Genomic DNA, 495,302 nt, shown 5'->3' with positions numbered 1-495,302 from the left:
CTCACTTACCACTGTAGGTAGGTTCTTGAAAACTACAACTTGAAGCAAACCAATGTAGAACGAAACCAATCTTACCTAGACTAGTTGATATAAACCAAAATTAAATTCCTAGGCATATTTCTGGTCACAGAAGACATCACCAAACTTCTAAATAAAGACCCAAAACACTTCTAATATTAAGCATTGAAATGAATGTGAGCTCCACATATATTTAAGAACAATTAATAAAAACAGGTAAGACTGTTAGTTTCCAGCCCACTCATCCCCTCTTCAATGTTGCAGGGGGCTGGAGTCTGTCCCTAAAGCTCGGGGCCCAGGGCAAGAACTCCCTTGGACAGGACACCTTTCCCTCACAGGGGGGACTTGCACTCGCACACACACTCACTCAGATAGGATAATGTGGACACACCCATGCACCTCATAGCCACATCTTTGGGATGTGGGAGGAAACCGGAGTCCCCAGAGAGGATGCACACCTGGAAGAACATGCAAACCCTGCATAGACAGTGGCCCTAGCTGGGAATACATATATATATTTCTCATCAACTTTTGTAATGAAATGATGTTGTTCAAGGACCTGCTGTATTTCATCTCCAACCACCTCACTGTGGGGGCAACTTTCCTCACAAGTCCCCCCATGTGCCATGGATAAGAGTAAACATGACTGAGACAGGATGTGATCTGCTTGGGAAAGAGAGGTGGCCAGTTTCCCAGAGGAAAAAGGCCTTGAGCAGTGGCCAGTTTCTCAGGGGAAAAAGGCCTTGAGCCCCCTCCTTTAAGGGCTTTTCTTGGGTTGTAATACACAGGAATACAGAGCAGCAAGGATCAAACAGTAGATAACATTTCAAAGAAATCTGAGGGCTTAGTATGAGTCAGAGTCTGACAGGAACAGAGTTTTAGGGTTTCCTGCTCGAACCCTTAACATATGAATGAATGCACTTAGCAAAGAAGATTTCATAGGTTTATCAGGAAGTCTTTGTGATGCCAGAATTTTCCCCAGGACACGTTCTAGTAAGGCAAGGAGCTGCCCCTCCCCAAGCCCGAATATGGCTTAAGGGGATTAGAGCCAGGAAGTGCTTCTCCCAGAGGTGATGGGGACTTGGGCTATGTCACATAGCCGGGGGGCAAGGGTCCATTGCTTGCTCTTTGTTGCAGCCCCCAAGTCCTTCCATGATGGCCTCCCAAGTGGTCAGGTCTGGCCTAGGTTGCCCCTCCTCTGGGGCAACCTCTGAGAGGTCTTACTCATCAAGGACTTCTGACCACGCTTTGGGGGCAGGGAGGAAACTGAGGCAGCATTTGCTACCAGAGACAAGCTTCGTCTCCTGTGGCTCAAATTCCAGAGGTCACTGACTCCTCCTTAGCCACAGGGGGTAGAGTTACAAAACCTAGAACCAGGCAGAGCGGTCCATAACACCTCATGTTGTACGTGAGAGACGAGGGGACAAAGCAGCAACCTGCCCTGAGCCCCTCAAGGGGTTAATGGTGCCCTCCTTTTCTTCTTCAGTCTGCCCATGACAGGCCTGGGCAGAGGGAGAATTGAGTCAATCACTTCTAATTTGTCTCCACAGTGGGCAAGTTTTCTTTATGGTTTGTGGTCTGTGACTGTCCTCCAGTTGAAACAACTACTTTTGGAGTGCTTCTTCTGTGCCCAAACCACTCTAACCTCTGGGATTCAGGAAAGAGCAAACCAGGTAAGAGTCCCTGCCCTCGGGAATTTGCAGTCCATTGGGGCAAGAGACAGACAATAAGCAGAAAAGTAAAACATGGCATATGTCAAACAGTGGTAAATGCTAGGGAGAAAGATGCTGCAGGGAAGGGATATGATAGAGAGTCTGTGTCTGTGGGAATGTGTGAGAGTGTGAGTTCCTATTTTAGATCAGGTGGTTAGAGAAGAATTCAGTGAGGTGACATATGAGGAACCAGCTGAAGGAGTGGGGGAGCACGTGCATGAGAATCTAGAGGAGCAATGCAAAAGCCCTGGGTGGAGCCAGCATACGTTTAAGGAACCACAAGGAGGTGGGTGTCACTGAAACAGAGTAAGACAGCAATAGTAGTAGACGGTATCAGTGCCATAGGAGTGGGACAGTGGATCCCAAGGTATAATTAGTAAACCAGCAGCATCAGCTTTACCTGTTAGAAATGTAAATTCTGGGGTCTACCTAGACCTACTGACCCAGAAACGCTAGGGGTGGCACCTAGCATGCTCCAGCCTGAGAACCACTACTGCAGAGCCTTGGAGGTCACTGTAGAGCATTTTGGCCCATGTTTTAAAATCACAGCCAAAAATACATCAGCGAGGGCCCCAACCCATAAAAATAGATTTGAGCCTGCAGCTGTGTTTAAAACTGTACTGAAGGTCATTCTAGGTACCGTGGACGGGACAAAAGAGTCACCATTACTTCATCCCCTGCATTATTCAAAAGCAAATTATTAAGGATTTCCTATCTGAAAGACACTGTGGCCCATATTATGCTGGTTGCCAGCTGGTACACATTACAATTAGTATCCTTGACAAAGTTCAGATTTTAAAGGGAAGATTTAAATTTTAAAGGGGAGTTTAAAGCTTAACATACAAAGCAATTAAGAAAAAATAAAACAGAGCAACATCAAATGTTAAAATGTTCAAGGTAGACCTTAGGTACTGAAAAAGTGACATAGCAGTGTGGGTAGGAATCATCAGGAAAAGATTCTTGGAGGAAGGGGGATTTATGTCCCCAAGCATGAGAAGGACCAGGTGAGAATGACGGTGTGGGCAAGGCCATCAAACACACCCAGGCAGCATTGAGAAGAACCAAACGCCTACTGAGAGGAGAGGCTGAAAACAGAATTTTGTTTGTGGGCAAATAGTGGCATCTAAGTTTGTTTAAGTACATGAAGACAGAAAAGGAAGGGGTTTCGATGCCAGTAGAACGAGTCCCACACAGTCTAAGACTGGAACTTCAGTCCGGGGCAGGTCTTGCACGTGTGCACCAAAGACAGACTCTTTCGCTTGGTCATTACCACCCTGAAAACCAATATGAGTTGTGAAAAGCCAGATTGACGTAATACAATTGAGTGTATTTTGTGACAGAAACAAAATGTCTAAATTGAAGCTTCCTTGGAGAGTTCTGTGTTTTTAAAGCAAGATGTGTGCAAGGATACAATTTCTGAAGTTCAGCTCACTTCAGAGGGAGGTAGAACGGTACAATGAGAAGAGCCCCAAACCCCATTTGCTCAGTGTACAGACTGCCCCAGCCCTATGCCATGTGTAGCCTTGGCTCCTGGAACCCCACCAAGCCCCACTGGCTTAGCTATTTAGAGTAAAACACGTGACACAGACAACACTTCATTGCGATCTTTAGAGCATGCTTCCTTTAAGATGATCACGGACACAAAAGTTAAGAGTAGTGAGCTGAGTACCCTCAATGTATATATATGTTAGATGTTTATGCTTCCTCTATAGAATTGACAACAGCAAATAAGGCCATTTAATCACACTCTTGTCATGTTGTAACTTACAATTATCTAAATGAAATACATATATTCATCTCCACAGTTATTTATCTTCTTCAGCACTCAATACTTGGTGAGAATTTTTGGCTCTGTTTACCTCTTCAGTGAGGGAAATTGACACAAAATACAGGCTTTGCTCATAAGCAAATGTCTTCTCATTTTTTTTAGTGTAGTAGTTCTTGTCTGTTTCTAAATGCGCATTCCAGTGCACATATCATGCAAATACTAAAAATAAATATGAAGGAACATCAATAATTGTAGAAGGGAGATAAATGGGTGCAATAAATAAAAAAGAACAAAATAAAGTTCATTAAGAAGTGGTTGTACCTATAGTGTCAAACAGACGTTTGACCTGTTGAATGAACGCATTTTTCAGTGGAGAGGGGCAAGGTTGTCTGAACCTTTGGATGGATTGGGTTTTCATGTCCCAGCTTCACTCAGGACACCTCCCTTCTTAAAGGGATGCATCAGTCTTGGAAACTATTTTTTTGTTGGGGTGGAAGAGGTGCACAGTAAGAAGTGGGTGGTTATTAACACTTAAGCATAGGTCATGGTGATCTATGCTGACTGGTTATACTTACGAGGTGTGAGTGGTACCTATTACTCCCTAGCCTAGAGCAAGACAATTTGTTCTTAATACAACAAACTTTGCAACAAGGAACCAGTTTTACCGAATTAGTCAATTGTGTTTTTGAACAACAATTTGATAGGCTCATAAATCCAAAGTCCAGTTCTCTTTGTAAGCCTTTCGATCCAGGTGGATGTTGGTAAACTCATATTTTTAGCTTTGAGGGGAAAAATGAAGGCAGCCACATTATCTGTACTGCTATGTTGCCAATGGCTATTCGGAACACCCCACTAGCACTCTTGTTAGCTCTGGGTGAGTCCTTAATACATCAGGACACATAGCTTGTGAAACACAACAGCAGTCGGCTATCTAGACCTGACTCACTCATTCATTGCTTCTCAATGACACATGGCTAGGCACACACTTGAGAATGTCACAACTTTTAATAGCAATGATTAAGAGTGATTAACTAGGGTGCCCTAGTCTTGTGCATCAAACCTCAAACTAAGGTAGAATAAAATAAAGGTCTGGCATCCAGATTCAACTTGCATCCAACTCTGATAAAGATGCCCAGGTGGCTGCCATTAAACCAGGGAATCTTTCCCAGGCCAGGCCACACTGACTATGCTCAGGATGCAGTCAGGTATCTTCACCCTTAGACCACAGCCCATCTCACATGAGCTGATCTGCCACATACTTACTTCCTTATTGAGTGTGGAAGTTGCCAGCATTCTCAGGAATTCACTTCAGACCTTCACATGTAACTTAGAGACATATATACTAGTGATAGTCGCTAGTTTTTGTTTTATTTTTCTTCGGAGCTCTTGTCTATGTCTTTATTTTTAGTAGAAATGAATGTGTGTAGGTGGCGTATGCATGTGCCATGCAGAAGCAAATGTGCCATGTATCATATTCTAAGTTATAGTATTTCCCTCTCAGTCAGAATTTAAGGGATTATGTCTGGTGACTGTGAGGTGACACACTAAAAAACAAATAGCCACACACCGAGGACAGCAGGGTAGAGAGACGGAAAGAGCCTCTGGCTCTGATGACACGGTTGAGCCACTGAACCAACCCTGAAACTAGATGCCTCCAGATTTCAGCCCTGACCAGTGTGGCTCAACTAGTTGGGCATCATTCAGCCAATCGGAAAGTCACTTGTTCAATTGCTGGTCAGGGCACATGCCTGGGTTGCAGGCCTGCTCAGCTGAGGTGTGTACGAGAGGCAGCCAATTGATGTTTCTCACATTGGTGTTTCTCTCCCTCTCTTTCTCCCTTCCTTCCCTTCTCTCTAAAAATAAATAAACAAATAAAATTTTAAGTGCTTCCACATTCCATATAATATGAAATAATTGCTTTTGTTACTTAAGCCACTTTGCAGGATATTCTTTCCTATGCAGCTAGATATATGCTAACCAGATATTGCTTAAGCATCCTAAATAGCTCCAGAAACTAAATTGCATCTTTTCTTTTTGAGGAGGTATAGGAAAGTAAATACACACATGCACACATAGTTTTACATGTGTGTGCAATTTTAAAGACAATTTCATATCTTTAATTATGAAGATATGATTATAAAGAATCTAGAAAAAACACAAGACAGTAAGTAAGAAAAAGAAAGAGGAAGAAACAGTTTAACTAAGCAATTCTTTAATGATTCATCTCAAATATTTATTGCAATGACTTCTCATGGCCTCTCTGAATGTCCCCCAACTAAGTAGCTATTGACTTCCCTCTTCCCCCTCATCCTGAGTCCTGATGTGTCACTGCCCATTCAAATCTACTGTGAAACACGAAGTTTTTCTTTCCTCCACCTCTCTACTTCCCAGAACCCTTTCTTATAAAATATCCATCGTTAATTCAGTCAGCCATTCTGAGTAACAAACTTTCTTTTTTTTTTCTTTTAAGATTTTATTTATTTATTTTTACAGAAAGGGGAAGGGAAAGAGAAAAAGAAAGAAACATTAATGTGTGGCTGCCTCTCACTCGACCTCTGTTGGGGAACTGACCCACAACCCAGGTATGTGCTCTGACTGGGAATCAAACAAGCAACCCTTTGGTTTGCAGGCAGGCATTCAGTCCATTGAGCCACACCAGCCATGTGGATAACAAACTTTCCATCCTAGAACTGTGGTCAATCACTGAGAAGGCTCTGGCGTGATAAACGTTACTATGACTTACTCAAAGCCTGCATTTGCCACATTTTAGCATAACGTTCAGGTTGAGCAGGTTTCTCCAACCCCTGCTGAGATTCTTACAGCTATTTAGAGCCTGAAGAAAAAATTAATCAAGAGTGCTCAAACCAGTAGCTGCAAACAACTCACAGTTGAGGAAGCTGTGCTGAATGGCTTGGTGGCCACTGAGGTGTGGGTGAAATAATAGACAAGTGTGGCATCATTGGCTATCGTGCTTGAGGACCAGTCTTTAAATCTGATTATATTGGCTTATTATGTGACTTTTCTTGGAATGTGTGTAATCAGACTTGTATCTGAACAAGAGAAGATAATATATAATAAAAAATACCTGTACTTTCTTCATTCATGAGCCCTATTTGTTACTTCCTTTTAAAAAGATTTTATTTATTTATTTTTAGAGAGAGGGGAAGGGAGGAAGAAGGAAACATCAATATGTGGCTGCCCCTTGAGCAGCCACTAGCAGGGACCTGGCCCGAAACCCAGGCATGTGCCCTGACTGGGAATTGATCCAAAGACCCTTTGGTTCACAAGCCAGAACTCAATCCACTGAGTCACACCAGCCAGGGCTATTTGCTACTTCTGATATCTTCTACCATATCCTAAACTCCAAAACATTGACATTTAAATTTTATAATAGGGATAACACTTACAGCAATGTTAAGTGTGTACATCCTCATAACTTCCAATATTGCTTCTCAAATGTCACCTTTAAATCTCTAGCCCCAAACTACTTACAACTCCCAGCTCTGAGAAACAACTTCCTCTTTTCTTCATATTTCCGCTGCATTCATGTTTTTCCCGTTGTGAAGCCATAGCTGTAGTTTCTGACGCAGCTGTTGGATTTTATTTTAACTACAATGGCCTTTGCTCTCATTTTCTTTCATTCACACCCTCATAACACTTCTGGTAAATCCCTCTCATAAACCCATGGCCGTTTGAACTTATTAAGCAATCCAATGGGGCTAGCTTCTCTCCTTTTTTGTTGGTAATTCCTGATTCATTGTGAACACAAAGAAGTGTCCTCTCTTTCCCTTGGCTCGTCTTGGCTTTCAGTTTCTCCATCCCAGAGCAGTGTTTGAACAAAGCAAACCGCATTCCTGACACATATAAGGGGGAGAAGAACAAGCAAAGGTAGGGGTTCCCTCTTATTGCTGGAATGTGGGCAGAGGCCCAGGAAACACTTCATGCTTGTTACTCCTTGGGAAGAACCAGAATAAAACTGTTTCTGACACCTAATCCACTCCTTTTTTCATTTACTCATTTAATAAATTTTTATTTATCAAGGACTATTAGCTTGGCATCTTGATAGACACTGTAAATAAAGAAGATGAGCAAAACAGACATGGTTTCATGAAGCATATTGTCTGATAGAGAACCAATAATAAAGAATTAATCATAAAAATAATCATAAAAATGATGATAAACGTCATAGGATCAATTAAGGAAAAGTTCCAGATGCTATGGGAGAGATCAGCAGAGGAATTTAACTTAGAATGAAGATTTGGAGAAGGCTGGCCCTGAGGAAGGTATGCCTGAACAGATCATCCAAGAAAAGGGTGGGAGGAAGAGAACAATAGCTAAGGGAAAATAGCTCATACAAAACCCTAAAGCAGGAGAGAATGCACAGATTAGAGCACCTAAAAACGGCCACCATGGCTGGAGAATGGTGAGCAAGGGAGCTTGTGGTGTGACGTCACTGGACAAGATGGGAAAGGCCGCTCATGCAGGATTGGGAGCCACGTTAATGAGTTATGAGTCAGCAGACAAGTATTGTAACTTGATTTGCATTTTCAAACATTAATTCTAAGCAAAGGGTGACTTGAGGGGGCAATCTTGGAAGCAGGGAAACAGGTAGAAGAGGACTGGAATGCTACAGTCAAAACACAGTATGGCAGCTTATCTTACGGTGCTGGTAATGGAGTTGTCCAGAACTGGCTAGTTTTAAGAAATATATGGAAGATTAATTTTTATTTCTTGATTATTAAAATTAATAGATCAGTGAGTCAGCAGGAGTGGAGAGATAGGTGTGACTCCAACATTCTTAGAATAAATGACCAGACAAATAGAAGTGTTATCTAGTAAAATGGGTAAGAACTGGGGAGAAAAAAATTACAAGAGTAAGAACTGCGTGTTCAGTTCTGGGGGCGACTTTCCTTGCAAGTCCCCCCATGTGCCACGGATGAGAGTAAACATGACTGAGACATGATGTGATCTGCTTGGGGAGGAGAGGTGGCCAGTTTCTCAGGGGAAAACAGCCTGGAGCAGTGACCAGTTTCTCAGGGGAAAAAGGCGTTGAGCCCCCTCCTCCAAGGGCTTTTATTGTCTTGTAATACACAGGAATACAAGACAGCAAGGATCAAATGGTAGATAGTCTGAGTCAGAGTCTGTCAGGCGGAGAGTTTTAGAGTTTCCTGCTGGAATCCTTACCATGTGAATGAAAGCACTCTTAGCAGAGCAGATTTCACAGGTTTACCAGGAAGTCTTTGTGATGCCAGATTTTTCCCCAGGACATGCTCTAGCAAGGCAAGGAGCTGCACCCCTCCCCATCAGGTATTCAGGCTTAAGGGGATTAGAGCCAGGAAGTGCTTCTCCCAGAGAACATGGGGACTTGGGCTTTGTCAAAGCTGGGGGGCGAGAGTCCATTGCTCTTTGTTGCAGCCCCCCCGAGTCCTTCCATAATGGCCTCCCAAGTGGTTGAGTCTGGCTTAGGTTGACCCCTGCTGTGAAGTCTTACCCCTAATTGAATTCTGATCAAGCTTTGGGGGCTGGGAGAGGAAACTGAGGCAATGTTTGCTACCAGAGACAAGCTTTGTCTCCTGCTGCTCGGATTCCAAAGGTCATAGCTTGCCCTTAGCCACAGGAGGCCGAATTACAATTCCTGAAACCAGGCAGAGCGGTCCACAACATTCAGTTTTTAACATATTTATTTTGAGATACTGTGAGATAGTAAGGAGAAATGTTGAATGGCAATTGGGTCTAGAATTCAGAGAGTAACTCTAAACTGGAGACATTAATTCTGGATTTGTTGTGGTCTCTGGTATTCACAGGATTAGAACAATATAAAATCCCATAGGAGACTGAGAAATGAAAACAAATTCTACAGTTGATTCCTAAAGGACTCTATCATTTAGGATTGGGCCAAAAGATCTGGTTTTCAAAATTTAGAATTAGAAACCAGAAGAGTTCCTAGTAGTGGATTCTGGAAACTAAGTTTTTCAGATAGTCTATGTTTTCAGCATTTTAGAGAGTCAGGCATTAAGCTGGAAAAAATAATATTGTCATTATCTTCTATAATAATCATAGAAAGTATGGTAGGCTATAGAAGTTGTTAGTAGTATTTGGATCAATCTGTTGTCCAATTGGAAATACACAAAAGGGTTTCAAACATTACTCAAGCTGATTGGTGACATCAGTGAAGAAGGCGGTGTAGGGACCTCAGGGGGCTTCTTCCTCCCCAGGAACACCAAAAAATATGGCAAAACTGTAAGAATCAATGTTATTGGAACTCTTGAAGATAGACAAAGGCTTACAGCAACTAAGTGAATGTTGAACCAAGAGAAAAGCCACTAGAACATAGTAAGAACTCTGACATTTTTAACCCCATCTCCATCTCCCTCCCCAGCACAATGTAGGTCTTCAGGAGAGCAGCTTGAATCCCCAGTATGAACACACGATACTGAAGGGAGTAGAAAACACCTTGTTTCTAATTCTTTATTATCACATTTGTTTTGACCTGATTGTGGGTTCCTGGGAGAACTAACACAGGCTGCCATTGTTTCACCTGACTTGAAAGTCTCTCATGGTAGAGGATGTTCCTTAAGAATACTGACAGCTAAATGAACAAGCGTCTGCCCGCTGGGGCAAAAATCAACAGTTGAAGCAAACACTAACCATGACAAAAGCCAGGAAGAAAAAGCTGGGGAATGTTACTCTGGGGAATAAGGGCTTCAAAGATCTCCTGAGTATACCAGGCAGTCCAGAAAGCCATCGCATGTTCATGGCATCATGCATACTCAGTAAATAGCACAGAAGACTGAAGGCTGATCTATAGGCTCAGCATAAGAAGGAAGCGAAGGCAAACTCAGAGTTGTAAGTGGCCTGGCTTAGCATTGAGGAGTAGCCCAACAGAGAGCCAATCTTCCAAGACCTGGAGACAATTTTCTTTTCTTTTCCTTTTTCCTGGCTCTTGCCATTAAAAAAAAACAATATCTATCAAACAATTGGCTGACTACAAAGCTAAAAAAATAGAAACTTCAGGGGTCAACAAAAAAAAATACATTCTGTTAGAAAAGTCATTCAGCAAACAACTCCAACCCACAGCAAGGAGCAACAGATTCCAGAAAGAGTAGAATTTGAATTTCAGAGTTTTCAGTGGAGAAGGAATAGTCTTTTTAACAAAGGGTGCTGGAACAACTGAACACTCACCTCGTTTTTCTACTTAAACTTCTACTTGACTTTCAGAGCTCCTCCTATGTCTGCTGTCTCTTAAAAATAACCAGCCCACAATACTCCCACACCAGAGAGACACATTTTGGGATGGCAAATCCCCCTACACTCACATGCTTGGTGGTTTGGTGCTGGCAGGTGGCTGTGCCACAGGATTCTAGCCCAGACTATATATAGTGGCAACATTATAAAAGGGCAGGTGCCAATGCACTGTTTTCTAATCTTTTTATTTATTAATCTTTGAGAGAGAGGAGAAGGGAGGGAGAAAGAGAGGGAGAGAAACATCAATTGGTTTCCTCTCATCCCCCAACTGGCCACCTGGCCCGCAACCCAGGCATGTGCCCTGACCAGGAATCCAGCTGGTGACCTTTCAGTTTTGTGGGACCACGCCCAACTACTGAGCCGCACCAGTCAGGGCAGCACTCCTTTCGAAAGCCTGCCCTTGCCTCACTTCTGCTGATGTCCCACTGTCTGAAACAAGCCATGTGGCCAAACCCAGACTCTGGGTGGGAAGTGACCACACACAAGGAAGTGGTTAGGGAAGAGGCTCACCCATTCCTGAAATAGTCTAGCACAAATACCAGCCATGCGAAGGGGCTTAAATGGTACAGATTTTAGGGATTTATTCTATGTAAACAATCAGGTGTATACAAAGATATTCATTTAAACATGCTCTTTGAAATATTACTCATGATAATGAAAAATTAGAAGCAGTCTAAATGATCAGTTATTGGGAGTTAGCCAATCAAACACATATGGAATATAAACAACTTTTTAAAAATTCACTGAGCAAAAGTTTATTTATTAATATCAGAAAATGTTTGTAATAAGTTTATGGTAAACTTTTTAGAAAGCTGCAAGCCAGAAAGTACTCTGGTACAGTGTAAATATAAGGAACAAAGTGCATTTGGGACATTTCCCTAACAAATGTTTGGCTCTGCATTGGACGGCCACTGAGAGCTGGGAAGTGAACCTGCATTAGGCCAGACCTACTTCACCACGAGACATTTTCTCTGCCTACAGCCAGTCGGCATCAACAGGGTTACAACAACACGTCCCTTATTTTTGGTAGGTTTCATTAACAGCATGGCCATTCCCAGGGTAGGGTGTTTTGCACTCAAATTATCGACTTGGCAAAAAACCCATATTTTTTTTCATAAAAGAAAAGACACATTTTTCATTTTCACCAATAACTTCACTGATGTGGATATTTTGAGTATGTTGGCATCTCCCACATGGTATAATATTGAATGTTTTCATTTAAAATATGCATTTGATCACTATGAACTTCAACTGATCTACCTGACTATGGACCATTGTCCAGCAAGAAATCTCCAGCGCGAAACTTCACAAACCACTTTTGACACGTTCAGTCAGTCACAGCACCTTCTCCATACACTGCACAAATCTTTTTTGCATTTCAGTTGTGTTTCTACCTTTCTTAAAATAATAAAGCATAATATGCCAGAAATGTATATTTTTTCTATCTTCAGCATTAAAATAGCTACACAAAGGTTCACCAATCTTGATTTTTCTTTTAATGAATGCTGATAAGACAGCTGTCACAATACAATAGTACAAAATTGCTTTGAATGAAGTTGAAGACAACTAAGTGCCATCTTATGGAAAAAACCTAATGAACTTTTTGGCCAACCCAATGGCTTACAGGCAGTTTGCTTTTGAACTAATGATTCACAATTTATACATAAATAACAAAGTATATTTACATCATGTTTTTAAATTTTTATAAGAGTATTTCAAACATATATAAAAGTAGATTTGTCCCTTGAATTCCCATGCGCCCTCCACCAGCCCCGCCACAGGCCCCAACGAATCCTGGCCCAGCCACATCGGCTTCCACTCCTCCCTCACCTGTAGTATTTTATAACAATCCCAGCCATCATATTATGCTATACGTTAATATTCCAGTGATTAATCTAAACAATAAGGATCCCTTTATAATAATCATAATACTGTCCTCACATCTGGAAAATAATTGATATAATCATCTATCCATTATTTACATTTCTAATTGTCTCAGAAATTACGGTAAATGAATTGTTATTTAAAGCATGTTCCTTTGAATCAGGGTTCAAATAAGGTTTGTTTATTGACTCAATTACTATATCTTCTAAGTCACCTTTAGTCAAATAGATTGCCTTTGAATTTTTTGTGTGTGTGATTTATTTTTATTAAGTAAATCAAGTTGTTTGTCCTCACCAATCCAAAAGAACCTATGCACCCCAATGTTCACAGCAACACAATTTACAATAGCCAAGAGTTGGAAGCAACATAGATGCCCATCAGTAAATGAATCATCCAAAAACTATGGTACATTTACACAATGAAATTCTATGCAGCAGAAAGAAAGGAGCTCCTACCCTTTGCAACAGCATGCATGGAACTGGAAAGCATTGTGCTGAGTGAAATAAGCCAGGCAGTGAAAAACAAATACCATACGATTTCACCTTTAACAGGAAACTAAACGACAAAACAAAGAAGCGAGCAAAATATAACCAAAGACACTGAAATAGAGAATAGGCTGATCGGAACCAGAGGGGAGAGGGGAGGGAATTTCAGGGGAAAAGAGGAAGGATTCATTCACAGGAACAAGTATAAAGGACACATGGACAAAAACTAACAGGGGTGGAAACGGCAGGGAGGTGAGGAGCACTAGGGGGGTGGACTGGGATGGGAGTAAAAGACAGAAAACTGTACTTGAACAATAATTAAATAATTTTTTTAAAAGTTGTTTGTCTTTAGAATTCCCCCTTGGTTTGTTAATTAGACTCTCAGAATATAGCTTAACCTATTTCCTCTATTCTCTGTATTTCCTATAAACTGGTATTGGATGTAAAGAGCCTATTAAATTCACAGTTTTTCTTTGTGATGTTTCTTGGTGGGGAGAGAGAAGAAGTGGGACTTGTTTCTGGCTGGCATTGTGTTGGATCATCATTTTCAGTGCAGTTTTTAAAAAATATTCATTCTTTTTTCTCTTATTTCATCTTCTTATTTTACTTACACCACCTATTAACAATCCAGTACATAGCCCTCCACATTTTCTCCATGTCCACTTAAATATCATCATACACATGCACACAAATGATTCTCTGCTTTACAAAAATGAGGTGATGGAAAGCCTTCCAAGACAAGTTGTAGAGCTCAAATTTGTTTTATTTAATGGCTGCAACATAATATTTATTTGTACATCTACCATGATTTACTTCGACATCCCACTTCTAAGGGCAATAACTCTGTTCCTGGTTCTTGTTGACACATCTTGTTCATATATACACACATACTGACTTTTGTCTCTATAAGATGGATTTGCAGGGGTAGAATTGCTGGATGAAAAAGTAATATGTATTTTTTATTTTCATAGCTTCCAATAGCTTTTCAAAACGGCAGTAGAAGTTTACAGTGAAGGATGAGTCACACTTTCCCACATAATCTAACAGTCTCAAGGGACAGAAAAAGAGTTATAGTGACAATCACATGTTGGAAGCCAGCAAGGAGTGGGAGTCACTCAAGGAGAGGAACAACTCCACGAGGTTCCTTAGTGAGTGATCCCTCAACAGAAATGTCCCTGTCTATTAATCTTTGTCCCTCAGGAGCCTAACACAGGCCTGGCACAGAACGATTCAGAGTACCCACAAACAGGGTCTGAAGACAGTTATTTAAACTGCTGAGTCATCTCTAACTGCTCTCCATTCTATGGATCCCAGTGAGTTCTCTGCCTACTGTGCTGTACTTGCATATCACACAAAAGGAGATAGCTAACATCTTCCCTGGATTTCATTTGATTATTTATTTTTCTCAGCTAAGAATCATTGGAAAAAGTTGTTTTGGATTAGAAGAAACCAGGAAATTTAGCAAAAGAATCATTCTTAAGCCAGAGAAGTTGTTGTTTTTTAATGCGGTACATGTAATGGCCACATCAGAAAGAGTACCCACTTCCTCTTCTCTGTGAGAGCCACATTTTTCTTATTGAGTCTCCAGTCTTATGTCTTACAAGTCCCCCTGTTGCCAGGAATCCCTAGTGTTTCTGACCTTCTACCTCCATTCTCACCCATCTACCTTCTTGTTCCATTTGCCTTTTCAGGACAATGCTCCCCAATGTAATACACCCCACCCCATCTTTCAAACTAAGACCTCTTGTTTGAGTAAGCTGAAAGGATATGTGTTCTGCAAATTATAAAAATGTTTCATCAAAGGATCTTCGAAAAGTTCCCATGACTCAGTCTCTAATAGTATATTCAAGGATGTTACAGTGTAGAAGAACACAAGATTAGAGCAGCTTCATTTTACACCTGGGACACTCGGGAAATACCAAATGAGTAACAAAGCTCCTAGTTTTGACCAAGCCTACCTGTGCACTCATGGGCATCATTTGTAATTAAACTGCTCGAATGTCAAACACATTGTTGGTGCAGCAAGGGGGACCTTTACAGTGGAAATGAGAAAGCTGTCTATTGTCAAAGGGAAGGGGTAGAAATTACAAATATGCTTTTAAATATATAGTCAAATGCCACATGATTTCACTTATATGTAATCTAAAAAAACAATATAAATAAAAACAAAACAAAAGAAAACAGAAACAGACTTATAGATACAGAGAACAGAATGATGATTGCCAGAGAGGAGGGTGGGGCAGAGGATTGGGTGAAAAAAATGAAGGGATTGAGATGTGAAGACTGGAAGTTATAAAATAATAGTGGGGACACAAAGTACAGCCTAGGAAATACAGTCACTGTTACGGTGATAATGATGTGTGGTGCCGGTTGAGTATTGGAACTACCAGGGGACATACTCTGTCAAGTACACGAGTGGCTAGCCACTGTGTTATATATACAACTGAAACTAACCAAAATAATACTGAATGTAAACTCTAGTTTAACATTTTTAACTAAAAATATTTTAAAGTAAAATATAACAAGATAATAAAATACATAGTTATAATGCTAATTCATAGTTACTAAGAGAAATGCTCTCCACTTGTTATCAAACCACTGCCTGTGCTGTTCTGAAACAGCTATGGGGTCCAATTGCCCTCCACCAAGAAGCTCGCTCCCAGTGCAAGACTTTGGGGAAAAGGAAAGGGATCATTTATTTAAAAGTTATACAGATTTAGAGTAATGGTGGAATTCTGCCAGTGAGTTTCACTCCCTCCAAAAACACCCCAAACCACACAGTCTTTCCTTCCTTTGCCAAACCAGGCGAGTTTCAGGATATGCCAGTCAGAGTTACCATCTTTCAGAAAAACAGAAGTCTATGGCTCAGCATTCCTGGTCACAGTTCAGCGTTCCAGGCATCTCCCGTGAATCTGTGCTGGGTTAGGCAGGTGCCCGCAGTTCCAGCCTTATCATCTATGCTGCTGGGTTCTCCAGGAAGGTTTCCCAGTGGGTCCACTCTTTTTTACTTCAGTTCTTAATCCAAAATCACGTGGCACCTCCTCACACACCAAACCTCATGGCAGGCTGGTGGTGGCCCTGCTACACACCTTTAAACCATGTGACCACCCTATCCTGGCTGGTCATCCTAATTTTAAATGCTGACCCAGGGTTTCCTATGTGACCTCATATCAGGCACTATACGTCCTGAAGGTCAGGTAGACCTTCACCCAGGTAAAGGGTGAAGGTGCTTTACGGTTCTTCCTAGCTCTCTTTCAGGAAAGCAACCTTCATTTCTTCCCTGGAAAGACTGCCATGAACCACAAAACCAACCATGCTACCAGGTTTTTCCTTTGGGGCTTTGACTAGCTTCAAAAGTCAACTCAAATTCCTCCAGGCTTTCTGGTAACAAGCAGAGCCCAGGCATGCCTCCTTCAGGCATAACATTCTAGTCAAAGTCTTAGTTGACAAAACCACCATTAGCAACTGGTCTTACTGGTTTTATGCAAAGAAACCTTTCGTCATCACTCACTCCTTCAGAATGCCATTTCCAGAGGGACCAGATAGAGGGGAAAAAAACAAAGTGTGAAGAAAAGTCCTTGTTCTTCTAAAAGTCACAGAATTGCATCTTCCTGCCTTATACCTTCTATTACTAAAACCATACAACTTCTTCCCAAAACTTTCATAAATTTCTACAACTTTTATACACCTTTTATAAACCTTCTTCATTTCTATGCCTCATTCTTCAAGTCCAAAACTTTCACAAACTTTCCATTTATCTTTACAGCTCCCCCAAAGACCTTCCACAACATTCACAAACTTTCTATATACACTTAGTCCTTCACATTTAACCATGAACCACTTTCAACCCTTATTCTTTCCATGCTAGGAAGGACCATACTCAAACTAGGTATCTGGAAGCTAAAGGTGAAGGTGCTTTATGGTTCCCGACTTTGGGGAAAAGGAAAGGGATCATTTATTTGAAAGTTACACAGATTTAGAGTAATGGTGGAATTCTGCCAGTGAGTTTCACTGGCAGAATCTAAGTCCCTAGATTTAGGGGCACATGAATAAAGTAAAAGAAATATTGCCACCCTCTGTTTGGGTTCACTATCCTTTTCTGGAAGAGGAATTTCAAATCTTTTGGAGGTCAGGTCTGGCTTTCCTTTTCGACATCAATCATGGCAGCAGGGCCTGCATCCTCCTCAGGTGGTGCCCATTCTACCCACGTGTGGTGGATCCAGGTCTCGATTCCCATCGGCTTCAAGGAAGAATCCACATTGTCAACAGGACGTCATAGAAACCAGTCAACTCACTGTTCAGCCAGCTGCTCTTCAGGGTCTTCAGACTCCCAGGTCTGCAGTAAGACTTGGTCCCCTGGCCAGAATGGGTGCAGGAACTTGTCAAATGGATAGACAAATTTGCAATGAGCAAATGTATGCAAAATGTTTATAGTGTTTGCCCTGAATAGTGTACATATTGCTTAATTCTTGCCTCGTATTCCAAATCTAGAGGGGACATTCCCAAACAGGAGATTTGGAGGGGCCTCCCATTAAACATTTAAAAGGGGCTCAATTTAAGCCCACTTCTGGGTGCCACTCTCATTTGGGCAGTGCCTGACCCTGTTTTAAATGTTTCCGGGTATACTTTTACCAACGTCTTCTTTATCGTGTGATTCATTTTCCTAGTCTTCCTCACAGATTGAAGTCTCCAAGGAGCATGCAATTTTTATAGTATTTGCTGTGCCTGCCCAACCTTCTGGGAGATCTCCAAAGTGAACGATGGTGCATTGTCACTTGAATGCTCTGAGGAAGTCCAAACCTAAGAATTATTTCTTTTTTTTTCTTAACATGGTAGTGATTTCTTTTGTTATTTTAAAGATTTTATTTATTTATTCTTAGAGAGAGGGAAAGGGAGGGAGAAAGAGGGGGAGAGGCACATCAATGTGTGGCTGCCTCTCAAGTGCCCCCTGCTGGGGACCTGTCCTGCACCCCAGGCATGTGCCCTGACTGGGAATCAAACCAACAACCCTTCAGTTTACAGACTGGCACTCAATCCACTGAGCCACACCAGCCAGGGCAGAATTATTTCTTTAAGTAACAGTTTTGCCACCTCAGTTGCCCTCTCAGTTCTAGTGGGATATGCCTCTACCCATCCAGAAAATGTGTCCACAGAGACCAACAAAAATTTGAAATTCCCCTTGGTTTTAGATAGTAGTGTGAAGTCTACTTGCCAGTCCTCAAATGGACACAACCCCTTACATTGTACTCCCTTTTCTGTTGAGATATGCTCACTCTTAGAATTGCTCTTGGAACATAATTGACAGGCTTCAGCGACCCTCTGAACAGTCCTTTGCAAATAAGGGCCTTTCAAATGTGGCCTAATGAAGTCCATTAAAGCATCCCTTCTATACTGCGTCCCTTCATGTGGGTGTTTGAAGATGGACACACTAGAGCCTCAGGGAGTAAAATCATACCACAGGCGTTGATCTTCCACACAGTATTGGGATCAGTGTTAGTGAATCCCCATTCACGGGCCCATTCCTCATTCTGTTCTGTGTAATGAGATTTAAACTCTGACAATTTCAAACAGGGGACCAGAGCCCCTATGTGTGGTGGCTCTCTGGCTGCCTGTCTTGCTGCTTTATCACCTGTTTGGTTTCCCTGACTTGTTTGGGAGCCATCCCTCTGGTGACCTGGGCAATAAGTACATTATGGCAACCTGGCCCGGTAGATTCACTGCCTCTAGCAACTGTAAAATCTCCTCTGCATGTTTAATATCCTTCTTCCCCAAGGTTAAGAGTCCTCTGTACCTCCATATTGTTCCATGGTCATTGACTACCATGAAGGCATATTGGAGTCTATATATATGTCAACCATCTTTCCTTGGGACAGCATTAAGGCTCTCCTGAGGGCTATTGGTTCAGCCTTTTGTGCTGAGGTTCCTGGTGCAAAGGCTTGGGATTCTATTACCTTGTCTGTGGTAACTAACACATACCCAGCTCATCGCGGGTCATGTCCACAAAGCTGCCCCTGTCTGTATACAGTTCTCAGTCTGGTGCTGCCAGCAACTCTGGTCTAGGAGATCTGGACTGCTAGAATAAACTTGATCAACAATCTCCAAGCACTTATGCTCAAGGGCTGAGTCCTCCTCCAACTCTGGGAGTAGGGTGGCCAGGTTCAGGGTTGTGGTGGTCTGCAAAGGTAACATTTGGGTTGTCCTGCAGAATGGCCTGGTGTTTCCCCATAGACCCTGCTGTCAGCCAATACCCTTGTTTTTGTTCCAAGAAAGTCAGGACCTGGTGTGGTACCAACATTAGCAGACTGTCCCAAACTGAACTTCTCAGCTTTCGTTAAGATGTCACAGGTGGCTGCTACTGTTTGGAGGTATGGTGGCCATACATCTGCCATATGATCCAACTTCCTTGAGAGATAGGCTATGGGTTGGGGTATATTTCCCAGAGCCTGGGTCGGTACCTTCAGTCCAATCCCCTGCCTTTCATGAACATATAATTCAAAAGGCTTCTATGAATCAGTCCTAGTGCAGGAGACAAAACCACCTTTTCCTTCAAGATATCAAATGCTACCTGACAAGCCTCTGTTCATTGGAAGGGTTCAGAGTGCAGTCCTTTTAAAAAATTGAACACTGGTTTTGCTATGAGTCCAAAGTTTGGGATCTAAATTTGACAACATCCTGTAAGTCCTGAGAACCCATGAAGCTGCCTTAGCTTTCTGGGATTTTTAACATAGCAGTGGCTTGCTTTCTATCTGCCGTAGGCTCCAGTTGAAGTCCCAGGTACACAACATCCTGTTGGCAAATCTGAGCCTGACATTTTATCTCCTCTTCTTGCCAAATGATTTAGGACTGTGATAGTGTTGTATAAACAGTCCTCCTGGTTGCTGCTGGCTATCAATATGTCATCTACATATTGCAAAAGAACTCCCAATTTCAACTGAACATCCCTTAAGTCTTCTGCCAGCACTTCCCCAAATATACTTGGGGAGTTCTTCAATCCTTGTGGCAGCACAATCCTCCAGTATTGGAGCATGACTTCAGTTTCTGGGTTCTGCCATTCAAAGACACACAGTCGCTGAGCCTGTTGCAGAAAAGGGCATCCTTCAAGACTAGGACTGAAAATCATTTGCTATCCCCAGGCACTACAGTCAACAGGGTGTAGGAATTGAGCACTATAGGATTAATGTCTTGAACAATGTTATTTATGGCCCTGAGATCCTGTATGAACCAATATTCATCAGAGTGGGGCTTTTTGACTGGCAGAATGGGGGTGTTGTAGAGCGACTGGCATGGATGAATTAATCCTGATTTTAAAAACTTTTGCAACACTCTCTGGACCCCATTTGAAGCCTCCTTGAGGGGGTAATGCTTCTTTCATGGGACCCATGCCTCTTCTTTTAGATTAACCTTTATGGGTTGCACATTAACCACTTTACCTGGAGTTACACCAGCCCAAAGATTTCAAATGACATGTTTATAAATCTCAGGTGGGAAGGGTTCAGCTGAGGTATGGTCTGAACAAGTCAGGAATGCCTGTAGCTGGAGGGCATGTTCCAGCCACACATCCACATGTAATGGCTGTTTCTCAAGAGAAATGGTTATTGTGCTTGCCCTTTACAAAGTACATCTTGGCCCAGCAATGGATGGAACGAGACAATCTGGCAGACAGAGAGAACTATGCGTGAGTTTTTGATCCCCAAGCTGGCATTTCAGAGGTTGCAGAAATGCCTGGTTTTGCAACTGACCAGTCACTCCAATAACTGTTTGTTCATTAGAACTTTTCTTGGTTAATTTTGTATTCAACACCAAGTATGACTTCCATATATCCAAGGAAATCAATTGTCTTGTTCCTCACAGTCAACTGTGAGGAACAAGTCTCCCATGGGGAAATGGTAATAGGTTGGGAGATGTCCAGTGGAGCCCCTGGGTCTCCTCGTTCATCGTCAGCCTCCCTTCTCCTTCTCAGCACTGCTCAGCGAGGATTCTCATTTCTATTTTCCCTTTTGCATTTTGGGCACTGATCCCTCCAATGGCCCTCCTCCTTGCAACAGGCCCATTGACTGATGCCTAATAAGTCTCTCCTTCTCTCTTTAGGGTCCTGCCTCTTCCTTTGGCCTCCCCAGCCTGTTCCAAAAAACACTGAGGACTATTTCGTCTTCCCTGTTTCCCGGGCATTACTTTAAATGCTATGTCCACCAGCTGAGAGGGACTCAGTCCCAGTATTCTGTCCACATGCTGGAGTTTCCTTCTAATATCTGGGGCACTCTGCCCCATAAAAGTCATGTTCACCATCTATACATTCTCCAGGGCCTGTGGATCAGCATCAGTGAGCTTTCTATAGAGCTGATAGATCCTCTCTAAAAATTCAGAAGGCTCCTCATTGGGCCTTTGCTGAAGGGTTTGTACCAAGTTCAGGCTCTTCTGCTTGGGTACCACTTTCTAAGCCCTTCCAGTATACACCTTCTGTAATGTTTCAGAAAGGCTAGGCCCCCACCATTTGGGTTCCCGTTTGGCTCTGTCAGGGGAATCACCTCAGCTGGGTTGTTAGTCCCATCAGGATCCTCATGGTGGAGGTGCTGGGCCTCTTCATTAGCCCTACTCATAACCAGCCATTTCTCATCTGCAGTTAGCAAAATATCTAGGGAAGCCCTTGCATCTGCCCAGTTTGGGTAATGAGTGGCAAAGACGGAGGTGACAAGATCTGCCATTTTCCAAGGATTGTCCCAAATAAGGGATTGTAATTCTCCCAACCCAGTAAGTCTGAAGTGGAGAACAGAGTATGGGCCTAATAGCAGCCAGCGGGCTGGCCTTCTTGATTTACTCCGCCTATAGGACATTGCCTTAAAGGGCATTGGCTTGCTCCAAATTGGGAGGCCCCTTGGCCACATTGGGTATCCTGATGGGTCTTTGTAGGGGAAGCCTATTCCTTGTCATACAGGGGTGGAGCCATTGGTCTCCACTTCAGGGGCAGTTTGTCAGAGGGGTGGTGGCAAGAAAGCCCCTCCTGCCTGCAGAGGGGAAGGTGGCACAGAAGCCCCTAACACTTCCCTGCCTCTGTCCCCTGGGCTCAGAGATTTGAGATTTATCTCCTTATTCTCCCTTTCTCCCTGTGTCTACCATCGGGAAGAGGTTTTGAGGCCGCTTCCCTTCTCTGTACTATCAAATGATTCTCTGTCCCTGGCAAAACCCTATTATACAATGATGTCAATGAACTGACATAATGGATCTCCTCCCATTTCCCATTTCTCCTCCCAACCATTGGCAATACTGTTCCAACTGCTTAATGATACAGTAACTCAGAGAACTATCCACAGCCCACCTTTCCCCACACTCCAAAACACACATACGCCAAACAGTGTTACAGTAGTAAATCAGCACCTCCTTAGAGATAGGATAACAGCAGTACCCATTCCAGTCCTCCAAAATTCTATCCAGTGGGCTCCCCCTAGTGCTCAACTCAGAACTGCCCTCACTGTACCAATAGTAGTACTCGCAAAAGGCTGCAAGTAGGAAAGTACAGTCCCCCATTAATCCGTGCTTGGTTGGGCAGGTGTCCGCAATTTCCAGTTCCATCAGCTGTGCTGCCTTCTTCTTCCAGGCAGGTTTCCCAGCAGGTCCCCTCTTTCTTCCTCTAGCTCTTAATGCAAAACTGTGTGGTACCTCCTTACACACCAGACCTCATGGGGGGCTGGTGGGGACCTGCTACACCCTCTCAAACCACATGGCCACCCCATCAGGGCTGGCTGCCCAAATTTTAAATGCTGACCCAGGGCTTTCTATGTGACCTCATATTCAGCACTATACATCCTGAAGGCCACGTAGACCTTTACCTGGGTGGTAGCACAGCTTCCCTTCAAGAAGGACATGGCCATTGCCTTGCCATCATTATGAAAAGTCTCAGGCCATATCATCAGCTTCTCCCCTTCCCTCAACCGTGGGCTGTGAGGGAAAATGTTCTACATCAGGGTCCTTTCTCTTTGCACCCTGTTTCACACTGAGGGTGACCTGAGAGAGAGGATTATTTTATTATACCAGTAAGGAGGAGGTCAGTATGCACATGCCATAAACAACGTTGCCCCTCCCCTTCCCCTGGCCGCCCTTGCAAGTGTGACAGCAGCCTGCTCTAGGAGTGGATCCAGCACAGCCTCCAGTGCTGGAGGTGCTTTTCTCCACTCGGCTCCCATTTCAGGACTATCGGCGACTTGGCCCACCTCCCACGCTGCACAGTTACTGAGAATGGGGTCTGAGACAGCCATGATGCTGTATATTCTTCTTGTGTCTGGAAAGGGGTGGAGAAGCCACCCTTGGGCAGAAATTGGAGGGAAACCTGGGAACCTATGATTTAGAAGACAAAGGAAAGTCGTACATTTAGTGCTTTGTCTGTGGCAGCATCTAGCCTTACCCCTATATAATTACAGTCCAATTGTCAACATTGACATTTACATTTGAATGAAATCCACAGTGCAATTTTCTATCTTTAAAAGGAATTTAAAAAATAGAATGGCAATTTGGTTCTGGATTTTTTACATCACCTTGGATGACCAGAAGCCTAATGTAACAGAGTTTTGAACAGAGTAGCACTTTCACAGGGTGCCTTATTAAGGAATGGAATAAAAGAAAATTTAGCACTTAAGATGTGCATTTGAATGCAGATATGATTACAGTCTGGATAAACTGCTGCTGACAAACTACGCATTAACCAAACACCGAAATGGGAACTAAATGGGACCACTGGACAAGGAGAGCAAATGCTCCAATCCTGGTGCCAGGGCCACTGAAACTGAACTCTTAACAACTGGGTCCCCTGGGATTGAGAGAGCCAGACCCTGCAGGAACCTAGTTCTCGATATATGACTCAGGTTTTCAAAAAGTCTGTTTGGTGTAGACATAAGAAATGTCCAAGCCTACACAGAACTTTTTTAATTCTCATCTGTTTTCATTGCTCTTAGAGAGGAAGGGAGAGAGGAAGGGAGAGAAACATCATTCTAGAGAGAAGCCTTGATTGGTTGCCTCCTGTATTCACCCAGACTTGGGACCAAAACTGCAACCTAGGTACATGCCCTGACTGGGAATCAAACGCGCAACCTTTTGTTTACGGGGATGACTCTCAACCAACTGAACCACACAGGCCAGGGGAAACCTGAATTTTTATAAGTTTATTTGAGGCAAAATGATGATAATTTCCAGGAAGCAAAATCTCAACGGATTGAGAAAATGCTCCAGAGAATGGCAGTTTTGCAGCTTATTCTATATGTTAAACTCAAAGGGAGGAAGTGTAAGGAGGGTTACATGAAATCCATTGGTGGCCGATTTAGGGGGCAGGAGAAATAAAATTGGAGGAAATCTCTGGGCTTGCATAAAAAATTAAACAAAGAGACACATACTTCTTTCACATTGGTCAGCAGCAGATAGGAGTTAATTGACCCTTAGGAGATGGAATGCATGGAACTTGTGGGCCAGCTGTGTCCCGAGGGGACTGGAAAAGGTTATCGCTCTGACGTGTCCCTGATATGTTATCTTAGATGCAAAAGGATAACAGACAGGCTCACTCCAGGCAGAGACAGGCCTTCGTTAAGCAAGTGTTGGGCCTCGGATGTGACTACACACCACAACCTGCCCGTAGGTAGGAATTCTTATGTTCAGAGGATCCTATGGGATTACTTTTGGTCTCTGAACTTGTAGTGCCCCCCACGATGCTGACCTCCCCTGAGCTTGTCAGGTTTAGTATGTGGCCCCTTTTGTATCCATATTGGGAAGTGTTTAAAAATGGGCTGCATTAGGGAGTAACAGACAGAAAACTGTACTTGAAAAATAATTAAATAAAAAAAGGGAAAAAAATGGGCTGCATTAGACAAGAATAATGAATCAACAAAACTTACTAATATTGTAGCCTTTTCTTCATCCTTTTCTCTTCTCTATTCCATGACCAACCAGGTGTTGTCAACTCTCTCCACCTCTCAGTGGCAATAACTTGCCCACAAAAAAGGGTCCAATATTTATCCTTCATACTTTTCTTCATATGGATTTAAGTCAACATATTATTTCTCTAAGAGGTTTTCTCTTTAAGTTTTACTCGAACTTGTAGGATGTTAAAGGGGAAAAAGTATGTCTGGCACATTTTCTGGTGCCCTAAATCTTCACCTTAAAAAAGTTCAGTTTTGTGTTGTTCTTTTGAAGTCAATTATTTTACAGGGTGAGAGCATTGTCTGGACTCAGCCAAGACAGATGTGTTCATCCATCCACTCACCCCAATGAAACCACAGAAAACTGCATTTTTAAAAGAAGGAGCACAGAAGCAGCCTAGGAAATCTGAGATGTATAACAATACATTGGTATGTAAGAGAACTGAAACTACATAGTCAGATGATGGAGTTTGTACCTGTCCATTAGCCTTTGTGCCTAAGGAGGTGGCAGTTGGTGGAGGTGGTGCCCATCAGCACCGTGTCTTCCCCCTCATCACCTGTAGCCTCAGTACTTCCCACCACCGTCCCAGGATGTGCCGGGTCAGTTGTGATGCAGTCGGAAACAGACCAGATCTCGGAAGGGAAGGCCACCTTTTCCTATTCTCAGTGATCACGGCTCCAGTAACCACTTCAGTAAGATCTTGTCATACCTTAAAACACTCATAAATTAAGACTCACAAATAAGTCCGAAACTTTATTTCATTAAATTGGTTTGGTCTTCTTGCTCACCAATTTTTTTAAAAAGTGGTCAAAAGAATCATCAGACACTAACTTCCAGTACCGACTCCCTTAGGACTGAAGGAGAACTAAATCAGTAAAGGGGCAGTAACATGAAGAAAGAAAAAAAAACCCAGAGATCATGAACAGTAATCACAATTTAACCCTGGTGCCAGGCAGTTTACGAGATGCTCCCATGCTCTAGTATTTCAGCTGCTAAATTTGGTTAAGAGATTATACTCACAGTCACAGGAATGTTGACCATTTTTAGGTCCCTTCTGAAAGTTCCTCAATTTAATTTACTAAAGATACTGTTCTTTGGAAACCCTTGACCCACAACTTCTTGGCTTCCTTCATTCACAAAAGAAAGATTGCGTCACCGCCCCGTGTCACAACAAGGGTGACTCAGAGTGAGGAGGGAACCTGAGGCTTCCTTATATATACAGGTACTCAGACCTTGCCAGGAGCCTGCATCTCAAGAGGATTGGCGAGGTCAGAGGGAGACACAGCACTTCCTTCCCCGGCACAGAGGACAGGCCCCAGTCAGCCCAGCAAGGCCACAGCAGTGTCTAGGTCCCAACTCATCTGTGAAAAAATAACAGGTAACTCAGCTTGTCGTTTATTTCTCCATTGCTCTTGTCAATCTCCAAACTGCCTTTGATTTTCTTCACTTTTACAGAATTAATCAAGTTGTCTTTCATGCTGTGGTCAACTGTAGCTGTAAAAAAAGATGTTAGAAGGCAGTGATGGGCAGTGAGTCCATCTCATGATAGAAGTGGTCTCAGAGTCACGAGCGACTTTGCCTTGAGCTGCCCGGGTCTTTTTTTTTTTAACATTCTCTAGTACCCTAGGGTTACAATTGGATTTATGTCTACTTACGCTCTCTGTGACTATTTAACACCATCGGTGAATCTTATAATTATTGATCATTGGCAACTGGAGTGAGAGAGGCTCCCAAAAGAGTAGGATTCTCAGCTGAGTTTCTTACTGGAACAACAAATTCGCTTCTAGCTGCAGGGCTGATCTGTGTCCCCCACTTTACCGATATTATCAGATGTCACCTTAGGCAGACGCACATCTGCACACTGAACTGGGTGAGAGCGCCTGCTGGGTCCAAAGGACACGGGGTCATTCCTGTGCATAGTTGACTCCTGGGCCACTGGGATGACAGCAATGAAGCTGCTTCAGATTCCACTCCCCATTCCGTGGTCCCGTGGTTGGCATTTTACCCGAAACACACTGGTCTGGGGTCCCACTCCAAGTCTGCTTTCACTTGGCCTTCTTTTAAGGGAGAAGGCCAGTTTGCTGGCTGTGTTGGCACATAATCCTGTCAGCCCTTGTTTAAGACTTTATGATTCAGATGGTCTTGCGATGCCTTCTCTCAACAGGCTTGCCTTTAGCAGTTGGGGGGCAAGTTTAAATGAAATGCAAGTTTAAATTGAAAGCCAGTTTAGGGTGGTAGAAATTGTTCTGAAATGCCCCTCTACACTATTCGCTCCAGGGTAAGGGGTGCCCTTTATTTGTCCTAGTATCCTTTGGCATATCTCAGGGGCTCCAAAAATTCTCCTTGACTAGATAAGGCACAAAGCGGTTGAAACCTCATGTCATCGTTGCGCTGCACTTTGGAGATCTGAAAACTGTGTCCGGTGTTTGAAACAACCCTCGAGGTTTAAATACAAGAAAAAACTAGAGCATACATTTCAAACAGGAATTGGTCTTAAAACCCTTAGAACAAATTTCACCGTTTTCAAGCGCCATCTTTCAAAGCTCAGATCTTTTCTTCTGTTCAAAGATAACTGCAATTTTTAAAAAGATGCTGAATATTTGAACGCACTTTCTGCATCTGTATATAGCATTCTCTCTGTATTCTAAGCTTTCTTTGAAGCCTTGTAACTATAAGCTACAATAAAATACAACATGTAATCTCTTCTAGTTGGCAATTTTTATCTAGTGACCATAATTAAAGTAACCGTGGCTTTGACAATATTTCTTAACCCGCCAATTCTGTCAAGAGACATATGGGCAAAGTAATAAACCCAGGAGGGACTGGGACTAATTAATTAATAATTATGGATGTTATGGTGAATTATGATTTTAAAGTTTTCAGAAGAGGCAAAAGAAAATCAAAGATACTTTTATCCTTAGGACAAAAATGCCAGCCGTAGCCCTACCAGGTCCTCCCTACACTAAGCGCGGCTGGCTCCCCTCTGTGGAGACTCAGGCGATCTGCAGAGGAAGCGCGCAGATCCACACCTCACTTCTCCACACCTCACTGTCCCCCTGCTCAGAGGGCACTCTGGGCACCGAGAGCCTCCTCTCTCCTGCAGGAAGCAGGGTTCCAGGGAAGTGCACTTGGTGAAGGAGCGTCTCCATCCCACTGAGCGCGGGAGCTTGGTGTTCCATGGTGAGGAGCAGCATTCCAACTCTACCATCAGCGGCGTCCTAATTACTATTACTGTCATTTTGATCAGACCCCCAAAGCAGTGTTTCTTAATGTAAGCATATTCCATGTGGAATCCCTTTGGCTCCATCTTAAAATTTCATTAGATTTCTAGGTACCTAACTTAAAACTTTTTTTTTAATGTAACTTATTAGTCATTAGTTAGTTTGTGTCGTTAAGCCCAAATGTTTGTTTTTATTAAATAAAAGTACAGCAGAAATCTATGAAAGGTCACTTGGGTTGGAAAAAAAACAGTTTCTTACCTCAATGAGAAGATCAACATAAAAATGAATTCAGTGTAAGTTAGCCAGGTTTCCAATACTGAGGTGTTCAAGTGACTTACGTGTCTAGAACGCTGTCGGTACTGAGAGAGCCTGTGCAAGAAAAGCTCAAAGAAAGAATAGTTCAGAAAGCTATCGCTAAACGCTCTCTACTTCATGTAGATGAATAACTTAGTGGTCAATTCCCCTTAGACCACAAGTACAACAACTTAAAAGTAAAAAATATTCTACAAATTCTCATCTGTGGTGACTGACTTTAGTATTGTTTTCTAAAACAAAGCCCTTTGTGGAGTTGTAAGGACATAAAATCAAGTGGTGTACAAAGAACTCTATGTTTCTTTTTTAAAAAAGTGTACTTCATAATGACACTGAGATGTTAGTTTCTTGTGTTCTTTCTTTTTCTGTGAGACATTATAGTCTTTTTTTAAAAAAAAACTGTGTCATTTATTTTTAAAGGGCAGAGGAAGACGTCTAAAAGAAGTGAAATCAAAGTATCTTATTTTAGGTTTTTTACCAGGGGAAAAAAACCACAAAGAGAAAGTTAAAAGAAGCAGAAGTTAGTAAGGACAGCAGTGTAGTTGCAATATTTTCCTGTAGCCGAAGTCCTCTGGTTACTCTTAGGGGCAGATGAAATACAAAATCAGTTCTCCTTTCCTCATTTCTTTTGAGTCTTCGTGGCATGGTAGAGAATTTTGACAGAGTATTTTCACTCTCTTATTGACTGATCACGTGCCCACCTCTTCGCAGTTTCTCCTCACTTCACAGTTTAGGAGTTCGGAGACCAGAGTTACAGTTCTGTAGGGCCTGACGAACGACCTTATGTGTGAGGCCTAACCTACTGGGCTCACAGAAGGACTTTAATCATTAAATGAGATCAATACTACTTGGACACTTCTAAAAATTTTTTGAAATTATCTAATTGGAAGCGTGATGGTGATGCTGATTTTGCCCTGATATTTAGGAGGGCCCCAAGACTAAGCCAATTACCACCAGGCATCTGGGGTTGGAGTGGAACCTTCCTTCTCCTGGGGCGGAGGACTAAAGCTGCAGAGTGGGGCGGGGCGGCCTAGGCACCGGTCCCAGAAGCAGCACTAACTCTGTCTTGAGCCACTTACCCTGCGTTTCTGAATTTGTTTCCTCACCCATAAAATGGATACAATTATGTCCTAAGGTTTAAACGAGATAAATATTTACCAATCTGAACAGGGGGCTTAGGACAAGGTGAGCACTCAATAAATCACAGCCATTACTGTCATCTCTATCTGACTTGGTCACCTGGAAATCCTAAGGACCATGGTTTTCTAGGGCATTCTCTGAATTTCGTAGAGTCAACAGGCTACCCACCTGCAGGGCACCCCCGAGGAGTCCACAGCGGCCCAAACGCAAAGGGCCCAGCCAGAATTCAGGCCTCTTACAGCAGCAGGATATGAGTAATATTTGTAAGTAACAAAGTTTTTCTGGTAAGGCCATAAAAAAATAAACTCTCGTCAGTATGTCATTTCCAAGGAATCGATGACTGAATTTCCAGAAAAGTAGTTCTGGGTGCTGTGACATCCTAGACCCCCAAAACGAGGAAGCCCTAAACCAGTGGTTCTCAACTGGGGGTGATTTGGGCCCCAAGGGACACTAGGCAGTGTCTGGGAACACTTTTGGTTGTCACAGCTGGGGAGAGAGTGACACTGGCATCTCGTGAGTAGAGGCCAAGGGTGCTGGTAAACCACCCTGCCATACACAGGACAAATCACTTCCCGGCCGCAATATCGAAAATGCTGAAGTTGAGAAACCGATGCCTAGAGACTGGCAGTGCATCAGCCTGCAGCCCTTCACAAGGTGAAAAGCACGGATGCTGCTTTCGTGATACAGCTCCTCCAGTGCAGAGGGCATTTAACCGCTTTATTTCATCAGGTACTCTCCAAGGTAGCTATTTCTCTCTTTTACAGATACAAAACTAGAGGCCAAGAAATAATATGTAATTTGCCCAGTGACCTTCTGATGATAGAGGAACTGGGACTGGATCTCCACTGCCTGATTCTGAGGCCTGAGCTCCTGACCCTGCTCTACACTGTGCGTGTGCGTGTGGTCTCAGCCCTTATGCCAAGATGTTTACTGGCAAAGTGGCTAGTGTTTATTTTGGTTTAAGAAAAATTTCTGAGAGAACAGGCTGACAGTGTCCAGAGGGAAGAGGGGAGGGAATTTCAGGGGGAAAGAGGAAGGGTTTACAGGAACAGGTATAAAGGACACAGGCAAAAACTAAGGGGGGTGGAAATGGGAGGGAGGTGGGGAGCACTGGGGGGAGGGGCTGGGATGGAGTAAAAGACAGAAAACTGTACTCGAACAACAATTAAAATAAATAAATTTTAAAACATAGTAAAAGAAAACATTCTATGGCCAGTTCGTCAGAGACTGACTGTTGAGTGCTGCGCCCGTCCACCCGCACTGCGGCCTTGGGGCTGCAGATCTGCCCTCCTGCACTCCGTTCTCAACCCAGGCACCTAAGGCCAGTGCCCTGAGTCTCCGAATTGCTGGGATTAGGGAGCCATGTGGAGGTGACCACAGGAACAGAGTGTGGCCAAGGCAGCCCTGTTTGTTGCTGTTACTTATTTACTTCTCAGTGATCGATGAACCAATGGGCCATCATTCAACTTCTGTGTACATAAGTCATGTTCCCAATAACTCTGACAAGGGCTCTGATCATAGCTAAAATATAATTAGAGGTCAAAGGTATGTGTTGGTTTGTGGCTGACTTGGTCCAATGACCTAGAGGAAAGTGAACCTTAGAGACTGAGAAGAACCAGAATTTTTGGAACAGTATTTGAGGTAAGAACAGGTTTTGCAAAACTGTAGGTCAAGGCTGGCAGTCCATTGGCTTCAGGCTTTAGGCTGCTATACCTGCATCTGAAATGACTCTTAGCCCAGAGGTAAAACTCATGAGGACTGCAGGATTTAATGTGAGTCCATCCTTAACAACTAAACAGCTCCTCTCTGTTAGCTTGTGAGCAGGTAAAAAAAAATGGTTTCACCAGAGGAGTAGATTGACAGGGAGATGGGGAGGGGGGGGAGGGGGAGGGGAGGGAGGGGGGAGGGGAGGGGAGCATTTGACTGCTTTGGCTTGCCCTTGTGTTTTTGTCCAGTAGTTATGGAGGTGAACTCACCAAAGAGTAGAACGCAGAAAACTTGGTGCCCAAAGTCACTAGATTCTTACCTATTTTGTGCATGGGACTCAAAGCAATCCAATGAAGCTTTTCTTAGGAAAAAGTTTTTATTTTCACTTGCCAAATTTTCAACATTTTACTTTGAAATAATTTACAACTTACGGAAAAGTTCAAAGAGTAGTACAACTGAGATTTCCTAAATATTAACATAAAACCATATTTTTATTTTCATTATCATATATATGTGTGTGTGTTAAAATGTTTATCTATTTATATACATATTTGTAATATTTTCTGAACAAATTGAGTTTAAGTTAAAGATACAGTGCTACTTCATCTTTAAATATTTCAGTGTGTATTTCTTAAAAAGAAGGACATTTCAACATAATCAGAGTAAATCATCAAAGTTGAAAAATATATTAATGCAACATTTTTTTTCAGATCTGAATCAAATTTTACTAGTTGACCTAATAATGTTCTTTCTGGCAAAAGAAAAAACTATTTTCTGGTCCAAGATCACAAGTTACATGATCATATCTCTTTAGTCTCCATTTATCTGGAATGGCCCTCAGTCTTTCTTTTCCTTCATGACTTTGACATTTGTGAAGACTGCAGGCCAGGCGCAGTGTGGAATGGAGAGGTGTGTGCGACCAGCTGCTGCTCGTGCACAGGGGCACTCTGCATCCTCCCCAGCGTGGTGCCCGGCAGGTCCTCAGTGTTTCTTTTCCTTCGTGACCTTGAGGTTTGTGAAAAGTGTACCATGCCAGGAGCCACGTGACCTTGGTTTGTCCCATACCTACTGGTATTAATTTCCATTCCATATGTACATATTTTAAAGAAAAATTTTAAAATATTTTATTTATTTATTTTTAGAGAGAGGGGAAGGAAAGGGGAAAGCAAGGGAGAGAAACATCATTGTGTGGTTGCCTCTCATGTGTCCCCTACGGGGGACCTGGCCCACAACCCAGGCATGTGCCCCAACTGGGAATCAAACCAGCGACCCTTTGCTTCACAAACAAAGGTGTAGTGTTTTGCTTGAGTCTGGCCTTGATAAATAATGATTTTTTTAAATGTTCTCAAAATTGGTTTTTGATGTGTATATGCAAGGCCAGTAACATCATCCAACCCACTTAGCAGTGATTAATTAAGAGCACTGTCAGTGAAAAACAACTTACATTATATTTAACTCCCATAAAGTCAACTCAAATTTTAATTTTCTTCTGGCTTAGCTGTCTGTCTTGCCTATCTTCCTTGTACTTTCATCATCTGTGGTCTTTGCACTCACTTTTTCATTGCTCCAATATTTTCATATATTCTTAAACTTGATGCCCTTAACTCATTGGCTCAAATTAAAAAAACAAAAAAACCTCACTTCCAGTGACCCCTCTCTCTGAAGCCTTTCTAGAAGAGCATAGACCCACTATGGAACGAATTCCCTGCGGAGAGTCTGTAGGCTTCATTTCAATTCAAACCCCAGGGAAGTTCTTTCAAAAAGGCAAATACTCACCGGCTTCGGTGTGCTCTAGAGCAGGAGTGGAGACTTGCCGCGTCGTGGTGTTTTGGCGGAGGGAGCAGAAAGGGAGTGGCGGAAAAACACTGGCTTGCCTTTGTGAAGCCTTCACAGATAAGTTGATTCAGGTGGTTATTTGTTGGATTTCTCCACAGTCAAATTACTATTGCTTTTTTTAAAAAAAGTTAGTATGCATCTTCTAGGGAGATTGTTCGAGATTCTATAATTATTGTTTCTCATCTGAGTTCCACCCACTAGTATTAGCACCCTTTGATCATTCTTGATTAAAAATATTGATTCTATGTCAGATGCCAAGTAGTGGTTTTCTAATTCCATCATTTTCTTTTACATTTATTACTTGGAATATTAGTTTTTCTGTAAGATGAGGCAAATGCTGTGCCCTGTCTAATTCACAAGGTTATCGAGGGGATCAAATGTGTCCCAAGACACATTAAATCCCTTGAGTATTTGCCTTTTTCAAATAATGTCCATGGATTTGAATTGCAATGAAGCCTACAGAATCCATTCAGGGAATATATTTAATATTTAGTTATTCAGTAATAATTTAACAAGGCCAGGCTTCAGCAAACACTATGCTAGTTGAATTTGTAAATATTAACTTTCCTTAGAATGTCTACATATGTAATTTTGTGAGAGTTACTTACATCCTCCCAACTCATACATTTTAATGTGTTTACACATTTGTGAAGGGGAAATCCTGCTGCAAGGACATTGATTTTCAACAAATCAGTCACCCCTCATGGGAAAGATCTGGGGAAACTACCCAGTTGTGAAGCCAGGAGAGTCTAAGAAGCTGGACTGCTTTAGAAGCAACCCCAGCCACACCCCGAGAATCAGCCAGTGGGTGCCAACCTACCGTGTTCCAGCATTTACCTCCGACTCCTCTTTATCAATCGACAATTCTTTTACCCTTTGTTTCTTTAGCTATAGATCTTTTATCAGGAAAAAAATGAAAGCAGAATCTAAATTTTCCTTGAGAAGTGAAGAAATATATTACATCAAGTTTTTTTTTTTTATCTCAAATGACCTGTTCTTTATAAAGCAGTCAAAATAAAATTGTGTATGAGGGCGCATGTGTGTATGTGCAATTCTGTCTATGTGCTTATATTCCTTATTAGGGGAAAATATTTATATACACAAGAAGAAAAACTAGAAAAAATTGCCAAAATACTAAGAAGCAAATGTAATAATCATTACTTTCTTTTATTTTTTCTCTATGTGCTAAATATTTTGTACCATGAGCACAAGTCACTTCTGCAAGCAGAAAAAACAATGATCAATTTTTGTAAATGATGAAAAAGAAAAGCCAGAAAATCATTATAAAAAAAAAGAAAGAACAAACAAAGTTTATAAAATTTCTTGACCTTGCAAGTACTTTTTGAACACAGGGTCTATAAACAGCCATAATTCCAGAAGCATTCGTGGTCCTATCTATCCGTTGTTCTCTATCTATGTAGCACCCAGGGAATCTCTTGATTCTAAGCGTGCATCTAGATCAAGAGTAAAGATTTTAAATAAAATCTTAAAAAAAAAAGCCCTGGCTGGTGTAGCTCGGTGGATTGAGCACGGGCCTGTGAACCAGACGATCATGGTTCGATTCCCAGTCAGGGCACATGCCTGGGCTGTGGGACAGTTCCCAGCAGGGGACCCACGAGAGGCAACCATACATTGATGTTTCTCTCCCTTTCTCCTTCTCTTCTCCTCTTAAGATAAATAAATAAAATCTTAAAAAAATAGTGAAGATTTGTAGACCTAGGGCAATGCGAGGAAACTTTCTGGGGTGTGGGGAAAGGAAACAAGGTCTCTCTCACATGTGTTGTTCTCTGTGGCCTCTCTTCCTTCCACAGGCAGAGAAAGCCAATACAGGCCCAGCAGAGGCTGCTTCTCTGTGGGGTGGGCCCTGATAACGTCCTCCTCTGGAGCTGTCCTGCCCCTGTGAGTCAGGGGGCCTGTGCTGCCTTGATTTGCAGACCTGAGGCAGCAGGAAAATACCCTCCAGTTCTTGCTGATTTCCTCCAGCCAGATTAAACTATCTCAAAGTCATCCATCCTGAGTTATAATTAATGTTCTGATGGTTCTAATTTGAATTTCCTTTCTAATTTTGCCCACCCAGGACAACGTCTTATTCTGTTGTTCAAGAAAGAAGTGACCTTGTCACATACAGGAAAACAATGCTCCTTTGGGTGTTAGCCCTTCTAATCTTTTGTGGTTTCCTATGGAACTATAAAAGGCAACTAAAGATTGCAGACATCACTGATAAGTATATTTTCATTACTGGGTGTGACAAGGGCTTTGGAAACTTGGCAGCCAGAACTTTTGATCAAAAAGGATTTCGTGTACTTGCTGCCTGTCTGACTGAATCAGGAGCAACAGCTTTAAAGGCAGAAACCTCCAAGAGGCTTCACACGGTGCTTCTGGATGTCACTGACCCAGAGAATGTCAAGCGGACTGCCCAGTGGGTGAAACAGCAAGTTGGGGAAAAAGGTAAAGGGCATGGGGATGGGGGTCATGGAAGGGGTATTGTGAAGTACCTAAAGCTAAGTAAAATGCATTTGGGTATTAATTAGCCTTTCAAGAAAATGCCTCTTACTAAATACCAGCTACACACTAGAGAAGACTAGAGAAATCTTAGGATAGCCCCTGAGTAGTTCTTAGTTGCAAACTCTTCATGTGCATGAGAGACACAGCCCAAGTCATCCTCAGTCTCAAGTCCCAGTGGGTGAGTTCAGAAGGGAAATGGAGGTTTGACTTTCCCTGGTCTTCTCTGGTGAAGTGCTGCTGTAGCCCCATGCACAGCAAAGAAACTAGGGGCTAAAATCTACAGGAGAACATGGGAACCATCCCTAAATTGCCATCTGGATACCTGAGACCTCTTTCTCCCCACAAAATGGTTCTAGAGCTTGTACATTTTCAGTGGGAAAGATAGAAAATGGCCTGAGAATTTGAGTATAGGTGTCTTAGATAGTCATGACGGGGCAATGAGCAACTGAATCCCATTCTGCATGAGATTCTGCTACAATGGCAGCATTCTGGACTAGAAGGCTTTTATAAGCCAAGCAAATGATGGGATTTTTTACCAAAAATAAATGCGAAGTAGATTGATGTTGCTCTTTGTCCATACAGAACAGTTTATCAATATTCTTTGGCCTTGCCACCTCGCAATGTAAGAAAAATAGACTAATGTACCTTACATCTGAGATTAAAAAGCAAAAATTCTCACTGAATTCAGCATTTGACATTCAGAACCAGAAAAGAGAATAATTCAATTACTTCAGTTGAACCTCCCACCCTTTCTGCTATCACTTCCCAAAACTGCAGAGTATTTAAACGCAGGGGTATGACTAGGGGAGGGGATGGCACCATTGTGTAAAGCTGTATTTACACAAAGGATGCCTGTACCATGCTTCCTTTCTTTGCTCTCTGCCCTAGGTCTCTGGGGTCTGATCAATAATGCTGGTATCCTGGGCATGCTGGCTCCCACAGACTGGCTGACAGTGGAGCACTACAGAGAACCTGTAGAGGTGAACCTGTTTGGACTCATCAATGTGACATTAAATATGCTTCCCTTGCTCAAAAAAGCTCGAGGGAGGGTTGTCAATGTCTCCAGCATTGGGGGCCGCCTTGCATTTGGTGGAGGAGGCTATAGTCCATCCAAATACGCAGTAGAAGGCTTCAACGACTGCTTAAGGTAAAGCACACATCGATGCATTACGGTGCAATAGCTGCTAACATTCACTGAATGTTTACTGTACCAAACACTCTATTTAGTGCTTTAAATTATTCCCAATTTGTAGATAGATGATCACATCATTTTGCTCTGTGCTATCAGAGAACCCCAGAACCCAAAATGAAGAACCAATTTGGCAAATAAGCACCTCGTCTCAGTGCCCCCAAGCATGGATTTCTTTGGGTTTATGTTTGAGGTTTACTGGGCTTCTTGAATCTGTATGTTTATGTCTTTTGCCAGATTTGGGGAGTTCTCAGCCATTATTTCTTCAATTTGGAGGGGGGTTGGTTTGTTTTGTTTTATTTTGCAATCCACTCTCTTCTCCTTTTGAGATTCTGTAACACAAATGTTAGAACTTTTGGTTTTGCCCCCCATATCCCTAAGGTTCTTTTTACTTAGCCAAGAATTTTTCTTTCCACTGTTCAGATTATATCATTTCTAATGATCTATCTTCAAATGCACTCATTTCCCTTTATTTTTATTCACTATTGAGTCCAACCAATGCATATTTTATTTTGAGTATTGAATTTTTCTAGTGGTTTAGTGGTACTGTAAAATAAGGGTGTTCTTCTCTATCTCACCTACTCACATATGCCTTGTAGAGTTCTTAAATAGCTATCTCAGGCATTCAGTCCAGGTTCTGTAGCCATGTCCAATGAGAGAGGCAGGGGAAGGAGGGATGGTTAATCTAGCATACCTAGAACCAGAAGATATCACTATCAGTGAAAATCCCCTAAATTGCAACAGGCTGTATCAGTCAAGGTTCTGGTGAGAAATGGTGACACATTAAAGTTGGGTAAATGGAGTAGGGATTGTGTAAAGGACGACTGCAAACATGGGAGTCGAGTAGGGAAATCCCAAAGGACAGTGTAGTGTCTAGGGACAGTGGGGCATCTCCATCCACAGGACTGAAGGGAGAAGACAGGGCACTTTCCAGAGCCTGGGTGCATAGAGACTGTCACTCTAAGTTGAGGAATGAAATTCACTAGTGTCAATGTTACAGGAGGAGTAACTAGTCCAATCCCTTCCCATCACTCCCTCTGAGTTCCCTCCAGTACTTCCAATTGACTATACCCAACAAAAGCCCAAACATAGTTAACATAGGCGGGCCTCCCAGGATGGAGGTCAGGCAGAAGGGTGGTGGAAACTGGAGGAGCAAATGGAAAAGATGAGTATGCTCTGATAAGCAAGAGAAAAGACAAAATTACACGTAGTCTTTTCATCAATTCATCCATTTATTTATTCAACTAGTATTTGTTGAATGTGCACACATGTTAGAGTTCTGACTTATACCCTGGGTCTAAGTTTAGCTTACTAATAAAAGGTTAGATTATTCTACTGTGATTAATAGAGACAGAGTAAATCCATTTTGTCATTTGATCACGTTGCCAGGTTTGATTCTTCCAGAAGATAAACATGATAATGTCAGAACAATGCTTCTTCAATGTTAATGTGCTTATGAATCACCTTGATCTTTTCACACCACAGACTCTGGCTCAGTGGGCCTGGGGAAGGTCCTGCACTTCTACATGTATAACAAGCAACCAAGTGCTGCCCGTGGTTCAGGGATTACGCTTTGAGTTGCAAGGTCATGGAGAACTGCCAGTTGGTCTCCTTGTTTGCCCTTTGCTTCCACTGTTGCAGCCACAGCATCCTAATAAAAGTCTAGATGTTGTAGGACTGCAGTGCAGCTGTGCCGTGCCGGAAATTAGCCTGCAGAGAGTGCTTACACATTTCCAAATCACGGAACTACTAGCATTGGAGATGGGGCTGTGATGCAGGGCACGGTGCAGTGGCAGCTCCCAGAAGGAGGCAGGGCAGTCCTGTTGGGAGAGGTTTGGGGCTCTTTAAAGTTGTATTTGCCCAGCAAGCATACTGGTTCCATCCTGGTTTTATTCACCTGGTAAGGTTAGTTGGGTGACCTAAAGCCACTTGTCCATAGAGCATGTCATTTTCACGAGTGGGTGAGGGGAAAAGCCTATTGCTTTCCAAATCCAAAGGAGATCAGAAGATACGTGAGGAAAATACAATTAAGTTGAAAAACAACATTTTTATTTAAATACAAGCAACATACCTTTCCAAATATTTCAGGGTCAAGCTAATTTGCACTTGTATAAAGTATACTTCAAACTGAACAAAAGGTAAGTTTCTAGAAAGTGGAACCTAAGATAAATTAAATCATATTTTAAGGTTACTGGTAGAGTTCTTAAAAGGTCTTACGGTACAGTCATCTGTAAAATGAATAATTACTTCCTTATATATTCCCGGTAGAAACATAAATTAAATATAGGAAATAATGATTCATATAATGATTTGCCATACATTGGATTATTTTTTAAAAAGGGGATCATGATCTCTCCAAAGCCCTGTTGCCTGTAAATGCATAGTCATTTGGTTTTCTGCAGTGATGTGATGAAAGAGCTTGTTGACCTGCGTAGAGAACAAGTTAGTCAAATCAGGGACTGTCACATTATGTCCCTGAGGACATCCTCACTAGTGCTGCAGTCTCCTCATGTTCCTGGAATGGAGGTAAACTTGTCCATCCAGGCCAATCATCAGCCCATTTCACCATAAGGTACCCAAAGTGCTGAAAAGAAGCCTGTCCTCAGCCCTAATGCTTGTCAATTCAATGAGACGAGGGGCACTGGGCTCTGGGTGGGTCTACCCAGACCTCTTTTCTGTTCTGTCACTAAACCAGCCCTCACTTCACCACCTGACCTTCAGGTCTGCAAACTGACAGGGTAGCACAAGATGCTACTTTCCAATGCACCCAATTCTGTGATTCCCAAAAAAGATTTACAACAGTCACAAATGTTCTCCAAATAAATTTTGTTTTTTGGCTTTTTCCACAGACGGGACATGAAAGCTTTTGGTGTGCATGTCTCTTGCATCGAACCAGGATGGTTCAAAACAGAATTAGCAGATCCAGTAAAGATAGCTGAAAAAAAACTTGCCATTTGGAAGCATCTGTCTCCAGATATCAAACAACAATATGGAGAAGGCTACATTGAAAAAAGTGAGTTCTGGGATAGACCCAGGGTCCTCTGGGATTGAGTGTCCTAGGCAGCACAAAGGAGAACCAAATATAAGTGAAAAAAATAAGGTTCTTATAATAGCAGGGATCTTAAATATGGTTCCTATTAATTTCAGTGTTATCTCTTTCTCCTCTGAGCATTTACTCAGCACCAAGTTCTAGGCTAAGCACTTTATAAATTATGCATATATGTCATTTACCCCTAAAAAAACTATAGGAAATAGTGAGCAGGGGCTTGGAAAGGTGAAATGCCCCACCCAAGGCAATGCAACTCCCCCTGGTCATGCTGGAACGGAGCCCTTCGTCTTCCCCTCCATACTAAACTCCTCTTTTTTGTAAGCACCAGTCAATCACTCAGGATTTACAGAGGTTACAAAATATAAAGCCTGTAACCCTTAACTAGCTTATAATCTAGTTGACAATGGAAAGTAATCAAGTGAGACTATACAGCACAAAGAAAATTAACCTTTCGTTCTTAGACATAACCCAACAGCCCAGAAGGGTGCTGGATGGTGTGGTCTCTAATTGCCCAAGGAATTCAGACCAGGAAGAAAAGTTACTGGTTAAGAAGCCTTTCTGGGACAGGTCAGGTTTGAATAAAGCCTACAGGACAGGAAGGGATTATTTGGGTAAAAACTTTCTGGGGCAGGAATGCATGGGGAGTAGAGATGGAAGAAGTAACATGAGTCCAGAGATTGAGATGGGATGGAGGAGTAATAATAAAGATTAGACTATGATGACTAATGTGCAGCAAACATTTAGTAGGTACCTGTCACCATTCTAAGAGCTCTCCACGATTTTTTTCATTTAAGATGCTTAAATAAGAAAATAAATGCAATGGCCAAATAAACCCTATGAAGTAGATGCCACCTTAGCTTTATGGAAACTTGCCCAAAGTTGCACAGCTGGCAAGTGGGAGCTCCAGATCTGAAACCAGGTAGCCTGATTTTGCCATTTATTCTTGGGCACCCCACTAATGTCAACAGGCATTAAAGAGCCAGTCAACTTCCTGTATCAGGGCTCCACCTGCACCTCAAACTTCCTGGCCCTGTTAAGGTGGACTTGATATTCCTCAAACACTTACTGAGCTCCTGCTTGGAGCTGAACAGGACCCCACCTAACTCTGTGTCACTCCTTCCCCTCTAAACCCTAACCTTGCCTCTTCATCAGCGGGCTTGGTAAAATAGCCAGCCACCTGTGGCTAAGGTTCAAGGCCAGCAGTTCACAAGGTAGAGCTGTGACCAAGTCAGATCCACCTGGGGAGGTTGTTAGAAGACTGACCGCCCCCTCAACCACACCACCCACTACACACAGAGAAAGAAGGAGACAGAGAGACACACATGGGCATCAGCTGGAACACCTGGCCTGACACAGTTCCCAGTGCTGATGTGTCACTGCAGGTTTACAAAGCACCGCCGTTCAATGCTGTTCCTCACCCACCAACTCTAAGGTTCCAAGTAGACTCAGGAAACAAAAGGCTCATTTAAAAGAGCTTCCCCTATTTGATATGAACATTGGTACTTTTTAAATGCCTATAAATTCATCATCAACTTTCATGTCAAAATAATTTTTGCATTGGGGTCTGGTTCAAACGCCCTGTCTCAGATGTACCGCACCACCTGGCTCTGAGCCCAATTGTACACTGGTTATTCTTTTCAGAGTTTTCCAAGTCAGGATTTGGAGATCAGCCAGACTCACAGTTCCAAAGGAGACTGCAAATTTAAGCTCACCTTTCTTCGTTTCCCAGGCTAGAAACAGGAGTTTAATATAGCCACTCAGACTTATTACATAACCTCCGTTAGGCTCTTTGAACAACGTGTGGCTACTGTGGCCTGAAGTTGAAAGGAAGATTTAAAATAATAGATTTCCCTTGAAAAGACACAACTTGGGTGTGTTTTAAGAGTGCAGGAGTGATGCTCCAAGTCATTCCCAATCCCTGGATAAAACTCCTGCCTCTTTAAGAGTATCTTAGCTCATGACTCAAACATTTCATTTGCCTGAGAACCAGGGTATCTTTAACTTTCTGAGCCAGGGCTTTTGGGTGATGCTTCTCTCTTTCTTCACTGGATTATGGAGGCATGAGCACAGGAGCAACCCCACATTTCCTATCAACATTGTCTTCCTTCAAAACAGATTTGAAATCAAACCCCTAACTTTCCAGGCTCAGGAGCCTAACAGACTTTATGAAGTATCTTTTCCTCCTTGCTTTCAAGGGACACCTCAAAGTTTGGTCTCTGGACTGGTGCCATCAATATCACCTGGAAACTTCACAGCAATGCAAATTCTTGGGCCCCACTTCACACCCACTGGAGGAGGGACCCAGCAATCTGGGCTTTAACTAGCCCACTGGGAAATACTACTGCCCACTCAAGTTTGAGAACCAGCACCGCCCCATCCTCTTCTGAGAAATAGGAACTCATCACAACAGGCCTCAGTTATAATGGCAGATCCAAAATTCCCACATGTGCATCTTCCTCTTTATACCCTAACATTCACATACTCCCCTTCCCCTTCTGCCAAAGAGTAAATATACTTTCTTCTCCTTCTGCAGGTCTAGACAAACAGAAGAGCAGATTATTTGAGAACAAGGACCTCTCCCTGGTGGTGGAGTGCATGGACCACGCCCTCACCAGTCTCTTCCCTAAGACCCGTTACACTGCTGGAAAAGATGCCAAGACTTTCTGGATACCTCTGTCTCATATGCCGACAGTTTTGCAAGACTTTCTGTTGTTGAAACAGAAAGTAGAGCTGGCTAATCCCAAGGCAGTATGACTCAGCTGACCACAAATGTCTGCCATGGGCTATGGGTTTGACTGATATGAAGGACACATTTCCTTTTCTATCTCATTCCTTACCTGCTCCAACCTGGACTCATTTAGATCATGTTTCTTTTGATTAAGGAAGAGATCTCACCCTTCCTGGCAATACCCCAGGGAAGGGCAGGGATGACATATCACAAAGAAGGGCAGGCATTATGCCTGCCCAGTATTTAGGCTTTGGGTGCCTAGTGTGATATAACGGAAATTGAAAGATTTTCCCGCCCCAAATGACCTTCTCTACAGCTTATCCCATGCTTCCCCCCATTCCTGAATGTTAAATATTTGTTCCTTATTAAAATGTTCAGAGATGAGTAGAATACTTTCATAAGTGGATTAGACAGGTTCTGTTACCTTGCTGAGAATCTGACTCTGAAGGATTGAACTTGAGTTCTGTAAGCTCGGATGGGAGTGGGAGAAGGAAAAAATAATGAAGCATTATGGGACTGGTACTATAAGCTGAGGGACAGCAGAAAAACACTAGGTAGGAGGGAAGAAAAAGCACTAGAGGACTGAGAAAAAGAAATGAGGATAAAAGGGGCAGTGGGGAAGCTCCAGGACAAGCCTGCCTGACCTAGAGGGAGGAGGGAGAAGAACGAAGAGCCCGTTCAAGGCCACTGGGAACTCTGATGCACACATGGCCATCTGGTAGAAAGTGGCAACAGCGGAGTAGCCAGCCATTCCAAAAGAGGAAACCCGTAGGGACTATTTATGCTTATTCTGGTGATTGTAAATATAACAGGAATAAAAACAGCTGACACAACTTACACCTGAGATGGTTGGAAATCCTGTGTTTCGGGTGTCTCTGAAGCCCCATGGAGAGACAGAACTCGATAAAAGACTCTATTAGCCTATAGCTACAGTGTTTGCAGCCCTGCTCCTTGTCTGTATTCATGGTTCCAAATTGGACTGACCCTGGACCCGCACGCCATCCAAGGGAATAGTTCTCTAAAAGGATGCTTCCCCAGATCCCAGGACCCAGTATCACTCACCACGTTCTGTTAAATGTTTACAGGGGGAAGCCTGACCTGTCAGAATTCAACATTTGTTGTGGAACTACATAGGGTGAAAGAGCCAGAGAAATTATCTAGTGCCTGTGCACCCCCCACCCACACCCCATGCTTATTGTGAAGAAAATATTTAAATCTGCTGCTTAAAACCATGTCTATTTAAATACAGCAGTAATCCTATCTATTTTCATTCACCTCTACAAAAACATCTGCTTAGGAAGGAGTTTCCTCCTTTAAAATGTACAACATACTGATAATTTTGGAAAATCAAACTGCCAGTGCTGTCAGTCCACCTGGACTCACTGTCATCACTCAAGGGAAGGTGTACTCATCCTCTCTACATGAAAATGAAGGAAATGGCAGCGAGAGTCGGGGAAAAAGAATTTCCAGGCACAGTTAGCTAAATCATTGTCACTGCCTCTGTAAAGTCCCAGCTTGGCCCCTGGCCCTACAGATAGTTCATCTGTTTATCTCTGATTTCTTCTGGTTACAATTAACCCCCTATGGGTTAGGTGACCCTCCTCAACTTGTCCTTGGAGCTGAAGTTCATCAACGTTGTTTTCTGGGGCCCCTTCTCACCCTGAATTCCCAGATCTTGGCTTCACCTTACTGCTTTAAAAATGTCTGGCCTGCTGCTTCCTGACCTTCCAGCCTTCAGGGCTGCTGTAGAATCTGCAAGAACCTCCTTCACTGAACTTCAACCATTCCACTCCTGTTGGGGGGCCTACCTAATGGTGTTATTTCCTTCGTTTTGCCTAGTAAAAGCTGTATTTAAATGAAAGTTTCCAAATATGGTAGCACCTCAAGAATAAAACCAAATACACTCACCCAACAACTTTCAAGGCTTTTAAAACTAAATAAAAATGTGGGAAGTTTGGAGTCTAAAGGCATAAGTTGCAATAAAAGCCCAAGGACAAAAGCAAGGTGGGCGGGACGTCAGAAGGTCACTGCACCAGGCATCTGAGGCACGAGTTCTTAGACTTTGCTCCATCTTGACCTTGCTTGTGTTCTCCTTTGTGCTCTTGGGGTAATTATTTTTATCTATAATATTTGGGGACACACACGTGCTGGGAACTTTCTAAGTACTGGCCTATAGTATGAACAAAATGAGTATGGTGCCTTCCTTCACCAAGCTTAATATAATCCTAAGACTGAGGCCACTACTCAGGATGCCTCGGGGAGCTTCTGCAGGAATCTGTGACCAAGATGAATAGAGATGTTGTCTTCTACCACTTCTAGCTTGGGGAGTCCTTCTTCATTCAGTTCAGGACCAGGAGAATCTCCCCGACTTTCCCTCTGATCTGGTCTCAAAATCTGACTATTTCCTAAGGAGCTGTGTCTGGACACCCACGATGCACTCAGATCTGGAATTTCTGTCTCCCTCGCCCCACACACCCTTTCCCAGCTAAGCACCAACTACTGGACACTGGGTCTACTAAGGAGGTCTCAAGTCCCTCTACTTCCCTTCACCTTCAGTGAAATCATCTGTTCGCACTACCAACATCTCCTATCTCAGCTACCGCATGTTCACCCCTGTGCCCCTTCAGTGATTTTCCCTCAAAGAATGGCTCAAAATTTAAATCGGATCATCCTACTCCTCTCAAACCTTCTGTGTGCTCCTGCTGCACTTCGGATAAAGACTAAAGTGCGTAAGGTAAACTACAGTGCCCCAGCACTCCTCATCAGCCTCATTTTAGGCTTCTGTCCTTCTTCCTCAATTGCCGCCTCGGGGTCTTTGCCCACACTGCTCCCTGGAAGGTTCCCATTTTACCTACTTGTCTCGTTTCTTCACCCTACATCTCTCATCCTCTTTTTCGGGGGATCCCATACAATTCCAAATTCCAACCACTACATTTTCATCCCAATTATTGTAGGTTCCCATCTTATACGTTCTGCCCTGTAATTTATATCAGGACACTTACCACATTCTTTAATCATACATTTCTGTGGTTACTTAGTTAATCTTGGTCTCCCCTACCAGATTTCAGATTCTGTGAAATCAGGAATCACGATTATTTGCTTATCTTTGTATTCCCTTGCCCGCTGCATGGGCAGCACATAGACCAATGTTCAATACATATTTGCTTAATGAACTCAGAAATCAGTGTACATCAACTTTTCTGACCAAGGGGCAACCTATCACTTAAGATCAAGCTTGTGGCATCAATGTGTCAGTTCATTTCAAATCCTGTGACTTCCTTAAGCCTTTGAGTGCTTCTCCAAGGGCTTCTCACCTCTGGTTCCACTGTCAGCCTCCCCCAGAGACTCGTCAGAGTTGCCAGAGTGACCTCTTGTGACCTCTTCATCCAGAAACGCAGTCAGGCAGCCTCCGTCCACATGGAACCATCTGGGGCCCAGGGGTCACAGAAAAGACCATCAGGGATCATTTTCTCCATTTCTCTGCCTGTAGACAGGACATGTCTAAGCCATCCAGGCTGAAGAGAACCTCTTCAATTTAAAATCTTTCCAGAAACTCCATAACTTCCGGGGGCAACCAGCCCATATTTAATGAGAAAAAATTCTAGGAGCTTCTAAGAAAAATGATCAATTTAGGCTCTTCCCCGTACTATGAATCCCAATAATTCTCAAGGACCTGAGAGATTAGAGTCCCATCCGTGCAGGGAATGGCTAAACATTCTCAAAACGAAAAGCTTTTTAATGTCTAGAAATTATCTAGGACAACATAAGCTCAGCTGCAGCTTACAAAGATGATGCTGGTCAACATATCATGAATTTTCACATGTTGAAAATAAGATAATTCTGTTGATATTCATAACATTGACATTATTCCTCAAGTCCATGATTCATTTTTTTTAAACGAGTAATTCTCTTCCTAGTATATGAAGCAGGGGCGGCAATGCAGATTCTGCCTGAGTGGAGTTTCCAGCTCCTTTTAGCACCCAGTACCCGCCCAAGAAAGAACCAGATCATAGCTCTTGCCGGCGAGTCCCTGGGAACACACAGCACACAGCCTGCACACAGCACACAAATGTCCTGTCTACAGGCAGCACATAGGTCGGGCCGGGCAGCATAGCATTCTGTCACAGCCCGCAACCATCAGACACCCCGAACTGTTCCATTTCAGCGCCTTTTGACAAACTGAGATGGAAATGATTCTAGGGTAAAAACCACTCAGTCCTCTGCCTAAGTGACATGTTTACTCTCTGCCCTCTGGGTCTGTTTTTTCCTCCTAGATATGACAACTAGAATTGAATAGGATGTCACATAAGAAATGGTGGTGCTCAAGTTATGGAACAGTTAATCCAGGCAATGTGGCTTCCCACAGGCATAATAAGAAAAAATAATAATGGTTATTTTATACTTAGTACACATCATATTCTTCATGCATTTGTATATTCCATAAGTGGTTTCACCACCCTAACCATATATCAGGCATTTTTGTTTTGTTTTGTTTTGTGGTTTGTGGTGTGGGCACTCACCATGAGACCCACCCTGTTCACGAGTGAAGTGTGCATTACAGTATTGTCAGTTGGAGGCACGATGTTGCACGGCAGGTCTCCAGAACTTAGTCATCTCGTGTGAGTGAAATGTTATACCCTGTCCTCGGTAACCACCACTCCACTCTCTGCTTTTATGAGTTTGACCGTTTTACATATTTCACATAAGTGGTATCGTTCAGTGTTTGTCCTTCTGTGACGCTTATTTTACCCAGCATAATGTCCTCCAGGTCCATCCATATTGTTGTGTATGAAAGATCTCCTGCTTTTTTAAAGTTAAATAATATTCCTTGAATGTGTATACCACACTTTCCTTATGCTTTCATTGGTTGATGGACGTTTCAATTGCTTCTGTATCTATTACGTATAACACTACAGTGAACACGGGAGTGCAAATACCTCTTGGAGATTCTGGTGTCAATTCTTCTGTGTATGTACCCAGAAGAGGAGTTGCTGGATCACATGGCACTTCTATTTTTAACTTTCTGAGGACCCCCATGATGTTTTTCAAAGCATCTGCACTGTTTTACATTCCCGCCAGCAGTTCATGGGGTTTCTGCTTCTTCATAACAGAAACATTCACCAACATTCATCTTTTGTTGTCTTGACAATAGCAATTCTAACAGGGGCAGGGTGATACCTCACTGTGGTTTTGATTTGCATGGTTTTATGATTAATAATTAGTGCTGTGAAGGATCTTTTCATATATTCGTTGGCCATTTCTATGTCTTCTTTGAAGAAATGTCCACTCAAGTCCTTTGCTCATTTTTTAAATTGAGTTTTTTTTGTGTTTTGTTTTGTATTGTATTGCTACTGAGTTAAAGGAGTTTCTCATATATTTTGGTAATAGGTATGTTTTTTAGAGATGGGGAAATGAAGTCACAGAGAAGTGAACAATTTGCCAAAGCTCATATTGCTAATAAGCATGGGCCAGGGTCCATACCCAAACAGTCTGATGTCAATGCGCTTAGAACCACCGAGTGGTACCATGTAGAAACTAAACTTCATAGCACGCTTTTCTAAACCGCAGTAAAACCAAGGCCTCTATTAAAGTCATCTAACATGAACCTTGCCTAGGCAATAATGATTAAGCATTAGGGTGATGTACCATTTTGACCATATATAATTTCATAGTTTTTCTTGTTTTTCTGTATTCTATTTTTACATTTTTCTCACTTATGATAAAATGACAAAAGCACTTATTCATCTTTTCTCAGGTCCTTGAAGTTTTCTAACTAGATTTCTAGATTTTCCTTCTGTCTTTTTGTTGTTGTTGTTGTTGTTGATGTTGATTTTATTTATTTGTTGTTAATATGGTTGTTAGATGTTTCAGGAATGTGTATGTAATTACATCATGCTAATCTCAATGAAGGCCTTACATCACCTGTCATGACCCAAGTCCAACTCTTTGAATCTTCTGACTTTCAAGATCAGAGAGAGGAAAAATGACAGAAGACCACAATCCTATAAATGCTGTTTCCCTGTAGCTGCATCTTTTCCAATGTGGAAAAGTGATGCTGTAAGGACCCCTGGGAGGTCAGGGGGCAGACAGTCCCAGTGACTGTGGCCCACTAGCCCTGGCAACACTAATGAGAGAAACGAGGGCATCTCAGCTAGACCCAGGTCAGGGCCTCCTGGTACCAATGCATTGCAATTGGAGACCACGCTAGTAGATAGCTAGACACTGACTTGGCCGGCAGAGCACACGTACCCTAGTACAGCTCACAGAGATGTTTTCCAGTGACAACACTCCCAGTGTGACAAGCTTCTGCTCGAATATCACTGAAGAAGGGGAAGGTCACCACCTTCTAATTGATTAGCTCTAGTTAATAGAATGTTCTTTAATTGTTTTTAAGCCGAAATCTGTCTGTAGCAGAGAGAGGGGGAAGAAAGGGCTACTGTTTCTGCAAACGTCATGATAATACTAGTTTGTGTCCACTGGACCTTTAAAATGAGCCTGGGTCCACCCAGAGAACTGCTCGTGTGTTTTCCTGTGTCAACATTTGTACAACAGGTACTTTTATTGTCCCATTTTACAAATGAGGGGACTCATATGCAAGATTCTTTTATCTCTAATAATCTATGATTTCTAAATTCCTCCTTAATAAAATGCAAGTTGAAGGAAAGAAGGAAGGAAGGAAGGAAGGAAGGAAAAAATTAGTGAGTTTTAAAACCCAAAGTGTTTTCTTAAAGTTCATTCTGGGATTGTGGGTCCATCCTAAATAAATAAATAAATAAATAAATTTTTAAAACCCTCTAGAATTCTGAGTGTTGAAAGCATAAGACAAGCCTCCCAGCCCGTGCCTTCCCTGTGCCCTTGGACCCTGAGAGAAGTAAGGATGAGGGCTTGCAGGCACTTCTCAATTTCCTGCTCACTTTCTACCCACTGCTGCTAACAGCTTTCTAAGAAACAGGACTGTTCTTCATGAGCACAAATGCAAACAGACATCTTCACACTTTACAAATTCCAATGCATGTTCTGAACTAAATAAATAAAGTGTCTGGACAGGAAACTCTCTATGTGCTCCAGTCTTCCTTGGCACCTCTGCCTCCACCAGCCATTTCTCCTCCAAAGTGGCCTGGAATCGGACCTGAGTTCTGTCCTTGAGTGGAGTACTTCTATCGGACCTGAGTTCTGTCCTTGAGTGGAGTACTTCTATCGTTGAGTTAAATGAAGACACAGAGGCAGGTTTGAAGACTCACAGGGGAATACATGAGAAGACAGAATCTGTGCGTTCTAACCATGGATTAACAATATGAAATTATACAGGGGAAGAGCCAGGACTTTGCTGTGGTTCCCAAAAAAGCAAGCTTGGGACTCAAAGCCACAAAACAGAAGTGACTGAGAATATTGTGCAATAGCCTATTGAAGTGAGTCAACAGTGTGATGCAATGGTATAGTGTAACAGCCTCCCCCCCATCCTGTCCCTGCTAGGAAAAGAAAAAGAGGTAAATGATTCTTTGACTTCGGTTTAAATTTTACACTAACAACATATAGTGCAAGGTTGGTTGTGGTTATGTGTTCTTGCAGCTGCCCAGAGCATGGGTAAAATTTTGCCATCACCACTGGGAACCTCACTCTCAGGTAGCCACAGACATTCCACACAGGCTGGCCAGGAGACCAGAGTTATCTGAAGACCATGTTAGCAGCAAGAGAGCTGAAGACTTTGGAGCCATTTACTTGGAAGAAGAGACTGATGGGAGACAGGGCAGCCCGCTCAAAGGGGCCTCCCTCTGAAGCAGGAATTCACCTCATTCAGGTGGCTTAGAATGGTTGGGCCAGGGTCGTGGGTGGAAGTTCCACAGGGTACAAGTTTAGCGCCATGTAAGAGGAGTTCTTTTGCCAGTGAGAACTTGACTCAATGGCAAGCACAGCTGCTGGGAGGGCACAGGTAGGACAGCCCTTGGGGTAGAGATGCTAGGAAGGGATTCAAGCAACATGGGGTCAGGATGGTGGCTTGAGTGACATTTGTAGATTCTCCCAAACCTAAAATTCTATGATTGGAGCAGGAGGCTCTCCTCAAACATGGCTTGTACCAGTGTCGAGATGGCTAAGAATTTACAGTCTCCAAAGCCTGGAAGAGATAAGCCAAATGTCCCTCACCCACTTCTCACAAGGCCTAAATTTTTATTTCCTCAAGCCTTGAAAGCTTACCATTGCCTATGACATGGAGAAAGGAGAGAATGAATGGTCAATGGGTAGCTAACAGACTTCAAGATGAACTTTAGCTGAACTTCTGTCTGTGCGCAGAGGTAGCCCCAGGGTCAGCACAGGGAAGGGGAAGCTAATAGGATTCTTCAAGCCTCTGAGGATCTTGCAACCTGCCTATCTTTGGCCAGTTTAGTTGTATCTGTGCAGTTACTCAAAACATGTGCTTACATTTTTAAATAATTATGGTTTAAATAAATAAAACTATGCAAAGTGCATACAGTGAAAACCTAGTTTTCTTCCAGTCCCTACGTAGGAGGTGTTGTGTGTCCTTCCTGAGATGTATAGACAGATGTCGATGTACAGATATCCTCCTCACATCGGTTGTCACACAAACAGTAGCAGTGCTAGACTCTACACGCTTTTCTCCATAATGTGCAAATTTAGTGAACAAAAGAATAGAAACTTTTAAAACAAATGTCCAAAATTTCCTTTGTAAATCTGGCCTAGCCTTAGGCAATAGACAGCTATGAGTCCTTTTTCTTCTACAATCCTTTCCTTTTACATCCTTTTACTTCTTCAGCTCCTGAATTGAACAAACACACAAGGGCATATAATCACAGTGATGCTGCTCCTTCATTAAACACGTATTACAGTGTGCCTTCCCTACACCCTGGCTCCGCTCTGACTTGGGGCAGCAGCGGTCCTTCCCCTGGACAAAACGATAGAGATGGCTGTGCAGATTGTAAGCAGTTCTTCAGACTGTAATGCTATTTACCCGTTACAAGTGACATCACCAAAGCATTAATGCAGGATCATGAAAATAAGTTGTTCTTCCATGAGAGAGGTTAGTCAACCATTTCTAGGAAACCAGTTAGAAAACACTGCATTTTCTTTTTGGGAATCTAATTCCTGAATAGGGTCTGATTCACTGAGGGTCCATTATATGTCATTACCAGTCAAGGATTTCTGGAAGTTAGACACTGACTAAAACCCTCCTTTCTTTTCTTTATTTTTTAAACTGGTTCTTTCTACTTTGGGAGATGAATTCCCAGAGATCTGCTTACTTGCCAAGAGTAGCAAATGAGGCATTAACAAAGTTGCCCTGTTTGAGTCCCGAAGCTAACCCTCTTAGGCAACTCCCCATAAGTAAACCACTTCCCTGCTGTGAGGAAATGGAGCCACCGTGCTGACTGGCACTTTGAAGTGAGAGAAGGGAGCTGTTATGGGATAAAGTGTGTGTCTCTGCAATTCCCTGCAAAAAAAAAAAAAAAAAGATGCATTAGATTCCTAACCCTCAGTAACTCAAAATGTGATCTCGTTTGGAGACAGGGTCTTGACAGAGAAATCAAGTGAAAGTAAGGTCATTAGGGAAGGCCCTAACCCAGTAGGACTGGTGTCCTTATGGAAATGGAAATTTGGACACAGGCAAATACAGAGGGAACACGATGTGAATGTGAAGAGAAGGGAGGACACAACCGTCTACAAGCCAAGGAGAGGAGCTGGAGACAGATCCCTCCCTCACAGCCTTTGGGAAGAGGCGACCCTGCCGACAGCTCGATTTCTGACTTCCGGCCTCTGACAACACACTTCCATGTTTAAGCCACACGGTGTGTGGTACCATGACAGAGTTGTGTGGAGGTGCTAACGTGGCACTGGATCGGCAGAATTGTGGAGTAAAAGCAAGCCTTAGGAGCGTGTCTAGTCCACCTTCTTACCTGTTAGCATCTTTCCCAGATGACTATCATTTAAAATTTGTGATGAATCTGTCTAGAACTGCCTCAGTGAGTGGTTAAGAATATAGACTCTTGAATCGGGCTGCTGGAGTCAAAACCCACCTCTCCTTCCCTTGGCCTCGGCTTCCCCGTGGGCAGGTTACTTAATTCCTGTAAATCTTACTTTCCTCGTCAGGGATAAGAGCACCCACCTGAGACAGTTATAAGAACAACATTAATGAGTTCACATCAAACCTTAGCATAGTGCTCAATAAATGTTACTATTGTTATTTTCATTTTGTTTGCACCTGTTTAAACTATCTTAGGTTCATGGCAGAACTCAGCTGACGATCAGCCCTGGGGCTCAGATGGATTGGCCAAAGACAAGAACAAGAGCAACTTTAGTTCTTGTCTTGTAAGTTAAGTGTGATAAGACGCTGTTGGACCTACGACAGAGCACTCAGTGATGAAAGGGAGGACAGCCACACAAAACACCCACTGGCCACCAATTCCTCAGCCTCCACTCTGTGGAGGGTCCCACTTGGTGTGCTGTCCCTACACAGGACTGAGTCTGAGGGTGGAGGGCTGGCTTGAGAGGCCCTTCCGTCGCCTGAAGGGTGTTGGGATTGGAAGTGGCAGAGCTGCAAGGCCCTTCAGATCTTTGACCCATTTCTCATTTTAAAGAGAAGGGAATAGAGGCCCTGAAAGGTGGGGGAACTTGAACAAGATTATCTGTCAGATTACAACGGAGCAAGGAAATAGGCTTCCTCTGATGTGAGAAACATATGAGAGCTCTGTTGTACAGATGGAAGACTGACCCCAGAGAGGGACTACGTACAAATCTCAGAGCCCGATATGACTGTCCTGGAAGAACTGCAGAAAAGACGATAGTGATGATGACAATGACAACAATGATGACAGCATTAGCAAATACTGAGCCCCTACCACATGTGCGGCCCTGGGCTTCTTGTTGTGTACACACAATTACCTCATTTAATTTTAATTTTCAACCTTGCAAACTGGTTACAAAGAAGATTAGAGGTCAGGTAGGGCACTCAGCTTGCCCGGCGCCCAGAGCTGGTGGGTAGCAGCGAGGACCACCAGCGCCTACTGAGGACAGCCTTTTAGAGGCAGCCACCAGCAACAGATGCTGCCCAGGGCCCACCTTGCCCTGTGAGTGTTTGGAACACCCAAGTCTCAGCCATGAGCAGTTGTGTGTGTCATCAGCGAAGCAGATCCTCTTCGTCTTCCACACAGAGTCTTGAACTGTGGAAACTATCATTCTGGAAAGTAACCACCACAACCACCTTGATGTAAGAACGGGTTCCTCATACAAAATCTTGGGTGACATTTGTGTGTGGTGTTGCTTGCTTTTGTGCCTCCATAAACTTGCGAAAATCTTTACTTTTCACCAAGATAATGACATAGCAGTATTTCCTCTTGGACTTTTTTTTGTATGGTGCAATGAAGTGCGGTAGAAACCACAGGAAATGCTGTGGTTGGGTGTTGACCTTGAGCCATCCCATGCACTTGAACACTGTGAAATAAATAAAAGGAGCAACATAACTAGAGGTCCTGGTTCTTTGTTAGGTGACAAAGCAGCACCTGGGGATGACAAGAGAAGCATCACTTGGAGGACCCGACTTATGGCTGTTAGTGACAAATGTCTCCATTTGAACCCACACTAAGAGCAAATAAGGGGGCCCCGCATGGGACACCCCTCAGCTCCCAGAAGCAGTGTGCTGGCAGGAGAGGGCATGGGAGGACACCTGCATGTGGGAGGACTGGCGTGTTGCCTGACGGCCTCGTGTTTGGCTCCAAGGGAGGTGACAAGCATTTTCTCCGCACCTGCTGCTTTCAGAGCCAAGCACAGGGCAGGCTGAGTGCCCCGCTGCAAGATTGCACAAGGTCTCCCTCTGCATCTCGTCCCTAGACGGTTGAGGGAGCAACTGCTCTTCAGTTCTGGCAGGAAGTGAAGTAAGACCACCTGTACTTCGGAAAAGGGCAAGGAAGCTTGCAAAAGGTACACTATGAACCCAAAATAAGTTGACGCAGAAAGCGGGAATGAATAGTGGTAGACACCATTTCTTGAACACTTTTAATGTAAATGCATGCCATAAGGCATCATGAGATACAATTTTCTCAGCAACTTTATGGTGGATGCTACCATGATGGCTCATCTTATAGAAGAGAAAACGGGATTTGGGAGAGGTTGAGTGTCGTGCCCAAAGAAACACACACACACACACACACACACACACACACCCCTGACTGATTTGGAGCTTAGTCCTGTTGCATCGGACACTAGTGGGTGCCCTGCTGTGGGGGTGACTTTGCCCTCAGTCCCCCCGTCTGCCACAGATGAAAGTAAACACTACCAAGACATGATCTGCTGGGGGAGGAGAAGTGGCCAGTTTCTCAGAGGAAAAAGGCCTCGAGCCCCCTCCTCCAGGGGCTTTTATTGGGTTGTAATACACAGGAATGCAGGCGGCAAGGACCAAACAGTAGACAACATTTCAAAGAAGTCTGAGGGCTTAGTCCGAGTCAGTGTCTGTCAGGAAAGGTAGTTGCAGAAGCTTTGGGAGACATACTCATTTCATGCTCAGACCCTTATCATATGAATGAAAGCACTTAGCAAAGCAGGCTTCATAGGACTTTTAGGAATTCTTTTTTATGCCTGATTACCCCAGGGAACTCGCCATTCCCAGCACAGGGCTGCACCGCCCTTTGTCATTGTTTTCAGGCTTAAGTCAGGCAGAGGAGGCAGATAGCCAAAGAATTCTCAGAGGCTTCTCACAGACAGACTGAGGACTCAGGCTTTGTTAAAGCCAGGGGGTGAGGGTCCATCACCCCCTTTCTCCATAGCCCCCCAAGTCCTACCCTGGGGCCTCCATGTGATCATCCCTGTCTTAGGTGGTTCCCCCCTTGGGGAATCTTACCCATTATTGGCTAACTGATCAAGTATCGGAGGCCAGTTATGGGAAAAGGAGCAGAAGTGACAACTTCTGCCAGGGAGATAAGCTTTGACTCCTTAGTGGCTTGTGGTCCGAAGGTCGCTCACTCAGCCTTAGCCCTGGGGGTTTCAGCTCCTGAAACCAGGCAGGGCGGTCCCCAACACCCTGCTTCCCCTTCTCCCACACGCAAGGCAAGTTTTCTGAGTGATCTATACACGTGCCCTAATTTTTTCCCCTTTTCTTTTACGTAGTTAAGGCTGTGAAAGAGAAGTCAGTAAAATATTTCCACGTTTACTTTATCACCAAGGCTACCACTGATTCCACTTTTCTCCCTCTACAGTAAAAATGGAAGGCAGGAACTCTTCTGTGATAGAAAACTACCCCAAATAAAAATAAGAGAAAAACAGAAACTAAAAAGATTTGAAATTTGTTGGAAAAATATGTTGATATTACATTGGCATGGGTCACTAAAAAAAAATCCATTTATAATGTTCAGTGAAGCCAGAAGCACTATATCAGCAAGAAGAGAGCTGTCACTTGGGTGGGGGGCTGTGCTGGCAACTCCGGGGCACCCCATCAGGGAAGGGGTCACCTCATTTGACCGCAGACAACGCAGGTTTGAAAGCTCAGCAGTTTCTCATCATTGTCAAAGAGCGAATGGCCACATCTCAGCTGGAAATGGTGGCATGAGCTATTTTCAGGTCAAGCTTGAGAGAGATTTGCTTTCTAAAATCGATTAAACCAGCAAAAGAAAAATCCCACAAAACCCCACAAACCTTTCTAGTAATTTTATAGACAGAAACAGCACATTTGTGAAGCCAGCTCATGTAGTTGCACGTCAAGTGAATTCAATCAAGGAAGCTGTTTCAAACTTGGGATGAGGGACAGGCAAGAGCCAAAGGGAGCTAGGATTTACTGAGAGGCACTTCCGGTGGAGTGTCATTGTCATGGTAACATGGAAATACACTTACTCTCACTGCTGTTGTGAAGGGGGCGCTATCAAAAAGATTGTTTAGTTCAAAGTCCCACTGTCTATCAGTGCTAGTATTTTTAGTTGCCAAATCCAGCCTCTTTGCACTGTGTGGGCCTGGCCTCCTGGCGGTGACACGCGGTGAGTAAAGCAGCCCTGGGCACTGCTGGCTTTCACTTCTCGTGGTCTGGGGGCAGGCCACTGCGGCTTCCAGGGGACTAGGCGAGCCACATCCTGACACTGGCCCCCTCCCTACCTCTATTACTCCCCCAACATCCCTGGCTCCAAGGAACAAATGAAATTAAGGGAGATCCCTCGCTCCTTACTTCTGGACCCCCTGCTCAGTTTTGGTCAAAACTAAATCACGCAAGCCCCATGCTGCCACTTGGACACAAGGGGGCGCCTGACGATCACAGAATCCCTGGATTCCCAGGAAGGTTCTGGCAGTTCCAGTTTATCTTACTGGGGAGGAACATAATCTGTCCCTCTACCTCTAAGTATCACTTCTAAAGGATCAAAAGCAACCGTGTTTTGCAACGAACTGGTTTCTTTGTGTAGTAGCTTTTTCTAATGGAGAACTCTTCCTTTTAGTTTAGCACTAGCTTAGTGCTGTGAGAACGCGGTGAAAGAACAGGTCCCTCCGCCTCCCGAAAACCACTGTCTCCTAGCCCCACTACTAGTCCCTAGGATAACCCAGCACAACGCAGAACACAAGCAACCAACAATAAATGCGATTTTTAAAAAAGGTGATCGAAGATTCTCCAAGGCATAAAAGAAAAATAACCGCTATCTCCAAAGTCTTGCCCAACTCCTGCGCCCACAGCTCACTGTGCTTACAAGTCTCCATGGAGAAAGGAGCGTGGCGGGGGTGGGGTGAAGGCCGCCACTTGGAGAAGCTGTCGTGCATTCTACCCAGCGGAGCCCGGACAGCCGCGGCAAGAGAAGAGTGGCGGGGCGCTCTCATCCCGCACACCCCCCGCAGAGGGCGCGGGTGCCCCCTACATGCTGGGGCCTCTCAACGCGGGGCTCTTGGCAACACGCTTTGAAATATCCGAGTGCTGGCCACACAGGTTCGACGTGAATATGCAAATGAGAATGCTCGAGCCTCCCGCTTCATGCTTTTGGATCTTTTTAAAAATTCAGCCACTAACCATGACTAACAAAAAATAGAGAAGAAAGAGAAAGTGGTCTGACCTTCACTTAGTTTCTCCCACTGACCTTCTTGTGCGGGAGCCAAGGCCCTTTTCAGAAGAGAGAGAAAGATGGCTGGGGTCTCAACCAGGAGCTGGGCCACGGAGTGCTCAAGGCGTTTCCACCTCCCCCCTCTCACAAAGGCTTTGGAATGGATAAATGGGCTCTACTCAGCTCTGTCAATCAACCTCCGCGGCTCTATTTTCATTGCTACTAAGACGTATAAAAGCGAAAGTTTGCTACAAAGCCCCCATCAACGTATTCAGGGAAATCACGGGGAGGCTTAGTGAGTAATGTCTGTAAACTTGCCAGTCCACCAATTGTGTGTGCCATTTCCTCACAGTCTCCCCATCCTGTCACTCTGGCCCCGGCAATCACTGTGGCTTCCATGCCGTGGGCTTTGTTGGAGGCTCCCTGGAGATGGCCTTGGAGGGAGGCACCTCAGGGGCAGGCACGTCTCTATAACAGGATGTGACAATGAGTTCAGGGAATTTGCTGGCTCGACATAATTATAAAAAAGAACTTTGCATCATTATTCATTGCTTTTCCAAGGCAAGAACGAGTGGTAAGTTTCCCCTGTCCCTACCGTTCTGAGGACAGGGTAGGCACCCAGCAGGCATTGACTGACTGACCCACCCTGCCCGTGGGGAGAGGGACAAATTTAAATAAAGCCAGGAAACAACCGTCAAACCGAACCTAACACAAACAGCTGAATGGTGAAGAAACAAAAATCTTGTTTAGAAGATGAATTACACCCATATTCAAAATTCCTGGCACCCTTTGAAGGGAATCAACATTTTGGACATTTGCCTTGATATCAGTGAGCAGATTTCAGGCTTTTGCCACAAAGAAGAGTCAGGAGGTGTAGGGTGGAGGTGGGGCAAAGGCTACAGGTTTTCTGCCAGAGCACATCCGGGAAGAGGTGGCCTCACTGTCAGAAGGAACAGGACTATCATACCAACACGGATACAGTACAAACCCTCCAGGTCCCGCCTCTGCAGGCTGGGAGAAGACCACCCCCGTGCCCCAACCCACACGCACCCACAGCAACGTTCTCCAGCTCCTGGCCCCGAATTCTCCTGCGTCTCACACCTGACCTTGCCTTTGTTATGAAACACACACAGTGCACACCTGCTGCCCTTCCCAAAAACCTTCTCTGAGCCTTCAACACCTTTTAATGTTTCTTGGATTTTATCTCCTTATTGAGATTAGGGCTGGTATTAGCGGTCACATTTTTTAGATGGGAAAAGTGAGCCCATGGACCACAAATGACCTTCTCAGGGACACAGGGTTACAGCCACACTGGGGCATGAATGTCTCCTTCTGCCAGCTGGTAGGACACAGTGCACTCCTAATCACGTGAAGGTCCCCTTGGCTTCGTCCTTTTGTCTCTCCCTGGAGATCCATTGAGTCACCTCAGGGCCTTAAAGCTCCACTGGGCAGTAAACACAAGATGTGGCTTTTTCCTGGCAAGTCCCCTTGATGGGGTGGGGCCCTGTGTGTGGGGGGTGGAAACCACTTGTTAATTTTAGGCTTAGGACCCATCTTTTAACTTCTCCTATGTAGTTTTTCCCTTCGGCGTTTGTTGTTGGGGTAACTGGCATGCTTTTCAAAGGTAATTCAACATTTTCTAATTTGTAAAAAAGGAACTGTGGTTCTAAGGAAACGCAACGTCCACATAGCACGCTGGGAGCTCTGCTGTGTCCAGCCGACCCCCAGGGTCCCATTTCTTTTTTCCAATCTTTTGTGAACAATTCCTAGCATTCTCCCTAAGGGCAGGAAGAGGGAAGGAGTCAGTGGGAAGTGGGCAAGACTGACAGGTCAGGTTGTGGCAGCTAACAAGGGAGGGGGCAGGGAGCCACATGGTTCCACTAACGTTTTCACCCTCTGACTCGCTCTTCATATTCTTCCTCTTCCTCACAGAGAGGGAAGGCAGGAGGAGAACCCAAGCTGAACTCCATGGGTGAATCCCCACCTTTCAAAAGTCGTGTATTCCAGATGTCACTGTCACTTATGAGAGTAGCACTAGGTCTAACAGGAGCCAAGAAGGTTATATCCAAGTGGGGTGGGGTGAGGCTCAGGGTCATTCAGACAGCCAGGAGGCTGTAGGCACCCCTGATCCTGCTCACTGCCCCAGGATCCCCTCCCAGCAGCCCCCGTGCCTTCAGGTGACCAGATTAGGGCTTCACTGATGAGAAGTGAGCAGGTCACCATCCCCTGCCCTTCCCAGCCCTGGCATGGCCCCAGTATCTGCTTTCCCAGGTGAAAGGACTCCACCCACCAGCACCGTACACCTCTGCTGGGATACCTAGGAGAGTGTTTCCTTCCCTGGGTTTCTCTGACACCCCTACAGCTGGGCATCTTTCCTGTTTGTTCACCTGATGTCTCCCCCAGGCACGTGCCCGAAACTGGCCAGGGCCCTGGCTGGAGAAGAACATGACCTTCACATGGCCACTCTCAAGGTATTCCTTGCTGCTGAAACTCAGCTGGCCTCCAGACAAGCTGGTGCATCCTCACTCTCTCTTCAAGCTGAGCTCTCCTCCTGCTGGAGCATGTCCTTGAGTGTGAAGGAGGTGATGAGTCTTTGGCCTCCAGAGTGCACCCTCCGATTTACGAAACAATTCCTGCCCCTGGGCAGGCTGTCAGGTCCATCTGAAGTCTCTCTGGGAACCTGCCAGGTCGTAATTATGCAAACAGAACTCCCAATGCCCCCCCCCCACACACACACAAAAAAGCCCCGATTTGTCTGGACAGATCCAGGAAAGGGCACAGAAGGGGTTTCATTCTGAGACCCATCCCATTAATCATATGTTTGGAATTGAGAATACATTTCTCATGGAAACAATGTGTCCACTGGTCCTTGGGGTCCCTCTCCAGCTAGCAAGAGCTAATTGAACCAAACATGGCTCAGTCACACAGCTGAACATAGTAGGCTCTGTTCTGCGATTTGGCTCAAAAGTCACACAATCAAGAAGGAGGGGAATATAGAAAAAAAGGAAAAGAAGCCATCTTTCTCCTTTCCTGGGTACAGGGCTGGTCCTGGGAAAGTTTCTCAAACAAGCCAAGCACGTTGTGTCTTTGTCATTGTGTCGTCTGCCCCCCCACCCCCACCCCGAGACCTAGTGGCCCCGTTCAAGGAGGCCAGGACTCCCGCTGTTCGCACCCCACAGCCAGCCACCGCACCCAGCCTGGCCTGCTCCAGAGCCGGCTCCAGGGCCAGCACCACACTTCGCCCCACCCCGCAGACCCTCTGCATAGACCTGCCCTTTCCCTGGGTTCTAGAAAGAAGGCAGCAAAAGCAAATCCTGACCAGGTGAGCAGGCTGACTGTCCTCCCAGGGGTGTGCGAGTGCGCACTCAGGTAAGCAAGCAACGCTGGCGAAGCGCCAGGCCCTGTGCCCAGTGGTCCACCTTTGGCATTTACTCTGCAGTGTCTGCACACCGAGAACAATGAGCCCGAGGACTACTTCACAGATGGAAACGTGGCGCTGTCTGTCCTCACGGAGCTGACATCCTTGCGCATTGTCTCATTTTGTTTTCATGATCACCTAGAAGCCAGCTACTACCACATCCCCATTTTACTCAGTGAAAAACCTGCAGTGCCTAGAGGCTAAATAACACAGCCCAAGAATGTGCTGGTCAGGCAGTCGACCTGGATTCCCAGCCGGGCTGTCCATGATGCCCGAGCCCACGCGCACCACCAAGTCTGGTCACCTGAGAGCCAGAGCCCCCAACGCCCCGCCCCATGACAGAGGGATTCAAAATCTGGTGTCATCGGTCCCAGGCTGTTCTTGCTTTTGTCATCCTCTTCCTTTTCCTGTCGATGAAGCCCTGGACTCTCAGGAGACGCCATTTTCCCTCAAACTGATGGGAGGTAGAGGAGACAGGAAGGCCGGGAGCCCTGGGTCATGTGTGAGCTGGGGACTGTCTCTGGGACTGCAGCCTCCCTGGTTCTGATCAGAGGCTTTGAGAAGCCTCCCTGAGGCCCTAAGAACCAGTCATTGTCGGAAGGGGAGTCCTTGTGTAGGTAGTTCCACCTTGAAATAAAATATTTAGAGTAATAGGTTTATTCAAAAGCTATTACCTGAAATCTGAATAATTGGTTTATTTTACACAAAAAAATTAGAGAATATAAACCCCTTTCACAACCCCGTATGAGACATACACGCTCACTAGTCACTGAGTTCAAGAAGCAAGTAGAGACATTTAAAGAGGGACCGAGATCGGAAAGGAGGCCGCCTAGTCAAGGCCAGCACAGGCTCACTCAGCCCTGGCCTTGCTCGAACTGAGCACCTGTTTAGCTCTTTAGGGTGACTCACTGTTCTTCAGAGATAAAAAGAAACAATCTGAGACACGCTTCCTCCGCTTATGTTTGATCGTAGAGAAATACCCTTTGCCTCCGCGGATCAGAATGCCTCCCTCCTATAAAGTAGAACTTCCGGTGGCCCCAGCTCAGCGTCCAGTTCTGTATTCACAGAAGACTGTTCGCCGCCTGCTCCAGGTAGAACAGCTCTCGCCTGTGTCATTCTGGCCAGCCAAAGGGTTCTGACCCGGAAAGAGGACCCCCGCCCCCTGCCCCCATCCCTGTCACGCCCCACTCCCCCACCGGGAAGTGTGCACACACCCCTTCCCTCCTGGCCCTCCCCTCCCCACCCCCCTCCTCTGCAGCTGCTCTGACAGCTTGGCCGCAGAGCGAAACTCACAGGGAGAGGGGGGAGAAGCGAGAAGGGGAAGGAGCACAGATGTCTGAAGGGCAGAAATGGAGCTCTTTGAGTTATTTCCATGATTTTTAAAAATTGTAACTGAAATACAATTTCTTTGGCTAAATGACACTTTTCAAAGTCTGGGCCCCATGGAATTAACAGAAGCGGATCTTTCTTTATGAAAGAGTTTAAAAGACGGGTCTTCGAAGCCCCATTTAAAAAACACAAATCAAAACGGTGTGTTTACCTTGTAACAGCATGCGCTAACAGGCTTCTCAATTCCAATAAGCCAGCTTACTCATTAGTTCAACACATTCATCGAGCACCTACTAAGTGCTGGACCCGGAAGACACAGAGGTAGACCAGGCCGACGTGCGGCTGACCCCCGCAGACGCTTACCTCTGGCGGCAGAGAGCTGCGTAAACAGGCTTACTGTGTGGAAGACGGCAGCTGGAACCAAGAGAGAAAAGGCATCAGTGCCGGGACGCAGAAAAGCCAAGTGGAGGCTCCAGGTAGAAGGAACAGGCAGGACCTCACCGCCACTAACTCTGATTTGACTTCATTAGAAACGGGAAGCAAAGTAATTGTTAACAAATAGAATTTCTTTGGATGAGCCTTTTCAAAGCATGGGCCCCATGGAACTAATAAAAGGGGATCTTCTTTTATTAAAACACAGATGTTTGAAGCCCTGTTTAAGAAATGCAAAAATAAGGCAACGTGCTGAGACCACACCGCTCATTTTTGGCCAACCAGGAATGAGACTGTGGGGGTCCTCCTCCCCAGAACAAGGCTCATTAGGTTGCGTCGTGCCTCCAGTCACAGAGGTGGCCCGGAAAGCAGTGCGCCTGGGGGCCAGACATGTGGCTCGGGAGTGAAGCCTCCCGGCTTCAAAGGCTGGCTCTGCCACTTACTGGCTGTGTGAGCTCGGGCAGACTGCTTTATCTCCGGGCTTCCGTTCCTCCTCCTCCGTCAAATGGGAGTGCGGGTAGCAGTGCCGCCCTCAGGTTGCGTGCGCTCTAAGTGCGAAGCAGCAGGTCCTCGAAGAGTGTCCTTCCATTAGGACGTTGATGAGGAAAAGAAATCACTTCCTGGGGCTGCACAGACCGTGTTGGAGTTTGCGTGTCCTCGTGTCTGCGTGGGTTTTCTCTGGGGACTCCGGTTCCCTCCCACATTCCAAAGATGTGCACGGGAGGGGAATCGGCGTGTCCACATTGCCCCATCTGAGTGTGTGTGTGTGTGTGTGTGTGTGTGTGTGTGTGTGAGTGTGTGTGTGTGTGAGTGCACCCGTGAACGAAGGGGTCCCACCTGGCACTCTGAGCAGTGGGAGAGGCCCCCACCACCTGTGACCCTGAACGGGAATAAGTGCGTTGAGAGTCATTATCTCATTTGTGTTTATGAATCTTTCATTCATATTTATTTATTTATTTATTTATGTGGCACACTTGTTAATGTCTAATATTAGAGGTGTATGGGATCTTAACTTAGACGAAGTCTGGCAATGGTTTTGTGACCAGAAACATAACTACATTCCTTATAGCAATTAGGCTGTGGTGACATTGGTTTCATTGTACGCTGTTTTGCTTAAAGTCGCCGTCTCCAAGATCCCGCCCCCTCCCCACTCGTGACGTTCGGTGAGGACTTCCAGCAGGAGGTGCAGACAGCAGGTGCTGGCTGCTCGGCAGAGTGGCGCTCGGGGGCCCTGTGCTGCACGTGCGGGCAGGGACGTCTTGGGGAGTAAATGGCCCGGGGGCGTGGGGCTTCTCCGCCTACACCCGGGTGAGCTTCCAGTGATGCCTCTTTTCCCCTCAGTCGTCCTTCTTGGTTGGCATGATGTTAACTCCTCCGATGTCTTTTAAACAACATTTGACAATTCTACTCAATTAAAAAGCCTTTGTACTTCCTGGACCTTAGAAGAAGAAAAAAGTCAAGATACAACTTTCAACGGTACCCTTCTAGTGACCCAAATGGCATCTCGTGCTTTAACTCCTGTGAGCCACCCGGGAGGTAAGAGGGGTAAGTACGTGCTTGTGACGTCATGCATCTTTCCATCAAGAGGATTTCCTTCTTGCCTTTGCCTTAAACTACTTTTCACAGCCATGTGCCACTGAATGACATGGCCCCACAAGATTATAATAAAGCTGGAAAAATCCTATTGCCGGTTAAGATCACAGCCATCCTGAAGTCATGGCACAACGCAGTTCTCACAGGTGTGTGGCGACGCAGGTGTGAACGAGCCAACTGTGCTGTTGGTCTACGCAGTGTAGCATATACAGCCACAGACAGTAGGTAATAGCTGGTGATAATAATAAAAACTGTTACTGATTTATATGTTCACTATACTACACTTCTTAGCATCATTTTAGAGTGTGCTCTTTCTCTTTGTACCACGGTACCCCAGCAGCCCCCTCACACACTCCACCGTGCCTCCTTACTGCCTCACTTTCCCCTGTGCTCCATTCCGTCTTGAGTGTGTGCAGTTAACAGGCTGCTCAGCCTGCAGCTGGGAGCACCAGCCTGCACCTTCTAGGTTTGTGGAAGTTTGTTCAAGGATGTGTCCACAATGACAGACTTGCCCACCAGTGAGTTTCTCAGAACGTATCTCCACCGTCGATTGTTGCATGGCTGTATTTATCTACTTAGCTGATGTGTATTCAGCATCGATTGAGGAGCGGGTGCAATGTCAGGGGCTATGGATTTAAGGATGAAAGCCAGCCATTGCCCCTGAGATTCTCACACAGGGTGGGAGAGAGAGCTAAGAAGAAGGATGATTAATATGTGTGCCAAGACCAAAACGAAGGTGAGCTTAAAAGGCCTGTGAGTGTGCAGAAAGAGGGCATGCATCCACTTGGTTGAAGAGAGACCTGCCCAGGAAATTACAAATAACAATTAGAATGGGTTAGCTAATGAGCTGCTGGACCCCACCCCCTATTTTGAAGTAGAGCTCAGAAATAACCACTGGAGCTCCCTTTCACATTTTCTGCCTCTTTCGTTTCCCTGGAACAAACATCTTGCCTGATCAGACACGGCAGGAGGCATACCACTAATATTCAGCCTGTCCTGGCAGATTTATTTTTCTGCAGAACAAACCAAGGCATTGGTTTGTCATATGTTCAAATGCAAAGAACAAGTTACTGCTGATGGCTCTTCTCAGCTGTAGAAGCCAGCACCCAGCTGGGGAAAGAGCACCCCAAATCCAGTGTAGAACAAGGAGGTCCCTCATGCGACTGAAGCCCTCTTTTCCAAGGGCTTTTATTGAATTGCATTAGTGTTAACTGAAGGCAAGACAGGGACACACTTGGGCCAGAATCGCTCTCTCTGGCCTCAGTGGAATACGAGCCACTGAAGGCTTCCTTTGGACAGGAAGTTTTGACTGGACTTAAGAATGGTTTTAGGAAGCTGTTGGGCAGAAAGAACAGAATGGGTCAGGGATGCAGACGGAGTCGGGTCTGCGTGGGTTAGGGCAGGGGTTTCCTTGCCTGCCTGTGTCAGAGCTCAGAGTGGCAGAAGGGCGCAGCCTAGACACCAGGGACCGGGCTGACAAAGGCCAGGTCCTGATCCAGTACTTAACGTCTGTAAGACCCTGTGCAAGTGATTTATCCCCTCTTACTTCAACGGCCTCCTCCATAAATGGGAGTGATGATGATGATGGTAGTCTGCTTCACAGGGTTGTTGGGAGGATTCAATGCCTTAGTACTTAGAAAGTGCTTAGGAGAGGCCATGGCACGTACGAAACATTCAATAAATACCTGCTGTCATTACTGCTGTCGCTAGGCAGTTTAGGTCACTAGAAATGCAGACAATTAAAGTGAGGAAATAAAGGGAAATATTTCCTAGGTAACAGTCTGGTGCTGTAAAGCAGGTTGTATTGTGCTTTGTAATTCACAGAGAACCTTCCCCTTTGTTATCTCCACTTCCTGATCTGTAAAAAGGTATAATTGGTCATTCTTACATGAGGCCTTCGGGATGGAGACACTTCATGTGAAGTGCTCAGTAAACGTTAGCTGTTACTGTTCAGTGGTGTTCCCTGCTATCTGGCAGACACTCAGTGTTTGTTGAGTGAATGAATAAGTGTTACCCTCATGAGAGCCCATAGAGATTATTCTCTCCAGGGTTTGTTTGGGGCTTTTTTTGTTGGTTTTTTTTTTTGGTTTGTTTTTTGTTTAAAGATTTTATTTATTTATCTTTTAGAGGGGAAGGGAAGGAGAGAAGTATCAATGTATGGTTGCCTCTCGTGAGTCCCCTGCTGGAAACTGGCCTGCAACCTAGGCATGTGCCCTGACTGGGAATCGAACAGCGATTGTGTGGTTCGCAGGCCCGCGCTCAATCCACTGAGCTATACCAGCCAGGGCTGTTTTTTTTGTTTGTTTTTTTTTAATGTAAAAAAGGATGAGTTTCTGTGCTGGGACAGCCCACTATATAGGGAAAGAGTTCTGGCTCCACCTCTGGGTCACCTTCCAAGACACCAAAGCTGACTCCTGAACGAAGGTTTGGTGGCCATTCACGTGAGGTAGGGTCATTGGTGGGCTTCGAGTCCAGGGTCTTTCTAGGACACCCGGAAAACCTGTGCATCTCCAACCGGCTTCTACAGAGAACCCTCTAACTAGTTCTTACTATCTTTGAGTCAGCCCAAGATCATCTGTCTCCAAAGTTAAACAATCATGGTCCTGTCCCAATTCAGAGAGGAAAAAAAAGAAACAAGTTAATAGATGGAATTCTCAATCAAAAGTTCTCCTCTCACATATTTTCCTTAAACCCATGGACTTGACCTGTTTCTCTGCAACTGAGGGCTGGGCAAACACAGAGTGAGTGAGTGAGTGAGTGAGTAAAAGATCAATAGGAAACCTTGGAAGCAGGCAGCTGGTGAGACCCGACAGCTTTCTGTGGTCATATCTGTTCTGGCTGTATATTGTGATTACATATTGTGCTGTGCAGTCTGCTAGTGACAGTGCTCCTGCTTCAGGTGATGAAGTGATGAGCAACATCAGCTCTTCAATCCCCTAAAGAGTCCCTGTCCTCCACCTGGCAGAGCTGCACAGCTGCTGTAGCCGGAGAGAGTGAGGCAGAGGTGCAGCCGTCACTGGGAGAGCGGACCAGGAAGGGGACCATGATTCTCACTCTCCAGTATCCAAGTGCCAGAGGATGGGATCACAGCAGCAGGCTTTCTGATTCCTTCCTGGGGAAGGCATGAACTTAAGCAAGAAACTCGCTCTCACAAAAAATTCCCCAGAATAATATCTTACTGAGCTTAAAATCCCAGACAAATACCAAAGCTGGGAACTGCAGGCATCTTCAAGCACAGTTCTCTTGGCTTCCTTTCACACTTGGCATTCACAGTTGCTGATACAGCCCTCACATCCCAGAGTTAAGACATCAAAATACACCCACTGAAGCTGAATCCCAGTTCTGAACAAAGCGCCAGCCAGCTGTGACCATCTCCAGGTCTCTCAGCAGCAGATGCCTAAGGCTAAGCTCTGGGACACAATTAGGTCCAAAATGGGGAATCTGGCTGGGGCCTAGGGCACAAGGAAGGAAAAGGGGAGGTGGAACTTGGCTTTGAAAGGCAGTTAAGGGGGCTGCCCACACAGAGAGTTCAGGTGGGGACCTAAAGGAAGGCTTTTTCAGATTAGGTGACTCTTCTTTCTGAGATCACCCTGCCAGGCCTGTTAGGGCTGAGTGCTCTAGAAATTCCCATTTCTGTCTGAACCCTGGGCACCCCGGTTTCTGGGTTCCCTAGCACTCAAAGCCTCAAACGATCTGCACAGCAAAATATAAGATTCGTGGCCCCAGGCTTAAGAAGCACACAAAAGAAGTCTGATAAAATACAAATTTATTAGAAATTTCTCAGCAGCATCATTTCCATTTGCTTTTCTAATCAAAATACATTTCAAAGTAATTACAATGAGCACTCAAAATGTGAGCAGCAAATATTTTGAGAACTCAGGAATAAAATAATCAGTAGTACATGTTTCATTCATTCATTCACCCATCCATTCACTCAAGGTTTTAAAAATGTGCAATATTAGCACAGAGAGCCAGGAATGCTACTTAGTATGAAAATTGAATATTCCTGCCATTGTTCCGGTTGTAGAGACTTTACCCATATTCCAGAGAAGAGCTGGATTCTACAGTACATTCTGACATAAATGTGTGAATTAGCCAAAAGACCTAAAAATAAAAATCAAGAACAGTTTCCCTTTCTATTCATGTTTGACTTGGGAAATAAATAGTCGCTATAATGATAATCTCACACACAGAAACCCAGTTGAGGCTTTGCTTAACCAGTATTCTTTTCACATCTTACTTTACAAAGATACAGATTGGGTCTTAATAATTCAGCTACTGGGCTCCAGTTTCTAGGGCAGGTGACCGCCTGAGGTGCCAGGCAAGGACGGGTATCGCCCTGTGATCCGTCAAGTGAAGCAGGTCATTCGATTAGATACGAACACTTTGCAAACTAACTTGTACTTAACGACATGGGATTTTTTCACAGACATTAGAAAACAAAATGTTGCCTTGGCAACTGGTGAGATACACATGAAACAGAGTGTTCTGGTTAGACAATGGGAATATGCAGCAGGGTGAAACTGAACCGCCTTTTCTAACTTCTGCATTATCTGAGGTGTCAACAGTCAAATCCAGGTGCCTATATAATACACCAAGAGCCTCCACCAATACACCTATTAGTCAGGTTACCTGTGATACTGAACATTAATGAAGTCCTGATGCGTAAAAATGGACCCAGCAGTGGGTGGGGCCTGGATCCCTGTCCTGGATGATTCTGTAGGGAACACAGGTGGGGTGTCTTCTTTAGACACAGCCAAGGGCCCCAGGTCCATTCCTTTGTTCATGGGATCGTTCACTGTGATGACCACCAACCAATGCAGCAGGCAGTTTTATTAGCAAATTTAATGATGTGATCATCTTTCCCAAATTTACAAATGTACAAGGTATTTGTACCATTACCTTTAGATAGCTTCAGCGCAAAGATATACACACATATAGTACATTGTGATAATTATTTGTAAAAATATGAGATAGCATTAAGTAAAAAAAAATGACACACAAGACATAGTTCCACAGGCACTTCCAACTACAGGTGAACGGAGAAAAATATAGCTTTTTAATAAAGTACTGAATGTTAACTTTTTTTCATCTGTAAAAAATATCTGTGCAAAAGTGTGTTTCTCATTATTCCCTAAGTAATGGTAGCACTGCTACATCTCAGAGTCTTCTTTAACAAGGTTTGCTGTGTCTTTAAAAGTGTCTTCCGTGGCAGTATAGGCTGGAGCGGGGCTCCTTTTCGGACGAACTTGAGCAGGGGGAGAAGGTGACGGGGGTGAGGCCACAGCAGCGCCCTCCTTCTGCTCGTTGTCCATCTGAAACCACAAGGAAACAGGCGTTAGCCATCCATTCCCCCAGCAGGACAGCTGACGGCTTGTGTAAAGAAGACGAATCTTTGCCAGTTTGCTCAGAATATTCCAGCTGTATGTCCGAGTAAGACAAACAAGTTACTGCTAAGAAGAAACACCTGTGCTAAGCAAAAGTGTTAAAACTTACCTCTGCATAGACTGGATTTTCAAAGTTGGCAGTTTGTTTCAGTTTTCGTTTGAAGATATTCCATTTTGTTGCCTAAATGAAAAAGGGAAATCAGAAAGCCTTCAGCAATTTTGTATGGGTTTCTTCCCACGCCTAGATTTTAAAATTTTTCTTAATAAAGGATAAGCACCCTGGCTGGTGTAGCTCAGTGGATTCAGCACGGGCCTGTGAAGCAAAGGGTCACTGATTCGATTCCCAGTCAGGGCACATGCCTGGGTTGCAGGCCAGGTCCCCAGTAGGGGACACATTAGAGACAACCATACATGGATGTTTCTCTCCTACTCTTTCTCCTTCCCTTCCCCTCTTTCTAAAAATAAATACATAAAATATTTTTTGAAAAAAAGGAATAAGCAATTTGGAACCTAGGACCAGGGGACCTGGCTCAAGTGGTAAACTGTTCAATTTTTCTTTCAATGGTCCCTGAACAGTAACTGAAACTCTTTGGGCTCTTTTCATTTAATAATTTCAAAATACTTCCTTGGTTGGAAATTTATTTATTGAATTTATGCCCATAATATCTAGAAGCTGGTTTTTTGGGGGGCGGGTTTTTTTCGGGAGGGGGGGAGGGGGCGGTTTCTGGTTGCCTCTTGTATGTGTCCTGAGTAGGGACTGAACCGGCAACCCAGGCATGTGCCCTGACTGGGAATCAAACCTGCAATTTTTTGCTTTACAGGATGACGCCCAACCAACTGTGCCACACTGGCCAGGGCTATCTAGAAGCTTTGACAAAGGCAGGCAAGTTTTTTCAGGGTCTGCCTGACATTTTAAGGAAAAAGCCAGATTACAACTCTCATTTCATAAAATGGTATCTTGATCCTTGATCAATTCAAGCACATCCCTTCTTCTCTCATCATTCCCTCCTGGAATCATAGTAATAAGAGCAATAGCAAACACAGCTAACATTTATTGAGAGCTTGCTGTGTGTCAAGGACTAGTCTAAGAGTTTTACACGTTTCTGATTAATCTTCCTAATAATTCTGTGTGCCAGGTGCTCTTACTACCTTTATTTTACGGGCAAGAAAAATGGAATCACAGCAAGGTCAGATAACTAAATTGTAAGTGGGAAAGTGGGCAATGACTACGGAACTCAGAAGCCCATAAACAAAGGGACGCAGAGAGAGATCATCCCGGACTGACAGGTGGCCCATCTTGCTGAACAGCTGCTGGTGGTGGCAATGCTGGCCCAGCTCCGGCTGGGAGATGAAAGGGGACAAGGGAGCCAGGAAACAGACAGCCTTCTCTATCAGGTAGCTCAGGTATCCCATGTTTTACAGGGTGCCTCTGGCACTGTGAAAGTAGGGGGCCAATATCTGAAGGAGTGGGGAGCACGTGACTACAGGAGAAGTAGAAGAGACCGTCCCTTTAACCCACATCTAAGTGTGCACCTTCCTTAAATGTGGCCACCACCAAGGGGAAGGTGAAGACATTCGTGTCAGAGGCCAGCCTCTGGAAGCTTATGCTTAACTGGGAAAGGTCAAAGCTCTTAAGTCATGGCTCTGGTATGGAATGGCCACTTGGAATTAAGCAATTACTAACCAGAGAAACAGTGGTGATGTTCATTTTTATCTCCTTGGGAAATCCAGTGCATGTCAACATGACTTTTAGAGGATGACAGGACTGAGTTACAGCATTTCACGTTCTGAACTTTCAGTCCTTTGAGAAGACGTACGCAAAGGTGAGAGACACATGTATGAGGCCTTTGCCAAGTTAGTGCCAAACTAGGGTGATCCCAACCAGTGCCCCTGCTACTCGGAGCCACACTGGCTGTTATCGCAGTGCCTGGGGGGCAGCAGACGCAGGAAGACCCCTGGACATGCCACGGAGGACGGACCTCGTAGCAGGGGTGTCAGACTCATTTACACCAGGGGCCACATCAGCCTCACACTTGCCTTCAAAGGGCCGAATGTAACTTTAGGACGGTATAAATGTAACTGCTTCTTAACAGTTAAGCGAGAGCTCGGCGCTGCCACCAGGTAGAAACAAGGTGCCAGGTGGCTAAAACAAAGTGGAGGGCCGAGGGCCTTGTGTTTGCCACCTGTGCCTTAGAGAGTGTCAGAACAGGAACCTAATCAACAAAACAAAGAAGCAAAATATAACCAAAGACACTGAAATAGAGAACAGGCTGACAGTGACCAGAGGGGAGAGCAGAGGGGGATTTCAGGGGAAAAGGGGAAGGGTTTGCAGGAACAAGTATAAGGGACACATGGACAATAACAGGGGGCGGCGGAAACAGGAGGGAGGTGGAGAGGGCTGGGGGGTTGGGCTGGGGTAGGGGGAAAAGGCAGAAAACTGTACTTGAACAACAATTTAAAAAAAGAGAGAGAGGAAGAAGTAACGTACTACAAAGACGGAGATGAGAAAGAAAAGGACTACAATTGGTGAAGATCCACTGCTCTTATTTGAAAGGGTCTCTCCGTGTTCATCGGTTTTTGATGACTGATGAGTGTAGGTTAAAGGTGGCAGCATCCACACCATATTCCCCTTCCTGCTCAGACTGACAGAGGGCGGTGCAGGCAAGCTGCTCTCGCCACTCGAAACAGGCTGAGAAGAAAAGTCACACTGCCTTAGGGCTGAGTCAGACTTGGGGAACCAAATGTGTGATATGCAAGTATTCTGGTATCCATGGAAAAATTAGTCTTCAAAATCTCCTTTTTAAAGGTACTTTGAAAAAAAAAGTTCAGCTCCTTGAAAAATATAAAACTGGAAATTCCTTTCTAAGGCAATATCTGTGTGTGTGTCTGGCAAAGAAGGAATTAGTAAATGCAACCTGAAAAGGTAGACAGAAACCTTTCTTATAAGCTCTTCTCATTAACATTGTTTAGTTCAACTTTTATTTTGATCTGAACAAGCGGAACAGGAGCCAATATCTAAAGTACCTGAAAATCTAAAATGACCTCCAAGTTAACCTTGCAAATGCCAATCTGTTTATAGATTATGCAGTTTGAGAAACAAGGATTTTATAAAATGCTAAGATTTCTACCTCCCCTTAGACCTGTGTTTCTTTGTATTTTTTCACAGAAGACATAGAACCTTAAAACTGAGATATCCCAGGTCCTATCGTTCTCGACTGGGATCACAACACCCTGAGAGACGCCCTACAAAGAACAGTTTTATACCCCAGGAGCCCTCCCAACCAATATTGAGGCCAGTAGTGCCCTCAAGGAGAAACGTTGAGGACCCTAGTGCTTAGCGGCAAAATAGTTTGCCCAGAGTCAAACAGCTAGGTCTTAGCTAGCATGTTATGTGTCCATTAAAACTAGTAATATAATACATTACCCATTAGCATAAAATTTTATGTAAATTTATTTATTGAATTTCTCTTTATGGACCAAATAGCATAAAACTTTCAAGAGACCTGCGGGAATGGTAGAGAAGCTCTATCTAGTGGGTTTTTTTTCTTTTAATCTCCAGATTGAGGGCAATAATGTTGGCGGAGAGTTGGACCAATAGACAGATAGACGAAGAAGGTATAAATTAGTGCCATCTAGTGGTGAGCATAGGTGACAGCTGTAGAACTAAGAGCAACATACATTATTAAGGGACAAAGATGTAAACTGTATAAAACTGCATTACACAGTAAAGGAAAGTGTCTTCTATACGTATCCTTGATGCAGTGAGCTCTTCATTCATATTAAGTCATTTTCTCAAATTAAACACCTCTGGTCTGAAGAGGCTGGATCCAGATGCTCTTTTTTCTGCATGATCTCCCATGTCGCAAGGAACATTATTCCCATCTCAGTGTTGGAATATAGATTTATTTTGTGGGAAGTTTTTCAACTTATGATTTTTTAAAAATTTACCTTTAGTAACTGCCCACACATCTTAGGATCTGTGAGCCTATTGGAGTCTCCCTGATTTGCCTCGGATTAAATAAACCCAGCAGTTCCAAAGTCCTCTCAAATTCTACACCATGTCAGTGGTTAGTCCATTACCTGAGTTCCATCGGCACCTGGGGAAGCTGGCTTCGTGTCTGGAGCTAGCTCAGACGGGTTTATGGGACTCCCATAGTTCTTGTTTTCCACGTTTTCAGATGCAGTCACCTGTGCAAATATTAGAGGCCATTAACCAGTGCTGACAGAATTTGTGCTGTAAAGTTTCTTATCAAGTCTTTGGTTCTGCTTTTCCCACAGACATGGTCAGGCACCGATTTATTATGAGACTGACCCCAGGGCCCAGGAATAAATGCCACCCCCATCTTGCCAGCTACCACTTACTTAGTCATCCATCTCATGCCTTAATCCTGGGAGGCAAATGCACCCACCACTAGTAATAGCCATTTCTATTATCTTCTCTACGTCCTCTCACTCCTGCTATGGAGCATAGTTTTGGATAAAAGTTGTTCTGGTTGTACAATGACAGCCAACATCCCAGGAGGAAAGCATGAATTATTCCCAAACTCATTGGTGAACTGAGAATCTTATCAATGGATACTGAAAATAAAATTAATAATTTCAGAGAGACTGTTTAATGGGTTAAATTTTTATATATAAATTTTTATATGTTTTACTTTCCGATATTATTCTGTATTAGTTTCAGAAGTGTAGCATAGTGGCTAGAAAATCCTGTACTTTACAGAGTGGTCCCCCTGATGTTCAAGTACTCGCCTGGCCCCATACATAGTTATTTTGATACAATTCACTATATTCCCTGTGCTGTCACTTGTATCTCTGTGATTATCTGTAACTTCCAGAGGCCGAATTTTTTTAATGAGGCATAATGAAATTAACACTCCTCTAGACATTCCCTCTTAAGCCCAAATTACCATAAATATACAATCAATAAACTGCAGGATAGAAATTCACTCCTTTTCCTGCATTTTTACATTTACCACTTCGTTTCTTCTCAAACTTGGGTATGTGTTTCTAAACATGGCCTCATTTTATTTCAAGTGAAAATGCCAAAGAAAATATCGTAGCTGTTTCATCATGTGACTAAAGTTTTGCCATCCGGGTATCTAAGGATTAGGAAAAATGCTTTCAAGATTCAAATATTTCTGATCTTAAGAAAGCTATTCATAAAATAAACATTTGTATCTTGTATTAAAATGTGCCATTATCTTCTGAGCACAAAAGAAGTTTAGGGGTTAACAATAAAACTGTATTTCACTGAGGCGGGAGTTGTTTTGATGGAGGAATTCACGCTAACAGTTGGCCGGCACGGGAAGGGGTGTAGGAGCTCTTGATCGTGACCTAATGAAGTTTTCTCCTGCACACTCCTATCCCATCTCCCTGCCCTCCTAAGGATGAGTGAGTAGCGGGGATGCACCAGAGGAAATCTAGGTATCTGCCTCTCAGCTTTGGAGATGTTTGTACTTTTCAAAAAAGTACGGGAAAGGTGAGCAGGGAGAGGTCACCTAAAAATCACACACTTGTGATACCACTAAGAACCCAGAGAATATGTCCAGCCCCCCATATCTCTGCATAATGACCAGACAATCATCCACTCACTCACTTTACTAATATTCACAGGTTGCCTGTGTGTGTCAGACTCAGAATGAGTCCTCTTGCTTTGACCACTCAGCACGAAAAGGTGCTTGGTCATCCCCCCAGAACGGTCACCAAACTTCAACAACTACGCAGCAAAGTGGGTTTCTGATGATATTCAGGACTCATGTCCTTGGATCAGTCCTGTTATTACAGAGAGCAAAGCAGAGGATGGGGGTGAGGCAGCCCCTAAAAGAGTGTTCATTATGCAACAGAACAAGACCCAGCAGTAGTAACACCTGAAAGAAAGGCCATGTGGCTTCTCACCTGGGTTGGCTGAGCCATTTTAACAGCACTGTCCCCGGTTGCGTACATTGGGTTTTCAAATACTATGGGTTGTTTCCCCATCTCCATGGTAAAGTGATCACTCTGATGAAGGAAAAAAAATCACACCATACCGATCTGGTTCACGCATAGAGGAAGGTGTTCTCCTCATGCCTAGACACAGGCTAGGTGCTATGCCAAATTTATCCCCCAAAAGGTGCAAAAATAAATAAGCACACAACACAAGCACAAGCCCTCCATACAGGAATTTTCAACCCATTTCATCTCATGGCACATATAAACAAATTACTAAAAATTTTTGGCCCATCAAAAAATACATGTTTTGCTGATCTGACAGAGAAAATAGGTATAATTTTGATTCATCCACACCAGACTGCTATTATCATGGTGACTGTTGTCATTTTTCATTTGACAATCTAAAGGAAAAGAGGTCAGTGCCCCAGACTAAGTAGGTATTGCATGTTTTAAAAATTCTTTTAGCACACTAGTTGAAAATTGCTAATGTAAAATAAAAAATGGAGACACTCTTCCTGTATCTATGGCACCTCAATACGAACAACTCACTTGGGGATTGGGTTTGGACAACAGAGAATAGGGCGGGCAGTGGAAGAAGAGCAAAGAGAAGAGAAAGGGTGGGGAGAAAAAAAATGAATAGTATTGCACGTTTAGGCAGGAGCAAAAATGAAAGCTTTAGGGGAAAGGCAGAATACTGAAAATACTTTCCCTATACTGATTTCACTGTACTAGTCCACTCATGAAGTAATCCATTTGGTCCTCATAGTTAGTGATATTGTATCCATTCAACAGATGGGGCAGAGGGCGTCAGCAAGCTCCGTGCCTGTCATTACATACTTAGAAGGCAGCAAAGTTGTAATTTGAAGCAACCACTGACTCTAAATCACTGCTTATTCCATCATTATACAATGGGAGGAAAATAAACAACACTAGAAAATATATATTCCCTACTCTCTTCCCTACTTCTTCCTTTAAAAATACAAAAAGTCATCAAACAAAAAAAAGAATACCTTGGCCTGTCTCCTTCATCAAAAATTATAAGACTGTTTAAGATTCTAATTAAATTTAAGACTGTTTAGAGGAAACCCAAAATGACAGAGAAGTAAGTGGAAGCTATGCTAAATCCCAGGACCAAACTGGAATTATAACTAAATTAAAGAAAATTCATCCTGACTAACCAACACTAGCTGGAGAGAAGGCTTACAACCAGGGACTTACAGAAGAAATCACTTCACCACAACAAGACTGGTAGGGAATGTTGGGGTGCAAAGGGCTGGCTGGGCTCTCAGGGGCAGCAGCTGAAGTTCTGGAGGGATATTTCAGTGTCTGGGAGAGGGGTCTCCAAGAAGTGTGGAGTCCAAACCCCAAGCTGGGCTCCCAAGCCTCGAGCACCAGAACAAGGAAAAGAACCTAAATAACATCTGGCTATGAAAAGCAGTGGGGCTTCTGTCTGCAGAGAGCCTCTTAAAGGACCAAAGCACAAAAGTTAATCTGCAGCCACATACCCTGGGCTCTGACAGAGTAGACTAGAGATGCATGAGGAGAGTCTTGGGTTGGTGGACAGAGAGAGCTGCAGGGTCAGCTACCAGGAAGCCTGTGCCAAGTCATTCCCCATACTATGGAGGCCACCTTTCTCAGGCAGAGCACTGCCCTCCAAGCCTGAGGGGAAGCAACAGCTCCACGCATAGGAATCCCTCTTGCCATACCTCATGGAGCTGAAGGCTGGCTACTGAAGGGTACAGCTGGAGGCTATTTCAGCAACAACCTAACAGAAAGCCTTCAGACCATCAAGGATTGCTGGGAGCTCTGAGGCTTTAGCTGACCCTCCCCCCAGCATGGTGCTGGTAAAAGCTGGCCTTGGTCCACAGCCAGGTTTTTCTGCACACCAACAGGACCAGCAGAGAGGGAGCCACATATTGTAGATCTCTGATAGCTCCAAACAGGTTGACCAGGGCCAGTTACAAGCAGCATCTGACAAATGCCTACACCAGAGTCTTTGCAGATCCATTTAATACACAGAAACAAATACAAAGAAGCAGCCAAAATGTGAAGACAAAAAAACAGGTCCCAGATGCAAGAACAAGAGAATACTCCAGAAGAACTAAATGAGATGAAGGCAAGTAATTTATCAGATATAGAGTTTAGAGTAATGATTGTAAGGATACTCAATGGCATGGAAAATGGCATAGAAACCATAAAAAAGGACCAAGCAGAAATAACAAATGCAATATCTGAAATCAATAATACACTGGAAGGAATAAATAGTAGGTCGGGTGAAGCAGAGTACAGAACCAGCAATTTGGAAGATAAGGTAGAAAAAACACCCAAACAGAGCAACAAAAAGAAAAAAGAATTTTAAAAGATGAGAAGAATTTAAGAAACCCTTGGGACAACACGAGGCATAACAACATCCTCATCATGGGAACACCAGAAAAAGAAGAGAGTGAGCAAGGGATCAAGAACCTATTTGAAGAAACAATGATAGAAAACTTCCCTAATCTTCCCTAAACATCCAGTCCAGGAAGCTCAGAGGATCCCAAACAAGATGAACCAAAAGAGGTCTACACCAAGACACACCATAACTAAAATCACAAAGGTTAAAGACAAGGAAGGAATACTAAAAACCTTGAAAAGAAAAAGCAGTTAGTTACCTACAAGGGAGCTCCAATTAATCTGTCACCTGATTTCTCAACAGAAACATTTCAAATCAGAAGGGATTAGCATGAAATATTCCAGGTGATGAAAGGCAAGGACCTACAACCAAGGCTACTTCACCCAGCAAGGCTCTCATTTCAAACTGAAGGCAAAATTAGGAAAAAAGGTTCAAGGAGTTTGTTAACACCAAACCAGTACTGCAAAATATGTCAGAGGGCTTACTTCAAGAAGAAGGGGAAAAAGAAAAAGAAAAACAGAAGAACATAGTTTAACAATAAATGGCAACAAATACATATCTATCAATAATCATCTTAAATGTAAATGGCTTACATGCTCCAACCAAAATACATGGGGTAGCTGAATGGGTAAGAAAACAACCCATACATATGCTGCCTCCAAAAGATCCACTTCAGATCAAAAGATACACAGAGACTAAGAGTAAAGGAATGGAAAAAAATACTTCGTGCAATTGAAAAAAGGAAAAAAAAGCTGAGGTAACAACACCTATATCTGACAAAATAGACTTTAAAACCAAGGCTATAGTAAGAGACAAAGAAGGACACTACACAATGATAAAGGGAACAACCCAACAAGAGGATATAACTCTAGTAAACATTTACGAACCCAGCACAGGAGCACCTAAATAGGTAAAGCAAATCTTGATGGGCATAAAGGAGAAGATCAACAGAAATACAGTCATACTAGGGGATTTTAACACCCTATTAACTTCAAAGGCTAGATCTTTTAGACAGAAAAACAACAAGGAAAAAGTACCCTTAACACACTAAATCAAATGAATTTAACTGATATATTCAGAGCATTTCACCCCAAAACAGCAGATTATACATACTTTTAAAATGCACATGGAATGTTTTCTAGGATAGGTCACATGTTGGGACACAAACAAGTGTCCCAAGCAAGTCTCAATAAATTAAATAAGAAAAAAGTATATCAAGCATCTTCTATGACTGCAATGCTATGAAACTATAAATCAATCACAAGAACACAGAAAAACACACAAAGACATGGAAGCTAAATAACATGTTACTAAACAATTAATGGGTCAACAACAAGATCAAGGGAGAAATAAAAAATTACCTTGAAACAAATGAAAATAAGGACACAACAACCCCAAATCTGTGGGACACAGAGAAAGCAGTCCTCAGAAGGAAATTCATAGCATTTTGAGGTCTATCAAAAGAAAGAAAGAGAGAGAGAAAGAAAGAAAGAAAGAAAGAAAGAAAGAAAGAAAGAAAGAAAGAAAGAAAGAAAGAAAGAAAGAAAGAAACTCAAATAAACAGTCACTTTACACTTAAAGAAACCTGAAAAAAAAAAAACCAACAAACAAAGCCTACAATGAGTACAAGAAAGAAAATAATAAAGGTCAGAGCAGAAACAAACAAAACAGTCTTAAAAATGATACAAAAGAGCAATGAATCCAAGAGCTGGTTCTTTGAAAGAATACACAAGATTGACACACCTTTGTCAATCCTGACACACCTTGATAACCACACTCATCAAGAAAAAGACAGAAAGGACCCAAATGAATAAAATCAGAAATGAAAGAGGAGAAATGACCACTGACACCAAAGAAATACAAAAGATTGAAAGAAAATATTATAAACACCTATATGCCAACACATTGTACCGCCTGGTTGAAATGGATAAATTCCTAAAAACATACAATCTTCCAAAACTAAATCAGAAAGAATCAGAGAATCTGAATGGACAGATTACACCTAGTGAAATTGAAGCAGTCATCAAAAAGCTCCCAACAAACAAGAGTCCTGGACCAGACGGCTTCACAAGTGAATTTTACCACACACTCTGAGAACTAATACCTCTCCTTCTCAAACTATTTCAAAATATCCAAGAGAAGGGAAGACTCCCAAGCCCATTTTATAAGGTTAGCATTATTCTAATTGCAAAACCAGATACAGACACCACAAAAAAAGAAAATTGTAGGCCAATATGCCTGATGAACATAGATGCTAAAATCCTCAAAAAAATATTAGAAAACCAAATACAGCAATGCATCAAAAAGCTCATCCACCATAATCAAGTGGGATTCATTCTGGGAATTCAAGGTTGGTACAGCATTTGCATATCAATGAATGTGATTCACCACATAAACAAAATGAACGATAAAAACCACGTGATCATATCAATAGATGCAGGAAAAACATTTGATAAAATCCAGCACTCATTTATGAAAAAAACCTCTCAGCAAAGTGGGAATAGCAACATAATAAAGGCCATACATGAGAAACCCACAGCCAATTATCATAACTCAAGGACAAAACTACAAGCGTTCCCCTTAAGACCAGGCACAAGAGAGGAATGTCTGCTTTCACCTCTCTTATTCAACATAGTACTGGAAGTCCTAGCCATAGCAATCTGACAAGAAGAAGAAATAAGAGGCATCCAAATTGTAAAGGAAAAAGTAAAACCATCTCTGTTTGCAGATGACATAATACTGTACATAGAGGACCCCAAAAGTTCCACCAAGAAACTACTAGAAATGATAAATGAATTCAGCAAAGTAGCAGAATACAAAATTAATCAGTTGCAGAAATCAGTTGTATTTTTATATGCCGATAATGAACTAACTGAAAGGAAAATTAAGAAAAACAATCCCATCCACAATTGCTTCAAAAAGAATAAAATACCTAGGAGTAAATCAAACCAAAGATGTAAAAGACCTGTCTTTGGAAAATTATAAGACACTGAAGAAAGAAACTGAAGAAGATACAAATAAGTGAAAATACATACTTTGTTCATGGATAGGAATAATTAACATCTCTATAATGTGTATGCTACTCAAAGCAATCTATAGATTCAATTTATCAAGATTGCAGTGGCATATTTCACAGAATTAGAACAAATATTTCCAAAACTTATATGAAACCACAAATGGCCCCCATAGCAACAGTGATCTTGAGAAAGAAAAACAAACTGGAGGAATTACACTACCTAACATGAAACTATACTATAAGGCCACAGGGATCACAACAGCATGGTACTGGTAGTGTGCTGCGTGTGTTTTTTTCATCAAAAACAGACACATAGATTAATGGAACTGAATAGAAAGCCCAGAAATAAACCCACATCTTTACAGTCAATTAATATTTGACAGAGGAAGCAAGCACATGCAATGAGGTAAAGATAGTTTATTAAATAAATGGTGTTGGGAAAATTGGACAGACAAAAATATAACTAGACCACCTCCTTAAACCACACACAAGAATAAATCCAAAATGGATTAAAGACTTAACTGTTAGACCTGAAACGGTAAAAATCCTGGAAGAAAACATAAGTAGTACAATCTCAGACCTAGCTCATAGTTATATTTTATCTGATATATTTCCTCAGATAAGAGAAACAAAAGGAAAAAAACAAATAGGGCTATATTGAACTAAAAATTTTACATGGCAAAAGAAACCATCAACAAAATCAAGATACAACCCATGGAACGAAAGAACATATTCACCAACACATCTGATAAGGGGTTACTATCCCAAATTTATAAAGAACTTATAAAACTCAATACCAAAAAACAAATAATCCAATTCAAAATTGGGCAAAGGACCTGAATAGACACTTCTCCAAAGAAGACATACGGATGGCCAATAAATATATGAAAAGATGCTCAACGTCACTAATCATTAGAGAAATGCAAATTAAAGCCACAACGAGATACCACCCCATACCTGTCAGAACGGCTGTCATCAGTAAATCAACAAACAAGTGCTGGTGAGGATGTGGAGAGAGAGGGACTATTTTGCACTGTTGGAGGAATGCAGATTGGTGCAGCCACTCTAGAAAGCAGTACAGAGGTACCTCAAAAAATTAAAAATGGATCTGCCTTTGACACAGTGATCCCAGTTGTGAGAATATATCCAAAGAAATCCAAAACATTAATTTAAAAGAATACAAGCAACCTGCTATGTTCATTGCAGCATTATTTACAATTGCCGAGATAGGGAAGCAGCCCAAGTGTCTATCAATAGATGAGTGGATAAAACTATGGAATATTTATATAATGGAACTCTACTTAGCTGTAAACAAAAAGAAATTTCTACCCTTTGCAACGGTATGGATGGACCTGGAAAACATTATGCTAAGGGAAATAAGTCAATCAGAGAAAGACAAATACCATACAACTTCACTCACATGTGGAATCTAATGAACAAACTGAACTAACAAGCAAAACAGAGACAGACTACTAGATGGAAAACAGATGACAGCTATGGGGGAGGGGGGCAGGTGAGGGGGTAAAGTGATCAAGCAAAACCAGAAAGGACTATGGACGTGGACAACAGTGTGGTGATGGCAGGAGGGGAGAGAGTGTAAGGGGGATAAATGGTGATGGAAAAAATATACTGAGACTGTTCAGAATTCCAATTCAACAGTGTGGCATATAGAGCAAGGGTAAGTTTCAATTTTATTACTATTTTGGGACACATTTCTGCAACAAACCTAATGCTTCCTAACTTTGTCATTAAGGTGAAGAGTTTATTCTGAGAGGCCTCCTATCTTTTTTTTCCTGGGATAACTTTATTCTCTACAACAAGTGTTTCTTTCACAAAACAGTAAAAATGACAACCTTCCAACAGTCACTGTGGAACCCCACTCACCATCACCACTGCTCTGTCAATAGCAGACTCGGGTCCAAACCCAGATATTCCAATATCCATATTACCATCGGCCCCCGATCTGAAGGTCACCCCATTTCCGTTTTCAGAGGATTTGACAAGACTGCTTAAACTGAAAAGAAGTCATCAAAACAGTGATATGTTACTGCTTTTTGTAACAACGCTTCATAATGATAATACCCTTTCCTCCACATCACTAAGTCTCGCAAAAAGGAAATGCTCATTGTTCACTCTGAATTTACACATCGGGTTCGCTAGTGAGTTCCCTCCGCTCCCTGGAAGTGCTAAGCTCGGGATCTGAGAGGGACCCAACTTGACCTTCACAGGAGTGAAGCCTTTCTCCAGCCCCATCTGAGTGCCCACCAGCAGACACCACCATTGGACTGTAAAATGGGATTTGCATTCAGGCTTCCAAGAAGCACTTGATTGAGAATTTGTGATTTGAAGGGACTGCTTCAAGTTCACTACTTTTTGTTTCTGAAGAATAGATGAACTGTGTATTGTGCTCTTTTAACTTAAAAAAAAATGTTTCCCCAGAGTTGCATCTCCCCAGCTTCCAAAATCAATATGCCACATAATGAAACTGACCTTGGCAGCTTGGGCAGAGAGGGCAAAAGGGAGCCGGTTTTCCTATAGTGGAAAAATCCCAGCGTGGCCAGAGCTCCAATTATGATGATCAGGATGATGGTCAACAGCACGGCCGTTGCTGCCATCGAGGAGGGAAGAAGAAGCAAACATGTTACCACGCGAAGGAGAAGAGCCAGTCTTCGCCGAAGAAGCGGGGGACTGGAACCCTTCGTCCGTCAAAGACCGGGTTAACGGGATGTAAACGGCATTCGGTTCAGGCTCTGTGAACGGTTTCCAGATCGCTCACATTCTTTTTTTTTTTTTAAATATATTTTATTTATTTGTTTTAGATGGGAAGGGAAGGAGAGAAATATCAATGTATGGTTGCCTCTCATGAGTCCCCTGCTGGGAACTGGCCTGCAACCCAGGCATGTGCCCTGACTGGGAATCAAACCGCGATCGTGTGGTTCGCAGGCCCTCGCTCAATCCACTGAGCTACACCAGCCAGGGCAGATCGCTCACATTCTTAAAACTTACTTGTTCCTGGAGAAATGCCTCTCGAAAGCCCTATTTCACAGTAACTTCCCATGTAGCCACTCGGACACCTGAAAGTAAAAGAAGAATTGTTCACAAGGTACTGCCTTCTTAGGTGTCTACTGCAATTGTGTAAGCGCATCTTGAGGTAGAGCAAGGCTTGGCTGAGTAAATTATACACTGAACAGACAACAGTGTCCTGCACGATTTTCATTTACTCTGCCTGAGATGAGGAACAGAGTGAAGGGTAACCCGACTTTGGAAATTCACTCTCCGTGTAACAGCTATGGCATCTACAAGGTCGACCTCATCAGATACACCTACCGGTGTCTTCTCTAACCTGTGGAATTTTTCCTTATAAAGAAAAAACAGAAAGCATGATTGTCTTTTTTCCCTGGCTCTGCTTTTAGTAAATACTTCTGAAAGAGCCCCGCTTCTCTTATCCTGTATTAGCGCTTTCTCAATAACTCTCCTCTTCCCAAGTCTCAAGCCGAGTCTCTGCTCACCACGGGCCCCTAGTCTCCAAGCAGCTTTGCTGGCAGCTGCTCTCCCACCGTCCAGTTATAACTGACCATCCCCAGGGAGCGGGAAAGCGTGGTAGGTGCCCTTTCTCTAACTCCCTGCTCTCCCAAAGTGGGGCCCACAGTCCTGTGGCACCTCCTGGGAGCTTGTTAGGAATGCCGAATCCCTCTGAATGACAAGGGCATTTGATCCAGGCCCCGAGGGGTTCGTAAGCATGCTACAGTTTGAGAAGCGCTGCCTTAGTTCTCTCTGGACTTCCTAAGGGAGGGCAAGCTGGTTAAGACGGAACAATTAGTGAACTGCCAAGGCTTCTGTGCTTGTTCTTCTGGCAACTTTCAGGTCTTGAATTCCCCCAGAAGAGGCAAATCCTACAGCTCGGGCCTCAACATTCAGACTTACTTGCATTTGGGGAGGTCATTTTCATCAAAATAGCAATTTCCTCCGTGCATACACCTGCATGGGAGGGGCATGATGATAGGATTTTCGATGGCTGCAGAAAGGGAAGGCCATGCACGTGTTAGTCAGCATACTTAGCAGAGCACCTAAACCATGCAAATTGCTTCCAGCCCAGGGTCAAGGGTGGGGATGGGGTAGTTGGGGGCAGGACAGCTAATTAGTCTCCCTATCAAAAAAACGTTACCTTCCCCTTGAGTCAGGTGAATTTCCTTATCAATATCCTTATCAATAATAAGGTCTTGGAGAATAACATACATTTGATAGAAAGAAAAGGGCAGTGTATAGCATCTCCCCCACAAAAAACAGTGTAGAGATGCTAGGCTCCACAACAGACATTAATAGTTCAAAGAAACTGTGGTAAAGAAATCTCTTAGGACATCCACCTTCTCATTTGAAGCGTCCATCTGCTCTGTGAACCCCATTAAAACCAAGAGTTCAATTTAGGCACACCTCCAGACTTCAACTAAAGGCTCCAAAGCATCAGTAACCCATCCATCAATAAACAGACACACGGATACAGATACGCAGATGCGTGACAGACAGCTGGTTGGAGACCTGGTTTTTTCAAACTATTTTGGACCTGATGTTCCAAACTATCCTTGCTCTTGGTCCCGGCTCCAGCTCAGGCCCTAAGGATCCCCTGGATATGGCTGATGGGTCACTGGAGTTTGTCTTATACCCAGAAGATACTTAGCAAGTACGGATCACCTGTGTGCTTGTTTAAGGAGCTCTAACACCCCTCTGGCACAGTCCCTCATTTTGAATCTCTGCTCGAAATCCCTTTCGTCAGAGAGCCTTTCCCGGGCTCGCTAGCTCACTCTCACCCCATCCCTCGTAGGCTTCTTCCAGTTTCTCCTTTCCCTTTTTACCACCTGACATCATATGTGTACTGGGTTGTTGTCCTATTAGAATATAAGCTCAACGAGACCAGGGTTTTTGTCTGTTTGCACTATCTCTAGCCCTTAGAACAGCCCTTAGCACATAGTAGGCACTCAGTAAACTCTTTTAAATGTGAATCTTAATATAATCCACTTGGTTAGAAATGAGCAAAGTAGTAGATCAGGTGACAACCTGGACAACATCTCTCCTTCGGTGTGAGGTTGTAATAAATGTCAGGATGATTCATCTACAGCACAGAACAAATCTCGAAAGCTTTAAATCGTCATTTTGCTCAAAATAATGCTAAATATTGTAATCTTGCCAATATTTCCCATAGCACTGGGATGAGAGTGAGGATAGGGGAAGGGAGGCAGGGAGAAGCAGTTTCTTTCCTGGGTTCATTCTATAAACCTGTCAAACTCTTCACCGTGGTTGAGACGTCAAAAGGCAGAGCCTTGCTTAGCTGCTTGCTCCCCCTGGTGGTGGAAGGTGGTTAAGCCTCTGTATTCTCCATCAGTTAAAACAGGGACGTAAGTAAGCCATAAAATGGGCCGCTAGTGAAATGCAGAATGATTTTTTAAACGTACTTATAAAGCATTGAAAACTAGTTACAGGCACTAATTATTCTCCTTAATTTAAAAATTATTGAAAAAAATGTCTTGCCACCCACAGATCATTCAAAAGATTTCTCACTCCAGCTCCACCTCCCAACAGCACCAGGTACATTGTAAAATGTGGTCCTTTTTGCACTTGTCAAAGCTTCAGAATGAACATGTGAGGAAAACAGCCAACCCCCTCTAGCCCTCCCCTTCGTCCCACACAAGAACCTGGGTCTCCCCCCGAAGGAGTCCAGTTATAGCTGAATGGATTTGTGAGTGATAGCCGTCCAGTACGGGGTAGCGGAAGGAAAAAAAGCCCTTACAGAAAATTCAGTCTTCAATATGTCTTTTCAAAATAACACAACTGTAAAGTTATGGACACTGACTCTATCTCTGCAGATCTTGGCAAGTAATTCTCAGAACCCATTAGAGCACAGTTCAGTCTGGCACCTCAGGTCCCACACTGTCCACATTCCCTGCATCCCTCACCCCCCTGCTAGTCATCATCGCTCCAGTCTGCAAAGGACTCAGTACACAGAATTCTTCAGGCTCTCGAAGGAGGGGACGCACGAACAGGGAACCTGCGGAAGAGGGCAGAGCAGCTCTTTCCCAGGCCCCTACCTGCGTTACACTCGGTGATGCTGCCCTCTACAAAGGTGGAGCCTTGGGGACAGGCACAGCTGTATCCTGCGGGTCTCAGGAGGCAGAGATGGCTGCAGACATTTTTACAGCGGTTGGGCACTGGAAAGCAGATGAGAACAGTGGTTAGGTTCTGAGGAGGAAATGAATCTCCCAGCCAAGAACATGCCCATCGACTGACTGGTAGCCCTGACAAGTGACATCCCAACACCTCTAGGCCACGTGCCACCTGGCTGGTGCTCACCCTCACTACACTATCACCCCCCCGCCATCCACCAAAGTGGCACAGTCCTGCCCTGCGCCTCCATTCCACTTCTGCACCCCTCACATTTCCTACTGGCGTCAGTATTTCCTCTGCCGCCCTAGTGGGTTTGAAAGGCAGGTGTCTGGTTGCTGAATGACCTCAAAAACTGGTCAGTGCTAATAAGCAAGTGAAGATGATTCAACAGACCCCATGATTATATCAAGATTTGTCATACCCAAATTTGGGTAGGTCATTACGTGTGGTCCATCCAATGCACACATTGTATGTGATTTCCACCCTCACCTTCCAAGAACTTCCTTCTGTGTTTCAAGGAGGTGTGTGTGTGTGTGTGTGTGTGTGTGTGTGAGAGACAAGGGAATTTAGAGCTGTGACGATCAGAATCAACTAGGAACCATTCACACCAATGGATGCCCAGTCACAGGAATTCAAATTGAAATTGGTCTGGGAAAGAGCTCCATCATCACTGTTAAAAGTCCCTCCAGTAGTTACAGAGCCTTCTGAATTCTACCTTAGCATATATTATGACTTGTGCGAGAGTTAGATGATCTCTAAATTCCTTCTCAGGTTAACACTCTGTGATCCCGATTCTCTGTCACCTTAAATGGAACCATAGACAAGGCATGGCAACAAAATAAAAAGGTGTATCCCAAAAGCCTCACTCAGAATCTATCCCATTTATCATTTCTTCAGCTCTCAAGAGCAGGGCTTTTCGCACTTTGGTGTGACACAAAACACCTGGGGAATCTATTCCAAAGGGTTGGGTGGGGCCTGAGAGTCTGCATTTCTAATCAGCTGCCATAGGATACCAAAGCTACTGGTCCAAGACCCACACTTGGAGTAGGGCCTGGGGCAGGGATCCTCAACATGTGGTCCCCGAACCAGCAACAGTAGCATCAGTTACAAACTTGTGAGAAACGCAAAATTCTTAGGCTGCCTAAGTCATTTTAAGTCGTAAGCCCCACAGGTGGGGCACCACGACGTGTGCAACAAGCCTTCCAGATGGTTCTGATGCGTGCCACAATGTGCCAACTACTGGTTCAGAGTGACTCTAACCTGGCACAGCAGGGCGGGGTCTCAGACTTACACAGGACGGGGCACCTTCCAAAGGGGGCCCAGCGCATCAGCTGATTGCAGTGCCTTTCCCTCAGGGGTGGTCTCCAGATTTCCCTCTGCCTGACTCCCAGGCAACCTTCTCCACAGGGGCCACAGGGGGCTCACCATGTACTCTCATCACCTGCCTGTAAAGCTGCCAAGCGTGAGAGCCACAGGAGCACTTAGGACACGGCACCACCGATGTCCGGAGAGGGGCTGGAGAGCGGGCAGTCGTGACCGGCAACACAAGGCGGTTTCAGAAAGGGCATTTGCCACCAGCGTCATCTCCTGGGAGGCTCATCTCTGAGCTGCAGTTTGCTAAGGCTGATTCAGGGTGTTAGACTATCAGTGAATTTAAGGGGGCCTCAGGCTCCACCTTTGTTTCACACACGGGGACGGGGAGGGAGGCAGCTTATCAAGGGTCACAGAGCCACAGCGTTCAACCTGGATCTCGGCACACTGATCACGACTCGAATGGAAAGATGCTGAGTTTGGGGTTTGATGGAAATGAATTTAAAAATGATTTCTAACTTTAAAGCCTGTCGATCGGTTGTGTCACTTGGGTATAGAGAATAAAACCTCTTTACATAGTCTTGGAGAAGACTAATTGAAGTAACGTGTCTGGGTTGCCACTGAAGAGAGAATTGGACATTTAGAACTTAAAGGCTTATTTCCTTTCCTCACTTCAAAATTTGCCCTTCCCTTCCAGCCTACTCCTTACACAGGTAAACTTACGAAACAGGGCCCAGGACTGTTTCATAATGAAAAAGAGGGGAGCGAGTAGAAATGCACCTCACAATTTTAGAAGGAGGCTCATAGGGCTCAGGATAACTTGCTAACCTGGTTGCGAGAGTGGGTACAACGGATGATATTCGGGAAACCCATTGTGTGACCTGTTAACCCAACTCACACTTAGCCGGGGTGTGGCACCTGCTGGGTTCTGTGGCCTGGCAGTTCATACTCACAACCCCAAACAGTGAGGACCGAAATATTTTTACCTTGGATCTGCTGGTGGTGTACATAATTTCATTCAACCGCCAATTAACACACACACACAGCCCTTTCACAAAGCAAGAGATAAGCCTATTATAATCCACTGCCATTTTCTAACAATATAGTCATTAATCTGAAATAATGAGGAACATCGTCTCCCAAGGTTAGTGATTACCTGACTGGTTGTATCGATGTTGATGAAAGACTCGAACTTGAGTGAGCCAAGGGCTCACTGTCATCATTCTTTCTTTCTCGTCTTGCCCAAATTTATCTTGCGTCCATACTTCTCCCTTATCCTTGGAAACCCAGTACAACTGGTCTTCGAAGATGTCAAGACTGTAAGGGCTCATTGCTGCTTACCCACCAGGGAAAACAAAAGAACACAAGGTTACGGGAGAGAAAACACCCTAACCCCCGCCTCTATCTCATTCTGCTTGGATTAATCACTACTACGATGCCTGGAAAATTCAGGATCATCCAGGCAGACTTTCTGTGCATGAGGCTGCAGAAGTGTGCTGCTTTGGGAGATCAAAATAAAAAAAATTAAACTGGATTCACACTCACTGGCAAACACAAATTATCGGGGACTTGCTCACTTTCAAGTTGCTGATTTTATTTTACTTTGGAAAATAATTTGTACAGCAGAGATTTTTTTCTTTGAACTTAAGACACCACTTATCAGGAAAGCCTGAATTGTGTTGGACTGCTGCCATTCTACAGAGTCTGGATAAGAAAACAAAACGTTTGTCTCCTTCCAGATGGTTCCAGTTGCGCACAATAAAGAAGCCGGCCCATTAAACACACGTGTCTAGAAGTGGTTGGACGGATTACCACCGGCACACAGGAACACCACCTCTATCAGGGCCACCTACCTGGCAACTCGGGTATTTCACTCTCTGCTGCTGAGAGCATTTTTTAAATTACATAAAAAGAACAAAAAGGGCATAATTACTGCTAATGAGTTCGTTCACATTTAAAACTGCAGCTGCGAGCCGGAGGGAGTGGTAATGAAGAAAATATAAACCATTTCCTAAAATCAGCATTCCTTTCTAAGAAAATGGGCAAAGAGACTGGAAACATGCTCATTGATTATCTTACAAATGAAATTCTACTTCGTTTCTAACCTGCACTGGCAACGGTTCTCCTGTCAGTGCCGTCGTACTTCATGGTTTCAATGGTTTTCTCCTTGAAGTCACTCCAGTAGATGCGGTCATTGTTCAGATAATCAATAGAAAGACCGGTCGGCCAACCCAGGTCCTCATGAACCAGGACGCTCCGATGCTGCCCATCCATCCAGGCCGACTCGATCTTCGGTTCTGTGCCCCAGTCGGTCCAGTACATAATCCTGTAACAGAAGGTTTCCTCCCTGCAGCATTTCACCTAGTGAAGCTTCTCCCCTGGAGGGGAGCACGGACTTCCCACAGGGGAATCACACGGTTTTCTTAGTGGCAGGGGTGCAAGGTGATGCTGTTTTTATACTTTATAAAACAGAGAGAGGGGAGGGAGAACTGGCACATCTGCCTCTCTCCTTCCCAAAACTTCACTTCCTCAACAGAAACTGGCCAGCCTTGCCCAAGGATACACACCCTAACCCTGTAAAGTACACACGTGATTACAAAAGCTGTTCCTTCTTCAGAAAATATTTATTGACTGCCTACCGGGCGAGAGGCACAGTTCTGTGTTTGGGATGCCTCAGAGACCAAAACAAGGATCCCTCCTGTCATGGGGCTTACTTACACTCTAACTCTTTTTAAAGGTATTAGTTTGTGTCCAAAATTATGACTTAATTATACAAGAACTGAGCAAACCAGGGATTGTGCCACTTCAAATATGTAGAGAGGATCAGTCAGGCCGGGTAAGTGAGGGGAACCGAGCAGCTATAAACGCCAAGTGAAGGACAGAACAGGATCTGTCTAGAGGTCCCGGCAACGTGGCAACAAGGAAGCCACGCCTCCCTCAGGTACCACTGTTATCCGTTCTTCTCACTTTTCAAGCCCCAAATACAGATCTTAAAACAAAAATTTTTATGTGATCAACTAAGGGGAAAAAAATCTGTAGCTCTGTTAGTTCAAGTCAAAGATGTCTATGGGCCATGCTAGCCCACCAGCCACCACTATGCAGCCTCTAATCCAAACCAGTCATCGGGTATAGACCAATAGCTAAATTCGACTGAGGGATGTGTGGATCTTAGATAAACTGGGCTCTGGAAAAATTGGGGCCAGAGGCCTTCCCCTTACACAGCACCGGTCTGAAGCCTGGTGGGTCCTAAATGACCTTCCGGGCATATGATTCTTGAAAATAGTCATAGATGCCACTCCAAAAATGTCCAAGGACAATTTCAATACAATTAGAAAAATCGATCAAATACATGTAATTTTTTGAGAATCCAAGTAGAAAATACCTAGACCATGAAAGACCCCACCTTCGAGTACTCACCCTAGTTTGGGGTTCACCACCACTGCCGCCGGTTGGTCCAGCTGGGTGGTGATCAGCCACTTTCTGTACCTTCCATCAAGTTCAGCCACCTCAATTCGTTGGCTCCTGGCATCTGACCAGTAAATGTGCCTGAATTTACAAGGACACAGTGAGACAACAGAAAGTCTAGACCGGTCACTTCTGAGGAGCAGGCGTGAAGATGAGAGGGGGCATTTAGTCTGGGAGTTCTGGCTGGCAAGACGGCTACTCAGATGCTAGCGACCTGGGCATGGTCTCCCACCCTGGGGACTGCTGAGGGGGCACATTCGGAAGGTTACAGGGACGAAGGTGGGAAGGACGGAACTCCAGCCTGATCGGCCAAAGCCGCTGAATCAGCTGGGACCAGAATGAGGGTGGACCTTACATCCAGCATTAGTATGAGACATGCCTTCCCAGGTAACAGTCTTAAGCACTTTGGGGCTATTCCTTTAATTCTGATTGCCCATGAGTCAACTTCCTTCTCAGCCCAAGAACCCCACTGGAACCAATAGGAATCTGGCCTTGGTTCCACGGGTCAGTGAAAGCAGCCTTCCAAAACAATTCAGCCAGGCCATCCTGGGCTTCTTCCACCCCTAAGACTTGCAGGTCTCAGTCTCTCACAAACAGAAGGATGTCCATCCATTTCTTAATTCATTCTTTCCTTAAGCCTGAAAGAGGGGTCAAGCTTCAAACATGAAGATAAATCTGGCATTGCCCGCTTGTTTTTTAGGAGGAAGTGTTAAAGTCAAGAGTTTCAAGTTCTGGATTCTCTTAGGTTTTACTTCTTGGCAGAAAATACTAAAACAGAAAGTCTAGACCGGTCACTTCTGAGGAGCAGGCGTGAAGATGAGAGGGGGCATTTAGTCTGGGAGTTCTGGCTGGCAAGACGGCTACTCAGATGCTAGCGACCTGGGCATGGTCTCCCACTCTGGGGACTGCTGAGGGGGCACATTCGGAAGGTTACAGGGACGAAGGTGGGAAGGACGGAACTCCAGCCTGATTGGCCAAAGCCGCTGAATCAGCTGGGACCAGAATGAGGGTGGACCTTACATCCGGCATTAGTATGAGACATGCCTTCCCAGGTAACAGTCTTAAGCACTTTGGGGCTATTCCTTTAATTCTGATTGCCCATGAGTCAACTTCCTTCTCAGCCCAAGAACCCCACTGGAACCAATAGGAATCTGGCCTTGGTTCCACGGGTCAGTGAAAGCAGCCTTCCAAAACAATTCAGCCAGGCCATCCTGGGCTTCTTCCACCCCTAAGACTTGCAGGTCTCAGTCTCTCACAAACAGAAGGATGTCCATCCATTTCTTAATTCATTCTTTCCTTAAGCCTGAAAGAGGGGTCAAGCTTCAAACATGAAGATAAATCTGGCATAGCCCGCTTGTTTTTTAGGAAGAAGTGTTAAAGTCAAGAGTTTCAAGTTCTGGATTCTCTTAGGTTTTACTTCTTGGCAGAAAATACTAAAACGAGTCTCTCCTGTTAGCCTGCAGGCACAGTGGGGACCTAATTAACTTCTTCAGAGATGTTCAAGTCTTCCAGGAACACCAGACAAGTGTGTTTAAAGGTGCAAATTAACTAACAAGGCAAGTTACTTTCCATTCTCATGGAGGGCAGAAAGACCCTGAGCCTTTTCTATCAAACATTTTTCCATTGTTAGTTCATTTTCAAGGACACAGGGGATTCTGCTTGAGCTCTGTTTCTCATGCTGTCGCTTTTCTACCAATGTCACCGCAGTACAAGGCTCTTCAGTGAAGAAGGAGCTTACTGACATTTCCCACATGAGTTTGCAGCTCATGCATCTACCTTATGAGAAACCTGCTTAGAGGTCTTACGTAGGGATCATCCAAAATGTGTGACTCTGCTCCCCGGGGACCTCAGAAACCTAAAAGAGGACTGTGGAGCTGACACCTCTACTAAGAAAAAGCCCCGGTGATTAAACAGGGAAGTCAAATCTCCAATCTGTTCAGACAACATAGCCCACTAAAAACACAAGGTGTCGACTGTTCCTCCCCAGAATAATTACCACTGGGCGAAATGGTTCATCTCAGTGGCTTTCCTGGGAGAACCGTGAAGCGGTCCCATTTCCTCCCCAAATGAACAGTGCCACTGCAGTAAAGGCTAATTTTGGAATCCAGAACTCTGGCGGCAATAATACTCTCCTAGATATAAATATAGAATCTTGACCTTTGTCCTTTGCCAAACTTTTTCAGGGCTCACACAGAACAATGGAAATGGGCATATTTATAGGACACGCTGGGGAAAACAGGTGGTTGCTGGAGCTGGAGCAAGCCCAGCCGTGACCCAGCTGCACCAGTGCCCATATCCGGGTCCAGCCCAACTCATATGCCCAGGAGAGCAGGAAGGGGCCACGCCAGGTATACAGAATAGGCAAGAGGGGAAGGAACGTATGCTAAGCTTACCTTCCAACCCAGTCCACTGCTAATCCATCCGGCTGCATTATGTATTTCAGGCCTAGGTCAAGCACCTGCACGTGGTTATTGCTACCGGATTCAAAGTTGGGGATGTAGGCACGTTTGATAGCACCAAAATTGGAGCCGTGCCCTAGCACAGTGTAATACAGGACGCCTGCAGAGGCAAGACACACATGCCAGTTTCAGGTTAAGGACGTCAGGTAAGAGAGAAACAGGGGTCAAGGTGCTAGAGCAACTAGGTGAAGCACTGTTCCTTTATGGACATCTATACCTCCTCATTGTTCCTATAATACTAATAATTCAATTACACCAATATGATCAAACCCCAAAACTTCTCATACTTGAAGAGCTATTGGCTACGAATGCTTCAATTGATAACCCCAATACATACTCAGTCATCTTTACCTAAAGGTAATTCATTAAAATATATCCCAGATATTTACTATCATTAGGATCAAGTTCTAGTTTCCAAAATGGAATATACAGATAAACCAGGGGCAGGCTGCTGAGAGTTTGAGATCCTACTCAGTAACAGTGACAATAAAGGAGCCATACAGATGAGAAGCCTCATTTTATGTACAGACTAAACGACAGTGGACAGCAGGCATTATAAAGAGCATGGGAAGATTGTGACTTTTGAGGCACATACTTCCCTAGGTATATAATATTCTTTAAACGCGTACTGTATTATGTAACTGTGTGAAAACACAATAACAAATCTCCACTGCATAGTTTTCAATAGTTTGCGAAGCATTTTCACATTCATGATCTCATTTGACCTTCAAAACAACTCTCAGAGGTAGAAAGGCAGAACAAAATTTCTTCTCTTACTTTACAGATAAGAAGTGGCATTCCAGAGGACTGGTACAATTATTTAAGGTCATAAGGCTAGTAGATGAGAGAGACAGGCATAGAAAGCGACTTTTCTGACTCCTGCCCTATGGCCACCTCCCGCACACCGTACAGAGCTGTGAGAGACTTAACAATAAGCACTACTCAAGTTTTTATTCATGAAACTAGATTTTTTGAGCACCCAGCACATACGCTGTCCTGGAGGTTGGGTGAGGTGCTAGGCATGTAGACATGAATCAGATTCAGTCTCTGGCTCCAAAGAGCACATGGTTATGAGGTCAGGAGAAGAATATGTGGACAAATAACTCTAACTCAGTGCAACGTGTGCTTTAGAAAAGGCATGCATAAAATGTTACAGGCTCATGGCTGAGCAGTCACAACACTGTGCCGGCAGGAGTTACAGACGATGTCACAGAGAAGGTGACATCTGCACTGGGTGTTTGAAGTTTCCGTAGAAGTCTGCCAGGTGTGCAACAGTGCGGAAGAACGAGATCTGGGTAAGCAAAGACAAGGAAGCATTAAACAAAGGGATGTGAAGTGGTCCTGAAAGCGTAAGTCCCAGGGACGGCAAGAGGTTTGGTGAGAAACGGGGAAAGGTTGCCTGGAACCCATGACCATGCTGAGGTGTCTGGAGCACGCTGGGTAGGAGGATCTTCCGTTTCCACTCATGCAACAAGATTCACTCATTAAAAAATAAATCCCCAAAGCTCAACACCTTACACATCAGGTAATTCAATCAACATCAGTGACAGATGCCAAAGTTCACACTCACTGAGCGCTGTGCCCTCGGGATCCCAGTCGTAATCGACAGCCTGAATGTGTTCCTGTTCCTCGAGGTAATCTGCATACTTCTCGGAGGAAAGGTTGTATTTCCGAATTCGCACATTTTCAGGAAGTAGCAACAAAGGAGGGTCCCCTATAAACAAATAAAAGATTGCTTTACCTGTTTGGTTTCTACCTGAAGTTTTCGATATAAAGTAGGATATAAAATAGCAGGTATCCTCCCCCTTTAACGACAACAGCAACAACAAAAAAAGAAAAGAAAAAACACATGAGTTTTTATAGGAGTCTGGCTATCTCTGCTAACCAGGTTGGACAGAGCTGACTATTCATTCAGCTGGAGTTGCAAAATCCAGGACTCTGGACGCTCTCATCTCCAGTCTGGTGGGAAGCTAACATTTCTGCTGGGGACACTGTCAACTGCTTATTCTTTGTGCTCAGTGGAAAACAGTTTGTGGGGGTGTCCAACCTCCGGCCTGCAGGCTGCATATAGCCCAAGATGGCTGTGAATGCGGCCCAACACAACATCGCAAATGTACTTAAAACACGGTAAGATTTTTTTGTGATTACGCGCCACAATGTATTTAATGTGTGGCCCAAGACAACTCTTGTTCTTCCAGTGTGGCCCAGAGACACCGAAAGGTTGGATGCCCCTGGTTTAGAGAAAGGCAAGACCAAGACCCCCATCTTCTTTTCCACTGATCTTTCCCCTTTATTTGCTGACCATAAAACAAAGAGGATTGCAGACATTCAATCTCACAGAAGAAATGAAGTACATATAGTCTCACTAAAAGTTTACCAGGAAGTCCTCATTCCTCGCTCTCTACTGACAGATTTTATGATTCTTTTAACAGGTAGTTTTGGCTCCATGACCCAATTTCGCTTCCAGCTAATAACGAAAAACAGCTTGCTCTTGATTTTTTTTAAAAAACTTTTTTTCAACTAAAGTAGATATTTTAATGGTGTCTCATCCTGAGTTGCATTGTCTAAATGTTTCTATTTAACATACTTGCCTAATGGCAATTGAATCTAATTTAAGTAACTTTGAAAGTTTACTTTATAAACTTCCTGTCTTGACATTATGTTTTATATGAATATTCTAATTTATTTCAGTTATCTTCTTAGTTAAAAGATTTAACCACTTTATAATTTGCTGCTTAATTACCAGCCCAACTGCTTGAATGCTTTTGCCCTAGTTTTCCTTCAGCGTAAGAAATGTTTGGAGGGTAAAATATTTAAGTATGCTAGTCAAATGTATATGTTAAAAGCCCAATTTGTATGAAAAAATTAAATAGCTATTTTACTCTTGGTTTTCAAAATAAAATGCTGTTTTCTTATCAAGTTCCTTAAACCTTACAGGTGTCCGACCCACGGCCCGCAGGCTGCCTGCAGCCCAGGACAGCTGTGAGTGTGGCCCAACACAAAATCGTAAGCTTACTTAAAACATTATGAGACTTTTTTGTGATTGCATGTCGCAATGCATTTAATATGTGGCTCAAGACAACTCTTGTTCTTCCAGTGTGACCCAGAGACACTGAAAGGTTGGATACCCCTGCTAGTACAAACTTTAAACTCAAATCTGCAAGATCATAAAGTCCTACGCCCCTCGCCTGTTAATACACTGATTCAAATCACACCCCTGGAAATGTGGACCGCGACCCTTCTGATTTAACAGTCTTGTTACTGCTTTCTGTAGGCCTGCTTCGCAAATACCAGCGTGAACCTAAACTGCAGAACTGATGTTTGAACTTATGAATGTGCCAGGCTTCCTGGCACATTCTGTCTGCAAACAATAAAAAGGGAAATGTTAACAAGGTGTCTTTGATTTGTCCCAGTCAAATGTAACTGTTTTTTTTTTCTTTTTTGTGATCCATCTCAGATGACAAGGCCTCAGACCTTGATCCCAGTGGGGAGCCCCATTAATTTCATTCCACTGATTACCATCCCATAAGCAAGCTTCCATTGTTTGACTCTTCTGGAGGGTGGCGTCTCGTCCACCTTCTGACGTTTTCATCAAGGTGGACAAGAGGCTAATTCCAGGGCAAAAACAACACCTGACTCCTGTTTGAATTCCTAAATATTTGTTAGGGAACTGTAGTTAGTGTTTTAATCTGGCAAGGGAGGGAAGAGGAGAAGAGACAGGATGGGTGCTGAAGTAACTGATGAATTAAAAATAAGACTTTAAGTCTAAAGTTTATGTTCTGGTATAGCATACTTATCCACATTTATTTCTCCAAGAGTTAATTAATCCCGACATGAACCCTCATACCATCAGCTTCACACCGATTTCCATAGACGCCACTCAAGGACCTGAAGCCTTCGGCGCAGTAACACTCATAACTTCCTTTGGTATTTTGACAGTTCTGGGGACACGTGGCAAATTGCTCGCACTCATTGATATCTGCAGGCAAGATAAAACCAACTATGAAACATCTGCTCCCATCCACTCTTTAGAAACCCTGCTTCTGCTTAAATCCATATTCACACACAGGACTGAAAAGGCTGCAGATGAAAAGAAGCAGATACCAACACTTGTAGAATACTCTGGTGTTTCAGATACTATTTCACACACTTTCCATGTTTTTCCTCCTCACTCAATCTTCTAGAAAGACTCTGTAAGGTATGGACTGTTATGAAACCCAAAGTCCCAAAGCCGGTAAGTGATGAAGACAGGGTTTAAACAGAAGCAGTTTGACTCTGTGCAATAGCAGAACAAACTTTTCCCTTTCCGGAAGCAGGTGTTGTTTTATGAGCACTTTCCCTTCTGCTAACCAGCTTCAGGAATGGGAGTGATTGAGTTGGTTTTTCAATGGAGTTCTTAAGCTTCTGCTTGCAAAAGAACTCTTCCAATCATCTGACGTTAGATGTAAATTCAAATTAGAAACAGTAAATTAGTTAGAAACAATAAATTCAAATAGTTAAAGACATTTAAAATCATCCTCATCACTTACCATCTTGAAAAGCCATCTTCCAACTCTATACATTAAAACATTTATGCTGACAGGTTTGTAATATGTTGTTTGACTCAAGATAAAATATTTGACTTGTGTTCGTTAAAAAAATGTGATCTCACACAGTGAAACAACAAACAGCCGTCATCACTGAGGCCTTCATAAATCTCATCAGTTTTAGAGCTGGCCGCTGAGGACGGGCGGCCAGCCCCTGCAAGTCACTGGTGAGACAGCACAGGAAAAAGCACTTGGCATCCCTGAGGTTTTGTTTGTTTGTTTGTTTGTTTGTTTGGGGGGGCGGTTCACAGCTCATGATTTTAACGAAGAAAACAGATCTTAACATTTGTCATCATTGGTTATATATGTCATGAATTTATAACTTACAACCATATTCAGACCCAATCATCACCCTCTGATAGTTAAGCTATGGGTGCACCCAAGTATTTTAATGAGATGGAACCACAAGTTTAGTCCCATTAAGAGAATTAAACATGGTTTAATAAAAGGGAATGAGTGGAGAACATCAAACGTGCAAGTTTCTTCTAACAGAAATTGTAGGAAATATACTCTACCATCACAGGAGTTTCTGTCCAAAACACCAGCTTTGAACCCAGGTCTACAGGAGCAGATAAATCCTCCCTCATTTAACTGGGTGCAGTTATGTTCACATACATTTTCAGCACACGATCTTTCTTTTCCTTTATCTGTAAAACAAAAATCCCAGCATTGCAAATGGAAGGTACAAATCAGATCCATCACAACTGTGCAATGCTAAGTAAGCGTTAGCTAGAACACAACAAAATACACATATTAGTCATAAGTCATACCATTGCTACTAGAACCGTAAATTGGTATACATGAAAAGAAATTTCGCAATATGTAAATATCAAGGACTTCAAAAATATTCATACTCTTTCATCCAGTTATTTCACATTAATAAATTTTGACTTAAAGAAGGAATAAATGTATGCACTATAATTTATGTTTAAGGATTATAATGAGAAAGTTTTGAGAACAACTTGAATGTACATTCAACAACAGGGACTAAATTATGGTGTACTGCATTTTATCAAATCTAAGGCACCACTAATGCAACATTGTGTATGTCACACTAAAATAGAAAAGATCTGGGACTTACACTGTGGCATGTTATTAAGTTTAAAATATATCCTGGTTTCAGAGATATTAAAAGTAAAAATAAACATGCTCAAAGATGTGTTTTTTAATCCTCACTCAAGGATGTGTTTATTGATTTAGAGAAAGAGAGAGAGAGAGGAAGAAGATCGAAACATTGATGTAAGAGATAAACATTGATCGGCTGCCTCATATTCGTGCCCCGACAGGGGATCGAACCCACAAGCTAGGTACGTGCCCTGAGCCAGAATCGAACCTGCAACACTTTGGCGTACGGGACGACACTCCAACCTACTTGCTGAGAAATCTTGCCGGGGATAAACGTGCATCTCGGAATCAATGTTTAGGATTTATGATTATCTACACAATGGATTGCCATGCAATCTTTAAAATTCTTGATTTCAAATGATACTTTCACACGGGAAATATCTCTAGTAAATGAAGTAAAAGATTGTAACACAATTTAGTATAGAATACTTCTTTAAAATTGTTTTAAATATCAAGAAATACCAAACTTGGATTAGTTCTCTCTTAATGATAGGGTTCAAGTGATTTTAACTTTTGATTGTTAATGTATTTTCCGGATTTTATGACTTTCATAATAAAAAATTCAACTACTAGTTTATCTCTGTAGGGCCCACACGGACAACTCCTGTTACCCCTGCTGTTTCGGGGTCCAGACCCTCCAGGGCAGCCTTTCGACAGTCCACACTCCACTTAGAACAGTTTGCTGCTCAGCATTGCCCCCAGGTCTTGTCTCTGCCAAATATCTGTCCAGGCCATCTGCCTTTCACACCTGTCATTCTGATCAGGTTGCTCCTTTTATCCCGAGTCTTCATACACCTCCAGACCTAGGTCTTACAGTGAAGCTGACAAGGATAGAATCAGATAGTGGGAGCTAATGGGAAGGAGAGTGGGGTGTGAAAGGGGGTTATCTCCAAAAAGGATCTCAAACCTCTTTAAACTTCTTCAGAAGTCTCTTGGAAACAGGCTTCTACATTTTTAGTCAAAGAGACTGTGGCACCTCCTGACTAAATTCTTTCAAATCCAAAGAGATTTTTTTTCTACCTGTCTTCTACAGTAGGCGATAAGGTGAACCTAACCACTTCTCAGAGCCCCTTAGGGTACTGACTGTATAGGTGTATGTGGTTTGAATAAACTACAAACATTTGAGTTTCAAAGAAAAACAACAACCACTAAATAAAGCACAACGTCATTCAGTAGAATGCTGCCCTTGGAGTTCATACGTCAGAGCTATACGCATAAAAGCCTTATAATAAAGTCTGAGCTCTTAACAACTACACACTGATGAAATAAGAGTCCTTAACAAGAGCAGAAGCTACACCAGGACCTTCTTATAACTTCTTTCATTGGAAAATAATAACTTTCTTAATCCATATAATAGCAGATTTACCCAAATCAGACATACGAATTTTTTTAATTAAATTTGCTTTTAATTAAATGTCACTTGAATAAAATCTACTGTAGTCAATTTTAAGCCTTTTAATTGGCTCAGGCAACTGGAAGAGAGTCCATGTTTGACCGAAGCCCAACTTGGAAATACTCCAAGAGCCTGGAACTATTCACATACCAGTCTTTGGACGCAAACTCAAATCTACCACCCAGTTCNAAAAAAAAGCAACCACTAAATAAAGCACAACGTCATTCAGTGGAATGCTGCCCTTGGAGTTCATACGTCAGAGCTGTACGCATAAAAGCCTTATAATAAAGTCTGAGCTCTTAACAACTACACACTGATGAAATAAGAGTCCTTAACAAGAGCAGATGCTACACCAGGACCTTCTTATAACTTCTTTCATTGGAAAATAGTAACTTTCTTAATCCATATAATAGCAGATTTACCAAAACCAGACATACAAAATTTTTTTAATTAAATTTGCTTTTAATTAAATGTCACTTGAATAAAATCTACTGTAGTCAATTTTAAGCCTTTTAATTGGCTCAGGCAACTGGAAGAGAGTCCATGTTTGACCGAAGCCCAACTTGGAAATACTCCAAGAGCCTGGAACTATTCACATACCAGTCTTTGGACGCAAACTCAAATCTACCACCCAGTTCTGCAAATTCTGTCACGTCCATGCTTTCTAAAAACTCTTGAAGTAATCAAGTACTTCACCGTGTCAAAAAACTCCAAACCCCAAGCCCTGGCTGGTGTAGCTCAGTGGATTGAGCTTGGGCCTGTGAACCACACAATCACGGTTCGATTCCCAGTCAGGGCACATGCCTGGGTTGCAGGCCAGTTCCCAGTAGGGGACTCACGAGAGGCAACCATACATTGATATTTCTCTCCTTCTCTCTTTCCCTTCCTCTCTAAAGATAAATAAATAAAATCTTTTTAAAAACCCTCCAAACCCCACTAAGAAATTTCATGTGAGAAAGGGCAAATCAACATGGTATGGTTGGTCATTCATCCCCTTTTGAAACTAACCCAGAAAACAAGTTTCCATAGAATCTTTGGGATGCATCACAAAAAACTGCTTAAAACCCAAGAAGGTGAAAGCATATGGAGCTAACTGAGGTGATTACGTCATAGGTTCCTAGTATTTGAAGAACTCCCTCCTTCTTCCTATAAAGAAACGGAAGCCTGGAGAAGCCAGTAGCTACCCAAAGAGGCACAGCTAACAGCAGAGGAACTAGAGGGCCGCTCTCCTGGTCTGGGGTCACGGGACTGTTCGGGTTCCGCCTCTGCCACTCTATGTGACTTCAGCAAGTTACGTAAGCTCTCTGAGCTTCATTATACAGATAGACATAATAGCAGTGACCCAATAGGGCTAACCTGAGTGACAAGTTAAATAATATATGTGAAAGCCTTTCATAGGAACTATGAAGGACTACAAAGGTGTGAATTGCTAACATATCATTCTAACATTTCTATCACAGTACTGGGACAGAACCATCCCTTGGTTGTGTTTTCCCACACAAACTCCTCTAAAAATAAAAATGTTCCTTCCAAGGTCCTGTGCCATTCCTATCTTTACCAACCACCCTCAGAAGCTTCTCCCCTAAGTGCCAATGATACTGCATTTGGGTTAAGATGGGAAAATGTGAAGCCTGGTAAACAAAATATGCAGCTAAGAGGCACTGAGTGAACTGAGAAGGGGATGCGTTCTACAGCGAGGTGGATCAGATCCCAAATCCTGACTCAACATCTTACTAAGAGAAAGAAAGACATGACCACTTTATTTAACCTGTAAGCTGGTTTTCTCGTTTGTAAGGGGGTTCTGGGGGAGAGAGAGAAACCTCACTCACTGGATTGCTGAAAGGGTGGAATGAGATAACGCACATAGTGTTTGGCTCAATGCCTGGTAGAGTAAAGTGCTCAACACCAGGCAGTGGTGGGCTTGACCGCCACTCAGTACACAGAGTAAATTAAAGAGAAATATGTGGTATCATTTACTTACGTTATTGAAGGCTTCCATCAGATAGGCCCGAATTATCACAACGAAGCATAAAAACAAGTACTTACTGCAACCCGTTTCATCAGACTGGTCACCACAGTCATTGACATCATCACATACGAGGTGCTGTGAAATGCAATGCTTGTTGCTACACTTAAATTCATCTTCTCTACAAGGTCTAGGGGTCGGACCTACACCTGTAATGTGAGAACAAATTAAAGTCAAAAGTTTTTCTTCTGCAAAACAAAACGCTTCCCTCTGTGGCAGGGACAGTTACCACTCACCAAAAAGCTTGTGCTTCCCGCCATTTCCCAGTCTCCCTTGCAAATATGTGGGGACCATGGGACTAGTTCTGGTCAACAGACTATGAGTTGGAAGTGATGTGTCACTTCTGGACTAAAGCAATTAGAAGCTCACACGCCCCCATGCAGTGGCAACCTTGAAAGCCAGGTGTGCCAGGTGGCCTCATGACAAAAACATCAACCACCTGACACTGGCTTCACAGTCAGGAGGCAAATCATGGGACACGGACACTGGAGGCAGGAGAGATGAAGAGCTGCATTACGTAATGGCAAAGCATTCAGCAAAGCTTCAGAAAAACCAGAAGGCTGACCACATGCTTGCTGAAGTCAGTCTCATGAAAGAGCTTAGAAAACAGAGGGTTAGTGATGGGCGTTGTTTGCCGTTATCTGAGTTTGGCAAAGCAGTATAACAAAGAAATAAGCTCAGGAAAGCACTGACTGATTTACAAGCAGAAATGAAAGAAAGCCAAGTCCAGAAATCTGCCAGGTGGAAAAAGCCAACTGCATTTAGATCCCAAGCAGTAAGAGTATGAAGTTTAAGCGGCTTTGAGACACAAAGGCCCAGTAAAACCTTAGCTGGTTGAAAGGACTGCCCATCTATTTTTCAAGATGCGCTGAATAAAACTGATGAACAGTTGAGGCAAAAGTGCACGAGAAAAACAATGCAAAGAAACAGAAAGGGTTCAAGAACTATGTCCCATAAGGAACACTGAGGTTATTGACTTTCAGAACTGACGGGAAACAAACAGATCCAAAGTAAGTGGGGAAAGGTTGCACCTGAGTAATGCCTACGTTTATTAGTGTCTGGTAAACAGTTGTGTCGGCAGAGACCTGCTGACAGTCCTAGGGGCAGCTCAAACTTCTGTAGAACAAACTGAAATGCCAGAGGTATATTTTGCAAACTGCAATTTGGGGCCCTTAGCTTTTCCTCCTCCCTTTTGACTTTTGCTTACAGTTTTCTGCTTTCTCATCACTTCCATCTCCACAGTCATCTATGTGATTGCACACCTCATGACTATAAATACAGCGATTATTGTCACACCGGAAACGGTACGGTGACTCACAGGGAACGCTCACTAGAACAAAAGATGAAAAAACAAAAATACAGTTTAAGAGTAGAACATAACATCAGTATCTAAACTGCTCCTATGTCAGCACCAAGCTTGCTTGATACATCCATTCATTTGCTCATTCAATTAGCCAGTCGACAAGTACATCTTGAGGACCTGATATACAGCACAGCACTGGACTAGACAGCAGAGTCAACGGGGAACAAGAAACCCACAGACCTAGTCCTTGTGGAACATTCATTCTGGCAGAGAAATGGACTTTACCAATTCAGCTACCACTGTGGTAAGAGCCACAAAGTACATGTGCTATGAAAGCATCTACAGGGGGTACCGAATTGATCTTGGGTACAGAGGAGGCTGCATATGCTCATTATATGGGAAGATTCTGAGTCATGGAAGGTTTCTGGACCCGAATAAAATGCTCTGTGGCTGGAGCACAGAGGGAGGAGGACAATGGGCCGTGAGACTGGAGGGCCAGCAGAACCATGCACGTGTGAGCTCTTATTCTAATAGTCAGGAGGCCATTGTCTTTGTCTCTGACATCATTTGTCATCAAGCCTCCAGAGCATGAAGTCTTTTTATTAGTTTTACACAGTGATGGACTCTGCTTCCCAAATTCCCTCATCTATTATATTTCAAGTCGATACCTGAAAATCAAACCCTGAACCATTGTTATCCAGAGTTACACCTATGAGGTGCGCCTATGAGGAACCCAAGGGTAGGACCCAGGTCCCTTACTTATTTTGGACAGGGGCATGGTTCTTTGTAAGTACAGCAATTCAGTAGCTCAACACTTGTGCGGGGTCTTCTTTTATTACACCCAGGGGGCTCGGACTGTGTGATTTCCTTCTGCCTTTATGTTACACACAGAGAGCCAGCGGAGAGACTTGTAATGATGTCAGTTGGGGGAAAGACTCAGATCCAAGAGCTGGTTCTTGGAAGTATGGCTCACAGAATGATTTGATATGAAATACAAGTGCAGCACAATAAAACAGTATTGACACTTTTTAATGTGACTGTGTCTCTGCCTCTCCAAAGTTTAATTTTAATAGCTATGGACATTGTATATTATAGAGGGAAGCAACTTCCTAAGAACTTCTTTGAAAGTTACGTATGCTTAAGACATTTTTCAAGATTCATCAAGTTAAAAGAAAAACAAAACATTGTTAGTTCCTAACAAGAAAAGAGATGGCAACGAAAATGTTGGAATGCCACTGTGAAAATATAACGTACACTAATTACAGTTCTCTGAAGGAAAGGAAATATTCTGGTGTATCTTTTTCTAGAGCCAAATCCCTGAGATAAAAGACTAGCGATGAGTCCAGGAAACCAAACAGAAGGGACCCTGTGAACTCCAGGAGCAAACTGCATTGGAGCCAGACTAGGAGCTAATCAAGAGTTCCAGCAAGCACGTTTCTGGGGTGTCTTCTCCTGTGCTAAGGCCTTTTACTTACACAAAATTATTAACCTTAAGCTTGCATCAGAATTATTTGTGGGGCTTAGTAAATGCAGAGACTGGTGGGCTCCACTGTCAGAAATTTGGATGGATGGGCCCATGAAACTGCATTTCTAGTACGTTCCCAAGTGATACAGTGGAGCCTCCTAGCCCAGGGGTGCCCCTTTGGGAACAATCGCCCCAGAGTCTTTCCAGTGACTCCAAACACAGAGCAAACAGATCAAAACAAACTTGATTTTCATTCATTTTGTTAAAATTAGTAGTTCTCAACCAGGGCACTAAATTAAAAACTATGGGGCTTTTAAAAATAGACATTTGCCCAGACCCTATCCTTGGAGATTATGGTGCATTAGGTCTAAGCCTGGGGTGGGGCCAGGGCATGTGATTTTGAAACATTTCTCCCTGAGGGGTTCTGAGGTGCACCCAAACTGACAGTCACTAGTTTAAAAAATATGTGTCCTGCAATAGAAAGGAATTAGATGGCCTTGAATTTCCTAAGTTGTTCTATGAAGCTCTAGAGCAGGGGTGTCCAATCTTTTGGCATCTCTGGGCCACATTGGAAGAACAAGAGTTGTCTTGGACCACACATTAAATACATTGCAACACATAATCGCAAAACATAATGTTTTAAGCAAATTTACGATTTTGTGTTGGGCTGCATTCACAGCCATGCTGGGATGCGTGGGGCCCGCAGGCTACAGGTTGGACACCCCTGCAGCCTAGAGGCTTGGAAGAGATGTTTTGAAGGGCACCAAAAGTAGGAAGATGAAGGAGAGGTTCAACACCCTTACCCAGACTCCAGCCACCCAGATCTGTCTCTGTTTACCCACATTCAGTTTCCGGCTAGCATTTCTTTTGAAGTTACTGTGTTCTAAGACCATAAAATGTTTAAAACCATAAATGTTTGGCCAACTTTCTCATATTCCAAATAGAGAACTAAGCACGAAGGCTAAGAGAAATCACAGGGAAGCAGATCATGTGTCTAGTACTCAAACTGTGCAACTGCCTCCAGGACCACAGGCCCCTCATAAAAAAACACGTCGGCTTTGCCAGACAGCACTGCTCCCAGCCACTCCATCCCGTTCCCTCTTACAGCACAGGTGGAGTTCTTCATCAGAACCATCGCCGCAGTCGTTATCACCATCGCATATCCAAGATGACTGCACACAGACGTGATTCTTACACTCAAACTTGAGAGCTGGGCAGTAGGTACCATTGGGAAAGCGAGTGGCTGTCGGTGGGGAAGATACATATTCAAATGATTAGAAGTTACTGGATTTGAGAAGCGAACCTGCTCTTGCTCCCTTAAGCACTCTCCTTTCCAGCCTGCTCTTTCTTATTCATCCACATGCGTTGTGGCCTTAAACTGTCTGAAATGCTGATGGAATATTTCTTAGGGACAGTTGTCCCAGCCACTGCCAATGACATGAGTCATTCTGTGGGTGGCGATGGACTTTTTTTTAGAGGCAAGGGCAGCTCCTCGGCTGTGTCAGCCCTGGCTTTACCCGTGATGCATTTGTATACTTAGTCTCTTTGAAAGAAGATTTACAATAGGGCAACCTGCTCATCAACAATATCTATCATGGATATCCAACAGTTATTATTTATTCGGTGATTTATAAAGAGCAAAATGTGACTGGTCATACTGACATTATGTTTTTAAACAATTTTTATATACCATCATGCAATTCAGAAACATTTTAATGCTGTAAATTCAGCATGGTCTAATACCCAGCCCAAGTTCTCTATACTATTCATTTAATGCTTGAATATTCTTTTTTTAATATATTTTATTTATTTATCTTTAGAAGGGAAGGGAAGGAGAGAGGGAGAGAAATATCAATGTACGGTTGCCTCTCCTGTGTCCCCTGCTGGGAACTGGCCTGCAGCCCAGGCATGTGCCCTGACTGGGAATCGAACCACAATCCTTTGGTTCGCAGGCCCACGCTCAATCCACTGAGCCACACCAGCCAGGACAATCGCTTGAATATTCTTTTTACCTACAATGTTTTTTACCCAATTAATGATTTATATAGTAGCTGTATATAAATACTTTGATAGCACAGATGCTTAATATATTCTTTATTTAAAGTATTTTTAAATGAAAAGCCCTTGGATGACTACTGTGAAATATTTGGATATAGTAATTCAGACCCCAGGTGAACTGATAACTAATTATCAATGAGTGCTGCCTAGAAAATCCCTATGCCCTTTTAATCTAAGACGTGGTGGCTGATGAAGAGGTGGGTTCTGGTTGCCATACCCCATACCCATACAATTCAAATAAACAGTGCAGAGGAGTCTAGGAACTCACGACAAACTGTTTCATCAGAGGCATCGGTACAGTCCATGACTCCATCACATTTCATGTCGTCAGGCACACAGTGTCCACTGTCACACTGAAAATATTCAGGATTGCAAGTCCTCATCTCTGAAGAAAAAAGACTGTCATTCCCAGAATGCCTTGGAATTCTCAGACAGATGTTAGCTGCAGGGGCTGTAGTAACTACTCAGTCACATTCCAGTCCACATCCTGTCACTGGCTGACCGCAAACCCACAACTTATAGTTGGAATGAATAACGAATAAACTCTCAAAACTCACACCTTCCCCAAGCAAAGTAGGGAGATAAAGTATCTACTTCTCCTAGGTCTCTTAAGCTTTTCCTCATAAATCTGTATTCCTCAACTTTTAATGTTTGCTGATTTTCCACAGACCCACCCCTTCCTCAGTAAAGAGCTATAAAAACTACTTGGGCTTCATGATTCCTTTCCCAATGCTCTGACCTGTACTCCGGAAAGCTACAGTGCTATAAGGCCACTTTCTGGGAAGTAATAGGAAGACTGATGTTTTTATTTGTTAACGAGGCAATGCAAATTAAATTCTACTCCTAGGCAATGTTTAAGTTAAAATGAGATTAAAAAAAAATCTCTTGCGTTTCCCTCTCTCATTATTGATTAGACTGCTATAAGTTAAAAGCAAAGCATAGAAAATACAGAGCAGAAGGTACTGTGCAATGCTAAGGTTGACGAAGTCCATAAATTACACAAAAATCATTTTATTCTCAAAACCTTACACACACTCATTTGCAGACCCTACTTTTGTCAAAGATGCTGCCTTCCCTACAAGCCTCTCAGAGAATTGTGACAGTTACCACAGTCCCGCTCATCTGAGTTGTCTCCACAGTCATTGTTAAAGTCACATATCCATCGGGAGGGAATGCATCTCCGATCATCACACCGAAACTCGCTCTCTGTGCAGTCCCGAGGGACTAGAAAGGAAGAAGCACGTGGCCATCAGTGGGTACCAGGAATCACACACAAGACAGGTTCGTGCCTGAAGCCCTCTGGGGTCCCAAGTCACAGAGGTCTGCTTGGGCAGACTGTCCATCCTCTAAAACTAGACTTTCTACCTCCATTTTCAATCTGTAAGAGGTAATTTAATCTTAAGAGAAATTTCAATTTCATAAAACTCTAGGTAACCTCCTACAGGATTCAACGTGAACTTTCATATAAATCATAAGAGGCCAGTTAGATTGTCTTTTTGTAGAAGAATGATCAGTATACTGATTTTCTCCATTGCCTGTGGCAAATAACGATCACTTCTTTTCTCCCAAACCATGACTCAAGTTAGAATGTATTCGTATCAGTCTGAAGTTGATGACCATGAGGCAGTGGCGTGTGCTCAGGGAAGGTCCTTATTAAAACTCTCTTCAAAACACATGTGTATTCTATGTGGCTTGGTGTGATCCGATCTCTGCTTTCCTTTCCTTTCCCTCCCTGTCCAGTTTCCTATAGTCAGCACCTTCCATGGGAGAGAGGAACTAAAACTTGACCTGCATTTAGCCATTTGACCTCCTAATACAGTCACTATTCCAGGTGAGATGACAAATCTAAAATACCAGTTCTCTTTCCTCTGCTGTTTAGGTCATTTTAGGGCAAGAGCTTAAGAAATAATATCTTTGGATTAGCACCTTTCCTTTCCTTTTTATGTTTCTCTTGGCCCTGATCTTTTATTTCTACTCTATTTATCATATTATGTTTGTCCTTTATTATGTCACCTCAAATTCTTTTTTGGAAAAAAAAGCTGGGTATAAACAAATAAATTCAACAAACTAAAGGTATACTCAGATAAACATCCTCATCCCAGAGTTTGCTTATGTCCGAAAAAGAAAAAGTAGAAACGTACCAGTTAGCGGAAGGTAAGAGATTACATAGTTGTCTGCCTGCCCTTTAGGATGAATGGCACAGACGGTTGAATTATGGGCAAAGATCAGACACCACAGCTCAGACTGCACTTAAGGATGACAGGACCCTGAACTCACCACAGTTTTCCTCATCTGAGTGATCTCCGCAGTCATTGTGTCCGTCGCATTTCCAGCGAAGAGGGATGCATCGGTGATTATTACAGCGAAAAACCCCCTCAGGTTTGCACGTCATCTCCTCTGCAAAGCACAGTCATTGCAAAGACTTCACAAGCCAGTCATCAGGAAATGCCAGAGTAGCGATGGCTTTCTGGTGAGAATCTGAAAATCTGCTACCATGTTCTCAAAGCTCCCAGAGAAAGGAATGCCAGCAACGCTCACTGTCAATGATCCTCTTTGGCTAACCTGAGCCTGTCCTACTCCTCAAAACTAGATCCAGTCTCATTTGTAGAAACTGTTCAGACAATGAATCAGTATCTGGTTTGTAATTTGCAACAATGTCCTAGAAAGGAAGAATAAGTGATACCACCAGCAAACAGAACATCTCCATTACATTGTCTTTAATTCATTATTCAGTTTTATTAAAAACAACCCAACCTTCCAACTAACCCTAACACATACATTCATAGTCATTTTGGTTTCAAGTTAGAGTATATGCCTAATCTCGACAAATTCCATTAATTCACTTGACCATTTGTCCATAGTTATTTCCATTTTGCCAGAGTGAATACAGCTGATGGACAGATGATATGGGAAGTCAGAGAGATATTCAGAGTACAAAGATCTTCAAGTAAGAAATACTGACTTTGAAATATGCTTTTTTATAATATCAAATTTTTTCTCTAGCCTCCTCAATTTCAGTAATTCTATAAGAGTAGACAATTTCAACTTGTTGAGTATAAAAAAAGAGTCTATAGTTGGCAAAAATTTTATAAGTTCCTAATATCTTAATAAAGTTTTCCCCAGTTTCATTTAAGATGCTATAAACGAAACTCCCCCAATAACCCTGTAAAATGCTACAAAAATGTAGCATGCTAGTAGAAGAATCAATAGATAGTCATGTTTTCAGGGATAAATCAAGGAAAGATGATGAGGGAAATCCACCCTCATCTCCTAACAACAGCCCTGGACACTCAAATGTTCTTGCCCCTCCTGACCGCCCTGCAGCCCCCTACCACAGCCTTGCTCGTCACTGTTGTCCCGGCAGTCATCGGCACCGTTGCACACAGCCCATTTGGGGATACAGCGGTAGTTCGTTTTACAGCTGAATTCCGTGTGGTTGTCACAGCGATAGGCTGGGCCCACTGGGAAGAGAAAGTAACAAAGTCAGATCCGAAGTCTCGGTCCTACCAGGAACTGACACCCAAAGACACCTGCCATTGTCATGTGTAGGAAATGCTGCTGATAAGTAACAATGACCACGCCACCAACTAAATTGACTCCAGCAACACATGTCTGGCAGAGGTGTGATCTGTTCACCAAGAACAGAAAGGGAGTTTTCTCATTATCTTAGTAGCATTCATTTCTGCTGCAGTTTAACTTAGTGGGAAGAAAAAGAACTGGGTTTGCAATATAAAAACCAGGGTAGACCTGTCAGCTCTGCCGGTAAAGACAAAGATGACCATCCACTGAATGTGAACCTCAGTTTCCTCATCTGTAAAATGGGAATTGGTAACACCCCACTTCCTGACCTCACCTGTTTCTCTTGAGGCTCAAAGGAGACAGTGGTAGATGTACAAAATGTAAGTTCTCATGATCACATTCTGGACAGGTAGACATCCAGTGTATCAAGAGGAGAAACCCCACATTTCAGAAGCAGGAATCTGACTCAACCTGCAGCCATACAGCTAGCTATACTTTGCCTTGCAACACCAGGACTAGGCCAGAAATCCAAGACGGGTGTCCCAGCGGACTCCACATCTTCTCTCACTCCACACACAGGTTCTCCTTGCTCTGTGCTCCTGGTCAGGCCACACCCCTCCCGAGGGAACTTACTGCATTCCTGGACAGGCTCATCTGAGAAGTCTCCACAGTCATTGTCTACGTCACATTTCCAGGACTGAGGGATGCAGTGACCATTGGCACACTTAAAATAGCCAGGCCGGCAGATCCTGCTGGCACAATGCGAACTGTCCTCATCGGAGCCATCCCCGCAGTCATCAATCGAGTCACACTGCCAGGCTTCTGGGATGCAACGTTTGTTGGCACACTGCCACTCATTAGACTCACACTTGTGGTGCTCTACAAGCAAAGGAACTTGGTTATCGGCTTGGAAGGCCTCAGGAACGGAAGCTACTGATTTACACCAATAGATCCTGGAGAGCTCAATCACAATTTCTCTCTAGAAAAATTACATCCTAATGTACTTATTGCCACCCAGTACCACTATGGGCAGTTATTTCTTCAACTATTACTATCTATCAACTATTACTAAATTTTTAAATATCTTTTTTTTTGCATGCAGAATTAGGGGATAAGGACTGAATCACTGCTGCCATACTCACTTCACCTTCTCTGATCCCTGTTGCCCTAATGGACAACATTTTTTACACTTTGCATTTAAAAAAAAACCACTTTGTGTTTGCTGCTGTTGTTAACATGTTGTTTTTAGGTTGGAAGGTTTGGGGGCTTTTTTAGAGGGTTTTTTTTCTTGCCTTTTTATAAAATAGAAACAAATAAACATTGCAATGGAGAGGCTTTGATTAATATTGGGGTGAAAAACCCTCATTTCACCCTCAATGTTAGCTCTCAAGGAGGATTCTATGCATAGCACATGATAAAGAACCACCAATAGCCAACTTACTATCTACCTTAACCATTTGCCTTGCAGAGACCTTTGGAATTCTAAAAATTTTATAAAAATACAAACAGGATGGAGTTTTCTCCTAGGACTTTGGACCGGGTCTTGGTTTATGTATGACATTCAGAAAATCCCCACAGAATCACAATGGTACAAAATCAACTATGGAGACGGGCGAAGAAGGCACAAAGCAATTGAACACACCACAAAGAGTAAGGTCTTCATCGGACCCATCGGGGCAGTCGTGGTAAGTGTCGCACAGGAAGTGCGGGCTGGTGCAGTTGCCATCCTTGCACTGGAACTGTCCCAAGCGGCAGTAGCGCTGGGGGCAAATGGGGGTTTCATCGGAACCATCCAAGCAGTCTCTCTGCCCGTCACATTTCCACCAGATAGGAATACACCTGCACGGAGACAAAAGACCACTTCTCTCAGCGAAGCACCGGTGGGGGGTGGGGGGGGGGAGGCAGAGTAGGGGAGTGGGCGATGCTTCTTTGGAGAGAAGAGGTCAGTTAAACGCTGGTTACTGTGGTGTATTTAAAGAGGAAACATAACTAGATGAGATAGACCGGGTTAGTTAAGACTCAAGATACACGCTGAAAAAAGTGCTTGGAGTGAGATGATTAGATTCCTGCCACAAGGAACAGTGGAGTGTGGAGTGCACGTGTGGAGCTGTGGGTCTGGTAGCAGAGATCACCTGGGATGGTCTGACAGGGAGATACAAAAGGCATTTGGATGTTGATGGGAAAGCTGGAGGGAGTCAACATTTGTCAAGCGGTTATGTGTATGCTAGATTCTCTTTTTTGTTAAGATTTATTTAGTGTTAGAGAGAGGGNTTAGTTAAGACTCAAGGTACACGCTGAAAAAGTGCTTGGAGTGAGATGATTAGATTCCTGCCACAAGGAACAGTGGAGTGTGGAGTGCACGTGTGGAGCTGTGGGTCTGGGAGCAGAGATCACCTGGGATGGTCTGACAGGGAGATACAAAAGGCATTTGGATGTTGATGGGAAAGCTGGAGGGAGTCAACATTTGTCAAGCGGTTATGTGTATGCTAGATTCTCTTTTTTGTTAAGATTTATTTAGTGTTAGAGAGAGGGGAAAGAAGGGAGAACGAGAGGGAGAATAACATTGATGTGCTACAGAAACATCAGTTGGTTGCCTCTCACACGTCCCCAACCAGGACCTGGCCCTCAACGCAGGCATGTGCCCTGACCAGGAATTGAACCAGTGACCTTTTGGTTTGCAGGATGACACCCAACTGACTGAGTTACACCAGTCCGGGCTGTGTGCTTGATTCTTAATCTAAGATATTGTATTTAATAATCAAAATGACCTGCCACTAAACCTTATGATTTGCATTTACACCTCTCTTCACCCCACCCCCTGACTCAGTGCCTTCAGTCACCCATGGCCTGTGGCCATTGTTAGGAAAGTAATCTGTGGCCCTGTTTCACAGAAAACTCAAATGATAAAAAAATGTCAGAGTTAACTAGGAAGCTAGGCCAGGACACATATAAAAAGGTACAGAATTTCTATCACTCTTGAGAGCTAAATTTCATTGTACCCATATAAGGGGGGACTCAAAAAAACCTAAAATTTATAAATTTTATAAATTTATTTATAAAAAACTGTGTATTTATTCTTACATGTTTAAACTTCAGCCACCTTCAAAGTTCTCCCCATTTGACACAATGCACCTATCAAGACTTTTTTCCAATGCTTGAAACAGTTTTTGAACTTGTGAATTTTGATGCTTTTTATGCCTCTGCCTTTTTTTGTTTCACCTCTTCCACACTGGCAAAAAACATTTCCCTTTGAGGACGTGTCCATCCCGGGAAACAAAAAAAAAAAGTTACTCAGAGTGAGATCAAGTGAATAGGGAGGGTGGGGCACCCAGGTCATGCTGTTTTCTGGTCAAAAAACTGCTAATTACTCAGTGTGATGTAGGCAGGTGTGCTCACAAATACATTGAGTCTTCCAAAAAATTTTTACTGAGGCTGAACTCAGCCTCTCACAACAATACCAGCTGGTACACTGCTACAAATGGGATCCCAGAATACTCAGTCGGGGAGGCCTATACTATAAGGGGCCCACCCTCCAGAAGATAATTCTGTTATTTTTGGGTCCCTCCTTTTATATATAGCAGTGAGAAAAAAGTAAGTTTACAGTTGTTTGTATGGAAAAATACAATGATTAGTAAATAAATAATAATAAAAGACTAAAATCATTTGTATACTTACGACTATAACCTATTTTTGCCAACCCCTGTATACTCTGGCCCTGACACTTAGGGAAAAATACAATGATTAGTAAATAAATAATAATAAAAGACTAAAATCGTTTGTATACTTACGACTATAACCTACTTTTGCCAACCCCTGTATACTCTGGCCCTGACACTTAGGACAGTTCATTAGAAATAAAAAACATATAGTTTGCTTCCTCTCTATGGATATAAAATTTGCATACATAAGCACAACCATTGATACATATGTTCGTTTCTTCCATGGAAGAAATTATCTGAAGTTGGAGACTGCAAGTCTTGGTGCATCCAGATGAACCACATTAAGTAGCCAAATCTTCATTCATTTGAAAGCTCCCACCCCCTGGAGACTCAGTTCAATGTGTATCCAAGGAACGGAGAGGCAGTGGGGAGAGCAGAGAAGAGAGCCTTACTTTTCATTGTTAGCACACAAGAACTGGGTGCTGGAGCACATGGGCAAGCAGTGGGTGCTGCCCCCCAGCTGGACGGTTTTGAAGTCATCTGGACACTCGCAGGTGAATCCTTTTCCTCCTGCTGCGATGAGGCAGAGATGAGAACAGCCACCATTGTTGGTACCGCAGGGATTATTCACTAGTGAAAGAAGAAAGAAAATTTTCACTCACTTAAAGAGAATACCAAGCACAGATGAGGTGATTCCCCGCCTCATCAAACTCATCACCCCTTAGTAAGAAAAATTATTAGCCCAGCTTCATGCTTTTTCCAGAAGTTTGTAAATAGGACAGATGAGAGGGCTGTATAAGCAAGTAACTCCGCGCTTTAAGAAACTGATTTTTGCACTATTGGACGTGAGACATACCCACTGGTGTTGGGGCTAGAAAAGATGCACCTCTCAAAGCCCTAGGAGAGGAGGTGGGAAACTTAGCTTATGCTCATGTGTCTAGAATCAAAATTAAACTTGTAATTTCCAGCAGATGATATGTTCTCTCATTCTAAGGATACGAGTAACAGAATACGGCCAAGGACAAGGCAATGAATACACTGAGCAGCATTTGCACTAATTCTCTGGGCTGCCATTGCAAATAAAGATGAATTTTAACTTCTGCTAAAATAATATGAAGAATATTAACTTCCAGAAAAAAATATTTAGTATCTTTATTTTGCCAATTCTCATTTTTCTTATTTCTAATTTTATCATATGTTTTAGCAAGACACCACAACAGGTCTACAAATGGTCCATAAAATCCATTGCACCCCCACCAAAATATACTCCAGACATTTGCTAGACTATCTCTAAATTATGAAATGCTTTAATTGCATGAAGAGGAACATAAATTCACAAATAAAAATTCCTAACTTATGATGAACTGAAATGTGTTACACTTGATATCTTTACCTCCTGGAAGACAACAAAAACATATTCAATACACAATACAATGTTGTATGCAAATGGAAATTTAATAACTGATATTTTATAATTACAATTCTATTCTAAACATTTCTCTTTGGGGGGCTTTTTAAAATTTTTATTTTAATTATTGTTCAAGTACAGTTTTCTGCTTTTTACTCCCATCCCAGCCAATGCCCCCAGCCCTCCCCACCTCCCTCCCATTTCCACCCACCCCCCTTGTTTTTGTCCCTGTGTCCTTTATACTTGTTCCTGCAGACCCTTCCCCTAAACATTTTTCTGGGCCAATCATTTCAATAGATTGATCTTAATATTAAGGGATAATTGTTATAACTGCATGTACATAATTATAATATATCTCTAAAGTATTGCAATTTATTGTGGTTATATAGAAAATGTCCTAACTTTTCAAAAGTGTTTTCTTAAGTATTTAATGCTGAAGTGTCATATTTTTAATTCATTTAAAAATACATCAAGCCCTGGCTGGTGTAGCTCAGTGGATTGAGCTTGGGCCTGTGAACCACACGATCACGGTTCGATTCCCCGTCAGGGCACATGCCTGGGTTGTAGGCCGGTCCCTTGCAGGCTAACTACCAGCAGGGGATGCACAAAAGGCAACCATACATTGATGTTTCTCTCCCTCTCTCCTTCCCCTCTAAAGATAAATAAATAAATAAAATCTTTTTAAAAATTAAAAAATAAAATAAATAAATAAATAAAAATACATCAGTAAGTTCTTTGTATATTTTGGAGATTAAACCCTTGTCTGAGGTATCATTGGCACATATGTTTTCCCACACAGTTGGTTCTCTTTTTATTTTAATACTGTTTTCTTTAGCCGTGCAGAAGCTTTTTATTTTGATGAGATCCCATTTGTTTATTCTTTCCTTTATGTCCCTTGCTCTAGGGGACATATCAGTAAAAATGATGCTGCATGGACTATCTGAGATTTTCCTGCCTATGTTCTCCTCTAGGACTTTAATGGTGGAAATGGGAGGGAGGTGGGAAGCACTGGGGGAGGGGGGGCTGGAATGGGAGTGAAAGACAGAAAACTGTACTTGAACAACAATTTAAATAAATAATTTTTTAAAGTTAAAAAAAATACATCCATGCTCCAACCAAAATAAAGTAAATATGGCAACATAAAAACTGTTCATTCTTACCAAAAATAAAAAAACAAGAATAGAGTCAGGGTTAAGAAAATGTTATAAGCAGCCTTTCCAAGAGAGGAATAAACTCTACAGGTATTTCCATGCCCTCGACTTTCAGCACGTGCTTGGTAGAAAACATTGACAGGTAACACCATTGCCTTTACAAATCAGGATGTTTATGATGAAAGAAACAAGGATGTCATGCACATGAACCTGAGGCAGCTAGTCAAACTTCTGGGTCATCTGCTCACCAATCGGCTGCCTGTAGGGATGATACACATGGATGTCGTATGGTTTGTGCGTCGTGTTCACCAGCATCATCCTGTTTGATCCATCGTATTTGTTTCCCTTTTCAACCGTCCTGGTATTCCAATCTGTCCAATAAATAGTGTCTTCAAAAATGGTAATAGCAAAGGGGTGAGACAGTATCCCGTCATACACTACGTGTCGATGGTGGCCTTCCAAGTCAGAGTACCTGGGGGAGGAGAAGAGCCACTCAGTGAAGATAAATGCTTTCCTTTAACACCTTTAAGGATAGCGGGATCGGCAAATTATTTAATAATTCCAATTTCCAGAGGTAACTGAAGTTGAGATCCTCCCTAAAACTCCTCATCTTTAATGAAAACAAAAAATAAAAGTACAGAATATTTGGACTGAACAAAAGGTGTAAAAGTTGAAAAAGTGATGTCTTAAAAATAGGAATGGCCAGAGGCATTTAAATAATCACAAATTCCTAACCACAGTTGCTTTCCTGCAGATGCAGCTGGTTCCGCTGTCGCGGGTTTACAATTTCTTACACCAAAGTTCCCCATTAAGCATCCTTCAATATCCTGGGATGAACACCCTTCTTGTGTCCTAAGTCATCAGGAGAAATCAGTGGATAGCAACACAAAGCTGGAACGCTGCCTTCTCGTGAACATTTCAGGGGAGAAGCTGTACTAGGAGACAGCTGGATTTTCCGTATGACCTGAGTGGCATATACTAGCTGCACTAAAACTACAGACCAGGGCTGACTCTGCACGTACTGACAGCCCATTTACTATTAATCATGCCCTTGGCACTTTTAATGAGTACTTTTCCAGAACCTTCCCGGGGAGGTTCTCAGATTTTGAGATGTCACAGAGCATCCACAGCCAAATGTCTAGGTCCTCAAGTTTTGTCTCATTCATTTCTCTGACTCTGTCAGAATACTGATATTTCAAGTATTTTTAAAGTTTGGAGCAGACCCTAAAAGTCAAACAGGAGATTATATGAGCTGTCAACTAAGAAACCTGATGATGCAAGCCATGCAATGTTAGAAGTATTCTCCGAAACATCATAACTGATGGTCTCATAGAAAACGTGAAGACCTTGGCCTCTGTTGATAGGACTGCAGATAAGTGCCCAGGACTTAACCACTATTGGTTTCTTTTTTTTTTATTTTATTTATCTTAGAGGATAGGGAAGGAGAGAGAGAGAGAGAGAGAAATATCAACATATGGTTGCCTCTCATTCGTCCCTGCCGGGAACGTGGGAACTGGCCTGCAACCCAGGCATGTGTCCCGACTGGGAATCAAACAGTGATCGTGTGGTTTGCAGGCCCAAGCTCAATCCACTGAGCTACACCAGCCAGGGCTATTGGTTTCTTTTTTAAAAAATTATTGACCAGGAAGCATTCTTTTCAGTTCTTGCATGATCTCTGTGTGAAGACCTCAAGCTCCTTTATGACCATTTTTTTTGTCACATGTACAACCACAAGCACAGCAAGAAGGATGTGGTGGCACATCCCAACAGGTACGAGAAATGCACAGGCTTTATAAAAACGTATTTGGTTATGTGGTCCATGAAACGTGTATCTGAACACAGGCACTGCTTCCCCCGGGAGCTGATCGAGTCAACATGGCTACGTGAATATTAAAGGTTCATTCAGTCCCAGATCACAGTGCCTGGTGTTATGATTTGACTCTTCGGCAGCAACCTACTGTCTGAATTTTAGAATCCAAGTACACAGGTTTTACAAAAAGGGAACAGAATATTAAATAGTGAGAAAATACCTTTTTGCTTCTAATGCTCCTTAAAATATTATCTATGTATACATTGTCAATTTTGGTTAAACTTACAAAGCTTTTGAGACTGAGAATAGTCTACAAGTCCTAAAGGACAACACGAATCCAACAGAAAAGTTGCTGAAATTTCTTTGAACAGCTTGATGCTTCTACTAATTCAAAATGAGATTTTATGAAATGCTAAACTCTGTACTATTTCTTCAAAAAGAGAATACATATATCATGAGAAGAGCCAAGGGTATCACCATCTGCACATTACACTGAAATGGTATAAATAAATATAAATAAACTAGAATTAATATTCTACTTATTATGACCAAAGTTGGATTCTACCTAACGGTGAGTTAGTATCTGTTATGGTAAATTTTGCAGGAAGAATGCTAAAGATTGCCTTAGTATAAAGACAAGAAAGAATCCCTAACACATCACATGGCCAAACCCTTATAACCTTCAATTTCCCAAGTCTCCTTTCCTACTGACCCTAAACATATTTTAAAACTAAGATCATTAAGGTAATTTCAAGGGCCCTGGCAAGTTTGACTCAGTGGGTTGAGAGCCAGCCTGCGAACCAAAGGGTTGACAGTTTGATTCCTGGTCAGTGCACATGCCTGGGTTGCGTTCCAGGTCCCCAGTAGGGGGAGTGTGAAAGGCAACCAGACATAGATGTTTCTCTCCCTCTCTTTCTCCCTCCCTTTCTCTAAAAAAAATGTTAAAAATCTTTTTTAAAAAGGTAATTTCAAGGGGCTGAGTTCAAAACAAGTATTAGGGAGCAGCAGTGGGTAGCGGCACAGCCTGTCATAACAGTCCAGTATTCCAGGACGGGGGTGGCAAAGAGTCTTTGTCACATGCATCAACTGGGGAAAGCTGTAGAGAAACATCCCAATTCAGCAAAAGAGAGTTCTGGGATTGATTAACTCTGTCTGCCCTGAGCACCAGAGAGAGCACTGGAAAGTGTGCCGGTTCTTTCCCTCTCAGCCCCATGTCCCTAAAAGAAGGTGGAATTAGAGAATGTCAAAAATTTCCACACTGACTTTGGCAGCAAAATAAATTTAACAGAATGACAGAATTTTAGAAGGCCTTTAACAAACAAGTTAATGCAATCCCATGCTTTTGAATGTAACAGGCTGCAGATCTGGGCACCTGTTCAAAAGTGCTTACCCAGAAGAAATTACTACAAACCAAACAGAACATAATTAACAATGCCCCAAATAGACAGGTACTGGTTGGTCAAAAAAGTATATTATCTTTCTTACAATGAGAATTTTTCATTGAACTCTATAACATTTAACATGCTTTTTAAAAATTATCATTTTACAAAAATGATTTGAATGCATTATCATATTGAGTAAACCACTACATAAAACATATCATTGGGAAATACAGAATCTAAAGAACTTGTGACACATGGACATAAACTAAAGGGGGGGGGGATGATGGGGGAGGGGTGTGCAGGGTGGAGGCGAATGAACGGGGGGGGAATAGGACAACTGTAATGGCATAATCAATAAAATATATTTTAAAAAAACATATCATTGTACTTATCAATAAGTGCACAAAAAGTATTTTAGGGGAAATCTTTGTTACACTCTTGCTCTTTTTCTTTCTTTACATACTAAAATTTATTAATCATGTATTTGGGAGGGAAGAGCAAAATAAAGGGATAAGAAATTAAGACAGGTTGAGCACTAAGCTGACTACCATAGAGGAGAGATCATTAGCTCCATTTTTTTTAAGATGGAAAAAAAAAAGCAATAAGAAGTGAAAGCACCAGGACAAAAACCTGATCTGTACGACTTCAAGGTTCACTCCCTTTCCATTGGATCAGACCCGAGCTCAGTGAATGGCCGATAGGCAGTATTAGAGAAAAGTGACCCCAAAGCCCAATGAGAAGCTTCCTGGCAACACAAGCCTGGTGTTTGGAATAAACAGTTACTCAGTGGGCTTCATTCTTGTCTGTATACGTACTCAATGTAACCCAGGTGAGCATCTGCCCAGTAGAGTAGATCGTTGGTGTAATCAATGGTGATGCCATTGGGCCACTCTAACTTGGTGGAGATAATCACAGACTTGTTGGTCCCGTCCATGCCTACTCGCCCAATGTAGGCCTTGTGAGCCCAGTCTGCCCAGTACACATACCTGTGGGAGGAAACACAGAGGGTCAGCTCCTGAAGCCAAAAGAAGTCAGTAGCCACAAGTTGTGGCTCTTCTCCAATTAGATAATAAAGTTCACATTCTAAAGAGCCTCTTAGGAAGAAAAGAAAACTAATAGAATATCATCTAAGGGGGGATGGTATACAGAGAATGCTCAAGAGTGAACGTAATTAACTGGGGATTTCAATGGACTTGGCAGAGAAAATCCAGTAGAGGCGAGTTATTTCTTTTACCAAAATTTTTTCATCGTCGCCAAAAAATGTGACTTGAAAAGTGAAATGGTGTCATGGCAAAGAAAGCAGAATAGCTCATGAATATCATTGGAATAAGCCATGCTTTTACCCATTACACGAAACCATTTACCAGGTAGAGAAAGCAGATGACAAATCCCAGCAAAATACTGGCCTTGAAATAACAGAGGCAGAATAAGGGCATGAAAGAAGAGCCCCATATTACAGGGAGACAATACCCATATTGAGGGTGAAGGACAATTCCTCTGGGATTATCAACGCAGAAGGTGTTGTTGGCATCTAAACAGTGCTCCACCAGCTTGCGGCGGTACCGACCTTCAAGGTCAGAGACAGAGAGGCAATTCAGGTAGGCATCCACCCAGTAGAGCTTTCTGAAATGGAGAGCCAAGAGTTACTGGCACAGGAATCTTGTTTGGGAACCAGTGCACATTTAACCACCCAACTCCCTACCCAAGCTACCTTGGAATCATACATACAACTGTTAAAAGGCACCTTTCCCCCCCACCCAGCAAACAAGGGTAAAGGGGGCAAGCTGACCTTCCTGCAATGGGACAATGGAAGATGCAAGACTGTGTGCCACAATTCCCACTTTAAGATGATGTCACACGGGGAATTCTGGGTCCACACCTCAAACAAGGATTCTGGCTTGACTTTCTTCATATTTTGTTCTGTTCCTGCAAGTCTTTAATTGCTATGCTTTTAGGCACCTCGTAGGGCCATAAAATACTCACATCCACATAGTCAATCTTTTATTCATTATTCATCAGGCACTTAGTGAGCACCTAAAGCAGGTCGGCTACTGTTCACGTAGAACTAGGGAGCAAACACCCCAACCCCCATTTTAGGATCTTTACCCTTACACAGAGAAGGAGCAGAAGAGGCCCCTGTGGGTCTGGGCTGACTGCAGCACTGTCGGCAGTGTACCTGCCTGCAGCTTCATTCCTGTTAACCACAAAGCCAGCTACTGTATGCTGCCAAGTTCCCGACAGATTCAATGTTCAACAGAGGTGTTTAGAGGTGTGCATGATTTGATCAAGTTTCATTATCCCTTGCCTATGTTAAAGACCCTCAGTTTCTAGAAGGGCTCAGAAGTGGCAGGTTAGCCCTTCTCTATCTCATAACCAGCGCAGGCTGGAAATGATTACTGTTGTAAGCAAGCCTGTGAACTCGGGAAAGCAGGGTCTGCTCTAGAGCCCTGGTCCCTGGCACAGCATCTGACATGAAGCAGTTTCAAGTGACTGAAATTACTGGTGAACGCATGAGTCATCCCTCACCCACATCTCCAGGTAGCTGAATGGCCAGAAATGGCAGAGGTCTTTTCTCCTTTGTGATGTCCCTCCCCCAAAAATGATAGCACAAGTTCTTAAAATCACTAGATGTTAGGCTCTGTGGTATCCCATTTGAGTATCGGGTATACAACAGAAAAAAAAAAAAACCATGCAGAAGCATTAAATGTATCCACAATAATAACCAAGTTGAAAAAAGACCAATCCCCTGTTAAGACGAAAACAGGTTTGATCTTTTTTTAAATTAACTTTCATAACGCTCCTCGGTGTTTTCTTACCTGGCAACCCAGTCTACAGCCAGACTTTCTGCAGCTGGAAGTTTGTGCTTCAGGACTGTCTCCCTGCTTGTCCTATTCAGAAACATTCTCTCAATAACTTTTTTCTCTATATCAATCCAGTATAATCTCTTTTCTACTCGGTCAAAATCCAGCGCCACAGCATTGCCCAGTCCTTGCAAAATGAGGGAGTAAAAGGAGCCATCTACAGTCAGATTTCTCAAATAGTAACGGTTGCTGAAAATGAGATAGGGCTCAATGTTGCTGTTCTGCCGGCAGCTCTTCCCGTCGGGCTCTCGGATGTGGCCCGGGGCACACTTACAGATGTAAGAGCCCATTACATTCTCACACTTCTGGCTGCAGACAAAGGGCGTCTCCTTGCATTCATCAATATCACTGCACGTCCGCCTGTCAGACAGAAGCTTGTAACCAGGATGACAAGAACAATAGAAACTGGTTAAGGTGTCTGTGCAGTTTTGGTCGCAGCCACTGAGGGAAGGATCATTGCATTCGTTAATGCCTGTAGGTAAAAGAAAGTTATTAGAAAACCTAAAATACCAACAATGGATCCACCATGATGATCCAAAGTCAACATTTCCACAGTAAAGCACCAATTCTCAATGAATCATGCTAAATGTAGACAGACCATAGGGATTTCTCAAGGCTCTTGATTATCCAAAAGTCATTGTTTTTCCAACTTCCTCCCCAACTTAGTCCCTCACCAGTGGTTTTAACAATAGACAGACAAGCTTAAGATTCCCTTCAAAACCTATACCTACCAAACTTCTTTTAATCAATAGTTTTTAAAGTAAAATGGCAGGAGAGAGGAGAAAGACAAACAGAAGAGACCTGGCCATCGGGGTGCTGGTAAAACAGACTGGAGGGGGCGGGTGGAGAGCACCCTGGTACTTCAGCAGCGTGACTGCTCACATCACGGCAGGGTGCAGGGGGCCGGTGTGGCATCACTGACACTGGTTCAAGTGTCCAGTGCATCTGGCACACAGGTGGCTGTCCCGTGAAGGGATGAGATGCCCACACTCCACTGAGTGCGCCTTTGGCCCGTCCTGGGACACATGGCTAAACTCACACAAAAACTATCTACACTTGGAGGAGAGTATGTTCTTATTAATTTTAAGTTTATAAATTCAAGGTGGTTTCCTGTGGAAGTTGGGGTGAGGGGGAAGTTAATAGTCTCCCCTTCAATCGCCTGAGGATGGAAGTCAACAACAGGCTCAGAAATCCTCACAGAGGGGCAGTTCAAGCAACAAGTCACTCCAAGGGTTCAAAGAGAATGCATGTTGTCTGCCTTGTGTAACAATGCTGTTAGGTACTGACGGTCTGACTTTGCTCATTTTCTCTTCTCTGTAATGAGCAGCCTAAGTGATGGACAAGTCCCTATATACCAAGTAATCTTTGCCTTTGATAAACAAGAAATAATAATTTCTACCTAGAGGACAAACAGGAAATTCCTGATAAGTCATAAAGGGGGAGAGAATTCAGTTTCCTTAATTTCTTTTCCCAAATCTTCTGTTATACTCACCACACCCTTTCTCATCACTGTTGTCAAAACAGTCATCCAGGTGGTTGCAGACCTTCACCATGTCAATGCAGTTCCCGTTATCGCACTTGAACTGATGCGGGGGGCACGTGGGTTCCGGGGTGTGGCACAAGTGCTCCAGCTCATCAGAGTCATCTCCACAGTCATTTTCCCCGTCGCAGACGTAGCCCTTGTAAATGCAGAACCCATTCTGACAGGTGAACTGATTCTCACTGCAGGTGGGGTATAAGCAGTCCCTCTCATCACTGTAGTCACCACAGTCGTTGTGCCGGTCACACCTGTGTTACAAGACCCAGTACAAATCTTAGAGAAGTTGACAAGTCTCAACTATCTCCTCCACCCAAATGACAGGTCAGCCATTTCAATCACAAGACCATCAATGTCATTAACCTCTCCTCCCCCAGCACCTTCACCCACCCCACCAATCTCTGGCAATAGAAGAATAGAATATTTAGCATTCTACCCAACTTCCCCAGGTGCTGGTTGCTACCATTGGAAATGTGGGTTTAGAGCTATTTAAACAATTGCATTCATTTTCCCCAGTGGACAAAATAACTAACTACAACTTTTATACTTTTTTAAATCAGATCCACTCATCAGATAATGAGACAGCTTATGGGCACAAAAAATATCCTGACTACATAGCCATATACTAGAAGGGCCCCTACTCAAGTAGATACTCATAAGATGTGCGGTATATATTATAAATAATGAGGTTATTGGGTGTGGCCTATAAGAACACTTATCTTCCAATTGAAGTGGTGTTTTGCATTAGCAGTCCTGTTACTTCCATTTTTCATTATAATACTCCTGCCACCTACCATGAGATGTGAGTGGTAATGACAATGGGGAGGAGGAAGACTGGTAGGCTAGCATGGACCACTGTCAAAGGAAAAAGGCATTCCATAGTTCTAGAAGCTACCTTGGAACCTAGCATTTGTAGGCTCTGTGAAGACCATGTGGTTTCCCGCAATCCTGTGAACCAGACTATTGTTTTTTCTCTACATTGTTGCAAGATCCTATAAGTCATAATTACTGAAGGGAATCTTGCTGACAGTAACAAAACTCATCTTAAGTCTAAAAGAATCTTCAGTAAAGGTGGGCAAAACTAACGGTTGACAATTCATAAAAGAATTTACTATGGAGCCATAGGAGTTAGAGGCAGAGCATTAAAAGACATTAAGACATCAAAGCCAAATGTGGTCAAACTTTACAACTCATCTATGGTCAGGCCTTCTAATCAGCATTCCATCTGCAAACCTAGGACACTGTCACTGTGATTTATACCAAAATGTGTGCATGTAACTGTAAAGAAAACTGTGATCAATGCAAGTTAGCTCAGCTCCATTTGGTACCCTGGGAGCTATTTAACTTGTTTCCAAATGATTTAAGATGCCAATGCTTTCTTTACTCTCATTTAAATGCAACCCAGGAGGGAAAAAATAAGTCATTTAGGTAAGCAAATCACCATGTTTTTAGACACAATTGCATGTCAGTATTTCAGCAAGCTGCTCACAACACAATCTTATCCAGATTCTTCAGTAGCATCAGGAATGAGCCAAGGGAAAAAAAGTCAGTAGGAAATATGATCCCTTGTACCACTATACTGAACAGGGGCGTCCCCACTCCGCCAAACAAGCAAGAGGGTACATGTTCACAGTGTGCTTCAGTCGAGGCTGCTGGCACTTAAGACACGGAATTTGGAGTGTTTTAGACCCTATAGCCCAGGTTTCCAGATGAGTGGTCCTTTTTCTCTTCTGTCAGAGCCCTTGTCAAAAGCAACTCTGAAAGCTCAGTCAGGGGGAAAAAGAGAGGGAGAGAGGAGAAGAGGAAGAAAAGCTAAATGAAATCAATAAAAGTCTCCTGGGGCAGGTAAGTCAGCTGCTAGATCATAGTAATAAAGAAGGAAGAGCTCAGAAAGCTCAGAAATAACCTAGATCAGATTTCAGACCTGACATAATAATTCCACTCCCTAGATCCTAGCCTAGGTTGTCAGAATATATCCAAGACTAAGGATACTAGATATTTACTGGGCTCAGGAGAACCAAACATCAGTAAACATAACTCTTGAGCAAGTAGGGAAAAATATAAAGATTTATTCACTTCCTCATACAAAGACTAAAATCTATAGATCACATCCACATGAGTTAAATGTAGACAAACCACATTTAAATGCAAGTTCACTAAAAGGGGGGGGGGGTGCAGGAAGACAGCTCCTGAATGTCTTCACATTGTCAGCATTCAAACTGCCACCTCTCGGCAATGTCCGCGTGGGCTTCCTTGGGGGAGGAGTCATCCCACAAGAGTGCATTTTCTAGAAAACATTTATCTGCCTCTTTAATCTCTACCATCTGTAGTCATAATGCCAAGTTTCTGGTCCTTCCACATCCTTCACAGAAGATAACCTTGTCTGGCTTCCTCGGGACCACCACCAAGAGCACAGGGTTCTGCCCCCTGCTCTACCCCAGCAGTGCCTCAGGGCCTGCAAAGGGGCTGCTGCCCACGGCCCCATAAGCCCTGCTGTTCTGATCTTGTGCCAGCTTCGTAGATATTTCTCTTCTCCATCCCTAGCAGGATGTAAGCCAATGTCCTCGTTTCCTCATCATGCATATCTGACCTTGGCACATGCACTATCCCCTCTTGGCTCCAGTTCCATGTGTCCGAGTGCCTAGTGCATGTTTTCACCTGGGGAAGTGCTACTACACCAAACTCACCTTCCACCTGGAGCGAAGTCCCTTCTGGACTCCCCTACTTTTGTTAATGCTCTTATTATTATTCTCCCAGTCCCTCAGGATTGAAACCTACACATCATTTGCTTCTTTATTTTCCTCTATGTGTAAAAAGTTGCTAAGAGGGGATAGTGAGAGGCACTAAAGAAAATAGAAACCGTTAGAATGGCCCATTTTGAATGAAACTATGAGAAATCGAACACCAAATATTACAGGAGAGGTCCCCAAGACTGGCAGACTGTGAGCTCAATCTGTTTGACTGACACAGTGTTAGAAGTTTAAAATTTCTTTCCAGCATTGAAAAATCAAAACACTTCTTATGAAAATCCAGATTTCCAACTTCTTTCAAACAAAAGAGCAAGGGAGGTGTGGCCCTCCTGCCCCTCCCGCGCGACGCAGGATGCTGGAGCCACGCCCCCGGTTCACCTCCCCTGCCTCTGCCCATTGTTTCACTGACTCTGAGCCTAAGTGCCCAGCCGCAGTCATCATCACTCTTACACCATTAGTTTCCTCTTCGCACAGAGAAGAAAGTGAAGCATTTCTTATCCCCAAGCCTCTACTCCAAATCGAAAACCAAGAAAGTCATCTGCTTCAAGAAAAAACTGTGCTTACACCCCGCCCTCCTCACTCATCTCCCTGGGCCACTGAGGAAGGTCACAGCGCATCTGCCACTCGAGCCCCAGGCCCTTTCATCTCCACGAGCCCTATCCTTCATAAAAATATTTGAAGTTATAGTTGATGACAACACTGATAGAAAGGCAGATACACCTAGTAATATTACATATTAAACTACTTTCTTTCACTTAAAATTTCTCCTTTCCTCCTTGTGATTTTTAAAAAATCGGAACATGTCACGGCCCCCTAAAAGGACCCTGAGCCAAAGGCAGTGTTGCCACCACGCCCACCGGATAAATCAGCTCTGCCCCAATGGGTGGTTGAGGTTTACAGGGAAGTTTTTAATCCCCATTCACCTGTAGGAGCCGGGGACACACTGTCCGTTGCTACAGGTGAAATCGTTTTCAGAGCAAGATCCCCAGGTGCAGTTCTGCCGCTCATCATAGCCATCCGTGCAGTCCCTGTCGCCATCGCAGACCCAGGACTGGGGGATGCACCTCCTGGAAGGAGGCACGTTGTTCACGCAGAGAAACTCAGAACTCGAGCAGTTGTGTTTCTCTGAAACAAAGCACGTGAGGATCAGAAACCACACAAAAGCACGTTCTAGCAGTCAGAGTCTTTCTAACCCAGTATAGTCTAAGAGGGGAAAGGAAATGAGAAAACAGGTTAAAAATCGATTATGGTTCTGATGGGTCATAATAAAAATTCCTCCAAAAATTCCATTGTAATTGTTTTGGACTTTGGATTTTTTTCAGAAAAAAGAAACAGTAAAAACCTCACTTGGTTTTCCATAACAATAAGATCCTACTCTTCCCTTAGGGCTTCAGAAAAAGACTCTCCATTTTGTTAACTGGACACCAAAACATGCCTCACATTTGGTAACATTTTTTAGCTTACACAGTGTCACCACACAAACACACATGAGATAGGTACTTGTATGTGAATTCTACAGACGAGGAATTGAAACTCAGAATGGTTAACTAGGTGGTTCACAGTCACAGAACTTTTTAAAGAGCCAGGGCTTCAAACCTAGGTCTGTTTTCCCCCAAATCTAGTACTTTTTAAAATCTACGTTAAGCTACCATCCTAAGTACAAATAAGGTATAGAGGAGAAAAGACACACCAACAAGGGTTATCAGAACCCATGGCACTGTCAGGAAAGAGATGAGATGTAAATTTTACAAGCATTGATGCCCCAGAATAAAAGAAGAGCTATTTCGCTTCATCTTGTGGTGGGTGAATAGGAGACCAAGGAAAGGCGTCCTGGTGAAGGGAGCTAGGAGTTCCTGCTTGTGCAGCTGCCAACCACGGTTTCGGGGAGGAGTATCTGTGGAGCTAAGGACGACCAAAGTCCCCGACACAGGAGGTAACGATCAAATGCGAACAGTGGGGGGCCGTTGTTTTCACGGTTCTACCTCGGAAAGACAACTTTTCTGAGACACTTTAGCTAAGAGCTGGCAATGCTCTGTTGGTAAGGAAAAATGGTGCTCCTCAGCGTGTTCAGTAACCCTTCTCCAAACAACAGCTCTAAGGTAACAGATGAAACTAGAGGCATAATTAATTGCTATACGGTTAAAGCCGCTATTAATGTTAAGTGTGGCCAACTGAGCTCTCTTTATCTGCTCTAGAAATGTGGGACACTGTTTCTCTCAGCTAAATGTCACTTAAAGGTATTTAAGTACATGAGAGCAAAAAATCCCACAGTGGAAAAATGACAGTAACTTTCTATCAGTGTGTGTTTGCTTAAAGAGGAACTGCCTGACAATCACACACTCCAAAGACAGGAAAATGAATCTAGTGAGTTTCCCTGGACTGTGACTTGGCGGAGGAATGAACCAGTTTTACTCACCACAATGGTGTCTTTCATCCTCATCGCTCATGTCCCCACAGTCGTTATCACCGTCACAGATCCAGTCTGCTTGGATGCACCTCCCAGTGTCACACTTGAACTCATCACTCAGGCATGTTGACTCGCTGTACACTGAAAACGGAAATAAAAAGTACTCTTGTTGCAGCAAATATTTGTAGCCCCCAAATCATGGGAGAAGGCTGCTCTAGGCATCTGATGCAAATTCTTTCATCGTATCCCCATATACTTCTACTAAACAGGGACCCATAAGCCAGGGACCCCGCAAAATGAGCCTAAGGCAAGAGAAAAGTTAATTTTATAAAAAACACAGCACAAGGATGACAGTAAGAAGAAACAGGACCTTTAATAAGCTGGTGAAAAGAAGTGCAGGTAGATACAGGCTTTGGAAGAGACGTCTTTTTTGAAACAGCAATACCGCTCCTAAAAATCTAGCCCACAAAAATCTTGCCACATCATATGCACAAAGAGAATTCTAGAAGGATGCTGAAGGGGTTCCAAACAGGCCTCTGTAAGATGTACTTCTTTGACATATGAGTTATTTTGAGCTGAAGACAATCAAGACCCTATGGGCCCAAGAGAAACTTTTTCCTCTCCCTTAAACAATTTAAATTGGGCAGGGGGTGTCTTGCCCATAATGCAAGTATTCACCAGAAATAACATTTTGTGACCTATCAATGAGGCAGAGTAAAACTTCTAATTCCCAAATATCTGTTCTTCTTATCATCCTGCAAATGAGCTTCCTCCTTCTCGATCCCCGAGAAAATTTACCTCCCATCCTTAGCTCAGAATGCCTTACACATCTCAGTTCAGCTTTCTGTCTCTGAACCTCTCACGTGTGTGGAGTATCTGACTCTTTCCTGCATATGGGATGCCCATATGTAAGCATGTAATTAAGTCTGGTTATTTTCAGTTAATAACCTGCATTATGTACATTTGATCATTACACCAGCCAAAAGAACCTGTAAAGAGAGAGGAAAATTCCTTCCTCTCCCACAATGTTCATCCCAGCATTATTTTTCAAAGGGAGAAAAATGGAAATAACCTAAATGTCCATCCGTGAGGAAATGGGTAAAAACACATGGTGCGTCCCTATTGTAGAGTAACATTCAGCAGTGCAAAGAAATGAGGTGGATCGGTATTTGCTCACATGTCGACATGCTGTTCAGCTAAAAAAAAAAGTGGGGGCAAGTGGCAGAAAATGTATATATAGTAAGATCTCATTTGTGTTTTAAAACCTACTTATCAGGGTGTGTAGATAAATGTAAGAAGACACTCCCCCTTAATTGTGATTATCTCTGGGGAGCGAGAGTTTTAAAGAAGGGTGAAGAAATGGGAATTTTACTCTTTTGTATACATCTTATTATTTCTTTAAAATAATATCACTGCCTGTTGTGGGAAGGTATTGATATATAGATTCTGTATTTATCTTCACATAGCTATCTCTGTGACCTTGGTTCCTATAGATATGGAGACTACTTATCCTCCACATATTTTAACCAGTAGTTCATATATTTAAACCAATTTATAATACTATTCTACTCATGTTACTCCACTTATGAATCCTCAAAACACTATGTGCCGTTTGTTCTCTACAAAACTTTCCATGTTGGGGGTGGGGGAAATAACTTGGCAAAGGCTCCAAATAATTACTCTCCAACTATTAGTCACTGAATTTAAACCTGAGAGAAAAGAGGAATAGAAAATCCTCTGAATTCAAATTATGCAAATGGTCCAAAGAAAACCACCACAAAATAAAAAGGTTTATATACGATGGCACTACTGCAGTGATATTTATAATAAAGGAAAAATAGAAGCAATCTAAATGCTCAAAATAGAGGCAATCGACTCAATGAGAATCAGTGGAATATCATGGGGCTATTAAAAAGGGGTGTAAAGACACTACCACAAGGGTCAGCAAACTCTCTCTTAATCAGCCCACAAATATTTCAGGCTTAGAGGTCACATGTTCTTTGTCTCACCCACTTGACATTGCCATTGCAGCACCTAAGCTATTACAGACAAAATAATGGAATGTTTGACCACATTCTACAATAATAAAACTTTTTTTAAAGACAGGAAGTTGGCCCGTTGCCACCGTTTGCCGACTACTATACAGCAATATCAAAATCAATGTAAAATATTTTATCTCTGTATTTTTATAATTATGTAAAAAATGTGCATGGATATAGATTAGACTTTGCGAATGTAAACAGCAGCCTCCAAATAGACAAATAAGCACAAACAACTCCAGGAATACAAAAGCATCCTCAGAACTTCTTGGAAAGCTCAGACATGAGACAGCAAATGGTGGCAAACAGGCAGAAGACGAAGAGGATATGTGCCCATAACATGCCCCAGGCTCATGTCTGTGATGAGCCTACCGTCTGTATCCTCCCACAGTCTTGTGGGTCAGAATTCAGCCAATTCAAAGCCAACCATAATTAGTCGAGTTCTACAAGCCAGGCACCATATTAGATGCATCACCAAAATAAAAATAATCTCATTGCATCAGCATCAGTCAGCAACCTCCATATCCTGCTAGCAGCCCACACCCCCTGCCCTGCACGAACATGTTCTTAATGACTGCCTGCTGAGAGGTTGCAGCACCGCAGCAGAGAGCAGCAGCAGGGAGTGCAAACCTTCAGCAGCTGTGACTGTCCTCTGTGTCTGGAGGAGCTGGAAGCATTTCTCTAGCTGCACTGTAATGCTTTCCATGCTTGCTCGCTCTCTTACCACAAGTAGCAGGTTCATCAGAGCCATCAAGACAATCTCTTTCTTGATCACAGTACCAATGGCTAGGAATACAGGGTCCAGAGGTGCAGTGGAACTCATTGCTGCTGCACGTGTGCACGGCTGTCGGAAGAGGGAAAGATGATAAAACCCATGAGCAAAACTCCCGTGTGTTCCCACCAGTCTTCACAATCTGCCTGTATCTCTGAACTGAACAAGCAGTTGCCAAGAAAGGAAGACCAAGGCATGGTCTTTCAGAAAAATGGAATTTTGCATATTCCCTTTCCATAAAGAGGAAGGAATATGAGGGAGAGTGAAAGCAAACAATACTGCCCCAACTTTCCGAGATATTCTTTCCTAGATTTGATAAATTCCAAAATAAATTGTATGTGTTAGAAACACCAAAGAACTGTCCTTTTGATACATAAAGGACTTGCTTCTCTGTTATAACATAAAATTAAATAAATTCTATTGAAATAATAATTAAAAGCAAAAACAGCAATCTGACCATATCTGAGCTCACGTCACACACAACCTTTAGTTATGTTAGACCATGATTCTAGAGGCTTTAGCAAAGTTCTGCTCTTGTTCATCCTTGTTATATGTGGCTTTTATTTGAGTAAAATGATTCCTCCTATGTTTAAACACTGGTTCTTTTCTCAAGTAACCTTAGGTAGCTCTGGTCAAATGTATTTTCCACATTGTTATGTGGTTACAAGCCAGAATCAAGCCTTACCATTCTTCTGGTCTATAAGGCTCCCTAGCTTTGGCCCATGATATCTGATAATTTGCCAGGGGAAAAAGCACTGCTATGGAAGCAGAGTTCCTGAAATGTCAGTAGTAGCTCCAATTTGTACGTCCCTAGCTGATGGCTGCATCTGAATTCTGCGTCTTCTTGTGGTTGTTACTACAACTGACTCTTACTCTTGAACTGTAGTCTGGCTTGGTGACAAACAAACTCTTAAATCATGTATCTATTTACACTAATTCTCTCAAAGTTATCAAGCTTAAGGAAGGCCTTTTAATTTGAACCACAAATATAAGAAATTGTTTAATTGAACCAAATTGCTAAATATGAAATGAGGGTTTCTGAAATTTAAACATACTTAAAATTAGAAAAAAATTTTTCAGTTACTAATGGTTGCTACAATCATATTAAAAATAAATGCAAGGGTGTAATGTGCAAGTTTTGCCTGGAGTTCCTGAAGACAAAAGGCCTTCAACCCCAGCAGAAATGGCTGTGCGGCTGAGGGAGGTCACACACCAGAGCAGGTCTCTAGAGGAAATTCTTGGAGACGGGCCTCCAGCCAGGGAACAGAGAGAAGGGGCTTCTTATGCCCCTCCTATTACACCCTAAAGTAATGCCTACTGCAGCTCCTTACAATGGCAGTCAGAATGACAAATTAAAGTTTGCCCAAAATCCCAGGCCATATATCTTTGCATTAGCTGAAGATGTGCATCCCTGGAACCACAGAAAGAGAAGCAGGCTCATATTACCGCAAAAAGTGGGGTTTTCATCACTCATATCTCCACAGTCATTGTCTCCATCACACAAGTAAGAACGCAGAATACAAATATTTGTAGAGTGACACTTCGTGAATCCAGACTGGCAAGTGCGATCAGCTTGAAAAAGACAACCAGACACACATTTGCAATATATCCACCACGTATATACCATCAAGAAAGCCCACAGTGACGGGTCTAGTGTGGAATTCCAGCCACCAGAGGGGAGTCATTTTCAAAGCTATCACAGAGGCACGATCCATTACATCTAAGTTACACCACAGATTCTAGAGTAAAAAGAGGTGTTTCCAGCTGAAACTGCATGGGGAGGTGGGGAGGCTTGCTTTGTAGTTTAAATCATCTTCATTATTTAATAGCATCAACAAGAGGCCCAACTCTTGGGACTCTTTTGTAAGTAGAGTTACATAAAACTCTAAATAATTAGAGTTACACAAAAACCCCCAACTCTACATAAACTATGGCATATCCACACAATGGGGCAATGTGTAGCTATAAGAAGAAATAAAGAAGATCTCTCTCTATCTGTAAGGAATGATGATTTGATCTCTAGGACCTATTAGCAGTAAGAAAGCACAATGCGAAACAGCAGACTATCTTTTGTGTAAGAAAAACAATAGTGTGTGTGTGTGTGTGTGTGTGTGTGTGTGTGTAAAGACAGGGAGACAGATATGCTTATATTAACAACAATAAAAAGTAATGAAAAGTGTCGCCCCAATGGATAGATTCAGTACGGAGGGGACAGGACACAATGAGGACAGGGATGCAAGACTTCTGTTACTACACCTAGTCAAGTAATTTTGACTTTAAAACCATGTACATTCCTGTGAATAAATAAAAACAAAATAAAAATGGAAAAAAAGAAAAGCAATTCCTAAATTTGGAAATAGTTAACAAACAAAGTTAATGGTGAATCAAGTTGACAGCCAACCCATACGGAGAAAAAGATTCAAATATCTTTGAAACCAAGATTTTGAACTGGTTTCAAAATCTAGGGATTATATATACCCCTAGAAGGATATAATCTGAGGATATGTAGGACCTCAAGTCTTAAATTATACTTAGTAGACTTATTGGTATAGTTTGTGTGGGCATTTGAAATTATTTTAGAATAAAGCAAATAAGCCTTTATACTAATGCATTAGAAATCAAGATTTTCAGCTTAGAGAAGGAAGAGATGTGATTATAAAATCTAAGTGAAACACCTATAATTTTAAATTAAAAGGGAAAATACTGATATGAATTTACTTTTTCCCTAAAATAAGTACTTCCTACCTTGGTCCAGTGAAAAGGCCTAGAAGCAATGGAAGCCAAATAGGAGTGAGGTACTCCCAGACCATGGCCGTTTTACATACCACAAAGGAACTAAGCCTCCTTGCATTAGAGGTCACTTCCAGGTCTGAGACAGGCACGTACAGGGCTAAGCTATGGAGGACTGACTAGGCCATGTCAAAATAGCAAAGCAGCGAGCGGACTTAGCAGGGCTCCTGCTGGCCTGAGCTAGGAAAACTGAACACTGAGAAGAATAGATTACTTCAGAGCATTAAAACTCATAAATTATATAAAAATCAATGAGTTTAATATAACACTAAAAACAAAAAAACGTCATGCCCGTGGCTCACCAACTCAGTTCCCTGGGAGCTGACATGCACAGGGAAACAACCCAGCATTCACCCTGCAGACTTGTAAGTCAGGGTGACACAGTAGTTGACAAGGGGAGTTTCTTCCTCATGGATCTTCAGCTAATAAGTGTGGAGGGAATAATAGAATTTTTAAATGCCTATTTTGTAATGATGGGTTTATGGAACAACCATCCATTGATGTCTAAACTACTGGGTAAATGGTCGATGGGAACTTCCTAAGGGAAGATTCAGGCTGACTTCTAAATCCATTAATTAATTTTATCATCATGTAAAGCAGAACAACCAAGCACTATGTGCCTCGTGATGAGATGCAAGAGGAATATTCATTTTCACCTGTGTAGTATTCTACCCAAAGAATTGAACTTAATGTATTCAGATCTCTAGGTCTGAATTCCAGTTAGCAAGAAGTAAGAGACTAATTTGCAATTAGTCAAATTCAGAATATGGGACATTCCACAAGACAAATCAATGGCTTTTTTTTTTAAGTGGGAACCATTGTGGCATAAAAAACAACAAAGATTTATAACGATCAATATCAATATGTAGACCTTGCTGGAATCTTATTTTGAATATAGCAACTGTAAAAAGACATTTCAGATAAGTGAGAAGATTTGACTATGGACTCAGTACTGGTATACATTAAGTACTGTTGATTTTGCTAGGCATTACAATGGCATGGTAGTTGTTTTTCAAAATGTCTTTATCAATAATACGCATACCTTAAAATACTCAGAAAAAGGCTGAAGGAGATAGAGACAGATTGGCCATTTGGTGATAAATATGGAAGCTGGGTGATGGGTATCTGATGCTATTCTTCTTGCTTTGGTGTATATTTAAAATTTTCCATGAAAAAGGTTATTTTTAAAAGCACATCCAAATAATATTTTATGCAACTCTACTTACAAAAGCAGCAGAGCTTGTAGATATATCTAAAACGAAAATATATTTGGACTTACACTCTGCTCTTTTGTTTTCACAAGATGCTAAAGTGCAAATCCCAGACATTTCAGAAAAATTAATAAATTATAAAACATTGTACCAGAAAAACTAAAAAGATAAATCATTTTCATTAACACCACACTATACAGTTTTTACACAACAAACATTAACCACAACACATTTGTGCAATAATTTTTTTCTCAGTAACTATTGGTAAAGCTTTAAAACAATCGGGAATTTTGCCAAGTGAACTTTTCATCTGGCAGATATATAAATTAAGGATAAAATATTTAAGGTTAAAATAGTCCACGGTTTTATGGGTCCATAAATTTAGGCAAATAATTCAAATGTTAAGTAGAGTTGCTTTTAAAAATCAGTTAGTAGAATATATTAAATGAAATTTATGTTGTGGATGAATACTGAGTCCGTTGTTTTTCAGAAAGCCCACAATCCAAGACGTCAGACCCCAAAGCAACGACAAGTACTTAAGATGAACTTACGGCAATTTCTCTCATCTGAAGTATTGTTGTCATGGCAGTTATTTACACCATTGCAGACCAAGTCGAGAGATATACACCTTTTATTATTGCAAGTAAATTCCGTGGTGGCATCGCACTCAATGAACTGGCACCCTTCCTCATCACTGTTGTCACCACAGTCATTCTGGTGGTCACAGCGGTAACGATACGGGACACATCGCCCATTGCCACAGGTGAAGGCTGTTGAACTGCAGGTGTGAAACGCTAAGGGGGGAAAAACATCAGAGAAACCTCTTGATTTAAGCATCATCTTCATTTCTCAAAAGATACAACCAAATAGAACAGACACTTAGAGTCTAACTTCCAAGGCAGAAACGGCTGCAAAATGGACAGCATGCAAATTGAGATAACACTTTAAATTAGTCAGATTAAGCAAAATACGATGTATACTTTTTTTTTTTTTAGCAACTGAAGTATTTTAAGCAAATGGTGAAGTCACTCTGTTTCTCTATCACCTCAGTCACCAGGAAGCATGTGAACGCAGTTTCTTCGCAGAGTCTAACACAGAAAGGCAACTAACTTCAGAACTTCCTAAGACAGTCTCCTCCTGTGTTTTACTCCATTCAGGTGCAAGCTGAATACTGGGAGTGATTTCAATAAAATTACTGAATTAATTATCTTTCTGCTACCTCAATTAATAAAATGATAACAATCACCTATTGGAGTCTTTAGTTCCATGATAAGTCATGTTTAACATGCATCAGGCCTTCTGCTGTGGTTTTTATATTGTTTCTCTTGTGCCTCACAAGAATCCTAGTAATGGCTCCATTTCACAGATGAGATGTCTGAGGCTCAGAGAGCTTGAGTAACTCTCCCAGGGCTATGCAGATAGTGTAAACAGCATAGCCAGGATTTTAGCCCAGCACTTTTGCTTTTACCACCACAGAGGGGCTTCCTATTGAAGCTGGTCCATGGCATATACATCAGCTTATACGTGGTTTAGCCCAAACGCGGTCTGGCTTCTCAGAGTACATGCTTCCCAGCTCTAATGGGGTGCTTTGGCACAGACTGAGTACCTAGTCCCACATAGCAGCGTTCTGCACCAAGCAAACACGTGCATAAAGGCAACCTTGGTGCCAGCAAAACTTCCAAGAATCCAACTCACCACAAACACTTTCCAGCTCATCACTGTTGTCACCACAGTCATTTCTGTTGTCACACTTCCACTGCTCCGAGATGCAGCGCCCATTGAGGCAGGTGAAATTGGAACCAACACACCGTATACCATTGTCCACAATGCAGTGCTTGTTGTTGTTGGCCAGGTACCAGCGGCCCTCCTGTGGGCACTGGCACTCGGCACCATTTGGACCTGAAGAAAAGTAGGCCCAGAAAAAGCCAAAGGTCTGTGTAGCAAACACTCATATTTCCCCCCCACAATAGCTCTTGGTGACAGCTTCTAAATTAAATGTGCTATAAGACAAGCCATGGAAATGGCTCCCATCAACCTTTCAATGATATTCTGACTCATTTTTTCATCAAGAAGAACTACCACCAATTAGCAAATATGGCTAATTCACCCCAATCTGTAAACAACTCCTCATCTACACGGAAACAATTACAATGAATCTGCCTTCTCAGCAAAATCTGCAAAGCAATGGTATTAAAAGGCACATCTTCCTATGAATCTGTTGTTCTCAATAAAACCCTAGAAGGACATATTACACATCATATCATTAGAAATATTTCCAACTACAGATAATACCTCCTAAGTGAAAGAACTAAATCTCAAGCCCTGGCTGGTGTAGCTCAGTGGATTGAGCACGGGCCTGCGAACCAGATGATTGCGGTTCGATTCCCAGTCAGGGCACATGCCTGGGTTGCAGGCCAATTCCTGGCAGGGGACACACAATACACTGTGTGTCCCTGGCAGAGGCAACCATACATTGATATTTCTCTCCCTCTCTCCTTCCCTTCCCCTCTAAAGATAAATAAATAAAATCTTTAAAAAACAGAATTAAAACAGAATCTTTTTCTTTAAAAAAAGAATTAAATCTCAAATCCCCATCTTTCTACTTCCATCAAGCTTGTATTAAAAGTGCTTTCATAAGAAATCTTCATATCAAACAGAAAAAAAATATCGAAGGTTCCCTCTCAACATAGAAACTCCCAAATCTACTTTTTCCCACATCAGACAGGTAATGTGTCAGAGCTGTGAAAAGGCTTGGGGGAGGCACATCTCACACAAGAGCGTGAACACGCAGTCATCGCATTTACAAACTACAAAAGGATCTCCCAAATCAATTTTTTGAATTACCCTCAAATCAAGAATTTGAATTTTATTCTCCCACTAGAGCTGAACATTCCCCAGTCATCCCTCAATTGTCATCATTATTATGTCTCTCCATGACTCTATCTTCACAGGCAATGCCTTACCTGGCGCGCAGATGTGGCTGCAGCCCCCGTTAAACTGGTCGCAAGGATTGCTGCACTGCTGCGGGTGGTCCCTCACAACAACGCGGATGCTCATTAGCCGGGATGGAAAACTCGTGGTCATGGCAGTCTGGCCCGACCCGTCGTATCTGTTGGCTCGGTAAATTTTTTTTGTGAACCACTCAGTCCAGTAAATATACTGGCCATTGACGGTCAAGCCAAAAGGACGAAAGATTGTGCTGACGATGACCTCACGCTCCGTGCCCCTTAGAGTGCTGCGTTCAATTTTGCGCCTGAAACAAAGTTTAAAAAAATGCTGGAATCCACAAAGAGTAAGTTCCGCAATGGGCAGCACGATGCCTGGGCCGAACCGTTGCTTTACCCAAGCCCTCAACTTTCTCTTCAAGGGGAGTATGCACAAACAAGACGTGTTTCTGCTGGTAATGAGAGGTCTTAATTTCCTTATCAAACAGTGGCCCATACAAATCATTGATTTCCAAATATTTATATAATCTACAAATAATCCTATAAAAAGGATTATTAGTAATGGGAACATTAGTAACATGAGACTATTATGAAACATTACAATAAAATGTTAATTATAGTTCCCTTCCAACTCCCTTAATGAATTTTTCAATTTGTCATTTACCTTGAGGTATTTTGCTTTAAATGAGAAAAATGAAGAAAAGACCAAGTTGTTAGATACTCAGTGTTGCAGGCCCCAAAACATAAAATAATCAAGAAATATTAAGATTCCTGACATGTAGATACCAGCCACAATAAACAAAATTATCTCATCCCTTCAATTAATCCATTAGGATGATGGAAATGTGAGTAATTTCAGGGGTACTTGGAGAAGTTACATATAAAATTAAAGTTGACAAAAGTATCTAAGAAAAACATTATGAAATTGTCGGAGAAAAAGCTGCTTCAAGAAGGATCTATTTGAGAAGATAACCAAAGTCAAGACTAGAGGAAAACATTTTCATAAGACACTAAACACCAAAGCCCAGAGAAAACTTAGTATCAGTGCGTATTTCGAAGTCATTCATATTTTATGGTAGTTACATGAGTCCTGTAAATCAGGGGTCCCCAGTCCCCGGGCAGGAGACTGGTACCTGCCCTGGCCTGTCAGCAACCAGGCAGCAGAGCAGGAGGCGAGTCGTGGGTGAGTGAGCTCCACCTCCCGTTCCCCTCGTCCCTGCCCCCTGTGGAAAAACTGCCTCCCTTGAGGCAATCCCTGGTACCAAAAAGGTTGGGGCACCACGGCTGCAGATTACAGATTGAGTGATTACATTTATAATTATAGCTGACATTTAATTCATCTAGTAATGCATCTTTAGATGCCTTTTAGTTCCTAATTATTCAATCTCATAACATACATCAACTTTCACAGGTACATCTACCACGCTAGGATATAGATCCTAAACCTGTGATTCTACATTTTATCTATTTGGCATTCTATATGTTCACTCCAGTATGCAAATCTCTCTTCTTCATAAATGGAAAGATCTCTTCTTATCTGTACCCACATGACTGACCAAAGACACATACAAACTAGCATCTGCCCAATAGAGAAGGTCTTCCTCGTGGTCCACAGTGAGCCCAGAGGGCCAGACCAGGCTGCTGTTCACAATGGGTTCCTGGAAGTTTCCTCCCACTGTGGCTCTCTCAATTTTGGCATCGGTACCCCAGGAACTCCAGTAGATGTACCTAGTCATTCAAGAGAAGTCATAATTAATCCATCACAAGGAACTTCATCATCTTTCCCTAAAAAAGAATGACTCCCACCCATACACCATGCCCAAAGGGGATTTACTGAGTCAGCGCATTGACTCCCCAGTATGCTACCAACATTTTTAGCATCAACATGAGTTCCTTCCCAAGGCAAGTCACTCACACTCTCTCACCCTTGAATCAATAGTACAGTGTTACAAGTCCATAAAGTGTCGGCCATCTATGAACATGAAATAACTTCAGGCCGCTCTCCTTTCAGCAATAAGTAAATGGATATATAACCAAGAAGATGATGGCATACCCTCCACAAGGATCTAATACAACTGCTCTTGGCTTTGTAACATGGGCTATCACAGCACGCTTAGACCCATCCTCAGCCATGGAGTTAATCGTCTGGTTGGTGTAGTCACTGTAATAAATTCTTCTATTGATCCAGTCAAAAGCAATGCCATCAGTAGTCCCTATGTCTGGACATAACCAACAAACACACACATGTTAGTCTCATATGCATTTTAGAATCACCTGGCCATCCACGCATTGATCCCACTGTGTTCAAAGTAAGCCATACCTGGAGTGCACTTACCTGAAACAATGACAGTGGGAGAACTGATCCTTGTATCCAGGTTGACATAGGAAATCTGGCCCTGTCTAGCTTCTACATTTTGTGTGAAATAAATTCGGTTATTTATGCTGTCATAGTCCAGGGCCATGACATGTCCTCCCACATTTATTGCCTGGAAAGGTAGGCTATGGTCTTCAGGATCCAAGTGTAGGCTTCCCAAGGAGTTCTCCAAGGCAAAGATGAGGTAATTTTGTTTTGTAATGGTACAGCTCTTGCCGTCATGGTCCAGAGTCCCAAAAACACAGCTACAGTTTGGGGTGAGCAATCCAGGCAGAGCAAAGCAGAGATGAGAGCACCCACCATTATTTTCCAAGCAAGGGTTGTTGTTGACCTCAGCTGGTGACCGGGGCTGGACACTCTGGTCAAAGACAGTCACGTCTCTTAGCCAATTGATATTGTCCCTGATCACTGCTGGCGATTCTGTGTTGTCTGGTTCCTTGCTAGCTTGGAAGATTTTTTTTAGATTTCTGTCTACCCATATGATAGAATTTCCAAAAACAGTGATGGAATAAAGAGTTGGGTAGCGACTGCCGTAACGAATCACTTTCCATTCCTTTCCTTCAATATCAATCCTTGAAATGACATCTAAAGTATCATCAACCCAATAAACATAGCCATTTCTGTGATCCACGGCCAAGCCCCGTGGTGTGACGATGCCCTCAGACACAAGCACAGTCCGATTGGTGCAGTCAAGAAAAGCACGTTCAATCTTTGGGTTTTGCCCATAGTCAGACCAGAAGAGGTATCTGTCCTTGGGGTCCACAACAATATCCCTGGGCATGTCCACTCTGACTCTAAGGAGAACACGACGGTAGGTGGTATTGATCCGCAGAACTTCTATCAGTGTTTCAGACTCAAAAGCATTGATGAAATAAAGATTGTCTGCAAGAAAAAAATGAAAGAGCATGCTCATAAATGGAAAAGTAAGAAGAAAAAAGAGGCGATCAGAACAAAATGTGCAAGGTTGAGGTTTGGCTCAGTATGTATTTGCTTTCCCAAGATAATGAATGCCTGTTTAGACTTAGGAAAATAAATATTTACTCGGGATCTAAAGAGATTGTTTCTTCAAATTTAAACAGAATGTGCCTATCTTCAGCTTCTAAACCACATTAGAATTCAGCAGATGTCAGAACCCACTTCTAACTCAAAGGTTTTTTTCCAAGGATGTCCTTCCTTTTCTACCTGAATGTTGAACACTTGCATTTTCAAAGACTCTTAATAAGCATCATCATGGTATGACTTCTACTCCAACATGAAGAGAAGGAGCAAAGAGGGACCAGGATCTCAGGTCGTTGACTGATGTCATCAGTCCTCTTTGTGCTAATATGAGATTTTGTCCTAGTCTTCTTAACCAGTATAGATGTAGTCATTCCACAGACCTTCTAAAGCCACCCAAACAAAACTGTGTTTGCCTTTGAGCATTATGAAACAAGGCAAGGGGGAAAAAGACCATTCTGTGAAGGTAGTATAACAAAGAGCAATCCCACATTGATTCCATGTAGTCGAAAGTCTGTTGCTAAACTATCTACCAAAACACACCTACTTCATTCCTGTACCTGACTCAAACCTGCTCTAAAGAAATCAAGCCAGTATGCAACTGTTACTAATCTATGCTTTTCATTACCTATTTCTAATTGGACTATAAGTGTATTCCAATCCTTTAATGCAGGGTTGGTAAACTTTTTCTAAAAAGGCTTGTTCATTGTAAATATTTTGGGCTTTACAGAGCATGAGGTTTTTTTCACAAGTATTCATCTCTGCCACTGTAAATAAAAGCAGCCATAGACAGTACATAAAACAAGTGGGCATAGCTTCGTTCCAGTGAAACTCGACTTAAATGCAATAGGCAGTGTGCTGCCTTTGGCCCACGGAACACAGGCTACTGACCCTGCTTTAACTCTACCCTCAGTAATAACATAGTAAATTCATGATCAGGAATGAGATTTAGGAGACCAATTAAAGTCTTATCTAAACACACTACCATATTTACTACTTGCAATAACTTCGTATTATATTACCTGGGCTTTTCTAATACATTTTAATATNACTTTTTCTAAAAAGGCTTGTTCATTGTAAATATTTTCGGCTTTACAGAGCATGAGGTTTTTTTCACAAGTATTCATCTCTGCCACTGTAACATAAAAACAGCCGTAGACAGTACATAAAACAAGTGGGCATAGCTTCATTCCAGTGAAACTCGACTTAAATGCAATAGGCAGTGTGCTGCCTTTGGCCCACAGAACACAGGCTACTGACCCTGCTTTAACTCTACCCTCAGTAATAACATAGTAAATTCATGATCAGGAATGAGATTTAGGAGACCAATTAAAGTCTTATCTAACCACACTACCATATTTACTACTTGCAATAACTTCATATTATATTACCTGGGCTTTTCTAATACATTTTAATATTTCTATGTGATGTCTACTCACCAAGCTGGATAACACTCAGTGATAACAATTTTTATAGAACGGTATTATATTCTAAAAATCATAATGCATTTGATGCTCAGTGTATCATTAAAAATGAGCGGTATTTCAAAATTAAGTACATGAACCAACACAACTAAGTTAATGTCATATTGAGTCAGGCATTGTAACAGAACTACAAGAAAGGAAGGACTCAATTAAAAGGGCTTTATAAATTAACAAGACAAAGCAAGTAAGAGTTGGGCAATTAAAATTGGGGGGCTTCAAAATAAACCCTTGCCATTTCATGGTTTACATTATATTTTCAGATCAGAAATACAGATCTTAGCATATACAATGTTAGACTAAATTTTCTAGCATAAAATAAGATGATAGAGATACAAACAGACCAAAGAAATAATGACATCATTAGGCAGCTTACCTACCTGCTACCCAGTCCACTGCAATACCCCGCACTCCATTTTCTCCTATCCCATGTGTGACAATGTTTGTAAAACCAGACCCATCTGGTTTGATTCTACGGATCGCATTATAAGATTTCTCAGAGATGCTAAAATCACACCAATAAATAAAGCCAGAATATACATCAACATCCACATGCAGTGCATTTCGTCCTGGAATGTTTAAGAAAAGATTATTAAACAAGGCGGTAACTGGAACTGGAATTTTTAAGTGTCTGCCCTCCTTTCCAACCCGTGCTCTGACTATGCCCCATTGCAAAATAAAAGTATTTGTTTCCTGGTTGCAAAGAGTGCACCTACCACCCAGATCTTGGTTTCCCACCTTTTGCACAATAAGAAGCACTGGCTCAGCTGGGCGGGTAAGAGGGAGAATGGGGAAAATGGTGCAGGTATTAAGAAGCATAATTGGTAGCTACACATAGACAGGGAAAAGTTAAGACTAGCATAGGAAATGTAGAAGTCAAAGAACTTACAAGTATAACCTATGGACATGAAGTAAGGGGGCGATTGCTGGAGGGAAGAGGGGTACTGGGCAGAGGGAGGCAATGGGGAAAAATTGGGTCAACTATAATAGTATAATCAATAAATTGATTGATTTATACAAAATCAATTTTATATATATTCAAAAATATATATTTTTAAAGTTGGGTGGAAAAAATTATGAATTTTACAATATCTTTACAAGATGCTAATTTAGATGCACACCTTTTTAGATATGAAAAAACAGCGCTATGTCATGAGTACATTTGAACAGGGTCATCAAGCAGGAGCATGTGTGGTGCTGGAACACTGACACCTCTCACTATATGCTTTTCTGTCTTTTCAGATCATTTCTCCCAACCCTTTCTCCCTTTCATCCTTTTTAATTCCCTTCCTGCCTTTCGTCTCTATCATTAGCCTGTGGCATACTCCTTCTGATGCTACTGAAAACTTAGTTCCTATTGTGATCATATAAATACGCCTAGAAACCTCTTGGTCCATCTAGAAAGCAAGTGATCATTTTATGCATTCATAACATGTAAGCCTAAAGTGATGCAAAAATATAGTTATTAAGGAGAAACTAATAATGCCAGTTCATTTATTTTGACTCATCAAATACATATTAGTAAATCAGATTGGGGACTATTTCATTACTATCCTAAATAGTAGTAGACTCTCTACCCTACTATTTCCATTTCAGAAATAGGGAATGGTTCTTCTGACCACCAACTCTCGATATTTCTTTCGCTCTCGTTCGATGTTGCTACAGGCCTGAGCTCCTCACTGTGGTCTGTAGACCAGCAACAGCAACATGCCCTGGGAACTTGTTAGGAATGCCAATTCTCTAGCCCCACCCCAGACTACTAAACCAGAAAATCTGCAGATAGGACCCAGGTCTGTGTTTTAAAAGCGCTTCAATTCTGATGCACACTAGAGTCTGAGAACCACTCGAGGCTGAATCAGTTCATCTAGAGAAAGACAAGCCTCAGTATGTGCTGAATTCAAATGCAGAGAAATGCTTTACAGCACCAAGGATTGCAACTTGGCACCGGATGGAGTCAAACCTTGCTTAGAGTGGAGGGGCGTACCTTTGCCTGCCACTGGCACCATGGCTTCCGAATGATCCGACAATTCCAGGCTAAAGCCTCTGATTGCAGACAGCATCGAAACCACAATGAAAGAGCTATATGGAGAGCAGGTCCGACCATCAGGATTGAGCTTAAATCCAGTGGCACAGGCGCACGAGAACAGTCCTCCTGGTACAGGCAGGCAAATGTGCTGACAGGCATTCACATTGTTGCTGCAGCCATTTGAGGATTCAGCAGAGTCTAAATGAAATCAAAATTAGTTTGTAACTTTTGACCCTACCTACTTGCCTTTCCATCTCAAACTTTTAAAATTGAATCAGCAAATTATCATTATAAAATTAATAACAAAATATAGTATCTGAGTTAACAACCTAAAAACAATACTTGAAAGACTAAAGCTTATACAACTAAGATCTAAAGGTACGAAAACAGGACCACAGCTATTGTACAATAGAGAATGGAGAACCAATACAATGGAGAACCAATTGTATTTCTACCACAAATCATGTAAGAATTAGGGAAGTAAGTATACAAATCCTAATTTTTTTGCCCTCTTGGCCTATGTACCGGCATTTAAAATTACATCAATTTAAAGACATGATCAACAATATGGTAGGCATTCGTTAAAAAATATATTAAATAAGAGTATTTAAAACTTTTCTATTCACATGCAATAGAAATAAAGACCAGTGACAGCTGAGGATATAGAACAGCAAACAAACTGTTTGATAATCTTTGATTAGAGAGTAAAAGCGATAAACTAGGTCAGAACTATAAAAATAATCTCTAGATCGTAATGCTAATTTAAAGGGGGCAAAACAATAAGATTCTTTCTGAAAATAAAAAAGGCAACAGCTAATAATATTCCTTTTAAGATTAAAAATTCTATCCTGATTCATTCTCCCAGCAATCATCCAGTTAATATTTACTGAGCAAGGTGCCACAACCTCTGTAGTTACTGGGAAGAGAGTGAGAAACAAGACTGACAAGATGACTGTCCTGACAGAGGTTCCATTCCAGCTAATTAGAAAATTCAGGCAATAGACCACTAGCTACGTCAGAGAGCACCATGAAGCAAAGCAAAGCAAAGTTTAAGGTGAAGAGAGCAGACGGGAATAAGCTTGCTCTGAAGTCAGTCTGGCCTTTCAGATGCCAGATCAGTCTCAGACACTTAGCTATGCTTAAGACATGGTCATCATTTTTAAAACACTTTGAATAATTTCAATTTGCATGCATACGTATGTGCATAGGTCTGTGTGAGAGCATGTGTTTATATCTAAGTGTATAGATGTGAATACATATTGTACACCCATGATAGTATATGTTTCGGTGACAAATACTTACTGTGTTTATGGTAAACTCGGAGTCCCCTTAGATTTGGAGTATTATCTCGCAAGACTACTTTGTTGGCCCCAGTGGCCTTGTCAACTCTTTCAATGACCTCATAATGCTCATCAGTATAGTAGAGGAAGGAACCGTAGACAGCAATTCCCCAGGGGTGGGAAAGATAGTTTACCAGGACCATCCGATTTGTGCCATCCACATTTCCTCTTTCGATCTAAAAGATCAGAATTTTGTTACTGACTGGTTCACAGTGAAATGAGAGAAATATTTAAAACTATAGACCTCACATTTACACAGCCCTCCATCCTTCACAGAGATTTTTCATATCTATTTTCTGATTTGATAATCACAACTACACTGAGCAGTACATCAGGCAATGTCATCGTGTCCATTTCATTGATAATGAAGCTGGAGTTCAGGTAAGTCACTGAACTGTCTCAGGTGGCATGGTGAAGAAATGGGGACTAACCCTATTTCATCTCTGCATGTGATATTCTAGTCAAAGATACAGAATTAATGTCTCCTTAAATATGTCCAACTGTGGACCCTTACACAGGAGTTGACTGACCCTGCCTTTAACATCATCAACAGTTTCTGCAGTGGGATCGGAAACAGGCTCCGTACAATCACAGAAGACAGTAAGGCTGGTGGGGCAAAGGGCAGCGCTGGTATAGCAGAACAGGCAGCAAGCCTTAGTCAAAACAACTTGGTGAACTTGAAAGGAGCACACAAGAATGAAGCTCCTATTGGGCAATGGCAAGTGGCCTGCTTCTGGAAAAAAAACGAATGTAGATAGCTGGTCTGATTCCATTCCATAAATTCTTCTCAAGTGCCTCCTCTGTGCCAGGATCTGAGCCGAGCACTGGCAAGAGAGACAAATAGGGTCTGGCCCCCTGCCTCAATGGGCAAGGGAATCCAGCAGCTTCAAGCACAGGCTGTGCCTTAGAAACTGACAGAAGTTCCAGGAGATAAGGTTGGAGGGCAGCTGCTGAGGGATTTATCTAGAGCAGATTACAGCTGACCGAGCTCAGCTGAAATGCATGGAGCTACTCCTTTAGGCCAGGGTTCGAGGCTGAGCAGTGTTCAAACCTATTGGTTGTGGGTTTTATGAAGACAACATGTCTCCATCACAAAAGCAGGTCCAGTAATGAGGGCCATGGTCTAGTCAAGGCTAGAGAGAAGTGGTTCAGAAGGGTGGAGGTGGCAAAAGAGGGCTGGACCTGAGGAACGAGAACAAGGATTTTGTGATGATTAAGTAAGGACATGGTGGTTATCAGAGCCAAGGAGAAATAGGAGGCTTCTAGCCTAGGAGAAAAGATGGAGAGTTATACCTCTAACAAACTCACAGACCCAGGAGGGCAGAGCGGTAGAAAGAGGAAGGGAGGGAGATTGTGAATACTGTGTGGGTCATGCTGAGTTGTATGCAGAAATCACAGCATGTGACAAGAGCTTTCTCATCACTGCACACATCCCAGACAACTGGGGACAATCCAGATGGGCCACGCAGGCTCAGCAATGAAGACCAACAGACTGAAAGGGTGCTCATACCACTCCCCTGCTGGTGACTGCCCAGTAGAGCTTCTGATCCTCAATATCAAGAGTGAGAAACTCCAGGTGTTCGAGGTCTCCGGTGAAGAGGGTCTTCAGAGATGTGCCATCCATGTTAGCACTGGCAATCTTGGCAGGAATCCCACTGTCAGTTCCCTGGTCCGACCAGTACAGTTTCCTGTGAACGAAAAACACTAAGTCAATGAAACCGAAGGTAGATTAGGGTAAATGGCATCCCTTAAATATTCAAATGATAATGTGCATTCCATGTCCTCAAGATACACACAATTCAATAGAGAAAGTATGACCCATCAATATTTTTTTAAGTACAAAATTTAGTATTTAACCAGTATCAATGTCTATATATTTCCTAGTTATTATTGGGGTAGAGGTCATTTTCAATGGTATCTAAACCAGCAGAGGATCATCTACCATTGGTGGGTGATCCTTTAGCTCCAACTAGCAGGTGGAAAGCTTGTGACTAAGGAGGAACCTACATCAACAGTCAATGCCTTTCAAAAAATCGCATTCTGCCAGTACACTGGGAAGGTCAAAGCTAATGGAAATGTTGTCAGGTACCTGCCTGCTCACCTCCCAGGCCTCTTCCTTAATTATTCAAATCATCATCTCCAACAAGACCAGCTACTTTCTTATTTAATCTGATTTCTCTGATGAAAAATGCAATGAAATAGGAGAAAAAGCGAGTAACATTTTTCTGACAATGGAATTCCATTGGCATGCTGACATCGGGATGTAAAACTTTCCATTTCACAATAAACTAGATTCAATCACCACGGAGAACTGCCACATCCACAATACGTAGACAAAAGTTTTCATCAAAGTATAATATGAAGGGTTGTTTTCCTTTCCACTGAGGACATAACTTTCAGACTTGAACTCAAGTTTTAATTTCTTTGTATCCCCTCTCCTGCTACAGCCACAATAAACAATTCTCTTACACTCTCTCCTCACAAGTCTTCAAACTCCTTGACTCCAATTATCTTTACTGCATACCTCTTCCACCACCAATCCAATATACCCATCCCATGAACCTCATCTTCAAGTCCTTCTAACTGCTCAAACTCTGAAATTCTCTGCCTCAACAAACCCTCCCATCTCATCTCTGCTCCCATTTTATTTCTCTTTTTGAAGCTTCTTTGCCCTTAATCTTGCAGAGCTCCCAAACCTCCAGTCCTTCTATGCCTGGACCTCATGCAACCACTTTAACAATATTCTTGTTTATTCTCTTGATCTCCCAGTGTGCCTACCTCCCTAATTACTAATCCTGTATTCCTATCACTAGTTGCTTTCTCCTGCAACATTCCTAGCTACCAAAAGTTTGCTGAACAAAGTCACAGAACTCTTGTGAACTCTGAGTTGACTAAAAATTTAAGCTACCCAACCTTAGCTGAGAACAATCATCCCTAGCTGACCGTGTCATGTCCCCCTCCTCAACTCTTTCAAAGTTGTTCCTACTAATCCAAGCCCCTAATTTTCATTCTCAATCAGTGATTCCATCATCTGCTCTTAAAAATATGCTCAGATTTCCCTATTCTAAATTTTTTTCCTGTTATACTTCAATCTCTACACATCTACCTTTTTCTACTTTTTTCAATAACAAACTCTTAAAAAGAGTAGTCACACTTCTTCACCTTCCTTTCACTCTTTAACTCTTTTATGTCCTTAATGAAGATCCTCTCTCTGGTGTGACCAGTGACTCAATCCTTTATTAGTGAGACCCACAGGAATGTTTTTCTGCAGCAGCTGATTCAATAACACTGATCACAATTTTCTCAAGACTTTCTCTTCACTGAGCATCCAAAACATTATATCCATGAGTGTATATTATATACATATATAAAATACCCATGATATATATATATCCATATATATCATTAGATATCCATTATATCTATCCTGTTTCCTCTGAAAAATCAGTGCCTCCCAATTCAATTGGGCTGCTCTTAGTTACCTGAATATTTTCTCCCTCTTTTGCCCCTGCTCTTGACTTTGCTTCCTTCAGAGAACAGGCAATATCCTTAAAGCCAGGTCTGCGTAGTGAAATTCTATGTATCTATCAAGATCCAGTCCAAACAGCATCACCTCCATTAAGCTGAAAATTTCTCTCTACAGCACTCTCATCCCAATTTTTTATCTTCTTTTATGGCTCTTAATCATATACACACCTGGGTTATTGGTATTTATGCATGAGACTTATCAATATATTAACCTATAAATTCTTGAGGTTATAAAAATTATAGATTACGCTTTTAATAATCTTTGTATCAACCCATATACCCATAACCTTGGCAAAGAATGCTTTCACTTGCCAAAATCAATGTCTTCCTTTTCTTTTTTGGCAAAAAACAAGTCTGCATGTCCTGGCTTCCTTGTAGTTAGCTGTAGCCATGTGACTGAATTCTAGCTGAAGGAAGGTGAGCAGAAGTAGTATGTATAACCTGCAAGCCTGGTCCATAAAAACTACCCAGCACATTCCTAAATGCTCTTCCCTTTACAGCTCAATAGGTGTCAACACCCAGGATGACTTTCAAAGCCTCCTACTGAAGACCCTGTCTGCCTGGGCCCCTGAATGACTGCAGAAATAGAGCTTCTCCCACCTTCTGCCCAAACAAACCCCACTGCCCAAATGAAAGACAAATAAACTTCTATTTTCTTTGAGCCATTATACATTTTGGATTTTGTATTAACAGTCTGCAGATTCTCATAGACCATCCAATAATAGCAGAATAAATAAATGTTTGATGAAAGGAAAATGAATAATGCATGAACTTGAGTTTCAAAAGTGGAAGTTTAAATCTAAGATGGTCCTTAGAGAAAAAATAACTGAAAATTAGGACAAGCCAGCAATCATGGCATAAAACTTTTGCTTTTAGTGCCCTTTAAGAATTGAGATTTGTGCATCGCCCGTACTTGCAGCAGAGAGCTGACACTTCCCTCCCACACCTGAGCTTCTGCTGACCGTCGAACAGAAAGGCAAAATACACTTGGTGCGAGATAACTATTCTCTTAAAAAGTCAATGCTCACACTTTATAATTTATTATTCTAGTTTATAGTATAGTATAAAATGAAATAACTAATCAAACAGACCAGAGGACTCTAGTCTACATCAAGAATTTCGTTTTCTCTTCTTCTCCCCACCCTTGGCCTCTTCCACTCCGGTCCTGACCAGTCTTTTCTAAAATACAGATTTGGTTCCATCACTCTCTTCCTCCAAATTCCCTGCTGGCATTGTATTTCTCTAAAGAATCAAGTGCAAGTCCTCAGCATGACATTAAAGCTTCCCGGTGATTTGTTCCCAAATGCCCTTCCTTATCTGCTGTATCTCCCATCTGGTCAACCGACCCCGACACTAAGCCTCTGGTTCCAGCTCTCTGCACCTTCGGCGCTCGGCTGGCCTCACGTTCCACTCCCCAGTGGCAACCCATTCTCCACCTACTAGAAGCTTTTTCATCCTTCAAGGTCTATATCAAATGTTATCTACCCCCTTAAAGTTTTCCACCTTCACTCAAAGTCAGAATGTGTTGTTCATTCTTACAATTCTGTTTTTAAATTCCTAAAACTCTTGCTTGTTTGGAATTAATTTTCAGTCCAATGTTATTAATTTGAAGAACAAAAACAAAATACACATCATATCCTTCACACTAAACATATCACAGAGCTATTTTTCTTCCTCATTGAGCTCTGTATTTTTCAAATGTTGGCATTTGAAATCAGAAAATGTCTTAGGTTTGAAATCTCCTATTTTCATCAGACCATAACATGTACAAGAACGGTGCTGTATGGAAGGCATGAGGCACTGCTTAACACTCACCCATTAACAGGATCAATAGTTATGCCAACTGGAAAACCAACTCCAAGAGCTGTCCCATCATTGGTAATCAGTGTTTTTCTGTATCTGACCTCGCCCCGGAGTGTCAAAACCTAGAGCATAAAATCATTTATTAGGGGAAAACAAAAAAAAGCTAATGTGAAGGAAAACACAAAACACACAACAAATTCCAAAGCATGACTAGGGCTGAATGGGAGGTTTTGCATGAGGTTCAGATAATCCCTAATTGCATTTCCTGGATATAAAGAAGTCAGCTCAACAGAAAATGAGAGATGAGAGTAAGAGTCCTGACTGGTGTGGCTCAGTGGATTGAGTGCCAGCCTACAAACCAAAGGGTCACTGGTTCGATTTCCAGTCAGGGCACATGCCTGGGTTGTGGGGCAGGTCCCCAGTAGGGGGCACTCCAGAGACAACTACAGAATGATGTTTCTCTCTCTTCCTCCCTTGTCCCTCTCTCTAAAAATAAATAAATAAAATCTTTTAAGAAAGAAAGATTAAGAAAAGAAAAAAAAATCACCTCTCAAATGTCTATTTTCATTTCACCTAAAAGTTCAGGAGAAGAAATGTATATGAATAAAAGAAAGATACAAATAAGGGAACACGTAGAATCACTGCTAGAAAGAAACTACAAAAACCTTCAATTTGCCTCTTTCTTCTATAACTTCTCTCCTTTTCTGAAGCCTCGGGGTCTCTTTAGTTCAAAGGAAAGTTCCTTCCTCATTTTGCGGACTGTATCAAGCTCTCTCTCTCACACCACCATTCTGCCAGCTGCCCTTTCCAGCTAGAAAATTGCTCTCAGGGATTGGGGACACAGCTACCCCTAGTGGAACACAATCTCTGAAACATTTCTCTTTTAACCTGAAGTTGGAATTAAATGTGAATTACTCTTATGCTGGAACAGGTATTATTTGGTAAGCTGTAAGTGAACTCTATTCTTGTTTTCTTAAGCAACCTAACATTCTCCTGGAAAAGTCACAATTGATATCACCAAAGGAGAAAACCAGTAAAAACACTAAAACAGCAGTTTCCCTTTGAATCCTTATTCTTGGAGATAGATACCCTGAACGTATTAATGAGTTGAGGGAAATAGGGCACTGCATTCACTGGCCACCTGGGTATCATGAAACGCTTTTACTTATTGAGCCATTAACCCCATTTTATAGATAAGGAAAGAAAGGTTCAGAGGAGTTAAGTAATTTTTCCAAGGTCGAACAGCCTTTGAGTAGAAGAAATACTATGCTCTCCCCAGGAACAAGATGTATCTTTATATCTCAGAGTCTTGAATAAAGTGTTTTTCTCTACCTTGTCTACCTCTTCCCTACTTCTTCATTTGACAGAAACAAATATTGGTCATCCTTCAAAGCTCAAATCACCAATAACTGCTTGTGAAAAGCCTGCCTTTCTTTCTCCCATACTTTTACCTCTGCCCTCAACCACACAGCTCTTTATATTCACTGCTCAGACCGTACTTACTGCACCAGGGCAAATGTATTTGTTTATGTGTCTAGCTCTCAGATGTGTGAGCTACTTAAAAGCAAGGTGGGTTGGGGGAGGAATGTTTAGTTTATCTTTGAATGCCCAGGACTAACCATGGAACTGATCCATAGAAAGCATTTCCTAGCATTTGTTGAATGAATGAATGACTGAGCAAACAAACCAGCTCGAAGCCAGGTCTTTGGATTCCAAAGCAAATTATCTTTCCTCAGCACCTCACTGCATTGGGGCACAACCACAAGCTTTAGGTTCAGGAGGGCAGCGTTACTGATGCCAACTCAGGCACAGGCACACACTCAGCGACTTTTCAACTGGTACCTTTTCATTCTACCTAACACTGATGGAGGAGACATGTTCCCTGCTTTTGGAAAGCTATCAGTCAAAAAGGGAAGACACCCATTTGCAAAGAAAGAGACCACAGGATGGTATAGGAGCATATTAACTGTCATTTGGAATGAAGACAGCTTTGTACCGAATGGAGTCCAGAAAGATGTGAGTTCCACATTAAGGATCTTAGACTGCAAATTATGCCCATGTTTTTGATGAGAGGGTGATATTTTTAGCTGACATAATGAACAAATATCTTCTCTTACTGACAAAGTGGGGTTAAATCAGGCCGAATTGCTGGAGTTGTGATTTCTAACAAGGCAAAGTTAGGACCGGCCCAGGAATTGGGCAGTGAGGCTGACTGCTAATGCCAATTCTTAACTTCTCTGGACTTCAAGGGTCTTATTTAAAAGACAAAAGGCTTGAACCGGATGAGCCTCCAAGTGTTTCCCTAATGTTAACAGTTGATGAGTCTACCCAGTTTGGTGTTTTCCGGGGGATTAGCGTTTGTGCATATTGCAAATGTGCCTCTCCTTGTGAGTGGGTATTTGCCTGCCCTTGGGAACGTGGTGAAGCTGGAATGAGAGGGCACTGGAGGAAGAGCGCTGGCTGACGTGAGCTCCCAACACATGGGCTGTAGATTAGCCACCTGACTGCGGTGTCTTCCTCACCTTCAGTGTTTACCTGTCTGCGTGCCCCAAAGTGCTGTGAACTTACTAGCCGGTGCCTAACCCAGAGCAGTGGACTCTCACTCTGCACGGGCCCCGCTAATTGGCCCTCTCACAAGACCCTCTTTTTGCTTTAGAAATTTCTACTTCCAAAATTATTATGGATTAATAATCCCTTACATGTTTTAACCATTTCCCAGAGTGAAGGAAACCAATACTAGTCAAGTTACTCCTGATTTACTTCATGTGATTTCATACCTGCACCCCGTCTAGAATTTCTGGGAATTAGAGTAAGAAAGAACAGTTATCGCAAAGAGGAAAGTATCAAAGGAATTAGAATCGAGTTTCTACTTTCTGTTTCACTGTTTGAAAAACTGTATTGGCGCCATAGAAAGATTTCCATCTTATAACACAGGTGACCTATAAATTAGGTTTAGGACTAAATAGCATTGAAGATTTGATGAGAAAAGATAGTGAAAGTTCCCTGACTACTACTATAATCTCTCCTTTATGCTGAATTTCTTATATTTTTTTATTTATCCTTTTATATATTTTTATAAAATATCTTAAATCCTTCTATAGTATTGATATGAGGATTGATATGATAGGAGGATTTAAAATATCTTAAATCCAACTTAGTATTGATATTTAGAAGGAAACCAAATAGAGCAGTAAAAAAAATTCCAGTAATTTATTTTTAAGTTGGTTTTCCTCCTTAGCTTCAGAGATTTGGATAGCTAATATTAATATCTCCTTGCATTTGCTTCTGCTTAAAAATAATTTTAAAATCCATGAGAACATTTCCTAAGAATAGATTTTACATGAACCAGAAACCAGTGTTTGTTGACCTGGCCAGTGTGGCTTAGTTAGTCGGGCGTCATCCTGTAGACCAAGAGGTCATGGGTTCAGTTCCCCACCAGGGCACCTCCCTGGGTTGCAGATTCATCCCCAGCCAATGGATATTTTTCTCTCACATCCATGTTTCTCTTCCCCTCTTTCTCCCTCCCTCCCCTTCTCTCTGGAATCAACAAAAGAAACCAGTGTTGTGTACATAGTATTAGGCAATATTATGGTAGCATTCTGGAATCATTACCTCAATTGACTGAGTCCCAGGATTGGTGTAATAGAGGTTTCTTGATATCCAATCTAAGGCCAGGCTCATAGAAGAGCCCAAACTGGAGAGAGGAACTAACACTGTCCTGTTGGTGCCGTCTGTCTTCACCCTGTGAATTTCACCCTGGAAAGAACAAGGAAAAGTGAGCTGTTTCAAGGCCACAGTTTCTCCAGGAAAACACTTATTTCCCTGTGATGGCTGCCAGCTACAATGCTTCCTTAACACTCTTCAGACTTGGAGAAAAGGCAAAGGTTCAGAACCATTGGGTGGCCTCACTGTGTATAATGCTAATGCAGTAACACTTTGAAAACACTGATTTTTAAGTGTGTCACAGGAATACACAAGGCTTATCATTCAGACCACCTCTGATATTGGCTACAGAGATTTATTTCCTAATTACCAAAGGCCAGAGTCATAAAAATAACCCAAGTCACAGGAGGCCAGGAGTATATTTTGCACCGTGTCATGAAGTGTCAAACGCAGAACGTCAAACTCTTCCTCATTTGTATTCCCTTGGCCCCTTCCCTCCCCTCACAGGTTTCTCTCCTAAAGGGTGAGGAAGGGACCCAGTGGGAAACAACTGGAGAAGTGTTCTTTTTATCCTCAGGGTTTGCAAAGGCTCTGAATGAAAGCCCCGGCAGTCACATTAAATGCTTTCCTGGAGTCCCCTGAGGGAACCCTGGCTTTCAGTCTTGAGTTATGATCATTTTTATGTGAGTCTAATATCTTGTACAAGCGTAAAGCTCCTTAAGAACAACCTTCGTGCCTGGTGCTTCCAGGCATGTATTCTGCACTTGAAACCAGCTGGTTCAGTGCAGGGCAAATAGTAAAAGTACTTGCTGAATATTCATTCAAATAAAAAAAAATACCCAATAGCTTATGTGTGCTTATTATTCTAAACTAAACAGTATTCTGATCTTTGCTTGAGGGCAACCTCCCATTTACATCTTTTATTGAATTTAAAAAAATAGCAGTAAATTCATTTATTTCTGGATCATTTCCCTTTTATTCCACCAAACATTTGGCTATAAAAAGGCATCGTTGCAGGTGCTTTCTTTGCAAGTTATACAATTTGAATGTTATTCAACACTTACTGGGTTCTCAACCCAATAGATGAATTCCTCTGAGTCGTCAAATTCCACATCATAACCATTCTGTATCCCTGACACAGGAACCATGGCGTCATTGCTCTTCACCTCGGGACGAAGGGAGATCCCGAAAATGACACTGCGTCTGACCGTTATTAGGAAAGGTTGGTCATCTGTGAAAACAGCAGAATATCAGTCACAATTATGCCCCACTATTCCCAGACATTTAGAGTAATGAAAGGCAGGGGATTGCTACCATCGTATGGGATAAAATGTCATCCATCGCAGCATGATAGCAATAAATATAGTGCACAGCGGACAGTCCCTCGGACAGCCCAGGGCCTCCTGCTGGGTTTCAGTGTGTTGCTGAGTCCCCAGACCTCCAGCCCCTCATGCTGCGCTCCGGGTTGTCCTGAGGCAGATTTACTCCACCTTCCTTTAATTCCTTACTTACCCCATCACAGTCAAGAAGTTCTTTCATTTCTAGCAAGACAAAAAGCTCACTAATGCTGAATAACTTAGGAAGAGTTGGATTTTGAAAAAAAAATGTGCAAGAAATCAAAGTATTCTTGGTGAATGGCAGTTTATTATTTTTAGGTATGTTCCGCATATAAAGCAACTTGACAAAGTGTTGCTTAGTACTTATTAGAGATTTTAATTACTAAATAAATCAAATTTATAACCCCCCCAACTGTTGTTGACTAATGTCTATCTTTTGCACTAGGTCCTCATCCCCAGCGGCAGTGATTATGTCTGATTTACTCACTGTTGTGTCCCCAGAGCCTGGCACATCATAGTTGCCTAATAAATATTTGCTAACTAAATGAATGACCACATAAATGAATAAATGGATAGGTGCGTAAGCGAATAAGTAAATAGTGTCTTCTAAAGTTCTCAAAAGTGTCTGTACATTGCAACTCAAACATCCTCATAATATCTTAACCTATCAGTTCACTTAGCCTCCTTAGTACAGTGAGGCCCTTTTTCAAAGATAATCTTTATCATAGCTATGTAGTCCCATTGTCAAAAATATATATAAATTAAGAAATTTCAAGAGTGGGGTTTTACTTCGTAATTCCTCCTTAAGAAAAGGAAAACTTTGGAATGTGACTTTTGTGGTATCAAGACATATATCTCACACATTAAGACAGAATATAAAATAATTAATTGTTGTATAATTTCCATGGGCTGAAAATGTTTCATTATTTTGATAATCTGAAGTTTCGCAACTTCAGCAGGATTATTTGACACTTTTTACTTATTTTTACATTTCATTCATTAGCTTTTCCTTGTTCCTGGCATTTTTGGTATTGATAAATAACTCAGCATTTTTTAACCTGGTACAAATTCAAAGTAAATTTTGCAACTATTAATGCTTTCTGATTTGCACAGCTCTACAATATATAGCGCATTTAATCTTTCACAACAAGCCTGCAGAGTTGTTTTCAGCTGAGGCCAACGAGGCTCGCAAGGGCCCTGGGACTTCTGCCAGAAACAGTGCGTGCAGTAAAGGGTTACCTCACAGGCCCGCCTCTCTCAGTGCTGCATGCCCCTCCCCTGAATGACTACAGTGGCCATAATAATCGCCCCCGTTTATTGAGAATCTGCACCCCACAGTGTACACCAGGCAAATATTATTCACTTAGCTATCTCCCTGAAGCCTCATAACCCTGTTTGTTAACAAGTTACCACCACCCACCACACACCCATGCACACACAACTTTCAAATGAGGCATGAAGGAATAAAGCAATTCAACCAGGCTCTCACAGCCAGGGAGGGCTCTTGGACTCCCACAGTTCTGTGCTTAATCACTGCTCTGCAAAAAGTGCAGGCCCCGTGCTACAGATAACTCTCAATTACCACTCAACCCATTTGACTTCATTGTAATAATAATTTTTTAAAACCTATATTATGAGTTTCAGATGTACTTCAAAATTATATTGAAATATTTAATTATTTATCAGCTATATGCTATAATTGCTTATTGGTTCAGTAAAAACAAGAACTATTTCCCAGTTTCACAGAAGACATTTTAAATTTTATTCACTGAAAGCCTGATACTTCTTTTTTTTAACAGATCATTTTCCTATTGCTTAACTGGAGGAATTCTCACCAAAGGCTGAGAATTTCGCATTCTTTGCGCCTTACAAATTTTGTACCTTACAAATTTCGCATTTCTTATGCGTCAGTCCCAGGCCTTTCTGGTTCCCCTGAGGAGCTCTTCCCTCAAGCACTACCCAGCTAGTCTCCTCTGGCCACTGCTCCTTCCTGGGGATGTGCCTCAGGTCCTTCATCTGATCGCTGGTGCATTTGAGAGCATGGACCATGGACAAACATTTGTGGGCAATGGAGCAGAGGGCAGAGTATCATTCAATGCTGCACTGACAGCAAGTGAGAGCCAAGGTGGAAGATGCTGCCAGAGAAGCACTAGAAAGGAAGTGACCACTGAGACGGGTGGCCTGGAAGGATGTGTGACAAGTGCTCTGTGGAATAGAGAAAAGGAGGGGTTTTACGACACCATACACCTCTAAAGGAGCCAATGGGTGAAACACACAGGACTGGAGAAGGAGAAGAAATTGTAAAAAGTTTGTAGTTTACTCGACATTCACTGAGTGCCATTGCCTGCCACAAACAATAAGCTCACATCAACAAATCAGGTGGAGGCTTTGAGCTTCGAATCCACGGGGCAAGACAAAGTATTGATAAATGGGCTCTTGCTCCCAGGAAAGAGCCAGCACAGGAGAACTTAGAGTTGGGTGAAAGGTTCAGGAGAAGGTGATATTTAAGCTGTCCAAGGTCAGTATGTCTTAGTCTTTTGAAATGAAAGGTCATTTCTTATTTTTAGTGTTCATGTCATGATGTCATTAAGATTAGTGTTAGCAAAGCAGAGAAGTGAAAAGACAACAATCAGGAACGGGAAATTGATGTCGTAGTTAAAGGGTGACATTTACGGCTCTCCAACCTGGGTCCCACTCGACTCAGACTCTGCACAGACTCACCAGCATGGCAACTTTCCAGGGCACAGGCAAGGAGTGCTTTTTTTTTTTTAACTTCTTTTGCACAGAATCACTGAAGCAATTGCCTTGTGTCCCTCACACTAAATCAGAAACCTATTTTGGATCTGAGATTATTTTACAGAGTGTTAGGGAGGTGGTCAGATTTGAGTTTTTGTTTGTTTTTGGCACTGTGGAAACATATTTTCTAAGGAATAAAAATTATTTCATGCAAAGAAAGCTCTCACTTTAAAAATTTGTAACATAAAATTAGGAAAAAATAGACACATCGCATAATCCCCTCGCCCACTGTAACCACAACAGGCACTTGCATGGGTGGTCTTCCAGACCTTTTAATGCGCATTTACCCGGGGCTGAACTAGACAGCATCTGCTTTTTCAACTAATCTTATCGCCTCAGCATTTCCAAAGACATACCAGACACTTAGCAAACACTATTCTAAAGGTTACTGAACATGTAACTCAAGGAAAGTGTTTTCATCTACCAATGTTAACAAGTCTTCTAAGCTTCTTGTTGAAAATAACTACAAAATTGTGTAACTGTTAACATACATTGGCACTGAGTTATCCAGCTGGTACTGAGAAACCAGTTGGGAAACAGTGAAAAAGTTCCACCTCAGTAAAGGCAGCCCATAGAGAACCCACTAGTGGAATTATTTGCGAAACAACAAAAGGTACTATTTAGAATTAATATTTCTCAATCACCATCAGATAGTGATACTGATTACGCCAGCCCCGATGCACAGTTTAACAATCTTTGTGTGGTGAAAGGATGCTTTGTCTCCAAAATGCCTACAGCCCAGTTTAATCTTCCACTGAAAGACTCCGAGGACACACTAAATTAATCAATGTCAACAAGGATCAGTTGCATAATAAGTCTCTGAAGAAAAATGGCAAATGCCAATCCCTTTGTAAGCGTTACCAATAATTAAAATCCTTCATCAGGAAAGTAACCTTGCAAAACACTACATGTTGATGGAATAAATCTACAGCTGCAGAATCCGTAAACACCATAAATTTCCTGGATTCAGCATATAATTTCCATTTGAAAACTAAATTTTCCTCTAGATTAGGACTCTATTTTCTCTTAATTTAAGAATTTTTTATGATTAAACATTTGAAGAAAAACATTTAATTTGAACTTATCTACAGCCATTCTTAGGAGTATCAAAACACTTCACTCATCTTCAATGAGAAATGAAAGAAACTTGAGTTTAGAATAACTCTTTCAATTTTTAAGCAAAGGCAAATGATTTTTGAGAAGGGTTTATTATAGATCAAGTACACTCCAGAAGAAATGGCTTTTGTGGATTGACTACATCTTTTCCTTCCACTCTTACCCCCTTCACATACTCCTCACTTAACCCAATACAATAACTAGGATGAAATAAAAATTAAATGTCCAAATAGTCACTGAAAATATTTCATACAGCAGAAACTTACATTTTAAAAGTATCGAATAAGCCCTGGCTGGTTTGGCTCAGTGAGTTGAGCACCGGCCTGCGAACCGAAAGTTTGCCAGTTCGATTCCCAGTCAGGGCACACACCTGGGCTGCAGGCCAGGTCCCTGGTGAGGGGTGTGCAAGAGGCAACCACACTTTGGTTTTTCTCTCCCTTTCTTTCTCCCTCCCTGCCCCTCTCTCTAAAAAATAAATAAATAAAATCTTTTTTAAAAGTATCGAATAATAGTAAAGGTATTGAAACCTAGCCTCCAACATTCATCACTGACTATGGGTTATGAAAATAAAAATGAGATAAGGAGCCTGACAAACAAAGCCACACACTAATGTCAAAAATTTTAACCTGCCCTGGCTGGTGTAGCTCAGTGGATTGAGTGCGGGCCTGCGAACCACACGATCGTGGTTCGATTCCCAGTCAGGGCACATGCCTGGGTTGCAGGCCAGTTCCCAGCGGGGGACACAAGAGAGGCAACCATACATTGATATTACTCTCCCTCTCTCCTTCCCTTCCCCTCTAAAGATAAATAAATAAAATCTTTAAAAAAAAATTTTTAACCTAAGTGCAGAATTTAGAACTTTCCATTACCATAAGTAGCCTAAAATGCAACCAGGTAAGAGAAAATGTGAAGTTGAGGATTGCTGAATCACATGTACACACAATATTAGCTCCATACACAGAAACCATGCAACAACTGAGGTACTTGACCAAGCGCCCCATACAGTACATACCCCAAAAATGCCTGCTGAATCAAAGGGAACACAGCATGCTGTCCATCAGCAAGTGGGTCAGAGCTTACACAGCTTTGCACAAACTCTGGCAAGCTCCACCGGCAGGGCACACTCAAAGGGCATACTGTACCTCTCAGGCAAGTCACAGAATCATGGGAGAGGCTCCATCCGGAGGGACAAGCACAGGCGTAACGCTGTGGACTCTGCGAGGACAGCAGGCAGAGATGGCTGCAGGGGGCGGAGGCACATGAATTTATACCTGCAATAGAAAGAGGAGTAAACATTTCTGAACAGAAACCCCCACCCACATTAAAGTGCACAGGATAAACAGGCAGAGAAAATGTGATATATTTATAAATACACATACACGATAAAATATTACTCAGCCATAAAAAAGGAAATCCTGCCATGTGCAGCAACATGATAGACCTTGAAAGTATTATGCTCAGTGAAATAAATCAGAGAAAGACAAATACCATATGATTTCACTTATATGTAAAGCAAAACAAAACAAAACAAAAAAACAACAACAACCCAAAGTCATAGAGAATGGATTGGCAGTAGCCAGAGTCAGAGGGTCAGGGTCAGAGGCAGAGGAGTGAGTGAAACGGTCAAGGTGGTCCTAAGGTAGTGACTTCCAGTGATAAGACCCATCAACTCTGGGATGTCATGTACAGCATGATGACCGTAGTTAACAATACTGTATTAAGTAAGCAAATATTTGAAAGTTGCCGAGAGAGTAGATCTAAAAGTTTCATGACAAAGAAAATGCTCTGTAATTGGGTGTGGTGATGGGCGCTTACTAAACTCACCGTGGTGACCATTTCACAACATATACAAATGTCCGCTCACGTTGTGCACCCAGCCGCACCTCACCTGTCCTCCCAGAGGCCCCCAGGATTTGGAGACACAAGTATATTATGTTACCTCTGTTGGTTTGGGGTTTTTTTCCTAAACCACGTTTTTACCTTTCCCTAACACCATGCTTTCAACAGAACATTCATAAGAGACATGAGAGGGAGACAGTTCACTCCTGTATATAACCAGATTATGAGCAACAAGCCACTGAGTAATCTTGTGCTTACTATGGAAATATGATGCTCAATATTATGTGTCTTTTTTCCTGACCTAAAAGACATCTTTTTACAGTAAATGAAACCAAGGTGTGTGTTACCTCTGTGACCTTTACAATTACCCACTGTTGACTAAGTTTTGGTTAGATAATAATATTTTATTTTCCTAATGATGCCACCTTTGTGTGTCTCTGTACCTTGTCACAAGAGATCCTGTGTGCATCCCAAGCTCACAGGTGTTCTCTAGGTCTTATATGTTCTTATTACACACCTTGTGAGATTCATTAATCCATTCATTCACTCCAGAATGTTAAGCCTTCGGCATGTACCAAACACTATTCCAAGCACTGAGAATGCTGTAAACATGGGGCAGATAGTCGAACAAAGCGAGACAGAATGAAACTCATAAACTGTGAGATTTTCAGGAGATAGAAGAGGATAAAGCAGAGATAAGTGGTGACGGAAGGAGACAACCTGGGGTGGTGAACACACAATGCAGTGTACAGATGATGCGTTATAGAATCGTACACCTGAAACCCAATACATTTGATACAAATAAATAAAGTGTGGTTTCAGATTGGGAGGATAGAGAGCAAATAATTATGAGAAGGGGGGCTATTTTAAACAGGGTGATCAAGGGCCTGCATGGGGAGATGCTCCAGGCAGAAGGAAGAGCTCATGCAAAAGTGCGGCGCTGGGAAGCTGCCTGGCCTGCTTCAGGACCAAGAAGAAATCCACTGAAGTCCAATGTGGCAAGATGAAGTAGCAGCAGAGACCAGGGAGGTGACAGGGGCCAGGTTCTGTAGTGTGATGAGAAACCACGAGGAGAGAAGACTAAGTGACTTATTCCCTCCTCACACTCCAAGGAACACTCCATAGGCCGAAATCTGAAAACACCTAGCCACCTACACCATGCACTGTAGGATGACAGGGTGGCCACAGAAGAGCACCCACAGGGCAATGGTGCCAGAATAAGTCCTAAAAATAACTGGAAGTGATAAAAGGATCTAAGGGACTATGTATCTGGTCTATGCTATATGTCAGCTGAGGACATTGAGACTCAGAGAAATGTCCCAGAGGCAGTGGCCAATTCCTAACTAAAATGACACAATTTGGATCTCCTGCTGTTACACACAAGATACGAGTCTTCCCTGGTAAAAAACCAGTAATGGAAATGTTAGGAAAGAGGGAAGGAAAATTCCTTGCTCAAAAAAAACGAGTCTGCAACATTGAGCATTTTACATTTCCAGAATAAGTGTTTTCCAAGCTACTCCCGGCAGGATACCTCTCTGTCTCTCATTTACCATTTGGCTGTTTCGAAGGATGAACCGCAACAATCCCAAGGGGCTGGTGCACATTATAAATCACAACTGACTTGTTCCCTCCATGCCACTTGTTGGCTTGAGTAACCTGCTGAGTGGCACGGTCAGTCCAGTACACGGAATCTTCAAAGAGGGTTAGGGCATAGGGGTGCCGCAGAATCTGTGAAGCAGAAGAGGATGATGAGATCTAGCCTAGAAATAAAAACCAAGGTGAACAAACGAGAAAAGGATGCCCAAGAGATGGTTCTCTTTAATATTTAAATGTTTCATAAAAACACAGGGAGTCATCATTCAAGAGACAGATGAAATACATACTGCTTGACCTATGTCCCACTATACCACTCAAAATCCTCTCCCATACATGTGTCCTTTAGGCCTCACTTTCACCCTGATAGTTACTCTGGGCATCCATCTGACAAACGAAAGCAAAACTGAAGTGCAGAAAGTATGGTGACTGTCTGGATCCCTCCCTCCCAAGGCCTGGCCACCACCCGTTATCAGCACTCCAGCAGTGCTCCCTCCGCCGTCTTGCTCTGCAGCTCGGAGACACACATAACTCTGACATGGCTGAGGTGCCTGCTTCCCGGGGGCAGGGAGGCCTCCCAGGGTCTCTCCAACTCACAGAACTATAAACAATGACAACCTTAAATAGAAATTATTAACAGTTCCGTATTTTCCCATAACTTGTGGAAATAAATTCCACAGAATTCCTGAATAAAAATGCAAAGCACATAACAGGCTATGATTAATTGGCAATGTAAATATAATTAAATCATTAGTATTTGTTTAACCCTTTTTAAAGGCACAGAAGCAACAGATTGGCATCTACAGAGCAATGAAATCACAGGAACAATCTGACCATGAACTAGAATGTTTTTTTTTTCTGTTAGTAATAAAATATTTTTTTCTGTTCATGATAAAAGATAAATTTTCTGTTGACATCTCCGATTTACCATGTACTGTCTGTAACACAAAAATTAAATTCTTCATTTTCTTCTGTCTCTTTCTGCTTGTGGTGTCCGCTAGGACACCAGTTCAGTTTTCCTCACTACCAACTTACCAAATCACTGGCTATCACCTGCCTCCGATGCTGTCCATTGTAGTCACAAAAGTCTAAGTAGTCAAGATAGGCATCCAAGAAGTAGAGGAGTCTGTTGGGGTAGTCGATAGTTAGGCCATTGGGCCACAAAATCTTGTTCTGGACAATGACAGTGCGAGAAGTGCCATCCATGCTGGCTCTCTCAATCCGTGGGTGGTGGCCCCAGTCAGACCAGAACATCAGATGGTCACTGCGAAAAGACACTGGTTACCAACTGGCAAGGGCATATTTCAATGCACAAAGTAACTGTCACCTTAAGTAATAGAACATCATGCTTACACTCCACTTAAAATAAATCATCTCCAATTCAGAGCACACGTGCACAGCTTATTATTTCCTCTGAGTGTTACAAAGTCAAACTGCGATCATAATGCAATCACAAGCCATCTAGGTGTGTTGGTACTGTCCATAAAACATGCAGGACATTATGACCCTGAAGTGTCTCGGTGCCAGTTCATGTTTCTGTGCAATCCCCAAATAGTTAATCTAGAAAAATCCATCTGTCCTTAACTGTCTACCATGTCATGTTTAGCAAAAAAAGAGTCCATTTAACATTAGAATTAAACATAATTTGCCTAACTCATCATCCTGCAGACAAGAATCTAAATTAGAGAATCGGCAAATTCAAGAAAGGAGGCCCTCAGCATTTCTACACACATGGGAGAATTTCTCCTTCGCCCCTTTAGGACCAACAAGCAAAAACTTTCTTTCTTATATGGTATAAAAGGGAGCTCTAGTAAACAACATGAAACCAAAGCAGAAAAATCTGGCTTTTTTTTTTTAATGAAACCATGCGGTATCAAAGTTATAGCAAAATGGCCCTGGCTGGGTAATTCAGTTGGTTAGAGTATTGTCCTGAAACATCAAGGTTACGGGTTTGATCCCCAGTCAAGACACATATAGGAAGCAGTCTATGAATGAATGCATAAATAAGTAGAACAACGAAAGTGATGTCTTTCTCTCTCTCTCTCTTTCCCCCTACCCCTTCCTCTCTCTTTCTAAAAATCAATTTAAAAATTGTTTTAAAAATATTACAGCAAACTGACCTACCTATGGAATATTACAATGTACATTCATTAGAAACTTAATTATATATGTCTACAAAAATCATTTCAATAATTGTATTGCCAAGCTAATCAATGCAGTCTTAAATAACCAATTGTTCTTGCATACTCTATAAAGAACACTATTCAGATTAAAAAGAGATAGCAACAACCAGTTGGATGCCTACTGCTTCTACAGAGATGGTTAAAACAATGAATTATTTTAAATTTTATTATATGTATACCAGTCACATCATGCTCCTGTTTTTCCCCCTCATTATAACCACATCAAGGCCACATCACTGGGGGGAAAAAAGCCTTACCTAACTCTAGGATCTAATGCTAGTCCCCTCGGCATTGTTACATTGTGGCTAATCAGCACAGTCCTGTGGCTCCCATCAAGCTTGGAGACTTCAACTGTTTGCAGAACATAGTCTGTCCAGTAGAGGTTGCAGCCCACCCAGTCTACCACAATACTTTCAGTCATGGTGACGCCACTGTCAAGAACCTAAAGACAAAAGCGAACAGAGAGTGAAGTCTAAAAGGAATGAATGAATGATAACATGGAAACTATATGAAAACCTGGAAAAAGGCATCTAATTCACCCTAGGTTTGCTTGTGACCATTATAAAATTTTGTCCTCTCCTGTAAATAGCCACCTGATCAACACTAAGCTTTTACAGGAAAAATATACATAGAATTGAATGCTCGAGGATTTCGGTTTCAAAGTGTTTTCAGTTAATAAAAGCTCTATCCATCCACTAAATTGGCAACCCTGAGAAACTTTATGATGTCCAGATGCCAAAAGTAACACTTTTTATTAAATGTCAATGATTACCAAATAAAGTTCTAATGGGCAGAGGAAACACACCACAAAGGTGAAGAAACCGAAATCCGGAGATGGATTGAGAAACATAACTACTTTAAAACTAAGAATAGCATCCCCCAAACTACCTTGCATGTTCCTCTGCTCCCATACACTAGGAAAAAATTTGCAAAAGGGACCTCATAGGTTTTGTGAAGTCTCTGGATCTTGAGACCTGGAATTCAGAATAATGGATCTGCCTTCAGAGGCCACATTTTTATCTAAAACACCCACAGATTCAGAGTTATAAATGTCCAGCCCTCTTGGGTACAATGCACCCCAAAAGAGAAGCCACCCAGGATGCAGCAGGGCCCTCTCCCTGGGGAATAACAGCAAATAGACCCCAGGCAGGGGAGTAGTCAGGCCGAAGGTCAGTAGAAATGTACTTACTACTTTTCTGTCTGTTCCATTTTGAAATGCACTCCAGATTTTACCCTGAGTTCCATCAGACCAAAAGATACGACCACTGATTGAATCAAAATCAACAGCTACAATGTGAGAACCATCCGCAATAAGTGCATAGATATTATGGACCTGGGAGGTGAAATTGTCGGCAATAATTTGGTTCTGACTTGCCACAAGTAACAGAAGACTTTCAGATGCTGTCCGAGAAGAAAATGCAAAAGTGTTAATGATTCTGGGGGGGGGGAAACAATACTAAAGCCTCTCAAATATTTGATGTAATACTATTGGTAACAAATATAATTCCAAACTATGGTAATAAAAAAAAAATCTCTATAAAATTATTTTTAATCATTTCATTCCTTGCCTAAATAGTTAGGTGATTTTCATATTTAAAATAAGCTTTTTCTGAAATATTTTTCTTCCTTGAATTATACTTTAACATTTGTCCAACTACCTACTTGCATTCTTCCTGTTACTATAGTTACTTTTGTACTTTGCTTATCTTCATTTCTAGATTGCGTAGGCTTCTTCATAAGCAGGAATCATGTCTCAAATATTTTTTATTTTTCACAGGCATTCAGCTGTGGCAGAGACTCTAATTATCTCCCAGTATCCCCTCTATTTTGTTTTAGTCTCCTTTATTTTGTCATTTAAAGCAGCTGAATTAATATCCTAATACATAATATAATCACTTTCACATAGTAGAAATTGAAGTAATATTGGGTGAATTGAATTCATTAAGTGCATTATATAAATATACTTAAATATAGAAAAATACAGAAATAATTTTTTAAATAATGTAAAACACATTTAGGTATTATTCTAAATAATAATAAAATCATCTTCTACCTGTATATGTTTTAACCTCTATCTTTCAAAGTACATCAAGATCTTTCTGCATTATAACTCATTTAATCCTCATGAGAAACTGAGGTTTAAAGAGATTATATAACCTATCCTTTTGGCTCATAATCAACATTGCTAAATGTTTACGTGAAATATTTGATCTTAAGCTCTGGGGTATGCCATTAACTGGCTGGAATTAGTTCACTTTCAAGTTGAGTCATTACCTGTAACTTTGCAAGTCTTCCCATCAGTGTCTAACATGTATTCTTTATCACACCAGCACCGGAAAGAACCTCTTGTATTGTAACAGTGCTGGCTACAAAAGCCTGGAATATCACATTCATCTATGTCTTCACAGGTCTTGGAATCGTTGGCAAGCAGGAATCCCAAAGGACATAAACACTGAGCCCCAAAGGGCCCTTGAACACACTGGTGAGTACAACCAGCATTTAAATTTAAGCAGCTCTCTTGATCTAGAATAAAGAAAGAGAATCAGAAAGGGGAAAAGTGAGGTGCCTTTGCTTCTTTGGTTCACTCTGCAGTAAATATGTGTCATGTAGTCTCAGGGCCCCCTTCAGCATAATACCCAGCTAAGAGCTAAGTGCAGCATTCACTAGGATGAACCCCGTAGACTAGTCGGTGTCTGCTCTGATGGGCCTAAGGGATTTACTATTCTGCACATCCACTGGACTTGGACCGTTTTCTTCACTACAACCCATTATTATAATTCTGTATAGTGCAGTGAGAGAAACTTGGGAAAACACTGTTGACAACAAGAAACACAACCGTCATTGATAAAGCATGCAAAGAAACCTAAATTACTTCTCATTTGCTTCCTGTTATTCTTCTACCCACACACAAACGGAAGACAAGACTTTGACATTACGAGCAAGGGCTGGAAGGAAGGTCTGTGAAAGTGAGTACATAGAAGAGGAAAGGCAATTAGAACATTAGAAGGCACAGATCCACTACATGCCATCTGTCTTTATTCTCAGGGCCCCAAACATCAGTGCCTGAAGCCACCGAAAGACAGCTTATATACCTGGGGATGCAAATGCTCTCTATTTCTATGTAACGTATAAGGGTCATGGTACAAAACATGCACTAGAAGGGGAAATAAGTCAAACTGATTAGGACATTTCAGCACAAACACAACACATACAAAATCATAAAAAATCTAAAATACTTGGCAATCATACCTGGCTGGGGTTCATCTGAGAGTGAGCATTGATTAAAGAGGAAAGAAAGAAAGGACAGTAATTAGGATCACATGCTAATCACAGAATTTTAATCACAGCAAACACAAGTCCCCAATCTCATTTGTTTTGTGGCAAGTTCTGATTAAAATAAGAAAATATTAAAGTTAGAAAAAACTTATGAGCACATTACCAAAAGAACCAAATTAAATTTGACAATCTAATGGCCTCATTTAGTCTTTCTTAAAATAATTATTAAAAAAGAAGTAAAAACACAGAGCCAAGTGCAAAGGATTTAATGAGAAATATTATCCAGTGATGATTTATTTGAATCACTATGGTTTTCCCTACATAGATCTGAACGCAGAGAGGAATTGAACTTCCTTCCTTGAAAGCTACATGGTGTTCATGACAATGGTGATGCACAAGGGGTCACTGGTCAGAATGAATTCATGGCCAGGAAACTGTGGTCAGGAAACTTACTGCAAAGTGGGGACTCATCTGTCCCATTGGGGCAGTCAGGGACGCCATTACATACTGCACTCAGATTCACACAGATGCTATGGCCAGGGCACTGCCATTGCCCATTGGGACAGATAAAGGCTGGAGTAGGGCAGTCCTTCTCATCACTCATGTCCCTGCAGTCATTGTCCCCGTCACAGAGCCACTCTCTGTGGATACAGTTTCCGTTGTCACAATGGAACTGAGATGGAGAGCAGGTCTTGGGCACGCAGCCATGGTGCTCATCAGATCCATGGACACAGTCTGGGTGCCCATCACACTCCCAGTTCCCCGGGATGCAGACACCATCTGATTGGCACTGAAACTCATCTGGGTGGCACATACCCGGAGGCCTGGTTTCTAAGAGAAAAGCATAGGAAAAATAGGCTTGTGAATGCAATTTATAATCCCTTTTATATAATCCCTGTAGGAAGTGATTCTGAATCAATGGTAGGTTTATAAGAATGACTATGGCAAAATAAATATTGAAATGTAAAATAATACATATAGTGTCTTCTCCAACACCACAGTAAATAGACTTCTTTATGTGTGTCTGATTAGTTGATTTGACAACAAAGAACATGATACACAACCCTTGAACAGAAAATAAATCTCTGAGTCAAAGGAACATTTCTCATGTTCATTCAATTACAGAATAAATAATAAAATATATCTGTCTCTTTATTCAAGAATTGCCAAAGCATTTCAACAGAGCTTAATTAGCTACTGTCACTTTAAATTTCATGTGTTTAACACCATACATTTGGATGTTATAATTGTTCCTCAAATGAGTTCTATCCAATGAAATCAGTACACATTAAGTAAAAAAAGGGGACAGTAAATCCTTAATTCTTCGCAAACTTTCCACCTGTTCACGGAGTAATCCCTGAGAGAGATAAGAACTGTCATCCTATTCCATCTAGGTAAGCCCTAACTCCCTCCCAGGGACCTTGCAAGGCAACAGCAAGTCACTGGTACCTGAAAGTTTAACCTCATTTTATCACAGAACTCTATGGTTTCAATGTGAAACAGGAAGATTAGTGATTATGAATTTCTTGGTGTGGTACATACCTATAAAGTATGTGAGCATTATATTTAATTTGCTTATTACCCATAGGTTTAAGCACTACTTTTTTGATTGGGGAGAAATGATAGAAACCTACTTTTTTTATGGTCCAAAATATCATTATTCAAATAAATGACCACTTTATTGACATTTTTTTAAAAGCTTAAAATCCATGTAACATAAGATGTAGGCAATAATAAATCCTGTTCATTGTAGGTTTCCAGCCTTTGGAGATTATAGGTCCATCAGATTTATATTCCACAAAGTTCTCCTTGAATCCTCTGAGCAGAAGGAATTTTTCTCTGAGCCTCAATAGAACTTTGTCTATATCATTGTTAAGGTCCTTGTAACTGCCTACCTTGCTTTAATTGCCTCTTAACTTTCTATAATTTCTCTTATCAGACTCTAAGAACAAATACTATCTATAATATCTTAACAGATATTCAATCAATAACAACTGAAAGAACAAATTTATTAGACTCAATATCTAATTCTACTCATACCATGTCCATATCATGATCTGAACTCCATATTGACATTGAAAAGAAACTGTTAAAATGCCCTTTTACATACTATGGCTCAAAAATTTGAAACATGCTAATTTGGGTGTCCTAGGAAAAATATTAATAGTAAAAACAAAAATATCTAAGAAATGTTTAACCCACCTAAGAAACTATCTGAAAGTGCCCATTTATACAACCACTTGATTCTCAAGTTATAAATCATTATTTGGTAATGCCTTGGCAACTTTATTGTATGTTTAATACTTTGATAGTGCTTTGTGATTCCTTTGATAATACTTTTTAATTCAGACTGACTTCCCTCCAATTTGTCTGAGTCAGCGAAAATCGGTGTTGCTAAAATGGAATGACCCTTCGTCTGAAGCGTGCTGGGTCTATGGTACTTACGGCAGTCTTTCTCATCAGATTGGTCACTGCAGTCAAAAACACCATCACAGTGATATATGTTGCCAATACACTTATTCTCACTGGCACATTTGAATTGAGAAGCAGTGCAATTAATTACTAAGAATGAAAGAGAAAGGTATTAGAAATCAGCTCGATGAGAAAATGACTAAACACTGAGATTTTTCTGAACAGCACGAATAAAGAGAAAGCCATTCACTTACCACAACCATTCTCATCAGATCCGTCAACACAGTCCTTGTCCCCATCACAGACGTAAAATAGGTCAATACACCGATGGTCAGTGCAATGAAACTGACTAGGTAGGCATGTCGCTGTGAAATCTAACATCATTCCAAAAGAAGACCAAAATGGTTTAATTTTTGTTTAATGTGTACCAGAGCCAAAATGAAAAAATGTTAAAGAGATAGTTATCTCAATTATACATGTGTTCAAAATCCCTTCAAATCAGCCACATTGCCAAAGTCAGCCCAGCAAGAGCACTCACAATTAGCAGTGTTTTTAGAAAAGGAATACATAGCTTATGGGCAAAGTCAAAAACAGTGATCACACTGTGAAAAACAGACCACACGTAGAAAGTGAGCACTATGGGCTTGGACTAGACTACACGTCATGAATCCTAGCAAGTCCCGGACCACCCCAAAGCTAAGCGATGGAGCCCAACAAGGCAGCAGGCTCAGTGTGACCTATGGGCCGAGCAGTAGTAGTGTATAAGCTGATCATAAAAACCAGTTTAATCACAAGTCTAAGCAGAACAATTCTAAAAACCAGGGTCCTACTTTGCTGAAGAGACACAGCCTTAGAATCAGATGTGCTGGCTGCCCCCACTGAAAGTGGGGCAGTACGGATTCACGAAATGTGAACACTAGAAGGAATCTTAAAGCTCATCCACTCTGAAAGGAAAGGGACTTGCCTGGTCCAAAACTAGAACTTGGTCCAGGGAACTTTACTCTTCCTTAAACTATTATTGCAGACATGAAAACAAACAACCACCAGAAGAAAACTAGAACTCACAGGATAAAAAGCAGGTGGGTAAGATTCATGGTAATTTAAATGTTCTATGAATTTTTTATTCTATTGCTTTTTTGCCTGTATCAAATGAAAAGAAAAACAAGAGCCAAATGTCTGGATATGTTTATATGATTTAGAGAAAATAATTTTTTTAAATATCTAAATGGTGAGTTGAGAGATTATTTTCAGTTTCTATCTGAATGTTAGACATCAAAGACAGTCTTCATTTTGCTTCCAAAAAGCCCAAGATGTAGGAGGACTCTAAGCTTTCCCAGGTCTTTGCACTTATAGCTTATTGATAAAAGGATCAACAGGCGGAATAAAAGTGATAAGTTACAATGAAAATTTTGTGAGCCTTAGAGGAAAGTGTGCAAGGCTACTGATTGTTCAAATCTATTTACTAGGATGATCAACCAAGAGAAGTTCATTCCAAACTTACTGCAGTTCCTTTCATCAGATCCATCCCCACAATCATTGTCTGTGTCACAGAGCCAGCTCCTTGAGATACAGAGGTTGTTGTCACAGGTGAAAAGAGATGCAGGGCATGAAATGGGTTCATGGGTGGGGCAGTTCTGCTCATCACTGCCATCCATACAGTCCCTCTGCTTGTCACAGCGCCACTGCGCAGGGATGCACTCTCCTCCGTGGCCACAGGTAAATGCTGAAGATGCACAGGAATTGTCTACAACAAAAACAAAGTCATCACAAACATATTTATTTTTATGGGCTTTTAAATAAGTCCTTACCTTGTAGAGGCCCAATTCTTCTCCTTTTCAATAGCAGCATCAAACAAAATAGGGAGAAATGTACAAGCCATCAAATCCTTCCCCTTCTCCTCCTCCTCTTCCTCCTCCCCCTCATCATCGTGGTATTTATTTAGCAATTATCATATCCTCACAAGAATACTGTGAGAAACATAAAATTATCTGCATTCTACACACAAGGAAGCCGAGGCTTTGAGGACTTGCCCAGGGCTGAAGCCACCACAGGTGGCTTCACTTTTAAGCTTCTTTCCTCCCATAAAACTTCAAATCCGGTCTACAGAAACCTTGAGAGCGTAGTATCATTTAAAAAATGTAAATTAATAAAATACTTAGGTAAAAATCTGTACTTACAGAAAAAGGAAGATAATACACAAAAGAAAGAAAATGTTAGAAATTTCAGAAAAATGTACAAGTGGGCACTTTCATTTTCAAACATGTAACTCTTCTTTGTCTCTAAGACAGGTTATTATTACCATTAATCTCAACGTGATAGATATTTCTGACATTTCAACTGTCTTCTATCTTTTATTTTTTTAATGGAATAGTTTGTATTCTGCAGTAGCATTTATTAGGGTGCAAAATTTATAAACCAGATTATCATTAAAAAAATACAAAGATGAAGACCACCATTTCAGCCCTAATTCATTTTACAACAAATGTGGGGTGGGGGAATACAACCCACGAGATTTTCAAAGCCATTGCTGCAAGTACTTATTCTGTGACACTGTCCTCTCAGATACTAAAGGTTATGTCTAGTGCATTTTGATTTGACTTTTTGAGGAGCTTGACAAGATGGAATGACTCTGCATTGGTCCAAACAGCCAACATCAAAAAGATACTTTATTGAAGGCAGTCAAATCAATGCAAGAAATCATTTGTGACATCATCCATGAATGATATTTATTCTCTGCCTTCCTACAATCTGAAATTTTAAAAGAAACTTTTTCCCATAGAGCTAACCCAAGCTTTTTTTATTTTAAAGCCTGCCTTTCTCCATTCTTCTCAAAAGGTACCTCCCATGCACGAGCTACTTACTAGATGTGCCACATAGATGCTCATCGCTGTTATCATGACAGTCATCAATCCCATCACAGCGGTAGTAACTGGGCACACATCTGCCATTGTTACACGGGAAGGAAAAGGAGCCACACTGGTCCAAGGGTGGTTCACGGGAGGGGTCGTCCAGGCACGTCAAGTGATTGGAGGTCAGGCTCATTCCATAGGGGCAACCACACACCCGCTGGAAGTTTGGCACTGGGAAGCAGAAGTGGCTGCAGTCGCCATTTGGATGGGTGGGTCGATTACAATAGTTAGAACCTGAAAACACAACAAACTGAGACCGTGAGTTAATCCCATTTCCCTTAGGTTGATCACAGGCACGGTTTGTGAAAAACAACAAATGGGAAAGAAATCTTTTCAGACCAACACTAAAAAGTAGCTCACTCTTGAAAATCAATATTCCAAATATAACATGCAATGTATTTTTTCCAGGAACACTTTAAGATTTTTTTAACCCTCACCTGAAGACATGTTTCTATTGATTTTTAGAGACAGGAAGGTGGGGAGAGGGAGATAGAGAAACATCTTCCATACACGCCCCAATGGGGGATCAAATCAGCAGCCTAAATATGTGCCCTGACTGGGGATAAACCCACAAACTTTTGGTGAGTAGGGATGATGCTCCAACCAACTGGGCACCAGGCTAGGGCTCCAGCAACACTTTTTGAGTTAGCAGAGTTAAACAGAGATTTTTAAGTCTTACAGTATTAAATATCTGGGTGACAGGAATATAAAGCTATCATGATCTACATTCAATAACAAGTACTTAAAGAAAAAAGGAGCCGCCATATCACATAGAAAAACCCACATAAAAGAGCACAGCAGTCCCACTCACCAATCTGGATGTTGTCGTCATATGACTTCACGTGCATTATATTACTGATGCCGCGTCGGATAACCATCATCTCTCCACCATCCGTTTTCCTGACTCGAACGATAGCGCCCAGTCTCCAGTCAGTAAAATATACATAGTCTAAAAAGAAACACGGGTGATTAGTAGTTTTGTCACAGCTCATTTACGAATCCCTTAAAAATATACAGCAGGTTTGTGATGCTTCTTGCAAATGCAAGAAGCGTCTCCCATAAAGATCTGTAATATGTTTCTGTAGTCATTTTCCATGACCTGTCACTCTCTAGAAATGACTCTTACAGAGGCCATATTTTCTGTGATATTAGGTTCATATTCAGGCAAACGTGACATGTAAGGAGTATTGTGACAGCATTTGATAGCAATTACATTTAGACTTCCATGGGTGAAAATAAAAATTAAAAAGCATCAGGATTCTTTTAGAGAACATTAGCCTCATCAGCCTGCGATCTTCTCCCAGCTAACACACTAACCTGATCAGTGCAGGCAGGCAAATACCTAACCTTGTGAAGTCTCATTTACATAGAAAAATTAAAGCAATACTCAAAAATGTCTCTAAGCTCTCTGCTAGGTCAAAAATTTCATATTCCCAGTCTTAATGGGAATATTTAAAAAATTTTTATACTCAGTTCTAATGAAAAGCTATTGAAAAAGAAAAGGATACATCTAGTCTGAAAAGAGACTTTCAGTATGTTTGGGGACTAATAAAATTATCTGCTGAAGTGAGCCTACACCTAACACCACATTAATGCTCCATGGAGCTCAAAATAGTAAAAGTCGTGTGAGATTCTTAACAGCAAAAGTTTAATCATTTTCATTTCACATAAGCTACTGAAGCAGAGAAGTTTCTAAGGGAAAGAATTAAGTCAAAGTGGATTTTTCTCTTTCAACTAACTAAAAACTCCAGATAACCAGACAATGACCAAGATGTCACAAATGTTATCCTTGGACTGGTTTTCCTTATCGATGGTCCAATCAATGACTCCTCAGTGCCTGGACTCACTAAGTAATATCTAAACTGACAGCGACCTCAGTCCCACCACTCACGAAAGTATTTTACTTCATTTAAACAGACAAGGAATCCAATCACCGTTTAGTCCTGTGGGGCGTGACAGTCCAGCAAACCTAGCAACGGTTAGAAAGATGCATGCTTTCATAGTGTTGCACAATAAAAGACATTTTCATGAGATGTTCACAGTGAAAGGCAGTGTGGGAAGCAACTATTATCATTATTATTATTATTTTGAGAATCTTTTGTCTCATGGTTTTGCACTCAAATTTTTTTCATACTGATGAAACCAAAAGTCACTGAAACTATATTTTTATTCAATCCCAGAACATTGCAGCAAGAGCAGATAAAATTTAACATTTTTATAATGTTCCTGTGTGACAGCACGTGGCATGTGACTGATGTCACTATTAATAAAGGAGCGAATGCATTGGGGGAAGAATATAACTGACTCATCAAAAGTCTCAGAGAAGCATTGCTTAAATATTTTAAAATGCCTTGTACTCCCCCACAGATAAACAGACAGCAGGATGAAATATGTCATGTATTTACTAGCTATTTATTCCACACTATATGTTTGTGAGAAAGTCTTTGATTTATTGTGTTTAGTTTAGTTTTGCTTTTTTTAAGCACTGTGCTAATTATTCAAAGTAAGAACTTTCAACCATGGACACAACAAATATTATTGGTAAGGTCTTTGGTGGTTCACACCAGGGCATGTCCCCTAACTGGACTAACTATGATTTGTTAAAAAAAACTAGAGTAGATTTTAGTCTCTCCTCATCCTCTTGGCCTGGTGCTAGAAAGCTTACACACTCATTCATGGAAACCCTGTCTTCAAGACTGAACAAACCACCTGCTTATGGGGCAAAGCTACATTCTCATTCCCAACGACTGCCATCAAACAGCGTGCCTACACTCAAGAGGTGCGCTGAGAGAGAGAAAGCCAATACATCCGTGTGATCACTGGTGTGGTAGGTTCCCACAATTCCATGTTCCCGACAGTCTTTACTAGTAGCATTAAATTATCTAGAGGAAAAAACTACATCTTGCTATATTCTTCCTAAGCCATATCTTAACATTTCTATATAATAAAGACAAGGTGACTAAAAAGCTTCGGGTATTTAGTGAGCATACAGTTGATGAATACATACAATAGTTTTTCCACAAAAATTCTGAAGAGATTCTTGCAAACATCAAAGAACAACGAAATTCTACAATAGTTACTACAAACAGGTCTTGCTGTTTTATTTTTGAAAGCAATTTAGGCCATAATTTATTATTTCTTTGTTTAATATTTCTATAATGGAGTACTTGGTACGTTAGCCTGTATAACATGTACTCTACAAAGTGCCATACCCCGACAAGTTGTGCATATTATTATTTAAAAGTATCTAAAACAAAAATATACTCTAAAAGTGAAATATTCAGTCAACAAGCCAAGTATTTTGCCTATACATAATAGTAGCATTTTCATTTCTGTATTCTAAAGTAAGATTTACCAGAAATGTGAGATTACCAAATGAGGATGAGTGTACTACAACAACTGGCAAAGTATAAAAACAGCACACACTTTAATCGCTCCAAAACATACCTTGAAAGACGGTAAGTCCAAAGGGATGTGTCATCTGCTGTATGTGGCCCAGGGTTCTTCTATCTAAACCATCAAAGGTACTGTGCTCAATTTTATCAAATAAGGCATCTACCCAGTACAATCGTAAAGCACTAAAACAATAAAATATTTAGTTAATTGTTATCCAGAAACTAACAAAGAATCCTTTATAATGAGGGCATTCAAAAACAGTATGTTCAATTGACACAGTTATTAAACAGTTTTTAAAACTTTTATACTCATTAAGAATTTCATAGTTTTATGCCCCCCCAAGATACTTTTATGAAGTGATTTTCAATGAAATATTTTAGAAAACTTGAAATATTATCTTTAAGTTAGGAATTTTGTTTTTCTCCTTGTTAAATAAACAAGAAAAACATTAGTAGCTAATCTATGTTTGAAAGATTAAATACATTTCTTCCTTTTTTCCTCCTATAAACTACTTTGGCATTTCATATCTGTGAACTTATTTACCCTGTTACTTTTCCTGTACTTCTAAATTGAGCATCAATTTTTTGAGAACTATATCTTATACTCCAAAAACCCTCTGAGAGGGAACATAGATAAATATGAGGTCTGTCCAGAAGAAAAACAGCCATTGTTACTATAATGAGAACAGTTTGTGCAACATCAATGTAACCTGGCAGCCAAGGAGAGTGGACTGGAATGCGCATGTGTGAACAATGACAACTTCACTGTACCAGTCAGAGGGGGTGGGGGACCCCATTGAGTGAGCATGTGTACTATGTGCCAGTGACATTCAAATGCCTGAGGGAATAGAGCGATGAATCTGCATCAAATTTTTCATTAAGCTGGGATATTCCTCCACGGAAATTATTCAGATTATTCAGAAGACCCTGGCTGTGGGCAACTGGTGATTGGCAGCTTCATTACAACAACAGGCCCACTCATGTGCAGTTTTTTTGGTAAAACATCAAATCACCCAGGTGACTCAGCACCCTACAGCCCAGACTTGGTTCCCTGTGACTTCTGGCTTTTTCCCAAACTAAAATCACCTTTGAAAGGGAAGAGATTTGAGACCATCAATGAGATTCAAGAAAATACAATGGGACAGATGATGGCGATTGGCAGAACTGTGTGAGGTAGCCCAGCACCTACTTTGAAGGGGATTGAGGCATCATTGACCTGTGTGCAATGTTTCTTGTATCTTGTATCTTCTTCAATAAATGTCTCTATTTATTGAAGAAGATACACAGGACAGACCTCTCTTCATAGGACAGACCTCATATACATTTGATTAATTGACACAAAAGATTTCCTAACTTCAGGATGCTCCCTCTAACAATTACACATGACCTTCACTTCATCAAATCTCTCTTCTATGTCTAATAGGGTTTGAGCATTGTCCCCTCCATACTGACCTTCTTCAAGGTCATATCATTCCACTTTTTTTAGCAATTTCCTCAGAACATTCGAGAATGCATTAGGTTTTGTTCCAGCAGAAGTTGGCTGACTGTGTTTGTGTTTTTACGTTCTTACAGCATTCCACAACCTTCCCCCATTGCCTATCAATGTTGGAAAAATACCTAAACACCTGAGGGGGGCAGTACCAGTTTCCACACTCCATCATATTTTCACATATCGCCTCATCTGGGTGCCTCAATAAGTGGGAATGCAGTAATTCAAGATGATTTTTACTCACCCCCAATCAATGGCCAGTCCATTGGGCCATCCAAGAGTAGTATTTACTATAGGCAAAAGGTTAGACCCATCACCCCACGCTCTCAGAATTTTAGCAGGACGAAACCAATCGGTGAAGAATATGTACCTAGAAAAAGAGGTTCAAAAAAAATCAAAAGTGTTAACACTGGAATGTACTACATAAATTTAGAGAGATTTAGCTCAAACTCAGATTCTCCAGGGACTTGCTGCAAATAATTTCACTTTCTTTATATGCTATTGGGCTTGCACGTGGGGGAAATCTACTTATCTAATTATTAATTAAAGGTTCACTTTTCAACATATAACTAAATCTGCGAACGCAAATGGCATTAAATGGACATCCAGAGCAGAGAGCCACTGTGCCAAGTAGATTCTTTAAAAAGAAACAATTCACGTTACATTTTAAATAGTCCATGTGGTTTAAGGGGATAATAAACTATGAACAAGAAAACAGATTTTAATCTCTTCTTTCTTTCTGGATTAAGCATCCTTCACCCACTATATTGCTCTTCAGTCATTTTCCCCAAGGAACTGATAAATTTGTAGGGGGTCGTCTGATCCCTGATGAAGAATGAGTCCAAATCAGCAACGTAACTCTTAAGAATTGTCTTACCCAAGGCATTTCTTTTATTCTGAGTGGCAAAAAGGTAAGTCAGTGGTGAGAAGGGGTGCTTTTAAATGAAATTAGTGTTTTCTGAAACGTGACTTTATATTATTTTAAATGAAGGAGTCATTAAGAAAGGAATTTAACAGCTTTTCAAAACCAAATGCCAAAGATTTAGCTTAACATAAATTCATTAGAAAAAATCAACAGTTTAATTCTCTACAGAGTAATAAAATTCCCTATCAATATCTGTTCTGAAATGTTTCATATATTTATTTCATAAGAAGAAAATTAAAATATACATACTCTAGAGATAGCCTACAGAGTTGTTAGACACACTGGCTTGCTAGTCAAACAGATCTGGAATTTGAATACTAACTGTTGCTTTTAAAGTGTGTGGGTCCTTGGACAAGCCACTTCACCTCTCTGAGCCTCAGACTCATTATCCCCAAACCAGGTATTACACATACCGCACTCACAAACTAGCTTTTGGATTAGATGAGGTTATGTATGCAGTGCTTACTGTACACCCTCAGTGAACAAGGTCTTAGTGAATTATCAGTCACTTTTTTTCAATTGTTCCAATCAAATACAAGTACTACTTAGCTCCAACTTGTTCTAAACAAACACAGTAACTATTAAACGTATTTAAATAAGAAAGGTAAGAATCTAAAGGGAATACTGTGAACTGTTCTGTGTTCTCTAGTGTGACACAACCAATTCTGAAATGGTTAAACATGAAACTCAGCCTGTTGCCTGAGACATTTTATCCCGAAAACTACTGATGATCAAGCAAGTTTTACTAAGCTTTCTATCACTATATTAAAGTGGGGGGAGGGGAGAGGGATTGAGCCTCTTGTGATCATTCTGCTGCATAGTCACTCCTTCCCCAGTGAATCTGTATCACATTGTTTGGTCCTCTGAGATTGTAGAAACACACACACACACCTCTGTGAAAACTGGGAAAGCCAAAACTAAGAAGAAAGTTTTTTAAAGGAGATGAAGTGATTACTGAAGCCTACGCTAAAAGGATAAAATTTAACCCAATATCAATTTGCGTAGTCAATCTTACATTTGCTGGACTTGCCAGATCCCTATGGCATTACTTTTCCATCACTTACATACAGTTTCAAGCTCTCAGGAAAACTCGAACACACTTACCCAGCAATAGGATGAACTACGATGGACCGCGGGTTGTTTAAATTCTGGACTATTTCCCGTCTCGATTTATCAGCTAGCCTCATGACGCTGACGCTCCTATAAGAAAGGTCCGTCCAATAGAGATTCTTTGAAATCCAGTCGAAAGTCAGACTTTCAACACTTTCCACCCTGTTAGCCATGAGAATTTCTCTTCCTGTAAGTTAAAATACAGACATGGTTTAAACCAAGCATGTTTTATAGTAAGACATACCTTTTCCTACTACTGAGTATTTAAATTTTGGGTCAGAATTAGAGCACATTTCAGTATCATTCAAAATGCTTTTTTAAAAAAACGGTAAGCTGCTGAGCAACAACATGAGGTGAACCTAGAATCCATCCTTTCCAAAAGTTTAGATCTCAAAGAATAGATATGATTTCAGTAAAAACAGAACCAGGAGTGGTATGGCCTAGATTTACTCCCTTGTTCAAGGAGAAAATAATTCTCATTGCAGCACATCTGAAGAAGAGATACCTGAGTTCGCACACACATGAACACCACCCACAGACAGCTCTGATGAACTGACGCTGCCAGGTACGACCGGGGGATATCTCGGTGCTACGGCCGCCCAGCACTCTCATCAGCAGTGTTTCGTAGCCACTAAGCTGCCAAGTGTGGGAAAGACCAGCAAAGATACCAGCAAGCAGCTCAGAACAAAGTACAGGAGAAAAAAAGGCCACTTTCCTTTTTGTGAAATTTTTATGCCTTTTCTCTTCTTTTTCCTTTCCTCACCAAAGAAAATCTGAATCCGTGTAAGCAATCACACCTCTTTCTTTCAAAATAGGGAAAACAATCCTTGTGCTTTTTCCATTCATTTATTCAGAAAATTTTACAATGAAAATTCCACCAGAGTAGATATTTAGAAAATTGTTAATAGTATTACTAATAGTAGCTTATATTGAGCACTTACTTTGAGCCAGGAACTGGCCCACATACTATTTTACAGATGAGGAAACTGAGACATAGAGAAGTAAGGCATCTTGAAGGAAGTGTGGGCACTGCCTTCAAGGTATTTATAATGAAGTGGGAGAGAAGGAGAGACAATGAATCCAAGAAGCAAAAATAAACCAGTAATGGGCACTGTGACAGAGATACACACAGGAGGCTGTGAGAGCAGAGTCTCCGAATGGAGCGTACGGCAAGGTAAAAGCGTGGAGAAGTTTCCCCAAGGATGTGGCGAATTGGGAGCTGATAGAAAGCAAATACTTTGGGCAGGGGAGAGAGAAAGAGTTTGATTGACAACTCCACATGTTCCAGAACACAGCTAGAGGTTCATGAGTTAATGAGAGAAGCTGAAAGAGGGGGAGGAATGGGAGGAGTACCCCCATGACCCCATCAGTGAATAAAGAGCCCAATAGTAAACTGTGACCAAATATAATTTATCTTTCAGAGTTGATTATGAAGGTTATAACAGAATTCCAATCAATTAAAAATTTAGAGTAAATCCAAATTTATATCTAATTCATGTCTTTTAAAAAAATCATTATTATTCCAAGCCCAGAATTTAGGGAGCCCTGCCCAGAATTTAGGGAGTGGTCCCATTGGATCAGTCTGGCTGCTTGCTTGTGAGGAACAGCCTCTAGTCGATTAACCCACTAACAGTTTTCATACAGCTTTTGGCGCTTCTTCATGGAGTGTCAGCTTCTTTTATGACTATATTTGTCATTGTTAAAATGCACCATCAAGCCCTGGGTAGTGTAACTCAGTGGACTGAGCTCTGCCCTGTGAACCAAAGGGTCACCAGTTCCACTGCCAGTCAGGGCATGTGCCTGGGTTGTGGGCCAGGTCCCCAGTAGGGGGCACCCCAGAGGCAACCATGCATTGATGTTTCTCTCCATCTCTTTCTCCTTCCCTTCCCCTCTCTCTAAAAATAAAATAAAACCTTTTTTTAAAAAGCACCATCATTTGTAATTGTGAAAATAAAAGTATTCATTTAAACTCAATTCATAAGAAAAGCAATAAATTTCTTTTCCTGAACTAAAAGTATTTAGTAAAGCATCCTACTGAAGAATTGAATGCGAAGTTTTACTAGACAAACTATATATATTAGCATTATCATTCAAAACCAACAAAACACACACAAAAAACTAAATCCCTTTCTCACCTGTGCCATCAATCTTTTGTTTATAAATCATGTCTACTGATGTATCTGAAAAAAAGAGAGTTTTCTCCCGGGCGTCAAAATCAATTCCAACAAAGAAAGAAGGATTTCCCGTCACTGGAACTATGACATCTTCCTGGGTGGAGACGGTGAGTGGGATCCCGCGAACAGCCACTTCGGAGGAGAAGATCAGGAACTGTTCTACGGCTGCAGGAGGGACACAGTGCGGTCAGCCCCAGCGTGGTGCCTGCCCTCTCTAAATTCCACTCGAAGTACTCACACACCCATAAAGCACTTTATAATTCTAAAGTAAATGTAAAAATTAATCTGTAGAGAACATAGATGGAAATAATGGGAGGGAAGAAAAAAGATAAGCAGCAATAAAGGCAATACAAGTATGACAATCTTCTCCCTGAGAAATTCATCTCTGATTTATTTGTATAAAAGATGGTATGTACGTGTAATTTCTAAAGCAATATTAACTGAACTCATAGTAATTTAATCAAAATTCTAGAATAAGATTGACTTTTTTATAGAGAATCCTACCTCACTTTTTGAGGTATTGAGACCTGTAAAAGAGGAGAATTGAGAGCAACAAGGGAAATTATTTAGAAAGAAATAAAGGAGGGAAAGAAGGGGAGGGAGGGGGTAAATGTAGAAAATAGGAAAGAAGGAGTGGTGTGTAAAATCAAAGGGGACAGTGACAGTATGTCAGGAAATCAAAAAGAGAAAAATGAAGGATATATATCTGAGCGATAGAAAAAAAACAGAAGGAGATCAAAAACAAGATTATTAGACAATAATAGAAGCACATGGCTTTTTAATTGAGGGTGATTTTTATCTGAATCTGGGATTACCTACAAAGTTAACAAATTTGTCTGAATTAGAATAAGAGAACTTACATACTAAGCCAGAAGCAGCGCCATCTGGGGAGTAAGAATTTATCAGAAGCATAACAAGGAGGGTTGCCAAAGTGAAAATAAAAGAAGTAAATGTTGTAGGAATGTATCTCCTCATCAGCTGAGGCAGAGGCAATGGCCCAATTATGAGGAGATGTGTAGGTAACCAAAGAGGAAGAAACCAAGTCTTTCAGGTAAGAAGGTGACCCATGGGACAGAAGCAGATATAAAGAGAAAATTGCAACTGACAAGAGAAAAACTAGATTAGGAAGTGAGCCACCCCAATAAAGCCAGGTGGGACCAAGATGTGATCACTTTGTGTGACTCAAAGTGGCACAAGTGGCGGCCTGGGAGAGGTGAATAAAAGTGATGGGAGTGCTCTCCACGAAGTTAAGGCTAACATCTCAAGTGGAAAATATACATAGTAGAAAAACACTCAAAATGAAATCCTATGACATTTCAATGGCCCAGTTAAAAAGGCAGACAGTGGATTGAGCACGGGCTGTGAACCAAAGAGTTGCTAGTTCAATTCCCATTCAGGGCACATGCCTAGGTTGCAAGCCAGGCCCCCAGTGGGGGCCACAAGAGAAGCAACCACACATTGATCTTTCCTTCCCTCTCTCCCCCTCCCTTCTCCTCTCTCTAAAAATAAATTTAAAAAAACAAAATCTAAAAAAAAAAAAGGCAGACAAAGAATTTGGGAAGGAGCCCACAGGGAAAGGGAGCCCAGGAAACCCCAGCTGTGGACTTAAAGGAAAGTCCCCAGAGACAGAAATTGACTTCTTTAAACACAGCTCTGTGTGGAGGGGAGTGGGGCCCTGAGGAAGATGCCCTGTGGGTTACAGAAAAGTGAAAAAGTATGACTGGGAGCTGGCACAGTCCGAGAGCAGCATATACCCCTATGTCACCTTGCAGAAAGACAGTCCAAACCTGATTTCTTACCAACACAGCGGCGGCCATCCACATCTAGGTTGAAGCCAAATGTGCACTTGCAGCGGTAACCCAAGCCACCATTATCTGTCCTGTGGCTGAGGACGCAGACCTGTGCGCAGCCCCCGTTGTTTTCTCCACATGGATTCCTAGCTGGAGGAGAAGATGCACAGGGGGAAATCTCAGTTAGAAATGTGTAATTCTCCCAGACTCGTGAAGCCACTTTTGAGCCCTGTAGGTGAAATAGAATAATGTGTGTAAAATTCAGAGACATCGCTGCAGGTTGTTACTATATAGATTCACCCCTAGGGATGCTCTGGCCCTCTCAATCTCATCACTTCTCTCTCACTTACTCTGCAACTGGTGGTGGCAAAAAAAAACAATCCTGCAAATGGATAATTTGGGGGGCTATTTTCCCAGTAATTGCGTCTGCTAGCCTCAGTGATTAGAAAGTAACTGTCCCCCCAAAAACCCTTACATGCTATTTTCCCATTCATGACATACAATTATAACTCACTGGATGCTTACTCTGTTAGTAAGCCAACTTACAATCAATGACTCTAAGAGATAAACAGTTGGATCCCAATCCTACAGAGAGGAAGCCAAGTCTCTAAACGTAAAACAACTTGCCCAAAGTTCTTCGCTGGCCAGCCAGCTATACCAAATTCAGATCTGACTCAAAACCCAACTGCAACACAAACCCATTTGTACTTCCAAAAAAAAACCTCTCAAAACATGGCCACCTCTGGAAGTTCACTGAACACAGTGCTTCCACGACTAAAAAATGTTGTATGTGCTTTTGAAACAGTCTTCTTGGCCTTTGACTTATTCTTTAAAATAGTCTCTTTACCATCTCAGGTGGATCGACTTGGAGAAACAACAGCCAGATATCATTCTGAGACAATTAATAGAAATAATTTGGACGATAAAATTGGGTAATTTTTTTGATCGAGGGCTCATAAACTGACTATTCCAAATAGAGATTTCTAAAATGTCTTCAGATATACTGTACCTTTTCATGTAAAATATATGTTTTCCCAGGATGACTACATTGAAGGATATTGATCTGAATGTTTTAGTTATAGTGGATGGTTTCTTTTTTAAAAAAATCAGCCTAATTACAGTTTTTCTCCATCAGCCAGGTGGGCTCAAAATGCGATTATCTGCCTCAACATGGCAGGAGTGGTAGATTGGGAAAGATCAGAGACCCATCGCTTAACACAAGAGTTTTAAAGTGAAATCTGTTATTTGCTGAATGACTATTCACTCACATTAAGCTTTCTACCATCATAGGTTAGTTTTTCGTATTTCTTTTCCTTGATGCACAAAGCAAATACAGAAAAGAGATGTATATAACCCAGATAGTTATGTCAATTTAAAACCATAAAACACAAACAAAATTAATTATAAAATAAAACTAAGCAGTGTTGAAATAAAAATATTTTTTTAATAAGTAACCAGCCAGAGCCACCAAACCCAATTTGCTTCTGACAGACCTGCTGCAAACAAAAGAATGGGTGTCTTAGATGTACAGCAGAGAAAAAGGAAAAAATGGCTCTGAAAGAACCTAAAATGAGCATTTAGTTACATCATTATCTTCCTTTGGGCCTCAGTTTCCTAACTGTAATATCAGAGGATTGAATTACAAGATTTCTCTCCATAGAGTGAAGATAGATATTTTGCTTTGGTTTGTTTCCTACCATATCTCCAGTATCCAGACAGGATCTGGCACATAGCAGGTGACGACAAATATCTGCTAAACTAATCTCTAAGTCCTCTATAGATTTAACTCTGAAATATGTCAGTTTCTGCAGAATGTTCATGATTCGCAGAGCCAATTTCAAAAGATTTAACTTTCTAGATAACCCTTCACGTATTTGAGAATGTCACCAAATCTCATGAGATCCCTCATCATTCACTTCCCCAGCCTTGAGAAAACCTTTCTCCCAAGGCCAGTACCAGACGTGGGTTCCATTGCAGAGGGGCTTACCATAGGGCTGCCGGAGGGAATGGTAAACTGTCACTCCAAAGGGCCTCAGGGAAGACTGGTAGTACACTTGGGGGCTGGTCTCTGTGAACTTGTTTGCCTTCATTACAGCCATCTTGGTCCAGTCGGTAAAGAACACACTGTCTTCAAACAAGCTCACTCCGAAGGGATGAGGAATGAGGGACCCTCCGTGAAGCACAGTCTTCCTGTTACAAAAGATATACAGCATACAATTTTTTGTTTGCTTTGCTTAATTTTGATTAAAGGTAGAATTAGTTCCAGTAAATGCATAAAAAGCTAAAGAATTTCTTGTTGCAAATATAGAATTTTTAGATCAAATACGTTTTGCAACACAGATATATTTCCACATACATGTGATAGGATTTTCCTGTCTTTTGGAAAAGACCATTGAAATTTAAACTCCAGTTCCAATCCTAGTGTGTTTTAGACTTTTTAAAGAAATTATCATTTACTCACCTGCTCTTCGTTCTTTTAAGGTTGCCTCATATAGAAAGGGGCTAAGGTGTGACGTCATTTTGAAATCCGTAAGTGAAAGGGTATATAAAAGGGATTGGAAGTCTGGTAGAGGATGCCTTCAACATGAACTTCACACTGGACCACTGACCACTTCTCAGCAATTAGGGTATAGGACAGTGAGCAGCAGACTTCAACCCACAGCAAACACACAGACCTGTTCCTAATGTCACCTAGTGAGAGCAGGAATCAGTGCGATGCTACGTTTATGGCTCTACTTGATGAAACTGGCAGCTGATCTACTCGTAGTAGAGGCGCGGCGTGCCCAGAGCTACTTAAGCAACGCAGAAGTGAAAGGTGCCAAGCAAGGGCAAGAAATCAACGCCCACCATGACTTCAATATGGCCCAAGTGATAACTCAGGCCATATTATAAAAGTGAGGTAGAAAATGACTCATGAGGAAAAACCCATTCTCTTTTTTCCTTTGGTACAAAAGGAAGCCTTCTAAGGAAAATCTTAGCAGCCCTGAAAACTGAAAAGCACTCAGTGGAACTCTAATAAAAGATATGCCCTGGCTGGTGTCACTCAGTGGACTGAGCATGAACTGTGAACCAAAGGGTCACTGGTTCGATTCCCAGTCAGGACACATGCCTGGGTTGCAGGGCCAGGTCCCCAGTGGGGGCCATGTGAGAGGCAACCACACATGGATGTTTCTCTCCCTCTCTTTCTCCTTCCCTTCCCCTCTATCTAAAAATAAATAAAATATCTTTTTAAAAAATTGACTAAAATACCAATGCTGGAAACACTATAGGAGAAAAAAGAAAACTAAGAAACCTAAGGTGACAAGTTAGCGCACATTTTGAAACATTTGATAATGATATGGTACATTAAGATTGGAGAATGGCTTTCTTTTTCAGTCAGCAAATTTCAGAACCCTGAATGCCACCTGCTGGCAAAGCGAGAGGCAATGACTATGATTTCAGCTGTGCTCACGAGGTTCATTATCTCTTTGATGCTCCTCACAGCCAGCAAGCCACTCACATCTTTCTGAAACCCTATTCATTTTTATCTCTTATGTGTTAGTTTAACCTTCGCATAAAGATATTTGAACTATATAGTATAATCCCTGTGAAAAAGAGGACTTCAGATATTTTTCAGTCTTTTTTATATGACTGATATAAGTTAACTTTTTCATTAAATTAACTTAAATTCTCACAATAGGAACCAGTTTCAGTGATAAGAAGTCATAGCCTTATCACTTCATTTAAGGCCTTATTACTCCATGTAAGGACTGTGCTAAGAATATACAACCCAGTGGCAAACTCTGATACTCTCCTTACAAAAGGGATAAAGGGGAAAATCAATAAAATCAAGTCATTTGAAAATGTACCTGGCCAGTTTATTTGCTGAATGCACAGAGTAAGTTTTTCTTGGTCAAAGTTTTAAGACCATTTTTGAAAATATCAAAAGAAAAGACCTAAAATAGTTAATAATTTAAATAATTTATAGTTAGCTCTAATGAGACTAAAAAGATGAAGAGAAAATATGCCATATTCCACATTCAACTGTTCTGTTTAACTATCTTTGAAGTGTATCAGGTAAAAATATGAGTCGGAATTCCTCTTTGAAATTTGAAATACATATAAGGGAAGAGTAAAATCCAATTAATTTCTGCCAGAAAATGTTAAATAAATAATTAAGCATTTATTTACTGAGGGAAAGTTAGAAAGCTAAAAGACAAAGTTATTTTTAGAAACAAACCATAAGGGACCCAAAGTATAATGAGCCTGGGCATAGACGGACCCTGGGACCAGTGTAAATAATGTGCATTATCTGAGAGAGAAGGAGGGGTTGGTTGGGAAGAGAAGTCAAAGAACAAATGTTCTAGGGAATATTTGATGACTGCTATTATGGAACACAGGAAAGTTAACAACACGCACAGCAGGTTACCGTGCAAATGTCAGCACAAAGGTCACTCAAGCTAATAATGTCAACCCAAAAAACAATATTTTAATTTTGGTCCTTCGGTATCCCTCCCCATAAATTTCATACACTTTCCCCAAACTCATAGTTATTTGAACAAATTCTTCTTACCTTTGAGTTCCATCATAAGTCACCGTCTCAATGTAATCAAACCGGGAATCAACCCAGTAAACACGCTTTGATACGATATCCAGAGTTATCCCACCAGGCCATCCCAGCTTGGTCTTCACCAAATCTTTACGGTTAGTGCCATCCATGAAAGCCCTTTCCACTGTTGGTCCCCCAGAAAGGCTCTCCAAATCTGAGAAAAATAAGTAACTATAAAATAAAAACAAAAATAGAAAAGATGAAAGAGTCAGTTATTTTACAAGTTTATCTGGAAATATTTGTTTTATTTGGTCTGGATCAATGGAAATTTCCTCCACCTGATTAGAGACCTATGGGGATCTAAAATAACAGAGAGGTTAAAAAATATTAAAGATCCAAGATGAAGAAGGCCGATCAGGAGAGGCAACAACACCAAACAGCAACTATTAAAATGCACTATTATGTCAGCCTAAAAATTTATATCCACTCCCCACCTCCCCCACTCCCTGGCTCTTTCACACCTCTTTTTCACATTTAAAAATAGCTATGGAGCCATTTCCCTCCTTAATTCCCCATTCCCCCTAAGGCAAAGTTGAGAGAATATATCCATGCTCAAGGAAGGACAGCTGATATCATGAAGTAGAAATGAATAATCACAATTCACCAACACTTCAGTAGCCTAACGTTCATTCAAGGGTCCTAAGACTCAACTGGGAAAACCTAAGTTTTCAATAACTATTTTCAAATGTGGAGATCAGGAAAATTTGAATTTACACCAGGTGAAAAGCAAGCATTATCAATCTTGCTGGGTTGGTTCACACTGAACAACTTATAATGCGGTATTAACATTGACATCTCAACCTCAGTCTGTAACAAGAAAGTACCAAAAGGGATAGTTCCTGCGAATTAATGCTAGAGGGATCATCTTAATAATAGTGAAACAAAAGTAATGTTTGTTGTAACAATATTAGATTGAGTCAGAACACAGAGTCCAATCTCTCAGCCAGGCAAATATGGCAAACACGAAGAATAAAATTATACCCCAAAACTCGAAACATCACATGTTTTTAGTACATCAGTAAGTGTGTTTGAATTACATATCCTCAAGGGAGAGTATATTTAGCCAACTTCTTTAAAGCTTCTATGAACACAAATACACGTTCTAGAGCACAGAACCTAAAAGAAATCTGAATTAACTTTCAATTAATGTAACATGTTTTATGTGTAGGAAAAGAAATAAAACTCCAAAAATACTGGATTCGGTATGCTTTCACATCACTTACCCAACAGATGGGTCCAGAGCAATCCCTCTAGGATGCCCCAAGTCTTCAGTTATAAGGACAACCCGGTGGCTCCCATCCAAATTGGCCATATCTATGCGGTTGACCTTTGTCTCCACCACATAAAGTTTATTATTAACCCAGTCCACAGCCAGATTCTCTGGATCATCAATAGAAACATTGAGAACTTCTTGGATATCTAAACCATTAACACCAACTGAAAAAACCTGAAAGGAAAACCCAAAACATTATACTTCTTAAAAATGTCATGCAATTTAATTGAATTAGAATTTTATGAATGGCACAAGGAAATATAAGAGGGAGAAATAAAATTCAATAACTCTTTTGGAGTCTCTAAAATTTACATTTTAAAAATCGCCACTGCATTACTCAAAGTTGAAGTTAAAACCATCACATGTTCCAAATAAGACAGTATAACGAAAATTTGGCTGTTAGACAAAATAATGTCAATATTTGTTACTCAATCCTCAATTATGATTTCATTTAGAAGATGCAAGTAAAATCTGATTTTTATCATACGGGAAAGCAGAGTATTTTTTACATTTTAAATGATCAAGTTTCAAAATTACTACCAAATATCTACCCAGTTTTGAAAGAATGTCTACTATTTCTTTTAATTAGGCTTTTGGACTCCATTTCGAATAAAATTAAAAGTTGCTCAAGGCTAATCCATATAATAGACTGCTTTGTTTAATGGGTCCCATGTAATAGTATAGCATGGAAAAGGTGCTGATTAACATAAAATATCTCAAGGGCCTTTTTTGTTAGAAAACAAAGGAACTCTCCCCTTTGCTCCCCCCAAAGTGAAAAGCTATCAACACTCTGTGCTCGGGGTTCTATCAGCTCCCAAGCTACCCACCTAAGATTTCTGTTTACCTTATCTAGCACGGTGTCAGTCCAAAAGACTCTTTGTAGGTGATAGTGAAAATCCACACCCACGGCCACTCCACGATGCTGAGACTCTACCAGGATCCTAAAGGATCTTCCATGAATATCACCCATTAGCAAATCTCGACCATCAGAGAAGATAACAGAGGCCTCACCAGCTAAGTGTGAAAAAGGAAGGCATTATTACTTCTTCAAATGAGCAAAGATGATGAACTAACTACACCTGATGTTTTTCTGCTTTTTCAAATATGTTCTTCTATGCTTTCTTATTTTATTTTAAAATAAACTCAGTCAGACATACAGGTGCCATTATACCCATTTTACAGATGGGCAAGCTGAGGCACAACACTGCTTAATGAAGTGTCCAAAGTCACTGTAAATTAAGAATTCAAGTGTCCTGACTGCTGCTAGTCCAATGCACTTTCCATGATACTGAGGGGAATACATCAGATATTTTTCAAGAATCCTTGATAAAATGAGCACTTTATCTCAGGTGCAACTGTAGATTATATAAAACACAGAACTCACTGTAAAGACTCCTGGGAAATCAGTCTGTGAAAAATATGGCAATGGTGGACCCAAATCTGCTATACCTGCTACACCCACAAGCATGCAAAATGAATGAGGTTATCCATGGCAGACCAGTTTGCAATAGCAATGGAAAACAAACAAAAACTCATAGATACAGACAACAGTATGGTGGTTACCAGGGGGAGGGCGGGGGCAGTTAGTAAAGGTCAAAGGGGATAAATATATGGTGACAGAAGATGACCTGAGTTTGGGTGATGGGCACATAATATAAAATGTAGACCATGTAACATAGAAATGTACACTTGAAACCTATATCCGTATTTATTAACCAATGTCACCCTAATAAATTTCATTTTAAAATGCTTTCAGTTTAAAAAATCCTTTCTGCTTAAAAAAAAGAAATGATATAAAAGCTCATCAGTAAGGGACTAGTTAAATAAATTATGTACATCCAAAATATGGATTATGTCCCTAGTATGCCACTACTAGAATGAGGAAGAGCTCTCTGCACTGACATGAAAGCTCTTAAAAATGTATTATGAGCCCTGGCTGGTGTAGCTCAGTGGATTGAGCACAGGCCTGCAAACCAAAGGATCACAGCTTGATTCCCAGTCAGGGCACATGCCTGGGTTGCAGGCCAGTTCCTAGCAGGGGACCCACAAGAGGCAACCATACACTGACATTTCTCTCCTTCTCTCCTTCCCTTCCCCTCTTAAGATAAACAAATAAAATCTTTTTAAAAAAACGTATTATGCACATTAGCAAGATGCAGAACTGTGTGTATGTAGCTTCTACTAACATATGTAGAAATAGAGTTAAATACTAATATCTGTATATTCTTATTTATGCACTTAACAATCTCTAGAATTAAACACATTATAAGATAATGGATGTGGAAACTGGACAATGGGGAACAGATGGAGAAGATATTTTATTATTTACTTCAATTACTTCTTCTAATTTAAAGTTTTTGAATATGTGAATATATTATCTATTCAAAAATAAATTTAATTTTTTTAAATGAGCTGTACCTAAAAGTTCATAAACAGAAAAAACAAGTATCCCTACACAAAAGCAACTAGAGAATGGGCTATTCCTCAATCACGTGAGCAGATAAGTAAGCTTCCGGGCCACCAAAGGCTCTTCAAAATCAACTAGGGAAAAAAAACTGAAGAAAAGAGTGAAGCTGAAATCTTCTTACATAGAAATCCATGTCGACAAAAACACTTTGGCATCGCCATCTTTTCTTTTTTCACAGATTTTCCCCATAACTTTTCTCTACTACAATACTCTAGATTGATTCCAATAAAACACCCAGGAAGAAGGCATTCTCACAAATAGTAATCCAAATTTCACAAGTCCATTCTGAACCATCCCCAAATTTTGCATAAACACTACCAAAATTATTTTGATAGAGACTTGTCACCTACACTGTGGTAGTAAACTAATTAAGGAGAAATGCTCGAGTAGGTCCACTGTAGACAAAAAGTTTATTCCATGATTAAGTAGATGACACAATAGCCCAAGCCCAAAGTGAACAAGCAACCAATAAAAAAAACCATTAATAATAATCATCATTATTCACATATTAGTCCCTAATCAAAGTGTGAAATTCATGCTGACCCATTCTTCCAGCAGCAGGGACCACTCCTGATTTGTGATGATTAATCCTGCCATCTGCATAAATGCTGGAATTTCTTTCATGATTTGCTATGGAAGGAAGAGGTTAGTCATACGTTTACTGCCCAGAGACCCAGGTGTCCTTCATTTACTCACAGGAAGTATTGGCTTTGCAATGCCGCCCATGCTCCAAGATGTACCCTTCTGCACAGTGGCACTGGTGGTGGCCAATTCGGTCTTCACACATCTGGTCACAAACTCCCCATATCTGGCAATCATCAAAATCTGCCACAGGGAAAAGAAACATTTGTAACCAGGCTTACCAGCATTTCTAGACTACCCTCACACAAAAAAGTCTTCAACAAGCGATATGATGATGACCCTGTCTAAATAAACACCCTCTGAAGGGAGCACAGATTCTAGGCATACGATAAAAAACAGGAATTCAAAAACGATGTCTTCCTAGTAGGGAAAACTCAAAAGCATTTAAACACGTTTTTAAAAGGCTACAGACAAGATAACTCTATAGAAGACACAGAATGCTGCTCGGATTCATAGCCCTGTGGTATTGCATTTCGTTTCTTAATGTTGGTTTATAAAAAATATCTGAATTTTGATATAAATGCTTCCCTTTAAAACTGGGCTTTACAATATGTGGTAGCCACCAGTCCTCTGTGGCTTCTTAGGTTTATATTTAAATTAACTAAAATGAACAAAAAGTAGTAATTCAATTTCTCAGTCACCTCCACAACATTTCAAGTGCTCAGTGATCACAGATGACTAGTGTCACCATGCTGGAGAGCACAGATATAGAACATTTCCATCTCTGCAAACAGTTCTGCTGGCCAGTGCTACTTTAGAATAAAGTAACACCTGCTTTACATCCAGCACCTCAATAAGACACAAATGTGTTACTATAATAAACTATTTAGAAAGATCTATCTACCCAGTTGCTTTTCTTCTGATGTCAAAAAAATCATAACCAAAATTAATTTAAAATGAAAAATAACTTCTCTTCTACTCATTTCTTTAGCATTTATTACATGTCCATACATGATAAAGCTCTACTCAATGCCATAAGTCCCAGAGTTTTACTATGTAAAAAAGCAATTCAATATAATTGACCTATAAATGATACAATATGGAGGTGGGGAACAACACAAGAGATAAAGAGTCTTTCTTAAAAACAGTGAATTTTAAGGGCTACAGAAATTGTCCTCTCCTTGGTAGACTGATGTCAAATAAATATTTCATCTGACCCTCCAAGTTCACGTCCATTCTTCACGCTCCCTCACCCTGCTCTCTTCCCCGGAAGGACCACCTCCACAACGCATACCAATAGGGTTCCCACACCCTGGGCTTCAGAAAATCCTCAAGTAATTAGAATCCCTGAAACTGTTGTACCCTCGGGTCTAGGATCCTGCAGATTTCTAGAATCTAATTATACTTGCAAATGTCAGAGTTGTGAACTGGATTCTATCACACCTGCTGGGTGGCCTGCCACCCGGTGACTCCTCAACAAGAAAGCTCAAGTCAAGGGAATGAACTAATGGTTCTAGTTTTCCCAAATACAACAACATGGGCCAGCATAATTTTTCTTTCCAAGGATTGTAAATTTTTAAAAAATGACCCAATTCGAACAAGATAAAAGGGCCCAGTCCTCTGTGAGTCTAAATGAAAAGCCCACTTTGATCCATCCCTTCTGGGCCCTCACCACGGCCCTGGGAAAACAGCCCCTGAGGCTTCGCTTCAGTAGGAACAAAGTACAGGACTTTCGCCCTCAAACTTCCAGAATGTCCTGACCTCGTTTTTAATGCAGAACCAATGAGACTGGGCTGAAGGGTCTGGAGGCACCTGGGAGCAGGCAAACAGAAGAAAATTGAAGGTAGAAAAGGCATAACTAGAGGTCTGGTGGTGCCAATGCCCCTCCTACCACCTGGGTTTCAAGTACTTTAAAGGTAAGAAAAAGTGCATAAAAATCATGTCACTTTTAGCGACTGAATACAACTATACTCTCCATTTGGAAAAAATAAAGGCTACTTAATATCTATAGGTAATTAAATTGAAGACAAGAAAGTAGACTTGAGTTTTTTCGTGAGCACAGGCAAGGTAATACAAACTAAATACATAAGACACTGCTATAATACTTACCTCCCACCCTGTTACTTTTCTTTCCTTGTTATTCTTTATTCCCTCCCACTAACAAACACTGCTTTGAAAATAATTCAAAAATCTCTTTCTAGCTTAGACTCTCTTGGACACGCTCTGATCCATCTGGCTGTGTGAAATCCCACCATGCCAAATGATCTTCCTGCCCTAACTCTGCCCCACGATCGATGTCCTCCCATCAACAAACAGCGTGTCCTGTCAATCAGAGATGGTAAGTCCACACCCTGCTTCAGCACGCCACCAGGCCAAGACTACCAGCAGCTGATAAATGGCAGAAAGACACAAGATTTCATGTCAAGATTATTCAATTTTATTGCTATTTATCTTTGAGGCATTCACTGGTGGGCCAAGTCTAAGGTGACAAATGTTGCATAGGTTTCCAACGCCTGATGCCTCTGCAATGAGTCAGCCACTTGGATGATGATAGACACACGGAGGGTATTTGTTGAACTGAAATGCTTGGAAGAGAAAACCAAAGAAACTCTCGTAAAAGCGCAGCTGAAATAAGTGTAACTGGTTTCATAATGCCATGCATTGAAACTAATGAGTGCTCTTTACAAAGCAAACAAAATAAAGTCTTCTTGGAAAAGAAATGTGAAATAAATGTTAACCCAGCTTCAAACTTCAGGGGCAACAAATACATTCTGGAAGGACAGGGAAGGTCATGGAAAAGGCCTCCTCAGGTGACAGGTTCTCACATTCACAGAGAACGTGGGTCTCCAATGTAGACTTCGGAGCTAATCTCAAACGAGGTTATCTGTAGTACAGTCCCAGGCACATACAGAATGACCTGAAAGGTGTTCGCCGTGGAACTTGACACCAGTGTCCCAGCGACAGACCACACTACTTCCAGGGGGGGTTGAACTGAAGGTTTTCTGTAAAATCCTGAAATTATCTTGTGTACAATATTGCACATTTTTGTATTCCATTCATTAATAGATTCAATGTTAAAACTTTGTCATGACAGTTTTTTCATTCCTTAATAGCTGCAAAAACAATTGAAGTGGCGTAGACCTCTAGCATATGAGAAGCCCTAGACACTTGGAAATATATCCTACAGCTCTTCACAGACTTAGATATTGGGGAAAGAGGTTGGAAAATGCACTCTCTGAACTCCAGGGTGAGGAAAATAAAAAAAGACCAAATAGGTCGTGGGTATCACAAGACTGAAGTAAGGATTCTGAAAGAATAAATCACTTTTAATGAAAACACATAAGGCCTATCAAGTTCCAACTGCAAGGCAATCCAGCCCCGACTCCTCTTCGGGGGTTGAAAAAGGAAAACTAGAGAAAAGCTGATGCAATACCAAGAATGTGGCTTCTGGTATTTCTATTGGAATTCCTTTTCTACTAAGAGAAAGGGGCAATGCCTGGACAACTAAAAGACTGGAAATCGGATTGGCAGCTGGGTGGTAGTAGAGGGGGGTGGGGAAGCCTGACATTTGCCAAAGACAAAGGAGCAGCCTCACACCCACACATGAGCCGCCCTCCCAGCAATGCCAGGGAGCACAGGCAGGGCTTCCAAAGTCAGTAAGCCTCCCAGCAAAGGAGGACATGCATGTAAAAACTATCTTTAAATTTCTTAAATGCATCCCCAGTGGGAATGATAAAACACAGAGGGTTCTGCAATCTTATTTAATGCCAGCCACAGGCCATAATGATTTATTTATAAAATGTTGTGAAATTATTAGAAACTTGGGGGCTTCCTTAAATAATTCAGAGTTCTCTAAGCCTTCAGGATCTCCCACGCTGACTTACAGAAAACACTTGAACTAGAAATGTCTTGTTGAATACAGTTAAAAGGAGTAATCAGATCATGGGCAAGCTTTGGGACATGGTCCCAGATATTAGAAACCTAAAATTACCCACTTTGCACACCACAAAGACAACCTCAATTGGATTATTTTACCAGAAGAAAAATCCCGTGTTTCTTGACACATGACAGGTAAATCAGCCCTATTGTCATAGTTCTCATTAACACTGAGGAATACTTTCTCAAGAATTGCAAGTTTAATGTGCTAAACTACAGTTTATTTCTGGCACTAAAAGTTTTTCTGGCTATGAGTAGTTATTAAAATCAACCATAATTATGAAAGTATAATTAAGCTGGAAGCCATGAGCTGAGACTAAAGACAGTAACTTCATTGGGTTTACCCAAATTAGTCTTTCTGGCCAAATTATATTAACACTTTAGAAGTTATTTCAGAAAAGACACTTTTATAAGAGCATTTCTTATGTACATCATGTTTGTTTTAATCCAGAAAGCCCTGAGGAAGCTCAAATTTCTAACAAATATCAAAAGAACACAAGTGTCCTGGGAAAATTAATGTTAATGAATTATTTCCATTGCCTTCCAGATGCCTTTTCCCAACACCAGCAAAAACAAACTTTTTCATTAAACCTCTGTGGTCACTACTTTTTGATATGTGAACAACTACATTTGTTGTTCACATATCAAAAATCAGAAAAAAGAAAAAATCAGGGCATTATAAATCCATGTCTAAATCCTAAAAAAATAAAAATCAATAATTCTCCCATCATAAGGCCCAATCTTAATCACAGTGGGCTGCAATGCTGGCTCAATTCAGATTAAAAAATTTCCTGGTGGAAGAAAGCATTCTTGTAATTCAGACAGGATAGGTGTGGAAAATATTTGGTGCACTGGTGCCTAGTTCACCACCAGCCATCAGCTGGCAGCAACATGGTAGAGTCCGTTCTTCTCGAATTAGTTTCCAGCCCAGGTAAAAATCAAGGGGATTAACAACCAGCAGAGCAGGGGCCGGTGTGGTCAGTGAAGCAGTGCCTCAGTGATCTGCTGTGTACCACTCTTTAGTTGCTGGGTCCAGGGGAGGTGTGAGCATACTGCAGAATTGGTCAGGGAAGCAGGGTAGGGCAGTTACAGAGTTGAAGGCAACAGCTGTACACCAATCGCATGGAAGTACTTCAGTATTTAACAACCTGTAAGGCTGTTCAAACCCTGCATCCAAATACTTATAAAGAAAACACAAAAACTATCTCCATCATCAGGTAGTAGACAGGCATCTGTGTAGCAAGTCAGCTCATCACAGGACCACTCTTTTGCCTTGTGCACCTCGCAAAAACTTCTCAGAGTTAGAACTTCATAATGTTTTCTGTGAGGACTGTTGCTCTTCGTTATACAGACCATCACTCCTATCCACAAGCACAGACTCCTTTGTGTTAAAGATCGCAGAAACCATCAGTATGGCAAGCACTGTGATGAAACACCAGGCGCTCCCACCTGTCACTTACCGACACATTTACGGGTGTTATTTTGGTCAGGGACATAACCTGGAGGACAATAGCATGCTCCTCCAAATGGGGCCACATGGCATTGATATTCACAGCCAAAGAAAGGACACAAAGTCACATCTAAACAGAGAAAAACATTTTGTTGAATGGTTACCTCTGAACAAGACCCATTTACCTATGAAGTAAGTGAGCATGCAGTCAAAACAGAGCGTCTGTCAGCATTCAAGCCTTACAGCAAAATTATGGTACAAAAGTTCAATTCGTATTTTAAAAAGTCCTTTTTTAAAAGATTTTATTTATTTATCTCTAGAGGGGAAGAGAAGGAGATAAGGGGAGAAATATCAATGTATGGTTGCCTCTCGTGAGTCCCCTGCTGGAAACTGGCCTGAAACCCAGGAATGTGCCCTGACTGGGAACTGAACCTCGATTGTGTGGATCACAGTCCCACGCTTAATCCACTGAGCTACACCAGCCAGAGCATAAAAAAATTCCTTTTTTAAGTTATAACTATGGCCCTGCCTGGTGTAGCTCAGTGGATTGAGCACAGGCTGAGAACCAAAGGGTGGCCGCTTTGATTCCCAGTCAGGGCACATGCCCGGGTTGCAGGTCAGGTGCCCAGTAGGGATTGTGCGTGAGAGCCAACCATGCATTAATATTTCTGTCCCTCACTTTCTCCCATCTCTAAAAATAAATAAATGCAATCTTTTTTTAAAAGTTATAACTATATACAAGTATAAGTCATCATAAAAAAGCTGTTTATGGCCCTGGCTGGTGTAGCTCAGTGGATCGAGCCTGGGCCTACAAACCAGAGAATCGCGGTTCGATTCCCAGCCAGGGCATATTTCTCTCCCTCTCTCCTTCCCTTCCCCTCTAAAGATAAATAAATTTTAAAAATATTTTTTTTAAAACTGTTTACGAAAACATCAAGTCATAAGTCTTTGTGTCTACATTAATAGAAGGGGCCAAGAAATTCCCAACTGACAAAATTGAAAATAACATCACAAACATTAACTGTGGCTAGTTTCAAATGGTGGGATTTCAGGTGACTATACATATCTCTCCTGTTAATTTTATTTTCTATTTTGTATTTTTATTTTGCATCATGACTATACATCTCTCATTAATTTTTAAAGCTCTATAAAAAGGGCTCCTAAGTAAAACGGAGCAGCTGAAGAATGCCATGGAAGTCTCTGCATATTTAAATACTACAAGTTTTTTCAAGGGGAAAAAAGGCCTTAGGGTCACAGGTACATAGTTACTTATAGGCAAGTACTAGATAATTTAGAATGTACCATTGATGAAATCAAGGTCATAAATTGTTATTCTCTTTCAGGACAGTGAGATGTCCACAAAGTTGATGGGTTGATGGTAGGGTGACTATTTTACAGCCCCAGAAAAAAAGAAGAAAAAAATTAACTCAAAGTATATATCCCAGAACCCAATAACTTCTTTTTTGAGTATAGACAGATTAAAACTTTTTCCATAATTATAAGCAAGGGAATAAAATCTCCCTTACAGTCATTAAAATTGCCATTAAAACTATTCTGCCTACCCTGGCTGGTATGGCTCAGTTGGTTAGAGCATCATCCCGTAACCAAAAGGTTGTGGGTCCGATTCTGTCAGGGCACATACCTAGGCTGCGGGTTCACTCCCTGGTGTGGGTGCATACAGTCCAGTCCAGGTGTAACAAATCAATATTTCTCTCTCACATTGGTGTTTCTCTCTCTCCCTCATCTCTCCCTTCCTCCCTCTCTAAAACCTTTGAAAAAAAATGTCCTCAGGTGAGCCCTGGCTAGTGTAGCTTAGTGGATTGAGCACGGGCCTGTGAAGCAAAGGATTGCTGGTTTGATTCCCAGTCAGGGTACATGCCTGGGTTGCCATGCCAGGTCCCCAGTAGGGGTCACATGAGAGGCAACCACACATTGGTGTTTCTCTCCCACTCTTTCTCCTTCCCTTCCCCTCTCTCTACAAAAAAATAAAATATTTTTTTAAATGTCCTCAGGTGAGGATTAAGAAAAACATTCTGCCTGGCTAGTAGGAAAATAAAGGCACTAATATTTGAAGCATCTCCCATCAAGAGATGGAATCCATTCTTTAATTCATTGAATCTATACTTGGCCAAGTGGCTTGCTTTGGCCAATAGACATTTAGCAAACATGATATAAGCAAAGGTTTAAAGAACTTGTGCACTAAGGTTTGCCCTTTCCACCACCAAGCCTGAGATAGCCAAAACCTTTATCACTACATCCTGACAAGGGAGTGAGCTGGTCTAGGTCAGAAGAACTACCCAGCCAAACAACAGATCTGTGAAAAATAATAAATATTTTCTGGGATAGTTGGTTAGGCAAACATCAACTGACAATCTCTATATTTGGGATTCTGTTATAGAAAAACAGAGGCATATCTTTCTGAAATATACCCAGACAAATTTCCATCCTCACCACAACGTCGTTGTGCGGTTTCATTGGCTTCATCTTCTCCTGAGGGACAATCCAAAGTTCCATCACAAACTTTTGTAATTGGGATGCATTTTCCAGACTTTGGACAGGCCCATTCGCCTGGGTAACAGTTATGAAAATGATGAGGACTGCTTTCTGTGAGGGGAGAAAAAAACAAGAAAGTTACGGGCCACATGAGAAGTAGAGCCAGCTCTTTTTTAATCCACGGTTAAGAGAGGATGTAGATGAGGTAGAAATCTACAAATGGCCTGTATTTTAAAATAAACTAGAACCTTCTAACTCTATCAATAGACTTTTACTGAGTTTCTAAGGAGCGGCAAAATGGAATTAAGTTTCATTTATTCTGGGGGGAAGGCAGCCCCCAGTTAGGTTATAAAAGTAAGATGCAGATATGGCTCTGAATTATCCACAAACCAGATGAATAACCCCTAGAAGGATTCAGTTATTTAAACCACGAATTACAGAACTAGGTCTATTAAGGTAACACCAGGATTCCTCAGTTTTTATTTTTCTTCTTGTTTTTGTCTTTTTTGGTTATTTGCTTTTTTTCCTTAGTGAAACATCAACAGTGCAAGAAAAACCATAGCTGAAATGTGGGAAGATCACTTGCTGGAACACAGAAATGTGAAACCAGTTGGCGTGCCCAGAATGAGCGGCACTCTTACATCTGGGACTGCAGCAGTACAAGTGACTTGCTTGATGGTGTGGGGGTCAGTAACTTCTGAACTGGGAGAGGTACTGCCGAGTGAGGAAGGGGACTGTTATTGGCAATGTCCTCCTCATAGAATCTTTAAAGGCTTCCCTGGATAGCATCTCCTCCTGCGAATACGAGTCCCTGACTCCATCTCTCGAGTTGCCTCTGTGGCCTCTCTCCCACCACTGGATGTCAGTCACCCATCATTTGGAAATCAAAATTTGAAAACAAAACAAAACTGAATTTAACTTTTACCAAGGTTCAAAGTCATTTTTCAAGGTTAGAGGACAAATTGCATTTTTCCCTCTTTTCCCTCTTCCCCATCATACTTCTTTGCTATAGATAAGTCTAGTTAAGTAAGCAGTCTTAAAAAGAAACAGTAAGCTATCAAAGGGGGAGGGAGTGCCCTACCTACTTTACCCTAATAATAGAGGGAGGATATAACATAATTATCATTTATGTTATATTTGTATTCTTGGTCTTTTTAGGAAAAGCTAGTAGAGTCACCTTCTTCCCACTAAGCCCCTTAAATCCCAGACAATCCTGAGACTTGCTTGTCACACAGATAATTTCTAACAATGAAAGCAGAAAAAATAAGTTCTGGAAAACAGTTTAAGAAAATGCTTTTCTATCAGAATCTCTTACCACATCCATCTTCATCTCCATTATCTGTGCAGTCATCGTCTCCGTCGCAAACCCAGTTTTGATTAATGCAGTGGCCATTGGGGCAAGTGAACTGATTGCCTTTGCAGGTCTCGTAGTCTGGAAGAAAACAACAGCTGACCTCCAAAGACACAAGTCACTTGGGAAAATCTCAAAGTGCTCATCTCACTGCCTTAGTAGAGCTTTTAGAAACTGAAATTTTGTCTACAGCCATACCACCCTGAACGCGCCCGATCTCGTCTGATCTCGGAAGCTAAGCAGGGTCGGGCCTGGTTAGTACTTGGATGGGAGAAACTGAAATTTTTATATCAACTTAGTTACTTAAGTAACTTAAGTAACTTGACAAAAATGTAAAAAAAAGAGAGTGAGAGGAGAAGAAGGAGAAAAGAGGAAAAGAGCAACTTTGGGTCCAGGAAATGAACTCCAGTGCTAGTCTATGCTTCCCAAGTTTAAAAATAAGAGAGTATGGCCCTGGCCATATGTACCCTGAGCCAGTGTGGCTCAGTTGGTTGGAGCATCATCCCATATGCAAAACTGTTGGGGATTTAATTCCTGGTCAGGATACATACCTAGGTTGCAAGTTCAATGCCTGGTCAGGGCACCTATGGGAAGCAACAAATTGACGCTTCTCTCTCACATCGATGTTTCTCTCTTTCTCTCTCCCTTCCTTCCTTTAAAATCAATAAATGCATTTTTAAAATTAAAAAAAAATAGACAGAATGCTATAGGTAGGCACTGAACAGAGAAGGCAGACTGATAAAGATACTACAGATTTGTTAATGGCTAATATTCTCCTACCTTACCACAAGCACTTTAATTGCTATTTAGAACCAAATGATTCTCAGTCACCCATCTCATGATGTTCCCTTCTCTTTAACATAGTCTCTAAAATAAACCTAGGTGCCAGAAAAGAAATCAGGCATGGCTCACAGAAAAATCAGGGTAATATTGAAAATACGGAGCAATGCAAAAGGTGTGGGTACCAAGCTATCAAAATGGGTGTGGAGAAAAAAATCATATATTCTAGTAAATAAATGACCACAAAAAGCTGGCAACTTATAGGAATTAGTGAGATACTCTCGTGGAGACTCCAAGCCACATATTCCACTAAAACGAGCGCATAGGTGGCAACAATAAGAGATGGTTTGCTCTGCAGGCAACAGCATGGAAGGAAAAGTAGAGTCAGCATGGAAAACAGAAGCAATGGCAGCCACCTCAATTGCAATGAAACTCTCCTGACCCTCCAATTGCAATGTGGTAAGAATTTCAAAGTAAAGAGTAAAGTTAGGCCTACTGCTTTTAGGGAGCTTCCTCTCCCTTCTCTCACTCTATTATCGAGGTTATCAGACCCATTCCTGAGGCATGGGTAATTTGAGAGTCCAGTGATTCAATACACCCTGTACCCTTGTAGCATAAGGAAAGAATGCAAACTGTCCATCAGCAACCCTTCAACTCTACACAGATTCTTGGGAGATAAAGGAGCCCAGGTTTAGTAACACTGCTGAAGCTCATGCCATAGGCCCTAAATGAACTTCTGGCTCCCTCTGCCATCAGACATAGTGACCCTTTTGTTTGAGAAGAGCAATACATTGGTAGGAGGAAAAAAAGCACTCTTAACAACAGGACCCAAACACAAAGAAATCACCGTACTGCAAGAATGTTCATCACTGCCGTCTTCACAATCTGGGAATCGGTCACAGACGTAGTTATGAGTGAGGCACTCCCCACTGCCACACTGAAACTGGTTGTGGGAACATACTTCAGCTGGGATGCAAGGTTAAGAAGGGAAAAAAAAGAATTTCAATTCCACTGTGGTCATTTAATCGCATAGGAAGTTTCAGGCTCAAGTTTAAAAAGAGATTCTTATTGAGCAGGAGTATGTTGGTAAATGTTTAATAACCAGTTCTCCAGGGACAAAAGGACCCTGACTTATAGTGTTCCCAAGTTTCCATGGTGTAAATACTCCCACCACAGCTGACTTCAAGCTACCAACATGAGTTCATTGAACACAAACTTGTGAAGAGACATGCATAACTGGCCAGTAGAAACCAGCTTCAAAACATCCCATGCAGGTTACTTACAGCAGTTGTGTTCATCAGACAAGTCTCTGCAATCAACTTTCTGATCACATCTCTGACTTATGTTATAGCAGGCTCCATTGGCACAAGTCAGCTGCTCACATGCTGGGTACCCTAAAGAAACGGAAACAGTACACAAACCTTAGGTTAAGACATTCCTATAACAAACACTTCTTGGGTGACTTCAATGTGCTAGACATTAAACACTGAGCCTGTACTGGTAAACAAAAGAGGCATGGAGATGACAGTTGGATAAGGGAGAGGGACTGATCAAGTCATGACACAAAGAGCAAATGACAGACCGGGTTAAGTACTACTGAAGGAAGCCCACAGTGCTGTGTGAGTGCATGGCAGGGGACTGGGGGCCCAGGGAAGTCTCCCCTGAAGAACTGATTTACTTGTGAGCTCAGATGTGAAGAATGAGAACAAATCTAGCCTACTTCAAAATGGAACTTTCTCTTACTTAATACAAATAGCATCCCAGGAAACTACTGCACCACCACATGTGCTTTGGGCAATGAAGGGCCATTTCTGTTGCTAGAGGGCCAAGAAAGAAAGCAGGCCAAGAAAGAAAGCAGGCCAAGAAAGAAAGCAGGCCGAGAAATCAGCAGACCTGGGACCTGGAGTGCCACTCAGTAGTTATGTACTCTTACTCAAAGCTGCTCATGCTCTCTGGGTCACCACTTCCTTAGCCACACATCTAGGTACTTTACTTCACAGGATAAAAGACCTCGAAAGATAATATCTAGTTAAGCGCTTTGTGGATCCCCAGATTTGGCATTTACTTACAAGTATTTCTGATGATCCCTAACTATAGGCTTCATTCTGTTGGTTCCTTATTTCCCCGATGACATAAAACCTCTGAGAACAAGCACCTTTCTTACTCACTTTAGAATCCCCAACACAGGGACTGGGTCCGTACTTAATATGCTCAAGAAATGATCAACATTGCTATTGAGTTACTACAGGTGAAATTTTTAGTTAAAAAGCTCTTTAAAATATTTTTAAATTCAGCCTTTTATAGTCTTTTCATACCCTCCTCACAAATATGATATATTCTTGGTTTGACTATTTTTTCATTAAAGATGATTTGCATAATGACTCTGATTGTCTTCAAGTTTCTTTTTAACTTAGGAAAAGATATGTCTTAGGATCTCAAAGACAAGACAGCAGAGTCCCACTTTGAGGACCAATTTGCACGAAGGAGCCCACTGAGAAATCTCATAGACAGAGACAGATGTATCGGGAAATCCCTCGAATAGCCACAAAGTCTCCTTCAAGCAGGAGCAGTGCGTAGAATTCTGTGCTGAAACTACAGTAAACCCATCCCACATTAGCAAGCCGCGCTTTTAAAAAGATGAACTTGCAAGTAGTTTTTTTCCATTTTCTTGTATAGTAAAGGAATAAACCCTAAAATTCCCACCTCCAGAAGTTCAAAACTAGACTATCAGGTGTCTTTAAATATCTAAATGCCCAAAGTTGCATGTAGTCGATCATATATTAAAAATGGAAGGTATTTTAGAATAGATGATCAAAATTTCAAACTTTTCCAAACTTTATTTCTTAATAGTCCAGGAATCAGCTAGCAGTTAGGATTACTGCTGTCTTTTTATCATTGCCCTGGTATGCACTGCAAGGGTGCCTTCAAAGGGTCACACAACTTTGTTTATTAATTCTCCCTTCGAGAGATGCAGGAGGCCAGTTGAGCCAGGCAAGCAATTCCCTTCCGCCTGTGTGCTGGATGGCACTTCAAATTAGTATGTTATCTAACCTTTAAGAGCAGCTGAAAGCAGGAGAGGAATCTCAGAAAATTCAGCTCTTTACAAAAGATAAGATATCTGTCAGGGGGGAAATTTATTTGGACTTGGACTGTGACCACCTCATTGAAAGCGATTATTATAGATATGAAGGACCTGGGACAAATGTGCTGGGCAGATATCTCCTTCTCCTAGTCCTGCTTTTTAGGAGCCACTGCCATAAAACTAGAGAGGGAAGCGCTGAACCAGTATCCACTGACATGACTAACAGTTTGCTGACATGGCTCATCCCCCCCAACAAACAACAGGCCAGCTCGATGTCATCCGGAGTACAGTGATGGCCAGAGGTCAGCGGTCCAACACTTGGAATGAGGAACAAACAGCTTCCTTCTCTCCATCCCTGCTGAAAACAAATCTCTGTCAGTCAGCTCGGGACCTGCCTCAACCCCTGCACACCTCTGGTCTCTTCCATACGTAGTTAACCGAAGGTACATGCCCATAGGAAAGACTGTACAGGGCCACCTGACTCCATTAAGTACTGAAAATATTTGGAAGTCTCTTTCCAAAGTTATCCCCACTTTGGAGACCCACACAGAGGGCACAGGGCAGCTTCTACTTACCTTAAAGATTTCTATTGCTACAGATGTTATAATGAGTTCCAATCTACCCAAGGAAACAAGAAGTCACACTAGTTTGGGACTGGGGGAATGTCTAAAAATCTTATCTTTTGGTTTATTTGCTTGGCAAGTCTGAGCCTAGATAGTCTTGTAAACTTTTTTCTATGGGGCAAAGCCATCATGTATCTTAAATGTCTTGCAGGGTTTTAAGGGAACATATAATAAAAAAGGAATTAATATACAAAAACACCAGAGAAAGTCATCTGAAGTCTTGTCTTAATGTAAAGATTGACAAGGAATGGCTAACTAAGCCCTGGGCCTCTGAACTCTGCCTGACACAAAAACGTGAGAACACCCTTGCACGCCCGTGGTCAAACCACCTCTTCCCTCTGCCTTCCTTACTTTCTCCAAATTCAAAATGAAATGTGTAGTTTGTTCCTCCCGAACTGGGAGCGGTCCCAAAATATACAAATAAGATTTACATAATCAAGGTGGGAGGTGTGGCTTGAGGACCTCACAGGTCCCCCTGGATGGAAATTGTTGACAGCTGAGTAAGATACAAACATTGGACACCACTCTTTACTTTCTTAACAAGAAGGCTGTAAATACATATTCTAGTCTCAGAATTTGACAAAATGGCCAAAAAACACATAGAAAAGATAACAAATTGATAATAAAGAAAGAGAAGGCATCTTAAAGGTAGATTGTGAAACTTACGCCAAAATTTAAGAAAAATAAAAAGTTACTAATACAAGTTCTGCCCAGACACCTAGGGCTTTTCAAGATCCTAGAGTTATCCTTTATAAGTTACTATACCTTACTCTGGTTCCAAGGCAGGCTAAGCCAAAGTAGTCATTTGCCAGAAAAAAAGTTTACTAATTTAGCCACCAGCACTTAGTTGAAAGTGCTACTCAAAGTTAAATACGCAATAACAATAACTAATTACATGTACTGAAAACTGTGTGGTAGACACTAAGAAGTACTCAATATGTATGAACTCATTTCAGCCTTATAACAACCTAATGAGGTAGATACTATTACTACTCTCTTTTACAGATTTATAGTTTATACATTTTACATGTGTGCCCCTCTGAGGCACAGAGAGGTTAGTAATTTGAAAAAGATCGTAGGACTGGTGACCCGGAGACCTGGAACTCAGTCCAGAGGCAGTCCGGCTACAGGATGCTGCTCCTAACCACTGGCAGCAGATACGGCTACTGCTTACAAGCTTCAAAGTAATCGAAAGAAGCAAAACATTACAGAAGAATGGAATTGAATCAAAGTAAATAGAAAATCTTAAAAAGATAGCATGAAAAGAAAGAGAAGTAAGCCAAGAGTGAAAAGTTTTTCTTTCTTTCCTTCAGTATTCCATTCAACCTTGGGAAGTCTGGAGAAGCGAGAGCAACTTTAAATTTCAACAAGTTAGGACATTTTCTACTAAAGACTTCAACCTGTTATAATGTAGGAATTCCAGGAAACCTTATGCTAAGGAATACAGTTTTCTTGAAGTAGCAGGACAAAAAAAAAAAAAAGACTACAAAGTAGCCAGAGACCCACATCCTCTCCCCACCTTCCCAGCCACGCCCCAGGACAACTCAAGTGCCTGAGTGACTGCCACCAGGGACTGGCACTGAGTCCACACAGTAATATACAAGAGAACAACCGAGAGGCATTTCCTGCTTCTTCCCAAAAATAATTTGAAGCAGTTTTCAATAAGAAGCCTATATGTAATAGGATTTATAAAATGGAAATAGCCATTCAGCACCTTGGAAAGAGAAAGCAAATACAGTCTTCCCAGGGCTCATAGACTTGGACTGACATCAAGTTTAGTCTGAGCAGCTTTCAGGAAACTGAAGTCAAACATGGAAACACATTAAGTTATCTAGTTTTCCTTACCCTGCTCGCTTTGAACTAATGGGTCTTTCCCTTCGGGTCTCTACCCATGCTGACTGATCTTAGACCCAAATTAGAAACATGCCTGAGAGGCGTGCTCCAAAGATTTTGGATCTACAGCACCTCTTTCTTCGTGTACATAACACCCAAAATCTGTGTAGAAGGTAAAGACTGACGTGGTTCCATTGTTTAAATAATAATAATAAAGATCTCACATGAGCTCTACTATAGGAGTTATTGACCAACAAGATAGCAAATTGTGCATCAAATGCTCCAAGGAAGAGTGTGAAGAAGGAAGATGGTGTTTCACGGGTTGTCAAATGTTTATAATGCACACCAGATTTCATGGTGTTGGCTCTACACGGAGTACAAGGGCTCTGTTTTCATTCAGGGTCACCCAGCACCTTGGTCCCTTTCCTATCACTTCCTTACATTTACCCCCAGTGACTTATCTGGGAAAAACAAACAGGTAAAGTCTATCCAAAGAGACCAGAAAACTAGCTGTATCCCAGAATGTTGAGAATGGCCACTTTCAAGCCACAATTCAAAAATGGTGTAGCCCAGTTTCCCTGCGGGGAACGTGGTCTCAAATAATTGAGCGCTCATCATCCCTGGGTGAGCATCAGTATGCCAGCTGCCAGTTATCCCCCTAGTTAGGATTTAATTGTATCCAACATATTGTTGAAATCCACTTTCCTAGATACTGTGCTAAGAATTGAATAAATAAATAAACAAAATTACAGGTAAAACACAAACTCCCAGAGCTTTCAAAAAAATATTTTATTCAGCCCTGGCTGGTGTGGCTCAGTGGATTGAGTACTAGCCTGCAAACCAAAGGGTCACCTGATGGATCCCCAGTCAAGGAACCTGCCTGGGTTGCAGGACAGGTCCCCAGCAGGGGGTGCATGAGAGGCAACCCACACTGATGTTTCTCTCTCTCTCTCCCTTTCTTCCACTCTGTCTAAAAATAAACAAAATCTTTAAAAAAGATATTTCATTCAACAAATAATTATTGCAGACCTATAGGAATACTAGGTAGTAGGGAGAAAAGGATGGACTTCATAAAGCCCTTACTCTCATGGAATTTAGATTTTATTTGGAAGGATGGAAGGATAGAAATTAAAACAAATGTCATATAGAAAAATGTTATGGGAATATAGCAGAGCAGAATGGTAAAGAGGGACAGTTAGGAGTAGTTCTCTGATAATGTGATATCTGGACAAGAACCGTAAGGTTTCACAAAGTGGAGGTCGATGGTAGCAGTTTTCAGGAGACTGGTGGAGGTGAAGGACTGTCTTCGGTGAATTTGAGAAGGAAAGGAGAGGAAATGGAGGCTGATGGAAATAAATCCTATGTAACGCTGTTGTAGACAGAAACAGAGAAACTGGGCAACAGCTGAGAGGGATACATAATGTGCCTGAATGATGGAGACCCAGTAAGAAATTTTTCTCCTTTTTCAAGGTTTTGGGGCTCTGAATCCCATCTCAACTGTAAGAATGTTCAACAGGTCCATCTGCGCCGTGTTGTGTAAGACGAGGCCAGTCTGCTTCTGCTCTCTCACCCGGAGCAGAGAGAGGACAGCAAGAGCAAGGCTCGTGGGGCAGCTCACATGTGGAGCTGAGTCTGAAGAACACATATGTTTTTCATGAGCCATCATAGTCTGCAGAGTGATTTTAACCATTCTCTCTACTCCCCCTTAACTGTTCCCCCAGGTAGAGAGTTTCAGCAGTTAGGTATATAAAGGAAAATGTTTAAATTCTGAAGAACAGAAAGTCAATAGAAATAAAGCTTCAGGGACAAAGCAGCCCCAGTTGCAGGCAGACCAAATACTTCTGATTACCAGCAAGAAAGCCTCCATTGTAACAGGGATTTTACCCTTTCTTTGGCATTCCTAAGTAACAGAAGAGACGTGCTACAAACCAATGACAATTAGCAATAGTTTACTCACACCAAAAGCATTCTAATGTGGTACTTGATAAAAACAAAATAATCTGTTGATTTAACTGGAGAAAAATGTACTATTTTTGAGCAACCAAAAGTCACCACAATATATTAATTGAATGAACCGTAATTGCTGCATTGTTCTGATGTTTATCTTAGACTCTGCATGAGTGGTTTTCCTGGATGCTAATCCCATTAGCAGTAAAAATGGACTGCAGTTTGAATTTCTCTGTTCCCTAAAAAAAAATTAATTAAAAAAATTAATTGAGAATTTGTTCAATAGCAGATGCCATTTTACAGATCAGATTAAAGAGTAAAATAACTTAGGGGGAAAGGAGCTTTAACTTGTGGCATAGCTTTTTTGTACATATTATTCAGAAATAGTTTTCTAATAGTCAAATACCCAAAAACTCCTTATGCATAGGGAAACACAGCAGACAAAAAGACCAAACACAGTAGGAAACCTTTATACTACACCAAATTTATTTCAAGGATAATCTTTTTGATGGGAGTTTAATACCCTTGCCTTCCTCGCCATCTCACCCACTCTCTCACCTCCCCTCTCCCCGCCTCCCCAAGAGGACTCTTACACACCACCCTTTGTTCTGTGAAAGGAATGCCTGGAATGGACACAAGGTGCCCCGTCCTGATCTCATAAGCTTGAGAGGGTGGGTACTATGACCTAGGGGGTCTGGTCTGACTGACAGTCAAGACTATGCACTAAGAGGCAAGCTTCCTGACCCTTTCAAATATTAGGGGGGAAGAATTAGTCCTTCTTGGGAGCTCTTCTAAAATCCATTATAATATTTAAGTGGTTTCTAGGTGCTTAATGCATTAAGATCTATTCCTATAGAAAACCTACATCTGAGAAATAGAAAATAAAAGTCATAGTCACAAGCTGATTCTCAGTTTGTACTCAAGTATTGATCCCTATACCTCACAAGTGCAGAAACAACAGAATAAAGTGTCGTATCTCACAAAATGATTTGTAGCCAAGCCTTGCTTAATCCTTAATTATGTAGGAACATTCTACTTTCAAACTACTAATAAACAGCTCCTATATAGCTGAAGGGACATTTAAAATAGCTACATGCCTCTAGGACAAATGGCTGCTAACATCACGTTATGCACCTGCTCTTGGAAATATGTACCTTATATACAAAGTATGTTGCCCACACACATGAGAAAAATCCTCGCATCATCTTTGCAAACCTCTACACTAGGGCTGTTCTGAACTAGAGCAAGGAAAGGGAGGCCATCTTGCTCTTAGAGGACATTTGACATTGTCTGGAGACATTTTTGGTTGTCACGACATTCTTGGTTGTGGGATGTGCTGCTGGCTTCTAGTGGACAGAAGCCAAAGACGCTGTTAGCACAAGACAGCTCCCCACAGCAAAGAACACCTGGCTCCCAATGTCATGAGTGCCGGGATCGAGAACCCTCATTTCCAGATCCAGCTACTGATTTCCAAAAATGACAGGGGACAGAAGAACATGTTAAATGATATAAGGGGACAAAATGAGCAAAACCCAGACTGTGGGAAACTCCAAGACAACTGACTTGGTTTTATAAACAAATTGAAAGGAGTTAAAAACAGAAATGGAAAGCAAATCTACAAATTTTGACACAGAAACTAACTCTAAAAGATATATTTTATTTGGATTTTGATTTAATTACAGCCTACATATCTGGTTCTCTTTCTTTAACAGATCCTTGTTTCACCAGTTACTTGTATTTTTTTTTAATGCAAACGAAAACTTGATTAAAAACTCCTGCCCAGATGGTTTATAAAACTCACTTCCTTTCCTTCATTCCTTTCTCTAACAGCTGCTTGCATGCTCATACCCTGCCAGCTTTTTTCCGGAAGGTCCATTGTCAGACAGTTACTTGTACTAGTGACTTTAGACTTGGCCGCAGGTTGTTCACATGGAATAAATCCAAACAGTCTGTGTTTCTGCTGCCTTTTATTTTGCCTGAAGTAGCATTTCCTTCAGTCCCATTGCATTTGCAACAAAGCACTCATTTTTATCCACTTGTAAAAAAGGAATAAAGACCCGGGCTATTGGCTGGTGGCACAGACCACTGGTTCTCTCTCAGACTTGCACAAGGTAGAACTTTCTCCTTCTGTAAATACAGTCCTTCACGAAGAATAATCAACAGACTGGGAACCAGAAGATGGGTTGAGCACTAACTTGGCCACACATCATACAGCCTTGAACAGGACACTCTACACTTTGCAGTTTTAGATTCCTTATGCACAAGAGAGTATAGTAACACTTGCCCTATTGTCTTCATTGAGAAATAACAATCATAACTAGAATTTATATAATGCTGTGAAGTTTACAAAATCCTGCAGAATATGAGTATACTACAGCCACGTGCCATATAATGATGCTGGGTCAACGACGGGCTGCATGTAAGACCGCAGTCTCATAAGATTATAATGGAGCTGAAAAATTCCTATTACCCTATTACCCGTGACATCGTTGCCATCCTGAAGTTACAGCACAATGCATTACTCATGTGTTTGTGATGATGCTGGTGAAAACAAACCTGCTACACTGCCAATCATATAAAAGTGTAGTATATGCATCTATGGACAGCACACAATACTCGATAATAATAATCAATGACTATGTTACTGGTTTATGTAGTTTCTATACTATTCTTTTTCTTGTTATTTTAGAGTGTACTCTTCCTACTTAAAAAAAAATGTTTGCTGTAAAACAGTGTGTTGTGTTACACCGGCATCCACCTCATATATCTCGTGTCTCTTGATTGCATCATTCTCTTGCGCTTGAACTGATCTCATGTTGCTTTATACAGTAACATGTACAAGCTTGTAGCCTAGGAGCAATAGGCTCTACTGTACAGCCCATGTGTGTGTCAGGCTATACCCTCTAGGTTTGTATATGTTCTATGATGTTCACCTAATAACACATTTCTTATAACATATCCTCATAATTAAGTGACATATAACTGTATATGACTTACCACTATTATTAATCAAAATATTTTCTTCACTTGTCTCAATAAAGGATCTATTGTTTGCTTTAAAAAAAAAAGAAAGTCCTTGACTCACAGACTTGCTCTTCTGTGACAGCCAGACACACCCTAGCATCTCTAAAATTGCCAGTACACAGTCTAAGTTCTCTGCAAAATATCTAAAGTCAAGGGAGACACAAATGAGGGGCAACATAATCTCTTCAAAAGAAAACATTTAATAAGAAATTATACCACAGCAGAACTGCACCAGGAACTCGGCTAGGAAACAGAGATAAAAAGACAAATAGCCCAGACTCCTCTCAAGAAAAAAATAACATACACAGAAGAAAGCATTGAAGGCAAAGTGTTTTGCGTTTTCTTGATGTAGCGTGATATGACGGTACGGATGCAGCGTGGCTCTGGGCCTGTTTGGACCCCAGTCTCTCCTTCCACATATGTAAGTATTTCTTCCATCAAAACTCTCAGTCAGTTAGGAGATGTCCCGCAAGAACAGACTAAAATTTAAATCTTCAGATGGAGACACGATAACTACGAAGTTTATGATCAAGGTTCTAATGTACACAAAATCTGTCTACTGATTATTGGGATATTGACTATTAAAATAACTTCCCCTTTTATGTTTGAAACAGTAAAGAGGGGGAAAGGGGAAGTACCTTAGTAAGAAAAAAATAGAAGGATACAGTAAACTTCTGAATTGCAATATACCAAAAGGAGAAATGTATAAAAGGTGTCAGGAAGAAATGTATAAAGAGAAAAGGAAGTTCTGGATAAGTTCATATATGATAAGACTTATAAGGGCTTTTAAGGGAAACTGGTACATCTGAGACTAAACACTGAGTTCAATGAACCATAGGGCTGACACAGTAGAATTGCTATATTCTTGTACTTTAACAATTCTATATAAACCTCAAAAGAGGCAGATTCTTTTTTATAAGTAGTACATTGTGCACCATCATTGTACTCTCTTATTTTGGTTATGGTAATACTTAAACATTATACACAGAATGATGGGATTTATATGGTTGATTTTGCAAACTGATATAGTATGCTGCCAGTATAGAGAAAGCCATTTTCAAAGTGTAACACTTTTCAGAAAGCAATCTGGAAAAACATTGAGTCCATAATAGCACAAAACTAATGCAACATTTGACCTGGGAATTTACCATAGTAATGAAATAAAAGTTAAAAGTGACCAAACTGGACTTTATACTCAACCTATTCAATGACATTTCAGGATTCTCTGTTAATGTTAAAAGTGTCTTAATTTTAAAAATACAGAAAATTAATATGCTAAGGTAGGACCTACTTGGAATGTCTTTGTAAAAATAGAATCCTATCAGAGCATCACCTCTAATCCACAAAAGAATCTGCCAAGAGATTTTAATAACAAGAGGCATATTGTAGGCATTTCTGTCCATCAACAAATCTAACAAATTTATTAAAATGCCAAAGGGAAAAATGTGAAACCAAATACAATACAAAGATTGAAAGGGACTCACGGCAATCCTTCTCGTCAGTTCCATCTGAGCAGTCTCTGACGTGGTCGCACCTGTATTCAGCTGGGACACATTCACCACTAGCGCATGTCATCTGATGGCTCGAGCATGTTGTCCCAGCTGTGAAGGGGCGAAAAAATTACTTTGTAATTACTGCCAAAGACAGACCAGCCCACTGACATTTACCAAATATGAATGAGAATACCTGAAAGCAAAGGCAAGGAGAGTGAACACGCAACATAAAGTTCATAGGGTCGCAAGGTCAAGCACCCAGCTACTTTGCAAGGAAGAGGGCTTACAATGCAAGAGCAAAGGGATTTTCATCAGGATGCTCACAAAATGCCCATAGAAGCACATCAGCGCTTAACCACGTTAGTGTGTAGACAATTGTGTTCTCAACATGTGTTAAGAATACCATATAGATTGAACACCTATATGATAAAGAGGATAAATAATAAAATGATTTTACAGATATGGGTATTAATCATGGATTGGTAAGGACACTTTCACTGAAATCTTGTTTAAACCAGAGGAAATATTCCAAAGGGTTAACAGGGGTTATTCCTGAATGGTAGGAATATCGATGATTTTATTGAGCTTCCTCTATCACATAAATTTTCTACCTTGAACATGTGTCAGTTGTATAAAGAGAAGGACAAAAATTTAAGCTATTTTAATTTTACCCTCTGTTGATTAGGGTAGGCGAAAGCAGGATATCATGTTATCAAATTTGCTTTCAGGTAAAACTAAGCACATTGATGCCTCAGGCATCATGTGAAAGCTATTCTGTAAGCCTCAGCAATTATGAGATTTTCTAATTGTCCACATTAAAAAAGTATTGGGGAAAAATGTGATCTGCTAAAAATAATAATATAATCAAGTGAGGAAAATATTTTCCCCTGAATTTTTAGTTGCCTGTGCTTCTGTAAATTTAATTTCAGCAAAATTTGATTTTTCAATAAAATTATATATACCTGTTAAGAGATATGCCATCCAAACTTACCAAAAAAACTTTTCTAGAAAACAAATCAACGATGACAGCTTTAGAGCAAGTACTTGAAAATTTAGACACATAAAGATTACCATCTGATAAATGATGTAAAACAATTAATAAAAATTACTATTTTTAATCAATCATATCTTTATCTTGCTCATTCTTTCTCTTTAGTAAAATGGCTTCAATCTGAATGTGTCGTAATTATTGAGTAGCAAACAAAATTTTTCCATTCAACCTATTTCTGACACATTTTTGACAGTATGATTTCATATCTTCTCCCATTACTTTATATCTGTGGGTTAAATTTTACTTCTATTAATACAGGTAGAATAAATCAAATTTTCTAGAAGTCACTTAAATGCTTGAATTCTGCCCATGAAAGAGACACAATTTTATGTGAATAAGATTAAAAAGATTAATACTTCCTGAGTGGCAGTATTTATTAAATTCCCATATAATTTATTTAAGTATATATTGCCAATTTCCATATAAAATTAAAGAGCTTTCTTTTTTTCCTGAAAAAGCAAGTGCTACATGGTCTTAAACAAAATCTTTTTTAAAAAAATAAACTAAATCAAGTGACAATATTATTTTAATTATCTTGGCTTCTTAAACTCAAGCCCAAATCAGTCTATATTTTATGCTTGAGATTTCAACGGGTTTACAAGAAAGCAGGATGAACTTTTGTTCATCCAAATGTGAAGAAATGAATTAAAATTATACAATTCCATCAACCGATCTAATGCTGTGATTCACTTATCATTCATCATTACACAAACATATATTAGGGCCGATTATATGCCACAAAGATGTACCAATGATGGGAACAACAAGACGAATAAGGCACAACCCCTACCCTCAAGGAGCTTGGAGTTTCTAGGGGAGACTTTAAGAAGTTATTAGAAAACAATGATGAGAGTGGATTATAGGCATGTGAAGAATTACAAAAGCATGCAGAGGGGGCCTGCCTAATTCACTCTAGGTTAGGAAGTGGACAGGGCAGCTTCCTGGAGGAGGAACACTCCCCCAGGTCTTTAGGAGAAGCCGTAGTTAGCTAGGCCAAGAGGAAAGAAGGACCAGGTAGGAATGAGCATTCAGGTAGCATGCACAGAGGCAAAAGGCCAGGACTCTGCATGGTATACCCAAGGGAACTACAAGCGCCACTGTGGCCCCAAATGGGCATTTTAAAGAAGGAATGCCAAGTGACATACATGGAAATATAAGCACAGACCACGTCTTAGAGGCCACTGTAAACCTTGTGAAGGAGTTGGAGCCCATCCTTTTGAGGTAATGTCGAGCTACCAGAGGGTTTCAGTTCAATGCCTCAGCACCTGTGTCAGCGAGAACTGGGGGAGCACGGGACTGGAGACGGGGAGGTCAGAGCAGAGGCTGCTGCGGCCAGCCACATAAGAAACATGGGCAGTGGTGGCACAAATGAGAAAGAGATACACTTCAGGGATGTTTATAAAGCACATTAAGCAAGAATGATCAATGCAGACAGGGAAAGAAAGGAAAGAATAACGTCCAAAGTTTCTAGCTTGGGTGGCCAGGGGATTGTGACATCCTCTTCATGCTAACTGATTACATGCTTACTGTCACCTACAACCATCTTTTTTTTTATCTAATAAAATGCTTTCATTATGAAACAGGTTTCATAAAATTCTAGACTAAAAAGGAAAGCAGCCTCCTGATATTTCTGATAGCTTGAGACTGACTGATTTGTTATTTTCTGTTAGTACTTTATGGTGGGTTAATTTTATTTCTAGAACAAAGATAATACATGCATATCAGCAAATATATAAGGAAAAACCAGGGGGGAAGATGATCCATTCTAGCTGAGACAACTTGAAGCATACTGGAGCTGTCCAACAGGCAGTTGAATATACAAGACTGAAGTGTGAGCAAGAGACCTGGCTCCAAAGCATAGATTTGGATAGCATCAGCCCATTAGGGTTACAGAAGTCATGACAATGGTTGAAATCATCCTGGGAGAGCAGATAGCATGAGAAAAGCTGCTAAGGACAGCTTAGCAGCCTCTGAGCAATATCAATACTCACGGGCTAAGTAGAAGAGGAAAACAAAACAGAATGATCAAAGCAGTTAAGAAAAGAGCCAGGAGAGTAGAGCATCATGGCAGCCAAGCTGTAGTGTCAGGAAGGAGGGAGTGATCAGCAGAGTCAAGTGCAACAGAAAAGTCCACCCAGCGTGATAAGGAAATGCGCCTACTCTATTGGACAAGCAGGGGTTCTCTGGTGACCTTAACGAGCATAGTGTTGGCATAGTCTGTCTGCAGTTAAAGGATGTCCATTTGAGACTTTTATATCACTTAAAAAATGCTAGAATTACCTTATGAAATCCACACTCATTTAAAATATGTGACTTTGCTCATACATTGCTGCTATAAAGTTACCTCCAGTCTTTTCCCCCAAGCAGTCAATCTTTTAGCTCTCATCCCTCTGCAAAGTATTTTTACTAGCAAGCGGTCATCAGCCACACGTTGCATAGCAATCTACAGCTCGGTATTCTTCCCACTCTGTGTGGGGAGCAAGGGAAAGTGGAACCAAAAGAAAAAAAGAAAATGGAACCAAAACAGCATACCTAGCCAAAAGATAAATTCGGTATCCGTTTATCAAGAACTTACTCTGTGCCAGACAGAATGCCGGGACTTAGGGATGAGGCTGAGTAAAATATAGTCACCACTCTCCAGAGATTCACAGTCTAGCCCTATCCTTCTCCCACCAAGTACCTGCTGTCTGCAGGTCACCCCATCTTCACCCTGGGATCTTTGAGAAGCTACTAGCTACAGAATATCACAGCCCAGACAGATTTCCTAGAAATAAGGATTTCTTCCTGTTCCATACTATGCCTTGCACCTCTCCTTCCTTCCTTCCTTTAGTACTTCTGAACTACTAGCCCCCATCTCCCTGTTCTGGTCCTCTTCTGCCACTCCGCCTCAAACCCTGACATATGACTTGACCTAATCTGGATATGTCCTTGTTTAGCCTTGATTAGTTCCTGTCACGCCTTCCTCAAGACTGCCATTTGTCACCATCAACAACCTTCACAGCCTCGCACTGTTTGCTAGTTTGCCCTGAACCACTCTGTCCCAAGGACAGCATCCCTTTGTTGCTGGCAGACCCTACAACAAACACTGACAAGCCCTAACTGCCTGTTTCGTTACGAAGTCTCCCTCTTAGGATGAAACCAAAGTCGAACTCATGGGTATTTTGAGAATTTCTATTCTCCTCCTCAAAAGACTGTTGGCATCTAGTAGCCTGACTGAAAGAGTTCACACTCAATGCTGGACTCAAAAGTCCTGGGCTAACTTCCAACCTTCTATAAATGCATCCAGGACCCACTGAAGGCCACGGAGTCTCCATTGCTAGTCATCTAACATCTAAACAAGTTCCCATGTAACACAGCCACCCAAAATATCTGTTTCTTTTTTGATCCTCGAGGACAATGATTGTGAAAATGCTGACAGGATCTTGGTTGACTTATTAAAAAAGGCCCAGTGAGATGATAAATGTCCACAGTTTGTTAAATGTGCATTTAATGAAGCAGAATGTGGTAAGGCTCAAAGGTGAATGCCATACAGTGGCCAGAACTGGATCCTTCCAGAGGACAATTGGGTTCAAGAGCCAGAGGTGGGGGGGAAAATTTTAATGTTCTCTCCTCAAGATGTTGAAAGTGAATTAGGGAGATGCAAGTTTTGGAACTTGCCTTCTCCATGTAATCACAGAAAGCCCATAAGTTTAAGATAGCAGAGAAAAAAAGTGGGAAGAAATTGAATAATATTATTGAGCTAAGAATTCATCAACCGTGGAACAACCCTTATTATGTCTTGCTATTCTTTTCTTTCTTATTGTAGCTTATTCTATGGTGGCTTTGTCAGCACTCACTGAAGCAACCACCATTAATGCCTCCAACAGACCTATCTACTTGCCCCATTCAATTAAAATAAAAAAGAGTTTAATACTGAGGCAGAAGAGGTGGAAGGTTTGAAAGCAGTGCGCTGCAGGATCAAAAGGACCCATCCAAACGCCAACCACACAAATGAATGCCCCACCTACAGATACCAATAAATGTTTAGTTTATTTCTTGAGTATAACATAACCAAAATTAAAGACTGGGCTCCTATCTAGCCATTTCCAAATCACTGGGGTATATTGATAATTCTTCAGCACATTCATACTTTCAATGTCAAACAACCTGAGTGAGAACGCTGGCAGAGGTTCCATTGTGGTATAAGGCCCGATTGAGCACTTGCAAAGAATTAACCCATTCTGTTTTGCACTGATAACAGCTTGGGTTCTAGGTGTCTCAAGGACCAAAACAAGATTCCTCCATAAACACTTACGGCAATGCTGATGTTCATCAGAGCCATCCTCGCAGTCCTGCTCATTGTCACACACCCAGGAGGTAGGGATGCACAGCTCTTTACTCTGACACTGGAAATAGCCTGGCTGGCAAGAAGCAGGAGCTAAAACAAACCAGAAAAAGACTTATTGTGACAAACAACCACAATATTATACCAACAAGCAATGCCTACTTCAAGAGAAAGTGTGATCGATTCTTGCTGAATATGTCTGCTGGCCCCAATAGTAAACAACCCTATACTAGAGTGTGTGGCCTCCAATCAGAGTTCATTGTCAGATAATCTCAGTGATGGCATCAGAATAAACTGATGACCCAAAGCAATACAAAAATAGAAAAAATAAAGCAAAAAGCCCAAACACATACACAAAGATATGACCAAAAAAGTAGACTAAATTTTAAGTCAAGGTTAACCATAAGTTATTATTAAATTAATTCAATGTTTCATAAGAATTAATAGTAAAGCATCATAATAAATAGGAAAATCCATAAGACTTGGAAAAAAAGAGACAAAGTCAAATAACTATTATTTCCACACTTTATTTTTTTGGTCCATTCTCTGAGCCTAAATGCAATGTACCTAAAATGAAGACTACACTTATCTCATGGCTTTCTGCCAAAAAAAAAGTAAGTTAAATAATGTATGTTAGTTGCTCTCACTATTGTCTTTGGTATTGTTATTATTATCATTATCATAGGACACAAAATATAATAACAATCTCTGGAGAGTTGGTATAACAGTTCATTTATTCCTTTATCCCAGAATACACTGTCCTTGCCTTTTTATTCTTCGTGTTTCACGTAAAATGAACTCAGTGAGCCCAGAGAAGACGGATTGCATACGATCACGTCTGGACCGAGAGAACTAGTCCCTTGCTCAAAGTGTGGTTCACAGGCGAGCAGCATAAGCATCCACCTGGGAGTCTGTAGACACACAGGCTCTCAGGTCCCACCGCAAACATATGGCATCCAGGTGACCCGTCTGTGCAGGAGAGTGTGGGAAGTGCTGTGTAGGCTCTACTCCCCACCCTCTCTCCCATTTTCAAGCACACTGTCGTCCAAACATTACACCAAAATTGGACTGTTCTGTTGGGCCACAGTATGGCCAAAAATTAAAAACTAAATTACTTTTTATCTGCCTTCCCAGTTTTTGGATAGTAAACCTTGTTTGTTCGCCTATCAGAACGAATCAAATTGCAAGCTGGGCAAGCAGTGGATGTAAGGGTTGGATGGGAGCCTCAACTGGGGCACCTTTAAGAAAAGACTGAACTTCCCTAAGTGGCACTTTCCTAATCTGAATTCTGCCTCAGAATATTGCTGAGAGAACTCAATAAACAAACATATGTGAAAGTGGTTTTATAAGTAGATAGTTTGGGGGTTTACAATATTCTCATGTTTTTAAATAAAAAATTTTTAAATAAACTCACAGCAGCCCCTTCTGTGGTCTCATCATGGTAATAATACACACAAATTATACTATATCCTTCATACTGGAACAGACTCCTAAAGCTACAAATCAGTTCTTCAGATAACATTTTTTGTTTGTTTGTTCTTAGTGGACACAAAATTCCCAGAGTAACTAATCTGAAATAGTCACTCACTGGCTTCAGAAAACCACTCCCAAATTGTTTTCCTATCAAGGTCATGTGATAAGGGGTAAAATAGAAAGTGATGTGCACTGATGTGAGTGAAACAGTTACTAATACCATCAGTTCTCTGTTCAACCGCGCAGATCTCAAGAAACTTGCACCAAGTCCCAAATCTATCACTAAAGACCCCCTTTTGGTTACAGCTGAAGCACTTGTGTTACCCAAAACAGAGCTTAGCCTGGCTGCTGCTCCCCACTTACGGCAGCCGATCTCATCCGAGTCATCCAGGCAGTCTTTGGTCCCGTCGCACCTCCAGGACGCATCGATACAGTGCCCGTCTTCACAGCGAAACTGTTCACTGTCACATCCTGCAATCCCACAAACAACAGAAAACCAGTTAAAAAAAAAAAAAAAAACTATGCCACACAGTTCTTTCACAGAAGAAATACAAATTTTTAATAAAAATAAAAAATGATGCACTATTAGTAATCAAAGGAATGTATCTTATCATATACAATTAGGGAAACACTTTAATAATGACTATATTCTCTGTTTTAGAGTCTGCAGAAAGCACACTTTATACACAGCTGATGGCTGGAGTATGTGCCTTGATGTAACCAATCTGGAAAGCTATTTGACAACATATATCTTGCATTTTTAAAGTGCTTATTCTGTGACTTAGTATTTTTACTTCTAGGTATTTTTTTCTAAGGCACTAGAGATTTTTATCACTTTATTATTTATAATAAAGAAAGCTGAAAACCTCCTAGATGTCCGATGATAGGAAAATAATTAAGTTTTTATATCTATATTGATATATTAGGAACTCATTAAAATGGTTATGAAGAACTGCTAAATGATTAGGAGAAATATTTAAATAAAAAATATTTTAAAATATTTAAAATAAAAGACAAGGATGCAAAATTTTACCTATAACAGAGCCACATATGGAGGGAGGAAAAAGGCATTTAAAAAGACCACAATGTTAACACTGGTTATCTCTGATTGGTAAGCCTCATGAGTGATTTTTCATTTGCTTGCCTGTGCTTTTTTCCGTTCCCCACCCTATATTTTTAAGTGCCCTTTTGTTACTATATCACAGGTAGCAATTTACGGTCCCTCATTCTCAGACTCAGACCAATATTTTGGCTTTTCACTTTTTAACAAAACTGTAAGATGCCAGGCCTATATTCTCATCTCTGCAAACAAATATTTAAAGTTATATTTAAGACAAAAAATTTTTTTCTTCAGCCAACCAGAGTATACAAACTTAACACCAAAAGTTGACACTTTTCCAAGTGGCAGTGGCAGGGTGATCCCCGAAAGAGATTGTAACTTTAAAACATTTATTTCATTAACCAATATGTCCTGCGATTTTCCTGGGTCTCTCCAGGGGACTAATTTGGCAGCTGAAAATCCTCTGAGCTTCCCCAAATATCTGAAAAGTAACCTCCTCCTGCATTATGTGCCAAGTAGAGAAAATTTTAAAGAGAGCAGCCCTCACCAGCCCATCTTGGAGAGGACTCAGAACGATTCTTTTACAAACCCAAGGTGGGAGAGAAGTGATTTGGGGGTTGGAAGAATAATTGCATTTTCCACATGTATTTAAAGCAATCATGCTAAATTACCCATTTCAATTTTTGGCTCATGAACCCAAAATTAGGTAAATATACAGATCAATTACCTACTCCTAAAACAAATAAACAATGTGCTATCCTGACTTGGGTAAATGCAAGCATATCAACAGCATGACATAAACATAGTTAAGTGATCTATGAGAACTAGGGGATATAGGCTACTTTGTTCATGGAATGTTCAAATCTGATTGTCTGTTAGTGACATCCTGATTTATAACGCATGCTGCAAATGGTCAGAAACTTCCCTTGGCTAAATGGTGGTACCGAGTGGTACAGGAATACGTACACCCAAATACCTTCTATAGACTAATGCATGATGGTGGTTGGTGGTGCAGGTCTGGGGTTGGTGGTGCAGGTCTCTTATCAACTACCTTTAAAACACAACAACCTCCCTTGCAAAAATGCCCCTAAGGAATGCACAAATTCACTCTGGAATCCCAGAACTTCTCACTGGATTTTATTCTACAAAGCAATATTTCCATGGGAGATTAGGGGCTTTGAAGGTTTAGCTATTAACACAACATATATTAAATCACTTTTATCAATTAGGTATATTGTTAGTAATCCAGCATATTACATTTGAACGTTTAGTACATCTATCTCTCTTAGTATCTAATAACTTCTAGTTGAAAAATTATAACAATCTAAAGGTCAATCCACTTACAAAGTGCTTACATAATATTGGTATGGGTAAAAGAAAAGCGTAAACTTATAAACTAAGTATATAGAAGAAAATTCAGGGCAATATATTTCCTCTCTTGAAAACCTGTATTTAGAGCTATTTATTTTTTTAACAAACTCAAGTTTATTTTTAGAAATGTTAAGTATGCTTGTATAATCAGATAGCTTTTGCTATGCGGAAAAATCATCCCAAGGATTTAATGGCTTAAAACAGCTACATTGAGTTAGCTCCTGATCCCGCTATTTAGCAGTGCTATTTCTTCAGCAACTTTTATTACAAGTCAAATGTTGAGGTTTGTTGTTTTTGCTAAAAGTTAAACACATCATGAGAAAAGCACAAAATAGACACCCAAAAGTTATTTTTTCAAAGCACTTTAAAGCCAGTCACTTAAAATCACTCACATAAACCCAACAGGGAAACTTTACAATTAAGTAATTCTCATGAGTCCCTTTCACATTTGATCTCCCAAAAGTTACCTATAAAGTAATATATCAAACCCAATTTATTCAGTTTACCAAAATACGCATGATATTTTATTTGTCGAATTAACTCTTTCAATAATAGCTACCGTTCCTGTTATAACTCCCAAATGACCATTGTTTGAAAATATCTGTCCAGAAAAAACAAACTAATACTCTGTCACTGCTGGGTGGCCTCTTAGCAATCAATCTAATTGCTACACTCGTGTCAGAAGGCTGTCATTCATTCTATTATAAAGGGAATATGTGATGTTTAACAACAAACTGCAGTTTAGACGCAAACAACAGGATGGTGATCACCAGAGGAAAGGGGGGTGGAAGGAGGGAGAAGAGGGTACAGAAGGAGACTTGACTTGGGGTATGGACACACAATACAACGTACAGATGATGTAGTAAAGAATTGTACACCTGAAACCCTATATAACTTTATCAACCAATGTCACCCCAGTGAGTTCAGTAAGAAATTAAAAACTGCTGGTTAACAGATCTACATCTGGTCTGCTAACAATTGCAGGTGCCGCTGATTTCAAGCATGCACTTTATTTTCTGAGTGTTTTATTTTAAATAAGTAGCCTTTACTCACAACCCCCCAAAAGTTACCATATATTATCTACGCTCTATTGTTTAATAACTTGTCCCGAAAAATGGGAGGGGGGTGAATTTCATACACTGCAGCCAAACGTAGAATTTATGCAAGAAAAAACTCCAAATAGAGCAAAATTTTAAACTTTTTGCATGGTTTCTAAGCACCCATTTTCAACCAATCCAGTTTTAAGCAAAAAGTTGTTTTGCAAGCAATAACTTGAAATATTTTTTCTCTAATAAAAACCAAGGAAGAAAACATAATGCATGATGATATTTTTTAAAAAACTTTTCTTAAACTATTGACAAGGATCCATTAGAACCAAATAGACATCCTACCACCCCAGCACTAACTTTTCCAGAGAATAAAAATGGATGGTATGAAGATGATAAAAAATTCACATGTGATACTTAAATGGCAAGCATTGTTCTAAGCACTTTACCAACTTGAAGTCATTTAATCCTCCTAAAAACCCTACTACAAGATAGATACCATTACTATGAACATTTTACAAATATAGAAATTCTGGCATAGAGAAGTTCTGTAACTTGCCCAAGATCAAACAGAAAATGTGTGTGAAGCAAGAATTTGGATCTGACAGTTCTGGTTCCAGCATCTATGCTATATTAACCACTGCTCTACATTCCCTTTCCAAAAAAAAAAAAACCCCAAAACTCAAGAATACATGTAAAAATCTGACTTTTTTCCCAAAGTTGCTATTAACATTAACTGAATTCATTGACTGAGCTGGTGTGGAATCCATAGCATAGGCTAACATAATTCTACTAGTCATCGACTTAGCAGCAAACGTTGCTCGTAAAAACTGTTGGGTTTAGGGAAATCTGCAACAATCAAAAGCAGTGCAGGGAAATTTTTTTAAAAAAGACTTTCTATCTCTTCAAACAAAATTATAGTAGTCATCAGGATAAACTTATTTTCCAAATCTTTTAGAGCCTTAAGCTGGAAAAAACAAAAGTAATCCTTTCTTTATAAATAGCCATATCCCAAGCTTTCTGGTCTAAGCATTGGACTAAGAATGTGTTAAGATATCAGATTAACAAGTAGTGCCTACGGGAGGGATAAGTCACTCGTTTTTCCAGGACAGGGAACAACACTGGATTGAGAACACTTACTTTGATACCTTTTACGACCTCTCGCACTGACTGCTCTGGGTACACATGCCATAGTTAAGACACAGTCATCAGGTAACAAAGACTCCCCCTTGTAGAACTCTTGGGATGGTTATTTATGACAAATATATAGAACCACCAGGGCAAATCATGAGACTTGAAATTGGAAGTTACTATTTTAAATCTTTATCAAAAAATGAACTCTGGAATAATTTAAATTAAGAGGAATATCCAACAGTTTAAAAAAGAGAGAAAATGTTGAGTCATATTAATAACAGTCTTGTTATTTTATCCTCTCCTTGTAAATTTCTTTTCTCCCTCATGAGTTCTCTTCCTAGAAGAGAAAGGCAAGTCATTGTCAAGGGAACACTGTTGAAAGTTAACAGAGTAGGGTAATTTCTAAGGCAAATCCTTTTTCCTGCTAGGTCCTCCTAACAGATGCTGGCCCTTGTAGACACTTGGTCTACCTGAGGAGGTGCGTGTGCTCGTTTTAAACACACACAAAACTGCTTGACATTTTAATAGTCCTACTTCACTGACCTCAAAGAGAAAAACACGTTTAAGAAGCCATTCCTTAATTCATCCACAATTTTACTTCACTTTTTCTGTACTTTATTTTTATTCTCTTGGTATTGATAGATATGCTTCTGACATTTATAAGTTGGGTGATGGTTCATTATAATTCTCACACCTGCACACTAGCAAGGCCAGTCCTCTTTTGAAGCTTTGGTCGTGTGCTTATTTCTAAGACTTTACACTGCAGCCACGACAGCCAAGGGTAACAAATTGTAGGAAAGACCTACAACAGGTCTGCCTAACGTCAACCGGTAGGACAGTCAGGGATTCGATTGATGGAACTGAAACAAGACACACCGAGCAAACCAACCTACTCTCTTTCTACAGAGTATTTTTTGCTTCCTGATTTTATAACAGATAACCGAATAGGTGGCCATAATTCTTTCTTTTAACCCAGTTAACAAACCACTGAGTTGGCTGCTTTTTCTAAAAAAAATATTGTTACAGAGCCCTGATATTTAGAGCAAAACAATAGTAAAAGGACATTTTAAGAAGTCAAAAACTTTAAAATAAAACCCACAAAGCCAGTTGGTCAGTGATCATGTACACTCATCATTTAAGTGTAATTAAAAGATAAATAGGACCAAGTCAGACTCACTAAAGCCACAAAAAAATTTATATCTACTATGTGCAAAAAATTGCTCTAGAGTTTGTCGAAGAAATAAAGATATGGTGTTTTTTCATTGAGCGTACAAACTTATTTATACATTATACTGAGCACCCACTATGTGTCAGTTAGTATATAAAGCTTCATACACATCATTGGACCCTCTTAGAAATTTTATAAATGGGATTTGTTTGTACTTATTGAACAGAAGGAGAAATTAGACCTCAGGAGCATTAATAAACTTCCCCCAGGGTCACCGAGGTAGAAACGGTCAGAGTCTGATTCAGACCCAGGACCTGTGCGATTGCTCCATGAAAAAGTCTATGCTGTTTTGTATGTCACTTTCCACAAAACCCTTCATTTACCCCGAATTTACTATGTGCCTGAAGTATGTTAAGCATTTTCCAGATTATTTCATTTGCCCTCACAACAACCCTGTGAGATAATATTGATAGCCCCATTTCACAGATGAGGGAACTGAGGTTTGACCAGATCTCACAGCTGGTAGACAGGGGATGAGGAATTCACATCCAGGCAGTCTGACTCCAAAGCTGTGCCAAATGACATTAGATGCTTTGGTTCCACATAAGCAGCTGAGACAAGAACTGACTGGTCTCAGGGAGGAAAAAAAAAAATCAACATTGCAGGCTGCCGTGATCAGAGAAGACTGCCTAAAGGAGAGTAGAACTGCAGTGGGGCCTTCGGGGATGAGCAGGAGGGACACCAGGCATTGTGCAGGGCCCAAACAACTTGGAGGAAGCCTAGCAAGGGCGAAGGCCTAATGAGCAGACCTCTATGGACCAAGCACAGAGAACCCCTTGTAGGATGGTAGTCAACAAGGCTAGGGAGATGGAAAATGCGGGGTCTTGAATACCAAGCAAAAGAATAACATGATCAAAAGGATTGAGTGTGAGAAAACGGAGAGATCACTAGTGCCAGTACAACTAAAGGTCGCTCTGGGTGAATGCAGGCCTGAACGAGGATACAGACCTTGGCCATGAGAAGAGTTTGGGGCTCCACTTCATTCCCCAGAAACTTGCCCAGAACACAAGCTCGTGGAGCAGGCTGGTCAGCAGCTCACCAACAGGCTGCTAGCAGAGACGCGTTTCACCTTGCAGCCCCTGCAGCTGCCCCAGTCCTAACCCAAAGCAGCTCCACTTGCATGGCAAATGGCCACCAGTGTCCGCAGGTGTCACCGAAATTACCCTAGTGCCCTGCCTCGCCATCCTCTCCAAGCTGATGTGTCTCAGCGTTTGGCCTATATAACTAGTCAAGCCTCAAAATAGTCAGTTGATCTCAAAGATTACGTAAGTAATTGCTTAATAAATTTTAAAGAGTCTTTTCAATGGTCAAAGCCAGCAGAATAGTGTTATACAACACTATCAAAGTAGCCCCTCAATTCTGAGAAGTGGGAAATTGTGCCCACTTTTTCTAAATGACCTACTCTTCTCCATTTTCAACTAAATACTAGCTTTCTCCCCTCCCCCAGTCTCCTACATCCCATTTTGTTATCACTGAATACCTCCTACCCCTACAATCAGTGTCAATCAACACTGCAGAGTATTTTACATAAAACTGTACCTCCCAGGAGTTCTTAAGAGGATGGGATTGGCATTTAGGGTGAAACAATTATTCAACTGCCCTGGGCAGCACCCCCAGACTCCACAGGTGGAATGCCAGTAGTACCCATCCCCTAGTCACCATGACAACAAGTTATGCACCCCGTACATATCCAAACACCCCTAGAGAGTGGCAGTACCACCCCCATTTGAGAACAACTTAGAACCTCTAAGTAGCTTGAACAATCAGGGCTCAAAACATCTTAACCCACACGAAAGAGATCATCTAAGAAAACCCCTATAATAAATTCTTCCCTTCTGAAGATAATAAAATTTCTTCAACAGCAATCCCACTCCCTCCCGCCCATCAATAAGCCGGCCTGGGATTGGGCAATATCAGCCTGCAGCTGCCAGTACCAGCAACTTGAAATGAACTCCCCTGGGAGTGTGATAAAGAATCTAAGTTCCAGGGAGGCCTGTTTCACCCTGGAATGCTCCACGGTCCGTCCCCAGGCTTCCCCACTAGGGAGGGCAGTGCAAAGGGAGCCACACCAGGAAAAAAAAAGTCAAAAATCTAAAATCCTCAAGCAGTTCTTCACTAATGTAAAAGATCACTGCCACAAAAAAAAACAGAATCCTAAACACCTGTTTTGTGGTGCAGCCTTTTCCCATCCATATGATTACCATAACAAAAAATAATTTTTTCAAATGTCCTCTCCCCACCCCCCGCCACATACACTCACAAAATATCTATACGTAAATTGGCAGTCCTGTAAGCACCTAAAGAATGCAAAAGAATCTCCAAGTTTTTACCAAGAATGCTCGGCAATGAAAACTCCGTGCCAGCCGATACCCAAACACTAAAATGCACGAGTCTTCCTTCACAGGACTCCCCGCGGTAACTCAGCGCTTTCTCTACCAACTACATCTGCCGGTTCTTAAAAGTGAACTCCTCCACGTGGGAGAAAAATAAGACCTTTGTCCCAACTCCCCACAAGGGTCTAACTAGTTATTTACTTCTTTAACAGCCAAAGAGCAACACTTATATAGGATGCTGAAAAGAACGCTGTCCAAACAAAAGAAAATTTAGGATTGTCAGCCTGCTCAGTAAATAAGGACCCAATGAATCAGACTATTTAAGAAAAGAGTAAAATGCCCTTCAGCACTTAATGATTTAATGCCCCTTGTACGAAAACTATAAATCACCTCCATCTGAAGAGCTTATTGCCAGCCCCAAATTGCCCAAAGTATTCCTATATTCTCAATTAGCAATATAAATTACTGGAAAATGGTTAAATGGAATCAAACACTAAGGAAAAAAAGAGAGAGAGACTTTTAAGAAATAAGCAACTATACACATCTGCAGGCAGACAGCTTTCCTGCTTAGGGATTATAATGGTGCAATAGACCCACTGTTAGCCCAAACACAGCATTTACAGACAGCATCACACCAGGGTTGTTCTAATTAATTAGACCCAGGCATTGAACCATAAATCAAGTTAATACAGATGTGTTAAAGCTGCAAGCATCACTACTATTTTGGTCATTTTAACAAGCAGATTAATAGCAGGTTATCAAATAAACAATGGCTTGATACTGGAAATTCCAACAAGAGTCACAAAAGGAGAAGAAATTGACTCCTAGCGGGTGGATTTGGTGATTCTCTAGTCATAGGCTAAATCATTTGTAACAAAGTCTTGACTGAGTCATACAAGCACCTTGTTATATTCCTTCTCTCTTACTCCATGTTATTTAGTTCTTGGCTATCACAACGGTTATACCACACATGCAGGACTCAACCTTGAATATCTAGCTTCGAGTATGCATGGTCTCTGCCAACAAACAATGTTCTGAAATTCTTAGGAAATGTTGAACAGCAAGAATATGAAAAGATTTCTACCAATAAGTTGAACAGCCTGTTCTTGGACAATAATTATTGATAATTAATCATCTGGTAAATGGAAGTCCAGATTTTTAACAAAAATATATTGTCGTTGCCTTTTAAAAAAACTAGTTTGCTGGTATTTTACACAGTATTTTTGTATTTTTTTCCTTCTAGTGACAGATTATACTTCAGAAAGGATTTTATGAACAGAAATTCCAAATTCTCCTACCATGACTTCATATGTGAAATCGAGAACAGAAGAAGCAGATGCAGCTAAATGACCAGGAGAAGAAAGATGGCAGGGTGGCAGTAATTTATTATGATTCTACCACGAACAGAACGCTCCTCTAAACCTCCAGCTTCCAAGGGCAGGAATAAATACCTCTGTAATCCCACTGCCTAGCACAGTACCTCCTAGTACCCAGACGACCCTCAATAAATGAGCAATACATGCTGCATTAGAACATACGGGTGAAGCCACAATGCTGTTCCAAAGATAAAGCCTAGAGATCTTGTGGATTCATGGGCTTTTATAAGGGAGTCTCACGTTGCTGTTTAGAGTCTAATGAACAATTCAACAGCTCGACAGCCATCGTCCATGCTGGCCTGCATAAGGGGCCATAAAGATTATAAGGAGTCAGCCCCAAACTGCTGGGAGCCTGTTTATATGTTTGGGTTGTTCTCTGCTAATTTACTAAAGAATGGAACTGTCTCCCCATATTATATAAAACTTTACATTTATACCCAGCATTACTCTGAAGCAGAGTACTCAGCATGCTACAAAAAAGACTACATCTGATTGGACAAATCAAAATTTCTAGCTTTTATTATAAAGCAATTGCTAACAGTAACATAATTATGATATTCGTTTCCCTCTACAAAATTGAAGGTAAAGCTGACTTTGTTAACTAGGGCATCTATACAATAGGATCTATTATATTTGCAAAGACTTCCAGGGCAGAAATTTCTTCTGTCTCCTCTACTACACTGATTTTAACAGACTGACCCAAAAAGAACTTCAGAACATGCCTCACCAGCAGGTTATCAGTCATGCCATGAGTCCTTTGCCCTGGTTTGTTCTGGGCTCGAACAGCATTTATGAGTCTCCAAATCACTTCCAGGCGCTTCTATAAATGTCATCACGTAATGTTGTAATGTGACTGTGATTACTTGAAACAACTCAATAGTTTGCTGACACAGAATCAACAACACTATATTGTCACCAACTGATATCTATGTGTAATGAAATGGTGTTTGGTTGTTTAGGCATATATATATATATATATGGGGAATTTATAATGTCCCAATATTAAGAGCAACTTAAATAGAATTATGAATTCATCCGCAATGATTGTCAGAAGCAAGAGAAAAAAAGCTGAGTATATTTCCTTAGATATTGCCTAATCTGTAATAACAGTAAAAATATACTGTCACTATTACAAATTTTGAAACCATCCATTAAAATAGAATCTTAGAGGTTTAATGACAGAAAAAAGTAACGATTTCAGTAATAAACTACTAGAAAGTACATACAATAATAAAATCCCTACTAAATGATACACAAAAATTAAAACCACTGTTTACTGAAATCGTATCTGTATTACAGCTTTTTAAAAGGCAATCAAGAAAATAAACTGATATTAAGAATTTGGTAAAAAATAGGGTTTTCAGTGGCTATCTCAATTCTGGAAATTGGGTGACAGTCCTGAATTAAACAATGAAAGATGAGAGAGTCCTTAAGTATTATAATAAATAAAATCTTAATTAAATTGAGTAAGAAATTCAGACTTTTGTATAAGAGCTAAAATACTAATAGAGAAAATACTAGATTAAGAGCCAAGGGACAATTTAGTTTTAACCCTCGCAAGAGCACTGACTGTCCCCAAATCGGTCTAAACTCGAAGCTCCTCGACAGCAGGAACTGTTCCTTTTAGTCACCAAGGAATCTTCACTCAGCAAAAGTTTGTTGCTCAGCTGACTTAGCTTCATGAATCTGAATTTAAACTCTCTGAAACACAGTTTCCCTACCAGCAGAACTTCTAACCTGCAGAATCGAGTTGTGGCGAGGATTCAGGCGGTATCTGTAGACCAATCAGCACAGTGCCTGCCTTCAGCAGCCCTCCACAGAGGGCGGGTCCCTGCTGGGCACTCCGGCCTCTCACCTGACTCGAGCATTCCAACCATCTGGGAGATAAAATACCGCAGGATCCACGCTTTCACCAGATAAGATCTGTTCGTTCCCCTAATATCTAATCTAGATAAAATTTTGAAAACCTTGCTCCTAAGAGCCACCTTGCTCCCACCTTGCTCTCTCAGCACTGAAAACACAAATAGATGGTGGTTGTGTTGCCTCCCGCCCATGAACAAGTATTCACTGGCCTGGCCTGGTCTAGGGTCAAGGGCAAGACTGAAAATTAAGGTTTATACCAAAAAACAGAGGTCAAGGTAGAGCCAAAACCAAGTCTGCCTTTGGTTTCCTTCATCTTCTTTACATTTTCCTACAGTAATCGTTTTTCATAATTTCGTCTATTTTAAATAACTCTATCTAAGGTGATCCTCTGGAGTTTGTATGTGGAATTCTGTAAGTACATAATTTCAACACCAAAAAATTATTGAAGATAAATATAAAGGCTTTCCAGAGTAGACCTTAAATCACTATACTATACATTAAACTTGGGCATGGTTACTTTTTATAGTCATAAAAGGATCCCTATTGACCTCAGCTTATACCTCAACATAAGGCAGAGAACTGGGAACATGAACAAATTCTAGATTTTAATCAATTGAAACTAAGCTTGAAAAGCTTTCCATTTAGAAAGTTCAAAGGTTTCTCCAATTCCTAGTTTTCAAAGAATAAAATTTCAAATTCTCCCTAAATACCGTCAGATATTCATTACCCCAGCTCTCTAAAATTTCTCTTATATATAGAAAAATGCTATAAATGCAACCATATTCTTGGACTGGCATCATTTATGATCGTGCCTTTATGATACATCCAAAAGAAACCTTTATCATTGCAAATTGTTACTTTCTTCCTCATTGAATAAGAACGGATTCAGGTAAATTTGGACATCCAAAAGCTCCAAAAGGAAAAAGAAAATATCCTCTTGCCATAACCCCAGCCTTAGGCTCCCTGCAAAACAGACACCCTACCATCCTCCTCACAGTTCTCCACCCAATGGAGCAGAGGCTCCAAACTCCCATCAGTCCAACAACCACCGTGGAGGCTTACCTGTGTGCCCTGAAGGAGAAGGAATAATAGCCCTCAGGACACAACTGCAAAGAGGATGAGCCCACAGCAAGCTGGCTCTCCCCAAGCTAACGAATACCACTGACCCATTTCCTGCCAGAAACTAGGTGAGTCCAGTTCTTGTCCGAGGAGGGTTATGTTCACTGTTCACTAAGACCACTCAACACTTCATGAGGTTTTGTGGGTAAAGTTACAAAGAAGGAAAAGCAACTGAAAAGGCTCCTCTGATAGTCCAGGAATGAGGCGATTAGGGCCTTATCTACTTCCACGGTCCCACCTCTGCTTTAGTCCCCCGCCCTTGTTTAAAAACCCTTTTCCTCTCTCTCCCTGGAGTCCCCATATTGTGGCTGGAGTTTTCACAGCTCTCAAGCTGCCCTGAATTAGACAACAAATGACCTCCCAAATCTGCTCCCTGGTGAACATAGTCACGGCAACTCGTAAGGGATTTCTGAAGCCCTTCCATGGGTATTTGCACCTTCAGCAGAAAATAGGAATCCCTCGAAGGAATGGATTTTCTAACTGTGGCATGTCAGGCTTCCTCTAGTGCCCAAATACCTTCCTCACCAGCTTCAGGGGGCAGATTTTAGGTGGATAGAGTATCTTGTCAGGGCTCCTGATACCGAACCACCAAGGTTGTGGGAGGTGCACTAGGCCATCTTTGCTAATAACCAGAAACCTCTTCAGCAGCATTTTTCCATACAAGCCCAGACCAGCTAAGGGCTTCCCAGGAGAATCTGGAGACATCTCTGGTTCGACGCAATTTGTCTTAGAGTAATCCAGGCTAAAGAAAGAAGCCCTAAGGAAATGTGGGCTGAAGCAATGATTTCAGAGGCCCAGAAACACAAGTAACAAATAAATGACTTATTGAAACACTATAGTTTTGATTCTTTGCTAAAATAATACTTCTTCCTCTACTATTTATAACAAAGAACTGCTTCCCCGAGAAACACAAGATTCACCAGTCCCACCCACTGTGCGTGTGTGTACATGGTGTACTCTAGGGATGCGCGTCAAGCCTAGGAGTCTGTTATTTCCCTTCTTCCATTCAGCCGAGCACCTCTGAAAGCCAACAGCTTGTCCAGAAGAGGTTACGAGACAAAGCCTGGCTAACGACGAGGTGGCCGTATGCTTGACACACTACTCTAAAATGGGGGAGGAGGTGGGGAGGAGAGGAAGGGAAGACTGCTTAGAAGCCAGTAACTTTCTAGAGGTAAGCCCCTGGAGTCACACAGCCCAAGTTCAAACCCCAACTCCACCTCTGACTAATACTATGGCGGGCATGTTATTTAATTTCCATGCCTCCATTTCCTCATCTAAATATGAGAATAACAAGATAATAAGGGCTACTCACAGGCCAATGCGAAGACAGAATAAGGACTGTGGGCCTGGCACATAAATAAGTGTTCATCCGAAGTGAGCTACTGCTACAGTTGCTACCCAAGTGATTTCTGAGCCTTTTAACTTTATAGGTTGTCTCCTTTGAATTTGTCAGCTTTTTCCTGTTTCATATGTATTTGCTTATACTCTAGCACTTCTAAATTCATAATCAGCAATCAGTTTGAGAACATTTTTACTTTTTGAAGATTTTATTTATTTATTTTTAGAGTGAGGGGAAGAGAGGGAGAAAGAGAGGAAGAGGAACATCAATGTGCATGAGATACAGCAATGAGTTGCCTCTTGCTCGCATGCCCCCAACTGGGTAGCTGGCCCACAACCCAGGCACGTGCCCTGACTGGAAATCGAACCAGTAACCTTTTGGTTCACAGGCTGACATTCAATCCACTGAGCCACACCCACCAGGGTGAGGATATTTTTTAATTAACCTAATTAGAATGATAACTGATTCCCCCTTTTTAAAAAGTTGATTCAATACAGAAATTTCATATTATCTTATCACTACATTACACTTTATTGTGAATTATACTCTCTCCTTACAATATTTTTTATATCCCAGGTTTGCAAGACAAAAACCTATCTCTATTATTCAAAATAAAACTGAACTATAAAGATAGAGCTTAATTCACAAGGATAGGCAAATTTTTATGCCCTTTCAAACATACATCACTGCTTGATGAAATAAATTAACTCTTTGCTAGTTTATTTGCCTGGTGTATGACACCTCTGTTTTGGTGTGTCTGTCTGTGTTTTTACCATAACAGACTGCAAAGGGAATTCAGTGAAGTCCTAAGACTGTAGGGCACATTTGTGTGTAAAGAAAAAGATGGAAACCCTCCTTAATCGAAACCCTCTCCTAGTGCATCTTCTGTGCCATCGACATCACCTGAGAACTTGTTAGGAAAGCTGATCACCAGCCTCGCCCAGATCTGCCAATGGAAATCTGTAGTTTAACAAGATTCCAGGTGATTCGCAGGCACATCAAAGCTCCAGAAGCACTGGTACCTGCCCTGCTGGCATTTCATTCTGATTTTTTATTGAATTTATGGGGGTGACATTGGTTAATAGGATCATACAGGTTTCAAGTCAACATTTCTATGATGCTAGATCTAACACCTCTGTTTTTAAGATACATTAAACAATTACATTTCAGGAGTGTTTAAAGTGTTTAGTAATAATAAAAAGAATTCATATTTAACTTAATAAAAGTAACCAGTTGCCTAAACTCAGCTATCTTAGTCCAAAGCAGTTGACAGTGACAATATTTATTGAATTACAGAGTTGACAACATGGAATTACTAAGCTCTGATATTAGGATCTACAATCTAAGAATTCTCCTCACTTCACTCTAAATGTGGAAATTGTTTCTGACTTAGCCTTTTGAAAAAGGCTAAGCATGAAGGCAACTGAGGCCACATCCCACAAAAGAGAAAGTCTTGAACTTCTCAAAACGTAAACTGCTAACAGTATCACCACCATGGCAACCAGAAAGAAAAGGGGATTCTGATATAAAGAACCGAGAGAACAAGCAGTATTTCTAACCTCAAAGTCAGAGAATCACAGATGTATGTATACGGTATACGTCTCTACTATGTAAGGTCTTTAGAGACCTTGAAGTCTAATTCCAACGTTCCTTTGGTGCATGCTTTGTGCCTACAATTTCCTTCGTATCCTTAGAATCATTAAAATAGGCTTTACCCTTCTTCCATAGAAAGTTCCTTTGAACATTTGAAGAGAGGGCTACTCATTGTTCCTCTGATTCACCTCCAAAAAAAAGAAGAAAACCCCCCAGTTTTTCCATCATTCCTCCCATAACATGGTTTCCTGTTCTCTCATCATTCTTGTACCTCTCCCCTGAATTTAGTTCAAATTGTTTATGTCTCTCCCAAAACGTGCTTCTCAAAGCCGCACAAATGCCCAGAGTCACCTGTGCACCTCTGGTCAAGACCACAGCAGCCTGCCTGGGTACCCAGTCCCCACTCCTCTTCAGAAGCAGAATCCCAGCTTCCTGGGGGGAACAATGAGTTCAGCTAAGAGGCTACATTTCCCAGACTTCAATTAAGTGTGATCATCAGTAAGATGAAATGCAAGCAGTAGAATGAAGTAGGACTTTCAGGAACAATTTTGGAAAGAGAGAAGGCACACCCTTCTTTTCCACCCTCCATTCCTACTGCCTGGCCTGAAGCAGAGACAGTTATGGCTGTAAACGCTGTTTTGGACACTGAGGTGAAGTTAGGGATGGAAGCCACCAGCAGAGAAGGGCGGAGCAGGAAGGTAAGTGCCTGGTTGCCTGATGATACCATGGCAGTGCCAAACCAGCCTCTGTCGTTGATTATATGAGAAACAAATGTCTATCTTGTTCAAACCTAACAAAGTCCGCTGTGCAACACCAGTCCAGAGTATAGTTTGCCCATCACCTCCCCTCCGAGGAGACGGAGTTGCTTTACGACAACTCACGTAGCTCTTTTTAACTCTCCACAACCAAAGATTTGAGGTCCACTTTATTCATGGCTCTGTGCCAGACACAGGATGCCAGAAGAGGCAGGCATAACTCTTAGAATCAATGGTCCTCTTCTAGGGGAAGAGATAAAATACATACATAAATAATTATAATTCATGGCATGATGAGAAGCGCTGGGAGAAAGGTTCAGATAACATTCAGCGCAGAAAAGCCCTGTGGAGGAAGGTGCGCACATGCTCCCACCTCTGCGTCTGCAGGGAGGGTGCGCCTGGCACAGGCACAAACTGGAACCGGCACAGAAGCAGGAAAGTGTGAGGCATGCCCAAGGAAGAGCCACGCTCTCCATCCAGTGTCACTGACACAAGCCTGCCATCTACAAAGGCCCCACCTGGGGCAGATTCCCTTTTATGAGAAGTGAAAAAACAAATTTGCAAGATCATGGCACTCTCTCTAAAGCCACCAGGTGCCTCCAGGGAGCCGAGTCATGTCACCAGACACTGACAGAGCGCCAGTTGTTTTATTATCCAGGAAGAGCTTCTCCCAGTGCAAGAGGATATGGAGGGCTAAATGGCAGTGGAAAACATATAATAAAAAATGAACTATTGAAAAAAGACTTCCTTGCAATCCGTAAAGCCGCTCTAGTTTTAAACAAATGTCATCCAACATTTTCCATATTTTAAAAGACACCTGGAGGAGGTACTTTACCCATATTCTCCTAAACTGGAAGAAATGTTTCCAAGAGGTATATATTGAAATTTAATAAAGTACACAACACAAATGTATTTCTCCTTTTTCTCTTATAATTGATCAATTTTTTTATTAAATTGAGTAGGGGTTCAATAAAGGTTACATAATCAAGAGAGTAAAGCATGGGGAAACAATAGAACAGTAGAGTTCAGCATGCAAAATCCAGAGCAAAACTCCTACCCTGCCTCAGTTTACTCATTTATAAAATGGAGCTAGTAATGCTATGCACCTTCTCGGACTGTCACAGGCACTAAACTGTATCGTTATGGGGATTATATCAGAGGCATGTAGTAAGTTCCAGGTAAATGTCAGCTCTTAGCCCCAGTGTTACTCCTCCCTGAACCTTTATTCACTGCCTATCAGCCAGGATGGGCTCCCATAGAGAAACTTTTGGCATTTGAGACTGGACAGTTCCTTGCAGCATGGAAGTGTGCTGTGTCTTGCAGTTGGTTTACCACCCCTGTCCTCCGCCATCTAAATGCTAGCAGTGATCCTCAGGCATCATTACAACAACATGCTCTCTGAGGGAGCTGTTCCAACTAGGGATCAGTGAACCGAACCAGAGAAAACATCACATGCCATGCCCAGATGGTCAATAAGCTAGACGCTTCAGACAGGAGGATTCAAGAAAATACCATTAAGTATTTATGAATGTGAATAATGTGTACATCGAAAAGATACTTCTAATGCTCCCATAATAAAGCATACCTAATAAAACAAATAATAGAATTAATTAAAAGTGCAACAAATGAAAAGATTTTTCTACATTCCATGGTGACTCTCTCACCTTTTGGTTACCTCGAAGTCCAAAAGTTTAGTTCTACTCTCATCACCTGTCACTCAGATAATTACAGTAATTCCCTAATACACGGGTTGATCTGCTTTTCCTCATTGCAGCAAGCATTACCTTTATTAAATGGAAGTCCGATCATTTCACTTCCTAGCTCCTATTTCTTCAAAGGCACCAAACTTCTTAGCTTAACATACAAAATCCTCCACAGTCTAACCAGGGTCCCCTCTCCCAACTCCATCTCCTGCCCACACGCCCTCCCTCAACACGAAGCGCAAATGCCAAATCTGTGCAGTGTTTCTTGGCTCTTGGCTTCCTCGGGCCTACAGGACTTCATGCTCTTTCCCAAATTTCTATTGTAACAAGGCTCACTCCGTAGCACAGTGCCTATATACATGTCTTACTCATCATCTCTGAGCCTCCGGTTCTCCAGTCATTCTAGGCTCTCAGTAAATGTTTGTAGAATAAATACATTAATGAGAATATTTACTGTAATTCTTAGCAAAATCTAGCTTGGTAGCTTTCTTTCCTGTTGAACTCCCACTGACCTTTCTACAATTTCATGAAATAAGAAACAAAAAAGAAGGATGTGCCTTCTCTCCTTCAAAAAGACTTCCTAAAAGTCCTACATAATACACCTGCCTGCATTTCATCTTTTTTTTTAACTGAATGTACCCTTGTAGCTTATTTCATGAAATAAGAAGGGGGAAAAACCATCATGGACTGTGATTCTTACATGTTCTGCCTAAAACTTATCACAAAGCCAAATATTCACCTCAAGTGTACTCTTCCTTCCAGCCATCATTCCCCTTGCCCAGAGGACACACCTGAGTACCACTTAAATCCATGCTCCTGTCATTCTTTTTTTTTAATGTTTTATTTATCTTTACAGGGGAAGGGAAGGAGAGAGGGAGGGAAATATCAATGTATGGTTGCCTCTGCCGGGGACAGACAATGTATTGTGTGTCCCCTGCCAGGAACTGGCCTACAACCCAGGCATGCGCCCTGACAGGGAATCGAACTGCGATCCTCTGGTTCGCAGGCCCGCGCTCAATCCACTGAGCTACACCAGCCAGGGCCATGCTCCCATCATTCTTGTTCCCAGACTTACAGACATCCTCAGTAACCCTGCACAAAACCAAGTGTACAGGGAGCATGTGCAGGGCACATGAAATGGCAACAACACAAAGTCCATTAAGAAGTTTGAAATTTTCCATAACATGATATTTTGGATCTGGGCTTTCAAGACCTGAGAGGGGCAGGATGTATACAGGCAGATGTTAAGGCCTGCCTTCTAATGCTCCCTTGTCTAATAATTTCATCTCCTTAAAAAAAAAAAGCTATGTTCCCCCTCCCCCCAGCAAATTCTATGGATAGAGAATTTCACCAGTGGTTCCTGTATTTTAAAAGACCACAGCACAGTGGCTGCCCTGCTGCCCTGACCTAACCAAGAGCTGGTCGACTATTAATGATTTAACACCAGGTTCCCCATGGGGCCAAATGTGTACTGTATGTTCACAATGTCCTTGAAATATTCCCAGAAACCCATAAATTACTAATGCCCATTGTATAATCCAGGAAACTGAAGCTCAGAGGAGCAAGTGGCTCAAGGGTGCACATCTGAAAAGTGTCAGGCTGAATCTCAGGCTCCTGTACCAGGGAGTGCCCCAGCGCCAAAAGGGCTCACCCACAGGTTAACCGTGTCCAGGGTAGGTGGATCCTTGAGACTGAGGTTCCTTGGACAGATGAAGAAGGGGCAGTGGGGCATGGCCAGGGTTTCTGTAATAGCAGGAAGAGCCCAACGTTAGGCTTGGCAGCCAGAGATTTAAATTTATATCACTGGCTTCAGCTCATTCCTACAATTTTAGCTACCTTCTATACCTTCGAGAAAACTAAAAAGTTTCTCTTTATATAATGTGAATAATTTTAGCACAGCATTTTTTGCAAATTTTTAATGTACTAACTCTTCAAAAGTTATTGAAGATGCCAAATACTCCCTATATCAACCTTCCTATAATGCCAACATCCTGAGTATCCTACGTCCTTCAGAAAATTCGATGGCTGATGTGAGGCATGGGGGATCATTTTATAATGACCCTGCTCACGTGCTTCATTGGCGACCAAGACATAAGAAAATCATGTAAGCAGAGAATTTTCAATTACAGGGATTCTAATAAGTAACAGTATTTTCGCTGTATATTTTTATGGTATTTTAAAACTGCAATCAGGCTTTACAGAGTAATGCAATCAATACACCCCCAAAGTCTTTCTAAATTCCCTCTAGAGTACTCAAAGTATCCATTCAAGCCTACTTCTAGCTAAAAGTCAAATTGCTTCATTTTTTTATTATACCTTCATTCATTTGGAACTTAGAAAAAATAAACATTTCAAAACGTAAAAGCTTATCCTAGAGTGAGTTTCATCACTATTGCTCCCCCTCAATCTACCTTCATGTCACCGTGTACACACTTACTTATTGTGCTGTTTACCTAGATCACTCTTTCCAGTTGGGTTGTGACGACAGAGTAAGGTGTCCCTCAGCCTGACCCCTCCTTGAAGGCGTGTATCACAAGTCACTTGGTGTGTCCCCGCAACCTACAGCTTAGGAGTTCTGGTTTGTGAGAGTGAAAGGGGCAGGCAGGGAGTGAGATGAGCAGGAGAAAATCTCTAAGTTGTCATCAGTAAAGTAAGTCAGGAAATAGCCTTTAATCTAAGAGTAGAATTTACTGATTTAGTCATTTATTTACAAAATTGATGGAAATTGTTAACAAGGAGTTAATTGATTTGAGTCACCTGATTACCACAGTTCATTAAACACACTGACTTAATCTTCTTTGAAAACATCAACTAATCATTTCCCAGGTGTCAAGGGGTAAATCATCAAATAGAAAATAAACCTCTGTCCTCCTCTTCAAGGGAGATTTCTTGAGTGTGTTTTCTTTGCAGATTCCACTCCACAGCAATAAGCCGAGTTTGGAGAAGCTTTTTTCTTATAAGGCCATAATTGAAAGAGCTTCCAGAGTTTTTACCTCCATTTAAAAAAAAATTAAGCCTTACAAGCTTACCATCCATGTCATTTGAATTTCTTCAAAAATAAGCTAGGAACATTTCTTGAACAAAAATGAACGGCCTGACTGGCATGGTTCAGCAGGTAGAGCATCGTTTCACAAAGCCAAGAGTCACTGGTTCAATTCCCAGTCAGGGCACATGCCTGGATTGTGGGTCAGGTCCCCAGTTGGGGCATGTGAGAGGCAAGAGGCAACCAATCAAGGCTCCTCTTGCATACTGGTGTTTCTCTCCCTCTCTTCCTCCCTCCCTCCCTTCCCCTCTCTCTAAAAATAAATAAATAATAAAATTAAATTAAAATGAACAAAAAAAAGTAATTGAGACTTTTATATGAAAGAGTGAGTTTCAAGAAAAAGAACTTAAAACCTACTATTGGTAGGGTATGACTACAAATGAATAGCATAAAGGAATTTGAGGAAGTTGTTGAACTGGTGGTGGTTACGGAAATATACATATAGGTATTAAAATTTCTAGAACTACACACATACAGAGTTGATTTTACTCTGTATTATTAATTTTTTAAATAAAAAATACTTCATGTCAAAATTCGAAGCCCACCCCTATGAGAACTACAAATCTTATTCCCTTTTTCATGGATAAAAAAATTAAGGCCAACCACTTGCCCCACCTCAAAGGGGGGAAGATTGTCCTAAGAAAACCAGCCCTGTTACAGAAAATTGAAAAGAATACAACCTATGTGTCTCATGTCAATCCAGTTCTCAATTAGTGTTGGGCTGGTAAAAAAGTTCATTTGGTTTTTTCCACACAATGGCTCTAGTAGTGCTTAGTTGTCTTTAGCTTCATTCAAAAACAATTGCTAGATTGTATTGTGTCAGCTGTCACATTAGTGTGCATTTTTTTTAAAAAAACTTATCAAAATTGGTGAATTTTTGTGCATCCATTTTAATATTGAAGATGGAAGAAAACAATGCAACATTTTTGGTGTATTATGCTTTATTATTTTAAGAAAAATAAAAACACAACTGAAATGCAAAAAAGATTTGTGTGGTATATGGAGAATGTGCTGACTAATCAAAGGTATCAAAAGTGGTTTGCAAAGTTTCTTGGTATTATTGATATTTGGGCAAAATAATCCTTTGCTGTGGTGCTCTCTTACTCATTGGAAGATGTTTAGCAGCACCCCTGGCCTCTACCCACTAGAAGCCAATAGCCAACATACTCAAAACATCCAAATCAATAAACTCATTGGTGAAAAAAAAAACTGTATCTTTTATTTTACAGGAACAAAACTAAATGGACTTTTTGGCCAACCCAATAGATCCAATGCTTCTCTGCAAGAAAAAGGAGCCAATTGTCTTTGATCTACTACAGCACCCACTGTGCACAGTCTCTGGCGGGATCCAAAGTCCCCGGTCACTGTGACAAATCAGGCTTAGAACTCCTAAAAGGACAGAGTGAGAGGGCCTTCATAAAATGCCTTTCCTCTTCCCTTCCTTTTCTCACTCCTTGAATCAAAGCAAAATGCTTGAAAAATAAATCTGGATTACAGTGGGATTTTGTAGCACATATTCACAATCAGCAACAACTATTAAAGACTTCTTTGATTTCCCTTGCAGGGAAGTGAAAGTGTTAAATGTAATGTGCATCCTTCTTAGTTCAAGTCCTACTTAGCTCAAGTCCCATGTTTTCGCCTGTCTGCAATGCTGGGTTTAATTATTTACAGCAAGAAGCAACTAGCTTTTGCTGTCTTCCAGTTAGTAGGTTCAATTTTTAAACTGCGAGTCTTGTCTTTCACTAGAATCTCAGCTTCTAATGATTACTTAGCAAATTCTTTCAACAGCTCACTGCACCAAATATTAAGGAAGAAGTAAATTTTATGTCAGAAGTGAACTGGAAAAAAAATCAGAGTTTTGATACATAAAAATGAACTATTTAACAATTAATTTGGGATGTGTGTGTTTTACCTTGTTCATTTGTAAATTCTTTTTTGTTGATACTAACCAAGGAAAAATAGGATTTCTATTAATAGTCATCAGTACAGTCTGGAAAAGTTATATCTTCCATGTACATTACATCCAAAAGCCTCTTCTCAATCTTACCTGGCACTATTGAATCCCTAAGGAATGATTGAATCTTGCAACTTCATAGCTTTTAGGGTCAACCTCTCCTTTTGTTCAAACAATCCTATTGCTAACTAGAGAGAGGAGAGCCACACTAGAAGGTAAGAGGTTCTCTCTGTGAGGTCTGTATGACAGATTCACAATAGAAACTCTCCAAAAGGCCATCCTAAAGAAAACACAAGCGATAATACCATTTCCCCCCTTACCCCCACCCCAGAAAAGGTGAATTAGGCCAAACAATTAAAAGATGAAGCTGACTCCCTTTCAAGGTTACCTCTCCATTTCTGGTACCTTCTTCACTTCTTCCATCTCTCATGCAAACACACCAGCTTGGCCCTGGCCAGCATGGCCCAGTTGGCTGGAGCACCACCCCATTCCCATACACCAAAAGGTTGTGGGTTCAATTCCAGGTCAGGGCACACACCTAAGTGGCAGGTTCCATACCCAGTTAGAGCATGTACAAAAGGGAACCAATCATTGTTCCTCTCTCTATCTCCCTCCCTTCCTCTCTCCCCTCTCTCCCTCCCCTTCTTCTTCCCTCTCTCCTTCCCTCTCTCTCTAAAAGCACTGAAGAAAACTAAATGGTAATGGGGAAAAATACAATAAAGATTCAATAAAAATAGATAAATAAAAATAAAAGCAACGAAAAAATGTCCTTGGTTGAAGATTTAAAAAAACTGGGGGGTCTCATTCTTTCTGAACCTCGTTCTGACAAACTCCTACTGGGGTAAACACTTCTGCACTTTAATCAGAGTTTCGGGGGAAACAATGTCTGACTCTAAAGTACTGGCTCACATGGTGGCAGAGCAGACATCTTTGGCAAGAGTGAGAGAGGCTTTGAGCCCAAGAGACCGTTCAGCACACCCAGCCCATAGGTAAATGCCTTCCCCATCTCTACAAAAGCAGCCTCCTCAGACATGAAGAAATTCACTTCTCACTTGGCTGTCGATTACTTTCTCCTAGGACTTTGAATGAGAGAACTTAATGCAAAAACGGAACTTAATGGAAAAATGGAAGTTTTTCCATTAATACTAAACAACAACCTTTAAAAATCACTGCCATCCCTAATGGGAAGTTACAGTAGTACTTACTGTACTTACTGTACAGTAGAACAGCCAGTACTTTGACTGGGTAAGGGATCTTTTGAACTCAAAGATATAATTACAGAGAAGTCATTCCCATGGAAGAAGCGGTAACATAAGAGAAAGCCAGCAGACAGGAATAGGTCAGTACTTGAAGAGTGTAGAGGCAAAACCCAGTTAAAATAGAAATGTCTCTTGTAAACAGTAAGTTGTTTTGGACAATAGAGAGGTCACAGGAACCTCTCTATCCTTTGTTGCACCTTGCTGTCTCACGTCTGCAGCATGAGAAGGTCTCAATCAATGGGTACTGAGTGAATGAATGAATGAATGAATGCCAAAAGTAGCACAAAAATATCCAAGAGTTGGGTTGCAAAGGTACCAATCTCTAAAATGAGGTCACCAATGGCAATAGGAGCCTCACTAAATAAGGCTTTGTTTGCACACAGAGGCACTATCTTCCACTAGCTCCTGCCTATTATCCACAGTGATAACATGGAATAAGGGTTCTGGGTTCAAATCTTGATTCACCACTTAATAACTGTATGGCTCTGGGCAAATTACCTTACCTGTCTTTGCCTTGGTCCTTTATCCATAATATTTGGACTGTTAACAAAGAAGCAGGTAAACTAATACCTGTAAAACACTTAGGACAGTATCAGTCACATAGAAAGCACTTGAAAAAAATTGCCACAATTATCTTAGCTCATTCCTTCAACTTCTCAACCTATACATGCATGTAACTGAGTTACTCATCTGCCTCTAGGCTATCTGCTCATAGCTGCATATAGAGTTCTTGAAAGAACAGGATCTCAAATGAGAAGGATTGTGCCGGGGGGACAAGCAGGCATGCACATTTTTCAGCAGTTTCGGGCCTTCTTTGGTTAGGCCCCTTTTCCTTCACTCATCAGGTACAAGATCCATGATGTCCTGACTTGACATGTAAAGTTCTTTCCACCGCAGTCCGTGCCACCTCCCTGAATGGGGAAACCACTCCCCTCCTCAAAGAGGGCTTTTTGTCTGAACAAGGCTGTTTTCACTGAACCGTGGTCTCAGACAGCTTTCTTTTGTGTTCTGTTTAAACACAGAATGACAGTCCACTAACATAACTTCTAAAAACTTTGGCTTATCTTTTTGTAAAAGCTACGGCATCAAATCTATGCCAAAAATAGCAAAATGACCCATTCTGTACATACAGGGGATTCTCAGAGGGTAACCAGGTGCCTGAGATGGAGGTGAAAAAGACTGCTGCAGAATCAGCCACTCTCAGACGCATTTAGAATTAGCAGTAGTTGGGTGGTGGCAAGGGCGAGGGAAGGGGAGAGTCAAATGAAGAGAAGCAGCGTGGCTAAGCCAACTGTTTTGATAGAGACTGCGATGTTCCTCTTTCTCCCAGATCCTGATGGGGCCTCCAGGAGCCTGGGGAGATGAAGGGCTGGCAATAAGAATGGACAGGGCGATAAGCCGAGAATGCCCCTTCTCAGCTTTAGCATCCCTGATGGCATCTGTCTACTCATTCTGCTTACATGTACCAGGGTGAGCAAAAGTAGGTTTACAGTATTTGCATGGAAAAAGACATGCAGGTTATAATTATTACAATAGCTTTTCTAACACAAAATAATGTCACAATGGCACAGTGCACTTACTTTTGTCCACCCCTGAAATTATTTAGCCCTATTCTGGACACTGGGGATAAAACAATGAAAAAAAGATAAAAATTGCTTCCGTGTTGAAATTTACATCAGAGGGATGGAAAGACAAAAGTTAATAACTAAACAAAATGCAATGGAGAATGTAAATCAGTAAAGAATCAGAGTAGGCCACACTGAGAAGATGGCCTGTGGAAGGCAAGGAGCAAGTAATGCACAATCTGAGACAGGAAGAAAGAAAGCTAATACGAAGACATTGAAGGTGTTCACTGCATTGGGGGGAAAGCAAGGATATCACTTCATCTAGAGCATTGTGAGTGGAGGAAGGGAAGAGATGAGGAAGGTGATATGGAGGCCAGTTGGTTAGGGTCCTGTGAACCGTTGTAAGGACCTGGACTCTGAGCCTTTATAAGATGGGAAGCTATAGGACACCCACCAGTGTCTTCTTCAGGGACTGTCTACTTGAACTTAGCCCCTCTGAGGTGCACCTCAGTATAGAAAGGCACCTTCTCAAGCTCATGCCCTTCCCAGGACAGACCACATCTAACAACTAACGAAGGCCTGATACAGAACACTCTCATAGCCAACTCTTGCTCCAGAGACCCTCACTAGGTCAACTGAGGCTTTGCCACAGGTCAATTTCTTCCGCCCATCTCTGCTTTCTCCCTTCCCTTCATGAACATTCATCTTAATTAACATCTTGCACTCCAAAATTCATCTCAATGTCTGTTGCTGGACAACCCAACTTGTATGTGACAGAAACCAGTTGAGTTTTTGAGCAGAGGAGTGACATGATACAACTGATGTTCTAAAAGAGCACCGAAGGTCAATAGAAGGACCCTGACTGGTGTGGCTCAGTTGGTCAGGAATCATTCCATGAAGCAAGAAGTCACCAGTTTGATTCTGCCCAGGTGCATGCCTGGTTTGCAAGTTCAGTCCCTGGTTGGAGTGTGTATGACAGGCAACTGATTGGTGTTTCACTCTTACATCAATATTTTTCCCCTTCTCTTTCTCCCTTCTTTCTCCTCTCTCTAAAAATAAATAAATAAAATCTGGATGGATGGATGGAAGGAAGGAAGGAAGGAAGGAAAGAAGGAAGGAAGGAAGGAAAGAAGGAAGGAAGGACTAGTTAGTTAGTTGCAGGGTGATCGATGACTATTGGACAGCCAGGCAGATATGTCAAATAAGCAGTTGCATATTGGGCCTGCAGTTAAGGGTAGTGGTATGGATTATATTTATAAATTTGGAAGGCGTCAGTATATAGATGGTATTTAAAGCCATGAGTGCATGAGGCTATCAAAGAAGTAGTATAGATAGAGATGAAAAGTAGTCTAGGATATGGATAGGGACAAGCATCGGTTGCCAAGGAGAAACCAGTAAGAAAGGAAGGCAACCAGGAGAATGTAGTTTCCAGGAAGCCAAAATAAGTGTTTCATGAGAAAAGGTGGGATACATCATGTCCTATGCTAAATAAGTCGAAAGCTGAGAATAGATCTCATTGGGTTTAATAACATGGAGGTCATCAGTGATTTTGGCAAAAGAAGTAGTTACTTCTTTTTCGAACTCGAATGGCATGATTTGAGAAAAATTGATAGAGAGGAATCACAGAGGATATAGATAAACAGGCCAAGAAATTTTGCTACAAAGAAGAGAAAATAGGGTAATAACCAGAGGGAATGTGGGGTAAGGAGATGATTTGGTAAGACAGGAGACAATTAGTGTAGGCCAAAGCCCAGGTCATGATGTCTGAGTTACAGGTGTTCATTGAGTTCTCTTCTGATCACTTCTATTTTCACATTTGTAAGGACCACTGTCATCTAAGCAGGTAGTATTGGAGGTCTGAAGAAAAAGACTATGTAAGGAAGTAGGACAGTGGCCTCACCAGGCAACAGGTCTTAAAGTTAAGATTAGTTTTCAGAATTTAAGGTGGAATGAGTCAGCATAATCCTGTGTTTTTTCTCCTGCTATCCTATGTTTAGCTACAGCAACACACATGTGAAGAATTCGTGTAGATTCAACCAGCACTGGGCTTTTGCAGAGCACAACAGAGCAAGGGCCAGACTGCTGAGGGCATAGGCAAGGAAGTGATGCTAATGATGGGCCATAAAATATAAGCTGGGAAGAGGTGGTAGGATCAATAGACTATAAGTCTCAGGGGAGTCAATGAAGAGTTGAGTTTAGGATATAAAGGAAAGGAGCTACAAGATTTTCCAGTGCACACACCCCAGCAGTGGAATACATAGGCTGCTTTCGATGCAGATGAACTCTGTTGGGGATGCTCTGAGATGAATCTGTAACTTGGGTGAAAAAGGATAAGAAGAACAATAATTGTTCAGCTCAAAGAATCTAAGGTTCTTTCATGGGAGGAAGGGTTTGAAAATTGTCCAGGGAAAGAGCAAAAAACACAGCGAAGACATGAACAGTGTCTAAAGAGAGGGACTGTCATCTTGGCCAGAAAAGGTGATGGTCAGTAGTGTGGGCAATACTTCATATCCCCCTCAAATGGAAAAGAGTAGTTTTCCTTGTCATTGCAACTACCTTGTAATTTCCCCATCCAAAGAAAGAAAAGATTTAACAAAGTATACTTGACTGCCACTGGAAGGAATTTTCCACGGCAAGTTCATCTCTGAATTTCATCTTACCAAAATAAAGATGGCCCTGGCTGGTGTGGTTCAGTGGATTGAGTACCAGCCTGTGAAGTGAGAGATCACCAGTTCAATTCCCTGTCAGGGCACATGCCAGGGTTGCAGGCCAGGTCCCCAGTCGGGGAGTGTGCAAGAGGCAAGTGATCAATGTTTCTCTCACACATCCGTGTTTCTCTCCCTCTTTCTCCCTCCCTTCCCCTCTCTCTAGAAGCAAATGAATAAAATCTTTTAAAAATAAAATAAAAATATAAAAATGATAGGTTACCTAAATCAATTGTTCCCAAATAGTGTGACCCCCCAGAATTTCCTGGAAACTCTTTTTTGAAAAGTTCCATAATCCTGCCCTGGCTGGTGTGGTTCAGTGTATTGAGTGCTGGCCTGCAAACCAAAGGGTCGCTGGTTTCATTCCTAGTCAGGACACATGCCTGGGTTGTGGGCCAGCTCCCCAGTGCAGGGCATGCGAGAGGCAGCCATGCATTGTTGTTTTTCTCTCTTTCTCCCTCCGTTCCCCTCTCTCTAAAAATAAATAAATAAAATCTTTTTTTAAAAAGGCCCCCATACTCCTGATTTTGTAAGTGTAGGTTTTGGTCTAAGAATCTATATATACTATTCACAGCTACCCAGGTAATTTTGATGATATGCCAAGTTTGGGGAACTAGCTGACTTCTATCTACGGTCTTTAGAAATTATAATATTCTATGCATTTTGATGACAGAATGTTTTTGAGAACATGACTGAAGACTCTTCAAAGTTGAATAGCCCCTAGCTTTAAAAAAAAAAAAGTAGCCCCATTCTTCCTGGTAGCTATGATATGACAATATGGAAAGCCAGACCGAAAAAAAAAAAAAAGAAAGAAAACCTGAAACCTAGAGGGCAGTAGAGTCAAGAAAAACACAAAGAAAGAGAACTGGAACCCTGACTGCACCTCACCTGAACCCTTCCTGCCTCAGAAGTTCTTACTTACATGAGCCAATAAATACCCTTTATTGTTTAAACCAGTTTGCAGTGGGTTTTCTATTTCATGTTTCTTTCAACAAAAAGTCTCCTCCCCACCCTTTCCCATATCAAAATTAAGTCAGTGTGGAAGTACATGTAGGATTTTCTCTTTTTTAGTAAGATTAAAATGTAGGTAAGATTGACATATTTCAGATAAAAGACTTTTATTCTTAAAGTCAACTTTATCTGAGGATTTCCCTAGGAAATAAATATTTTTTTAGCCTTTACTTGGAAAAGCTTCTTCTTGTTAATGAGATTAAAAACCAAAGAATTGGGCCCAAAGTGACAAGCAAATCTCTGACACTATAAGACAGGATGTTTTTATAAAAGAATCCAAGAACGTCTAGCATAACACAATTCAGAATTGTAGCTACTGTCTTACTCTCCTTTTTCAGGTTCCCTCAAAACCCATTGGACCTGCCTTTTGACCCAGCAACCCACTGCTAGGAGTATATCCTAAGAACCCTGAAACACCAATCCAAAAGAACCTATGCACCCCGATGTTCATAGCAGCACAATTTACAATAGCCAAGAGTTGGAAGCAACCTAGGTGCCCATCAGTAAATGAATGGATCAAAAAACTATGGTACATTTACACAATGGAATTCTATGCAGCAGAAAGAAAGAAGGAGCTCCTACCCTTTGCAACAGCATGGATGGAACTGGAAAGCATTATGCTGAGTGAAATAAGCCAGGCGGTGAAAGACAAATACCATATGATCCCACCTTTAACAGGAACCTAAACAACAAAACGAACAAGCAAGCAAAATATAGCTAAAGACATTGAAATAGAGAACAGGCTGACAGGGAAAGGTGGGGAGAGGGGAGGGAATTTCAGGGGAAAAGGGGAAGGATTCACAGGAACAAGTATAAAGGACACATGGACAAAAACTAACAGCGGTGGAAATAAGAGGGAGGTGGGGAGCGCTGGGGTAGGGGGGCTGGGATAGGAGAAAAGGACAGAAAACTGTACTTGAACAATAATTAAATTTAAAAAAACATTTTAAAAAAAACTATTGGACCCTCAAAAGTAGACATGCTGATACTTAATGTGAATGAGTAAATCAGTGAGTAAAGGCTTATTTCAAAGTTACTAAGAATCTTCATGAGTTGCTGGCTGATAGCACATAAACTTAAAGGAACCTCTGGTATTGCTTACAAACTTGGATCTCAAAATCTGGACAATAAACAAGCCACTGTATCCATGGTAACAGTGGCTTAACTTTTCAATGAACAGAATGGTAATTGCATTTCCTCCTTTCATTTCTCACTGTTTCCAATCATCTTGGGGGTCAGGCACGACCTGAGGATTAATGACCAAAAGCTTAGGAATTTCCACATGAAACTTCACATTGTCTAACCTGTCATTTTCTCGGAGGGTCTCCGAGTTCCTTGTGTTATGCTTTAGCACTGTCCTAAGTCAAAAGTACTCTAATATACAGTATCCCTTCTGAAATGTTTCTAGTTTCTCAGCACATGCTATTAGAAATAGACTTTAATAAATTAACACAAAATAAAAACTGACATAGAGAATATATATTTGGCATTTCTGAATTAAACCACGTATGGGCAAAAGATACTTCTTCTACCACATTTGGGAGGAAAGTCTCTAGGGTAAATGCTAGGGACTCTTGCATTTTTACCAAGATGACTTCTGCCTCCACGTCTCGAAACCTTTCTCTCTTCTTTTTCTCTGCCCCATCTTACAGCTGACGTCTGGGGCATGGAAAAGGGGCAGAGTATTAGGAATAAACAAGGGAATGGAGTAAGTTGAAAAAGGATAAAAGGCCTTTCTCAGCTGATTTTCTAGAATTTCCTTGTCCATCCAAAGGTCTGTTTCAAGTAAGAATCCTTTAGGCTACAAATAAACCTTCTAGAATTCCTTCTTTCTCCCCTTCTCCTTCTCAACTTAAGGCTGTAACCTGATTGCATGAACACCATGTCTTTTGCCTTAATGTTTCCAATATTTTCCCCTTCAATTTACTGAGTTGTCCCAGGACTGACTAATCTTGAGAAACTCCTATGGCTTTTCTCTTTTCAAAATAAACACTTTATTTATGTTTAGAGAGAGGGGAAGGAAGGAAGAAAGAGAAGGAGAGAAACATCAATGCACCTGAGAAAGCCCGGCAGATTGACCAGCCAGCTCTCGAATACCCGGCCCTGGGGACCTGGCCCACAGCCCAGGCATGTGCCCTGACCAGGAATCAACCCAACAGCCTTTGGGTTTGTGCATGATGCTCAACCCACGGAGCCACAGCAGTCGGGGCTCCTATATTCTCTCAGGTCTGTCTTCATATATGAAATGAAATAACATCAGTTTGTTTTATCTGATAAGGTGTTCTAGACGCTTGTTTTTGCAGACCAACATGCATTTTACCACTCTCTTGGTAAGTTTACCCCAGTTGTCCTCTGGGGTCCATCCTCAGTTCATAACTTCAGGGACCAAACACATGACCCAGACCTAAGCCGTGGGCATACTCCATGCCCCTGGATAGAGTGTCTGCTTCTCCAATGACCTAAGCAGAACCCCTAAGATGCAACTAAGACTTTTGCTGGGAACAATTAAGACAAAAACTCTTGCTCTTTCCCAATGAACATGCCATGAAAGGCTGTGGCTCCAAGAGCCATGGACAGTTGTCTTATGACAACAGAGGGTACATGTCTGGAAACAGTGTGATCCCAGAGCCAGGAGACAGAAAGAGATGGCAGATCAGCATAACATAGGCTGGGCCCCCATTTTATAGCAGATTGAGCCATACGAAGTTGCCAATACTTGACTATTTATAACCTAGAATCACAGCAATTCCATCAGTTTCACCTAATAGCTCTATCTTTTCAATTGTGTGTTCCAATAAACTTCCATTTAGGTTTCAGGTACTTAACTTAGGTTTCTGCCATTTACAAACATAAGAGTCCAGACTATACACATAAAGTTGTTTTAGCCATTAAACCAGCATATAAACATACACGAGTGAATCACTAAAAAAACTACTTGTAAAATATTAAAATTAAAATTCCATATATATGGATTATATACATATATGAATTCCATATATATGTATGTATGTGTGTGTGTGTATGAAACTAGATTTCCAAAGTAGTAAGAGGCAAAGTCAGGATTCAAACCCAGACTTAACCCCCAAATCTCATTCCTCCCACTTCATCACACGATGCTGAGGTTGTTAAGAAATTGCTTAGGAAACATTTGCACAGGCCCCTCTGGAACATGTGAAGCATAAAAGAAATGCCTCACTTCGAAACAACTACCAATTTGATCATTCTAAAGTAGCAGCCCAGAAGTGCAGCTGAAATGTGTCAAACCTTTTTTTCAATGAATTTATTGGGATGACATTGGTTAATAAAATTATGTAGGGTTCTGGTGTATAATTCTACACGTCAAGTCTTTTTAATGTTGGTGAAATCCTGACCAGGATTATTAGACACTAGTGAGTGACTATCTGAGGCTCTTAAACACAGTTTCCATCCCATAGCACTGTGAAATCCAGACCCCCCTTTTCATTTCTCATCTTCCCTAACCTTTCTGCAGTACTGATACTACCTACTCCCTAACACAATGGAGACAGTAAATGCTGGGGAATGCCACAGCGGTGACAATTTTTTTAAATTCATCAAAATGACACAGTTAATATGATATGATAACCATTTCAGTTATACCAACAAAGACTCCATCAAACTCATTTGCCCCACTAGACGAGACCTTCACAATTAATACCTTTTTAGTTGTTCTATGTCAAGCAGCCATCCATGAAAATCCTTTCCTTCCAATTCAACAAACTTCTGAAAGCACCCTCTACTTTATACGTACGTTGTTCTAGCTACTAGGACTTAACAGAAACTCCAAAGCCAACATTACAATGTGTTTCTATTCACACAGGAAATATGTCTAGGTCCTTGATATTGTCATTTTAAATGAAAATAAAATTTTTTAAGATTTTATTTCCTTATTTTTAGAGAGAGGTTCAGAGGGGAGGGAGATAAAGAAGGAGAGAAAAATCGAGAGCAACATTGGTTGCCTCTCTCTCACCCCTCACTGGGGCCTGCGTGACCCAGGCATGTGCCCTGACCAAGAATCAAACTGGCAGGGCAATGCCCAACCCATGGAACCATGCTGATCAAGGCGATGACAAAAATTTTTAATTAAACTTTTTTTTGAAACCCAAGTGCTCTTAGAATGCCTGCCTAGAGAACATGGACAACTATTAACCATGACCTAATAATGATTATCTTGAATAAGCCTAAAAACCTAGTTATGTAGCAGCCTGAACTACAAAGCCCAGAGATCTTCAGAAACTGGCTTTGATGGCCTGAGATTTTGGAAAGCGGACCTGGGGTATGCTACTTGGGAGTCAGAGCACCGTCTCCACTGGCATAAATTTTGGAGCAAGCTAAAAGCAGGAGGTAGATGGTTGCCTTAATCTATCCTACTTTTCCTCTTAGCCGCAGGACAGGTGACTCAGCAAATTTTTGAAGAAGACTTACCTAGGTTATCTTGTCAGCATATTTTGTCTGATCTGATAAGTCAGGACCAACAGAAAAGGAATCTAGAGAATTTCTCAACCACCCAGGCTGGGGATATTCAAAGGGCAGGTATATAAACATAATCAAGTGGAAAAACAGAATGAGGAGCAGAGGGTTCAGATTTTAGCTCTACAGGAAGTCATCAGCCCTTAGGCAAGACATTTAACCGACCTTTGTTTTTACTCCTTCCAATCCCCTCCCTTCCCTCCAGGTTTACCTACTTCTAAAATAACGTAGGTAGACCAGTTAAAATCTAAGGTTGGCTCCAGCTCTAATAGTGTAAGTGTCTATGAATACAGAAAAGGCACGACACTAAAGGGAGCTTAAGCAGATGCCCAATAAAGACAGGAAAAGAAGAATTCGAGGCAGTGAAAAAGAAACCAACTGTTGTGAAATAAAAGTAGCAGCAAGGTATCAGAGATGCAATAAAACCAAAATGTTGCATGTTTGTTATTGGCCCGCAATATTTTAAACATATAAATGTCACTGGAAGATGGACTTGTCAAAAAGCTGATACTATAAAAATAAACTAAATTTTTATTGGATGAAAGAATTTAACTTTGTTAAAAATCAGGAGCATTGTGTCCTAGGTGGGGAAGAGCTCAATTCCAGAGCAGGGCACAATTAGAATCAGAGGAAGGACAAATCGATGTCTCTCTCTCTCTCTTTCTTTCTGTCTCTTCCCCTGTCTCTCTAAAATCAATAAATACAATGTGTTTTTTAATAAAATAGATCAATAACATTGTCTCAAAAAATTTCAAATCACACCCTTGGCCCCAGCCTGTGTGGCTCAGTTGGTTGAGTGTGCTCCTGCAAACCACGAGGTCGCCTTCGATTTTCCCCATCAGGGCACATGCCTGGGTTGCAAGTTTGACCCTGGACTGCCTAGGGAAAGCAACAATCAGTGTATCTCTCTCTCTTCTTCCTCTCTCTATCCCTCCCTTTAAATCAACCCTTAAATCTGGGAATTCCTCAAAGAAATGTTAGTGAAAAATAGTTAAAGACTCTCCTAGGTGCATTTGGAAACTGGAAATCTGAATAGTAAACAAAACAATATGTGACTTTAACTGTTGGTCAATATAATAAATTGTTGATCAATATAATAAATAAGTATAATTGCTAGTTTATGATCAATGTCTATATGCTCTACACCTTACACCATGGTAAGCACTTTTATCTCTCTATGTTGATAAGATGTCAAGGAATAAATTATTTTATTATCATATCAATTTTGCAGCTAAGCAATTCGAGCCATGCAAAAGGAAGTGACTTCCCCAAAGTCACACAGCTAGAATGGCAAAGCCATTTCTGGGCAACTTAACTCTAGAGTGCAGGCTTTCCCAAATTTTTTCTTAAAAAGCATTATACAAAAAGAAGGAAATGCAAATAATTTTCAGCTATAGATATACTATAATTTTTAAAAGCCAAGCATAAAATACTCAGAGTTCTTTTCCAATTTCTAATGATGCAAAGTTGGCAGTAAGATCTTATCTAAAATGTGAGGCTAAAATAAGGGCATTTACAATGTAATCATACTTACTTCATAAGTCAGAATTGACATAGTAAGAATCTAAAAATCTCTTTAACCTTCCACACCGAGGACATTCAGATAATAAGTATGTAAAAATGATCAAGCAGTAAGACTAAGAGTGAGGCTACTTAGATTCAGGTCATATTAACCTTGAAAGGACTGCTGGAGGGAGAAATATCCACAGTTACAGAGCAGCGGATAGATTTTACCTTACGTGGCAAAGACTTACAAAAATTTCACTCAGCTTCGTTAGTAACTTCACATATAGATAGTAACTTAGAGAGCATAACATTTTCAGTACAAAAGAAAAGAAACAGAGAAACCCAAAGAGGGCCATACTGTGGCGGTTAAATTACAGCCTCTGGAGTCAGAACCTCTTGGGTCTGCCTCACAGCCCTGCCGTTTTCTAGCAGTGTGACCTTGGGCCCGTTACTCAACTGCTCTGTGCCTTCACTCCCCCTCTCCAAAACAGGGAGTGTAAGAGTACTCACTCCAAAGGGGTATCGTGAAGATTAAATGAGTCAGTAAATGTAAAGTACTTAGAACAAGACCCGCCACATAGATAAATGACTGTTTCTATACATATTATATACCTATATACACTTAGAGAAAGGGAGATGGATGGATCTAAACTACCCAGAAGAGTAAGAACAGGTGTTTGGTGACTAAACCACCAATCCAGGAATGAGAACATCTGCTTCGGTTACATGGGGGCAATCCAAATGGATCCCAGACGAATCCAGAGATTTCCTTTGGCCAGGCACTGACAGGAGCATTCAGTTAATCCTATGGCCGCACTTAAGACACGGGGTAGAGCCCTGAAGTAGGGGGTGCAAACCCTCTGCGGTAATAATAAATCCTCTGTGTTACTGACACTGAGAAAAGGTGTTCAGAGTAAGAAGTATTCATGGTCTCCCCCCCGACTCTCCTCCCTTTCCAAAGATTTTCACAAAAGCAGTGGGATTTGTTGGCGGTTCCAAACGTCTTCCCAGGAAGTCTGAAATGGGTACTGCTAGGAGTTGCTGTATAATTACTCAGTTGATTCCCTCTAAGGAGCTTACGCTAAGAATTGAGGAAAGAAAGCAGATTAACCATTTGAATACATGTCACGGCCCATCCACAAGCCCTCCCCTCTCTCCACCATAAATGGGGGCTTCTGCACTCCCTGTTTGTCAACCCCAATATGTGATCTAGGAAAATCAATTTATTGCTTTGGCTAATCCTACAACAATAGGGGTTTCATTTTCATTGTGGGGCAATTAAGTTGTCCAGCGAGAAGGAACAGGAGCGCGCAAGGGGAGGGAATGGATCCTCCTATCCCCACACGCATATTAGTCCCCGCGGAGGCAGCAGCGTCCGCTGTCCGTCTGGGGGTCGGTCACACGCGGCTCCGGCCCGCCGCTACCTAGCAACGCAAAGCTAAGGGAGAGCTCGTGGGGTTCCTAGGCCTCCTAGTCGCCCTTCCCATTCATCCCCGGAGTTCCTTCTCTCTCTCTCTCTCTCTTCTCTTCTCTTCTCTTCTCTCCTCTCCTCTCCTCTCCCCCCATCGTCTTCAAGCTCTCTCTCCCCTCCTTCTCTCCATTATCCTTTCTACTTGCTTATCTTCTCTCGCCTCTTCCCCTCTTGCTGTTTTTATTCTCTCCACTTCTTCCTCCCTCTTTCTCCTTCTGTTTCTGTAAAAAAGCATAAACTGTCCGATAACTTGAGAGAAGTTTAAGACGCTCAAACCAGAAACTTTCTCCATTTGAGCCCTCAAAACTCTAGCCGCGGAGAGGCGCCCCATTCATCAACACAAAAGCCCCCACCACCCGTTTGGAAAGGAAAACCCTGCAAGAAAATGCTCCAGCACTATCAGCCGAACTCACAGCCAATCCCACCTCCCGGCCTTATCTTGGGTTGTAAATAACCTATATCAAGATGCGGTCTCTTGGGGGTCACCGCGGGACCAAGTTTCACCGGTGAAACCGAGGCGGGGGGTGCTCTAGCCCGCAGCCTGGGCGCGCGAACGGATCGCCGCGGCGGGACGCTGCAGGTGGAAAGCCGCACACAGCGGCGCCCGGGACCGCTCCGCCAGGAATGGAATAAATCCGTGACCAGAGGAGGCTGCGCACTCGCGGCGGGGGGGACCTCCACTCTCTGGGGTCCAACCGCAAAGTCCTTTCCATAAGAGTCAGGGCAAATTCCCGTAGGAACAAAGACGGGGTCCCCGTGGGGTGCACCGTCACCGAAACCGGCAGGGCTGCTTTCTCAAGTTTGTATTGCTCAGTTCCAAGGCGGGCAAAGGAGGGGCGCTCCCACTCGCCCCTCACTGGGCAACCTGAGCGCCCCAGGGGGAGCCGCTGCGGCGCCGCCGCCGGGTCCTCGCTTCTGCCTGGCCTCGCTCCCCTCCTCCCGCCTGCCACGGCCAGGGAAGTCCGGCTCTCGGAGCGGAGCTCCCTCCACCCGGCTGGTGCTTACCTTGGCCACTGGCCGGCACTAGGAGGGCGGCGAAAGCCAGCAACAGCGTGCACGCCACTGTCGCCGCCTGGCGCTCCATCCCGCCGACGGCCCCGGGCCTCCGCCTCGCCGTTCCTTCCCCGGGAGGTGGGCTCGCGTCTCACACCGCAGAGGCAGCAGCAGAAGCTGCAGCCGCAGCAGCAGCGCCTCCGTTCGCTAGCGCTCGGTGGGATCCGCACCTCGGCGGGCTCCTGGGGCGGAAAGCTGGCCCGCCCAAGGCGTCCCGTTTTTCTACCCGCGCCAGTCCCCACCCTCCAGACACAGTATAAAGCCCTTTAGACCCCACCGCCCCGGAACTAGCATGCGGGAATCCAGCAGGGCAGGCCCCCTGCCGACCGGCCCGCCCCTTGCACTTTGCAGCTGGAAGAAGTGGGGACTCGAACACATGCTCACACAATCACACACGTACTCACATAGTCTCATATTCACACAGTTGCGCACACTCCTCACTGTCAAAAAGACAGTCTCACACGCTTACCCGCGCGAACACACAGGCCCGCACACTTCACGTCTACACACTCCCATTCATACGCGCCCAGGCGCGTGAAGACTCACAGGGACACGCACGCGCCTCTCCGAAAGATTTGCCTCCGCCCAGAAGTCGGCAAGGCTATCTACCGAGGAATGTGGCACCGACACGGTCTTAGAAAGGGGAGAAAAGGGAAGGGGTCAAGAGCCTGCTGGAAAGATTCGTGGCCATTCTCTAGCCTACAATCCCTAGGTCCTCTCGGACACCCCGGTTTTCCCCGCGGAGAGCCGAGGCGCTGGGGTGCAATACTCTATTTTTTACTACTTATGGAGGGGGTTGGATCAGCGTCGGGGAAGAGGGTGGATCCTTGCTTAGCTTTTCGTAAGTACCACATCTACAGGTGCCAAGGCTAGAAAGCGCTTCTTATAAGTCTGTTCATTTTAAAGCAAAATTGAAAAGGATTAACGTCTTCTCGATTCTGCTAGTGTCCCTGGTATATAAAAAAGACACATAAGGATTCAGAGAAACCTGCAGCTCCCTTCTAATGCTTCCCCTGCTCCCTTGGGGAAGCATTAGAGTGGCTCCCCGGGGGTGGGGACAACCCCCAAGGGTGCTACAAATGAACCTTAGGTTCCCCCGCTGAGCCTCGTCCTCAGCCGGTAGATGACACCAGAGCCGACAGAAAAAAAAAAAAAAAAAAAAGGAGGGCTGCGCAACCTACGTAGTTCCTGGCCCTGGGAGCCCTGTGTGAGGAGAAGATGTTTCTGGGACCTAGAATCGCCCCGGAATCTCCATCTCCGGTCCCTGGGCCAACTCCGCATTCGGGCCCCAATGGCTGGCTCCTGGTCCGACGAGTCAGGAGCCCTTTCTCTCGCTCAGAGCGGATGTGACTTTGGCGGCAACCCTGTTTCCACGAAATCCCGGGATAGGGTCCCTCCTCCTCGCCCTCCCCGGGGGCAAGATTCTGCCAGTTAATGACACCCTTTCCCTCCAGAGCACGGCTCATCTGGGACCCTGATGACCCCCAACATCTCGTATCGCGTACCTTTCGTGGACTTTAGTGGTTGGCAAAACTTTGAGCTGGGGGAGGGGGTCGAGGAGGATGATAGGTGTTATTTTGAAAGACACAAAAAGAGGGGAAAATGGACTCAGGAGAGAAAAACTGAGGCTTAAAAAGAGTAGGGTGTGAGAAAGGGCGGGAGAGCTATCCTGGCTTTCTTTTCCGAATTTGGAAATCCGGAGTTCTCCGTTCAAAGTCAATAGAACGTTACTTGCATGCGAGCACAGCTTTGCATTGTGGGCTCCGCGGAGGAGGCGGGACTGGGGACTGCATGGGGTATTGGGGGCCTGGAAGTGAGGGGGACCAGTCCGGTGGGAGGAGGGAGGCTGCGAGAGGGCGAAAAGCGGCGCGTTAGCCTGCGCGGGTGATTTATGCCGGTTCCGGGCGGCCGGGCGACGGTACGAGACCGCGCCGGGGTCAGGCCAATCCGACGCTCGCCCGGGCCGCTGCATAGTCAATGAGCATCCCGCACCCGCGAGTTACAAAGAGCAGCGACCGGCGCTAGGAAGGCGCGCCTGGGGCCACCAGGCGGCAGGGGGGCCGCGCGCGCGGGACGGCGATGGCTGGGCTCAGGATCCCTGCGGGTACACCCGGGTGGGTGCGGGAGCGCGAGCGCGAGCGCGGGCGCGAATGTGTGTGCGCTCGCGAGCGCGTGTGTCCTTTCACTGTAGCAGCCGGCCCTCCAAACATTCCTTTCTGCACTGAAAGGTTTTCCTCATTGTTGTTGTCTTTGTGTTCCTGTGTTGCCAACTTGCTGGAATTCCTGACGTGGTTGCACAGCGGGGCTCAGGCTGACTGTAGGAGCCAGCTGCGTTTGTGTACTGGGCCGACCCCGCCGTTAATCCCAGAATAACGCCGGGCGGCGGGGAAGAATGGAGGAGAATGGGAGGGAGGGGAGCAAATAAAGGTTGGGGATAAGAGAAGACCAACAGCACGGTCCATCACTTCCAACACTGTGCGTGTAAAGTCACATTCTTTTTTACTAGACAAAGAATTTTTCCCCTCAAACTCGTGTTGCTTGAAAACAGGCATCTTTTGCAGCCCGAACCATGTGCGGGTCTCTATACCTGGGGATGTGCATTGCTTTATTTGCAGACCTAAATCCAAGGGCCAGCATGCGAGAAAGCCCAGGACAACGCATTTGTGTGATTTAAGCCAGCATTGTTTCTATGTAAGGCAAAAGTGTAATTTCTTTATTTTCCACATTTCTCAGTACATATATGTCTATGTAAAACTATACAGAGTAGTTTACCAGAAAAGAAAGTTCTGAACGTGAAGTGTATTGTGGTAAATTCATGTTAATTGACTTCCTTCATATATTTTTTTACTTATCTGTATTATTTTTTATCCATCTCAACACCAAATCACTGGAAATATTTTCAGAGCATTTTTTCTTATCCTGCATCAATTTCTGCATTTTGCAGAGGTGATGAAGTTGTAAAATCTCCTTGAGTAATGTCCAACTCCAGTGTGCTATTATTTCTACCCGATTTACCTCTTGAGTGCCATAGAGCCAACTGCCTATTGCATGGCTCCAACCCACTGTGCCTAAAACCAGGAACTCAACATGATGGAGTCTCAACCATAAAACTGCAGTGTTGCTTGTTTCAGTAAGGGGCATCATCATCCAGGCAGGATGCTGAGGCCGAAATTGTCATTCTTGTCTCCTCCTTCTTTTCCCCACCTGCATCTGCAATCAATCATGAAATTCTGTTAACTCGAATTCCTGATCCACTCTCTCTCAAACCCGCCCACTTCTCCCAGCCTCACTACCAGGAGCCTCAGACCTCCCTCTCTCATCTGAGTTCTGGCGAGAGTCTCCTAATGGGTTGCTTACTGTCCCCTTCGCCCCACTCTCATCTATCCTTTTATTTTCCATCCTGCAAGTAAATGATCCAAAGTGATATTTCCATCAACTAGTGCTTTCAAACAAAGGTCATTACCCATTAGAGGGTTGTGAATTCAATTTAGTCGTTCAGACAGAATTATTTTCAAATGAAATAGAATAGAAATTAAAATAACTTTCATATGAAAAGGATGTGTATTGTTTCACCAGACTCTTGTTTCAGATCTATGTACATATGAGTGTGTCACCATGTAAAGTATACTTCTTATTATACATCCCAGGTAAAAAAAAAAGTTTGAAGTATCATCCCATAAAGTTCTTATTAATTTTAAAAAAAGGAAACTGCTCTTTGCAGCCAGCACCAAGTCATGGGCATCTCTCAGGACAACTGGCACAAGCGCCCCAAGATGTGGCAAGAGACAGTCCTACCATAAGAAGCAAAATATAGGCAAGGATACCCCGCTGCCAAACACTAAGATTGCCCCCCACCACACACACACACACACACACACAGGCCACATGCGAGGCGGGGCAACGACAAGTACGGAGCCTTGAGCTGGATGTGAGCAGCTTCTCCAGGGCTCCAAGTGTTGTACGTGTAAGACGAGGGTTACTGATATTACCTACCACACATCCAACAACAGACTGGTCCACACCAAGGCCCTCATAAAGAGCTGCTTGGTGCTTATTGACAGCACACTCTATGGAGGTTGGTATAAATCCCACCATGTACTTGCCCTTAGGCCACAAGAAGGGGGCCAAGATGACTTCTGAGGAGAAAGAGACTTTAAACAAAAAAAAAGATCAATAAGGACAAGCTTCTTGCATGCCTCCTTCAAGGCCAGGCCACTGTAACTGTGCAGGTGGCTTGTGCTGGACAAGGAGCCGTATTTCTAGCTGAGGACAATCAAGGCCCAGACAGGCAAAGAATCCTCTTCCCCCCTTTCTTAGCTCGTGTAATAAAAGTGTTTAATATTCTAAAAAATGAAATAATAAATAGAAACTGGCAGGTGTTTTAATAGGTTTAATTTTTATTTAGGTATGGTAAGGTCAACAGATCAGGAGATGACTGCCATTGAAAAGATAGTTTATTACACTCACCGACCCCAAGAGAAGGAACGTAGGTCACACCTTTGCCAGCCACACAGTGACCCATGAAGTCTTCACTGAGAAAAGGGGAGGGGGAAACTGTGGACAAGCACCTTTACTGTGGTTTTGAAAGGAAGGAATAGCAGGAAGGGTAGGCAGGTTTGGAGTTGGCTAGTTTGTATTTGAAAATCACTCCCTGGAGAGAACTCCCAAGGGGAGACAATGAGGGAGGCAGGTCGGGACGAGGGGACTCAGGCAGATGGTCGGGTTGCCAGGAACAAGGTGTGTCCAGCATATGCATGCAAGGCAGGAATTAAAGCATCAAGATTTCAGAAGTGTGGCAAACACAACAGGTACCACATGGTATTACTGACAAAAATGCACAACCTGAATCTTATCATGGGAAAGCATTTTACAATCTATAAGTTTACAATTTATAGAATTAATCATTCTGTAAATTACCAACCTGTATTCTTCAAAACTGACAAGGTCATGAAAGACAAGAAGGCNCAGATGGTCCGGTTGCCAGGAACAAGGTGTGTCCAGCATATGCATGCAGGGCAGGAATTAAAGCATCAAGATTTCAGAAGTGTGGCAAACACAACAGGTACCACATGGTATTACTGACAAAAATGCACAACCTGAATCTTATCATGGGAAAGCATTTTACAATCTATAAGTTTACAATTTATAGAATTAATCATTCTGTAAATTACCAACCTGTATTCTTCAAAACTGACAAGGTCATGAAAGACAAGAAGGCTGAGAAACTTTTTAGACAAAAGACAACTAAATGTAACCCACGGCCTTGGGTTGGACTTGGACTGGGGGAAATAAGAGCCCTAAAGGCATTTTTGGGAAAACCGGTGGCATTTCAATGTAGACTATAGAGTGGATGACAGTATCATTATGATAAGTTATCTGATATTGGTTATCAAATAGAATGTCTCTGTTCCAAGGCAATATACCCTCAAGTGTTTAGGGGTTCAGGAACATGAGTTTTGCAACTTATTCAGAGGGGAAAGTGTGTGTGTCTGTGTATGTGTGTGTTAAGGAGAGAGAAAGCAAATGGGCAGAGTATGTGGGAGTTTCTTGCAACTTTTCTGTGAGCTTGAAATTATATTAAAGTAAAAGTATTTAAGTTTGTGGAACTTTGCATTAAACCATAAATCCCATAGGACAGTTTCTCTCTTGTCTCCCAGTGTTTGCTCTTATTACTCCCACGGTACGGAACATTCTCCCCTCCTAAAACTTTCCTTCATCTGGGAAACTCCTATTCAACTTTCCAGTCTCATCTAAAATATCTCTTCTTCTCAGAGAATCCTAGAAGCAGCAAGAGATAAAGGGACAGTCACCTACAAAGGAGTGCCCATCAGACTGTCAGCTGATTTCTCAAAAGAGACCTTACAGGCAGGAAGGGGCTGGAAAGAAGTATTCCAAGTCATGAAATCCAAAGACCTACATCCAAGATTGCTCTATCCAGCTAAGCTTTCATTTAAAATGGAAGGGCAGATAAAGTGCTTCTCAGATAAGGTCAAGTTCAAGAAGTTCATCATCACCAAGCCCTTGCTATACAAAATGTTAAAGGGACTTATCTAAGAAAAAGAAGATGAAAAATATGAACAGTGAAAGGACAGCAAACTCACAGTTATTAACAAAAGCAAACAAAAGGACACCTAAAACAAAAAACTAAAACAAAAAACAAAACAAAACAAAAGCAAACTAAGAGGACAGCTAGATCAGGAGTGGAACCATAGAAATGGAGATCACATGGAGGGTCAGCAACAGGGGACCGGGAGGAGGAGGAGAAGGGGGGAGAAGGAACAGAGAATAAGTAGCCTAGATGGTAGGTAGAAAATAGACAGGGAGGAGGGCAGGAATAGTATGGGAAATATAGAATCTAAAGAACTTGTGACACATGGACATAAACTAAAGGGGGAGGAATGGGGGGAGGGGGTGTGCAGGGTGAAGTGGAATGAAGGGGGGGAATAGGACAACTGTAATGGCATAATCAATAAATATAGTACAAAGAAAAAATAATAACATAAAATATCTCTTCTTCCAGGAATCCTCCCCTAACTCCCCATACTGACTTAGGAGACCCTCATTCTTTTAGTGTAAGTGCAGTGTTCTATTTGCTACAAATCTATCTGGGAAAAAACTATTATTTCTATCATATAGCATCCACAGAGAAATTGTTTCTCTCTTTCTTCTTCTCTCTTACCCACAAGGACATATATGTTCTATTTCACTATGTTCTGAATACAACTAATATTTAACCAGGTTCAAGTAATTGTTCAAAAATTATATCATTAACCCATGCTGGTGTGGTTCAATGGATTGAGTGCTGGCCTGTGAACCAAAGGGTTGCCAGTTCGATTCCCAGCCAGGGTGGCCCTGTCCCCAGTTTGGAGAACCACAAAGATCAGTGTGATAGGAAAGATACCCCGATATACCAATCAGTGTATCTCTCCTCCCCTCTTTCCCCTCTCTCTAAAATATATTAAATCTTTTTCTAATCACATCATTACAGTGAATTACATAATACGTTCCTGAAAGCAACAAGCAGAAAAGATGATAGACAGTACATGTTAACCTAAAATCAAGTGAAATGTGACAGTGACCCGTATTTCAGTACCTGAGGACCATGTCCCCACAGAGTTCTCTGAGTGAGCAGCCGGCCTCAGGGTCTGCTCATAATACTCCAACGCTTTACTCATTTCTTCTTTCAATTTGTACATGAACTGCAGGTTCTCAAGCTTTCTATGTCTGAATTTATTTCTCCGAAGCTATTTCCCCCCAAAAGATATTTTATCCTTTATAACTGATGCCTCTTCTATTTTCACTGCTTTTAAATAATGGATAATTGTACTAACTTCAGATTTCCTTTGAAATTCCTGAAGATTTCCTTTCAAATTCCTTTGAAATTCTGCCACCATAGAAATATATCCCTTGCGGTTTTTCTTCCTCAAGTGATTTTATGCATGACACCCTTCATAAGCGTCTCCAGTTTTTCTGTGGTTGCTGCCCCTACGCCCATTATCTGCCAGCAGCACATAAGCAATGTCAAAAGTGGGCTTCTGGGTCAGTCTCTGCTCAGAGTTGGCCCGTCCTCATGTTCTGTGGAGTGCACTATCGTTTAATAAGTCCACTCGCTCTCTCTCTTTATGCTATTAAAAAAAAAAAACTGGGCTTCTGTTCCAGAGCAAATTCAAAGTGAGATATGGCTAATCTTGTCATTCTGTCTGCCTTTTTTTCTGTCCTGTCCTCCAGACTGACAGTTTGTAGCTTCCTGTATCTGAAAAACTTGTGTTCTAGAGCAAAGTCTTATTTCTGGGCAGAGAAGGGTGCTGCCCAAAAGGCCACTTTTATAAACTGAAGAGCCTTATCCAGACAGTATTTTCTCTGGTAAAGTTGGCCGAGTATTAAAAGACAAGGTCTGCGAGGACTTGTTCAGTACTTCTTGAATGTGCTTTTCTCCTTCAGCTTCTTGCCCCATATCCTGAAGTTAGGGTGAGGAGAGCCCATGTATATATCTTCTTGATTTAGAGAAAACGTCACACTAATCTGTGATGCCTCGTTAAAGCTGCCCAGACCAGAGGCGGTAACTGCCTACCCACTGCTGAATTCAGGGTTTTCAGGGCCCGCTTCTAGAACCCTGGCCTGTTCATAATTCTTTCCTCTACATTTCAGCAAGGCCCATTCTTCCTCCTAGTCCACCTCAACACACTACTTTCTACAGCAGAAAGAACCGGCAAACTTGCTGCACATGCTCTCCACTTTGTCCAGGTGAATCTGGGCTTCTGCCAATCTGCACAGATGGTAACACCGCCAGGAGTAGTTGCCCCAGGTAACCGGCTTTCTCACGTCTGGTTGGTTGGCACGTTCTCCTTGGATTCAGTCTTCAGCTTCTTTCAAGCTCTCCACGGCTTCCTCATTCTGGCCTTTCAGGTGTGTCACACAGGCCAGTTAGTTGTGTATTCCCCACATTGTATTTTGTGCCCAGGAACTCAGACTCACTCAAGACCCTATTTTCTAACTCAGATGTTGGATCATCAATTAGCAAAATGTGAAGTAACATCTCAACTGCTCCAGGCTATCTTTGACCAGATCTTCATCAGCATTCTTACTCAAGGTGGCTAGGAATCAGGAAGCAGTGTTTTCTGCAGTGTTTTCTTTAGCTGGAGGGGCTCCTCTGAGATCCGCCAGCCAGGAGGCCCTTCTGCAAGCCCTCATCCAAGGTCTCATCGTTATCTATATTTCCCTCAGTCCAGCTCTTCTCACACTTGTCTTCCCATGGTCTCCACAAAGCACCTCCCTCTGCAGCCAGAATAATCTGGGGGAGTCACGCTGACCACATCAGTCACTTGGTTGTAATCCTCTAATAGTTTTTCCGGTATTCCTGGAATAAAATTCAAAAGTTTTAGCATGGTCTATGAACGCTTGCATAGACCATCTGGCCCCTGGCCGTCTTTGAATCTCATGTGACTGTCTAGCACACTGTCCTCCACTTAGTTCCTCAAACACACTACTTTCCCAGCTTTGAGGGAAAGATCAGGAGAGAGCCAGGCAGAGATTCCTGGGGCTGCCTAGATTCCTGCGCATGCTCTAGGTATAGCTCCTAACCTAGTGCATCCTACCAAGAATCCTCTTTTGCTTGAGCAAGTTTGTGTGGGTCTCTGCCCTTTGCAAAACCGAGCCAGACTGAAACCCTTAAAAAATGCCGAAAGACATCAAGGCACCTCACCAACCGGGCATCTCCAGTGCACTTCTGATGTAATAACTGCAGTCCACAGGGGAAGAACATTGTATTTATGACCCGCCTCCCCCACCATTATTTTTTTTTTCTTTTACAACTTTGACTTGCCATCCTCATGGCCAGGGAAGCCCTAAGCCACAGTCGAGCTGCCTGTCCCTGGTGCATAGCCAGGGCCAAGACCTAAAGGGCTAATCGGTGGAGTTTTCCAAACCAAAAATGGAGACATCAGGTGTAATATGACAAGGGAATCCTCCTGATGTGCAAATACAGGCATATGAAAAGTCTTGGCCAAGGTTTAAAAAAACAAGAGGGAAGCCCCTGGCTAGTGTAGCTCAGTGGATTGAGTGTGGGCCTGCGAAGTAAAGAATCACAATTCGATTCCCAGTCAGGGCACATGCCTGGGTTGCAGGCCAGGTCTCCAGTACAGGGAGTGAGGAGGGTGAGAGTCAACTACACCCTGATGTTTCTCTCCCTCCCCACCTTTCTAAAAGTAAATAAATAAAATCTTTTTAAAAAGAGGGAATATAACTGGTCTAACTGATTGAAAACATGCTCTATAAAATTAGAACTTGTCTGGAGTTTTTAGGACTTAAAGACATGACCATAGGAATCCCTGGGAGTCAGGTGAGCCTAAAGCAAGCGTAAACTCTGCATTTGGTTTCTGGCATTTCATCCAAATCAGACCTTACAGGATGTAACTTACCGTATTCTGAGGGACAAACACCAGACAAACAACTTTAACTGGCACACAATCAGCAAAAGAAAAAAGCAAACAAAATATAACCAGAGTCATTGAAATTGAGAACAATCTAACAATAGCCAGAGGGGAGGGGACAGTGGGGAGAAGGGTTTTCAGAAAATACTATAAAGGACATATGGACAAAACCAAGGGGGAGGGTGGAAGCAAGGGAGGGAGGTGGGCTTGGAGGGGCTTGGGGGAGGGGTGAGGAGAAAATATAGACAACTGTAATCAAACAATAAGATGATTTATGTTAAAAAAAGATGCAACTTATCATATTCTGAGATCTTGAGATCTTTACACTATGGAAAACACCCTCAGGGTATTTCAAAGTTTTTTAAACTTTCCCTTAGCAGTATTTGCCTTTGGACGTACAATTACTTTGTAGTCTGAGTTTCTAAAAGATCGGTATTTCTCTGTGCCATGGGGTCATTTGGCAATATTCGGAGACCATTTCGGCTTGCAAAGGGGGTACTACTGTCATCTGGGAGGTAGAGACCAGGGTTGCTGCTAAACATCCTGCAATGGACAGAACAACCCGGCCGCCGCCACCACAGAGAATTACCTGCCATCAAATTTCACTAGTTTGAGGTCGAGAAACCCTAACGCAGTGCAGCCAAATGTTCTGTGACAACAAAATCTTCACCTAGGATTTCAGATCTTTAGATCAAGAACAGGATGGTAAAATCCAATCAAAAATCACTTCTACTAATTTCATTTTCTAATAACTAGACAATCCGGTGGGCAAACGACTAAAACTCCATAGATCAGAGTCCAGTCTGGAGAAAGAGACTTTAATGAGGCAGGCCAAGAAGCATTGCAAAATGGAGAAGACGCATACTGGTTCTCACACTTCAGTGGCTTCAAGTAAACGCAGACTGAACAAGGAGAGTACTTCTCTCCCTCTTCTCTCTGGTTGATCAACTGCTACTTTTAACTCAAGCCTCAGTTCACATGTTTTCTCCTTTGGGGTAAAATATCCTCCACCTTTCCCAGAGGCCTCTTTCTTTTCTGTAATCCCATCCCACCAAACACTAACCTTTTTTACGACATGCACCGCATGTCGTAAACGCTTTGATTACATTCATAGCTCCTCCAATAAACTTTGTACTGTGCCAAGTCTTTCTTAAAGTAGCTTTTTAATTATAGGATAGAGTTACATAAAATTTGCAAAGATAGTACAAAGAGCTCCCACAATATCCCACACACATTTTAGAATATTATTCACAACTGACATTAGCATGGTGCATTTGTAACAATTAACTAGTCATTATGGATACATTGTTATGAACTAAAGTCCACACTTTATTCAGATTTCCTGAGTTTTACCTATTGTCCTGTTTTCTCTTCCCAGATCCCATCCAAAATACCACAGTACATGTAGTTATCACGTCTCCTTAGGTTCCTCTTGGTTGTCACAGTTTCTCAAACATTGTTTTTTGTGTTTTGGTGACTCTGACTGCTTTGAGGAGTACCTGTCAGGTATTCTGTATAATGCCTCTCAACTGGGTTTGTCTGATGTTTTTCACGTGATTAGACTGGGGTCATGGGCCTTGTGGGCAAGACCACAAAAGTAAAGGGACCTTCTTCTCTTATCACATCAAGAGTAGGTACTATCAACAGGACCTATCACGTTAATGTTAATCTCTTTTTTCTTTTCTGAGAGAGAGAAAGGAAGGGAGGAGGAGGGAGAGAAACTTCAGTTGGTTGCCTTCGCAACGCGCCCTGACCAGGCACCCAACCTGCAACCCAGGCATGCGCTCTGACTGGGAACTGGAGACCAGTTTGCTTCGCTGGATGACACCCAACTGAGCCGCACTGGTCGGGCCTGATGTTAATCATGATCACCTGGCTGAAGTAGTGTTTGTCAGGGTTCACCGCAGCAATCATTCCTTTCCCCCTTTTCATTTAGTATTCTTTATAAGGAAGTCATTTTGCACAGCCCACACTTAAGAAGTAGGAAGTATTCTTCTCCACCTCCTGAGGGTGAAGTGAAGAAAAGCTTTTGCAACCCTGATTATTTACTTATTCAATACTTTATTTATATCAATGTGGAATTTTGAATATTTATTTTATAGTTGGGGTTATAATTCCATACCACTCAGCTTATTGCTCAAGCAGTTCTAGCTCTGGTCACTGGGAGCTTGTTTGGTTGGCCTACACCCATCACTGTAGGGTTTGGGGGTTTGTTTCTGCTCTGAGCACTTCCTCACTTACTGGCAGGACAAGGTGTTTGGGCTTGTCTGGTATATTTCTACTGCAAGGCGAAGCCCTCCACCATTTTATCTCGACGGAAAACATGGAGTGTTTTCTTTCTTTCATTTTTTATTGTAGTTTTTCCATTACCATCTAGTCCTCTTGTATCTCTCCTTCCCCTCCGGAGCATTTGCCAGATCCATTCCTCCTTGGTGGCCCAACTCACCAGCCCCAAAGGCCGTGATTAATCTTTTCACATCTTAGCATCCACTTCATATTGGAAATCTCAGTTCAGTACATTGGAAATGTCTTGAGAAAAGTAGCAGAGAATTTTGGGCTTACCTCAATGTTTTCGCTTTCTTTCTTGGATCTTAGTCTCCCAGCTGCTAGTTGTCTTACTGCTCTCCAATGCCTTTAAACAGTTCGTCTTATATCTAAAAAAATTTTGGTTTAATTGTGACTATTCTCCAGTCCGTAGTGTTGTAATAACTATATATGGCACCAGGCGAGTGCTAGAGTTATCAGGGGGATCCCTTTGTAAATTATATAAATGTCTAAGCACTGCCCTATAAACCTGAAACCCTTATAATACTGAACGTCAACTGCAATTAATAAATAAGTAACAAAAATTCAAACAACAAGAGAAAAAGAAATGGAGTCAGTAACAGTGAGCCAGCTTCCCCGTACTTTCTTGTCACCGAGAATCTATTTGGCTATCAGTGAAGATGGAAAAGTTCTTTCCGATCTCCTCATGTTTTTGTCCTTCTTCAGGGTTTTGGAATTTCTTGCTCTTTTTCTGAACACTGATAAAACCCCTACTCACCTAGTTTTCAAAAGTGAGTGTGTAATTTAAAATGTTTATACTCCAAATGAGCTCAGGAGGGTTTTTGTGTGTGTGTAAACCTGTGGGCAGAGGCATTGCTGCATTAACCATTAGGCCCCCTCGTGACAACAGTATCTCAATAGGCTGACTCACTTAGGTCAGGTTGTACAACCAAACCCATCCTTTTTTGTCCAAATTCTTAATAGCTGAAAGAATAAGAGAATAAATAAAATGGTCACAAACCACTTAAGTTTTCTAATTTTTTCTATCATGCAGCTATGCCTTCTTTTTATGCCACATTAATCCCCAAAATAACATTGACTTGACCTTTGAACTGGTTTCTAGCAGGTGTTGCATGAGATGGACACAAGGTTGCCTGTTGTGGCTTTTGCCTTCCAGGACCAGTGCTCTTGAACAGAGTTGGGCAAAGTGCTGGCCAAGTGCACCAGCTGCCTGCGTCTGTACAACCTGCAAGCTGAGGATAGTTTTTATCATTATATATCACTGGAAGAAATCAAAAGAAGAATAGTATTTCATGACATGTGAACATTATGTGAAATTCAAATATCAGTGCCCCAAAAGATCAAGTTTTAGCAGAACACAGCTACACCAATTCACTGAAGTACTGGCTATGGCTTCCTTTCATGCTCCAACAGCAAAGCTGAGTAGTTACAACAGAGACTACATAGCCCACATCGCCTAAAATAATTACTGTCTGGGCACCTACGGGAAGAGTCTGCCAACCTCTGATCTAGAAGGTGAAGTGAAATCCATATGGATATAACCATAAATTCAAGCAGGCTGGGACAAGGACACGTGGGTGACACTCACCGGTGCTGAGTGCCGGGGGACTGACTGCAAAGGAGAGCAGGGTACCCAAAGAAGCATCATCAAAGAAGCAGCTCTCAAACTGGTCCCTGAAGGATAGCGAGGGTTTCAATAAGTGGCAATTCAGGAAAGAAGATTGTTAATGAAGGGGAGAGTTTGCACAGAGAATAAAGAAGGAAAAATATAAGCTGAAAAGGGCTTCAGGGATGAAACACCCCAAGTCTACAATAAAAAGGAATTATTGGGAGCAAAGACTGTGAATACCCCAGTGGTTGTCCCTTCTTTGTTACATGCTACACATCAGTAATAACCACAAACATCAAATGTTAAAATAGTAGTGCTTTAATTCTTAATGCTCTCACCTGGAATTCAGTGCATTGCAAAAACTGTTAGAAAAAAGTATGTTAAGAAATTGTATAGTCTGAGAAATAAGGGACACTTGATTGCATTGGCCAGTAGCGACACTATTGGTGATTTGAATAAGATGAACATGAACTGGTAGGACTTCATTTTTGGAAGTGTCACTCTACCCAAAAATGCCCCAGAATTTTATAACCGTATATCAGAACAGGGCTATCCTAATTCAGTGTTGCCAAGTCTACAACCGCAGGTCTGCTGGCTTTGAAAACAGTTAACCAAAATGTGCCAGTCTCTAGACATCCCAGATGACTGCCAAGATAGACAAACTGTGTCAATAATCCAAAGGTCCCAAGCCCCCTGGGTGGATGGTCACTTAGTCAATTTTTTACCCCTTTGCAAAGGTGTTTTCTTAGTTAAAAACCTTTCCAGATTATTATCTCTTAGGAAAAAGGCAAGTTCCAACCTTTGGACCCTGAGATGCTTAAAGTAACTGTTTTACTTGAGAAACCCTGGGGGAGGTTAAAAAGGGAATGTTTAGCTCTTGCTGCTGCCTTCTTACATATTCACAGAGTAAGGTGTTTCATGGGCAAGCTCGGCTGCGCGGGCAGCACCGCACTGGGAGCCTTGGCGGTGTTATAGAAAGACAGTATTCGTAGCACGCTCACCACCCCCCACCAGAGCCTCCCAATAATAAAGCCAATGGGCCTACCCACGTAACCATCACAATTAAGAGCTGCATTGACTGAGTTCAAATCCCAACTCTTACTCTCCTAGCTGTGTAACTTTGGCAACACGGCCTTGGCTCGTAGCCTCCCCGTAACTCGGTCTCTTTGTCTGCAAAATGGGACTGATAATTCCCACACAGTTTAGGGGAGGATTAGTGTTCAGTAAGTATCAGTTATGATTGTTTGATGGCTCCAGTATGTAAGTCCTCTAGAACACCAGGAGATGCACTCTCCTCTCCCTGTCAGGGAGTCGTCGGTCTCTCCCAGAGGCCATTCTATTGGCGGCCCCACATTTTTCATCATGTAGGATAAACTTCCCCTTCTGTGCTCCTTCTTTTCTCACCACCACTCACCAGACCCTACTGCATCCTTCATTAAGGGCAATAACTTTGGCCTTGGCAAAAATCTGCCCTTTCATTTTCAAGAAGGAGGAACAGGCTAGAGCTCCATGACTAGAGGCATCTGCCTATCACTGCAGCTATTTTCAACTGCTGTACCACAAGAATTTTTTCAAACATGCAGTACCTGACTAATTTAGTCAGGGCCACTGACCTCTTTTCCTTTAGATTGTCAAATTAAAAAAAATGACAACAGCCAACATAGTAACAGCCGTCTGGTGTGAATGAATCAAAATTGTATCTCTTTTTTTTGGTCAGATTGGCAAAAATATATTTTTTGGTGTGCTGCAGAATTTTAGTATTTAGTTTATGTGTGCCATAGATGGAAAGGGTCGAAAATTGCTGTATTACTGGATAGCTGAGCTCAAGACCACTTGGATTGTATTTATATTTACAGCTGAGGTCTCCATTGCTGAGACTGAGGCAATAGATGCCCTTAGATCTTCCAAGGGTTCCCCAAACATCTGTAAACCTTTGCTCATCAAATATAACTCCTTTGGCTCAAGAACTAGGGTGTGACTATTGGCATAAGAACCAATGACAAAGACCACTAACTTCTAGCACTCAAGAAGTCTCATAAAAATGAACCTAAAGAGGCAGGGATTTAGAGGGGGATGTTAAAGAATTAGCCATGAAGAGTCAACTGTTTCAAAGAAGCTTCACTAAACATTGAAATTCTATCTTTACTTTAAAAAGACCTGATGAAGTGTCCCATTTCAAACTTATTCAGTGAAGGTGTCATTTTACTTCTGGACTTATGAAGTGTCCAGACCCTTCATGAATTCAGTCAATGAATTAATTCTGATGAAAAGAAATGATCCCAGAGAGCAGTCTCACTTGCTTTGAAAGCTTTCTAGTACTATACCAGAGTGCACTATAAATCATTGATTTGTATCCTTGGGGCTGCTATGAATTCAACTCCAAAAGGAAAAAGAATGCTATTTTCCCTTGTCCCATTCAAAAAAATACATTCAGGTCTTTGTATCCTGAGTTTTACATTCCTTTGTTGCAAAAGAGAGAACAGTGTTTGTAATGATACTGAGGCTCCTGTGTCTCCAAGGAAAGGAGGGTCCACCTGATTGCCAAGGCTTGTTGGATCCCGGCAAGGCTGGGAGAGGAAGGGGCGGGGCTCCACGAGGAAGAAAACCTTCACCAGCTTCCCCCAAGGGCCCAGAAGGTTGAAGGAGGGGCTGGCACAAGGAAGTCTGTGAAGTTCAAGAGGCTTGGGAACAGCAACAGGGCTTTCCATGACCTTGGTGAAGGTTTTCCGTGTGGTTTACCTAGAGCCAAAAGGTGAAGGACCAGGGTGTGGCAAGTATCAAACAGAAGCAGGAGTGGGCTGACAATGGTGACCACCAGAGGTCAAAGACCCAGCTCACCCCATCCTGTCCCTAAAGCCAGGGCTCTTGTGCAAGCCAGTGGCAGATGAGTTATTTATATTGAATTGTTGACTGAGCTAGGCAAACAGAAATTTGGAAATAGATTCCATTTCATTTCAAACACAACAATGTGACAAGTTGCCATGGAAAAGTTCATACCTGTTACAAATTCTTTTCCTGGCCCATAAAGTAGAAATAATAATAACATCCATCCCAGAGGTTTTTAGTATAACCAAGTGAGATCTATGGTGTAAAGCATGAATTACTCTTGAAATGTTTCTTATGCTGTTATAGACCTGTTTAGATGTGTTTAGTATGAACATTTCCTTCTCTTGCTAAAATGTTGACTGACCACTTGCCTCAATGGCATTTCTCTCTCCTTTGTACTTAAATAAGCTGAAACTCAGTTCATTACAGCCAGCAGAAGTAGTTTGACAAATGTCGGGAATAGCAGATAGTGTCAGAGACAGACCTACGGCCAGGTTCTGCTCTTTCGAGAGTCGTCTTCCCTTCCTACACGAATGCCCAGTGCTGTCATAAGGACAGAAGCTCACACTGACATCCAGGCTTCACCTTGGAGCAATTAAATCAGAGTTCTGAAAGTAGGGCCTGGGCATTGCCAATGTTTAAACACTGCCCACCCAGGTGATTCTACCTGTGCAGCCAGGTGGAGAGCCCTGACCTTGGGGATGCTATTGCTTGGACAGTACTAGTAACTTTGTAGACCTGTTCAGGCAAGGTAACTAACTACAGGAAGGGTTACAAGAGGTTGAATCTTCAGTCAATTATTCTAAGATTTCTGTTGCCCTTGTTATAAATTTTATTTGTAAAATATGTACCTATGAGAGGGTTTTCTAAGACAAGTCTATTTTTCCAGTCCAGAGAAATTGCCTTACCCCTCTTCTGTACACACAGGATTCTTAATCCTTCCTTGGGGTTTTGTTTGGTTTTACATGTTTCTTATTAGCCACTCTAGGAATGACAGTGACTTTTAAGCATGGCTATTGTGAATGCAGAAGTCTAGCCAAACAATACAAGAAGCTTTATTTAGCCTGAAAAACCACCACTTTGGCTTCCTTGGAAGAATTATACTGAAGGGGAAATGGTTTAAAATTCTGACATGGAGACTAAAAATTTAATCAGATAATGTAGATAATATTTAGATGACTATTGAAAATATCCAAATGTGCCACCCTTCTCAGAATTTTAGTAAATGTCCTGGAATAATGGCACTCTAATACTTCTCAAAACAATCTTATGAGGCAGATGTTATTGTCTCCACTTACACAAGAGGCAGCACTTTAAGAAAATTTAAGCAATTTGTTCCAAATTCCAAGACTAGGAAATAGCAGAGCAGAGATTGGAGCACTTATCTGAATCAAAGTCTAGATTTTTTACTATAAACTTCCAGGGTCATTTAAACCAAAGTCTAGACTCTTGACTATGAAGCTCCAGGGTCATTCTAGCTTTCTGCACAACAGCACCAAAATTCTTTTGCTTCCTGCAAAATCTTATCTTACCCAAACCAATTCCTGCTTCAAACAGGAGTCTCAAACTCAGAGCCCAGGCTGGTAATACAAATGAGTTAATATGGGTCATTTTGTTAAGCCCACATTGTTCTACGGTATATAACTTAGCTATTTCTCTGCGTCAGCCAATTATTGTCCTTCGCCAAGTATTGGTGTTATCAGCCTCTAATTTTAAAAGGCAAGCCAGAAATTTGAATTTTTGTGAGAAATACCTAATTTTCATATGTTGGCAATACATTTACATACTTGTTTGTAAAAGAATACTACATGGGACAACACTGAGCACGCTAAATTATGTGAGCCACAGTTTGGGGAAAGAAGAGAGACTCATTCAGTATGTTTATTATTATTATTATTATTATTATTATTATTATTGATTTGAGAGAGAAAAAAGGAGAGAGTGAGAAAGAGGAAGAGAAATATCAGTTTCTTGTTCCACTTATTGGTGCATTCATTGGTTGATTCTTGAACATGCCCTGACCAGAGAAATTGAACCGGCAACCTTGGCGTATCTGGACAATGCTCTAAACAACTGGGCTGTCTGTCCGGGGCTCATTCCATATTCTTATCTTTTGATTTCCAGTATATACTAGTTGCTTTATGTACCAGTAAATGACTTTCTACACAACACCGTAAGTCTGTGACAGAAAAAAGCAGTCAGCTCACTAATTAATCAGTCTCACTTATACATACACCATGGAAATAACTTTGGATCTTAAATCAGATTTTACTCCTTGACAATGATGGTAAACATATGAAGATGCTGTATACTAATTACTGAACATACAAATATTATAGGAAATGTATGCATATCTCCTTTGACAACAAATTCACTGGAGTAGTTTTAAGCTAAATTAAAATTAACACAGCCCTTTAGGGCAAGAGTTCTCTTATCTGCAGCAGGCCCAGGCAGACATTATCAGGTTTGGAGGTTTGACGGGTTTTCCCTCAGGAATGGCAACTTAAATGAAAAGCCCTCGGGCTGCATTACAGTAAAAGGAAAGAACTTTCCATTTTCTAAAATCTCTCCCTAACTCTGCCTCTCAGATCTCTGAACTAGAGATAGGGCTGGAATGTGGATGCGGACGGGAGTAGCAGCACAGAATCTTTTCAATGAAAGTGCTTCTCAGGGCACATTCTGCAAAGCAATTTCCCAATATCACTCAATGGAAAAAATGTTTAATCTCTGGATCTCAAAATAATAAGTACTGAGCCAATACTTGTACCTCCTTTCATTTACACCAGCCATTCACATTAATAACTATAGTATTCTCGTTTGTCCCTCTGTTTTGTTTTCTTTCAAATCATGTCAAACTCATAGAAACAGAGTAGGAGAGTGGCGGCCCAGGGCTGGGTGGGGTGGGGGAGATAGGGAGAGGTTGGTAAACAGGTACCAACCTTCCGTTATAGTTGAGTAAGTTCTGAGAACCCAATGGTCTAATGTATAACATGGTAACTGCAGTTGGTAACACCATATCATATACTGAGTTTACTAAGAGATAGAACCTAAATGTTCACATAAAAAAAGTAAATACGGGAGTGATGAATGTTACTTAATGAGGGGAAGCCTTTCACAATATGTATGTATATCAAATCATCATGCTGCCCAGTTTAAATATCTTACCATTTTATTTGCCTATTATACCCAATAAAACTAAGTAAAGAAAGAGGGAGCCAAAGACATTGAACCAAATTAAAATGCCGGCAAGGGTTTTACCATTTCTGAATGTTTGAAGCCATGTCAGGAGAGCATTTTTCATTGTTAAAATTAATATATATAGATTTTAATTAACATCTTTCTTGTTTTTTTTTATTGTTGTTCCGTTACAGTGGTCCCTGCCTCCCCCCACTGTTGCTCTGCCTGCCGGGTCCAGCCGGCACTCCCAAAGACGATCCCCTCCCCATCACCCTTGTCCAGGGGTCCTTTGTACATGACATGTCCCCCCCTCCTCCTGTTATCCCCCTTCCCCTCCACTCTGGTCACTGTCAGTTTGTTCTTTATTTCCATGTCTCCAGTTCTTTTTTGCTCATTTGTTTGTTTTGTTGATTAGGTTCCACTTACAGGTGAGATCATATAGTATTTGTCTTAATGTCTTTCTTGTAGGAACCGGAAAAGGGAAAATGAAATTGAAGGAATTTTCACTATAAAAGAACTCTTTAACAAAGAAAAACTGAAGCTTCATATGGTGAGTTGTCATATTATCTTTTTAAAAAAGTAGTTCATAAATGTGCATACAGAACCTTGAGGCAACTATCACTATATTTCCAGAAAGCTGATAATTATTTAGAGTATAAAATGGCCCAGGTTTTCTATAACTGATTTAGAGTTTAAAAATCCATAAAAGTGCAAGAACTGCACTGACTGTGGTGAGCCTATGAGGATGCCGTATCTTTCACAGCAAAACCTTAATTAAAACTTTTAAAGAAATCATGGCAAAAGATCAAAGAAGGAGAAAGAGGTGGCAGGCCATAGTCAGTTCTATATCAATAGCATTCAGCCGCCTCCTCCTCTTTTTTTCTTGATAAAAACCTATTAATTCCCACTCCCTTCTGTGCTAACATTCATCTCAAGGAAACTATGCTCGGACCTCCTTGTACATGCTTTTCAGACTGTGAGGAGCAAAAGTGTGGAAACACACTGAACGTCTGAAACAGCTCTGCTCAAATCACGGCTGTGCGTCTGGCACCTCAGCCCCTCCTCCACCCACGTGCAGTGTCCTTGCAGGGTCCGGAGGAGGGATTATCATCCCCCTGAAGACCTGGGGTGGAAAAATCTGATAACAGCACAGTAGAAAATTATACTGTGACCAACTAATTTCTAACCCGAGGCTCATGGCAACAACTAGAAACCTACTTACTAAACTCAGTGGGGTTTTTTCACATAATTTGGGCAAAAGACGACTGTAGGGATAGATTTTTACCTAAAGTGTTTCTTTTTTGGAAGATATTTCTTTCTTTCTCTTTTTCTTTTCTTTTCTTTTCTTTTCTTTTCTTTCTTTCTTTCTTTCATTCTTTCTTTCTTTCCTTTCTCCTTCCTTCCTTCCTTCCTTCCTTCCTTCCTTTCTTTCTTTTAGATGGAGGGGGAAGGATGCAAAGAAACATCTACATGAGCGAGAAACAGCAATAGATTGCCTCTCATATCCACAACCCGAGGATGTGCCTTGACTGGGAATTGAACCAATGACCCCTCACTCTGCGGAATGATGCCCATCAACTAAGCCACACCAGTCAGGGCCTGAAATGTTTTTAAATAAATACGCTTATTTCAGAGAAACAGGACTTTCAGGGGAGAATGACAGGACAGAGTTGGAGGAATAAATACGAGAATTACAACAATTCTAAAATGTGAACCTGTGCCTACTGCTACATCTTGTCTTTCCATTCTTACTTCAGTGTGGATCAAACAGCACTCGGTCTCTTACATATGATGGCACTTAGCCAGTCTATGTCCTTTTAAGTAAACACTTCAAATTAAAGAGTAAAATATGTACATAAATCATTAAGTGTACAGTTAGATCGTTTTTGTTTCCAAATTAATCCATGTAGTCAGCACCACGTCAACAAATATTACTAACATCTCCAAAGCTCCTTTCATGACCCTTTCAGGACGTGGCACTCTCTTCCCCACCAAGGAATAACCACTATTCTGACTTCTAACCACATAGATTCGTTTTAGGGAAAACTGTATGTATTTTAGTGCACTCAAATGCTGTCTTTCGAGTACTTGGCCTCAGATAAGCTCCGCAAATGTGCACTGAGACAGCACAGCTATCCCAGGCATTCATTGCATTTCACTGCTTGGCTATTCTGAATTCTCCATAGTGTGGACGGAAAAGGGGGTTCTATGGAAAGTAACCTCACAGTTTATCATCTGATTATGAATTCCTGACTGGGAAGGTCATGGTGGGTAGCCATGCCCAAGAACGTAACTTCTTTGGTAAAAGGTCTTAAGCCAAATCCATCCATCGTTCTTGGGCTTCTAGGTTAACACACTTTTGAAAAACCAGAAGAAATACTCCTAGAAGGAAGCACTGACCCTCTAGAGAACGCATAATCTTGTAAACTGCCCTGTAAGCGGATGCCAGCCTTGCTTCACTCACCTCCAAGTAATCCTCCTTACATTCCCTCCTTCATTTCAAAGGCAAGAAAAGAAGCTGCAAAACTGTTCTTTTCCAGAGCACCTGAGATCCTTCTCTGTGACATATGTCCTCAGTTTGGCTCAAATAAACTTGTAAAGATTCCCTACAGGTTTGTATGTTTCCTATATTAATAATAGTAAACATCATTTAGGTATTAAAAAACCCAGATTTAGTTCCTGCTCTACCATAATTAGTTGTGATCTAGAGGGAGTAATTTCTCCATTTCGGCTCATAAATTCCTCTTTGTAAAATAAGTACATTTAATTAGAAATAGTACCAGTTCTCTTCTGAACAAATATACTCATCAGAATTAAAATATTAAGAATCACTTTCAAGTGTGTGTATGTATAGATATATATGTATACATACATGTAAATATATATTTATTTATATTAAAATTGAATAGACTCAGTTATATAAATATAATGTATAATGATATATAACTAGAGAGAGAGATTTATAAAAATATTGTGCCTATTTACCTTTCCTCAAAGACATTGTGGCGTTATACATGCAGTAATAAGAGCATAACTGGGGTTCCTGCTCTCACACTGTTTCCAGTCTTGGTCTAACTGAAGCGAAGAAATTAATGAGAGATTATCCAGTAACTGCGACCTGTGAGCAGACAAGGGCACCTTACTATACAGAAAAGGCTGGGCCTTGACTTAGACCACTGGATGTCAATCCAAAGTGCTGAGCAGCCTCACAACATTCCATGCTGGTGCCACGGTTCTGAAAAAGAACATGCACGTGGAAGTGGCAGCATCCATGCAGAGAAAGAATGCAACACAGAACACGATGCTGTTGTAGAATGTCTGCTTCGGCAGAAAACAATACCTCTTCTGAGTGCCATCATGAGCGAGCAAAGTAAGCTGATTGGGGAAGGGAAGTACACCCCTCCACCCCACCGCTTGGGCAAGGAGGATCTGGGCCCTGAGCAGAGCAGCTGCTGACGGCTGGAGGCTGATTTCTATGTTTGCTCTTCTCCACGGTCAAGTTTATGTACTGAAAACCTCTTTGTGAACATGTCTAAAAACAGAAGATTACTCCCTCTTAAAAAAAATGTAGCCCTGGCTAGTGTGACTCAGTGGATTGAGTGCTGACCTGAGACCCAGGAGGTCACGGGTTTGGTTCCCAGTCAGGGCACCTGCTTGGGCTGCAGGCTGGGTTGTGAGCCATGTCCCCAGTTGGAGGGGTTGTGAGAGGCAACCAATTAATGTATCTCTCGCATATTGATGTTTCTCTCCCTCTCTTCCCCTCTCTCTAAAAAAAAATAAAACCGTAAAAAAAAAGTTAACTAATTAATGAGTACATAATAATGGAGAGAACCACAGTACTAAGTACATATGGGTCATTAGGTGACAATTCTTCCCAAAGGGACACATAATTCAAACATATAGGGGAACTTTATACAGACCTCCAAAGTTGAGGAAGTTTATCTGGTGTCCTAAGCCTTCATAATCTTTGCTGTTCCTTTCCTCAGCAAGAACTCTTTTTCTGCATCAAAGCACTCATTGCTCTTATCTATCTTATTAAAATCTATTATTAAGATTATTCTCATTAATATGTGAAACGTGCCTTTTGGGAACTGCCCTGCCTGCCTGGTTTCAGAAACTGTAACCTCATGGATGAATAGGAAGACCTTGGGACCATAAGCCACTCAGGAGACAAAGCTTATCTTCCTTGTAGGGGCGCCACCTACTCCCACTTTCTCTTCACCCTGCTTGGCCCTAGGCAGATGACTGGTTAGCCAATGACCAGTAAGATTGTTGTCACTCAAAGGAGTGACAACCTAAGACAGACCTGGTCATGGAGGGGACCTCAGGGAAGGACTTGGGGGGCTATAGAAAAAGCAGGTGATGGACCCTGACCCCTCTGCTTTGACATAGAGCCTGAGTCCTCATTCCGTCTGCAAGAAGTCTCCTCATCTCTCGGCTGCCTTACTTCCTCTGACTGACTTAAGCCTGAAGCAAATGCCTTAAGCCTAAAACAAAGCCGGAGGTGGGTGCGACCCTGTGCTGGAAAGGCTGGTTTCCCTAGAGCAATCAGGCCTAAGAAAGAGTGCATAAAATCCTATGAAACCTACTTTGCTAATACCCTCAATTTAAATGATAAGGGTCCAAGCATGAAGTGAATTTATTCCCCAAAGTTATATGGCCCTTTAGCTAACTGACCCTGACTCAGAATAAGCCCTCAGAGTTCTTTGAATGTTATCTATTGTTTAACTATTTCTGCTTGACAATGATTGATCAGCTTTACGTATACACCCAGTGTTCCTACGCAAATTAAACCCACTAAAAGCTTCTCAAGGCAAGAGTCCAGGCACTCTGCCCTCAAGACAGTAGCCAAGGCACTCTGAGGCATTCTCCCCTTGAGAGAGTGGCCATGCTGTCCCTTTTCCTCCACAGGACTTCAGTGGTCCATGCGAATTTGTCTTGTCTCGTCCATAATGCCATGGACACTGCGGGCCGGTGTCCAAATCACGTGCCTGGCCTGAATGTTTTCTCTCACAGAAGTGTTTACATTTATTTAGACATTTTGATTTGAAGGAGTGAATTTCTAGTTTCAGAATTTCAAGTATCAGAGAGTCAGGAGAGCAGGTCCTTTTTTAGGCAAGAAACAACTAAAATCACCCTATTCAGGTAACCATGAAAGCAACCTTCTCTCCCAACATGAGTGGCCACTATTTACTGAGTTCTTACAATTGGATGACACTGTACCAATCATTATCATTTTTACCTAATAGATGAAGGAGCTGTGAGTTACCTAACCCAAGGGCACAGACATGCAAAAAGAAACATTGTACTCAATCCCATATTGGCCTTTCCAAGTGGCTGGTCAGACCCTGGGTGTGGCAACAGTTATTGGCCAAAGCCAAAAGTAGAAATTAGAGGCCAAAGTCCCTAAAACAATCTCAGCCAGGGAACGCACTCTCCTGGGACGTTGGTGGTAGAGGCCTCAGAGGCATGGAAACAGCCACTCTTTTTTATGGCTCCAGCATCTCCAGCCCCCCTCCTCCTGTGGGGTGGACCCTTTCGGAAGCCACATTCGTGCTTTGAAGGCCCTGATAAGTTAAACAGCAGCAAGATTCGGAAGGCGCGTTGAAATACTGCTCATGAAGGCCTACGGACAGATCAACCTGTCAGGGGTCCCTGACTTAAAGTCATTCCCAGCCAAGGTGCTATTGAAGCTTCTGAGGCCAATAAGGACTTGAGCTGCAAACCAAGGGCAGCCTCTGAACAGCCTCACAGGGCACGTCTAACATTCCCCTCGGGACTCCGGCACTAAGAGTGTCTCATGACTCTTAGAAGGTAATGCTGCCGAGTCACTCCAGAGAGGCTTGTTTTATGCCATTTGTAGAATTATTAAGCCAGAGGCTTTTCAAGGGGCCAGTTACTAACCAAGACTTCTAAATACTGTGCCTTGAGAAAGAGAAAGAGAACACCATTTGCTGACAGGTAACTCCCAGCACTTAACTCCCAGAATATCTCTAATGATACCAAGGATCTGAAGCAAATTCTGAAAGTGCTCAAAACCAAGTTAATTCAAAACCTAGGAACAGCCTCACCCAGTGCTTGGGACAGGAGGGGATGTTGAAACCCAGAGGCAGAGCTCAGTGACCCCAAGGAGTTCGGAAACACTGGCTCCCCGTTGAAGCTATATCTCAACACATGCTGATTACATTGGTTTTAGAAAGATTATTGGCATTTTGTCCAGCATGGTCTCAATGTCAGTCCAACTTAATGGAAGGGTAAATCTGGGGCCGCAGCAACCTACAATAACTACCAACTCATTTGGGGCAGTCCTGTTTGTGGGCTAACAGATTTAAGTCTTAAACTACTAAATTAGAAAAAATAAAAACACACTCAATCTATTTCAGTAGCTAAGAAATGAATGAAATCAAGCAGCATTGTTTTAATTCAAATGAGAGGGGTTTTTATCATGTTATTTGCAGATATCCAGCTTTATCTGATGTTATGATACATTTTCTGCTGGGCCCTTACAATGAATGCTATGGTATGTCTTAGGGGCCCTAACATAGCTGTGGCTTGGCTTACGAAGACTGCCAGCTTCCAAGGAGACTTATCAGGAAGTGTATGGTAAACAGAAGTCAGAGGTATGTCTGAGATTGTTGGAGGGGTTTAGAAGGAAGGAGGAGGAAAAGTAGCATCAAAGACTTGCAGACCATCAGGGGGAGGACGTCCAACTTCTCTACGTTCCATTGCCTCTTATCTGGATTGGCATGTCTGACCAAATTCTTGCCTTTGGTACCACTTCTAAAATCCTAAGGGATGAGAACATCAGACACTATTTATTATCTTTAAAAAAAAAAAGATCTCAATCCAGAAGGAGGCAGATCTATATTACCAGATATGAAGTAACTTCCAAGATACATTATTAAACATTAAAAAAAGGAAAGTTTCAGAATGGCATGTATGTTGTGCCAATAGTATATGAAACACGGAGGAGATGTGTATGCACAAGTGCTTGTGGTTGCACAATGTATCTAGATTCTAGAAGGATACACTATAAAGAGGTAAAGCCCCTGGCTGATGTGCCTCAGTGGACTGAGTGCCAGACCGTGAACCAAAGAATCACTGATTCAATTCCCAGTCAGGGCACATGTTTGGGTTGCAGGCCAGGTCCTCAGTGGGGGCGGAGGGAGGCAACCACACACTGATATTTCACTCCCTCTCTTTCTCCCTGCCTACTCTTCTCTAAAAATAAACAAAGAAAATCTTTTAAAAAATAAAAAGAGATCAAGATAAAGGGATCCTTTATCTTGGAGCTGAGATGTGCCCCTACATTTACAACTTTTGTAGTTTTACCTTTTTCTGTTTTGAAAAGTAACTATAAAATAAATGCACCATTGCACTAAGAGAGCTATACTTTCCAGACCAATATTAGACCCACAGGACTTTGAAATTTTACATGGTCAGAGTACTGTGTAGAAACGAAGTCACCCCATGCTGTCTGTCACACACAGCCAGTCAAGCTCACCACAAGAATATTTAAAAAGGGTGAATGTCAGTTTATTTTTTGTTAAATCTGCATTTCTTTGCTGCTTTTCTTTTTCAATTGAATTTATTGAGGGTGACATTGGTTAATAAAATTATATATGTTTCTAGGGTACTATTCTATCGCACATCATCTGTATACTGTATTGTGTGTTCACCACCCCAAGCCAAGTCTCTTTCCTTCATCAATTATCCCCTTTTATCCTCTTTTGCTGCTGTTTTGAGTCTTTTTTTTTTCCTTAGATTTTTCTGAAAATTAAAATCTTCATAGTGGTGAGAGACAAATTACAAAGACTTTAAAAGAGAAAATATGTTACTGTGTCAGTTATTAAACACAGTTGCTCCCTTAACTCTCTGGAGAGAATTACAAAGAAAAGCTGAAGTCAGTTAAGATTTTCATTCTGTAGCTTGTGAATATGGATCAAGATTGACACCCAGTGGCCAAATTTAATCCTTTTTCTCTTCACTGCAATCCTTTTTCTGTGTGATTAGTCATTTTCTACAATCTTCCTTCATCTGTTTTTTTTTTAATATTTTATTTATTTATCTTTCGAGGGGAAGGGAAGGAAAGAGGGAGAGAAACATGAATGTATGGTTGCCTTTCGTGCATCCCCTGCTGGGAGTTGGCCTGCAGGGAACTGGCCTGCAACCCAGGCATGTGCCCTGACTGGGAATCGTCCTTCATCTGTTTTTTATTAAAAATATTATTTAAGTGTATTACTTTTTCACTGAAAGTGAATTGTACTTTATAAAGCCATATGAAATTAGTAAGTCTTTTTTTAACACACACTAATAAATTTATTTCTGTATCCTATTTGCCTGCATTTTTAACTTAACATTAAAGAGCAATTATCCTTTAGTTGACAAAATAATGTAGTTAATTTCCAGTGGAAACTGATAGAACAAATTGCAATTATGTAGCAAAACTAATTAGTATAATTCATATCATTCATTTTCAAATAGCAAATAGCAAAATTACCAATTTCTGGTAAGTTACTTATAATAATTTAAAACTGAATAATTTTAAAGTCTTGGGGGGTTTGTAAAATATGCTAATTAGGGAACCCTAACAGAGTTTAATTTTACTTGTATTTAAGGAGAACTAATAAAAGGCATAAAGCATACACTTTTATATGAGTACTTTAGGAGCTTTGTGATCTGGTTTAGATGAATGTCCGTTGTGACATTCATTTTAATGGTTCTAAGGAAAAGAATGAAAAAGACTTTGGTTTTCATGAAATTAATTATTTTAGGAAATACATTTGACACGTTTAACATCATCACCAAAAAGAAATTAGTGAACTTAACAGTCAGAAAAATTAAAGCTCAAATTTCAGCTGGGTTATCTTGGGCAAGTCTCAGCATTATAAGAAATTTCAATTCCCAGACTTCTGGCCAAGATGGAGGCATAGGCAGATACACTTTGCCTCCTCACACAATCAAAAGGACAATGACAAATTGAAAAACAAAAAACAACCAAAACTGCCAGAAGATCAAACTGTATGGAAGTCCAACAACCAAGGAGTTAAAGAAACATTCATTCAGCCTGGTACAAGGGGAGAAGAGGATGTGGGACAAAGCACTGTTTGAAGGACCTAGTGGGCAAGGCAGAGGCTGGCAGAATGGGCAGCCTCTGGCTGATAAACCAGGAGGAATAACTGGGGAGTGAGACATACCACGAAGCCCAGGGTTCTAGCATATGGGGAAACAAAGCCTCCAAACTTCTGGTTGTGAAAACCTGTAGGGGCTGCAGTGGCACAAGAAACTCCTAACCTCACAGAGAGTTCATTGGAGAGACCCATAGGGTCCTAGAATGTACACAAGCCACCCACCTGGTAATCAGCACCAGAAGGGCTCAATTTGCTTGTGGGTAGTGGGGAAAGTAACTAAAAGCCCACCAAGAGCTGAGCAAATGGCATTCTTTCCTCTCAGACCCCTCCCCCATATATAGCACCACAACGCAGCGAGGTGGGTTGCCCTGCCCTGACCAATACCTAAGGCTCCACCCCTTACAATGTAACAGGTGCACCCGAGACAAAGAAATATGACCCAAATGAAAGAACAGATCAAAGCTCCAGAAACAACAGAACTAAGTGACAAAGAGGTAGCCAACCTATCAGATGCAGAGTCCAAAATACTGGTTATCAGGATGCTCATAAAAATGGTTGAGTATGGTTACAAAATAGAGGAAGAAGTGAAGGCTATGCAAAGTGAAATAAAGAAAAATATACAGGAAACCAACTGTGAAGAGAAGGAGACCTGGACTCGAATCAATGATTTGGACCAGAAGGATGAAGTAAACATCCAACCAGAACAGAATGAAGAAACAAGAATTCAAAAAAATTAGGAGAGGCTTAGGAACTTCTAGGACAACTTGAAACATTCCAACATCCAAATCATAGGGGTGCCAGAGGGAGAAGAGGAAGAGCAAGAAACTGAACGCTTACTCGAAAAAATAATGAAAGAAAACTTCCCCAAAGGAAGTTTTGGGAAAGGAAAATAGATTTAGGAAAATCTGGCAAAGGAAATAGACTTCCAGGAATCCCAGAAAGCTCACATAGTCCCAAAGAAGTTGGGCCCAAGGAAGTACACACCAAGGCACATCATAATTACCATATTTTTAGGACTATAATATGTACCGGACCATATGATGCGCCTAGGTTTTAGAGGAGGAAAATAGGAAAAAATGTTTGAAGCAAAAAATGTGGTAAAATATTTAATAACCTGTGACCCTGCTCCACTGCCTGCCCCACCACAGTGAGCCAGGTACACTACATTCAGACTATAAGATGCATCCCCATTTTCTCCCAAATTTTGGGGAAAAGTGCGTCTTCTAGTCCAAAAAATATAGTACATTACCCAAGATTAAAGAGGAGAGAATCTTAAAAGCAGAAAGAGAAAAGGAGACAGGCCCTGGCTGGCGTAGCTCAGTGGATTGAGCGCAGGCCTGTGAACCAGACGATCGCGGTTCGATTCCCAGTCAGGGCACATGCCTGGGTTGCAGGCCAGTTCCTTGCAGGCTAATTACCAGCAGGGGACGCACAAAAGGCAACCATATATTGATGTTTCTCTCCCTCTCTCCTTCCCCTCTAAAGGTATATAAATAAATAAAATCTTAAAAAAAAAAAGACAAAACGAATATCTTAAAAAAAGAGAGAGAGAGAGAGAAAGGAGATAGTTACCTACAAAGGAGTTTCCATAAGACTATGAGCTGATTTCTCAAAAGAAACCTTGCAGGTAAGAAGGGGCTGGAAAGAGGTATTCAAAGTCATGAAAGGCAACGACCTACATCCAAGATTACTCTATCCAGAAAAGCTATGATTTAGAATGGAAGGACAGATAAAGTGCTTCCCAGATAAGGTCAAATTAAAGGAGTTCATTATCCCCAAGACATTATTATATGAAATGTTAAAGGGGCTTATCTAAGAAAAAGAAGAAGATGGAAAATATGAACAGTAAAATGACAACAAACTCACAACCATTAACAATTGAACCTAAAACAAAAACAAAAGCAAACTAAGCAAACATCTAGAACAGGAACAGAATCACAGAAATGGAGATCAAATGGAGGGTTATCAGCAGAGAGGGGGAGGAAGGAGAATGGGGGAAAAGGTACAGGGCATAAGCAGCATAAATGGTAAGTACAAAATAGACAGGGGGATGTTAAGAATAGTAAGGAAATTGAGAAGCCAAAGAGCTTATATGTACAACCTATGAACATGAACTAACGAGGGGAATGCTAGTGGGAGGGGGTGAAGGGTAGAGGGGAATAAAGGGGAGAAAAAATGGGGCAACTGTAATAGCATAATCAATAAAATATACTTTAAAAACATTTCAATTCCCTTCTCTATAAAATGGAGCTATTTTGTAGGGTCATTGTGAGAATTAAATGAGGTGCAATTTAAAACGCTTATCATAGCACCTGGCAAATAAACATAAAACAGTAGCTGTTATTACTTCCACAATACCAGGAAAAGCAACTTTACAAAAGTCAAACCCATGCAGAGCAGACATCTCTCCTTTCCGGTACTTGCTCCGACACAGGGGAACAGTGACCCTTGAAAATCCAAAAGAATAAATAAATAGTCCAAATGCTCAAATAATCCTAATAAGATAAATTACACCTGGGTTATTACACAACATTTTAAGGCCTATTTTCTTCTACAATTATTTTTTATCAAAAATTAAAATTACATTGGGGAATTCAGGCAACCTGACTTCTCTGGTTGCCTTTATTTCCTTTCGGGAAAATAAAGTTTATTGCATCCCACACAAATCTTTATAAATGATATATGCAAATTAATGTACTGATGACTGGGCACAGAGGAACACATAAGGGCTTTGAGGACCCCAACCCTGCACTGAAAACTGCCCATCCTGGTGTGGCCTTGGTCCCTCTATCTCCTTGAGCCTCAGGGTCCTCCTTTATCATGGAAGGGCGATTATCCCTACAAAGGGTACTGTCAATAAAACACAGAATCTGGAGTACAGCGTCATTATTACTCAGAGTTGAAAGAAGCTTTCAAGGGACACATAGGAGACTAAGGCTAGAAGGACAGACTCCCGGATTTTTAAGTCTGGGAGCCTTGCTGAAAGCCACACAGCTGGCTACTGGCAAATCCAGAACTATCTTGTCCTCTTCACTGAGCTGTTTGACAGCTTCAAAAAGGATACTGTCAGACGGGGTTTCCCTGGGACTGAGAATTGAAATCTGCAATAAAATTTCCCATAAATTTTACTCTATAGGTTATCTACATAGACATATACTTAAAAGTTACCCATATATTGTCATTACTGTATGGCTAAAAAAAGAGAAAAATACCACAAGTCACAGAGGAAAAGATGTCCCACTACCAGCACTAAAAGTTTTTTCAATACATTTAATTTTTGAATCTATACAGTGGGGGCTTGGGAACTGACTGGGGGCTTAGGACTCACAGCTAGCCAGCTCCTTGTGGTGCCATAGACTGAGTTCCCTCCTGCTCCGTTTTCCCCTTTCTCTGCCTGGGAGTGGCCCTCTGAGCCAGAGGCACCAGAAGATGCTGGCAAACTCCAGAGCGGGCCCCATGGACGTCAGGTCACTATACACCCTCCTGATCAGAGGCGGGGACCCCTCCCGCACTGACAGCATGGGATCATGATGCACCACCACATAAGCTGCAGAAAGACTCCGGCAGTGGTGCCTGGGAGGCCCAGGCAGCTCCACGGTGTTAGAAGCATCCCACAGCGGTGGCCATGTCACTGAGTGGGACTCCCACCACACCACACCAGTTGGCGTTGAAGGGATGGATGCAGGTGGGAACAGGACAGTGGCAGAGACCAGGCTGCTCAAGTGTCCTGCGGGTCTGCCATCCCTAAATGTTCTGGATGCTGACCTGTGTGACTCTGTCCCTGTGTGGGACAAACTGTCCTGTGTCCCTTTACTCACCGCACAAGAAGACTGTAAGACACTGGGAACTCCTGTTACTACGCAAACACAGTGTCAATCTGAAGTTCCAGAGTGAGGGACCCAGGCTAGGTCTCAGGAAGGGGCGTTGGAAAAATGAAAACCTGGACATGAACTGGGAATGTGTTGTTACTTACAGCCTATTAAGCTAAAATGATGAGTCACACTTCTTTCAAGGATCGTATACTATAACACAGGTTAGTGAAAGGATTCTACAAATAGCAAGCATCATTGTTAATGTCCTCCCTTCCCACAACAGTAAAACTGCAACACACACACACGCTTACTGGAGAATTTAGTATCCTCCCAGACCAAAAAATTTCGTCTCTGTAAAGCAGAAACCAAAGACCACTCTACTAGGTCACAGGGAAGTTTTATCAGCAATACCAGAAGCACTGGTATTTTCTGACTTCTCTGGTTGCCTTTTTTGTCCTCTGACCCCCAGAGGGCCTGGCCTCCATCCTAGGCCCATTCTGAAACCGATCTTATCAGCAGTCCCAGGGCCTCCAGGCTGCCCAGGAGGTGTGTACTGTTTGCTCGGAATGAGCCTTGCAATTCCACACGGCCAAGTCACAGCCTCTGCTATCTGACCTCTCCCTGACCAGGGATTCTGAATCCTTAAGACTGAGCATCAGAAAGTAAAAGACGAGCATCTGCCTTGATTCACCTGTTTGGAACTCTCCTCCTTTACTAGGACTGATGCCTTAACCAATTACAGAATAGATGCCCTCGTGTGGGCCTACTACTGTGCTGGGTGTTTTGCATAGAGTATTTCCAATCCTTACAACAACCTGTGAAGTGCTGGTTATTATTTCACTTTACAGTTATGGAAACTGAGACTCAGAGAGGTTAAATAACTTATTAAAGTCTCGGGGCTACAAAGAGGAAATGCCCTGATAACCATTTCAGTCTGACTCCAAAACACGTGCTCTTTCTAAAACATTTCACATCCTGATTCTCTGCCCAGTTGCTGCCTAATATACTCCTAGATTCTGGATCCTGTTTCTTATACCCTTGCAGGGGTCCTGCCAGGAACCACTGGACTGGCATACACTGTAATGTCCTGCTTCTAGACTTACGTACTAAGCGGAGGATATATTGGAGCCCATGGAAGCATTCTCCTACACATGTGTGTACCTCGATCCACTAATGAGGCCACATTACTGCACCATGTAGGCCCAGGGCGTTGTGTTGCATGGCTTCCCCATCTGCACACCTCCACTGCTCTCTCAACTCAATCCCAGCTTTCTCCTGTTTCGAAACGGCTAAGGCTCCTGAGGCTCCAGCATACTTCCCATCTAAACCTGACTTAGTTACAGTACAGACAGCACCTTATTGTCTTCCTCAAATGATGACTTAAGGAACTGAAAACTTTTTCACTACATTGGAAAATACCATACTTCATTTGGATGGACAATTGTGATTTGCCATTAAGAAAACAACTGCAGACATTTAAGCTTGTCTCTTAAATACAAAATAGTCATTTGAATTGAAAACATCTGGATCAAAAGAACAAAAACCATTTTTTTGAGATTTTATTTATTTATTTTTAGAGAGAAGGAAAGGAAGGAAGAAGGAGAGGGAGAGAAACACCAATGTGTGAGAGAAACTTCAATTGGTTACCTCTCGCACACGTCTCAGTGGGTGACTGACTGGCTGGCAATCCGGGCCTGTGCCTTGACTCAGAACTGAGCTGGTGACCTTGTGCTTTGCCTGACAATGTCCAACCAGCTGAGCCACACCAGTCAGAGTGCAAAAATCTTTTTAACCTCTGTGGATACACAGGGGTCAGAATGGGATGGGTATCTCTACCACCACCCGTTTTTAAATTTAAGAAAACTGGCCTGGCTGGTGTAGCTCAGTGGATTTAGCACAGACCTGCAAACCAAAGGATCGTGGTTCAATTCCCAGTCAGGGCACATGCCTGGGTTGCAGGTCAGTTCCTAGCAGGGAACACACAAGAGGCAATCACACATTGATATTTCTCTCCCTCTCTCCTTCCCTTCCCCTCTAAAGATAAATAAATAAATAAATTTTAATTACATGTTTGAAAAATAAATAAATAAACTTAAGAACACTGGTATCAAGTGCCAGCAAGGACAATAATCTATGTAAAATTTTAACAAATTCATTCTAATTCTCCAAGTTCAGAGAAATGGAAAAAACACCACAATCATGTTGTTATAGGCATTTGAAAAAATATTTAGGAAGCATAATTAACTACAATGCACTAAGAATGAGCCTTGCAGACCTTGTCCAGAGAGAGTGATGCTGTACACTTGCTCTGCGTCGCCTTACTGTATGTAGACTTCAAGTCCTGATGTAAAGGTAATGTCCTGAACTTCTCACGCTCTAGTGAACAAAGCGATCTTCAAAGTTAGAGCTTCACCTATGATCCCAATTATGTGCATTTAGAAGTTAATTTAACAAAATTCAGACCAATGGCTGAAGGTAGGCGCAGGGCTCTTACAGAGTGTCCTCAATTCCTACATTGAAAAAATAACCTATGAATATATTTCATATGAGGCAACTATGCAACTATTACTTAACTAATTTAGATGGGGGTAACTCTGTTCCAATCCTTTAAAAAGTGTCCAGAGAAATGTACCAAGGCCATTTGATACCTTTGTTCTAATTAGGCTTCAAGATCACACACACTTTCTCCCTTCCTGCCTGGGGACTAATCAAGCCTCAAGGGTGGAGTTTGTCTGAGGCAGAATGGTTTAAGATCAGGTAGATGGGAAAACATAGTCCCTAAAAGTATGTTTATACTTCAACAAGCGACTGTGCTTCTCTTTCGTTGGCGTTTTTTTCTGTGTCAGAAACTGTAAAGCCAAGTGCTTCGCCATACAGGGGTGAGCAAAAGTAGGTTTACAGTCATGAGTGCACGAAACACAGAGTTTATGCTTGTATTATTATTCACTTGTTAATTATCGTGTTATTTATTTGTATTATTTGTCTCCTTGTTATTATTTTGTACCCTTACTTGTGATTTATCTTGTAGGTAATGATGGCTGGTAATTTACCCTACTTTTGCCCACCCCCTTGCTTGTGAGAAATGGCAGCGCACAGCCCTGGCAGCGCTTGGGCAACAGCCAAATTGCTAAGAGAATCTTAAAGGGTAGAGGTCGGAACCAATCAGTGTCAAGGCCCCAGCAAAGGGCTAGAGCCGACTCACAACTTCAGACTTCAAAGAGGACGAAAGCTGGTTTCCACACAAGTTCCCATCAATGTTGACAAGGTCATGGATGTCAGCCTGTGTCATGTCTTTTCATGACTTGCTGTTATAATCATATTGTGTCTTGAGAGAAGATTTCTATGCCAAGGTAACATTCTGACTCTTTTTTTTTAGGTTTAAATACATTTTATTTTTAGACAACCTACATGACCTATTTTACTTTAGATAGGTAAATAAACAAACAAACAAACAAACAGTGCCTCCACTCCAAATAAATCAAGGTCAAAAGAAAACGAAGAGCTCAAGATTACAGCAGTCCTGTTGTCCTAAGTCCTGGCGTGTGGGTGAAAGGCAGCAGCCAGTTATGATGACCAGTTATAATAGATCCAAATTGCCAAATGGCCGAATTCACTAACATTTTTTCAATTCTTAACCATCCTTAAAGAAAACCATACATGGGGGTGCACCATCCTCATGGTGGTCCAGTAGAGCAACCAGGCCACCTGGATGCGTGGTTGCACAAAAAAGACCTGGTCGTTTTCAAAATGATCAAGAATGTGCTTAATCTGCAGCCCTGTCTTTAAAGGTGTTACTCTTTCTAGTCTATTCTTCAAGTTTCCCTTTGATTGATTTCATGTAATCCTTGATGTACTTATTGCAGGCTTCTTTCGTGAAGGTGATGGTTCATGACAATATACACACCAGTGATTACTGTGCTTTCCCCACCAATAAGCAAATCCGCAGAGTTATCCTCTGTCCTACTGATCGTCTTGCCCTCCACCTCCAGGCAAGCCCGCCAGCAACTTCCCAGATCTTGGCAATGTCAGAGAATGACTCATCTGATGAGGTTTGCATAGATAATCATGAGGGCAGTTGGAAGGAGACAACAGTGTCACTGGCTTCGCAGAAACCAGGAGCTCACAGCCCCAGCAGCACTTAGGAGAAGGAGGGAGTGGGCAGAAAAAGCCACTCTGATTCTTTCTAATTTGCCATCAAAAAATATCAGAAGTTCTCTAGTTAAATATAGAAACTGGCCTTTACATTTTCATAAGTCTCTAACAGGAATGATCTCTGCTGATGTCATCAGAAGGGAATTTATTCTGGATGCCCTAGAGCACGGGGAGGTACTGGTGGCTTTGCCTGTTATAATTTCATGTCAATGTTTCGGTTCTTTTGTGCTCCTGTTGTCCATCTGCTCAGTAATGGGAGGGTGAGCAGAGGGTATTGTTGAGTCCTAGAATTCTCTTGCCCTAGAACTGCACATTCCTCGCCTTTTTTATCTGTTGCCCATAAATAACAGGGTACCCAGCATAATCACCAAAGGCACTGACTTTACAAGGGAAATGACCAAGAAGTTTTTATTAAAAATTAATAGTTCCATATCAGACCTCTGCAACAATAATCACAGCTTCATGTCATTGTTTAGCAACACATGGATTGCTAGACACTAATATTTTGACAACATATTGTTATAATTTTTTAAAAGGTAAGATCATGACTCTTTTACCAATATAAAAATGAATGCATGTTAAAAATTTTCTATCTCAGTAAGAAAACTGAGATGTTACAGCCAATTCAAAGGAGAAATCAAAAAAGACAAATTTACATGGACTAAAAAATGTTGAAATGAATGCACATATAGAGGCAAAACTAGCTTCTCCACAGTTATGGGGACAAGAATTGTTTTACATTTCTATCAGTTTTGTACAATTTATGGAATTAAAAGTAGCTCCCATAGAATCAGAATCAGATAACATGGACAGTGTTCCCTAGATAGTGCATAATTTTTCATTAAAGCACAAAATATTCTGTATTTATACCAAACTGAGATTAAGGAGCTAGTAGATAGGAGTTAGGAGGTCACTATTGTCCAAATAAAGAGTCTAAAAGAATGATACAAACTATCAAAGACCTTTTAAGGAGGTTGGCAAGTAGGATTTTCCTGGTTTCACACCATTAAAATGCCACTCCATGTTCAACAATAGTAGTAAATACTATTATGTGTCTAATGGTATACACGTCAGTAGTTGCAGAATTCTGATTGAACCATTTTATTCCATGTTCCTTCAGGAGCTACAGCCCAAAACTATACATTTGGGACATTGCTCTTCTGCACCTAAAGTTCTCTCATTTTTTTTTTTTTAACACAAGAGTAGGATCTGTGCCCTGACTGGGAGTTGAACCTGTGATCATGCCAGGGCTGTGAGCCAAGTGCCCAGCCACCAATCAACGTTTCTCTCCCTCTCTTTAACCCTCCCTTCCTCTCTCTCTAAAAATAAATAAAATCTTAAAAAAAAAAGAATAGGATTTGTGGAACTGGACAGAAGAAGAGCTCCTGACAGTATGATGACTCTTACATACAATATTCTTCCCTCTATCAACTAGAGTCTTTGTAGGCAGGTCAACCAAAGAGTGGAACACGATCTTTACTTTCCCACCCTAGGCTTCTACCCCTATCTTGCTAGCTGGGTTTTCTGACTCCACAAGGGCCAAAGCAACAGAAGGAAAGAAGGAAAAAGGAAGCAGAGAGGGGAAAGGAAAGTTATTAATCAGAGCTGTCATGCTCTGGCTGGGTAGCTTAGTTGGTTCGAGTGTTGCCCCACTCCGCCAAAGCTGCATGTTCAATCCCTGGTCAGGGCTCATACAAGAGTCAACCAAGAATGCATAAGCAAGTGGAATAACAACTCGATGGATGTTTCTCTCTCTCACCCTCTCTCTCTACCCCACCCCCCGAACCCCATCCTCTTTCTTTCAAATCAATACATTAAAAAAAAAAAAAGGTCCTCGCCTTTGGCCTGACAGATGTTTAAAGCTGGCTAGGTAAGTTTTGTTCTCTATCGTGATCCCTTCAGAAATCTTCACTGGCAACATTCAATTTAATTCCTAGTCCTGGTGGGTGCATTTTCCTCTTGCTTGCTGCTCCACCCCAGCATTCCATAGTCATTGTCTCTCTTGGGTTCCCATCACTCAGTCCAGGCTTGAACAAGATTAGAAAAAGCCCCAGGCCTGTTCTTTCTCCCAGTGATCATATCTAATCTAGAAAACTCACGTGCATCCTTTGCTTTCACCTCGGGTCAGCCGGATAATCCACATTCCTGCCTTCTACATTCTTCAGTCAAAAGTTAGGCATCAGTCCACACTGCCACCTTCCGTTCCCCCAAATACATTAGGCACATAGCAAGATTTCTAAGGCACTCCTAGCACTAGGCTTGAAGTGATAGAAGAGGAGGCAGGCAGAGCTCTCTTCAAAGATACCCTCTATCTATTCCTTCTTTCCCATTTTCTACCTTGTCCTTTAAAACTTTTATACGAAAGGAGTTTAGAAACTTCCCTCAAAATTTTACACATCCTACTGAGTGATCTCACAAACCACTCATGTGGCATTTGTCACCTTAGGATCTCAGCTTAAACTTCCATGTACAGATCCTCCTATAAGAGTTTTCTACTATGAAAGGAAACAAAGACTCATGAAAAAGTTGGTTCAGTTACAGATTGTTTTAAAAGAAATTTTAACACTTCTAAGTTATGACTAAACATTGGCCCAGCTTGATTCATACCTACCCCCTCAGTTCAGTAGGTGCATGAAACAGGAGAGAGTCCTGGGAATTGGGGTTCCCAAAGAACTCGGTGGAAACAGAAAGCAACTCTGGCTAAGACGGGAAATCCGTGAAGCGAAGGAGCACACGAGTTGGCAACCATCTACACACAACTCAAGTTTCCTTTCCCCCAACAATGTCAAAAGAGTGATGTTTGAAGACTAATTTAGTTGATGGCCAATACTTGGTCTGTACCTTCAGTGAAAGCAAGACTCAAACTTCTGACTTAGGAGACTGGCTGCTGGCTGGGCCTCTCAGGAAATGCGGGATGGCTGAGCACAGGCTGAGTGGGGCCAGGGCTTACATGCCCACCTACAAGAGGAATTACGTGGTATTGTGTGCAAATTAGATAAATGAGTTGTACAGCTTGGAGTCACAGAATTTCTGTGTGAAGTCAGCCTTCCATGTTTAGCATGGTTCCATGTGCTAATCTTCTTAGCATAACTTCAAGTCAGTATTACAGACCCTGTGTTTCAGATGTCACCAAGAATGCTAGGAAAGGAAAGCTATGCCACCCATGTTCCATGAAAGCTGGAGGAACTCATGAAAGACTGTACAGAGTAAGAGAATATTAGTATTTTAGCTCCTTTGCCTCCTTGTCATTGTCTGTTAAAGTAATTCAGAGGAAGGAGTGGTGGTGTCAGAGCAATCAAGGACTGGCACATGACATTGGCTCATGGCCCTGCTGTGTGCTTGGAAGTGCTGCTTCTGCTCAGCACAGTCACTTTCCCAACCCACCTTGCCTCCCCTGGAACCTGATAAATCTCCCCCCTTCGATCCCTTCTATTTTAGTTACCATTGCCATGCAGCAAATCACTTCAAAACTTACCAGCTTAGAACAACCTTTTTATTATGCTCATGGATTCTGTGGATCAGGAATTTCAACAGAGCACAGCAACTATGACTTGTCACTGTTCTATAATATTTGAGGTCTCAGATGGGAGGACTAAACAGTGGGGACTGACTCTATGGTGGAGATTGGGAGATGTGCGGGAGTCATCTGGAGACGTCTCCACTCACACGTCTGGCCCGGGATGGTGCCTGTCAGCTGAGCACCTGCGCAGGGGTCTTGGGTGACTGGATTTTCTGACAGCATGGCTCACGGGAACTTCGTGGTTGCTCAGAACTCCAAAAGCTGCATCCACATGCCCTTTCGGACCCAGCCTCAGAAGTCACATAGCACCCCTTCTGCTACATCGATTGGTTATTAAATGAGTCGCATCCAGTTGAGAGTAAAAAGGGGATCGATAACCTCATTTCTTAATGGGATAAGTGTCAAAGAAACTGCAGTCAGTTTTTAAAAACCACAATGAGATATCACCTCACACCTGCCAGAATGGCTATTATTAATAAATCAGCAAACAAGTCTTGGTAAGGATTTAGAGAAAAGGGAACCCTTGTGCACTGTTAGTGGGAATGCAGACTGGCACAACCACTGTAGAAAACAGTATAGAGTTTCCTCAGAAAATTAAAAATGGAGCTGCCTATGACCCATAGATTCTACCTCTGCGAATAGATACAAAGAAACCCAAAACACTGATTTGAAAGAACATGACCACCCCTGTGTTCACCACAGCACTGTTTATAATGGTCAGGGAATGGAAGCAGCCCAAGTGCCCATCAGTACACGAGCAGACAAAAAAGCTGTGGCACATGTATGCGATGGAATATTACTCAGCAGTAAAAAAAGAATAGAATCTTAGTTTTTCTACAGCATGGATAGACACGGAGGGTATTATGATGAGTAAAATAAGCTAGTCAGAGGAAGACAAATACCATATGATTTCACTTATATATAGAATGCAGTAGAAAAATAAATAAAACAAACAAAATAGAAACAGATTCATAGAGACAGAAAACAAACTGACAACTGTCAGAGGAGAGAGGGGTTGAGGGCTGAATGGAAGAAAAAGGATTAAGCAAAAAAAAAAAAAAACCCTCATAGACACACACAACAGTATGGTGGTTACAAGAGAAAGAGGGAGGCAGGAGGAGGGAGGAGGGTGCAAAGGGGAGTAAATGGTGATGGAAAAAGTCTTGACTTTGGGTGGTGAACATACAATTCAATATATAGATGATGTATTGTAGAAGTATACACTTGAAACCTTTATAATTTTATTAACCAATGTCACCCAATAAAGTCAATAAAAATATTTTTAAAAAGAAAACCAAGTCTTCTCAATTAAACAATATCACACCTTCCTTCACCATCACTTGGGTACATACTGTCATGTCCCAAGTGCACGTCTCTTTCTTGTCATCATTTCCCCATTTGGAGCCACCATGCAAAGGAAGGTAAGACTTCAAGATTAAGCCCTCTGCTTAACTCTCTCTATTACCTCACCTGGCCAAGTACAACCAAAACACATAAACATACACACTCATGTATCACAATTTTCATGGAATTAATGAAACTCTCTTTGTTGTACTTATTAAGATTCAGCAAAACTGTCAGAGTTGATTTTATTTTTGGTTGCAGAGAGGTAAATCTTGAATTGTTCATCTTAACATCATCAACGTAAATTAAGCTTTCATTTTTCAGCATTCAGAAAATCTTAGCAAGAGTTCTATTAATTCTTTGATTCAATTTTTAAAAACATTATTAAATTCACACTAGCTCTTTTTCATGATACACAATTATATAAGCAATCTTTCAAGGTAAATGTTTTTTATAGTCTAACAGAAAAATAAAATATTTAATCCATTCACATTAAAATAATCCTAATATTCTTAAAATATATATATATTCTTTTTTTAAAGGTTTTATTTATTTTTAGAGAAGGGAAGGGAAGGAGAAAGAGGGAGAGAAACATCAATATGTGGTTACCCCTTACATGCCCCAAACCAGGGACACCTGGCCTGCAACCCAAGCATGCGCCCTGACTGGGAATCAAATGGGCAACCCTTTGGTTCACAGGCCTGAGCTCAATCCACTGAGCTATACCACCCAGGGCTAAAAATACACATTCTTAATAGCAAATAAACAATGACTATTGTTAACGAAGCTGAGAAAAATGCACTCATTCTGAAACTTTTTAAAATCAAACCTGTTAATAGAAAGCTGAGAAGCTCTTCATCCTTAAAAGAAAAAATCCTTCCCTGCTTATGTTTCATTGGAGCCCACAGGCATTTGTTACACAGCCCTATGATACAAGGGGTCACAGAACTTGCTCCAGTTTTCAGTAAGCCTTCTTTTGTGGATTCTTGTTGTGTCATTTGTTACTCCCTGATTACTGGCAGACCCAACACATTGGAGGAGAGTTATACCCTGCCCTCAAATCCACAAAAATGGAAAACGAAAATATCTATAACCTTTGTTTCGTAAATTCCCCAAATGATTCCATGGTTGTTTTTATCAGATTATGCAAGGATAACCCAGGAATTTCAACTATGTTCCTGACCAATGAGAATTGACCGTGATAAACAGCATTAACAGTGAAATAAAAGAAACACAAAACGCTCCGGGGTTATCAGACTGATGGGAAGTAACACATCCCAGGAGAACGAATCCCTGTCTCATAGGAGATTTCACGTTTAGAAGACTAGTGTAGAGGTAAGCGATGTAGAGCAGAGTGGAAACGCCCTAAGAGAGAGTCAGAGTTCTTCGGGGGTTAAAAGACTAAAAGCACATAGGTTAGAGGAATCATGAAACACCTCATAGAAAAAGTGGCTATGCAAAGACTTCCAGCCAACCACTTAGGGTTCTACCTTTACCATTTTATTTATTTATTTTTATGTAGGTATGTATTTATAGAGAGGGGAAGGTAGGGGGAAGGAAAGGGAGAGAAACATCTATTAGATGCCTCTCGCACACCCCCAACTGGGGGCCCTGCCCGAAACCCAGGCATGTGCTCTCCTGGGAATTGAAAGGTCTCCACCAGGGCCCTTTTGGTTTGCAGGCTGGCACTCAATCCACTGAACCACACAAGCCAGGGTGGGTTCCAGCTTTAAATGTAAATGAATGCTCAAGATTTACCAGATATTTCTGGAAGACAACAACATGGAAGAGAGAAACTGAAACACGCAAATGATATAAACAGAAAGGGAGAAAGAGAACTAAAAAAAATGGGGAATGAGGAGGGAGAAGAAGAAAGACCATACAGGGAAGAAATAAAAAAAAAACTTACAAAAAAAACTGGCCTCAGAGAAATAAAAGAAGGTGTATCCTGAAAAAAAAAAAGAATAGGTGCTATAAAAACAGATAACCCAAGAACAGGAAAGAGCTCTTGAAAATTAAAAATCTATGCATTAATTTTTTTAAAATTAAGTAGAAGTTTCAAAAATAAAGTCGTACCAGAAAGTAGGAAAATGAGAGAAAGAGAGAGAGCAGGGAATAGGGAAAAGATGAAAAATAGAAAAGATTAGAAAATCAGTCCTGGTTATGGAACATGTAATATTTCTGAGGGCCAAGAAGAGAAAAAAGACAAAATAAAAGTGATAATCCAAGAAACAATTTAAGAAATCTGGTGGAGCTGAAGGATGCCAGTCAAGGACTCACCAAGTGACCAACGCCATTAATTTAAAAAGTCCCATTCCAAGGACAGCATCATACAATCACTGACTGTTGGGGATAACATGAAAATCCTTAAAATCTTTAGAAGAGAGAACTTCAAAATATGTACACAACCCTGGCTGGGCAGCTCAGTTGCTTAAAGCATCATCCCAATACATTAAGGTAACAGGTTCAATTCCCAGTCAGGGTACATACAAGAATCAACCAATCATAAATACGTGGAACAACAAATTGATCTCTCTCTCTCTCTCTCTCTCCCTCCCTCTCTCTCTCTCTCTCTCTTTTTCTCATCAATAAATAAATTTTTTAAAGTGTTTTTAAAATCACATATGAATGAACAGAAATGAGAATGCCTTCAAATATCTCATTAATGACCCTAGATGGCAGAAGTCACAAAAACTTTTGCAATGCAATGACTTTTAACCTAGACTTTTATACCTGCTCAACCTTTAGAGTAGATAAAAAGCATTGCAGATGCACAAAGGCGAAACAAATTCACTCTTTTCCTTAGAGAGCTAAAAATAAGCAAATGAACCAAGAAAAAGAGAAACCATGGATCCTAAAAACAAGGTGTCTAATTTAGGGATGAGTCAGAGGACAGTCACAGGAGGACAGATCAGCTGGAGAACAACCAGTCCAGAGTGCGCCTCAGAGGGCTGTAACGGAAAACTTCCCACAGAAACGAAGTTAAAAGACCATCTGACATGTTCAGCATTTGGGAAAATATTGACAGTAGTTTAACAAATTTCGTGGAGAAAAATTAAGGATAAGTGCTGAAAAGCACGTAAGCAAAACAAATACTGTAATCATTAACTTCAGGAAAAGCAATTACAAGAACTATAAAAGCAAGGAACCCTGGCTGGTGTAGCTCAGTGGATTGAGCACGGGCCTGTGAAACAAAGAACTATAAAAGCAAGGAAATTAATTCATAATTTACATTATTTGGCTCAGGAGTGAATGACATTTCACTCCAAAAATTCTGACAGCTCAGCAGTTGAAATTGTTGCATTAGATGACTTCCTCTGAAAGACCAACAAAAACAAAGTACATTTGGGGACTGAAAACTAAATCTTTTTCAAATCTAATGTATGTATGTATATAAGGCAGTATTCAGTGAATAGTTGAAAGAACGTACGAACCATTCATCCACACCTGCGCATACACTGTGTTCTTCACAGCAACAGACCTCAGTTAAATGCAACTGCAAGGAGGTTACTGAGAGGCGTTTAAGGTAACATTTCTTGCAGCTGCTTTTTCTCATAATGTAAGTGCCCATTTGACATTACCTGCTACTTTTGTTAAACAAATAATGTTTGTTGTCTTTTGAAAAATGAATGAATTAGATATCTCTGTCTACTGAATAAAAATAATATTCAAAATACATAGTAAAGAAGATAAAATGCAAAACAATGGTTATATTATATATTTTTTTATTTTTGGAATGGCTCTATTTTTATTTTTTAAATATTTATTTTCTGATTTGAGAGAGAAACATTGATGTGTTGCCACTTATTTCAGCATTCATTGGTTGTTTTTTGTATGTACCCTGACAAGGGATTGAACCCACAACCTTAGTGTATTGCTGAAATGGTTTTAAAAGGATATATACATGCATAAAGAATATATCTGGGCTGTGGCTGGTGCAGCTCAGTGGATTGAGTGCTGGCCTGTGAACCAAGTGGTCACCGGGTGGATTCCCAGTCAGGGCACGTGTCTGGGCTGCAGGCCAAGTCCCCAGTGGGGGGCACATGAAAGGCAACTATTCATTGATGTTTCTCTTCCTCTCTTTCTCCCTCCCTTCCCCTTTAAAAATAAATAGATAAAAATTTATTTATTTCTTATTTTTATTTATCTATTTATCTACTCTTTTTATCTAAAAAAGAATATATCTGGGAACATACATAAAAAGCTGATAATAATATTGGCCTCTGATGGAGGAACCTAGGATCTGGACAATAAGACTTTGCATTAGAATTTTTTTTTGGCACATGCATTAATATAATTTTAAATAGAACAGCTTGCTTAAAAATCTAATTTTTGAAAGAATATTTTTCAAGAACAGATGAGTACACCTTCCATGTAGATCTTTTCTTTTAATCAATCTGAAATTATATAAATATGTAAGCTGACTGAATCCTGATTTAGATTATTTTAGAGATGCTCTCTTCAATGTACATTTATTATATGCCTCTGCTTAAAATAAAGGTCTCTTTTTATATAGCTGCTAATTGTTTCTAAAGAGAGAAATGTAATAAATGTCTGCTAAGGAGAGCTTCTCTATACTAACTGCCTTCATTAATGTGAAAGACACATTTCTGAAGCCATATTCATGCATTAATAAAAATACATCTAATTTGATTTCTATGGCCATGTATTTCATAAGAATTGTATATTTTAGAAAATAAATTCCAATGATACTTAAATGCTATTTTAAATAATTAATAATAATAATAAAATAATTATTAAGTTTAATTAAATGTTAAGAAACCTTATTTGCTAACATTAAATATTATTAAGAAAAATAATACTTATGTGAGACAGTTGCAACCATTAGCTAGTTGCTGCACTGTCATAGCTGAAGCTATAATCTCGTCAGACTACAAGTCAAAAAGTACACAGCATGGGAGAGATGATTGCATATCCCTGGAGTCCCAGTGAGAGAACTGCCAAACATCACATGCAGGCAACTGAAATCCTGCCAGACTGAGCAAGGCTCTCAGTGTGTAAAGTATTCCTGAGCCACAGAACCATCCCAAAGAATACAGGAACTGATTACCAAAATAGCATAACCTGGCATCAAGAATTTGCTATTAAGTAAAAAAGTCAACTTACTAAGACATTCCTAGCTATCACCACTTTAAGTAATTCATTTTCTAATAGAAGTTAAAAGGTCAGTAGTATTTTAATAAAATCACTAATTTTGCAAGAAGAATACTTTTACCTAGTTTGATTAATATATACAATATTGCAATTTATTTTTAGGTTATATAATACATTACCTTAATTTAACATTACAATGACTATGTCAATGGATTGTTTATTACTATCTGTAACTTTATATTGACATTAGTTGTAAAGATATCAATGTTTAACATTTTTTAAATGTTTAGAAATGTAGCGACTTTTGGACCAGGCTGAGAGGCACAGAGCAAAGGTTGATTCTGCCATGTCAGCACTCAAAACTGAAAAACAACCTCCTATATTAAATTGTCCTGGCTGGTGTAGCTCAGTGGATTGAGCAAGGGCTGTGAACTAAAGGGTCGTGGTCCGATTCCCAGTCAGGGAGCATGCCTGGGTTGTGGGCCAGGTCCCCAGTGGGGACATGTGAGAGGCAACCACCCATTGATGTTTCTCTCTTTCTCCTTCCCTTCCCCTCTCTCTAAAAATAAAAAAAGAAATAAAATATTAAATAAATAAATAAATTATCTTACTGTGTCTAAAATAACTCATTTTAAATAGACAACAAATCCGGGGGGTAGGCTGGGATGGGAGTAAAAAACAGAAAACTATACTTGAAAAATAATTAAATAAAAAAGGAAAAGCAAAAAAAAATAGACAACAAAGTTTTAAGTGGAACTGAAACTATCTTATTTCAGTAAATAAATAGGTAAATATTAAAGTACTAGAAAATTCAATTATCATTTTAAGCAATTAGGATTAAAAAACATCTACTTCCTTACAAATACCCATATTCTTTCTGAACATCATTAAGATATGTATAGTCTCATAATACCTTTAACTATAATTTTGTGCTTTTATTTTTATTTTTTAAAAGATTTTATTTATTTTTAGGGAGAGGGGAAAGGAGGGAGAGAAACATCAATGTGTGGTTGCCCCTCTTGCGCCCCCTACTGGGGACCTGGCCTGTGACAGTCTGGGAAGCCAGGGGAGACCCCTGGCTTCGAGGACCAGTGCTCAATACACTGAGCCACACCAGCCAGGGCAGTTTTAAAAACAAATCTTACATTGGATCACATAAATTAAGAGGCCACAACACATATTCTGTCCTGCCAGACTGTTCTCAGTTGCACAACCAGGCCCTAGTGCTGGAACAGGGGAAGGCGGGGCAGAGGCTGCTAAAAACGCATCTCACATTCTCATGACATAATATTTTACACATTTTCAAATGGACTTCAAAGGTGGCAGGACGTGTAAATCCAGTGAAAAAATATGATACACTAAGCCACCAGAGTGAGGCTACAGAGCCTGTGAGCGTTAAGTGACCGCAAAGAGAGGCTTGTTGTTGAGTTGGTGACTTTGTTGAGTGACAGTGCGGGGCAAGAGCCTTCACATCGCGCCTTCCAAACGGGTGCCCTGAAATACTACAACAGAGGGCGCGCTGTTCCTGGCTCCGGGATCCTGGGAGGACTAGCCTCTTCCCAGCCTTCTCGCCCCCAGCCTCCAGCAGGAATAATGGTGTCTGATGAGATTGCAGAAGATGCACTTTTTTGGGGGGGGGATTCCCTCATTTTCAGTAAGAAGAAACCAGGAAAGTGTTTCTTCTTATTGAAAACGCTATCCGGGCTCCGCCCCTGCCACCAAGTCCCTGTGGCTCCTCAAGCTCTTTCTCTGTCCACCACTTGTGCACCCTGAGGGCCAGGTGAGTGTCCCCCACGCCTCTTCCCGCCACATCCAAGCTTTTTCCCTCCACAAGGGCAAGGCTTGCTGGAGGGCTTGGCAGCATCTCCGGACTGGCCCTGACCCACTTCTGGGGCTGAGACGAAGGGCTTCCCATGGAAGTTGGGGGAGCTGGGGGCATCTTCCAGCCCACCATGACCTGCCGAGGCATTGGAGGGCTGTGGAGAAACCTGAAACAGAGGGAGGGAGAAAGGGAATGGCAAAGGGCCGGTTGGGTAGAATTCCTCCTGGACCTAAAAGCAGTCGCCGTGTCAGGGGATAGTCCTGAAGTTGCGGGTAGAGCCCCTAGGAAGTCCCAGCCCAGGGTGCTCAGGTCTCTGGACCCTCATCCCTAAATATCCTTCTGTACCCACTGGCTGGTGCTGGCGGTTCTAGGCTGGGCATGGACGTGGGGTTCGGGAGAGGGTTTGCTGGTCTGTGCTAAAATGTTACAGTCCCTCCCTGTTCTGTTTATGTGTGAGGTACAAACAATAAATTTGATTAACAGAGGATGCCTGAAACTGAGTTCCTCTTCTCCAGAAAAGCTGTTTGTTTTGTCCCATGAGCTGCCAGAGCCTATGGCTCTGGAAAAACTAGGCCTTTCTTTTCTATTCGATGACGACTATGTAACCAAAACCCTTTTACAACACTGCAAGCCAGCAGTCAGAGAGGATGTGGCTGCAGGAATGGGAGGGAGTCTTGGCTGTTAGAGACAGGATTGTGCCTGAACGGAAACCTCAGGGTGAAGCTGCTGACGGTCCCCAGGGCTGAGGGAGCCCGTCTATCGCAACTCAAACATTTCTCCAGGGATCCAGGAATATGCTGCATATGGGGAACCTTACTGACTCCCCAAGGATACACCCATATGAAAGATACTTTCTAACTCTAGATCTCACAGGGATATCAGTCAGCAAGGACTGATGTCAGGACTCTGACCAGTGTCCAGAATCCTCTTTGTCAGATCTTAGGCTCCTAATTACAAAATCAAGACAGCCCAAGGCCAGAATTTTCCTTGGTCTGGGAAGATTTCAGGTCCTCTGAGGAATGTCTTCATGGGTGCTGCTGTGATAAGCCCATGTTGAAAGTGGGGACACATTCTTTTTCTTCTTTTCATGGTTTGACTAATCAACTCACCATAAGAAGGAAAGGATTCACAGGGCGTATCTGCAAGAGGATGATCCTTTTTTTGCACAGAAGGGAAGCCTGCAAAAATGTCAGGACACTTAAAATCAACAATAAAAAGGCAAATAACTCAATGAAAAAAACGGATGAAGGATTTGTATAAACATTTCATGGAAAAGACATGCAAATGGCAAATAGGCACATAAAAGATGCCCCAAATCTCTGCCATTGAGGGACTACAAACCAAGACCACGGTGAGATATGACCAGATCCACTACAATGGCTATAGTAATTTTTTTTAAAGACAGTAACAAGTGTTGCTGGGAATGTAGAGAAATTAAAACTTTCATACATCACCAGTAGGAATGTAAAATGGTGCAGCTACTGTGGAAAACAGCTTGGCAGTTCTTTAGTAAGTTATGTGTAGGTTTCCTTATGACCCAACCATTGGGATTCTGAAAATGTCCTGGAATCAGTGGTGATTTTTACACAGCTCTGTGAATATACTAAAGGCCACTAAATCACACATTTTAAAAAGCTGAATTTTATGGCATGTGAACTGTATCTCAATTTTTTAAAAACCATAATGGCAGGAGAAAGAAAAGACAAGAAAAGTTACAGGAAAAATAAAGACAGCTTTTTGGACATAATAATATTAGACCATATATATAAATTTGTCTCCTATTTCTGAAACATCCTTTTCAACACCCTCCTAGATTAAAGTGCATTTTCTTACTTTGATATCTGCCATTCAAAATCCAAATGACTAATCAAGCCCTCAAAAACAAAAACAAAAAAAACACTGAAACAGTGCATAGAGTGCTTTTATGACTAGCCTTGGTGCACCCATCCAAGAATGCAAGGACAAACACCTGTAAACTTTTGTATCCCTGCGTTACCCACCTATGATCCTGGTTCCTGTGATCTGTGGTCCTGCTGGTCAGGAAGGGGCACCCACCTTTCCTCCTGGACCCTACCTGACACTTTTGCACCAATCTTGGACTCCCACAAGATTGCCACCAGGCCCAGGACAGACACCAGTGGTAAATGAACTGGTAAGATTATGGACCAGGAAGCCATGTACTCAACTACCATACTCGGTATCCACATTTTATGACCATCATCTCCAAGGTTCTTCCTCATACCCCCTCCCTTGGCTAGAAGAGGTCAGGACCCCAGAGGAGATAAAAACATCTCAGGTGCAGACTTGGCCTGTTTTAGACACCATTAATCTTGCTCACACTTTCTTCTCAGGATTTTCCCCATCATCTCTTCTTTTCTTTCACCACTGCATCTTCCTAATTTATGCCTGGATTGTTTCAATTGCCTCTAATCTTCTGCTCCTTTTCTCTCCCACCTTTCATCATCCTACACACAGGTATCTAATAACCTTCCTAAACCACTTTCTTCCTGTCACTTCTCTGAAATCCTCCAATGCCTGTCCACTGCCACTTGAATGTTAATAAAACTTAACTTCTGAATCTGGTTTGGGGGCCCTCTATAACCTAGCTCCAATCTCTCATTCCAGATTTACGCGAAGTCCCATTTGATTACATACAGCGCCGCCCACTCTCCCTGAGACTGCCTATTTCTGTGCTTTTGTTCATGCCTTCTCTCCATTGCTGTCTATCAGAATTCTTCATCTTCAAGAACTAAATCAGAACTTAGCTTTTCAAAGAAGCCTTGATTATTCCAGTTGAGATTAAGCTCTCTCCTTGAAACCATCCTATTTTTTCCTCCCCTGTGGCCCTCACCACCCACTGCTTTGTAGGATAATCGCTTCTGACTCCCCAAATCCCCTCACCCTCAACTTCAGGACAGTGGAGATTTGGATGTCCTGAAGTACTGGTCAACCTCACGCTGCAGATCCAGCCCAGACAGTGATTTTTGTTACCTGATTTGATTCAGTGTTGTTGTCAACACTGAAAATTTAAGAGGTTTCTTTTAAGAAGTGCTGTATTTCCTGTTCCTTTTGAAAACTCAGAAAATCTTGCCACACTGCCCTGCACTCCTACAAAGAACGTGCTGAGGGTGAGTAGCGGTCTCCTCTCTAAGACGGAGGCGTGTTCTCCAGTTCTCACACATTTCCATCCCTTGCGGTCCTTCAACATTCAAACCATGGAGGCATTTGAGAGCATGATCTCCGCTTCTAACACTTTCTCGCCAAGTAGGGGAAGGACGGAAGGAAAGGAAGGAGGAAGGAAAGACAAATAGACAAATTAACCTAGCGTGTTGCAGACTTCACATCCTCCGCATGCCACCTGCTGGCCAGGAGCCTCAGTAGCTGAATTCTCATAGCTGCCTCCTCTCCTGCTCTGCTTTTATTGTCCCCTGTTACGCTGAGAAAAATTCTGGTCTAAGCTTGGTCTATCTCTTGAAAAAAAAAGAGATAGACATCCCTTTTTAATAAGGACTTTCCATTTGCCCTATCAGAGCTCTGAACAGGCGTGAGGCAGTAGTCACGGTTTTTTGTTTGTTTTAATCATTTCTTTGCCTCTGTTACTGAAACTGGTAAAGTAAAAACTCAGGGACCCATGTGAGTCTGTCTCTGCTTTGCTTTGATGTGCCCCTTGGAGACCCATCCCACAAAACACGGCCGTGGGTTCCCATTGTTAGCAGAAATGTGACCTTTCTTCCACCAGGGGATTGTGGTTTTGATCAATTGAAAGGACCTTGTGGGCAGCCAGGGATAAGCATAAAAGGTGAAGCGGTGAGCAATAAATATGCCAGCGCATTAACACAATTAGGTTTATAAAAAAGTCACTGAGGCAAAATGGAACATGGGGGGTTTACAAAAGCGGCTGACATGTTCTGTGCTTTAGAGATTGATTTATGGGTAATTAACTGCCCAGAACCATTGTAATTCCTGTACATAGGAAAACATGAGCTGAGACAAAGGGTGATTGATTTTAGTGGGAAAGTTCTGCATTGTGAAATGGGAGGAGGGAGGGCAGGATAAGGCAATCGTTTGAAAGTACTGAGTTTGCACAGTTTAGATGTGGAATCACTATTTTGCAAGAGACTGGATTTTGTTGCTTGCTTCTGTTATTGCTTTTATTGCTGTTTTGTGTGTGTTCTAAAGTATCTGTAGTAAGGTAATAGTTATATCTGTCATGGGAAAGTAGCTGGATCACAAACTTACCAGACCTTTTGAAGTTACTGGCATTGGAATCCAGGAAGAGAAGAGAAGAGAAGAGAAGAGAAGAGAAGAGAAGAGAAGAGAAGAGAAGAGATTAATCAGTTTTCATTGTTTACAGATTATCATGCTCTCATTACAAGAGAGGAAGGAGAAACTTTTGGTTCTAACAGTAATTACTTTTTCTATAATGGAAATTCAGAGTTTCACCTGGATCTTAGGGGCACTGAGAAAGCGCCCATAATGGGAACAGGTGCTATCCTATTTTGAAAATGTGAATAATTTCTGCTCAAGTTACTCTGTATCCTGAAATAAATCCTTTCTGCCAACAGGGCCATATCCACCCCCCTTTCTAGCCCTGAAACACGGTCACACCAGCAGTGTGTAGAGAATATCAGTCTCATACCAAACATGCACATTCAAAGCAAGACCTATGCATAGATAATAGCAACAGGATTCATCATCTCTCTGGTTCTCTCTTGCCTCCATTCTCTCTAAAGATCAACTGCTCTGACTGTGGTTACCCACTTTTTCCCTCTAAAGAAGCTTCTAAGTGAGGTGAGAATATAACCAAAGGCAAAGGAGGAGCCAACGCCTAATGACAGAGGACATGGACAATAGAAGACAGAGAAGGAACCACCATGAGGAAAATGGGTTGGAAGAAGTTTAAGGTGAGAGAAAGTAGTTGGGATTAAAGAAAAATATTTTGGTTTTTTGAAATACTAAATTCTAGATTCAAACAATTAACTAATATCAAGCTCTAAAAAATGTAAACTGGCTTTAACATAGAGTTAACCAGCACTTAGAAAAGAAACTGGGATAACTCAGAGCAAGTTTCACAAGTTAACCTTTTTTCTGATAGGATGTCTACCTTGGTGGGTCAGGGATGGATCATGGTGTAAGTTAGGGATTTCAGAAAGCCATGTGGCAAAGTCTTTCATTATAGCCTGGTAGGCAAAATGGAGAACCCAGGGCAGTATGAGAGCACTGATAAGACTGACAACTTTATGATGAGGAGGATTGTCAGTGACTTGTTCACTGCAATATCTTCTCTACGCACCACAGAGCCTGACCCAGGCTCAATTCATTTTGGTTTAGCAAAGTTAGGTGCATTCATTGATGACCAAAGGACAATACCTAAAGTGCGTTGTTTTCTGGATCTCTGTCAACAGACTTTATTTTATCAATATTTGCCTCCATATTTCCAGAGCATTACAAAGTACCTAGCATGTGGTAGGTACTTAATTAATTGGATGGATGAATGAATAAACCTATAGACTTTTTATAACATTTTTCCAAAGTTCTTTTCTTAGCCTTAACCTAATCAATATTTTAATCAATTACCCGGTTGAAGATATATTACAACAAGGGATTAGTTATTGGAACTGCACACATTAAAACAATGACTAGATGAAATACAATGAATCAAAAACATCATAGGTCAACACCAATAGGAACAATTTAATATTAATAAAAGTATATTCAAAAAATGCATGAATGAGAGGAGGGTTCCTAGCATGAAATGATTCACTTCTTTTTTAAAATGTGTTTTAAAGATTCTATTTATTTATTTTTAGAGAGAAGAAAGTGGAGAGAAAGGGAGAAAAACACCAGTGTGTGAGTGTGAGAGATATATCAAACAGTTGCCTCACACACCCCCAACTGGGGTCCTGGACTGCCATGCACCCTGACTGGGAATCAAAACAGTGATGATCTTTAGGGCCACAGGTCGGCACTCAATCCACTAAGACACACCACCCAGGGCAACAATTCACCTCTTAAAAAGCTCTGACAGTCTGTGTCACCCACCTGGGCCACAAGGCTACAAAACCTAGACAGAGGGCACACAGTATCTATTTGAGAACACTATACAGTAAACAATAGCAGAAAGATTCAGGAAGAAGACTGGAATCGGAGTCAGTATTGAGTCTCCCTTTTATTCCTTCTAGTATCACTGGCCTGAACACAAGACTCCGGAAACTCAGGAGTGGGCACCTAGAGGTGGACAGAGAGCCCTCCAGGAGAAGCTCTCTGGTTTTGACTCAAGGAGTGGGAAAGGGCATGTCTGAAATTCAGCAAGAGAGGGGTCATTCGCCGTGTTTCTCTGTTCACTGCTATGCCACGCCCCAGAACCCAGACAGTCCCATGGCCACCGTGGCAGCAGTGACAGCGGTGGCAGCAGAGGTTGTGGGTGCCTCTGAGGTACCAAGACCCCCTCTCCTGTCAGAGGAGGTGTGGTCCCCCAAAGTAGTGCAAACTGTTTTGCTGGCAATGTACAGAAAACCCGAAAGAATCTAAAAAAAAAAAAAAAAAACCTCTTAGATCTAATAAGTGAATTTAGCAAGATCACAGGCTATTAGGCCAACACACAAACATCAAACACATTTTTATTCAGTAGCAGTAAACAATTGCAAACTGAAATTAAAACAGTACCACTTACAAATAACTTCAAAAAATGAATATATAAGTATAAAGCTAACACAAGTTTTACAAGAACTTGCTGTAGTTCTTGTAAAAGAACAGTGTTTTTTTTTAAGACTTTATTTTTAGAGAAAGGGGAAAGGAAAGAGAGAGGGAGAGAAACATCAGTGTGTGGTTGCCTCTTGCACGCCCCCTACTGGGGACTGGCCTGCAACCTGAGCATGTGTCCTAAATGGGAATCGAACCAGGAACTCTTTGGATCACAGGCTGGCACTCAATCCACTGAGCCACACCAGCCAGATCAAAAACCAATGATTTTTAAAATAGACCTAAATAAATGGAGAGACATAATATGTTCAAGAATTAGAAGACTCAATATAGTAAAGATGTTAACTGATCTATGGGTTTAATGTATTCCAGTCATAATCCCAACAAGATTTTTGGTAGATATAGATAATTTGATCCTAATATTTGTATTTAAAAAAGCAAAAGAACTAGAAGAACCACAACAACTTTAAAAAAGAAGTATCAAGTTGGAGGAGCCACACCACTCTATTTTAAGATTTACCACAGCCCTAGTTCGTGTGCTCAGTGGGTTGAGCTCTGGCCTGAGAACCGAAAGGTTGCCAGTTCAATTCCCAGTCAGGGCATGTGCCTGGGTTGTGGGCCAAGTTCCCCAGATGGGGACATGCGAGAGGCAACTGATCAATATACCCCTCATACATCGATGTTTTTCTATCTTTCTTTCTTTCTCCCTTTCCTCTCTGTAAAAATAAGTAAATAAAATGTTTTTTAAAAAGACAGCTCTACTACAAAGCTACAATAATCGAGAGAGTGTTATTGGCAAAGAAAAAGAACAAAATAGAGTCCAGAAATAAAAATCACATGTAATTAACCTTGACAAAGATGCAAAGGCATTTCAAGGGAGGAAAGATAGTTTTTGTTTTTGTTTTTGTTTTCAACAAATAATGTAGGAACAACTGGGCATCTGTGTGGGGAAAAAATATGGGTCATCTTTGACCCATATTTTGAACTCTACAAAAATTAGCTCCAATGGGTTGTAGATCTAAATGTAGAACATAAAACTAAACAATGCTTAGAAGCAAACATATAAAAAGAAGTTCATCACATTAAAACTGTATCAATAAAAGAAAAAATGATAAATTAAACTTCATACAAATTAAGATATTATAGATGTCCGGTCTGGGACATTGATTAAAAGAAAAATGAACACTACCTACAGCAAGGAGACCAGGCTGGTTAGGGGATGGTGAAAAAGAATAGAGTTATTTAGCCTGGAGAAGCGAAGAATGACATGGTAACTCTCTTACTATGTTAGAAAATCTGGCAATAGTTTGTTAAGCTTTATCTGTAATACTCCTGAGGAAAGAACTGGGTTCCCTGGAAGTAGTCACAAGACAGACCTCAAATCACTATCAAGAAAAGCATTATGATAATTCAAACTGGGAATAAATAAAATGATCTGCCTAGATAAGCAGTGAGCTTACCATCACCGGAAATCATTGAAAACATTCAAACAGATGTTTAAAAACCAGCTGTCAAGGTTATTGTCAGAGGGATTACCTCACTGATGATAGTTGATGTCTTTAGCCTCGAAGGTCTCTTCCCACTCTACCTCTTGTGTTGTAAATTATAAAGGATGCTGTAAATCACCCTCACCCTGTGTGTATCTTCAACTCCTGCAACTCATTGGATTGTACATTATATACAGAATGCGTACAAAATGCTCAGGGCCTCCTCCTACCACTGACCGTCCTAAAACAGCATTCTAGGCTATTTTAAAGATTCCTGACCAGCAACAGTGAAGATGTGCAGAACATGGCAGAGAAAAATAAAATTGTGCGGAGAACAGATAGATAACTTCTAACAACAAAGTATAGGGAATTTTTGATCTGTTCTATGTATGTTTGATGAGTTCTTACATCATCCCCAAAATGGACTAATATGAGGTTTGGAACCTATTTTGATTTCCCTGACTTGGTCTTTGCTCTAGCCTGGACACGCAGACTTGGAAGTTCTATGTCTTAAATATGATCAAAAGGGCCCTGGCTGGTGTAGCTCAGTGGACTGAGCACAGGCCTTCAAAGCAAAGGGTCGAGCCAGTTTGATTCCCAGTCAGGGCACGTGCCTGGGTTGGGGGTGTGCAAGAGGCAACCACACATTGATGTTTTCTTCTCTTTCTCCTTCCCTTCCCCTCTCTAAAAATAAATAAATAACATCTTTAAAAGAATAAAAATAAATTATCAAAAGGCAAAAAGAAATATATCTGCTCGCTCCTATCCTTGTCAATTATTTGAATCTTATTCCTTATATTTTATTCTCTTGTTTCCTCAGTATGAGCTATCTAGGCCTAGACTTCTCAAAAGTCCTGCTACAAATTAGGAGCAATGGTGCCTAGTGGAGGTCATAGTGGGCAGGATCAGGGCAGGCAGCAACTTGGCAGCTCTCAAGCAGACAAGGACTGGGACAAGGAGGCTAAGGAGATTAATTCTGTCTGGCAGAACATGAATTAGAGCAACTGGTCAGTGTTGGTATACTGAAGTTGGAAAGGCAAGATTTAAAGCATGGATCAGATGGGACTTCAATCAGAGGGCTAGGGACACCCCAGTGATTCCAAGAGAGCTGACCTGCAGTAGCCAAGGCCAAGGCTGCAATGATGCCCTTCCACACCAGAGTCCACAGGCCTCATTCCCCTGATGAAATTACATCAGCTGCAACTTTACTGTTTTCAGAGTGCTCATGAAGGTACAATAGTTCGCTTTACATGTGCATTATAGAAAGAAAGTCTGTTTGGAAGACAACAGTCAATAGTATTAGAAGTGAAGCCCCTCATTGGGGCAGGTAATCACTGGAAGGAAGTATAGTTTGGGGTCCTGGCATGCCAGTAATATTTCTTAATTTAGGCACATTCAGATTGAAAATTCTAGTTGTATACTTATGATTTTCACACTTTCCTGTATTTATGTTGCACTTTAGCAAAAGTGTTCCAAAGATATGGCAAAAGCCCTGGCCAACAACTTCCCCCAGCCATTTTGCCTGGTGGGCAGCCAGCAGGGCCATCACTAAGCCCCGGCCCTGGACTCTCAGCCCTCTTTCCTTCCAACCCTGTGCATGTGCGTGCACACTCACTCTCACTTGGACATGTGCACGCACCCAGACACAAACAAGGTCTGTTCAGAGGACAGAGAGGCCAAAAAGCACACTCCAGAGGAGTGTATTCACCTTCTCTTTCTAGCCCTCACCCGGATGTGGCTCCAGAGCTTGGCTGATGTCACATTATGGACCAGGATTGGACATCCTACACCTCATTGTTGGAAAGGGGGTGCTCCTTCTTGGTAGGAATCAAGACCCCCATTGGTGGTAGGAATAGGGTAATATTAAACATCAATTAACTAATGATAGCATATGTGTATGTTTATGTAGGTTTAGGAAAAAGTAAAAAATACATCGAAATGGTAGCAATTATTAACGCTAAGCTATGGGATGAATTGGATATTATTATTTATCCTTTTCTCTCATTTTTCTGTTTTCTGTGATGATTGTGTATTATTTTATAATCAAAAAGTATAAATGCTACAAATAAAATTTTATGCTTATATAATAAATTATCATTATTAAATTTATAAGCCTCAGTTGTCTCAGTGGATTCTCTATTTTTAAATATAAATCTTCTATCAGACATGTGTTTTGAAAATATTTTCTCAGTCTATGGCTTGTCTTTTCATTCTCTTACAGTATTTTTTGCATAGTAGGAGTTTTTAATTTTACTAAAGCCCAATTTATCACTTTTTTTCTTTTATGGATTATAGTTTTGGTTGTATTTAAAAGCTCATCACCATCTTTTGATTCTTATAATAATTCTCTAACATTAGTGTCTCTATTTCACAGATGAGGAAACTGAGACTCAAAGGTTAACTAAGTTGACTAAGCTCAGGTGGGCAGAAGTGATGGATTTGGGGCTGACTTGTAGTCCAATGCTCTTTCCACTGTACAATGTTACAATGCTATGTAACCCTATTCAGTTGCCTTTTTATTTTCATTACTTTTCTTTCTTTTTTCACTCAAGTCTCTTAAAGTTTTCTTTAACCTGAGGTGAATGTGATTTGCCAGAAGAAATGGCAACTTCCAGAGAAAAAGAGACTGATGAAGGTAGTCCAAAGTATATCATGGTGGCATTGTTAGAAATATACTATAAGGTACCAATGTCAAGTTTCATAGGAGCACAGAGCCTATGGGAGCATATTATAAAAGCTAAGGTCCCATTTCCCTAAAAATACCCATGCACATTGTTGCATACAATTTTAGGGGTTCTGGATGCCATAGCTGCTCTATGACATAAATACACACAAAATTAATTTAGTGACTAGTCACATGGGAGAAATATAAAATAAGATAAAAATAGTATTTATGAAAGCACTAACTTAGTACTGGTGCATAGTAAGGACTCAACAAATTCTCTTCTATTCAGATCTGATTAATGGTTAATACTAATTTTTGCCTTCAAACAGAGAATCCACACCCACTGTTTGATATTGATATTGTAAGAATTTGCCACAGGGTGTCACTACTGTTCTAGAGAAAAGCTTGCACAGACTCCACCCACCCCAACTTCGCCCCACCCCACCCTCCTTAATTTAAAAAGACCAAGTAGTATCCGTGTGAAGAGCAGGGGGTTAGGGAAGAAGATTACTTTTATATGAAGATAGATTTTTAAAAATAAATGTAATAATAACAGAATTCATTATATTTGAATGTTCTAAAAGTACTGCATCAACAGTATCTTTTGGAGTACTGGGCAGCAGTCCTAGGGATAAAAAATTAAAAATTGGCTTGAGAGACTTTACTCCAAGCCAGAGGATCCTTGGGGAGTCTCCGTCTTTCCTCCTTCATTAAAGATCTATTAGTACGTGTTATGTGAAAGGCATCCTACACATCACAGTAAGCCAGGAAATTGGGGCACGTCTGGTCACTCTCACAATAGCTCAGGGATTTGGTTCAGGATCCCCACAGAGAACTTGGTTGCCCCAAAGAGCCATTCATAGTTGCATAGTTACTGGACCCCCCAGAATGTCATAATCGTATTCCCTATAGTGCTGCCCGCAGTAGCATCCACCCACCACTGCTAAAGTGAGCAGCAAACAGGCATCTGTAGCATGTTGACTTGGCCCGCGGCGTCCGCCTTCTGGGCACCACTGAAGGTATGACAAAAAAAGCCAACAACATCCATGTGAATGCTTTTGTCTTATAACAGTGTTTCTGAGATATTCACATACCATAAAATTCACCCATTTAAGGTGCACAAGTCATGGTTTCTAACATGTTCAGAGAGCTATGTAGTCATCACCACTACCTAATCCACTTATCCTGGACACTTCAGATAAATGGAGTCATAACATAGAGACTTTTTCAGGGGCAAAGGGAAGCAATTCTCTCATCTCTACTTCAACTACCATGGTTTGATCGGGTGGATTGCTTCTTCCAGAAAAGTGCTTCCAGAATAGTGCTCCATACATAAGTTGATAAATCCTTATAATATATTCATACATCATGGACTCCCTTGGGGAAGTTTCTTAACATAGCTAAACAACACAGCCAAATTGAAGGGAAGTTGTTTTTACTCAGGACAAAAGTGACTGAAATTAATAATCTTCTGAAATCATTACTTTTTAAGTATAGTCTGAGAAAATGTGGAGCCTGTTTGGGTACAATATTTGTATCTATTACCTTATATTATGAAGTAACAGACAAGAAAAATTAGCTACAAGGCTCTACTAGTCTCCCTTAATTAACCATTAAATAAACATCCAAGTCCTCCACCCAGGCCCATAGAGTAGAGTGAGCTGACAATAATCTGCTGGGCAGTGGAGAATTACACTGACAAAGAGAAACCATGCCAGGCATTATCATAACCATTTCCCTCTCACCAATCCTGCAACATAAGTGCCATCAAAATGAGAAAGTGAGGCTCAGTGGGACTCGATAATGTACCCAAGGGAGACTGCACCCCAGATGCGTGGAAGTGCAAGTCATGGGTAAGTGCACAGAACCAGGAGACAAGCTTCTGGATCCAGATCCCGGATTCCACAGCACACCGCCTCTGCTAGGACAAGCTCCTTTCCCGCTCTGCGCTTCAGGTCGCTTTGCAAGGACGGGATGCTAATAATACCAACTTTATAGGGAGGTTGCAAGGTTCAAATAAACTGATCCCTAAAGCATTCAGAACAGTGTCTGGCACTACCATCTTGAATTATGACCCAAAGAATAAATGAAATATCCAGGAAGTCATGCTGATGGAAATAAATGATGGGATAAATAAATAATGGAAGAGAAGGGAAAATCTTTTTTACAGAATTCCAAATAATATATGTAGATATTTCCCCCTCCAGGATATGGAGCGTAATTCTCTTCCTCTAAAGTGTAAGCTAGACTTAGTGACTCGCTTCCAAAAAGTACAGCATGGAAAGAGAAAACAGTAACCTTGCTGTGGAGAAACCCGGGGCAGAAACCACCTTGACCAAGAGATCGAGGTTGACAGTATCCCTAGTAACTCATGTTGGGATCAGTTATTTGCTACCTATGTTGCAGACTGATATATATACCCCTTTTCTAGCTTTACACACTTGCCTCAGTCTAGGGATATACATGTGTGTGTGAGTATATTCAGGAATATGACATGAGGTTTGGAAGGAAATAGAGTTAACAGTTAACAATGGTTACTTCTGGGGAGTAAAGTGTTCATTGGAGGAAAGAGGTCAGATAAAGGAGTACTTTCACTCTATTCTATATAGTTCTGTATTGTTCAAAGTTTTGCAGCAACACTGTTTAAGTTTTTATTAATTTAAAAAATGGCTTAAAAGAGGTGAGAGAGCTCTAGGGAGGGATTTGCAACCTTAAACTTCTTGGCTCTGGTCGCCTCCCAAAATAAAGAATTCCCGTCACTAAGCATCTTTAGAAAACTCTTCTCTGATGAATCATTTTCTACTTTCATTTCCCTTCAAAATACTTGACTCACACCAACAGAATTTAATGCTACTCTTAAATTTGAATTCTCTTTTCTCAACTCTCAAATTTAGTGTTCAATTCCAGCAGGAACTGTTGACTAGTTAGGTAGCAAGCGCCTGTCTGTCTCAAGTAGTTCTGTCTGTCAGGCCTCCTGGCAAATCCAGGATGAAGTCTGGATATATACCAGTTGGAGTATCTAGGATCTAAAGGACAGCATATAAAGGAGAAGTGAAATATAAATAAAACATTGTTGTATGTGATTAATGCCAAATTCTATCAACATGTAGACAGTTAAGTGCAAATTCACGTTTTCCCCTGATATGTAGATATGATCTTTGACTATGTTCCTTCACAAAGCTGAATAAATATTTGTTAATTAATTGAAGAATAATGTCGCACTGAGTACAAGACAGGGTTATGTGGCAAATGTAACTGGAAAAGATGAAGAGCCGCTCCACTCCCAGGGCTCCGGGAGAGAGTCCAAGTTCTGATCTCTGTCCAGCTGAGGCAAGTGGCAAATGTGTGGATAAGAAAATACGTGTCCTACAGGCCAAAAATCACTGGAGTTTGAACATGAAGCCTATGAAAATGACTATTGAGGGGGAAAGAACATTCCACATCTTCACTAACGCCTCAAGATATCATCATTTTCACTGGTGAAATTAGGTATTACTCTACAGGAACCTCAGATGCCAACATTATCACCTCGACACTAACAATGAAATAAGATTGGCTACAACGTTCATTCTACACTTTGCAATATCCATTAACGTCCCCTACGACGTCTGTGCTATCACAGAGGATTTATAGTCCCATAGTTACCTACAGATCCAAACTTTCTCTGGTCCAATTGTTTCAGACTGTGAACAGCCCCGTCTTCACAAACTCCCGTCCCTGTTTATAAAATTTAGCACATCTTCCTAGTTTCTGGGGGGAAGGTGTTGTGGACCGCTCTGCCTGGTTCTAAGAATTGTAACTCGACCCTGTGGCTAAGGATGAGCGATGACCTCTGGAATGCAAGCAGCACGCAAGAGACACAGCTTGTCTCTGGTAGCAAATGCTGCCTCAGTTTCCTCCCTGTCCCCAAAGCAAGGTCGAAGTCCATGGCGAGTACAACCCCTCAGAGGAGGGGCAACCTAAGCGAGGCTCGATCACTTGGGAGGCCTTCATGGAAGGACTCGGGAGCCTGCAACAAAGAGCAATGGACTCTCGCCACCCCCCACCCCCTCCACACACCTGGCTTTGACAAAGCCCTAGTCCCCATGTCCTCTGTGAGAGGCACTTCCTGGCTCTAATCCCCTTAAGCCTGAATACCTGATGGGGAGGGGTGCAGCTCCTTGCCTTGCTAGAGCATGTCCTGGGGAAAAATATGGCATCACAAAGACTTCCTGATAAACCTATGAAATCTGCTCTGCTAAGAGTGCTTTCATTCGTATGTTAAGAGTTCAAGCAGGAAACCCTAAAACTCTGTTCCTGACAGACTCTGAGTCGGACTAACCCCTCAGATTTCTCTGAAATATTTTCTACTGTTTGGTCCTTGCCACCCTGTATTCTTGTGTATTACAACCCAGTAAAAGGGTTCAACGCCTTTTTCCCCTGAGAAACTGGCCACTGCTCACGGCCTTTTTCCTTTGGGAAACTGGCCACCTCTCCTCCCCAAGCAGATCACATCATGTCTCAGTCATGTTTACTCTCATCCGTGGCACACGGGGGGGACTTGCGAGGAAAGTCACCCCCACAGGAAGGGAAAGAAATATTTACACGAAGCCTTTGAGTTTTAACAGATTTTGCTTAAAGTTTTGTAAGACGAATGGGGTTTGCATCAGAATTCAATAAATAACTTAAAATCCAATTAGATATCCATGCCACTCAAACGACCCTCTGTCATTACATGGAAACTGCAATGTCTGCTTCAGCTCCCTTCCAGGCTTCTCGCCTCTCTCCCTCTTTCCCCTCCCCCCTCACCGTATGAGTGCCCTGAAAGTACATAAGCTGACAGCTTTCTACACAGCATTTTTCATACTGCTTACTTTTTTTATTAGGGCAGATAATATTATAGCTTACAAAATGGATTTTGTAAGCTTTACTAGTTACATTAAAATCAGTAGATAACAGGAATTCTAGGAAAGACAATAACCTTTTTCTTCTTTCTCTAACCTCTTTCATCTTTAAAATTTAACCTAATGGTTAATGTACTGTAAATAGTTTTAACATCATCAGATTCCTTTTACATTTTGGATTTGCCTGAAAGAATAATACGATTAAATCCATCCCATTTATAATGTTTATGTTTACTGCTGTGAGGAGTTGCAAATTTGTCAACCCGCTGAACACCGAAGCTCAATTTGTGTCAAGTCATGTTATTAAACAAAATAATAACCTTCTAAAGGTGCTATGAAAACAACTTTGGGCACCATCGTATAATCTACTTTAAGGTGTGAGTTTAAAGTGTTTGTAAAGTGCTTTATAAAACTGATTAATAATAAAACATAAGTCATTATAGACATTTTCCTTGTTCTTTTTTATAGATAAGATACACAGAAGCTGTGATGAAAATCGACTTAGATCAAGGCCATGCAGTGTGTGTGACACACTGCACAATGTGGGTACAAATGACTTCAGTTTGGGCAGGAAGGCTGCCACCGAACTGCCTATCATTTCCTCAGTGATGGCCAATATAGAAAGCCTTGCCCATGTTTTAGTGGAAGTTCAGGTAATATAAATATGAACTTAGGAGTATAACTTGATAGTCTAAGAGATTTAGTTTGGGGAGGAGGCTGCATCCAAGCAGAAAACCATGCAAAGAGGAGTACGGGTGCGCACTGGGAATCGGGAGTTCTGTCGTTCATAACTCTTGACCACTGGTAATAGGGAGCTGTAATGCTAAAGTTCTGGAGTCATCTGACTTTATAATGATATTGATAAGGATAATTGCAAAAAGAATTCATTCTATTAAAAGTTAGAGAAGAGCCCTGGCTGGTGTGGCTTGGAGGACTGAGCACCGGCTGGCAAACCTAAATGTCACTGCTTTGATTCCCAGTTAGGGATATTGAGCTATGGTGAATTGAACTGGAGCCCTTGGTTTATTTCCAATTTGACTATTTTGGAGCTTAACGGGGCTATTAACAATGGGAAAAGAAGAGGACTGATTCCTCTCATTAACATGATTCTTCTCATTCCTCTAGAAGCAGGGGCTGCGGCAATTACAAAGAAAACCAGCTGTCCTGGTAGAAAGACATGAGGTGATAAATAATACATAGCCTTCCTGTCTTCTCACTCTACCCTTCGCTGTCGAAGTTGACATTTGCCTCCTCTGCACAATTTACTGCCAACCTTTTACACAAAAAGTCAACTCAGTCTATCAGAGCAAAAACACATCTATTTTGCATGTGGTACCTTAAGAAAATAAACATGTCTTTAAGCATGGCCTATTGCTCTTAACAGCATGCATTTTTTTTTAATTTTTTAAAAAATTTTATTTGCTTATTTATTTTTCAAAGACAGAGAAAGGGAGGCAGAAAGAGGGAGAGAAACATCAATGTGCGAAGGAAACATCCAGCAGTTACCTCTCCTACATGCCCCAACCAGGACCTGAACCCACAACCTAGACACATGCCCTGACTGGGAATTGAACTGGCAGCCTTTGGGTTTGCGGGACAATGCCCAACTAACTGAGCTACACCAGCCAGAATTAACGGTATTAATTGCTGATGAGCATAATCATAAATTGAGAATTTTTGTGTTTCATCCAATTGCCTAAGTAACTGGATATCCTTTGCAGTGATATAATAAAATATCACTGAACATATCATTTCTTAACATATCCTCTATGATGTCTAGGAATACATCCCAAAGAACATCGTGTACATAAACCATAATGCTTCATCTTATTTTACATGAGCTTGAAATCTTGAAGTGGATTCCACAACTTCTTTATAGTGGGAAAACCTTTGTTCAACCAAAGAACAAAGCATCCTATAAATTCAACGTTTCAGTACATAGTTTAAGTGTTTTAAATAAAAATTTTAGAATAACATAAAAGTCTTCCAGTTGCTCTTTTATATTTTAAAACAGTTTACAGCAAACACTACTGAGAAACTTGTGGCATGTGTTTCATGGTTGTCTCAACATAGAGGTTAAGGAAAAGGAGCATTTGAGATCTTATTCCCCGGCATATGTCATCAGTTTGACTCAAATAAACTCATTGAAATTCATAAAATTTGTTGAGGAATACATCAAACAGTTGGAACAGTACAAATATAGTTAATTCTGCCCTTAACGTCTATCTGTTTAGGGTCAATTTTCTGTAGTTGGACTTGGAAAGTTGTTTCTAAATGCAATAATTTTGTTTTGAGATAGAAATGTATTTCAGTCAACACTGACTGCCACCTAATGGAACAATGAGTAAAATACATGCACTGAAGCCTTAAGGTTGTAAACCCTATTTGGCTTCCTGAATGTCTTCCCAGTAAGCTATGTCTTCTTGTCAGATAAGATAGCAACCAGCAGGGCATCCAACATTATTGTGGACACAATGAAAGGTGAAAGCTGACTCCTTGGATTCCCATATGAACTCTCAACATTATTAAAATAAGGAGATAATTTTAAAATGGAGATGGGTGAAGGAAGGAGAAGAAATGACTCCATGACGTAAGGATAACAACTCATTTTTATTCTTGTGTTGACTTTCCCGTGCTTCTTTGCTCTGTCTCTCAATGGGCTCTAATGTCATTATACATATCCCCCCTCAAGCCCTTAACTTTTCTTTTAGGGATAAATACAAATAGGTTTTCTGGAAAGGTGTGAGCAGGCAAGAGTAATCCAACAAACAGTGATAGAATAACTGAATATTCACATAGAAAGTAAAGGAACCTCATGAGGGACAAAAGTGAACCTCTATCTTTACCACTTGTAAAAATTAACCTGAGATTTTTCCTGCTGTTTGCACCTGCTCTGGTTGAATCCGGTGCCATCATGCTTCTTGTGAGGCCAAGCCTGAGAATGCAAAGCAGGAAGGCAGAACCAAGTTCCCTGGTGCAAGACACTGTAGGAGCTGTTGGTAAGGTTGGCCATAGGTATCTGACCCCAGAGGAGCTTGAATGAGTCTAATATGAGAATACGTCTATTTTTAATTCAATGAACCATTTTCTGCAAGCCCCTTTGACACAATGCAGGAATTAAGAAGGAAGCAAGCTGGCAAGAACAATCACAAGATTTTCAAGCAAGATTGCTTCTTTCTTTCCATTTTATTTACTTTGTCCAGATTCCAGTCAAAACAACTCAGCTCAAGCAATTACATTCTTGGAGATGTTGGAAAAAAGACACCTGGGTCTTGGAAGATAACTCAAAATATGCAGGGAGGAATAAAATTAAAGGGTATTTTTCTTAGAAAACATTTGACTGATTTACCTGTCAAGAATTCAAAGATTTATATATGATAAACTGATGTGGATCCTGGCCAGCTCGCCATTTAGAATTCTGCCAGCCATAGTCTACCCTCTGGCCCTCAACAATTCATGCCCCTCCTAAGGAAAAAAAAATCACTTTCTCCCAGGTTTCCCCTCTCATGCCATTACAGCATCAGCTCAAAAATCCAAGATCTCATCATCTAAACCATCTAAGTCAAGTGCAAATGAGCTCCTGGGTATTCAGGCACACTTCATTTTACCTCATTTTGCCTTACTGCACTTCACAGGTAGTCTGTTTTTTACAAATTGAAGGCAAGACCTTCCATCAGCAAAAAGACTACAGCTCACTGTATTGTGATACTCACTTTACTGTGTGATCTGGAAAAGAACCTGCAATGTCTCTGAATTGTGCTTGTAGTCCTGTAAGCACAGTTCCTTGAAGCACAATTTCTCTTGGCAGACCTGTGAAGCTGAAGAAAGCAGCTGTCTTTCCCAGCACTCACACCACACAGTGGTGGGGACAGGCATAGGAAAACAGACATTCCCTTTCAAAAAAGGGAAATGGAAGATAAAAATGAGTCACTGGCACATAACAATTCTGGCATCCATCTGGGCCAATGTTGGATTTGACCCTTAATGAGTCACGGGTAGCAAGATAGAGAGATAGGGGTAGAAGCCTAGGGTGGATAAACAGGATCATGCTCCACTCTTTGGAATTCCTGTAAAAGGAGAATGGACAATAAAACGTTTAAACGCAAAATAAATAAATAAAATAAAATCATGAGTTGAGGGAAGGAGAGCACTTTGATTCATTCAAAAAGTGTTGAGTGCCTCCTCGGGGCACTGTTCCAAGGAACTGGATAGACCAGGCGCGGTCCTCAGGATGCTCCCAGCAGAGTGACAGTAGGTCAGGGACGCCTCCGCGGGCTTTTGAGCTGAGATTTAAACAACCAAGAACGGACCACGCTGAGATCTGAAGAAACAAAGTTCCAGACAGAAAAGGAGGGTCCTCCAAAGGCTCTGAGCCCTGCCTGACTGGAGAGTGGGCAGGAGAGAGAGTAGCTTGAGTTTTAAGTCTAAATATCTTGACAGAATAGAGCAGGGGTGCCAAACTCATTGTCACCGGGGGCCACATCAGCCTTCCGGTTGCCTTCAAAGGGCTGAATGTAATTTCAACTCCTTAACAGTTAAGGAGCAGTTACAGTTACATAGTCCTAAAATTATGTTGGCCCTTCTAAGGCAACCGCAAGGCTGATGTGGCACCCAGTGAAAATGAGTTTGACAACCTGTTATAGAGAAATGGGGTAAATAGGTGGAATGGCTTAAGCACGTGTGTGTTTTGGAGGCCAGGACGGTCATTCAGCGCTCAAGCACACGCTCCTGGGCCGGGGCCAGCTTAGCTGCTCTGAGCAGCTGAACCCTGCCTGGAGCCTCAAATCCGCTTACTGACGCGTTAAGGCCGGGAAAGCGCGCGCCCTACCGTAGGGAAGCTTGGGTCTCGGCGCCCGCCGTAGACGCAGAGACAGAGGCGGCCCGTTGCCTTGGAGCCAGCGAGACGCCGATCGGCCTCCAGCTCTGCGGAGAGGCCCAGCTGCGGGCCTGGGTCAGCATGTCCGTTCTGGATGCGCTGTGGGAGGACCGGGATATCCGCTTCGACGTGTCGTCGCAGTGAGTCCCCGATATTCCCCAGGGGCCTCGAGCCTGTAGAGGGCGCCGCGGCGCACTTTCAGGACTCGCGGGCGGAGCCGACTTCCTCACAGCTGTCGGCCATGGCGAGGGTGGGAGCACTTTTACGTCGGTGGTGGGCACCTCGGGAAACCCTGGAGTGGCCAGTCCCGGCGGGTCTGCAGAAGCCGGAGTTACTGCTGGAGCACGTCTAGACTGCATGGTCTCGGTCCCACGCGATCCCTGTCCCGGTCCTGGCCGGGAGACCTATCAGGAAGCTGAGCCGGAACCCCAGGCAGGACCTGGGCGTTCAGTACACCCGAGCGAGCTTGGGGTGCCAGTGTCGTGGGTGAAAGGAAAGTAGGGCAGGGACTCAGGAAACCAGGATTCTAAAACTAAGCCTAAAATAATAACATACATTATGAGCCCTTAAGTACATTACTTCACCATTCAATACTTGAGTCTTCTCGTCTGTAAAACGAGGGAGGTGGGAGTAAGCATTCTCCGAAACTCCTAACCACACAAACTTTATTTCCATAAGTAGATGGCAAGCCTGCATCTACTTGTTTGTCTAAATCACCAACAGGAGAAGAATCACCGTTTTGGAGCCTCTCAAACAGAAGTTTTTGGAAATTTTCGTGCTTTAAAGACAGACTAGTTAGAAATTTCTTCTATTAAATGTTGGAAAACAGTAAGGCTAAGGTTCTTGGGTTAATGGCATGGAGCTTATTAGCCACTCATGATTCCTTACCATGAATAGAACCTAATTAGATGGAAAAATGAAATGGTAATTTTCAAGGCATATTTGTGACTAAGTAGATAGTGCTAGCATGATCTTAAAACCTTTAAGAAGTTATACGGGAAGGAGCTTTATAAAATTACAAACCATAGTTGCATATTACACACATTCTATGATTTATCTGTAGTTCTTGGCATCTGTGATCCAATGAAAAATTGATTTCATGAAAATGTTTCGTTATTAAATGTCAAGTGCTTACTATGTGCCAGTTACTGTGCTAATAGCTAGAAATACAATAATAAGAAATTATTTTCCTTACTCCCCTAACCCTATTAGTGCAGGAGATGTACATTGACAACTGTTATTTAAAATAAATACAATTTTGAAAAAAATGAACAAAAAGCTTGGGGACTGTAGAAACAGAATAGGTGATTCTGCCTACAGGCAAGGCCTCAAATTAATTCCTAGGGGAAGACCTCAAAGGAGAAACGATGTTTGAGTTGAGTCAGGAAAAATGGGCAGAGCCTTGTCAGGGAAGACAGGACGGAAAGTATTCCAGAAAAAAAAAGAAAAGAAAAGCAGACTCTTGGACATATAAACTCCTTGGCTAGAAGGTACTGTCTGGCAGGAAGAGGATAGAGGTGCAGATAGAGAAATAGGTGAGTCAGACTGTGAAATGTTCAGCGGAGGATTTTGGACTTCATTTTCTAGGCAGCGGGATGACATGGAAGACTTAAGCAGGGAAGTGATATCTGTATATGAAAATATATCCATGTTTTCAATAAGTAATTGAATTGGCTCTATAAAGAGTATGTTAGAAAGCCCTACTACATATTCTGCTAGGTTTTCTTTTTCGTTTTCCTTGACACACTGGAATACGTTCTAATCAGTCAGCAAACTATTCTTCAGTCTTTGTTTCCTTCTGTCTCCTGTTTCTGATTGTTTACAAAGTCCTGATGATGCTTTGCTTTAACCTGTTCCTTCCATAATTGCCTGACCCCCCTTACCTCTGGGAGAACAGAAACATCTGGGGGTACTCCACTGTCCACAGGATGAGGCCCCTCCCTATCTGACTAGCATTTATGGTTCTTGATAGTCTGGTTCGTCCTTATTTATCCAGCTATATTTCTCACTACCTCTCAGTGTGGATCTTCTTCTCCAGCCAGGCCACTCTTCACACATTCCCTCATTGTTTCTTATTTAGGTCTTCCATCATGCATATCCCTTGACATCTCCTCTTGCCCCTCCCCCTCCCTTTCCCCCCCAACTCCCTCCCCTCTAAATCCTACCTCTCCTTCTAGTTCTGGCTTCTCTACATGACCCGGCCACTCCAGGTCCACTGATTTCCAGGTTCTTGAAGTTCTTGAAAAGTTCATTTTCAAATGCATGAGCATTTGACACTTTACCATTTATACTGTTGGCTGTTTTATGTCTATACTTTATAGACATATAAAATAGACAAATTTTATAGACATATGTCTTTTCTCTCCTTTAGTAGATTTCAGTGGCTATATTGTAGTTTTAAAATTAAAGCCTTCATATTTATTTTAGACAACTGAGAACAAGACCTGGAGAAGTCCTTATTGATTGTTTAGATTCCATTGAAGACACCAAAGGAAATAATGGGGATAGAGGTGAGTATATTACCTAATATGTGTTGTGTTTCTGGTTTAATTTACAAATGTTAAGTCATATTAACCAGGGAAAAGACATGAAACAGCATTATGTGTAAATGTAATTGTGGGGGTGGAAGAGTTGAATCCACAGACTTTCCTCAGACTGAAATGGAAGGACAGCTATTAACCCTTTAGCCAGGAATACCCTGGCTTCCCTCATAAGTCCCAGTTATGACAGCAGCTTTATCCAGTGTGACTATTAAAAGTCCAGGAGCTTATTTAGTGGCACTGCTACTATTTTTTTTATGTCTTCATTCAGCCATTGCTTTACTTAAAAGAGAAGTCAGTCATATTTACCACAGTGGGTTGCATGGTTACAACAGAAACACCTGAATTAACATGTGTTTGAGGGGAAGAAATGTCTAGGAGCTCAGTTTACAAGGGTCATGGGATAGTTCTGACCTTGACCGTGGGATAGGATCTGCCTCCCACAGAAAAGATAATGGGGTAGTGGAACACGAGTAGGTCATAGCTGGGCTACGTGGGGCCCTGCTTCCCTTAGGAAATCCAAGCGTGACGCACAGTCCCCTAACACTGACACCTAGAGGTGGACATGTGGAGAGCAAATGTAGTGCTGTGTTGTGAAGTCTATTTATAGGTTAAGTACTAGAAAATATTGTGAGATGTCTCTGAATGTCGCTGAGGAGCAGCCAGGGCTGGACTTGAGTTCCTCCCAAAACAAATTGTCCAAAGGCCTGACTGCATACAGCAGCTGTACATGGAACCAACCAATGGCCAGTGATCAGCACGTCTTAGAAGCATCAGTGCTGTTTTTCAAGGTAAAATAGGGAATGAGAAGTGGGCGGCTTAGTGTATCTAAAAGTCTTTGTGGGGAGAGAGGAGGTGTAGTAGGGTGGGGAACCTCTTATCGATGAGGAACAATGAGGAAAAGGAGCAGACCTCCTGCAAGTAAGGAGGATGAGCAATTCCTAGAGATAGAGCAGTAACCCTCACTGGCAGAACACGCCCGCTGCAGCATTTTGAGTGGCCGGTTGCTCTCTGAGCCTTTCTTCTGGTCTGGTCTGGGATGGTATGTGCATAGCAGGTTCATTTGTGAGCCTTTCTTCTCTGTGAGGGGAACCTGTCATCATTATCAGCTGAAGACAGATCCTGTCAATAGCTACAGCCCATCATTAAAGGAGGGCTTAGGTTACCTTTCTGAAATGCCTCCTAGTCTCAGCCAAGCCCAGGTGAGAATGAGGTGTTGACATCCAGTAGCTAACTAGAAGTCTTAGTTTGTGCCTTTGGGGTGGAATAATCTCTAGATAGTCAGATCTTGACAAAACTGAATTAACTGGAAGCCAGGAGAAAGTTGTGGTCCCACACAGACAGGCAAGAACTCTTTCCAGACACTCCATTCGTTAGTCCAAACAAAGACCGTGGGTACACAATGAGCACAGCACCCTATAATGGCCCTTCAAAGTATCGAAGGAAAAACATCTTCTGGCCAGAAATCTTACTTTAAAAAAAAATTTATGTATTTACTTTTAGAGAGAGGGGAAGAAAGGGAGAAGGAGAGAGAGAGAAACATCACTGTGTGAGAGATATATTGATTGGTTGCCTCTCAAATGCCTCCTACAAGGGACCTGGCCTGCACCCCACGCATGTGACCTAACTGGAAATCAAACCAGTGACCCTTCAGTTTGCAGGCCAGCAATCAGTCCGCTGAGCCACACCAGCCAGGGCTTACTTTTTTATTTTCATTATTTTTTAATCCTTACCTAAGAATATGTATTTATTGATTTTAGAGAGAGAGGAGTGAGTGGCAAGGAGAGGGAAAGAGACATTGATGTGAGAAAGAAACATTAGTCAGTTGCCTCCCATATGTACCCAGATCAGGGATTGAAGCTGCGACTTTTTTGGTTACGATACTCCAACCAACTGACCCACTGGGCCAGGGCCAGGGCCAGAAATCTTACTGTTAATAAAAATGCCTGTGTCCACACACCTCAGAAACAATTGTTCAGAAAATGGAATTTTACAGGAGTATGCAGAGCTTTTGGTTAATAAGAAGACATAAAGGGAAGGAGAATCCTGTTTTCTAGCTATCTCTTTCCCATCCTTTTCAGAAGTTTGAAAGTGACCACCAGAAAGGCACTCCCAAGTTCAGAACTCCCCATGTGAAAACTATAAATACCCCAAAAGAGTAACAATCCATTTGAACTGCAGTTCTCTGACATCAGATTATCAGATTAGTTTTGCACGCTGAAGATGTGTGGAAATGAAACAGCCATATTTCTAGTCTCACTTGTTTGAGAGACTAGGAGGAGCAGAGACAATTATATGTTAGTGTTGGGGAGGACAGAGAGGAAAGCCCATGCTTAGAGCGCTATGTGTGGAGTTGTAGGATGGGATCCTTTAGCAGGACAGAGGCAACATAAGAATGCTAGAGACTTGTAGGAGAGGTGCCAAGAACAGAAAGCAGGTTAACAGAGTTGGCCAGTGGTTTTATAGGGCAAATTCTTCCCACTCCATAATTTTTCCTGGAATTCTGTAGTAGAAAAATATCAAAAAGATAGATGCCCTGGGATTATAGCCCAGATGCAGAGATACAGTGTTACTTAGGTGAAATGGCATAAGACGAACATAAATCATTCTATCTGCAATAATAAAATAAACCATTGGCCCAGCTGGTGCAGCTCAGTGGATTGAAAGCCAGTCTGCAAACCAAAGGGTTGCTGGCTCGATTTCCAGTCAGGGCACATGCCTGGGTTGTGAGCCAGTTCCTGGCAGGGGACACACCAGAGGCAACCATACATTGATATTTCTCTCTCTCTCTCTCTCCTTCCTTTCCCCTCTAAAGATAAATAAATAAAATCTAAAAAAAATTTAAAAAAATAATTATAGCAGTGAATAATTAACACAGCGAATATTTATATTTTAAAATAATTAACACAGTGAATGTTTACTATTTTCCAGTCACTGGTTTTTGTGGGTTTTTTTACAGATTATATTTATTTATTTTTGGAGAGAGGGGAAGGGAGGGAATAAGAAAGGGAAAAAAACAGCAATGTATGAGAGATACATGAATTGGTTGCCTCTGGAACACCCCCAACTCGGGGACCTGGCCCACAACCCAGCCATGTGCTGGGACTAGGAATCAAACCAGCCACCCCTCCATTTGCAGGCTGGAGCTCAATCCACTGAGTCACACCAGCAAGGGCACTAGTCACTGTTCTAAACCTTTTACATAATATGTGTAATCTCACATAATAATAAGTAATAATAATACTGTGAAAAATGAAATAGATGCTATTATTTTTTTTTCAATAAAGGAACTGAGGAACAAGAGGCTAATTAACTTTTCCAAGTTTACATAGATACTAAGTGATAAACCGAACTGCCTACATTGCTTTCTAAATTGCTAGGATTGATCACATTATGCTCTTCTCAAAATTTTTCAGTTCTCCCCAGTCCCAATTCTAAACCCCACCCCAATGCCATTACCTCCAATAAATACTTTCAATCAATAAATGTACAAAAAACAGCTATGGGTGTTGCTGCTGATACTGAGCCAGAAGTTTCATGTCCACCTTATTCTGTATGGCAAAAACAAGTCCTTACTGAAGATATCCTGTTTGTTTGTTTGCTTTTAGGTAGACTCTTAGTAACAAATTTAAGAATTCTCTGGCACTCTTTGGCATTACCTAGAGTCAATCTTTGTAAGTATCTTTGTTAGATAATACTAAAAAGAAAAAGTACTTTGTCGAGTGAACTTACACAGTGGCTTTTGATACCAAAAAAGCTGTACCATGAAATACATGGAAATCTTTAAATTGATAAAAATCTCAGAAATCCTTGATTAACCATTGACTGCATCATAATGCAAAAGAAATGTTTTTCAGTTTGTTTATTTTGTCTCCTGGACATATAGGACATCAGTGCTTTTACATTGAATGATTTTTTATTTGTTTTTGTTAGTTTACATTGTTATAAGCTGTTGTAAATAATCCCAAAGAAGGGAGATCTAAATTGTAATAGCAAAGTACAATCTTTTATTGGGTTAAATCCCATAACTTATTTTTTAAAACTATTTTAGATTATCCACCTAAACTTTTTCTCTTCATGTAGTAATGGTAAGATTTTTCAGTAAATAATACTGTGTAAGTTTTAGAGAAGTTAACTTTCTTATTCCCATGTTATGAATGTGTTTTGTCAAAGAGGCAGAATTGACTTTATATTTCTTTTCATTATTTAACTTATATTTGTAGTTTTATTAAAATGTTTAAAAGGTTTTTATATTTAATTTTTAAAACTTAAAAATTTTGTATATAGATTTTTCTATTTATTGCATTACATTCTTTAAATTCTTTGCTTTTGAATTTTAGCTATCGGTTACAACTGCATAATGAATATTACAACGAGGACTGCTAACTCTGTAAGTCTGAAAAGTATTACTGAAATATATACAGTGAGGAAACATTAGATATTTGAGGTTGGTGTTTATTTTCACTGTAAATGAGAAATTGCTTTTAAAATCTGAACTTTTAAATAAATTTGTCCTTACAGAAATTACGAGGCCAAACTGAAGCTCTTTATATACTAACAAAATGTAACAGTACTCGTTTTGAGTTTATATTTACAAATTTGGTTCCTGGAAGTCCTAGACTTTTTACTTCTGTGATTGCAGTACACAGGTATGGTAATGATTTGTGGATTATTGAATATTTTTACAGTTCTATGATATAAAGGTTTAGAGGGGTGTCCAGCCCACAGCCTGCAGACCACATGCAGCCCAGGCTAGCTATGAATGGCCCAACACAAAACCATAAATTGATATAAAACCTTTTTTTTTTTTTTGCTCATTAGTTTTTGTTAGTGTTTGTGTATTTAATGTGTGGCCCAAGACAACTCTTCTTCTTCCAATGTGGCCCAGAGACACCAAAAGGTTGGACACCCCTGAAAGTTTAGAGGTGCGGTTCCATCTTCCGCCAAGCTCTGTTGTAATATCCTAAAGATATATAGAAAAATGTGTTATATTATCATTTAATGAACACTTTGAAGGGATTCATAAAACACATAAGAGTACTGAAGGTTCATAAAAATTTCTCCTTTGAACAATTAAATTAAAAAATAAAAATAAAAACATAAAATAAAATAAAATAATAAATAAATTTAGAATTAAAAAAATTTTTCTCCTGAAGATTCCATTAAATTAACCTCAAAGGTAGTTACAAGGCAATAGAAAATTCATTCAGTATAAATAACCAACTTATATAATTTAATGAATGACCTAAAAAGATTATTTCTCTAATAGAATAAGTCAAGTTTGTGTGTTTTCCCTGAACAGTTTTGTGTTTTGTGGTTTGGGGTTTGGTTTTATGTGGGGGGTTTTTTGGTTTGTTTCTTTGCTAAATTCTTCTCTTTTCACTACCTTAGCTCTTTTTTTTAATCCTCATCTGAGGACATGTTATTGATTTTAGAGAGATAGGAGAGGGGAGGGTAGAGAGAAGGAGAGGTGAGAGGGAGGTGGAGAGAGGGAAACATCAGTGTGACAGAGGAGCATCCCTCAGTCGCCCCCTGTGCGCTTCCCAACCCAGGGACTGAACCTGACCTTTCCGTGTGCGTGAAGACACCACCTGGCCAGGGCCTTGGCTCCTTTTTTTGGTAATCAGTCCTAAGGGCTATGATTTAAGAAAAAAAAGTTTGGCTAAGAAGACAGGCAAAATAAATATATACACAAGTTGATACACATATACACACAAGCATAATATCCATACCATTGTTTTAATTTATTACTAGTGATGCTGAAATTTTTCTTTTCTTTTGTTATTTATAGTTTTCTGTTGTAAATTATATCCCTATCAGTTATATATATTGCACGTGTATTTCTTAGTTTCCTAATTTGTTGATTATTAATTTTGTTGGGTTTTTTTAGTCTAAATAATGGTTTAGTTTTTTTTGTTCTGAGATATAATTCACTATTTTGAAGTTTACAGTTTGGTAGTTTTGGCATATTCATGAGGTTGTACAACTGTCATCACTACCTAATTCCAAAGTATTCCTGTCACCCGAAAAAGAAACTGCCAAGGCAGTCACCCTCATTTTCTCTCCGCCACAGCCCTTGGCAACCACTGATTTACTTTATATCTCATGGATTCGCCTGCTCTGGACATTACATATAAATGGTTGACTGACCTTTTCTGTCTGACTTTTTCCACTTACATAATGTTTTCAAGGTTCATCCATGTCATAGTACATGTCAGTACTTCATTCCTTTTTTAAATATATTTTATTGGTTATGCTATTACAGTTGTCCCATTTTTTTCTCCCCTCTATTCTCTTCCTCCCTGTACTGCCCTCCCACCAGCATTCCTCCGCCCTTATTTCATGTCCATGGGTCATACATATAAGTTCTTTGGCTTCTACATTTTCTATGCTATTCTTAACTTTTTTTTAAAGATGTTATTTATTTATCTTTAGAGGGGAAGGAGAGAGGGAGAGAAACATCAATGTATGGTTGCCTTTTATGCGTCCCCTGCTGGGAACTGGCCTTCAGGGAACATGCCTGCAACCCAGGTATGTGCCCTGACTGGGAATTGAACTGCGATCCTCTGGTTCGCAGGCCTGTGCTCAATCCACTGAGCTACACCAGCCAGGGCTGCTATTCTTAACTTTCCCTTCTATTTTGCACCTACCATTTATGCTTCTTATTCCCTGTACCTTTTCCCCCATTCACCCCCCCCCCCACTGATAACCCTCCATATGATCTCCATTTCTGTGATCCTGTTCCTGTTCTAGTTGTCAGCTTAGTTTGTTTTTGTTTTGTTTAGGTTCAGTTAGAGATAGTTGTGAGTTTGTTGTCATTTTACTGTGTATAGTTTTTATCTTCTTAGATAAGTCCCTTTAACATTTCATGTAATAAGGAATTGATGATGATGAACTCCTTTAACTTAACCTTTATCTGCCCTTCCATTCTAAATGAAAGCTTTGCTGGATAGAGCAATCTTTGATAGAGCAATGTAGGTCCTTGCCTTTCATGACTTGGAATACTTCTTTCCAGCCCCTTCTTGCCTGCAAGGTCTCTTTTGAGAAATCCGCTGACAGTCTGATGGGTACTCCTTTGTAGGTGACTGTCCCCTTATACCTTGCTGCTTCTAGGATTCTCTCCTTCATTTAAATCTTAGCTAATGTAATTATGATGTGCCTTGGTGTGTTGTGCCTTGGTGTGTTCCTCCTTGAGTCTAACTTCTTCGGGACTCTCTGAGCTTCCTGGAACTCTATTTCCTTTGCCAGATTGGAGAAGTTCTCCTTTATTATTTGTTCAGAGAAGTTTTCCACTTGTTGCTCTTGCTCTTCCCCTTCTGGTACCCCTATAATTTGGATGTTGGAACATTTGAAGATGTCCTGAAGGTTCCTAAGCCTCTCCTCATTTTTTTGAATTCTTGTTTCTTCATTCTTTTCTGTTTGGTTGTTTCTTTCTTCCTTCTGGTCCACCCCATTGATTTGAGTCCCAGTTTCCTTTCCATCACTATTGGTTCCCTCTGCATTTTCCTTCATTTCACTTAGTGTAGCCTTCATTTTTTCATCTAATTTGTGATCAAAATCAACCAATTCTGTGAGCATCCTGATCACCTGTGTTTTGAGCTGTGCATCTGATAGGTTGGCTATCTCTTGGTCGCTTAAAAGTATAGGCTCTGGGGCTTTGATTTGTTCCTCTGTTTGAGCCATAATGTTTTGGTCTGTTCGCACCTTTTATGTATGAGGGGCGGAGCCTTAGGTGTTCACCAGAGCAAGGCAACCCACGTTGCTGGGTTGTGCTGCTGTATATGGGGGCGGGGTCAGAGAGGGAACAATGGCGCTCACTTCGCTCTCTCTCTCGGATTTCAGTCCCCTCTGCCACTTCCAACAGCAAATTGAGCCCTTCTGATGCTGGTTCCCAGACGGGTGGGTATGTGCACGTTCTAGGACCCTGTGGGTCTCTCCAACAAACTCTCCTGTGAGGCTGGGAGTCTCTCCCAGCACCTCAGCCCCCACAAGTGTTTTTAATCAGTGCGTTTAGCCTTTATTTCCCATCACTGGGGGCCTGGGTTGTCCTGTCTGTCTCGCCACCCATTTTCACCTGGTTTATCTGCACGTGAATGTGTGTCTGCGGTCAGCCAACCCTCTTGTACGCCTCACTGGGTCTGCTTATTTCCTTCCCATGCCCGGGGTCTGGTAGCCTCACACCGCCTGCACTCCAGGGTCTGCCAACCACCACTTTTTCCTCTTGAGACTCCTCTCTGTCCCTCTTACCCGTCTGGGTGAATGGTTGAAGGACTTCTATACAGTTCAATTTTCTGTCTCTTCTGGTTGTGCTTTTGTTTCCAAATCTTTGTTATCTTTAATTTTGGTTGTGCAAGAAGGTACAATGTTTCCACCTACACCTCCATCTTGGCCTGAAGTCCCTGTATATTTTTCTGTATTTCACTTTCCATAGTCTTCACTTTTCCCTCTATCTTATAACCATACTCAGTCATTTCTGTGAGCATCCTGATTACCAGTGTTTTGAACTGTGCATCTGATAGGTTGGCTATCTCTTAAATACCTAGTTCTATTTTTGGATATTTGACCCGATCTTTCATTTGGGCCATATTTCTTTGTCTTGGTTTACCTGTTATGTTGTAAGGGGTGGAACCGTAGGTATTGGCTAAGGTGGGACAACCAACATAGGGGTGTTGTGGTGCTGTACGTGGGTAGGACTCTGAGACGGAACAATGCCACTTGCTCGGCTCTTGGCCAGCTTTCAGTCACTTCCCCACTAATTGCGCCCTTCTGGTGCTGATTCCCGGTGGATGGGTTTGTGTACGTTCTAGGACCCTGTGGGTCTCTCCAATGAACTCTCCTGTGAGGCTGGGAGTTTCTACCACTGATGCAACTCTCACAGATTTTTTCAGTTAGAGGATTTGAGGCTTTATTTTTTTGTGCTGGAACCCTGGGTTGTGTGCTCTGTCTCTCTCCCCAGTTGTTCCTCCTGGTTTATCCACATGCAAATGTGGGACCACCTGGTCCTCCAGCCACTGCCTTGCCACGAGTCTTCTGCACCAGGCTACCCATCTCTGCCCCTCCTACCAGTCTGAATGAATGTTTCTTCTTTAACTCCTTGGTTTTCAAACTTGCATATAGTTTGATTTTCTGGGCGTTCTGGTTATATTTTGTTTTTAAATTTGTTGTTCTTCTTTTGGTTGTGTGAGGAGGCACAGTGTATGTACCTACGCCTCCAGACAATTTTGTCTATTATGAATTGCTGCTGTAAACATTCATGTACAAGTTTTGGGTGAAAACATTTTTTAGTTCTCTTGGGCAAACACATAAACCTTAGGTTTTTATTTTGCTTTACTTAGAGAAGTAATAGAAAATCAAGTTTGAAGCGCCTGTAGAAGCTGCTTTTCTTTAATAGTATAAAAGTGTTGTGTTTTCCCCCCACAACATAATTTACAGCATAAATAGTTTTCATTTCCCCCCCAGTTAAATATTGATGATTACAGCACTGAAGGAAATCCAGATTTATAAGCAAATGCTCATATCTTGCTTTTTCACCATTTATATATTAGAAGGTTAATTATAGTAAAAATCAGAAATTTAACATTGAGCATTATAATTTATATACATGACTTCTAAAGTTATTTAGGCTAAGAAAACATAGTTTCATTAAATGGGTAAATGAGCCTATTTTTTAAAAAATATTGTATTATTTATTTATTTATTTTTAGAGAGAAGGGGAGAGAGGGAGGGAGAGAGGGAGACAAATATTGATGTGCAAAGGAAACATCAGTTGGTTACCAAGGACCTGGCTTGTAACCCAGGCATGTGTCCCCACCGGGAATCAAACTAGCAACTTTCAGTCTGCTGGACAAAGCCCAACCCACTGAGCCATACCAGCCTATAAATAATAGGGTAAATTTGCCTATATTTTTATGGATATATTTAGAATTAACTAATCAGAAGCTAAGAATTTTCTTACAGTAGCCAATACATGAAGCAGCCCACATGCTCATCAATAGACAAGTGGATTAGAAAATAGTGGTACATATATTAAATGGAATATTACTCAGCTATGAAAAAGAGTGAAATTTTTACCAGTTATGACAGCATGGGTGGACTTAGAGAGTATGTTAAGTAAAATAAGTCAGATAGAGAAAGACAAATACCACAGGATTTCACTTATATGTGGAATCTAAAGAACAAAATAAGTAAACAAACAAAATAGAAACAGACTTATAGCTGCAAAGAACAGACTGATGGTTTCCACAGGAGTGGGAGTTGGACTGGATGAAAAAGATGAAGGGATTGAGAAGTACAAACTGAAAGTAACAAATTATCATGGGGATGTAAAATAGAACATAGGGAATATAGTCAGTAACACTGTAATAACTATGTGTGGTGCCAGGTCGGTACTGGAAATATTGGAGGGCACTTTATAAAGTATGTGATCATCTAACCGCTGTGCTGTACACCTGAAACTGAAATAGAATAATATTGAATGTAAACTATAATTGAAAAATAAAATTTTTGGAAGTTAAGAATTTACTTCTACCTCTGGCTGGTGTGGCTCCAAGGATTGAGCACCGGCCAGCAAACCAAAGGGTCACTGGTTCAATTCCCAGTCAGGGCACATGCCTGCCTTATAGGACAGATCCCCCGTAGGGGGCTTGCAAGAGGCAACCAGACAATAAATAAAACCTTAAGAAAAGAAAAGAATTTACTTCTATTTATTAATAGGGAGACATAGAAAGGAAACAAAGTTACAGGGATTTTATACACACACACATAGATATATATACACTGTCTGTCCTAGACTCTTTCCTAAGGTTACTTGTGAAGGTGGTACAGATTCATTCTAATTTTCTGTGTATAGGTAGATGTGAGCATAATTTTTTTCAAGTTGTAATAAGAAAAAGGCTAGCAGTGCCTTTCACTAAAACAGAAATGAAGGGAAGCATTCTGATAAAAAAATAAGAATTTCTATGTCTATTTTTAAAATAATTTTCATTTTTTAAGGTTTTATTTATATATATATATATATTTTTTAGAGAGGGGAAGGGAAGGAGAAAGAGAGGGAGAGAAATATCAATGTGCATTTGCCTCTGGTGTGCCCCCTACTGGGGACCTGGTCCCAGGCCCAGGTGTGTGCCCTAGACTAGGAGTGGAACCCACGATCCTTTGATTCATAGACTGGTGCGCAACCACTGAGCCACACCAGCCAGGGCAGATTTCTGTGTCTTTTCTATGCAAGCCTTGTTTTTCAGTTTGAGAGAAATCTCTGTCCTCTTTTTGTGCTGTGTGATATATAGTGCCTTAAAAATTAAACATCTAAAAGTTTACTGAGATAAAATGCTACACTGAGAGGACAAAGTCTACAGATCCATTCTGTCTTTTTGTATAGAGGTAGAGGTGAGCCTAATTTTTTCAGGTTGTAGTGACAAAGAATAATGGTGCTTTTGACTAAGACAGAAGTGAAGGGAAGCATTTTTATAGAAAAAATCATTTCCATGTTTATTATATATAAGCATTGTCTTTTCAGTTTGAGAAAAAAATCTATGTCCTTGTGCTGTGTCAATAGTACCTTAAAAATTAGACATTGAAAAAATAGTTTACTGAGATAAAATATGTAAGCGCTACACTAAATCACAAAGTCTACAAAATACTATAATCACCAAAACTGACTGAAAAAAATTATACCAGTTTAAGGATATCAGCTTAAAAAGGAAAAATGTTTACTGTGGTAATTGTTTGAGTGACATACAAGTACTAACAACTTTATATTTTAGTAGGTACGTAAAAATAACCGAAGAAAACTGCATGTTCAGTTTGAGTTAGCCTTTTGTTTATTCTCTGTTATAGAGCATATGAAACTTCCAAAATGTATCGCGATTTTAAATTGAGAAGTGCACTCATTCAAAATAAGCAACTAAGATTATTACCACAAGAACACGTATATGACAAAATCAATGGAGTATGGAATTTATCCAGTGATCAGGTATTGTGTAAAAATTTAATGACTTTTAGGGGGCATTGCCTTGGTAATCATTTTTCCATTTATCTTTAGGTCTGTATATTCATTGAACTATTAAAAGTATCATCATACCTCTTGATAAGTTAACAGTTTAGCTCTTGATATAAAATAATCTACTTTTTACATTTTTATGGTTCTGTTTAGCAACGTTTGTTCTACATTGAATTTAGAGCTGGCATGGGCCTTCAAGATCATCTCTAGTTCAGTCTTTATTCACTTATAGGTGAAAAACTCAGGCCCCAAAGAATTAAGTGACCTTGCACACCTTGTTTGTCCCAGAGCCACAGGGCCCCCTGTTCTACTGCACCACACTCGAATCTGGGGAACCCATGCCTATATGCCGATGGGGGAGGGCCCTAGGTGGACCGTCCCAGGCGATTGTTAATCTGGTCTTCGTGGGATTAAACATATAATTCATTTGGTGACCCCTCTCTCCATTATTGTAACTTTTCATTTGCTCTTGAAATGATTACCAGTAGAAACATNTGTCCCAGAGCCACAGGGCCCCCTGTTCTACTGCACCACACTCGAATCTGGGGAACCCATGCCTATATGCCGATGGGGGAGGGCCCTAGGTGGACCGTCACAGGCGATTGTTAATCTGGTCTTCGTGGGATTAAACATATAATTCATTTGGTGACCCCTCTCTCCATTATTGTAACTTTTCATTTGCTCTTGAAATGATTACCAGTAGAAACATGTAAGCAACTAATCATTGAAATAAGTAACGTGAATTTACAAAGAAAAATTTGTCTCTAAGAATAGTTTCCAGCCTTCGTGTGTGTTGCAACCTAGATTAGAGCAACGACCACTGTGGTCAAGCTACAGCATTTGAATGAAGAGCTTCTTGCTAAACATTGGATCATGACCTTAAGGTGTATATAAACTCTGCTCATTTGAAAAGTTCTAGTTTTAAACTGATAAAAGTTCTCTAGGAGACAGACAGTCCCCATCTGAATAACTCCTTTTCATCAGGAGTCAGCCAAGTTCACTCAGTAAAGGGCCAGATGGTAAATATTTAGGTTTTGCAGGCCCTACATTTTCTGCCCCAGCGTCTCTCAGTCCTGCCGTTAAACCAGCCACAGACGGTACATAAACAAGTGAGTGTGGCTGTGCTCCAGTAAAACTTTGTCATCGGCACTGAAGTTTGAATTTCATGCAGTATTCATGTGTCATGAAATACTGCTCTTTCAACTTCTTTCCCAACCATTTAAAAATGTAAAAATTATTCTTAGGTCGTGAGCCATCCAGACTGAGGCAGCGGGCCAGCCCTGCGTTAGGCCGTAGCTTAGATGGCACTTTCTGAAAGCTGCTTTTTGTGTGTTCCTTATGCAGATTGCAGTCAGTTACCACTCTGCGTTACTGCCACTCTGAAATACAGAGCTTGTCTGTACCCCCACACTGGGTTGTAGGCTCTGTAAGAGCAGGGGTGGACTTACTTTGTTCATAGTTGATCCTTACTACCGAGCACACATTAGAGTGCTGGCATTTTTACATTAATTAATTATGATGTTCCAGAATGATCAGATACATCTTTTTTTAAAGATTTTATTTATTTATCTTTAGAGAGGAAGGGAAGGAGAGAGGGAGAGAAATACCAATGTATGGTTGCCTCTCGTGAGTCCCCTGCTGGGAACTGGCCTGCAACCCAGGCATGTGCCCTGACTGGGAATCGAACCGCGGTCATGTGGTTCACAGGCCCGAGCTCAATCCACTGAGCTACACCAGACAGGGCCCTTTTTTTTTTTAAATAGAGATGTTATTGTCAATCTAATGTTTATTGAAAAATAATAAAATAAAATATGCACTGCTACTATTTTTAAAAAGTCCTTAGGATATTTTTGCAGTTCTCTTTTTCTAAAATAAAGAGGAAACAATGACATGAAGAATTCCTTATAGAGTGAAACTTAGTATTGTTTAATGGGACCTAGGCTGGGAGTAATGGTGGCTAAAATTTTTTGTATAACAACTTTTTACAAGATAAAAATAGAGGGGAAAATAGATATACATATATACTTACTAATTTAATTGTAATTGGGAAACAGGTAATCTTTCCTGCTTTTTCAAACTTGGTCATCCCAAAGGAAGATTTTTTCAGGTTTTGGGTTTGTTAGTTAATGTTTTATGTGCAACCTCAAAGTATAAAATAAAGAAAATTCCCCTGGTGTGTGTGGTGGGGAGGAGGTGGAGAATGATAGATAAATGGTAGAGGCAGATGATTTTGGTGCCATGTTATTAGGCCTTGAAGATTTTTTAAAGCTACTTAGCTATTACATTGGGATACTCTTGAGAGATGTTGAGGGGCCATGTAACTAGAGAACAGTTTCAATCTATACTTAGTGTGGAAGAGCCATTAAATATCTCTTGTGGACTGATGGGGATTATCAAATGTATTTTGTCTCTTACCACAACTCCCTTGCCTTGACTTATCCCAGGTTTTGAGTAATGATTATAACAAGATCTAACACTTGTAGAATGTTGACTGCATGCCAGATACTGTGCTGTGGGCTTTATTCACATGGGTTATTTAGTCAAATATTCATTTTACATTCAACACAATTCACCAAAAAGAAATGTGCCCCTGGTCAGACAACTGTTAAGTACTGATGATGTTATGATTCTCTAACTCGAGTCCATGCTGTCAGTAACCTAATTGTTCTGCCATGCAATGAAGGTGAAGTCGTTAATACCCCGTAATAGGCCCTGGCTGGTGTGACTCAGTGGACTGAGCGCTGGCCTGCAAACCAAAGGGTTACTGGTTTGATGCCTAATCGGGGCACATGCCTAGGTTGTAGGCCGGGTCATGCAAAAGGCAACTGATTGATGTTTCTCTCGCACATTGATATTTCTCTCCCTTCCTCTCTACAAATAAATAAATAAAATATTTTTAAAAAATACTCCACAATACTCAGTTGTGATAATTGCTGTTGCTCTGATAATTAGAATTATTCTGGTGTTTAGAAAATAAAGAATAAGTATTCAAACAAGTAATCATTGATGTATCTCTCATTACTGTCCTTTACAGGGAAATTTAGGAACCTTTTTTATTACCAATGTGAGAATTGTGTGGCATGCAAATATGAATGACAGCTTTAACGTCAGTATACCATATCTGCAAATTGTAAGTGTGTATGTTTTGATGGCTTCATTTTAATGCAGAATAAATTATTTCTGTTCAACAGCTAATGGGACATTGGGAGTTAGATAAGGTCTCTTTCTCCCTTTTTAAGTGGCAGCAGTTTAGCGGAGAGCATGCTTTCAAAATGTTGATAATTTACAATTTCAACATAGGAAAGACCCGGTTTTACGTAAATTCAAAGGGAACAGTACCATTATCAACTTGCTATTAAGAGAGAAATGTACTGGATTCTAAAAATTTAATTAGTTGTAGCCCTGGCTGGTGTAGCTCAGTGGATTGAGCGCAGGCCTACAAGCCAGAGGATCGTGGTTCGATTCCCAGTCGGGGCACATGCCTGGGTTGCAGGCCGGTTCCCTGTAGGCCAACTCCCAGCAGGGGACGCACGGAAGGCAACCATACATTGATGTTTCTCTCCCTCTCTCCTTCCCCTCTGAAGATAAATAAATAAATAAAATCTTTAAAAATTTTTAATTAGTTTTCATACAGATTAAGGTGCATCTTTCTTAGATAGCATTCACAGGTCTTGCCACTGAAGTTTCCCACAACCTCCCCAGGGGGCAGCAGGGGGGGGCGGTTCCTGGGCAGGGCTTCAGCACCCCTCGCCGGGCACTTCACTGGGGCGCTCTTGCAACTTTCCGCTCAAACCATTTTAAAGCCAGAATGAAATCATGAATTCTGTGAATGAGCTGTTTTCACTGTATTCAGATACAGTTTTGGTGAAAGAAATCAAGATGGTTTTTAATGATAATGGCTTTAGCTGAAGTTAAAGCTGTTAAAATCCAGAATAAGAACTAACTCCATCTAAGACCATTTTGTTTTGGGAGTAGATAAAAATGGTTCTTTTCACTCTGCTGCTGCTGCTGCTGCTGCTGGTATGATAAGTATGTGATATGGCGAAACAACAGTAAACTTCAGTAAACTGAAGAATTTTATATATAAAAGACTACTTTAGACTCTAGTGCATATCACACAGAACATAAAAATACTTAATGAAAATCCTATGAGGTTATCCTATGATAATAGCCCTTATTGTAGTATAGAAGTTAAGACTTAACAGTTTAGACTTAAGACTGAACAGTTTCATTAATAAATATGTGGTAGATACAGTGTATCTGTATCTGGAAAATGTCATCTTTTAAGGGGCTTATTGGCCTATGTAAAGAATAATTCTTTTAAAAATATTCTCAAGCCTATCTTTTGCTAAATTGTTTGATTTCTGAGTTACTTTAAAGTATCTGGTCGCTCATTCTCCAGATACCGAGAGGCCGCTCTGTGCCACGTGCAAGAGGTGCAGTCTTGCAAATCACTTAGCCCCGCAGGTCCTGCGTTCAAGGAGCTTTCAGTCAGGTGGTAAAAAGCAACACATTAAACAGAAAATCGTAGATTCTGACAGGAATAAAATTACTTCTGGCCATCTAATAACATAAAAGAATTTGTAATCATGGCTGGGAAGATATAACAGAGTCCACATAGGTATTTTATAAATGGGTGTTTATATTATTCGTTGCTGTCTTACATTGTATTTACATGTGTTTTGGCTTGCTTAACCTAAACTCTATTATGCTAAATAATTACTGAGTAGTAAATAACCTGGTGCTTTCTGCTCTTCAGACAGGGTACTTTTTGTTATTTAAGAATACAGTTGCCAAATAGGGCATCTGGAAGGAATCAGCCAGGTGGAACAGCTTGCAGCCTGGTACTGTCCCAGTGCCACTAAGGCGGTCATGGTCTGACTTCAGCTCTGCTCCTCAGCCATTGCCCTGCCCCACTCCTGTGCTGCAGGCTGTGTATCAATATCATCTTCTTGCCAGTTTCTGTCTTGCCAGCTTGTGTCGCCCACAGTCTCCTGGTTAGGTTACCTACTGACAGCCCGGGTGCCCGAGGGTTATGGTTCTCCACCAGGACGGTGTGTACTCCTGGTGGGGTGTGACGTAGTCCAGATAGAAGGCCAGGTTTCCATAGCGTCCACTGTTTAATCAGTCTCCCTTTCCCCTCCCTCCTTCCTCCTCTCCCTCCATTGCCCTCTCTCTCCCTCTACCTCCCTCTCTCTTCTTTCTTCTCTTTTCCATCATCCAGTGCCCATCTGTCTGGCAGTGTGCTGTGCCATCACCCACCACAGGCTACCCTTCTCTGCCTTTCGGTCTGCTGGTCATAATGTGAGATCCTCCACGGTCCTCTCTAACTCCGCCAGCAAGTACCTTTTATGTCGCTTTCTGCAGCTCCTGCCTGCCATTGTGCCTCTGGCCCTCTTCCCTTCTCCTAGGCCACTGGCGCCACTGCTCACCTTCGCGCAGGCAGGCTTCCCCCTCATGTCCCGCTTACCCGTTGATGCTGGTTCCAGGCGACTGTGTCAGCCTTCCTCGAGGCCCTGTGATGGATGCCCGAAACTTACTTTTTTTTCTTTTAATAAAAGGAGTGGGGATGCTTTAAGAAGTTAGCCACTTAGGATGTAAGAAGTAGAAGGCACGTAAGACTTTTAAAAACTAACCCAGCCTTTGGAGCCCCAAAAGACACTGGCTCCCCATAAGTAAAAGATTGCTGGCCTTTGGTTCAAATTATCCACAAAGGTTGTAACTCTTTAGAAGTCAGAGAATTTCGTGTGTGTTTTAGAGATGTCATCTTTGTACTGCCTTAAAGTTTGCCCCTATTTCCAATATAAAAGTTTTTATTTACTTGATCTCTGTGGGAGTGTAATAAAGGAAAGAGGAAGAATTCTTTTCTGTACACTATGAAAAGCAGTTTACTGTGCGAAAAGTGACAAAAGTATGTTACAAATTCACTATCATCAGATAATAACAATGAGCTTTTTTTTCTTTTTCATTTTACATCTAGCGTTCAATAAAGATTAGAGATTCAAAATTTGGTTTAGCTCTTGTCATAGAAAGCTCTCAGCAGGTAAGATACTTGATATTTTCACTAATCTTTAATTGATTTTTAAAACTATGTAACAGTTTACTTTCAGTTTCATTTATATAGTAAGCAGTTTACATCCAAGAAGAATTTTGGCTATAACATGAAGACATATGAAGAGTTTGAAGTCATATAGTAATTGTCCCCATAGGAAGAATCCTGCTTATGTTTCTTTGTTGGACAGACCTATTCATTATCGTCATCATTATCGTGTGTAATGACAGAGTCAAGTCACCGTACTCTTCATGCATTATCTCAATATTTGCACAGCCCTATAATACAATTACTGTTCTCTCCCCATTTTACAGTGAAGGAAAGTGAGGCCTGCAGGGTTTAGGAACCTTACCCATGGTGAGAGGTGGGGCTAGGTTTCGCCTGCAGATCCGACTGACTCACAAGACTGAGAAACACAGGTCTGTCCAGATGCACCACACACCCCGTTTGAGATGTTGTACTCTCACAAGATTACATTGCATCTAATGATAAACTGCTATGCCCCATTATGCCAGGTTTTTAAGAAATACTTTTAAATAAAACATTTACTTATTTATAAAGTCACTCCTAAGTTCTAAATTTAAATGTGATGACTGTCCACTCACTTCTTTCCCCTGGCCTATTGATTAGTAGCTGTCAGTTATTGAGTGCTCACTATGTCCTAGGAACTGTACGAAATGTCAGATATACATTATTTAATATAACTTGTTAACCATTTTGTGGTTAGAAAATAGAAAGATGAAGCTCAGAAAGATAATAGAAGTTTCCCAGCATCGTACAGCTAGAAAATTTGTTGCAAAACCAGAATTTGAGCCCAAAAGCTCATGCTCTCAACCCAGAGCGTGTGCTCTCACCCGTGACAGTGTGCTACTTAACTTTCTGACATTCTTCAACAATCTGTCATGGTCAGGTTTCTTTCTCAGTTCTTCAAGGAGATGGTTTCACATAGGCCGTTCCGTTCAGTGTACTCCTTTTCAAAGTCTAGCTCAAGAAAAGCTTAGTTCCCTTAGCCTTCATAATCTACAGTGTATTTTTAAACTTGAAATATCAGCTTTGATACTTACAGATGAAATGATGTGATATCTTTTTTTTTAAAATGATGTGATATCTTGATATGCTTGAAAAGACTCCTTAGGGGAGGGGAGGAGATTTGGTTCCAACTGCACCCACGGCTGCAGAAGGGACAGAGTGGGCGGCGTTGTGTTACTTGTGTTACTTGTGTGAGCTCCATGGGTGGTGGCTGCGTGGGCACTTACCACACTCTTCTTTCCACTTATGTGTATGTGAAATTTTTCATAATAAAAATTTTAATTTAAAAAAACTGCTTTGTGGGGATGGCTGGGGTGGGGGGCGAGGAAGGGAGGAAAGGCAGACAACTGTACTTGAACAACCATAAAATTAAAATATGGAACAAATAAAAATTAAATAAAAATAAAATTCACTTACATAGTGTGATCTGAAATAAGGACAGTTAGAGCCATAGTTTGGCATGTGTATATTCTTAAATACCACTTCCCAGGCTTGTTTTTTATTTGTTCATATTTTTCTTGTAGAGTGGAGGATATGTTCTTGGCTTTAAAATAGACCCTGTGGACAAACTACAAGCATCAGTTAAGGAAATCAATTCCCTTCACAAAGTCTATTCGGCCAGTCCTATATTTGGAGTGGATTATGAGATGGAAGAAAAGGTACCTTGTTCACTACATGAAATACAGTGTTTGTGGAATTGGTTTTACACAATCCATAAAATTCAGATATAAATCCATTATGTACGAATTAATTGTAAACTATGTTTAACAAATAAGCTATGTTTAAACTTATGAATACACCAACTCTGCTCGGTGAACACGGCCCCCGGGCCCTCACTGATTTGTGCTCACCGCCTGCCTTCTCCCTGGCTGCTTCCTCGTGTATTCCTGCCCTGCTGGGGGAGCAGCCTGTCCGGAGAAGTCTCCACGTGCCAGGCTCCTTGTCAGCTTTATTTTTACCCTACTTCAGCCTCCCGTTGGCATGGGCACCATTCTCCTCCCCCAAGGCCCTGCAGTTGTAAACTGCAGGAGTCTGCTCCTCCGACACAGCCTGTATCCATTCCTACTCCTCGGTCCCTCCATCGTGCCAGCTGTGAAATAATTTGAATGTCGCCCCACATGTCTGCTCTTTGCTTCCCCATGTCTCCACCAGTCTCTGCTCTCCAGGTACCTGACACGGTCAGCACCCCACATGTCTGCTCACTGTGCTCTTTCGGCTTTCTGCCTCTCCAGCCAGGACCCTTGTCATCAGGTTTATCACTGTGTGCTGACTAGCCACTGCACTAGGGATGTCCTCTCTGTCTGCCCTACCGCGGTGCCCTTGCCAGAGGCACGCTCCCTGGTGCCCCACTGACTGCTCCAGCACAGGGTCTCGCGCTGTCTGTTCTTTGGGGCCCTCACTGCCCTCTGTTGCAGGTGTTCTTGTCATCCTAGGCAAGTCTGAGTTTTAGTTTTCTCATGAAGATACTCTCTCTTAAGAAGTTATTGATTTAAAAAGTTACTGATCCTGTCCATAAAATGCTTGGCACGTGGGAGACACTCAGTCTCCGACCCAGTTCTCCGTTGCTCCCCTTCTTTGGCCCTGGTACCTAAGAATAGCTGCTCCCTCACCTCATGTAATTCTCTACACCAGCAGCCACCTCCTCCGGAAGGTTTCCCTGACTGCTCATCTCAACCGGCAACCCGCATCACTGTTTTGTCCCTTATTCTACTTGATTGCTTTATTTGGGGGAACAGTAATCAGTTTCTTCTACTATAAAGCTCATAAAGTCAGAGACTTTTGTCTTTGGGGGGGTCTATTTTTCTTTAACTATAGTATCTCCAGCAGTCTCAACTGACACATAATAGACTCTTAGTGAATATTCATAGTTGTTGAACGACTGTGTTGAACACCTACTGTTTGCCATTCACCATTCTAAGGATTTTATATGCATTATCTCATTTAATTCAGCAATACTGTGATGATGAAGTGCGTCATCATCATCGTCATCTCCCAGTTAAGGAGACTGAGGCCTCCCTTACCGGCACACAGCCACACAGCTCTGAACGTAGCTGAAGCACTGCGCTGACCTCCGAGCCGGAGTCAGGTCACTGTCCTGACAAGCAGCGCACTCCTACCCTCACCCTAAAGCCCTAGATCACAAGCCAGCCTTTACCTCAGGGCGGTTTCTGTGAGTCACAAGCCAGAAGTTGTGCTTTCTTCAGACTTTCTGATTATCACAGATACTGCTTTTGTTACAGCTACTTTCCTGTATTAAACCATAGGATATTAATAATATTTTACCATTTTCAATGAACAAAAGTGGCAACTTCATATGGCTCAACCTACTGTTTAGTTGTTAGTAATCGTGTTTCATCTCTTGCTCCGCTCCCACTAGATTACAAACCGTCTTTGGGTGGGGGCAGGGACTTTACACCCTTATAGCACCCGCATAGTGGCTAGTACACCAGAGATACTCAAATATTTGACAATAGTATGATTTATGAATAATATACTCATAAATATAAGTGTTTTATTCTGTTTTACTTTTAGAATATTTCATACAAATCTTAGTTCTTTTACTTTTCACAGATTCTTTTTGATGACTGTTTTGAGGAAAATTGATATTACACAAAGCTTTGTTCCTTTTTAACTAAAGGAAAGAAAATCAGATAAAGTCCAATGAGAGTTTTTCCTTTAAGAATATCTCTAAGCCCTGTTGGTGCCACTCACTAAACTGAGCACCAGTCTGAGAACCTAAAGGTCCCAGGTTCCATTCCCAGTCAGGGCACATGCCTGGCTTGTGGGCCAGGCCCCCAGTAGGGGGCGTGTGAGAGGCAACTGAGCCATGTTTCTCTCCCTCTCTCTCTCTCCCTCCTTTCCCCTCTCTCTTAAAAAAATAAATAAACTCAGTTATCCCTACATATCATATGGAGTATGTGTCAATTTGTTATTTTAATTCTTTGGATGATATCAACTTCAGATTTAAAAGCTTAGGTTTAACTGACTTATTTTATTACTCAAGTTCGTTTTCATAGAATGTTATACAATGATTTGTATAAGACTCGGATAGTTTATATTTGTGCTATCCTTTTACAGGTATTTACAGTTCTCTCAGCATATTTTACTAAATTATTTATTTGGTTAATACTGTCTCTGTGATGCATGTTTAACATCTGATTTCCAGCCACAGTCCCTTGAAGCTCTGACAGTTGAACAGATTCAAGATGATGTAGAAATAGACCCTGATGATCACCCAGACGCTTTCGTGGTGAGCATAGCAACGGAGGCTGTGACGTTTCTTACGATTATTTTTATCTGGCGCACATTTTATTAAATAATAGATTAAGTATGTAAAACACCATCGAACTTGAGAATATTTGAAACTTGAGTTGGTGAGTACTATTTTTTTTTAAGTTTGGGAGTTTGTATGTGCGAAAATACTTTTGAATTACCAAACTGGGAAATAGTTTGAGAACAGAATTATTCAGAGGATTTCAGATATGTGAAAGTGTTTTCATGCCTGAGCATATTAGAACATGTTAAGTATAGTTAATTTAAAATCTATACTTTCTATAATTAATTTTTATGAGATGGACTCCCCTTCAATACATAGATATATTATCTTAAATATCTATTTGAACAATAAACTTTCCCATTTCCACATTTTTATTATTTAATTAGTAGCCAAAATAATAATAATGCTTACTTTATCTTGTGGTCTGTGAATCTGACCAGAATACCTCTCTGGGAACAAATATTTTTAAACGGAAAGTAAAATTCGTATAAAATATTTAATTATAAACTACAACTACTACCTTAAACTTTGCATTTGCTGACTGATTGCTTTGTTTTGTTTTGCCAGCATCTTCTTGTAAACAAAAAAGTAGTGATGAAACTTCATAACTTCTAAGTCATTCTTTTTATCTCCTTTCACGTTAACAGTGCTAGTGACACACTAATGACAAAGCACATTTTTTAGAGCTTAAAGCGCAACTCCTGAAGGCCTTAATAATGACTGACAGAAAAAGTGAACTCCACTCCCAGCATTGTAAAGACAGTTGAGAAAACCATTAGACACACAGTAACAGAATATAAAATACATTTAGTCACAGAATTGTTCTTTAAATTAATTGCCTGTTCCTTAGCCCACTAACCTATTATAATATTAAGCCACGTATGTGAAATATAATTTTCTTTGTCTTACAGGCTTATTTTGCTGATGGCAATAAGGTAAGAATATTTTACCTATAGTATATGAAAAAAACTTTGTTTTCCAATATTTAGTACTCACAAACTTATGTGAAACCTATTTTTTGTTTTTTCCCTCTTCCTTGCCCACCTTCTCTATTCCCATCTTATCCTCTTCTCTCCCCAAAAGCAACAAGACCGTGAACCTGTATTTTCAGAAGAACTGGGGCTTGCAATAGAGAAATTGAAGGAAGGATTCACCCTACAGGGACTTTGGGAAGTAATGAGTTGATCTTGAGCTGGATTTCTGTTTAAAGATATCTCAAGATTAAAGATACCAGTTGCCTGCTATAAGGCATGGAATAGTTTTTACATTTACAGAAAAAGCTTTATAAGGAAGAGTTTTTTAACGATCAAGGAAAAATTCATTTATCTAGGATTTTACTGTCATTTTTTAAAAAGTATATTTAAAATTGTAATCAAAATGTGTCTGGTTTATAAACATGCATATTTTGTACTTAATACTTGTATATTATTAGTCTGTGGATATTAAATAACTGTATCACATTAGGTTTAATAAAGAATTTATGTATGCAGTTTATTGTTTTGAAAGTATTATTTAAAAGAATATGACTATTATACAGTAATCAAAGTACACCTTTATAATTATAAAACTCTGCTTTAACTATATTACCATACAGCTCCAAATGTAAGCCAACTCTAATGTAAATTACAACCCTAGACTTCTCATTTTTAGGTGATCATTTCTGTAAAAAGTAAGTTATAACTAACTATAGAATATATCAACTCCTATGTAAAGTTTTGGGCACTATTTTGTAAATAATTTCAATACATTTTGGGCAAGAGTACGTTTTATTTTGTAAGTAAATAATTTGTAAATAAATAGTTCACTTATTGTCTTCATTGTTTGTATTAATTGAAACTTCTGTGACGTTTTCAAAACTAGGATATTATTTGCTGATTTCTTGGTTAGGTAAGATTTGGTGACTTCTCTGGCGTCTGTGCTTTTTGCCACTGCTTCAGTGCACAGAGACATCATAAGGGGCTTTTGTCAAATCATAGAAATAAGCCAAAGGAGCTCTCTTTCTCTAGAGGGAAAGGAGTACATGTGTAAATATTTCAAATAAGGTTAAACATAAACATATAGTACAATCAAGTGCTAACCCGAGTCTAATAAAAACCATTGAAAAAATGCTGTAAAGTGGTTTATTTAAACAGGAAAGGATTTCTACATTTTTAAGGGATGGGATTGTAATGAACAAGTATATTAGGGAAGAAATAGTTGGAAAAATTTATACAGGTCACAAAATCCTACCAGGCATTTGTTTAAATTGTTTTTCAAGCAAAAGAGACTTTATAAAATCACCAACTAGTGAGGAATAATCTCAAATGTCTATCATGGTGCTTGCATCTGACTCATTAATCTTCTCAAATATTAGGTGTTACATGTAGAGAGAAATGAGTCACTTATTGTTTAAACGAGAGAGCAGCTGTTAGTTTTTCCTAGTGTGTGAAAACCTTAGTGGCGTCTATAAATGGAAAAAGAGTCAATGAGCTCTCCGTTCAGCTGTTGTTTTAGCAGCTGACAGTACCACTGACTTCACCGTGATGTAAAAAAAGAGAAACCTTTACTCGTGGACAGAGATCTCGAAGTTTAAAAATACACAATTCCCTGATCTGGGTGGGGGCAGTCATTCATTCAACAAATACAGGACCTGGCACAAATAACGCCCCCTTTTTATTACAAATCATAAGCATGTAATTCTGTAACATAACAATATCACACCCAAGCACACCATAGGACATTTTAGGCAAAATGTTCAAATTAAAACTATAAATTATTACACCCATATTACTACCCTACCGACGGCACTCAAGCAGGCATTACTTCTGCTGGACCCTGTGTTTCTGGAGCACCCATGAGGCCCTGGAGCAATCCCACTAAACAAAACAAACCTCACCCCCAAAATCCCTGTCTTCATGGAGCTTATGGTCTTTTGAGCGTGTTTAAGAATACCAAGAAGTAGTGCATATATGTAATGGAATATGGCTCAGCCATAAAAAAAGAAAAAGAAATCTTGCCATCCTCAACAATGTGGATGGACCTAGAGGGTATTGAGCTAGTGAAACCAGTCAGAGAAAGTGAAATGCCAGTCGCTTCACTTACATGTGAAATCTAAAAAACAAAATAAATGAACAAGCAGAACAGAAACGGACTCATAGATACAGAGAACACTTTGATGGGGGATTGAGAGGATGGGTGAAAAAGGTGAAGGGACTGAGAAGTACAAATTGGTAGTTCTGGAGTAGTCGTGGGCTGTGAGTACAGCACAGGGAACACAGTAATATCGGGGCACATATGTCAGGTGGGGACTAGACTTAACACAGTGATCACTTTGTAAGTTATATAAATGTCTAGTCACAGAGTTGTACGCCTGAAAGTAATATAATAGTCTATGTCAACTTTAATTGAAAAATACAAAATTCTTTAAAGATAAAAAAAATTACTGTATTTCTACAGCCCCACTGAGTTCAGAAAATGTGACAATATAATTTTGTAATAAAATATTTCATACACAAGTCTATGATGCTATCTGTATATAAACGAAAGATCAGTTTTCTTCCAGAACATACCTTCTGCATTTCATAATTAATATGGTATTTTATTATAATCAACAACTTAAATTATGGTTCCAGGTACACATTCTTTTTTTCTTTTTCACATGTAAGACCCATTTTCCACATTGTACAGGTGACGCAGCGCTCTTCCTCTGTTCTGTCAATAACGTGGTTCTCATGGGTCAGAGCTGTTCTTCTGAACTTTTTCTTTAGTGAAAGATCATCTTCAACACTTTAAACCACAGGGTATCTGTAGTGACCCTATTGTTCGTGTGGGGGGTTTATTTCCTTGGTATTGACTTGGAACTCTTTCTTTCTTTTTCTGATCTTGATTCCTTTTATTTGTTACATTGTTACTGTCTGCCACACCAAATACTTTGTAGAGTGAGGCAGGGTGTGAATGAGATCATTTTAAAATTTAATTCAATACTAATTAAAATGTTTTCACTTACTAAAGATAATTTAGAGTGTCTTCGAAAATTAACAGTTTCTCTTTAGTATTTCAATTATGATGAGGGTATTATTTTTAAGGTTTTTCCAAAACAACTACAATTATAACACATAAGTAAAAGTCTTTAAGTTTCCTACTTCCAAAATAAAATGACATACCTCATTGTTTTAAGTTGAAAATAAAACATTGTGAGTAACAGTTATTGGAAAGGAGACATTGCTCATGAGTATTCAAATCAACTCACCTCATATTCTTGACCTTTGCATCATTAGTCCAAATAGCCAAGGAGCTGGCCACCAGACCGTTTTTAGTGGACCGACTCATTTTTATGATTCAGTTTTCTGTTACTTCATAAGTACTTTCTTTTGGTAGCCTTTATTAGCATATCTTCTAATGCTTTATGTATTTTAAAGCTTCCCACTTCATTTAAATTTCTTGTTTCCTAGCTGTTTCCTTAGTGATAAAAAGTCTCAGTTGTCCCTTTCAATCTCTGACAGCTGCAGGAACAACTCTTCTTTCCAAACTGGCGCTCCTGAATTCCCACTGTTAGAGCTGGCATCTATATTTAGCTGGTGGGATTAAATTGCACCAGCGACAAGCTGGGCAGCGCACACTGACCTGCCTTTTGACAGCTAGACCCGTGTGCTGCGAGGAGCCGAGGCCTTCAGTGTCCCCTTCCTCACCCAGGTTACTCACAGAATGGATTCCCAGCGGGAACTCGCCGAGGAGCTGCGGCTTTACCAATCCACCCTTCTTCAGGACGGTCTAAAAGATCTCCTGGATGAGAAAAAATTCATCGACTGCACCCTAAAAGCTGGTGACAAAAGTATTCCTTGCCACAGATTGATTTTGTCGGCCTGTAGTCCTTACTTCCGTGAGTACTTTTTATCTGAAGTTGATGAGGCGAAAAAAAAGGAGGTAGTACTAGATAATGTGGATGCCGCCGTACTGGATTTAATCATCAGGTACCTCTACTCCGCCAGTATTGATCTCAACGACGGGAACGTGCAGGACATTTTTGCCTTGGCCAGCCGCTTTCAGATCCCCTCCGTGTTCACTGTCTGTGTTTCTTATCTTCAGAAGAGACTGGCTCCTGGTAACTGCCTCGCCATCCTGAGGCTAGGGCTTCTCCTGGACTGCCCAAGACTTGCCATCTCTGCCCGTGAGTTTGTGTCCGACCGCTTTGCACAGATTTGCAAGGAAGAGGACTTCATGCAACTGTCTACACAGGAGCTGATCTCCGTCATTTCAAACGACAGTCTGAACATAGAAAAAGAAGAAGCAGTATTTGAGGCAGTGATGAAATGGGTGCGAACAGACAAAGAAAACAGGGTTAAAAGCCTGAATGAAGTGTTTGATTGTATCCGTTTTCGCCTTATGACAGAAAAATATTTTAAAGATCATGTTGAGAAAGATGATATCATTAAAAGCAACCCAGAACTCCAAAAAAAAATCAAAGTTCTCAAAGACGCTTTCGCAGGCAAGCTCCCAGAACCCAGCAAAAATGCAGAGAAGGCTGGGGCCGGTGAGGTGAATGGAGATGTTGGTGATGAAGATTTACTCCCTGGTTACCTGAACGACATTCCCAGGCATGGAATGTTTGTCAAAGATCTTATCCTCTTGGTCAACGACACGGCTGCAGTGGCCTATGATCCCACAGAAAATGAATGCTACCTTACTGCACTGGCTGAACAGATTCCCAGAAATCATTCCAGCATCGTTACCCAGCAAAATCAGGTATACGTGGTAGGGGGACTGTATGTGGACGAGGAAAACAAGGATCAACCTCTGCAGTCCTACTTCTTCCAGGTAACAAAGGCTATTTTAACATAAGTAGAGACATAAAAGAGAGGTTGTTACTCACCGTCCTATTAGCTGATTTGCAAATTATTTTGTTCTAAGTAATTCCCAAATGAAATGCAGGGTACTTGCATTTTATTCTACTTGCTGTCCTATTCCAGTCCCCCAATAAAGCTGTAATCAAACAGATTTTATACCTTTTTGCAAAGTTGTCTTGAACTGTTTTGAAATTCTTGGAGGTAGCATTTTATCTCTTACTTGTTGTTACTGCCTATGATATAATGTTGTTGAACATGAAAAGAACTTCTCTATATATTTCACACACTTTGAATTACCTTCTAGGAAAAATTGCCTGCACAACTGTCCCTAATTTAAATAAACAATATTTAGAAATTTTTATTTATAATATGGTAATCTTTTATATATGACAAATTATCACATCTATTTGGATCAGAGTTGCACTTGGTCGTTATTACAACTTTATCTGTTTTGTGAAAGCACAGAAGTTTCTGAGAAAACATTCTAAACTACTAGAATCTCTGTTCTTTGTTTGAAGGGAGTTCTTTTCATATTACCAACTCATTGCTCTTTATCAGTTTGTGAAGCAATCGGTGGCTTGCCAGCACCAGTGCTTCGTAGCTCCCCGCCAGCTCAGAGGGTTTGTTTAGGTCACACCCAGTCATGGCCTGGGACTTCTGGGCACTTGAGTTGGAAACATCAGAGATAAGTGGAGAATGTCATAGTGCAGTAACTGTGTATTCTCAAAGTGGTGAATGCTGTACATTCACAGACCACTACATTTAGCCAGCTTTTTCTAATCTTGAAAAATGTAATAATACATGTTAATCATGCTTCTTAATTTTCAAAGTTCCACTGAAGAATGTTAACTATTAAATATAAAAATAAAATAGAAGCTGTAATTGTACGTATGTGAACATGGGAGAGAAAATTTCCTGAGCCTTAATTTTAAATTCAGATAAATTTCAAAAAGGGCATGTTCAGTTAAAAAGGCAATAATTATATCAAGGAATTAAAAATGATATCAAAACACAGATACCTAGAAATCGTAGATCCAAGGAGCACTTACAGCCTTACCGATATCCTGTTCTACCCTGTTACTGCCTTACGTTCATTGGCACAGCCTCTCGCTCTGGCTGAAGAAGCCTGCTTCGTGTCTTTATAGCCACAAAAACAGTTATACAAAAGTGAAAGGGTCAACTCCCTGTCATTGCCCATGCCTTGCTCCTTTTAAAAGGCACAAATGGTACAACAAAGTGCCAGAATAAAAACACCTGATCATAAAAGAAGTCTCTGAGTCATAAGAAATTATAGTTATGAGGGGTTTGGAAATGAGAAAGGATGAAGCAAAAAAGAAAAAAAAAGAAAGAACTCACAGACACGGACAATAATGTGGTGATTGTGGACAGGAGAGGGTGTATGGTGGTGGAAAAGGGAGGACAAATGGTAATGAAAAATACAATATAAAATAAGATAATTTTAAAGGAAATATAGGTATAAGAATAGGTTTTGCATTTTTCTTCTTGGTGACATTTATTTAAATGCATTAAATTAGGAGTACTATGACCTTTGGTCGTATACTGTAGATTATGAGAATTTTTTACTTAGGTAAGAGGGGGTTTTTCCACAGGCTGGAAATCTTTTCTGAAGATTTCATCAAATCTTTGAACAGCACCACATCTTAAAATAATCCAGATCCAAACCCTAATTTTAAGGATGAGGAAACTGGGGCCAGAGTGGTTAAACAGCTTAACAGCGCATCTGTCTCGGAGTCTGCCGGGCAGTCTGCTGTTTCAGCTGCAGTAGGAGGTGTCCCATCGGGGGTCGGACGGGATGCAGACCGCACTGCAGAGCGTGGCAGAGACCCATCAGCATGGGGCTATAATGGCTTCTGTTCCCATTTTGAAACAAAAACTATGGATTTATGTAGCTTGCATTTGAATATCTCTTACGAGCTTTGTGAACTTGGGCAAACTAGTTGATCTTTCTGTGCCTCAATTTCCTCACCTGTAAAATGAAGATAATAAGATGCCTATCCTGGAGACCAAGTGAGACCACCCGTGTGAGGCGTTTACCATGAACACTGTCACAGAGTCAAAACCCATACATATTCATTTTTATTTCTGCTTTACTACACACCCTTTTCTTGATCAAAGGATTTTATTCAAAAATGAAAACATTTGTGATCACAATCCAGATACTGAAATTAGTAAATGCAAAGCTAATAATTAAAGCACTCGTCTCACCTAGTCTTCAACAGTGCTTTGCTTTAACCAAGGTCACTAGAACAGACAGAGACAGGCTTCCACAGCGACCCCTCCTGGACCACAGCCTTCAATACCTGCGTCTGTCCTTGGCATCTGATTATTCTGGGTTTACTCTTTTTTCTTCTTCTATACAGAAGTAGCACTAGAGAGCACGAACAATCTGTGACTACACTCCCTGCAGACAGTGGTTTTCTTGTGCCTTGGTGTCCTAAATGCAAAGTGGAAAGTATTAAAATCACCAATAGTAAGTTGTAACAATAGTAGAAGGCTGAAACTGACGTCAGACATACCAGAATCACCTACCCCAAGGCCCGGGCACTTGGAGGGCTGTCTTAGGCTTGCGGAAGTGGCAGTCGCACAAATAAGCAAAGTAGCTTCCTAATACAAATGTTTTTAAAAAGAGCAGGATAGGCCCTGACAAGGTAGCTTAGTTGGTTAGAGTGTTGTCCTGGTATATCTAAGGCTGCAGGTTTGATTCTCAGTCAGAGCACACACAAGAATCAGCCCATGAGTGCATAAATAAGTGGGTCAGCAAAGTCTCTCAACAAAAGGCTAGGAGGTGATAGGCTATAACACCTGCCTGTATCATAAGGTAATAAGCAAATCTAAGAATTTTTGAAGGCAAGAAGATACCGCCTAATGCGTCAGTTGTCTGTGGACTGAGCGACAGGTCCAGCTGTCCCGGATGCCAGCGCGGGGAGCATGTTAAATATAGCATGAGGGGATCATTCATACCGTGCCCCTCCCTGCAGTGAAAACCTCTCTTCCCCCAGTGTCCTAAAAGCGTTATGATTCCTTGCTCAAACCTGAACAAGGAAACTAGGGAAGAATTAATTGGACAAAAACTTCACAGTTCTAACTAACCTCTTGTGACCATTTTATTCTCCTTCCTCTCTTGAAGTCCTACACATTTTAGTACTTTCTGCTATTTCAGCACACCAAGTAGATTTTCTCATTTTTCCAGGTAATTCTGGGTAAAATATAATACTGTCGGGTTATAGTTTTATTTTACTTACAAGATCCTTGACTATCCATGAATTCTGAACAACACGAAGTGAGCATATTTTCTGGTACCAGCTCCACATTCCCTCATATGTCCTTTCTTCCAGCTGGATACCGTGGCGTCTGAGTGGGTGGGGCTTCCACCCCTGCCTTCTGCGAGGTGTCTGTTCGGCCTGGGGGAGGCGGATGACAAGATCTACGTGGTTGCAGGCAAGGACCTCCAGACAGAGGCTTCCCTGGATTCAGTGTTATGCTATGACTCTGTGTAAGTTGGCATCACACTCCATTTCTTAAGCATTCAGGTGTATGAATGCCTATAACGTTCCTACTGTTAGAATCTGGAATTTATTGAAAACATATGAATTCTATCCTCCTCTGATTTTAGGGCTGCAAAATGGAACGAAGTAAAGAAACTTCCTATCAAAGTTTATGGCCATAATGTGGTTTCACATAAGGGGATGATATATTGTCTAGGAGGAAAGACAGATGACAAGTAAGTTCCCTGAAATCTCCTTGTGCTTTATATATCCAGATGATTTTTTCTTACAAGCATTCCTTCTTCTTTTCATTTAAATCTACATACTGAAATAGAACTTGGTTCTTTCTCACCCATAATTTTTTTTGGAAATAAATTTTTTAAATAAAATTTTGAAAAGTTATTGCAGTAGATTATAAATGAGTTCATAATACCTCCAACATAAGCATTCTTACAGTAGAAAAACAGCATTTAGGAACATAATCAAGTATTTTTAAGCTAATTTATAACTACATTGTACATTAAAGCCAATGGAATTTAAAAAATTCATTTAGTCATAAGTATATCTTTTAACTTAGTATTTAAATATAATTACTAACAATGATGTATGAAAATATCATAGATTTGTACTCCACATCTAGAGGATTGAGATAGGGGGCATTTAAGACAGAAAAGCGTGGCGACTGAAAACAGGACAGTCATTTCTTCGGCAATGTTTCACGTATTTACTCCTGAGCAGAAGTGGTTTTCAAAATAGTTAACCTTGGTATTCCCACTAGTGCCCAGTTGCTTGTGACAAAAACAGGATGAAGTTTCATATATAAACCTGAGTTTATTTCTGGACACTTCTCGAATTAAGTAATTAAGAAATTAAGAAAAGAATTAAGTAATTAAGAAAAGTATAACTCGAAGGGAGAACTGAGTTCAGAGCACTCCAGAAGTCAGTCAGCTTAGCTGTTAGTCTGTCTGATGAAATGAAGATTTTCAGTTTGAATGGTGAGAACTAATATTCTGTCCCTGAAAATTCTAACTGGGCTTGTCATCATTTTTCCAGGTTAATTAATAGAGATGCCCCATCCTGGAAAGGGAGCCAGAATTAAAGATTATAAGGGCAAAACAGGGAAGGAGAGTAAAATAGAAATGTGCTGGAAGTAAAGAACCTTATTTTCTGGAGTTAGTAGTTAATGATTGGTATTCAGTTATAATGACAAATACAGCACAGAAAATGTGATTGAAAAAGCAGTGAGTTTTTATACAATAGTTTTAGATTCAAAGATAATATTCTGAAATGTTGAAATCCTTAATCCTAGCTATTACCATCAAATGAATATTTAAAAGAGGCCATATTATAAATTCACTCAATGTAAAATCATTTTTGGAGGACCAAAATTTCTGTTCAAGATTAAATGTCAAATATACTACCTGTGATATAAAAGTTCTGTAGCAAAAAAAAAAAAATCTTACATTGGGCATTTTTTCCTGAGTAAATGAAATGGAAAATCTATTAAGCAGTTTCTGATTTGGAAACATAACGACTCTGCCAAATGATTTAAATTGTTTCCTTCAAGTAGTATTAGTAAGTAGGAAATTGATATGTCAGTAAGAAGCATACAGGTCTTGTCAGTAAGAATATATTAATCTTGAGAATATGATTAACCAAGACATTGCTTGACAAATGCCGAAGTCAAGAACTTTGAATTGAGTCATTATCTAAAAATAAGCACTGAGCCCTTGCTGGTGTGGCCCGGTGGACTGAGTGCTGGCCTGTGAACAAAAGGGTCACTGGTTTGATTCCTGGTCAGAGCACATGCCTGGGTTGCAGGCCAGGTCCCCAGTAGGGGGCGTGTGAGAGGCAACCACACATTGAGTGATTCTTGTACTCTCTTCTTTTCTTCCCCTCTATCTAAATAAGTAGATAAAATCTTTAAGAAATAAGTGAAAGTTAGCACTGAATTACACTAGTTATCACCACTGAATGTGAAAAACATGGCTTTGTATCATGCTCTAATCAAGAAGTTTTAGAGTAGTACTCATAGTCAAATATTAGATGAAATGCTTCTACTTCAGGTATCTGGTCTTTTATATGACTAAAGAAAAAAAAACTGTCCTCACAAAAAAACTGGAGTTTTATTTGTGTGCTTTTTGGCTTTACCAAATATATCCAGTTAATCACTTATTATTTGGAATTCAGTAAATTATGGATAACTTTAAGGAAACATAAGAAACATACTAAGAATAATTCACAGTGGATTGAGCATGGGCCTGTGAACCAAAGGATTGTGGTTCGATTCCCAATGAGGGCACATGCCTGGGTTGCAGGCCAATTCCCAGCAGGGGACACACAAGAAGCACCCTCCCTCTCTCCTTCCCTTCCCCTGTAAAGATAAATAAAATTTTTTAAAAATTTTTAAAAAAAGAATAATTCAGATGAGCCCAAGTTTTTCTGGTAGCATTCAGCATATAAAACTGTTCTCATTGTCTCACTTGTAGTCCCAGAGTTCTTAAAATACACTGTAATATTAATGGTATGCTAAAACGAAATGAGCCATATTACATAGTTAAATTTAAAATTGGCACATTCTCATCTAGTTATTTTTAAGTGAACTGATTAATTCCTAGGATATTCAGATAATTAAACATTTTTGTTATTGAGGCACAATAAAGGGTTAATCTTTTTTTCCTCTATTGCATGTCTTCCATTAAATTTAGTAACAGGATTAAAATCTACTTTGCATGGGTTTCTAAGCAGTTGCCAAAATAAAGGTACCCTACTTTCCAGTAGTATAATTAAGTTATAAAATAGTTTTGATCCTCACATTTGAAATGATTCCTTTGCTTGGTGGCATATGTTCAGATTAAGAACACTTTAACGGCCCTAACTGGTATGAGTTAGTGGGTTGAGCACTGTCCCACGAGCCTAAAGTTTGCCAGTTCAATTCCCAGTCAGAGCACATGTCTGCACTGTGGGCTAGGTCCCAGGTTGGGGCCATGTGAGAGGCAACTAATCTATCTGGTACGGTAATATTTTCTCTCCTTCTCTTTCTCCCTCCCTTCCTCTCTCCTTAAAAATAAAAATTTAAGAATCTTTAAAAAGAATACTTTAGGGTTAACCAGTATCACACCAATAAATTCAATAAAAAGGAAAAATAAATTAAGTTTTTAAAAAGAACACTTCGGGGTTTTTTTGATCCCCTGCTATACTACATACTTCATATGAGAAGCAAAGCTAGATGACTAGTGAAGTTGCTTCTTTCAAAAATGGAAGGTTCGCCCTGGCCAGGTGGCTCAGGTGTTGGAGTGTCGTCCTTCTGTGCACTAAAATGTTGTGGGTTCGATCCCCGGTCAGGGCACATGTCTAGGTTGCAGATTTGATCCTCGAGTTTGGGAGGCAACCAATCCATGTTTCTCTCTTTCCCTTCTTCTCCCTAAAAATCAGTAAAAACATATACTCAGGTGAGGATTTTTTTTAAAAAATGGTTCTAAAAGGACCATTTTGCTGTCCTTTATGTTTACAGAAAGTGTACGAACAGAGTGTTTATCTACAACCCCAAAAAAGGAGACTGGAAAGACATGCCTCCGATGAAAACTCCCCGCTCCATGTTCGGAGTGGCGGTCCACAAAGGCAAAGTCGTGGTCGCGGGAGGCGTCACTGAAGACGGTCTGTCAGCTTCGGTTGAAGCTCTCGACCTCACGACCAATAAGTGAGTTAGTGTGTCTGACTACGGCATAGGAATCACTGTACATTTTAATTTTGGATAAGTAGTAAGCTTTCTAATTAGGACATGGGGAAAGGAGAACAGGGAGGTAAGGATTAAAGAGGAAATGTCTTCATCTGGGTTTGCTTTCCTGTTGCTGGGGGTAAGAATGCCTCACCTTTGGCTGCACTGCATGTGTTTGTAACCTGGAACACATGACCTCCCAGGGAATGTTGGAGTGTTTAATGTGTACTTGGTATTAACCTTGTAGATTCAGTCATGCAAAGGGAACACTTCCGAGCAACTATCTACATGGAGGGGGACAACACGCCTCTGTAATTTGACTTGAAATAGGTAGTTTAAGGATGAAAAGACCTCCATCTTCGTTTGTGATGTTTGTAAAGCAAAAATGCTTCAGTTTAACTTTTTATGTTTTATAATATTCTTAAAATTTTCACCTGTAAGCTTTTATTGCCTTCAAGTTCATGTGAAAGGATATTTGAGGGGGTGGGGGAGGTAGAAGACAGTAAATAGAGGGATAAATGGGGATGGAAGGAGACTTGACTTGGATGCTGAGTGTACAGATGATGTACTATAGAACTGTATACCTGAAACCTATATAATTTTATTAACCAGTGTCACCCCAATAAATTCAATATAAAAAGATATTTGATATTTATATAAAATTAGTCTTTTTCAAAATTTTGAGCTCACACATCTGAATTACATATAGTTTTTATACTCCTAGTTTAGCAGTGAGGGAAAATTGGAATGCTGTTATTATTTTTTAAATAAACCATATATGCCTGATTATCTGGAAATTATAATACAAGGATCTTCTATGGAGGGGACTTAAACAATCATTAAACATCATGTTTTGAAAACTGTATATTATGGGTAAACTTATGATATAGGAAGTTAAAGAAGCCACACACAGAATCATAAATATTTTCTTAGTTTTGTTCATATGTATGGATGGGTGCTGATATTTAAATGTATGCTCTTATAAAAATGACAAAATGACACTAAAATGTTACTTATGATTATTTCTGGGCAGTATTATCATAGGGGATATTTGCTTTCTTTTATACATTCTGTATTTCCCATATTTTCCACAATATACATATACTGTTTTTATAACTAGTTTTGTTACATCAAGAGCTTTGTAGCAAATCTGGTTGCATCTTTCAAATAAAGGGATAATATTTAGATATTTTCCACTAACAAACTTAACTTTCTAAGTTTGGGTGCCTAGCCTACTTGAATTTCTTTATTATAATTACCTGTCACTGGTCAGTATTTGGCATTTCTTTAAGTTTCACATTGACTAGATTCTCAACAATTCCTAGATGGGACATTATGGCCGAATTTCCCCAAGAACGAAGTTCCATCAGTTTGGTCGATCTGGCCGGATCCCTGTACGCCATTGGTGGGTTTGCCATGATTCAGCTGGAGTCCAAAGAGTTTGCACCCACCGAAGTCAATGACATATGGAAGTAAGTTTCCTTCACTCCGATTTTCTGAACTAAATATCAAATGAGTAAGTGATCATTGATAAAGTAAACAATTTTTAAGTAAATAGTAAACCAGATTTTCCCAACATGTCAGCTACTTATTGGTGGTACACCCTTGGAAATTCATTGAACTGTTACATGTGCTACTTATTGAATCATATGCTGCTTCTAATGAGCTGTGACCTTGGAAAAGAACGTACCTGGGCCTGTTCATTAATTCAGTGAGAACTGGACTGTGGACCCTTTAAGCTCCATTCCAGCTCTGCGAGTGCAATGCTCTAGGCCTCCACAGAGTAAAAAGCCTACTTCCAAACCACCTACCTTTCTACCACACACTACTTTAATTTCCTAAGAAAACAGAGTTCTGAAGGAATATTTAAGCTCCTGAGCCTTCCATAAATTCATTAATTCTATCTTAAATCTAATTTAAATGGTTTCACAATTTTTTGAGAATAGTTACAAAAGCTTTTTTAAAATGAAAAAGCAAAAGGTAGCAATCCACTTCCCCTACCAGGTAAGTGTAAGTTGTGTCACACAGAGTCACGTAAGTCAGAGGCAGGATGAACGCGGTTTACGTGTCTGGTCACCATCAGAAAACCGTGTGCCTGCTGAATGGCACCTGCTGCCTCCCGCCCAGGCACTGTGCTTGCTGATCTGAGTTCACAGGAAGCAGATCTCAGTTGCCCGAGGTGAACCTGAGTTCGTGCTGCAGCCCCATCCAGACACTGCCAAATCTGTGCTTTCCCTCTCAGCTTGCAGGCCAGTTCTTTCTCCCAAGTCCAGATGCCCTTCCCTGGCCTGTCGTCAGGTTGTCCAGAACATTAAGACTCAAATTGTTGGCATCTCCTGGAAACTCCTTAGAGCTTCAGAATCTCAGGCCCCACCCAGACTTAACCTTTATCTGCATTTTAAGGAGATTCCCAGGTGATTTACTTGCATGTTTAAGTCTATAGATACAGCTATGTCAGAGTGATCCCTGAAGGCATACCACTAAGCCTGAAAGTGAAAAGTGGATATTGTTTGTTCCATACCTGGACAAGTGCATGCCTTACTCCCAGCTGGTGAACTGGAAGGCTAAAAGGCCAGTAGCTTAACCAAACATTTTGTGCATCCATCATTTCCTTACATTGTTATAATAGCAACTAGCTGTGTACAGAGCAAGAAAAAAGTGGCTATAAGAGGAAGTGAACTATTACCCCTCCCTCCCCCACTGCCCTCAAAAGGGAAGAGAAACTGAAGATTCCCAGGAAAGAAAAACGCTTGACTTAGCAAAAGGGTTAGATGGGGAAAGTCTAGAAGCAATAGAAAAAAAAAGATGGAATAATGAATGGTTGGAAAGGTTAGGGGTTTTGGAAAACAGGGGTAGGAACAAAGAATGAATAGGTATCGATTCTGAACCCTGGCTGCACATTAAAATCACTTGGGATGCCTTTAAAATATTCTGGTAACTGGGCCTTAATACAGATCAATTCAAAATTAGAGTTTCTAAAGGTAGGGTCTGGGCACTAGGTCTGGGCACTAGGTCCTAAAATCTTCCCAGGTGATTCTAATGTGTTGCCATCACAAGCTGAACTCCACGTGAGCCACTCTGGCTCCTAAGGGTCAAAAGCCAAGTTGCTCCAGCAGGAGGAAGTTGCAGGCAGCATCTCCTAGTGCAAGCAGCCCTTGTATTGCTGAGGGGAGTCTGGAAGAGGGATCTGCTCTGATTATGGTTTATTTTACAACCAGGACAGTGGTTCCCAAACTTGCTTCCTCACTAGAATCACCGAGGGAGCATCAAAAATACTGACACTCTGTCACATCTCTAGTGACTGTGACTTAATTGGCCTCAGGTGTGGTCTGGGCTTTGACTCTTTCAAAGATCCCCAGATGAGTCTAATATGCCAAGTTTGGGAACCACTGGACTGGAGAAAGGCAAGAGGGGCATTCATCATTATCTGCTTGACTGTAAAATTTTAAACTTAGGTACTGGCATTTTCCATTTGGGTAATACTGTCTAGAACAGTGATTCTCAAACCTTGTTGTTTATTAGAATCACGGGGAACTTCTAAAAAATCCTCATATCCAGGTCACACTCCAATACCAATAATTCAATCTCGGGGTTAGAACCCAGGCATCTAATGTCCCCAAGTGGTCCCAATGGGCAGTCAAATTCAAGAACCAGTGATCAGCACTGGTTCCCAAAGTAGCATCAGCAGCACCTGGGTATTCATCCAATATGCAAATTCTCAGGCCTCACCTCAGACCTACTCAAAGTGTGCAGGTGTGGCCCAGCGACCTGTGTGACTTGGGGGAAAGCCACTGATCAACAGAAAATGTCTGCCCACTTGCTCTCAGCTTCCACGTGAATATTCACACAGGCAGAGATGTAAAAGGGATGAAAACGATCAGTCTACCGCCTTCTAAATGTATGGACCCTCTCACTGTTAACGTGTTAAAAAAGTTAATTTTTCTATTTATTCTTGAAATCACTGCATTACTTAGGATTGGCCAAGCTGGAAGTCGAACTGTAACTGCCAGGAAGCAAACCTTTTCAGTCTCATTTAACCTCAACCTCCTGTTGCTTCAATGTGGTCACTTTTTCATTAGGACATTTCAAATGTTATCTGTTAATTTGCTGGCCCAAATTTTGTTTAGATAACTAAGGTTCTTCCCTTTATTAGTAGTAAAATGTTTTTTGCCTACTTTTCTCTACATAAAAATCACTCAGGGCACAGTACAACTGTTGAGAATTACCCGTATTTTTTGTGGTGTATAACACACACCCAACACCAATTTTTTTGGTGCACATTATACATGGAATTATTATACCCATGGTATGTAATCATTATACCCATGTATAATGCACATCCTTACTTTTCCCTCAAAAAATTTGGTCAAAAAAGTGTGCATTATACATGGCAAAACACAGTATATTTGGACGACTGAAGAAACTCAGATAATCCATTTCTTACATAGGCATCAGCAAAATTTAAATCGCATTCATCATAGAATGACTTGGGTTATTTCCTTATGCTAAATAATAACTGCTTCTGGAGGAGCGAATAAGGTGCTTAAGATGTATTACTTGTCCTCAAATACCTTTGAGCTTGTTGAGGACATAACATAGAGGGAAAATTCAAACAGAGTAATTGCGGCACGGACCCGCCAACCGAAAGGCGGCCAGTTCCATTCCTGCCCAGGGCGCATGCCTGGGTTGTGGGCCAGGTTCCCAGTTGGGGGCGTAGAAGAGCCAACTGATCCATGTTTCTCTCATACATGGATGCTTCTCTTCCTTTCTCCCTCCCTCCCTTCCCCTCTCTCTAAAAATAAGTAATTTTAAAAAAGAGTAATTGCTATAATACATACTATATAAAGGACGATGTGAGACAGAGAAAACGACAGACTCTGACAAAGGCAAAAAAAGCTTTAGAGGGAAAGCAGCATGAGGAGTTCCTCATGCAAAGGAAGAGGGGCATTTCGGGCACCGGGCAGAGGAGAGGCACGCCTTCCAAAGGAATTCAAGTCGTCTGTTATCTTTATGACCCTGAATACCCAAAGGGGACAACCAGATCATACCTAATGTCAAGTGCAGGTTAAGAGTAGCACTCACACAGGACAGTAAGGGGGAAGGAAAATGGATTTTTTTTATTAAAAATTTTTTTTCAAAGATTTTATTTATTTATCTTTAGAGGGGAAGGGAAGGAGAGAAGTATCAATGTATGGTTGCCTCTCGTGCATCCCCTGCTGGGAATGGGCCTGCAACCCAGGCATGTGCCCTGACTGGGAATCGAACTGTGATCGTGTGGTTCATAGGCCCGCACTCAATCCACTGAGCTACACCAGCCAGGGCAGGAAAATGGATTTTTATGGAGTGACCACTGGTGTCAGGTTCTGTGCTGGGCACTAGTGTATGAGAACGACTGGAATCATGATCAAGGTAATGAATGGGCCCAGCTCGTCCCAATTCTTAAGGTAGAGTCTGCTGGCCTTGATTCATAAAGACCAGCCATATTTATTAATCCAAAAGAGAATGATTAATTGCCTATATATCACTCCTCATCTCTGGACTGTCTCTAATTCCCAGAGGGAGCTTAACTGCCTATGCATCCACATTATACTGTGGCCATAGCTCAGGCATACTCACTCAAAGGATGCATACTTTGAGTTATTCTCCTGCAGACAGGGGCATCCTCCTCTGGCTGAGGACCAGTAGGGTTTCTCAAAGATCCACATTTGTATATTTGACACGTAAGGAACCATCCACGTAAAAACTGCTACTGATTACTCTTTTTCTCCACCAGGTATGAAGACGATAAAAAGGAATGGGCTGGGATGTTGAAGGAAATACGTTATGCTTCAGGAGCTAGTTGCCTCGCAACACGTTTAAATCTCTTCAAACTGTCTAAGCTATAAACAAGAAGGTGAAAAAATGCAATAGATTGGGAGGTGGTTTGTTTGGATAATAGGGCTTTATTTATTGTTTTTTAAAAGCCTATAGAAATTCACGTAGAAATTATTTCCTAAGTTACTGTCCAAGAGGTTAGCAGTGGGTATCAAAACCTCAAAGTCCCTGAATCTTCAATGTAATAATCAGAGTTTAAAACCATTTTCTAATGAGAAATTAAATATTAACTTTAACAGACCATTTGTTTTGAGATGTCTTAATTAATTGTAAAGCAGATTCCTAAGTTTGAGTTGTGAATCCTTTCATTTGCATTGGTAGGGTAACTTTACACATTTTCTATTACAAATGAAATTGAAGAATAAAATATGTTCATCTACATTTTGAAAAATGTTTAAAACATCCAAAGCCTTCCCTCATGCCTCAAAATGACAAGAATTCTGTGTATCATATTAAAGATTACATGCCATAAGACTTCAGGAATGCTATTTAAGGAGTATAATTAATGGGTCTCATTTGAAAGGTCTCATTTGAATGGGTCTCTCTAAAAGCAGTCAAATTCAAGTGGTCTTTTTTTTCTCCATTCTTTTTGACATTGGTATACTGTTTGTAATTTAAATAAAGTTTTTCAGTTTAAAAGAAGCCAATCAGTTTTCAACCCATTAACTAAAGTATCAGTGCTAGGAGAGCAGGGGAGTGGCCTGAAACTGCAGAGGCAGGAGTGTAGTAGTGGGTGGTACGGAGGAGGGTGTGTATTCATTGGTTTATCTATACTTTGCAAGAAAGAGCTATTTGCAAATTTCTGAAAGAAAGGTCACTATATTATTCCATTTTCTGGTACATAAGACCCCTACATTCACACAGTTTGTTTTTAGTGTACACAACAGGGTAGGGCAGAAGTAGGTTTACAGTTGGTTCCATGGAAAATAATACAGTAATTAATAAATACTAATACAATAATAAACTATTTCACATACAACTGTAAACCTACTTTTGCCCCATCCCATTCATAGCAAGTTGACTCAAGGTCTGTCCACAATCATCACATTCAACCCCAATCATCAACTAACCACTGCTTATGGGCCTCACGTGCTTTCCCAGACTTGTTTCACGTCTCCCGGACACACGTCATTTTCTGAGAAACCTGACTTAGGACTGATGGAGAGGATTCTACGACTGGGGAGAGGGCTGAGCAATGCAGACACGAGATTCAGTGGTAAAGGTAACACTTGGGATGGTGAGAATGTTCTGGGACTGGGTGATGGTGCTGCTGGTGGCACGACCTTGTGAGTGGGATTGTGCCACTAAAAACCACTGACTTGTGCACTTCGAAACGGCAAGTTTTATGGTATGCGAATGATACCTTAATGACAAAAATGCTTTTGTTTATAACAATTCGAGTTATTTAGACAGAAAAGTCATCAAAAATATAAATAAATACAAATATATATATATATACACACACACACACATACCACCTGAATCCGGCAGCCTAGAGAAGGAAGAGATGTGGTATGTGAAAATTCATATTATGTATAACAATAAGTGGGAAGCATATCAGGGTCATTTAATCAAGGTTTCTATGTATCTAAAATACACAATATCTGGGATTTCATTTACATCCAATTTATAACTCCCTTCAGTCTAATTTATAACCCTCACTAGTCTAGTCATTTTATCATAAAAGTTACATGATAAAATTCTTTAGCCTGTTCAGAGGTTTAGCTCCTGGTAATCATTTGCTTGGGAAATAGGACACATTCATAAAATGGATAATAGCATTTAGCGTATCAGCTAATAGGAATGAATATCATGAGGAAATTTAGAATTAGGGGGAGTAAGGAGAGATATCACTTATTTACTTACTGTTCTGATTCTGTTTTCCACAAAAGGTTATGTGAAGTTCACATTTTGCAAAATCATTAAGAATTGGGGCTTAAGTCATGCAAAATAATTAGATATTTTAAACAAGCACTTTAAACCTACACTAAATATCAATGTGGCAATTTTCATACAGAAAACACATTGTAAAGCTACAGTTAAGAAGTAAGGCCCTCTTGCTACCAACTTATTTTGAGACAGAATGAATTTAGAGGGTCAAGATGATAACACACTTCAGATGGCCAATTACCTGCACCCCCATCAGGTGCCTTTTGGCTGAGCACATATATACCAGTCTTGGGAGAGTTAGGGATTATTCACATAGTAGGGCCTTAGTAACTATTTTATTGAATCAATGTGTTGTAAGACAGAGAAAAATCATCTTCCTCCTCAGTATCTGAAGGATCAGACCAAGTCTAGAATGGTCCACTCACCTATCTCCCCATTTCTTTGCTTCCATTTATAAGAGAATCTTGTCTCCTCCTCCTTTCTCTTGCACCAGTCAGGCTTTCAAATTCACCACTTCATCAACAGGAATCTTTGGTTACCAGTGATTTTCTCATATTGCTGAATGTAGTGGAGATTTCCCAGTCCTCATCTTACCTGGCCTTTCGGCAGCATCTCATAGAATCGCTCACTTCCTCCTCCTTGAAATGCTTTCTCTACTTGGCTTCTAGGAAGTATTACTACCTACGACTTCTCCTGCCTCATTGGCCATCCTGTCCAGTCTCCTTTGCTTCTCCTTGACCCTGTTCTTCTTGACCTCTTCATGTCACAGCCCCCAGAGCTCAGTCCTCAGACCTGTCCCTCATTCATACTGTCCTCTAACCGCTTTTTAATGATTTCTTCTAGTCTCATCACATTAAATACTACAGACAACTTTCAAATTCTGGAGTCTGGACCTCTCCCCTCACCTCCAAACTCACTTATTAAAGTGCCTATTTCATATCTCCACTTAGATATTTCTAAAGCACCACAAACTCCACATGTCTAAAACCAAACTTGTAATCCCCCCCCACCACTTCCCACCTTCCTCTCCCCGTGGACCTCCCCATCTCGGTCAACGGCAATGTCATCTTTTCGGTTGCTCAGGACAAAAATGTAGAACTATCTTAACACCCTTTTCTTTCATACTTCATAGCCAATCACTGAGCAAATTCTGTTGCCTCTGCCTCTAAAATACGTTTAAAAATACAACCACTTCTCATTACCTCCACTGCCACCACTCTGTACAAGCCACCACCCATGTCCTGTCTGGATTATTGCAATGACCTTTTCATGGGTTTCCCTGCTTATACACTTGCCCACTGCAGTCTTTTCTCATCTCAACAGAGTGGTCAAAGTGATCCAGTTAAAACGTGAGTTCTTTATTCCTTTGCTAGAAATTCTCCAATGGCCTCTTACCTCAGATTAGCCATGAGAACATATAAGTTTGACTTGTCTCTTAATATGCTTCCAACTCACTTGCTCTGTTCTAGCCACAATAGATCCCTTATTATTTTCAAACATGCCAGGCATATCCGTACCTCAAGATCTTGCACCTACTCATCCCTCTGCCTGGAGGACTCTCCCCCCAAGTAGCTTCGCCTCCTTAGGTCTTCATCGAATGATAACCTCGTCTTTCCCAGATTGCCTATTTAAAATTACAGCCCCCACAATATTCTTGTACCCTTCTCCGAATTCTTTTCTATAGCCCTTAATATCATGTATTTTGTCTGACTCCATCCCTCTGGTAGATACAGTATATTCACTGCTGTATTCTCCTGGCACACAGTATGGACTCAAAGATGAATTGTAAACTATTTAAGTTTCTTAAAAGCTATGTGTCTTTTACAGTAAGAATTTTAAACAGTTTTCCAACAAAACAGTAGAGATGGTATTCTACAGTAAAATGTCTATTTATTTTAATAGCGATTCATCTGACCCTGAAACCAGTCAATTCTATATTAGTATTTAACTGAGTCAGGTGATTTAATTAAAATAAGATCATATGTGAAACACCATGATAACTGTTTAAATAAAAATTACAATCATGATTTGCCATCTCCAAATATACGTTCTCGCAGGTAGTCCATCCGAGCACCCTTTGTTGACAGCACCATAGAGTTCCATTCAAAATAAGGGATCTGTAAAACAAATAATGTAGTGTAAATGGAAATTTTAAGGCACCAACAACAACAAAAATAAGGAAAGACTTCTAAGCACTACTGAGCATAGCCATAGGAACCCTATGAAATTAGTTTACATAAACATAAGCCTTTGAACCCTTTTTGGAATCCAAGTGGGTCCTTCCTCCTGACAAAGCCCACAAGACCTTCTTCTGCCTCACAGTTTCCTATAACACCACTAGCGGACAGTTTTTGTGGGTGCCTTCCCTACTTTCATACCCTGGCCTTTTTCTCTATAGCTCTATCCATCTGGTAAGATAAATGTACAAACAGAAATCGACAGATCTTCTAGAGACAAGAAATGATGATTTTTATTTACCATTCTTTAAAAAATGGGGGATATTTTGTTTCAGATATTTTAATACAACTTTTTTAAATGTAAAAAGATGTAATTCTAGAACTTTAACATTAAAAGGAAACACATGCACAGGTAAGGGTCTCCTAGGTCTTTTAGAAGCTGTTTTTCCTGAGTGTCTCATACCTGAATTACACGATAGCCCAAAATTTCCAAATGTCGCTTTTTCATAGCAGATTTTCCTTTTAAATGAGGGACATTTCTACAAAAAGCTCTTAAATCCAAAAATTCCAAAGCGATTCTACATAAGATAAAAATAAACAATTACTTCTAAAATCAAAGTGAGAAACAATAATTATAACCCTTTCAGCAACAAAGATGCACCTTTATAAACTAACAAGAGCTAAATGAATATAAATGAGTATACCAAGTTATTTTCTACCTAAATTAGTAATGGCAAGCCTATTTATTATAATTATAGCAAATTATACTAAGCATTTCCATGTTTTCATCCATTTGTTTCTCTGTTTAATGTATACTTACTTTGCACCTACTATATGTAAGGAAGGCACAGTGAAGAATACAAAGCTAAAGCAACACAACTTTGTAACAGTGTAAGTGGCTAAATGCTATCAGAAAAGCAGAGAGGTGTGGGGCCTCCAAAGACTCCATTTGCTTCTGCTGAAGTCACATAGAAGATTAGCACCTTAGAGAGATGCTAGACTTTAGACAACCAAGGACTGCCATTAAGGCCGAAAGCACAAAGAAAACCAGAGGTAAAGAGGTAGAATGCGTGAGATAGACGAGAAACAGATTCTTCTACTCCATAAATCTTTGATAAATGAGTTCAAGTATAATATTGAGATGACAAAATCTGAAACTAAAAAATAAGTTACCTTTCAGTTCCTGGTGGTAGCCTTGATCCAACTCTTGGGGTATTTGGTTCCCAGTCCATTTCTGGCATTTTCCCCAAAGTTATGTTATGACTTCCGTAAGGAAGAGGTTTTTTTCTTTTATCCAAGATACATTCAAAATCTGTAAGTACAGGAATCAACAGTATGAAAGTAAATTCTTCCTATTGTAAAAGTTTAAGATATGTTTTAAATACACACACACAAAGACATACATGACATATACACACACACACACACACAAAGAATGATATACCTCCCTAATTATCCAACTTATAAGAACTGGTCCAATGGCACCTCTGTTTGAAAATCAGTCAATAAAAATAAATCAGCAAGTATTAGTAAACTATAGTTAGCATGGGGCTATATTTAAGCACTGGACTAGGTCGAACCACATTAAAGAGTTTTATTCTAATCCCCTTAATTCTGTTGGTCACATTTGGAGGGAGCTATGCCAACTGATCTGAAAACAAGTAAAGATTCAAGCATGTGTATCCTGTCTTTCCTATCTGAAGTGTATGTATCATAAATAGTCAATATGGAAAGTTCTTTTTGGACAAATTCTAGCTAATGAGTTCAGAAGGAAAGTTAGATGTAGAATATCACTACTTTGCCCCCACCAATGAATCATGGATGTAGACAATGATTTTAATGGCTACTAAAATCAGTAGGTGAAATGCTGATGGGAGAACCTCCTAATGGATGAGCTGACTGGACATAGAAACCCACTGACGGATCTTAATGCAGTAAAGAGGAAGACAACCAGCCTTGTGTGTCTTCTTATATGCAATAAAAAGTACATACCACTTAAAAAATAGTCTGGCCAAAAAAAAAAAAAAAATCTAGCCTGAATCTAATCAAACCTCTAAATCTAACTCCTGGCTTATAGGAAAAACAGGGGATGTTGGAGAACGTGAAATGACGCCATAGGGTTGCAACTGGAGAAGTTCAGGATGTTTCTAAGAAATTGCAATACATAAATTGTAAGGAAAAAGGAGAGAAAGCTAGAACTTAAAAAGACAAATAACCAAATGCAATGTTTGGGTCCTACTTTTAACAAATCAACTATAAAGTAAAAGAAAACTGAGACATTTGAGCATTAGCAAACTTCTTGACCTTGAGAAACTATTGTGAAACTATTGCAGGGGTGTTGATGGTGGTGTGGTTAAGTTTTTAGAAAGCCATCCTTATTTTTTAGCTACACATTCTAAAATGATAAATAACCTGGGATTTGCTTGAAAAGAGGCAAATGGGACTGTGGTGAGTAGGCACTGGTAAGTATTTCTGCTAAATGTTGATTCTCTCCACTTTTGTATGTTTGAATAAAAAATAATAATAATAATAATAAATAAAAACCATCATATATGATATATGATAATTTATATATTATCATATATGATAGTAAAAATAATCATAAAAGTATTTCAACCAAAGAAAAAAGAAACAATGAATGAAAAGGAAGAAAAGGTAGCTTTCATTTTCTTGTTTTTACACGTAAGAGAAACTGGGTAATTGAAGCCTTTTCAAATTTAAAGATGAAATATAATTCTCTCATTAAGAGAATCAATTCTGGAGCTAGAATGATCAGGTCTAATCCTGGCTATTCAATTTGCCAGCTATATAACCTTGAAAAGACAACACTGTCTCTGGGCCTTATCTGTAAAATAGAATAACTTCTGTTCCTTGAAGAGACATGAATAAGTTTATTATACATAAAACACTTATGCCCTAGCTGGTGTAGCTCAGTGGATTGAGCTCGAGCCTGAGAACCAAAGGATCGAGGTTCGATTCCCAGTCAGGGCACGTGCCTGGGTTGCAGGTCAGTTCCCAGCAGGGGATGCACAAGAGACAACCATACATTGATATTTCTCTCTCTCTCTCTCCTTCCCTGCCCCTCTAAAGATAAAGAAAATATTTACAAAGAAAAAACACTTAAGACAATATCTAACATCAATTACTACTGTGTTGTTATATAAAATTGCAGCCCTGTTGGATAGATATACATGCCAGCAAAAACCCCCTGAAGTATCAATTATATAAACTATGGAACACGCATTCAATGAAATGTTATACAGTCATTAAGAACAGTGTATTATCACTGTTGGCATAGAAAAATATACACAATTTATACACACAGAAAGTTACAAACACTACAAAACAGGCCATTTTTGATTTCTAAAAAGTCAGTTAGAAATAGAAAAACACACCAAAAATAAACAGTGCTTATATCATGGGTGATTTTTCATTTTTGTAATCTACCTGGTCTGGTTTTTCTGATAATCACGCATCATATGACTTTAAGTGAGTGTTTTTTTAATACCTAAAGAGTAATATTTCCAACCCGTAATTCTTACTTATACCACATATTATCTTATTATAAGATACCCATTCTTATTTATAAAATATTACCAATCAAATCTTATTTTTAATGACATACATAGTTTTACACAAAAGTAAACCTCCTGACAAGATGTGTGATCAGAACTGAACCCCAATGGGCTGTGATGTAATAACCCTAGCTTTAATACTAATTGCGTGTATGATTTGGGGACAGGTTTCAAGTGACTTCTTCTTTTCACTTTTCTGTATTAGCCAAGTGTTTTACAATAGATGTATATTATTTCTAGTTTGAGAGAAACATTAACAAAACAAACAAACAAAAAGAATAAAGTCTCATAATGGGGATAAAGAGCCAGCCATAGTGCCTGTCACAAATTTGATGCTCAATAATTTTAAACTATGAGATGGGGTCACAGATCCTTTTCATACTCATATTTTAGTGTGTTTCCTCCTGTAAGCATGACCTTTATAGGAGTATAGTCTATATGGCAAACAGTAGAGATATAAACAAGAGTAGATCTATCTTTTAAAACAGCCCTCTGGCAGAGACTGCAAGTTGTTGCCCAACACCCAATTCTTCTCTTCATTTTGAAAAGAGCCTTACCTGTCCGCTGGGTATGGGGCCACCCACAGTAAAAGCCACCTTTTCTGAACTCGCTTGCAACCAAGTGTGGCCACACAGTACAATTTAAAAATGGTATGTACAACTTCAGAGAACTGTATGCAAAGGGACACCCTTCTTCTTCCTTCCCTCTTCCTCCTCCTGCTCAGACTATAAATGTGTCGGCCGGAACTGGGGCAGTCATCTCGGACCATGAAGTGGAAGCTACATGCCAGATTATAACAAAATAGAAGGATCCTGGATCTCTAATGTTTGCGGAGCTGGCATCCCAGCCCGGGACACCCGATATGTATGGGAGAAGGAAATAATTTTTGTTAAATTCCTACTATTTTTGGATTTTTGTCACTCATGGCCAAACCTGACCCTAACTTAAAACTGAACAACTGATATTATGTGTTTTGTAAAACAAGATGAGAGTTTTAATAACTACCTGGTTCAGACTCCTGCCAAGCACAGAAATCACACACACACACACACACACACACACACACACACACCATCATCTGATCATCCAGCTGCTGCCTGAACGTTACTGCTTCACACAGCAGCCCATTTTCAACTTTCAACAAGTCTTTCATAAACTTATCCATATACTGAATTCAAATCTGCTTTCTATCATTTTTACCATACTTCTCCTTCAGATAGAGACTTAATTATCCTTTCATGTAACATCCTTCAAATATTTTTTTAAATTTTATTGAAGTTATTGGGGTGACACTGGTTAATAAAATTATATAGGTTTCAGATGTACAATTCTACAACATATACAATCCTTCAAATATTTCAAGTTTTATGCTCTCCATAAGACTACTTGTTTTCAGACTAATATCCCTAGCTTTTTTAAAATAAAATTTATTTATTTTTTTAAATAATTTTTAAAAGATTTTATTTATTTATTTTTAGAGCCCCAACTGGGGACCTGGCCCACAACCCAGGTATGTACCCTGACGTGAAATCAAAATGGCAACCCCGCTGGTTTGCAGGCCAGCATTCGATCCACTGAGCCTCATGAGCCAGGACCAAAATAAAACTAATTGAGCACTTACTATGCTCTAAGGGCAGTGCTAAAGGCTCTTCATGCAATATGTTGGTTAATTCTATTAAGCAGATGTCCTTGTCCTCGTTTTACAGGTAAAAAAACTAATAAGGCTCAGAGGTCTAGTTTAGGACCTTGCTCAAGGACTGAAGCCCACATAGCCCCAGTCTTCTCTAGTTCTTTCCAAGGCCTTTGTTTCTAGGCCTTATTTGTCACCGTCTCTCATAAAATGCAACACTGAAAACAAGAATACAATACTAAGATGTGTCCAAAGGACAGAATACAGTAAGACTGCCAACTTTCTTGTTATTATTAACAATACAGTTTAAAGGAGTATTTGATTTTTGGTAACCATTTATATTATTAGGTTATATCAAGCTTATAATCCTTTAAAATATTCGGTGTGTATGCAGATGTTTTCTAAACCTAACTTTAGAAAATTTATGTTCTCTTAAAATTTCATTTTTTCATTTATGCTTACCACTTGAATTTTGCCATTTTTTAAAAATCTTTTTAGCTCAGTGGATTGAGCGCAGGCCTGTGAACCAGAGGATCGCAGTTCAATTCCCAGTCAGGGCACATGCCTGGGTTGTAGTCCAGTTCCCTGCAGGCCAACTCCCAGCAGGGGACGCACAAAAGGCAACCATACATTGATGTTTCTCTCCCTCTCTCCTTCCCCTCTAAAGATAAATAAATAATTAATTTAAATAAATAAATAAAAATCTTTTATTGCCATCAAGCGTATCACCTGGCCTATCAGCTCTGTCATCCTCAACCAAATCAGAATGCCTTCTACAACTACACTGAGAAACAAGACCACCCAGGGTGGAGCTGAGCACACGCCTACAGAGATCCTTATCCAGGGTGATAATCCAACACAGTTTTTGAGATGAACTTCAAACAATGAAACTCACATAAATAATTTCCCTAACATAAGGATACTGAGTGGAAAGAACAGAATCTCTTGAAGATCCAGAAATGTCCAATGGATCTAAATCTGGGTTTTATGTACTTAGAATTGGTGAAAGACTGACCTCAAAAATTTTTTTTTTTTGCTGGTTCTATCCCATCAGGACACACACCTGGGTTGTGGGCCAGGTCCCCAGCAGGGGGTGCATGAAAGACAACGACACATTAATGTTTCCCTCTCTTCCCTTCCCCTCTAAAAATAATAAATAAAAATTAAAAATATACTTTTTTGAAGAATAGAGAAACGCTGGGTCATGGGAACTTCTTTAACTTTTCAAGATAATTTGAAAAAAATGTTTTTAAACTTTTTAAAATTCCAGTGAATGCATCAATAAGCAGATGAAGCAGTTGATGAGATAATTAAAGACTCACCTATTGTATGATAATAAGGTGTAAGAACCGAGGGTTTTACACAATTGATTCCTCCTAGTACCTCTGCTAACATTTTATAAATCTGCTGCTGTGCTCCATTCAGGCTGCCGGTATCTGTATGAAAATAAAAACAATTAGTTCACTTAAAATAATTAGTTTTTGAATGAAAATCATCCAGTTCTACAAAGTGAAAAATAAAGAGTAATATTTCCAACAAGAGCTTCAATGTAATAGCATTTGCAATGACACTAAATGCAGTATAACACAAGTGCTTTGCACTCTACCAAGAGGTTTTGTGTCTGAAATATTAAGAAATTCTTATAACACAAATCTCACTTATAAAATGGTTCAATTACACAGGTCATGGCACTGCTGGGAACGCTGGTGTCATAGTTAGGTTTAAAAATAATAACAATGCCCTACTATAATAATTTACTTTAGAATTAAACTTTACTTTCTGACCCGAGAAAATGCAAACCTTTGTTATAATGCTGTTGACAGAAGTGGTCATGAAACCACGGAATCTGATACTCAGGGCACTCCAAGCAGACTGCTCTATTTAATTCCATAAGACGAAACTGGACTCTTGTACTTAGCGATGAACATAAAACTGAAATAAAAATATAGATTAATGGATTTTGATGGCTTGGATGTAGCAAAGACAATCCATTTTTTCACATTCATTTATGCCCATTATTGGCTGATACTTTTATTCTCATAAAATCATTTCAGTTGCACACACACACTTTACATTTCTCAGTTATTACATCAGAGGCATGGTTAGGACCAACTCCTATGTTGTTTCCACCGATTACGAACTTTTAAGACTACATTTCAAAAATACGAGCAAAGAATTTTCATTGACTTAATATTCCACACTGAGGAATCTATCTCCAGGGAACAAAAATGAGGTCAGTGAATCATGTATAACAATCATTATTTGTAATAACAACCTCTAAGATAGATAAACCTTATTACATCCATATAATGGCAGGTTATGTACACACACAAAAATCACATCTAAAACTATTTAATGGCATAGAAAACTATTCAAAATATAGTTTAGTGACTAAAGGTAACATATAGAAGTGAATACATAAACAATCCAAAATCTGTTTTAATATACAGATATATAAACATACACATAAGAGCAGGAGAAAAGCAGAAAAGAACCACTCAAAACATTAAAAATGGTAGTTTCACATGGTGGTAAGATTGAATAATCTTTTACTTTCTGTGTTTTCCAAGTTTTCTACAACAAGCAGGAAATACTTCTAAAAGCAAACAAAAGATCAACATTTAAGTGCTTTAGTATATGTAGAGCTGAAACTTGGGTAAAAAGTACAATTGATAACTTAATAAAATGTAGATACATACGTTCAAGTTGAGAATCCAATCTGCCTAAAAATTTGATGTTAAAAATTGTCTTTATCAGATCTTCTGGAAAATATCCATGTATGGCCAAATAGAAACCAAGGAACACTAACATGAGAGGATCCAATATACCTAAAGCAGAAGTAAGATTTTTAAAAAAAATTATAACATACAGCCACCTCCCATATAAATAAACAAACACTTTATTCAGGTAAAACCGGGTTTAAAAAAAAATGATGCAAACACAACCTTGCCAAAACTAATTTATATTGTTACAATACTGTCAGTGGTGAAGTGGTACCTCTGGGTGGGGGTGCAACCGGGAAGGGGACAGGCAGAAGGTTACTGCGGTGATACTCTGTTACTCTGTTTCACTACTCTGTTACTCTGTTTCATGGTCTGTGTCCTCATTTCAGGGTGACTCAATTTGTATCAATTCAGACTATGTGCTAAGGATAAGTAAATGTTTCTTTATTACTACAGAAACTTCATAAAAAATTTCTTCAACTGCCTTGAAAAGAAAAAGAATTTAAACGTGAAGGTCAATAGTGTATACAAGAAGTGATCCCAGTCTCTATGTACTGATAATACTAACAGTGCTCAGAATGTGTTAGGTATTGTTATAGGCACTTTACAAATATTAACTCATTTAAATCTCACTTAAGTATAGAGTAGAAATGGTTACTATGTCCACTTTACAAATGAGTGTACAGAGATACACAGAAGTTAAATGACTTGCCCATAGTCACAAGGTTAGCAAGTGGAGGGTGAGATTCAACCTGGACAGTCCAGCCTGGAGCCTGGACCACTCTACTGTGCTTCTTGGTGGGGATCTCAGTTTTTCAGGCTGAGTGCAGACATGCATGAAGCTCAGATCTCTCGTAGCACCCCCTCCCTTACCTGTCACCCACCAGCCCCGCATACACCCCCGAGAATAAGGCTTGAGATAATTTAGCTGAATTGCCTCATTCCAGAGACATTTCTGATGAAAGGGAAGGAGTCATCCAGAATGCCCTACTGCAGCAATATTTTTGCAAAGTGAAACAGAAATTGAGTATTTTCTTTTGGATTTTTTGTTGACTTTACTTAATAAAGCAAGCTCAAGGTAAACAAGGAAATTACTCATAATGACAACCTCTAGCAACAAAGCTGATCTGTCAAAACAAACATTTATTCAAAACAAATTATTACTCCATTCGTTATTTTAAATTGTACTCATAAAGGCCTCCAATAATTTTCAAACATTTTCTCAGTAAGTCTTTTTAAAAAATAAAAGCTGTACTTCTCAACCTTTTTTGTCTTATGCCCTTAATTCTAAAAAAAATCTAGTATCTAAGCCACTATTTAGAGAGTATGAGAAGAGGTGTACTTTCATTTCTTTCTGAAACATGAGTGAACTATGAGAACACATTCTAAGACCAAGTTTCAAGTCTCGTCTTTCTACATATAGTTGTGTTACTAAAAACAAATGTATATAAATGCTGCACATACTTACACTCATTCATATATAAACATATTTTTCCGCAGTCCCATTTACCCAACTATTAGCAGACACAATAGAATCATATATGGTTAGATACTATGTGGCCTAGAGATCCCACAAAAATGTAGCAAAGTCTATGAGTATGATACTGATACAATTAGTATCAGTTAAGGGGGTCTCACACCAGCTTAACTATTAAAACTGAGAGAAAGAATCAAGTATTATGTGTCTCCAGATGTGATACAAATATTAGATATATAGCACCACATACAAGGCATTTTTGCTAAAAATATTTCATTTGAATCTAATCAAACATCTACTCCTAACTTCTAGTTTACTAGAAATACTGGAGATGAAGAAGCAAGGTTTTAACAAAAAGCAATCGAAGAAATCAATAATGTGAATAACCCACAATAAATACCCAATATCTTTTTTATGGCCAATATATTTTATTAAAAAATAACACCAAGGAAAAAAGATAGGGAGAAAGTAACGTAACAACTCAATATTAGTTGCTTTAAGAAAAAGGTTATAAAAGGCAATTTGGTAAGATCTGGGAAAATTTGATTATGGTATAGATGGTACTTGTTCATTTTCTTAAGTGTGATACTGAATGTCCTTAGAACCTCAAGTATTTGAGGCTGACACTTCAAATAGCTCATCACACACACTCGCATGTGCACACACGGCAAACATGGCAAAATGTCAGTCACTAATCAAAAGACAGATTGTGGGCATACAGTATATGGATGTTTGTTATATTGTTATTTCAATTCTTCTGTATACTTGAAAGCTTCGGTAAGAAAATGTTAGAAAAAAACAAACACCTTTTCCCCAAGTCAATCTCAAGCAAAAAATAAAACCAAAACCAAAACCCCAGAGAATATTCTAGACTCTAAGAGATAAAAAAAAAAAGTAGCCACATGAGTGAATCTAGAATGGATCCTGGGTAAACAACTGCAGTATTTTGTATTTGGGGAATAAGGAAGGTGATTTACACACTAACTGTATGCTATACATTAGGAGAGTACTAATTTTCTTAGGTGTGATAACAGATTTGTACTGATACAGAAGTTCATTAATCCTAGGAAGGTGTATGCCTGAGTAATTAAAGGTGAAGGGTCACAATACCTGTAATTTACTTTGAAATGGCTCAGAAAAAACAGAGCAAGAGAGACAAACAGTAAAGCAAATATGATAAAATGTTAATGGTTATTAAATCCATCCGGTGAGTACATGCGTGCTTCTTGTTTATTCTTTCAATTTTATCTGTGACTAACATTTCTCTTAATAATAAAGTTTCAAAAATGAATGCAAACTTTTTTTAGGTATAGTATCCACAGCTATTATGGTTACCTTTTAAATGAGAAATATCAGCAACAGTATCCTCCAACCTACTCATTCAACATAGTACCAAACAATATACCTACATAAGTAAGGATTAAGGTGTTGAATGCAAGTTCCAAAAAATTCATCCCTTTGGGGTGGATCATAGTTCAAGAGGCTGAACGGCAGAATTATAGCAAAGATTGCAAAAGGATGGATCTGTACAAACAGAACAAAAATGTTTCGTTTAAACTTCAGTAAAACAAAATTTTTTACCTAATTATTTTAGGTGGAAGTGCTTTTCTAACATGTCTATAGTTAAACGAATATGCCTGTAGTTAAAAAACGAATGTATCACTCTGTTTATTAATTTTTCTACCCTGGTAAAATCTATTCTACCCTACCATTAATTTCTAGTAACTCCGAGTGTTATAAACAAAAGTTAAGTCAGATAATTTACAAATTAATTTTGTTAGGTATAAAATCCCACTCCAAGGGCCCTGGCTGGTGTAGCTCAGAGGATAGAGCGCGGGCCTGCAAACCACACAATCACGGTTCAATTCCCAGTCAGGGCACATGCCTGGGTTGCAGGCCGGTTCCCTGCAGGCCAACTCCCAGCAGGGGACGCACTAAAGGCAACCATACATTGATGTTTCTCTCCCTCTCTCCTTCCCCTCTGAAGATAAATAAATAAATTTAAAAAAAAAATCCCACTCCAGAAATTCACTAGTCATAAAAATGACAGTGGGAACGGTATCACTAATTCATACGATATCAGGGCATTTTATAGGCTTACATAATGTAATTAATGGAGTTTCTCAGTTTATAATCACCAGAATTTATCTTTCATTCACTTTATTTTACTATTCACTCATACAATACTACCAAGAGATATGCTAAGCAAATAAGACACATTTTTTATTTTCATTTGAGAGAAATACTAAGTAAAAGACTTATCCTTATATGCACAATAAATTTTGTGTGCTTCTCATTTAACCCAAAGGCAGCATTTTATAAGCAAGTTCCAGGAATGAACTTGTAAGAAGACACACTGGCAATTTAAGAACACAGTAGACCCTAAACACAGCTTTGAATGAACTACAAATCCACTTATACACAGAATTTCTTCAATAAATACTGTAAATGTACTTTCTCTTCCTTATAATTTTTTTCTCTAGCTTACTTTAAGGATACAGTATATAGTACATGTAACAAAATATATAAAATATGTGTTAATCAACTGTTTATGTTACCCAGTCAACCACAGACTATTAGTGATTACATTTTGGGGGTTAAAACTTAGATGAGGATTGACCTACATTATTCAAGGGTCAGCTGTACTGACGTCAGTAGATACCCTACAATTTTCCGTTTCACACTACTCTCACACTTTTGAATGTAATTGTTTTTAAACAGTAAAAGTAGTATCACAGGATTACAGAAAATAAAGAAAAGGGAGAACAAAAATCATTCTTACTCTAATATCCTAATACAACCAGTATTGCTTTAAGTACTTCCTTCTAGTCAATGAATTTTGACTACTGATCTTAACAGGTTGCCCATAACTGCAATGCTGGAGGAAAAGGTTTTAAGGAGAGAAACAACAAACCGCTGAACCAAAAACCAGACTTTAATTTCTTTTTTTTAAAAGATTTTTTAAAATGTATTTATCTTTAGAGGGGAAGGGAAGGAGAGAGGGAGAGAAATATCAATGTATGGTTGCCTCTCGTGAATCCCCTGCTGGGAACTGGCCTGCAACCCAGGCATGTGCCCTGACTGGGAATCGAACCACGATCCTTTGTTCACAGGCCGGCGCTCAATCCATTGAGCTACGCCAACCAGGGCTAGGCTTTAATTTCTAAACTTCAAATTCTAATCAAGTTCTCAAAGTTTCTATAAGAAACATTTATGTTTTTACAAGGCGACAACTATATAAAACTGGGTGAAGTTTCAAATTCACCTTTTCAATCTCCTGAAGGACCACTGAGGCGATCTTATCAAGCAGCGAAGTATTGAGGTAGTTACTTCTAGCAATAAAGGATGCAATTCCTGAAACATTCACATAATTAATTTCATCCATCAAACACTGTAAAGTAGCAACTGTTTCTTCAAGAAGTGACTCAACAAACCAGTCTCCTTTCAAAGATCTAATTTCTTCCCATAACAGATTCAGACTGTTGTATTTTTGTAGTCTCTGATGACCATAGTGATCTAATTTTTGAAGTAGTTTCAGTTGTTTTCCAGTAGTACTATCCAGATACACGTGGCCATACTGAATCCATCTCAAAACAGATGTGGCAAAACTATTCAGGTCATTTAGGTCACACTGTGGTAAAACTGCTTCAATTCGAGATATCCCCACTTCATCTAGGTGAGGAGATGGAAGCATAGAAAGAGCAGAGACCAGGACGGAAATCTCACTAGGTTTGACACTAATTTTCAAGTAACTATAAAGAAAGGAGGGAGAGTGAAAAGAACAAAATTAATACATCAGTAACAAAAGCCAAAACATATACAAGTAACATATAAGTAAATATGAATATGTAATTATTATAATTCACAGGTGGGATAGGTTTAAAATACAAGTAAATTTAGGAAGGGTTAACTAATTCAAAGATGACAGGTCCATAAAGAGTTACTAAGGGAAGCCCCAAAATAATCCAAAGCACATGCCAAATTCTTTACGTATAAACAAAACCACAGTAGCTGCAAACAGAAGGTCAATGTCAGAACATCAGAATATTTCTTTCCAGTGATGTTGCTAGAGACAGAATTTGGACTAAAGAATTTCTTTTTTTTAAATATTGATTTATTTATCTTTAGAGGGGAAGGGAAAGAGAGAGGAAGAGAAACATCAATGTATGGTTGCTTCTCGTGAATCCCCTGCCGGGAACTGGCCTGCAACCCAGGCATGTGCCCTGACTGGGAATCGAACCTCGATCATCTGGTTCGCAGGCCCGCACTCAATCCACTGAGCTACACCAGCCAGGGCTGGACTGAAGAATTTCTGATATGACCTGTCAGGAGCTGGTACCTAGTATAGGCAACTGGCATACAGTAATCACTCAATTATATTGGTTCTTAGTTTACTTTTACTATACAGGACGTCTAGCCTTAAAAATCCCAGAAAACACACACAATTGACTCCATTATCTTTTTTTAAATTTAAAAACAACGTTTATTTATTTATTTTTTAGAGAGAGGGGAAGGGAGGAAGAGGGAGAGAAACATCACTGTGTGGTTGCCTCTCGTGCACGCCCTAATGGGAACCTGGCCCACAACCCAGGCAAGTGCCTTAACTGGGAATGGAACTGGCGCCCCTTTGGTTCACAGACTGACACTCAGTGAACTGAGCCACACCAGCCAGGGCTGACGCCATTCCTTATTCTGACTTTCCCAGACCTCCATGGTAAGACTCCTACCACCAGGATAACAGCTGTTAAAATCAAATAAAAAACTGGGAGCTTTTAAAGAATCTTTAGGTTTTGAAGTACTAGAAGATATGTCAAATGTAAACTAAAACAAAATTAAGTTACTTTTTTAAATACTAAATAAGTATATTAAAATAAACATAATATTCAATGCTAGCAAGGGTGCACTGACACAGGCATTCTTATTCACTATTGGTAAACTTTAAAGTTGCTATAACCTTTCTGGAAAGTAATTTAACGCCATGGCTGAAGAACTTTACAAGTAAGTATATCATTTGACATGATCCCTGTTGAGGAAACTATCCTAAGAAAATAATCTAAAATGTAGGCAAAGACTTGTGTTATATTATTACTCATATTTTTCATGTGGCTAAAATTTGAAAACAATCTACCCAGTGATGGAAAATAAATGAATTACAGTAGTCATATGATGGGTAATATCCAGTCATTAAAAACATTTACAAATAGGCCCTGGCTGGTGTGGCTCAGTGGATTGCGCAACAGCTTACAAGAGTCGCCAGTTCAAATCCCAGTCAGGGCACATGCCTGGATTGTGGGCCAGGTCCCCGGTAGGGGGCGTGTGAGAGGCAACTACATACTGATGTTTCTCTCCCTCTCTCCTACCCTTCCCCTGTCTAAAAATAAATAAAATATTTTAAAAAATCATTTACAAATAGTTCTAAATGATGTAGGGAAATGGTGGTAAGGTTAAATAGGGGAAATAAAATAAGAATACAAAACTGCATGTTCATGATTCTCAACTATAAAAGAAAGAAAAATATATATGTACACACATATATGTAAGCAAGTATATACACACAAGGAAATAAACCAAATGTTCACAGTGGATGAACAGTTTTACAAATGACTTTTATTTTCTTTCAAATTTTTTTCATATCAGACATATAATATACTGACATCATAAAATGATCTGACACACAAAAATTCATAGACACAGACAACAGTATGATGGCTGCCAGAGGAAAGGGGGGTGAGGGAGTAGTAACGAGTAAAGGGAGTCAAATACATGGTGATGGAAGAAGATTTAACTTTGGATGGTGAACACACAATGCAATATACAGATGATGGATCATAAAATTATACACTTGAAACCAATGTAATCTGATTAACCAATGTCATCCCAATAAATTTAATTTTTAAAGAAAGTTTGAGGAACAGAGTGAGATAATAGTATGAATGCCCAATCATCACCTTCTGAGCTAAAAAACCCTCATGATTTTTTTTTTAAGATTATTTATTTATTTATTTATCTTTAGAGGGGAAGGAGAGAGGGAGAGAAACATCAATGTATGGTTGCTTTTTGTGCATCCCCTGCTGGTAGTTAGCCTGCAAGGAACCGGCCTGCAACCCAGGCATGTGCCCTGACTGGGAATCGAACCACAATCGTCTGGTTCGCAGGCCCGTGCTCAAGCCACTGAGCTACGCGCCAGCCAGGGCAAAACCCTCATGATTTTTACATAATATTTGGTGCAGTGCCTCAGACAGTATTGAATAAGTACTCAATAAGCACTCAATGTGTATTTTATTTATAACCACGAAAAATTAATACACTGTCTTATCTTTAAAAAAGCCCTCAAAAGCCATATCTAATTGCAGAATTGACTCAAGGGATAGAACTCTCAATATTTGCCAATCTTGTGATACATTTATAAAAATAAACCCCCAACAAACAAAATCTCTCTAACCTTCAATTGATGCTTTTCCTTGTGATTCATCCTCAAATTCCAAAATTTACATCTGCACGTGTATTTATTTATATCACCACATAGCCACCAGCATGGACAAAATTAGAAAAAAAGACCAAGTGTTGGGAAGATTGTGAAGCAAAAGGAATGCTCACATTCTGTAAGTGGGAAGTGGCCAGTCCAGCCACTTCATACTCCTTGGTAAATATACACAGAAATGCATATGCATGTTCACTAAAAAATATGCACAAAGATATCAATCACAACAGCACTACTTATAATAACCAAAAAACTGGAAATTAAATATACATCAACAGTAGAATGGATAAAAAATTTTTGTTATATTCTTATGAATACTATACTGCAAAAACATAGGGAAATCTCATTAAAAATTGCACAAAAGAATCTAGACAAAACACGCAAATTAATTCATAGAGTTAAAAGTAGGGATAGTAATTAACCTGGGGGTGGTGGAAGGGAGCAAGATAATGAGGAGATATATATTTTATGTAGATTATAATTCAATATGTTAAAAATATATTATTCCACTTTTTGATGTTTCTCTCCCTCTCTCCCTCCCTTCCGCTCTAAAAATAAATACAATCTTTAAATATATATATATATATATATATAATTCCAGAAGCTATTTCTATAAAAATTTATGTGAACTAGTTTAATTAGATTTCATGCTTTCACACAATCTGTACTGAAGTGGGGAAAGGTAATTCTGAAGCATAAGCACCTATGATCTTATATAACATCTCCCAACTAATTGTTTGAAAAAAATTAAATTATACAGATATATAAGGGCTCTCACTATAAAAAATTACTAAACTTCACCCTGGCCTGGAGGATCAGTTGCTTGCAGCGTTGGTCCCTACACTGAAAGGTTGTGGGTTCGATTCCAGGTCAGGGCACACACAGGAGGCAACCGATTAACATTTCTCACAATGATGTTTCTCTCTATTTCTCTCTCTCCCTGCTCCTACCTCTCTCTCATATCAATAACCATATCCTTGGATGACGATTTAAAAAAATTTAATTAAAAAAAAAGAATCAGTAAAGTTCAACATTGTCACATTTGCTTCAATCTTTTCATAAAGGAAATGAAACATTACCGTTGAAGTGAAATCTTCCTTGACACTCCCACTCCTATTTGCTTTCTATTAACAGACCTACAGCAAACTAAGTTATATAGTTTCGTTAAAGCTATTACTGGTCTTTGAAATAGAAAACTCCATTTTAGTATTTGCAAGTCAGTGGGAAACTGAGTAACTAGTTGAAATATGAATGCTACATTCATAGAAAAGCAGAGAATTTTACATTATAAAGGAAAAATTCTGTATGAAAATACCTTTTCACTAACATTCCCTTTATATACCTTATTTTTAAAATTACACATTAAAATTTTTAAATTAAATTTATTGAAATGACATTGGTAAGATCATAGAGGTTTGAAATATATGTGTGTGATAAATGACCTGTATATATTGCATTATGTACTCACCACCAAAACTCATCTTCCTTAAAACAGGCAAGAACACAAGACAACTGAAGGCCCCTAAATATGAATGTTCCTAAATTCACACTGCCTCCTTCAGCAGCTCCAATATTTTCATGATTATTCTATTCCTACAGGAAAGAGAATGGCTTGGCTTTTACTGTTCATGCCCTAGGGAACTCATCACTTTACTGGCCTCATTTCCATTTCAAAATATACCAAGTATAAGCATTGGGCTTGAATGGGCATGGGAAAAGTGTCAACATTTTCCATAAGCTACCCAATTCTATCTCCAAAAGTTCCACAATTCTTTACAAAATTAAACAAAAATAGATTACAACTTGAAAGATTAGATAATAAATGAAAGATTCAACAAATAATTCTACTTTAATCTTACCTATGCAGTAATTCTCTAAGTTTCACAAAAAACTCTTTACTTTGGAAATGTAGACAAATCAATGCTTGACTTATCTTCAATAACTCTATTGGTTTATAATTATCCAAATTCTTATGCAGAATTGAAGCAATTCTAAAAAGAATGATAAAACATATATTATAACCAATTCATTCATTTATTTATTAAACATTTACTGAGGAGCTCCTTCCACGCCAGACATGCTCTGTGCTAGAGAAACAGCAATGAATGAGACAAGGTTTTCTGTTCTTCAAGAACTGTTCAAACTGGTGACAGAAAAGTTGCCAGGTGGTACTAGATTCTCCCCAGAGGGTAGGGGGATTATCACTTCGTAAGTTACGTGTCTAACCATTATGCTGTACACCTGAAACTAGTAATATTGCATATCAAATGTAACTGAAAAATAAAAATAAATTAATTTTAAAAAGATGATAGAAATGTAACAAAATAGAATGAGGTAAGAGCTATCAATGAAGTGTGAATGAAATATTTAATTAATTATCAACAGTAAGAAGAGAGAAAAGCGTAGATTTACTTTCTAAATAAAAAAATCTCCCAGCCAAGAGGGAGGTGTAGGTGGAAACACTGTGCCTCCTCGTACAATCAAAATTAAGGACAACAAAGATTTAGAAACAAACACACAACCAGAACAGACAGAAAACTGAACTGTGCAGAAGTCTGACAACCATTCAACCAGACCGGTAAGAGAAGCGCAGTCAGCTGCCAGAGGAGAGGGATCGTGGCAGGAAAAGGTGGTGGCAGCCAGACCCGAGAGCACAGGTAGCACGGAGCTGACTGTGGTCACACTTTGAATGCAGATAAACTAGGCAAAAATGGGCAACAAGACAGACCACTCAAACCAGGGATCCACGATGGGAAATAAAGCCTCAAAGCACCTATTGAAAAGGTGCCAGGAGAGACTTCCAGCCTCACAGGAGAGTTCATTGGAGAGACCCACAGGGTCCTAGAATGCACACAAGCCCACCCACCTGGGAACCAGCACCAAAAGAGCCCAATTTGCTTATGGAAAGTGGCAGAGGGGATTGAAATGCGACAGAGAGCGAGGCAAGCACCATTGTTCCCTCTCTGACCCCACCCCCACATACAGCATCACAACTCAAGTGACTGGGTTGCCCTGCATTGGTGAACACCTAAGGCTCTGCTCCTCATTCATAACAGGCGCAACCTGACCAAAAAATTATGGCTCAAACAGACAAATCAAAGCCCCAGAGCCAATACTTATAAGCGACCAAGAGAGAGCCAACCTATCAAATGCACAGTTCGAAGCACTGGTGATCAGGATGCTCACAGAACTGGTTGATTTTAGTCGCAAATTAGATGAACAAATGCAGGCTACATTTGTGAAATGAAGGAAAATGCACAGGGAACTAATAGTGATGGAAGGAAGTGAAATGAAGGAAAATGCACAGGGAACCAATAGTGACCAGAAGGAAGAAAGAAACAACCAAATGGAAAAGAATGAAGAAACAAGAATTCAAAAATATGAGGAGAGGCTTAGGAATCTCCAGGACATCTTTAAATGTTCCAACATCCAAATTATAGGGGTACCAGAAGGGGAAGAGGAAGAGCAAGAAATTGAAAACTTATTTGAACAAATATTGAAGGAGAACTTCCCCAATCTGGCAAAGGAAATAGACTTCCAGGAAATCCAGGAAGCTCAGAGAGTCTCAAAGAAGTGGGACCCAACGAGGAACACACCAAGGCACATCATAATTACATTAGCCAAGATTAAAATGAAGGAGAGAATCCTAGAAGCAGCAAGAGGTAAGGGGACAGTCACCTACAAAGGAGTTCCCATCAGACTGTTAGTTGATGTCTCAAAAGAGACCTTCCAGGCAAGAAGGGGCTGGAAAGAAGTATTCCAAGTCATGAAATGCAAGGACCTACATCCAAGATTGCTCTATCCAGCAAAGCTTTCATTTAAAAGGGAAGGATAGATAAAGTGCTTCTCAGATAAGGTCAAATTCAAGGAGTTCATCATCACCAAGCCCTTATTATATGAAATGTTAAAGGGACTTATATAAGAAAAAGAAGATAAAAAATATTAACAGTGAAAGGACAGCAAACTCACAGTTATTAACAACCACACCTAAAACAAAAGCAAACTAAGAGGACAGCTAGATCAGGAGCGGAGCCACAGAAATGGAGATCACATGGAAGGTTAGCAAAGGGGAGTGGGAGGAGGAGCTGAAGGAGAAGGTACAGAGAATAAGTAGCATAGACGGTGGGGAGAAAATAGGGGGAGGACAAGAGTAGTGTGGGAAATGTAGAAGCTAAAGAATTTATGACATATAAACAAACTAAAAGAGAGGAATGTGGGTGGGAGGCGGCATGCAGGGTAGAGGGGAATGAAGGGGGGGAAATGGGATAACTGTAATGGCATAATCAATAAAATATATTTTTAAATAATAAATATAAATTTTAAAAAATCTCACAGAACAGAGCCATCAAATTCCAAAATCTATCCCCCGCCAAAATTTTTACCAACAGTTACTAACAATTAGCAAAACTGATTTAATTTTCTTCCTTAAATCTACTGTCCCTCTCATACAGAAGCTTAAAAGCAATGGGAAATGCTAAGAGACAATAAGTTGAAGGAATAGGGCAGGAGGAATATTTATAAAAAGGAATATATGATGATAATAAAAATTACACATACAGGGTGTGGAACAAATAGCACCCTTTTTAAATTACAAAACATTTTTATTACAAAATCTTAAGTATGTAATTCTGTAACATAATAATATCACACTCAAGCACACCATATGACATTTCCGGTGAAATGTTCAAATTAAAACTGTAAATTATTACATCTATATCATCACTCTACCAACCACACTCAAGCAGCCATTACTTCCGCTGGACCCTATATATATAAACTGAACTATGAAAATTCTCCTTCTTAAATTTCAAGTTAACAAAAAAGTCCAGATATGGTAGAATGATTTCAAGGTAACAACTGTGGTGTGAAACAATTCAAGCTCACAGACATGTTAACTGTTTAGTGGAAACTATCCTTTTGAAAAGTAGGGTCCTAATCTACGCTCTCCACTTTCCTAGATTCTGACACTCTGCTTGAGAATAACAATGGTAGCAAATGAAATGAAAAAGGCTATAAACAACTTCAGACTCTCTATTTTGAAAAACAACTTTCTGAAAATAAACAATACCTTAAGTGTATTGCTCATTTCTGCAAAACCAACAGCTAGATTATAGGGGAAAAAACATAATTTTTCCTCAAAAACACAGCTACTACTTATGAATAACTAAACTTAACAGCATGAATTTCAGGAAGGACTACTTTTTGATCAGCCGTGAATCTCTGGTCTCCATCTCCTCCATCGCTCCCATCACTGCCAGGGCTTGCTGGCCGGTCAGCTCCTCCGACATCAGTAATACAGTTGATTCAAGTCTAGAAGCAGAGAGAAATAGTTTTATGTTGAAAAACTGATAATTAGTTTATTAAAAAAATTTTAAGTAATAGTCCTTAGGTAAGAAAAAGAAATAATACGAAGTAAAACTGAATTCAAATATGTATATAGCTTCAAAATCAAATAAAAATATTTTTTCAAAGTAATTAAGGCCTCAGTATAATCCAATCTTAAACTGCTTTAAAAATAGACAAGTTTTTAACACCGATTTTCAAATTAAAGTTGCAATGGTAATAAAAATACAGTAATTCAGTGAAATTATTCAGTACTAGAGCTAAAGAATTAACTGACATTCTAACAATATCGCAACTTTTAAAAATTGAGTACAATTTGATCAGGTCAATATATCTGCACATTAACAGAAATCTTATCTACTTAGTAACCCTATAAACTGACAAATTATAAAGATAGTGCATTTTGAAACCATCCAAAGTACTGTAGTAATAAAAAGCATTTAAATATGTCTTTTAGAAGACAAGCTCAAAACATGAAATCTGAAGACAGCAGGATCAACTAATTTTCTACTCACGCTACTCCACACCTTCTCTTTCAGCAGCCTCAAGCCCAGCCTCTAACAGCGTTTCCCGGCCACTGTAGCCCACATTTTCCTCACTTTTCTGTCTGCCCACAGCACTCACTATCTGAATCATTAATTTGAATACGGTACTTAATCATAAATTATATTGCAGTGGCACTGTATTTACATATTTCAATTATATATTTCTCTCCTCCCAATTAGACTATCAAGTCCTTGAAGGCTGGGACCCAGTTAAATTCAACTTTTGTACTGCTTTAGCATGAGATTTTAACAATACTTAGTGACAGAAAAAAAGACTCCAATAAAAATTTTTAAATAATTATGACCTCACCTTGATAGAGTCTCTTAAATTGTATCCTTAAATTTCTTCAAATATAATTCAAAGGATTCTTAAGAATAAAACTCTCCATGAAGTATTGGCTAACAGAGTAATGATGCAGATACTTCTATTATGCAATTCTCTGGAACCCCTAATTAACTAACCCACTAATAGTACTTATGAGTTTGCTCATATCAGTAATCATATACATAGTATTTGCTCATCTGTATATCTTTAAAATTTCTATCTACATTAGTATCTGGAAATACTGGAAATTCTTCAAATATAGGAGATAGATCAAATTCACTGAAGCCTGACATGAGAATATGTGCCAATGTGCATAGTAAGGGCTTTTGATGATGAAGGTGAAGCCAAAGCAAAAAAATTGTCCATTGTTAACGGCTATAATAATTCTCAATAGTCCACAGCCTGCATTGGGCTGGGGAGTCTTATACTTGTGTTAAAACCAGTCTCATGGCCTAGGAACGGAGAATAAAAACATTTAAGTTGCCCCAAAAAGTCAATAAAAAATAAAAAATATATGAAAATAAAAACACTTAAATGGTGTTCTCCCCCATCCACTATTGTGCTGACCACTGGGGGGGTTACTGGCCTCATTTCAGAGCACAATAGCAAAATAAGAGTTTGAGGTAAAAATTAGAATAATCACAGAGAAAGAATCAAGAAACAGAGCATGTAAGATTATTTCCCATTCCCTAGATGAATGGGTTGATTTTTGTGCCTTCCAGAGCTGCAGGAAGATTTAAGCTTAAAGACTCCATATATTCGCCACAGAAAAATAAAGCATTTTAAGCTAAACTTACTGTGTCTTTTCTTTAGGTCCTGCCATGGGTCCCAATGCTACAAACAATTTCACAAAGCTAGCAGGGTGATCAAATAGAGGAATCATTTCAGTTAGCCTCTTTTTGGCCATTAACATAAATTCAAAACTATGAAACTGCAGAGAGTGGTACAGACTAAGTATTTTACTGATTGACTCCAAATCAAGGTTGTTCATATTGCTTAAAAACATTTTATTACACTTCTCTAGTAATGGGTAATAACTGTATTTAATATTTCGAAGAAACTGTACTATTCTTCTTGCAACGTTGACCTGGGAAGAATCTATGGTGTCAAAAAGATGTTCTGTTTTGTTCACTAATTGTTCTTGAAAACGTTGTGATGTTAAAGAAGATATGCTGACCATCAAAACAGATAAGGACCTGAAAAGGGAAAAAGATGCAAAGACTTTTACATTATTTAAGAATCATGAACAATTCTAAGACTAAAAGAATAGATATAAAAAAGAACTAGTAAAAATATTATGGGTTTCATACCACAAAATTTTTCTTTTAAATACTAGCGGGACTTGACTCAGATCTCCCAGTAATTGAACCCCTTTGGACAAAAACAGCATTGAAGTAATATTTTTTACCGAGTATGTATAATATCTCATTCTACAGGTATCTGCTTTGAAGGAAAATATTTTAGTGTAATTTAGTCAGAAATCACTGGTCCAACAGCCCATGAATGCAACATGGAAAGTCTCATTTTATATTTTTGGTAGAATTTTACTTTATTACTCGTTTCTCTGTGTATCTGTAATTTAATAATAAAATCTTGGCAAAATATCTCATTAATAATTTTATATTTTTAATGTTTCATGCTAGATTGATATTAATATGACAGACAATCCCAAACATAAAGTAGCATTTACTATATATTCACTCAATAAATACTTTTAAAGAACATAAATCACTCTTCTGGGCACTTGGAAGACACCAAAATTACAAAAGTGAGGTCCTTGCTTTCAAATGACAATTTTTACATAATACAAAAATCAGAAGACCACAAATACAAGAATGCAAAATGGAAAAACATATAACAAATAATTGGTGATAACAGAAAACAATACAAAAAAAGACAAAATATAAATCTGAAACTATCTCAACCATTAGTGTAGTGGAACTTTCACATTACTTTTGTTTCCAAATTTCTTTAATCTTTTCAATAAAATAAATCTATTTTTAAAGACCCAGTTGTACAATACTCTGGCCTCTCTAATCAAAATGTTTAACGTTAATATTAACATTAATTAATAAATTAACACTGCTATTTAGTTTTACCATAAAGAACCCTGAAATGATTTTTTAAAAATATATTTGTAACTGTAGTTTGGGGTGGAAAAATATCCAAAGATTTTGTTAGATTCTCAAAGGACTTCAAGAATTTTTTTAAGTTAGCATAATTTACAATTTTTATTGTCTACTTTTACAAGCTACTTTCATGTGGGCATGAAAATACACATAATATAAAATTTACCATTTCAAACATTTTAAGTGTGCAGTACAGTGGTATTAAGTACACTCACACTGCTGTGCAGCCATGACCACTGACCACCTGCAGAATATTTTCATCTTCTCAAACTAAACTCCTTACTGATGAAACAGTAACTCTCCATTTTCCTCCCCTCCCAACCCCAAACAGACATTCTACTCTCTGTCTCAATGACCGACTACTCTAGGCAACTTGTATTAAGCGGCATCATGCAGTATTTGCCCTTTTGTGTCTGGCTTATTTCATTTAGCAGATCACCCATGTTGTAGCAGATATCAGAATTTCCCTCCGTGAGAAGGCTGAATAGTATTCCATTGTATGTTACGTGCCACATATTGCTTGTCCATTCATCTGTTAATAGACAGTTAGGCTGTTTCCAAATCTTTTGGCAATCGTGACTGCTACTGCTATGAACATTGATAATTTATGGACTGACCTGTGTCCCCTAAAAATTTATGTTAAAGCCCCATCCACAATGTAACTAAACTTGGAGATAGAGCCCTTAGGGAGGGAATTAAGGTCAGATGAGGTCATAACAGAGACATAAGGCAAATTTAGTTTGCCAGGAAGGTAAAATCTCAAACCCTTCAACAATATTGTGTTTTACTTTAAATATTTTATCTCTAATTACCACAGCAACACTGCAAAGTAGATACACTACTATCCCTATTTCATAAATGAAGATATTAAACTTCCCAAAAAGTTAGTCACATGACAAGGAAATGACCAAACTAAGTGTGCATGTGTCCAAAGTCCAGAATCCTTCCACCAGAACACAAAGCTTCTAAATAAGTTTACCTTAAATCCTGTATGGTTTCCAACTTCCTATTTACAATATCAGCTATCTTCCCCATTAACGGACTAAAATATAAGTGTTGATCTGCTAGGCAAGAGGAAAATTTTGACAGCACATGAATATCAAACCTATTGAAGAAAGATACAATGTATTTATTTTCATTACAATGTATTTCATTACAATGTAAAGATACAATGTATTTCATTTTCAAATATAAAAACAGTTGTAAAATAAAAAGCAATAAAAATATTATTATATTATTACTAATACAAGTACATTACTACTTTACAATGATATTTTCTAAAATGTTGATTATTTGTTATTATAAAGGTAACCTGTACTAAAAGTTTTTTAAAAATCAGATACTAGTAGATTTTAAAAAGAGAAAAATTACTCAAAGTTATTTGAATCATTTACTTATTTTTTGAGGTGACAGAACAATTTCAATTTGAGATTGTATATTAACAAACAAACAAAAACAAACACTACCACAACAGTGCTATGAAAAACTTCAGAGTTTTTCTATAGGGAAAAATGACCTTATTTCTTCAACAAGTAAATGGCAAGGTCAAAGTGAGGAAAGGAGAATTGTTATGATGTTAAGACTTCAAATTCACTGAAAGATAAACATATGAAGTTCACAGCAGCACAATACATAATAGCAAAAAACCTGCACATAATGTAAATGTCCACTAAGAGCACAATGGGTAAGTTGCATATATTTATAGAACACCACACCACAAGAAATAAGAACCAACTACTGAATCATACAACATCATGGATGACTCTAAAATACACCAAGTGAACTAAACTAGGTATGAGTACATACTATAGGATTCCATTTCCATTTAAAAAAAACTAATACATGAGAAGTCAAGACAGTGGTTACTCTTGGGGTGAGGGGAAGCGACTGGAAGAGTGCATAAAAGGAAGTCTCGGTGTTCATTGATCTCAGGCTATCGCACAGAAGTGATCAGTATGTGAAAATTCATCGAGCTGTACATTTATGATTGGTGGAATTTTATATGATATTCTTCAATCAAATGTTTAATTACACAAAGAGAAAAACTTGAGACAGCAACCAAATGTAATGTGTGGACTTTCTTTGGATACTAATTTAAATAAATCACCTAAAGACCTTTATAGAACAATGAAAGAGATTTGAACACAAAACAGGTGTTAGGTAATATTAAGTCATTATTATTAATTTTCTTAGTATCATAATGGCATTGTGATAATATATATATTTAAAAGAGTACTTATCTCTTAAAAATATATACTGAGGTATTTACAGATTAAATGATATAACAATTTAAAATAATGTTGGCTCCCAGTCAAAATGGTGACATAGGCAGACATGGTTCGCCTCTTCACACCACACCAAAATTACAACTAACATGCAGAACAACCATCACTCAGGAACGTCTGAAAGAGAGTTAAATGGAAGTCTGACAACTACAGAATTGAAGAAACCACATCCATCTAGACTGGTAGCAGGGGCTCAGAGGCAGAACAGGACGGCCCCACACCAAGGTGGATAAAAATTCAGGAGGGATATCTGAGCGAGGAGTCCCAGAACAACACCAGGCCCCCCAGCCCAGGATTCCAGTGCCAGGAAGGTAAGTCCTCACAACTTCTCGCTGTACAAAACAGTGGGGATTGAGTCAGTGGAGAAGGCTGCTAGAGCCCTAAGCAGTTCCTCTTGCAGAACCCACACACAGACTCACCTCCTCAGACTCACTCCCTCTGAGCTCCAGCACCGGGGTGGAAACTTGAAAGGCTCCAGTGGCCAGTGGTATACAGGGAGAGACTGAAGTGTCTAGCATGAAGGTGAGCAGAGGACACTGTCCCATTGCTGAGCCCTCCCCTCACAGAGCCCATAGACTGGTGCTATATCTGAGAATCCATCAACCTGGCTAACATTGTGTGACCCACCTCACCTTGCAGGTCCACAGAGACACCACCTCACCCAACTTACAGGACCAGCCACACTGCTTTTCCATATGAATGGCTGGTCTTAGCTCCTAAATCCTATAAAACAAGAAACAGCTGGCTTCAGTGAGCCCAGACTAGAGTCACAGCTTGGCTTCCCCTGGGAATCTCCAAGCCCAGCACAAGTAGCAGCCATGTCAGACTGATTTACAGCTCAGGCAGGATGCCCCAGATAAAACACAGGTGGGGACTCCCCTTGGCCTGTACCACCTGGGAAACCCCAGGGCCAATGCACCTAGTGGACAGCTACAGACCACAACGGAGCACCACCACCCTATCCATGCACAGCTGATCCTCCACAGAGGATAGAGGTCCATGGTCAATGGTCACAGCCAGTCCTTGAAGCTGACTGGCCTGGGTAAGTCCCTCCCACTGATCTGCCAACATCAACCAAGGCTCAACTACAAGAGGAGGATGTACTCAGTCCATACAAAGGGTGCACCTCAAGTACCAAGCTTGGGTGGTGGGAAGGCTGTGCCATTGGACCCTACAGAACACCTACTATATGCATTAGGCCACACTACCCAGACATGGAGTCAAAGCAGTTCTACCTAATACATAGAAACAAACACAGGGACACTGCCAAAATGAGGAGATAAAGAAACATGGACCAAATGAAGCACAGATTAAAACTCCAGAAAAAGAGCTAAACAAAATGGAGATAGGCAATCTATCAGATGCAGAATTCAAAACACTGGTTATAAGGATGCTCAAGGAACTTAATGAGGACCAAAAAAGATCCAGTCAGAAATAAAAAATACACTAACTGAAATGAAGAACAATTTACTGGGAAACAATAGTAGCATGAATGAAGCCAAGAATCAAATCAATAATACGGAAAATAAGAAAGCAAGAAACCACACAGAACAAGAAGAAAAAAGAACCCCCCAAAATGAGAATAGTATAAACAGCCTCTGGGACAACTTAAAGATGTCCAACATTCATCTCATAGGGGTGCCACAAGGAGAAGAGAAGAGGAAACTGGAAATCTATCTGAAAAAATAGTGAAAGAAAACTTCCCTAATTTGGTGAATGAAATATACATGAAAGTCCAGGAAGCAGAGTCTCCCAACTATGATGGATGCAAAGAGACCCATTCCAAAACACATCATTCTTTTTTTTTTTTTTTAAGATTTTATTTATTTATTTATTTTTAGAGGGGAAGGAGAGAGGGAGAGAAACATCAATGTATGATTGCCTTTTGTGCATCCCCTGCTGGTAGTTAGCCTGCAAGGAACCGGTTTGCAACCCAGGCATGTGCCCTGACTGGGAATCGAACCGTGATCGTCTGGTTCGCAGGCCCGTGCTCAATCCACTGAGCTACGCCAGCCAGGACAAAACACATCATTCTTAAAAGGTCAAAGATTAAAGATAAAGAGAGACTCTTAAAAGTGAGAGAAAAGAAATTAGTTACCAAAAGGTTGCCAGTTGGGAGGGGGGAAGGGGGAAAATGGGTGAAGAGGTGAGGGGATTAAGAAGTAAAAATAGGTAGTTACAGAATAGCTATGGGGATGTAAAGTACAGTATAGAAAATAGGGTAGCCAAAAAACTCATATTCATGGCCCATGGACATGAACAATGGTGGGGGGACTGCCTGAAGTGGTAAGGAATGCTGGGGGGGAGGGGGAGACAAAGGGGAAAAAATCAGGACAACTATGACAGTATAATCAATAAAGTATAATTCAAAATATATATATATATATACACACACACATGTTGAAAAGAGATAGGGAATGGGAAGTGATACAAATAAAGCAAGACTGCAATACATTGGTAATTGGATAAGCTGGACGATGGGTACATGGGTGTTCATTAAACTAATCTCTTTATTTTTATAAATCTTTTAAATCTTCCATTTGAATCTCAAGTATATGGTATTATCCTTGTTAAGATCCATCACAGTGCAATCATAATAATCTATCCTATTTGAAATCATTACAAATTATATTTATGTAACATAAATTTATAAATTTAACAAAATCATTGATTAATAGCTATTGTAGTAAAAAAATTAACATCACAGAGCACAGAGACTATTAAAAATCATAAATTAATGCTTATTCTTTGACCCTTAGAAATTCTATAGATGCAAATTAGAGTTTGTATAACTTTGTATTATAAAAAAAAAAAACCCTGGCTGGTATGGCTCAGTGGATTGAGTACCAGCCTGTGAACCAAAGGATTGCCGTTTCGATTCCCACTGAGGGCACAAGCCTGGGTTGTGGACCAGGTCCCCAGTAAGGGGGCACATAAGAGGCAACCACATGTTAAGGGTTCTCTCCCTCTCTTTCTCCCTCCCTTCCCCCTCTCTAAAAATAAACAAATAAATAATCTTTTTTTTAAATCTTAAAAAAAATACCCTGAACAGCCCTGTCCAGTGTGGCTCAGTTGGCTGGGTGTCCTGGGTCCCCCAGCAGAGTGAGGGTTCCATTCCCAGTTGGAGCACATGCCTGGGTTGAGGGTTCAGCCCCCAATCAGGCTGCATGCAAGATGCAACAGATTGATGTTTCTATTTCTCCTTCCCCTCTCTAAAAAATAAATAAAGAATTTTTAAAAATACCCTGAACAAATTTCACATTATTTAGATGATTACTGATTATAACTCATTGAAAAGAGCTGTTTGTAGATTAGGAAATAAATCTGAATTGACACTATCCACAGCAATGCACCTGAAAGCTTCTAAGTCATCTATGAGCTCTGTTTGTTGCCTCTCCATAAAGAAGGAAAAACTGTTAAAAAGTTTCCTTTCTAGTAAACTGCTATCTTCTTTTTTCTCTTTTTATGGTTTGTGAACTTCTAGGTTTTAACTGACTGCCTATCACTCAGAGAATCTTCTTTCTGAAGCAGAACTCTTACAAAAAAGAAGATAAAAAATGCAAGTCCATGGCCCTGGTCAGGTGGTTCAGTGGTTGGACTGACATCCAGTACACCAAAAGGCTGCAGGTTTGATCCCTGGTCAGGGCACATACACAGGTTACAGGTACGTGCCCGGAGGGGGCACAGTTTGTTGGGAGGCAACCAATCGATGTTTCCCTGCCTCTCTCTGTCTCTCTCTCTGTCTCTCTCTCCCTCCCACCCTTTCCACTCCATCTAAAATAAAAAACAAATCCTCAGATTAAAAAAAAATTAGATTCCAGCCAAGATGGAGGAATAGGTAGAAATACTTTGCCTCCTCACACAACCAAAAAAAAGGATAACAACCAATTTAAAAACAAAAACAACCAGAACTGCCAGAAAAATCAAACTGCAAGGAAGTTCAACAACCAAGGATTTAAAGAAGAAACATTCATCCAGACTGGTAGGCGGGTCAGAGAGGGGAAGCAAGGCACAGAGGACATACAGCAAGGCAGTGGACAAGGCGGGCCAGGCGGTGGCTGACAGGCAGAACTTCCCACATTCATGCGCAGATAACCAGGAGGAACAACTGGGAGCAAGACAAACTGTGCAACCCAGTGTTCCAGCTCTGGGACACAAAGCCTCAAAACCTCTGGCTATAAAACCCTGTGGGGGTTGTGGCAGTGGGAGAAAATTCCAGTTCATAGGAGAGTTTGTTGGAGAAACCCACAAGGTCCTAGAACGTACATAAACACACACACCCACCCAAGAATCAGCATCGAAAGGGCCCAATTTGCTTGTGGGAAGCAGAGGAAGTGACAGAAAGTGGAGGAGAGCCCAGCAAGCAGCATTGTTCCCCCTGATGCCTCCCCAACACATAGCGCCACAACACAGTAAGGTAGGTTGCCCCTCTATGGTCTATACCTAAGGCTCTGCCCCTTAGAACATAACAGGTATGCTGAGACAAAAAAAATATGGCCCAAATGAAAGAACAGATCAAAACTCCAGAAAAAGAACTAAGTAAAGAGGAGATAGATAACCTATCAGATGCAGAGTTTGAAACACTGGTAATCAGGATACTCATGAAAACGATTGAGTTTGGTCACAAAATGAAGGATATATAAAGTGAAATAAAGCAAAATAAACAGGGAACCAACAGTGAAAGGAAGGAAACTGGGACTCAAATCAATAATTTGGAATGAAAAGAAAAAATAAACACCCAACTGGAACAGAATGAAGAAATAAGAATTCAAAAAAAAAAGAGAGAGAAGAGGCTGAGGAACCTCTGGGACAATTTAAATGTTCCAACATACAAATCATAGGGGTGCCAGGAGAAGAGGAAGAGCAAGAAATTGAAAACTTATTTGAACAAATAGTGAAGGAAAACTTCCCTAATCTGGCAAAAGAAATAGACTTCCAGGAAGTTCAGGAAGCCCAGAAAGTCCCAAAGAAATTGGACCCAAGAAGGAACACACCACAGCACATCACCATCAAGTTACCCAAGATTAAAGATAAGGAGAGAATCTTAAAAGCAGAAAGAGTAGGGAACAAAGGAGTTCCCATCAGACTGTCAGCTGATTTCTCAAAAGAAACCTTGCAGGCAAGATGGGGCTAGAAAAATGCATTCCAAGTCGTGAAAGGCAAGGACCTACATCTAAGATTACTTTATTAAGCAAAGCTATCATTTAGAATGGAAAATAGATAAGGTACTTCCAAGATAAGGTCAATTAAAAGTTTATCATCACCAAGCCCTTATGACATGAAATGTTAAAGGAACTCATCTAAGAAAAGGAGAAGATCAAAAATATGAACAGTAAAATGACAACAAACTCACAACTATTAACAACAGAACCTGAAAAAACAAAAACAAAAACTAAGCAAACAAGTAGAACAGGAACAGAATCACTGAAATGGAGATCACATGGAGGGTCATCAGTGGGGAGGAGGAAGGAGAAGAGGGAAAAAGGTTCAGGGAACGAGAAGCATACCTGGTAGGCACAACACAGACAGGGGGAGGTTAAGAATAGTATAGGGAATGGAGAAGCCAAAGAACTTCTATGTACGACCCATGGACATGAACTAAGTGGGGTAAGTGGGGGGGGGGGAGGGGGGGGCGGAAATGCTAGAGGATGGGGGTTGCTGGGCAGAAGGGGAAAAAGGGGAGAAAAAAACTGGGATAACTGTAATAACATAATCAACAAAATATCTTTGAAAAATTAAAATAAATATTTTTAAAAAGCCAGTCATGAATAGCTCACTCTACCTCATTTATATTTTGATTATAAATGTGAAAAGCACATTATGTTCCCTACTCTTAATTTAAAGAAGAAATATCTGAAACACTGTTTTCTCTCTCTTAAGGAAAAACAGAGTCCCCATTCTTTTCCTCCAAAATTTCACTATGCTAACCCTGAAAAAGATAGCCCTGATCTTAGAAGAACACAGGGTACTTGCCTTTCCAGTCTTCTCCATGCTTCAGTCACTAGTGCTTCAACTAGCAGGTCATGGGCCTCAACAGCAAACCTCAATAAAAACAAGAGAAAATAATTTTCCACGCATACACATTTTTAAAAATACATGTAGTAAGAATTATAACGTAAAAGCAAACCCTACATTATTATACTCTTATACAATCAGTCCTTATTTCTGGTCTGCTACAACTTCAGCATTCTGATTTCTTGGTACAAGGTAATAAACATCTATACTTTATCTCATGTCCCTCTTACCCTTTTACCTACTCACTTCAACGTTCTCCACTGAACAATGAATGCTCGAAGATGAATTTCATGTTATAAGTACATGACAGTACTTTGTTCTCATCATAAAAATATTTCTACAGGATAGAGTTTTTAAAATAAAAAACATTTTAATAGGGTAGTAAAAATCAGTTAAAACTGCTTCTCATAAATAGCTACCATCATTACTTTGGAACATTTCTCTCCAATTATTTTTTCCTACACACATATAAAATATTCACATTTCACCCTGGCTGGTGTGGCTCAGTGGATTAAATGCAGGCCTGCAAACCAAAGGGCCACCAGTTCAGTTCCCAGTCAGGGCACAGGCCTCAGCTGCAGGCTGCGTCCCCAGTAGGGGGCATGAGGGAGGCAAGCATTGATGTTTCTCTCCCTCTCTTTCTCCTTCCCTTCTCTTCCCCTCTCTCGAAAAATAAATAAATAAAATCTTTTTAAAAATACTCATTTCTTTTACATTTCCGGTAAGCTAACATTATATTATGGGTATTTGTACAAGTCATTATATATTCCTCAAAACATGTTTTTGACTGTATTATCCTATTAAGTGAATATAGTATCATTTGGTTAAATATTCATCTACTATTTGGATTTCAGTTTTTCAATATTATAAATAATGCTGAGATGAATATCCATGTACAAGAATCCTCATATGTATCTTAGATTACTCTCTTAGGATAAATCTTATAAGCAAAATTACTAGGTTCAAGAGTAGTTTTAAAGTTCATGATACACAGCACGGATGGACCTAGAGATTATTATTAAGTGAAATAAGTCAGTCAGAGAAAGACAAATACCATATGATTTATCTTATATGTGGAATCTAAAGAATCAAACAAACAAACAATAAAACAACACAGAAACACTCATAGATACAGAAAACAGAGTGGTGGTTACCAGAGGGGAAGAGGGCTGGGAGACTGAGTGAGAAAGACAAAGGGATTCAGAAGTACAAGTTTGTAGTTACTAAACAGTCACAAGAATGTAGACTACAGCATAATGACTATAGTCTATAATATTGTAATGACTGTGTATGATGCCAGGTGGGTACTGGAAATACCAGGGAAAACACTTTGAAAAGTATATGAACCTGAAACTGAAACAAAATAATATTGAATGTAAACTGTAATTAAAAAAAATTTAAATTAAATTAAAAAGTAATAAACTTCATGATACATATTATACCACCAGCAGCATATCAGAGTTCTTGTTCCAGTACACTTTCAGTAACAATGGATATTTTACATATATAATTAAGCCACATGTACTATATATTGTACATATAAACCTACAAATTTAACCAATTTCAACATATTTATAATGTTAAGGCTGTACTGTTTTGTCTCCTAAAAGTCAAAGAATTTCAGGTTGAGTCATAGAGCAATGACTCAAAGCTTTTCAAGTTTTTAAAATAAGATTTTATTTTAAAAACTAAATAAGATCTTAAACTTATAAGATCTTATTTTAAAAACTTGAAAACACAGTTATATTCTTTAAGATTTTATTTATTTTTAGAGGGAAAGGGAGGCAGAGAGAGAGGAGAGAAACATTGATCAGTTGCCTCCTGTACTTGCCCTCACTGAGAACCAAACCCAAAACCCAGGCATGTGCCCTGACCAGGAATCAAACCATTGACCTTTTGCTTTGTGGGACAACGCACAATCAACTGAGCCACAATGGTCAGGACCCACAACTATATTCTACTCTTGAAACCCTTTCCTTATTAAAATATGATTTGAGGGAAACATAGAAATGCAACTTTTAGGCAAATTATTACCAAGCAGCATTTCCTCATCTATGCCTGACACGCATCAATCAGTCCTGTGAGGTGTTCAACCAATGTTTTGTGATTAAATAAGTTTGGAAAATGCCCCAACTTAGAGATTTGTAATACACACTGGCATATTAATGGCTCCGAAGAGCCCTGCAATAAAAATTGTTTAATTTTGTCTGGTTCAGCATTTTCCAAACTAACATGATCACTGAGAAAACAAAACAGGTATTTTGCCTGTCATCATCACACACTTCTTTTCACGTACCTGAGAAAAAACACTGCAATCTGAGAAAGACCACCAAAAAAAAGGAGTCACTTCTTTTTGTTCTAACATTAATCCCCAAAATAAGTAAAGCCTTGAGCCCTTTAATGTATGTTGACTCCCTAATAGTAACAACTGTATCTCTAATTGCGCAATTTTAACATCTATAGCTACTTAAAAGCTCTTGCAGGTTAGATAATCATGTAAGAAAACTGCCATTTTTCCACCAATGAGACTAATAAAAAGACTAATTGTAACTTTTGTGTGCTTTTTTCCCCTTTATGTAACTACTGAATCCTTTATTTAGGGAGTTCATTTCTTCTGAAGGCTGGATTCACTTACAAACAATGTAAAATTTTTTTTAAACTCTTCCCCAGCTTTATTGAAGTACGATTATAAAATAAAAACTACATATTTAGCCCTGGCTGGTGTGGCTCAGTGGATTGAGTGCTGGCCTGAGAACTGAGGGGTCGTTGGTTCAATCCCCAGTCAGAGCTAGTGCCTGGGTTGCAGGGGAGGTCCCCAGTGGGGGGCACTTGAGAGGCAACCACACACATTGATATTTCTCTCCCTCTCTTTCCCCCTCCCTTGCCCTCTCACTAAAAATAAATAAATAAAATCTTTTAAAAAAACTGTATCCAATTTAGGTTGCACAGTTTCATATACAAATATTGTAAAATTACCAAAACCAAAGAATATCTTCTAAGCATCTTAAAAATATGGAATTGAAAACAGATGAAACTAGGAAAACTAGTTAAAAATAGATGATTAGGAAAACTATTTCTAAGGAAAAATATTGTTTTCCATTTTAAAAAGATGTTTAATTTTTTTAACTGATTTGAGAGAGGAGAAGGGAGAAAGAAACATTGATTTGTTGTTTCATTTATTTATGCATTCACTGGTTGATTCTCATATGTGCCCTGACTGGGGATCAAACCCACAGCCTTGGCATATCTGGACAATACTTTAACCAACTGAGCTACTACCTAGCCAGGGCTTAAAGAGATGTTTAGCAATTAAAATATAAACTATGATCATTTCTATAAAATCTAAAAATATATTACTTACTGTCTATTACTTACTGTCTTGTGATGTACAATACATTCACCAGATTATCATCATTCATAAATTCCACTTTATTTACAGTTAAATTATAAAGAGTAAGAAATTGGGGATGATCCCTGATACATTCAATACTTTTTAACGAGCTGGTCTTCTGCTTTTGAAACTGCCAAAGTATATTAAATGCACATCCCACTTGCTCTTCTGAAAGTATGGCTTTGTTTTTTTCAATAAGATCAAAAACTTGCTCTTCATCTCTACATTTACCCATTTGTCTAATTAATGGTTCACAACTGAAGGGTCGAAAATGAAAGACTCTCCGGGAGAATGGACAAACAGCTCTTAGACGAAGCATATTTGTAAACAGTCTAGAAAAAAGGTATCTTCATTTACATCACAAATTTTCTTGGGTAAATAAAACCATTTGCAACTAGCAGCCAGGTACAATACGCCGATATAAAAATAACTGTTTTTCCTTCATATTTTTTGCTTCCATTATGATGGTTCCAAATTCTATTCCAATATATAATTTCTGTAAAAGAATTGGTTTAAGATGGTTATACTTACATTATTGAGATTAAATTAATTCTAACATTCAAATGAAATAAACAAGTTTTTCTTGGGTGGGTTTTTTTTTGCACTAATTAGAGACATTGTTTTTAGTCTGAATTCGATAGTAGGGCTTGATCCAAAACTAAATGTCCAAGAAATGAGGCTTCTTGCTGCATTCCATTTAAAAAATATCTGTTAGGAAATATAGTCAATAATACCATAATAACTTTGTACAGTGACAGGTACTAAAGTTATTGCAGTGATCACTTCATAAGGTACATAAATGTAAAAACAGTATGTTGTACACCTGAAACTAATATTGCATGTCAATTATAATTTAAAATAATTTACATCAAGTTTTTTTTAATTTTTAAAAGATTTTATTTATTTACCTTTAGAGGGGAAGGGAAGGAGAGAGGGAGAGAAACATTAATGTATGGCTGCCTTTCGTGTGTCCCCTGCTGGGAGTTGGCCTGCAGGGAACTGACCTGTAACCCAGGCATGTGCCCTGACTGAGAATCGAACCACGATCGTCTGAGTTGCAGGCCCTTGCTCAATCCACTGAGCTACACCTACATCAAGTTTTCAAATTGGACCATAAGAGCAAAAGGAAGAAAAATCCCAAATTCAGAATTTTTTTTTAAGAGAGAGAAAAGGGTGTGCAGCAGGGGGTTGGAGAGAAAGAGACAAAGACAGAGCAAGCCCAGGTGAAACATCATCAATGTGAGAGAGAAACATAGATCAGGAGCCTTCCCTCATGCATGCCCCCACTGGAAGCAACCTAGGTATGTACCATATGTACCCTGACCTGACATCAAAGAGATCAAACCCTCAACCTTTCCTTGTGCACGCAGGACAGCACTCCAACTAAGTGACCCACCTGGCCACAGCAGAGCTGCCTTTTTAAATAAAAAAGTAAAAGTGTCTGTAATAAATAAGTAAATATATCACCTTTAAAGTTCCTACAAAAAAACAGCCATTAATTCAGAACCACAGTAAAAAAATTTTTTTCAGAAGGGCAATTATATATGCTTTCAGGATTTCTTTTTCCTTTCTCCTGATGCCCCAAAATAACTCAATGAATTTAGTCGCTTTTGACCTTACATAGGTTTTAACCAATAAACAAGATGATCAGAGGTCCAATAAGAAAATATGAAACAATCAAGTACTGTAACAAGACATGTTCAAGCAACATATGAACCAAAGATAATTATGAAAAATAACTTGTTTAAAAATATAAATGTTTGCATTTTCAGTTGAGAAATAGTTTTTAAAAGCTGGGACTAAAGTCATATCATCCTAATACTTCTGCAACATTTTACGAAATATATTTAAAAATATATTATGCCATTAAATTTTCTGAACTAAACTTCCAGGTAGATACTATCATTTGCATTTAATTGATAAGAAAAGCTAGATTCAAAAAGACTTAAAAACTACTCCAGTGCTAGGGAAGCTAGAATAAACCATTATTTTTCAATGATGGTTGAAAATAATAATAATTATTATTATTAAAAATAAAAATATTTTATTTTATTTTTATTATAAATAATAATAATACTTTTTTCAATTTTTAAACAGCCTCATTACAGTAACAAACCAACACTAAAAGTACGCTGAGACTCCTCTCTGTATGTATGCCAAGCTCACAGGAAAGAGATGAGACAGTATTGACTACTGTGTGGAGTTAATACAGCAACCTGACCCAAACCCGCCTGCGTCACACACGTAACATGGAATACACTGCACAAAGCAAAATTATCTTGAAGATTCTCCAGTCTTTCCACAATTCAAAGTGGAAGCAATTCAATGGTTAGAATATCAATACGTAAAGTGCCCAGCTCTGCCCCACCTAAGTGACCTTGGGGAAGATATTAAACCACAGGAGAGGCCTCAGGTCTATACATGAGAGATAGGTACCATCTGTGAACAGGTATATTGCAAGATAAACAGTAATACCCTTTGTAAATTCCTGGTATCCCTAGCGCCCCATTCACAGAAGCGCCAAACGAGTAATTGTGGTCTCTCCAGTCTCTGTCAGGGTGGTCTCAGCCCCTCCCCTCGATCTCGGTGCTCCAAAAAAATCCAACCTAAAAGGCCTCGGTTTCTCAGTCAATCCCTGTACCCCGGGCCCGAAAAAGTGCTGAGTGGTAAAAGAAAATCTACCGCACATATCTGGCCCTGACTTGCCGGCAAGTTTTTCCCTGGATGCCCCGCAACTTTCCAAGACAATCCCAGCGAAAAATGGTAACGATAGCTCACAACTCAAGGCTATTCCTGATCCCCAACAAAAGAAATAACAGGCTCAGTTTGTGTTGCTCACCCCTTACTCGTACCACAGTTTTTAGCCTTTACCCGAGAGTCTTCACCTTTCCTGTAGCACTGATCCTCAGCAAACCGGAAAAAAATGCCGGGCACGGCAGCGTGCAAAGCAAACTCTGGCACTACAAACCCCAGAGGACGTCTCGAAGAGTCGGGGTAATAGACGTTGCTTACGCGTCTGGAGGAATTCTGGGCATTGTAGTTCTTCATTAAGAAAGCCACTAGGGCAGAGCGTCTTAAAGTCGTTGAAGTTATAGTTCTTTTAAGTCTGTGTTTCTCTGAGGTTTTGCCTCACTCATGGAAGACAGGCGCTTTTATAATATACAATAAAAGTTAATGTTAAAAAATAAAATTCCAAAACGTGAATACAGAAAAGACACGTATAGAACTTTTTTTCTTACTATAGGGATGAAACTGACCATGATCCATGCCAATGCTCTTCAAAGGCCACCAGAAGGCCCTGTCTGGGTAGCTCAATTGGTTAGAGCATCCTCCTGATATGCACCGCCCCCCGACCCAGGTTAAGGATTTCAACCCCAGTCAGAGCATATACAAGAAGCAACCAATGAATGCATAAATAAATGGAAAAATAAAATGATGTTTCTCTCTCCCTTGCCCTTTCTCCAAAATCAACTAAGAAATTTTTCCTCTTTTATTTTTACTTTTCCCCTCTTATTATATTTTATTGTTTAGGCTAGTACAGTTGTCCCAAATTATCTTCTTTTGTCGCACTCCACCCAGCCCCCTCTCAGGCAATCCCTCAGGCAATCCCCACACCATTGTCCATGTCCAAGGGTCATGCATATATGTTCCTAGGCTACTCTATTCTCTATACTGTACTTTACATCCGCATAACTATTCTGTACTATAATTTGTACTTCTTAATCCCCTCACTTTTTTCACCCACCCCCCTGACACCCCTCCAATCTGACAACCATCAAAACATTCTCTGTATCTATGATTCCATTTCTGTTCTGCTTGTTTATTTTGCTTTTCAGATCCGATTGTTGATAGATATCTATTTATTGCCATTTTATTGTTCATATTTTTAATCTGCTTCTTAAAGAAGACTCTAATATTTCATATAAAACTGTTTGGGTGATGATGAATTCCTCTAGATTTTCTTGTCTGGGAAGCTTTTAATCTGGCCTTCAATGATTCTAAATGATAAAATAGCTTTGCTGGGTAGAGTAATCTTGGTTGTAGGCCCTTGATTTTCATGACTTTGAATATTTCTTGCCAATCCCTTCTAGCTTTCAAAGTTTCTTTTGAGAAATCAGCTGACAGTCTTATGGGAACTCCCTTGTAAGTAATTAACTGCTTTTCTCTTGCTGCTTTTAATATCTCTGTTTGTATTTAATCTTTGGCATTCTAATTATGATGTGTCTTGGAGTGGGCCTCTTCGGACCCATCTTGTTTGGGATTCTCTGTGCTTCCTGGATTTGTATGTCTATTTTCTTCATCAAGTTAGAGAAGTTTTCTTTCATTATTTTTCCCAACAGGTTTTCAATCTCTTGCTCTTTCTCTTGTCTTTTGGCACCCCTATGCTGCAAACGTTGGTATGCTTGAAGTTGTCCCAGAGGTTCCTTACTCTATCCTCATTTTTTTTAATTCTTTTTTTCTTCTTTTTGTTCTGATTGGTTGTTTTGTTTTGTTTTGTTTTGCTTCCTTATGTTCCAAATCACTGATTTGATTCTCAGTTTCATCTTATTTTTGATTCCCTGTAAATCAGTTTTTATTTCCATTAAGATAGCTTTCATTTCTGATTGGATCTTTTTTATGCCATTGAGGTCCTTACTAAGTTCCCTGAGCATCCTTATAATCAGCATTCCTAATACTGCATCTGATAGATTGCTTACCTCCATTTTGTTTAGTTATTTTTCTGGAGTTTTGTTCTGTTCTTGCATTTGGCCATGTTTCTTTGTCTGCTCATTTTGTCTGCCTCTTTGTATTTATTTGTTTTTATGTATTAGGTACAGCTACTATGTCTCCCAGGGTTGGTAGAGTGGCCTAATGTAGTAGGTGTCCTGCAGGGTCCAGTGGCACAGCCCAGTCCCCACTATTACCCAATCTGGGTAACTCAAGGTGTACTCATTGTGTGGGCTGTGTACACCTTCCTCTTGCAGTTGAGCCTTGAGTGCTGTTGGCACATTCAAGATCAGCCACTGCTTATAGTCTCTCTGGGGTCAAAGGCATTAGCTACAAAGTGATGTGCACATGACTGCTACTTTTGCTGGGCTTGGAGATGCCCAGGTGAGGGCAAGCTGTGAACCAAGACCAGATGCTGCTAGTGCAGAGCCTGGGACAACTTAACAAGAGGAACAGGGCTTGCCCTAGCCAGATTCTGCATTTTTACGAGCATATAGGAGAATCTGAGGCATGGGCTAAGATAAGCCATTGCTATGGAAAAGCCCGTGGAAACAGCTTGGGTGGGCCTGAAAGTTGGGTGGGGCAGGACCTCAGGGAATCACCAGGGTGGGGCAAACAGTGTGAGGTAGGATGATGGAGTCTCAGATATGGTGCCCACCTGCTGACCCTATGGGAGAGGAAGGCTCAGAAAAGGAACAATGGCCTCTGCCAGGCTTTATGTCTGGGTGAAATCTGCCCTCCCGCTCTCACCCTGCTGCCAGACAATTTAGTTCCTCCCCATATGTCTCTGGTGTCTTTCAATCTGCTGCTCTGGTGCTGGAGCTCAAAAGTAGTAAGTCTGATTAAGTCTGTGCACAGGCACATTAAGAGGAACTGCCTGGGGCTCCTGCAGTTTTTATCTTCCACAGCCTCAATCCTTGCTGGTTTCTACAACCAGAAGTTATACAGACTTATCTTCCTAGTACTGGAATCCTAGGCTGGGGCTCCTGGTATGTGGCTGGAACCCTTTGCTCCTGAGACACCCCTCCTGATTTTTACCCACCACACATGGGTGTGGCACCACACCTCTGAACATTTCCACCCCTTTTACCAGTCTTGATGTGGTTTCTTCTTTAATTTATAATTGTAGGACTTCCATTCAGCTCAATTTCTGATGGTTCTGAATGATGACTGTTCTATAGCTGAGTTGTAATTTTGATGTAGCTGTGCAAGGAGGTGAGCCGTGTTTATTTAGACCACCATTTTAAATGGAAGTCTCCCAAAATTTAAGAAAATTTTTAAAAGACTTCCAGGAATACCCCTATAGTTAAACAAATTTTGGATTTACTGATTTGTAATGAAGCAGAGCACACCACAGAGGGTGTTAAATTAAGGTGTTAAAAATAATTTAATTTAGTATTTAGCCTTGTGTTAAGTGATTTGGAGGAGGTTTAAAAGGGGCTTTTCTTTAGCCCTGGCTGGTGTAGCTCAGTGGATTGAGCATGGGCCTGTGAACCAAAAGGTCACTGGTTCAATTCCCAGTCAGACCACATGCCTGAATTATGGGCCAAGTCTCCTGCAGGGGCCATAAGAGAGCCAACGGCACATTGATGTTTCTCTCCCTCTCCTTCTCCTTCCCTTCCCTCTCTCTAAAAATAAATAAAACTTTAAAAAGCATGCCTTTCCTAATTGCATTAGGATAATTGACATTTGTTCTAAGTAGGAAAAAAGTTTTAAAAAGGGGGGGAGCTTTCCTTTACATTGGATGCAGGGAGGAAACAAGGATAATTCTATTTGGGGTATTTTAATAAACTTGATATAGAAGGTTAAGGAGAAAATATTTGCAAGTAATATATCTGATAAGGGATTAATATCCAGAATATATAAAGAGCAACTACTATTCAATGACCAAAATATTTTTTAATGGGCAAAGAATTTAAATAGACATTTCTCCATGGCCAGAAAAACATGAAAAAAATACTCAACATCAGTAAGTATTAAAGAAGTTACCCTGGATGATGTAGCTCAGTGGATTGAGTGCCAGACCATGAGTCAGAAGGTTGCCAGTTCAATTTCCAGTCAGAACATATGCCTGGGTTGCGGGCCAGGGCCCCAGTAGGGGGTACGCAGGAGGCAACCACATGTTGATGTTTCTCTCCCTCTCTTTCTCCCTCCTTCCCCCTCTCTGTAAAAATAAATGAATAAAAATCTTTTAAAAAAAGAAATTCAAATGAAAATTATAATGAGATACTATTTCACACCAATAGGATGGTTATTATTTAAAAAAACAGAAAATAACAAATGTTGGAAAGGATGTGGAGAAATTGGAACCTTTGTGTATGGCTGGTAGAGATATAAAATGGTACAGCCACTGTGGAAAGTAGTACAGTGGTTCCTCAGAAATTTAAACACAGAATCATTATGTAATATAGCAATTCTAGTTCTGGGGATATACTCGAAAACATCAAAAGCAGGAAATTGAACAGATATTTGTACAGCAATGTGTTAATGTAAGAAATGCCCAAATTTGCAAGAATTTTTATGAGATTATTTGAACCAAACTGATGACAACTGCCAGGAAGCAAAATCTCAACAGATTGAGAAAATGCTCCAGAGAATAGCAGTTTTGCACTTATTTTATACATTAGAATCAAAGAAAAAGGGGTTACATGAAATTCACTAGTGATACATTAGGGAGACAGGAGAAAGCAAAGGAGGGACAGGAAGTGGGGAACTTCTGTGATAGGATAAAAAGTAAAATGATAAACACACATTTCTTTTAGATAGGTGGGTGCAGGAAAGTTAACAATCAACAACTAACTCAATAGCAATCAGGGGATTTGTGGTCTTCCTTTTGGTTCTCTGGTGAGATATCTGTGCTTTGAGGGGTCGGGGGAAAAAGGAAATAATTTTGATATTCCTAAGGTATGTTATCACAGATGGAAAAAAAAAACAGGAGATAGGAGCCTTAATAAAGGGAAGACTGACTTTTGTCAGGGACGATTCTAGCCCAGGACATGACTACCTGCCATAAACTGCTTCTAGTTAGTAAGTTTTAATTTCAAACCATTCTTTGTAGGTTACTTTAGGTCTCTTAGTTAATAAGGCCACCATGTAGGCCTCCCTGAGCTCCTCAGGTTTAGTAAGTGGCCTCTTTTTGTCCAAAAATGTTCACAGCAGCATATTTACAATAGCCAAAGGCAGAAGCAACCAAAGTGTCCACCTGCAGATGAATGGATAAAGAAACTGTCATATGTATACATACATACACACACACACATATATACATACACACACACAATAGGATTATATTCTCACCCTTGCTACAACGTGGATGAAATTTGAAACACTATGGTAAGTGAAATAAGCTAGACACAAAAGAACAAATATTGTATGATTCCACTTATATGAGGTACCTAAAGCAGTCATTCATAGAAACAGAAAGTAGAACAGTGGTTGCCAGGGACCAGAAAAAAAAGAGAAATACAATTTCTCAGTTATGGCACATTCAACTCTGCTTCAACTCTGGACATTGGTGGACTTTTCTGTACACAAAGATTCAGGGAACCAGGTGTCTTTCATAACCCCCTATAGCTGTAAAACCCTCTGGATCCAGCAGACGAAAACAGGAAGAGATGACACAGAAAAACCACAGCACTTCATAAATATCTTGGCTTGAATGTAATACACATCATCTACATGCTTCTACTGATGAGAAGTATTCACATATCCTTACTTAGATGCAAGGGGACATATAAAAAATGCAGTTCTTAGCAGAACAGCTATTTTCCAGTCACAACCCTTACTATGTAAGCAGGAGCACAAATTTTGTGGCTGCAAAATTTGTCACTGCAAAGCTAATCAAAGACTTCCCTGGCATTTTATAATTGGATCTGGCAGAGACCTAGATTATTAAGATGTGAGGTAACCTCTGCCCTAGCCAGGTCGCTCAGTTGGTTGGAGCATCGTCCCATGCGCCAAAAGGCTGAGGGTTCAATACTTGATCAGAGCACATACTTAGGTTGTGGTTGCTGGAAGGACAAAAAGGCCCCCTTCAGGACTTCTTTACCAGAGCTAGCTATCTCTCTTTCCTTGAATCTGTTCCGGCATAATTAACTGTTGTTTTTCAGAGCCTCTATTCTCACAACTGGAGAGATTACTGAAACTATACCCTGCACAGGTGTTTTAAAATGTATACAAACAGGCCAAGATGGAGCTGTAGGTAGACACACTGTGCCTCCTCACACAACCAAAAGAACAACAAATTTAAAAACAAAAAACAACCAGGACTGACAGAAAATTGAACTGTATGGAAGTCTAACAACCAAGGAGCTAAAGAAAAAACATTCATCCAGACTGGTAGGAGGGATGGAAACAGGTAGCTGGGCAGAGAGGACTTGAGGCAAGGTAGTGGCTGGTGGAGCAGGGCAGGCAAGGCTGCAGCTGTGTAGGCAAGGCAGCGGCTGGTAGACACAGCAAGTTGGCAGACTGCAGGCTGGGCAGTCCCATATTCTAGCGCAGATAAAACAGGAGGAACAACTGGGGAGCAAGCCAGGGCACACAACCCAGGTTGCAGCACTGGGAAATAAAGCCTCAAACCTCTGACTGAAAACACTCGTGGGGGTTGAGGCGGCAGCAGGAAAAACTCCCAGCCTCACAGGAGAGTTCACTGGAGAAACCCACAGACTCCTAGAACACACACAAACCCACCCACTGGGAATCAGCACCAGAAGGGCCCTATTTGATTGTGGGTAGCAGGGGAAGCAACTGAAAACTGGCAAAGAGTGGAACAAGTGGCAGTGTTCCCTCTCAGACGCCTCCCCACCCAAACACAGCAATGAGGGATGCCCCACCCTGGTGAACACCTAAGGCTCCACCTCTTACTTTGTAACAGGCTCAAGGAGAAGAAAGAAAGAAAGAGAAGAAAGAAAGAGAAGAAAGAAAGAAAGAAAGAAAGAAAGAAAGAAAGAAAGAAAGAAAGAAAGAAAGCAAGCAAGCACAAATGAAAGAACAAAACAAAGCTCCAGAAAAAATACAACTAAGTGACGAAGAGAGAGCCAACCTATCAGATGCACAGTTCAAAACACTGATAATCAGGATACTCACAGAATCAGTTGAATATGGTCTCAAATTAGATGAAAAAATTAAGGCTATGCTAAGTGAAATAAAAGAAAATGTACAGGGAACCAACAGTGATAGGAAGGAGACCGGGACTCAATGTTGTGGACCAGAAGAAAAAAAGAAACATTCAACTGGAACAGAATGAAGAAACAAGAACTCAAAAAAATGAGGAGAGGCTTAGGAACTTCTAGGACATCTTTAAACATTCCAACATCCAAATCATAGGGGTGCCAAAAGGAGAAGAGGAAGAGCAAGAAATTGAAAACTCATTTGAACAAATATTGAAGGAGAACTTCCCCAATCTGGCAAAGGAAATAGACTTTCAGGAAGCCAGGAAGATCAGAGAGTCCCAAAGAAGTTGAACACAAGGAGGAACACACCAAGGCACATCATAATTACATTAGCCAAGATTAAAAATAAGGAAAAAATCTTAAAAGCAGCAAGAGGAAAGGAGAGAGTTACCTACAAAGGAGTACCCATAAAACCGTCAGCTGATTTCTCAAAAGATACCTCGCAGGCAAGAAGGGGCTGGAAAGAAGTATTCAAAGTCATGATGGGCAAGGACCTACATCCAAGATTGCTCTATCCAGAAAAGCTTTCATTTAGAATGGAAGGGCAGACAAAGTGCTTCTCAGATAAGGGCAAGTTCAAGGAGTTCATCATCACCAACCCCTTATTATATGCAATGTTAAAGGGGATTATCTAAGAAAAAGAAGATCACACCTATGAACAGTAAAATGACAACAAACTCACAACTATTACAACTGAACCTAAAACAAAAACAGAAACAAACTAAGCAAACAACTAGAACAAGAACAGAATCACAGAAATGGAGATCACATGGAGGGTTATCAGCGGGGGAGTAGGAGGGGTAGAGAGGGGGAAAAGGTACAGAGAATAAGTAGCATAAATGGTAGGTAGAAAATAGACAGGGGGAGGTTAAGAATAGTATAGGAAATGTAGAAGCCAAAGCACTTATATGTATGACCCATGGACCTGAACTAAAGCAGGGGAATGTGGGTGGGAGGGGGTGTGCAGGGCAGAGGGGAATGAAGGGGGTAAATGGGACAACTTTAATAGCATAATAAATAAAATATATATTTTTAAAAGAAAAAATAATAAAATGTATATAAACAGGACATACCAGATTGGAGTGCCCTGACCCTGAACCCAAGATAACACTGGAACCAATTGAAGCCTACACAATCAGCGAGAGACAACCTGATTTACAACTAATTGCCCTGACTACCCAGTTGCACCCCCCTTCTCTTTTATCACCCAATAAAAACTCAGAGCCCCAACCTTTCATTGCTGGTATATCTCTTCACACTTACCCCCTTTCCTCTCTTGGAAAATGAATAAAAATTTTCCTCTCTGCATTTTTTTTCTCTTTGTGAGTTCTCTCACAGCACCAGCCACCCTAACAGCTTTGATCCCTGGTCAAAGCACATACAGGAAGAAAACGACTGATGTATCTCTCTCACCTTGGTATCTCTCACTCTCTCTCTCCCCCTCACTCTCTATCCGTCTCATCTGCTTCAGTTATGCATGACACAGCAGCTGATTTCTCCTAGATTGGGTGATTCAAGAGACACAGCAAAGAAGAAATCAAAATGCACTTTATAACCTAGTCCCCCAAATCACATATTTTCAGTCTATTTTATTCTATTCATCAGAAGAAAGTCACATTAAATAATGGACATATTTTTTTTTCTTCGGTCAACAGAGCCTTTATTAACATGCAAGTATCATTTGCCACAAGATATACAACTTTTCCTAATCCTTCAGTCCTTTTTCAATATTTTAACTTAAGGTTACTTGTGTATCTAACATAAAAAGTAACCTACTAAAATTGGTCAAAGTTAAACTTGGTTCGAGCTATCTCCTTAACCTTTAAGATCATTATTTAGGTTTATAATTGGAATTGTCACCAATTCCAGAATATAATTCTTGCACTTGATAATCTTCTACTAAACTATGTACCAGTATGTCTTAAGAAGTTACCAAAATATATGCAATTAACATATATATTTAATTGTTTTCAATAAGCTGGAAAGTACAATGTTAAGTCTTCTAAGAGGGAAATTATTTATAGAATTTGGTTGCGTATGGTTTTTGCAATTCCAGAAACACTGGTCCATATTAAACTAGTCTTGAAGAACTAAAGCTAAAAAGTTATAGACCTTAATGACAGCTTTGATTTACTAAGAAACAATAATATACCAAACTACAGTGCTCTTTTCCCATGCCTAAGCAGAGATTCTGTAATAGTTATTGAATATTTTTATCTGCTTAGTATAAAAGCTGAATGGCCTCTTTATATTTTAGTAGAAGACCCAGAGATGTTGGGCATATTTATTGGAACACATTTTAATTAACAGAATGTAATTAATATACTAAATCAAAGTGCTCTGTAAGATTTTCACTACATCTCTTCACATGTTTGTCATATTTTAAAACATTTCAGTTGGATGCAGGAAGACTGGAATAGTTCGAAAAAGATTAGCTTTTAAGATCTGGGTAACATTCCTGGTCTTTTAAAACATTTAAATAACCAGAAGTATAATCACAAGGGACTAGATAAGAAGGATGAATATTGCAAAAGAAGCTTTATAGTCAATGAAAGTACAGTACTTTGGATTGGCCAAAATGCACAGTACACATAAAATCAAGGTCATCTAGTTTACTTACTGACCATGTGACTATAGTTCAAAAAGCCACTGCTCCAAAAGCCGTACCTAGGAATCATCCAAAATTGCTTTTAAATAAAGTTCTTAAATTGTAGCAATAAAACAAAAGGACAAGATACTTAAACAATACTGCAGTTTATCAAAAGACACATAAGAAATGTCAACTCTTATGTCTTTGACAGTTATAAAAATCAATATTTGGCTAAGTTATAAACTTGTTTATAATGTAATTATTTGCATAATTCTAGTAATGCTAATGACAGCTATAAGGTCAGAATAGGTTTTAAAAAAACACTAAAAACATAAAAATACAAAGCCCCAATATTTACCTGTAGAATATTGTCCATTTATGACTAAATTTCAGCATTTATTATATCATCATTGCTCTAATTTAAAAATCACATCCAAAGAATAAGGCAAAACTACCTACAAAGTGGCATATTTGTTTATTTCTCAATTTGTGAAAATGTCCTTAACTTGTTGATGTAGCAAACAAATTTCAACTCTGCTATGCAAAAGAAGAGATGATAATCTGCTTTGCAATGAACTTTAAAGTTCAATTGCGCACAGGCAACATGCTATATATGAAAAAAATTCTAACTGAACTACAGGTATTAAATACTGAAAAAAGTTAACAGTTTATTATAACTTATTTTATTTAACAATCTAGGAAGTTCGCAGCCATCAGCAGTTCCAGTGCAATTTCAGGTGCAATTGGGAATTCAGGAATCTCCGTGGAGCTGTTAGTGTAGCGAACCTTGTAAGTAAAATACATGCATACTTTTGGTAGCACATGTGAGGGAATCTCTCTAAAATTGACTTCATTAGTTTCATTCTCAGCAAACTGACCTGGGCCACTCAACATGGCTTTTATTGTTCCTGATGTTAGTGCATGTTCCCTCTTTACAATAAATTCATGACCATCTGAAGATATCAATTTGACATACATGGCATCAGGGCCTTCACAGCCACCATAGGTTTTCTCTTCTCCAACCATTATGCTCTTATGAAATTCTACTTCGCTTCCACAGGAAGTTTAGCAGTTTCTGGTTAGCACTGCAGCCACTGCACCAGGTCCCTGCACACCCTAAATAATGGACATATTTTAAAGCAATCACCTGTCTTAACAGTTTTGTTTCATGAAACAGACATTCCCAATTTTACCCAAGCTAGTTTAAACTTGCTTTCTCTTATTTGCAAATGAGGTCTTACTAATGCTGGAATCAAAAGGTATATGTAATAATAGTATTGTGCATATTATTTCATAAAACACTTTGCCAGTATCTACCAAAGCTGATCCTCTCCATACACTAAGATCTAGCAGTTCCATTCCTAGGTATATTTCCAATACATAAGCAAAATATATGTGCTCCAATATAGTAGATAAAAGAACAGTCCTAGCAGCTTTTTTGTAATAGCTAAAGTTAAAAACAAATATATCCAACTAAAAACAAACTAAAATAGAATACACTGTGTAATACCCGTTGCAATGGTTAATTTCTTTTTTTTATTCCTCACCCAAGGACATGACCACCAACCCTAGATATGTTTGTTGAGAAAGGGAAAGAGAAACATTGACCAGCTGCCTCTCACATGTGTGCCCACCACCCAGGCATGTGCCCTGACTGGTAATCAAATTGGTGACCCCTCAGTTTACTGGACAATGCTCCAACCAACGGAGCCACACTGGACAGGGCGTTATGGTTTATTTTATACGTCAACTTGACTGGGTCAAGGGCTACCCAGATTAAACATTATTTTTAGGTGTTTCTGTCAGGGTGTCTTTGAATGAGATTAGCATTTGAATTGCAGGATTCAGTAAAAGTAGATTGCCCTCCTAACGTGGGTGGGCATCATCCAATCCACAGAGCACAGAAATAGAACGAAAATTCACATGAAGGAGGAATTCACCCCTTCTGCTTTCCACCTGCCTGACTGAGTGGGGATATTGGTCCTCTCCTTTAGAACTGGGATTTTCACTATCAGCTCCCCCTGGATCTCGAATTTGAACTGTAATTACACCAACAGATTTCCAGGGTCTCCAGATTGCAGATAGCAGATTGTGAGTCTTCTCAGCCTTTACAATCACATGAACCAATTCCTTCTAATAAATAGCTTCCTATACATATCCTATTGGTTCTGTTTCTCTAGAGAAACCTAATATACCCATGTAATGAAGTACTAGTCAGAACTTAGAGCAAACTATTATTGTCTGCAGCAATATCGATAATCTTACAAACACAAGACTGAGCAAAAAGCCAGCCACAAATGATCCCACTTATACAATGCATAAGTCCACTTATACAATGTTAAAAAACAGACAAGATTACTATCTGCTGACAGGGCTCTAAATACAGGTTATCTTTGGGGCATAGTGAGGTGACAGAATTCCTGAGGAGAGGCATGAGGTCGGCTCTGGCATACCGATATTGCTCCACATCTTAATTCAGTAGAGGTTACATCTGTATGCTCACTTTGTAAACTGTACTGAGCTAAACTTATGGTTTGTGAATATACATTAAACTTTAATTTATCCTACCTTTAAAAAAGATATGTAAAATTAGTCAAGGAACTAACTGAAGTCTGTTGAAAACCTCTATTTTGATGATTATAAAACTAATTTTTGTCTTTAAAACTGATACCAGGTGACCTTAAGTAATAGTTCTTCTAAGGATGCTGGAGGCTAAGCATATTTCAAAATACTAGAGACATGAGAGCAAACTGTGTGTCTGCCCACAGTGTAGAATGGTCATGCAAACTAATTATGCAACAACTACCTTTTAATGGGATATATGGCCCAAATTGTTAATTTTTAACTGAAACACCTTTTCCTCTTCTTTCTGGAGACACGCCAATATTACATTTCCCAGCACTCTGTAACTGACTTTGCTGTGTTCTCATTGATGGCATTAGCCAAAGTGGCATGTACTACTTCCTGGTTTAGGTCTTAAGATTACGTCTTCTAGAAATAAAAGGCATCCAAATTGAAAGGGTAGAAGTAAAACTGTCATTGTTTGCAGATGACATGATAGTGTACATAGAAAACCCTATAGACTCCACCAAAAAACTACTTGACCTAATAAGTAAATTTGGCAAAGCAGCAGGATACAAAGTCAATATTCAGAAATCAAAGGCCTTTTTGTACAACAACAACAGAATATCAGAAACAGAAATCAGAGGAAAAATTCCATTTTCCATAGCAACAAGAAAACTAAAGTACCTTTGAATAAACCTAATCAAGGAGGTAAAAGACCTGTACTTAGAAAACTACACAACACTGAAGAAAGAAATTAAGGAAGATATAAATAAATGGAAGCACATACTTTGGATTAGAAGAATTATCATCAAAATGTCCACACTACCCAAAGCAATTTATAGATTCAATTAAATCCCTCTTAAAATACTAATGGCATATTTCACACATAAAGAACATTTCAAAAATGTATACGGAACCATAACTGACCCTGAATGGCTGCAGCAATTTCGTGAAATAACAAAATAGAAAGGAATCACAATACCTGATATCAAACTATACTACAAGGGCATTGTAATCAAAACAGTCTGGTACTGGCATAAGAACAGACACATTGATCAATGGAACAGAACAGACAGCCCAGAAATAAACCCAAGTCTCTATGGTCAATTAAGATTCAAAAAAGGGGGCAGAAGCATAAAATGGAGTAAAAACAGACTCTTCAACAAATTGTGTTGAGAGATGTGGATAGCTACATGCAAAAAAATGAAACTTGACTACCAACTCATACCATGCACAAAAGTAAACTCACGATGGATAAAAGACTTAAATATAAGTCATGGCAATATAAAGTCCTAAAGGAGAACATAGGTAGGAAAGTCTCAGATATTCCATGCAGCAATATTTTCATTGATATGTCTCCTAGAGCAAGGGACATAAAGGAAAGTATAAACAAATAGGATTTCATCAAAATAAAAAGCTTCTGCGTGGCTAAAGAAAACATCAGCAAAATGAAAAGGGAACCAACTGTATGTGAAAATATATTTGCCAATGATATCTCAGACAAGAGTTTGATCCCCAAAATATATAAAGAATTCACATAACTCCACTCCAGGAAGACAAATAATCCAATTAAAAAATGGGCAAAGGACCTGAACTGACATGTGTCCAAGGAGGACACACGGAGGGTCCAGAGACATATGAACAGATGTTCAGCATTAGTAGCCATCAGAGAGACGCAAATTGAAAACACAGTGAGATATCACTTCACATTGGTCAGCATGGCCATCACAAACAAATCAACAAACACTAAGTAAGTGCTGGTAAGATTGTGGAGAAAAGGGAACCCCAGTATACTGCTGGTGGGAATGCAGAATGGTGCAGCCACTGTGGAAAACAGTATGGAATTTCCTCAGAAAACTAAAAATGCAACTGCCTATTGACCCAGCAATTCCACTCCTGGAACTATACCCTAAGAGCCCTTAAATGCCAATTCAAAAGATCCTATGCGCCCCAATGTTCATAGCAGCACAATTTACAATAGCCAAGTGCCAGAAGCAACCTAAGTGCCCATCAGTAAATGAGTGCATCAAAAAACTATGGTACATTTACACAATGGAATACTACACAGCAGAGAGAAGGAACTTCTACTCTTTGCAACAGCATGGAAGGACCTCGAGAGCATTATGCTAAGTGAAACAAGCCAGGCAGTGAAAGACAAATACCATATGATCTCATCTATAAGTGGAATCTAATCAACAAAACAAAAAAGCAAGCAAAATATAACCAGAGACATTGAAATAAAGAACAAACTGACAGTAACCAGAAGGGAGTGGGGAGCGGCATAACAGGAAGAAATGGAAAGGGTTGGCAAGGAACACGTTTAAATAATCCAGGGACAAAGCCAAAGCGGGAGGTATTAAAGGTGGGGTGAGGGAAAGTGGTGGTGGGAAAATGGAGGCAACTGTACTTGAACAACAACAACAAAAATTGAAAAGATATTACTACGTCTTTCTGTTTCCTATCAGCTGAACACATCCTAACTGTGCAATGCCAACGCTCTGGAGTATGTTGAAATAACATGATGAAAGGAGCTCAAGTTTCTGAATGACTGTATAGAGCAGAGCTGTGCTCTGACTTGGTTCATATGCCTATGATCAATTATCTAAAAAATAAATAAATCCTTTTTTCTTGAAGCCACCGTATTGTTGGAGATAACACTTGTTTTTACTAGCAACAGTTTCCTTCTTACAACAGCAAATCCATGTCAAATACATTCATGAAAGTTTGGGATTTCACAGACCAGTGAAATTTCTACATATTTGGTACCAAACAAAGCAACCTCTTAATTTTTCATTTCCAAGTAAGGACATCTAGAAAAAGAAAAGACCACATTCTATAACCATTGTTTCACAAAAGGATATTTTAACACTAAGAAATTATGACAATTTAAAAATACAAATAGTATCTCCTAAGAAAAGAGCAGTGAAAACTTTGCCATGGCTTAGCATCAGCCACCAGTCCTTGAATTACATTTGTAACTCTGCTGCAAAACTTCTTTCAAGAATCTTCTAAAACTTTACCTCTTGTAACATACACTATATCTAATAAGTACTGTGGGAGCTAAAAACAATTAATTTTTCCTCCCATCTTCTAAGTTCTTCTAGCTGGGTTAATAATCAAATTAACAGAGACAGATTAACAGGAGAAAATTAAGTTTTAATAATACATGCACGGGAGAAATTCACGTAAGCATGAAAATTCCAAGGACGGTGAGTCAGCATTGGGTGTAGATGACCTTTTGAGCAAAGGATTAAAGGAGGGAAACGTGGTCTTAGATTTCAGAAGTGAGAACTGGTGGATGTGAAAGAGGCAGGCAAATTCTTACTTCGCAGCTTGGAAACAATGAAACACAGTGGGTGTCTAGTTAAAAGGCCCTTCCTTCCTAAAATTCCCTTCCTGAAGATTTTTCTGCCAGAATCTCTTGGGCAGGAAAGTGGGGAAGGTCAAGAGTTCTGAGTCTTTTGTTTCTTAATAACCTGCTAAAATCAATATGCTAAAAAAATGGCTTCAGGGTGGTAAAACTTTGCTTTCCTTCAGCTGGTAGGCAATGTGGGCAGGCAGTGACAATCTGATAGGTTCTGCGGGTTTGCAGTTCGAAAGTCTTCGATGACGTCATCAGGTACTCAGGTAACTCTCCTGTTTCGCTTACACAGCGTCAGTCACTAAGATTAAGCATGAGCTGTTGTGATGTCTCTGAAGTCTGTATCATATCTTCCAGCTGTAGTTTGTAATTGCAAGGCTCAGGAAAAAAGTTACAGTTCAATAATTCCAAGTCAAAGGATGGGAGAAAAATGAAACATGTCGTGATTGGGAATTGAACCAGTGACCCTTTGGTTTGAAGGCCGGCACTCAATAAATCTACACCAGTCAGGGCAAGACTAATTTTTTAATGCATAAGTCTAGTTTCAATGAATTTGGCCTGATTATTTGTCTTTTTAAAAATATTTTTATTTATTGATTGAAGAGAGAGGAAGGGAGAGAGAGAAACATTGATTTCTTGTTCTACTTATTTATGCATTCACTGGTTGATTCTTACATGTGCCCTGACCAGGGATCAAACCTGCAACCTTAATGTAGGGGAACGATGCACTAACCAACTGAGCTACTCAGCAAGCTCTTGGCCTGATTATTTGTGTAACTTCAACAAGAATAGCAACTAATCATATAGGCTCTCTTAAATCTGCTTTGCTGGAATTTTCAACCCTGTGTGAAGTCCCCATGCACAGGTATTAACATTTTGGTTTTCTCCTATTAATCTGTCTTTGTTAATTTGATTATTTAGCCCAGCTAGAGGAACTTAGAAGGTGGGATGGAAGGTGTTCATTTTTAATATTTTACTATTAAATAATTCTCAGTCACTTCATATTGTGGATTAAAAAGGGGTCACATACTAAGCCTGACAAGCTGAGGAGAGGCATGTCTGATGGGCCTTAAAAACCCAGAGACTGAAAGTAACCACATAGGGTGATCTGAACATAAAAATTTCTAACTAAAAGAGGTTATGCCAGGTAGTTACATCCTAGGCCTGTAGCTCCCTGAACAAAGGTCTATCTTTACCTTAAGTGAGCCTGTCTATTGTCTTTTTCCATCTAAGACACCATTACTTTGAAATGTCAGCATGATCTCCTTTTCTACACTCCTCAGGGAAAACTCACCTCTAGAAACTCAGACCACAGAACCCCTTATTGTAATTTTATTGCCCAAATACCGTATCTATGTGCTACAAATATTAATGATTAACTATCCTCTACCTGTACCCACCAAGGTAATTTTCTTTTTTTATCCAATCACAGAGATGTTCCCACTTTGCTTTCTTCCATCCTCTTAACCTACTACCAATGGATTTCATGTAGCCTTTTTTAACCTCTCCTCCTTTGATTTTAATGTATAAAATAAGGTTCAAAACTGCCATTCCCTGGAGCATTTTTCAATTCATTGAGATTTTGCTCCCAGCCATTGTTGTCAGTTTGGCTCAACTAAACTCATAAAAATTCTCTACAGGTTTAGATGCTTCTTACATTGATACATCCATTTCATCTTGGAAGATGGTACACCACAGAAAAAAATTAGTGCATTACCTTTGTACACTTCAACATGTTAATTATGGTATGATTGTTACTGGACCGAGGACCTGGCTTTAAGTGGGTTTGCCTACAGCCAGATGGTAGTGTGTGGATTCTTGACTTTGTGTATGAAAGATTTCACAACAGTCCTGTTGTGAAATCTTGTTCACTATAAGGAGTCCTGTTGACTATGAGGATCCATTTATTGCAGGGGAGAGCTGGAAAGAGCAAAACAAGGAAGGGTTAGCACAGAAGCAGCAACAGGAGAGCCTCACTAGGAAGTCAGAGAAAAGGGGGCTTTGGGGATTAGGTTGGGGGACAAGCTGCTGCTGCCCCACTGCCTTAGAGCTTAGGAGATGCCTACCTCTGAGGAAAGAACTGGTGGGGGGGGGGGGCGGGGAAGGAGAAAGGGTATGGCACTGGCTGCTCCCCTGTGGGAGAAAGTGCAAGCACACTTGGTCCTTTGTCTTGAAGCTTTTATCTCTCTCTTACAAGCTGGGAGTTTTAGGGGAGGGTTTCAGCAGAATATTTATCAGCTCTCCAGGTGTGCCATTTTAGGGTCATGGTCTCCCCTGAGCGGTCAGTGACAGGGCAAGCGGTCTTTTAGTCGTTGTAGTTGGTCCTGGAGTTACCCACCTGGTTTTACTACTTTTCGGGTCCTGGAGGTGAAATACGAGTGAGGTCTAAATGCTATCTCCAGGGAGGAAAGGTTCCCCTGGAGGTGAGGTCCTTGTTTTCCCACTTTGACCCCTGCCAGGCACTGGAGGCCTTCAGCCCTGGTGACAATCTGCACCTGGCTATAAACTGCTCGGCCATTGTGTTCAGCTATCTGTCTCAGCTTCCCTATTCCACTTGCCAAGAAATTTTCCTAGCTTCTTACTATCCTGTCTCATGATGATCTGTAACATACCCTCAAAAATGTCCCTGACTGAGTAGGTGAGAAAGAGGAAGAATACACCAATGTAAGAGCGTATCACTTACACATTACTTTTATCAGTAAGTAGAAGTCTGGGAAACTAACCTAAGCTATATAAAAATATATTCTGATGAAAGCTGAATAAACAAAAATCAAACAAACCAATACTAAAAGCAAATCTATCTTAACATAGTGCTTAATATAAATCAGATTTTTTAAGGTCTTGTAGAATTGCCCTCCTCACTGAAGAAGAGTGTAAGTTATACAACCACTGAACTGTCCAAAAATGAGCCTTCTTTTTTTTTAAGATTTTATTTATTTATCTGTAGGGGGAAGGGAAGGAGAGAGGGAGAGAAATATCAATGTATGGTTGCCTCTGCTGGGGACACGCAATGTATTGTGTGTCCCCTGCCAGGAACTGGCCTGCAACCCAAGCATGTGCCCTGACTGGGAATCAAACTGCAATCCTCTGGTTTGAAGGCCTGCACTCAATCCACTGAGCTACACCAGCCAGGGCTCAAAGATGAGTCTTCTGTTGCTCCCCTGCAATGCAGGCAATCCGTGGCTTAAGGAATTCTCCTCTCAGTTTTACAGCTATGTGAAATTGGTCAAGACCCTAATATGTACTACATGCCTAATTGTTGATAATTCAAAGAATGTAAATGAGTGAAAAATTTAAATCATAATGTATGCTTTTTCCACAGTAATAAAATCTAAATTCCCTTAGCCAATTTCTTTAAAACTTGCCTCACATACCCACAACAATTACCCCAGCACCTCGCCCCTCAAATAGCAGTGGGAAGTAATTTCTAATATAATCTAGGGACTCTTTTTTTTTAATTTACTGATTTTTGGACAGAGATAGCAAGAGAAACATCGATTTTTAAAAATGTTTTATTTATTTATCTTTAGAGGGGAAGGGAAGGAGAGGAAGAGAAACATCAATGTATGGTTGCTTCTCATGCATCCCCTGCTGGTAACTCCCCCCTGCTGGGAACTGGCCTGCAACCCAGGCATGTGCCCTGACTGGGAATCGAACAGCGATCGTGTGGTTCCCAGGCCCGTGCTCAATCCACTGAGCTGCACCAGCCAGGGCAGAAACATCGATTTTGTTGTTCCACTTATTTATACATTCACCGGTTGCTCCTTGTATGTACCCTGACCAGGGATGGAACCCACAACCCTGGTGTATCCAGAGGATGCTCTAACCAACTGAGCTACCTGGCCTGGTGAAGGACAGGAGTAACTCTTACTTCTTTATTTTTATTTTTTATTTATTTTTATTTTTTTATTCAATTATTTTTCAAGTACAGTTTTCTGTCTATTACTCCCATCCCATCCCACCCCCCAACTCTTACTTCTTAAAATAATAATATGTGTCCTTGCCCTGGCTGGTGTGGCTCAATAGACTGAGCACCAGCCTGGGAATCAAAGGGGCACCCATTCGATTGCCAATCAGGGCACAATCCTGGGTTGCAAGCCAGGTCCCCAGTAGGGGGCACATGAGAGTGAACCATACATTGATGTTTCTCTCCTTCTCTTTCTCTCTCCCTTCCCCTCTGCCTAAGAAATAAATAAATAATGTTTAAAAAAAATAATATGTGTTTCTTTTTCCTTAGAGCAGGGGTGTCCAATTTTTTGGCGTCTCTGCACCACACTGGAAGAAAAGTTGTCTTGGGCCATACATCAAATACATGGCGACATGTAATAAAGTCTCGTAATGTTTTAAGTAAATTCATGATTTTGCATTGGGCCTCATTCACAGCCATCCCTGGTTGCATGCAGCCCACATGCTGCAGGTTGGACACCCCTGCCCTAGAGAATACTGAATCTGGAGTCAAAGACCTGCTTTGATATTTACAAACTGTGTTTGGGAGGGAGCCACTCATCCTCCGAGCCTCAATTTCTTTATCTGCAAAACAACAACAATAATGATATCATGGGTTGTTGTGAGAATATAAAAAACAACAGGCCTGACTGGTGTGGCTCAGTTGGTTGGGCATGATCCAGCAAAGCTGAATGTCTCTGGTTTGATTCCTAGTCAGGGCACATGCCTGGATTTTAGGTCAGGTACTCATTTGGGGGGCATATGCAACACATATTTATTATCTCTCCCTCTCTTTGAGGCAGGAGATAGTCAGGAGGGAGGAAATGAAGGCATGCCCCAAGGCTAAGATAAAGGACATCTGTACAGGACAGAGACCCTGTTGTAAGGCAGGTTGTTCTTGACTTCTGGAAAAGCACTGAATCATGGTGAATCATGAATGCACCTTCACAGAAGATGCTTCATGACCCCTGCTTCATTATAATAAATTAATACTGTGGGACCCCATTCCCCAGTGGCCAATCCAGAAAAATCATAGGATACCACATGCATAATAGCTTTAAAGTATCATAACTACTTGTACATGCACAATAAAAACCTGACAAAACTAGTCAGGAAATATTTGCCCTATAAGAATAGAATCCCTCTAGCCCCTGAGACCAAACTCTGATCAATCTCTGCTCAGAGTTGGCCCGCTCCCATGTTCTGTGGAGTGTACCATCGCTTAATACATCTGCTCCCTCTTTCTGCTATAAACTCTGTGTGTTCAGTTCAATTCTTTGTCCACGATCACCAAGAACCGGGTCACCTGTGGCCACCTGCAACATCTTTCTCCCTCCCTGCTCCTCTCTCTGAAAATAAATAAAATCTTTAAAAAAAGAAAACCACAAGGAACATCAATGCCTTTTTTCTTTTTTCCTCAAATTGCACTTTTTTCATGGTGTTAACTGGAAGATTTTTTAAAACACTTTATTTATTTTTAGAGAGGCGTAAGAAGAATGAGAGTGAAAGAAACATACTACTTATTTGTGCGAGAGAACCATCAACTGGTTGCCTCTCCTACACTCCCCAGATAAATGCCCTGACCAGGAATCTAACCAGCGACCTTTGCAGGAAAACGCCCAACTGAGCCACACCAGCTAGGGCTGGAGCTGGGCGCTTCTTGAAGGTAGGGCTTTCTTCTTACTGTTGTGGCAGGCGGACAATAAACGTTTACTAAATGAAACTCCATCTCACCAACAATATGACATCCTGACGTTTACAAACGTTCCCAGTCAACTCACACATAAAGTGCTAAACTTACCTACAAACTAGGTGACGCAATCACGGGGACATCAGGGGATAAGGTCACCCACCGGTGACGTACTTCCGGCGCGACGATTTTCCTCCACGCCAAGACTAGGTTGTGGGGGAGGGAGGCGGGTAGTGGGCTTTAGCGCCTTTTCTGGCGGCGGTAGATTTGAAGCGCTTTAAAGGACCGGGAGAAGAGGAGACTGTGCTGGTGCAGGTAAATGGCGGGAAGCCCGTGTTGTTTCAATGGTGTCCTTCGCTACAGTCGCCTGTGCGAGAGCGGGAAGGCCCGGAGAAGAGGGGCGGAGCCGGCGCGATAGGCCCTGCCAAGTTAACCGTCTACCTCTCGAGGTAACGGGGCTGCCTGGTTCCAGAGGGGACCGTCGAGGACCCTGGCGCCGGCTTTGCCCCTGTTACACTTGGAGAAGGCTTCCAGCCCTGTCACCCGGGCCAGGGAAACGGCCCTCCCCCTGCCAGCCCCCGCCCTCTCCTCTCGAGCGCACGCCTCCCTCCCTGACGCATTTTGCCGCACAAGCTGTAATATGGCGGCAGCGACGGCGGCCTGAACTCTAGGGAGCCGGGGTGATTTTTGATGCTTCAAAATTGTAAGACCAAACACTAACGTGGGGTAGGTAGGAGGATTGGTGGGGAAGGGGAAGGCGTAACTTGACATCCTGTCAGGGTTGGAGAGTCGCGGGCGAGGAGCCTGGATCACAGGAGTTAAGATTAGATGGAAGAAAGGCTTTACTCGTATTGCGACCTTTTATTTCTTCATAGAGACAGCGTCTGTCGTGAATAGTTAAGTGGCCCCGGTCCCCTAGTTAAGCATTCTTCTAAAACTCAAGTCAGGGCTCTTCTCCTCTCGTCCCAGAGCTGTCTCGAAGTTCTCCCACGTTTCCGAGGATCTGTGAGCAGCGCAGGCCTTTTAGGAGGAGATTACTACTTTAAGAAGCGAGTGATGGCTTCTGAGCTCCATATGCCTTGCGGGAAGTGTGCGAATTTGGCTTATCTGTAGTATTTTCAAGTGCTAAATCGAGGTCTGCGGGCACGAAGAAATGCCAGTCGTTTTAGAGATGTTATAAAAGCACCATTTTGTGCATTGATTATAATTTCTCTTCCCAACCGTACTTTATGTCCAGGACCCAGTTTTTGCGATAATGGTCACAAGTACTTCCAAGGAACAATTAAGTATTTTGGAAATTTGGGGATACGTTAACTTCCAGTAGCTAAAACCACATACGGGGAATATGTGTGTGTCTGGGAATATGTCTTCCCATTTGGCAAAGAATGACCCGTAATTTACCAGTTCGGAATGATGATGGGGAGGCTATGTGTAAACATTTTTGAAACGGTGCCATAAAATCCAGAAAAGGCACAGATATCTACATAGCCGCTTTTACTGATACTTGTTATGTATCAGAAAATTTACCCGATTTAGCATTCCCCCTTTTATTTTAACTATTTGAGATATAACAAGTTACATCTTGTTTTAACCAGAGTTCGTTTTATATTGTTTGCTTTATGATTCAGGATTATTGGTGCCCTGGGATTGAAATGGGTCTTCCCATTCAATGGGTCTTCAGAATTCTGTACTTTTTGGGGGGGTTGTGTTTGCTTTTTAGGTTTTTTTTGTTTGTTTTTGTCGTTGCAGGCTCTTGTCAGGGTCACCTCTTGTCAGGAGTGTACAAGTTTGCAAATTCCTTAGGTTAGAAATTTTTGTTTCTGGCTCAAACATCTTTCTGAACCTCAGTTTCTTCATTTATAGAAAGATATTTTGATTTCAGACTATCATAAAACTGGGGTTCAAAAACAAATATTCAGGTCTGTTAAAATTTTGTTTACAATGAGCTTTCAGTAAGAACTCTGTGGTTCTCCAGTGAGTGAAGAGCATACATTACATTTATTGGAATATATTAAAGGCCCTTAGTTTTTGGTGGTATTTACTTTAAGTAAGAATTCTGTGGTTCTCGTGTGAATGAAGAGTATACATTACATTTATTGGGATGTATTAAAGATCCTTAGTTCTTGGTGGTTTTTATTGTGATCTTGCAGTATCATGGCCTTGAAGTAAAATCTTTGTCTTTTTGCATATTTTAAGTTAGATTTTCTGTTGGGCAGCATTCATTCTATAATCAAGGGAAATTGGGGGCCATTCATAATAGGATGAACTAGTTCTGTTATCAGGACACCATCTGCAATTCTTTCAATATTACTCTTTTAAGAAATATGGGTTGGTGTTTTTCCTTAGTATTTTATTAATAATATAGTTCAACAGAATTATAATGTATTACCTGTTTTTAGTATCCTAATTTGCTAAGGTGTTTTACTTGGGAGCCATAGATAATTGACTCAGTTGACTTGAAGAGTTTGTTGCAAATCTTTCTGCTATGTTGTGGTATAGCATTTTTTTCCTCCTGCTTTAGTATTAGCACCAATCTTCAGTTTTCATTTGATTTATGTGTCAGTAATTTTGTCCTGGTTAATGCATATATGGTCCTAATAAGAATTCACTGTATTTTTATTTAGGACAAATCTTATATCTTGAAATCTGCTACAGGCATGTATTATAAGTACTCAAAGAAAACTGTTGTATCTGAGACTTTATACTTCTGGTGCCAGAGAGGAAATCTTTTGCACTTGGTTTTAGTTTGAGTGGTGGCTTAAAATAGTCACCAATTTCTTTTTGAAATTTAATTACATCATACTTATAAATATAGACATCAATTTTTGATATTAAAATGTTCATTTTTAAAATGTGAATGATTCCTTAACTCACTGGTTTTTAAAGTGAATGAAAAACCTGTTTATATATTAAGCCACTGTTATGTAAAATTTGAGCTTATACTTTATTTAGTCATTGCATTATGGTCATATGCTGAAAAGTTCAATAAGCCATTACCTAGAATATTTGTAAATAAGCTGGTTTCCACAGTGAAGCTATAGACTGCTTAAACAGAAAACTTGCTTTTTTTTGCCCCTGTGACCTTGAGCCAGTCACTTTAAGTCTCTAGACCTCTTGTTCTAAATCTATAAAATCAGAATATTGGACCAGATTATCTCTAAAATTCCTTCTAACTTCAGGAGTTTGAAGTTCTATAAGAATTACTCAGTTGAATAATGTTGATAGGATGGTGTGGGTATAGCTCTGGAGACATTGAAATAAATTTAGCATTATAAAAACGGAGATAATTGCAGGTACAATTTTAAGAATATTAGCAGAGATTTCTCAGCATATGCTTTTTTCAGTTCAATAGTAACACAATTGTACTATATTTTTATGTCTCTTGGATTGTATGTGTAGAAAGTGTATATCTTTACTTAACACTGAACTTGGCAACATTCCAGCATTTCTTTTTGTTTTCTAAAGGATTTGGAGAATATGGGCAGTGTGTATATTGTTAAATTGTGGTTCTACCAGCACTGTGGTTTGTGACTGTCAGAGACACTAAGGGATGAGGTCTATATGGAAGAGCATAGTTGCCTTTCTTGACGCTTCAGAATGTTAAGTTGTACTTAATTCATTAGCAATGTGGCATTCATAAGTGAATTTAAATGTTTTTGAAACAATTCATTTTATTTCTCACTTGTTCTCTATAAACTACATTAGGGGTAGGGTGAAGAGGCTTATGTGAATGTTAGATTGCCTTCTTTGAAAGTAATCTTCAAGATTGGCTGTAGTCTATTTAACTTACACAACATGATTACACTTAGAGATGGAAATTTTGTATGAAAATTGTCACCTATTTATTAAACTTAAGTAGATGCCCACTGTTGTTTCTTGGTTTTGAATTGAATATGGCCCCTTTTATAGTGGATTCTTTCTGTAGGAAGGGATAGAGGGAGGGAGGGCACAGAAAGAGAAAGGAAAGGAACACTTAAAAAAAAAGATTGTATTTACTTATTTTAGAGAGATGGGAGAGAGGGGAGAAAGAGTAAGAGAAACATGATGTGTGAGAAAAACAGCAAACAGTTGCTTCTCTTATGCCCCCAACTGGGGACCTGGCCCACAATCCAGGCATGTGCCCTGAGTGGGAATCGAACCAGCAACCTTTTGGTCCACAGGCTGGTGCTCAGTCCACTGAGCCACACCAGCCAGGGCTGAAGATGCAAAGGTTCTTATTTTGAGGAATTTACAGAGCAGTTTGTGATAAAGGAAGATTCAACAAAGGAGGATCGCTTAAGCTTTAGAGAGTTAGGGTGAAGCTCCCAGGGTGTACCCTGGCTCTGTGTATCTTTAAGGACAAGCAGAAGTTAGCCAAGAGAATCAGAAAAGGCAAAGACCTATTGATCATCTTAATATTAATAGTTTAGAAGGATTTGCTGTCTATGTTTTCAAGATTCAGTACTATGCTGACTCCATCATACTGTGTGAAGCTGCCAAGTAATTCTTTGAATGTAATAAAGTCACTATTATTTATTGCTTTATTACAAATACCTTGTCCTTTATTGTAGATTTTAATGATTAGTTGCCCGTATGCTTTGTCCTTCCTTCTTCATGTTACTTTAGGGTGAATATGGAAATTATTTTATGTATGAATCTATAAGATACAACTTTTACATAAGAATTGTTACCTCTCTGATATGTTTAATGATATATACATGTGTTGTAGAAGTTTATAATTTTAACATTTATATTTTAAAATCTTATAACTTATGTCTATTATTGACATACAAAAGTAACTAAAAAAATTTTTTTTAATTAAACGAGAAAGCCCTTGCTGGTGTGGCTCAGTGGATTGAGTGCTAGCCTGGGAACTGAGGGGTTGCTAGTTCAATTCCTTGTCAGGTTGCAGGCTGGCTCTTCCATTGGGGGCTTGCCAGAAGTGACCAATGAATGCTTCTCTCACACATCAGTGTTTTGCTTTCTCTCTTTTTCCCTTCCTTATCCTTTCTCTAAAAATTAAATAAAATCTTTTAAAAATTTTTAAAAAGTAACTATGATATGTTGCTAAACATTTAAAATAACATGTTGTGATTCTATCTGCTTAGAAAAAAGCAGAACATATGAAAAAATTTAAGAGTTATAGCTAAGTACCAGGATTTTATGCAATTTTTGTGTGATCTTTTTTTCAGGCAGCTTGTTAATTTTACTGATTATCTTATTTAAAAATATTTTTATCGTTAATAAAGTGGATAAAATTAAGTATTAAGTTCATATTTCTGAAGGGTTGGGGCAGGTAAAGTGAGTGCATGAAGTTAAGTACATAAAAATGGTAACAGCTAATAGACAGTAGTGGAAACTAGGTTAAACTGAAACTTATACCGCATGTAATGGGGACAGACTGATGACTGCTGTACAGGAATGAGGCTAGATAATGATGATTTTTTTTTAAATAATTTTTTAAGCAGAAAATAATTCATTTTATTTAAAAATGAAGGCACACATGATGTACATTACTCTTGAAAGGACCCCCCTTCATTATCTTGAAAGGCTAAATAATTTGAGGATTTCTTGAAAGTAAGGCAAAAAAGTTTTGTGAGCCATAAAGCTGGGAAACCAAACAGCACCTCCGTACAAAAAAGAGTAAAATGGATGTTTAAAATCAGGAAATGTAGAGGTTGATAAATACTACAACTGAACCTGTACATTGCAATTAATGGTGTAGTGTAGCCTTAGAAGGTGTAGCCTTTGGAATCAGACTTACTACTTCACACCACCTCTCATCTAAATGGAGTCCCTCATTACTGATTTCCTTAAGATCAAAACCTTCAAATCTACCTCCAAAGGAATAGGGTATTTTTAAAAAATATTTTATTTATTTATCTTTAGAGGGGAAGGGAAGGAGAGAGGAAGAGAAACATCAATGCATGGGTTGCTTCTCGTGCATCCCCTGCTGGGAACTGGCCCCTGCCGGGATGGAACTGGCCTGCAACTCAGGCATGTGCCCTGACTGGGGATCGAACCACAATCCTGTGCTTCACAGGTCCGCGCTCAGTCCACTGAGCTACACCAGCCAGGGCAGTAAAAAATAATTTTGATTAAATTTATTGGGGTGATTGGATTTTATACAAATAGGTACAACTTACTTAAACAATTTGCAGCAAACAGATCATCTGTAGACTACTAATGTGAAAGCTTTCATTATTTACTGTTCTTAGGGAATTTCACCAGTTACTTTACTAAAAATTTCATAGGTTTGATTTTTCTCTGAATTGTATTTTTGGTATCACTTTGCATTGTTTTCTCTTTACATTTTCTTGAAAAAATGAAAAATTGACCAAATACTTGTTTGTTTTTAGATACTTGAATAAGACCAGACAATCATAGAGGAAATACTGTGTCTTGTTTCTGATCTCATGAAATCTGATTTCAGTAATGTTAGAGGCATAGCGTTGAGTCATCTTTCAAGTCAACATTGTTCTTCATTAGCTATTAGTATTTGAGCATTTATATACTCAAGTTATGTGCCCTGGCTGGTGTTTCTCAGTGGATGAGTGCCGGCCTGCAAATCAAAGGGTCAGTGGTTCCATCCCTGGTCTAGGGCACATGCCTGGGTTATGGGCCAGGTCCCCAGTAGGGGGCGCACAAGAAACAACCACACATTGGTGTTTATTTTCCTCTCTTTCTTTTCCCTTCCCCTCTCTAAAAAATAAATAAATAAAATCTTTTTTTTGAAACATGATTTTTTTTAAGATTTTATTTGTTTATTTATCTTTTTTAGAGGGAAAGGAGAGGGAGAGAAACATCAATGTATGGTTGCCTTTTGTGTGTCCCCTGCTGGGAGTTGGCCTGCAGGGAACCCGCCTGCAACTCAGGCATGTGCCCTGACTGGGAATCGAACCGCTATCCTCTGGTTCGCAGGCCCGCGCTCAATCCACTGAGCTACACCAGCCAGGGCTAAATAAAATCTTTTTGAAAAATAAGAGATTTGTATACTGCTTTTAATGATAATTTGCTTTCTTGAGTTAAGGCATATTTGTCATTTCAGGAAAATATTTTAACCTATTTCTATGAAAAATATCATTTTTGTGGTATAACCTAAATATAATAACCACTTCAGACGTGTACATTATGACCTTGAAATACTGCATATATCTAACTATAGTCTCCATGCTATTCTTTACATCCCTATGACTATTTTGTAACTACCATTTTGTTCTTGTTAATCCCTTCACCTCTTTTACCCAGTGACCTAACCCTGCTTTCTTCTGGCAGCCATCACTCTCATCTCTGTATCTGTGAGCAATATTTCTATTTTGTTTATAATTTAAAAAAAACAATTTTAATAAATTGTTTAGAGATCGAGAGAAAGGGTAAGAGCAAAAGAGAAACACTGATTTCTTGTTCCTCTTACTGATTCATTCATTGGTTGATTCTTGCCTTAACCAGGTATCTAACCTGCAACCTTGGCATATTGAGATGATGTTCTAACCAACTGAGCTATGCTGGCCAGGGCCTTTTTGTTAATTTATTTTGTTCTTTAGATTCTACATATAATTTAAATTGTATGGTATTTGTGTTTCTCTGACTATCAACTAGCATAATACCTCTAGGTCCACTCATGTGTTGCAAATGGTAAGGTTTTATTTATTTTTTGTAATATTCCATTGTATATATGTACCACAACTTTTTTATTCATTTGTTTATTGATGAACACTTGCATTGCTTCTGTATCTTAGCTGTTATAAATAATGCTGCAGTGAGTACAGGGGGTACATATGTTCTTCGTAATTAGTGTTTTGGGTTTCTTTGGATATATAACCAGAAGGGGAATCACTGGGTCATAAGGCAGGTCCATTTTTAATTTTTTAGGGAACTCCCATACTATTTTTGTATGGCTGCACTAATCTGCATTCCTACCAACAGTGCATGAGAGTTCCTTTGTCTCCACATCTTCAACACTTGTCTGTTGATTTATTGATGATGGCCCTACTGACCAGTATGAGGTGATAATTTCAAGGTGGTTTTAATTTGCATTTCTCTGATGATTAGTGATGTTGAGCATCTTTTGGTATGTCTGCTGTCCATCTATCTATATGTCCTTTTTAGAGAAGTCCCTATTTGGGTCTATTGCCTATTTTTTAAATTGGGTTGTTTGTTTTTTTGGCGTTGAGTGTATGGATTCTTTATAAATTTTTAATATGAACCCCATCAGCTAGCATTCTTCCATTCAGTTGATTGTCTTTTTGTTTTGTTGATGGTTTCCTTTGCTGTGCAAAAACTTTTAAGTTTGATGTAGTACCATTTTTTTTATTTTGTTGTTTCCCTTGCCTAAGGAGATATATTAGAGAAAATATTGTATGAGAAATGTCTGAGATTTTACTGCTTATGTTCTCTAATAGGAGATTTCTGGTTTTGTATCTTACATTTAAGGCTTAAATTCATTTTGAGTTTATTCTTGTGTATGGTGTAAGGAGGTGGTCTAGTTTCTTTCTTTTTTTTTTGCATGTATTTGTCCAAATTTCCCCACACCATATTTGAATTGACAGTCTTTACCCCACTGTATATTTTTGTCTCCTTTGTTGAATATTAATTGACTATAAAGGCATGAATCTAGCCCCTCTGTTCTGTCCATTGATCTATATGACTTTTTGTACTAGTACCATGTTGTTTTGATTACTGTGTACATGCAGTATAGTTTGATTTCAGGTAGCATGATACCTCAAACTTTGTTCTTTCTCAAGATTTCTGGGGCTTTTCAGGGTCTTTTGTAGTTCCATATAAGTTTTTGGAATATTTGTTCCAGTTCTATGAAATAATGCCATTGGTATCTGGATAGGAATCACATTGACTCTTAGATTGCTTTGGGTAATATGGACATTTTAATGATGTTATTTCTTCTTATCCATAAACATGGTATATGTTTCCACTTACTTGTATCTTCCTCAGCTTCTTTTTTCAGTATCTTATAATTTTCTGAGTACCAGTCTTTTACCTCCATGGTTAAATTTATTCTTGGTTACCTAATTTTTTTGGTCATTGTTGCAATTGTACTTGGGATTGTTCTCTTAGTTTCTCTTTCTTGATGGTTCATTATTGGTGTGTAGAAATGCCACTGATTTCTAGTTACTAATTTTCTATCCTGCTACTTTACTGAATTCATTTACCAGTTCTAGTAGTTTTTTGGTGGAGTCTCTAGGGTTCTCTCCATATAGTATCCTATCATCTGCAATAATGACAGTTTTACTTCTTTTACAGTTTCGATGATTTTTATTTCTTGTCTGGTGGCTGTGGCTAAGACTTCTGCTACTGTGTTAAATTAGAGTGGTGAAAGTCCTGATCTTACGGGAAATACTTTTAGTTTTCCTCATTGATTATGATGTTGGATAGGGTGGTATGAATGACTTCTATGTTGAGATATGTTCCCTCTATTCCCATTTTGCTTAGAGTCATCATAAGTGGGTGCTGAATTTTATTAAATGCTTTTTTGCATATATTGATATGATCATATGATTTTTATTCTTCATTTTGTTTATATAGTGTATCACTTTAATTGATTTGAGGATATCATACCCCACCCTTTCATCCTAGGAATAAATCCCACTTGATCATGGTATGTGATCTTTTTAATGTATTGGTGAATTCCATTTGCTAATTTCTTTGTTGGGGATTTTTGTATCTATGTTCATCAAGAATGTTGGCCTATAACTTTCTTTCTCTGCAGTCTCTTTATCTGGTTTTGGAACTAGGATAATGCTGGCCTCATAAAATGAGCTTGAGAGTTTTCCCTATTCTTGAAATTTTTGTTATAGTTTATGAAGGATAGGTGGTGTTCTTTGGGTGTTTGGTAAGATTCACTTGTGGAGCCACCTGGTCCAAGGGTTTTATTTGTTGGAAGTTTTTTGATTTGTGCCTCGATTTTATTGCTTGTAATTGATCTGTTAAGATTTTCTGTTCTCGATTCAGTTTTGGAGGATTGTATATTTTTAGGAATTTACCCATTACTTTTAGATTATGCAACTGTATGTGGGCATATAGTTGTTTGTAATATCTTCTGATAGTCCTCTATATTTCTATGGTGTCAGTTGTCACTTCTCTTTCATTTCCAATTTTATTTATTTGGATCTTCTCTTTTTCTTGATGAGTTTGATTAAAGGTTTATCAATCTTTATCTTTTCAAAAACCAGCTCTTGGTTTCATTGACCTTTTATACTATTTTATTAGGCTCTTTTATTTCTACTCTGATCTTTATTTTTCCCTCTTTCTACTTTCTTTAATTCCTTTAGGTGTAAGGTTTTTCATGTTTCTTGAGGTATGCTTATGTTGCTATGCATTTCGCTCTTAGGGTTAGTTTCACTGTGTCCCATAGATTTTGAGTTATGTTTTCATTTCCATTTGTCTCGAGGTCTCTTGATTTCTTCCTTGATCTCACTGTCAACCCATTCATTGTTTAGTTACATGTTATTTAGTCTCCATGTGTTTGTGTTTTTTCAGTTTTTTCCCTTGTAATCAATTTCTACTTTCATACCATTGCATTTAGAGAACATATTTGGTATGATTTCAATCCTTAAGAATTTACTGATACTTGTTTTGTGTCCTGTGGTGGTTTATCCTGGAATGTGTTCCATGTACATTTGAAATCATGTATATTCTGCTGATTTGGGGTGAAATGCTCTGAAAATACCAAATCTGTCTCGTCTGGTGTGTCATTTAAGGCCACTGTTTCTTTGATACTTAGTGTCTGGAGGATGTATCCATTAATGTCCATGAGGTATTAAAATCCCCTATTAAAAGAAAGATCCCCAACTATATTACTGTTGAACTCTTTCTGTGTTGGGTGTATAAATGCAAGGGTTATATTCTCTTGTTGGATTGATTCCTTTATCATTATGTAATGTCCTTTGGACCCTTATGGCCTGTGTCTTAAAGGTCTGTTTTGTCTGATGGAAGTGTTGCTACTCTGGCTTTATTTTCATTTTTTTAAAGATGTTATTTACTTATTTTTAGAGAGAATGGAAGAGAGAAAGAAAGAGAGGTAGAGAGACATAAGTGTATGAGAAAAACATCAATGGTTTACCTCTCAGCCCCCAATTAAGGCACATGCTCTGACCAGGAATTGAACCAGTGACCATTTGGTTTGCATGCCAGCACTCATTCTACTGAGCCATATCAACCAGAGCTATTCATTTTTATGTGCATGAAATATCCTTTTGTATCCTTTTACTTTCAGTTTTTGTGTGTCTTTTATTTTGAGGTGGGTCTCTTGTAGACATCGTATGCTATATAGGCCCTGCTTTCTTATCTATTCAGCTACCCTGTGTCTTTTGATTGGACCATTTAATACATTTACATTTTTAAGTGATTATTGATAAGTACATGTATCTATTGCTATTTTCTTTATATTACACCTTTTTCTCCCTTCTTTTCTTAAGTTCGTTTAAAATTTCTTATACAGGTTTGGTGGTGTTGAACTCCTTTAGCTTTTTCTTGTCTGGGAAGCTCTTGATTTCTCCTTCAGTTTTAAATAATAGTCTTGCTGGGTAGAGTAGTCTTGGTTGCAGGTCCTTGCTTTTCATCACTTTGAATATTTCATGCAAATTCCTTCTGGAATGAAATGTTTCTATTCAGAAATCAACTGATAGTCCCATGGGAGCTCCCTTGTAGGTAACTAACTTTCACTTGCTTTTAAGTTTCTCTCTTTACTTTTAACCTTTGCTATTTTAATTGTGTCTTGGTGTGGGTCTCTTTGGGTTCATCTTGTTTGGAACTTTCTGCACTTCAGGGGCTTGTATGGCTTTTTCTTCAAGTTAGGGAAGTTTTCAGCTATTATTTCTTCAAATAGGTTTTCAGTCTTTTGCTCTCTCTCCTGATACCCCTGTGATGTGGATTTTGTCCTAGAGGTCCTTTAGGCTAGCCTTATATAAAAAATTTTTTTTTCCCTTTTTGCTACCATGATTGGGTGTTCTACTACCTTGTCTTTCAGATTGCAGATTCAGTCCTTTGCTTCATCTAATCTGCAGTTGATTTCTTCATTTCAGATACTGTGTTCTTCATTTCTGACTGGTTCTTTTTTATGGTTTCTTTTTTATGTCCCTTTTTCATGCTTAGTGTTGCTTTATTGACATTCTCTCTGAGTTCATCCAATCTTTTCCCAAGTTTCTCGAGTGTCCTTACAAACATCATTTTGAACTCTGAATCTGATAGATTGTTTGCTTCAATTTAATTTAGGGTTTTTTTTTCCCCCTGGGGATTTATCCTATTCTATTTGGGACATGTTTCTTTTCTCCCCATTTTTGCTGCCTCTCTGTATTTGTTTCTATATATTTCTATATGTCAGTTAGATCTGCTATGTCTCCCAGTCTTAGTGTAGTGGCCTTACGTAGTAGGTGTCCTATGGAGCTCATTAATCCCGTCTGTCCGATCACCCGAGCTAGGTGCTCCAGGAATGTCCCTTGTGTGGGCTACATGAGCCTTACTTTTGTAGAGTATTGATTGCTGTTGGCCTACCTTTATGTTGGGGTTGTTCCTCAGGGTGGCTGACGGTGAGCATTGATCCCAACCACTGTGTATAGATAGGCTGCTGTGCTGGGTCTGACCCCATGAAGTGGAATTTGCCCCAGAAGGGTAAGTTTCCTGCCGAGATCATCCTTTGGGTGTGCTACTTGTGGAGTTAATTGGGTTTTATTCTAATGTGGTTGAAGCCCACCACTGAGTGTTTTGGTTCTGGGGCCTTTAGGGAGAGATTCTAGTGCAGGTCAGTGTCAGATAGTGGCTGTGAGTGGTCCTGCGCTACCTGTTTGGAGCTACAAAGTAATCCAATTTGTGGGTGTCTGGAGGGCCAGGCTGCACAACAAGGTCAGCCTCATATCAGCACGGAGCCCTTGGGGCAGGTCAGCAAAAGGTTTAAGGCACCCAGAGCTATAACTCTGCCTACCTACTGCCTGGCTGTTAGGCTCAGTCACTGAAAGAGCCTTTGGCAAGATTTCCTTTTATTGTGACTGAATAATATTTCATTGTGTGTATTTCTATATATTTTTTTTTTTACTTTTTTTTAGGTACCACATGTAAGTGAGATGATACAGTATTTGTCTTTGCTATTATCCTACAGTTTTGTAAAATGTTACAAGTGGGGGAAACTGAGTAAACTGCACACTGTATCTCTGCATTGTTTCCTATAGCTCTGTCTGACTTGAGAATTGTCTTGAATAAAATTTTCAATTAAAAATTGGAAAAGGGAGGAATCTATTCAGGGTGGAGGATATAGATCTTTCACTGCCTGCTGAACTACCAACTTAGATATTATAGTTTTCAGGAACGCATATACCTTTCAGTTAGTTTCTGTTCTGAGCAGGTTTAACTGACATTTTTATAATTCATTTTGGATACTATTTACACTAAGTACTTTGTTTCTGCTGCCTTCACCTTACTCTGTCATTCCACACCAAGTACTATAATTCAAATGTTTTAAGCCCTTAAAATGAATGGTTTATCAAAAGAATGTCTGTTAAATAATAGGGACCTACTGTGTAGATAAAACTGCTACATACGATATATCACTAACTGGTATTTTTTTGTGTCTACACTCTCATTAAAGGCTGTTGCTAATGATCAAAAAATACCATCTGTAAAACTTAATGTGCTTTTTACTCAAAATATAAATCTATCACATATTATTGTTGTTGTTAAAATATCCCCATTTCTTCCTTGATGATTTATTTCTGGTAACTTTTTAGGGATTTGAATGTGTTTTTTTTTTTTAACCACCATTTTAATCAAAATTTATATTTTTGTTTTCCAGAACGAAAAGGTTTGGATCACTCTGTCTTTGATTTTTCTCTGTTTAAAGGTAATTTGCTTGTAGAATTTACTAGTCATGCATACTTAATACAATTTTTTGTTTGGGGTGACAATCTCTATTTGTTTGTTAAAATAGGAATTATACCACATAATAGGTAAGCCTTTTATGTCTTTTTTATTTGCCTCACAAAATGTATATGACTTATGCTATGGAAGTAAATGTCAAAATAAATTCAAACTACATTTCTAGTTTATGCTCCACAGAATATATTTTCCAGGCATTTATGAAAAATCTTTGTCTGTTTGCCTAAAAGTGTATTTTACTCATAGGTTGAAATATTGGAGCCATGGGAATAAAAGTTCAGCGTCCACGATGTTTTTTTGACATCACCATTAATAATCAACCAGGTGAGAAGATTAATTTTTTCATTTAACATTTATAAATATTTTAAAATAGTAAGACGGTTTAAATCAACTACCTCTTTTTTTTTTAAGCTGGAAGAGTTGTCTTTGAATTATTTTCTGATGTGTGCCCCAAAACATGCGAGAACTTTCGTTGTCTTTGTACAGGTTTGTTGACATTTTCAATTGCCCTAATAGTAGTCCCATTTTTATTTAAACATACAAACTTCTTCATGCATGTACCTTTTTTCTTTTAACATGCAGGTTATGCAACATTGACTAGGCTATCTGAGTAATTCTTAGAAATATTAGTTGTAATGAGATTTTATTTGACATTGATTTCTATGCTCTCCAGGAAAACGTGATTTTTTAATAAAAATTAAAAAAATTCCTGAGGAGTTCTTGCTGGTGTAGCTCAGTGAATTGAGTGTGGGCTGCGAACCCAATTCGATTTCCAATCGGGGCACATGTCTAGGTTTCAGGCCAGATCACCAGTGGGGGCCATGTAAGGGGCAACCACACATTGATGTTTCTTTCCCTCTCTCTCTCCCTCCCTTTCCCTCTCTCTAAAAATGAATAAATAAAATCTTAAAAATTCCCAAGGAAAGTGAAATTTCAATAGTTTTAAAAAGTATGTATGGTTCAAGAGAGGTATATTTTAGAGGGTGAAAGTTTTCATTATTAATTATGCTTTAATATACTTCTGTGGTTTTCTTCTAAATGTCCTACTAATTTTCCTTCTTTATAGGTGAAAAGGGGACAGGCAAATCAACTCAGAAGCCATTACACTATAAGAGTTGTCTCTTTCACAGAGTTGTTAAAGATTTTATGGTTCAGGGTGGTGACTTCAGTGAAGGTAAGACTTTGGTTCCCAAAAAAGAAAATTTTATATTCTCTGTTAAGTATAGATCTCAAAGTTAGACAAGTTTTAGAGGTACTATTCAGTTTTCTTCTCACCCCACTTATTTTTTGCTCTGACAGTTAGAAGTACTCATAGAAATAGATAAAAAGAAGGAAGCACAGGAAATAATTTCACCTTTGGTTCATGAATTAATTTCAGAAATTTGCTTCCATATAAAAAAAATAATGTATTTATCTTTTAGTAACCTATCAGTATATGTGTTTTTGTGACAACTAATAATCTTTAACTGCAATATAGTTTTTACTATACTTTTTTATTATAAAAACATTGGAATTCTATTTTAAAGACACTTTGAAAAATGTGATTTCTATTAAAAACTGAATAATCATCATTAGAATCTTACTGTTTTGTTTGTTGTTTTTCACGTATCTTAATAGACTTGGTCATATTCTTATTCTGTCATAAGGAAAATATGTAATTTGAGATCTTTCAGTATTGACTTTATGATTTGCTGTGAATCTTTGAGTATTACTGATTGAAAGTAACCCAAGCACTAACTTTCCAAGAAACATTTTGTTTAGGTAGCACCTCCAAGGAGATTACTGTCTTGAAAGTTATGAGAGTCTGTGTTTTTCATTCCTAGGAAATGGACGAGGAGGGGAATCTATTTATGGAGGATTTTTTGAAGGTAAAAAGTTTTTTCTTTTATTTTAAATTGTGGGGTTTGTTTGTTTGTTTTTGCCATTTAATCATTATTTGTTTTTCAATTACAGTTGAAATACAATATTATATGAGTTTCAGGTGTATACCTCAGTGCAGTTAGAAGAATATAATTGACTATGTTCCCTGTCGTGCACTTCACATCCCCATGGCAGTTCTGTAACAACCAATTTGTACTTTCTTAATCCCTTCACCTTTTTCACCCATCCCCACAACCCCACTCCTTTCTGGCAACCCTCAAAATGTCTCTATTGGATCTATGGGCAATCTTCAGCACCTCTTGTAAAGCAGTATTAACATCCATTGCACCTCCCAACAGCAGTGCATTCTGTAGCCATGGAAATGGTTTATGGGTAGAGCTGAATCTTTAATGCACTCAACACTCTGCCCCACTCAGCTCTGGGATGGCAGGGAAGGAGCTCAGTAGTATATTCTTTATCCACTTGTCTATCAATGGGTGCTTAGGTTGCTTCCATATTTTGGCAGTCAACATAGGGGGTGCATATATCTGTTTGAATTAGTGTTTTTGTTTTCTTAGGATATCTATACCAGAAGTGGAATTACTGCATTTTATGGTAGTTCTATTTTTAATTTTTTTAGGAACCTCCATATTTTTTTCATAGTGGTTGTACCAGTTTACATTCCCACAACAGTACATAAAAAAGTTCCCTTTTCTTTACTTGTCATCCTTGCCAATTGTTACTTTTTTGTTTTGTTGTGTTTTTGATACTGGCCATTCAGACACATGTGATGTGATATCTCGTTATAGTTTTGGTTTTTATTTCCCTGATGATTAGTGATGTTGAGCATTTTTTTATGTGTCTATTGGCCATCTGTATGTCTTGGAATAATGTCTATTTAGGTCCTCTGCCCTTTTGGTAATTGATTATTTGGAGGGGGGTTGTGTGTGTGTGTCCACTAAGTGATATGAGTTCTTCACGTATTTTGGATATTGACTGTTAAATAATTGATTTGCAGATATTTTTCACTGAATGGTAGGCTGCCTTTTTGTTCTGTTGATTGTTTCCTTTTTTTAATGCAAAAGCTTTTTAGTTTGACATAGTTTTATTTGTTTTTGCTTTTATTACCCTTGATTGAGGACACAGATCCAAAAAAAAAATACTGCTATGACCAGTGGCACAGAATTTGCTGCCTTTAATTTTTGGGGGGAGTCTTATGGTTTCTGGTCTTAAGTTTAAGTAATTAATTCATTGAGTTTATTTTTCTATATTGTTTAAGCGATCTAGTTTCCTTTTTTGCTTTATTTGTCCAGTTTTTTCATCACCATTTATTGAAGACACATCTTTCTCATTGTATATTTCTGTCTTTTTGTCTATAATAAACTCTTAGAATTGTAATGTTAGAACAGGAACTTCCATAGGTTGATCTTAATCCTTTTTTAATTTGTTCTTTTAAAGCAATTTAAAAATTTTAAAAGTGAAATGTAGTTGACATACCATATTATATTAATTTCAGGTATACAACATAGTGTTTTGACATTTAAAAATCTTTAGAAATGATCACTACATTGAATCTAGTAACCATCTGTCACCATTCCAAGTTATTACAGTGTTACTGACTATATTCCTTATGCTGTACATTAATTGACCATTTAAACTTGGGTTTATTTCTAGCCTCTCTTTCGTTCCATCTATCTATGTGTCTGTTGTTGTGCCAGACCCATACTGTTTTAATTACTATAGCTTTGTTTGAAATTGGGGGGCATGATAATCCAGCTTTGTTCTTCTTTCTCAGTGTTGCTTGGCTGCTTAAGAGTCTTTTCTGATTCCATACAAATTTTAGGATTATTTGGTTTTGTTCTGTAAAAAAAAAAAAAATTCACCCTGGCTCGGGTGGCTCAGTGGATTGAGTGCTAGCCCACAAATTCAAAGGGTTCCATCCCCAGTCAGAGCACATGCCTGGGTTGCAGGCCAGGTCCCCAATAGGGGGAGCTCAAGAAGCAACCACACATTGATGTATCTCTCCTCTTTCTCTCTCACCCCTCCCCCCTTTAAAAATAAATGAAATCTTTTTAAAAATACCATTGGTATTTCTCATTGAATCTGTATATTGCTTTGGGCAGAAGACATTTTAACAATATTAATTCTTCTGATACATGAGCATAGTATATTTTTCTATTGTTTGATGTTTGATTTCTTTCATCAGTGTTTTACAGTTTTCAAAGTAGAGGTCTTTCACCTCCCTAGTTCAGTGTATTCCGTGCTTTTTGAAGCAATTGTAAATTGTAAAAAATTTTTAATTTTTTTTCTGTGAATTCATTATTAGTGTATAGGAAGAATAGATTTTAATATATACATTTTTTATCTTCAGCTTTACTGAATATATTTATTAGTTCTAATAGTTTTGTTTTGTTTTATTTTTTTGGTGGAGCCTTAGGCTTATCTATATATAGTGTCATGTCATTTGCAAATTGTGAGTTTTACTTGTGTACCAGTTTGGATGCCTTTTGTTTTGCCTAATTGCTGTGGCCAGCACCTCCAATACTATGTTGAATAAAAGTGGCAAGAGTGGGGGTCCTTGTCTTGTTCCTGATCTTAGAGGGAAAGCTTTCAGCTTTTTTACCATTGAGTATGATGTTAGCTGTGGGTTTGTCATACATGGCTTTTATTGTATTGAGGTATGTTCCCTCTATACCCACTGTGTTGAATTTTTATCATAAATGGATATTGAATAATCTTGACCTTTACTAAAGGAGATTGAACAGTATTTCTTAGTAACTACATTTTTAGTGGGTCCATTTTTCTATGATGATTTTTTTAAACTTTGATATTCTAAAATTTGGCTATAGTTTTTCCCAAATTTTAAGTTTTCTCACTGGAGTTTTTTACTGATATGAAGATCACTTGAAAGACTATAAACCTTTGGGATTCAGTGAATTTTGTTTCAGATTTCACTTGCTTAGTTCTTATCCTAATCAAGAGGAGAATGCAAACTGCTCCCTGTGCAATAAGGGATGCTGTGGCAGAGATTAATTTACTGAGTACCTCTCTGTGCTCAGAATAACATGTGCCCTTTTGTGTCCAGAGATGAAATAAATGGTGCTCTCTTTGGCAGCACATGTACTAAAATTGGAATGGTACAGAGAAGATTAGCATCACCCCTGTGCAATGATGACATGCAAATTTGTGAAGCATTCTGTAGTTTTAATTATCCTTCAAAAAGTAAAGAAAAGAAAGGAATGAAATGAAATATAAAAGAATGCTACCTAGATTCTTTCTCTTGCTTTTTAGGGGAGTTTCACTTTTTGTTTAAGAAAGTTGTGTTGTCTTTTCTTAAAAGAAAAATGAAGGACAGTTGTAAATGGAAAGAAAGGGGATTGATAGACTATTTCAATTTTATAGCAAGGGATTGAAAATTAGAAATATTTTAATCAGAAAAGTTGGGGAAAGGAATTGGTTAATATTTGATTCTTTTAACCTCAGTTTTATCTAAATTTTGTCTGGCTCTTAACTAGAGCACATGATATGAACACAAGATATGAAGAGGAGTGAAAATGGTTTGGGGGAGATAGTTTATGCCTGTTATGTAACTGGAAACTTTGCTTCTCTCTAGATGAGAGTTTTGCTGTCAAACACAACAAGGAATTTCTCTTGTCAATGGCCAACAGAGGAAAGGATACAAATGGTTCACAGTTTTTCATGTAAGTTTCTTATGATCAGACAGCTTAAAATATTCTTTTGGTGTATCTTTCTCTATGTGCCTGCCTTTGATCCCTAATAAGTAGACGAGGGATCCATAAGGGAGAGAATTTTTAAAGAAAGAAGAATAAAAAATTGAATAAGGGAATATTGTTGAAAGGGAAGTCGAACTGTACTGTTAAAGTTTTCAATGATGAAAACTTGCCAGGGAGACACAGGGGCCAACTTGAAGGGGTAGCATTCCCATTGGCCATATTAGAACAGTTTGACCATCAAAATAATGGTAGTATCAGATTATCAAATAAAACAGAAATCCAGGATTCCATATAGAAAATAAAAAATGAATGAGTAATGGGAAAAGCAGAAGTTGTTTCATAGTAGAATGCCAACTCATAAATGTAAAAAGAATCCTATAGTAGGAAAATCACCATTTTTCTCAGTAACTGATTCAGGAAAGAGTTATCTATAGGTGGTAAATTTAGAGAACATATTTAATAAGAAATAGGGTATTTCTGGTATCTCTTCATAATTAGTTAATTACAGAGAGTTAAATACAACAGTCCTCATTATTTAAGGATTCTGTATTTATGAATTTGTCTACTCACTAAAATATATTTGTAACCCCAGAGTCAATGCTGCTGATGTTTTCCAATTCTGACTACAAAAAATTTGTGATTAAGGCTCTTGTCAGGAATGCATATTTTTTTATTGTGTCCTGTGGGTACAGATTTGCTCTTCTTTCAAGAGCCTTAAATTCTTCTGGTATTAGGAGAATTTAATCTGTCAGTATATTGTAGTGTTTTCTATTTTATATTTCTGACTCTCTTCTTCAACAGTGAAAAACCTGTCTGCCATTATCTTCAGAATTATTATTCATTTGCTGAATTTTAAAACCAAAAATGCCATCCTGTATCGTTGAAAAGTAACCTGTTAACTAGAGTCCACTATTAATTTATAGCTATTTTTGTCTTTAGACAGAGCATGTAGTTATAATACCATGATAATAGTTACTTGGATTATTATTTTTTGGTGTGAATTTTATGTGGTTTTGTGACTCAAAACATGTTAGGTTCATTTCCTTCTGATTCTATTTCAGTTTATTCTCCCTGTCACCATGTTGTTTTGTTTTTTACTTATTTTAAGTTTATAAAACATTAACATGATTCCACAGGTCAAAACAAAAAGAATTCTCTTAAAGTATCACTCTCACCTAACTCTTTACTCCATTCCCATTTCCCCATTTTTCAACCATTTCTGCCCATCCATACTAGTAACCAACCTCCTTAGTTTCTGCTTTGTCTTCCTGTATTTCTTTTTGCACAAGCATAAGCACAGATACATATGGCTTTTTAAAATTTTCTCTTTTTCTAACTCAGTATATAGCATATTATATGTAATTTTGCTCTTTCACTTAATAATATACCCTGGATATAATCACTCCATATCAGGTCGTAGATACCTATCTCACTCCTTTTTTGCAGTTGCATAGTACTCTATTTTGTGTATACAGTGTGGAGCAAGTTTACAGTTGTTCAGTTGTTCATATGGAAAATAAACAATAAAAGTGAGACTTCCAGCCAAGATGGGGGCATAGCTAGACACACTGTGCTTCTTCACACAACCAAAATAAGTACAACAATTTAGGAACAAAATAACAACCAGAACTGACAGAAAATTGAACTGTATGGAAGTTGGACAACCAAGGAGATAAAATAGACACATTCCTCCAGACCAGTGGATGGGGCAGAGTCAGGCAGCTGAGCAGAGGGGTCGGCACAAAAAACAGTGGCACTGGGCCCACAAGAGGGCAGCAGGCAGACCCAGCAAGGCAGCGATTGTGAAGCAAGGTGCTGCATACAAGGTGGCTGGCTGACCAGGTGGTCCCATATTCACACACAGATGAACCAGGCGAAATTGGGGAATGAGACAGACCGCGGCAACCCAGGGTCCCAGGGCAGGAAACTAAAGCCTCAAAACACCGATTGAAAACACCTGTGGGGGTTGACTTGCAGGGAGAGATTCCCAACCTCAGAGGAGAGTTCGTGGGAGAGATCCACAGGGTTCTACAATGTATACAAGCCACCCACACGGGAAACAGCACCAGAACAGCCCAGTGTGCGTGGGGGTAGCAGTGGAAGGGACTGAAATTCTACAGAGAGCTGGAGCACCATTGTTCCCTCTTGGACCCCACCCCCACATGCAGCATCACAACCCAGCAACTGGGTTGCCCTACCCTGGTGAACACCTAAGGCTCCATCCCTCACTATGTAACAGATGCAACAAGACCAAAAAAAATGGCCCAAACGCAAGAACAGATCAGAGCTCCAGAACAAATACAACTAAGCCACAAAGAGAGAGGCAACCATCAGATACACAGTTCAAAACACTGGTGATCAGGATGCTCACAGAATTGGTTGAATTTGATCACAAATTAGATGAAAAAATGAAGGCTACACAAAGAGAAATGAAGGAAAATGCACAGAGAACCAATAGTGATAGAAAGAAAACTGGGACTCAAATCAGTGGAGTGGACCAGAAGGAAGAAAACATCCAACCAGAAAAGAATGAAGAAACAAGAATTCAGAAAAATGAGGAGAGGCTTGGGAACCTCCAGGACATCTTTAAACATTCCAACATCTGAATTATAGGGGTACCAGAAGGGGAAGAGGAAGAGCAACAAGTGCAAAATTTATTTGAACAAATAATAAAGAACTTCCTCAATCTGGCAAAGGAACTAGACTTCCAGGAAGTCCAGAAAGCTCAGAAAGTCCCAAAGATGTTGGACCCAAGGAGAAACATACCAAGGCACATCATAATTAGCCAAGATAAAAATGAAGGAGAAAATCCTAGAAGCAGCAAGAGATAAAGAGACAGTAACCTACAAAGGTGTTCCCATCAGACTGTCAGCTAATTTCTCAAAAGATACTTTTCAGGCAAGAAGGGGCTGGAAAGAAGTATTCCAAGTCATGAAATGTAAGAACCTACATAGAAGATGGCTCTATCCAGCAAAGCTTTCATTTAGAATGGAAAGGCAGATAAAGTGCTTCTCAGATAAGGTCAAGTTCAAGTAGTTCATCATCACCAAGCCCTTATTATATGAAATGTTAAAGGGACTGGTCTAAGAAAAAGAAGATAAAAAATATGAACAGTGAAAGAACAGCAAACTCACAGTTGTTAACAACCACACCTAAAACAAAAGCAAACTAAGTGAACAGCTAGATCAGGAGCAGAGTCACAGAAATGGAGACCACATGGAAGGTTAGCAACAGGGGAGTGGGAGGAGGAGAGAAGGGTAAAGGTACAGAGAATAAGTAACAGATGGTAGGCAGAAAATAGACGGGGCGGGGGAGAATAATATGGGAAATGTAGAAGCTAAAGAACTTATGACACATGGACATGAATTAAAGGGGAATCTAGGTAGAAGAGGGTGTGAGATGGGACAACTGTAATAGCATAATCAATAAAAATTATTTAAAATAAAAGAATACAGGAACTAGTATAAAGGACACATGAACAACAACTAAGGGGGGTGGAAATGGGCGGGAGTGGGGAGCACCGGGGGGTGGGCTGGGATGGGAGTAAAAGACAGAAAATTGTACTTGAACAATAATTACATTTTTTAAAAAAGAATGAACTGTTACTTGTACCCACAACTGTAAACCCACTTTTGCCCCACCCTGAATACTGTAGAATATGGGTCTTTATCACTTTTAATTGTAAACAACTTTATTATGTTTGTTGTAGAAAAATTAGACAACACAAATAAAAGGAAAACAACAGTCTCATCCCCAGAGCACCTTTCTAATAACACTGTATGTAGAGTGTTGCACATACTTTATAATCAACTTTTGGACATAATATAAATCTCTTCGCGTAACAGTAAATATTAATTAACAGTTTAATAGGTACATGTTAATTCATTATTTAAATGTACCGTGCTTTATTTATTTAATTAACCTATTTTTTTGAACATTTGGTTTGGTTTCTTTTTTTCAGGTTGCTGCAGTGAACACTTTGCCTATTATTCGATGCATTTTAATTATTTTCTATAAATTGCTAGAGGCTTACTCACTAAAATATTTACACATTTTTAAATCTTTCCATGTTGATTGCTGCATTGACTTCCAAAAAAGAAATATGTTTTACTTAGCAGTAAATGCCAGTTTTCCCATATCCTTCACAACACTGACGATTATCATTAATTTTTTTTATGTAAAATTCTTCCTGTGCTAACCACCATCCCTTCGTTAATTTCATATAATCTTGCAAGTGTATTCTCTGAATCTTCCCTCTTCATGTTGATTTCTCCTTACCTCTTTACATTTCTAGATAACTCTTATTTACTTCTCCTGTATTTTGTTGCCTTTGGACAGAAACAACTTCAGTTTTTAGTTAAAATTATTTTAAATCTTGGTAACATATATAAAAATTTGCCATTTTAGTCAGTGGTGAAGGTATGATTCAATGGTATTATATTTATAGTGCTGTCACTATAGTTACAGTTAACTATAACTGTATATAGTTAAAACTATAACTATAACTATCGTGGAGATAGTGGTGTTACTATCACCACTATTTCCAAAACTGTTTCATCATCCCAGAGACTAACCATTTCCCTTTGTCCCCAGCCTCTGATAACCTCTATTCTACTTTCTGTCTATGAATTTTCCTATCCTGGTTATATAAATGGGATCATACAATATTCTATCCATTTCACTTAGCATATTTTCAGGATGCATCTATATTGTAGCATGTATCAAAACTTCATTCCTTTATGGTTGAATATCACTTCAATATATATACATACCACGTTTTGTCTATATTCATCTGTTGATGGGAATTGTGTTGTTTGTACCTTTTGGTTATTGCGAATTATGCTGCTTAGCACATTGACGTGCACGTATTTGTTTGAGTTCCTGTTTTCAATTATTTTGTATGTATACCTAGATACTGAACTGCTGAATCAGGTAGTAATTTACATTTAGCTTTTTGAGAAGCCATCAAAATGCTTTCCATAGTGATTGCATCACTTTGTGTGTCCACCACCATCACAGTAGAAGAGTTCTCCATTTTCTGTATCCTCATCATACTTTTTTACCACTTTCAGAATGATCATGAAAGTACTGTGAAATTGCTTTAGGGACTATAAATAAATGCTGCTGAGCAAGTGAATTTGTAAATACAGAATCTGTGTACTGAGGATTGAATATATCTAGATGTAAATTGTGTGTGTGTGTGTGTGTGTGTACTGAAAGTAATGTAATGCAAATACATATGGTATGCATCTAGGTTTTTACATTTTTAGGTGCTTTTAGCAAGTGAGTATAGCTATTGTAGTAAAAAAACAATAGGTTATTAGTTTTAAAAATAAGGTGAACTTTTAAAAATACATGTATGTGTTAGTTAGATTTTTTTAGTAGTGTTGTGTGTGTTTAAACCAAAGTTTAGCTTAACTTATGTTTCTTCTTTCAAATTTCTAATGTCATTTTTGATCAGAGTTTTTAAAAATAATAAATCTTAAACAGTGCACATCTTCAATTTATTAGTATGTCCTAGTAGCTAGCTACTCAGGTAGCAGCCTTCTTTTTTTTTTTTTTTTTTTTTTAAGATTTTATTTATTTTTAGAGCAAGAGAGAGAAGGAGGGAAACATCAATGTGTGGTTGCCTCTTGCATTCCCCCTACTACTGGGAACCTGGTCCACAACCCAGGCATGTGCCCTGCCTGGGAATTGAACTAACGAACCTCTGGTTCACCAACCAGCATTCAATCCACCCCAGCCAGGGTGGGTAGCAGCCTTCTTAATGACAAAGCTTTTTAAGGCTGATGTGGAGAAAAGAAACATTTTAAAAAATTATTTTATTTTCAAAAAGGTACTTTTTCTTTCTTGGGGTTTTCTTCAGAGTTTTAATCAAGATCTTCAGCATGAAATTTACTTTTATGTCAGGGGGAACAAACTCGAAGGGCTACACATCTCAGGCACATAACATAAGTAAAGACTGTTGGGACAAGAAACTAAACTGTTAATCTCTATATGAAAGAAGAAAGAGATTCTCAGTCTGGCCAATTATTTCCACGTGCTGGGTACCACATCCTCCAGATTTCCAAAGGGTCTGTAATCTGGATTTTTATGTAAAAGTATCCAAAAATTTAAGTGTGTTGGCAGGTAATTTAATAATTTATAAATACTATGTGGATTATTTCACTTCAGGTTCAACAGAAAGTATGTGAAGGCCATCAGAGGATGGTGTGTGCTTTAACTGTTTAAAGTGTTAAGATTAAAAACACTATTGTTAAACCCATAAACTAGTGGAATGGTTTGACAACTTTTGGTGTGTCCATACAGTAGAACATTATACAACCCTGAATATTCAGTAAGAACCCAGTTTGGATAGAAGTAACACCAAAATGTTAACTTTAAATACATGTAATTGTCCCACAATGTTTAGGTATTACTTTTATAGTCAGAACAATTTCTGAAAATTCATTATGTGGAAAGCATCTTGCATTCTATTCTACTTATGGTTAATGTAGTAAGAGTCTATTATGTTAATATATTATATGATTTGTTTGCAACTTTGTTTCCAATGCAGTTATTTTCTTTTCCTTTTTAGAGATGCTAACTTTGTTTTTCTCTGACTTTGTTTTTATCCTTCTGTCTGATGATTTCCAAAAGAACAACGAAACCAACTCCTCATTTAGATGGGTAAAGATTATTTTAATTTTATATTCTACTTTAAATTAATATTAAAATAGGAAGCTTTTATTTAATCACTTTTACTTGACTCTTTAGGCATCATGTTGTTTTTGGGCAAGTGATTTCTGGTCAAGAAGTTGTGAGGGAGATAGAAAACCAGAAAACAGATGCAGCTAGCAAACCTTTTGCTGAGGTGCGGATACTCAGTTGTGGAGAGCTAATTCCCAAGTCGAAAGGTAAGAGCAAGTACCTATTTCTGATAAATCTTATGGATACACAACAAGCAGACACTCTAAATAGTTGGTGTAAGGGTCACACTAGACTGAATATAAATATGAGGTTTTTGTGTTTTGAACATGTTTTTATTTTTTAGATGTGTTTTACCTTTATACTTTCATTTCCTTTAGAACCAGTTAACTTTTTCTTATTACTAATTTACAGTAATTTGTCCTCCTGCTTCTACCTTTAAAACAAAAAGAAACTCAGTTGTCTATATAGAATGGAAAACAGATTCTTTTCTAAGGAAAGAGACATTATAAAGAAGTTGACAATTGAAGAGAATAACATAGACTAGGAAACTTTAGGGAAATGAATTATTTCCCCTTCATGCATTGCATCTGGCATGTTTATGTAACTCTTATAGTTATTACAGATAATTGGGTCTGACATTAAAATAACGGGATTACTTTTAAAATTGTGTAGAAAGCAATAAAATATTGAATTGGCTCTTCCATTCTTACTGGTCTAGGGACCAATAACATCAGTACTTAGTTTTCATGATTAATGAAGGTAGGTGAGAGTCATCTGTAATATTTTGTGATCCTCACAGTAGCCCTTTAATATTATTTCCCCTATTTTATAGCTGAAGATATGTTTACCACATCAGGGAACTAGGTCTCAAACCCAAGTATGCTGATTCCAGATCTAGAGTTCTTACTGTTAATGTTGCTAATTCATTGTTTGTTAACATTTCTTTCAGAATTGTCCTGAGTAGAACATTCTGTTCTGAAGTTTGGGTATACTGATTTCCTCTGTAACATTTAGAAATATGCACATTTTTAGCAGAGGGGTATAGCTCAGGGGTAGAAATATGCACATTTTGTTTTGTTTTATTTTTAAAAGACCCAAGGTGGTCATAGAGAAGTCTTAATTTTGATTTTTTGTCTCTGCATTCGATTTTGATTCTGATGATTTCCCTTTTTTATCAGTCACATCAAATATGTACCTCATAAACCACTGCAGGAATATGCTGCAGCTAATAATGTGTATATAACTTCTTGGTGTTCATGACTCTGGCTATCCCTTATTTACAAATAACAGATATAATGTATGCCTTGTGTTTCCGACAATTCCATAAAGAATGAGGCTTTGCTGAGTATCTTAAATTTGTAAAAAAAAAAATTTTTTTTACATTTCTATTTATTTTTCAGTTACAGTTAACATTATGAGTTTCAGGAATATAATAAGGTGATAAGACATTCATGTACTTTAATCACTGTTTTAAAAAGGAAAAAGTAAGAAGCCATCTGTATTAATGTGTGCAGACTTTAGAACTTGAACTTACTGATATTTAACTCTTAGAGTGTTGTCTGTATGATTGGAATATTTTGTTTTAAAATAATATTTTTCCCATATCATCTAGGAAATCTTCATCTTTTTTTCTCTACTAACAGTTAGGTTTTTTTCCTCCTTCTTTTCACATTTTGTAGTCTTTAAAGTAACTGTGCCAGGATCCATTCTCTGCTTATAAAAGTTAACAATGCTATCCTCGCCTGGTGGTTCAGTTGTTTGGAGTGTTGTTCCATATACCAAAACGTTGGGGGATTTGATTTCCAGTCCGGGCATCTCCAGGAGGCAACTAATTGATGTTACTCTCACACCTGTGTCTGTCTGTCTGTCTGTCTCTCCCTCCCTTCCCCCTCCCCCTCCCTCCCTTCCCCCCCCTTCTTCCTCTTCCCCCACCCTTCCTCTCTCCCTCTCTCTCCCCCCTAAAATAAATAAACAAATCCTCAGGTGAGGACTGAAAACAAAAAGTTAAGAATACTATGTGGTTTATTTAGAATAAATACTGAAGAACTGAAAAAAAAGCTTATATTTTAAACCATAAACAGTTATCATAGACTCTCATAATGTTGGAGTGAAGATTCTTTGGCTATTAAAAGGTCAATGTTTTAATAGTTGTTGAAAGGATGAGAATGCCACTCTTTATTATTTGTGCCCTTATTTTGACCTGAAGAGATGGATGCTAATTTTGCCCATGGCATTCTGGCCAGGAAGTTGTACTGAAAGTTGGTGTAGTGTCTTAGTTTGTGTTCCTCAAATTCATGTTGAAGAAACATACCTTGCCCTTAATCAGTTTCAGCAGTTAAGGAAGATTTGCCCTTTATTAGTGTCTGCCCAGTAGTTCCTGAAGAAGTCAGATTTGTTTCTAACCATATTTCCCATGCCCATGCTGTTCATGATGACACTGTGGAAAAGAGGAAGAGATCTTTATGTTTGAGATCACACAGTTTGGCAACTGTTATTTTATAGTCCTTCAATTGGTCAGAATCTTTTTTTGTATTTTAAATTGGGAATAAAAAAAATTTAAATTTAAAAACCTCGTTTGAGAGATTAACGCCCCAATTTAAAAAGAAATAAATGCAGAATCTTTTTTTCCCTTTTTCTAACTTCCTGAAAGAAAACAAAAAGACTTCTGAAGAAATCTGACTGTCTGAGCCCACCTGTAAATAGTCTTGGTGAGTCTTGGCAATCTTCTTAGGCCTTTCTCCCGTTTGCTGATGCAAGATTGGCAGTTCTGCTTTTCATGGCTATTTGAATGTGCTTGAGAAGGTTCAGAGTCAAAGAGAACAACCTTCTAATAGATGCTGAGGTAGAACACTGGAGACTAATAAAAGCTGCATCTCTGAGGCTTTCAAGGGACATAGTAGAGGGTAGAACACAGAGCTCCAGAGAATGGTACCGCTACCTAGAATAAGGTATTCCTTGTGTTTTCAAGAGTTGGAATGAACTCAAATCACACTAGTCTCTTCAGAGTTCAGTTGTTAAGAGAGGCCTGTCTACTGTGGCCATGCAACAAGAGGTGAAGCCGTTGCTATATTACAGAGTACACAAAAACACTAGTTCTTAATTGTGGCAACATATCAATAAATAGTTATATGAGCAGAAATTTTGCACATATATGGTAGGAAACAGCTTGCTTGGCAGTTCAGAAAGAACAACACAGTAGAGGAGGCAGCTGGTAAATCTTGTACTTGGGAGACAGTGGAGAACACCAGAGTTGTTTCTATGGTAGTAGGAAATTGTTGAAAAGAGGAGACCAGTGCTATGGAACAAAAATACCTAAAGAAGGTCTATTTTAAGGATACTTCTACTCTTTATTTCAGAATTTATTTTCATAATTTCCCAGAAATTTTCTTACTATTAAGGTTTCATGTGAAATTCATTGGTATATACCCTGGCCGGTGTGTCTCGGTTGGCTGGGCATCATCTCCCAGACCATAAGGTCTCAGGTTTGTTTCATAGTAAGGGCATATGCTTTCTTAGGTTGTAGGTTCAATCCCCAGTCAGGACACCTATGAAAGCCAACCAACTGATGTTTCTCTCGATCTCTTTCTCCCTCCCTTCCCCTCTGAAATCAGTGAGCATGTCCTTGTCTAAGGAGAAAAAAAAGGGAAACAAATACATTGATATAGAATCTATGGATCTCAAAAATGTAAGGCAGCATTTTCTTTCTTTTTTTAAATTTATTTTGAATTTATTAGGGTTACATTGGTTAATAAAATTATGTAGGTTTCAGACAGCATTTTCTTACCTTAGATTTTTACAAGTAAAATGTTGTGGAGTTTGTTTGTTGTCAGTAAAGTCAATTCCTAATTAGTAAGATTGAACCACATCTTACCCTAGCTCCCTACCAAAGGTAAGTGAACAGGTTTGGGAAATTATTTTACGTAGTGATAAGCAAACTACAAAATTCTAAACCGACCAAAAATGGCCCAGGAATTGAAAGTGTTACCATTTATAATTCCTTTTCATCCATTTTAATTAACTTTCATTGAGGTTTTGCTTTTACTACTGTTTCATTTTGCCTTAAGGATACTTATGCTTGTAAGATACTTTGAAATAGATTTTGTATAAATGGTTAGGCAGAGAGGTGGGGGTTTTTTGGAGGAAGGGGTGGAAACAGTTGTCATACTTGGAAGTTTAAAGATTTGTATTTTAAAATTTAATAAATTCATTTGGTTCAAAATTTAAAAAGCATAAAAGTAAGTCAATAAAAATTATCCCCATATCTGTCCATCCGTTTCCATTCCCAAATTTTGTGCAGCATTCCACGTGTATGTGAATGCTGATCATGTAAGGTACATTTTTAGAAGTGGTGTTAACAAATTATAGGAGTCATGCATTTGTAATTTTGGTAGACATTGCTACTAGAATATAAGAAAATAAAATTGTACCCTTTGCAGAGCCACGTATTATCAAACTAGTTAATCTTTGCCAGCCTAAAAGTTTTTTAAAAAGCTAGTTTTAATTTTTATTTCTCTAAGGTGATTATTGTTAGCATTTCCTAAAAACTTATTTATAATTATTTTTATATTACATTATTGCTAACTGCTATCCCCTGCCCCCATTTGTACTCATTCTGTTCTTTTCTGAAATTTTAATCCTTCTGTTATTTCTGTTCTGCTTAGAAAATTTTCCTTAGCCACTTTTTAAGGATAGGTGTGCTGGTAACAGATTATCTTAGTTTTATTAAAATGTCTTTATTTACTTTTCCTTTGATGTTTTCACTGGTTGTAAAAATCTGGGTTGATCATTCTTTCAGCACATAAAACAGTGTTACACCACTTTCTTCTGAACTCGCTAGTTTCAAATGAGAAGTCTTTTGTCTCCCAAATCATTGTTCCCCTATAACTGTTTCTCTCTGCTTTCAATGTGTATGTATATGTATTTTTTTGTATTTAGTTTTCAGAAATTTGATTTTGTGGGTTACCTAGAGTTTATCCCTTTTTAGGTTTGCTTAGCCTCTTGGATATGTAGGTCTGTAGATTGGGCCAAACATGGGAAATTTTCTGCCACCATTCTATTTTATTGTTTTCAGCTTCAAACTATTTTTCCTTCTCAGATTCTAATAAGACAAATGTTTGATCTTTTGTTTATTGTTCTACAGTACTCTTAATCTCTGCTCATATTTTGCTTTGTTTTTTTAAAATATATTTCTGATATTCAGGTTAGATCATTTCTGTTGGTCTTCCTTCTGATTCACTGGCATTTTTCTATGTCATCTCCACTCTGCTATAAACCTGTTCCACTGACCAAGTTTAGTAGATTTTTGTTATGTTTCACTTCTAAAATTTCCATTTGACACTTTATATCTTCTTTATTCCTGAAAGGTTTTCTTTTCTTTTACTTTTATGCATTTGCTTAAAAAGTGTTAATAATTGCATGTTGAAGCATTTTTAAGATGGCTTTAAATTCTTGTGAGTTTTAACATCTGTGTCTTCTGGGTGTTGGCATTTTTTTATTGTCTTTTCTTACTAAGTTGTGATTTTCCTGGTTCTTGGTATTATTAGTGAATTTTTATCTTTTTTTTGTATCTTGAACTTTTGGGGTATTATAAGACTCTGGATTCTGTTTAAATTTTCTATTTTATCAGGCAGTCACCTTATTTGGGTTTAACATGTAGATCCTGGCCTACTTGTGTGGACTGTGGTTTCAATGATAATTCAGTTTTCAGAGCCCTTGCAGTGAGTGCTCTTTCTTGTGTGCTTCATTTGTGTGCTACCCAGTGGCCCTGCTAAAAACCTTGATGTATTCAACACTGTAGTTTAATTCTCAAACCTTTTGCTGTATTAGTTTTGGTCAGTTTCACCTGGGGGTCTGCCCAAGACTTCATATATGTTTAAACAATCCCTTTCTTAAGTTTCCTTCTTTCTGAAATCCATGCCCATTTGCCAGTGCAGGGATAGGCCTCCGCCTTGGTGCCCACTGACATCACCCTGGCAGGGCCGTGGGGGGAGTATTACGTGTATATTGGAAATTCAAGTTCTCTTCCTCGTCTCTGCTGGCATAACCAAGAGGGAGAAGGTGATCCTTTCTTTTCCTTGTGTTTTCTTAGAGTAGGGCAGGCATTGGCAGTAATTTCTTTTGTCCTGCTGAATCATTCTTTTTCCAGTCCTTTGTCTGGAGAGAGCTTTTCATGGGGCTTTTAAAAATATGTACCTGTTGGTATTTCTGAGTTGGTTCTCCAGCATGAAATCTAGGGTATATCGGAGGCAAATTGAAAACTACCATGTCATCCTCCAGAGATTCCTAGCCACTCTACAGATATTCCCACTACTTTTTCTTGACCCTATTTCTAATCCTAATAATACCCAGTGCTTATTTTGAAAACATATATTTGTTCCATTTGATTGATACACTAGAAAACAGTTTGAACATAACAGAAATTTCAGCTTTGCTTGTGCATGATTTTGTCTATAAGAAACACTAAGTGAATGCAGAAAATCATATCCAGCTGAACAGCTCCACAGGAATACACCAAAATCATACATGCACACACCTCAAACATGTATTAAGCTACCTCAGTTCGTCACTTACGGTGAGTTACACCTAAGCACAATTTACTGAAACTTCCCATCTGGTTTCAGATCACTCTTCTTCCACTACATTACAGTAACTCACAAGCTGCAGCCCTTCTTACTGATGTTCACTTCCACAGGCAAACCCCAGGTCTTTTTCAAAATAAAGTACCTTACTGTCTTCCTTCCTTCTTTCCTTTCTTCTTTCCTTTCTTCTTTCCTCCCTCGTTCCCTCCCTCCCTCCCTCCCTCCCTTCCTCCCTCCCTTCCTCCCTTCCTTCCTTCCTCCTCCTTTCTTCTTTTCTTATTTACCATCTAACATGTGTAAAACTTTACTGCAGTTTTATTAGTCTTTTTAAAAATGTATTGCCGAAGTTTTTGAATTTTGTGCCCCAGTTCCATTTTTCTCATAAGCTATGTGGTGTTACTGTACAGTTTTTCATTGTACAGTGAATTATAGGAATACATACATTGTATAACGGAAGTGACTAGTTTTACAAAGCATTTCCACTTTCCTTTTGTCCTTATTGATGATACTCCTAAATTCAGATACAATTTATAATCAGAGTTTCTAGAAAATTTATCAAGTATATATTTTCTGATGCTGTTTGCTATTCAATTCACACTTGTCGTCCTTATTTTCCAAATGGATTGTGAATTCTGAGGGCAGAGTGCATGTCTTAAAAAGTTCTCTGTGGAACTTCCCCATATACTCTACAGTTCTTTCTCTCCATGTCTTGGCATCATGTTGGACATATTATCTGATACTAATCAGTTAAACATACTTGTTCATTGAGAAAGATAAAATTTCAGTTAGATTTACAATGTTCCTAAATCATATTTTTAAATTTAGGGTAATACAAATTTTGAAACTAAAGCCACATTCTACTAATAAAATATAATATTGATAATGTTGCCCTGGCTGGTGTAGCTCAGTGGATTGAGCGCAGGCCTGCGAACCACACGATCGCGGTTCAATTCCCAGTTAGGGCACATGCCTGGGTTTCAGGCCAGTTCCCAGTTCCCGGTTCCCAGCAGCGGATGCATGAGAAGCAACCATACATTGATGTTTCTCTCCCTCTCTCCTTCCCTTCCCCTCTAAAAGATAAATTTAAAAAAAAAAAGATAATGTCATGTCTCTGATTTTTGCCTTTTTACTCATCTGCTCTTTACTACCATTTTTTTTTGATCAATTTCTTTTTTTTTCCTAAACATATATAGGAAAGGGGCACAAAAATTAAATTTGCACATGAAACAATGCTGACAAATATTGAAAGAGGGGAACCTCTTCAACCTTAGCCCTTTCAAAGCTATCTTCCAATGCATCTTTTCTTAAATACAGTTTATTTTCCTTTTATAGTTGTCATGATACTCAGGTAGATTATATTACCATAAAAATAGTTACAATCTCTTTCTAACCTTCCATATTAGTGTGATATCTTGCTTTACTCATATTTTCTTGACAAGTAATGTGTAAACTAAATAATGCTGTTTGAAATACATTTTGTGGGGAGAATGGGCTTGCTTTTTTAAAAAAATAATTTTATTTATTTATTTTTAGAGAGAGGGGAGGGGAAGGAGAAAGAGTGGGAGAGAAACATCAATGTGTGGTTGCCTCCCATGTGTCCCCCACTGGGGACCTGGCCCACAACCCATGCATGTGGCCTGGCCGGGAACCGAACCGGCGACCCTTTGCTTCACAGGGTCAATCCACTGAACTACACCAGCCAGGGCTGGGCTTGCTTTTTAAAGAAACAAATGGCAGAGTGTTTCTCATAGGAAAGAATCCCAATGCAAAATAAATAGAAAAGTTGGAACTGATAAGTAAACTTTGTTAATCATGGGGTAAAGTATCAGTCAAGTAAATTTAACCACTATGTTTTGTACTTTTATTTCACTTTTATATTATGTGGCCTGAGGTATTTTTATTTAGAGTTATACATAATCACTGAATTTATTTTCTTCCCCTTAGATTTCTTTAAGTCTGAGCCCCACCTACCCTTCTAATGTCCTTGGGTTTTTAGTATATATAAGTAGATGTTTCAGGTTATCCATATTTGCATATCCACTCTGCCTCACCAGCAACAGTGGCCTTACGTTTGGATTAATGTTTGACCTCATGGGATAAGATAGGCTTCACTCAGCAGTAAGTTTATTTACCTTTAAGAAATGATACAGGACAGAAAACTGCATGGCTTGTATAGGAGCAACACTTTGGAGACCTCATAAATTCTAGGCAGAGCTTGTGTATGTCTCAGGCATCTCACATTGGACATATTCATTGTCCTGAGCACAACTGACTGAAGAAGCCTTTACCTCTGGGTCCCTTCACTTTTTTTACCTTGTTCCTATTCTTCAGTGCAGCAGCTTGTCATTGATACTAGAAAAGCTATCTTGACAGAGAACCACAAGTCCTTAACCAAATATATAGTGACTTCAACCAGATTCTGATTTACTGTGAATTAGTACATACCTGTAAATTTTGAGTTAAGAGTGTTAAGAATGATTTGGCCAAATGCCAAATCCTCAGGTGTTCCTAAAGCTAAAGAAAGGAAAGATTACAAACTAGCTGTTAAACCTTTCAGTAAAGTCATATAAACAGAAAGCCAACAGTTAGTCCAAAGATGTATTTTCTTCATTCTATTTGATTTGCCTGTTGTGGAAAACATTAATATATAGAGAGGTGATTAAAACAGTATAACAACAAAATACCCATATGAATTAACCAGCTTCAAAAATTAATTCATAGACAATCTCTTTTTACCTATTCCTGGCCAGTTCTCTATTTTCTGTTATTTTGAAGCAAATTGTGGTATAACATTTTATTGATAAATATTTTATTATTTCTAAAAGATGGCTTTAAAAAATAACCAACATCATAATAATATGAAAACATATACATACACACGTTTCTAAAAATAAAAATCTCACAGTATTCAAATTCCTGATTGTTTCATTGATGGTAAAAACATTTTTAAATGTTTTATTTATTTATTTTTAGACAGAGGGGAAGGCCGGGAAAGAAACATCAATGTGTGGTTGCCTCTCACATGGTCCACACCGGGGAACCTGGCCCGAAACCCAGGTGTGTACCCTGACTGGGAATTGAACCTGCAACCCTTTGGTTCACAGGCCGGCACTCAGTCCACTGAGCCACACCAGCCAAGGCTCATGTTAATTTTTTGACATTTCAATCCAAATAAGGTTCAAACATTAGGGCTGATCTTACAAGACTTTGTTGTTTTTTCAATAGGGGCCAACACCATCTTCCTTTATATTTTTCCTTGAGATTTGTTGATCAGTCTAAGTCATTTGTCCTATAGTGTTTTCCAATATTGTACACACTGGATTTTACTTGATGCACCTATATATTTTGTAATGTGTTCTTTCTGTACTTCTATTTCATGTAACTGTAGTCCTAGAAAATTGATTGGATGCAGTTTTGATTTTTTTTAAGTTCTTTTTGATAGGAGCAGGAAGTCACATAAGACAGGTTGTCTTTGTGCTCTACAGAGTCCATTGATGATCAGTTAGTTGTGAAATGATGATATTCTAACCCTGATTTCTACATTTATTCCTGGAATACTTTTGATAAAGAGCATCTTCATCTACTATTTAGTTAGCCAGTCGTACAGTTCATACAGGAAAAGAAGGATAAATGCTTTGCATTTTACTTACCAATATCATTATGAACTGATAGATTCTAATGTAGTTGATGTGTTCCAGTTTATTGTAGCTATCTGTATATCAGTGGTTTTTCATCTTTGGCTTGAATTCATTTTTTAAGGCCACCATGATTTGAATTAGAATACCTTTAAATTAGTTGTGCTCTATCCAGTTTGTCATATCTTTCCCCAAATCCTGTTTTAATATATCTGGTTAACTTCATTTATCTATGTTACTTGCCTAGTTCTTAAATTATTTTAATTTCAAAATTTTTGGTAGACACCTCAAAATATTGTTATTAATCATTGGCAAATGACCACCCTCTGTTGTAAGTCTTCTCTTCAACTAAAGCAGAATTTCTTAATCTTAGGAGAATGCATAAGCTGGAAACATAAGCCCATGCTAATGGAATCATGTTCCTTATCTTTCCACATTTGTGCAAACTTTTTTTCTTCTATTTCTCTCCTCCAGTTATGCTTGCAGTCTTGATAAAAGAAAAAGTCGAGCCCTGGCTGGTGTAGCTCAGTGGATTGAGCTCGGGCCTGCAAACCACACGATCGCGGTTCGATTCCCAGTCAGGGCACATGCCTGGGTTGCAGGCCAATTCCCAGCAGGGGACTCACGAGAGGCAACCATACATTGATATTTCTCTCCTTCTCTCCTTCCCTTCCCCTCTAAAGATAAATAAATAAAATCTTAAAAAAAAAAAAAGAAAGAAAGAAGCCCTGGCTGGTGTAGCTCAGTGGATTGAGCACAGGCCTGTGAACCAGACAATCCCGGTTCGATTCCCAGTCAGGGCACATGCCTGGGTTGCAGGCCAGTTCCCAGCAGGGGATGCACAAGAAGCAACCATACACTGATATTTCTCTTCCTCTCTCCTTCCCTTCCCCTCTAAAGATAAATAAATAAAATATAAAAAAAGAAAGAAAGAAAGAAAGAAAAAGTCAAACACTATAAGATTTCATCTGGGACTCTTAAATGTTACTTCTGTGCTTTTTAAAAAACTGTATTATCAAATGTTTCCTAAAATTAGTTTATTGTTTTAGATTTATTTGTTACTTTTCTAGAATTCATTAGTTTAAAGCATACAACTCTGACCCATGAATCTGGAGATACGGATTCTCTTATTTTTTAAAGTATATTTTATTGATTATGCTTTACAGTTGTCCCAATTTATCCCCTTTTGCCCTCCCTCTGCCTGGTATCCCCTCTTCTCTCCAGCAGTCCCTTCCCCTTAGTTCAAGTGGTGCATGTAAGTTCTTTGGCTTCTCTATTTCCTATACTATTCTTATCATCCCCCTGCCTGTTCTGTACCTACCAATTAAGCTTCTTGTTCCCTTTACCCTTTCCCCCATTTTCTCCCCCACCCTTCCCATTGATAACCCTTCAAATGTTCTCCATATCTAGATTATGTTCCTGTTGTGGTTGTTTGCTTCATTTGTTTTTTTAGATTCACTTGTGAATTTGTTGCCATTTCAATGTTCATAGTTTTGAACTTCTTTTTCTTAAATACGTCACTTTTACATTTCATGTAATAATGGCTTGGTGATGATTTCCTTTAGCTTTACTTTGTCTGAGAAGCACTTTATCTACCCTTCGATTCTAAATGATAGCTTTCCAGGTAGAGTAATCTAGCTTGTAGGTCCTTGATTTTCATCACTTTAAATACCTCTTGCCAGGTGCCTTCTTGCCTGCAAAGTGTCTTTTGAGAAATCAGCTGACAGTCTTATAAGAACGTCTTTGTAGGTAACTCTCTGCTTTTCTCTTGCCGCTTTTATGATTCTCTCCTTATCCTTAATCTTTGGTAACTTAATTATGATGTGTCTTGGTGTATGCTTCCTTGGGTCCAACTTCTTTGGGACTCTCTATGTTTCCTGGACTTGCTGTCTATTTCCTTCATCAAATTAGGGAAGTTTTCTTTCATTCTTTTTTCAAATAAGTTTTTGATTTCTTACTCTTACTCTTCTTCTGGCACCCCTATGATTTGGATGTTGGCACTTTTGGTGATGTCCCAGGGTCATCTTATACTGTCCTCATTTTTTGAAATCTTGGTTCTTCTTTCTGTCCTGGTTGAATGTTTATTTCTTCCTTATATTCCAAACCATTGATTTGAATACCAGGTTTTCCCCTTCACTGTTGGTTTCCTGTAGATTTTTCTTAATTTCATTTAGTGTAACCTTCATTTCTTCCTTTATATTGTTGTCATACTCGGTGAATCTCTCAGCATCCTGATCACCAGTGTTTTGAATTCTGCATATGATAGATTTAGTTCTTTTTCTGGGGTTTTGTTCCTTTCTTTCATTTGGGCCATATTTCTTTATCTCCTCAGTTTGGCAGCCTCCCTGTGTTTGTTTCTGCACATTCGGTAAAGCTGCTTTGACCCCCTGTCTTAGCACATCTGTTAAGTTATATGGGGCAGAACCTTAGTATTCGCCAGGGCAGGGTGACCCACTCCACCACTTTGTGGCTCTGTGTTGGGGGAGGTTTTAGAGAGGGGACAGTACTGCTGCCTGGCTTCTGGAGGTTTGCCCGGCACTCAACCCTCCTTCTAGTCACTTCACCCACTTCCTGTATATGACTGGTACCCTTTCAGCTGTTGCCCTGGTGGTGTATCCCAGAGTGGGTGGGTTCGCATATGCTCTGAGTCCATGCAGGCCCTTGAAATGGGCTCTCCTAAGAAACTAGCAGTTTCTTCTGCTCCACTGTCTCAACCCCCACTGGTATTTACAGCCAGAAATTGTGGGTCCTTATCTTCCCGGCACTAGAATCCTGGGCTGTGTTTATCTGGCCTAGGGCTGGGATTGCTCACTCCCAAGGTATCCCTCCCAATTTTTATCTACCACCCATGAATATGGGACTGCCCATTCCACCACCACCGCCTCTCCACACCAGACCGTGTCTCCTTGCCTCTCCACCCTGACTGCATCTCTGCCCCTCCTGCCCATCGGGATGTATGTGGCTTCTTTAAATCCTTAGTTGTTGGACTTCCATACAGTTTGATATTCTGGGAGTTTTGGATGTTACTTGTTTTGAGGTTAATTCTTGTGGTTGCACAAGGAGGTGAAACATGTCTACCTATGCCTCCATCTTGACCTGAAGTCCTGGAGATCTGGATTCCAATCCTGACTCTTGACTCCTTTCCTTTACCCCTCAATTCAAATAGGTCGTTGAGCTAGGTGTTAAATGCTGGACTTAGAAAATATAAATTTTCCACTTACAAAGTTTATCTAAAAAGCATTGACCAAAAAACTTTTTTGTTTTTTACCGAAAGCTAAGAAAGAAGAAAAGAAAAGGCATAAATCATCCTCCTCCTCCTCCTCATCATCCAGTGACTCAGATAGCTCAAGTGATTCTCAGTCTTCTTCTGATTCTTCTGATTCTGAAAGTGCTTCTGAAGAGAAATCAAAAAAGAGAAAAAAGAAACACAGGAAAAATTCCCGAAAACACAAGAAAGAAAAGAAGAAGCGCAAGAAAAGCAAGAAAAGGTCTTCATTTTATTTTTGTCACTAATGTTATATTCTAATTCCCTTCTGTTTATAAATAAATATGTTGGGATTTTGGATCAATTATATGGAAACATTAAAATAGAAATATTTTATAGTATGAAGTATAAAACCATTTTGATATTCTACAATCGGTAGACTAAATTTGGGTCATACTCATTTCCATTTTTAACAAAACCATTCAGTTTATTTTGTCTGATCTCAATGAAATTATGCTTTTGGTTTTATAGGTTTGTATTTATGGGAGGAATATGGGATTAGTTAGAATAATCGAAAACCAAATATTGTGTTCCTTATTTTCTCTCACAGTCTCTCTTGCTCTTTTGTCTTGGACTTCCTTTGCTCTTCTAAGGGCATAAGGATAGAAAGCAGATGTCATTGGGTTTTTTTAAAAGTGTTTGTAGTAAAGCTTGTTTTTATATTGCCTCTAAAGCAACTAATTTCTTTACCTGCATTTTAGAGTATTGTAAGTTTATCATAGTACATTTCTCATGGATTTTCATATTTTGCACCCATTTTAGCGGGAAATATTTTTTGAGAATGTAACAATAGAAACAGTTTGTTTTAAGTTTTGGTTAAAACAAAAACCAGTTTTGGTTTATCACAGGAATGAATTGCATCTTTCCCATGAAATTGTATCTTTGGGGGTTACTGGATGGCATATACATCGATATCTTAAAGGAAAGAAATAACAACAATCAGTTATTTGGGGCAGGCACTTAATAACTGAATGAAACTTGTTTTGTGTTTCTATTAAGCGCGTCTAGTGAAAGTGAGGCTGAAAATCTTGATGCACAACCCCAGTCTACTGTCCGTCCAGAAGAGATCCCTCCTATACCTGAAAATAGATTTTTAATGAGAAAAAGTCCTCCTAAAGCTGATGAAAAAGAAAGGAAAAACAGAGAAAGAGACAGAGAGAGAGAGTGGTATGTGAATGTGTATATCTTGTAGAGTTCCCTACAATCTTTACCATAATCTCTTTTTTCTTAAAAAAGTGTTCATTTGTTTTAGGCAAGATTTAATTGGTGACTTTGCCCAAGACCAAAATCTTTTTATAGAATAATGTTCATAAAGCTCCTTTTTGCTAACCACATAGCTAAAAGGATAAATTGACTTAATTCAAACAGATTTTAAGTAAAACTTTCTTTGGAAAAAAAAAAGGCACTGCAAATGCCAAAATGATAAGCAGAATTCTAAACCAATTCCATTTAAAAGCAAGGTAAGTGTTTTCCTTTTGTAATTTACAAAATTTTGGTAATGGTATCATGTTCAAATATTTTAAAATTTTTTCTGCATAAAAGATTGAGTTCTCTTATTTATGGTCAGGTGTACATTATTAAACTAATAAAGTTCTGAGCAATCCTCTTATACTTTTGTAATACAGTAAAAATGTAAAAAGAATCTTAGTTATTTTAATATTGATGGGTTGGGCTTTTATTTTTCTTAATGTATTAAGCAAGGACGTTTCTAAGGAAGAAAATATTAAAGGGAAAATGCGCTACTTAAGAACAAATTTTTCTAATATAACATATGGATATTGCTAATGCTAATCAATATTAACTCGTTATTTGAAAATAGTTTTCTATGATATAAACATCTTTTTAAATCAGACTACCTTGTTTTTACTTAATTCACATTAATTACTTTGCTATAGTTTTATTACCAATGAACAACTTTTGATAAGAAAATAGGATACTTTGGAGTAAGTTTTAAAACTTATTTTCTCAACAGCGTATAGCCTACTCTGAGCTCTTCTATGTTGATTTTCCTTAGCACTATCAAGTTAACTTCATCTTAGTAGTGATGATACCACAATGTTTCTTAACAGGACACAGTTGGAATTTGGGGGGCAGAATAGTTTGTAATGCACATGGATGAAGAAGTTTCAGCATTCCTGACTCCTGGGTACTTAGTACCAATAGCGCCCTGTCTAGTCACTGACAGTGAAAAAAAAATGCTCCCATACTTTTCCAGATACCTGCTATGTTTTGATAACATACCTGGTTGAGAACCACTGATTACATATAAGACTTTAAATTTATTACTTTAGATCATTAAAGCTGTATTCCTCAGATTTATTTTTATAAAATTGTTTTAATTTTCACTTTCTTCTAGTAATCCACCTAACCTCCAGCCTGCTTCATACCAGAGGCGACTTTTAGTTACTAGATCTGGCAGGAAAATTAAAGGAAGAGGACCAAGGGTAGGTCATTCTTTTCCTCTAAATCTTAATAGTATTATATTTATTTTAAAATAATTTTAGATTGTTTCTTAAACATTGTTAGATATATAAATAACTAAAATTTAGAGTAGATGTGGATATTAAATTGTTATCTTCTCTTTTGATAGTAACTTGTTTTAGTACTTCCAAACTGCAAATCCATGGAATGTTCCTGGATTTTACATGTACATGGTGTCAAATGAGATCAAGATCTTTCTTGTGTCCCCTCGTTCGTTACTTCCTGACCACTATATCTCTAATTCTTGTTAAAAATTAATTTATTATAATTCATCCTCTTTCTCTTTACTAGACTGTCCTCATCAGAATTTAAATGTCTACTGTGTTTTCAGAATTTTAGAAACTTAGCTATAGTTAGTATATTAATTATTTACTTCCTACTTATTCCTCAACCATTTCAGTTTGTCTTCTGCCATTCTGCTGAAACATTGCAGTTACCATGTGATCAGCTTCATGTCAGAAAATCCAGTGGATCCTTTCAGTCCTTGTCTTACTTAATCTCCCTCCTTGCAATAGTCGTTTTGCCTTGTTTCCACCATATTTTCTCCCTATCTCTGACCAGTCTATCTTGAATTTCCAGCATCAGTTCATACTGATGTTCTATCCCACTTTTAAATATTGTAGTACTTCAGTGTTGCAGCTCTTCTCACCCTGCATATGCTCCTTGGATAGTCTTACCACTTGCGGCTTCGGTGGCTACCTGTGTGCTGGTAACTGCCAGATTTTCATCTGCTCTACTCTCATCAAAGGCTTGTTTGACAGTCATTTTAGTTGTTTAATGGGCACCTCAGACTCTCTCTCTCTCTCTCTCTCTCTCTCCCCCTCTATACACACACACACACACACACACACATATATAATGTATGTATCATGTTGAGCATAAGCACTTTTGCTTATCCTGCTTTTAGATTCCTGGTCTTGTGAGGAACACCACCACCTATGCTGTTACTTAAACCTAAAGCTCAAGAATCAGCCTGGCTGGTGTGGCTCAGTGGATTGAGCGCTGGCCTTCAAACTAAAAGGTCACCGGTTTGATTCCCAGTCACATCAATGTTTGTCTCCCTCCCTTCCACTCTTTCTCAAAATAAGTAAATAAACCCTTTTATAAAAAGCAGCATTTTGTTTTCCCCCTTCTTTCCTACATTATATATCTTTTTTTTAATGCTCACTTGAGGTCATGCTTATTAATTTTTAGAAGGGGAGAGAAACATTGATGTGAGAGAGAAACATCAATCCATTTCCTCTTGCATGCTCCCTGACTGGGAACCAAGCCTGCAACATAGGTATGTGTGCTAACCAATAATCAAACCTGTGGCCTAGATCTAGGTTTATGGGATAATGCTCCAACCAACTGAGCCACACTAGCCAGACCTCCTATATTATATATCTTACTTATCACCACATTTTCTCAATTTAACCTCCTAAATACTCTGAATCCTGTCTGCTTCTTTCAAGCTTCAGCAGTCATCTTAGTTCAATTCACTGTATAGTCTCAGAACTATAAATAGCTTCCAAACTGTTCTCATGTCAGTTCTCAAACTTTTTTGTTTTAAGACCTCTTTGTAGTCTTAAAAGTTATTGAGGATTCAAAAGAGTGTTTTCTGATGTGGATTATATCTATCAATATTTACTCTTCTAGAAATTAAAACCAAGAAGTATTTAAAACAAGACTACAGGGGGTTGGCAAAAGTAGGTTTACAGTGGTCAGTACATGATACAGTTTATTCTTGTATTGTTATTATTTAACTGTTGTATTATTTGCAGACAAACAGCTCTAAACCTGCTTTTGCCTAATCCTATATATAAGCACATATTCCTTCAGTTATGAAAACAAAGACATCAAAACTTGTCATGTCTCTAAAAAGTTCCACTGTATAATGAAAAAATGAATGTGGGAAAGACAAATAATGTGATATTATGAAGAGTTATTTTTAAAATACACCCATTTAACTTTATCATTTTTATTCAAAGCCTGATTGTATAAAACACAAAAAGACATTTGTAAGAGTTCTATATCACCAGAATTTAAATAGAAATAATGATAGCTTTGTAAGTATAACATATACACATTAAGTCAAATAATTGGAGATTTTTTTCAACATGGAAACTGTACAAATAAAATAAATGGAAAATGGACCTTACAGCAGTATTGTTACTGTGGACTATCAATTACTTTAGGAGCTAAATAAACATTCTGAATATTCATTCAGACTTCTTTTGCCACGTTATATTTACCAATATTCTGAGTCAAAGCTACTTGACCAAAAGTTTTTCCACCTGCAAAAAAATTGACATTACAGTGCTGATGTAATCTGCTGGTTCCCTTTTGAACAATGTGTAAAAAATTACTGTATTTTTTGGACTATAAGACACACACCCCACCCCAATTTTGGAGGAATAAAAGTTGTTAATGCCATTTACATTGGTGAAATATTATGTTATTTATGTTATTAAATATTTCACCACATTTTTTGCTTCAAAAAGTTTTTTCTATTTCTCTTTAAAACCTAGGTGCATCTTATGGTCCAAAAAATATAGTGGAAAGTTAAACAGGTACCAAAAGACGGAACAATTATGCCAGTTCAGTAAAGTACAGTGTTAAGTTTTCTCCCTCTAAAAACTAATCAGTGAAATACAACATGAACTACAGTTGACTTTGTTTCAGGAAATACACATTGAGAATTACCTTAGGGTCACTTCGATCATGAACAGAGAGGTTTTGTAGGCCACCCGCTGCACTGTTTACTTTGTGGACTGTAGTGGTGAATGAACACAGGTAGATTTGCTCAGAATTGGTAATGAACTGTGCTCCCAACTCTTCCTACTTTTCAGGTACAATCAAATTTTTATAGATCAGATCAAATGAACAAGAAACTTCCAACAGTGGCAGAAATGTCACCATAGCTGTGATATGTCTGATTGCTGAGCAGATTTCATCTTTGATAGCTTTCTAAGACTTTCTCTGGGCGTACTGGCATCTTTGGCAGCCTTGTCACACTCAATATCAAACTGCCATCTTTCAAGGACCTCACCACTTTGAACATTTGAGATGACTGCCACCAGTTTCTAAACTGAACACTTGCATAACCAATCTTTTAGTTCTACCACATTAGTATTTAGGTATTTCATGAGCTCAGGATAAGTAGTTAAGCAAGATGAGTCCATATTCTACCTTCAAATCAAGTTTTCAGATGGATAAATGCCATGCTGATACAGAATGCTGTTGGTGACAAATGAGAAGAGCTCAGCCACTATGTCACCCCTCCTGCACAGGTGATCCCTCCTCCCAGGAAAGCTGCTGCACCACAGCCGCTCGGCACATGCCCCGCACACTGCCACTGCAGGGCTCCGCAGCAGCTCCCTTGTGGAAATAGTTTGACCTCTCAGATTCCCACCTTCCCCCTGACCCCAAGTCTTGGGATCCCTAGACCGCACTTCAAGAATCACTGTAACCCTTTCTCTGAGTGATCTTTTATTTAAAAATGGAAATCTAATATGTCACTCCTTTGTCATTGACCTTATGATAAATCCAAAATTGTTACCATGGCCTACAAGACCTCACAAAATCTAGTTTGTTCTTACCTCATCAGTATTACCAAGTACTACCTTCCCTTGCAGTTTTTAGTTTTTGTCTTTAGCCACACTGTTCAGTCTTCTGATCATTTCTAAAACATGCTATTTCTTCCTGTCTCAGGGCCTTCAAACATGGCATATTTCATATTCCTCACATGTTCTTCCTCACCCGTCTATCCTCACCTCCTTTACCTCTTTTTTTTTTTCACCTTTGCCTAGGAAACTGTTCATGCATATTCTTTAATTCTCAGCTTTTAATTGTTTAGCCCATACTAGGTCAGACAACTTTTTAATGTGTTCTCTGAATATCTTTTGCTGCTTTTACATTCATTCTAATTGTGGCTTTATATATGCTTGACATGTGTGATAATATGCCTGTCTCTGTGTTCTCCTAGCCTTGTAGAATATAAGTTCCAACAGAGCAAAATCAGGTGTGTCTTGGCTTCCTGATGTTTCCTCAGTATGTGGTAGAGTGGTTGGCTGTCCTAAGAGTTGAGTAAATGCTGGTTGAATAGATGAGCATCTCTGCATTTACTCAGTTTTTTCATAATAAGGGAACTATTTTATTTAAAACATCAAGAAACTCATACATATTTTCAGATTGGAACTTGGCAACTTACAAAGGTTCCTTGCACCCATTATGCTTTAGCATCACTTAAATAGGACAGTTCCATAGGAAAGACGTGGGTGGCTGGAGTTTCTATGGTTAATGCTTTTTATTTGAAGTTACAGTATGACTATTTAAAGTATTTCTGCCTCATTGAGCTCTTATCTGAAAATTGGGAAATTTTGTTAGGCATAGAAATACCAGACATTTTACTGGAACCTAGAAATATATACACTTTAGCTATGACATAATGCCTTTATATTTTTATATGTTAATTTTTTCCCCTTTTTATTTTCTTAAGCGTTATCGAACTCCATCCAGATCCAGATCAAGGGATCGTTTCAGACGTAGTGAGACTCCTCCACATTGGAGGCAAGAGATGCAAAGAGCTCAAAGAATGAGAGTATCAAGTGGTGAAAGATGGATCAAAGGGGATAAGTAAGATTTAACTATATTGTTTCAAATGTAGTGACAAGTTGTTTTTTTACTATTATACATAAAGTTTCTGGATATCTTAATGAAAATAGAATATCATTTTGGCTTATAACAGATACCAGTCTTAATAAAACTTCAAAACTTTTTTGCTTATTTTTTAGGAGTGAGTTAAATGAAATAAAAGAAAATCAGAGAAGCCCAGTTAGAGTAAAAGAGAAGAAAGTAACTGATCACAGGCATGTGTCTGAGAGTCCAAATAGAAAAAATGAAAAGGAAAAGAAAGTTAAAGACCATAAATCTAACAGCAAAGAGAGAGACATCAGAAGAAATTCGGAAAAAGATGATAAGTATAATAAAAACAAGGTGAAGAAAAGAGCCAAATCTAAAAGTAGGAGTAAAAGCAAAGAGAAGTCAAAGAGCAAGGAAAGAGATACAAAGCATAGTAGACATGAAGAAAAGAGGATGAGGTCAAGGAGTAAAGAGAAGGATCATGAGAATGCTAAAGAAAAAGAAAAATCTGATTCTAAAGGAAAAGACCAGGAAAGGAGTAGAAGTAAAGAGAAGTCTAAACAGTTAGAATCAAAAAGTAATGAGCATGATCATAATAAAAGTAAGGAAAAGGATAGACATGCACAGTCTAGGAGTAGAGAACGTGATGCAACTAAAAGCAAACACAGTTACAATAGTAGAACAAGAGAACGAAGCAGGAGTAGAGACAGGAGCAGGAGAGTGCGATCCAGAAGCCATGACCGTGATCGCAGCAGGAGCAAGGAGTACCATAGGTACAGAGAACAGGAGTACAGGAGAAGAGGAAGGTCACGGAGCCGAGAGAGAAGAGCAACACCAGGAAGATCAAGAAGTAAAGATAGAAAGAGAAGGAGGAGAGATTCACGGAGCTCAGAGAGAGAAGAAAGTCAAAGCAGGAACAAAGAAAAATACAGAAACCAAGAAAGTAAGAGTTCACACAGAAAAGAAAATTCTGAGGGTGAAAAGAGAATGTACTCTAAAAATCGTGATTATAATAGTTCAAATAATAACAGGGATAAAAAAGCTGATAGAGATCAAAGTCCATTCTCAAAAATAAAACAAAGTAGTCAGGACAATGAATTAAAGTTCTCCACATTGAAAAATAAGGAGGATGGGAAGACCAGATCCTCAGTGGAAAAAGAAAACCAAAAATCAAAGGGTCAAGAAAATGACCATGTACATGATAAAAATAAAAAATTTGATCATGAGTCAAGCCCTGGAACAGATGAAGACAAAAGTGGATGAGTGAGTTGTATAAACTTCTTATTTCCATTCTGTCTCAAATTTTAAGTTGTAGAGATTTTTGCCGATGGATTTTCTTTATGTTGTTTTTCTTTTTTTGTTGTTTTTGGTTTATGTTTGTCCTTTTTTTTTAAATGTGGACTTCCTTGAGTTGATCTTTTGATAATCTGCAACCTGGATAATTTGTACTGCTAAAGTTTTAATAAACTTGAAATGAGAAAAACTTTGGTGTAATACTGTGTGCTATGTTTCACTATTTCCTGTATACATTTCTGTGTTGCAACAATCAGCCCATGGCAAACATGCTATTCTGTACCCTAACTTGTGTAATCATCAGTTGAAAACAAGCATAACTGATTGTTGGAATATATAGTTGCAAAAGCCTGTGTTTCTCATGATTAAAGGAACTTGAGAAGCCACTAGATAAGACAAAATCTTGTGAAGATTTTCTGATTGGATTTATAATAGAGGCTTGCAGCAGCAGCTTTTAATTATGCAGAAGCAGGATTCTAATAGCTTGAGATCTGAAGTCATCACTTTTGATTTTATAGTAATATGTGCTTTAAAATAGATACTTATATTGTACTTCATATGCTGTTCTTTATAGCTCCACATGTAGCTTGTTTCATATGAATATTTTTCATGTCTACTCTTGTTTTACTTAACTGTCTATAAAATAGTTGAGTATTTTTTTCAGTTGATGTACTGAATGAGCTTGACTTGCTGTTATACAGCATCTGACAAGTTAACCTTGGAAGGTCAGACTGTGCTTCTCAATCTGTGTTAATTTTGGTCTAAAGCGATTAAACGTTTTCTTTTTGAGAACACTGTTTTGTCCTTCTCCAAAGTGGGGGGAAGGAGAGTGCGGTGGGGGAACCTTTTCTTACTAAAGCATACCACTTGTACAACTCTTTACGTTAGACGGATTTTAAAAGTTGTTAGTATTGCCACATTAACTTCCAAGATTTCTTTTTGGCCACTGACCTTATATAAAGTTGAGTGTTAACTCTGCATGTGTTTTTTTGTTTTGTTTTGTTTATGTTGTTTTTTTTAACTGACTTCTAATTCTCATAGCTGTGAGTTTCAAATGGCGAGAAAAATGCATCTTTTCTATATATACATGTATCCCAGTAGGCTTCAGCATGTTTATGACTCTGGTTTCTTTCTCTTCAGGTGGTTTATAGCAGTACTGTTAAAATCATTTTAACTGGGCATGTATAACATTGCCACATAGAGTAGAAAGTTGCAAAATTTTATAGCTTACAAAGTTAAACGTTAATGATATCTAAAGTCCATTTAGAATTTTATGTGTTGTATATTGCTATTTTTGTGATGTGTGGCCTTTTATTCTGTAATTTCTCTTATAAATAAAATATTGAACATCCAGCAAATACAAAACCTGCCTCATTTGAAAAGAAATGTCAGAATTCCAATTAATAAGTAGCTTCTACAGTGTTTTGTAATTTAATATTTGTCGGTATAGTGTCATCTCTATTACCAGGGCAGCTTCTTGGTAAAACAGTAGCTTCTCAGTGCTGTTTGTACTGAGTGAAGCAGTGCTTAACATATTTCTCATTATTGATTAATACATTGATGATATTATGGTAGCTGTTTGTATAATGAAAAGATTATATGATTGTTTGGAATATCTTGAAAAAATATCCACAATGGAGTCTTTCCAGATTGTTTTCCTGATTATAAAGTAGATGTTTATGATTATTTAGGATAATTGATTCCTTTGAAAATTTGACCACACACCTACCATAGGAATAGTTGAGTCTTGAGTGCCCAAGCTGTATAATGTTACTTATTTTAAATTAGTTAGTGTTTGTTTTAAATTCAGTAAATTGCATTTTAAAAATCTTTGTTATAAATTATTGGAGCTTTGAGAAAGGTGCTATTTAAGAAAGGATTTCTATTAAACAGTTATATTTTAAAAAAACACATGTTAGGTAAACATACTTCTATGCTGTTGATGACCCAGAGCTTTATCTACTAAGAATAATAGGCAAGTAACAATAGTGGGGGGAAATTTTAGTAATTTCTGTAATAGTCTTTTATTTTGGTTATCAGAAGAGTGGCCCCATGCTAAGCATTATTTACAGAGATTTTTCTTTTTTTTTTTAATACTGACTGGACGATGTATTGATTTGGGAGAGAAAGGGAAAAGAAAACATCAGTGTGAGAGAGAAACATCAATCAGTCGCCTCCCACATGTGTCCTTACGGGGGATTGAACCCATGACCTATGTATGTGCTGTGGCTGGGGATCAGATGTGCAGCCTTTGGTGTATGGAACAACACTCCAACCAACTGAACACCCAGCCCAGGGCCATAGGCCTTTTTTTAAAAAAGCTTTGTTAGCTGTTTTTAACAACGGAGCATATAATGGCAAAGGAAATGAGAGGTGACAATCAGCTAGATTTTATATTCAGAATATAAATGACATTTAGAAAATGAATAAGCAGCATTTACTATACCTCCTTTTGCATCTGAATAGCACACAGCTCAAACTCTCCTTTTCTCCCACTGCATTTTTAATAGTTGAACTACCTTTAGTTAATAACTTTGAACACACTCGGTTTTCCTAAAAGTCAGCCTTTTAATACCTTCTTGTAATTGATTTTATTGCTATGCCTGAGCTTACAGTTTAGCTCAAACTTTGATTTAATGTACTCTTAAAGATACTTAAACCGGTTTGTCTTTATTGCTTGATTGGCAATACCCGAGAAATAGACTGATGCTGAGTGAACAGTAGAGAAGCTGCTTGGTTCTTTAAAACAGTTTAAAAGTATATAGTTAGAGAGTTCATACATAGACCACTGTAGTTTCTAAACTTAAAAGAATTTGATCGATATTTCTCTACACAAGTGTGATACTGATTCATACCGGCTTTGCTGAATTGCCTTTGATTTTAATTTATTTGAGAGAAAGAGACATTGATTTGTTGTTTCACTTATTTATTCATTCACTAGTTACTTTTTATATGTGTCCTGACCAGGGATCAAACCCCCAACCTTGGTGTATCAGGGTGATGCTCTAACCAACTGAGCTACCCAGCCAGGACACCTTTGATTCTTTTACACAGTGGTAGATAGGAACCTGAAAAGTAAAGCATTCATAATATGACAGAGAAGAACACATTAGGCTTCTCGTATTTTGAGTAGTGGTATTAACTGACAGTTCTAATTTGTTTTCCAGTTAGTATATGAAACAAGTTAGGTGGTTTTTTGTTTGTTTTTAGTAAGTAGTTCATTGTGCTTCACCTTGGGTGGCAGGTTTTTTTCATCATACTTTGAACTTTCAGTAAGTTTCTATAGAAACTTGTTCCAAGTCTTTACTTTCACCAGAATTACTTTAAATATACACTATATGGTTGATAGTTATAAAGAAACAAAAATGGGTATTTTTCTGTCTCCTTTTTGGTCGTGTTTACTAAAATTACTCAGTATTTATACATTTAGAATTGAATAAAGTCTCCAAGAACTGTAGGTTTATAATCTGTTTATTGTGAAAAGATATATTACAAATACATATTTTAAAATGTAATAAAAATAAACTCTAGAAAGTACAGTATTGGCTGACTCATGCCCACAATGGGCTTTCCAGCTGCCTTTGAAGGATTTGGGCAAAGGCATATTCTGGGCTGTGACGTGACACAAGTAAATATTAAAAGAAAAATCACATAAGTTTTTCAAAGTTCATCAGCAAGGTAGAAGAAGGGAGTTGTTGAGGCACAGGAGTAACTGGTGGATTTGAATTGCATTTCTTCCCTCCCCCGCCCTTTTTTCCTTGCTTAAAGCAGATTCCTGTTTACCAAAAGCACATGATGTATATTTTATTCTCCTTTCTGTGTTTATAGTCTTTTGAAGGATTGATAAATGAATTGGGTATTTGTATGTGGAAATGTTAAAAGTTGTGGCTGCTCTCTGTGGAAGGGAAAAAACAAATGAAGTTAATGCACTTCTTTTCCAAGCTCAAAGTCACTGTGATGTATATTTTTTTAATGAAATTTAGGAATAAAGCTCTTGTCACAATTGTAAAATGTTTCAAAATGCTGCTTCTCTTATCACTAGTCTGGTAACATGAACTGTTTTCTGCAAACTGCATTGTACAGAATTTAAACTCTGAAACTATCAACTTTTATAGTTAAACATTGTATTAAATAAACTATGCTATGGTAACAGTTTGCTTCTGTATTTTTAAAATTATTGTGGTATTAGTTACTTAACATTTATTTTTATTAAAAGCTAAATAATGAAGATAAGTCAACTAAAATATACTTTTATTTTACCCATGGGGATATAGAATTTGTATTAGGCAAAAACTGAGCAGAGTTGAACAGTACTGAGCTTCTTAAGAATTTAGCCAGCAGTGACAATTTCCAGAAGGTTTGGGAATAAGTCCTAGTATAAATATTAATTTAATCATCATGCTTTCTATTGCAATGTGTCTTTGCCTCAGCAAATTTTAAGGTTACACTTGGACTTTGCATTACTATCTAGTAGAAAAGCCCATTTGCTTTTTAATTCCTCCAAATTTTCTCAGCATTGGGAACGCTGTATTATATCCTTTGCCTACCAGTTTTGATACAAGACAGTTGTAAAGCCATATGAATGTTTATTGATGTATGAAAAATCTATTCTAGTTTTTGGATTTTTGTTTCATTTTCCTTTTTCTTTTTAAATTTAAATTAGACATATGTAGGGAAAATGTACCTACCTAACTTGAGACTTAGTCGTGGAAAATACATATGCTTAGGTAAGAATGTTCTGACCATCCAGTTATTTGTATATATTAACATGAATATTACCAAACTTTCAAGTTCTGGAGTGTTTTGGGTTTTTTTTAATGCTTTATTTAGCCAGGAGAATATGTAAAATGTTGAGTGCTTGGACTGTGCAAATTGTGTATTAAAATACTTTTAGTATCAATTTGCTTTTCCTATTTTTATTGCTTTCTAAGAATGATTCTATCCTAAACATTTCCTAATCCAGTAATATGTATCCATCTTATTTGTAAGTGCTGGTTCATAATTTAAGGCTTTTCCCCATCTCAAAGTCCTCACCACCCAAATTGTGTTGTGGTTTACATTTTTGCCACAAACTGTAGCTCTTGGTTTCTTTTATCGAAGTAGCAGAACGGTTGTGTTTCCACTGCTTTGTGTGTGTTGCCATTCCATTCCTTACACTGAATTGTTTATGATTAATTTAAAGCTGCATAAACTCTTCAGTGTGCTTAACTCTAGTAGAAAGCCTAGTCCAGATGAATCAAATTGTGTAAGGGGGGGAAACTAGTAATGTCTGGTCTTTTATTTTATCTTTCATTGAACTAAGTTGATTATAAAACATACCACTTACTGTTTTGTAGAAACTTGTTTTCTGTTTTATAATGTAAAGATAACTTTCTCCAAATCTAGTCACTGCTATGTGATATACGCCCTAAAACAATTTAAAGGAAGGGGATATGTAGCAGAGGTTCCCAGACTTTATTCGTTCATTGTGCCTTGCATGGCAACCCTGAGCCCAAAAAACAGTTACTAATGGGATGTGTGCAACGTAAGTCATTGCACTAAAACCTTGGAATCAGACTGGATGCTATTGCCTTCTTTTAACATTTTTGTGTCATACTTGAATTTTTCCCAGCAACTGCTGAACACCCAGGTTTATAAAGATAGGATGTCATCAAAGGAATGGCACGTTTAATATGTTGAAACTGAACTAAAACTAGTAAAACCTGTAGAGTCCAATAGATGGCCAATATTGTTTCCCTTCCAAGTTTTTAAAGTATCCTACCAGCTCTACTTTTGTGAATTCACTAGGGTCCCTTAGATCACCTTGGCACACAATTTGGGAATCTGTATACTATTTTTAATATTCAGCTGCATTAGTCTTTTAACAGAATTTGTTTAACCTGGGGTCTGTAAACCCTGAAATTATGGTTCAAAATAATGGCTTAGCTTACAGAATCATATACACCATTTTTAAAAAGTATAGGTGGCCGTCCTCATCCCAGGTATACTTAATCACAGTCTTGGGTATGGTGAGTCACTGCCCTGT

The 495,302-nt window shown here is 40.2% G+C and overlaps 7 protein-coding genes, 1 long non-coding RNA gene, 2 other non-coding genes and 2 pseudogenes across 23 annotated transcripts; 6 read left to right on the top strand and 6 right to left on the bottom strand.

Annotated features, from left to right (window-relative positions):
• Positions 1-26,300: 26,300 nt before the first annotated feature.
• On the top strand, positions 26,301-43,534 carry DHRS9 (dehydrogenase/reductase 9). Of its 2 annotated transcripts, none has more exons than XM_037044528.1 (5): positions 26,301-26,388; positions 35,304-35,674; positions 36,620-36,878; positions 39,770-39,933; positions 42,503-43,534. In XM_037044528.1, exons 2-5 carry the CDS (start codon positions 35,362-35,364, stop codon positions 42,721-42,723), a joined length of 957 nt encoding a protein of 318 aa, XP_036900423.1. In that variant the 5' UTR covers positions 26,301-26,388; positions 35,304-35,361; the 3' UTR covers positions 42,724-43,534. The 2 variants fall into 2 exon arrangements, with proteins under 2 accessions (XP_036900423.1, XP_036900422.1); XM_037044527.1 differs by lacking the exon at positions 26,301-26,388 and adding an exon at positions 31,336-31,507.
• A 4,073-nt stretch (positions 43,535-47,607) lies between these two features.
• On the top strand, positions 47,608-66,975 carry LOC118985947 (uncharacterized). The gene is made up of 3 exons (XR_005066238.1): positions 47,608-47,663; positions 66,683-66,686; positions 66,964-66,975. It is a non-coding gene; the product is annotated as an uncharacterized LOC118985947 (long non-coding RNA).
• A 1,255-nt stretch (positions 66,976-68,230) lies between these two features.
• Positions 68,231-264,305, bottom strand: LRP2 (LDL receptor related protein 2). The gene is made up of 79 exons (XM_037044526.1): positions 264,044-264,305; positions 226,480-226,587; positions 224,614-224,736; positions 219,260-219,376; positions 208,550-208,660; positions 208,119-208,232; positions 206,451-206,567; positions 205,094-205,246; positions 202,653-202,772; positions 197,371-197,499; positions 195,052-195,221; positions 194,158-194,381; positions 192,899-193,105; positions 190,334-190,536; positions 188,356-188,496; positions 186,518-186,721; positions 184,377-184,569; positions 182,592-182,717; positions 180,911-181,041; positions 178,275-178,412; positions 177,416-177,697; positions 176,056-176,298; positions 174,809-174,928; positions 174,588-174,704; positions 172,596-172,973; positions 171,141-171,389; positions 170,056-170,267; positions 169,124-169,308; positions 167,719-167,947; positions 166,641-166,818; positions 164,394-164,522; positions 159,067-159,233; positions 157,952-158,095; positions 154,352-154,461; positions 150,519-150,696; positions 148,971-149,184; positions 147,627-147,866; positions 146,023-146,211; positions 143,127-144,047; positions 142,845-143,010; positions 142,361-142,519; positions 140,810-141,099; positions 139,542-139,745; positions 138,398-138,640; positions 135,292-135,417; positions 133,798-133,917; positions 131,044-131,175; positions 129,551-129,752; positions 125,833-126,128; positions 124,296-124,812; positions 122,950-123,102; positions 122,295-122,465; positions 118,536-118,759; positions 116,181-116,358; positions 113,712-113,908; positions 112,703-112,948; positions 111,883-112,011; positions 110,828-110,947; positions 109,658-109,774; positions 108,819-108,935; positions 107,598-107,735; positions 104,932-105,054; positions 103,745-103,873; positions 99,696-99,827; positions 98,442-98,573; positions 96,165-96,308; positions 94,529-94,694; positions 92,088-92,216; positions 90,776-90,996; positions 89,827-90,003; positions 87,284-87,403; positions 85,128-85,218; positions 84,210-84,277; positions 83,694-83,811; positions 83,088-83,217; positions 75,763-75,864; positions 73,945-74,052; positions 69,974-70,045; positions 68,231-69,792 (listed from the first exon to the last, which is right to left on the bottom strand). Exons 1-79 carry the CDS (start codon positions 264,120-264,122, stop codon positions 69,631-69,633), a joined length of 13,962 nt encoding a protein of 4,653 aa, XP_036900421.1. The 5' UTR covers positions 264,123-264,305; the 3' UTR covers positions 68,231-69,630.
• On the bottom strand, positions 140,562-140,665 carry LOC118986067 (small nucleolar RNA U13). The gene has a single exon (XR_005066297.1). It is a non-coding gene; the product is annotated as a small nucleolar RNA U13 (small nucleolar RNA).
• Positions 264,306-300,474: 36,169 nt separating the features above from the next.
• LOC118985162 (translationally-controlled tumor protein-like) lies at positions 300,475-300,918 on the bottom strand (annotated as a pseudogene).
• Positions 300,919-333,429: 32,511 nt separating this feature from the next.
• BBS5 (Bardet-Biedl syndrome 5) lies at positions 333,430-360,140 on the top strand. Of its 2 annotated transcripts, XM_037044524.1 has the most exons (12): positions 333,431-333,567; positions 335,855-335,937; positions 339,576-339,641; positions 340,308-340,357; positions 340,489-340,616; positions 347,803-347,938; positions 351,000-351,095; positions 353,946-354,008; positions 355,571-355,705; positions 358,213-358,296; positions 359,235-359,258; positions 359,407-360,140. In XM_037044524.1, the coding sequence occupies exons 1-12, from the start codon at positions 333,509-333,511 to the stop codon at positions 359,506-359,508; spliced, it is 1,026 nt and encodes a 341-aa protein (XP_036900419.1). In that variant the 5' UTR covers positions 333,431-333,508; the 3' UTR covers positions 359,509-360,140. The 2 variants fall into 2 exon arrangements, with proteins under 2 accessions (XP_036900420.1, XP_036900419.1); XM_037044525.1 differs by lacking the exon at positions 339,576-339,641 and having other exon boundaries at positions 333,430-333,567.
• A 2,636-nt stretch (positions 360,141-362,776) lies between these two features.
• On the top strand, positions 362,777-377,483 carry KLHL41 (kelch like family member 41). The gene is made up of 6 exons (XM_037044522.1): positions 362,777-364,116; positions 367,502-367,659; positions 367,780-367,887; positions 371,166-371,351; positions 372,695-372,841; positions 377,143-377,483. The coding sequence occupies exons 1-6, from the start codon at positions 363,007-363,009 to the stop codon at positions 377,252-377,254; spliced, it is 1,821 nt and encodes a 606-aa protein (XP_036900417.1). The 5' UTR covers positions 362,777-363,006; the 3' UTR covers positions 377,255-377,483.
• A 3,520-nt stretch (positions 377,484-381,003) lies between these two features.
• FASTKD1 (FAST kinase domains 1) lies at positions 381,004-441,438 on the bottom strand. Of its 6 annotated transcripts, none has more exons than XM_037044509.1 (15): positions 420,069-420,265; positions 417,214-417,725; positions 413,797-413,865; positions 406,518-406,643; positions 404,207-404,605; positions 402,396-402,506; positions 399,056-399,187; positions 393,981-394,467; positions 392,125-392,239; positions 389,215-389,343; positions 388,316-388,447; positions 387,838-387,951; positions 382,484-382,622; positions 381,774-381,888; positions 381,004-381,250 (listed from the first exon to the last, which is right to left on the bottom strand). In XM_037044509.1, exons 2-15 carry the CDS (start codon positions 417,546-417,548, stop codon positions 381,155-381,157), a joined length of 2,499 nt encoding a protein of 832 aa, XP_036900404.1. In that variant the 5' UTR covers positions 417,549-417,725; positions 420,069-420,265; the 3' UTR covers positions 381,004-381,154. The 6 variants fall into 6 exon arrangements, with proteins under 6 accessions (XP_036900404.1, XP_036900408.1, XP_036900406.1 ...); XM_037044513.1 differs by lacking the exon at positions 420,069-420,265 and adding an exon at positions 441,370-441,438 and having other exon boundaries at positions 381,155-381,250; XM_037044511.1 differs by having other exon boundaries at positions 381,155-381,250; positions 420,082-420,265.
• Positions 430,150-430,807, bottom strand: LOC118985734 (elongin-C-like). The gene has a single exon (XM_037044523.1). The coding sequence runs from the start codon at positions 430,721-430,723 to the stop codon at positions 430,385-430,387; it is 339 nt and encodes a 112-aa protein (XP_036900418.1). The 5' UTR covers positions 430,724-430,807; the 3' UTR covers positions 430,150-430,384.
• Positions 441,439-441,485: 47 nt separating the features above from the next.
• On the top strand, positions 441,486-493,866 carry PPIG (peptidylprolyl isomerase G). 7 transcript variants are annotated; one of them, XM_037044516.1, is made up of 14 exons: positions 441,486-441,573; positions 455,045-455,083; positions 455,365-455,442; positions 455,530-455,604; positions 456,185-456,292; positions 456,942-456,986; positions 460,592-460,679; positions 467,352-467,381; positions 467,469-467,608; positions 480,890-481,103; positions 481,880-482,047; positions 483,237-483,324; positions 487,842-487,978; positions 488,137-493,866. In XM_037044516.1, the coding sequence occupies exons 3-14, from the start codon at positions 455,382-455,384 to the stop codon at positions 489,245-489,247; spliced, it is 2,265 nt and encodes a 754-aa protein (XP_036900411.1). In that variant the 5' UTR covers positions 441,486-441,573; positions 455,045-455,083; positions 455,365-455,381; the 3' UTR covers positions 489,248-493,866. The 7 variants fall into 7 exon arrangements, with proteins under 7 accessions (XP_036900411.1, XP_036900412.1, XP_036900415.1 ...); XM_037044517.1 differs by having other exon boundaries at positions 455,036-455,083; XM_037044515.1 differs by lacking the exon at positions 441,486-441,573 and adding an exon at positions 441,813-441,961.
• On the top strand, positions 460,078-460,184 carry LOC118986007 (U6 spliceosomal RNA). Its single transcript, XR_005066250.1, has one exon. It is a non-coding gene; the product is annotated as a U6 spliceosomal RNA (small nuclear RNA).
• LOC118985836 (mitotic spindle assembly checkpoint protein MAD2A-like) lies at positions 485,976-486,947 on the bottom strand (annotated as a pseudogene).
• Positions 493,867-495,302: the final 1,436 nt, after the last annotated feature.

This window comes from Sturnira hondurensis, unplaced genomic scaffold (assembly GCF_014824575.4).
Source record: "Sturnira hondurensis isolate 20B ecotype Veracruz unplaced genomic scaffold, ASM1482457v3 Scaffold0004136, whole genome shotgun sequence".
Taxonomy (NCBI): Eukaryota; Metazoa; Chordata; class Mammalia; order Chiroptera; family Phyllostomidae; genus Sturnira; species Sturnira hondurensis.
This window is presented reverse-complemented; position numbering and strand designations above follow the sequence as displayed.

What these genes read in the sequence shown, in the direction of transcription:
- DHRS9 (XM_037044528.1), top strand. Translation starts at nt 35,362, where the DNA reads ATGCTCCTTTGGGTGTTAGCCCTTCTAATCTTTTGTGGTTTCCTATGG. An exon ending in ACAGCAAGTTGGGGAAAAAG is followed by an intron (nt 35,675 to 36,619) that starts GTAAAGGGCATG and finishes TCTCTGCCCTAG; the next exon opens with GTCTCTGGGGTCTGATCAAT. An exon ending in GGCTTCAACGACTGCTTAAG is followed by an intron (nt 36,879 to 39,769) that starts GTAAAGCACACA and finishes CTTTTTCCACAG; the next exon opens with ACGGGACATGAAAGCTTTTG.
- LRP2 (XM_037044526.1), bottom strand. Translation starts at nt 264,122, where the DNA reads ATGGAGCGCCAGGCGGCGACAGTGGCGTGCACGCTGTTGCTGGCTTTC. An exon ending in AGTGCCGGCCAGTGGCCAAG is followed by an intron (nt 226,588 to 264,043) that starts GTAAGCACCAGC and finishes GTGGGATTGCAG; the next exon opens with GATGTGACAGTGAACAGTTT. An exon ending in TGCAGTGGACTGGGTAGCAG is followed by an intron (nt 144,048 to 146,022) that starts GTAGGTAAGCTG and finishes TTTTTCTTGCAG; the next exon opens with ACAATCTTTATTTCATCAAT.
- BBS5 (XM_037044524.1), top strand. Translation starts at nt 333,509, where the DNA reads ATGTCCGTTCTGGATGCGCTGTGGGAGGACCGGGATATCCGCTTCGAC. An exon ending in AGGAAATAATGGGGATAGAG is followed by an intron (nt 335,938 to 339,575) that starts GTGAGTATATTA and finishes GTTTGCTTTTAG; the next exon opens with GTAGACTCTTAGTAACAAAT. An exon ending in GTATACCATATCTGCAAATT is followed by an intron (nt 351,096 to 353,945) that starts GTAAGTGTGTAT and finishes TTTTACATCTAG; the next exon opens with CGTTCAATAAAGATTAGAGA.
- KLHL41 (XM_037044522.1), top strand. Translation starts at nt 363,007, where the DNA reads ATGGATTCCCAGCGGGAACTCGCCGAGGAGCTGCGGCTTTACCAATCC. An exon ending in CTCGACCTCACGACCAATAA is followed by an intron (nt 371,352 to 372,694) that starts GTGAGTTAGTGT and finishes AACAATTCCTAG; the next exon opens with ATGGGACATTATGGCCGAAT. An exon ending in GAAGTCAATGACATATGGAA is followed by an intron (nt 372,842 to 377,142) that starts GTAAGTTTCCTT and finishes TTTCTCCACCAG; the next exon opens with GTATGAAGACGATAAAAAGG.
- FASTKD1 (XM_037044513.1), bottom strand. Translation starts at nt 417,548, where the DNA reads ATGCTTCGTCTAAGAGCTGTTTGTCCATTCTCCCGGAGAGTCTTTCAT. An exon ending in ATTGGATTCTCAACTTGAAC is followed by an intron (nt 388,448 to 389,214) that starts GTATGTATCTAC and finishes TTTTTATTTCAG; the next exon opens with TTTTATGTTCATCGCTAAGT. An exon ending in TGGGCTATCGTGTAATTCAG is followed by an intron (nt 381,251 to 381,773) that starts GTATGAGACACT and finishes TTTGTTTTACAG; the next exon opens with ATCCCTTATTTTGAATGGAA.
- LOC118985734 (XM_037044523.1), bottom strand. Translation starts at nt 430,723, where the DNA reads ATGGTTGGAGAAGAGAAAACCTATGGTGGCTGTGAAGGCCCTGATGCC.
- PPIG (XM_037044520.1), top strand. Translation starts at nt 455,382, where the DNA reads ATGGGAATAAAAGTTCAGCGTCCACGATGTTTTTTTGACATCACCATT. An exon ending in AATGGTTCACAGTTTTTCAT is followed by an intron (nt 460,680 to 467,351) that starts GTAAGTTTCTTA and finishes GATTTCCAAAAG; the next exon opens with AACAACGAAACCAACTCCTC. An exon ending in TTAAAGGAAGAGGACCAAGG is followed by an intron (nt 483,325 to 487,841) that starts GTAGGTCATTCT and finishes TATTTTCTTAAG; the next exon opens with CGTTATCGAACTCCATCCAG.